The 576,716-nt window shown below is 42.4% G+C and overlaps 3 protein-coding genes and 1 long non-coding RNA gene across 5 annotated transcripts in view; 2 read left to right on the top strand and 2 right to left on the bottom strand.

Moving 5' to 3' along the window:
• naaladl2 (N-acetylated alpha-linked acidic dipeptidase like 2) overlaps positions 1-60,268 on the bottom strand; it is a 291,011-nt gene extending 230,743 nt beyond the window's left edge. Inside the window, exon 1 of the mRNA XM_014216734.3 lies at positions 60,094-60,268. Within this exon, the coding sequence (XP_014072209.1) occupies positions 60,094-60,136 (43 nt within the window). The 5' untranslated portion in view covers positions 60,137-60,268. The remainder of the gene's footprint in view (positions 1-60,093) is intronic.
• A 33,558-nt stretch (positions 60,269-93,826) lies between these two features.
• On the top strand, positions 93,827-113,945 carry LOC145858580 (uncharacterized). The gene is made up of 2 exons (XR_014379015.1): positions 93,827-94,040; positions 113,459-113,945. It is a non-coding gene; the product is annotated as an uncharacterized LOC145858580 (long non-coding RNA).
• Positions 113,946-159,018: 45,073 nt separating this feature from the next.
• Positions 159,019-446,578, bottom strand: LOC106613924 (neuroligin-1). 2 transcript variants are annotated; one of them, XM_014216730.3, is made up of 7 exons: positions 446,154-446,578; positions 434,095-434,952; positions 371,875-371,934; positions 368,513-368,665; positions 169,534-169,746; positions 164,558-165,347; positions 159,019-162,240 (listed from the first exon to the last, which is right to left on the bottom strand). In XM_014216730.3, the coding sequence occupies exons 2-7, from the start codon at positions 434,600-434,602 to the stop codon at positions 161,424-161,426; spliced, it is 2,541 nt and encodes an 846-aa protein (XP_014072205.1). In that variant the 5' UTR covers positions 434,603-434,952; positions 446,154-446,578; the 3' UTR covers positions 159,019-161,423. The 2 variants fall into 2 exon arrangements, with proteins under 2 accessions (XP_014072205.1, XP_014072207.1); XM_014216732.3 differs by lacking the exon at positions 371,875-371,934.
• Positions 446,579-507,070: 60,492 nt separating this feature from the next.
• Positions 507,071-575,365, top strand: LOC106613923 (spermatogenesis-associated protein 16). Its single transcript, XM_014216724.3, has 11 exons — positions 507,071-507,387; positions 507,945-508,506; positions 509,897-510,042; positions 538,901-538,990; positions 556,086-556,170; positions 558,429-558,579; positions 560,631-560,783; positions 562,271-562,383; positions 567,794-567,958; positions 569,919-570,002; positions 573,186-575,365. Exons 2-11 carry the CDS (start codon positions 507,952-507,954, stop codon positions 573,432-573,434), a joined length of 1,791 nt encoding a protein of 596 aa, XP_014072199.2. The 5' UTR covers positions 507,071-507,387; positions 507,945-507,951; the 3' UTR covers positions 573,435-575,365.
• The last annotated feature ends 1,351 nt before the right edge of the window (positions 575,366-576,716 follow it).

Raw genomic sequence — 576,716 nt, 5'->3', positions numbered from 1 at the left:
GTCCCACATCTCAATCTTCAGCTTGTATGTGTGTATCTTCAAATTGTATCAGTCATTATAATTCCATAAACTGTGACAGCGTCATTTTCTGATTGACTTTCAAAAGCAAGTGCATATTGCTTATGGCCATTATGGCCATTTCAAAATGAGAACATTTTGATTTCCATTCTGTTTCAATTTCAGTTTGGCATATTATCAATATGTCCATTATGCATCACTGAAAACATCTCTCAGAGTGATTCTGACCATTTTTGGATCAAAAACACTATTACTATCATCATTGTCGTTTGTGCTTAATCAACACGATACAGTAACAAGTAATGTATTCATGCAAAAAGTGTATTGATAGTTAATTACACAGACCACGCATTCCCGAGTCTTCTACTGTGCTCATAAAAGCCCTGCTATTGTTAAGTCTTCTGTGCAGTATATTGCTGGCAAAGAGAATTAAACAATCCACATAATTGTGGATTAATTAGTGGAATAACTGTTTGAAGAACACCAATCCATTAATATGCTAATGTTCCTGCCAAGAATATGGGCTAAATCTTCATGGAACACATCTCTCCAGCTAAAAACCCAGTGAAGTGTTACATGCAGTGTCTACCCAAAGGTATTTCAATCAACTCTGCTTAATTTGAGGGCATGTATTTGAAAGTATTACCTAGATTTAAAAAAATGGTGATACAGTCAACGTGTCAACAGTGTACACATGACAGTTACTTCTCTAGTGCACAGTATATTGCATTTTGATTTTGAGAGATTCACAGTCTTGTCTGATATACTCTGATGTTTGTCACATAGGTAAATGTATGTTCTCTGTGTCAAATACATAAGCTTTTGTGAAAACAAAGATCTAATCCAAACATCAATGAATAAAGCTAATAGCTTTTATAAACATAAGAGTTGGATGATGTGGATCTGATGAGGTAATATACTCAAATTCAAGTATATACATATGCAGGCCTGTTGATATAATATATTCATATTTGGGTATATATTGTACAGTTGAAGTCGGAAGTTTACATACACTTAGGTTGGAGTCATTAAAACTCATTTTTCAACCACTCCACAAATTTCTTGTCAACAAACTATAGTTTGGCAAGTCGGTTAGGACATCTACTTTGTGCATGACACAAGTAATTTTTCCAACAATTGAATACAGAGATTATTTCACTTATAATTCACTGTATCACAATTCCAGTGGGTCAGAAGTTTACATACACTAAGTTGACTGTACCTTTAAACAGCTTGGAAAATTCCAGAAAATGATGTCATGGCTTTAGAAGCTTCTGACAGGCTAATTGACATAATTTGAGTCAATTGGCGGTGTACCTGTGGATGTATTTCAAGGCCTAACTTCAAACTCAACGCCTCTTTGCTTGACATCATGGGAAAATCAAAAGAAATCAGCCAAGACCCAAAATAATTGTAGACCTCCACAAGTCTGGTTCATCCTTGGGAGCAATTTCCAAACGCCTGAAGGTACCACGTTAATCTGTACAAACAATAGTACACAAGTATAAACACCATGGGACCACGCAGCCGTCATACCGCTCAGGAAGCAGAGACATTCTGTCTCCTAGTGATGAACGTACTTTGGTGCGAAAAGTGCAAATCAATCCCAGAAGAACAGCAAAGGACCTTGTGAAGATGCGGGAGGAAACAGGTACAAAAGTATCTCTATCCACAGTAAAACGAGTCCTATATCGACATAAGCTGAAAGGCCGCTCAGCAAGGAAGAAGTCACTGCTCAAAAACCGCCATAAAAAAGCCAGACTACGGTTTGCAACTGCACATGGGGACAAAGATCGTTCTCTTTGGAGAAATGTGCTCTGGTCTGATGAAAATAAATAGAAATGTTTGGCCATACTGACCATCATTATATTAAGAGGAAAAAGGAGGAGGCTTGCAAGCCGAAGAACACCATCCCAACCGTGACGCATGAGGAAGATAGCATCATGTTCTGGGGGTGCTTTGCTGCAGGAGGGACTGGTGCACTTCACAAAATAAATGGCATCATGAGGGAGGACAATTATGTAGATATATTGAAGCAACATTTCAAGACATCAGTCAGGAAGTTTGGTCGCAAATGGGTCTTCCAAATGGACAATGACCCCAGAGGCATACTTGCAAATTTGTGGCAAAATGGCTTAAGGACAACAAAATTAAGGTGTTGGAGTGGCCATCACAAAGCTCTGACCTCAATCCCATAGAAAATGTGTGGGCAGAACTGAAAAAGCGTGTGCGAGCAAGGAGGCCTACAAACCTGATTCAGTTACACCAGCTCTGTCAGGATGGGCCAAAATTCACCCAACTTATTGTGGGAAGCTTGTGGAAGGCTACCCAAAACGTTTGACCCAAGTTAAACAATTTAAAGGCAATGCTACCAAATACTAATTGAGTGTATGTAAACTTCTGACCCACTGGGAATGTGATGAAAGAAATAAAAGCTGAAATAAATCATTCTCTCTACTATTATTCTGACATTTCACATTCTTAAAATAAAGTGGTGATCCTAACTGCCCGAAGACAGGGAATTTTTACTAGGATTAAATGTCAGGAATTGTAAAAAAAAAAACTGAGTTTAAATGTATTCGGCTAAGGTGTATGTAAATCTCCGACTTCTACTGTATATACATATGAATATATTTAAAAGTAGATTTATATTGTATATCCCTGTATTACATTGCATTAACAGACATACATCACTAAAACATACATTAGAGCTAGCGACCTTGGTATTTATTGAGTAAGTAGATGAGGATGTTTTACTGAATTAAATCACTTATCCAGCCTCTCATTGGGACTACCTCAGGAATTCAGGTTTGGATGATATGCAGCTCTTGCCCCTTAAGGCTGTCTTTCTTGAACAGGCCGTTCTTAAGCCAGAGGATTCTCTGATGAATGTGTTTGAGTGCCAGAAGCAAGGTAGATTTTGTGTTTGTCGATCTGTTTCCCCTTAGGATGCAAAAGGAAAGTTCATTTAACAAGATGATGGTATGTAATTAAGACAAACTCAGGGATAGCATTACTGTGCTTGATATTTTTTGTTCAATTTTGTAATGGTACAATCTTAATGACTCAATTAGTCTCCTTTGAGGGACATGGTTAAGTATATGCCAGATGTTCCTTGACATATAACTAAGCAGCATCTGCCGTGCTTTAAGCCTATGGGTTTTAGGGCTGAAGTGGTTTAAACAGACCTCTGAAGCCCAATTTGGAAAAACTCTTGGAACTCACAGCAGAGTGAAACATTACATTCCAAAAGGCCTCTCATTTCTGGAATATAGAGGGAAAACAAACATTGAACAAATGCATCACAAATATCTGAGCTACTAGAAGTAAAAAAAATACAGATTTTGTCTCAAACTAGGAATTAAAGCAAAGCCATAACAAAGAATGTATAAATAAATAGGCTAAACCCTACGATTTCCCTATGACAGTTAAGAGTGCCTATAAAACATTTCCATCACAGCCAAAATTCTAAAATAGCTGAATGAACCATGGTATGACTTCTTAAAATAATTCCCCCCTAAGAATAATAAAAAAAAAACATCTATCTTATGACATTCAATCAATGTGGAAAACCGACTTCCAACTTAAATTCAATGACATGGTGACATTTTTTTTTTAACTTCACATTGAATTTATGTTAGCTGACATCTCAACCAAAAGAAAACATTGAAATTATGTCTGTGTCCAGTGGGATGTTAATCAAATGTGATATTAAAGCTGTTGTGTGTTGTGGGAATTACATTACATTACATTGTATACTGTTCACACACGGTCATTGTCACAAAAATGATATTTGACCCAAAAGTTCTCAAGTGTCATTTTTCAGGAAATTTCCTCTTCGAGCACTGAATTTAGGATCTGTACTAATCTATTTCAGAATTATTATGTTTTTTGATCAGATATTATGCATTTTTACCACAATTTCCTCAACTACCAATGCAAACATTATCAATACAGCAACAGTTTTCAAAGTCCAAAAAGTAATATCAATCTCTAATGGTTTTATCACTGCCCACTGATGAAAAGGCCTGAGTTAAACATAACACAGAACAAAAAATATTTTCAATTAAATTATTACAATTTATTTAGGAATTTATGTCATTACTGTAACACAAACTTAAAAAAATATATAAATATGTTTTTTTATATACACATATTTGGGTAAAGAACAAAAGTCACACTATCAGATTAAGCCCAAATTGCAAAAGTATACATTTAATTGTTCCTAATATTTCCTAAACATTGGTGCATTACGGTAATGATGAGCAGGTTTCGGAGATGAGACTACATGTTACGGTACTGAGTGTTGTATAGTTTGCCAATGAAAACTATAGTGATCTTTATCAGATATTAAGTAACCCAACAAATCATCAAAGTGTGTAATTTTTTATCCCAAATTACTTGATTAATAATAAAATCACTGATCTTAATGCAATTGACTGTTTTCAGTATAAGTGCTGTAATTACATACGTGTATAATACATTTATGCAAAAGTGGACTTAAACATAACAGTGTGACTTTATAAATATATATATATATATATATTATATATATATACAGTGCATTCAGAAAGTATTCAGACCCCTTGACTTTTTCCACATTTTGTTACATTACAGCTTTATTTTAAAATGTATTAAATAAAAACATGTTCTCATCAATCTACACACAATACCCCATCATGACGAAGTGGAAACAGGTTTTTAGACATTTTTGCTAATGTTTAAAAAAAAACATAAGTATCCATACCCTTTGATATGAGACTCGAAATTGAGCTCAGGTGCATCCTGTTTCCATTGATCATTCTTGAGATGTTTCTACAACTTGATTGGACTCCACCTGTGGTAAATTCAATTGATTGGACATGATTTGGGAAGGCACACACCTGTCTATATAAGGTCCCATAGTTGGCAGTGCATGTCAGAGCAAAAACCAAGCCATGTGGTTGAAGGAATTGTTCATATATCCCCGAGACAGGATTGTGTCGAGACACAGATCTGGTGAAGGGTCCCAATTTTTTTTTGCAGCAGCATTTGAAGGTCCCCAAGACCACAGTGGCCTTCATCATTCTTAAATGGATGAAGTTTTGAACCACCAAGACTCTTCCTAGAGCTGGCCACCCGGCCAAACTGAGCAATCGGGGGAGAAGGGCCTTGGTCAGGGAGGTGACCAAGAACCCAATGGTCACTCTGACAGAGCTCAAGAGTTCCTCTGTGGAGAGGGGAGGATGTACCAGAAGGACAACAATCTCTGCAGCACTCCACCAATCAGGCCTTTATGGTAGAGTGGCCAGACGGAAGCCATTCCTCAGTAAAAGGCACATGACAGCCCACTTGGAGTTTGCCTTAAAGCACCTAAAGGACTCTCAGACCATGAGAAACAAGATTCTCTGGTCTGATGAAACCAAGAATGAGCTCCTGGCATCATCCCTACGGCGAAGCATGGTGGTGGCAGCATCATGCTGTGAGATTGTTTTTCAGCGGCAGGGACTGGGAGACTAGTCGGATCAAGGGAAAGATGAACGGAGCAAAGTACAGAGTGATCCTTGATGAAAACATACCTCAGAGCACTCAAGACCTCAGACTGGGGTGAAGGTTCACCTTTCAACAAGACAACAACCCTAAGCACTTCGGGACAAATCTCTGAATGTCCTTGAGTGGCCCAGCCAGAGCCTGGACTTGAACCCGATCGAACATCTCTGGAGAGACCTGAAAATAGCTGTGCAGCAACGCTCCCCATCCAACCTGACAGAGCTTGATAGAATTTGCAGAGAAGAATGGGAGAAACTCCTCAAATACAGGTGTGCCAAGCTTGTAGCGTCATACCCATGAAGACTCATGTCTGTAATCACAGCCAAAGGTGCTTCAACAAAGTACTGAGTAAAAGATCTGAATACGAATGCAAATGTGACATTTGCAAACATTTCTAAAAACCTGTTTTTGCTTTGTCATTATGGGGTATGGTGTGTAGATTGATGAGAGGAAAAAACAATTTAATCAATTTTAGAATAAGGCTGTAACGTAACAACATGTGGAAAATGTCAAGTGGTCTGAATACCTTCTAAATGCGCTGTACTGTATACCCAATGTCTTTACAGGTAATATTGATGTATTAGGATGTGGATATATGTGGTTGTAAGGTATTTTAGATGTATTTCTGGATTGAATGGAGTCCTATGGGCAAACGGCATAACACAATATGCCTATAAAGTATCTAAAAGATGGGATATCAAACAACAGTATAGTTACAGTAAGTGTGAAAACAGGTACACATATCCAAATGGGTGATATCTTCCTCTAAGTGGTGGGGTTGCTCTTTGCTGAAATACAAACTGATGATTGTGGCTTAAAGTAAGCTAAATGGGGTTAAGAAACCCCATATTTGCTGACAAACCCTACTTAATCAAATAACGTTGTTTTCCAAAAAAGGACTGTCGTCCTGGTAAATAAAGTTAGCAGCACAGCACACCCTTTGACTATACATTAGAATCAGCTTATCATTACCAAAATTAAGGTTGCCATTCCCGAAACGGACCTAAAAATGAAGTGGTAATGAGACATTTGTGTTTTGGTAATGAGAGGCCCTAAGCTCAATTTGCAAATAATAGGAGACCGCCATTATGAGTCAGCAAACAATTGATCACATCACTAAAGCCCATTCATGCATCCATGTTGGTATGGTAAGGGTTCATTTACATTTCCCAATTTGAGCTTTTTAGCCGTTTCGGTAATCAGAAGGCCACGTGGCGTAAAGGGGGTGTTTGAGAATAAGAACCTCATTCTGAAGGCATATAAGATAATAAATTCACTTAACATGTGCTTATCTAAGGACTGCTCCTCTAGATGATCCATCATGGGTGAATACAACTTTTTTAAACATATTATAGTTTAATGTAAACTTCAACGAGTATACCATTTTTATTATTTATGGACAAACTACAGCAACATACTGTATTTTGTGCTTTATTCAAATAAGTTAGGTTTTTCTAAAGTAAAATTGTGTAAAATTACCTAATAATTTATTCCGGACGCATTTTCAGAATTTGTGGTGAAAATGTACAAAATTTAGGTGAAAATGTAAAATGTATTTAAAATAAGACACTTTTCTAAAAAACAGAAATCATTGCCTTCAGTTGATTTTTGCAGCTGCATTATGGTTTTGTAACTCAATTTGCTACAGACATGTTTAAAACTGGTTTCATAAGAAACACCCACGTACATTTATTGTCCCAATTGTTGTGATGTGCATTGATGGCTGAAAATCCTCTCCCATTATTCAAAGCCATCCAACACTCAATTAACATTCCATTTGCATTACGGCACCATGCTTCTCCTGGCACTTGATTAATATGTATTTTCCTTCTGTGCCAGTCAATCATGAATCATACTCTCATCTGCATCATGAGAGGGAGCTGAGCTACTTCCTACAACAGCCTCCCTGTAAAACTTCACCTTCATACTGGGAATGGCTCACCCGGCTCATCAACCTTGACTATGCCACAACAACACAAAATGGATATGTGCTGCAGAGATAAACAATGGAGAGCTTTCAAAGGGACAATATGATAAACAAGCTCAATTATCCAGGTTTCCGATGTTAATGTGTATCTCTGTGAAAATACTGAGTAAACATACTATAGCGTACCGTCTTCTGCACATGCCTAGGGTTCCATGTGTATTTCTAGATGTGCATAGCAGTGTTTCAACAGAATATGCTTTGGCATGGAATTTGCATGACTCTATCACAATTCTGTGAAATATTATTGAAGAATGACTAGAGCTCCTATTAAGAAGCTGAATATTAAACAGTGTTATGTTTTTAAAAGGTGTTCTGGCATACAGATGGGCAGAGTTGGATGACAATCATTCCAATTTGAGGGCAAACAATACAAACATAAGACAACATCTTGATGAATAGCCGTGGCCACTGGCAATAATTAGTCTAACTCTAATTAATTAAATTAATCTAGAACAAATCAAAATGTAGTTTCCAAAATGGTTTAAGTATTCTTAGGTGTATCTCAGTGCTCATGAGAAAATGTATTGACAATGAACTAAAGAAAGGGTCACAAGTCTATTTCTCCATCTTTACATTCCATAAATGCTTGGGTGCCCATATTAAAGGTCCAATGTAGCCGTTTTTAGCTCAACATCAAATAATTTCTGGGTAACATTACTGAGATTGTTTTCAATTAAAATGGTAAACAACAAAAGAAGATTATTAGCAAAGACAATTTCTCAAGCAAGAATTTTGCTAGGACTGTCTGGGAGTTGGGAGGGGAAAACTGAAAACTAGATGTTATTGGCAGAGAGGTTTGGAACTCTCTTTATTATTGGTATAGAAACATGCCTCTGACACTGTGAAGCAGAGGGTAATGGGTTAATAGAGGCCATGACAACTAAGTCTGTTGTAGTCTGAGGAAAGGACAGCTTCTAGACTCAAGTTTAAACTGACAAAAACTCCCAATGGTAGAGGGAGAAAGACTCACAGAGATAGACATCTAACTCTATCCTCCTGTCCGGTGAAATCCCTGATTATTTAAACCTTTCCATTTCCTGCATTTTCCAGATCGTAGAACCTCGATCAGTTGATTTGTATGCATTCAGGTGAAAACCCCCAAAGACCCTAAAACAACTGTGAATGTCTGAGATACGGAAGTGTTTATACTCTCTTCCCCCAACCCAACCATGGTAATGTGCTAAACACAAATCCATATTTTTCGAGTGAAGGCGGCCCAAGAAAGCAAGAGCAGACCATGTCATTCAATGAAAAACCGCATCACTACAAACCAACTGTCCTCATAGAAAGTTGCACTTGATCCCCTCTAAAGTCCTTAAGAGCTTCCTCAAAAAGTGCCTCTGTATGGTTAATGGATTTCCAAATAGCATATAGCCGGCTATAGCTTCCCTGAGAGCTTTAGGAATCAAAAATGTTTAATCAGAGCTCAAAAAGCCATGGAGCCCTTAGACAGTCTGCAGTATCTGTTAATTGCTTTGAGCACTTGGCCTGCCAACTACTCCACTTGTTGGACATTTCCAATTTACAGCTCTTTTTTTGTCGCGCAGTGAAGCAGTTTGTTCATGCCACAGGCTAAATTACTAGCATTAATCATTTGGAATCATTATCAGGGTTTTAGAGGTGAAATCAAAACAAACTGTTTACTTCGATACAACCAATTTTAAACTGATTGTTTTCTACAAATTGCTGCTGAGATGCATTTAGCATAAACGATACTTACATGCCTTTAGTGATATTATTATTCTATTTCTCATTTCAAAGTTATTAATTGTCGTAGTAAAATATTACAGAAATTAAGGATGTACCCAAAACATTGTATCTCCCATTTCCACAGCCAAACTGACAACTAGCAGAGGCAGTCTGGACAACAGACAGTAAGCTATGTTACATGAACCAATCTTGTACATATACCAATTCAAACCAATCCTATGGTATTTACCAATAAAGGGTTTCCTACTGATCAAAGCATGCTTGTATTATAGACTCCATCTGACCTTAAATTCTGCAGCTGCGGTCTTGGATTTGTTCATGTAAATGCCAGAAGTTTGATTTCAAATATGGATTTTATTGAAATTCTGGCTTCTCAATCCAACGTGGACATTCTGGTAATTTCTGAAACTTGGTTGAATAATGCTGTGCTGGACTCTGATGTGTCTGTCTGGTTATAATGTTTACAGATCAGACAGAATTGTCAGAGGTGGGGGCATTGCCATATTTACAAAGGACAATTCATGTGTTTCTGTATTTCTTGCTACCTCTGTAACTAAGCAGTTTGATTGTCTCGTTCTTAATGTAGGCCTTGGTCATAATAACCAGCTGACAACAGTAGGAGTGTATCGCCCTCACTCAGCTCCCTCATGAGCAATTTATCTAAATTGCTATCTAAGTATGGTAAATCTCAACTATTAATTATGGACGATTTTAATATTGATTGGAGGACGCCGGTGTCAGATACGCTGAAAGATATTTGCTCTGAGCTAAACCTGTCTCAGCTGATAACTGAGACTACACGGCCGAATCCTAAAGAACCATCAAAATCTACCCTGATTGATCTTATTTTGACAAATACTCTAGATAAAAATGTTGCTAGTGGGGTTTCCCCCACTAAGCCTCATGTCATCACTAAGATTAACTTTAAAAACTTTAGTGAACAAGCTTTCTTACATTATCTTTATTTTAGTGACCTTGATTGTGTCTCAGCTATCCCTGAACCTGATTTAGCTTAAAGATTTTTTGCTTCAAAACTCTGAGAGTTATAGGTAGATAAAATTATCTGAAGTCATTCATAAGCGAAATGTTGCCTGGGTCAAGGGTAGGAACACAGGATTAGGCCACTTTTGCAAACTTTTAGGATTTGCTAACTTTTAGGCAACTGAGGAATCAATGTGCCTAACTGATCAAAAAGGCTAAATCTGATTACTATGTAACCATCAGGCAAAATTCTGGAAAGCTGTCAAATCTCTAAAGGATTGCACTTCCTCCTTTCTGCCCAAACAAATTCATTCAGACTGGCCCCATCACAGACAAACAATGGCATCATTGATTTATTTAATCGTCATTTTATTTCAGAGGCCTATCTTTTTGAAAGAGCATCTAATCCTTCTATCTCTGACAGTGGGCTAAACACTGATTCTGGAATTTTGCACATTGTTTCAGAAAATGGTAGTCAAGTTTTTGCATTTTGGCAATTCACAGTAAAACAAGTCATTGATGCATTACTTGCTATAGATACCAAGAAATCCACAGGGGCTGACCAATTGGAGCCAGGTCTGCTCAAGTGTGCTGTCCCCCTCGTTGCTGGCTCAGTAACCCATATCTTAAATCTAACATTGTTATCAGGGAATATTCCAAAAGTATGGAAAACAGCTTATGTGCTGCCACTCCATAAGGGCATGGATAGTAGTGATCTTGATAATTATCGTCCCATCTCCATGCTACCATGTCTAGCCAAGATTCCTGTATCTTTGGTAAATAAGCAACTTCGCTCTTTTTTATCTGAGCATGGTATTTTGAATATAAATCAATCTGGGTTTAGGCTAGGGCACAGCACTATCACAGCAACTACAGTCGTGGCCAAACGTTTTGAGAATGACACAAATATTAATTTTAACAAAGTATGCTGCCTCAGTTTGTATGATGGCAATTTGCATATACTCCAGAACGTTATGAAGAGTGATCAGGTGAATTGTAATTAATTGCAAAGTCCCTCTTTGCCATGCAAATGAACTGAATCCCCCCCGAAACATTTCCACTGCATTTCAGCCCTGCCACATAAGGACCAGCTGACATCATGTCAGTGATTCTCTCGTTAACACAGGTGTGAGTGTTGACGAGGACAAAGCTGGAGATCACTCTGTCATGCTGATTGAGTTCGAATAACAGACTGGAAGCTTCAAAAGGAGGGTGGTGCTTGGAATCATTGTTCTTCCTCTGTCAACCATGGTTACCTGCAAGGAAACACCTGCCGTCATCATTGCTTTGCACAAAAAGGGCTTCACATACAAGGATATTGCTGCTAGTAAGATTGCACCTAAATCAACTATTTATCGGATCATCAAGAACTTCAAGGAGAGCGGTTCAATTGTTGTGAAGAAGGCTTCAGGGTGCCCAAGAAAGTCCTGCAAGTGCCAGGACGTCTCCTAAATTTGATTCAGCTGCGGGATCGGGGCACCACCAGTACAGAGCTTGCTCAGGAACGGCAGCAGGCAGGTGTGAGTGCATCTGCACGCACAGTGAGGTAAAGACTTTTGGAGGATGGCCTGGTGTCAAGAAGGGCAGCAAAGAAGCCACTTCTCTTCAGGAAAAACATCAGGGACAGACTGATATTCTGCAAAAGGTACAGGGATTGGACTGCTGAGGTAAAGTCATTTTCTCTGATGAATTCCCTTTCCAATTGTTTGGGGCATCTGGAAAAAGCTTGTCCGGAGAAGACAAGGTGAGCGCTACCATCAGTCCTGTGTCATGCCAACAGTAAAGCATCCTGAGACCATTCATGTGTGGGGTTGCTTCTCAGCCAAGGGAGTGGGCTCACTCACAATTTTGCCTAAGAACACTGCCATGAATAAAGATTGGTACCAACACATCCTCCGAGAGCAACTTCTCCCAACCACCCAGGAACAGTTTGGTGACGAACAATGCCTTTTCCAGCATGACTGGAGCACCTTGCCATAAGGCAAAAGTGATAACTAAGTGGCTCGGGGAACAAAACATCGATATTTTGGATCCATGGCCAGGAAACTTTTGTTTTTAAGCCCTAGATTTCTAACCCCTTAATAGTATTGTTGGATCTGATCTTAACAGCTGACATTTCCATGGCAATAGTAAATAGATGTGCCGATAGTGGACAACCTTGTTTTACTCCTCTTGACAGTTTAAAACATTCTGAGAAGTAGCCATTGTTTACAGTTTTACACATAGGGTTACTATACATAACTTTAACCCATTTTATACGAGATTGTCCAAAATTGAAATATTCCAGGTATTGATATATAAACTCCAGTTGTACTTTATCAAAAGCCTTTTCAAAATCAGCTATGAATACCAGGCCTGATTTCCCAGATTTTTCATAGTGTTCTATTGTTTCCAGGACTTGTCTTATATTACCTCCAATGTATCATCCATGTAAAAAACTTGTCTGATTAGGATGAATCATTTCCGACAATACCTTTTTAATTCTATTTACTAGGCATTTTGCTAGAATTTCTGCATCACAACACTGAAATGTAAGAGGCCTCACATTTTTTAAATGGACTGGATCGTTATATTTACCACTTAGATCTTGCATCAGTAATAATGAAATCAGAACTTGTTGAGTGTCTGATAATCTACCATTAATATAGGAGTGGTTAAAACATGCTAATAATAATCTACATATAAAAGTATATAAAAAAGGTTTGGTGTACCTCCACTGGTAATGTATGTAATCCATCCCTGTAGTTTTCCCAGACTTAAAGGCTTTAATTGCATCAAGAAGTTCCTCCTCTGTTATTTGGCCTTCACATGAGTCTTTCTGTACAGCTGTTAATTTTATATTGCTAATAGAAAACAAAATCCATACAATTAGCTTTGATTAGTGCAGATGGAGAAACAAATGAAAACATATGCTGAAAGTACTTCCTCTTTCAAAACATTGTTTGGTGATTCATGTGTGATTCCGTCATTTGTAATAATGTTGAGTCAATTTTTTTGGTAGCATTTCTACATTGAAGATTAAAAATTATTTGGTGCATTTTATTCCATATTCCATCCAGTTCACTTTATTTTTATAATATATTAGACTTGATCTCTCTTGAATAAGTTCCTCCATTTCTTTTTGTTTTTCCTCAAACTTAGTCTGAGCCTCTATGGTTGTAACGCCCTGGCCATAGAGAGGGGTTTTTGTTCTTTATTTTGGTTAGGCCAGGGTGTTACATTGGGTGGGCGTTCTATGTGCATTTTTCTATGTTGGTTTGTTTCATTGATTTTGGCCGTGTGGCTTCCAATCAGGCATAGCTGTAGAGTGTTGTTGCTGATTGGGAGTCACACATAAGGAGCATGTTTTTCCTTTGGGTTTTGTGGGTAATTGTTTCTGTTGAGTGTTTTGCACCTGACAGGACTGTTTGGCTGTCAGTTTTCTCGTTTTGTTTTGTGTAGTGTTCTTTATTAAATTAAATCATGATGAACACTAACTCCGCTGCGCCTTGGTCTACTCTCTCTCCCGACAGCCGTTACAGAATTACCCACCACAAAAAGACCAAGCAGCGGAGAAGAGGGCAGATGGAAGTCAAGGAGGACTATTGGAAGCAGCGCGCTCGGGAGGGGATGGCATCCTGGTCGCTGGAGGTGTTGGAGTCAAGGATTGACTGGACATGGGAGCAATTGCAGGACCACTGTGACAACCTGCCTGGGAGGCAGGTAGAGCCCGAGAGGCAGCCCCCCCAAAAATGTGGGGGGGGGGGGGGGCACACGGGGAGTGTGGCAGAGTCAGGTTGGAGACCTGAGCCAGCTCCCCATGCTTACAGGAGGCAACGTAGTACTGGTCAGGCACCGTGTTATGCAGTAAAGCGCACGGTGTCCCCAGTACACGTGGAGAGCCCGGTGCGTTACATCCCAGCTCCTAACACCTGCCGGGGGAGATTGGGCATCGAGCCAGGACGGGTTGTGCAGGCCGTGCGCTCTAGACCTCCAGTGCGTCTTCAGGACCCGGTCTATCCTGTGCCTGCGCCCAGAACCAGGCCTCCTGCATGTCCCCCCAGCCTGGTGAATCCTGTGCAGCCTCCACGGACCAGGCCTCCAGTGGGTCTCCCCAACCTGGTCAGTCCTGTGCCTGCTCCACGGACCAGGCCTCTAGTGGGTCTCCCCAACCTGGTCTCTCCTGTGCCGCTTCCACGGACCAGGCCTCCAGTGGGTCTCCCTATCCTGGTCAGTCCTGTGTCGCCTCCACGGACCAGGCCTCCAGTGGGTCTCCCTATCCTGGTTAAGCCTGTGCCTCCTCCACGGACCAGGCCTCCAGTGGGACTCCCCATCCTGGTCTCTCCTGTGCCGCCTCCACGGACCAGGCCTCCAGTGGGTCTCCCCATCCTGGTTAAGCCTGTGCCTCCTCCACGGACCAGGCCTCCAGTAGGTCTCCCCATCCTGGTCTCTCCTGTGCCGCCTCCACGGACTAGGCCTCCAGTGGGTCTCGCCAGTCCAGAGCCGCCAGAGCTGCCTGCCAGTCCGGAGCCGCCCGCCAGTCCGGAGCTGCCAGAGCCGCCCGCCTGTCCGGAGCCGCCAGAGCCACCCGCCTGTCCGGTGAGTCCTGTGCCTGCGCCTAGGGCCAGGCCTCTTACATGTCTCCTCAGCCTGGTGAATCCTGGGTCAGTGCCGCCGGAGCCGCCAGGGACGCCCGCCAGCCGGGCGCAACTATCACCACCCGCCAGCCGGGCGCAGTCAGGGTCGCCCACCAGACCTTCGGCGCGGCCAGGTGCGCCACCTAAGAGGGCGACGCCGAGGGTGGAGCAGAGGCCACGTCCCGCACCTGAGCCGCCGCCGTAAGAAGACCCACCCGGACCCTCCCCTTCAGAGTCAGGTTTTGCGGTCGGAGTCCGCACCTTGGGGGGGGGGGGGGGGGGGGGGTACTGTAACGCCCTGGCCATAGAGAGGGGTTTTTGTTCTTTATTTTGGTTAGGCCAGGGTGTTACATTGGGTGGGCGTTCTATGTGCATTTTTCTATGTTGGTTTGTTTCATTGATTTTGGCCGTGTGGCTTCCAATCAGGCACAGCTGTAGAGTGTTGTTGCTGATTGGGAGTCACACATAAGGAGCATGTTTTTCCTTTGGGTTTTGTGGGTAATTGTTTCTGTTGAGTGTTTTGCACCTGACAGGACTGTTTGGCTGTCAGTTTTCTCGTTTTGTTTTGTGTAGTGTTCTTTATTAAATTAAATCATGATGAACACTAACTCCGCTGCGCCTTAGTCTACTCTCTCTCCCGACAGCCGTTACAATGGTACAGTTTTTATTGCTATCTATATGTACTGTTAGTCAATCCATTTCCTTTGTTAATATGGACTATTTTGATCTAAATTGCTTTTGTTTTAGAGTGCTGAATTTCATGGCATCTCAGGCACTGTTACAAATCCCTTTGGTCCTGCAGTCTAGGGGGGATGGAAACGAGACCCGTAACATAACTCATGCAAATTATAACAACGAAAAGGAACAGTGAGAACAAAAACCACAGACAACTTAAATCTACCGTCAAACACTATAGGTTTATTTGGTAAACACACGGTAAAGGGGGGTGGGAAGAGGGGCCGAGCTGGACCCAAGGAAAGAAATAATAAATATCCAAAAACACCCCTAAGCTAGACTAGCCTGCTTTAAGAACAGCTAGCTAACTAACCAAAAATACAGTGGGTGGTCTGCCCAGTTCTAACTAGGGTATTTAGACAAAGTTTACCTACGGGTAGTGTATGCCCATGGGCGACTTGTCTTGGTACCCCATTTTCCCACCAACAAACAAACAGTCATGAAGCACAACAATACATACTCACATCATTCTGGACAAATGTGACATGTAGCAACGAAAACCAAAAGAGGGCTCAAGCCAGAGAGAGAGAGAGAGATTCGAGCTCCAGAGAAAACAACTGACTGGGTTTTTAAACCAAGGAAAAGAGGATGTGATTGGGTAAGGGAAAAGGAGGAGAAGGAAAGAAAATACACACACGGGATACACACACAGGATACGCACAGGTATCTAGATTGATGAGGGAAAAACACAATTTAATCCATTTCAGAATAAGTCTGTAACATAACAAAATGTGGAAAAAGTCAAGGGGTCTGAATACTTTCCGAATGCACTAGAGGCCCGTTTAATTTTGTCTGACTTGCTGTTCCAAATAAAATTGGATCGTTTTTGATTATCTTAGTGATAGAACTCATGTCATTGTGATTGATGGGATTAAGTCTGAATTTCTTGAAGTACATAAAGGTGTTCCACAGTGATTGATACTAAGACCTATTCTTTTCACATATGCAGATGATACTATTATGCACGCAATTGCCCTGACTGCTGACCTGGCTGTGACAAGGCTACAGTCCGATGTTGCAGTTGTGCAAAAAGCCCTTACGGATTTAAAATGTGTGCTTAATATGGGCAAAACTAAATATATGTTATTTTCAAGTTCTCGTAATATTGCCTCAGATGGATTATATATTCAGTCATCGGATAGCTCTATAATCGAACGAGTCCCTACATACGAATACCTTGGTATTTGGATTGACAATGATTTGCATTTAAAAAACATATGAATGAGCTTGTTAAATTTAAAGTGGCCTTTTTTATAGAAACAGATCTTGTCTCTCTCTAGTCAGCAGGAAGTAGATTGTGCAGTCAACCTTGCTACCTGTTCTTGACTATGGTGATACTATTTATCAAAGTGCAGCTGCCACTACTCTTAAACCCCTGCATGCCGTTTTTCATAGCGCCTGCATGCCGTTTTCTCATCACTGTATTCTTTATCATAAGGTTGGCTGGGTCTCTTTAAAGTCTCTAGATCACATCATTATGCACTTTTTGTTTACAAAGCCCTGCTCCACACGCTTCCGACTTACCTATCTTCACTGTTAAGATTTAAAATGACAAGTTATCAAATCCGTTCGCAGGGTTGGTTAACTCTGGAGAATCCTTTGGTATCGACAGAGTTAGGTAAGTCAGCCTTTAGTATTCCTGCTCCACATGTTTGGAATGAAGTGTCCCTGGGGCAGTTCAGGCTGAGGACAGAAGATTTTTATAATGAAGAATGTGTTTGTTTTAGTTGACTGTGTTTTGTGCATATTGTGTACATATATGTTTGTCTTTGCAATATGTGTTGCGCTGTATTTTATTTGTTTTATATTGTATTTTATTTTTTTCAGTAGCGGTGCATGGGTCAAATCATTGATTTTAAAAAACATATATATTACAACCTATGTGTTGTGATGATTCCATTGTTTGCTGTATAACCTGTTAGTTCATATGCCTTGCCACCGTGATATATAGGCCTAAAAAAGAAGACACAATGGCAGCATAAATTCATCACAAAACAGGATAGCAACATCTGTCCGGTGAAGTCCACAAAGCATATTCAATATTATTGCATGTAACAAACAGTTACATTACCTACAGCATGGTCAAGCAAGTTAATGTTTCCAACATTTTCGGACTACTAAACAATCATAGATTTAGAATCACGGAGAGTTACCGCAAGGAAAACAGGAGTTGCCTCCACTATTCCAGCACTATTTTGTCTTCAACATCATCAAATCACATTTGCTTAGTGAAAACTAGGATACCAAAAACAATTTAGTCCAATCAACTTAAGCTAAATATGATGTGGGTGTCCATAGTACTGATTTCTCTGTGTGTGTGTGGTGTGTGTGTGTGTGTGTGTGTGTGTGTGTGTGTGTGTGTGTGTGTGTGTGTGTGTGTGTGTGTGTGTGTGTGTGTGTGTGTGTGTGTGTGTCTGTTTGTATGCAAGTACAAAAAACATGTTGACTCACCCTTATTCTAGAGAAACGTTTTTGTTGTCCTAGGCTACCTGGCTAAAATGCTTGCTTGCTAGCCTAACTTCCTTTCATGGGCAACAATAAGCCAGGCCAGCTAGTTAACATTAGCCTACTACTTCTAGATACATATTGAACTTGCATCCTCTCAGGCCAGGGGCACAATGTATGGTTGAATCAGAATTGCCAATATAATCATTGGCCAGTATGGAGAATTAAGTCCAAATCCCTATCCATCCATGGCTAATTTAGGAAAGGGAAGATAGCTCGCTAGCCACCGGAGAATGACACAAAGAGATGCAACAGTTCAAGTTTTTGCTGCTGTAGATTATATTTTGCTTTTGATGTGATGTGATCTGATTGGTTTGAAACCAAATCTAAACTGGCTTCCTTTGACACTTTTTTCAGAGCGCCAGCACCATTTACAGTTGAGCTCACTCAGTTTAGCGCAACGCTGATTGGGTATTGTTATAAAAAAATATATAAATTGAGGCCAAATGCTTGCTGAATTCCCTTGTATTCAATGCTATGGGTGGCAACAATGTCATACTATTTTTGACCAGACAACATCAGATAGATGGGCTACACGTACCGAGACAGAGGGACGCTGTTTCTCTCGCCCGGATGCTTTCTCTGTTGAGACATTCAGTCTCTGTTGAGACATTCAGAGACATTCAGTCTCTTTCAAATTGAAGGAAAATTATGAAACACAGAGAGACAAAATATATTATTTTGATTTTTTTCTTGGTCAATATTTTTTGGCATCCATGAATACACACCACTGGATATTTGATGTATTTTCTGACGTTGTATATGCAGGGCTCCCTCATAAAAGAGACACTGGTCTCTGGTAAATAAACACCATCCTCCTCCCTTTTGGTTGTGGTCTGTAACAGTTTGTTGCCCATTTCTTAAACATTGAACTACTAATGTAGCAATCTAAGAAAACAATTTGCAGGCCTCTCTGTCTCCATTTGTGGACACAGTCCAGATGCCAACGTAGGGGGGAATTGATTCTGTGCGACTGTAATCCACACAGATTGGAACTGACAATGATTGCAACTGAGTGGGAATGTGCCTCCAACCCACTATCCGCATTCTGGAAGATGTGATAATGACTGTACACATCGCAACTTGACAGTTGAAAATATCTTTCCATGAAAATGTATATGTCAGAAAGACTGAAACACGCAGGGTACATTGTAAAAGCTTGGATTTGACCGCTATGCAGTTAAATCTCTCCAAAGGCCAACATTTTATACAAATGTGTCTAAACAGATGACATTTCTATCAAACGGTCAAAAATGGAAGCTGATACTCTCTCTTACCACTTGCTAGAGTCTAATGTGAAGTTTCAGGGACCGAACATGTTGTCTGTGAATTTCGGTTACAAATTAATCAGAGGAAGAAAAAAAATGTGCAATGGAAAAAATTGAACATCCTGAAAGATGTCCCAGACTCCAAGTCGACAACCACCCCAAAAAATATAAATGATCGGCTAACAAAGACAAACCAGTTATCGGAAGGAATTAACAATCTAATTGCCTTCCTTGAGTATCCAATATGCTGCATTTTACCCAGGGATCCCAGATTAAAAGGGTAAACTGATTTGATTATGGATGAGAAGATATCAATCCTTGCCATGTGCAAATCACCTCCGTATTGTCACTTGGCTCTATGGGGTAGCTTATAATAGATGCCAATGGCTCCTCTCTATCGTAGCCCCATACTCAGACAGTGCTTGAAAAAAGGCGCTGGAGTTACAGCATGACGCAGGCTGGAAGGCTTCAAAGATGGAGAGGTTTAGAGAGCAGGGGAAACTGTCCTCAGGGATTCACACCTAGAAACAGTCACAGCATTGACTGATTGAACCTAGAGATTAACCTGAAGTATGCCATGTCATAATCGCATTACAGTCAGGAACAGCATATTAAAGATTATTCAGGTAAAAGTGACGTAATTATACAAACACCAGTATCTTATTTCAAAATAATTCCAAGTTGTCCAATTGCTTAATTCCTGTCCCTGTCTTTCATCCCGTGCTGTAAGACATTGCATCACTGATGCCACTCCATCCCAGGCATCTTTCACCAGCGCACGCAAAGGGTAGCTTGTGGGGAAATAGCTGTGGGGTTAAGGCACCACATGCTTCAAACACTTGTCTATTGTCAACACTGAAGACGGCACTACAGCAATATGACAGGATTAGGGATAAGGCGCCAGAAGTTGTAAGACTGATGTAGTTTTATGTAGCGCCATAACATGTAAGCTTAGAGCAGAGTAGCGGGAAAGAGCTTGGGAGGGGTAGTGGGGGGATCAATCCAGCAACAGGAAGGAAAATACTTATTTTCATGACCAACTGAAGCCTCAATGAAAAGGCTGCCCAGACATCACAGCTCCTGTGTTGAAATGGAAGCTGACATCCTGATATGCGTGTAATTCTAGATAAAACATACAGTCCAACAACTAAACAGGAAAAAATCCTCCTCTCTACAAAAACACCATCCCTCTGTCTGTTTCAGGGCGGGGAAGCAGAGTATATCCTTTACAGCAAACTATAATAAGTGTAGCCAACCCTGAAGGGCATCTTTAATAATTTCAGATTTTCATATGGAGTAAGCATATTTTTCATGGTCCACCGACGTCTTGGTTTAGCATGCCTCCTTGCACAAAGCTACCTCAGATGACATGAAAGAAGCAGACTGATGGTTGGTAACTGTAATGTGGAGCGTGAATCAACACAACCCTTCCCCTCTTCATATCCTAACTCACCACAGAGACATATGCATACTTCGGTTTGAATACCTGAGCTGACAAGGTGAAAAATCTGTTGATGTGTCCTTGAGCAAGGCACTTGACACTCATTTACTCCAGGGGCGCCGTACTACTATGGCTGACCCTGTAAAACAACACATTTCACTGCGCCTATCCGACATACGCGACAATACAACATCTATTTCTGTGTTTTTCTTTTTTTATTTAGGTGGAGCAGAAAAGTACTAAAAGAGCAATGTAGTCCAACCATTGCAGTTAAATGAAATCAACATGACATGATTTCTTTCTACAAATGTTATCTCATTTGAATATCTTCCTCAAGTCAAAAAGAGAAGCAAACCTTAAAGGGGAAATCTGCAGTTGCTACACCCTTGTTTGGACATAAATGTATGATATGTGCCCATTGATTCTGGAAGAATATATGTTATAAATGCTTCATGAGCTTCGTTCCACTCTCGTACCCCATCAGAACCCCAAATATAAGCTTGTTTTTCTCCAATGTTTGTAAACAAAGTAAATGTAAAAAAAAAAAACATATCGCCTCAAAGCATGATTAGAACTATAATTTTGATATCATGGATGGTCAATACTTGCATCCATAGCTCTGTGGATTCATTTGAGAGGGAAACAGGGGCAGGGACTTTGCATTGTTATTTTTCCAACTGCGGATTGCCTCTTTAATTGTACGGACTGACCATGAGAGAGTCAAGCTGAAAAGCTAGACAAAATACTGTAGGTCACAGGCATGTCCCCTATATCGATAATGTCAACATGATGAGCACAGTGGGCAGCAACAATTGCAGCCCACGCAAGTCAGGGTGATTAGGTGATTACACTTGGCAGGGGGCTGAAGAATTCACAGATAAGCCATTCAACTCATTCTATTTTCCCTAGTGTCAGACTGAACTAACACTGCTAATGAAGCAGACTGATGTTAAAGGCAATACTGTCAGTAGGAGTGTTTTCACTGACTCCAGGCTCAAAGTGCTTAAACAACCTGCCTCCAAATAGGAAACGTGGTAATAAGACAGGCTGTGTTTACTATGTCATGTTTCAACTTACATCTAGCTCATTAGTCAATTCAAGCAAAAAATTGACCTATTTCATCCAGAGGATTTCAGTTTTACAGTTATAGAGCTGCATGCCTATCCCACACACTACATCCATTACAGACTAATATCTGTAAACAGAGCACTTTCGATTAATTAGGAGTCTAATCCTCAATATGGTCAAAAGCGTGTACTTACCATATGCATAGGCTAGACTATATTCCCCACTATTATGGCTATAAGTCTTTAGAGATATTTATGGTCAACATTTTCTTTACACTAATTTAACTCATTTACAATCACAGATAACTCAGGTAGAAACTACTTGCCTCAGCACTTGACACACTTCTCTTGCTATACTATTCCAAGAAATCTGGCAATTGCCATCCAATGCACAATTTGTCTAAGATGCTTCTAGTTCCTTCCACAGGAGCTATTGTATAAATGTGCATAATGTAAATATTGCGAATGTCAAGGTCTTCTTTAACTTTTCAGATGTTCAAGACCAAATATAATAACCAATGATTGGATGGAGCTTTTGAAAACACACACACACACACACACACACACACACACACACACACACACACACACACACACACACACACACACACACACACACACACACACACACACACACACACACACACGCACACGCATGCGCGCACACACACGCACACATGCATGCACACAAACACACGCACGCACGCGTTTCTCCAGGTTTCCATTTCCCCCCCATTTTTTCAGGTTTTCGCTCTCAAAAACACACCTTTAGAATGGAAAAACAACAAAATTTGATAGTTTAAGTCCACAACAATGTTTAAACCACATTCGGAGACCATTTTTTAGGTCTGGGAAAAATGTATTTTGGGGTGTAGTTAGCCTTTAATGCAAGCGACCAACAGGAAGAGAACGTTGTTTGGTTAAGCAGTGTTGATCTCACGTGATTGCAGAGTTTGCAAAACAAATGGCCACTGGATTGATGCAAATAATCATGATATTCTGCCAGGTAAGCATAGGCTACTTCATTTATTTACATTTTTTGTAGAAAGTTTTTGAGAAAGCCTTTCCATCTCTACCAGAAGAAGGTTATCATTAGCATATTTGATAAAGGATACAAAGTGTAGACATAATCACACACCGCACACATACACACAGACAGGGACATTCCTGGGCCGTTTCAGAAAGTTGCATGAAAATACGAATAACTGCTGTATTTGTTAACGTGTTATGATTCACTTGGTTGAAATAAATGCATTTTCTAATAAGTTCAATATATTTAGTTGATTTCCTACTAAGTTTAGTACATTTTTGAATATTGTTGAATTCCCCCTCCCATTAGCTGTTGTGAAAGCAGCAGCTAATCTTCCTGGGGTCCACACAAAACATGAAACATTACATAATACACAACATTAATAGACAAGAACAGCTCACGGACAGAACTACATACATTTAAAAACACGTAGCCTACATATTAATACATACACACAAAATATCTAGGTCAAATAGGGGAGAGGCATCGTGCCGTGAGGTGTTGCTTTATCTGTTTTATTTTACCAGGTTTGCTGTTCATTTGAGCTTGCCTGTTTTGCATGTCATTTTGGCATTAATAAGTGTCACATGTCAGTTTGCAAACAATGTCAAAAATGTTTTTATCATTGAGTTATTAAAGCCACATACAAACAAATACGGAGCGTAGGGGTTGGTAATGTTCTCTAGTTGCTCCGTGATTGGTTCAGTGTTCTGTCACTCATGGGGACAATACGTCACCGTCAAATCTAAGGGTAGAGCTCGAAAAGTCAAGCCCCTTGGGTGCTTCCATATACTTACATTAGAAGTGCCCATCCAAGAAGGCTCAAGGTCGTTGGGCACAGATAAAATGACGTCAAATCACGTTATATCTACAGTAGCTTTGATAGGTCCACAGACAATGCAATCGCCATCGCACTGCACACTGCCCTATCCCATCTGGACAAGAGGAATACCTATGTAAGAATGCTGTTCATTGACTATAGATGAGCATTCAACACCATAACACCCTCCAAACTTATCATTAAGCTTGAGGCCCTGGGTCTGAACCCCGCCCTGTGCAACTGGGTCCTGGACTTCCTGACGGGCCACTTTGCTGATACTCAACACTGGGGCCCCACAAGGATGCGTGCTCAGCCCACTCCTGTACTCCCTCTTCACCAATGACTGCGTGGCCACACACGCCTCCAACTCAATCATCAAGTTTGCAGATGACACCACAGTAGTAAGGCCTGATTACCAACAATGACGAGACAGCCTACAGGGAGGAGGTGAGGGCCCTGGGAGTGTGGTGCCAGGAAAATAACCTTTCACCCAACGTCAACAAAACAAAGGTGCTGGTCGTGGACTTCAAGAAACAGCAGAGGGAGCACCCCCCTATCCACATCGACAGGACCGCAGTGGAGAAGGTGGAAATCTACAAGTTCCTCTGCGTACACATCACAGACAAACTGAAATAGTCCACCCACAGACAGTGTGGTGAAGAAGGCACAACAGCATCCTGTCGGGCTGTATCACTGCCTGGTACGGCAATTGCACCGCCTTCAACCGCAGGGCTCTCCAGAGGGTGGTGCAGTCTGCCCAACGCAGCACTGTGGCAAACTACCTGCCCTCCAGGACACCTACAGCACGCGATGTCACAGGAAGGCCAAAAAGATCATCAAGGACAATAACCACCCGAGCCACTGCCTGTTCACCCCGCTATCATCCAGAAGGTGAGGTCAGTACAGGTGCATCAAAGCTGGAACCGAGAGACTGAAAAACAGCTTCTATCTCAAGGCCATCAGACTGTTAAATACTGTTAAATAGCCACTACTAGCACAGTAGAGGTTGCTGTCCCATATAGATAGATTTGGAATCACTGGCCACTTTAATAATGGAACACTAGTCACTTTAATAATGTTTACATATTTTGCATTACTCATCTCATATGTATATACTGTATTCTATCCTATTCTACTGTATCTTAGTCTATGCCTCTCTGACATTGCTAGCCCAAATATTTATATATTCTTAATTCCATTCCTTTACTTTAGAATTGTGTGTATTCTTGTGAAATTGTTAGATATTAGTGTTAGATATTACTGCACTGTTAGAGCTAGAAACACAAGCATTTCGCTACACCTCCAATAACCTCTGCTAAACACGCGTATGTGACAAATACAATTTGATTTGGGATAGGACTGATCATGTCAATATACTTTCAAAATCTTAGCTAGCTGTCATCATCATGAATCAAGTCAACAATCTACTGGCAAATCCTTTTTAATCCTTATCATATAGGATTAATAATGATAAAGATAAATAATGAAGAGAAATTATAGATAAAACCTATCGGTGGTCATCGGCCATTCAACATAAACATTAGACAACAAGTTGGAAATCGCAATTTCAACATTGAGTGGTTTGGAAGAAATCAGTGGCTAACTGCAAGCATTACAAAGCAATCACTAGCCTGCTATTCAGTGGTGTGGCTGTGTGGTCTCAGGGTCTCTTTTCCAAGCTTAAAATGATAAACATTCAACATTGGCCATGCTGTCAATCCAGCATGATTTCTGCCTTACTCAAAACAACTGTTAACTCAGAACTGGGAAATCTGACTTCAGTGAGTTCAAAACAACTGGAAACTCAGCGAAAAAACGAGCTCCGACTGGGAAAATATGTTTTGAACGGTCATTTAACACAGAATTGTAAGTTGGGAACTCGGTCCTCTTTCTAGAGCTACATTCTGAAGATCACTGACGTCATCATGATTCAACCTTGTTTTTTTTCCGCGTTCCCAGTTTTCTTGAAAGCACCATAAATCCAGAGAATGCCAGACTTTGATGACGTTTGATGACAAAATGTGTCCATGAAGGACCGCCACACCACCTTCCTGTTCAAGTAAGCACAGCCCAAAAATGTCTTGTATGCTACTGGATAAATGATGTAATACGCCAGGGAGATATGTATACTGTAGCTAAGAAAGTAATACTAAAGTGTATGTTGTGTAGTAAGCTGTTAGTAGCCCATGTGCCTCACCCAAATAATTTGGTCTATTTTCCCCTCTTAATTTCGACCTACTGTTCTGACTTGGTGGTGCACATGTAGCCTATAACCTGTTTTAGAGATATGTAATCATCAAATATTTTAAGAGCTTTAATTGTCTGCTTATATGCTCACTTTATTTATCCTACGGTTCTGACTTGGTGTACAGAGAGAACACTGCAAGAATGGCCAATGTTCTGAATTCTGTCACTGTACATATCAAAATTGCTGAACAAATAGTGCTGAACAAATAGTTATATTGACTATGTCCGTCCTAGCTTGCTCATATCTCATTCGAAATTACGGATTGCCTCTTACGCGCTTGACGTCCCCTTATGCCATAGTTTGTACATCCCAATTGTCAGTAGAAACCACATTTCTTTAAGCAAGTCAGCAATATCAGCTATGTTTTTTTAAAAGGCAGCTGAATTAACTGTTTTGCTGCCAGACAAGGCTCCGCTGATAGCCAGGTGTAGCAGTGGTAAGGTGTTGGGACTGCTTGTCACGACTTCTGCCGAAGTCGATGCCTCTCCTTGTTCGGGTGGTGCGTCGGCAGTCGACGTCACCGTTCTTCTAGCCATCATTGATCCATTTTTCATTTTCCATTGGTTTTGTCTTGTCTTCCTACACACCTGGTTCCAATCCCATTCATTACATGTTCTGTATTTAACCCTCTGTTTCCGCTCACGTCCTTGTCAGAGATTGTTTTGTTTGTATGCTCGTGTATTATGGATTGGTGCGCGACAGGTTCTTGTACCCACTTTTATTTATTATGTACTTTGGTTTTTGGAGTTTTGTTGAACGCTATTAAACTACTCCATTTATACCAAGTTCGATTTTCCTGCGCCTGACTTCCCTGCCACCTACACACACGACATTACACTGCTATTGGGACTCTGCTGTTGGGACAGCTTTATGTAGGCCCTAACAGTTTGTGGGTATCGTTTGTAACTGTTATTGTGCATTTAATGTATTGTTTAGTGTTGTGCGGTGTTGTGTAGTGGCTTTGTTGGCATGCATCCCACACCAATTTTGTTTTGCCCCACCAAGATTTACATGCTAAAATCGCCACTAGTAAAGACATACTTTTAAGAATTATTTTAAGAATACAAAAGAAGCCTTTCACCCTTGATGGGCTATCAGCAGGACAATAGACTCTTGCCGAGTTTAGGGTGTTTTCATGGGTGTTTGCGAGGCATGTCACATCTCCCATACTTTTGCATACCCCACCAAATGCACTGTTTTCCAACCACATCTGGATGGATCCATAACGAATTACTATGGGAATAAATATCACTGAATAACAGAAATATTGGTATAAAGTAGGCTAATGAAGGCAACAAATTGTTGCTTACTGAAACTCCTAAAGTCATCCAATTGTTATTGTAGGATTTGAAGCAATAGCCTACCCACGTGTGGTCAACTATTTCAGCACCGTTTTGTGCTGCTCTGAGACAAGCATGGGGACTGGTCTTGATAAATCAAGGAGATTTTTTTTTTTACAGTTACTTAGTAGCCTAGGCCTACTCCCGACCGGTCACGTTGTACAGAGCCATATTTTCCCAATATTAAAACATTCAAGAATGTATTTAATGTATTTAAGGACATTGAGGGCAAAAAGTATTTGATCCCCTGCTGATTTTGTGCGTTTGCCCACTGACAAAGAAATGATCAGTCTATAATTTTAATGGTAGGTGTATTTGAACAGTGAGAGACAGAATAACAACAACAAAATCCAGAAAAATGCATGTCAAAAATGTTATAAATTGATTTGCATTTTAACGAGGGAAATAAGTATTTGACCCCTCTGCAAAACATGACTTAGTAGTTGGTGGCAAAACCCTTGTTGGCAAACACAGAGGTCAGACATTTCTTGGAGTTGGCCACCAGGTTTGCACACATCTCAGGAGGGCTTTTGTCCCACTCCTCTTTGCAGATCTTCTCCAAGTCATTTAGGTTTCGAGGCTGACGTTTGGCAACTCGAACCTTCAGCTCCCTCCACAGATTTTCTATGGGATTAAGGTCTGGAGACTGGCTAGGCCACTCAAGGACCTTAATGTGCTTCTTCTTGAGCCACTCCTTTGTTGCCTTGGCCGTGTGTTTTGGGTCATTGTCATGCTGGAAGACCCATCCACGACCCATTTTCAATGCCCTGGCTGAGGGAAGGAGGTTCTCACCCAAGATTTGACAGTACATGGCCCCGTCAAATGATGCGGTGAATTTGTCCTGTCCCCTTAGCAGAAAAACACCCCCAAAGCATAATGTTTCCACCTCCATGTTTGACGGTGGAGATGGTGTTCTTGGGGTCATAGGCAGCATTCCTCCTCCTCCAAACACGGCGAGTTGAGTTGATGCCAAAGAGCTCCATTTTGGTCTCATCTGACCACAACACTTTCACCAGTTGTCCTCTGAATCATTCAGATGTTCATTGGCAAACTTCAGACGGGCATGTATATGTATTCTTGAGCAGGGGGACCTTGCGGGCGCTGCGGATTTCAGTCCTTCACGGCGTAGTGTTACCAATTGTTTTCTTGGTGACAATGGTCCCAGCTGCCTTGAGATCATTTTTTTTTTTTTTTTTTTTTTTTTTGACAAGATCCTCCCGTGTAGTTCTGGGCTGATTCCTCACCATTCTCATGATCATTGCAACTCCACGAGGTGAGATCTTGCATGGAGCCCCAGGCCGAGGGATATTGACAGTTCTTTTGTGTTTCTTCCATTTGTGAATAATCGCACCAAATGTTGTCACCTTCTCACCAAGCTGCTTGGCGATGGTCTTGTAGCCCATTCCAGCCTTGTGTAGGTCTACAATCTTGTCCCTGACATCCTTGGAGAGCTCTTTGGTCTTGGCCATGGTGGAGAGTTTGGAATCGGATTGATTGATTGCTTCTGTGGACAGGTGTCTTTTATACAGGTAACAAGCTGCGGTTAGGAGCACTCCCTTTAAGAGTGTGCTCCTGATCTCAGCTCATTACCTGTATAAAAGACACCTGGGAGCCAGAAATCTTTCTGATTGAGAGGGGGTCAAATACTTATTTCCCTCATTAAAATGCAAATCAATTTATAACATTTTTAACATGCGTTTTTCTGGATTTTTTGTTGTTATTCTGTCTCTCACTGTTCAAATAAACCTAACATTAAAATTATAGACTGATCATTTCTTTGTCAGTGGGCAAACATACAAAATCAGCAGGGGATCAAATACTTTTTCCCCCTACTGTATTCAGGTCACCAAGAAAGTAGACCTCCTGCATTTCACACACATTATTTAGATACTGACTGTTAGCACTTGGTGGCCTATAGAAACACCCCAAAACAATAGCCTTTAGAAGAGGCAGGTGAACCTGTAACCGCAACACTTCAATAACACGTCACATGAGATCTTCTCGAAGCATAAGAGATATGGCTCTGAGTATATATGCTGTAGCAACAACTCCCCCATAAGTATTTTGTCTCTTCTGTAGATGTTATATCCTTGTAATGCTACTGGTGTATCATCAAAGGAATTATCTAAGTGAGTCACATAAATGGCTAATACTGTATATGAATGTTATCTGATGTTAGCAAGTTATTCATTTCATGAAACATATTTCTAAGGCTCCATACAATATGTCTCAGAGATAGACATAATATGGAAAATAACAAATAAATTAAGAAAATTATTTTTTCAGCAGGCCAGAAATCAGTTGGTGGGTGTGTGTAGTAAGTGTGTGTGTGTGTGTGTGTGTGTGTGTGTGTGTGTGTGTGTGTGTGTGTGTGTGTGTGTGTGTGTGTGTGTGTGTGTGTGTGTGTGTGTGTGTGTGTGTGTGTGTGTGTGTGTGTGTGTGTGTGTGTGTGTGTGTGTGTGTGTGTGTGTGTGTGTGCTGTGTGGTTGAAGCTACGCACATATAGGCTTGGCTCTCTCATTCCTTCCAGGCTGGCACCAGCCCAGGATTTTGTCACACCAAAAAAACACAATAGAACAAATTAGTAACCACCTTATAAAGTCCTTCACTGTGCTTTATTAGAAATATTTACTATGGATTGATTACAGTATGATTAAAGAAATATGCTTTTTCATCAAACATGTCCAAGCAGGAGTGCAGGATTCAAGTATTTTGATGTGCAACATAAACTAGAGATTGTCATGAATTTTGGGTTGACAATAAGGGTACTGTTGCTATATTATTCTGTCAAAATAGGACTCCCAAATTTGGTCAATAGAGAACCTTTTGCCTACTGTACATTTTAATTTGGGGCTAATTCAACACCTGAGAAAGTGAAACTCAAAACACACTAGCTGGATTGACTGAGACTTGTAAAAGTGTGCTTTAAACAATGTATGTTTGTTTAATTGCTAGGCATACAAATAAGATTATTTATTGATACATTTGAAAGAAGGTCTAGTTGTGGTCACAACCGGACTAGATTGTGAATAACTCTTGGTGGAATGCATTGCTTCACTGCCGCGAGAGTGATATGCACAATATATTTTGCGAACTGCAGCCTCCCAAATGATTCGTTCTCGAGTTTGAGTTTGACGAGCAGATGCTGTGTATAGTTCGGTTAAACAAAGCTGTGTCCATCATTCAATAAGCAATTAACTGCATTCATTTTTGCACCACACAGCATGATCTATTTTCCCTTGTGCACATGATATACACAGTTGTTGGTCAGAGCACATCTCCGGAGCCGGTGAGCGGGAGGAGCGTGTATTAATCCTGCTTTAGAATGAATTGTGGCCAGCAGGTCACGTCGTTCGTCGGAAGGAGCGGACCAAAGTGCAGCGTGTGTATCGTTCCACATATTTTATTGAACTGGGAAACTATGCAAGATACACAAATAAACTAAAGACCAAAAAGAACAAACCGTGACGAAGAGGTGCAACATACACTAACTCAATAACAATCTCCCACAAACCCAGGTGGGAAAAACAACTACTTAAGTATGATCTTCAATTAGAGACAACGATGACCAGCTGCCTCTAATTGGAGATCATCCCAAAAAAGCCCAACATAGAAATACAAAAACTAGAACATAACAACATAGAAAATCTAACCTAGAAAAAAAACCTGTCACGCCCTGACCTACTCTACCATAGAAAATAACAGCTTTCTATGGTCAGGACGTGACACAGCAGGTAAAACGAACGATTAAAATGAACGAGTCACTCTGAAAAAAATAATCATGACTCTCGAGTCAGTAAAAAGAGTCGTTCAAAAAGAATGAATCGTTTGCGAATTGCACATCACTACACATCACTCCCAAAGACACAAGCAAAAACTGGCATTGTAGCAGCCTATACATCTAAACATTAGCGAATTACATGCTGTATTGCATGGAAATTAGAAAATGTTTCAGTCTGATTAATTGTAGGCTACTAAAAGCAGCAGCTGCATAGGCTAGCCTACAATGAGCCCTGTCCCTCTGGCCAGGGTAAACAAAGCGGTAACGTTGTGTATTTCTAGCCCATTTGTTTGTGAGGAAATGTGAATGAAATCAAATTTGGTTTACATTCAAACTTGGGCTGACTAGGCTATCTAGACTTCTTCAATCCAAAATGATTAACTGGAAAGAATCAATAAACACAATAGGTGACAAAGACTTTGAGTACATAATTAATTAGGTCAACAGTTGCATAGGGCAGGAGTACACCATGCAAACCAGCATAAAGAAAGCTTTTTTTTCATCTTCCCCAAGGCCAGGAGTTCTTTTAAAACCATGTTAGAAAAACTCTGATCCCATCATAGCCCATATTGCACCTTTTTACAACATATTATTCACATCATACTGTTTAATCCAGAGTTTTACCTGGTTAGGTTACTTGATCACTCTGGGACCTGTGGTGCCACCTCTGACTGAAGGTGTACTGTTTGACCAAATCATGGTTTTAGCCTCTCAAAAAATAATACTTTTTGAGTGAGGAGAAAGCTATAATATGCCACTCGCAATGATGTGTGATCAATAAAAAAATCGAACTAGCACAGCCAAGTCAAAGGCTAGTAAAATGTGACTAAATGGTCACAGTCTGGAGCCCTACTCTCTCTCTCTCCACACACACACACACACACACACACACACACACACACACACACACACACACACACACACACACAGCGTAAGGTCACTGTAATAAAAGTGTAACTAACCTGGCATACAAAAAGGCCCGATTCCTTCAGTGATCATACGTCTCACAGGCTCCTGTTGCGGTAGGCCTGACCGGTTGAGTTATGAGAGTATTTAGAGAGGTGCTCGCCCACTTAACAGTAAATGCCATGGGCAAGGTCAGCCATTTGCCAGTGATCTAATTGTCCTGCATGTTTAAACCATCACATGAGAGTCGAACGCCTCTGACAAGCAAGTCACTATCAATCAAATTATCCACCTAACAACGTTACCTTGGAGCAATATCACTACACTCCCTCACCAGTGAACCGATGCATGTGCTGTCACGGCCAGGGGAAAATCCAACAATCACAACTAGGAGAAAAACAGCAACGTATGGGATAAGGCAACACAAGATAATGCAAATATGGTTTGCAAAGCTATCCCATCCATTCATGTTCTCTCTCTCTCTGATTCAGCGCTAGGTCAACGTTTTAAAACAATTGAGCATTGTTTTTTTTATAAAATAGGGCATATATTGTTCTCAAAGTTGGTTTATTTTCTGAAACAAACTAAGAATTGTATTTATTGGCAAACAAAAGTCAGTGGAGCGAGGCAGGGCATCACAATTGTTTTCTTCTGCACAGAGGTCTTATTTAACATTTGTTTCTATTCAAGGATGGGAAATCATTAACTAGCATGATTTCACTGCAGCCATAGAGCCCCCACCTGACGCAGTGAATCTATTAGCAAGAAAATCATCATAGGAGAGAGTGCATAAACCAAGAGACACCAAGCAGTGGCCATGTAAGGTGCTGACACTTTCTAATGAAGAAACCTAAATGCAGGGCCAAGCCTTGTAATCTAATCTTGGAGAGCTTTGCATCTGGGCCGAGGCTGTTATTGACTGTATTGGGGGCCATAAATCATGGGAACAGCACAGTGTGAACGGCCCACTGGCTCGGCTGATGTGAGCACTTGCAATCTGCTTTCAGGTCACCTGCGCAGTGGAGCACACTGACTCAGACGCAACAGTAACTACAGCATACCAGATAGACAGGAGCCTGGGCAGTGTCTGCAATCTCGCACTCTCATTCCGAGCCAGACACAAGCACACACACACATGGACGCACATGAAGTACACCCACATACAACAACATTATACCTGTTCATGCACAAACACACTTACACTTGTGAGGGAATTAGCAAACAAGAAGGCATACACACACACACACTTCATGCGCAAACACTCATTCCCTCTCTCTCCACACTCCCTGCACACTCATTTAACCACTCTGTCTATTACGGTCCTACTGAGTGGAGTTCACTTGGAGGTGGACTGAAGGTGCCGTTTACTGGCAGGCATCGACAATTCACCACATGTGCTGGCATTACAATAAAATGGAGCACTCAACCAAACTCATTGATTCGACATCAGCGTACTTTGCACCCCGCTCCACTAGGAAACAAGCAGTGTCGACATTTTATGCATCTAACTACTGTCAGTTCATTTAGCACTGCAGAAGAGTGTGCAAGTCTACTGCATTTTGAGGTTTTAGACCATATCCTGACAAGACATTGAGGTTAAAGGATCATTGGTCATAGTCATGCATGAATTTGTCTGAGGTCCATGATGACGATGACCGAGTTCCTGTCGCATAACATCACTGTCTCAGCTCCAATATGCCCTGATGACAGACTGACCACATAACTGTGTTAATAAGAGGACAGTGCATCAACTCTCCACAGATCAACTCTTCATCCTAACAAACCAGAAAAAGAAACAGGCCAATATACATTTCAGAATGCTCCAAAATACATAAATAAATGCTCAAAGTTCAATATCAGTATTTGATCAAAGCTTAATCATTGTAGTCCCACAATAATGATAAATACTGCTAATGATAATGCAGTCTCTTCCTATTGCCTTGGGAACTGTTCGTCATGGAGATCTATAAACCTTGACACCCCTTTGACAGGCTCCAGAAAAAGGACAGATTTGAGAGAGAATTTAAGAGACTTCTATTAATTGCAGAATTCAGTCTATTATTATAACATCTGAACTGGACTCTCAAGTGTCTTGGGAAGTGTCACAACTTCTGCCGAAGTTGGTCCGTCTCCTTGTTCGGGAGGCATTCGGCGGTCGACGTCACCGGCCTGCTAGCCATCGCCGATCCACTTTTCATTTTCCATTTGCTTTGTCTTTGTTTTACACACCTGGTTTCAATTCCCCAATTACCTGTTCTTTATTTAACCTACTGTTTTCCCCATGGTTTTTGTGCGTGTTTGTTTTATGTATTTTGGTCTGTTTGTGTGGGCTTGGTATATCTACATGTATTTGATGATTTTGAGTAAAGTTACTTTTATTACTCATCTCTGCTGTCCTGCACCTGACTCCTCTGCACCAGCTACACCCAGACCTTTACAGAAAGAGAGATGAATGGGAGAAAGCATCTTTTAAATCTCTCTCTATATTCCCCAACGAGTGCTAGGCTAGCTTTGTGTCACAGCCGGCAATACTCGACTCACATTCTTTAAAAAAATCTGACATCTTTCTTTGAGAGAGAGTTGGGGAAAGGACCTAATATTTTTGTCATCTGCAGTCTGATTTAAAAAATGATGTTTTGGTTGTTTTAGCTTAGACTGTTTGGAAACTACTGACTCCTCAGTATTCTCAGGCAGTCTCTCACTTGAATAAGCGGTTAAAGTACAGGACAACCTATTAGACTTAAAACTTTGTGAAAGTGATTTTTTTCAGGCACTGGTCTACTCAGTAGCTCATAGAAATAGAATCCAGTTAAATAAGGACATAAAATAATAATATATGCCATTTAGCAGATGCTTTTATCCAAAACGAATTATTCATGCATGGTCCCGGGAATCAAACCCACTATCCTGCAAGCACCAAAGCACCATGTTCTACCAACTGAGCTACAGAGGACCACCCATAAGTAAGCATGCTTTAGACAAGGACATAATGCAAGCCTGTCTTCCTGTGTTCGTCAATGACACACTACACAGTGAGCTAATTCAAGAGATTAAATTGAGTCACTTGTGATGTCATTCTGTGAAAGGATAAAGAAAGTTCAGGACGGAAGTTGAGATGAGATCTGAGGACAAATGCCAAGCTGAACCTGAGCAGGGGCATTACAGGTACTGAGTCACCCAATCTCAGATAGCTGTTGGTACTACCGATCGTCCAGCCTCCTGGCTATCAGGTAAGTGGGTCCAGGAGGTAAAACTAAACTAATTCTCTCCCTGGGAGAGAACATGTGTGGTCTACAGCTACAGTAGCCATGTCCATATCTGTGTAACCACTGTCTGATGGCTCTCCACCACCACACACACACACACACACACACACACACACACACACACACACACACACACACACACACACACACACACACACACACACACACACACACACACACACACACACACACACACACAGTCTTGTACAGCTAACTTTGTGGACTCTAACCCTAACCCGCACCCTTACCCTAACTCTAGCTCCTAACCATAACCCTAAAACTAACCCTAGCTCCTACCCCTGACCCTTAACGCAATTCTAACCCTAACACCAATTCTAACCTTAACCCTAAACCACCTAGAAATCATATTTGACCTCGGGGGGACTAACGAAATGTCCCCAGTTGGTCAAAAAAAATGTGTTTACTATTCTTGAGGGGACATCTGGTCCCCACAAGAATAGTTAAACACGTCCACAAACACACACACACACACACACACACACACACACACACACACACACACACACACACACACACACACACACACACACACACACACACACACACACACACACACACACACAACCATCTGAGAGTATGGTCAAAATGTATTTATTAAACATTAATAAGCTTTTGCTAACCTCTAAGCAAGCAAACCTCATTGTTCAGTAAAATAGCATTGTTCTTACATATATCCTGATGAATAGGAAGAGAGAGGCAACCATTTCGAAACAGGGGCTTGTTATTTATTGAACAGAATCCCTAAGAGAAGCAAAGAACATGGTCAACTTCACTGAGATTGTTATTTAAGACTGGGTTGATATCCGTGAAGCCTTACTTCAGAAAATCTTTTTGCTTTGAGTTCAAACCCAAGGGACTCTTTATTAGCCAAGTCCCCAATGGAAAGAAAGACAGAAAGAGAAAAAAGGGCCCCAAAAAATCTATGCATAGAATAACTTGCTTCTTTGATGAGAAATATGCCTGTCCCCCATGTCTGTTTGCCATGTCTTCTTTTCGCACAATTAAATAGCAGAGAATGGAAATGTCATTACCATTTCTTTATAAAAAAATAATAATAACGGTATGTGCAGTTTAAACACAGCCTTCCATTGATATGCAGAATCAGCTAGGAGTTTTGTGGGAGTGTGTTGGAGAATCCAATCTGTCTCTCTACAGGCCATTGTACACCAGTAATGACACAGACCATCACAAAATCCTAGCATTATAATTATGCAATGGGTGCAAAAAAATGAGACAGAGAAAAATATATAATTATAGCAGACAAAGAGCTCTCTTATTGCTTTCAAGTCAGAGATGAGACGATGTACCAAATGAAGTCGTCTGTAGTGGCGTAACCTGTGGCTAGCGTTTTATTTTTCTATGGCACTCTTCTTTTATTAGTTCTAACTCTTAAACTCTCAACATTTCAGTAATAACTTTTTTTCAAAGCTTACAGAATTACATTTCAAAGTGTCTGGGAGAAGAGAGGAGAAAGAAATTGATTTCGCACTGATCAAGCGATGTATCTCCAAAAAGTGGTTAAACAATAAACTTTTTTAGAACATGGAAACCTGATCCTTATTGGATGAAAGGTGACCCGTCGGAGGTCACGAATGACACATTTGTTCATGTCAGACAAGCATATGAGGAGAATAGCTTACAGTTTCTTTGGAGAGTAATAGCCTACTCGAATCATGTACAGTATCTACAGATGTGGGATCTTAATTTCATCACCCTGTTGCAGGATAACTTTCCTGCAATGCAAGACATTCAAAACTAGCAGAGTATTTGAGATTTTAAAAGGCTTTTGAAGTTTGTCATTTCCACTTTGAAATTTCAGACTTGATTTTCCCTTAGAAAAAAATGTATCAAACCAGACAAAAATGTCCATTCATTATAATCCACATTATAATTCACACATCCTGTTGCTGCAGGATTATATTTCCTGTTGCTGTAGCAAACTGGCTCAAATTAAGAGCCTACATGTGTATGTGGTATGTGTGTTATCTAAGCACAGATGGGCAAGAGACCTATATAGGCCTATATACAGTACAGTACAATCACTTACATGCAGTTCTGAACTCTGAGGGTTTTAAACTCTTCATTCTAACACTGTGCCATAGCCTACGGCTAGGCACTAAAGCCTCTTTGTGGCACCTCTTACTTTCAGCCAATTAAGACAAGCTTTGATGCAGACATAAAGGTCTCCTATTGCATATTGCACCATTACCATTTCACTGTTGAAGCTCAAACTGAACTTTGATATTCACACTGAGCCTTTTAAGAAGTTAATTCAATTAAAATGACTGGGTCGTCCTGAACTTACCTTACATGTTCACTTTTATTATATAAATTACACTGAACAAAGAAAGGTGATGGAGCTGCTTGGATGAAGGTCTAAATATAGGTAAATTGCATATGGGCTGGCAATTACTTCTTTTTAAAAACACCTCAGAGTGAAACACTAAAACTATCCAATATTCAGTAAGACTGCCCACTTATCACCTTACCTTAATTAGCCTAACCTAACTCTACCTTGCTGTGTACCTTGCTTGCTTGATAACGTTTCTACATATGGTAAAACAATCAAACAATGCTAATATAAAATTACTCTTGAACCAATGCTTGCGACATTGGACATTTACTAGGCCCTGTTTCCGCTTGTGAACGTTAAATCAAAGCAACATCCCAAGTGTTCTGTTTTCAGAACATAAATTATGACCAAGGATCTCCTTCTTAATCAACCTAAGCACACACTACTAATAAAACATGATAGCAATACTGTTTTGCAAAGTCAAGGTAAAATATTTTGTCCGTAAAGCAAGCCTAGAGAGCACTTTGCATGTCATATAAAATGTCATATGGTTGTAAAATAAATATAACTTAGCCTATAAAGTAATTAATTCAATCACAAGGGAACACAGTGTACACTATAAGACCACTGGATTGATGCTCCAATAATTTCCCAGCCTAAATATATGGCACAGTAATAATATATTTAGGTAAAAACAGCATCTCCCTCTACCTGTCTGATGGACTAACAACAGCACACAAACACCTAACCTGTGCCCAAGCCAATACATCTATACATTTAACATACCTATACACTGCATACACACAGTCACATAAAACATTCACATACACAGTCAGCCACATATTGCCTGTTAGAAGTGTTGGGGAGAGGAGGCAGTTAGATTTTCCCCTAGCTCTGTGCCTGTCACACGATAGCTTTCCTCAGGACCAATTCAGTTTGATGGGTCTTTGAAAGCTGCTTGCCGGCCCTTGAGTTCCCTAAAAAGGAAGTGACCTAAGCCAAGCAGCAGTAATTACCTCCACAGTTCACCAGAGAGTTCTAATTTCTGTAGCCTCCTGACTATTCCTGGAGTCGCCATTATGTGTGATTGATGGTTTATAAAAGCTTTTTTACACTTCTGACATTTGTGTGAAACACGCAGGTCTGAACTTTCCATCTGGTGTACCTGCCTCCTCGGCACCCCTCGCCCCTCGCCCCCCTCCCCAAAGTCCTCCACTGTCCTTGAGCTGCGGCGTGTTGCTTTGATCATGGCTCTTTAGGGAAAGGGCAGGAACACAGAAAGATGAATGCTTTCCCAGGGCACATCACAGGCGACTCCTCTGCGCTTTAATCACTATCAACACTGCATTGTAAATGCAGAGAGTGTGCCAAGCTGCTTACAAGCACAACTGTCACCAATGTCATATCCACCACTGTGCTCCCCGCAGGGGTAGAATACTTAGTCCCTTCTCTCCTTTCTCTGGTTGAGCACAGAGCAGTGCTACTGTAGCTCTGATGAAAGAGGGAGGAAGATGCTAAATATGTATCTCTTTATCAGAACGCTTGTTGTGGATGTTTTCCCTTTAAGAAAATAGAACAGAGGTCAGGGCTTCTCACCTTGAACACAAATTAATTGATTGCTGTGTTAACACCAAGAGATAGGGTGACAATCTCAGCTTGTGTTTAGTATCACACTGATAAAGACAGTACACTATTGATGTGTCCAGTAAACTGTGCAGAACACACTATGTGAAGATAAACATCGGTTTCCAATGCACTGCTGCTTCATGGCGGTAGAGATGGACTCAGCTACATGCTTGCATGCATAATTTTCAAAACCTTTGTAAAACACATCCCATTTAAAACCAGTTATTTTTCCAGTAAATATATGACTGAATTAACAGGTTGACTGCAGACTAAGGGTCAATACAAAAACCATTCGCCAGGCTTAGGCAGAGGTAGGCACCCCCATTCATACACCATGCAGTATATACAAAAGGATGTGGACACCCCTTCAAGCGAGTGGATTCGGCTATTTCAGACACACCCGTTGCTGACAGGTGTATAAAATCTAGCACACAGCCATGCAATCTCCATAGACAAACATTGGCAGTAGAATGGCCTTACTAAAGAGCTCAGTGACTTTAAACGTGGCACCGTCATAGGATCAAATTTCTGCCCTGCTAGAGCTGCCCCAGTCACCTGTAAGTGCTGTTATTGTGAAGTGGAAACGTCTTACAGCAACAATGGCTCAGCCGCGAAGTAGTAGGCCACACAAGCTCACAGAAGGGGACCGGCTAGTGCTGAAGCGCGTAGCAGGTAAACATTGTCTGTCCTCGATTGCAACACTCACTACTGAGTTCCAAACTGCCTCTGGAAGCAACGCCAGCACAAGAGCTGTTCGTCGGGAGCTTCATGAAATGGGTTTCCATGGCCGAGCAGCCGCACACAAGCCTAAGATCACCATGCACAATGCCAAGCGTCAGCTGGAGTGGTGTAAAGCTCGCCACCATTGGATTCTGGAGCAGTGGAAAAGTGTTCTTTGAAATGATAAATCACACTTCATCATCTGGCTGTCCAACGGACAAATCTGGGTTTGGAAGATGCCAGGAGAACGCTACCTGCCCGAATGCATATTGCCTACTGTAAAGTTTGGTGGAGGAGGAATAATGGTGGGGCTTTTTTTCATGGCTAGGTCCCTTAGTTCCAGTGAATGGAAATCTTAATGCTACAGCATACAATGACATTCTAGATGATTATGTGTTTCCAACTTTGTGGCACCAGCTTGAGGAAGGCCCTTTCCTGTTTCAGCACAACAATTCCCCCGTGCACATACAGAAATGGTCTGTCGAGATCGGCATGGAAGAACTTGACTGGCCTGCACAGAGCCCTAACCTCAACCCCATCGAACACCTTTGGGATGAATTGGAACGCCGACTGCGAGCCAGGCCTAATCGCCCCAGATCAGTGCCCGACCACACTAATGCTATTCTGGCTGAATGGAAGCAAGTCCCTGCAGCAATGTTCCAACATCTAGTGGAAAATCTTCCCAGAAGAGTGGAGGATGTTATAGCAGCAAAGGGGGGACCAACTCTGATTTTGGAATGAGATGTTCGACGACCAGGTGTCCACTTTTGGTCATGTAGTGTATATCATTGAGAGCACAAAGACCATGCCATGTCTTGACTTCCCTTTTGAGACCCCAACACTGAACATAACAATATAAATTAACATGGCCAATTCCCTGGTTAGTTGAACTAATACAGCCTGCACATGTTTTATTTGAAATAACGAGACGAGGAGCATTTTCTCCAGTATGTGGCACCCATGTGCCTTGACCAGTCACCACACAGGAAATCACAGCCATTAAAACAGTCCTGGGGGAACCATATCTGTCTCAACTACACTACATATGGTTAAGACGTTTACAGTAGATAAATTATCACAATTCTCTACTGACTTTAATTTCACTACCTTTCATAGACAAAGGGCACGTTTTTTATGAACATCAATCAACACGTAATTAATGTAGCTCTGACTGCATATCAATTGCTTTCAGTGTAAATTCCGCCACATGAAAGACATTTAAATGAAACAACAACCCTTCCTGTAATGATGACCAATCCAAAACCCACCTCTTGTAATTCCATTTCACCATCATCATTAGCCAGTTGCAGAGAGAGCAGTGCTTGGCCTCTAAACCACCAAGATACAAAGCTGCAAGGCTTTTTAGCTTTCTGTGCACCTCCCAAGTTTCCTTGGAAACCTGGGAGTCGAGCAGAACACAGATGAATGTCACTGCTATGCATCCTCCACATTGGTTGTAAATTCAGGATTAGAGCTTTCAATATGATTAGAAAGAAAAGAAACATATCATATTTAATGCCAGTGATGCCACGTAATTACATGTAAGGCTGTGGAGAGCTCACTGGGTGGAACAGAAGCATAGAGTTCTAAAGGGGATGCAGATTCAAAGAAGGCCTACTTACAAACTCATGGAACTGTAATCAAGAGAAAGTAGAAAAAATGTAAGAAACAACAGCAAAAGCAGACATAAATACCAGTCAAGGAGAGCACTATCTGTGTTGACTCAAGAGCAGGTGATACCCTTTCAAAGGTGAATATTTATATTGCAGGTTAATTTCTCACAAAGCCCCATAAATTGGCATAGACACCACCCTGTCATTATCATCAACAGCATTTTATTCAATTGTTCTATCAATCATTTTAAGGGTTGGAATCTGGATGCATGCATGTGTTTTCAACCCATGGTAATCTAGTTACTTCCAGTATACCTACTAAAAAACCCAAAGCAACCCCTTAAAGTGTAATAGCTTGCACGTGACAATCACCTGGCTAGCTATGTGTTTGCTTTGAATCCTGGAGACCCAGGATTTGACATGGTACCTATCAGTGAGATGACAGGGGGAGAGAGATAGAGAGAGAACGGAGGGAGGGAGATATAGACGACAACATTGGTGAAGAGTTGTCTCTTCTTTCCACCACTGAAAACTCCCTGGTGATAAAGTGAATTAAATTTAGATTAGCCCTCACGCTTGACCCGGCCGCTTTGAAAGGCACAAAAACAGATTACGGCTGCTTGATAAGGAATGGGGCTGCAGAGACAGATCACATATGAGGCATGGGGAGCCTGAGAGGCGGAGAGGCAGAGGGCTGAGCTGAGCTGAGCTGTACTCTTTCCACAGGTTGACTCCTGTGGGGACCTGTTGCCAGGGTAGCAGAGGTGCCAGGCAGAGATGGCAGACTTGTTTGCTTTCAGCTCAGCTTGGTCAGACTCTATGCCATGTTCCTGGCTGTGCCCGAACTGGGTTTGGGACACACACACACAGAGACATACCCCAACAGCAAGAGAGAGAAAGACAGACATGGAAGTGCTAATACTGCAGTCTGTGAACACAGCCAAGTGACTGTCAACTGTGTGCACTGTTGCACAAAAATCACGCTTCTCTCTTCAAAAACATGTCTGATTTTGGCCATATTTGCATTTCGGAGTTCCCACAATTCCTATTGTGCACTGAAAGGAAAGACAACCACACACAGAGTGAGGGGATCTAGGCTACAGGATCTTAATTTTAGCCAGTTTGCTACAGAAGGAAAATAATCCTACAGCAACAGGAAATGTGAAGTATTATGTGGATTATAATTAATTAACATTTTGGTAGGGGTTGATACATTTTTCGTAAGGGAAAATCAAGTCTGACATTTCTAAGTGGAAATTTCAAATGTCAGATGCCTTTTTAAATCTCAAATACACTACAAGTTTAAAATGTATTGCACTGCAGGAAAGTTCTCCTGTAACAGAGTGATCCAAATAAGATCCTACATCTGCACAAGGAAAGCTCATAAAAGATCACCTAAGACAATTTGTTAATGGTAAACAACAAGTATTCATAATAACCATGTAATGGTTCCTAAACATGCATTCCATATGGATCTTTCTTGTCTGATCATAAGGGGTTTTGGCAGGGCTCCTAAATAGCAATGATGTCTTGGTCCTCTGAGGCAGGGAGATACTTCAGTCAATGTCAGAGATGTTTGTTCTGGTGGAAAATTCAAAACCAGACCACATAGCCTGGCTAATTGTTTCTCGGAGAATCACTTTCTTTAGATTATGAACACTTGAACATAGGTTTAGAGTTCAAGAAATCACATGTAAAAATTGTTTGAGATGAAGCTGTCGTGTCACATTTCATTAATGTAATTTACAAGATTAGAATTGAGGAAAATCCAAGAAATCAATTTGAACTTGCAGAAGGGTGATTAAATTATAATTTAATCAGACTGACAAATCAAAGGAAACAGACAAATGTGCTTGGAAACATAAAAAATAAAATGTTCTAAAGTTTCTGGCAATAGAGATGATGTGGAGGAATGGATTTTGAACAATGTTTTGGACACTATAATGTAAACCTCATACATACTGTAACATCCTGACCATGGTGTTTGTCACTACTGAAGCTATCACACTATGATTTACCACTGTATGGTGCATCTCATCACTTGTATTTGAATGGAATTTATTCACCAGAAACTCCTAAACAACTAAAAACGATTTGAAAATAACATCAGTCGATAAAAAGTCATCTTGGACAAAAGAGAGGAAAACTGAGGAAAAAAAGAACAAGGCACAATGCCAAAAGCTGTTTATATGTGAAGTATGTGACAGCTATAAAGGCACAACAAATAGCATTGTCACCTTCTCATGCGGCGTAAACCCTTGAATGCCAAAGTAAGGCATGTACAGGTGTTTGGGGAAGATAAGACCCCCTGTCCCATATTTTTAAAAGGGTTCCAGCTTTAAAAAAGGTACATATTGCTCGGTGCTAGGATGCCAATCATTTCCATTTCACATAGACCTATAGACTTAAGGCTTGTCTCGTCTGGGAGAGGTCTGGGAGAGGTGCTTGTCACTTGAGAGTCAGTGCTCAGGAAAAGATGGAGAGATAGAGAGACGGACTGAGATGCTCCTGACAGACAGAAACCTACGGATTATATCTAAAGGTTCTAAACCTCACCAGAGAGTACAACATTAGCCTATAAATGCATGGATGACAACCAACCCATGTACGTATGAGTAAGCCTCTCTTTGGGTTTCTTTGGGGTACTCTCTTATGGTAATGCTAAAGGGGAAATTTGTTGTAGTCTCCTTATTTGTGGCTATGATGTCTATACATCAGGTTAAATGCTGTAGTGACAGTAGTGCTGGTTACAACCATTCTTCAAAGGAATACTTGTATCACAAATGATTCATAATGTTATAGTGCATCCAGCTGACACGTCACTAAAAAGTTCCAAAAGCATACATTACTGCAGCTTCCATGGAGAATGCTTAAAACCATTAACATATTGCACATGCAATGTGATGCAGATAATGCAGCTGGCCCAGGCGCAGAATAATGCTCCATAGCTTGTGACAAAGCAATAGTGACCTGCTATAATGGAGGCCATCGGCATGCCAAAGAGATTCATTTCATAACACACCCCTGCCAGCACATTATGATGCGCTTGTGAAACAAACTGCAACAGAGTCAAAATGATCATGACTGTGATTTTTTTTTAAACTCACTGAAATCCGAGCATGAACATTTGTATCACAGGCTTAAAGGTACAGTGGTGTAGCTACAACATTCCAACCAGAAGATCGAATATCAATGTGGCCAGTATAGATGGTCACAGAATAAGCATTCTGTGCTGTTTTGCTAATGTCATGATATTGAGCTGAGCTGAATTACTTGCATTCCATTTAATTTTTTGTTTTTTTGTGAGTTCAACGCGCCGTTTCTCTAGAGAGAAATCAAATAATTCATGATAAATTGTCAAGAAATATGTGGGACGCTGGTCTGATTTGAAATTATAGTTTTCATTAAGCAAATATTCAACCTAGTTCAGCGCAGAAACTTGGTAATTAACCACAATGGCCATAATCCATTGCGGCTGTTTTTTCCAGCCACGGGCAGAGGCAGATACACACACACACAGACCATATGAGACCACATGAGAGAGGAATGGCACAACACAACACAATGATTGTAGCGGGTTGCGTAATTGGCGGCAGAGAAGTCAGGCGCAGGAGAGCAGAACTGGGTAATAACCAGAGATTTATTAAGCAAAACCAACGGCATCCAGAACAACAAGATAAATGGGCACAAAAATAACCCGTTGTGCGCTCACAGGGAACGTGCACAAGCACACACTGGAGGGGAGCGGGCTCAGCACGTAATGCCTGCTCAATGTCCGCATCCAGCTCCCACACTACCGGTGCCAACAGGCAGGAGGCCGGGAGTATGGGATTGGGATCCATGGGCCGCTCCTCTGTGTCATACAGTCGGGACAGTGCGTCTGTTTTGGGAACTTCACGTTTTGGGAACCTGGTCTGTAGGAAAAAACTAAACGGGTGAAAAACATGGCCCACCTTGCCTGGCGAGGGTTCAGTCTCCTCGCTGCCCGGATGTACTCCAGATTGCGGTGGTCAGTCCAGATGAGAAAAGGGTGTTTAGCCCCCTCAAGCCAATGTCTCCACACCTTCAGAGCCTTGACGACAGCCAACAGCTCCCGGTCACCCACGTCATAGTTTTGCTCCGCCGGGCTGAGCTTCTTCGAGAAGAAGGCACAGGGGCGGAGCTTCGGTGGTGTACCCGAGCGCTGAGAGATCACGGCTCCTATCCCAGCCTCGGATGAGTCCACCTCCACTATGAACGCCAAAGAGGGATCCGGATGGGCCAGCACGGGAGCCGAGGTAAACAGAGCCCTCAGGTGACCAAAAGCCCTGTCCGCCTCAGCCGACCACTGCAAATGTACCGGGCCCCCCTTCAGCAGTGAGATAATGGGAGCCGCTACCTGACAAAAACCCCAGATAAACCCCCAGTAGTAATTGGCAAACCCTAGGAACCGCTGCACTTCCTTTACCGTGGTGGAAGTCGGCCAATTGCGCACGGCTGAAATGCGGTCACTCTCCATCTCCACCCCCGAGGTGGAAATGCGTTACCCTAGGAAGGAGACGGACTGCTGGAAGAACAGGCATTTCTCAGCCTTGACATACAGGTCATGCTCCAACAGTCAACCAAGCACCCTTCACACCAGGGACACATGCTCGACGCATGTAGCAGAGTATATCAGAATGTCATCAATATACACCACTACACCCTGCCCGTGCAGGTCCCTGAAAATCTCGTCTACAAAGGCTTGGAAGACCCGTACGGCATGACAAGGTACTCATAATGCCCTGAGGTCATACTGAACGCCGTCTTCCACTCGTCTCCCTCCCGGATACGCACCAGGTTGTAAGAACTCCTGAGATCTAGTTTGGTGAAGAAGCGCGCCCCGTGCATTGATACAATCGCCGTGGCGATAAGAGGTAGTGGATAACTGTACCTCGCCGTGATCTGATTTAGGCCTCGGTAGTCAATACACGGGCGCAGAGCTCCCTCCTTCATCTTCACAAAAAAGAAACTCGAGGAGGCGGGTGAAGTGAAGGACCGAATGTACCCCTGATGCAGGTATTCGGAGACATATGTTTCCATAGCTGCCGTCTCCGCCTGTGAGAGGGGATACACATGTCTCCTGGGAAGTGCAACGTCTTCCAGGAGATTTATCGCACAATCGCCCCGTCCATGGGGTGGTAATTGAGTCGCCTTCTTTTTGGAGAAGGCGAGAGCCAAATCGGCATATTCAGGGGGAATGCGCACGGTGGAGACCTGGTCTGGACTTTCCACCGTAGTAGCACCAACAGAAACCCCTAAACACCTCCACGAGCACTCTCGCGACCACCCCGTGAGAGCCCTCCGTTGCCAAGAAACAGTGGGGTCATGACAAGCTAACCAGGGTAGGCTTAGCACCACGGGAAATGCAGGAGGGTCAATAAGGAAGAGACTGATTCTCTCCTTGTGACCCCCCTGCGTCACCATACCCAGAGGAGCGGTGGCCTCCCTAATCAACCCTGACCTTAATGGTCGACCTTCTAAGGCGTGAACGTGGAAGGGCACAGCCACGGGAACAATGGGGATCCCTAAACTGAGGGCGAACGATCTGTCTATAAAATTCCCAGCCGCACCTGAATCGACGAGCGCCTTATGCTGGGAATGCGGGGAAAACTCAGGAAAAGAAACATACAAAAACGTGTGCAACAGAGGGCTCTGGGTGAGAAGGGTGCCGGCTCACCTGGGATGACGCCAGAGTGCCCTGCCTGCTGCCACTTCTCCCAGAGGAACCAAACCGGCACCGACCGGCAGTGTGACCTCTGCGGCCACAGATTGTGCATGAGCCGGAACCTCCTCCAGTCTCCCTACGCACAGCACCTCCCAGCTCCATGGGCACCAGAGCGGCGGTGCTGGGGGATGGAACCGACAGAACCCAATCTGGAGGTCCGCGGGTGGCCAGCAGGTTATCCAGCCGAATGGACAGGACCACCAGCTGGTCGAAGGTGAGTGTGGTGTCGCTGCAGGTCGACTCCCGAAGGACTAACTGCAGCGATAGTGGTCGACCAATGGCATCCAGAACAACAAGATAAATGGGCACAAAAATAACCCGTTGTGCGCTCACGGGGAACGTGCACAAGCACTACAATAAACAATCCCACACAAAGACATGGGGGGAACAGAGGGTTAAATACACAACAAGTAATTGATGGAATTGAAGCCAGGTGTGAGGAAAAACAAGACAAAACACATGGAAAATGAAAAGTGGATCGATGATGGCTAGAAGACCGGCGACGCCGACTGCCGCCCGAACAAGGAGAGGACCCGACTTCGGCGGAAGTCCTGACAATGATGACAGGGATAGAGACAGGTGAAGTAGCTCTACCCGATTGATAGTTGAAGTAGATGGCAATAAGCAATCTTATTAAGTATGCCCAATCTACTTTGAAGACCTAGTTAAATTATTTAGTCAGCCAGCTAGCTACTACTAGCATAGCTAAATATGATTATTCATTCACAGAGATAATGTCAGATGGTTGTCTGGCTGGCTGCTACTGCCTGAACAGAGATGAGATAATAACTTTAAGCAATGAAAAATAATAAAATTAAAAAAACGAAGTAATATACACAACTTAAATATTTTATTAAAGTAATGTGAATACAATATGGTTATTAAGTGACAAGCAGTAATGGGCATTCACTACCATCATACCACCCTGTATCACACTACTGGCTTTCCTCTTAATCTCAGAAGGGTTGGTCCTGGTCGGTCCCTGGATGGGACCCCAGATGCTGCTGGAAGTGGTGTTGGAGGGCCTGTAGGAGGCACTCTTTCCTCTGGTCTAAAAAAAGAACCCAATGCCACAGGGAAGTGATTGGGGACATTGCCCTGTGTAGGGTGCCTTTCGGATGGGACGTTAAATGGGTGTTCTTACTGTCTGTGGTCACTAAAGAGCCCATGGCACTTATCGTAAGAGTAGGGATGTTACCACCCCTGTCAGTCCACCCCTGACTGTATGGCTGCTGCCTCTGCATTTAAATCACTGCTCTGTTTCCTGTTAGCACACCCTGACTCTAAAGTATTCATCTACACTCTACACAGGGTATTTTTCTATTCAGTCTTCATGAGACGTCTCAGGGTTTGGGCGTGAAGGTATTGTTCAGTCAAGCAGAATCTTTCCTGCTTCAAATGAAGAAGAACATCCATCAGCACTAAATGATTCATATCAGCTCTTAGTATCAGTTGGCCAGTGGAGGAGCACACACTTGAAAGCACTGTGTTGCATTACTCAGAAATGCACACAAACATACTTTAACCTTCTCTCTCTGAATAGCAGGTGAAGTGTCAATAACGGATAGCTTTTTTGTTGTTTCATCCCTTGTTGATACAGAACTACTCACAGAGAGCAAAGGCACTAACCTACCCAAACAGTGGCCACTTTTTATTACTATGGATCATCCTGGGAAAAAATCTGTTAAATGTTTGAAAGGAAATACATGAGAATAAATGTGTTTTCTCTTGACCTATTTGCCAACAGATGATAATGAATAACTATAATCACCTGTAGCCATGTTAGATCTCTTAATAATACGAGTTAGGAATGTCACAGCCAGTATCCGCGGTTCATAACACTAGGCCCGGATTCCAAATTCATATGTAATTATGGAGGTGGTGGTAACAGCAGACAGGGGAGGTAATTAAACAGAGAGAGACAGAAAACCTCTTCAGAGCCAGGCTCTGACTGGAGCTCTGCTCTGCACAGGGGGTGATCAGTGACAAAGCACACATAAAGATCCAACACGGAGGCCTTGATCAGCTCATACTGTACACTCCATGTCAGACATGTTCCAACTCGTGTTAATTCCTTCCCCATTAAATTCACGACAAAATCTCTAACTTGATCTAAATAGGCCTAAAAGAGATATGGGTCGCCTGCACGAAATTTGGGAGTTAAAGTGCAAGATGCTTGAGACTCATGGGCCCATGCCTAAGCCTTAGTGGTGCTTCCAGTCCCATTAGATTACCCAGTACTTAAGAGACCTGAGAAGGAGCAGCAGAGTCACGGCAGGCAGGGCTTTGACCCTCCAGCCATCTGGGCCCTACTGAACCATGTGTATGGCCGGGTTAAAACCAGTGGATTGTGTCCTGCTCTCAAACGATAAAAGATATAAGGCACATAACCCTTTGTCATTTTGCTGAAATGCGTCATTGTTTTGTATGGGGTCTTACTAGGCTCTCTCCACAGAATGAGGGAGAATGGGGTTAATAAACACTGTAGCAGAAGAGGAGGAGGTGGGGTCGGGGGTTTCTACATATTTAGAGCTGTTGCTTTCAACTATTGTAATTTGATCATAGGAGGTAATCAATTAGTCAACATCTTGTAGTGACTGCTTAATTAATGAGCCCGAGCATGGGACTTGTTTGCATCATTAAAATCTCAAAGTCATTGTGCGCCAAGTGTTAAGGGAGCGCTGTCATTAGGAAAATATCTGTGCTCAAGTGATAATCAATGCTGTTCACTGTTGGGCCTTTTAATGAATGTAGCTGACTAAATCAGATAGGCCCTGTTCTTGTTCTTTCTTTGGGAGATGTATCTTGTTTCAGTGAAGCTCTCATTTGAGTCTCGTCAGCTAATAAAAGTTTCATAACATGAAAAAATTGTGTTTTGTCTCAACTTATGTTTGCAGTTATGAATTATTTGTAATTAACCAACCAACCAACCCTGTATCACATACACAGTAAGTGACAGAGGAGAACCGAGGCAACTGAACTTGATGAACCGACATGCCCTGAGTTACTACATAGGGACTTTTAGGTAATTCATCATGGTTTGTTAATAGGGAGAACAAGTAAAGTAATATCTACATTGTCATGTAAAATTCAGTTATCAGTAGAAAAGAACAGGACAAATCCCTCTCATCTCTACCTAAGTGTATTCTGACACAACAATTTGCATTTCTTATGGAGGATGAGGTCAACTCTTATAAAGCACACAGTGCGTTTCAACAAGAAAATGTAAACGTACACCCTTTTTGTGGAAATGTTATTCTTTGTATAGCTTACTCTGCTACAACAGTTAGTTATGAATGAATGGTACAGTATAAACATGATGACAAGAGCCTGTATGCTCTTGTACTGTACATAAAATGCATTTCCATGGACAAACGTTAAGCTTGTTTCTCCTCTAGCAGCAATCCTGATGTGTGAGTGGCTGAGTGCCAGTTAAGCCAAAATCCCTGACCCCCTGACCCCAGCTCTGAATGGGGGCTGGCTGCCTCCCTCCACGTGTTCAGCGGCGATCAGCCATGTCATAGCAGGCAGCGCTGACTCTATCGACACACCAATAAATCTGCCTGAGGAGTTCATGAACTGTACTGCAGGAAACCCAGGACAAACCAGGGAGTGGTAGCTATAGCACATTAACAACTGACAGAAATTACACAGAGAAAATGCATGAATAAAGAAGCAGACATCTGTCTATGTCAGCGGTCAATCCTGTGTTCTATATCTTGACTGCGCTGAGAAGTAAGGTCTTAGATCAGCGGCTGCTGTGTTTGAAAAGTCTGCCGTGACATTTAAGCGGTGCATCGGTGATGCACGTGACTGTTCAAATGGTTTGACTGAGAGCCACAGTCATGTTTACAGACACTGGGTTAACTGGGACATGCCAGGCCAGTGAGTATTTGTAAATTAAATAAACGAAGGGCTGAATTCAATCTGTATCGCAGAAGTATCGCAGAAGATCCAACTGCATTCATGGTAAACGTGAATGCATATGTTGGCTGTTAAGATATGGGGACAAGGTTAGCGTTAGGATATAGACAAACACACTATCCAGAATACACTTCCACACTTCATTCCCCTAGGGGGCAGCAGTAACCTTGTCTAGGTGTTGAGCCTGGTTGATAAGCACATCAGGTGCTGCCAATTAGCGTGACCGCCAGTCAGTGTCACAACTGGCATGCCATGAGGCTGCTGAGTTTGTTTGGTGGCCAATAGGCCTTTCGTTTGTTTTTAAGTCTTTAGTCCGGGCATGCCTTTGGTATTTTTCCTTTTTGTATGTTTATTTTCGTCACCATCTGAACACCTAATAATCTGCTTGGACTGGTCTACCAAGAGCTCAAGCCCGAGATGACCTTGAACTTCGTAAGTTGCTGTCTCCCTGGGCACATTTGCATCCAACACGGTCCTCAAACTCTGATTTCTCACATACTGTAAAAGCACACATTCATTCAGGTTACATACTAGTTAACTACCGTAATTTCCGGACTATTAAGCGCACCTGAATATAAGCCGCACCCACTGAATTTATTATTATAATTTTTTTGAACATAAATAAGCTGCACATGTCTATAAGCCGCAGGTGCCTACCGGTACATTGAAACAAATGAACTTTACACAGGCTTTAACGAAACACGGCTTGTAACAAAAATAAATATGCTTTAATGAAACACGGCTTGTAACAAAAATAAATAGGCTTTAACTGTCACGTCCTGACCAGCAGAGGGAGTAATTGTATTAGATTTTGGTCAGGACGTGGCAGAAGGGTATTTGTTTTGTATGGTTCGGGGTGGTGGTTTGTTTAGTAGGGTATTTGATTTATGTATTCCGGGGGGTTTTGGGTTATGTTCTATGTTTGTATTTCTATGTTCTTTCTAGTTCTTTGTATTTCTATGTCTAGGTTTGGGTGTTGGACTCTCAATTGGAGGCAGGTGTTTTTAGTTTCCTCTGATTGAGAGTCCTATATATAGGTATGTGTTTTGTTTTGTAGTTTGTGGGAGATTGTTCCATGTATAGCTTGGCCTTACAGGACTGTTTATTCATCGTTGTGTTTCTTTTGGGGTACGTGTTTATTTTGTTTTTTTCCTTCTTTCCTTAATAAAAGAAGATGAATACACATATACACGCTGCGTTTTGGTCTCAATCCGACGACAACCGTTACAGAATCTCCCACCAACCAAGGACCAAGCAGCGGGGTAAGAAGCGAGGGAACAAATACATGGACTATCAGGGAAATTGGACATGGGAGGAAATTTTGGACGGGTCTGGACCATGGCATCAGGCTGGGGATTACCGTCTCCCACCGGAGGAGATTGAAGCAGCCAAGGCAGAGCGGCGCAGGTATGAAGCCATATACGCGCCGATAAAGCACGAGAGGCACCCCCAATAATTTTTTTGAGAGGGGCACACGGGTAGTTTGGCTGGGCCAAGGGTGAGCCCTAAGCCAGCTACCTGTGCTTATATGGAGAAACGTATGGAGTGGAGGGCGCCGAAGTTTGAAGAAGTGCGCACGATCGCGCCCATACGCTCGCACAGTCCGGTGCGAGCTATTCCAGCCCCTCGCAGATGCCGTGCTAGAGTGGGCATCCAGCCTGGTAGGAGGATGCCTGCGCAGCGCGTCTGGTCGCCGGTACACCACGTAGGACCAGGCTACCCTACGCCCGCTCTACGCACGGTAACCATCAAGCCCCTGCACAGCCCAGTTCGCCCTGTACTAGCACCCCGCTCGTACAGGGCTGCTAGTTCCATCCAGCCAGGACGGGTTGTGCAGGAGGTGCGATCAAGACCACCTGTGCGCCTCCATGGCCCAGTTTTTCCAGTTCCCGCCTCTCGTGCTGACCCGGAAGTGCAAACCTCTAAACTGGCACTTCCAGTACCAGCACCACGCATCAGGTTTCCAGTGCGTAATCCCAGTCCAACTCAGCCCGTTCCTGCTCCTCGCACTAGCCCTGAAGTGCATGTCCCCAAACTGGCACTTCCAGTACCAGCACCACGCATCAAGCTTCCAGAGAGTCAACCCAGTCCTACTCGGCCAATTCCTGCTCCCTGCACTAGCCATGAGGTGCGTGTCTCCAGGCTGATACCTCCAGTACCAGCCCCACGCATCAGGCTTCCAGTGTGTCAGACCAGGCCCGAGATTCCGGCGACAGTGCCTCATCCAGAGTGTCCGGCAACAGTCCCTCGTCCAGAGTGTCCGGCAACAGTGCGTCGTCCAGAGTGTCCGGCAACAGTGCCTCATCCAGAGTGTCCGGCAACAGTGCCTCATCCAGAGTGTCCGGCAACAGTGCCTCATCCAGAGTGTCTGGCAACAGTGCCTCGTCCAGAGTATCCAGAACCAGGTGAGACGGCCCACTGTCCGGAACCAGGTGAGACGGCCCACTGTCCAGAACCAGGTGAGACGGCCCACTGTCCGAAACCAGGTGAGACGGCCCACTGTCCGGAACCAGGTGAGACGGCCCACTGTCCGGAACCAGGTGAGACGGCCCACTGTCCGGAACCGAGTGAGACGGCCCACTGTCCGGAACTGAGTGAGTCTGCCTGCAACCCGGAACCGAGTGAGTCTGCCTGCGACCCGGAACCGAGTGAGTCTGCCTGCGACCCGGAACCGAGTGAGTCTGCCTGTGGTCCGGAACAGAATGAGGTTGACAATAACTTTGAAATGTGTGAGTCTGCTTACAGCTCGGAACTGAAGGAGTCTGCCTACAACCCGGAACCGAGTCAGTCTGCCTACGGTCCGGAGCAAAGAGACTCTGTCTACAGTCTGGAGGACAGTAGGCCAGAACCAGAGCCACCTCCAGTATAGGTGGGTTGGGGAGGGGGGGTGTAGCACAGGTGCCGTCGTTGACGGCAGCCACCCTCCCGTCCCTCCCTTTAGTTTAGGGGGAAATTGTTTTTTTTTGTTGTTTTGGGGGATTTTAGTTTTTTCTTTTGAGGTGCATCCGGGGTCTGCACCTTTGGGGGGGGGGGGGGGGTACTGTCACGTCCTGACCAGCAGAGGGAGTAATTGTATTAGATTTTGGTCAGGACGTGGCAGAAGGGTATTTGTTTTGTATGGTTCGGGGTGGTGGTTTGTTTAGTAGGGTATTTGATTTATGTATTCCGGGGGGTTTGGGTTATGTTCTATGTTTGTATTTCTATGTTCTTTCTAGTTCTTTGTATTTCTATGTCTAGGTTTGGGTGTTGGACTCTCAATTGGAGGCAGGTGTTTTTAGTTGCCTTTGATTGAGAGTCCTATATATAGGTATGTGTTTTGTTTTGTAGTTTGTGGGAGATTGTTCCATGTATAGCTTATGGCCTTACAGGACTGTTTATTCGTCGTTGTGTTTCTTTTGGTGTATGTGTTTATTTTGTTTTTTTTCCTTCTTTCCTTAATAATAAAAGAAGAGTACACATATACCTGCTGCGTTTTGGTCTCAATACGACGACAACCGTTACATTAACGAAACACGGCTTGTAACAAAAAATAAAAAGTCAATTCCTTACGTTGCTGTTTCCAACATCTTATCATCGACTCATTAAGACCAAGCTCCCGTGCAGCAGCTCTATTTCCTTTTCCAACAGCCAGACCAATCGCCTTCAACTTGAAAGCTGCATCATATGCATTTCTCCGTGTCTTTGCCATGATGAGGGTGACAAAATGACTACCGTAATCAGAATGATGGGAAGTTTGAGAGCGCTCGATTTAATCTAAACAGTAAACAAAAAAGTTGTTTGACCTTAACCCATTCGGCAATTTCATTGGTCTAATGAAAGCTTCATGCCGGCAAAAAACTGAGCACGTCACAGAATGTGTTTAAAAAAAAATAAAAAATTGAAAGCGGGAAAAATCCATATATTAGCCGCGTCATTGTTTAAGCCGCGAGGTTCAAAGCTGGGAAAAAAGTTGCGGCTTATTGTCCGGAATTTACGGTAGGCCTAAGACCCATAGACTTAGTGAGTGCCACAATATTAGCAGGCTAGTTATTTGGTTTGTAACACGGCTCAATCAGAAATTACCTTTACATTTTAATGTCGATCCTCCACGATACTTCTGCGATACAGATTGATTCCAGCCCTAAAGCAGATGAACACCTCTTTGTTGGAGAGAGAAAATTGCTACCCTTAAATCCATTCGCTCTGTGGAGTAGAGAGAAGGCAGGGGAAAATGTACTGACTTCTCAATAAAATACTCTTCAGTTGACCTTTCATTAGCTGACAAATTGAGAAGGGCCAGATCAGTCTTTCCCCTCATGTTTGAGTGAACACATGACATCAGAATGTGTCTTCGTTTTGATCTTGGAGCTACAGTACATCCACACATCCATAGTCAGCCAATGACCACTCTCATTGAGCATGAAAACAGTTTGCATGCCTTCCCAGGGATTAGTTTGTACAGATGAGTCAGATTAGGCTTCAATGTGAACATGCTCTAAATTTGTGTAACTAGGCCCGTTGGAAGGACTTGTGAGATTAAACACATTAGGAACTCCTGTACAGCTGTATCTGTTTAAATTGACATATTTAAATACTCGCCGCAAAGAGGGATAAAGAAGACATGGACTAAAAGAGGCTTAGCACTTATTTTATGGACCGAGAAGGAAAGGACAGGGCCTAACATACACACGCTGTTCAGATATCCATTTGCGTGCCATTCCACGTTTCCAAGCAACTTTTCTATTCCTGGTTCAGGCTCCACTACAAAAACTTGACAAATTAATTATAGCCTCTGGATTTTTTTCCTCCTTCAAAGAGTGGATACATGTGGGCAAGGCCAACCCTGGGCATAAGCATCATACAGTGCATTTGGAAAGTATTCAGACCACCTCACTTTTTCCACATTTTGTTACGTTACAGCCTTATTCTAAAATTGATTCAATTCTATTTTTTCCTCATCAATCTATACACTGCCATTATAAAAAATTCTAAACTGAAATATGACATTTACATAACTATTCAGACCGTTTACTCAGCACTTTGTGAAAGCAACTTTGGCAGTGATTACAGCCTCTATGACACTACAAGCTTGGCACACCTATATTTGGGGAGTTTCTCCCATTCTTCTCAGCAGATCCTCTTAAGCTCTTTCAGGTTGGATGGGGAGTGTCGCGGCAAAGCTATTTTCAGGTCTCTCCAGAGATGTTTGATCGGGTTGAAGTCCGGGCTCTGGCTGGGCCACTCAAGGACATTCAGAGACTTGTCCCGAAACCACTCCTATGTTGTCTTGGCTGTGTGCTTAGGGTCGTTGTCCTGTTGGAAGGTGAACCTTCGCCGCCAGTCTGAGGTCCTGAGCATTCTGGAGCAGGTTTTCATCAAGAATCTCTCTGTACTTTGCTCCGTTCATCTTTCTCTTGATCCTGACTAGTCTCCCAGTCCCTGCCGCTGAAAATAATCCCCACAGCATGATGCTGCCACAACCATGCTTCACCGTAGGGATAGTGCCAGGTTTCCTACAGATGTAACACTTGGCATTCAGGCCAAAGAGTTCAATCTTGGTTTCATCAGACCAGAGAATCTTGTTTCTCATGGTCTGAGAGTCTTTAGGTGCCTTTTGGCAAACTCCAAGTGGGCTGACATGTGCCTTTTACTGAGGAGTGGCTTCTGTCTGGCCACTCTACCATAAAGGCCTGATTGGTGGAGTGCTGCAGAGATGGTTGTCCTTCGGGAAGTTTCTGCCATCTCCACAGAGGAACTCTAGAGCTCTGTCAAAGTGACCATCGGGTTCTTGGTCACCTCCCTAACCAAGGCCCTTCTTCCCCGATTGCTCAGTTTGGCTGGTCTAGGAAGTCTTGGTGGTCCCAAACTTCTTCCATTTAAGAATGATGGAGGCCACTGTGTTCTTGGGGACCTTCAGTGTTGCAGAAATGTTTTGGTACCCTTCCCTAGATCTGTGCCTCGACACAATCCTGTCTCAGAGCTCTACGGACAGTTCCTTCGACCTCATGGCTTAGTTATTGGTCTGACATGCACCGTAGACAGGTGTGTGCCGTTCCAAATCATGTCCAATCAATTTAATTTACCACGGGTGACTCCAGTCAAGTTGTAGAAACATCTCAAGGATGATAAATGGAAACAAGATGGACATGAGCTCAATTTTGAGTCAATAGCAAAGGGTCTGAATATGTATGTAAATAAGGTACTTCTGCTAAAATGTACGAAAACCTGTTTTCACTTCGTCATTATTTATGGGCTATTGTGTGTAGATTACTGAAAATAGTTTTTAAATCAATTTTAGAATAAGGCTGTAACGTAACAAAATGTGGAAAAAGTCAAGGGGTCTGAATACTTTCCGAATGCACTGTATGCGGTCACTTAAGGCCCCTGGCCGCTAGGAGGACCCCCCCAAAAACTCAGTCTGGGTCTCAACTTACTGTTGAGTGTTAGAATAGTAGAAAACTAATTTGGATGTGCCTCAGGAATTTTCCTCTTGTTATATCAGTCACTGATAGTCACTCAATTAGCCCATGTCAGCTAAACATTTTTAGATTGGTAAGTTAGTCTACCAAGCAAACTGAACTTGTAGTATTCCTGGACAAATTACCAACCCGGCACGAAGGCCACGTGCCGAGGGGCCCTGACCTGCAGGGGGCCCCCATTGATTTTGTTAGTCACTCTCACTCAGATATCATATTAACATTGTATAAGTCATGGCAAAATGTGCCGAGTTTATGGAAATTAGCTGTAAAACAGTAAAAAATGTGTTAGAAAATTGCAAAATGTTCTCTCTATCCCATAGCAAAATGTGTAGAGTTGCAGGAAATTAACTTTAAAACTTTCTGTCAGGACTGTATGACAAGACCAAATGCAGGTACCAAATAGGCACGTAGCTCAGAGGTATCAGTTTGCCTTTGTAAGCTAGCGGACGCGCGATGAGGCCTGTCCTTATCAATGTCTGATGATAATAAAGAGCGTTCTCTCTGCTGGGCAGATAACAAAGAGCTTTCCCAAGCCAGCTAAGATACCAGGCTGTAGCGTAGCTGGCCTCCCTGCTCCATTGTTACTGAAAAGACACATCTGATCACATTTCAAAAGAAAAGGTGAACACCAGATAATGTATGATCTCTCTGGAAAGTTGAGAAAAATTCATGCCAAAGGTAAGACTAAACTTCTGACCCAGTGCTCTTTCTAATGCAGAATGGCAGAGTGTCTGAAATGTTCTATTGAGCCCTATCTCATTGATATTATGCAAACACAATACCATAGCCAACAACCAGACTACAAAGTAGAACATTCTGCCAGGGGAGTACAATAACGTTATACTCTCATTGTAATGTGACCCTAAAACGCGACCTGCATCTCACAAGCAAACACACCACACGTACAACCTAAACTGACATTTAGCTCCCAGCTCCGTGCCTTCATGTGAATTATTATAAGAGGTTTAGTTATGATAGAGGAGAGTGAATTTGCATTCAGAAACTAATCAAGTATCCACCTTTGACCCCAGTGGGCGAGGAGAAAACAGCACAATGTGTTTTGTCAATCTAACAAGTGTAGACAATGTGACCTGGGTCCTAAAAAGAAATCCAGTGAAATGTGCTCTCCTTTCTTCTCCCCTCACCCTCACCACTGACTGTCCACCTAGGAGATTAAGCCAGCTGAATGAATGTGCTACCTGGTTGGAATGCCAACGCTGGGCTGAAGAACAGCTTACTGTACAGGGACCTCCACAGGATGAAATTAGAACAGGACAGGAGCCCCTATCAAAAAATAGTCTTAAAATAGACTACAAATCCACACAATTCCAGGGAAGCTTTATTATGCGTTCATATAATTAAAATACAGTAGAAAAAGAATGGAAAAAGTTCAAAACCCACTTTGAAAACAGTTTGTCCTTCATAGACAAGTGGGTCCTTCATATACAAGTTGTCCCATTGACAGGAATACAGAATGTAATGTTTTCTGTAAATAAAACTCGCCCACTGGGGTCAAAGGTGGATTCCTGAACCACTCAGGACATCTCCAATATAAGAGTATATGATGTGAAAGAAAGAGAAGCTCAGCTAGCAACACAAAGCAAATGTACGAACAGAGAATGTAATGAATAAGAACAGCCAGAGAGAGGTGAAGTCAAATTCAGACAGGTCTTACTGTTACTAAAATGGCTAATACTTTATTTCACGGTCCTGTTTCACCTGATGTTTGCCTGGTATTTGCATTTAAAATATCTGGTACCAATGGGTACTTTCTCACACTTACAAAGAATGTAATACAATAGTAACTCGCTGGTACCAAATAGTGTGAAATATTGCTTGTTTTAATCAATCCTAAAGAAGCAAAAGAACAGAGTAATTATTAAGTTATTATTGAGTAATTGACAATTTACCATGTAATTCCAAGTAAATACCAGGTAAATAAATAATGGACTGTAAAATTTAGCTTAACCACTGTATAATTTAATTGTCTCAAATGAGTGGATGTTGGTTGTGAAATTTTTGTCAGTTAAAATCTATAACGGAGTAGCAAACCTTATCCCTTGTTGCAGCCAGCCAGCCAGCAGAAGCACCTGTTTTTTTATCCTACAGCCAGCTTGTGGGTTGCTTCTCTCCTCCAGCAGAGAGTGCCAGCAAGAGGAGAGACAGAATAACGCTAGCGCTCGTCTTTTTCAAACCTCCTACCTTCCTCATATGAATGTTATTAAACACAAAAAGTATCTCCTCTCTCTTCAGAGAGCCAGCCACCAGTAACAAACATAGAGCATTGCATGCGGCTGGCAGTCTAACAGACCCAGGAAATAGAGGAGCGGCTGTTGCTCCAGCAAACTTCTCCTATTCAGGGAAAGCAGTACACAGATGAGGCGCTGCATTCAATGGATCGATCAGAATCGTGGCACAAACAGTGTGGCAATATAATCATTTACCTTGCAGGGCTGGGTCGCTAGAATATCCATGTGTGTCTCCCATTGTTAATTCCCTGTTTGTGTGAGTCCAGGGACAGGGAAATAGGTTATCTAATAGGCTCCCATGTAACTGCCGTCCTGCCGACTAAGCTGTAACACTAGAAAGGCTTTCTTATGTACAGACATTAGCATAGGTTGCTTCCTGGCTCACCTGTACTAATCTAACCTGTTCTGCTGTTGATTGACATCACTTCCTCCTCATTGCTGTACACTGGACCCACCTGTTATACAGGCATAAGCAGCAAAGCTACTCTATTATGTTGTGAAGGTATCAGATTTCACTTTCATATATATATATATATATAAAAAAAGAAAACATTCTATTGTGCGTCATATGTTCATGTTTAAACTCTGAGAATATTTGTCCTTCTTAGAAGCAAAGAGATAGGGAATTTATTAAAGGATTTAATGTTTGTAGTAGTCAGTAATACAACCAGCATGTTTTCCCCCATGTGAGACACAGGGTACATTTCAACCTCCTATATGTGAGGGATATTCACCCGCAAGCACAATGGAAAGGATAAAACCGCTAATACAGCTTTGTGCCAGTCTATGGGATTGTCCCACACTAATCCAAACAAAAGTAAATGATTTGTTGGCGATCAAAGTATCTTTCAAAACAACATAATCTACAAGTCTATATCGTAATTTGTCATAGGACAGGTTGATTAATCCATAGAACCTTGAGGGTTTACAAAATACCAAAGTTTTATCTGATTGCAACCCAATTTCAAATTCACACAGATAAAGTTCAGTCACTACTTTCTTGTAAAAAAGGAATGTCTGTGTTAGATATGTGTTAGAACAGCGATACCAATGGGAGAGCTTGCCATTTCTAATCTTACATTCAATATATCAACTTGTGAAATTCATGAGGATATGTAAACTGAAACCATTTCCCTGTTAGGAACAATGATATTTTGGGGGGATGCCAACAATGGGCAATATTAAAAAGTGGAATGACAAAGAAAATTGGCAAATATTACAATATGGTCTATTAGGAAGGAATCCATTGAGAAAGAGCACATAAAGAAACCATTTCAGTTGTGCTAGAGTCTTGGCAGGGGAGATCAAAGCCCACTCCATATGGTGATAATAATTATCATCAAAGCTCTTTGGCTCAATAATTGTCACTTAACATGTATTTAATTATCAACAGATCCATACCCACAGGGTGAAGAGCATTGACTATAGTGGCACAGCCAAAATGGTGCTAACAAAAAGCTGAGACAAAGTAACATTTTGTTTTCATACTCTGGGCTAACTCTGTGGATCAATGTGAGCACACTCCCAGAGATGGATGCCACTGTGAGGGCATGCGTTTGAAGGCAATATATCATTGGTGGCTATTAAAATCCCCTTCATCAATCCAGGAGTCTAGGGCATGCCAATTGTGGTCCATTACACTGGTTGACTTTCCATTTACCACACACAGGCTTTAAATGTTAAACCTGCTGAGCAAACATTTAGGTCCAACAAGATGTTGCTGACTTCAATAAAAGATAAAGGAAATACAAGTAAGCCACAACACAGACATCTATGGACATAATGTATGCTGTGCTGCTTTACCAGATAGACATCAACTGCTGTCTGACAAAATTGAATGAACATAATCCCACAATTCCAACCAAAATGCAATATGCTCAGCTATTGTAATGGGTATATATCTAAAGTGGGTATATCTACAACTGTAGCTATTGTAGTTTATGTAATACCCATGGGACACATATATGCCTTCATGTGCTGGTGCCTCAGATAAGAAGTGACTGGCTAGCAGGGATTGAACAGGATCTCTAAACACTGTAATGTATGTGGTTCTCTGAGTGGATTCGAAAGCCACAAAAAGGCTTTAAACCCCAAGGACAACCTTCAACCAGCTGAGTGAAGGCAAGACCATAATATCGTCGTTATATCGTTTTCTTGTATGTAATGGGTATAGTTGATTAGACAACAATCAACACACAATGAGAGAGGAATTTCACCTTTACAACTCAACTGTACTATAGGAGACTAGACTGTTATCTGAATGCAACATGGATTTAATTTGATGTGAGGAATGGCCATTCATGGATGGATTTAACAAGCAAGCCTTGAGAATAGTCCATACAACCTACAGTACATTAATGAGCACGTCATGAATGCAGTCTGCCTCTCTCTTCCCCAATCCATACTTTCATTCATTCTCTCCCCTCTTCCCCTCTCTCACTTTTCCGAGAGCTGAGAGTATGGGGCAAAGATAGGTGAATGTGCTATTGTACTTTGACAAGCCCCCAGTGAATTTCTGAACGCTAAATGTGACAAATCCTAAACTCTTATTCTGCCTGAATATGTCTCTACTAGGCAACCAACAGCATAATCTGACAGCTCAGTGAGGGCAACCTCATATTTGCAGCTCAGAATCATAATTTAGCATTAACATATCAAAACTGAAAAGCACTGATAAATGTAAACATCGTTGAATTAAGATCCAATGTTTTGATAAGAAACATTTTGAAACAATTGTTTTTAGACAATTACATCTGTGTGTGAAAGGATAAGCTGTATACTGTCTCAATTCAATTCAATTTAATTTGATATTCTATTATTCATGTCATGTTACGGAAGAGGCATCTGCTAAAATAATGTGTCATATAGTATTGAAGAGGGGAGTACAGCGGGCTGATCATAGTTTTTGCTTTGGCAACGGTATAATAAACAGTCACTAGGTGTATGGAGGAGGGGGCCCAAGGAGCCAAGACTGTTGTCGGGGGGCCTTTGTTCAAATCCCCTGATGGGAGTCTTGAGGGAAGGTGAATGGGGATGTTACTGTGGTCTCTAGTTACTGCCAATGGTTTCTAAGTGACAGGGTCTTGGCACTGGCACACTGGCTGTTTCTTAATGTTGAGATCCACTTGATAACAATGCCCCTCCCCTTCCTCTTTATCTACAAGCCCGCACTGTATTATATGCATTCATTTGAGGAAAATCAATAGTAGCTAACAGCCTGAGACTGAGTTCACTGACAGCACTTGTACTACAGTGAAAGAGGACACACAAGCAAACTCACCCGAGCATGGTAATCACCATTAAGAGCTTACATGAGAAAATAGATGAGCAAGAAGAGAAAATGGAAGGTTTTGTGTTATTTCATTTTTGTAGGATAAAAGCTACAATAGGCTGGCTGTTTCAGCAGTGGCCTGTGTGGCATGGCAGAGACAACAGAGCTAGCCAATACTGAGGGAGACAGACATCTAGGCTTAAGTTACAACGAGAAAGCCTCTCCTTTTGTCAGTTCATTCTAAACAGCTGTTCTTTGTCAAAGTTTCTCTGTTCTGTTATATATTCTCCTAAACTGTATTCCAACAGTCTTTATTGGCAATTTAGTCGAAAGCAAAAGAGCCGAGTAAACATAAAATAATCAAAGAACTCACCAAGTTGACATCAATAAGGCTCTATAACTCTCTACCACATGACAATATAGTTCATCCTCTCATTCAGCTACAGCCATTCCTAATTACAAGTATACGCTTCACTTTACAAATAGATAATATGCAAATTGACTCAGTAGTTTGCACTAATATGCTTCGCCTGCTATTGAAGGTAATGTATAGAACTGTTTAAAATATTGAATATCCCTATAGTTACACAATGAGAAGCTTGAGTTGAAAGAGGCAGACACGATAGATCAATGATAAGAAGTTAATTTATAGAATGTTTCCTGATCACAGGTATTAGTCAGGGGACGATATAGCACATGCCATGACTACCAACTTATAATGAATTTAACTGAACAGTCCAGTGTGTGGTAGATCTTGACAAGATCTCAGAAAAGTGTGTATGTGCACCTTAGAGAGAATTTCTAACTGATCTGAACCGTTGTTCTGTATGACGGTACCTCTGCTCGGTAGGGAAGGAGAAGTTCTTGTTTCATAAACAACAGTGTCACGACTTCCACCAAAGTCTGCTCCTCTCCTTGTTCGGGCAGCGTTCGGCGATCGACGTCACCGGCTTTCTAGCCATCGCCGCTCCATTTCTCATATTCCATTGATTTTGTCTTGTTCCATTACACACCTGGTTTTCATTCCATAATTACTGCATGTATTTAGTCCTCTGTTCCCCTCCATTGTCTTTGTGTGTAATTGTTTTGTTTGTTATGTGGATTATTGTCAGGCGCTTTACTTTTGTTATGTTCCGTGTTTTTGGCACATTATTGTATTTATGTGCTGTCATTTTTGGAATGGAATTAACTTCTCTAGGGTAGGGGGCAGTATTTTGACATCCGGATGAAAGGCGTGCCCGTAGTAAACTGCCTGCTACTCAGGCTCAGAAGGTAGGATATGCATATTATTAGTAGATTTGGATAGAAAACACTCTCTCATATGGCAGGCAAAACCTGAGAAAAAATCCAACCAGGAAGTGTGGAAATCTGAGGTTTGTAGTTTTTCAAGTGATTGCCTATACAGTATACAGTGACTTAGGGTTCATTTTGCACTTCCCAAGGCTTCCACTAGATGTCAACAGTCTTTAGAACATTGCTTCATGCTTCTACTGTGAATAGGGAGAGGATAAGAGCTCCTGGAAGTAGACGACTGATGACTAATGTTATGCTTTCGCCGTAAAGCCTTTTTGAAATCGGACAATGTGGTTGGATTAACGGGAAGTGTATCTTTAACTTCTTGGGCTAGGTGGGACGCTAGCGGGACACAGCCAGTGAAATATCAGGGCGGAAAATTCAAAAACAACAAAATGTCATAATTCAACTTTCTCAAACATACATTTCTCGTTAATCTAACCACATTGTCTGATTTCAAAAAGGCTTTACAGCGAAAGCAAAACATTCGATTATGTTAGGAGAGTACATAGACAAAAATAATCACACAGCCATTTTCCAAGCAAAGACATGTGTCAATAAAACCCAAAACACAGCAAAATGAAGCACTAACCTTTGACGATCTTCCTCAGATGACACTCCTAGGACATTATGTTACACAATACATGTATGTTTTGTTCGATAAAGTTCATATTTATATCCAAAAACAGCATTTTACATTGGCGCGTGATATTCAGAAAATGTATTCCCACCAAAACGTCCGATGAATGTGCACATCAATTTACAAAAATACTCATCATAAACGTTGACAAAATACATAACAATTATTTTAAGAATTATAGATAGACTACTCCTTTATGCAACCGCTCTGTCAGATTTTAAAATAACTTTACGGAGAAAGCACATTTTTCAATATTCTGAGTACATAGCTCAGCCATCACGGCAAGTTATTCAGACACCCGCCAAATTCGGGGCAACCTAAACTCAGAATTAGTATTAGAAATATTGTATTACCTTTGCTGATCTTCGTCAGAATGCACTGCCAGGACTGCTACTTCCACAAGAAATGTTGTTTTTGTTCCAAATAATCCATATTTATGTCCAAATACCTCCGTTTTGTTCGTGCATTCAGAGCACTATCCAAAGGGTAACGCGCGAGCGCGGAACGAGAGACGAAAAGTCAAAATGTTCCATTACCGTACTTAGAAGCATGTCAAACGCTGTTTAAAATCAATCTTTATGGTATTTTTAACGTAAAATTGGGATAATATTCCAACCGGACAATAGCATATTCATTCAAGAAGAAAAAGAAGGAGGGGCGCGCTCGCGGGACCGAGCATATCCAATCACTTTGTTGCCAAGCAGACCACTCAATAACTGAGCTCCTATACTCTGCCCAGTGACAGGAAAATGCTCAAACCACTTTCTGAAGGCTTTAGACAGCCAATGGAAGCCTTAGGAAGTGCAACGTCACCCCACAGACACTGGAGCTTCGATAGAGAATCAAAAGAAGAACTACAATTCCCAGACTTTTCACTTCCTGCTTGGATTTTTCTCAGGTTTTTGCCGGCCATATGAGTTCTGTTATACTCACAGACACCATTCAAACAGTTTTAGAAACTTCAGAGTGTTTTCTATCCAAATCTACTAATAATATGCATATTCTAGTGTCTGGGCCAGAGTAGTAACCTGTTTAAATTGGGTACGGTTTTCATCCGGCCGTGAAAATACTGCCCCCTAGCCCAGACAGGTTAAAATGGGATATAATAGTTGTATGTTTGAGAAATTTGAATTATGAGATTTTTGTTGTTTTGAATTTGCCGCCCTGCTATTTCACTGGCTGTTGAATAGCATGCTAGCATCCCACATACCCCAGAGAGGTTAAAGTGCGCCTGTTCACTACACTCTGCTCTCCTGCACCTGACTTTGCCTCCTGTACACACCTTTGACAGAATTACACACCACACCATGGAGTCAGCAGGAGCAGGGACCCCGGTTAGAGGAGTCGAGGAGCGCGTCCAGGAACATTCTGCTATGTTACATCATCTTGGTACCATGATGGATCGCGTTGTCCAGACTATGGACTGCTGGGAGAGACAGGAAGTCTCCCCAGTGCCTCGACCAGCGCAACCGGGGTTACCTCGACCCGTCCCGTCCGGAACCAGTCCCAGTGGGATGCGTCTCTCCCTTCCCAGTGAGTATAGTGGGACGGCAGCACAGTGCCAGGGATTCCTGCTACAACTGGACATCTACCTGGCCACTGTGCACCCAGCTCCCTCGGAAAGGGAGAGAGTGTCTGCCCTCGTCTCATGCCTCTCGGGGAGAGCTCTGGAGTGGGCAAACGCTGTGTGGGGAGAAGAAGACGCGGGGTTGGACCACTTCGGGGCGTTCACCCGTCGCGTCCGGGTCGTCTTTGACCATCCACCCGAAGGTAGAGCGGCGGGGGAACGGCTCTTTCATTTGAGGCAGGGGACGAGGAGCGCCATGAATTCACCTTGGAATTCCGGACCTTGGCCTCCGGAGCAGGCTGGAACGACAGGGCTCTCATCGACCACTATTGGTGCAGCCTACGCGAGGACGTCCGACGTGAGCTGGCCTGCAGGGATGCCACCATCTCCTTCGACCAACTGGTGGATTTGTCCATCCGGTTGGATAACTTGCTGGTGACCCGCAAACGTCCAGAGGGGGCTCTGTCGGTGCCATCTTCCAGCACCCCCGTTTCAGTGCCCATGGAGTTGGGAGGGGCTGTGCATAGGGAGACTGGAGGAGGAGCAATCACGTGCACCATCTGTGGCCACAGAGGGCACACTGCTGGTCGGTGCCGTGTCGGTTCCTCTGGGAGTAGAGGCAACAGACAGGACACTCTGGCGTCACCCCAGGTGAGTCTGCACCTCACTCATCCAGAGTCCTCTGTTGACCACCTGATTGTACCTGTTTGTTTCCTTGATTTTTCCCCCGCATTCCCAGCATAAGGCGCTCGTCGATTCAGGTGCAGCTGGGAATTTGATCGAAGGAAATGTGCAAAGGAAATGAAAACATAGGATCTTTCTAAACAGTCAAACATTCACAGTTTACATTCAAATATGGGCAGGGGGTAACAAATTCAAAGAGATCTTTTTAAGTCCAGTGTGCTTTACAAAACACAGCCTTTAGTCTAAATCAACTAAATGTTGTCTAAGTGGTGAAAAAGAAACACAAGAGATAAAAGTATGCTGATTAGGTTTGCCAATGAACTGCAGACCTGGTATTCGATACACTTATTATAGAGGTGTCAGCACTACAACAAGTAATTGACTAATTTATAGTGTATGGCCGCTTATTCTGTACTCATTTGCATTGTAAAGAAGCATCCTGCTTTGACAAGAGACGGCTGGTTGGAGCAGGAGATGAAAGTTCAAGTCTGGAGTTTCAACACTTGTTAAAAGTTGCACTGGAAAAGCATACGTTCTCCTGTGCTCTCATGAACTTCCCCACTGCAGTAGACTATTCCAAGTATTTTTGTCCCAATAATTACCTCAGATAGCAGTCTAAGCCGGGTGACTTCATGTTGGAGTGGGTCAGCGCCTTCCAGAAATCTTTTCAGTCTGGGTGGGCAGGGGGGCGGGGAGAGGGAGAGAGAGAGCTGCAGATCATCCTGCTAAGTCGTGTGAATGTGAGGCCACAGACTGAAGCTAGCTACAGAATAGAATGACTCTATGCTGTATCAGTTGATGGTATTTGAGTCTGAGTCCTGTCACAATCATCATACCTATAGCTAGCAAGTTGACTGACACACTGCTGGCAGCATGTAGTGTACTGTAACTGTATCATCCTGTGGTGCTCTCCAATTAGGCTGATTATATCTCAAGTTCTGATGGCCTACATGAACGCCTCAGTGTTTCACAATATAGAGATAACACACTCATATCCCTTTTCATATTTGCACAGAGGCTAAAATATGTGTCTCAAGATAAGTGCTAACAAGGATAACTACTGCTCTACACACCTTTTCTATTCATATCCATTATATACACTCAGTACACAGGAGGTTAGTGGCACCTTAATTGGGGAGAACGGACTCGTGGTAATGAATGCAGCAGAATCAGGGGAATGGTTTCCATGTGTTTGATACTATTCCATTTTCACTGTTCCAGCCATTATTATGAGCCATCTTCCTGTGACTGAGTATACCGAACAATTGGTATAACACCCCCCCCAACCCCGCCCCCCGCCTGCAGAACAGCCACAATTCGTCAGGGCATGGACTCTACAAGGTGTCGTAAGCGTTCCACAGGGATGTCCTTTAGGTGGTGGGCCATTCTTGATACACACGGGGTACTGTTGAACGTGAAAAGCTCAGCAGCGTTGCAATTCTTGACACAAACTGGTGCGCATTGCACCTACTACCATATCCTGTTCAATGGCATTTAATCCTGTTCATGCACATTCAGCCTCTAAATGGCACACATGCACAATCCATGTCCCAATTGTCTCAAGGCTTAAAAAATCCTTCTTTAACCTGTCTCCTCCTCTTCATCTAGATTGATTGAAGTGGTTTTAACAAATGACATCAATAAGAAATCAAAGCTTTCACCTGCATTCACCTAGTCAGTCTATCTCATGGAAAGATCAGGTGTTCTTAATGTTTTGTATACTCTGTGTATATATTCATATTCTGGACTCTGACATTGCTCATTCTGATATTTCTTAATTTTTATTTTGGATTATGTGAATATTGATTTGTATTGCTAAGCATTATTACTGCACTGTTGGCGCTAGAAACACAAGCATTTCACTGCACCTGCGATAACATCTACAAATCTGTGTAAGCGACCAATAAACTTTGATTTGATTTGATTTGAATTATGCCACGGCTGGTTCCCCCTGCTTAAACAGTATATGGCCCAGTCAGAGAGCCAGGTTTCCATGGGTTCTGTCATACAGAACAGTGGCTGTCTGGCGCCCGCTGAGCAGCCTCACAGCAGCAGGTTTGAGTGTGTTAAAAGCAGCAGCCACTGCATTAATAATGGAGGGCCTGGGCAGACAGGTGAGGGCAGCTGGGGGCTTGTCTGAATGTCATCGCTGGTGAGCTGAAATGGTTGCCTCTGGCATGGTTTCCTGTGTAACCCTTGCTAGAGAGATGCAAAACCAGGGCAAGAGTCAAGACTCGGTGTGCCTCGGATCATGTCTTGTGCTGTCATACATAGGGATTTTTCTGTCATTGTAATCCTTTCGGGTAGCCTAAATTCAAACAGTGTAAAAAATATATATGATCATTTTCGGGATGGAAAAAAGCTTTCAGTGTAAACTTAAATGACTAAAATCAGATAAAAGTATGTAGAAAAGATAATGGACTTACAGAATGAGTCAAAAGTTTGGACAGATCGACTCATTCAAGGGTTTTTCTTTATTTTTACTATTTTATACATTGTAGAATAATAGTGAAGACATCAAAACTATGAAATAACACATAGGGAATCATGTAGTAACCAAAACACCAATAAGAAGAGACTTGCTTGGGCCAAGAAACACAGGCAATGGACATTAGACCGGTAGAAATCGGTCCTTTGGTCTGATGAGTCCAAATGTGAGATTTTTGGTTCCAACCTCCGTGTCTTTGTGAGATGCAGAGTAGTTGAATGGATGATCTCTGCATGTGTGGTTCCCACCGTGAAGCATGGAGGTGGAGGTGTGATGGTGTGGAGGTGCTTTGCTGGTGACACTGTCGGTGATTTATTTAGAATTCAAGGCACACTTAACCAGCATCGCTACCACAGCATTCTGCAGCAATACACCATCCCATCTGGTTTGAGTGAAGGAAAAGCAGCCAACAAGTGCTCAGCATATGTGGGAACTCCTTCAAGTCTGTTGGAAAAGCATTCCATGTGAAGCTGGTTGAGAGAATGCCAAGAGTGTGCAAAGCTGTCATCAAGGCAAAAGTTGGCTTCTTTGAAGAATCTAAAATATTAAATATATTTTGATTTGTTTAACACTTTTTGGGTTACTATATGATTCCATATGTGTTATTTCATAGTTTTGATGTCTTCACTGTTTTTCTACAATGTAGAAAATAGTAAAAATAAAGAAAAACCCTTGAATGAGCAGGTGTGTCCAAACTTTGACTGGTAGGTTATATGTATTTTAATAATATAGTCTTTGAGAACTAACAACAACCAAAATAAAAGCTAGACAAATGAATTCAGCAGTTTTCATTTTGTTATTATTTTTGAGCAAAATAACACAGCATTAGCTATGTAAAAATATGTAGAATTGCAGGAAATGTGCTTTTAAATAGAAAAATGTCTCTCAGCTCCATGGAAAACTTTGTAGAATTGCCGGAAATTGGCTTAAAAATACAAAAGAAGATACAATGCCAAGATGGGGACCTAATATTTAATCAATAATTGAGCAGTGCAGATGGGCTGACCACACTCATTGCCACACCCACTCCCATGCCCCCTTCCACGCTTACCACCTAAGACCCTTTTAGATCCAGCCCTGTTTCATGATACAGTTGGTATCTGCATGAATGTGCATCTGAGCACATCCAAGAAGGGAGAATCAAGGTAAATTAAAAAAGCTAGAACCTTATGTGGGAGTGAGAAAATAATGCAAAGATATAGTTCCACTGTAAATGAAAGAAGAGAATCCAGCTATAGTCTGGGAATCAAATTGTCTAGAATACAATGAAAGCATGGGGCATTTCAATATCTTGAAAAGCAATTAATTCAAACAGTCCCCTGCATCCTCGGTGTACTATTTGCAGCAGCAAATGACAAATATTATTTTTCATCAGATGGTGGCCCTCTCTCCCACCGTCCCTCTCCTGGCCGTTCACTCAGGACCCCTGGGTATAGCATGTTTCTATTTGAGGCAGTGGACCTACTTTTCCTAGTATCAGGGGCCCTGTCTTAGATGCACATTTAAAACGAAGAGAGATTTTTCAGGAGAAATTTAAAGCAGAACAGGAATTGTCGAAAAGAAATTAGAAAGTCTTCTGGGCCCTATGAGAACAAAGGTCATGGTCATGTTTTGGCATCCAGATACATTCACTGTTGATATCCATTTTGGCATTTATTTTACAAAGTGAACCTTTGATCTCTACTGTGGCTCTTTAGAGATCCGACAATTTAAACATGAATGTGAAGCACTAGAAGAATGCACACAAACACACACACACACACACACACACACACACACACACACACACACACACACACACACACACACACACACACACACACACACACACACACACACACACTACACGTTTGATAAGGGAGGAACTAAGGCAGCAAAAAGAAAAGCATAAATATCAAGTGCTATCGACTCTCTTTGTAGTTCAGCTTTGACTCTGGCAACAAGGCAAAATGCAGCCTGTCCTGTCACCTCTTAGTCCCCTTTCTCTCAGTCTTCAGCTCATAAATCTCTATTTCACGAACAAGAGGCCACCTGACATTCTCTGCAGAATCAAACCAATATAAAACAACTGCAGAATTAATTACTTCCCTGAGACTTGGCTTTATAATGAGTCTCTGAGGGAATTGAGGGATTTAAAGTGAAACGCTATCATGTATTCGATGCAACTGACAGCAATTTTCCTCAGCCATGCTCCTTCAACACCTTCTTCTTCACATGAAAAGCCAAGGATGAAACTGAGAATTGTCTTTAAATCATTCTGATTTAAATCATGTCATTGGATCTCTGATATACAGTGCATTCGGAAATTATTCAGACCCCTTCCCTTTTTCCACATTTTGTTACGTTACAGCCTTAAATAAATACAAAAATCCTTATCAATCTACATACAATACCCCATAATGACAAAGTGAAAACAGGTTTATAGAATTTTTGGCCAATTTAAAAAAGAGAAATTACCCTTATTTACATAAGTATTCAGACCCTTCGCTATGAAACTCATAATTGAGCTCAGGTGCATCCTGTTTCCATTGATCATCCTTGAGATGTTTCTACAACTTGATTGGAGTTCACCTGTGGTAAATGCAATTGATTGGACATGATTTGGAAAGGCACACACCTATCTAGATAAGGTCCCACAGTTGACAGTGCATGTCAGAGCAAAAACCATGCCATGAGGTCAAAGGAATTGTCCGTAGAGCTTCGAGAATGGATTGGGAAGTGTCCCAAAGCAATTCTGCAACATTGAAAGTCGCCAAGAACACAGCGGCCTCCGTCATTCTTAGATGGAAGAAGTTGGGAACCACCAAGACTCTTCCTAGAGCTGGCCGCCCAGCCAAACTGAGCAATCGGGGGAGAAGGGTCTTGGTCAGGGAAGTGACCAAGAACCCGATGGTCACTCTAATAGAGCTCCAGAGTTCCTCTGTGGAGATGGGAGAACCTTCCAGAAGGGCAACCATCTCTGCAGCACTCCACCAATCAGGACTTTATGGTAGAGTGGCCAGATGGAAGCCACTCCTCAGTAAAATGCACATGTCAGCCCACTTGGACTTTGCCAAAAGGCACCTAAAGGACTCCCAGACCATGAGAAACAAGATTCTCTGGTCTGATGAAACCAAGATTGAATTCTTTGGCCTGAATGCCAAGTGTCACGTCTGGAGAAAACCTGGCACCATCCCTACGGTGAAGCATGGTGGTGACAGCATCATGCTGTGGGGATATTTTTCAGTGGCAGGGACTGAAAGACTAGTCAGGATCGAGGGAAAGATGAACAGAGCAATGTACAGAGAAATCCTTGATGAAAACCTGCTCCAGAGCGCTCCGAACCTCAGACTGGGGTGAAGGTTCACCTTCCAACAGGAAAATGACCCTAAGCAAACAGTCAAGACAATGCAGGAGTGGCTTCGGGACAAGTCTCTGAATGTCCTTGAGTGGCCCAGCCAAAGCCCGGACTTGAACCCGATCGAACATCTGTGGAGAGACATGAAAATAGCCATGCAGCGATGTTCCCCATCCAACCTGACAGAGCTTGAGAGGATCTGCAGAGAAGAGTGGGAGAAAGTCCCCAAATACAGGTGTGCCAAGCTTGTAGTGTCATACCCAAGAAGACTCGAGGCTGTAATCGCTGTCAAAGGCGCTTCAACAAAGTACTAAGTAAAGTGTCTGAATCCTTATATAAATGTGATATTTCCGTTTTTTATAAATTTGCAAACATTTCTAAAAACCAGTTTTTACTTTGTCATTATGGGGTATTGTGTGTAGAATGATGAGTATTTTATTTTTTAAATCCATTTTAGAATAAGGCTGTAATGTAACAAAATGTGGGAAAAGTCATGGGGTCTGAATACTTTCCGAATGCACTGTAGGCCTATTGATTTAAATATGACAAAATAAATTGACGTAAAATATCACTCACGTGTGGTTCTTGAAGTGTAGTCAAAAACTACATTTTCTGGTGTTCAGGGCCGTAACTGCATGTTAATTTTTTAAAATATATATATTTTGTACACAAAGACAATCAATTACGGGTCAACATCTAAATATTGCTCCCATCGTTGATCAAAGCTCAGAACGCTTATATTCTTTATCTGACTGAGTTCTAATCGCGCCTACCTCTAGTTGAATGGCTGGAATCATGAACATTGGTTTGTTTGGTCGTTATGTTCGCCTGTCACCCCAGATTTCCCTTTATAGCAGTACTTTTACCACTCTCCAAAACGGCTTATTCGCCCTACAGAGAGTAGGCTACTGAGCCAGACAGTGATGTGGCACTCAGTGATGAGGCTGAGGCAGGAAGAAGCAGAGGAGACAGAGAGAAAGAGAGGAAGCAAGCAGAGAGAGAGGTTAGTACAGTGGTTCCCACACTTGGGGTTAGGGCCCCATGTGGGGTCCTCTGAGAAAATCTGCACTAATCTTATCAAACAAGTTAGGAACCCCACCTAAAAAAGATATGTTTAAATATAAACATATCCACATGCCCTATCTTCCCTATAGGCCTACATTAAAATGCAAACAAAAAGCAAACAATACAGTTTATATCGGTTTATATCGGTGGTTGTTCGTCTTATCTCGATTACCCTATGGACTTTACAGTTTACCCATTACCCACTTTTTTTTACCACTACATCACTAATCTTAATACAGTATCATAAGTAAAATTCTAATAATTCATGTGAATGCGATAAGTTCATGTTTATTTTAAATATTTTCTTCACACCAAATACAAACATACACATACGATCAACAACTTCCAGACGCACACACACAACGACTACATGTAATCTGCCCAGACCCGCATGCTCATACCCCCCATCCCTAGTGCCTAAATTATTGTTTGCCACATGGCCTTAAATAATTGTACCAATTTTGTTTTTCTCAGTTGCCCATGTTATTTCAATATTTCAATAATAAATCATTTGATTTTTCCATTGTGTTAATAATGGTGAATTTATTGATTTCCATGTTTTTAGTATATATATTTTCAAGATGAGTGATGAGAAGAGAATCGTCCAGCCAATTGAGTAGCTCACTACACCCCCATATGCCATGCCTTGAAATATATAGACAGACGGATTGAAAGTATGTTTACACTGTAATACTTCTGACAGCCAATTTCTAGCTGCTCCTGTAATTGTTTGACTTTACAGCATTCACAGAAAGCATGGATTATTGAATCATTGTTACTTTTACACTTAAGACTTGATTCTACTGTTCTGCTGTAGAATTTGTGAATTTTGTCTCTACTATAGATTTGTTTATACTGGATTAAGTGTACATTTTTGTTAACTGTAATTTCGTTAGTTATGCTCCAACATTCTCTCCATCTTGTGCCAACATCAATTATTTTCAAGTCTTGGTTCCAATAGTTGTATTTTTTTTGTCAGTTGGATATTCTCTCTGCAAGGTTTTGTATATCTTACCTATTATATTAACATCCTTTTCTGACTCAAATAAGATCCTCTCAAGGTTGCTCTGATGTCCAAAAAATGTCACATCTAAATTTCGTGATATGTAATTTTTAAATTGCATGTATTTGAAAATATCTACATTGGTCAGTCCAAAATTGCTTTTTAATTTTCCATGTGGACCAATTTATGTGTAAATTCTGAAAAGCTATCCAAGGATTGTTCCATAGGGTTGTGTTTTTAGGGAGTGATATTGGGTCTTGTAGATTACGCTTCATTTTCTTCCATATTGTTATAGTGTTCTTAACTATGAAGTTGATAATGTTCTTAGCTTCATCCTCTGAAAATAGACACGTAAAAAGATTCTGGGAATGAGTGTGCGCATCTTCAATATGTACCCATCGTTCCTCTTTAGTGTATTTAACTATATGTTGCAAGTAAAAGCCTTGGGTAGCGAGTTGGAAGGTTAAACTCAGACTGAGGAAGATGTACAATTTTCCTTTTTATCATATACATTTTATTTCCCCATATAAACAAGTATACTTATATATTTGTTGTTTGTTGTCACTTTTTAAGCATCCAAATTATTTCATATTTTTTTGTGGCCCACGTAAAGGATTGCTGTAGATCGTGAGTTATTCTTTGTCTTTTTCCTATTGCCATTATTTTGTTTTTTTCCACGTAAATTTTATATCCTGAGATTTTTTAATATTCTGAAAAAATGTATTGTTGCAAAGGGGTATTGAGTTTTCAGTATTGGTCAGGTATATCAGGAAATCATCTGCCAATAAGTTTAGTTTATATTCATGTTTACCAATACTGGTACCTGTTACATTTGGGTCCTGTCTAATTATTTCTGCATGCGGTTTAATTGCCAGTTCAAACAGGAGGTGGGAGAGGAGACTTCCTTTTTTTTGGTTGAATATTGTATTAAACTGAAACATGTTCTTGTATTTGTTTGTAAGTGTCTACTTTTAATAAACTCTGTTTGATTGATAGGTATCAAGTCTGGTATAAATTGCTTATAAGCTGAGTTATTATTTTGTTGTCACAATTTAAGTTGTTTTTATTGCATAGAAATAAATAAAAAATCCCTTCCGGACGTCACTAAAACTACAGCCCTGCCTGCGTTTTATATACACTGAGTATACCAAACATTAAGAACCTCTGCTCTTTCCATGACATAGGCTGACCAGGAGAATCCAGGTGAAAACTATGATCCCTTATTGATGTCACTTGTTAAATCCAAAGGGGAGACAAGTTAAGGATTTTTAAGCCTTGAGACAATTGAGACATGGATTGTGTATGTGTGCCATTCAGAGGGTGAATGGGCACGACACAAAGTAAGTGCCTTTGAACGGGGTATAGTAGAAGCTACCAGGCGCACCTGGCACCGGGTGGTGCAACTCAATATTAGGAGGGTGTTCCTAATGTTTGGTATAATCAATGTATATTTCCTCACTAGGAGGTTGGAGTAATACTGTGAAATTGTGAAAATTATGATAATGCCCTTTTAGTGTAAGAGCTATTTGAAAAGATTGCTTAAAATTTCAGCCTGATCCGGTGGGATGGAGTTTTGGCCTGCCTGGTGACATCAGCAATAAGAGAGTTCCCAGACAGTCCTAGAAAAATTATTGCTTGAGAAATTACTCTTTGCTAAGAAGCAATTTTGCCATATTTTTGACAATTTTAATTGAAAACAATTACAGTAAGGTACTTAATTGTATATTTCTCGCTAATGTCCAGTCCCTAGATAACAAGATCACCTAAATCAGAGCAAGGTTTGCTTTCCAGAGAGACATCAGGGATTGTAACATACTCTGTTTCACGGAAACATGGCTCTCTCGGGATATGCTGAAGGAGGGCGGGGGTGTACGTTTCATGATTAACGACTCATGGTGTAATTGTAACAACATACAGGAACTCAAGTCTTTTTGTTCACCTGACCTAGAATTCCTCACAATTAACCGTATTATCTCCAAAGAGAATCATCTTTGATAATTGTCACAGCCATGTATATCCCCCCTCAAGCCGATACTACGACGGCCCTCAAGGAATTTCACTGGACTTTATGCAAACTGGAAACTATATATTTATGTGTAAATTCTGAAAAGCTATCCAAGGATTGTTCCATAGGGTTGTGTTTTTAGGGAGTGATATTGGGTCTTGTAGATTACGCTTCATTTTCTTCCATATTGTTATAGTGTTCTTAACTATGAAGTTGATAATGTTCTTAGCTTCATCCTCTGAAAATAGACACGTAAAAAGATTCTGGGAATGAGTGTGCGCATCTTCAATATGTACCCATCGTTCCTCTTTAGTGTATTTAACTATATGTTGCAAGTAAAAGCCTTGGGTAGCGAGTTGGAAGGTTAAACTCAGACTGAGGAAGATGTACAATTTTCCTTTTTATCATATACATTTTATTTCCCCATATAAACAAGTATACTTATATATTTGTTGTTTGTTGTCACTTTTTAAGCATCCAAATTATTTCATATTTTTTTGTGGCCCACGTAAAGGATTGCTGTAGATCGTGAGTTATTCTTTGTCTTTTTCCTATTGCCATTATTTTGTTTTTTTCCACGTAAATTTTATATCCTGAGATTTTTTAATATTCTGAAAAAATGTATTGTTGCAAAGGGGTATTGAGTTTTCAGTATTGGTCAGGTATATCAGGAAATCATCTGCCAATAAGTTTAGTTTATATTCATGTTTACCAATACTGGTACCTGTTACATTTGGGTCCTGTCTAATTATTTCTGCATGCGGTTTAATTGCCAGTTCAAACAGGAGGTGGGAGAGGAGACTTCCTTTTTTTTGGTTGAATATTGTATTAAACTGAAACATGTTCTTGTATTTGTTTGTAAGTGTCTACTTTTAATAAACTCTGTTTGATTGATAGGTATCAAGTCTGGTATAAATTGCTTATAAGCTGAGTTATTATTTTGTTGTCACAATTTAAGTTGTTTTTATTGCATAGAAATAAATAAAAAATCCCTTCCGGACGTCACTAAAACTACAGCCCTGCCTGCGTTTTATATACACTGAGTATACCAAACATTAAGAACCTCTGCTCTTTCCATGACATAGGCTGACCAGGAGAATCCAGGTGAAAACTATGATCCCTTATTGATGTCACTTGTTAAATCCAAAGGGGAGACAAGTTAAGGATTTTTAAGCCTTGAGACAATTGAGACATGGATTGTGTATGTGTGCCATTCAGAGGGTGAATGGGCACGACACAAAGTAAGTGCCTTTGAACGGGGTATAGTAGAAGCTACCAGGCGCACCTGGCACCGGGTGGTGCAACTCAATATTAGGAGGGTGTTCCTAATGTTTGGTATAATCAATGTATATTTCCTCACTAGGAGGTTGGAGTAATACTGTGAAATTGTGAAAATTATGATAATGCCCTTTTAGTGTAAGAGCTATTTGAAAAGATTGCTTAAAATTTCAGCCTGATCCGGTGGGATGGAGTTTTGGCCTGCCTGGTGACATCAGCAATAAGAGAGTTCCCAGACAGTCCTAGAAAAATTATTGCTTGAGAAATTACTCTTTGCTAAGAAGCAATTTTGCCATATTTTTGACAATTTTAATTGAAAACAATTACAGTAAGGTACTTAATTGTATATTTCTCGCTAATGTCCAGTCCCTAGATAACAAGATCACCTAAATCAGAGCAAGGTTTGCTTTCCAGAGAGACATCAGGGATTGTAACATACTCTGTTTCACGGAAACATGGCTCTCTCGGGATATGCTGAAGGAGGGCGGGGGTGTACGTTTCATGATTAACGACTCATGGTGTAATTGTAACAACATACAGGAACTCAAGTCTTTTTGTTCACCTGACCTAGAATTCCTCACAATTAACCGTATTATCTCCAAAGAGAATCATCTTTGATAATTGTCACAGCCATGTATATCCCCCCTCAAGCCGATACTACGACGGCCCTCAAGGAATTTCACTGGACTTTATGCAAACTGGAAACTATATATCCTGAGGCTGCATTTATTGTAGTCGGGGATTTCAACAAAGAAAATTTGAGAACAAGGCTACCTGAAATCAGCATATCGACTGTATCACTTGCACTGGAAAAACACTGGACCATTGCTACTCTAACTTCCGCGATGCTTACAAGGCCCTCCCCCACCCTCCTTTTGGCAAATCTGACCACGACTCCATTTTTCTCCTCCCTTCCTATAGGCAGAAAGTCAAACAGGAAGTACCCATGCTAAGGACTATTCAACGCTGGTCTGACCAATTGGAATCCACACTTCAAGATTGTTTTATCACGTGGACTGGGATATCTTCCGAGTAGCCTCAGAGAATAATATTGACGTATATGCTGATTCAGTGAGTGAGTTCATAAGGAAATGTATAGGAGATGTTGTACCCACTGTGACTATTAAAACTTACCCTAACCAGAAACCATGGCATTCGCGCAAAACTGAAAGTGCGAACCACCGCATTTAACCATGGAAAGACGACTGGGAAAATGGCCGAAATATAAACAGTGTAGTTATTCCCTCCACAAGGCAATCAAACAAGCAAAATGTCGGTACAGAGACAAAGTGGAGATGCAATGTAAGTCGCTCTGGATAAGAGCGTCTGCTAAATGACATAAATGTAAATGTAAATTCAACGGCTCAGACACGAGACCTATGTGGCAGGGTCTACAGACAATCATGACCTACAAAAGGAAAACCAGCCACGTCACGGACACAGAAGTCTTGCTTCCAGACAAACTAAACACCTTCTTTGCCCGCTTTGAGGAAAATACAGTGCCACCGACGCGGCCCACTACCAAGGACTGTGGGCTCTCCTTCTCCGTGGCCGACGTGAGTAAGACATTTAAACGTGTTAACCCTCGGCATCCCTAGCCGCATAGAGCATGCACAAGCTGGTGTGTTTATCCCAGTTTGCTGTCCCCACATGCTTCAAGATGGCCACCATTGTTCCTGTACCCAAGAATGCAAAGGTAACTGAACTAAATGACTATCGACCCGTAGCACCCACTTCTGTCATCACGAAGTGCTTTGAGAGACTAGTCAAGGATCATATCACCTCCACTTTACCTGTCACCCTAGTCCCACTTCAATTTGCTTACCACCCCAATAGGTCCACAGACGATGCAATTGCCATCACACTGCACACTGTCCTATCACCTCTGGACAAGAGGAATACCTATGTAAGAATGCTGTTCATTGACTATAGCTTAGCATTCAACACCATAGTACCCTCCATGCTCATCATCAAGCTTGAGGCCCTAAGTCTCAACCCCACCCTGTGCAATTGGGTCCTGGACTTCCTGACGGGCCACCCCAGGCGGGTGCGTGCCTCGCCCCCTCCTGTTCACCCTTGACTGCATGGCCATGCACGCCTCCAACTCAATCATCATGTTTGCAGACGACACTAAAGTGGTAGGCTTGATTACCAATGATGACGAGACAGCCTACAGGGAGTAGGCGAGGGCTCTCAGAGTGTGGTGTAGGAAAATAAACTCTCACTCAACGTCAACAAATCAAAGAAGATGATCGTGGACTTCAGGAAACAGCAGAGGGAGCACCCTCTCTATCCACATTGACGGGACACCGAAAACCTCACAAACTTTTACAGATGCACAATTGAGAGCATCCTGCCTGGTACGGCAACTGCACTGCCCACAATCGCAGGGCTCTCCAGAGGGTGGTGCGGTCTGCACAATGCATCACCGGGGGCAAACTACCTGCCCTCCAGGACAACTACCGCACCTGATGTCACAGGAAGGCCAAAAAGATCATCAAGGACTGCCTGTTCACCCCGCTACCACACAGAAGGCGAGGTCAGTACAGGTGCATCAAAGCTGGGACTGAGAGACTGAAAAACAGCTTCTATCTCAAGCCATCAGACTGTTAAACAGCCATCACCAGCACAGAGAGGCTGCTACCTACATACAGACTTGAAATCATTGGCCACTTTAATAATTGGAACACTAGTCACTTTAATAATACCACTTTAATAATGTTTACATATTTTATACTACTCATCTCATATGTATGTACTGTATTCTATACTATCTATTGCATCTTAGCCTGTGGCACTCTGTCATTGCTCATCCATATATTTATATTTATATATTCTTATTCCATTCCATTCCTTATTCCATTAGGTATTTGTTGTGGAATTGTTAGATATTACTTGTTAGATATTGCTGCACTGTCGGAACTAGAAGCACAAGCATTTCGCTACACTCGCAATAACATCTACAAACCATGTGTATGTGACCAATACAATTTGATTTGATTTGATTTTGTTACCCAGCAATGATTTGATATTGAGATCAAAACAGCTGCATTGGACCTTTGAACAAACACTTGCCATTACCTTAATGAAACAGACTTAGCTACATAAATGTGATAACTTTTAAGATATGCATAATTTTGTATGACCTAAAACTACTCACACAAGCCAGGTGACTTAAATGGTTGACTCTGGTAGGAAACCTCTCTCATAATTCTCATGTTGAAGGAGAGAGCATTTGCAGCAATACTCCATAAATTCTCAGTGTTATCTCTGGACATTGACTTGTAAATTGTAAGCAGAACTATCCATCATGAGGAAACAGATTGTAATTCATAGTAATCCATTTAAAAGCCTCACGGGGACATCTGAGCAGGAGTCTTTCAGCATGAAATCCCCCCACAATCAATAAATGTAGCTCACTCTGTCTTGTGCTGAAAAAAATGCATTTACAGTTGAAGTCGGAAGTTTACATACACTCAGGTTGGAGTCATTAAAATTCATTTTTCAACCACTCCACAATTTTCTTGTTAACAAACTAAAGTTTTGGCAAGGCGGATAGGACATCTACTTTGTGCATGTAACAAGTCATTTTTCCAACAATTAGATTATTTAGATTTAATTAGATTTTTCCAACAAAATATTTTTTTATTTATAATTCACTGTATCACAATTGCAGTGGATCAGAAGTTTACATTCACTAAGTTGACTGTGCCTTTAAACAACTTGAAAATTCCAGAAAATTATGTCATGAATTTAGAAGCTTCTGATAGGCTAATTGACATCATTTGACTCAATTGGAGGTGTACCTGTGGATGTATTTCAAGGCCTACCTTCAAACTCAGTGCCTCTTTGCTTAACATCATGGGAAAATCAAAAGAAATCAGCAAAGACCTCAGAAAAAAAATTGTAGACCTCCACAAGGCTGGTTCATCATTGGGAGCAATTTCCAAACGCCTGAAGGTACCACATTCATCTGTACAAACAATAGTACACAAGTATAAACACCATGGGACCACGCAACCGTCATACCGCTCAGGAAGGAGACGCGTTCTGTCTCCTAGAGATGAACGTACTTTGTTGCGAAAAGTGCAAATCAATCCCAGAACAACAGCATAGGACCTTGTGAAGATGCTGGAGGAAACAGGTACAAAAGTATCTATATCCACAGTAAAACGAGTCCTACATCGACATAACCTCATACGCCGCTCAGCAAGGAAGAAGCCACTGCTCCAAAACCACCATTAAAAAAAGTTTACGGTTTGCAACTGCATATGGGGACAAAGATCGTACTTTTTGGAGAAATGTCCTCTGGTCTGATGAAACAAAAATAGAACTGTTTGGCCATAATGACCATCATTATGTTTGGAGTAAAAGGGGGGAGGCTTGCAAGCCGAAGAACACCATCCCAACCGTGAAGCATGGGGGTGGCAGCATCATGTTGTTGGGGTGCTTTGCTGCAGGAAGGACTGGTGCACTTCACAAAATAGATGGCATCATGAGGGAGGAAAATGATGTGGATATATTGAAGCAACATCTTAAGACATCAGTCAGGAAGTTAAACCCTGGTCGCAAATGGGTCTTCCAAATGGACAATGACCCCAAGCATACTTCCAAAGTTGTGGCAAAAAGGCTTAAGGACAACAAAGTCAAGGTATTAGAGTGGCCATCACAAAGCCCTGACCTCAATCCCATAGAAAATGTGTGGGCAGAACTGAAAAAGCGTGTGCGAGCAAGGAGGCCTACAAACCTGACTCAGTTACACCAGCTCTGTCAGGAGGAATGGGCCAAAATTCACCCAACTTATTGTGGGAAGCTTGTGGAAGGCTACTCGAAATGTTTGACCCAAGTTAAACATTTTAAAGACAATGCTACCAAATACTAATTGAGTGTATGTAAACTTCTGACCCACTGCGAATGTGATTAAATAAATAAAAGCTGAAATAAATCATTCTCTCTACTATTATTCTGACATTTCACATTCTTAAAATAAAGTGGTGATCCAAACTGAACTAAGACAGGGAATTTTTACTTGGAATAAATGTCAGGAATTGTGAAAAACTGAGTTTAAATGCATTTGGCTATGGTGTATGTAAACTTCCGACTTCAACTGTAGGTACAGAAAAATTCTGGCCTCAAAATACAACTGCCTCGTGTCTACATAAAGATGCACTGTAATGTATAAGATGGCATAGATAGGTCACATCAGTTCAATGGCGATAAATATAATAACCAGTACCTCTAACATATTGGTAACAATAAAGCATTACACATATCAGGCATATTGGAGTGTGCATTTATGAAAATCACATGCATTTATGACATCACGGTGGAGAAAACAGATGGATGTCATTAATGCAAAGCTGAAAGACAAGTGAGCAAGGAGCTTCAATTGAATGTCAAGATGTGTTCACATTACATTTATCTACTGATCATCTTCCAGATATTGTGTGATGTGCATGTTTCCAAGTAACATCCTTCATGGTTACATCAATGTCCATGTATCAATGGTAATGTTTACACTTCAACAACAGCCCAATATCACTGTTGTCATGGAAATAATATGCATACTGCATAGACAATGTTTTGTATGGTATAGAGAGTATTGTTCTATTATATTTTGCAAATGCATGCGGAATGCAGGTAAGAAATGTTCTAATTTGGAGGAAACTGTTAAAACAAATGTCCTGTCTTAATGTACACTCAGTCCTGCAGGGTACTCAACATTTCCTCTATGGAAAAACAAACTTTGATACTGTGATCATTTTGATATGGAAAACTACTGTTCTCTAAAAATGACACTCTTATGATCCTTTTGTTCCTGTCAGAGATTTCAAGTCAGCTACAGTATTTGAACCACACACACCTGTAAAAGCAGTAATAGGGGGAATGTTTCCATTGTTTCTTGATTGACATTCAAGTGGTTTTAAATATGTGTCACTGCCACGGAAAACCTAAGTAACAGTAATGCATCCTGACAGGAGAAAATCTAGGGCACTCCTAAGAGTTACATTTCCATTACATATTCCCATTTCCCATTAAACTGAACAAAAACAAACCAGGAATGATACTTGCACAAATGAGACTGGGACTGTTTTCATTTTAGACCCATTCTTCGATAATGGCCTCCAGACATGTTGAGCATGGTAATTGAGTGCTACTAGCTTAAACATTTATACAAAAGCCATTTTATTGTGAGAATGATCTCATATCCTTGAGGTAAACATGTCACATTGTGATGCTGTGTACATGGAGCCAAGTAATTATATAGATTTGTGCACACATCATTATTACAAACATAGGCCTATTACATTTTTTCAAAAAGTCATTGCTAAATGTCGTTCAATCTATTCAATCATGCATTTAATACTCAACTCTTCCGAAATGTATATCTGGTTGCAGGAAAGTACATCACAGAAGATTCAACAAATTCTGATCAACTATCATCAGACAATTGGCTTGACTTTTTCCACTCAGACAATTACTGCCAATTAAACTGCAATTAAAATAAATCTACAGTATGAGAGACAGGCAGTGTCCAATCATTAATGTCATTGTAAGGTTAATTTCTAATTAATGCAGTTTTAAATCACACTCCAACCTGATAATTTATGGATGATGAGAGTAAAATTATACAGAAATTAGTCATCACTTATTAAGACTTCAACTGCTGTAATGTCTAGGGCTGGGAATCGCCATGGACCTCACGGTAAGATATTATCACAATATTTTGGTGCCGATACGATATGTATGCGATTCTCACGATTCTATATGTATTGCGATTTGATATTGTGATTTTATTGTGATTTCGTGTTCCAAACATATTGCTGTCTGCTGTCTGCTGCAGAGGGACAAGAGAGAGTTTTGATGAGTCATGGAAATAAAAGTGATGAAAACAAATTAGCTCCCTATTTAAAAAGAAGATGAAGAATAAGAAATGAAGAACAAATACTGGAGTTCTGGTGTAGGTACAGTCAAATAATGCAAAAATAATTTTGTGATATTTTTAAAACGATACGATATACAGTACCAGTCAAACATTTGGACACACCTACTCATTCAAGGGATTTTCTTAATTTTTTCTATTTTCTACATTGTAGAATAATATTGAAGATATCATAACTTTGAAATAACACATGTGGAATCATGTAGTAACCAAAAAAGTGTAAACAAATCAAAATATATTTTAGATTTGATATTCTTCAAAGGAGCCACCCTTTGCCTTGATGACAGCGTTGCAAACTATTGGCATTCTCTCAACCAGCTTCATGAGGTAGTCACCTGGAATGCATTTCAATTAACAGGTGTGCCTTGTTAAAAGTTAATTTGTGGAATTTCTTTCCTTCATAACGCGTTTGAGCCAATCAGTTGTATAGTGACAAGGTAAGGGTGGTATTCAGAAGATAGCCCTATTTGGTAAAATACCAAAGTCCATATTATGGCAAGAACAGCTCAAATAAGCAAACAGAAACGTCAGTCCATCATTAAATAAAATCCATCACAGTCCATCATTACTTTAAGAGATGAAGGTCAGTCAATATGGAAAAGTTTCTTCAAGTACAGTCGCAAAAACCATCAAGCACTATGACGAAACTGGCTCTCATGAGGACCACCACAGGAAAGGAAGACCCAAAGTTACCTCTGCTGCAGAGGATAAGTTCATTAGAGTTACCAGCCTCAGAAATTGCAGCCCAAATAAATGCTTCACAGAGTTCAAGTAACAGACACATCTCAACATCAACTGTTCTGAGGAGACTGCGTGAATCAGGCCTTCAAGGTCGAAATGCTGCAAAGAAACCACTACTAAAGGACACCAATAATAAGAAAATACTTGATTGGGCCAAGAAACACGAGCAATGGACATTAGACTGGTGGAAATCTGTCCTTTGGTCTGATGAGTCAAAATTAGAGATTTTTGGTTCCAACTTCCTTGTCTTTTTTGAGACGCGGAGTAGGTGGACGGATGATCTCTGCATGTGTGGTTCCCACCGTGAAGCATGGAGGAGGAGGTGTGATGGTGTGGGGGTGCTTTGCTTGTGACACTGTTGGTGATTGGTTTAGAAGGCAAACTTAACCAGCATGGCTACCACAGCATTCTGCAGCATTACGCCATCCAATCTGGTTTGCTCTTAGTGAGACTATCATTTGTTTTTCAACAGGACAATGACCCAAAACACACCTCCAAGCTGTGTAAGGGCTATTTGGAGAGTGATGATGCTGCATTAGATGACCTGGCCTCCACAATTACCCAACCTGAAAACCAATTGAGATGGTTTGGGATGTGTTGGACTGCAGAGTGAAGGAAAAACAGCCAACAAGTGCTCAGCATATGTGGGAACTCCTTCAAGACTGTTGGAAAAGCATTCCGTATGAAGCTAGTTGAGAGAATGCCAAGAGTGTGTAAAGCTGTCATCAAGGCAAAGGGTGGCTACTTTGAAGAATCTGTAATATAAAATATATTTTGATTTGTTTAACAGTTTTTTGGTTACTACATGATTCTATATGTGTTATTTCATAGATTTGACGGCTTGTTTTGATGTGAAAATAAAGAAAAACCCTTGAATGAGTAGGTGTGACCAAACTTATGAATGGTACTGTATATAAAGCAGATAGGCCAATACTTATCAAAATACTACATACACCTTTTAATCTGAGAAATGTCTTTCTCTTCTGTAAATCACTTAACGATATGTGCCAAGTTATCTTGGGACATCTCTAGGATCTGCCAGGCACTTCCTAAGGGGGGGTAAAAGTAAAGATGACCTGTGTAGAGTTTACTGATGTTATCAGTGTTGTGAGGCTGGAACAACTGCCCCTGGTGTAACAAAAATAATGCACTTATTTTTTATTTTTTATTAAAGAACCGATAACCAAGAGATAACCACACAGTACTGCAGGGCAGGAACAAGCTGCTTAGCCTTTCTCTGGAGAATTATGTGTGGTTACATACAGAGCAATGTTTTATAAAATAACTGAGCATCTATCTAAGGTGTATTGAAAGGAAACCAGGGTCAACTATAAAACTGAACCCAATGTTGAACTAAACAGTAATGGTTTTGAGACGACTTACCGGGACCACATATAAGCACACTTGGTGATAATTTCTTTAATCTTAGTATAAACAACCTCAGTATCTCTCACATTTAGTCTATCCTGCCTTTTCCATGGAAAGCAAAGGCTTGTCTTATATTGTAGTAGTCCTGGCCAGCAAATCTCTTAGCATCTAATAATCCCATTTAAACCAAATGGAGCATCAGGCAGTTGCCATCAAGGCACAGAATGTCTCAGTCTACCAGACTGTTCTAAAAGATGCAGTCCGAGCACAAGCAGTTTCACAACTCGATGACAAATGTGCATATAAATCTGAATTTTTAGAATCACAGCTTGAACAAGCAGCCAACCAACAGTCTGAGCAACCAACTGTTTGAACAAAAATGATCTATACAGAGTCAGACCACGTCCATCATCATCATCTTATTAAGTAAGTGAGTAGCCATACTACTGTTTCTGGGTAGGTTGCTTACTTAACCACCCATCTCTTCTATACTCAACCCCAGTCACATCCTGTCACATGGCTTTGGAGCATCTGCACATGGACCCCGTGACACATGTAGCCTCGGCAGAGATCCCATTGCTTCCTTCCCATTGGTCCCCTCAGCTCCCAATATATCCTCCCAGTTGTCCTCCACACCCCACCGCTGCCACCATCAGCCATAACAGTAAGCCGTTAGACATTTCATTTTACACTAACTTAATGGAGCGGATGCCGCTTTCTGTTCAATACGAGCGCTGTCAGGGTATCTAAGCAAAACGTCTCAGCTGTCACAAGTGTCAGGTGCAGCTGAATTATTTGTCATGCTAGGCCCGATAAAGGCCTGGTGGAGTGGGGTCTAGTGATTGCACCTGTAGACTCGGCACTCCCTGCTCTTCAACTGAAATGTCACATGAATTATAATGCAAAGCTAACCTTTGTTACAAATATTATTGTGCTGAGATGTTGGCTTGTCATACAGTTCAAAATATAATGCTTTCCTGACAACCTTTCCTCTCATACACAAAATTGGGTAACACTTTACACCTAGCGTCATAACAATTTATGACATGGTCATAAGCATGTCAAAATATGTCATAACAGCTGATATAACTTGCCATAACCTGTCCTAATATGGTCATAACACTGTCATGACCCATATATTTACACCTGTTGTGACATAGATTGCGTTATTTTATGGCTGGTTATGACACCTACATAAGTGTCAAAATCCACAAAACCAACCAAAGCAGTTATTCTATGGCTGATTATGACACCTACGTAACAGTCTCAAAATCCACATTTATTCAAATGTGTTTTTTCCATGCCAAGAAGTTTCCTTTCGTTTGAAAGTTTGTTTTTCTTAAATCCTTTGTGGTTGTTGTAATGAATTCTTTACGTCATTGGTTTTATAAAATCATATTTGAAATAACTTGTAGAAAAAAACACTTTATTACACTGTCATGAAGCATTATGACCATCCTGTGTCACTTTACTTGGATTAAGAAAATACACTTTATGATACTGTCAAGTCACATTATGACCATCATAATCATATAATCCAGAAAGGCATATCACGTACATGACTTTATGTCAATCATCTGTCAAAAAGAGGGTGTCTTGTCCTGCTCCTGAAATTGTATATAGCATACAAATACTGTTGACAAGTAGGCTATGGTTTAATGCAGGGCTCTCCAACCCTGTTCCTGGAGTGCTACCCTCCTGTAGGTTTTCACTCCAACCCCAGTTGTAACTAACCTGATTCAGTTAATCAACAAGCTAATTATTAGAATCAGGTGTGCTAGATTAGGCTTGGAGTGAAAACCTACAGGACGGTAGCTCTCCAGGAACATGGTTGGAGTGAAAACCTACAGGACGGTAGCTCTCCGGGAACAGGGTTGGAGTGAAAACCTACAGGACAGTAGCTCTCCAGGAACAGGGTTGGAGTGAAAACCTACAGGACTGTAGCTCTCCAGGAACAGGGTTGGAGTGAAAACCAACAGGACGGTAGCTCTCCAGGAACAGGGTTGGAGTGAAAACCAACAGGACGGTAGCTCTCCAGGAACAGGGTTGGAGAGCACTGGTTTAATGGAATGTTTTGCCTTGTGTGATATGTTTTGACACTCTTATGTAGGTGTCATAACCAGCCATAAAATAACTACCTTGGTAGGTTTTGTGGGTTTTGACACGCTTATGTAGGTGCCATAACCAGCCATAAAATAACAAAATATACTGTATGATACAACAGTTCTAAATATATGTGTCATGACAGTGTTATGACCATATTATGACAGGTTATGACAAGTTACGATAAGTTATGTCAGCTGCAACCGGGAGTTTCCCCGGTAATCCAGTAAGAAGGCACACATAGTGAAGTTACTAGTGTGTTTGGTATGTGTTCCTATGCCATATAACATGGTAAGACTGGGGCTTTTTAACAGTTCATGCCATGCCCTGAAAAATTGTGAGGCGAAAATTGTTGAATTGATACAGACATGATGGAGACACATTTCATTTTTCATACTAGCCACTTTTCAAAAGTCAGCAGAATCCTTCCAAACACCCCTCTTTCTGAGGAACCTATACACTCAAAATGTGCTATCTAGAACCTGAAATGGTTCTTCGGTGTCACCATAGGAGAACCCTTTGAAGAACCCTTTTAGTTCCAGGTAGAACGCTTTTGGGTTCCCTTTGGGTTCCATGTAGAACCCTTTCCACAGAGGGTTCTACATGGAACCCTAAAGGGTTTTACCTGGAACCAAAAAGGGTTCTACCTGGAACAAAAAGGGTTCTACTGTAGGGACAGCCAACTTGTTTCTAAGAGTGTCAGATGTCATTAAACTGCCAGTTTAAGCAAGTGGAGCATGGAAAACGTCCTTCTCGTCAAAACATCAAAGGAGAATGCTTGCTGGTCTCTCTATCAAAATATGTAGTGATGGCTCAGCAATACTCCCCTAGGGAGATGTAACTACTTTTATTATTCATAAGAGGGTGTTCAGAAGAAAAATACCTGCACAGAAGGACTGAAAATAGCCTGGTTAAAAAGCCAAACAAGGCAAGTTTCTGAATATTAAAGAAGTACATCATTAGAAGTGTTGATACACTATTTACTGTATGTTTAAAGGGCCATAAAAAAATCTACTTCATATTCATCATCTCCAGCACCACCACAACATCGAAATATGTGAAAATTGCGCGTTCCTATTTTTTGTAGTAACAAAGATAGAGGAAGATAAGTGTTTCCAATTACATCATTGGTGTGCGTTGTGTGATTTTACCCAATTATGAATAGTCATTGCAAATTTCACATATGTTGATGTGGTGGTAGTGCTTTTTTTAATATCCTTTAAAGGCAAAGGCATTCCAGAATAAAAAATCTCTGCTGTCCTAGAAAATGCAACAACAAATGACATATATAGGGGACAATGGCATGTTGCTTTCTTTTCATTTTGAGGCAGTTAAGTGATTTCCATGGAAACGGCACCAAAAAAGCCCTAATGCAATACATTTATGATTGATGGATTTAAATAAAGGTGTGAAAAATGAACGTAATTACAGCTTATGTTAAAAGGGCTTATATGTCCCTAATGCAGAGAAAAACTTCTTAGCTCGAGCTTTCCACAAAACTTGAATTCCAACCTGTGTGCTAAAACTCATACCCACAAAGGGTGGACAATGTCATCTGTACATTCATGGAGCACTCCAGCTATTAAGTGAATAACTATGGAGATTCACTGTTTATGAATTAACGAAATGCACGGTTCAGTCTTTTTGCACAAAAAGACACCATATTTCCAGTATTTGTCTGCTGCAAAGCCCCAATGTTGCTATTTGAAGTGCCTGGAGTTAAAGTTGAGTCAGCCTATGAGTGTAAGCCTTGCTTCAGCACAAAGTCACATGAAATCTCTTCATCCTCCATGGTAATATGTGGTGACAATGGATTAAAACTCTGTCTGTGCTAAGGTCTGAAAAACGTCCAATGTTATTTATGGTAGTTCTTTAAATCTATCCACACTTATCTGACAATGAATCAGTTATTCAGGATTGCAGTGTCTTTGAAGCACATGAGCAATTATGTCTCTTTGGATAAGATATGACTAGTGGCTATGGTGATCCTACAGCAAATGGTCAGTAACGACAACTACCAACCAAATACATTTGGACATAGAAGATAAATCAGAGCTTTGCAAGTACTGGATCAGTAGAGCAGTAGCATTACAGGGAACGTTTTTATGCAAATCAATTCACATGTGATAGTCTGACCTCTGAATAACCTCAGTGTTATTGAATATATCTGAAGACATTAAAGGAAAAGTCAAGTAAGAGAGGAACGTGTCTTCCATACAGCTTTTAACCTATGACCTTTTATTACAAATAACATTTATTTAAATTGTCCTCCTAGATAATCATGCCTACTTCTTAGCTCTAATGAAAATGACTATCTGAGATACAAACAGCTTACCGTTGTCTGGAACTGAATGTCACATTAACACTGGACCGTCAGACTCTTAAGTAATGTACAACATCTCAGAAGTCGGACATTACCTCAAATAAATAAAGCTAATCTGTCACACACCACACATACATATGGCTTCCAGTGGTTTAAAGTAACTAAGTAAAAAAATACTTTGAATTACTAATTCAATCGTTTGGGGGGTATCTGTACTTTACTTGAGTATTTATATTTTTGACTACTTTTACTTTCACGCCACTACATTCCTGAAGAGAGTATGTACTTTTTACTCCCATACATTATCCCTGACACCCAAAAGTATGCATTACATTTCAAATACTCAGGCAGGACAGCAATATGGTCCAATTTACGCAATTATCAAAATAACAAGTTGTCGTCCCTACTGCCTCTGAATTGGCGAACTCACTAAACACAAATACTGCATTTGTAAATGATGTCTGAGTGTTGGAGTTTGCCCCTAACTTTCTGTAAATACATTTAAAAAAATTAAACTATGCTGTTTGGTTTGCTTAATATAAGGAATTTGATTGATAGCATCTACTTTGACTCAATTGACAATGGACTACGTTTTCCACCACTGTACCTAAGTACATTTAAACCCAGATACTTTTAGACTTTTGCTCAAGTATTATTTTACTGGGTGACTTTCACTTTTACTTGAGTAATTTTCTATTAAGGTATCGATACTTTTACTCAAGTATGACAATTGAGTACTTTTTCCACCACTGATGTCTTCTCTACAGGTGGCCAAGGTGCTTGGCAACAACACGTTCTTGAAGCCAATTCCTCCTTTGGCCGTCTCTCCTTCCAGTTCTCTGCTGCCAAAGACTGGAACGAACTACAAAAATCTCTGAAACTGGAAACACTTATCTCCCTCACTAGCTTTAAGTACCAGCTGTCAGAGCAGCTCACAGATCACTTTGTAAGTCGCTCTGGATAAGAGCGTCTGCTAAATGACGTAAATGTAAATGTAAATCACTGCACCTGTACATAGCTCATCTATAATTTAGCCCAAACAACTACCTCTTCCCCTACTGTATTTATTTATTTATTTATTTTGCTCCTTTGCACCCCATTATTTCTATTTCTACTTTGCACTTTCTTCCACTACAAATCTACCATTCCAGTGTTTTACTTGCTATATTGTATTTACTTTGCCACCATGGCCTTTTTTGCCTTTACCTCCCTTATCTCACCTCATTTGCTCACTTTGTACATAGACTTATTTTTCTACTATATTATTGACTGTATGTTTGTTTTACGCCATGTGTAACTCTGTGTTGTTGTATGTGTCGAACTGCTTTGCTTTATCTTGGCCAGGTCGCAATTGTAAATGAGAAATTGTTCTCAACTTGCCTACCTGGTTAAATAAAGGTAAAATAAAATAAATAAAAACATCTGACTGGGCTTGGCTTTAGTCGCAAGCTATACTGACTGGCCTTGTTTGAGAAAATGTATCAATGCTTATCTAAACTTGGGTTTCCTGAGATGTGTGATCCATGTGCCAGGCATAGGAGCAGCCAGTTGCGTAGGTCCAGCAAGAAAAGCAGTGCCTTCTTTCTGTTTTCTCAACAATGTCTGGAGTCAGAAAAGCTCAGGCTGGCTCATTCAGAGGGCCCCATTCAGCCTTCAGCCGTCTGCCCGTCAGACAGGAAAGGTCACAACAGGTGTCCCACACTCTCCCTTTCAGAAGCACTTGGCTCACATCCATGGCTTCCTTAGTGAAGGCTATGCATCATTACCACACTTTAAATGTAGAAACATCCAAGAGGCTGAATCTTCAAACCATGTCCATTTTCCAGACACATCTCCCACACTGCAGACTGCAAACCTATTCTCCTCGGTCTGAGACTTTGTTTTGTGTCTGTTAAAAATGTTACTAGAGACTTACAGTCCATACAAAGACCTGTACAGAGCAACCGGGCTGGAGTAGCAAACATTTCAAAGCGATACTTGTGTCCAGTTGGAAATATACTGGCTGCGACAAGTTGAAGTTGAAGTTACTGTAGGTAAGTCAAGTTTGATTTACTTTTTTCTTAGTTTACCACTAGGTTTTGGAGGAAGATACTTCAAGGCGCCTGACACTACAGTAAATTGGAGCAGACCAGACACTTGCTGTAACTTTGTATTGGGAAGCTTTAATAAATCCGTACTCATCTGCATCATCATATGCTACCTGCATTACCATGACAATGCATCATCTTAAAGAACAACTTGAAAGACTTTACAAAGGTAAAAGGCTTATGATGGATATAAAAAACATGCAAGAATAGGCTGCTTTTAATCATAAAAGGTTGATCAAAGGGTCAACAAAGTATATATTCCCATCATCGTCATGTAAGGCGAAAGAAATGTGCATCAAGACCATTATGGCTGAAAAGACAGTCTCTTGAGACATATCCTTTGAACATAACGGTGTACATTAAACTTAACAATAGGGAAGCTGTGCTACAAAGCATAATATAAGCTCTCAAGTGAATATCGTACCGCTACGACACTCAGTACATATATTACAAATATGCCTTTGTCTGGGTTACATATGGAGAGTTCAGCTGAGGTGAAAGAGTAAGGAGAAATATATCCCTCCCATTGATGTGGTGAATCTTAATGCGACAATGGTGACATGAGACAAATGTTTCATTTACACAGGCTCAATGTATATTTATGCAGTTTGCAAGCCTATATGTCAAATTGTAATTTCTACCGGAGCAAATGTTGCACCATATAATGTACCAATCCAGATTGATACAATAACAGTGCACTGTACAAAATGCATGAAACATGGCGGCGGCAGGTGCAGAGAATGGAATTGCAAAATGGATGAACGTCACTAAAATGGTAGAATGACCATAGTAAGGCAAAAAAAAGTATGGCAAAACAATGGTAGGCATATTACTAGGCTATACGTATCATTGAAAAAATAAACGCTATAATCCTCATGAATTACTTAATGTTACTGTATGGCGTGGCAAAACAAAGAAATGTGGCTATTTGTAAGATATTCTTTAAATATCTATACTTAGCGTGTACATTTTACAAAGCAAAACATAAAACTTCACTGTAAGATCTCAATCATTAATGGTAAGCAATATATTTAAAAGTATCATATTGGGCAAGACAATCCTACTATATAATATTCAGAGGAAAAAGCCATATGCTTGGAAATCAGACCGCATGCATGCTGCAACAATTCAAACATGCCAACACTCACTGGTGCAACCTGCTAACGTGCCAAGTAGGTACCGATATAGCCATTCAAAAGGTTTCATCAACGGAACTGTGACAACAATGCACCACGTTCCATTCTGTCATCAAAATCACAGCACTCTGCGATCCTTTGTAAACCAACAAGAAAAAGGAGCGGTTACTTTAATTTTCTGTCTTTGTTGCCAGCTGTGCATCCCAGGCAAACAACAAGGCAAGGGTTAAACACTATACCATGCTCTCTCTACTATCAGCATGCCACGCCATTTTACCAGCTCTTTATTTTCCTGCCTAGCTTTTTTACCCTCACCAGCAGCAACTTCCTGTTCGCTAGAAAAGGCATTCGCAGCGAGTGAAAGAAACAGAGAAAAACGTTACAACAACATTAATGAAAGGTCATTGTTTGGGGGCTTACCCTGGGTGAGATGGAAAGGGCCACGTCCGGGAGCAGGACCTGCAAGAAAAAAGAACAACAAAGACAGTTTGTGACAAAGCTGAGACGCTGCAGTCTTGGAGGAGTGAAATCAATTGTGACATTTTTCATTTATTTGTAAAAACCTCTTTGGCGGCACACTCACTCGAAACGACAGTTTATCTTTTACGGAATAAGCGAGGTGATGGTAAAAAAAAAAAAAAAAAAGTCCTGACATTTGCTTTAATGAGATGCTGCATTAGGGCCACTCTTACACTTTCCCCTTGCCCAGGAGCACGCCCTTCACTTTCAATCTCACACCCAAGTCATTTGGAAATTGTTAACCCTATAAAATATTACACTAACCCTTTTTATACTGCTTCCCTTAGACTTTCTTTGTAGGGTTTGTAATGTCAGAACGACATTTGATCACTCAAAAGTCTATGGGATGATAGTGCTTTCCCAACCCGAATGAAATATATCGAAATACAAATTATGTTAAACTGTCTCTCCATATAATGACTTCAATACATTATTCCAGGTGTGATGGGCAGTTGCATTGTGGGTGACTTGTTTTCTGTGGTTTTACCTTGTTTTTCATTGTGATAGAGTTGCCCTCACTACTTAGCTACGATTAAATGGAAGTGTTACAGTCCTGTAAACTAAGACAATCCAGTTGGACTGGAAACAAACGTATGCACGGTAAAGTGAAGGACATCTGGTTTTCATATCATGATTAACGGCTTTCCATAATCAGAGCTTATAGTCATTATCAACTATTATCATTTGAACCATCATTATACGTTAAATGAATATCCAACTATCGACTTTTCAAGATATTAAAACAAATTGGTAAATATAAGTAGTCATCAAGTATAGCTTAAGGGAAAGTTATAATAGAGAGCAAACATCAAATGAAAATATAAAGCTGTGTATCAGTTCATCTACCGTGCCTTCAGAAAGTATTTACACTCCTTGACTTTTTCCACATTTTGTCGTGTTACAGCCTGAATTTAAAATGGATTCAATTGAGATTTTTTTGTCACTGGCCTACACACAATACCCCACAATGTCAAAGTGGGATTATGTTTTTATATATTTTTACAAACAAATTAAAATGGCCAGGGATTTCTAGTCTGTGCCAATAGGCAGCAGCCTCTAATGACTTAGTGATGGCTGTTAAACAGTCTGATGGCCTTGAGATAGAAGCTGTTTTTCAGTCTCTCGGTCCCAGCTTTGATGCACCTGTACTGACCTCCTCTTCTGGATGACAGCGGGGTAAATAGGAAGTGGCTCGGGTGGTTGATGTCCTTGATTATCTTTTTGGCCTTCCTGTGACATCGGGTGCTATAGGTGTCCTTGAGGGCAGGCAGACCACACCACCCTCTGGAGAGCCTTGTAGTTAAGGGCGGTGCAGTTGCCGTACCAGGCGGTGATACAGCCCGACAGGATGCTTTCAATTGTGCATCTGTAAAAGGTTTGTGAGGGTTTTAGGTGACAAGCCACATTTCTTTAGCCTCTGTTGCACCTTCTTCACCACACTGTCTGTGTGGGTGGTCCATTTCAGTTTGTCAGTGATGTGTACGCCAAGGAACTTCAAACTGTCCACTTTCTCCACTGCAGTCCCGTCGATGTAGATAGGATGGTGCACCCTCTGCTGTTTCCTGAAGTCCACGATCATCTCCTTTGTTTAGTTGATGTTGAGGTTGTTTTCCAGGCACCACACTCCCAGAGCCCTCACCTCCTCCCTGTAGGCTGTCTCATCATCATTGGTAATCAAGCCTACCACTGTTGTGTTGTCTGCAAACTTGATGATTGAGTTGTAGGCATGCTTGGCCACGCAGTCATTGGTGAACAGGGAGTACAGGAGGGGGGTGTCCCCAGTGTTGACGATCAGCGGAGTGGAGGTGATGTTTCCTACCTTCACCACCTGGGGGGCGGCCCGTCAGGAAGTCCAGGACCCAGTTGCACAGGGTGAGGTTCAGACCAAGGGCCTTGAGCCTAATGGTGAGCTTGGAGGGTACTATGGTGTTGCACGCTGAGCTGTAGTCAATGAATAGTATTCTCACATAGGTGTTCCTTTTGTCCAGGTGGGAAAGGGCAGTGTGGAGTGCAATAGAGATCGCATCATCGGTGGATCTGCAAGGGCGGTATGCAAATTGGGGAGGGTCTAGGGTTTCTGGGATAATGGTGTTGATGTGAGCCTTGACCAGCCTTTCAATGCATTTCATGGCTACAGATGTGAGTGCTACGGGTCGGTAGTCATTTAGGCAGGTTACCTTAGTCTTCTTGGGCACAGGGACTATGGTGGTCTGCTTGAAACATGTTGGTATTACAGACTCAGACAGGGAGAGTTTGAAAGTGTCAGTGAAGACACTTGCCAGTTGGTCAGCGGATGCTCGGAGTACACGTCCTGGTAATCCATCTGGCTCAGCGGTCTTGTGAATGTTGACCTGTTTAAAGGTCTAACTCACATCGGCTGCGGAGAGCGTGATCACACAGTCGTCTGGAACAGCTGATCCTCTCACGCATGTTTCAGTGTTGCTTGCCTCGAAGCGAGCATAGAAGTGATTTAGCTCGTCTGGTAGGCTCGTGTCACTGGCAGCTCTCGGCTGTGCTTCCCTTTGTAGTCTGTAATAGTTTGCAAGCCCTGTCACATCCGACGAGCGTTGGAGCCGGTGTAGTATGATTCAATCTTAGCTCTGTATTGACGCTTTGCCGGTTTGTCGGAGGGCATAGCGGGATTTCTTATAAGCTTCTGGGTTAGAGTCCCGCTCCTTGAAAGAGGCAGCTCTACCCTTTAGCTCAGTACGAATGTTGCCTGTAATCCATGGCTTCTGGTTGGGGTATGTACATACAGTCACTGTGTGGACGATGTCCTCGATGCACTTATTGATAAAGCCAGTGACTGATGTGGTGTACTCCTCAATGCCATCTGAAGAATCCCGGGAACATATTCCAATCTGTGCTAGCAAAACAGTCCTGTAGTTTAGCATCTGCTTCATCTGACAACTTTTTTATAGACCGAGTCACTGGTGCTTCCTGCTTTAATTTTTGCTTTATGCTCCTAATGACAATTTGCGTTGACAACCTTTTTTATTTGTGCAGACTCTCTTGCACTGGCTCTATGCACACTCACTGCAGACTCACACATACTACACTGACACTCCACACACACACACACACACACACACACACACACACACACACACACACACACACACACACACACACACACACACACACACACACACACACACACACACACACACACACACACACTCTTCATATACGGTGCTGAAGCTCTGTTTATTATCTATCCTGATTGCCTAATCACTTTTACCCCTACCTACATGTCAGTGCCTTGAGAAAGCATTCACACCCCTTGACTTTTTCCACATTTTGTTGTCTTACATACTGAATTTGAAATTTATTCAATTTAGATTGTGTCACTGGCCTACACACAATACCCCATCAAGTCAAAGTGTAATTACGTTTTTAGATTTTTTTTTTTTTATTAATACAAAATGAGAAGCTGAAATGTCTTGACTCAATAAGTATTCAACCCCTTTGTCATGGCAAGCTTAAGTAAGTTCAGGAGTAAAAATGTGCTTAACAAGTCACATAACAAGATGCATGGACTCACTGTGTGCAATAATAGTGCTTAACATGATGTTTGAATTACCTCATCTCTATACCCCACACATACAATTATCTGTAAGGTCCATCAGCCAAGCAGTGAATTTCAAACACAGATTCAACCACAAAGACCAGGGAGGATTTCAAATGTTTTGGCACCTATAGGTAGATGGGAAGAAAACAAAAGCAGACATTGAATATCCCTTTCAGCATGGTGAAGTTAATAATTACCCTTTGGATGGTGTATCAATACACCCAGTCATTACAATGATACAGGCATCCTTCCTAACTCAGTTGCCAGAGAGGAAGGAAACTGCTCAGGGATTTCACAGTGACAATGGTGATTTTAAAACAGTTACAGAGTTTAATGGCTGTGATAGGAGAAAACTGAGGATGGGTAAGTAATTAGGTGTGCGTAATGATGGTTGCCAGGTGTGTAAAGATGGGTTGCCAGGACCGGTGGTTAGTAGACCAGTGACGTTGAGCGGGGGAGCGGGTGTGGACGTGACAAGAGTGCAAAGAAAGTAGCGTGTACAGAGTAAAAATATCCCAAAACATGCATCCTGTTTGCAGTAAAAGTAAAGTAAAACTGCAAAAATGTGGCAAAGAAATGAACTTTATGTCCTGAATACAAAGCCTTATGTTTGGGGCAAATCCAAAACAACACATCACTGAGTTACCACTCTTCATATTTTCAAGCATGGTGGTGGCTGCATCCAGTTGCTATATTAGCATGGCTGTACTGTGTGTGTGTGGTGTCACAATCACCAGCAAGAGATCTTTTCTCTTTATTTGTCAAGGCTGTGGGTAACTGGTGAAAGGAGTCAGGCGCAGGAGAGCTGAGATGCGTGGACAAGGTATTTAATACAGATAACACCAGTATAAACACAATACTACGGTGCGGGAAAAATACCGGTACCATGAAATAAACGGGTGTAATAACAAAACCCGGCAACAAAATACCAGCCGTCAGTAACAGCCTGAACAATAGAACAAACACGCACACAAACATTGGGGAAACCAGAGGGTTAAATAATGAACATGTAATGGGGAATTGAAACCAGGTGTGTAGAAAACAAAGACAAAACAAATGGAAAATGAAAAGGGGATCGGCGATGGCTAGAAAGCCGGTGACGTCGACCGCCGAGCGCCGCTCGAACAAGGAGAGGGACCGACTCTGGTGGAGGTTGTGACAGTAACCCCCCCCCCACACTTGATGCGCAGCTCCAGCAGTGCGCCGACACCGGCCTGTTACTCTCGGGGTGAAAACCTGAGGTAAGGCTGACCGAGACCTTCTGGCACTACGGGGTGCCTAAGGACATAGTATCTGATCAAGGACCCCCAGACATTCCATTAACGCCCTCCAGACCCTTGACGTGAACTGGGGACCTTGATCAGATACTATGTCCTTAGGCACCCCGTAGTGCCGGAAGATGTGTGTGAACAGGGCCTCCGCAGTCTGTAGGGCCGTAGGGAGACCGGGCAAAGGGAGGAGACGGCAGGACTTAGAAAACCGATCCACAACGACCAGGATCGTGGTGTTACCCTGTGAGGGAGGAAGATCTGTCAGGAAGTCCACCGACAGGTGCGACCACGGCCGTTGTGGAACGGGTAAGGGTTGTAACTTTCCTCTGGGCAGGTGCCTAGGGGCCTTGCACTGGGCACACACCGAGCAGGAGGAAACATAAACCCTCACGTCCTTAGCCAAGGTGGACCACCAGTACTTCCCACTAAGACAGCGCACTGTCCGACCGATGCCCGGATGACCAGAGTAGGGGGACGTGTGGGCCCAATAGATCAAACGGTCGCGGACAGCAAACGGAACATACAGACGCCCAGCTGGACACTGGAGGGGAGTGGGCTCTGTACGTAACGCCCGCTCAATGTCCGCGTCCAGCTCCCACACTACCAGTGCCACCAGGCAAGAGGCCGGGAGTATGGGAGTGGGATCCATTGACCGCTCCTCTGTGTCATACATCCAGGACAGTGCGTCTGCCTTTGTGTTCTGGGGACCTGGTCTGTAGGACAGGGTGAAGACAAAATGGGTAAAGAACATGGCCCACCTTGCCTGGCGAGGGTTCAGTCTCCTCACCACCCGGATGTACTCCAGATTGCGTTGGTCCGTCCAGATGAGAAAAGGGTGTTTAGCCCCCTCAAGCCAATGTCTCCATGCCTTCAAAGCCTTGACGACATCCAACAGCTCCCGGTCCCCCACATCATAGTTTCGTTCCGCCAGGCTGAGCTTCTTCGAAAAGAAGGCACAGGGGCGGAGCTTTGGTGGCGTACCCGAGCGCTGAAAGAGCACGGGTCCTATCCCAGCCTCGGACGCGTCCACCTCCACTATGAACGCCAAAGAGGGATCCGGATGAGCCAGCACCGGAGCCGAGGTAAACAGAGCCCTCAGGTGACCAAAAGCCCTGTCCGCCTCAGCCGACCAGTGCAAACGCACCGGTCCCCCCTTCAGCAGTGAGGTAATAGGAACCGCTACCTGACCAAAACCCCGGATAAACCTCCGGTAGTAGTTGGCAAACCCTAAAAACCGCTGCACTTCCTTTACCGTGGTGGGAGTCGGCCAATTACGCACAGCTGAAATGCGGTCACTCTCCATCTCCACCCCTGAAGTGGAAATGCGGTAGACTAGGAAGGAGACGGACTGTTTAAACAGGCATTTCTCAGCCTTGACGTACAGGTCATGCTCCAACAGTCGACCAAGCACCCTGCGCACCAGGGACACATGCTTGGCGCATGTAGCGGAGTATATCAGAATGTCGTCGATATACACCACTACACCCTGCCCGTGCAGGTCCCGGAAAATCTTGTCTACAAAGGCCTGGAAGACTGATGAAGGATTCATTAACCCGTACGGCATGACGAAGTGCCCTGAGGTGGTACTAAATGCCGTCTTCCACTCGTCCCCCTCCCGGATACGCACCAAGTTGTAAGTACTCCTGAGATCCAATTTTGTGAAGAAGCGCGCCCCGTGCATTGACTCGATCGCACTGGTTATGAGAGGTTGCGGGTAACTGTACCTCACAGTGATTTGGTTGATGCCTCGATAGTCAATACACGGGCGCAGACCTCCATCCTTCTTCTTCACAAAAAAGAAATTCGAGGAGGCAGGTGAAGTGGAGGGCCGAATGTACCCCTGCCCCAGAGATTCAGAGACATATGTTTCCATAGCCGCCGTCTCCTCTTGCGACAGGGGATACACGTGACTCCTGGGAAGTGCTGCGTCTACCAGGAGATTTATCGCACAATCCCCCCGTTGATGGGGTGGTAATTGAGTCGCCTTGAGAGCCAAATCGGCATAATTAGAGAGGATTTGCACAGTGGAGACCTGGTCTGGACTTTCCACCGTAGTAGCACCGACGGAAACACCTCAACACTTCCCCGAGCACTCTCGTGACCACCCCGTGAGAGCCCTCTGTTGCCACGAAATAGTGGGGTCATGACAGGCTAACCAGGGTAGGCCCAGCACCATGGGAAACGCAGGAGTATCAATGAGGAAGAGACTGATTCTCTCCTTGTGACCCTCCTGCGTAACCATGCCCAGTGGAGCGGTGGCCTCCCTAATTAGCCCTGACCCTAATGGTCGACTATCTAGGGCATGCACAGGGAAGGGCATAACCACAGGAACAATGGGGATCCCTAAACTATGGGCAAATGATCTGTCAATAAAATTCCCAGCTGCGCCTGGATCTACGAGCGCCTTATGCTGGGAATGCGGGGAAAACTCAGGAAAATTAATAAACAAAAACATGTGAGCAACAGAGGGCTCTGGGTGAGCCTGGTGCCGACTCACCTGGGGTGACACGGGAGTGCCCTGCCTGCTGCCTCGACTCCCAGAGGAACCTCCCCAGCACCAACCGGCAGTGTGCCCTCATACGGCCACAGATGGTGCATGGAACGGCCCCTCCTCCGGTCGCCCTAAGTGCAGCACCTCCCAGCTTGTGGAAGGCTACCCGAAACGTTTGACCCATGTTAAATTATTTAAAGGCAATTCTACCAAATACTAATTGAGTGTATGTAAACTTCTGACCCACTGGGAATGTGATGAAATAAATAAAAGCTGAAATAAATCAATCATTCTCTTTACTATTACTCTGACATTTCACATTCTTAAAATAAAGTGGTGATCCTAACTGACCTAAAACAGGGAATTTTTACTGGATTAAATGTCAGAAATTGTGAAAACTGAGGTTAAATATATTTGGCTAAGGTGTATGTAAACTCCCGACTTGAACTGTATATATATATATACAGTACCAGTCAAAAGTTATTTTTACTATTTTCTACATATTCAACGGGTGTTGAGCGTTCGTAAATTCTTCAGTTATTCTGCACTCTGGCACACTCAGACAAGGGCGCTCTAAAATCGGAGTAGATAGCCAGAGCGAATTTACCAGCTACGTCTATCAACAGTTGTCGCAGTGACATCATAAACATTATATTGAAATAGTTACTTGCATAGTGGAGTCTTTTGTTTAGACATGTAACTAGCTAGCTAAACAATGAACCATAATCCCAACTCAATGTTACTACCCTGCATGAATCTCCAGGTAGCTAACCAACCAAGTTCAATGTTAGCTAGCTAACATTAGGCTATAACTAACAATGCAAACGATGCTGAGATACGAATAATATTACTACACAGATCATACACGTAATGTTAGCTAGCTAGCCAGCCAGCTAACGTTAACTAGCTAGCTAACAGCACACTTTAACTTGAAATGAAAACAACTAAATTAGAAACGTGTAATGTCTGAAAATGTAGCTAGCTAGACTCTTTCACCCATTTACATGGATGGACGCTTCTCCCTCTCTGTCACAGATGCCATTGTTGCCCTTAGTTTTAAGATGTAATGCGGAGACAAGTGTTTTATAGAACAGCCTTCTGTGTGTTCTCTTTTCTACATCTCCTTAGCTATCGTACTCTAATTCCACTGATTTCAAAACTCGGTGCTACATGGCAGACCAATCTGAACTCATCTCTAGGCATGTCCAGCCCACTCATTATCTCAGCCAATCATGGCTAGCGGGAAGGCTGCTCACTTTTTCCGTGGCTAAACCAACTGGGCTTGTAATTTAACAATTGTATTCATATTTACAGATGGCATACAAGTTTGTTACTAAGGCACATGATTTTCTACCAAAAAACACATTTTGATAAAAAATGTAGTTTACGTTCAAATGGCTTTCCTGTGAAGTGAAGTAGTGAAGTGTGACATACGACTAGTTTGTTACATTACAACCTTATTCCAAAATGGATTAAATCGTTTTTTCCACCTCATCAATCTACACACAATATCCCATAATGACAAACCAAAAACAGGTTTTAGAAATTCTTACAAATCTACGAAAAATAAAAAAGGAAAATTTCACATTTACATAAGTATTCAGACCCTTTACTCAGTACTTTGTTGAAGCACCTTTGGCAGTGATTAGAGCCTCAAGTCTTCTTGGGTATGACACTACAAGCTTGGCACACCTCTATTTGGGGTGTTTCTCCCATTCTTCTCTGCAGATCCTCTCAAACTCTGTCAGATTTGATGGGGGAGCGTCACTGAACAGCTATTTTTAGGTCTCTTCAGAGATGTTCGATAAGCTTCAAGTCCGGACTCTGGCTGGGCCACTCAAGGACATTCAGAGACTTGTCCCGAAGCAACTCCTGCGTTGTCTTGGCTGTGTGCTTAGAGCCGTTGTCCTGTTGGAAGGTGAACCTTCGCCCCAGTCTGAGGTCCTGAGTGCTCTGGAGCAGGTTTTCATCAAGGATCTCTCTGTACTTTACTCCATTAATCTTTCCCTTGATCCTGACTCGTCTCCCAGTCCATGCTGCTGAAAAACATCCCCTCAGCATGATGCTGCAACCACCGTGCTTCACCGTAGGGATGGTGCCAGGTTTCCTACAGACTTGACGCTGGGCATTCAGGCCAAATAGTTCAATCTAAGTTTCATCAGACCAGAGAATGTTGTTTCTCATGGTCTGAGTGTCCTTTAGGTCCCTTTTGGCAAACTTAAAGTGGGCTGTCATGTGCCTTTTACTGAGGAGTGGCTTCCGTCTGGCCGCTTTACCATAAAGGCCTGATTGGTGGAGTGCTGCAGAGATGGTTGTCCTTCTGGAAGGTTCTCCATCTCTACAGAGGAACTCTAGAGCCCTGTCAGAGTGACCATCGGGTTCTTGGTCACCTCCTGTCACCGCCTTGTCAGAGTGACCATCGGGTTCTTTGTCCGGGCGGCTAGCTCTAGGAATAGTCTTGGTGGTCCCAAACTCCTTCCATTTAAGAATGATGAGGCCATTGTGTTCTTGGGGACCTTCCATGCTGCAGATATTTTTTGGTACCCTTCCCCAGATCTGTGCCTTGACACAATCCTGTCTCGGAGCTCTACGGACAATTCCTTCAACCTCATGGCTTGGTTTTTGCTCTGTCATGTGAAGCTCCCCATCCAACCTGACAGAGCTGGAGAGGATCTGCAGAGAAGAATAGGAGAAACTCTCCAAATACAAGTGTGCCAAACTTGTAGCGTCATACCCAAGAAGACTCGAGGCTGTAATCACAGCCAAAGGTGCTTCAACAAAGTACTGAGTTAAGGGTCTGAATACTTATGTAAATGTTATATTTCTAAAAACCTGTTTTTGCTTTGTCATTATGGGGTATTGTGTGTAGATTGATGAGGAAAACAATTTAATACATTTTAGAATAAGGGTGTAACTTAACAAAATTTGGAAAAAGTCAAGCGGTCTGAATACTTTCCGAATGCACTGTAATTGTCATTATGTATTAGAGCTTAAACGAACTGGCTGGTGATTGGATTAGTAGGTAGCCTGCCAGTCAGAAGAAAGAATGTATCAAGTTTCAAGTTTTGTTAGTCGTATATACAGGATACACATGGTATACACTGTCCAATGAAATGCTAACTTGCAGGTTCTTTCTTGATAATACAATAACAGTAATAAATAATCAAATATAAGATAAAAAATAGAATACAAACACAAAGAGAGGGAATATTATTATTATTATTATTAGCTAGCTAGATATAGCGCCTTTTACTTTACTTTTTCCACATTTTGTTGTCTTACAGCCTGAATTTAAAAAATATATAATTGAGATTTGTCACTGATCTACACACAATAGCCCATAATGTCAAAGTGGAATTTAGTTTGTAGAATTTTTTTGAAATTAATACAAAATTCAAAGTTGAAATGTCTTGAGTTATGGCAAGCTTAAATAAGTCCAGTGGTAAACATTTGCTTAACAAATCATAAAATAAGTTGCATGGACTCATTTTGTATTCAATAATAGTGGTTAACACCAATTTTGAATTACTATCCCATCTATGTACCCCACACATAAAATGATCTCTAAGGTCCCTCAATTGAGTGATGAATTTCAAGCACAGATTCAACCACAAAGACCAGGGAGGTTTTTCAATGTCTCGCAACTTTCAGCATGGCAAAATTATTCATTATGCTGTAGTTATTAATTCAACTTTGGATGGTGTATCATACTTCAAAGATACAGGCGTCCTTCCTTACTCAGTTGCCGTAGAGGAAGGAAATTGCTCAGGGATTTCAACATGAGGCCAATGGTGATTTTAAATACTTACAGTTTAATTAAGGATCCACCCCATTTTTTATATTTTCGCCTAAAATGACATACCCAAATCTAACTGTAACTCAGGCCCTGAAGCAAGGATATGCATATTATTGGTACCATTTGAAAGGAAACACTTGAAGTTTGTGGAAATGTGAAAGGAATGTAGGAGAATATAACACAATAGATCTGGTAAAAGATAATACAAAGAAAAAAACAACCGTTTTTGTACCATCATCTTTGAAATGCAAGAGAAAGGCCATAATGTATTATTCCAGCCCAGGTACAATTTAGATTTTGGCCACTAGATGGCAACAGTGTACGTGCAACGTTTTAGACTGATCCAATGAACCATTGCATTTATGTTCAACATTTGGTATCAAGACTGCCCAAATGTGCCTAATTTGTTTATTAATATCTTTTCATGCTCGAAATTGGGCACTCTCCTCAAACAATAGCATGGTATTATTTCACTGTAATAGCTAGTGTAAATTGGACAGTGCAGTTAGATTAACAAGAATTTAAGGTTTCTGCCAATATCAGATATGTCCTGGAAAATGTTCTTATTACTTACAACCTCATGCTAATCGCATTAGCCTACGTTAGCTCAACCGTTCCGCGGAAGGGACACCGATCCCGAATAAGTTTTTAATGGTTGTGATATGAGAAAACCGAGGATAGATCAACAACATTGTATTTACTCCACAATACTAATGTCACGTCCTGACCCTAGTAAGATGTCATTTTCTATAGTAGAGTAGGTCAGGGCATGACAGGGGGTGTTTTGGGTTATTCTATGTTTTCTATTTCTATGTTTAAGTTCTAGTTTTTCTATTTCTATGTTGGGGTTGTTTGGGTTGATCTCCAATTGGAGGCAGCTGATCCTCGTTGCCTCTGATTGGAGATCATATTTAAGTAGGGGTTTTTCTTCCTGGGTTTTGTGGGTAGTTGTTTTCTGTTTAGTGTATGTCACCTGACGGAACTGTTGTCGGTCGTTTTGTTGTTTTTGTTTAAGTATATTCATTAAAAGTAAATATTAGCACCCTACACGCTGCGCCTTGGTCCCCTTTATATGACCCGCGTTACAACTAACCTAAGTGACAGCGTGAAAAGAAGGAAGCCTGTACAGATGAAAAATATTAAAATTCATTCATCCGTGTGCAACAAGGCACTGCAAAAAATGTGGCAAAGAAATTAACTTTTTTTCCTGAATACAAAGCGTGGGGGCAAATCCAACACAACACATCACTGAGCACCACTCTTCATATTTTCAAGCATGGTGGCGGCTGCATCATGTTATAAGTATACTTGTCATAAGCAAGGACTGGGGAGTTTTTTAAGATAAAAGAAACGGAATACTGCTATAAGCACAGGCAAAATCCTAGAGTAAAACCTAGTTCAATCTGCTTTCCAACAGACACTGGGAGACGAATTCACCTTCAACAGGACAATAACCTAAAACACAAGGCCAAATCGACACTGGAGTTGGTTACCCAGACGGCATTGAATGAGTGGCCGAGTTACAGTTTTGACTTAAATGGACTTGAAAATCTATCAACTTGACAAAGCTTGGCAAAGAATAATGGGCAAATATTTTACAATCCAGGTGTACAAAGCTCTTAGAGACTTACACCAAAAAATTCACAGCTGTATCGCAGTCAAAGGTTCTTCTATAAAGTATTGACTAAGCGGTGTTAATACTTATGTCAATAAGATATCTCTGTATTTCATATATTATAATAATACTTTTTTAAATAATTGTTTTCACTTTGTCATTGTAGATAGATGAAAGAAAAAAAGATATATTGACAAAAAAAAATTTATTCAGGCTTTAACACAACAAAATCTGGAATAAGTCAAGTGGTATGAATACTTTCTGAAGTCACTGTATCTCATTAGCTGGGTGTATGTTTATCTGTGATATGATTCATACAACTTAGTAAGCCTTCTGGCTGTTGAATACAAGAATGAATGTATAAACCTTATGATATATCATATGACTTATGAAAGCTTAGGCTGGAGATCTAGCTGGTTTGACTTTGCTGCAGGCATACATGATCATATTATTTCAGTTATGGACTTACACAAATTCAATTACATTGGATATTTTCTCAAATGTTAGAGTGAACATTTTAGGATTATAAAATATAACTTTGTCACCTTGCAAACAGCTTGATAACTTGTAGCTACACAATTCCCTTCCATTCATGATTCCCCTTCCTATGTGCTAAAAGGTCATCACTGAGGAAGGCCTGCCGGATGAAGAGGACCATGAGGTCATGGACTTCTTGGTGGAAGATGCTTTTGATGAGGAGCAACTTGGTGAAAACGAGGATAAAGAGTATGACACACACACGACAGGACAGACAGGTTAACATCGCCTGGCAGAGAAGCAGCTGAACTGGTTCCTCCTAACCCTCCTAGGTTGATGCTGATGGAGGTGGCAGCTGTACATACCAAGCTACTGGTGCAGGTCGTAGAAATGCTCTAGCCTGGTCCCAAATCTGTTTACGCTGTCATACTAACTCTTAATGTATGATAGTTATCCATGCCATGTTACCATAGCAGTTGGCAATACACAGGAGTTGGCTATATAGCACAAACAGATCGAAGAACAAGCTAAGATATGCGCTGATTGCCAGAACAGAAAGAGTGAAACTTCAACGTACTTGAGGACTACTCTAGAAATTGTTGGCTTGTTACAGGAAAGATAGAAAGACAATATGACATAAGTTGCTTGTGTGGCACCTGAATGCGAGGGCAAGCGGTTGTGTATGATTTATGGTTATGCTGGTGATGTAACTTGCACTTTGTTTTCAGGATTGAATGAAACAATTTATTTCCCTGACCTTATTCTTTCAATAAAGTTATTGTTTTATTAATATTATAGTCAAAAGTTTGGACACACCTACTCATTCAAGGGTTTTTCTTTATTTTTACTATTTTCTACATTGTAGAATAATAGTGACGACATCAAAACTATGAAATAACACATATGGAATCATGTAGTAACCATAAAAGTGTTAAACAAATATATATTTTATAATTGACGAAAATATATTTTAGATTTCAGATACTTCAAAGTAGCCACCCATTGCCTTGATGACAGCTTTGCACACTCTTGGCATTCTCTCAACCAGCTTCCCCTGGAATGCCTTTCCAAAAGTCTTGAAGGAGTTCCCAAATATGCTGAGCACTTGTTGGCTGCTTTTCCTTCACTCTGCAGTCCAACTCATCCCAAGCCATCTCAATTGGGTTGAGGTCGGGTGATTGTGGAGGCCAGGTAATCTGATACAGCAGTCCATCATTCTCCTTCTTGGTCAAATAGCCCTTACACAGCCTAGAGGTGTTGGGTCATTGTCCTGTTGAAAAACAAATGATAGTCCCACTAAGCACAAACCAGATGGGATGGCGTATCTCTGCAGAATGCTGTGGTAGCCATGCTGGTTAAGTATGCCTTGAATTCTAAATAAATGTCACCAGCAAAGCACCCCCACATCACCACAACTCCTCCTCCTTGCTTCACGGTGGGAACCACACATGCGGAGATCGTCCGTTCACTTACTCTGTGTCTCACAAAGACACGGCGGTTGGAACCAAAAATATAAAATTTGGACTCATCAGACCAAAGGACAGATTTCCACAAGTCTAATGTCCATTGCTCGTGTTTCTTGGCCCAAGCAAATCTCTTCTTATTATTGGTGTCCTTTAATAGTGGTTTCTTTGAAGCAATTCCTGATTCACGCAGCAAGGCCTGATTCACGCAGTCTCCTCTGAAAGGTTGATGTTGAGATGTGTCTGTTACTTGAAATCTGTGAAGCATTTATTTGGAGTTAACTATAATGAACGCATTCTCTGTGGCGGTCCTCAGAGCTAGTTTCATTATAGCGCTTGATGGTTTTTGCGACTGCACTTAAATTAACTTTCAAAGTTCTTGACATTTTATTTAATGATGGACTGACGTTTCTGTTTGCTTATTTGAGCTATTCTTGCAATAATATGGACTTGGTCTTTTACCAAATAGGGCTATCTTCTGTATACCACCCCTACCTTGTCACAACACATCTGATTGGCTCAAACGCATTAAGGAGGAAAGAAGTTCCACAAGTTAACTTCTAACAAGGCACACCTGTTAATTACAATGCATTCCAGTTTACTACCTCATGAAGCTGGTTGAGAGAATGCCAAAAGTGTTCAAAGCTGTCATCAAGGCAAAGGGTGGCTACTTTGAAGAATATCAAATATAATAAAAACCCTTGAATGAGTAGGTGTGTCCAAAGTTTTGACTGGTACTCTATGTTACTTGTGTATGTCTTTCCTTATCATGTGTAAGAGTCAATGCTTTATGTACATACTTTTGGTGCAGATATGTGTTTAATGTGCTATGCCGGATAAGAAAGTGTCTGATCACAGAAAATTCCATTGAAATTTAGTCACTAAAACAGGTGTTCCTAAGGATCAAAATATAAATGTATTTTATTGTGAGTTATACCTTCCAGAGCTTGAGTTGTAAAACAATAAATTGAAAAGATACTTACTTGCCATGATTCTGACTTTCATTGTAATTTTGTTTACGATCTGTTTATTATCTTATGTAAATAACTGACAAGAGAATTTATGAAGAATAACACGTTTCATTGCAGTCTGCTTTATTTACCTTCAACAACAGAAAACAGAAAAAAATGTGCAATTCAACAGTGCTTACTTATTTGTAAAAATGTATAATTTATAATCTCCAGTATCATCACAAAGTTTATTTCACAAAATTATGACATAGACTTTGTGATGACACTGAAGATTATACCATGGGCTAAGACGCAGAGACCTTTTAATGACGTCAGACCGAGGCTCTGCATCTGTCCTCGTGCTCCTAGATCTTAGTGCCGCTTTTGATACCATCGATCACCACATTCTTTTGGAGAGATTGGAAACCCAAATTGGTCTACATGGACAAGTTCTGGCCTGGTTTAGATCTTATCTGTCGGAAAGATATCAGTTTGTCTCTGTGAATGGTTTGTCCTCTGACAAATCAATTGTAAATTTCGGTGTTCCTCAAGGTTCCGTTTTAGGACCACTATTGTTTTCACTATATATTTTACCTCTTGGGGATGTCATTCGAAAACATAATGTTAAATTTCACTGCTATGCGGACGACACACAGCTGTACATTTCAATGAAACATGGTGAAGCCCCAAAATTGCCCTCGCTAGAAGCCTGTGTTTCAGACATAAAGAAGTGGATGGCTGCAAACTTTCTACTTTTAAACTCGGACAAAACAGAGATGCTTGTTCTAGGTCCCAAGAAACAAAGAGATCTTCTGTTGAATCTGACAATTAATCTGGATGGTTGTACAGTCGTCTCAAATAAAACTGTGAAGGACCTCGGCGTTACTCTGGACCCTGATCTCTCTTTTGAAGAACATATCAAGACTGTTTCAAGGACAGCTTTTTTCCATCTACGTAACATTGCAAAAATCAGAAATTTTCTGTCCAAAAATGACGCAGAAAAATTAATCCATGCTTTTGTTACTTCTAGGCTGGACTACTGCAATGCTCTACTTTACGGCTACCCGGATAAAGCACTAAATAAACTTCAGTTAGTGCTAAATACGGCTGCTAGAATCCTGACTAGAACCAAAAAATTGGATCATATTACTCCAGTGCTAGCCTCCCTACACTGGCTTCCTGTTAAGGCAAGGGCTGATTTCAAGGTTTTACTGCTAACCTACAAAGCATTACATGGGCTTGCTCCTACCTATCTTTCCGATTTGGTCCTGCCGTACATACCTACACGTACGCTACGGTCACAAGACGCAGGCCTCCTAATTGTCCCTAGAATTTCTAAGCAAACGGCTGGAGGTAGGGCTTTCTCCTATAGAGCTCCATTTTTATGGAATGGTCTGCCTACCAATGTGAGAGACGCAGACTCAGTCTCAACCTTTAAGTCTTTACTGAAGACTTATCTCTTCAGTCGGTCCTATGATTAAGTATAGTCTGGCCCAGGAGTGTGAAGGTGAACGGAAAGGCTGGAGCAACGAACCGCCCTTGCTGTCTCTGCCTTGCCGGTTCCCCTCTTTCCACTGGGATTCTCTGCCTCTAACCCTTGTACAGGGGCTGAGTCACTGGCCTACTGGTGTTCTTCCATGCCGTCCATGGGAGGGGTGCGTCACTTGAGTGGGTTGAGTCACTGACGTGGTCTTCCTGTCTGGGTTGGCGCCCCCCCCCTTGGGTTGTGCCATGGCGGAGATCGTTGTGGGCTATACTCGGCCTTGTCTTAGGACGGTAAGTTGGTGGCTGGAGACATCCCTCTAGTGGTGTGGGGGCTGTGCTTTGGCAAAGTGGGTGGGGTTATATCCTGCCTGTTTGGCCCTGTCCGGGGGTATCACCGAATGGGGCCACAGTGTCTTCTGATCCCTCCTGTCTCAGCTTCCAGTATTTATGCTGCAGTAGTTTATGTGTCGGGGGGCTAGTGTCAGTCTGTTACATCTGGAGTATTTCTCTTGTCTTATCCGGTGTCCTGTGTGTATTTAAATATGCTCTCTCTAATTCTCTCTTTCTCTCTTTCTGTCTTTCTCTCGGAGGACCTGAGCCCTAGGACCATGCCTCAGGACTACCTGGTATGATGACTCCTTGCTGTCCCCAGTCCACCTGGCCGTGCTGCTGCTCCAGTTTCAACTGTTCTGCCTGCGGCTATGGAACCCTGACCTGTTCACCGGACGTGCTTGTTGCACCCTCGACAACTGCTATGATTATTATTATTTGACCATGCTGGTCATTTATGAACATTTTAACATTTTAACATTTTGACCATGTTCTGTTATAATATCCACCCTGCACAGCCAGAAGAGGACTGGCCACCCCTCATAGCCTGGTTCCTCTCTAGGTTTCTTCCTAGGTTTTTGGCCTTTCTAGGGAGTTTTTCCTAGGGAGTTTTTCCTAGCCACCGTGCTTCTTTCACATGCTTTGCTTGCTGTTTGGGGTTTTAGGCTGGGTTTCTGTACAGCACTTTGAGAATATCAGCTGATGTACGAAGGGCTATATAAAAATAAATTTGATTTGATTTGAAAATTTGATTTATAGTCTGCCCTGTACATAATCATGGCATTGTGCAATAAATAGACAACAGACAGGGTATAAGCCAGGATAGTCCACCAGGTAAACAGACTGTTCTGGTCTTGCATCTTCTGGTGACCTACTGAATCTTCTGGTGCCTATTGAAAACAGTACAACAATGATATAGAAAATTAAGAGGTGGGATGTATGCCTTTTGTTTTAATGTCAAAACAAAGTACTCCAGTTGAATACCATGTGCCTTTGTTTTTTAAGGGTGGGCTCTATACTATTCTATTAGCCAATGAGGGCTATATGTAAATATATATAACATTTCCCCACACCCACACAGTTGGACTGAGCATTTCAGTAGCCCAAGAAGGCTCAGGGAAATAAATGATAAAAAATATACTTTGGAGTTATATTAAAAAAATAAACACACACATTGATTTATTAGACATTTTAGTTAAATAGCAGACGCTCTTATCTAAAGTGACTTACAGTTGGGAGGGCATACATATTTGGACTGGTTCCCTGTGTATCACGGCTCAGGCTAGGCAGAAAGGTCAGAACTGGGAAGACTAAGTAAAACTAGAGCACAGGAAACACACTGGTAGGACTTCACAGGACAAGATGAAGTGGCAACAGACAAACGCAGGTATAAATACACAGGGGATAATGAGGGGAGATGGAAGACACCTGCTGGGGGGTGGAGACAAGCACAAAGACAGGTGAAACAGATCAGGGTGTGACACCATGGGAATTGAACCCACAACTCTGGCGTTGCACGCGCCATGCTCTACCAGCTGCACCACACACTTATGATTTAAGAAAATAAAATGTAAAAGACTGCACTAGTTGCCCCTAGTGGATGACATTGAAGGCATCGCCCGATGAACTGGGGACCTGGACAAACGTTGAATACTGAAGTTTATCTGCTGTGATTGCGTTGCAACTATGGTGCAAGAAGGTGTCACTAGTGAGAGAATGGTGCTGAAGCACAAAATCAAGGGTGTATGATAGGCAGCCTAGAGCCTAGTCTTTGCAAGTCTGATCTGAAATGGATTTGGTTTATACTGGTCACAATAAACAGTGTGGTAGTCTTTTCAAAATGGTATAGAGTAAAAGCTGTGTGCATTAAGGAAATAAACGCCTGGCTCAAATAGAAGCCTGTCTCTAACAAGTGCTGGTTGTGTTCACTGATTGAAGCAAATAAATGCCTGGGCTATTAATTAATATACATTTTACAGGGTATTGTGTTGGCAGCATCATGTTATGGGTATGTTATCATCGGCTGGGACTGGGAGGTTTGTCAGGATCAAAATAAATATGAAAGGAGAAAAGCCCAGGTAAAAACTTAGAGGAAACCCAGTCTTATTCTTCTGAAAACCAAACCCTGGGATATAGAATAAAATGTTTAAGCAATTACACAATCACACTATATTTAATGACAAAGACAGACGAGAATTACTTTTCAAAGAGTGTTCCTGAGTGGTCCAGCCTCAGTCCTGACTTATATAAATATTGCTGTCCATCAATACCTCACAACCAAATTTACTGAGCTTCAGCAATTTTTACAAAAACAATGGATACATTTTGCCCTAAGAGTTGTGCAAATTTGGTAAAATATTATTCAAAATTATTCACAGCTGTAATGACTGCCAAAGGTGTTTCCACCAAGTATTTACTCTATTTTTTTTAATTTATTTTATTTATTTATTTCACCTTTATTTAACCAGTTAGGCAAGTTGAGAACAAGTTCTCATTTACAATTGCGACCTGGCCAAGATAAAGCAAAGCAGTTCGACACATACAACAACACAGAGTTACACATGGAGTAAAACAAACATACAGTCAATAATACAGTAGAAAAAAGTCTATATACAATGTGAGCAAATGAGGTGAGATAAGGGAGGAAAAGGCAAAAAAAGCCATGGTGGCAAAGTAAATACAATATAACAAGTAAACACTGGAATGGTAGATTTGTAGTGGAAGAAAGTGCAAAGTAGAAATATAAATAATTGGGTGCAAAGGAGCAAAATAAATAAATAAATACAGTAGGGGAAGAGGTAGTTGTTTGGGCTAAATTATAGATGGGTTATGTACAGGTGCAGTGATCTGTGAGCTGCTCTGACAGTTGGTGCTTAAAGCTTGTGAGGGAGATAAGTGTTTCCAGTCTCAGTGATTTTTGTACTTCGTTCCAGTCATTGGCAGCAGAGAACTGGAAGGAGAGACGGTCAAAGGAGGAATTGGCTTTGGAGGTGACTAGAGAGATATACCTGCTGGAGCGCGTGCTACAGGTGGGTGCTGCTACGGTGACCAGTGAGCTGAAATAAGGGGGGACTTTACCTAGCAGGGTCTTGTAGATGACCTGAAGCCAGTGGGTTTGGCGACGAGTATGAAGCGAGGGCCAGCCAACGAGAGCGTACAGGTTGCAGTGGTGGGTAGTATATGGGGCTTTGGTGACAAAACGGATGGCACTGTGATAGACTGCATCCAGTTTATTGAGTAGGGTATTGGAGGCTATTTTGTAAATGACATCACCGAAGTCGAGGATCGGTAGGATGGTCAGTTTTTTCGAGGGTATGTTTGGCAGCATGAGTGAAGGATGCTTTGTTGTGAAATAGGAAGCCAATTCTAGATTTAACTTTGGATTGGAGATGTTTGATGTGAGTCTGGAAGGAGAGCTTACAGTCTAACCAGACACCTAGGTATTTGTAGTTGTCCACATATTCTAAGTAAGAACCGTCCAGAGTAGTGATGCTGGATGGGCGGGCAGGTGCGGGCAGCGATCGGTTGAAGAGCATGCATTTAGTTTTACTTGTATTTAAGAGCAGTTGGAGGCCACGGAAGGAGAGTTGTATGGCATTGAAGCTCGTCTGGAGGATTGTTAACAGTGTCCAAAGAAGGGCCAGAAGTATACAGAATGGTGTCGTCTGCGTAGAGGTGGATCAGAGGCTCACCAGCAGCAAGAGCGACATCATTGATGTATACAGAGAAAAGAGTTGGCCCAAGAATTGAACCCTGTGGCACCCCCATAGAGACTACCAGAGGCTCGGACAACAGGCCATCCGATTTGACACATTGAACTCTATCAGAGAAGTAGTTGGTGAACCAGGCGAGGCAATCATTTGAGAGACCAAGGCTATTGAGTCTGCCGATGAGGATGTGGTGATTGACAGAGTCGAAAGCCTTGGCCAGGTCAATGAATACGGCAGCACTGTCACGTCCTGACCAGTATAGAGGATTATTTGTTATTGTAGTTTGGTCAGGACGTGGCAGAGGGTATTAGTTTATGTATTCCGGGGTTTTAGGTTTCTTTTCTATGTTTGTGTTTCTATGGGTTTTCTATCTGTTCTGTTTCTATGTTAGTTAATTGGGGTATCTCAATTGAAGGCAAGTGTTTTCTAGTTGCCTTTGATTGGGAGTCCTATATATTAGGGTGTGTTTGGTCTTGTTGTTTGTGGGTAGTTGTTTTAGCACTGCTATACGTGTGTAGCCTGCTATACTGTTCCTGTCGGTCATTTTTTTCTTGTTTTGTTCGTGGTGTTCACATTATAATAAATTATGATGAGCACACAATCCGCTGCATATTGGTCCACTTTGTCCGACAGCAATTTCAACATATCTTCTGACGAAGAGGAACGTGACAAGCACAGTATTGTTTCTTATCGATGGCGGTTACGATATCGTTTAGGACCTTGAGCGTGGCTGAGGTGCACCCATAACCAGCTCTGAAATCAGATTGCATAGCGGAGAAGGTGCGGTGGGATTCAAAATGGTCGGTAATTTGTTTGTTGACTTGGCTTTCGAAGACCTTAGAAAGGCAGGGTAGGATAGATATAGGTCTGTAGCAGTTTGGGACAAGAGTGTCCCCTCCTTTGAAGAGGGGGATGACAGCAGCTGCATTCCAATCTTTTGAAATCTCAGACGACACGAAAGAGAGCTTGAACAGGCTAGTAATAGGGGTTGCAACAATTTCGGCATGTAATTTTAGAAAGAAAGGGTCCAGATTGTCTAGCCCGGCTGATTTGGAGGGGTCCAGATTTTGCAGCTCTTTCAGAACATCAGCTGACTGGATTTGGGAGAAGGAGAAATGGGGAAGGCTTGGGCGAGTAGCTGTGGGGGGTGCAGTGCTGTTGACCGCGGTAGGGGTAGCCAGGTGGAAATTCAATTATAGTGGATTTATCGGTGGTGACAGAGTTTCCTATCCTCAGTGCAGTGGGCAGCTGGGAGGAGGTGTTCTTATTCTCCATGGACTTTACAGTGTCCCAGAACTTTTTTGAGTTTGTGTTGCAGGAAGCAAATTTCTGCTTGAAAAAGCTAGCCTTTGCTTTTCTAACTGCCTGTTTATATTGGTTCCTAACTTCCCTGAAAAGTTGCATATCACGGGGGCTGTTCGATGCTAATGCAGAACGCCACAGGATGTTTTTGTGTTGGTTAAGGGCAGTCAGGTCTGGAGAAAACCAGGGGCTATATCTGTTCCTGGTTCTAAATTTCTTGAATGGGGCATGCTTATTTAAGATGGTGAGGAAGGCATTTCAAAAAAATAACCAGGCATCCTCTACTGACGGGATGAGGTCAATATCCTTCCAGGATACCTGGGCCAGGTCGATTAGAAAGGCTTGCTCGCTGAAATGTTTCAGGGAGCGTTTGACAGTGATGAGTGGAGGTCGTTTAACCGCTGACCCATTACGGATGCAGGCAATGAGGCAGTGATCGCTGAGATCTTGGTTGAAGACAGCAGAGGTGTATTTAGAGGGCAAGTTGGTTAGGATGATATCTATGAGGGTTCCCGTGTTTACGGCTTTGGGGTGGTACCTGGTAGGTTCATTGATAATTTGTGTGAGATTGAGGCCATCAACCTTAGATTGTAGATGAAGACATACCAACGTATGGGGATAACATTTTAAGATAGAAAAATGTGAAGACTGTGCAAGGTGTGAGTTTCACTAGGGACTGTATTACTGTGAAATCAACATTTTTCAATAAATGCATGTGATCATGTAATAGTTCAACATAATGCTTGTTATCTTACTTTGCCATTTTTAATGATTCTGTTTGGATCAATATGCATTGTGTATTGAGCGCACCAAGCCCATCAGCAATAACATCCAAGAACATCATTCTGTTCATGAATGGACATACTGTATCAATATCAAAGAGTAGGTGGTGCACCAGTTATTGATTTATGGATACACTGTACAAAAGCAATATACCCACAGTACTTAGCAGCCTGTTCAATTAATGACTTCAGTGGAAGCACAGATAATATTCAAATGAACATGAGTGTTGTCTCAAGCTGGTCGATAAGGGTCCATACTGAAATTAATCCTTTTCAGTAATTAACTCTTCAAAGTCTGTCCTTATGTATTGTCATTTTTACTCATTACAGTAGATGTTGTTGAATTGATGTCCCTGAAAAATAAACAGTAACAATATGAATGATGGTATTGACACTGACAGCTGAATAAGATAAATAGTGTTGTTCTAACCAACATTTCCAATAAAATTATGTTCTTAAACCATTAGTCATTGGATTACAGTGACAAAATGGAAACGCTTATTTGATTGAAACAGTAAATGTGACTGAGGGCACTGAAGCACTCTTATTCAGCTTTACTACTTAGCTGTTTTGTAAAAAGGCATCTGTTTTTTATTTCTGCCTTCACATTATAGAGATTTATAAAGAATTAAGAGGGCAGTTTAAAAAAAATCAAACCCACAATCTCTATCATTTTCACCAAGCCGTCATTGTAAATAAGAATTTGTTTTTATTAATTGACTCGCCTACATAAAAAAAGGTAAAAAATATATGTTAATAATAATCTTTGCTTGACTGGGCTCCATCCAAGTGAGATAATTTAAATTATAGGCCTAACCTGTCAAGCATCAATGACAAAGAGAAATAGGAAAATGGTGGTCTAATAACAGCAATATCTCACTAAAATAATCATTGCCGGCCCATTTAACACTGCTTCAGCCAAGGTCACTCCTCTTGACTGATGTTTTCTGCTTTTTGCAAATGACAACATTACTTGGATAACACGAGCCAAGATGGCTGTGCTTGTTCTAGGTCCCAAGAAACAAAGAGATCTTCTGTTGAATCTGACAATTAATCTTGATGGTTGTACAGTCGTCTCAAATAAAACTGTGAAGGACCTCGGCGTTACTCTGGACCCTGATCTCTCTTTTGACGAACATATCAAGACACCAGCTTTTAGGCACCAGCTTTTTCCATTTACGTAACATTGCAAAAATCATACATTTTCTGTCCAAACATTATGCTGAAAAATTAATCCATGCTTTTGTTACTTCTAGGTTAGACTACTGCAATGCTCTACTTTCCGGCTACCCGGATAAAGCACTAAATAAACTTCAGTTAGTGCTAAATACGGCTGCTAGAATCCTGACTAGAACAAAAGAATTTGATCATATTACTCCAGTGCTACCCTCCCTACACTGGCTTCCTGTTAAGGCAAGGTCTGATTTCAAGGTTTTACTGCTAACCTACAAAGCATTACATGGGCTTGCTCCTACCTATCTTTCCGATTTGGTCCTGCCGTACATACCTACACGTACGCTACGGTCACAAGACGCAGGCCTCCTAATTGTCCCTAGAATTTCTAAGCAAACGGCTGGAGGTAGGGCTTTCTCCTATAGAGCTCCATTTTTATGGAATGGTCTGCCTACCCATGTGAGAGACGCAGACTCGGTCTCAACCTTTAAGTCTTTATTGACGACTCATCTCTTCAGTAGGTAGGTCCTATGATTGGGTGTAGTCTGGCCCAGGAGTGTGAAGGTGAACGGAAAGGCACTGGAGCAACGAACCGCCCTTGCTGTCTCTGCCTGGCCGGTTCCCCTCTCTCCACTGGGATTCTTTGCCTCTAACCCTATTTCAGGGGCTGAGTCACTGGTTTACTGGTGCTCTTCCATGCCGTCCCTAGGAGGGGTGCGTCACTTGAGTGGGTTGAGTCACTGATGTGGTCTTCCTGTCTGGTTTGGAGCCTGCGGCTATGGAACCCTGACCTGTTCACTGTGATTACTATTATTTGATCATTTGAACATCTTGGCCATGTTCTGTTATAATCTCCACCCGGCACAGCCAGAAGAGGACTGGCCACCCCTCATAGCCTGGTTCCTCTCTAGGTTTCTTCCTAGGTTTTGGCTTTTCTAGGGAGTTTTTCCTGCTTTTTCCTTTCCTGCTTCTACACCTGCATTGCTTGCTGTTTGGGGTTTTAGGCTGGGTTTCTGTACAGCACTTTGATATATCAGCTGATGTAAGAAGGGCTATATAAATACATTGATTTGATTTGAATATACTTTGATATGTTCACTGATAATCAATTGTTAGTCACTGAAATCATACAGGTTCTGACCAGATTACTCTGACAAACAGTGAAGTTAGGATCAGTTTCTCTTGTAGTTATAGAGCATGTGTCACTTGACTTGATGTGAACAAAACATCTTTGGATGGATAATGGAAACTGTTACCACTTACCAAATTGAAGGGTTTCCCAGTGATGCTGTATATGAGCTAAATTAGCATGTTGCCTGGACCTACATCCTGATAGACAATAACTTTACTCTTGAGTAATTATGCTCTCAGAATAGCCTAAATATAATGCTGTATGTGCACACTGTAGGACACATTGTATTGGCCAGGGCCTAGTTCCCCCCCCCCCTGCATGTTATGGAACTTTAGCCTCTATGTGAATGTTTTATTGTTTCTAAAATACAATGTTTTTGTGAGTATCTCTGTGTTTCTTTGAAGAAATGTGCCTAATGATACACTATGTTGCTCTGTGAGCAGTCTGGAGTACTGTGAGCAGTCTGGAGTACTCACTAACCCTTTATATAAAGGTCACAACATAAATGTTAGTAATGTGGGTTTTGATTCATCTTTGATTATTAACAATGCTCCTTACATGGTCTCTAAGGTTGATATTAATGCTACGAAGGCTGTGAAAGGATGCCCAGAAGGCTAGCTTTCCAACTCATTGGAAGCTGTGGTATGTAAGTCTAGTAGTAGACAGCTATGAGATGTTAATAATCAGTGGTAGGTAATCGAGACATGAATGAGTAACACCAATTTAATGAGGAAGGATTTTAAGTTGCCTTCATGTTACCACCAAAAGTTTGATTATTAAAAGTGAATTACTTCTACTCACTGATTGAAAACTTTCTGTTTTCAAACATATTACATTTTTCGTTAAACTGTGCTCTTGTACCAGGAAATAACACCTCTACATAGATCTGTATGAACAGCTCTGGTACTCTACTCCTTAGTGCGAAATATAGATAATGGCTGGGTACGATGGATTATAGAATGGCTTAAAGGAGACATGATATCTGAGAGGGAAATTACTTTAGCTTAATGAAGTACATAACTCATTGCTCATGTACTGCCAGTGCCTACTATATAGTGCAGTACAGTATCTCAATCTTAAAACAGAGATGGGCAACTTTGATGGGGGTGAGGCCCAGAAAAAATTGGAACTCATCATGAGGGGCCGCAGTGGCTCGTGGGTCTGCGTACCCATATCCTTACTCACACATGCAGTCAGAGCCAGCCCTAGACTTTTGGGCGCACTAAATTAATAATAATAGTTATTTATATATACTGTATATAACTTCTCTAGGGCCAGTCGTCCCACCTACGTAACAGCCAGTGGAATCCTGTGGCGCGTTATTCAAATACCTTAGAAATGCTTTACTTCAATTTCTCAAACATATGTCTATTTTACACCATTTTAAAGACAAGACTCTCGTTAACCTCTTGGGGCTAGGTGGGACGCTAGCGTGCCACCCGTGGTGCACTCCATCAACAGCAGGTGCATTTCAAGAGCGGCAAATTTGAATCCAAATAAATGTCAAAATTCAAATTTTTCAAAAATACAACTATTTTACACCATTTGAAAGATAAACATCTCCTTAATCTAACCACGTTTTACGATTTCAAAAAGGTTTTACGGCGAAAGCATAAATTTAGAGTATGTTAGGACAGTACATTTACAAGAGTTGTGTGTAATGTTTTGTCAAGTCAAAGACAGGGTCACCAAAACCATAAAACCAGCTAAAATGATGCACTAACCTTTTACAATCTCCATCAGATGACACTCCTAGGACATTATGTTAGACAATGCATGCATTTTTAGTTCTATCAAGTTCATATTTATATCCAAAAACAGCGTTTTACTATGGCATTGATGTTGAGGAAATCGTTTCCCTCCAATAACCGGCAGTCAAGTCAGCGTCACAAATTAAATAATTAAAATTAGAAAACATTGGTAAAATATTATATTGTCATTTAAAGAATTATAGATTTACATCTCTTGAACTCAATCAACTTGCCAGATTTAAAAATAACCTTACTGGGAAATCACACTTTGCAATAATCTGAGCACTGCGCCCAGAAAAATACGCGTTGCGATACAGACTAGACGTCATGTTGGGGAGATCTAAAATCGAAAATACTATGTAAATAATCCATTACCTTTGATTCTCTTCATCAGATGTCACTTCCAGGTATCACAGGTCCATAACGAATGTAGTTTTGTTCAAAAAAGCTCATCATTTATGTCCAAAAATCTCCGTCTCGTTAGCACATGATGTAAGCCAGCCGGACTTCTCGTCATGAACGAGGGGAAAAAATATATTTCCGTTCGTTCAAACATGTCAAACGTTGTATAGCATAAATCATTAGGGCCTTTTTTAACCAGAACATGAATAATATTCAAGGTGGACGAATGCATACTCTTTTATAACGTATTGGAACGAGGGTACCCAACATGAACTCGCGCGCCAGGTGTCTAATGGGACATCATCGTTCCATGGCTCTTGTTCGGTCAGATCTCCCTCCAGAAGACTCAAAACACTTTGTAAAGGCTGGTGACATCTAGTGGAAGCAATAGGAAGTGCCAAAATATTCCTAAGCCCCTGTGTTTTTCAATGGGATAGGTTTAAAGTCAATACAACACATCAGGTATCCACTTCCTGTCAGAAAATGTCTCAGGGTTTTGCCTGCCAAATGAGTTCTGTTATACTCACAGACACCATTCAAACAGTTTTAGAAACTTTAGAGTGTTTTCTATCCATATATAATAAGTATATGCATATTCTAGTTACTGGGTAGGATTAGTAACCAGATTAAATCGGGTACATTTTTTTTATCCAGACGTGCAAATGCTGCCCCCTAGACCCAACAGGTTAATCTAACCACACTGTCCGATTCAAAAAGGCTTTACAACGAAAGCAAAACATTAGATTAGGTCAGCAGAGTACCCAGCCAGAAATAATCAGACACCCATTTTTCAAGCTAGCATATAATGTCACATAAACCCAAACCACAGCTAAATGCAGCACTAACCTTTGATGATCTTCATCAGATGACACACCTAGGACATTATGTTATACAATACATGCATGTTTTGTTCAATCAAGTTCATATTTATATCAAAAAACAGCTTTTTACATTAGCATGTGACGTTCAGAACTAGCATACCCCCCGCAAACTTCCGGTGAATTTACAAAAAATTGACTAAATTACTCACGATAAACGTTCACAAAAAGCATAACAATTATTTTAAGAATTATAGATACAGAACTCCTCTATGCACTCGATATGTCCGATTTTAAAATAGCTTTTCGGTGAAAGCACATTTTGCAATATTCTAAGTAGATAGCCCGGCATCACAGGGCTAGCTATTTAGACACCCAGCAAGTTTAGCACTCACCAAAGTCAGATTTACTATAAGAAAAATGTTATTACCTTTGGTGTTCTTCGTCAGAATGTACTCCCAGGACTTCTACTTCAATAACAAATGTTGGTTTGGTCCCAAATAATCCATAGAAAATAAAGCATGGGGTCGACTCGTGCACGCGCCTAAGCCCATTGTCCTCTGATCGGCCACTTGCCAAAAGCGCAAATGTGTTTCAGCCTGGGGCTGGAATTACATCATTCAGCTTTTTCCCGCCTTCTGAGAGCCTATGGGAGCCGTAGGAAGTGTCACGTTACAGCAAAGATCCTCAGTCTTCAATAAACAGAGTCAAGATGAACAAGAACTTGTCAGACAGGCCACTTCCTGTAAGGAATCTTCTCAGGTTTTTGCCTGCCATATGAGTTCTGTTATACTCACAGACACCATTCAAACAGTTTTAGAAACTTTAGGGTGTTTTCTATCCAAAGCCAATAATTATATGCATATTCTAGTTTCTGGGCAGTAGTAATAACCAGATTAAATCGGGTACGTTTTTTATCCGGCCGTGTAAATACTGCCCCCTACCCCCAACAGGATAAGACAACAAATTAAGCAGTACATGCAAGCAGTGCCCAAGGGGAGCAACCACAAACAAAAAAGAGGAAAAAAAAAACTAGATAATAACTATAGAGAAGAATCGTAGAGGCAAAAACAAAACAGATAGTGTGCATATGTACAGATGTAGGATCTAAATTTGACCATTATTTTGTTGCTGAGAATTTTCCTGCACAGCAAGAAACGCAAACTTGTAGTGTACTCAAGGTTAACAAGGCTTCTAAAGTTTGTAATTTCCACTTTAAAATGTCAGACTTGATTTGCCCTAATGAAAAATGTATCAAACCCTACAAAACATGTCATTAATTAGGCCTGTAATCCACATTATAATTCACATTTCCTGTTGCTGCAGGATTGCTTTCCTTCTGTAACAAACTGGTTCAATGAAGATCCTACATCTGTACACATACATACACATACACATAATGACCAAACATACAAAGCATTGCCTACAGTATAATAGCAACCAAACATCCTAAAGAGAAGTATCCTAGGTCAGATTCTAGGTGTACGTGGTCTTTTTTTCAAAACAAGTTTAATTTAACTAGGCAAGTCAGCTAAGAACAAATCCTTATTTACAATGACGGCCTGGGACAATTGTGGACCGCCCTATGGAACTCCCAATCACAGTCAGATGTGATACAGCCTGGATTTGAACTAGGGACTGTAGTGACACCTCTTGCACTGAGATGCAGTGCCTTAGACCACTGCACCACTAGATAGCCTTGGACCAGCTGGGAAAGGGGGATACCTAGTCAATTTTACAACTGAATGTGTTCAACTGAAACGTGTCTTCCGCATTTAACCCAACCCCTCTGAATCAGAGTTGGTTAGTGTCCTCTTGGCATTTTTCCTATTTTGTTGCATTACAACCTGTAATTGAAATTGATTTTTATTTGGATTTAATGTAATGGACATACACAAAATAGTCCAAATTGGTAAAGCGGAATAAAAAAAAAAGTTTAAAAAAAAAGTGGTGAAAAGTGGTGCGTGCATATGTATTCACCCCCTTTGCGATGAAGCCGCTAAATAGATCTGGTGCAACCAATTACCTTCAGAAGTCACATTATTAGTTAAATAAATTCCACCTCTGTGCAATCTAAGTGTCACATGATCTGGCACATGACCTCACTATATATACACCTGTTCTGAAAGGCCCCAGAGTCTGCAAAACCACTAAGCAAGGGACACCACCATGCAAGCAGCACCATGAAGACCAAGGAGCTCTAAAGTTGTGGAGAAGTACAGGTCAGGGTTGGGTTATAAAAAAATATCTGAAACTTTGAACATCCCACGGAGCACCATTGAATCAATTATTACATTTTTAAAGAATATGGCACCACAACAAACCTGCCAAGAGAGGGCCGCCCACCAAAACTCACAGACCAGGCAAGGAGGGCATTAATCAGAGAGGCAACAAAGAGACCAAAGATAACCCTGAAGGAGCTGCAAAGCTCCACAGCGGAGATTGGAGTATCTGTCCAGAGGACCACTTTAAGCCGTACACTCCATAAAACTGGGCTTTATGGAAGAGTCGCCAGAAAAAAAGCCATTGCTTAAAGAAAAAAAATTAGCAAACACGTTTGGTGTTCGCCAAAAGGCATGTGGGAGACTCCCAAAACATATGTAAGTAGGTACTCTGGTCAGATGAGACAAATTTTTTTATTTTTGGCCATCAAGGAAAACGATATGGCTGGTGCAAACCTAACATCTCTCATGACCCCGAGAACACCATCCCCACAGTGAAGCATGGTGGTGGCAGCATCATGCTGTGGAGATGTTTTTCATCGGCAGGGACTGGGAAACTGATCAGAATTGAAGGACTGATGGATGACGCTAAACACAGGGAAATTCTTGAGGGAAACCTGTTTCAGTCTTGCAGAGATTTGAGACTGGGATGGAGGTTCACCTTCCAGCAGGACAATGACCCTAAGCATACTGCTAAAACAACACTAGAGTGGTTAAAGGGGAAACATTTAAATGTCTTGGAATGGCCTAATCAAAGCCCAGACCTCAATCCAATTGAGAATCTGTGGTATTGTCACGATCGCCGTAATGAGCAGACTAAGGTGCAGCGTGATTGAAGTTCCACATCTTTATTATGGTGAAACTTTAAACAAAAAAACAATAAACCAATAACGAAACGTGAAAGTAGTGGTGCACATGCACAAACACAAAACAATATCCCCACAAACACAGGTGGGAAAATGGCTACCTAAATATGATCCCCAATTAGAGGCAACGATTACCAGCTGCCTCTAATTGGGAACCATACAAAACACCAGCATAGAAATTTTGAACTAGAACACCCCCTAGTCACACCCTGACCTACTACACCATAGAGAACCAAGGGCTCTCTATGGTCAGGGCGTGACAGGTATGACTTAGAGATTGCTGTACACCAGCAGAACCCATCCAACTTGAAGGAGCTGGAGCAGTTTTGCCTTGAAGAATGGGCAAAAATCCCAGTGGCTAGATGTGCCAAGCTTATAGAGACATACCCCAAGAGACTTGCAGCTGTAATTGCTGCAAAAGGTGGCTCTACAAAGTATTGACTTTGTGGGGGTGAATAGTTATGCACGCTCAAGATTTCAGTTTTTTTGTCTTATCTCTTGTTTGTTTCACAATAAAACATATGTTGCATCTTCAAAGAGGTAGGCATGTTGTGTAAATCAAATGATACAAACCCCCAAAAAATATATTTTAATTCCAGGTTGTAAGGCAACAAAATTGGAAAAATGCCAAGGGGGTGAATACTTTCGCAAGCCACTGTAATGCTAGCTTAATGCTAGCTCTGTCACACCCTGATCTGTTGCACCCGTCTTTGTGCCTGTCTCCACACATTGTTGCCTAGATTTGTGTCACATTCCAATTATAAAATTGGGGGGGGGGGCAAAAATGCAATTTCAGAATGTGAGGGGGACCTGTCACCAGTGAAAGTTGCGTCCCTGGCTTACATAGTACATAGTTTGAGATAGAAAAGTCCCTGTTGGTTGAAGATATCATTTAGTATACATATACCTATCTTAGCCCATTGTCGTAAAATGAATGGCATGGAACCAGACAGAAGACTTATTATTCCAAGGTATTAATGCAAGTTACAGACATATTTTACAAGTTGACGCCCGAAGGCTCTATTTTCGGCTGGCGTTAAGGCAACGGTAGTGTCAAACACACATTCGTTGTTTTCAAACTGTTGCGAAGGATTGGTAATTTACCTGTTTTATATCAGCTCGATTGCGCTAGAGGGAGGGTTGGAAATATTAGAGGTGTGTTTCAGGCAGCGCTAGCAGGGATATACAAGATCAAACAGAAGCTGGTTAATTAAAGCGGTAACACATTTGGTTGACAACGGAAACGCAGCCTATCCAGCCATGACACACACTGCCCGTGTGCATATGGAACAAGAGTAATGTGCTTTTGATGCCTGTATACTTTGTATTTAGAAACATAAAAAAAAATATTTTTCCTAATTTCGTTTTATTTTATTAAAAACCAAGCATAGCCTCCGCTCCTCTCAATGAAGGCTGTTTTTTTTGTCCTGCCCAAAACAATCGTCAAGTAGTCAAGACAGTCCATAAAGGGTTAAGCATGACCTTTTAATCTGTGTATTGTAGGCATGCCTACATTATTTTAGCCATGCAGCTCCCATTGTGGACGTGTGTAAAAACCCATCCATGACGGAAACTACATGTGTCCATGCCCATCATGAAACGAGAGATGAGAATATCGGTGAATACCAGTGAACCTCGTATTTAGAAGTTATTTTCCTGTTACATTTGCTTGTTTTCCGTTTCATATGTTCAGAACCCAAGCCCTCCGTAGGCTACCCCTGCCCTAGGCCTACTATAACGAAGGCTGGTTCAACAGCAATGCCTCGCGTCTTTTTTATCCTGACGATTTTATTTCTATGATATTTATTGTTGTTAAAAAACAACAACATATTGCTTATTTTTTGTTTAATTCGATTAAAACCAAACGTATTAGAATGAATCACAATCTTGGTTTCATGGTGAGAACATCAGTGGCACACATGCAATGAGCAAGGCTGTTGAAAACCTAGGCTGGCTAACAAAGTCATTTTGCCATTCCATAACAATATTTTGAAAAAAAACGAACAAGCTGCTGTAATTGTTTCTTACCTTTTCAGACGAGTTGCTGCCTCCTTGATGCTCCTGTGGAACTTCCTGAGTAATCGATCATTCCATTCTCTCTGGAATCTTCTTGTAAAATCCCCCTAAAATGCCATTTGGATTAGTTGAGCTTTCCTCTGGTGTTCCATAGAGCTCTGCTACCCAACCCAAGCCCGACGGCCCCAACGTTATACAGGGTGTTAGGCCCAGGAAGGGCCTGTTTTTTCATCAATAACTAGGGCTTGGGTATCATTAAATTGATCATGAACATTTTGCTCGTGCTCTGCTGCGCAGTAGTCATATCTGACTAAGATCATAACATGGTGTCAGAAGTGCTTAAACCTTTTCAAATATAAAACGGGAGAGATTAAAAAAATGTCCGAGTTTTGTCAGAGTTTAGAGGTCTCTTCGTTTGTTGAGCAGAGCCAGAGATACTTTTGATGAGATGGGAAACTCCATTAGAATCGTTAATCGCCCATTGTGTACATTGCCCATTCTATGTCAATGGGCCGTGTGGTGCATTCTGGATGATTCTGGGACAAGGAGAGCTCTCTTCAAGGAGTGAGTGAGTGAGTCAATTGGGCGCTAGCTCAAAAACCCAACATTAGTATGAATTTTGTCAAAATGAAGTACATCATTAAAAATCTTTTACGTGATATGAGATAATTAACTTGCTATCTGTAATATTGTACAGCTTTGGAATTCTGACATTTACAAGTACTTTCGCGGAAAATACGTGCGTTTCTTGACTCCTATCCTGACTTTGAAAAGGGATTGAGTGACGATTAGTTTAGCAACCGCGTGATGCAGTATGACACAGTGAACGCGATTGGTCGACAGTGTGCTGGGTGGGGTGTAATACGTTCCTCTCGTCATTGCACAATGGTATTCCTATCTCCCCCTTTTTAATATCTCTGGCAGAGCAGCCCAAATCGAGCCGTTGCTATGGATACACAGACTCAGAGCCACCATGAGCAGAGTGCATGCGGAGCGATCTTCCTGCACTCAGGGAGCGATCGAGTGACAGTCAGAGAGGAGCAGCTAATGGATTTACTAATGGAGGAAGTTATTTCTGATTTCGGGTTTCGGGCAGGGCCGAGTGTCATGTAAAAATCCTCCCAGCGTGAAATAGTTCCCAGTTGTTCTGATTGTGTTCTGATTGTGACGTCATGCTGTAAAATTTCTCCCAGCGTGAAAATGTTCCCAGTTCAATAATTGCACCCGCATCTCTTTATGTGGATGGCTGAGCTCGTGTGGATGTTTCTCTCACACCCTCCCTCGACCTCGAAAAACTGTTCTGTGGGCACGCGCATTTGCTTCACACATCTGCCAATGGTGGCCAGGATTATTGACTCTGACCAATCAGAAGCTTGTTGAGGCGTGAAGTTTCCATATAAATACCAAGATATGAATACCCGGACTCGTGGTCGAAGTGCTGAGGTTTGATGTGAGGGGAGATTTTTTGCGATTGCAAAGACTTGGGCGCTACGTTTTCAAGTCACAGTGCATATATTTGGTTGTTTGTTAGTTAGTTTGTTAACTATTTGGAGTTCCGGAACTCCAATTTGAGCAGCAGCAGCTGAAAAATGAGCTCCTACAAATATTGAAATTTACATGGTTTTTAGAGTGAAGTACATCGGAAAAAAGCAAAAGAAAACTGCAAGACTGAATAGGAGAAAAAACAAGCAACAAACAAAGAAGATAGGCTTTTGAAAATAACTATTTTTCATAAAATTGTAGTTATCTTAGCAAGCTGAATTGTTTACCAGTTGCTAAGCAGTTGCTAGGGACTCTTTTGGAAGAAGCTAGCTAGCTAACGAAGAACAACAAAGAATATCTAGTTAACAGAAGAAAAGAAAGAGAAAATCAGGACAGAAGAAAAAGGATATCAAAGTGAAACAGTTCTCTAAAGACACAGGAGACAATAATACAAGAAACAACACTTCTGTAGCTTGTCAACTATGTGTCTGTCTATCCCTGTTCTCTCCTCTCTGCACAGGCCATACAAACGCTTCACACCGCGTGGCCGTTGCCACTCTAACCTGGTGGTCCCAGCGCGCACGACCCACGTGGAGTTCCAGGTCTCCGGCAGCCTCTGGAACTGCCGGTCTGCAGCCAACAAGGCTGAGTTCATCTCAGCCTATGCTACCCTCCAGTCCCTAGACTTCCTGGCGCTGACGGAAACATGGATTACCACAGATAACACTGCTACTCCTACTGCTCTCTCTTCGTCTGCCCACGTGTTCTCGCATACCCCTAGAGCATCGAGCCAGCGGGGTGGTGGCACTGGAATCCTCATCTCTCCCAAGTGGACATTCTCGCTTTCTCCCCTGACCCATCTGTCTATCTCCTCATTTGAATTCCATGCTGTCACAGTTACCAGCCCTTTCAAGCTTAACATCCTTATCATTTATCGCCCTCCAGGTTCCCTTGGAGAGTTCATCAATGAGCTTGACGCCTTGATAAGTTCCTTTCCTGAGGATGGCTCACCTCTCACAATTCTGGGTGACTTTAACCTCCCCACGTCTACCTTTGACTCATTCCTCTCTGCCTCCTTCTTTCCACTCCTCTCCTCTTTTGACCTCACCCTCTCACCTTCCCCCCCCTACTCACAAGGCAGGCAATACGCTTGACCTCATCTTTACTAGATGCTGTTCTTCCACTAATCTCATTGCAACTCCCCTCCAAATCTCCGACCACTTCCTTGTATCCTTTTCCCTCTTGCTCTCATCCAACACTTCTCACTCTGCCCCTACTCGGATGGTATTGCGCCGTCCCAACCTTCGCTCTCTCTCTCCCGCTACTCTCTCGTCTTCCATCCTATCATCTCTTCCCTCTGCTCAAACCTTCTCCAACCTATCTCCTGATTCTGCCTCCTCAACCCTCCTCTCCTCCCTTTCTGCATCCTTTGATTTTCTCTGTCCCCTATCCTCCAGGCCGGCTCGGTCCTCCCCTCCTGCTCCGTGGCTCGACGACTCACTACGAGCTCACAGAACAAGGCTCCGGGCAGCCGAGCGGAAATGGAGGAAAACTCGCCTCCCTGCGGACCTGGCATCCTTTCACTCACTCCTCTCTACATTCTCCTCTTCTGTCTCTGCTGCTAAAGCCACTTTCTACCACTCTAAATTCCAAGCATCTGCCTCTAACCCTAGGAAGCTCTTTGCTACCTTCTCCTCCCTCCTGAATCCTCCTCCCCCTCCCCCCCCCCTCCTCCCTCTCTGCGGATGACTTCGTCAACCATTTTGAAAAGAAGGTTGACGATATCCGATCCTCGTTTGCTAAGTCAAACGACACCGCTGGTCCTGCTCACACTGCCCTACCCTGTGCTTTGACCTCTTTCTCCCCTCTCTCTCCAGATGAAATCTCGCGTCTTGTGACGGCCGGCCGCCCAACAACCTGCCCACTTGACCCTATCCCCTCCTCTCTTCTCCAGACCATTTCCGGAGACCTTCTCCCCTTCCTCACCTCGCTCATCAACTCATCCTTGACCGCTGGCTACGTCCCTTCCGTCTTCAAGAGAGCGAGAGTTGCACCCCTTCTGAAAAAACCTACACTCGATCCCTCCAATGTCAACAACTACAGACCAGTATCCCTGCTTTCTTTTCTCTCCAAAACTCTTGAACGTGCCGTCCTTGGCCAGCTCTCCTGCTATCTCTCTCAGAATGACCTTCTTGATCCTAATCAGTCAGGTTTCAAGACTGGGCATTCAACTGAGACTGCTCTTCTCTGTGTCACGGAGGCTCTCCGCACTGCTAAAGCTAACTCTCTCTCCTCTGCTCTCATCCTTCTAGACCTATCTGCTGCCTTTGATACTGTGAACCATCAGATCCTCCTCTCCACCCTCTCCGAGTTGGGCATCTCCGGCGCGGCCCACGCTTGGATTGCATCCTACCTGACAGGTCGCTCCTACCAGGTGGCGTGGCGAGAATCTGTCTCCGCACCATGCGCTTTCACCACTGGTGTCCCCCAGGGCTCTGTTCTAGGCCCTCTCCTATTCTCGCTATACACCAAGTCACTTGGCTCTGTCATATCCTCACATGGTCTCTCCTATCATTGCTATGCAGACGACACACAATTAATCTTCTCCTTTCCCCCTTCTGATAACCAGGCGGCGAATCGCATCTCTGCATGTCTGTCAGACATATCAGTGTGGATGACGGATCACCAGCTCAAGCTGAACCTCGGCAAGACGGAGCTGCTCTTCCTCCCGGGGAAGGACTGCCCCTTCCATGATCTCGCCATCACGGTTGACAACTCCCTTGTGTCCTCCTCCCAGAGTGCTAAGAACCTTGGCGTGATCCTGGACAACACCCTGTCGTTCTCCACTAACATCAAGGCGGTGACCCGATCCTGTAGGTTCATGCTCTACAACATTCGCAGAGTACGACCCTGCCTCACACAGGAAGCGGCGCAGGTCCTAATCCAGGCACTTGTCATCTCCCGTCTGGATTACTGCAACTCGCTGTTGGCTGGGCTCCCTGCCTGTGCCATTAAACCCCTACAACTCATCCAGAACGCCGCAGCCCGTCTGGTGTTCAACCTTCCCAAGTTCTCTCACGTCACCCCGCTCCTCCGCTCTCTCCACTGGCTTCCAGTTGAAGCTCGCATCCGCTACAAGACCATGGTGATTGCCTACGGAGCTGTGAAGGGAACGGCACCTCCATACCTTCAGGCTCTGATCAGGCCCTACACCCAAACAAGGGCACTGCGTTCATCCACCACTGGCCTGCTGGCCCCCCTACCTCTGAGGAAGCACAGTTCCCGCTCAGCCCAGTCAAAACTGTTCGCTGCTCTGGCACCCCAATGGTGGAACAAGCTCCCTCACGACGCCAGGACAGCGGAGTCAATCACCACCTTCCGGAGACACCTGAAACCCCACCTCTTTAAGGAATACCTAGGATAGGATAAAGTAATCCTTCTAACCCCCCCCCCCCCCCCCCTTAAAAGATTTAGATGCACTATTGTAAAGTGGTTGTTCCACTGGATATCATAAGGTGAATGCACCATTTTGTAAGTCGCTCTGGATAAGAGCGTCTGCTAAATGACTTAAATGTAATGTAAATGTAAACTATACAAACAAGTTAAAACTGCACACCTCTGAGAACAAGCCATCTTGGCCAGTTTACAGCTAATTATGCTACTTAGCTAGACAAATCAAGGATGAGGGGGTGTGATTTGATTTGAGAAACATCTGCACGAGCTCAGCCATCCACACAGATGTGCATGCATATTATTGACATGCTGTGAAAATGTTTACAACATAACGTAACAATCACAACACAATCAGAATGAATGGAACTATTTCAGACTCGGAAGATTTTTACATGACTCTGGGCCTTAAATTTGGCAGAAGCAATCGGGTCTGGGTAGGGTAGGGCCTGAACGTCGTGGGCATGGGTAGAGCTTGGGCTTAAAATGAATGTGCATGTAGGGTTTTAGTGTACCATGCTTCTTCTATGCTGACTGAACACATTTGTCAAATTGAAAAAGGAGTTCTCACATGTACAGTAGCTGCAGAAGCCCAACTCATGAGCCCTATGATTTCGTTTTGAATATCGTGTGACGTGTTTGTGGCATTGTGAGGCAAGGTGTTTAGCACCAAACAGAAAAAGCTCCCCTCCTCTCTTGACTCTATCGCATCCAATGTTGCCCTTAGTGGTTGCTGGTTTGAAACAAGTAACTTAATAATGTCCACAACTGCTGACAAATACATACTACTTTGTGCCAACTGCACATCATTAACAAGTGTTGACACATTGTTCCCATAGCACTTAGAAATAGTTTTTCTTTCCACAGTGCAGTGCATTTCAAATATTTTTTACTTGGTGCATGCCTAGTGAATGCTTTGGTACTATCATTAGCATGCTTCCAGTTGGAATACCCAGCTTGGGTGAAGACCTTGTCTGTGTTAACATTGAACCCAACACAGAACTTTCGACATGGGAAACAAAATGCTGAGTATTCGAGCCACTCTTTTCCTATGAACCATTTGCCATTAAATTAATGTTTTTGGACAAATTAACTTTTAGGGTAGGATTCTAGGCTAACCTGGGCTAGCTCCTCTGTTCCAAGATTGTCACGAACAGTCGGAGGTGGGGGGGCTGTGGAGCCATTATCCTGGCAGCGCTTGTGGAAGGGTGGGTAGGCTCTGCACACCAAGCTAGCTGGAGCTCGGCAGAATCATCGCTGCTGAGCTTGGAGGTGGCCTTTGTGATTTGATGCTGCTGCTGCTCATCGATCACCTTTTCCTTTAGCTTTGTTTGGGTACTTTAGCGAAGCCAATTGCTGATATCCATCGTGGCAGTGGCAGATTAGCTGGTTTGAGGTAGAAAAATAGGCTAATAGCACTAATGCTTTTTACAGCTAGCTAAGAAGCTAACTAAACTCTAGTGGTGGGGCGTGAGGCAGAGTTGAGTGAAGCAGCTTCAACGGTAAACTTGACCCCGCCCTTATAAATCTAAATCAAATATTACAGGCGGAGGTGTATCACTTTATTCACCAAGCCTACCAAGGATGAGAAGTGTTTATTCACAAATTTTACAGAAACCCAAAGGAGTCATACCTAACCACCCAAGTGGCTTTCCATAGCCCCCTACACAAACCGCGGCACGCTCTGTCCATTTTGCTGACAAAGCGCAGTGGAAATACAGATTTTGCACCAACCTGTCATTCAATCATTTTAACTTTTTTGCTATTTTTATCTAGGGGGCATAAAACAAAAACTGAGGGGGCACAAGTTTCAACTGATGGGACTAAGCCAACTTTTGCCCCCTTGTGGAGTCGGGCCCATGGTGAGTAGACATTCCCCCTTTCTCTTTATATTGGATCTTTATCCAGCTCCTGTGAAAAGTTTGGATGTGCAAAAACCCCTCCAAAGTCTATGTTGCCTTGTCTGTATTATACACCCATGAGGAGCAATTATGGTGCCTTGCTCATTGATTCCGTTTGGCATTTCCACAGACCAATTTACAGTAGCCCCTATATCATTGTGAATGCTATAGCCTATGTTTAACAATGTATTTCCATATTGAAGCAATGCAACTGGAACAATGTGGACTCCAAACATGTTCAACATATTTTTCAAATATGGGGCAGGCTATGTAACGAACTAGCTATAACAGACTAACATTCAAATTGGAGTTGATGACAATGCAATACATGAAAGACAGTAAATACACAACTTGATGCAACCACATATTTAGCCATGGAGCACATTCTGATCGGCCAGTGATGGGCCAAGCCTCGACACACCCACAACTTGTTTATTCATCAAAACCCAGCCCTTTCGTTTCACCTCCAAGAACTGCACCCATATTTATGGTTGTGAAAATAGCAACAACATTTCTGACCCCTCCCCTTCCGAACCTATAGCGCTACCGCCAGCTCTTAGATTTACCATTGCGTTAGGTTTGTTAAAATAGAGCTCAGACAATCAAAGTATTGGTTATAATATAATATGTTACACTGAAGATTTTTCCTCAACTGCAGATCCTGGATTCTGATTCGGTGGGACAGGGCGTTCTCTAGCATATGCCAAGGCACACAGGAAGGGGTTATTTTAAACAATAAGCCCACATTTTTTAAAGGAGATCAAATGCCTTAGTGGCTTTGTCAAGTAAAACAGTGCCTTCAGAAAGTATTCATACCCCTTGACTTATTCCACATTTTGTTGTGTTACAGCCTGATTATTTTTGGGACATTTTAGCAAATTTATTGAAAATGAAATATAGAAATATTTCATTTACATAAGTATTCACACCCCTGAGTCAATAGTTTGTAGAAGCATCTTTGCTGTGTGTCTTTCTGGGTAAGTCCCTAAGAGCTTTCTCCACCTGGATAGTGCAACATTTCGCCATTATCGTTGAAAAAATGATTCAAGCTCTGTCAAATTGGTTGTTGATCATTGCTAGATAACCATTTTCAGGTCTTGCCATAGATTTTCAAGTAGATTTTTTAAAGTAAAAACTGTAACTCAGCCGCTCAGGGACATTCACTGTCTTCTTGGTAAGCAACTCCAGTGTAGATTTGGCCTTGTGTTTTAGGCTATTGTTCTGCTGAAAGGTGAATTAATCTTCCAGTGTCTGGTGGAAAGCAGACTAATCCAGGTTTTCCACTAGGATTTTGCCTGTGCTTATCCCCATTCCCTTTCTTTTTTATCCTTTAAAAACTATCTAGTCCTTAACAATTACAAGCATAACATGATGCAGCCACCACTATATGCTTAGAAAAAAGGATTCCAAAAGGGTTCTTTGGGTGTCCCCATAGGAGAACCCTTTTTGGTTCCAGGTAGAACCCTTTTTGGTTCCAGGTAGAACGATTTAGAGTTCCATGTAGAACCCTCTGTGGAAAGGGTTCTTCAAAGGGTTCTTTTATTAGAGGCTGCTGCATATAGGCATAGACTAGAAATCACTGGCCACTTTAAGGAATGGAACACTAGTCACTTTAATAATGTTTACATATCTGGCATTACTCATCTCATATGCATATACTGTATTCTATACTATTCTACGGTATCTTAGCCACTTAATAATGTTTACATATCTTGCATTACTCATTACTCATCTCATATGTATATACTGTATTCTATGGTATCTTAGTCACTTAATGTTTACATATCTGGCATTACTCATCTCATATGTATATACTGTATTCTATACTATTTTATACTATTTCATTACAACATGCAAAGTGGACTAACGATTAAAACAAGTTTCCATTCTAAACAGTCGTGGAAAAAAGTACCGAATTGTCATACTTGAGTAAAAGTAAAGATGCCTTAATAGAAAATGACTCAAGTAGAAGTGAAAGTCAAACAGTAAAATACTACTGGAGTAAAAGTCTAGAAGTATTTTGTTTTAAATATACTTAAGTATGAAAAGTAAAAGTATAAATCATTTAAAATTGCTTATATTAAGCAAACTAGATGGCACAGTTTTCTAGTTTTTTAAATATTTTATTTGTGCATAGTCCGAGGCACACTCCAACGCTCACACATCATTTACAAACTAAGCATTTATGTTTAGTGATTCCGCCAGATCAGAGGATGTAGGGATGACCAGGGATGTTCTCTTAACACTGTCAGTGTGTGAATTGGACTTCTGGGTGTCAGGGAAAATGTATGGATTAAAAAGTACATTATTTTCTGTAGGAATGTTGTGAAGTAAAAGTTGTCAAAAATATAAACAGTAAAGTAAAGTACAGATACCCCAAAAAAACAACTTACATAGTACTTTACGTATTTTTACTAAAATACTTTAGCCCACTGATTTTAAATACCTGTAGGCCATCTGTGATGTTTCATTTGATACATGGGGCTTCGCTTGGTGTTGAGCGGGGGGACAGGTGTTTCTCATGCTGTAACTGCTGTCGTGAGAGAGAGTAGACCAAGGTGCAGCGGAGTTAGTGTTCATCATTGTCAGGGATTTCTTCGTCGTTTGACGATATAGCGAAATCATCGTCGGAAAAAGATGACCAAAATGCAGCAGGGTTGTGATAGTTCATTTTTTAACATTTAATGAACTCAAAAACGAACATACAAAAATAACAAAACGAACTCACGATGTACAGACAGTCCTGTTAGGCTTACACACGCTAAACACGAAACAATCTCCCACAAATACACAGACAAACACACCCAACTAATATAGGACTTCCAATCAAAGGCAACACCACACAGCTGCCTTCAATTGGAAGTCCACCCCAATTAACTCAACATAGAAACAGATCAACCAGACTATACATAGAAATACATCAACATAGACCATAACTCAAAACCCGGAAATAATAAATCAAACACCCTCCTAACTAACACACCACCCTGAACCACATAAAACAAATACCCTCTGCCACGTCCTGACCAAACTAAAATGACAATTAACCCTTATACTGGCCAGGATGTGACAATCATTGAATATTTAATAGCAGAAAGAACACTATACAAAAATAAGAAAACCGACAGCCAAACAGTCCTGTCAGGTGCAAAACTCTAACAGAAACAATTACCCACAAAACCCAAAGGAAAAACATGCTCCTTATGTGTGACTCCCAATCAGCAACAACGAACTTCAGCTGTGCCTGATTGGGAGCCACACACGGCCCAAAACAAAGAAATACAAAAAACCTAGAAAACGAACATAGAACGCCCACCCAATGTAACACCCTGGCCTAACCAAACTAAAGAACAAAAAAACCCTCTCTATGGCCAGGGCGTTACACATGCTCACAGGTAGGCTGGTAGATCAAGATGCGGGAACTACAGGCCTAGCTAAAAAAAAATAAAAAAATGTATAGCTAAAAAATGAAAACATAAGATGGTAAAATAATAAAGTAATGCGTAACCGGACTTTGTAGGCTAAGGACTCATTAAAAATTTTGAGAAAATAAAAGCTGAGGGCATAAAATCAGCTTAATTAGAGAGGTCATTAACAGTTCAAACAAACACTTGTTCCTCGACCAAAAACTGCATCAAAGTTTATGTCTGAATACTAGTGTCATGGTCGTCGTAAAGATGGGACCAAGGCGCAGCGGGAATGTGAATACTCAACTTCTTTATTAAGATGAAACACCAAAACAAACACTTAAACAAAACAACGACGAGAAAACAGTCCTGTGAGACATACAGCTACACTTACGGAACAACTACCCACAAAAACCCATGAAAAAACACCCCTACTAAATAGGACCTTCAATTAGAGGCAACGAGAAACAGCTGCCTCCAATTGAAGGTCAAACCAATAAACTAAGCATAGAAATAGATAAACTAGACACAGACATAGAAATAGACTAACATAGAACATTGCCCAACAAACCCCGAAACACATTAAACAAACACCCCCTGCCACGTCCTGACCAAACTACAATAACAAATAACCTCTTTACTGGTCAGGACGTGACAACTAGGTCAGGTGACATAATGGTTAGTGCTATACGGAATCATTGGGGCGTCCCTACCCTAAAACCTAACCCCTACCCTTACTCATGTAAATTGTCAACATCAGAGTTGGGACGTCCCAATGATCAAATGTCAGATTTTTCCACCTTGCCAACTCGGGGATTCAAACCAGAGACCTTTCAGTTACTGGACCAACACTCTTAACTGCTAGGCTACCTGGGCTGACCCCAGGTCTGTAAGAATTTGTTTCTATTCATTCATATATTGTGTTTAACATTTATTATTAATTACTCCCACATTTGTAAACCATTTCCTAATCATTAGTCAAGTATTTATACAGTCTCTAATCTAAAGTGAGCAATATTTATTGTTTCTGAATACTTTATAAATGTCTTGAGTGACTAGTGTAATTTCTCACAAAAAGATGGGAAAGCCTTTGGTAGACATTCCTGCAATGCCTGGTAAAACAATAAAAACACAAAACAGGATGTTTAAGGAAATATACACTACCGTTCAAAAATTTGGGGTCACTTAGAAATGTCCTTGTTTTTGAAAGAACAGCACATTTTTTGTCCATTAAAATAACATCATATTGGTCAGAAATAGTGTAAACATTGTTCATGTTGTAAATTACTATTGTAGCTGGAAACGGCAGATTTTTTATGGAATATCTACATAGGCGTACAGAGGCCCATTATCAGCAACCATCACTCCTGTGTTCCAATGGCACATTGTGTTAGCTAATCCAAGTTTATCATTTTAAAAGGCTAATTGATCATTAGAAAACCCTTTTGCAATAATGTTAGCAATAAAACTGGCCTTATTTAGACTAGTTGAGTATCTGGAGCATCAGCATTTGTGGGTTTGAATACAGGCTCAAAATGGCCAGAAACAAAGACCTTTCTTCTGAAACTCGTCAGTCTATTCTTGTTGTAAGAAATGAAGGCTATTCCATGCGAGAAATTGCCAACAATCTGAAGATCTCGTACAAAGCTGTGTACTACTCCCTTCACAGAACAGTACCAACTAGCTCTAACCAGAATAGAAAGAGGAGTGGGAGGTCCCGGTGCATAACTGAGCAAGAGGACAAGTACATTAGAGTGTCTAGTTTGAGAAACAGATGCCTCACAAGTCTTCAACTGGCAGCTTCATTACATAGTACCCGCAAAATACCAGTCTCAACGTCAACAGTGAAGAGGTGACACAGACATTGGACAGAGGAAGATTGGAAAAAAGTGTTATGGACAGACTAATCTAAGTTTGAGGTGTTTCGATCACAAAGAAGAACATTCGTGAGACCTAGAAAAAATGAAAAGATGCTGGAGGAGTGCTTGACGCCATCTGTCAAGCATGGCGGAGGCAATGTGAGGTTCTGGGGGTGCTTTGGTGGTGGTAAAGTGGGAAGGTAAAAGGGATCTTGAAGAAGGAAGGCTATCACTCCATTTTGCAACGGCATGACATACCCTGTGGACGACGCTTAATTGGAGCCAATTTCCTCCTACAATGACCCAAAGCACAGCTCCAAACTATGCTGGAATTATTTAAGGAAGTAGCAGTCAGCTAGTATTCTGTCTATAATGGAGTGGCCAGCACAGTCACCGGATCTCAACCCTATTGAGCTGTTGTGGGAGCAGCTTGACCGTATGGTACCTAAGAAGTGCCCATCAAGCCAATCCAACTTGTGGGAGGTGCTTCAGGAAGTATGGGGTGAAATCTCTTCAGATTACCTCATCAAATTGACAACTAGAATGCCAAAGGTCTGCAAGGCTGTAATTGCTGCAAATGGAGGATTCTTTGACGAAGCAAAGTTTGAAGGACACAATTATTATTTCAATTAAAAATCATTATTTATAACCTTGTCAACGTCTTGACTATATTTCCTATTCATTTTGCAACTCACTTTATGTATGTTTTCATGGAAAACAAGGGCATTTCTAAGTGACCCCAAACTTTTTAACTGTAGTGAATATGTGAATAACCTACTAACATGTACAGATGTGGGAGTAATGATTAATACATGGTTTGTTTATTTGCCTTATAAGTGCCTTATAAATGGTGTATTATGGACCCTTAAAAGAAAGTGTTACTAACTTAGGTATAGCTTAATCTCTGCTAGGCCTAGGCTAGGTATCAAAACATTATTTTCCCTCTACAGCTGTTTTAGGACAACTTCTTGTTATAACATGTTACTTATATTTGCTCCTGTCTTTCCCACCTTGCACTGTCCGCAAATTCTCCTGATAGCAAAAGGTCCTGAAATTGGTTTGAAATGCCTACATTTGAAGAGCTTTGAAACATAATCTAGTCTAAAATAGATTATTTTATCTCCCGTAATAAAAAACGATATAGGGTGGCTGGGTTGTATGGTTCTTTAGCCTATACTGTACATTGATGATTTTCAGACTGATAATATTGTAGGGATTTCAAGTTAGAGACACTGACCTTTAAGAGACAGATGACAAATCATGTTATGGTTATTTTCTTTGAAGTTTTGGAACTTTAGGGGGGATAACTCCTCATGGTCTGATCCTGTGGAAAGTGCCAGAGATTTTGCTGTGGAATAAAACATAACAAAAGGTCATGGTAGTCTTGGTACCTCTCAGACGTTGGTCGAGTCGGATATTTTAGTGTGGCGCGGTCTTAACAAGCAAGAGAAGTGTCTGCAGATCAGCACTTTACCACCCTGTGTCATTTCATCACTCAGGTCCTGCAGATCACAACACAATAAACGTGTCAACTTTCAAGAAATTACTGCACCCAAACTCATTTTCTCCTAGAGAGAGAAAGAGTCAGTGACATTGGATCTTTTATAAGACCAGAGGAGGTCAAAGCAACTTCCCGCTGGGTTGGAATTAAGGTAGGCTCTGTGGTTGGTCTGATTTATGTACCCATGGTGGACTCAAGAGCACAGTCCAATTTTGGGCTTTTGGTGAAAAATACTGGTGGATGGAAAATATTGTTTGTGATCAATTATGATTACGTTTGCAATGTGACATGAACTTTTCTACATGAAGGGCATTATTTCTTTATGATGCAGACATTTATACTTTGATTAAAGTTGATTACTTGACACACAGGGTAAACACAAAAAACAGTCTTACATTTGTACCCACCAGACATACATAGACTGATTCAACACAATGTATATATTGTACAATGCTTTAGATGACACAACAGAGAAAATACATTACTCTAACCAATATGTCACAATATGTCCCCTCTACCCATTCAGGTGGATGAATTCCAGAGAATAAGTAATGGCTTAACTACTGAATTGCTGAAAAGAAAACTGCATAAATCCTCTTAAAAACATTTAAAATTACATTGTAATGGTCAAAATTATAGCATGATGCAATGAACATCAATGGTGCTGAGGGGAGGGGCTATTATTAAAATATTCACTCAGACAGGACACCTCAATAAACCTCCTGCCACAGAACAAAATGAATCTTCTTTCATCATCCACTATATTCATTTCCCCCCACTCTGTCTTCAGGTGTTATCAAAGGGAAGGCAGATCCAGAAACTTTCCGCCACAACTATTGACCTAGGTTTTTGTAAAGAAATAAATCACTTTGTGGACTGATGAAGTTGTAAGACAGGGTATCCTTGTTACATTTTCGAATGAAGGACTCTCACTAGACTCTCAGTTGACACAACAGTATGACTGGATACACTCCACTCATAAATAGCAGGCTTTTCCTTTGGATTTCTGTCAATATACTCTGTTCACTGTATAACAGAAAAAAAGCCAGAATCACCCTTGACCTAATGGATGGTCAGCAACGCTACATTTTATGTTGAACATGTACTGTTCCCAATCTTTCTATCATAGAATTTCACAAATAAACTCAAAGAACAGAGGTAGACGAGGGCATTACAAGGAGGGGAAGCAGGGGATGAGAAAGAGACTACACAGATTGTGACAAAATTTCTGAGATTCAGGTCGTCCATCTTCTGGTGCAGCCTGGAATACGTATAATGAGCTGTACACTTAAGAGGACATTATGTCTGAGGGTGTCTGAGGATACTGCCTAACTGTAAATAATTCCCCCATGCTCAGTCCTCTTGTCTCTGTATGACATGGAGAGAACTTGTGGCTGCTTGGTTAAGTTAAGTAAAGACATTCTCCCATGAACTTTTGAGTTGTTCTCATTACACCAAAGTAAGTCAGACAGTCATTACACCAAAGTAAGTCAGACAGAAAGACAGGCAGGCAGAGACAGGCAGGCAGGTACAGGTAGGCAGACAGACAGACAATATGGTGTAAGATTTGAGCTGTTCAGTTAAAAAGACACAAGGTACATTCATGAATGTTGACACCTGACAACAACCAATAAAACAGTCACATTTCTATATACAGTGCCTTACAAAAGTATTCATCTCCCTTGGCGTTTTTCCTGTTTTGTTGCATTGCAACCTGTAATTTAAATTGATTTTTATTTGGATTTAATGTAATGGACTAACACAAAATAGTCCAGATTGGTGAAGTGAAATGAAAAAAATAACTTGTTTACATTTTTTTTAATTAAAATTAAAACGGAAAAGTGGTGCGTGCATATGTATTCACCCCCTTTGCTACGAAGCCCCTAAATAAGATCTGGTGCAACCAATTACCTTAAGAAGTCACAGAGTCTGCAACACCACTAAGCAAGGGGCACCACCAAGCAAGCGGCACCATGAAGACCAAGGAGCTCTCCAAACAGGTCAGGGACAAAGTTGTGGAGAAGTACAGATTAGGGTTGGGTTATAGAAAAATATCTGAAACTTTGACCATCCCACGGAGCACCATTAAATCCATTATTAAAAAATGGAAAGAATATGGCACCACAACAAACCTGCCAAGAGAGGGCTGCCCACCAAAACTCATGGACCAGGCAAGGAGGCCATTAATCAGAGAGGCAACAAAGAGACCAAAGATAACCCTGAAGGAGCTGCAAAGGTCCACAGCGGACATTGGAGTATCTGTCCACAGGACCACTTTATGCCGTACACTCCACAGAGCTGGGTTTTACGGAAAAGTGGCCAGAAAAAAGCCATTGCTTAAAGAAAAAAATAAGCAAACACGTTTGGTGTTTGCCAAAAGGCATGTGGGAGACTCCCCAAACATATGTAAGAAGGTACTCTGGTCAGATGAGACAAAAATGTATATTTTTGGCCATCAAGGAAAATGCTATGTCTGGCACAAACCCAACACCTCCCATCACCCCAAGAACACCATCCCCACAGTGAAGCATGGTGGTGGCAGCATCATGCTGTGGGGATGTTTTTCATCGGCAGGGACTGGGAAACTGGTCAGAATTGAAGGAATGATAAATGGCTGTTTTAGTCTTCCAGAGATTTGAGACTGGGACGGAGGTTCACCTTCCAGCAGGACAGTGACTCTAAGCATACTGCTAAAGCAACACTAAGGGGAAACATTTAAATGTTAAATGTCTTGGAATGGCCTAGTCAAAGCCCAGACCTCAATCCAATTGAGAATCTGTGGTATGACTTAAAGATTGCTGTACACCAGCGGAACCTATCCAACTTGAAGGAGCTGGAGCAGTTTTGCCTTGAAGAATGGGCAAAAATACCCCAAGAGACTGGCAGCTGTAATTGCTGCAAAAGGTGGCTCTACAAAGTATTGACTTTGGGGGGTTGAATAGTTATGCTAGCTCAAGTTTTCTGTTTTTTTGTCTTGTTTCTTGTTTGTTTCACAATAAAAAAAATGTTGCATCTTCAAAGAGGTAGGCATGTTGTGTAAATTGAATGATACAAACCCCCCAAAAATCTATTTTAATTCCAGGTTGTAAGGCAACAAAATAAGAAAAATGCCAAGGGGGGTTAATACTTTCGCAAGCCACTGTATATCAGAAGGAACATTAAGAAGCTCTGATTGGACATTGCTAGCCAGGGAAAGCATGGTAGAGGGCCATTGCACTTGTAATGTTACCCCACATTACCCTACTATAGATTAAAAGAGGTGCAGATTGCCTTGAAAATAACAAGTTCTTGACTATAGGGCTGCGTTTAGACAGGTAGCCCAATTCTGATCTTTTTTTCTCTCTAATTGGTCTTTTGACCAATCAGATCACCTCTGAAAAAGAGCTGATGTGAAAAGATCTGATATGATTGGTCAAAAGACCAATCAGATCACCTCTGAAAAAGAGCTGATGTGAAAAGATCTGATATGATTGGTCAAAAGACCAATTAGTGGAAAAAACATCAGAATTGGGCTGCCTGTCTAAATGGTTGAGTCAACCCTCGCATCACTACCACCTATCACTATGTCTCTTGGAACCTGGCCGACAAACACTAGCCCACTCTAAGAAAAGCCACTAGAACTGCTGTTAATAGTAAGTAGGCCTAGTATTGACTATTTTATGCCTTTAGTTCTTAGTGCCTAAATCCTGATGAAAGCTGTAACAGCACTTGCCATGCCACAGATAATCCTCAAGGATGACCTACTTGTAGCACCTGGCTGGTTTTGGATGGGTGGAGGATGGGGAAACACGCCATTGCAATTCCATGGATATGCAGTGGTCAAGTTCAAACATGACTGTCCGTGACAGATGAGAGGTTGTCTTTTATGACAACAAGCAAAGTGGACTAACAATTAAAACAAGTTTCTATTCTAAATATCTGTAGGCTATCTGTGATGTTTACTTTAATACCAGGGGCTTTACTTGTTGAGGGGGAAGGCAGGAGCTCCGGACATAAAAGGTAAGAAGGTAGATCAGGACGCTGGAACTAGAGTAAGCCTAAAGCTAAAACTTAAAAAAATAAAATAAAAATGATATAAGATGGCATAATAATAAAGTAATGCATAACCGGACTATGTAGGCTTATTAGGATTCATAAAATAAAAAAAACTGCTTAATCAGAGAGGTTGTGAACAGTTCAAACAAACACTTGTCCCTCGACCGGAAATTGCGTCACAAGTTGTGTCTGAATGCTGGGTCAGGTGACTTTTATTTTAAGGGTCCATAATAAACCATTTATAAATTGTTTGTGTTCAACATGTGTTAATCATTACTCCCACATTTTTAAACCATTTACCAATAATTAGTCAAGTATTTTGCAGTCTCTAATCCAAAGTGAGTGCTATTTATACTTCTGAATTTTTTTCAATGACTTGTGTAGTAATTTATCACAAAAACATTGGTAAACATTCCTGCAGTACATGATAAAAGAATAAGCACACAACACAGATGTGTTTAAGGAAATATATACATGTGTGAATAATCTACTAACATTTACAAATGTGGGAGTAACGACAAATAAATGGTGAGCAAACCGTTTGTAAATACCTTATAAATGGTTTATTATGGACCCTTAAAATAACAGCCAGGTCACCTGTGATACAAGTCAGTATTCGACATCCATCCATGTCTGAGGAACTCGGGAGATGACGTCGAAACCGGCCACTAGGTGCAACAGTGAGCGCTGTTACCTTCAAGTAGGTTTCGGTGTTGGGTGTTGTGAATGGGAATGGTGGATGGGCGAAAGTATCTTCCTCTGACTCCAAAGGTTGCAATTTTCAATCCAGTGATAGGAAATTGTTTTTGATATTTTTGTTTTAAGCCTATCCCAAACCTTAACCCTTACCTTAAACATTTGGAGGTAATGCCTAACCTTAAGAATTTGGGTTGAATGCCTGAACTTAACCCTGACCTTAAACAAATCTGAGTTAATGCATAAACTTAACCTTAAACACTTCGAAATTTGATGTTTGGAACAACTTCAAAATCTGATATTTGTGAAATATGGATGAACATCTACAGTTGAAGTCTGAAGTTTACATACACTTAGGTTGGAGTCATTAAAACTCATTTTTCAACCACTCCACAAATTTATTGTTAGCAAACTATAGTTTTGGCAAGTCGGTTAGGACATCTAATTTGTACATGACACAAGTAATTTTTCCAACAACTGTTTACAGACAGATTATTTCACTTATAATTCACTGTATCACAATTCCAATTGGTCAGACATTTACATACACACAGTTGACTGTGCTTTTCAACAGCTTGGAAAATTCCAGAAAATTATGTTATGGCTTTAGAAGCTTCTGATAGGCTAATTGACATTGTTTGAGTCAATTGGAGGTGTACCTGTGGATGTATTTCAATGCCTACCTTCAAACTCAATGCCTCTTTGCTTGACATCATTGGAAAATCAAAAGAAATCAGCCAAGACCTCAGAAAAAAAATTGTAGACCTCCACAAGTCTGGTTCATCCTTGGGAGCAATTTCCAAATGCCTGAAGGTACCACGTTCATCTGTACAAACAATAGTGGGACCATGCAGCTGTCATACCGCTCAGGAAGAAGACGCATTCTGTCTCCTATTGATGAACGTACTTTGGTGCGAAAAGTGCAAATCAATCCCAGAACAACATCAAAGGCCCTTGTGAAGATGCTGGAGGAAACAGGTACAAAAGTATCTATATCCACAGTAAAACGAGTCCTATATCGACATAACCTGAAAGTCCACTCAGCAAGGAAGAAGCCACTGCTCCAAACCTACCATAAAAAAAGCCAGACTACGGTTTGCAACTGCACATGGGGACAAAGATCGTACTTTTTGTAGAAATGTCCTCTGGTCTAATGAAACAAAAATAGAACTGTTTGGCCATAATGACCATCGTTATGTTTCGAGGAAAAAGGGGGATGCTTGCAAGCCGAAGAACACCATCCCAACGGTGAAGCACGGGGGTGTCAGCATCATGTTGTGGGGGTGCTTTGCTGCAGGAGGGACTGGTGCACTTCACAAAATAGATGGCATCATGAGGCAGGACAATTATGTGGATATATTGAAGCAACAACTCAAGACGTCAGGAAGTTAAAGCTTGGTCGCAAATGGGTCTTCCAAATGGACAATGACCCCAAGCATACTTCCAAAGTTGTGGAAAAATGGCTTAAAGACAACAAAGTTTAGGTATTGGAGAGGCCATCTCAAAGCCCTGACCTCAATCCCATAGAAAATTTGTTGGCAGAACTGAAAAAGTGTGTGCGAGCAAGGAGGCCTACAAACCTGACTCAGTTACACCAGCTCTGTCAGGAGGAATGGGCCAAAATTCACCCAATTTATTGTGGGAAGCGTGTGGAAGACCCAAGTTAAACAATTGAAAGGCAATGCTACCAAATACTAATTGAGTGTATGTTAACTTCTGACCCACTGGGAATGTGATGAAAGAAATAAAAGCTGAAATAAATAATCTATTATTATTCTGACATTTCACATTCTTAAAATAAAGTGGTGATACTAACTGATCTAAAACAGGGAATTTTTACTAGGATTAAATGTCAGGAATTGTTTAAAACTGAGTTTAAATGTATTTGACTAAGGTGTATGTAAACTTCTGACTTCAACTATATATATATATATATATATATATATATATATATATATATATATACATATATATATATATATATATATATATATTTGCTAAACAGGTGGGGCAAAAGAAATACAAAATAAATATATATATACAGTACCAGTCAAAAGTTTGGATACACCTACTCATTCAAGGGTTTTTATTTTACTATTTTCTAGGATTAAATGCCAGGAATTGTGAAAAACTTGGTATAAATGTATTTGGCTTAGGTGTATGTAATCTTCCGACTTCAACTGTAATTCTGACATGAGACTGTGAGAATTGGTAGTAAGATAAAATGTTACTGATTTAGGTATAGCTTAATCTCTGCTATTATTTTCCCTCTAAAGCTGTTTTAGGCCTACTTCATGATATAACATGTTACTTACATTTGATCCTGTCTTACCCACCTTGCACTGTCCGCAATTTCTCCTGATAGTCTTCCAGTCTAGCGTGTGGAGCGTGCACTTCTACCATGTGCGCACGGCAGAGCAAAAGGTCCTGAAATTGGATTGAAATGCCTACATTTGACAAGCTAGCCTAAGCTACTTATTATTTTATCTCCCACGAAAAAAAATGTTGTAGGGTTGCTGGTTCTTTAGCCTATCCTTTACATTGATGATTTTCAGACTGATAATATTGTAGGGATTTCAAGTTAGAGACACTGACCTTTAAGAGACAGATGACAATTCATGTTATGGTTATTTTCTTTGAAGTTTTGAAACTTTAGGGGGGATAACTCCTCATGGTCTGATCCTGTGGAAAGTGTCAGAGATTTTGCTATGGAATAAAACACAACAAAAGGTAATGATAGTCTTGGTACGTCTCAGATAATGATTGAGCCGGCTAGAGCCGGCTGTTTTAGTGTGGCGAGGTTTTTGTGAATAAATTAATCAAAATGTACGTTTTTAATGAAAATATGTCAATTATTATTTGAATATGTTGGTAACTCGTTGTATAAAAGTGATAATGCCCTCGAAGCCGGTGTTTGGAGGATATATTGGCACAGTTTGCCAGCCCGAGACGAACACCTGTGCCAATATATCCTCCTGTCACGTCCTGACCAGTAAAGGGGTTATTTGTTATATTAGTTTGGTCAGGACGTGGCAGGCGGTGTTTGTTTAGAGTGTTTCGGGGTTTGTTGGGCTATGTGTTTTTGTAGAGGGGTGTTTGTTTAGAGTGTATATTTCTATGTTCTAGTCTAGTCTTTCCAGTTCTATGTTTAGTTTATTGATTTGGCCTTCAATTGGAGGCAGCTGTTCCTCGTTGCCTCTGATTGAAGGTCCTATGTATAGGGGTGTTTTTGGTAATGGGAATTGTGGGTAGTTATTTCCTGTTTAGTGTATGTAGCACCTGACGGGACTGTTTAGTGTCGTTCGTTCATTTTTGTATACGTGTTTCTTTTGGTTTTTCCTTCTTTTACATAAATAAGAAGATGAGTATATATTTTCCCGCTGCACCTTGGTCTACTCAATATGACGGCCATTACACCTCCAAACACCGGCTTCCCGGGCTTTATCACTTAATTGTACAAAAGCTGATGAATCTAACCCTAAAATTGTGAAAACATTTTATCCATTTTATTTCCTGATAGTTGCTGGTTAAATGAAATCTACACATGACCTTCTAATCAGCAGGTTTGCATGAATGGGATTTTCAGCTTTCCATGGTGACGTCACCATGCAGTAGCCTAATTGGTAAATAGACCAATAAATAAGATAGTTTCAAACCTCTCTGCCAATAACAGCTAGTTTTTAGTTTCTAACTCCCCACTCAAACCACTCCCAGACAGTCATAGAAACATTTTTTGCTTGAGCAATTTTTTCCCATTTTAATGTACATTTTCTCCCAGAGAGAGAAAGAGCCAGTGACATTGGATCTTTTATAAGACCAGAGGAGGTCAAAGCAACTTCCCGCAGGGTTGGAATTAAAGTAGGCTGTGTGGTTGGTCTGATTTATGCACCGATGGTGGACTCAAGATCAAGGTCTAATTTTGGGCTTGATAAAGGTGGATGGAAAATATTGATTGTGCTAAATTCTGATTACGTTTGCAAGGTGACATTATAGACTTTTCTACATGCAGGGCATTATTGCTTTATGATGCAGACATTTATACTTTGATTACATTTGATTACTTGACACACAGGGTAGTTAACTCAAAAACACAATTGTCATGAATAACAGTCTTACAAACATACATAGACTGATTCAACACAATGTATATACAGTGGGGGGGAAAAGTATTTGATCCCCTGCTGATTTTGTACGTTTGCCCACTTACAAAGAAATGATCAGTCTATAATTTTAATCGTAGGTTTATTTGAACAGTGAGAGACAGAATAACAACAAAATAATCCAGAAAAACGCATGTCAAAAATGTTATAAAATGATTTGCATTTTAATGAGGGAAATAAGTATTCGACCCCTCTGCAAAACATGACTTAGTACTTGGTGGAAAAACCCTTGTTGGCAATCACAGAGGTCAGACGTTTCTTGTAGTTAGCCACCAGGTTTGCACACATCCCAGGAGGGATTTTGTCCCACTCCTCTTTGCAGATCTTCTCCAAGTCATTAAGGTTTCGAGGCTGACATTTGGCAACTCGAACCTTCAGCTCCCTCCACAGATTTTCTATGGGATTAAGGTCTGGAGACTGGCTAGGCCACTCCAGGACCTTAATGTGCTTCTTCTTGAGCCACTCCTTTGTTGCCTTGGCCGTGTGTTTTGGGTCATTGTCATGCTGGAATACCCATCCACAACCCATTTTCAATGCCCTGGCTGAGGGAAGGAGGTTTTCACCCAAGATTTGACGGTACATGGCCCCGTCCATCGTCCCTTTGATGCGGTGAAGTTGTCCTGTCCCCTTAGCAGAAAAACACCCCCAAAGCATAATGTTTCCACCTCCATGTTTGACGGTGGAGATGGTGTTCTTGGGGTCATAGGCAGCATTCCTCCTCCTCCAAACACGGCGAGTTGAGTTGATGTCAAAGAGCTCCATTTTGGTCTCATCTGACCACAACACTTTCACCAGTTGTCCTCTGAGTCATTCAGATGTTCATTGGCAGACTTCAGACGGGCCTGTATATGTATTCTTGAGCAGGGGACCTTGCGGGCGCTGCAGGATTTCAGTCCTTCATGGCATAGTGTGTTACCAATTGTTTTCTTGGTGACTATGGTCCCAGCTGCCTTGAGATCATTGACAAGATCCTCCCGTGTAGTTCTGGGCTGATTCCTCACCGTTCTCATGATCATTGCAACTCCACAAGGTGAGATCTTGCATGGAGCCCCAGGCCGAGGGATATTGACAGTTCTTTTGTGTTTCTTCCATTTGCGAATAATCGCACCAACTGTTGTCACCTTCTCACCAAGCTGCTTGGCGATGGTCTTGTAGCCCATTCCAGCCTTGTGTAGGTCTACAATCTTGTCCCTGACATCCTTGGAGAGCTCTTTGGTCTTGGCCATGGTGGAGTTTGGAATCTGATTGATTGATTGCTTCTGTGGACAGGTGTCTTTTTTACAGGTAACAAGCTGCGGTTAGGAGCACTCGCTTTAAGAGTGTGCTCCTAATCTCAACTCGTTACCTGTATAAAAGACACCTGGGAGCCAGAAATCTTTCTGATTGAGAGGGGGTCAAATACTTATTTCCCTCATTAAAATGCAAATCAATTTATAACATTTTTGACATGCGTTTTTCTGGATATTTTTGTTGTTATTCTGTCGCTCACTGTTCAAATAAACCTACCATTAAAATTATAGACTGATCCTTTCTTTGTCAGTGGGCAAACGTACAAAATCAGCAGGGGATCAAATACTTTTCCCCCCCACTGTATTGCAGTGCTTTAGTCCACATAGCAGAGAAAATACATTATTCTGGCCAAATATGATGTCACAGGGTTGCATTCCCCTCAGAGAATCTCTAATGGCATGCCTATTGAATTGCAGTAAAAAAAAAAATTTAAAGGGCATAAATCCTCTTAAGAACATTTAAAATGACATTGTAATTGTCAAAATGAAAGCATGATGCAATGAACATAAATGGTGCTGAGGGGAGAGGTAATTACACTACGACATCATCAGCTTTAGGCCTGCCACAGATTTTTACCAAAGAGGCTGTGGAAACATGATATAAATATCAGAAGAAACAAAATCCCACATTTCAAATTTCCTGTCTGCAGCTCATGAGTAATTTTCAGAGGCTTAAAAAAACATTCACTCAGACAGGACACCTCAATAAACTTTCCGCCAAAGAACAAAATGAATCCTCTTTTATCATCCATGTCACCCCACTGTCTTCAGGTGTTATCAAACGGAAGGGAGATCCGGAAACTTTCATCCACAACTACAGTATTGACCTAGGTTTTTGTAAAGGATGAAATAATTGTGTGCACTGAGGAAGTTGTAAGACAGGGTATCCTTGTTACATTTTAAAATGAAAGACTCTCACTAGACTCTCAGTTGACAGAATGGTCTGACTAGATACACTCCACCCTTAGATTGCAGGCTCTTCCTTTGGCTTTCTGTCAATATACTATGTTCACTGTATAAGAAAACAAGCCAGAATCACCCTTGCTGACCTAATGGGCTGTCAGCAATGTTACATTTTATGTTGAGCATGTACTGTACTTTTCTATCACAGCATTACATAAATAAACTCGAGGAACAGAGGTAGAGAAGGGCTTTACAAGGAGGGGAAGCAGGGGATGAGAAAGACTACACAGATTATGACAAAATGTCTGAGATGCCTGAGAAGTAGGCCGTCCATCTTCTGGTGCAGCCTGGAACACGTATACTGAGCTGTACAGCTAAGGGAACATTGTGTCTGAGGGTATCTGAGGATACTGCCTGACTTTAAATAATTCCCCCATGCTCAGTCCTCTTGTCTCTGTATGACATTCTCCCATGAAATGTTGAGTTGTTCTCATTACACCAGAGAAAGTCAGAAAACAGAGAGGCAGGCAGACAGATAGACCATATGGTGTTAGATTTGAGCTGTTCAATTAAAAAGACACTGAAGTACATTCATGAATGTTGACACCTGACAATAAACAATTAAACACTCACATTTCTAGATATTTCAGAAGGACATTTAAGAAGCTCTGATTGGACATTGCTAGCCAGGGAAAGCATGGTAGAGGGCCATTGCACCTGCTCTAGCAATATTTATGCAGTATCATTAACAAACTTCTCACTGCACACACACGTGTCTCAGGGATCTATTTAATCTGTATTGCTGATGCGTTACAGATTACGTGATAGAAATGTAATTTCCAATTGAGCCGACATATGCAGTGTTTACCATGATTGCGCTCTCCGCTAAACACGGGAACAATGCTTTCAAATCTCAATCATGCTGTAACCCGGAACAATTGCGATACGGATTGAATAGAGACATTATTCTAAAAACGGAAAACATGTACTGGAGTAGTGCTCCAGATATTGTGTCCAAAATGATTGAACTTTGTTTAACAACAGGGAAATATGTATACTTTGAGATACTGCATAAATACAGCAATGCAGGTTGAACTGAATTGAGATCAGAGTCAAAGAAAGCTAATGTTCACAACTAAGTGTGGTATATGATTCCAGCAGGTGCCATATCAGGGTTGTAGTTGAATCACCAATATTGAAGTCCAGGTTTTCAAGACTCATGGAGATATTCAAATTCATGTCATTACAATTATGAGCAAATGTTTGTATAACATCAATACCTGGGTGTCCTCATATACTCACCTTTGATCAAGCATATGCATGTTCAGTAGTAGGGTAACGTGGGGTAACTGCCCCCCACGCCATAATTCTCACAGAAATGACTTTATGACACCAATTTTTCTTTCCCTTGCTGCAACTACTCTTGCTCAACTAAACTTTGTATCTGTCTCATCCAAAAAATGTAGGTCACTCTACCAAAACGATTCTGAGGTAAGTTGATCTAATATTTTTAAATTTACAAAAAGTTATAGAACCCCCCACCCCCCTCCATTGGGGCAACTTATAGGCAATCAGAATGGAGAAAGCCCATTAAAACCACTTAGAATGAATTTGTTGGCATCCTAGAATCAAGCATTACTCATAAAACATATTCAGAAAAATAAAATAGTCATACTGTCAAAAATGAAAGATATAGTGATATATTTCGCCTTATTGCACAGCCCTAGTAATATTTGACCTTAACTATTTCAGTGTAAGATTCCCTAAGTAAGAAATAGGAAGACTTTTATACAGCAGTTATAGAACACAGGAGGACAACAGTCTGAACAAGTTAAAAAAATAAGATACTATTTATTTATGATATTTAAAATGCTCATGAAAACCATGGATGTCCACACGCAAACTTAAGTCACTGAAGACAAACAGACGCCTTACATTACAAATAAAATGGGTTTGGAGGGAGGAGGCTGTTAACTTTATTTTGAAGATTCCAAAGAGAACAAACCACCAATAATGCAAAGTACATTGTCTATTAGCAGAGTCCGTTGCACAGGGTCACATAGAAGTGTATGTTTAATTGTATTGACTCCCTTGTAGTCGAAAAAGGGGGACGACATGATTGAAGTGTAGCTGATTTGCTGTTGAACCTCCATTTGTAACCAACAATTCAAACTTAAATGTGACACAAACTATTTCCCCACAGTCATTCAAATCTGGAACATACATAAGAATTGGTATAGGTCAACTCTTCTGTATGTTTTTCCCAACTCTCAGAGCATATTGCATTGCACTTTTTACAGGATATTCAATCTATTTCACAAAATATGCTGCTGTGCTATAGGTAGTACAAAGTTATGCAATAGTTTTATTTATAAAACATTGCTTAAGTACATAGGAATTATCTAATGTTATAAAAGGCTTGCAAGAAATGGCCCAGGGATGAGAAAGCAAATAGATCAAACAGTGCTGGTAAATGAAAGAATGGTTATCAGAGGCAATAGTGTTTGATGTTGTGAAATACTCCATAATGGGAAATGGCAAACCCTTATCAAACAAGATTTGAGCAGCTCTTTGACAGGAGCATCTGTGCCCTTGGTCAAAACCATGCGCGGTAAACAACTCTCTGTTTGTTCCCCTCTCAGTCTCAAGGCAGAATCCCTTGCCTGCTAGCGAATGTTGAAGTCAGGCGGTGATATAATTAGTTATTAATCGCTGCCAACAAGTAGAAATGTCACCATTTCCAAAGTGGACGAGAGTCTCTAATTATTTCCTATTACCATGAAAGGAAAATGCCAAATATGTTTGTGATTTATACAGATAAGAGGACAATATACCATTGACACCTCCATGACACACAGCCCCAACAGACCACAGAAAGCACAGCAGTGAAAATCAATTTAATTACTCATCTTTCATATCTGTCACTTTAAAACAACAACTGAAACAGTCAAAACCTGCAAAAAAATAAACCATTAGACATTGTTGATTGCTTTAAAAAAGGCCAATTAGTACATAAAGAGCTAAATTAGTGAAAGCATGCAAATACTACTATAGAATATGACAGACTGTCCTCTATTCTGTTGAGCACGGGAATCAGAAAAGAAAACGTACACAATTTTTTTTTCCTATGATCAGGAAGTGTGAGAGACTACTATGACATTATTTCAGGTCTCAAACAGGGAAAATTATATAACTGTCCAGATTGTTTTAGAATGAGAAATGGCTTTATTACATCTATACGGATCACCACTGTAGGTTGTATATGGATGACATTGAAGGTCTTGTGTTTGGATTTGGCACCTTGTAAGATACCTTATAAAATGCAGCAGCTAGAATGATGGGATACCTTTATCACTTGTATTAGTAAGCTATAATAAAGCATTATTTACAGAAAAAAAATCACAGAAATGCCACCCACTTGTCCTTTACAAATGCAACAAACATGGGTGTGGTTGGTAGCTGCTTTGTCTAAATTAGTTTAACATTGGTATTCTGTAGTATATGATTTTCAGGTTCTTAATAAATACCAGACAGAGGTATTTTTACTTCATTCAAAGCAAAGGAGTTGACAATGTCAGATAAAAACAATAAGTTATATCCTTTTTCTAAAGTATTTATAAAATTAAATACTTTGATACTGAAGCCTAACTAGCTGCATTTTATTTTTCCTTACACGCTGACTGAGAAAATGTAAGGGAGGACACCTCTACCAGCAATGACATTTTGTCCTCTTTCAGTGTTCAACAATCAAATTTTAAGTTCATAAAATGTACAACAAGTAAGGAGGAGTGACAGGTGTACAGGATCGATGGAAATACAGTATGCCAGAAAAGAATGGCACTGTCTAAAGCCTTTGTACTTTTTCCTAGCAGGTAGCAACTGAGAAACCTTCCCCTGATACGTTTTATATTACATTATGGTTTGAGGGGATAATGTATCTGGGACTTCTGTTATTTGTAAAAATTATACACGGTGTATACAAAACAAATTGTGACTCGCATTAGCTGAATGTCTGTTGAATAACCAATGTGAAAACGGTACGTGTATGTTTGGTGTGTACATTACCCTTCAGAAGTGTCATTTGTTTTTCCATATTGTTGGTTGTATTCATTTGGTTACTTTAGCCATGTAAAAGTTCACTGTCTGAGATTTTGTTTTCAGTCTAGGTCTAGGACACGTCAACATGAAGTCCTATACAGCAAAGGAACCCAACAGTGTGTGACAGACCAACAGACAAGTGACTGACTACAGGCTTGTTTGAAGTTCAGTTCAGTCAAGCATTCTTTAACTGTGAGTGGCTACTCTGCAATTTAATCAAATCAGCCTATTGAACAAACATAACGGGAAAAAAAAGAGTTGCAGCAATGCTAATTCAGCTTATTAAAATCATTTATTGTGCTCCAGAAGAGTAATTACTATTTAACCAGAAAGAAAGACAAGTGACAAATAATCTACAATACAACTGCCATACCCACTCACATAGCGCCCTTTTCACAGACATTTTGAAAGAGCGATCACCCTTTGACAGATCTTAAAGATCTTCATAGATCTCAAAGATGTTGAGAAGCGTTTTATATAAAATGGCACTCGTTGCATTACATTCATTCACAATGCTTGACCCTCCTCTGTCTGGGTAACACAGGTTAGGCATGAGCCACATGGTCACATTATAGTTTCAGGTACCCCCCCCCCCCCCCTTCTTTCTCTTACCTTCTAGAAGTCCTGCATGAACATTTGGAAAAGCTCTCCTTCACCACTGGCTCATACAATTTTAACACCACTCTGAGGGAGCATGATGGAGAGAGTACAGTGAGCAGCAACTATCCATATTCATACCTAATTGAAAATGGGGGGTGCACAGAGTGAGCTGTTATGGGAGGGAAGGAGGATGGGAGAGGAGAGTAGAACAGGTTGGCTCATTTCTAACTCTGTTTACAATCCTGGGGGGGGGGGGGGGGGGGGGGGCTGGCTTATAATGTTACTTGATCATTTATCCTTAGTGCAATTCCATGTTTAATTCGCTGGGCGGTTCTCTCCCTCCAAGTGTCATTTCTCCAATGAGGAGCCTTGTTAAGAGGTCACAGCACTGTGATACAGGCTGGTGAAACTGCTTGGGTGTTAGTTTTGGGACACGTGAAGGTTTTGTTATAATTTATGTTCACCTCCCCCAGAAAAGCTACACCTTGTCTACATCTCATTGTTTGGAAGTGTATGTTTTTACTTTGAATGACTGTAGAGCGCCAGTAAGTAAAGGAGGTGGAGCGAATGTCACAGGAAAATGGCAGTGGTATTATGTTTCTTACTATTTTATGTCTTACTTATGAGTCGTCTCTTACTAATGTATTTGTCGTCTCCACTCTCTGCTTGAGTACAGCAGGCCTTTTTTTTGTTTAGAGAGAACTATTTTCCCCTCAGCGGCTTCCTCCTTTAAGCTATTCACTCTGGTTTGTATTGTATGACACATTATTACTCCACTTGCCTGCGCTAGCTGGCAGAGGGAAGTTGCACTCTAGCACTGCGAGGGCAGGAACACTCACTGGGGCTGCCTAAGGGTTCGTGGGACAGTCATGGTAGCATGCCGACAGGCATGTACAATGTGACACCAAGGCATGTGTAAACTATGCTAAAGAAAAAGGAGAACTAAAAGTCCAGAAAATCTGATATGATACAGTACAGCATCTTCAGTAGAAAATAAAAAAACTGGCAAATGGTATTTACTCTGAGAGACGAGGGTGATGGCAAACCGGTTCTACTGCAGTGAGCAAGAATCTGACTGATCACTGTTCCCTGCCTGGGAGAGGTGTACCATGGGAGTTCCTGGATCACTATCTCTCTCTCTCTCGCTCTCTCTCTGTGTTGAGTTGCAGTGACGACAGGATGAGAGGACCCCCTAATCAACCATGTCAGCGGAGGGCCTCCTCGCTTCAATTACACATTTATACGCATTAATCTTTAAACAGCGCTACGGAACATACTCTATGAAAGGATAATAGGAGGAAAGAAAATCTATGCAGTCAAGAGGTTCTACTATTTCCTAGTCTTCACCTTCCCTTCTTCATAGCCCTGGGCACGCTTTGTGTTCAGGAATCATTCATATGAACCCCCCCCAAAAAAGGATCAACAGTGCAGGTAATTACTTTTCTACATTAAAGTGGTCTTGAACTAGTCAAGAGTGGTGATAAGAAACCCAATATGTATAATATCAAAGAACATTGATCCAAACTAAAAGAGTACAATGAAAGGTCCCTCCATTGGGATCCCAAACAGCGAGTGATTCACCACTATCAAAAAGTTGTACCAACACAAATTGTACAAAACTAGTCCTTATACCCATGTTCACTCAAGCTATTGTGTATGTACTGTAGTTACCATAAGCCCACCCTCCCCTGCTGTCCCCAATTATGACCCATGACCATTACCCATGTGACCATTCCCAAAGTCCTGTGGATTTGTAAGCTAATCAGTAGTGTTCCTTCAAACCAATCCAATGGGGATGAAAAGTATTCTTAATTATGACTTAATCAGCAGAACAGCCATCAAGCAGATAAATTGTCATGCGCGTCGTGCTAAAAATATCCAGTATCCTTTGTCCTCCAGCTCTCGGTATAGACAGCACTTGTGTGATGAAGCTGTATCTGCCAGAAAGCCAGTGGATCCCCCCTTTTTTGTTCTGCTGGCAGATTTGCGGTATTGACGCCCAAGAAGGACTTAAACAGCATTGGTGCTTTGTGTACATATCTAGATATGTAAATAGGTTCTATACAATAAAACTGTTCCCCAAAAATAAATTGATGAAAAGAATCCAAGACATTTAAAAAATGTCTACATTGTGCATATTCTTTAAGAGTTTTCCCCCTCTCTGTAGATAGTTTTTGTCATATCTTACACTGCCTCTACTTGTAGAGTAACACATGCCTAAATTGGTTAAGCGGCATCTCATCTTGGCTCCAGAAAGAGTAATCTACAGTTTGATGCCTCAGGAAAACAATATGTTTTCTTTCATTTACAAAGCGGCCCTGCTACTCCTCTGAGGCTCCACTGAGGTTTCTCTCTTTTCCATGATAACAGGGTCAAGCAATCGTTTATAAAATTCCGAAGGCGATATCTATAGCTGGAAAAGTTGACCTTGTTATGTTGCAATACCAGAAATAAAAATGATCCTTCTCTTTATGAATTTTTTCATTTGAAATATTTTTGTACTTTTAATCATATCTTCTTTTATATAAAATGAAATTATTCTCCCGTCCCAGCAACATTCCTATATTCCTTTCATATATTCACAGGAGTAGAAGTTATTCCACATCCGTTTGATTCAGGCTGGGTGTGAGCTCTGGCGTGTGCTGTGTGTGTCAGCGTCCGTCCGTCCGGCTATACCCTGGTGGTGGAGTGTGAGTGTGGGTGAGGCAGGGTGTTGTTCTGTCCACTACTGGGGAAGGTGTTGAAGTTGTGCAAGGACTGGCGGCCCTGCATGGTGTTGGGGATCATGGTGATCGTGTTTGGGGTCATGAGGGGGATGTCGTCCGGAGAGCGTCGCATGGCTAGCGTGTAATCTGGCGGGCAGGCAGTTCTCAGAACCACCTTGTGTGGGTGCATGGCATCACACTCATGGTCCAGATCCGTGTGCTTCATCTGCAGGGACATGATCTCCTCCTCCTGCGTGTGCGCCAGGTCGTTGGTCGTGTTGCGCTGGGGGCTGCAGCGCCGGTGAACGTCGTGCCGCCGCTTGTCCTTCTTGTAGTAGAGTGCCGCAAAGGCCAGGATGTTGAGGAAGAGCAGCGAGGCGCCCACGGCAATGGTGACGCTCAGCTCTGTGGAGTAGTCTCTCTGGTCCACCAGGAAGGGCTGGTTCTGACTGTCCTGGGTCTCGGTGGGGAAGGGAGGTGGGTTAGGCCTCTTGGTGTTGACAGGGATCTTCTTTGGTGTCCTGGGGGTGACCTCTGGTGGGGGGACCTTGGTTGTGGTGGAGATGATCTGGGTGACCTCGTTCAGGCTGTGGAGGTGGGGCACCAGCTCCAGCCACAGGTTGACCTTGTTGGCTCGGTAGTGCTCCTTGACTCGGGGCTTCAGGCCAATGTGGAGGTACAGCTGGTCCTTCTGGTTGTAGCGCGTCCACGCCACCTCCTCGAAGCGGTTAGGCTTGGTGTGGATGAACTTGGTATCCTGGGGGACTGGCTGGTTGGGGTCACTGCAAGGGAAAAGGGGAACTTAGTATGAGTAAAGCACCACTACACAGCATGAGGAATGGAGGCTACTTCCAGCAGAACGAGCACCATTGTCTGGGAATGGCATATAGAGCCATCATAAACTGGCTAAATGCAATGTGGAAGCATAAATCTCGTATGTGCCCTGTGTTAAATGTTAATTTACTGTTATATACAGTACCAGACAAAAGTTTGGACACACCTACTCATTCAAGGGTTTTTCTTTATTTTTACTCTTTTCTACATTGTAGAATAATAGTGAAGACATCAAAACTATGAAATAACACATATGGAATCATCTAGTAACCAAAAAAGTGTTAAACAAATCAAAATATATTTCATATTCGAGATTCTTCAAAGTAGCCACCCATTGCCTTGATGACAGCTTTGCCCACTCTTGGCATTCTCTCAATCAGCTTCACCTGGAATGCTTTTCCAACCGTTTTGAAGGAGTTCCCACATATGCTGAGCATGTCACACCCTGATCTGTTTCACCTGTCTTTGTGCTTGTCTCCACCCCCTCGAGGTGTCGCCCATCTTCCTCATTATCCCCAGTGTATTTTACCTCTGTCTGTTGCCAGTTCGTCTTGTCAAGCTTACCAGCGTGTTTTTCCGTGCTCCTGTTTTCCTAGTCTCTGTTTATCTAGCCCTCCCGGTTCCGACCCGGGCTGCCGGGCCCTGACACTGAGCCCCCCTGCCTGACCATTCAGCCTGCCTTGACCTTGAGCCTGCCTGCCCCCACTGACCTAGTTTATGAACTTCTGCCTGTCCCCGACCTGCTCAATGCCTGCCCATTGTATTTCAATAAATATCAGAGACTCGAACCATCTGCCTCCTGTGTCTGCATCTGGGTCTCGCCCTGTGTCATTATAGAGCACTTGTTGACTGCTTTTCCTTCACTCTGCGGTCCAACTCATCCCAAACCATCTCAATTGGGTGGAGGTCGGGTGATTGTGGAGGCCAGGTCATCTGATGCAGCAATCCATCACTCTCCTTCTAGGTCAAATAGCCATTACACAGCCTGGAGGTGTGTTGGGTCACTGTCTTGTTGAAAAGCAAATGATAGTCCCACTAAGAGCAAACCAGATGGGATGGCGTGTCGCTGCATAATGCTGTGGTAGCCATGCTGGTTAAGTGTGCATTGAATTCTAAATAAATCACAGACAGTGTCACCAGCAAAGCACCCCCACACCATCAGATCTCCTCCTCCATGCGTCACAGTGGGAACCACACGTGGAGATCATCCATTCACCTACTCTGCGTCTCACAAAGACACGGCGGTTGGAACCAAAATCAGACCAAAGGACAAATTTCCACCGGTCTATTCACGCAGTCTCCTCTGAACAGTTCATGTTGAGATGTGTCTGTTACTTGAACTCTGTGAAGCATTTATTTGGGCTGCAATTTCTGAGAGTGTAAACTCTAATGAACTTATCCTCTGCAGCAGAGGTAACTCTGGGTCTTCCTCTCATGTGGCGGTTCTCATGAGAACCAGTTTCATCATAGCGCTTCATGGTTTGTGTGACGGCACTTGAAGAAACTTTCAAAGTTCTTGAAATGGTCCGCATTGACTGACCTTCATGATTGGCTCCAATGCATGAAGGAAAGAAATTCCACAAATTAACTTTTAACAGGGCACACATGCTAATTGAAATACATTCCAGGTGACTACTTCATGAAGCTGGTTGAGAGAATGCCAAGAGTGTGCAAAGTTGTCATCAAGGCAAAGGGTGGCTACATTGAAGAATCTCAAATATAAAATATATTTTGATTTATTTAACACTTTTTTGGTTACTACATGATTCCATATGTGTTATTTCATAGTTTTGATGTCTTCACTATTACTCTACAATGTAGAAAAGAGTAAAAATAAAGAAAAACCCTTGAATGAGTAGGTGTGTCCAAACTTTTGACTGGTACTGTATGTAGATCAATAGTATCCCGATGGTCCCATTGGGCTCCTTGGCTGCAGAGGGAAAAAGCCATTGTCCTCCATTATGTTCCAAAAAAACAATTATTTCCATGACTACAGTACATGCTTAAAGGAAATGCAAAAAAGGATTCTAATGTTTTTCTTTCGAGAATTGCACTCTCATGGAAACTGTCATTTGTCATTAATTAACAGCATGTTAAAGAAAATTGGATGAGACATTGACATTGATATCCTGTCCAAGCTTTAAAAACATAAAAATGAACACAACCAAAATGGTACTCAATTCATTAACTAGAGAAATGTGTAAGTATGACATGCATGCACGCACATACACAACATTTTAAAATAGGTTTCAGTACCGCACGTACCCAGTTTTGGCAAAATTAGTCCAGTAGGTCATCACCACAGCGCTGAGCATGATGTCGTTCTTGGAGAAGTTACAGGGGAATAGCTCTGTGGGGCCAATCATGGGCAGGCCAAACACATAGGGGATCTCGTCGCCGTGGGAAGCGTCTGCCCAGGGGGGCACCTGGTCTGTCTGGCAGTGGTGGTAGAAGGCATAGAAGTACGTTGGCGACCCAAAGCTGGAGTGGAGGTCTGCTGTGGCCACGGCCGGAGCCACCCATTGGTGATCAGTGAACAGGGCTAGTAGGGTCTTCCTCCTGGTCTCTGGGTTGTATCTATCAGCCCAGTCCGTGTACATGAATTTTATGGTCTCCCGCAGAATGTCCTTTCCCTCCGGGTAACCGTACAGGTCATCCACGAAGCTGGACACGGCGTAGTCAAAATCATTGGCCTGGACGCCGTTCTCGTTGTCTACGATAAGCTCCACAAACTTCAGGCCCTCGCCCTGGTTGACGCCCAGCATGATGTCATAGTTGAGGAACTCGCCCTGCTCCATGAGGATCTGGGGGTCGTCTGGGATGACGTCACCGTCAATAACAGGCCCGAAGGCGATGTGGTACCGTGCAGGCTGGATGTCCTGATCCACCAGCTCCTTGTAGTGCTTCTTTTGCAGACACTCCACCAGGTCCACCGTGTCTTTCAGGTTGCAGCCCACTTTCTTGGCCAACATGCGAGCATACTTAGCAGGCTGGAAGCTGACGGCCCAGCTGGACAACGCAGTTCCACTCTGTGCTATAGCTCTCTGGAAAAGTCCTGCAGAGAGACAAGATAGAAGCCCACCAGAGTGAGAAAACACCTCATAGAATCACAATGCATTACACACATGACATGCATCTACCACTGAAACTATGTCATGACTTAACACATCTAAATGTAGTGTGATGTGTATTCACACTTACATCAAAATGTGCCCTTGAACAGTATATCATTTTCATAATTTCACTGATAAACAGCCTACTTTTACTTTAAAAGTTGAATACCTTTTTATAATGATTACTTTGATGATACTGATGCAGCTATTACATTTGCAGGCAATAGACATAACTCTCCTCAAATCCTTAAACATGTAAAAGTCAATTTGTCTGGATTAGTTTATTGTGCCAGTCCTGGGAGAGCAGAGGGAAACATTTATCTATTGCCTTGACAGACATCTGCATCGTTAGCAGTGATTAGGGCTTTACAAACAGACAGACTTGCTATTTCAGAGTTTGCTTGCCAAGGTTTGTAGACAAACATGTTACGCCATTTTACACAGGAATTATCATGATATCACATACTAATACTATACTGTATACTAGTGCTTTTATAATGAACTACCCATGTGCCTTATCATAAAACATTTTCTGTATCCTTTTCTCACACAGGGTGCACAGTGCTCATTAAAACGTGCTGTTTTCATGTGATCAAACACATGTGACACACACCACACAAGCCAGGTACTGTAGGAAGACACCATGTAGTGTGGGATGATAAGGAATGAGATGGAGAAAGAGAGAGAGGTAAAGAGAGGTAACTAGTCTGTGTTACCATGACAGCCCATGGGCTCAGTTTTGACTTCATGCTTTTTATAAATGTTGATGAATTGCTAATTTTTATAAACAAGAAATCACATGTATTTTCATGTAAACATGTATTTTTATCATTCTAATAAGTTAACAAAAACTTGGTTTAACTATCACATTTTCAAACATGTTGATATGAAATCTTTCGATCTAACCCACAAATGTACATTCAGAAGAACACGGAAATGAAGCACATTCACTGTAACTCCCATCAGCTACAGTATATGTGGATTCTGTGGTTTCCATGGCACTGTAAGGTCGCCTAGGCAGAGAGCTCTTGTACATTTTGTAAATATTTGTATAATTAATACATTTTTGGCATTTTTCCCTGCAAACTTTTTGTTTTAAGAATGAACAATTAATATAGCTAAATAATATCATCAGAATCCACCACCGAGTTTATCAACTGAAGCTGGCATGTCATTTCTTTGTTTGGCTAGCTAGCTAATGTAAGCTGGCTAGCTGGCAATTGTTTTGATTCGAATGCCAGCCGTCAAACACTTTGAAAAGAAGGTTGATGACATCCGCTCCTCATTCACTCAGCCTATTGGTCCACTTGTCCCACTCACACAGAACAACCCTATGCCTTGACCTCTTTCTCCCCTCTCTCTCCAGATGAAATCATGCGACTAGTGAGGTCCGGCCGCCCGAAAATCACCCGCTCAACCCCATCATCTCCTTCTCCAGACCTTCTCCCATTCCTCACTTCCCCTATCAACTCATCCCTGACCACTTGCTGCATCCCCTCTGACTTAAAAATGGCCTGAGTTGCTCCCATCCTCAAGAAACCAACAATTGACACGTCAAAAACTATAGACCTGTATACCTTCTTTCTTTTCTTTCCAAAACACTTGAGGGTGCTGTCTCTGACCAACTATCTCACTATCTCTCTCAAAACGATCTTCTTGACCCTAACCAGCTTCAAGATGGGTCACTCAACCGAGACTGCTCTTATCTGTGTCACGGAGGCTCTCTGAACTGCCAAAGCTGACTCTCTCTCCTCTGTTCTCATCCTCCTAGATCTATCTACTGCCTTTGACACTGTGAACCATCAGATCCTCCTCTCCATCCTCTCAAGGCTGGGCATCTCAGGCTCTACCAGGTGACATGGAGAGGATCTGTGTCTGCACCACATACTCTCACTACTGGTGTCACCCAGAGCTCGTTTCTAGGCACACTTGGCTCCATCATATATATCCTCACATGGTCTCTCCTATCATTGCAGTGCGGATGACACAACTACTTTTCTTCTTCTCCCCTTCTGACATCCAAGTGGCGACACGCATCTCTGCGTACCTGGCAGATATCTCAGCTTGGATGTCGGCCCACCACCTCAAGCTCAACAAGACTCTTCCTCCTGGGGAAGGCCTGCCCGCTCCAAGACCTCTCCATTACGGTTGACAACTCCACGGTGTCCCCCTCCCAGAGTGCAAATAACCTTGGCGTGACCCTGGACTGTTAACACCCTGTCGTTCTCTGCAAACATCAAAGCAGTGACTCGCTCCTGCAGGTTCAAGCTCTACAACATCAATAGAGGCGCAGGTCCTAATCCAGACGCTTGTCATCTCCCATCTGGACTACTGCAACTCACTGTTGGCTGGGCTCCCCGCTTGTGTCATCAATGCCCTGCAACTTATCCAGAACGGTGCAGCCTGGTGTTCAACCTTCCCAAGTTCTCCCATGTCACCACGCTCCTCCGCACACTCCACTAAGCTTCCAGTTGAAGCTCGCATCCACTACAAGACCATGGTACTTGCCTATGGAGCAGGTGCACCTCCCTACCTTCAGGCTATGCTCAAACCCTACACCCCAACCCGAGCACTCCATTCTGCCACCTCTGGTCTCTTGGCCTTCCACCCCTACGAGAGGGCAGCTCCCACTCAGCTCAGTCCAAGCTTGTTCTCTGTCCTGGCACCCAAATTGTGGAACCAGCTTCTCCCTGAAGCAAGGACAGCAGAGCCCCTGCCCATCTTCTGAAAACATCTGAAACACTACCTCTTCAAAGAGTATCTTAAATAATCCCACAACACAACCCAACACACCTCCTTACCCCCCCCCCCCCGCCCCTACTAGCTCTGACTTTGATGATAGTGACCTTATTGAGGAAAGAATTGACTTACTATGACTGTGATATGTGGTTGTCCCACCTAGCTATCTTAAGATGACTGCACTAACTGGAAGTTGCTCTGGATAAGAGTGTCTGCTAAATAACTAAAACGTAAATGTAAAATGTGTGTCCGGAGGTTGAGGATGAAGAGAAGCCCGAAAGCAAGATGGCTGAGGTGTGCAGTGATGAGGATCCTAAGGCGTACTAAGTTACAAGGCTACTCTTTAATTATCATTGAAATGAGGTGTGCTTTCTGGCGCCACATGACTGCTGTAGCTTCACCCAAGTGGGTTCTTCATTTTGGTAGTAGTGAAGCCTAGCTACACTTGCTACAGAGTCCATGAACTGGAGAAGCCACACTGACAGCAAGGATGGCGAGACACCTTGATGACACCGTGCTGCCTGCCTGCCTGCCCCCGAACTTGCTGCAGAGATCATCTTTGCTTGCTCTCCCCCTTTGACCACCTCCCTCCAATGACCACTCAAGCCATGAACTTTCCAAACCTCTCATGACCTTCCATCAATTATGTTGTTGTTGTCGTTTTCTAAATTGCTTGTATTTTTTGTGTTGCTTTAAAGCACTTTGAGATAATTTATGTAATGAATAGCTCTATAAATTCTTATAATAATTATTTTTATGTGTATCTCAATATATACTTTGGCAATTGTTACAAAGTTGTAGGAGCAGAGCCCTCAGAGACCCTGTGGTGATGGCTCAGAGGAATACATAGGAAAGGATCATATATCACTGAAAAGGGCTGTCAAATCTTGTTCAATGTAAAAGTGTTGTCATTCACCTGCATTGGCAGCAGTGACTAGGATTTGACGTACTGCGTCTGAATGGTGTTTCATACTGTGGTATGAATATTAATACTTTGTGGAATTAATCTCTGAAGACAATAAGATTAGAGGAAGCAATACACTGACATGGTAACATTTACTGGGGCTCCCCTGGGAACGTGGATTAGGAGATGAGAGAGTGATACAATCAAAATAAAATGGGGCTGTGTCTGGTATTCTGGTAGGAATACCATCAGATTCTACAGTATATATGGTCACTGCTTTAGTCAACTTTAACCTTCTCCCTGGGTTAGTAAACCTTCAAGAGTTTTACACAATATAAGGTCCAGTGGCGTGTCAAATCACATAATCAAAAGCACCCTTATACAGCCATTCCAGAACAAAATACTCACATCAACTCAAATCACACAGTAATGAAGGTGGCATGCGACACCGAAAATTTTCAAAAGTTGCAACCTCTGCATTATACCTTTGGTTGAATTGCTCCAACGGTTACCTTCAGAATAATGGGACAGGGTCAGGAGGTTAACACAGGAGGCGCCAGCCCCTGATCCAAAAACAGTTATTCGTAAAGGGTCACCACCAAAGAAAGCAATATTCTCGCTAGTCCAGCGCAGAGCTTGGATCAGATCAAGGAGTCCGTAGTTTCCCTTGGAAGCTTGGTCCCCAGTGCTTAAGAAACCTGGAAGACAGAGAGAACAAAACAGAGAACAGATCAATAAACTGGGCTGTCTTGGAGGTATGAACACAAAGCTACCAAATATTTTTATAACTAACCCAAGATAGACCACAGCCTGTCATTTCCAATGGGAGCAAATTAATCATAGTGGGTAGAACAAGCAAGGAGGTGGGCAGAGCCAAGCATTAGCTAGCGAGAGCCTATTGGGGTGTTCTAGCATTTATTTGCATATTTCTATTAGGGAACGCCTACTCTGTGAAGTGTGTGTTTGCAATAACTCAATTTTCCCTTGCACTCCTTCTAAACAATGCAGTTTTTTTTACTTTGGCAAAGGGGAAAGTCTACAAAACGTTGCCCACTCTATTCATAACAGATTCTAGTTTTGGAAACAGAAAACTGTATTGAGATCAAATGTTTAATCGATGAGAAAATTTGCTGAATATTTGCCAAATCCATCTCGCTCCATCTTCTCCCACTGCCGGCCACTGGGCTTCCTCTCACCACCATATGTGACCCGTTTCAGGAATCTAAGCGTATGTTGCACATCACTACTTCACAAGAGAGGCATTTGAATGTCTATTTTTTTTGTTATTATTTTTGGCAGAAACGCCTTCAGGAATTTTCATGTGCCTTAATAACAAACTTGTATTCCCTCTGTAAATACGAATAAAAATGAATAATTACGAGCCTAGTTGGTTTAGCCTCGGAAAAAGTAGGGGAACCTTCCCTCTAGCCATGATTGGCTGAGGTAATGGATGGGCTGGACATGCCAGGAGATGAGTTTGGGTTGGTCTGCCATGTAGCGTGCTTCCGTCTATAACGTTAGCTGCTCAGTATGTGTTGATAATCCTTTGTACCGCATCTTTTTAAAATATATAACATTAGCCATCGAGAACTACAAAAGTTTCGCTACTATTCTCAATAATATTGATGCGCTGAATTTAGCAGGCGCTATTAACAGATCAGTTGGAAAATGTTGTGATGGGCTACTTTCTGCACGTCATAGTAAGTGTGAATCGGAGTGAATTGAAACAATGCTGGCCAAACAACATGTAGCTACAAACAAAACAGAGTTAAATGGTTCCAGTCTGCCGTTAAGTGTTCATCCATTTAAATGGGTGAGAGTCTAGCTACATTTTCAGATATTATACGTTTCTAATTTTGTCAAAAGTCGTTTTTTTATTGCAAGTTAAAGCTTACTGTTCGCTAGCTAGCAAACGTTAGCTTGCTGGCTCGTAAGATATCATGTGTATGATCTGTGTAATAATAATATTTGAATCTGAAGGCCATTTGCATTCCTAGTTATTGCCTAATGTTCGCTAGCTAGCTAACATTGAACCTAGTTGGTTAGTTTTAGCTACCTGCAGATTCATACTACAGCTATGACAATCAGTTTGTATTGGTAGTAGTATGAGTTGAGATTATGCCGGTTCATTGTATAGTTAGCTAGCTACATGTCTAAACAAAAGACTCCACTGCGCCAGATGATTACATAGCCCATCAAGTTAGCCAGGTGTGTCTGGGGGTGATTAGGGCCATCTATTGTATTTCATGAACATGTGTACATGTCTAGACAATAGTGACCCATCCACTTAGTTAATGTGGCTGGGTGAGGTTATAACATTTATTTCACATGACCCATCAATTTAGACAAGTGTGTCTGGGTAAGCATCATCTAATAATTATCTGGACACTGTTTGATATTTCTACTATGCAACTATGCAAGTAACCATTTCACTGTACCGTTTACACCTTCTGTATCCTGTGCATGTGTTAAATAAACGTAAGATTTTATTTGATATAGTGTGTGTTTACCAGAGACGGTAACGTTAAAAACAACATGACCTGCACCAAAGTCAGATTAGGATATAGGCCTAGGAGTTTTTCCTTATTGTATGCTACTACTTTTACCACTTTTAGCCTTGAAATCTTTGGTTGTTTACTACACTACTCACTCTGTTAAGAACAAGGCCTCACAAGTGAAACCTTAAAGAGATGGGTGGGGCTAAGGCTTAAGAGGGTGTGAACAATGCTGAATTGGTGTAGTAGACAAAGAAGAGCACTCCAGTAGGTGTACCAAAACATTCAACGGCCAAAAAAAGCGGGGTTACAAGTTTATCAACTTTCAAAGCAGAATTACTTACCCATTGTTCCTCAATTGCAGTGTATGATATACCATTTTCTAGCACTGAGTCTCTACTTTTTTATCCAATGTAAAAAACACAACTTCAAATTTTGCTGCATAGGACCGAATTCAGGTGGTGGGTCACACATACTTGGTGAGTGGAAACGCCAACCGGATGCTTTACATTTACACATCCGGTGAAATATCTGTCTCATTGTTCTATCTGTGGTGCTATGGTTCATTCCTATGCAAACACTGATTATGTCTTTGCATATTTTACAGAAGTTTATAATGTAGTCAAAACTTAGCAAGAAACTCCATTTAAAGTTAATGAGAGAGAAAGCTAAATTGTATATATATTTTTAAGGTATTTCATAGTGTTTGATGATTAAACATCTTATTGAGTCTACCTGGAAATGACTCACAACAGACTCATTACGCACAGCACAGTTTTACATGCAAAACCAACAAGCTTGGGAATGTAATACTTTTGGCAATAAAACGGGAGTTATTACTCCAAAGAGTCAACTAAGTGGATGCTATGCTAAGTATCATTTTGGAAATCCAATTTTGAGGTAGACAGATTTCATCCATACTAGAGGTCGACCGATTATGATTTTTCCACGCCGATACCGATTATTGGAGGACCAAAAAAAGCTGCTACCGAATAAATCGGCCGATTTTTATATATATTTCTAATATATATATATATATATATATATATTTCCCCAAAAAAGATATAGATGTACTATTGTAAAGTGGTTGTTCCACTGGATATCATAAGGTGAATGCACCAATTTGTAAGTCGCTCTGGATAAGAGCGTCTGCTATATGACGTAAATGTAAATGTAATAATGACATTTACAACAATACTGAGTGAACAATGAACACTTTGATTTTAACTTAATATAATACATAAATAAAATCAATTTTGTCTCAAATAAATAATGAAACATGTTCAATTTGGTTTAAATAATGCAAAAACACAGTGTTGGAGAAGAAAGTAAAAGTGCAATATGTGCCATGTAAAAAAGCTAACGTTTAAGTTCCTTGCTCAGAACATGAGAACATATGAAAGCTTGAGTCTTCAATATTCCCACTTAAGAAGTTTTAGGTTGTAGTTATTATAGGACTATTTCTCTCTATACCATTTGTATTTCATAGAACTTTGACTATTGGTTGTTCTTATAGGCACTATAGTATTGCCAGCCTAATCTCGGGAGTTGATAGGCTTGAAGTCATAAACAGCGCTGTGCTTCAAGTATTGCGAAGAGCTGCTGGCAAATGCAGGAAAGTGCTGTTTGAATGAATGCTTACGAGCCTGCTGCTGCCACCACCGCTCAGTCAGACTGCTCTATCAAATATCAAATCATAAACTTAATTATAATATAACAAACACACAAAAATACGAGCCTTGGGTCATTAATTTGGTGAAATCCGGAAACTATAATTTCGAAAACAAAATGTTTATTCTTTCAGGGAAATATGGAACCGTTCCGTATTTTATCGAACGGGTGGCATCCCTAAGTCTAAATATTGCTGTTACATTGCACAACCTTCAATGTTATGTCATAATTATGTAAAATTCTGGCAAATTAATTACGGTCTTTGTTAGGAAGAAATGGTCTTCACACCGTTCGCAACGAGCCAGGCGATCCAAACTGCTGCATATTCTCTGACTCTGCTTACACTGAACGCAAGAGAAGTGACACAGTTTCAGGCACTGCATTGATTATATGCAACGCAGGACAAGCTAGTTAAACTAGTCAACCATGTGTAGTTAACTAGTGATTATGTTAAGACTTATTGTTTTTTATAAGATACGTTTAATGCTAGCTAGCGATTTATCATGGCTCCTTGCTGCCTGCACTCGCGTAACAGGTGGTCAGCCTGCCATATAATTGGCCATAATCGGCGTTCAAAAATGCAGATTACGGATTGTTATGAAAACTTGAAAATCGGCCCTAATTAAATCGGCCATTCTGATTAATCGGTCGACCTCTAATCCATAGCACATGAAAAATACACTATGGATAAAATAATTCAATGTAGTCTCAGCTGCAGGGCTGCAAACAGAACACCTTTAAGAATGTCATTGGGACGCTTACCATGTCATATAGGCCTACAGCATTAAGTATGAACCCTATGTTACCATAGAAACACATTGAAGTTGTAGAAAATCATCAAAGCATTCCAAAAATATTGTGATTTATATTATAAAAGACATCACTAATTAGTTACATAATGTATCATATATCATGCTCTAGCTTACTAAAGAATTCAGAGAATGGCTTGCTGTCACATCTAGATCCCACACTATTTTCCCGACACTGTTATAGTAAAGACGTTATGTATGCTATATGAATGCAAGATTTGGTTCTGGGTGCCAAGATTAGTATCAAAAGAAACACAGAAGCCTAATACCAGTTAGTAACTTCTAGTTACTATGTATGACTTCAACAAGTCCTCTGAGTGTTGTGATAGCAGCAAGGCCCGGATCAATTATAGGAAGAATCATATTTTATCTGCTTCTCATTCTGGGCCTATCCCACATGGTTCTGTCCAATTAGGAACTTGTAACACTGAAGATCAATGTGTACCCATATATAAAAGATGGCATCTGTGAAATATATCTGATTAAGTCCATGCATCCCAAAAGAGCAACAGTGGAGCCATTTAATGGCACTCCCTATTCCCTTACTCTCTGTTTTCCATGCTAAAAGGTCCATTACCTGGGAAATCACCCTGGGAGTGCTTTCCCCTCTAACCCTGAGACATATTTCCTTTTATGGCTCATTTCCAATTCACAACTTTCTCTTTCTTATCGAGGTTTATGTTGCTTACCATCGCCTATAGAACTGTGCAGAGTCGATATAGGTTGTTATGAGAAAATTACCAAATAGACCAATTCAACAGACACACAAAGTATCAAAATGTGATCTCTGGCTCAGAACCTTTCACTCCTGCAAAATGCACATCTGAAGCATTGAGACCTGCAGTCAGGCAGACTTCTTAATTAACTTTTTCCAATCCATTCAAAGCCTAATCTCCTGGAAGCAACAACAATCTAGAAGAGCATGTTTAATTTATTCAATTTAGCTGGGCTGGGATGGGGGGTGAATCAAAAAGGCATGGCTTGAAAATTAATAGCAACCAAACGGTGGGTCTGACCACTGCTGGGGCCTGCCGGTGAATCAGACGAAACAGACCTGTATCTACATGCACCTACATGCTCAGTGTCAACAGGGAACATAACACACTCAATGAAAATGAGCAAGGCCTCCAGTTAAGTGAACAGTACAGAGTTGTGAATAAAGCAGACCGACACTCACTCCAGGCATATTGTGTACATAGTCTAAGATCAAGGAGCAAGCTGTGTCTAGAGATACTTACTGGGGTAGAAACATACAGCGACAGCACAGCTAAAGCAGATCACTGCTTAAATAAGATAGTGGGCTAAAGCAACGATATCATATCTTCTCCTTGGTGAAATCACAAAGTAGTATGTGCCATGGAACATTTTGCAAGGTGAGGTGAACACAAGTAATCTTGAAGCAATGGTTCAGTGAAGGCTTGAGGAGTGATACAGATGGATTTGTGTCTATGTTGCTCTCTGGTCTAACATTGGCTGAAAGACCTAAAGCGGACTTTGGGAATTGTGCTATGTGAATGAATAAGCTAAGGTAAACAGATCAGAGAGAGGGCCTCTCAATGCAATGCTCCATGTTTGTAACTCTGGGGAGAAAATTGCTCTACAATTTGCATAATGTTGAATGGTGTGTTTGTCATTTAAAGTACAAAACATTTTTACAAACAATGGAGTATAGGATTCAGTGCCATGCCATCACTCTTTGTTCCCTATATGGTGTATTTTCCTTTACTAGATGGGATGTGTCACAATGTGTCTGGGGCCGGTTTAAGTCTTATTATCACAACCCAACCAAGAGAAAAGTCAGATGGAAAAATGGTTTACTTGAAATGCCGCTTTCTGCACAGATACATTTTTCACAGTTATGCTCTATAGCTTCTAATCCTCTCCCCTGTTTTATGAATGCCAAATGAGAGAAAATAAATAATTCCATCGGTGTCACACAAAAGACCACTTAACATGTATTACATTCACAACCAACGGCAGAGAGTACCAAAAAATACTGGGAAAGAGCCATAACCAGAAGCAAAGTAATGTGAAAAGAAAATAGCAGTTCACTGGTCCATCTCTTGGTAAGGAGTGTCTGCCTTCCCTCTAATTGCCATATCTAGAGTTTGTGTAAAATACTAGAGGCTTTTATTATGGAACCTGCAGGATTATGACAAAGCCATGTCAGGCCAAACAAACATTCTGATTGAGGAAAGAGACCTCTACCCATCTAATGACACATTGCACACCTCAATAAAAGATTAGCAGAAAGGAGTGGGTCTAGGTGTCATATACTTTAATCATTGCCTCTTGGAACACAAGCAAAAAACAAAGATGTTGAATTGGTCTACATTTCAGATGGATAGTCTGAGGGAAAGAAAAGGAATAGATGAGGGTGAGAGAAAAAAGCAAAATAGAATCCCTGTTTGAGACATTATTTCCCAGTCCTTTCAAGGTGAGGAGACAGAGTGGGGCAACAAATCTTGGCATGTGCTTGGAATGATATACTCTGATGTTTGGCACTCTTGGCATTACAAAAAGAAACATTGCCCAAATGTGTTGGTGCTGTATTTCCTCATCCAACCTCTTTTTCACACAATGCCTGGAAAAAACGAACCCCTCGGAAACATTTGCTACAGAATATTTACAGTGCTAGAGCAGCAACATATTCATATCTGCACTCTCCATACGCTAGTACTGGCATGGTGGCAAACAAGGAGCACACTGATAAAACACAATGCATTCTTTACTTTAAAGCTGAACTCAGGGGTTAATTGGAATTCAGTAGGTGGTGGAAATCTTCACCAAATTGTTTCCTTTTCCATGATGATGGTTTTTCATTACCAGTTATCTATTCACTTCCCTAATCTTGAAGGAGATTCTCTACTTTTGAAGACAGATGAGATTATAGTGCCTCATGTGGTTGGTGGTTGAACTATGCTGCAATATCCCCAGTATCTCTATACAAAGGAATCCCCCCGTCCCCCCTCTTCTGTACCCCCTTCTCTCCCTCAGCCCTCTCCAGCTCCCCAGGTACCTGGCCGGTGTGACTGCTGGCTATTACACAGAGGTTAACAACAGCAAGCCTTCTCATTATCTTGCAGAGATGTGACTTGACAGTCCTATTTATGACTTAAATTCCTTGAAATGAATGAATGTAAGACCGAAACTGCTGCCCCAGGCGAAATACACAGACACTATAATTCCAATCTCCTCAATGCGCATTAAAAAGTGAGAAAACAACAACAGAATTTCAACACTGCAATTTCCCTCAAAATACTTTCACACAATTGTTTTATCCTCTTATTTTTCTATTTTTTTTCTCTCTGAATGCTCGTTGGGAAGATAGCGGGGCTAGTGTTTAACTGAATAGATTTTTTTTTAAATAACATTTAAAGGGTTTGATTTTCACAGGCAAAATGGATTCAGTCTGTGGATATAGTATATTAGCATATGAAAAAAGCCATTCCAAATGCAGTCCAAACACAGCCAACATTAGAGTTATCTTTCTATGGTAAATGAGAGCGATGAAAGTTAAATGTACATTTCAATAATGGGGAAGATAACATAGCACCTACTGTACAGTCAAGATGCTGCATTATTCTGCATACATTAGCCATGTCAGATTTTTATCATACTAACATCCCTGTCATATCCCATTTCAGTAGACAGTGTGCGTGAAATTAACTTGGGCGAAGCCTACTGTTTGCTAATGTGAATGAACACACCACAGAACCCCATGCTGAGGTTTTGCTGTATATCGCTCCAAAAGCTTCATATTTCAATAAATGTACAGTATCTGGAAATAAACAGCTAGACAGGTTCAGATGTTTGAAGAAAATGTATTCCACGTAGTATCCGAGTACTATTCTCTCAGCCAGGTATACATGTATTCATATTCAGTATATGTGTGTAATGTTGCGGTTGGTGGAGTTTGGGTTTGGGTGGATCAGCGATACTCTAATTATATTCAGTCCCAGTTGAGGTACACAGGGGAGAGGGGAGACTAATGAAAGCTAATGTAAACACTTGCACTGCACTTATTCCACTTGGCTAACTTGGTTTAATGGATACACAGGATCCACCGGAACGGAAAACAGAAAACAGAGGCGCTTGGGTAATCCTGCATAGACTTTAGTTGTACAGAATCAATGTGCTCTTCTACCTTAGACAAGGATCAACTGAGGGACTAATGGACTAACGCAACAATGGATCAATATTTCACTCTATCAGTCTAGTTTTTCACAACAAACAGAATCAATGGGTAGGTATTTCATACAGTATATTCTAGGCTTTGTGAAAATGTCTACAGAAAGCCCAGTTACTGTAATACACTGCAGCAGGCCAAAATGTACCTCAACGTAGCACAAGATACAATATATATACAAAAGTATGTGGACATCCCTTCAAATGAGCAACATCAGCATAAGAACTGTTCGTCGGGAGCTTCATGAAATGGGTTTCCATGGCCGAACAGCCGCACACAAGAATAAGATCACCATGCACAATGCCGAGTGTCGGCTGGAGTGGTGTAAAGCTCACCGCCATTGGACTCTGGAGCAGTGGAAACGTGTTCTCTGGAGTGATGAATCACGCTTCACCATCTGGCAATCCAACAGACAAATCTGTGTTTGGCACATGCCAGGAGAACGCTACCTGCCCCAATGCATAGTTCCAACTGTAAAGTTTGGTGGAGGAGGAATAATGGTCTGTGGCTGTTTTTCATGTAGTTCCAATGAAGGAAAATCTTAATGCTACAGCATACAATGATATTCTAGACGATTCTGTGCTTCCAACTTTGTGGCAACAGTTTGGGGAAGGCCCTTTTCAGTTTCAGCATGACAATAACCCCTTGCACAAAGTGATGTCCATACAGAAATTGTTTGTCGAGATCGGTGTGGAAGAACTTGACTGGCCTGCACATAGCCCTGACCTTAACCCCATCAAACACCTTTGGGATGAATTGGAATGCCGACTGCGAGCCAGGCCTAATCACCCAACGTCAGTGCCCGACCTCACTAATGCTGTTGTGGCTGAATGGAAGGAAGTCCCTGCAACAATGTTCCAACATCTAGTGGAAAGCCTTTCCAGAAGAGTGGAGGCTGTTATAGCAGAAAAGAAGGGACCAACTCCATATTAATGCCCAGGATTTTGGAATGAGATGTTCGACGTGCAGGTGTCCACATACACTATTTTACCAAAAGTATCTTTCAATTACTGTACATATTTTATGGTAAATGCTGTATGTTGCTCCTGCGAGAGAGGACATTTTTCAATTGGCAATATTAAATCTGACATCCATTTACAATGTACCTTCAGCTAAAGGATAGAAAACACCCATGCTGTATTAACATGGCAATTTCTCTCTCCCCGTGTTAGTCGCTAGCGCAAGTTAAATTACTCTGTCAGCATCACATGAAATAATGTACGAATGTCTTGGTATGCATAAACACGTGTTAATTTGTGTTCAGGCCTCTCCAATCCTTAAACAAATCCCTCACCAAGGCCATCGACTCAGTCTTGTTACTGAGTGTTTCGAGCTGCTGAACTGAATCCATGGGATGGTAAGTAGTGCAGTGTGTTAGCCAGCTAGGGCCCAGTCATTCTGGGCTGAATATAACACAGCGGCGTTGATGAGAGATGTAATGACAGCTTTGCTTTTGAACAGTGTGTGATTAAGCTGTTTCACAGGCCACGGAGGCATTGTTTATTTTGCCTATAATTAGTAGGTCTAGACTTGGCTAGAGAGTGGAAATAAAAGATGCCCCATTTTATAGGGCATTAAAAAGGAAAGTTTTCATATGTTTTAAAGCTGTTCCAATTTCTGGTGTATTGTTATAGCTCCTGCTGCAGTTCTTACAGGAGAAGTGATGTCATTAGGGAGAGACAATGTGTTTGCTATGCAACTCATTGTGACAAAGCTAAACCCCAAGCTTACAGATGAATAGATATTGCCGGGAGGTCTCGCTTTGTACTCAGTTTTAGTATACCATTTGTGACTTGTTTCAGGAACCTAGGCATATGTCGCGCGTCAATACTTTACAGGAGAGGCATTTGACCATTACATTTTTTTTTATGAAAATGTGTTTTTTTGGCAGAAATGCCTTCTGGGACATGTGAACTTTCATGTGCTTTAATAACAAATGTGTATGTAATCTCTAAATAAGAATAAAATTATTAAATTACGAGGCTAGATGGTTTAGCCACAGAAAAAGTAAGGCACCTTCCTGCTAGCCATGATTGGCTAAAATAATAGATGGGCTGGACATGCGGTGAGATGAGTTCTGATTGGTCTGCCATGTAGGGCGCTTCTATCTATAACATGATGCGCTGCTCATGCGGCTATTTTGAAAGACATCATGAAGAAATGTTGCTAAGGTGTAGCTAATGCGCTCCACTTTCTGGAGGACAGAGTTTTGAAATCAATGGAATGCCTGGAGGAAGTAGAGTATGATAGCTAAAGAGATGGAGAATATTCTGGCGTTGGATTTCAAATAATGCTTAAAGAAAACACACAGAATAAGGCTGTTGTATAAAACACCTGTCTCCGGATTTTATCTTTAAACTAAGGGCAACCGTGGCATCCATGACAGAGAGGGAGAAGCGTTCATCCACGTATTTGGGTAAGAGTGTCTAGCTAGCTACATTTTCAGATATTATACGTTTCTAATTTTGTCAGAAAGTCATTTTCCTTACAAGTTAAAGTGTACTTTTAGCTAGCTAGCTAATGTTAGCTGGCTGGCTAGCTAGCTCGCTAGCTAACATTAAGTGTATGATCTGTGTAGTAATATTATTCGTATCTCAGAGCCATTTGCATTGCTAATTATAGCCTAATGTTAGCTCGCTAGCATGCATTGAACCTAGATAGTTGGTTAGCTTTAGCTACCAGCAGATTCATGCAGGGTAGTTATGTTATGAGTTGGGATAAAGTTTAATTGTTTATCTAGCTAGCTAGCTAGCTAGCTAGCTAGCTACAGACTCCACTATGCAAGTAACCATTTCACTGTACCATTTACACCTTCTGTATCTCGTGCATGTGGCAAATACACTTTGAGTGTGTGTTTACCAGAGTAGGTAATGTGAAGAAAAATATGACCTGCACCAAATTCAAATTAGGATATACAGTAACGTTAGGTCAACAAGAGAGTGTCCAAGTTCTACAATTCTCAGGTAGAATGCCCTGCTTTTATTTCGTCACACTCACAACCGTAAGCTATTTTCTGTAAGTAGCTCATCATTCACTTATAAAGAATTATCTTGTTGTTAGTTTATTTTCTTGTAATAACGAATACATATCAGCTAAATTTAAGACTTTTCAAGCAATATGATATGGTCATTATTTGAACTGGCTAGCTAGCTAACGTTAAGTGTGGCAGGTGTGGCACATCAAGAAGCTGATTAAATAGCATGATCATTACGCAAGTATACCTTGTGCTGAGGACAATAAAAAGCAACTCTAAAATGTGCAGTTTTGTCACACTACACAATGTCAAGTTTAAGGGAGTGTGCAATTGGCATGCTGATTACAGGAATGTCCACCAGAGCGGTTGCTAGAGAATTGAATGTTAATTTCTATACCATAAGCTGCCTCCAACGTCGTTGTAGAGAATTTGGCAGTACATCCAACCGGCCTCACAACCGCAGACCACATGTAACCACTCCAGTCCGGGACCTTCACATCCGGCTTCTTGACCTGCGGGATTATCTGAGCCCAGCCACCCGGACAGCTGATGAAACTGTGGGTTTGCACAAACTGTCAGAAACCTTCTCTGGGAACCTCATCTGCATGCTCGTTGTCCTCACCAGTGTCTTGACATGACTGCAGCTCGGAGTTGTAACTGACTTCAGTGGGCAAATGCTTACCTTCGATGGCCATTGGCATGCTGGAGAAGTGTGCTCTTCACGGATGAATCCCAGTTTCAACTGTACCGGGCAGAAGGCAGACAGCGTGCAAGGCGTCATGAAGGCAAGCTGTTTGCTGATGTCAACGTTGTGAACAGAGTGCCCCATGGTGGCAGTGGGGTTATGGTATGGGCAGGCATAAGCTATGGACAATGAACACAATTGCATTTTATCGATGGCTATTTGAATGCACAGAGATAACGTGACAAGATTCTGAGGCCCATTGTCATGCCATTCATCCGCTGCCATCACCTCATGTGTCAGCATGATAATGCATGGCCCCATGTCGCAAGGATCTGTACACAATTCCTGGAAGCTGAAAATGTTCCAGTTCTTCCATGGCCTACATACTCACCAGACATGTCACCCATTGAGTATGTTTGGGATGCTCTGGATCGACATGTATAAGAGCATGTTCCAGTTCCCACCAATATCCAGCAACTTCGCACAGCCATTGAAGAGGAGTGGGACAACATTCACAGGCCACAATCAACAGACTGATCAACTCTATGTGAAGTAGATGTCGCGCTGCATGAGGTAAATGATAGTCACACACCAGATACTGACTGGTTTCTGATCGACGCCCCTACATTTTTAAGGTATCTGCATATCTGTATTCCCAGTCATGTGAAATCCATAGATTGTGGTTTCATTTATTTATATCAACTGGCTGATTTTCATTATATTAACTATAACTCAGTAAAACCTATGAAATTGTTGCATGTTGCGTTTATATTTTTGTTCAATGTAGATTACATTTCTATGGGAATAAAGACCTCCACGAGCAATGAGAAAAAGCTGGATGTAAAACCGTCCCCAAACAAGGACAAAACGTCCATTCAATAGCACTGTCAAAGTGACAGCTCCTGAAAATGGCATTCATTTAAAGCCCAGAGACAAACCTGATACATACAGTATGAGCGTCTGCAGATTCCTCTACCATCAGAATGGGGGGATGCATATTTGTGGAAGTACTAGTGCACAGAGTGGGTAGAACATACATGCATCCCTGAGACTGGATCCCTGCTCTCTTTGAAATGTGCGTCTCAGCAGAGCCACAGATTGAGCCTGATCTGAAATGTTAACCAGCTCCCTTTCTTAGGAGAACAACAACATTTGCATACAGATAACAGGTCTCCACTGACTAACACACAGAGGCGAAAGAGGAAGGAGGGAGGAAGGGAAGGAGGGAGGGAGAGATGGAGAGTGGGAGGGGAAAGAGCGAGAGTGAGAGAGAGAGAGAAAAGAGAGAAAAGAGAGAGTGGGAGGTGGTTGGAAGGAAGGCGAGAGAGAGTATGAGGGGAGAATACAAAACTCTGCATAATAAGTGACGTTTTCATTAGCATAAGGAAGCCAGCCATATACATTTTTCTGGGTCCACAAGTTCACACTGAAACTTATTCCAAGGTCTTGCTAAAATGTAAGTAGACTAGTGGTGGTTAAGATGGTGGTCGACAAGTGGAAAGAGAACAGAAGGGATGCTGACCTGGAAACAGATCTTAAGTCAACAGAGGACAGGCTGATATAAGAGACGTCACATGGGTAATGATCCCAGGGCTGTCTGGGCATCACAGACATCACAGTGTATGTCCCCGAGGAGAGCACAGAGTCACTCCAGAACCCTGGGACTGCATGGGAGGAACCTGCAGGCTGCAGGCAAGGTCTTCCTAATGAGCCAAGGCAGAGAAATGATGTTGTGGAGCCCACTCCCTCCAGTCATAACAGCACGGCTGACAATGTCACCAGAACTCTACAGCAGCACTAAGAGGCCTCGGAATCAGACTATAGTGAGGTTGGTGGGTTGGACTATTAAGGAATTTATTGCAGAGTTTTGTTTGCAAGGTTATTTTGGATTTACATACAATGATTTCTTCCGTTCTATACAGACTTTGACTTGGAAGTAAAATCTGGGATCATTAATGCCATATGTATTTTTGTGTGGTCTCATGCACTGTTGATTTACATGGTCGCTTGAGGTATTACCCACAATGCCCTTTACTGGCATGAGTTTATCATGTTGGAATACCAGATGCTATCATGTAGACCATGGTTGCCATATCCTGACAAGTGGCCAAATAGCAGGGAGGAGAGATGTGTCTCTGCCAAATAAGGAATTATCTCCATAACAGAGTCTGAGGAATGATTAGGGGAAAAGTAGCAACAAGAATGGATTGTTTGAAGAATACAACTAGTAGATATTTGTTTTGTATTTACAAAGCTCACATATTTATCTAAAATCAAATATAATGAAAGGGAACAATCTGCTGCATCAGCCATATAAACTATACACAACATATCTTCCATAGAGGGATGGTAGTGAATTTCTACAAAACAAAATTCACATGACAACAGACTTCACATTTGTGCCTTCTGCAATTCCCTGAGAGACATCTGAAACCATCCTAATAGGCTATAGCCTAGTGCTCCATGTCATTTCCCAAGAACAGAGATGACTAACAATGGAGGCCTAACAAGAGGATGTATCCCACTTGGTACGAATGAGACCATCTCTGCAGCTAGCCACCCCCACATTAGAGGGAAGATGCCAAAACAGAACCCGTTTCCATCAGTGTGTCATCACAGAGAGCCTACCCACTGAGCAAATGTCTAGTTTTGATTTACATTTGGTCTAATTGTCAACTTACGTGAACTCAATGTGAAATCAACAAAAATATCACCATGTCATTGGATTTAGGTTAAAAGTTGGGTAAAAAAAACAACAACCTTACATTAAATACTTTTTTGCAAATCCAATCAGTTTTCCACGTTGATTCAATGTCATCACATAGAATCTTTTGGTCGAAATGATTTGGAAAAAACATTGATTCAACCAGTTTTTGCCCAGTGGGTACGACAAGAGGGACTTTGCTGTCTGCAGTAAGACTACCACGCTATCCCCTCACAGCATACAGTCGAAACTACCACTGCAGGGCTCAGACCACATGCAAGGGCCAACTTTCATAAAAAGTTAACTTTTCCACCAAACAGACAAGAGTATCGGACCAAGCAGAGAGCGAGGGGGTGGGGGGGGGGGGTGGGGGGGGGGGGGGGTGGGTGCGGGCTCTTGTACTTTTCTCTCTTAGCTAAAGTGGCTGCTAAACATCAAATAAAATCAAGAACTGTAACATCAGCAATCTTATTCAGACATCCCAAATACAGTTGAATGTATTCTGAAGAAGTCAGAGGTCTAGTCACTGCTCAACACTTTTGGTATGACAGTATATCATGTATGTGTTTCAGAGCTTCATTTTCTTGATCAATGCTATTAGCTGTGGTAAACAGAACGTTTTCTGTAAGTTATGTCTGTCCGTCTGAGTTGCCAGAAGTCTGTTGTGGAGAAAATGAGAGAAGGACAAATGAGATGTCAGAGAGAGGGCCAGGGAGGGAAGGGAGGTGAGCGTACAGTACTGAGTGTAGTCTCAAGGTCCGGAGGAGCTAACTGTGTTTGACAGCTGTGACGTCTGGGACCTACACCTGATATGGCACCCATCTGCAGTCTGCACTGTACCAAGCCACTGAAGCGCCACCAAATACCATGTGGTGAATTCCGTGAACCCACCTCCTCTCTCCCCTCACCCTTAGCGGAGTTGCAAACAACCAGATGAGAGACAGCTAATTCAACCCAGCTTCCTTTTCCGCTGAAAACCATTTGTGGGATCTCCCCTCAGGCGTTTTATTTTACGTCTGATATGTTAGGTTAACCTCCCCTTAACCACCACAGCCCCCTGTCTCACCCCACCATCACACTTGCTCTCTCCAAGATGAAATGTCACTGCTTCACACTACCTTTTTCCTCCCATACACACACACACACACACACACACACAGAGAGAGAGACATATTCATCAATCTACTCCCCCACCAAGTCAGGTAACTAATAATGCTATTCCTTATTCAACACTCTCACAAAGCCTCTCCGGCTCCTGCTGCCTCTCCGGCTCCTGCTGCCTCTCCGGCTCCTGCTGCCTCTCCGGCTCCTGCTGCCTCTCCTGCTCCTGCTGCCTCTCCGGCTCCTGCTGCCTCTCCGGCTCCTGCTATTTTACTGAGTCCTGCTGCCTGCCTTACCCAGGGTGCACTGCTGTTTCCATGCAAACATAGAGAGGCACTATGTTTGCATGTGATCAAGTTTAATGGAGCCCTAGAAAAACAAAACTCAAATTAACACAAATGTTACAAGATAGCTATTTCTAGCTCTGTCTGGTATGCTTGATCACACATTCATCACATCCCTCAGAATGGAAAACTTGCTCATATTAAGCAACAAAATGTGTTAATTAAGCATGCTCCACCCGGCTTCTGTTTTAAGTTTGTATCAATCATTCATTTTTTGTGGTGCTCGTGAAACATAGTTCAATTCATCTGAGTGGATGCTGTTTGACTGTATTAGCAGAGAGCAGCTGCGATGGATCCTCATAGCCAGGGATCCACCAACATGGGGCCCAACTCAAAGAAGACGGGGCTTACCACAAAGACGAGGGGCCCACCTCAAAGACGAGGGGCCCACCTCAAAGACGAGGGGCCCACCTCAAAGACGAGGGGCCCACCTCAAAGACGAGGGGCCCACCTCAAAGAGCTCACTGTACAATTCCTAAATATTGCAGCCTATAAAAGATTTCAACTGAGAGTGAGCCTCTCTTTGGGGACTGGCTGTCAAACCTGTCTTGGAATGTGAGATCCACAAACAGCTTGCACTGCAGCAGCACATGGTGAATGAAGTCTCACAAACCCACAAATAACAGCAGGTCTCTGTTTTAGAGTTTCTCTTCAAGTATTCACAAACAGCACAGCACTGTCAAAAAAAACAACTAATTTCAGTAAAACACATCCTTATCCCTTGTCAAGGGCAGACAGGTATGGTAAAATAAAATACAAGATGGTAAACAGGTTTCAGTAGGAAATTATTGCTGAGAGGAGTCAAATACCTATAGCTGTCATCACACATATTTTCACAGAGACCTTTTTTTTCATTTCCCAAACGCTGTGCCTGGATGTTTGTGTGGAGCAGCTGCACAGAGTCATAATGTCACACTCCCTGCTGTGTGCTTGCTTAGAGCCCTGGGTGGAGAAGCTGGAGCTTGTTTATAACTCCCCCTATTCTGCTCTGCATTTATCTATTATTGTCAATGCTGCAGACGTTAGTCAGAAGATTTCTCAGACAACATGCCTCAACAATAGCCTTCATGCCAAAGGATTCAGATACATGTATGATCTAGGTGAGCCCAGGGGGTGGCAGAATAGCATTATGAAGAATGGCTTTCAATTGATCTCTTCAACAGGAACAAGTAGGATATCAATAACCATCAGGGCTGGGCTGCTAGACAGACCAATGGGTCTATGTAAATCCTGCTCCAAAGGACTGACTTTAAACGGTTTAACCTTCACCAGGTCTGAATCAATTACACGGAATAGAGACATAACAATACCACAATAGCAGATGCCCCATAAAGTTTCCCCCCGTATCCAATGGTGGTGTAAGTAAAACCCTGTCGACAAAGACGTCATGGAACGGGCAGAGTTGGGCAGGCCTGTGCCAGCTGATATTACCAGGGAGGGCCGTAAAAGGGCCATTAGCCTGACTGTTAGATCCAGCTCATATCTTTCATTGAGCGTGACAGGATCTTTGTTGTGATGAGAACGCTGACAGCCAGACAGCCACCCAACTCAGCTGCTGTGTGTGTGGCTACAGGGCTGACTAGCGTTTTGACTTTTTTTTTTAATCATAAACCCCTGTGTTTGTGTGTCTTTGTGTCCACACACCCCTAGATGAACTTTCACATCCTCCATGAGTCAAGCTGCAATGAAATATGTGCTGCTGATTTAATTGTCCTCCAAAATGTCTTGGTGAATTTAGATGAACTGTTTAAACAAGCCATAATGAGGGTATGTGTATGACTGGAAGGAATAATGACTCCCTCCAGTGTTTGGTTCTTATGGAAGTAGTGCCATTACAGTCTAAATGTCCACACATAGTGAGTCAACACCTGGCGCTGTAGCCAAACATCCCTAACAAGTTCCAGGAAACGATGCAACACGCTACATGGCAGATTTACGGCCGTTAGGCCCAGCCTCTGTAGCTGCACTGTGATGTATAAGGCACAGACAAGGCCATATTTCTCACAGTTACAAAGAACTGCGATTAACCAAGTATCTCCCCCAGCACCCAGTCCATTCCCATCCCAAGGTGGGAGGAATATTGCAACACTTTTTTGGGCGAGTCTGAGAGGGTGCTGATGGATAATGTTGACTCAGAAGAACAACCCTGGGGTCCAGTGCTAGGTCTGCAGTGTGGCAGGACATGCCCCACACAGGGTAGAAAACACACTTGGCACATCCCATTCCTGGGTCCAGTCTTCTGAACCCTTTTGTAATTAGCACTGCGATTTTAAGAGACAACAAATGCCAGGACTTCACAGTTTTAACTCACTTCCCCGTTTAAACCCACTAGGATCACATCTCTGCGTGTATGGAAAATGTAACCGGAGTAAAAGCACACATCCGCACCGTAATGGGTGAAGAGGCTTTCGGAGAGCTTACATTTGTATTCATATGAAAAAAGACTGAGAATGGCCAGCTCCCTATTCTCCTCCACAACAAGGCGATTCGCGATTATTACGAGAGTGAGAAACATCAAGAGAAAGTCCTAATTTCATTATCTGTTGGATCGTTAACAGAACATTTTATTTTCCCTATTTAGAACCTTTGAATGGAGGGAAGTGTACACCTGTATAATAACCTGAAGAATGAATATGTTAACACCAAAGGGTTTTCCACTAATCTGCTCCAGTAATATCATTCCTGGCTGCGTCCTGTGCTTGGAGGAGCTGAAACTATTTAATTGATGGCAGAAAACAAAGGGATGGGTAGAAAGGGAAAAAGACAAATGTAAAGTAATGACTTATGCAAGGTCTGGTTAATGACAACATCTGTAGAGGTAGGGCTTTGCTTCTTCTGTCTCTAGCGGTGCAATAAAACGACTTCAAACAAGCTGTTGTGTGTTGAAACCGTAACAGAAAACTAAGCACGTCAAATTCACCAAAATAAGGATCATACAGCACAATATGAGTCTACTTTCCTGCTGCCTGATTGTACTTCCTGTTGTTACTTCATCTCACTGGGTCATGAAAGAGATTTCTATGGCTCTGCTCTAATACACTATGCATCATGCCTAATTGGGCAGCTATAAATAATGAAATCCACTCTGTTAGGAGCAACTTTTAGTTGTTTTACTATTGGTATGGTTACCAGTCAGACCATGCTAGTGTTCAATGCGCTGGAAATCATGCACCTCTCTGTCTGCATGCCACCTGAAAACACAGACCCCACACAGATGAAAGGCTTCATTTCACATTTGACAAAAGCTTCTCACCATCAATAGCATTTAGAATGCAACAAAAAGAGTGGCGCTCGTTCTGAGAATTCAGACAACTGAAATAGCTAAATGGAAATAAATCTTATTTAAAACAGGCTTGTGGTCAGTAGATAGCTGATTCAGGAAAGTTGAATCATTCACAGACCATGAATGTCTCCTGTTATTTTACAGACTGTACATGCACACACACACACCTATGCACACACGCACGCACGCACGCACACACACACACACACACTCCAATAACGTGTCACAGAATTTCAGATCACAAAAACAATTGTGTTGATGGCTCTGATATCCTTTTTGAGGTTAGGCATTAAGACGGAAAGGGAGGAAAAAGAGACATAATAATATTTGACAGATTTCAGCTTTGGAGGCTGTTATAGTAAAAGATACAAAAATAGCATAGCCTACCCTCCGAGGGCATGCTTAAATGTGAACAGTGCTTTTTAAACAGTTCTTAATAGGGACAAAGACTTGTTTGACATCCGAGCTTTGGCAAACGGCCCCCTTCCCCCCCAAACAACCTTGCAGACATTTCTATTACAGAACAAAATCGCCATTTTCGGACTCCTATGAAATCTCAATTCCTTTCAGACATAAAAATATAGATTTAACATTAGATGTGCGGATGAAAAGGACTCAGTTTGAGCAGATCTGTATCGTGTCAGAAGCCCAGTGCCATGCAGGTAATCGTGACTTCTCCCTCCCTGGAGATGCCTTCTCTCTTGCATCCCGTAATGCAATTAAATCTCCCCAAAGTGGCTTCACACTGTCTGTTCGTGATAAGGCTGACATGCTAGACATCTAATCACAGCCCAGACATCTGGAGAGGACAGACATGCCCAGTGCACCTAGTGGCTGACAGCTCTCTGACAGACATCTCCAGTTATTCCACACATACACGTGGACAGGCACAAAAACATTCTAAGATACAAACACAGACAAACACACACAAAAGCTTAGTTAAATAGAGACATACAGACACTCAAGCAGACAGAAACACAAATACACCCAGCCCAACTCTTGACAGCGCCCTTGGTCGAGTGTTGACATTTTAGAAACCCCTCCCTCCTCCTCTGCCCATTTCAGTGGAAAATGTGAACAGATCTTCCCTGACAGCTTAATGCCATTGTTGAAATTTGCTCAAATTTACCACTCCACCATAATATGCAGCTTTCCAGTTCTGGTCCCTCACTTTTTGTCCCTGTTTGCGCTACTCTTGTCCTAGTCACAAAAACTGTCCTCGTAGCATACACAAACATCTGTAACAATGTCCTTTCTCTGACAGGGGCATCATAAAACGTTGTCCAACATAATCTGCTAGCAACACTACCCCAGAGTGAAACACTGGCTTTAAACCCTCCCAGGACAAGCCACATAGAAGATACAGACAGTAACAACACAGACTCACCATGCAGCAGCACCGCTGAAATAACCAGCTCTACTATGTAGACCTATTGAACTGCTCTAAACTACAGCAAAGCCTTTCCATCACATTCAGTATGTAGACACTGCTGACCCTCACAGCGACCCTCCTACTTGTGAAATATGGTCCTATTGCTGGTCTATAACAGGGATCATCAACTAGATTCAGCCGCAGGGTGATTTTTTCAGAGTGGATGGTCAGGGGGCCTGAACATAATTACAAATAATTTGGAGACTGAAAACTGAAAGATAAACTGAAAAGGAAAGATGACAACATCAGTACAGTATGCTTAAATCCCACAATCACAGCAATTGATAATAACAATATTCAACCATTCAAAAGCTAAACATAAATTGTGTGGGTATTGAGTGACATTTCAGTATGTTCAATACTATCGGACTGTAAAGTCATTTTCTTAAGTTTTCAGTCAGGCATGGTAGCCCGTTACACTCATACAAGATATGGCGAAATCATCGTCGGAAAAGGAGGACCAATATGCAGCAGAATGATGAATGTTCATCTTGAAGTTTTATTAACATAAAAGTGAACACAAAATAATAAACAACGTACTCACGATATACTAGACAGTCCTGTTAGGCTCACACACGCTAAACAAGAAACAATCTCCCACAAATGACAAACACAAATACACCCTAATATATGGGACTCTCAATCAAAGGCAAAGAGAAAACACCTGCCTTCAATTGAGAGTCCCAACCCCAATTAACCAACCATAGAAACACACTCACTAGACTACACATAGAAATACATAAACATAGACCATAAACCAAAAACCCGGAAATACTAAATCAAACGCCCTTCTACCAAAAACACCACCCCGAACCACATAAAACAAATACCCTCTGCCACGTCCTGACCAAACTACAATAACAATTAACCCTTATACTGGCCAGGACGTGACAGACATGGTGTTACACTCTGGGTTGTCCTGAACAGATTGAGTCTGTTTGATTGTGAAGAAAATTTGCTGCGGACCACGAAACTGAATGCACTCATGACTTGGCCTATCCATATAGGCCAATTCCTATGAGTGTAAAGGGTTAACAGGTCATCACTTAGTTCAATCATCACTGTTGTTAATAAAAACACACAGGGTTTGCAAGATAATACATTTTGTCTATAAGTTGACAAAGAATTGTTGAAATGAGCTCAAATCAACACCATGCTGTGTAAGGGAGATGCTACAATTATGTCTCATTGACTAACTGTAATATTTGAGTTGGGGTTCTTCAGATAGAAGAACAGTGATTATGTCTTTGGAGAAGGGAAAATGTTTATCTACGTTGGAATGGGGTTTCACAACTTGAGTTCTGTTGGCTTTGATAAAGGTTCTCAACTGCACATATCTGAATCTGATATGAACCAATAATTACTCCCATTTGAGCCGAGCAAAAACCAACAGAGTGGGAAACTAATACCCATCCAACCTACAACCTAACCAGGTCCCAATGCATTCAAGACTATCATAACTCACTGAACTCCCCTCATCCTCATTTGTTTGCTCTGTACAAAACACAGTAGATGAGAAAAAGTGGAATATATATCCGTAATTTAGCATGAAATTACCATATGTTAGGAGGGTTGTTCATTTGGTCTCTGTGTGCAGGGGTTTGAATCCCTGTAGCATGTCTGGACCTAGAAGGTCGTCCAGAGGTCTCAACATGACCCCTGTTCACTGTAGGCTCACTGTAATTTACAGCTTACATGCTGATAATTCTATGGTATCATACAGTGCCTTCAGAAAGTATTCACACGTTTTTTGGAATGTTTACAAATTAATAAAAAATGAAAAGCTGAGATGTTTTGAGTTAATAAGTATTCAACCCCTTTGTTATGGCAAGCCTGAATAAGTTCAGGACTACACATTTGCTTAAGAAGTCACATAATAAGTTACATGGACTCACTCTGCGTGCAATAATAGTGTTTAAGATTATTTTAAATGACTGCCTCATCTTTGTACCCCAAACATACAATTATTTGTAAGGTCCCTCAGTCGAGCAGTAAATTTCAAACACAGATTCAACAACAAAGACCAGTGAGAGTTTACAATGCCTCACAAAGAAGGGCACCTATTGGTTGATGGATAAAAAAGTAGACATAGAATATCCCTTTGAGCATGGTGAAGTTATTAATTACACTTTAGATGGTGTATGAATCCATCCAGTCACACAAAGATACAGGCGTCCTTCCTAACTCAGTTGCTGGAGAGGAAGGAAACTGCTCAGGGAACTCACCAGGAGGGCAATGTTGACTTTAAAACAGTTACAGAGTTTAATGGCTATGATAGGAGAAAACTGAGGATGGATCAACAATATTGTTGTTACTCCACAATACTAACCTAATTGACAGAGTGAAAATAAGGAAGCCTGTACATAATAGAAAATATTCCAAAACATGCATCCTGTTTGCAACAAGGCACCAAAGTAATAGGCAAAATTGTGACAAAGCAATTCACTTTTTCTCCTAAATACCAAGTGTTATTTTGGGGAAAATCCAATACAACCCATTACTGAGTACCACTCTCCATATGTCAAACATAGTGGTGGCTGTATCATCTTATGGGTATGCTTGTAATCGTTAAGGACTGGGGAGTTTTTCAGGATAAAAAATAAATGGAATGGAGCTAATCACAGGCAAAATCCTGGAGGAAAACCTTGTTCAGTCTGCTTTTCAACAACACCACTGGGAGATGAATTCACCTTTCAGCAGAACAATAACCTAAAACACAAGGCCAATTCAACACTGGAGTTGCTTACCAAGAAGACAGTGAATGTTCCTGAGTGGCCGGGTTACAGTTTTGACTTAAAAATGTTATGGCAAGACCTGAAGACAGTTGTCTAGAAATGATCAAAAACCAATTTCACAGAGCTTGAAGAATCTTGAAAAAATATAGGCAAATGTTTCGCAATCCAGGTGTGGAAAGCTCTTAGAGACTTACCCAGAAAGACTCGCTGCCAAAGGTGCTTCTACAAAGTATTGACTCAGTGGTGTGAATACTTATGTAACTAGATAGTTCTGTCATTCATTTTCAATAAATGTGCAAACATTTAAACATAAAAACATGTTTTCACTTTGTCATTATGGGGTATTGTGTGTAGATGGATGAGAAAAATAATCCATTTAACCCATTTTGAATTCAGGCTGTAACAACTAAATGTGGAATAAGTCAAGGAGTATGAATACTTTCCAAAGGCACTGTAAATACAACTGTAGCCTCTGAAAAAGAGTGGACCAGCGGTGACATGACTGGACAGAGGACCAGGGACCAAAGGGTAGCATGTGTCTGATTAGGGATGACACCTGTGTGAAAGGTGCTTCTTTTCAATGAGATGCCCCATGGTGAAGACAGACAGTGGTGAGCAGTGAGGAGTATGAGCAAGAGTTTATTCTGGGGCAAATTACATACATCGTAACCACATCCTTTACTCTGCCCCCCTGGCCAGAGGCCCAGCCCCGCAGTAGCCCTCCTGCGGCCCTGTGCCCAAGTAAATAAAACCAGGAGATCAAAACAGCCCTTTGCAAAGTGATTTCCACAGAAACCCTGCTGAGACCAACATGAGTGCGAATCAACAGAATCAAAGAGCGTCCGGCAGCTGAACACACTGGAAGTGTTAATAAAACATTACCACGGCCCAGCAGCATATCTGAACATTATCGCTAGGCATGACGTGATCCCCACTTCAGCAGAACACTCAGAGGAGCGAGCACCATTCCTATGGGAATCAATCACCAGCCCACACTACCTCAAACAGGAACAAATTCCAAATGGTGATGAAGTGATCCTTTCATGTTTTATTAAAACCCCAGCAGTGTTTTCTAATTTCGGGTATATTTATGGTCAATTGGGCTCCAAAATAACCAGTCATAGGCTCTTGCGGTGAAAAATATACACCAACAGGGAAATTATGACTATAAATTTGACTAGACTGATATAGACGACTCATTTCTTCCCCCAACCTAAATTATGGTGTGGTTTCAGAGAGAAAAGGCTTGGAACTGTAGAGTACTATATGTGGAATGACCGATCCACATGCACACACCACTATGACCCAAGCATATGAAAAGATACTGTGCCACTGATTCATTATAAATTGTCTTGGCAGAGAACAGAAACAAATGAATAGATCATCGTTGGCTGTGTTTTGTGCGTTCTCAGGGCTTCCTCTACAGAAAGGTTAATTGGGTAGGGTACGGTCAGCTCTAAGTCAGACAGGACGTGTCATTTTTAACGGCTGTGACATTCCTGCCTGTTCTTCGGGAGCTGTATGTGTGTGCCTAAGATGTCAGCGTAGTGAGAGGGGGGGGGGGGGGGGGGGGGGTAGAGAGAGGCTGAAGGAAAGAGATGGGAGAAAATAGAGTGAGGAATGGGGATACCTAGTCAGTTGTCCAACTGAATGTATTCAACTGAAATGTGTCTTTCACATTTAACCCAACTCCTCTGAATCCGAGAGGTGCGGGGGGCTGCCTTAATCGACATCCACGTCTTCGGCACCCGGGGAACAGTGGGTTAACTGCCTTGCTCAGGGGCAGAACGACAGATTTTTACTTTGTAGGCTCGGGGATTCGATCAAGCAACCTTCCGGTTTATGGCACCACGCTCTAACCACTAGGCTACCTGCCACCCCTCATCCCTCATCCAGAATGGACTGGATGAGAATGAGAGAGGGAGGCAGAGATAGATGGAGCAAAGCATAATTTCCTAAGGAGAGATGTGAGATGAGGGCCAAGCAAAGAGGCAGCCAGCAGCTGCTTTTGGGTCAGTCCCGAGTCCAGTCTGGGGTTGGGAATACCATCCAGCCAGGACCCAGTCCATCACACTGCAAGCTAGCCTGTCCTGGAATTTTCTCAATTAAATTCTTCATGTGATGCTGAATCAAAATGACACGAACTGGAAGGGATAGGGTTGACAACCTGGAAACGATACAATTGGATGACATTGTGACAATGTTACGGAATGTCTTGTGAAGTAACAGTTGACTTCATGAATTCCATGCTTCTATAACACTACTGTAATATATGGGAGGGAATTTCTGGCTATTCTTTAGAGCCACTACTCTGCACAAGTGACCATCTGTCTGCCCGTGCTGTGTGTGTGTGTGTGTAGGCTGTGTGCGCATACCCTATGCCCTCATGTGAGTGTTTAGCCATGAATTGCTTAGGCTTTTAACTTTCCAAAGAAAGAGCTGTCTAACAAGCTGTCCTGTTTGACATTAAACAAATTGTCAGGAAACACACAACCTCCCCCTGTTAAAGCCCAGCGCATATCCACACCTCCCAAATAATACCACCCCCTTATTTTGAGAAGGTCAAGTGCACCCTCCACAGTCACACACGTATGGAGGGGAAGTCATAAATTACAGCCAGAGAGAGGGCTCAACAATCAGCCAATTAACTCAGCCTCCAGAAAGGCCAATGCAATTTCATCTCCACAGTGCTGCACTGGCAGAGGCCGCAGATTCATTACTGCAGCGCCTGCCCGCCTTCCCATCCTGCCTCTGGTCCACACACACACACACACACACACACACACACACACACACACACACACACACACACACACACACACACACACACACACACGTTCATTTTCACACTTTTTATATTTATTCTAGTCTTATTCATTTTGACTAAAATATCTAAAATATCAAGTCTTCATTTTTTTGTAGGTCTCATTTAGTTATAATATCGTCAATTGCCACTGAGAAATAGTTGTTTTTGACAAAATTAATAGTGACACACACAAACACAGCTCAGACCATTCATATTTCTCACTTTCTCTTTGCGCTCTCCCTTTCTATCAATCCCCGTTGAATACCTCTCTTCTCCTCTCATCACAGTATGGACAGAAAGAAGAAGAGAAGGTGAAGACAGGTGCTAAATTAAATGCAGAAGAAGAGAAATGGAAGACTATATACACGTTCCACAGAGCCTCTCTTCCACTCTCTCCTCATAATTGCCATTTTTTTATGTGTACCATCAACGCATTACGAATGGCAAGAGCAGACGTTCCATTCTGAGATAATTTTCACAATTGTAGCCTAACTGAGCCCTCTTTGTTGAGAACCTTTTCATTATTTTCCAATAGTCATTGTACAATAACGCATGTACTATTTTCAATTTATACAACTGGTGGGTCTAATCCTGAATGCTGATTGGTTAAAATCACATTCCAACCGGTGTCTATTCCACAAGTTACCACCGGCTAAATCTATGATGTTAAAATGCCTATTTACTCTGTTCCATCTGACTGCGCAATCCACTGTTTCATCAGCCAAGCAATTTATAAACTTGATCACCACTATAAAAATCATCTAGACATTATCTCACATTTCTTTTAGACTAACATTTAGTTTTCAACAGAGGAGATTTGTATAAACCTTGCCGTCTGTTGCTCCGACATTTGCAACATTGTTTCAATATTCAAATTCGATCTCCAGTGGTCCCATAGTAATGAACATGTCAGGAGTCAGGATGAGACAGACAAGTAGGCAGCGTTTCTCAGCCAGTCGAAATCATGACTCAGCTGGCATAATTTTTATGGATATAAACAAAGAAACAAAGTGCAGCTAGTTTTCAGTCTTTCCAGCTTCAGTTTGAAGTGATTGTGTTAGCTGTGTTGTTGGCTAGCTCCTCTGAACAACAGTGTCCTGTCGAGTGAGCACATTTTTTATGCCAGGCAAAATAGAGCCTTATTAGCTCATTGTTATGTATGTATGTATCCAAATAGAAAACAGTTTAAAACAAATGCAAATGCGGCTACTTTGCTGTTATTCTGGCTGCACTTTTTGACGTGACTAAGTTAGCTGTTGTTGGCTAGCTTGCAAGGGATAAGAACGTTGCCAGCCAGTCGAGTCCATAGATACAGAACAAAAAGACTGAATGACTCTAGCAACCAAACCGACAGAACGAATGACCAGCCGGCTTGGCTGGCAACCCTAGATTTGTGTCGGGACTATATCTTGTGGAAGCTTGAAAAAGTATGAATAAATACCAATATTTCCTCAAAACACCGGCTTCTCTGGCATTATCACTTAAATAGGTTGGTAGGACTTCTTTCTCACTTCCAAGGTCAGCAATCCCACATTCACCCCATAAAAATAAAAAGGCAAAGGATGATGATCAATTTGGAGCAGCAGATCATTTTGATTCAGATTAATGGAAGAGATTACAAGAAAGACAATAGTGTAGTAGACTGACATGCCAGGATATTGGGCAAATCTTTGGACTGCTTGATTACGGGGATTACTTTCAATAAGCAACGTGTCTGTTCTAGAAGCACAAGCGTTTTGCTACACCACATTTCGCTACACTCGCAATAACATCTGCTAACCATGTGTATGTGACCAATACAACTTGATTTGATTGATTTGTTCTCGTGCACAGTTTGACAATCTGCAAATGAGCCTGCAGCATGAGACTTCAGGGGGAAACAAAGATAGCGTTGATAAATACCTGTAAACTAATAACTATTTATACAGTATATACTACAGTATAACCATTCATTTGTTTATAAGACAACAGAATAAACACCGATAAACCCACCCAAACCTGCAGAGCAGTACTCATGGTCATGGCATGATTAAGGGCCAAACAAACCACACGAGACATAACAGGATTACAATGTCAGACCAAACAGGATTACAGACAGGAATTTTCCCTCACATTGTTCATGCCTTTTTAAAAGACCAAATTAGACAGTGATAAATATTTTCAGTTTGCCAAGAAAGAGAAAAAGAGACACTGCAACTCTCTCACTTCAACAGAGTGCCCAGTTGTTCTAAAACTGTCCCTCAGTGTTGAGGAACAAACTTTTGTGCTCAACAAATCAGTCATGGTGGGTGGGTATTCCATGGCATCCTAAGCGTGTAGTGAAATCATTCCATTGACGGATGTCACTATGGATGATGTCACTATGGATGAGGCATGTGGGGGAAGAATTTGTATTAGCATTACTTTAAATGACAGGTACAGTGCATTGCAAAAGTATTCATCCGCATTGGCGTTTTTCCTATTTTATTGCATTACAACCTGTAATTTAAATAGATTTTTATTGGATTTCATGTAATGGACATACAGAAAATAGTCCAAATTGGTGAAGTGAATTGAAAAAAAACTTGTTTCAAAAATGTAAAAATTTTTAAAATGAAAATTGGTGCGTGTATATGCATTCACCCCCTTTGCTATGAAGCCCCTAAATAAGATCTGGTGCAACCAATTACCTTCAGAAGTCACATAATTAGTTAAATAAAGTCTACCTGTGTGCAATCTAAGTGTCACATGATCTCAGTATATATACACCTGTTCTGAAAGACCCCAGAGTCTGCAACACCACTAAGCAAGGGGCACCACCAAGCAAGCGGCACCATGAAGACCAAGAAGCTCTCCAAACAGGTCAGGGACAAAGTTGTGGAGAAGTACAGATCGGGGTTGGGTTATAGAAAAATATCAGAAACTTTGAACATCCCACGGAGCACCATTAAATCCATTATTTAAAAAAATGGAAAGAATATGGCACCACAACAAACCTGCCAAGAGATGGCCGCCCACCAAAACTCATGGACCAGGCAAGGAGGGCATTAATCAGAGGCAACAAAGAGACCAAAGCTGGAGCTACAAAGCTCCACAGCGGAGATTGGAGTATCTGTCCATAGGACCACTTTAAACCGTACACTCCACAGAGCTGGGCTTTATGGAAGAGTGACCAGAAAAAAAGCCATTGCTTAAAGAAAAGAATAAGCAAACACGTTTGGTGTTCACCAAAAGGCATGTGGGAGACTCCCCACACATATGGAAGAAGGTACTCTGGTCAAATGAGACTAAAATGGAGCTTTTTGGCCATCAAGGAAAATGCTATGTCTGGCACAAACCCAACACATCTCATCACCCCGAAAACAACAACTGATGTTTTTCACCATCAGGAACTGGAAAACTGGTCAGAATTGAAGGAATGATGGATTGCGCTAAGTACCGGGATAATTCTTGAGGGAAACCTGTTTCAGTCTACCAGAGATTTGAGACTGGGACGGAGGTTCACCATCCAGCAGGACAATGACCAAAAGCATACTGCTAAAACAACACTCGAGTGGTTTAAGGGGAAACATTTAAATCTCTTGGAATGGCCTAGTCAAAGCCCAGACCTCAATCCAATTGAAAATCTGTGGTATGACTTAAAGATTGCTGTACACCAGTGGAACCCATCCAACTCGAAGGAGCTGGAGCAGGTTTGCCTTGAAGAATGGGCTAGATGTGCCAAGCTTATAGAGACATACCCCAAGAGACTTGCAGCTGTAATTGCTGCAAAAGGTGGCTCTACAAAGTATTGACTTTGGGGGGGGGGGGGGGGGGGGGGGGGGGTGAATACTTTCGCAAGTCACTGTATGTACAATCCTGTTACTCTGGTTGTGTAAATTGCTGTTTCACCTAACTCTGTACCTAATCCACCACGGCTGTGCACATCTCGTGTTCTTACCTGGCGGCAGGGTAGCCTAATGGTTAGAGTGTTGAACTAGTAGCCGGAAGGTTGCAAGTTTGAATCCCCAAGCTGACAAGGTACAAATCTGTTGTTCTGCCCCTGAACAAGGCAGTTAACAAGGCACCCATTGTTCCTAGGCTGTCATTGAAAATAAGAATTTGTTCTTAACTGACTTGCCTAGTTAAATAAAGGTTAAAAAAAAGAAGAAAACACCCTCTGTACTCTGAAACTTGCATGTTCGGAACGAGGTATCTATGTTCATAATGAAGTCTCTCCTTATCCTCTATTCTAAGAACAAACAGTTCTTAGTACTCACAGGATAACACAGAGGTTGGTTCAACACATTGAGACAGTTGTGGTGGATTAAGGAACTGTAACAAGGTTGGGCTGTATAAGACAAGCCCCAACTCAGAATCGCAGAGCTCTCACTTTATTCACTTGTGTGTGGTGTGACCTGCTCCCTTATTAATACGTTTTGAATAAAGAAATAACTTGATTGCTGACTGCCCTTGTCTCTGCTCATTTATTAGAGTTTCCATGACAGACCTCTTGGCCCTGTTTCCCTTCCCAGTGTATAATTAAGCAATAAGGCCCGAGGGGGTGTGATATATGGCCAATATACTACGGCCATGGGCTGTTCTTAAAACCTGTTAGGGCTAGGGGGCAGTATTTACACCGCCGGATAAAAAACGTACCCGATTTAATCTGGTTACCACTCCTACCCAGTAACTAGAATATGCATATACTTATTACATATGGATAGAAAACACCCTAAAGTTTCTAAAACTGTTTGAATGGTGTCTGTGAGTATAACAGAACTCATTTGGCAGGCAAAAAAGTGAGAAGGTTTCATGCAGGAAGTGGCCTGTCTGACAAGGTGTCGTTCTTCTTGTCTCTGTTTATTGAAGAGTGAGGATCTTAGCTGTCCCGTGACACTTCCTACGGCTGCCATAGGGTCTCAGAAGGCGGTAAAAAGCTGAATCGTGGCTTTGCAGGCTCTGGCTGAAAAAAAGTAGCGCATTTGGGTAGTGGCTGGTTACAGTACTGTGAGACTCAGGCTCGTGCCCTCGTCGACCGAAAGCTTTGTTTACTTTCCTCTGTTTAGCTAAATGGACATTCCCGGTCGGAATATTATCGCTTTTTTACGAGAAAAATGGCATAAAAATGGATTTTAAACAGCGGTTGACATGCTTCGAAGTACGGTAATGGAATATTTAGATTTTTTTTGTCACGAATTGCGCCATGCGCACGACCCTGATTTACCATTTCAGATAGTGTCTGGGACGCACAAACAAAACGCCGCTATTCGGATATAACGATGGATTATTTTGGACCAAACCAACATTTGTTATTGAAGTAGCAGTCCTGGGAGTGCATTCTGACGAAGACAACAAAAGGTAATCAAACTTTTATAATAGTAAATCTGATATTGGTGAGTGCTAAACTTGCCGGGTGTCTAAATAGCTAGCCCGTGATGCCTGGGCTATGTACTTAGAATATTGCAAAATGTGCTTTCACCAAAAAGCTATTTTAAAATCGGACATATCGAGTGCATAGAGGAGTTCTGTATCTATAATTCTTAAAATAATTGTTATGCTTTTTGTGAACGTTTATCGTGAGTAATTTAGTAAATTGTTAGCGAATTCCCCGGAAGTTTGCGGGGAATTTGCTAGTTCTGAACGTCACATGCATTAGATTAACGAGAGTCTTGTCTTTAAATAGCTGTAAAATAGTCATATGTTTGAGAAATTGAAGTAATAGCATTTCAAAGGTTTTGAAAATCGCGCCACAGGATTCAACTGGCTGTTACGTAGGTGGGACGAATTTGTCCCGCCGGTCCTAGACAGGTTAAGTGCAACACAACCAGGAGTGCCTGGATAAAGCCGTGGTATATTGACCATATACCACAAACCCCTGAGGTGACTTATTGCTATTATAAACTGGTTACCAATGTAAGCAGAGCAGTAAATATAAATGTTTAGTCATAACTGTGGTATACGGTCTGATATACCACGGCTGTCAGCCAAATCACCATTCAGGGCTCGAACCACCCAGTTTATAATGTAGCATTTAGTGTGCTGTGTGTATTTCAATACAATTAATGTGACTGTGAATAACTAACACACCGTTGTTCACTTATCCTTCTATCCCAAGACACTTCCAGTAAGGCTGCATGGCTCAGAAAGACATGTCAACACAATGGAACACAAAAAACACAGTAGGTTTGGAAGCTTTTATCAAACCCTTGAGCTCGAGGTTAACCTTACATAAAGCACAACAAATAGTACATTACAATCCACAAAAGGAGGTATTGGAAAAAACAAACACAGCTACCTTCTCACAGAGAATGAGAAAAATGCTATACAATCTATGGAATGCACTTCCAAGGCGTCCCAGAGCTACATCTCTTTCTTGGTTTATAAAAACAGGTCAGATTCAATAGCTGAAATGCTTTTTGTTGTGTCAAGTATTCCTTATGAAAGAGAAAGATATTACTAATCAACTCTAGAAAGTGTTTTGCCAGCCAATGCCAGTCCCTCTCTCTCATCTCCATGTACACTACAGTACATCCATAAGGCTGGATAGTTAATTGCTCCAAATCTCAGCATGCACCCCTGGTGAAGCAGCCCGTTCTGTGTGTTTGGGCCTTATTTACTCTTCAGCACTGCTCGCATCTCACCATCAATAATTCTGTAAGAAGCCTATGGCCTCTCTCTCTCCAGGATATTTCCTTTTAATCTCTGGTTGGTTTCTCTGTACCAGCCTCATGTTATTTCATTACCTGTATGACTTTTCTTTAAAAGGTCCAATGAAGTCATTTTTATCTCAATATCAAATCATTTCTGCGTAGGAATTAAGTACCTTACTGTGTTTTTTTTCTATTAAAACTGTCAAAAAGAAACAAAAATAGCTTCTTAGCAAAGGGCAATTTCTCAAGCAAGAATTTTGCTAGGACTGATTGGGAGTGTTCTGAGGGGGAAGGGAAAACTGAAAACTAGGTGTTATTGGTTATTACCGCATGTTGATGTCACCATTGAAGGACAACTCTCCATCCCACCACAACAGGCTGAAATTTCAGGTGGTCTTTTCAAACAGCTATTACACTAAAAGGGCATTAACATAATTTTCACAATTTCACAGTATTATTCCAACCTTAAAGTGTGGAAAATCATGTTTTACTGCACTGTGCCTTTAAAGGGGGCATGTTATTTTTTTGTATCATGAATCAAACATTGCAGCGTTTTTCATACAGCTGAAAATGAACAACAGTTCTCATTAGCCACAGTTGTTGGAGGGGAGGTCGTTTTCTGTAGTTCAACACACTCTGTCACCACACACGTTCTCAATATTGTTTTTATTTACTTTTCTGCTCTTTTGCACACCAGTATTTCTACTTGCACATCATCATCTGCACATCTGTCACTCCAGTGTTAATTTGCGAAATTGTAATTATTTCGCTACTATGGCATATTTATTGCCTTACCTCCTCATGCCATTTGCACAGACTGTATATAGACTTTCTTTTTTCTATTGCGTTATTGACTGTTCGCTTGTTTATTCCATGTGTAACTCTGTGTTGTTGTATGTGTCGAACTGCTTTGCTTTATCTTGGCCAGGTCGCAGTTGTAAATGAGAACTTGTTCTCAACTGGCCTACCTGGTTAAATAAAGGTGAAATCAAAATAAAAAAAGAACTCCTCTCTCTCTCTCTCCCCATCATGACCTCACTCTTCACAGTTGGATGATCATTCTACTGTACTGTATGATCTACTACAGAAACCACAGTCATGGAATCACTGTTTGTTCTCTGTATGTTTTTCAAACAAGGAATATCCCTCCATAAAAGACTCTTGACAGATGATTCAAGCCTGCTACAGTAGCTGTAAACCCCACATGAACCTGCTCTCCCTGCTCCTCATACTGAGCTTGAAGTAAGACAAGATGGAGTGTTGCATCTTCATGGTTTGTGAGGTGTACTTTAAGACATTAAGCACACTGCTCATGTAGATGTGGAGAGGGTCGTCTGCGTGTCCAATTAGGTGTGTTGTGATAGCGGGCCAGCTCTTTAAGCCCGCTGAGCGATGTCTCATACTGGGAAAGGTAGCTTCAGGAAACGACACCGTGAAGTGAGAGGATAGGCTGCTTAAAAGCAGTTGTAACAGAGAGAAATTCACTGTAAACAGAGTGGCCAGCATTTGGCTGGAAGCAGCAAACTACACTGCAGGTTTCTCCATTAAAGCAACATTTTCTCAAAGCCCGAAGGTGAAACAGAAGTGTGTAATAGTGGGGTGGTAAACAGTGTATTGAGATTTGGTCGCATTATACAATACATTACTCAGATTTCCCTTCAGAGTCCAAGCAACTTGAAACGTGCGGTATCTGTTCTGCTGGCCGACAAATGAACAGAAGCTTCCCTGTGGGGTCTTCTAGCTTGATGCATTGCATAATTCTTAATTTCATGTGCATTCCCCAACTTCTATAAACTTTACACACACACGTTTAGAATGCATGATTACATAATGAACCAAAGCTGCAGTGGATGGAAATGGGAGCTGTGTGGTTTTAAACAGTGTGGAGCTTAAGTTATGTGGACATTTTCTTTAGTTAGGAAGAAAACTTTCAAAGTGCTCTCAAGTAACTTTTCTTCAAAGAAATTCCTGATAGTGTTTGAGTTTGCAGCAATGAAAGAGTTGTAGGCTGAATAGCCATGGTTACCATATTCCTGATGGAGACATGAAGACAGAGAATCCGTAATGCTGTATGAAATTTGTCAGACAGTTAAGTAAAAAAAAAAAGTAATACATACTATATAACTGAAGTGATTTGCATCCATATGTAATTGGGTATCAATTAGTATTTCTGTGCCAGTAGGCCTATTGAGAATAGCTGGATGCCGTTGGAGTTTCTAACTTCAAAACATCATTATATTAGTCTGCTGATGTCTCTAAGGTAACAGAGTGCATAACAGACTGAAAACTGACATGACTCTGAGGGCAATTAATGGTTCAAATAATGACATTAGCACCTGTGAGTGTTCCAAAAATACTCTTTTAAAAAAAAGGGCAAGGACATGTTCTCATGCCAGAGAAAGCCTGAGGTAGCTTTTAATATTTCAACACAAACCTAGCAGAGCTGGCCAGACAGGTGAAAAGCACAGGTGTTGGCAGCGCAGCAATCTGAGTTTGACTGGAGCATGGCCAGATATATCCATGGAAAGTGTATTGGCACATAGTGTAGCAGTAAAAGACAAGCAAAAAAATTCTCCCAGGCCTGGTATATGCTCATTTAATAATGATGCTCAATGGAAAACGTGGGTGATATAAGCTTTTACTGTGGCTATTAATCATGCATAAGAGTAGCAGCAGCCACACCACTGCTGCCTGAACCACATACACATGCATTCCCCCTTTATCAGAAATGTCACCACATGCAGCTTTTGGTATTTTGGGGAAATGAAGCACTCTCAGGGGAGGAAATGCATTCATATTGTAAATATCAACTTTTCTTTAGATGTGTAGGAGCCGCTGAGCCCTGTCACCAAATATAGGAGTCCAATAACACCATGGAAATTAGATTTTATTTCTTGCTCTCTCTTCGAGTGGCTTGTACACTGCCTTGCCCTACGTTAAGACTCATCAAGACGCCTGACTTGAGAGAGCAAGAGAAAACTTCAAAAGAAAGGCCTATACTGTACTGGAAGGCTACAGGGATTACTCAAGTCATAGAGGAGCAGGAGTTTATCTTGCTTTAAAAGGTCCTGCAGTACAGTGCATTCGGAAAGTATTCAGTCTTTTTCCCAAAAATGTTACATTACAGGCTTATTGTAAAATGATTTTTTTTTAAATATCCCTCATCAAATCGAGACCATACACAATAATGACAAAGCAAAAACAGTTTAAAAACAAAAACATTTGCACATTTATATTAAATAAAAAAAATTAAATATCACATTTACATACACTACCGTTCAAATGTTTAGGGTCACTTAGAAATCTCCTTGTTTTTTATAGAAAATAAAAAATTTTGTCCATTTTGAGCCTGTAATCAAACCCACAAATGCTGATGCTCCAGATATTCAACTAGTCTAAAAAAGGCTTCTTTAATTAGGACAACAGCTTTCAGCTGTGCTAACATAATTGCAAAAGGGTTTTCTAATGATCAATTAGCCTTTCAAAATGATAAACTTGGATTACCTAACACAACATGCCATTGGAACACAGGAGTGATGGTTGCTGACAATGGGCCTCTGTACACCTATGTAGATATTCCATAAAAAATCTGCTGTTTCCACCTACAATAGTCATTTACAACATTAACAATGTCTACACTGTATTTCTGATCAATATGTTATTTTAATTGACAAAAAATGTGCTTTTCTTTCAAAAACATTCAGACCCTTTACTAAGTACTTTGTTGAAGCATCTTTGGCTGGAATTACAGCCTAGAGTCTTCTTGGGTATGACGATACAAGCTTGGCACACCTATATTTGGGGAGTTTCTCCCATTCTTCTCTGCAGATGCTCTCAAGCTCCGTCAGGTTGGATGGGGAGCATCGCTGCAGAGATGTTCTATCAGGTTCAAATCCGGCCTCTGGCTGGGACAATCAAGGACATTCAGAGACTTGTCCTGAAGGCACTCCTGTATTGTCTTGGCTGTGTCCTGATGGAAGGTGAACCTTCGCCCCAGTCTGAGGTCCTGAGCGCTCTGGAGAAGGTTTTCATCAAGGATCTCTCTGTACTTAGCTCCATTCATCGTTCCTCGATCCTGACTAGTCTCCCAGTCCCTACCCCTGAAAGACATACCCACAGCATGATGCTGCCACCAACACGCTTCACCGTATGTATGGTAGTTTCCTCCAGACGTGATGCTTGGCATTCAGGCCAAAGAGTTTAATCTTGGTTTCATCAGACCAGAGAATCTTGTTTCTCATGGTCTGAGAGTCCTTTAGGTGCCTTTTGGCAAACTACAAGCGGGCTGTAATGTGCCTTTTACTGAGGAATGGCTTCCGTCTGGCCACTCTACCATAAATGCCTGATTGGTGGAGTGCTGCAGAGATGGTTGTCCTTCTGGAAGGTTGTCCTTCTGGAAGGTTCTCCAATCTTCACAGAGGAACTCTGGAGCTCTGTCAGAGTGACCATCGGGTTCTTAGTCACCTCCCTTATCAAGGCCCTTCTCCCCTGATTGCTCAGTTTGGCCAGGGGGGCAGCTCTAGGAAGAGTCATGGTGGTTCCAAACTTCTTCCATTTAAAAATGATGGAGGCCACTGTGTTCTTGAGGACCTTCAATGCTGCATGTTTTGGTACCCTTCCCCAGATCTGTGCCTAGACACAATCCTGTCTCGGAGCTCTACGGACAATTTGTTCAACCTCATGGCTTGGTTTTTGCGCTGACATGCACTGTCAACTGAGGGACCTTATATATACAGGTGTGTGCCTTTCCAAATCATGTCCAATCAATTGAATTTAGCACAAGTTGTAAAAACTTCTCAAGGATGATCAATGGAAACAGGATGCACCTGAGCTCAATTTCGAGTTTCAGCTGTCAGACAATTTCAAGTCTCATAGTCTGAATACTTATGTAAATAAGGTATTTGTTTTTCTAAAAATCAGTTTTCTCTTTGCCATTATGGGGTATTGTGTGTAGATTGATGAAAATGTGTATTTAATCTATTTTAGAATAAGTCTAACGTAACTGAATACTTTCAGAATGCACTGTATATCTTAATGTTTCTTACACCAAACAGTGAAGTGGTTCAATATGAACAGTAATGAATTATCTAAATCAATCTCTAAACATAAAACCCCACTGTTCTTGCATGTCTCACACCCAATACACAATGAAGAGTGGAATATAGTAATCAGAACAAAGTATAATTTACGTCATTGTGCAGGTCTGATCAGACATTTCACCATGCTATGCAAATTTTTTAACAGTGATTCAAAGTGACTCCAGGCCAGGTTATGTAACACTAGTGTGAGTCCTCTGGTTGTTGGTTGCACACGCACCCATCCCACACGGCATTAATGGTCCCTTCCCTTCCCTAACAGGCTCCTGCTCTGTGGCTCTGTGAAGAGCGCCATGTGGAGCCATTTCCAGGTCAATACTTCCCTTCCCTGGAACAAACTCCCATACCCCAACAAGCTTCTGTCTATACACTGTATTTCCCCCTGCTTTGTTTGTGAAATCAGCACAGAGCCACAAGAATTATGGAATCACTTTGCCCAGGGGACGGTTCATGCCAATACACCAAAGCCATTGTGACACTGCACGCTGCAGCCACAGCAACGCAAGCAGTTCCCATGATGTAGTGGGAGGCAATAGGTGGCTCTTGCTAATGTCCTCTGCCTCGCCAATGAGACCTCATTTCATTCCCACACGTGGCATGATTGTACAAGTGGCTGAATTGATGAGGGTATGTCAACCAGTGAGGAGGATTTTTCCCCGCTTTTTATTTCTGTTTTTGCTTCACTAGTTTATCAGTGTTCAGAAGCGTTCCTCTTGGGAGGTCTGGGAGCTGCTCGATGAGACACAGACAGTCACAAAAGCACCAGCTCCTGTCTTGTCACTCCTAACCTTATCTGAACGCAACTCCCTCCCTCTATCCCTGTCATGAGAAAACTGACAGAACTAAAGTCTGACAGACGCCTGACAGAAAAGTGGAGGAGATTAAGTGACTTCATGCTCCCACACATATGGCTTCACAATGCCTCACATGCCAGGCACACCAGCCAAGAAGGCATGCAGGCCGTCGTCTCAGACAATATGTTCATTCTCAATATGGAGGCTGTATTTGACTTGACAAACTCCCCCTCCCTGGATACCCTTCAAGAGGAGTGGAGCGACGTCTTCAGAGTCATGGAAGTGGAATTGGGGCAGTGAACCTCCAGCTAGTAGCAGACGGCCATGCCAAGACCCTTCCAGGGTTGCGCGCCTGCCATGGGATAGTTTTTTTATTCATCTGAGGAGAAAGAGGGACACATTGATAAAGAGGTTTAATTGTCTGTCAGCATGCCTTATGGTGTGGCGGCTTCATCCACTGCTGGTCCTCTCTGGCTTTGTCATTACCATTTCAATCCTGCGGGCCTCGCTGGCCCGGTTCTGGCATCGCAGCACAGCGGCCGCTTCATTAGTAGTTAGCGGGGCTGGCTGACAGAGTGGAAGGCTGAGGCCTGGGATAGGGAAGCAGCGATGCGCTAGGCTTCCTCTTCCCCTCTCCTCTCCACTGCTTCTCCTACCCTGTCGACTCTAATAGACTATTGATTTTACATCCACCAACGGATAAGACTCCACTTTTACCGTTCACTCATGATATTAGCTGTCCATTAACTCCGGCTCCAAGGCCTAACAGCTTGTCAGCATATTGCCCCCCTCATCCCCCTTTCCCTATCCCTCCATACCCCTTGTTCAATGTTCCAATCAACTGACTATGGTAGGTCTCAAGACCCCCGAAAGCATTAGGTACCCACCGCACCCTCAAAGCCTTCATCAGATAACTTTGAACCTAAGACAGAACTGGCTATGGTCAGTGGCATTGATTCACTCACACACAATTAACTGCATTACTTTTTTAAAGGGGGTAAAACTGGAGAGAGGAAATTAGCCTGCTAGAGGCAAAGAGTATTAAGATAAAAGGCTCTCAAAATGGCAATCCCTCTCAGCAGTTAAGAGTGCATTACATTGTATTTAGAAGATCAAAATCTGCCAACTAATTGTGCCTTCTTCCTCTGTTCCCATTGGCAAAGACTCAGAGAGCAATAGCAAGGGAAAAATTTCCTTGCTGGTTCATAGAACTGCAGGTCAAGCCTTTACCATTTAATTGCAGATTCTGAGAATTGAACTGTCTTCCTGTATATTCCGTTTGTAATAATATTATAATAATAATATTATTACAAATAGAATATACAGAGACAAAGTAAGATGGTAACGTGCCAAACTTGGTTCACATCATTCTAGCATTGCAAACTCTTTGTCATAGTTCTTGAATATGTGTACTAATGCTTGAATATCCAGTGCTCTCCACAAGTCCTTCTTTTCTGTTGTTGTGTGTGTCTGTATGTGCGTGTGTGGGGGGGCAGGTTAGTTTGCACCAGCGAACTACCCCATATAGTTATTTGTTCTCATTGTTATGGTTGGAAATGTTCAACAGAGGTCTATTTTGCTTGTGAGGCATAGATGTTTCCACAACCATATATAAACTTTTTGTTGTTGTTGTATTTTTACCCCTTTTTCTCCCAATTATGATCTTGTCTCATCGCTGCAACTCCCCAATGGGCTCTGGAGAGGCAAAAGGTCGAGTCATGCGTTCTCCGAAACATGACCTGCCAAAGCGCACTCCTTAATACCCGCCCGCTTAACCCGGAAGCCAGCTGCACCAATGTGTCAGAGGAAACACTGTTCAACTGACGACTGAGATCAGCCTGCAGGTGTCCGGCCCACCACAAGGAGTCGCTAGAGCGCGATGAGCCAAGTAAAGCACCCCGCCAGTGCCTTAGACAACTGTGCTACTCGGGAGGCCGGCAATCATCTGTTTTAAAAGCACAACCATAACAGACCCTTCTAAAACTCAAATAGGCTATCTCTAGGCCGTCTCTCAGTGCTAAAGGGCCAGAGCAGGGTTAAATCTTCAGTACTGTACCAACCCCCCTCTGCATCACATGCTTCTCCCTGGGCCTGCAGGCTACTGTGTCTCTGTCTCATCTCCAGCACTCCACCCGTGTGTCTCACATGCCTCTGGGCTGGTCAGCATGCCTCTGTGTGTCAGGCCACACGAAAACACAGAAACCCATAGCAGCCATCGCCACCGCTGCTGTCGTGTCTCTGACTATGATTAAAATATATGACATGCTATTTTATCAAATCGATTACCTAACGTTTAATTGATTACGTGATTGAATTAAACCATGCAACAATTAAACCATTAATAACCTGGGGCACCACGGAACCATTCATTTATATTGAGCGGTTATCTCCCAAATCTACTCACTTAAAGATCTGAAGATCTTTTATATCAATAGCAGTCAATTATTAATCGTCACCTCGATCGGTCTCATTCTGATTGTCGTAAGTACTTGGTTATCTGCACGAACCCTAGCTAATAAGTTGAATCAGCAATACACAAATTAGCTTAATCATTTATTTACTAAATAATCACACAGAATGTCACGTCCTGGCCAGTCTAAGGGTTAATTGGTATTGTAGTTTGGTCAGGACGTGGCAGAGGGTATTTGTTTTATGTGGTTAGGGGTGGTGTGTTTGTTGTAGGGCAGTTGATTTAGGTATTCCGGGGTTTTTGGGCACTGTTTGATTTTCATGTATTCTATGTTGAGTCTAGTGTGTCTGTTTCTATGTTTGGGTTCATTGGGGTTGGGACTCTCAATTGAAGGCAGATGTTGTCTATTTGCCTTTGATTGAGAGTCCCATATATGAGGGTGTGTTTGTCTTTTGTGGGAGATTGATTTTGCACTGTGTTTTATATAGCCTGCAAAACTGTCATTCGTCGTTCTTGTTGTTTTCTTGTTTTCTCGTGTTCAACGTCATTTAATAAATGAAGATGATGAGCACCAACTCTACTGCATATTGGTCCACGTTCTCAGACGACGATTTCTCTATATCATCGGAAGATGAAGAAACTTGAGACAGAATCTCCCACCAACAAAGGACCAAGCAGCAGAGAAAAAGGGATGTCGAGTTGGACTGGCGGGAGAGATGGACCTGGGAGGAAGTTCTGGATGGGGCTGGACCTTGGCATCAGGCTGGGGAATACCGTCGCCCACGGGAAGAGATCGAGGAGGCGAAGGCTGAGAGGTGGCGGTTTGAAGCCATGGCGAGGAAGCCGGAGAGGCACCCCCAAGATTTTTTTTGGGGGGGGGCACACGGGTAGTTTGGCTAGGTCTAGGAGGAACCATAAGCCAGCTACCCGTGAGTACATGGTGGAGCATAGGAGGTGGAGAGCGCCGTGTTTCGCGGAGGTGCGCAATATCTCGCCTATACGCACGCACAGCCCAGTCCGCCCTGCACCAGCACCCAACTCGTGCAGGGCTACTAGTCTCATCCAGCCAGGACGGGCTGTGCAGGCAGTGCGATCACGGCCATCTGCGCGCCTCCATGGCCCAGTCTTTCCGGTTCCTGCCTCTCGTGCGGACCCAGTGGTGCGTCAGTCCAGTAAGACTCGTCCTGTTCTCGCTCCCCGCACTAGCCTGGAGGTGCGTGTTCTCAGGCTGATGACCCCAGTACCAGCACCACACACCAGGCTGACAGTGCGTCGGCCCGTCAGTCAAGAGGCGCCAGAGCCGCCCGCCAGTCAACAGTCACCAGAGCCGCCGCCAGTCAAGTCACCAGAGCCCCCCGGGTCTGCCAGAGTGGCCCGACTGCCCCCCTGGGTCTGCCAGAGTGGCCCGACTGCCCCCCCTGGGTCTGCCAGAGTGGCCAGACTGCCCCCCGGATCTGCCAGAGTGGCCAGACTGCCCCCCGGGTCTGCCAGAGTGGCCAGACTGCCCCCCGGGTCTGCCAGAGTGGCCCGACTGTCCTCCGGGTCTGCCAGAGTGGCCCGACTGCCTGGAACGGCCAGAACCGGAGCCACCTCCAGATATAGGTGGGTTGGGGAGGGGGGGTGTAGCACAGTGCCGTCGTTGACGGCAGCCACCCTCCCTTCCCTCCCTTTAGTAGGGGGATTTTTTGTTGTTGTTTGGGGTTGTTGTTTTTCTTAAGGTGCTTCCGGGGTTAGCACCTTTAGGGGGGGTACTGTCACGTCCTGGCCAGTCTAAGGGTTAATTGTTATTGTAGTTTGGTCAGGACGTGGCAGAGGGTATTTGTTTTATGTGGTTAGGGGTGGTGTGTTTGTTGTAGGGCAGTTGATTTAGGTATTCCGGGGTTTTTGGGCACTGTTTGATTTTCATGTATTCTATGTTGAGTCTAGTGTGTCTGTTTCTATGTTTGGGTTCATTGGGGTTGGGACTCTCAATTGAAGGCAGGTGTTGTCTATTTGCCTTTGATTGAGAGTCCCATATATGAGGGTGTGTTTGTCTTTTGTGGGAGATTGATTTTGCACTGTGTTTTATATAGCCTGCAAAACTGTCATTCGTCGTTCTTGTTGTTTTCTTGTTTTCTCGTGTTCAACGTCATTTAATAAATTAAGATGATGAGCACCAACTCTACTGCGTATTGGTCCACGTTCTCAGACGACGATTTCTCTATATCATCGGAAGATGAAGAAACTTGTGACACAGAATGACATATACAGTACACACACACACACACACACACACACACACACACACACACACACACACACACACACGTGTATATACATATATACATATATATATATATATACACACATATATATATATATACATACATACATACATACATACATACATACATACATACATACATACATACATGTATGTATATATATATGTATGTATGTATTATATATATATTTTTATATATATATATATATATACATACATACATACATATATATATATATACACACACACACATATATACATATACATATATGTGTATACACATATATATATACACACACGTATATATACACATACATATATATATATATATATATATACACACACATATATATATATACACATACATATATATACATATATATATACACATATATACATGTATATACATACATATATATACACATACATATACATATACATATATACACATATATACATATACATACATATACATATACAATTATATGAATGTACAGTAGTACTGTATGTACTGTTGAAGTCGAAAGTTTACATACACTTATATTGGAGTCGTTAAAACTCGTTTTATAACCAACCCACAAATTTCTTGGTAGAAAACTATAGTTCTGGCAAGTCAGTTAGGACATCTACCTTGTGCATAACACAAGTAATTTTTCCAACAATTGTTTACAGACAAATTATTTCACTTAATCACAATTCCAGTAGGTCAGAAGTTTACACACATTAAGTTGACTGTGCCTTTAAACAGCTTGGAAAATTCCATAAAATGATATCATGGCTTTAGAAGCTTCTGGCTAATTGACATAATTTGAGTCAATTGGAGGTGTACCTGTGGCTGTATTTCAAGGCCTACCTTCAAACTCAGTGCCTCTTTGCTTGACATCATGGGAAAATCACAAGAAATCAGCCAGGACCTCAAAATTTTTTTTTGTAGACCTCCACAAGTCTGGTTGATCCTTGGGAGTGTCACGTCCTGGCCAGTATATAAGGTTAATTGTTTTGTAGTTTGGTCAGGGCGTGGCAGGGGGTATTTGTTTTCTGTGGTTCGGGGTGGTGTGTTTGTGTAAAGGGTGTTTAATTTAGTAATTCCGGGTTTTGGTTTATGTTTAGTAATTCTATGGTTAGTCTAGGTTGTGTGTTTCTATGTTTGGTTGATTGGGGTTGGGACTCTCAGTTGAAGGCAGGTGTTGTCTATCTGCCTTTGATTGAGAGTTCCATATATTAGGGTGTGTTTGTATGTGTGATTTGTGGGTGATTGTTCTGTGTTTCGCCTTGTGCCTTACCAGACTGTTTTTGTTGATCGTTCGTGTTTTTGTTATTTTGTATGTTCGTTTTGAAAGATAATTAAAAAGCAAGATGAGCATTCACGTACCTGCTGCGTATTGGTCCATTTCTACCGACAACAACCGTGACAGAATCACCCACCACCAAAGGACCAAGCAGCAGAGGAAGGAGCAGACGGAGTTCGAGTTGGACTGGCGGGAGAAGTGGACTTGGGAGGAAGTTCTGGACGGGGCCGGACCCTGGCATCAGGCTGGGGATTATCGACGCCCGCAGGGGGAAATTGAGGCAGCCAAGGCAGAGAGGCGGTGGTACGAGGCCAAGTACGCGCTGAAGGAGAAGCACGAGAGGCACCCCCAAGAAAATGTTGGGGGGGGGCACACGGGTAGTTTGGCTAGGCGTAAGAAGAGCCGGAAGCCAGCTACTCGTGGTTATATGGAGGAGCGTATGGGGTGGAGAGCGCTATGTTTCGCTGAGGAGCGCACTATCTCACCCATACGCACGCACAGTCCGGTGCGCGTTATTCCAGCCCCTCGCAGGTGCCGTGCTAGAGCGGGCATCCAGCCTGGTAGGAGGATGCCTGCGCAGCGCATCTGGTCGCCGGTACGCCTCCGAGGACCAGGCTACCCAACTCCCGCTCTACGCACGGCTACCATCAGGCCCCTGCACAGCCCAGTCTGCCCTGTACGAGCACCCCGCTCGTACAGGGCTACTAGTTCCATCCAGCCAAGGCGGGTTGTGCAGGAGGTAAGATCTAGACCGGCTGTGCGCCTCCATAGCCCTGGGTTTCCAGCTCCTGTCTCTCGTGCGGACCCGGAAGTGCGTCAACCCAGTCCGACTCGTCCTGTTCCCGCTCCCCGCACTAGCCTGGAGGTGCGTGTACATAATCTGGTAATCCCAGTACCAGCACCACGCACCAGGCTACAAGTGCGTCAACCCAGCCTCGCCAGTCAACAGTCTTCATCAGAGCTGCCCGCCAGTCAACAGTCATCATCAGAGCTGCCCGCCAGTCAACAGTCATCGTCAGAGCTGCCCGCCAGTCAACAGTCATCGTCAGAGCTGCCCGCCAGTCAACAGTCATCGTCAGAGCTGCCCGCCAGTCAACAGTCATCGTCAGAGCTGCCCGCCAGTCAACAGTCATCGTCAGAGCTGCCCGCCAGTCAACAGTCATCGTCAGAGCTGCCCGCCAGTCAACAGTCGTCAGAGCTGCCCGCCAGTCAACAGTCGCCAGAGAGGTCAGACTGCGCTGAACTGCCGGAGTGGCCAGACTGCGCTGAACTGCCGGAGTGGCCAGACTGCGCTGAACTGCCGGAGTGGCCAGACTGCGCTGAACTGCCGGAGTGGCCAGACTGCGCTGAACTGCCGGAGTGGCCAGACTGCGCTGAACTGCCGGAGTGGCCAGACTGCGCTGAACTGCCGGAGTGGCCAGACTGCGCTGAACTGCCGGAGTGGCCAGACTGCGCTGAACTGCCGGAGTGGCCAGACTGCCCTGAACTGCCGGAGTGGCCAGACTGCCCTGAACTGCCGGAGTGGCCAGACTGCCCTGAACTGCCGGAGTGGCCAGACTGCGCTGAACTGCCGGAGTGGCCAGACTGCGCTGAACTGCCGGAGTGGCCAGACTGCCCTGAACTGCCGGAGTGGCCAGACTGCCCTGAACTGCCGGAGTGGCCAGACTGCGCTGAACTGCCGGAGTGGCCAGACTGCCCTGAACTGCCGGAGTGGCCAGACTGCCCTGAACTGCCGGAGTGGCCAGACTGCCCTGAACTGCCGGAGTGGCCAGACTGCCCTGAACTGCCGGAGTGGCCAGACTGCCCTGAACTGCCGGAGTGGCCAGACTGCCCTGAACTGCCGGAGTGGCCAGACTGCCCTGAACTGCCGGAGTGGCCAGACTGCCCTGAACTGCCGGAGTGGCCAGACTGCCCAGACTGTCCCGAATTGCCAGACTGCCCAGACTGTCCCGAATTGCCAGACTGCCCAGACTGTCCCGAATTGCCAGACTGCCCAGACTGTCCCGAATTGCCAGACTGTCCCGAATTGCCAGACTGCCCCGACTGCCCCTCGGCGATGCCAGAGTGGCCCGACAGCCTGGAACGGCCGGAGCCAGAGCCACCTCCAGAAATAGGTGGGTTGGGGAGGGGGGGTGTAGCACAGTGCCGTCGTTGACGGCAGCCACCCTCCCTTCCCTCCCTTTAGAAAAGGGGACTTTTTGTTGGTGTTGCTTGGGGTTATTTTTTGTTAAGGTGCTTCTGGGGTAGCACCTTTAAGGGGGGGGTACTGTCACGTCCTGGCCAGTATATAAGGTTAATTGTTTTGTAGTTTGGTCAGGGCGTGGCAGGGGGTATTTGTTTTCTGTGGTTCGGGGTGGTGTGTTTGTGTAAAGGGTGTTTAATTTAGTAATTCCGGGTTTTGGTTTATGTTTAGTAATTCTATGGTTAGTCTAGGTTGTGTGTTTCTATGTTTGGTTGATTGGGGTTGGGACTCTCAGTTGAAGGCAGGTGTTGTCTATCTGCCTTTGATTGAGAGTTCCATATATTAGGGTGTGTTTGTATGTGTGATTTGTGGGTGATTGTTCTGTGTTTCGCCTTGTGCCTTACCAGACTGTTTTTGTTGATCGTTCGTGTTTTTGTTATTTTGTATGTTCGTTTTGAAAGATAATTAAAAAGCAAGATGAGCATTCACGTACCTGCTGCGTATTGGTCCATTTCTACCGACAACAACCGTGACAGGGAGCAATTTCCAAACGCCTGAAGGTACCACGTTCATCTGTACAAACAATAGTATGCAAGTATAAACACCATGGGACCACGCAGCCGTCATACCGCTCAGGAAGGAGACGCGTTCTGTCTCCTAGAGATGAACGTACTTTGGTGCAAAAAGTGCAAATCAATCCCAGAACAACAACAAAGGACCTTAGGAAGATGCTGGAGGAAACATGTAGAAAAGTATCTATATCCACAGTAAAACGAGTCCTATATCGACATAACCTGAAAGGCCACTCAGCAAGGAAGAAGCCACTGCTCCAAAACTGCCAAAGATCGTACTTTCTGGAGAAATGTCCTCTGGTCTGATGAAACAAAAATAGAACTGTTTGGCCATAATGACCATTGTTATGTTTGGAGGAAAAAGGGGACGCTTGCAAGCCGAAGAACACCATCCCAACCGTGAAGCATGGGGGTGGCAGCATCATGTTGTGAGGGTGCTTTGCTGCAGGAGGGACTGGTGCACTTCACAAAATAGATGGCATCATGAGGGAGGAAAGTTATGTGGATATATTGAAGCAACATCTCAAGACATCAGTCAGGAAGTTAAAAGCTTGGTTGCAAATGGGTCTTCCAAATGGACAATGACCCCAAGCATACTTCCAAAGTTGTGGAAAAATGGCTTAAGGACAACAAAGTTTAGGTATTGGAGAGGCCATCACAAAGCCCTGACCTCAATCCCATAGAAAACTTGTGGGCAGAACTGAAAAAACGTGTGCGAGCAAGGAGGCCTGCAAACCTGACTCAGTTACACCAGCTCTGTCAGGAGGAATGGGCCAAAATTCACCCAACTTATTGTGGGAAGCTTGTGGAAGGCTACCCGAAATGTTTGACCCAAGTTAAACAATTTAAAGGCAATGGTTCCAAATACTAATTGAGTGTACGTAAACTTCTGACCCACTGGGAATGTGATGAAAGAAATAAAAGCTGAAATAAATCATTCTCTCTACTATTATTCTGACATTTCACATTCTTAAAATAAAGTGGTGATCCTAACTGACCTAAGACAGGGAATTTTTACTAGGATTAAATGTCAGGAATTGTGAAAAACTGAAATTAAATGTATTTGGCTAAGGTGTATGTAAACATCCGACTTCAACTGTATATACACAGGAAAGATCATACATTGATTACTAATCATGTCATGAAAAGCCCATAGTGGGCTAACCCGATATGACGGCTGGTTACACAAAGGTTGGGTTTGAATGAAAGAGCAGGAAGACTGAGGGACAAAGGGATTGGGTCTCTATCGGACCTTGAGAAGCTATGCTACCGTGAAAACAGAATCTTATGCATTCCAATAACAGCCAATTCGGGAAAAGGAAAATGCAATACATAATATTTACTCTGAGCTGCGCTTCGATAGATGGGTCGAAGATTTAAGACTGGTTTACCCAGTAGAGATCACCATTGTCCTTTGAAGAATATTTCTGGTCGTAGTGTTGTAGAGTGGATACGTTAAAGTACCCTGTCGTTCTTTGGAGATTGTCTGTCCTTTCCTAGGCAACGTACGTTTACAGCTGCAGCTGATAACTCGATGTCTAGAATGTATCACTTCTTTAGTGAATAAGAGTTCAAAATTCATAACAAGTTGCCGTAATCAGCTCGTACTGTATTCTGGCTGGTCTAGTCGAAATTCACAATTCAAATTGATCGTCACCTCCACGTTGAAATTAGCCATTTTAACCAGTCCTCACGTCATCAGGAACTGAGGTTGACTTCCGTCAACGGGCTTTTGTACTGGGGGAAAGAAGGGTGTGTTTCATAGTTCTCAACCAATGTCTGTTCACTTGGGCGTGGCCAAGGGGAGAGAGCAGCACTATGCAGAAAGCTAATTGTCTGGCTGAGACTAGGAAGTGTCTGTGCGCTTTACTGATTACACAGCCATAATTCAATCAGGGCTCTAGTCACTAGCCCCAGCATCCCTCATAGCCCTCAATGATCACTTTTAGTACTGGGATTCAGAGCTGTTCCTCTTTCTTCTACTGTTAGAGCACTTGTAGATAATCCATTTTGAGAAATGAGATATGGTAGACAGAACATAGGTTACAGATGACTGTATTTCCCAGTGCAGAGAGGGAAGAAGAGAAGAGCTGCTGAAGCTATATGCACTAGCTGGAGGGATTTTCTACCTGATGCCACCTTGCTAACACGAGGGAGCTGTCATGGCAGTGCCACGCCTCTAATGTGTTGTTGATTACACCCCAGAACAACATTCTCCACTCCCAACCTGTTCATCTGACCTCCTCCAGAATAGAGTCTGGAGGAAGTGCTTCAAATAGGTGCTTTTAGCTGGAGCGACTTAGAATTCAGCCACTTCAGTCAGACTTTTGGGAAAGGCTCCCATCTGACTTGCATCTGACTCCCATCTGACAGTTGTAATCATGCAGTTGTTGGATCGGTGGCTCTGGAAATGCACTTGTGTTCAGGAGGCTCTCTGTGTAAATACTCAAGTTCAGAAATTACCAGTCAGTGTTCATTATACCTGGCTGAGCTTCACCTATTTCATCCATAAATTCTCAAACTGGGTGTTAGTAATGATGTTCTTTGACAATACTAAAATGAAGCAACGTTTAATTGTATGCATGGGATATTTCCACTTGATCTGAACTTAAGTCTGAACTGATTTCCCTTCAGATAAGGTACTGCACCACCACACTACCAATGAAACTCAACAATGCCAGGAGCTACTGCAAATCCCTTGTTTATCTGAGAGAGAAATTGATATCTCTTGCTTTTCAAAGAGGTATCTCAGTCAGACCTGCAGATGTGTACAAGGCGGAGGATGGTTATCAATCTCTCTCATGCCTTTCAGGGCCCAGACGTATCCTGACCACAGCTGTCACATAGAATGACCCTGCTCCAACAGTACTTTTTGACACAGCTTAACCTTATCCAATGACATAACAGAGACGCATAGAATCCCAGTGTTTGTGGCAGGCAGCAAAAAAACTCATGTCAACAGCCCCATACACCTGTGTAAAACGCGCAGCTAAGTAAAAAGTAGAGTAGAACAGAGTAGAACTAATCCTGTATTCATAACACAAAAATTGCTTTACCCCCTTTCCAAAAGACATTTAATTTGGATAGTTTGGGATGAACAAACAAAATAATAACTTGGGGCTATTGTTAGCTGCATTGTGGCACATGCACAACAAGTGATATCCTAAAGCGGGCCACCTGCACAGAAAGGAACATACAGCACACCAACATGCTATGCTAGACACACACAGCAGACTTCTGTCTTTCTCAAGTTATTACAGCACTACAGGACTGAAAGGTTAGTTAGCCAAGATATCAGTTAGAAGATCATTTAACCTCAAAATGTTATCCAAAATTAGTCAATCGATTTAAGAACATAAGATTATAATAGCTGTAATGTGAGGTTAACTAATCCAAAGATCCCACTGATATTTTTATAGCCGTCAATGTTATTTTGCATACATGTCTTAGTGAATTTACCATTTCGGCATAATTTCAGAACTCACTAGCTCTGTTACGAACGATAACAACTGTGATCCTTAATTCAGCTAAACAGTTTAGAGACTACCATGTAGGTACAAACTGCAATATTAAAAGCGGTTCAATGTTCATTTTATTTTTTTGAGCAGTATATATATATATATATACATACATATACATACATACAGCGGGGGAAAAAAATATTTGATCCCCTGCTGATTTTGTATGTTTGCCTACTTACAAAGAAATGATCAGTCTATAATTTTAATCGTAGGTTTATGTGAACAGTAAGAGACAGAACAACAACAAAAAAATCCAGTAAAACGCATGTCAAAAATGTTATAAAATGATTTCCATTTTAATGAGGGAAATAAGTATTTGACCCCTCTGCAAAACATGACTTAGTACTTGGTGGCAAAACCCTTGTTGGCAATCACAGAGGTCAGACGTTTCTTGGAGTTGGCCACCAGGTTTGCACACATCTCAGGAGGGATTTTGTCCCACTCCTCTTTGCAGATCTTCTCCAAGTCATTAAGGTTTCTAGGCTGACGTTTGGCAACTCGAACCTTCAGCTCCCTCCACAGATTTTCTATGGGATTAAGGTCTGGAGACTGGCTAGGCCACTCCAGGACCTTAATGTGCTTCTTGAGCTACTCCTTTGTTGCCTTGGCCGAGCGTTTTGGGTCATTGTCATGCGGGAATACCCAGCCACGACCCATTTTCAATGCCCTGGCTGGCGGAAGGAGGTATTCACCCAAGATTTGACAGTACATGGCCCCGTCAAATGATGCGGTTAAGTTGTCCTGTCCCCTTAGCAGAAAAACACCCCCAAAGCATAATGTTTCCACCTCCATGTTTGATGGTGGAGATGGTGTTCTTGGGGTCATAGGCAGCATTCCTCCTCCTCCAAACACGGCGAGTTGAGTTGATGCCAAAGAGCTCCATTTTGGTCTCATCTGACCACAACACTTTCACCAGTTGTCCTCTGAATCATTCAGATGTTCATTGGCAAACTTCAGACGGGCATGTATATGTATTCTTGAGCAGGGGGACCTTGCGGGCGCTGCAGGATTTCAGTCCTTCACGGCGTAGTGTGTTACCAATTGTTTTCTTGGTGACAATGGTCCTAGCTGCCTTGAGATCATTGACAAGATCCTCCCGTGTAGTTCTGGGCTGATTCCTCACCGTTCTCATGATCATTGCAACCCCACGAGGTGAGATCTTGCATGGAGCCCCAGGCTGAGGGATATTGACAGTTCTTTTGTGTTTCTTCCATTTGCGAATAATCGCACCAAATCTTGTCACCTTCTCACCAAGCTGCTTGGCGATGGTCTTGTAGCCCATTCCAGCCTTGTGTAGGTCTACAATCTTGTCCCTGACATCCTTCGAGAGCTCTTTGGTCTTGGCCATGGTGGAGAGTTTGGAATCTGATTGATTGATTGCTTCTGTGGACATGTGTCTTTTTTACAGGTTACAAGCTGCGGTTAGGAGCACACCCTTTAAGAGTGTGCTCCTAATCTCAGCTCGTTACCTGTATAAAAGACACCTGGGAGCCAGAAATCTTTCTGATTGAGAGGGGGTCAAATACTTATTTCCCTCATTAAAATACAAATCAATTTATAACATTTTTGACATGCGTTATTCTGGATATTTTTGTTGTTATTCTGTCTCTCACTGTTCAAATAAACCTACCATTAAAATTATAGACTGATCCTTTCTTTGTCAGTGGGCAAACATACAAAATCAGCAGGGGATCAAATACTTTTTTCCCCCCTCTGTACGTATATACACATGTGTATATATACACATATGTGTATATATACACGTGTATATATACAAACACATATGTGTATATACACACACACACACACACACACACACACACACACACACACACACACACACACACACACACACACACACAGGGGATCAAATACTTTTTTCCCCCCACTGTACATATATACACATATGTGTATATATATACACTGTGGCAAAGAAGGGGGTCGAGTGATAAATGGCAGATATGTGAGGGCAGAACTAATAAACGGGCTCTGCCCGATCACTAAAATGGCCACCCCGATCAGAACTACAGATCACAAAATGGCCGACTGCCAAAACTACAATTCCCAGAAGCAAGGGGAACCCTCAGAAGGTGGAGCCGACCCACAGATAAAAGGTCAAGAAAAACCAGGAAGAGAGAGAGAGGGCGGGAAGGATCTATGAACCATAGAGAAAGAGACAACCTACATTGGCTGGATTTACCGTGTACGAGCTGGACTGTTTTGGACTTACCTGTTGGCGTTTAGACCTGGACTTACCGAGAACCAGATTTGTGTACCGAACCCTGCTATCCTTGACCTTACCTGTGGCCTGGGTGGACCAGGACAGCGAAACAAACACACAGGTACTGTCATGTTCGAAATAACTTTCATTCTGGGCTGACTTTGGTGACAGTTTCCCACTTAATTTGTGACAAACGCTCCTAACTTTGAAGAGGTTTGCCACAACACATATGTGTATATATACACACACATATGTGTATATATATATATATATATATATATATATATATATATATATATATACTACACACACACATATACAGTTGAAGTCGGAGGTTTACATACACTTACGTTGGAGTCATTACAGTTTAGTTTAGTATAGTTTTGGCAAGTCAGTTAGGACATCTACCGTGTGCATGACAAGTAATTTTTCCAACAATTCTTTACAGACTACTAGACCAGATTATTTCACTTATAATTCACTGTATCACAATTCCAGTGGGTCAAAAGTTTACATACACTAAGTTGACAGTGCCTTTAAACAGCTTGGAAAATTCCAGAAAATGATGTCATGGCTTTAAAAGCTTCTGACAGGCTTATTGACATTTGAGTCAATTGGAGGTGTACTTGTGGATGTATTTCAAGGCCCATCTTCAAACTCAGTGCCTCTATGCTTGACATCATGGGAAAATCAAAAGAAATCAGCCAAGACCTCAGAAAAATAATTGAAGACCTCCAAAAGTCTGGTTCATCCTTGGGAGTAATTTCCAAATGCCTGAAGGTACCACGTTCATCTGTACAAACAATAGTACGCAAGTATAAAAACCATGGGACCATGCAGCCGTCATACCGCTCAGGAAGGAGACGCGTTCTGTCTCCTAGAGATGAACGTACTTTGGTGTGAAAAGTGCAAATCAATCCCAGAACAGCAGCAAAGGACCTTGTGAAGATGCTGGAGGAAACAGGTACAAAAGTATCTATATCCACAGTAAAACGAGTCCTATATCGACATAACCTGAAAGGCCACTCAGCAAGGAAGAAGCCACTGCTCCAAAACCACCGTAAAAAAGCCAGACTACAGTTTGCAACTGCACTTGGAGACAAACATTGTACTTTTTGGAGAAATGTTCTCTGGTCTGATGAAACAACATTAGAACTGTTTGGTCATACAGACCATCGTTATGTTTGGAGGAAAAATTGGGAGACTCGCAAGCCGAAGAACACCATCCCAACCGTGAAGCACGGGGGTGGCAGCATCATGTTGTGGGGGTGCTTTGCTGCAGGAGGGACTGGTGCACTTCACAAAATAGATGGCATCATGAGGTAGGAACATTATGTGGATATATTGAAGCAACATCTCAAGACATCAGTCAGGAAGTTAACGCTTGGTCGCAAATGGGTCTTCCATACGGACAATGACTCCAAGCATACTTCCAAAGTTGTGGAAAATGGCTTAAGGACAATAAAGTCAAGGTATTGGAGTGGCCATCACAAAGCCCTGACCTCAATCCTATAGAAAATTTGTGGGCAGAACTGAAAAAGAGTGTGTGAGCAAGGAGGCCTACAAACCTTACACCAGCTCTGTCAGGAGGAATGGGCCAAAATTCACCCAACTTATTGTGGGAAGCTTGTGGAAGGCTACCCAAAATGTTTGACCCAAATTAAACAATTTAAAGGCAATGCTATCAAATACTAATTGAGTGTATGTAAACCTCTGACCCACTGGGAATGTGATGAAAGAAATAAAAGCTGAAATAAATCATTCTCTCTATTATTATACTGACATTTCACATTCTTGAAATAAAGTCTTGATCCTAACTGACCTAAGACAGGGAATCTTTACTAGGATTAAATGTCAGGAATTGGGAAAAACTTAATTGAAATATATTTAGCTAAGGTGTATGTAAACTTCCGACTTCAACTCTACATACAATACCAGTCAAAAGTTTGACACATTGTCTCATTTCAGGGTTTTTCTTTATTTTTATTTTAGACTGTAGAAAGGACTTGCTTTAATGTAGAAAATAGTACAAATAAAGAAAAACCCTTGAATGAGTGGCTGTTCTAAAACTTTTCACCGGTAGTGTTTGTGTATACACCACCGTTCAAAAGTTTGGGGTCACTTAATAATGTCCTTGTTTTTGAAAGAAAAGCATATTTTTTTGTCCATTTAAAATAACATCAAATTGATCAGAAATACAGTGTAGACACTTAATGTTGTAAATGACTATTGTAGCTGGAAACGGCTGATTTATAATGGAATATCTACATCGGCGTATAGAGGCCCATTATCAGCAACCATCACTCCTGTGTTCCAATGGCACGTTGTGTTAGCTAATCCATGTTCATAATTTTAAAAGACTAATTGATCATTAGAAAACCCTTTTGCAATTGTTAGCAAAGTTGAAAACTGTTCTCATTAAAGAAGCAATAAAACTAGCCTTCTTTCAGCAAGTTGAGTATTTCTTTTTATTTTATCTTTATTTAACTAGGCAAGTCAGTTAAGAACAAATTCTTATTTTCAATGATGGCCTAGGGAACAGTGGGTTAACTGCCTTGTTCAGATCGACAGATTTGTACCTTGTCAGCTCGGGGATTCGAAATTGCAACCTTTCGGTTACTAGTCCAACACTCTAACCATTGGGCTACGCTACCACCCCACAGTTTCTGGAGCATCAGCATTTGTGGGTTCGATTACAGGCTCAAAATGGCCAGAAACAGAGCACTTTCTTCTGAAACTCGTTAGTCTATTCTTGTTCTGAGAAATGAAGGCTATTCCATGTGAGAAATTGCCAAGAAACTGAATATCTTGTACAACGATGTGTACTACTCCCTTCACAGAACAGTGCAAATTGGCCCTAACCAGAATAGAAAGAGGAGTGGGAGGCCCCAGTGCACAACTGAGCAAGAGGACAAGTACATGTGTCTACATGTACAAGTCCTCAACTGGCAGCTTCATTAAATAGTATCTTCAAAACACCTGTCTCAACGTCAACAGTTTAGAGGCAATTCCGGGATGCTGGCCTTCCTGGCATCGAAAAAGCTACATCTCAGACTGGTCAAAATAAGAAAAGATTAAGATGGGCAAGAGAACACAGATACAGGACAGAGGAACTCTGCCCAGAAGGCCAGCATCCCGGAGTTGCCTCTTCACTGTTGACGTTGAGATTGGTGTTTGACGGGTACTATTTAATGAAGCTGCCAGTTGAGGACTTGTGAGGCAACTGTTTCTCAAATCAAAATATATTTTAGATTCTTCAAAGTAGCCACCCTATGCCTTGATGACAGCTTTGCACACTCTTGGCATTCTCTCAACTAGCTTCACCTGGAATGCTTTTCCAACAGTCTTGAAGGAGTTCCCACATATGCTGAGCACTTGTTGGATGCTTTTCCTTCACTCTGCAGTCCAACTCATCCCAAACCATCTCAATTGGGTGGAGGCCAGGTCATCTGTTGCAGCACTCCATAACTCTCCTTCTTGGTCAAATAGTCCTTACACAGCCTGGAGGTGTGTTTTGGGTCATTGTCCTGTTGAAAAACAAATGATAGTCCCACTAAGAGCAAACCAGATGGGATGGCGTAGCCATGCTGGTTAAGTGTGCCTTGAATTCTATATAATTCAGTGTCACCAGCAAAGCAGCACCAAACCACAAACCTCCTCATCCATGCTTCACGGTGGGAACCACACATGCGGAGATCATCCGTTCACCTACTCTGCGTCTCAAAGATACGGCGGTTGGAACTAAAAATCTAAAATTTGGACTCATCAGACCAAAGGACAGATTTCCACCGGTCTAAATTCCATTGCTCGTGTTTCTTAGCCCAAGCAAGTCTTGTCTTCTTATTGGTGTCCTTCAGTAGTGGTATCTTTGCAGCAATTAGACCATGAAGACCTAATTCACGCAATCTCCTCTGAACAGTTGATGTTGAGATGTGTCTGTTACTTGAACTATGTGAAGAATTTATTTGGGCTGCAATCTGAGGTGCAGTTAACTCTAATGAATTTATCCTCTGCAGCAGAGGTAACTCTGGGTCTTCCATTCCTCTGGCGGTCCTCATGAGAGCCAGTTTCATCATAGCGCTTGATAGTTTTTGCGACTGCACTTGAAAAACCTTTCAAAGTTGTTGACATTTTCCGGATTGACTGACCTTCACGTCTTAAAGTAATGATGGCCTGTCATTTCTCTTTTCTTATTTGAGCTGTTCTTGCCATAATATGGACTTGGTCTATTACCAAATAGGGCTATCTTCTGTATAACCTTGTCACAACACAACTGTCTCAAACAAATGAACTATGAACTACTATAGGCACACCTGTTAATTGAAATGCATTCAAAGTGACTACCTTATGAAGCTGGTTGAGAGAATTGCAAGAGTGTGCAAAGCTGTCATCAAGGCAAAGGGGGGCTACTTTGAATGGTGTTGATGTCTTCACTATTATATACTATATAGAAAATAGTAAAAAATAAAGAAAAACCCTGGAATGAGTAGGTGTCTCCAAACTTTTGACTGGTACTGTATATATAAATATATACATACACATTTCTTTTTAAAATGTATTTTCCTTTATTATTTTCCACTAACCCTACCGCCCCTCCCCTAACTGTAGTAAACTAATGAACAACAATACTTAGGCTTCTACTTCCAGCTTATACATACTATATACATTTCACAGACACAATCTATTTTATAAAACTTTTATTTAGTTTGTTTTTAGTCCTGTCCTGTTCTGCCTCTACCCTCAACCTCTCATCTATTTCTAATGTCCATCCAGTTTCATTTCTATTTGCTATATATTTTTAACTGTTTTTCACAAAAGTTGTAACTATACACATTTTACGGACACAGTATATTTTACATGAGTTACATTGTGCCACCCTTATCTGGTGCCACCCTTGAGCTCCATTCAACCCCTCCCAACTATCTCTTAACACCATCCACACCATGCTGGCGTTGCAAACACCATGCTCTACCAACTGAGCCATATTTAAGTGTAGAACTTCAGTATAGTGCCCCTTTAAAAAAACACGGTTCAACAACTGCATAGTTTGTCTCCCTGCAAAAAACTTTAGACGGCTTGTTTTAAAAATAGCAATATTTTGGAGGTTATTTCGTTTTGAGAAATTGTAATCTGAATAAAAGGGGGAAAGGGCCATTCTTGAACATGGGGTGAGCCATTCTCACTAATTTGCTAGAGAACCAGTTTGGATTTAAGTATAACTTTTGTATGACTGACGCCTTTAGTGAGAGGTCTTTAATATTTAATAATTTATTCCCTCTGAATTCATATTCATTATATAAATAGGCCCTTTTTATTTTCTCTAGCTTGCCATTCCAAATACAATTTAGTATTTTTTGCTCATATAATAATTTTAAAAAAATGGTCGCTAGGTGTAGGCAAGACCATAAGCGAATAGGTAAACTGGGATATGACTAAAGAGTTAATCAGGGAGATATTTCCACAAATAGACAGGTACTTTCATTTCCATGGTAGCAAGATCTTATCTATTTTTGCTCCATTTCTACTAAAATGTATTGACTGAGATCATTTCTTTATCTCGGTATATGTATACCGAGTATGTCCACATCACCGTCAGATTATTTTATTGATAAACTACACGGTAATGTGAAAGTTGCATTATTTTGTGATTCAATACGTATTGTAAATAAGAATTTGTTCTTAACTGACTTGCCTAGTTAAATAAAACAAATAAACTGGGTCGTTTGAGCCCTGAATTCTGATTGGCTGAAAGCTGTGGTATATCAGACCGTATACCACGGGTATGACAAAATGTTTAGATTTACTGCTCTAATTACGTTGGCAACCAATTTAAAGGGTTTGTGATAGATGGTCAATATACCACAGCTAAGGGCTGTGTCCAGACACTCTGCGTTGCGTCTTACGTAAGAACAGCCCTTAGCCGTGGTATATTGGCCATATACCACACCTCCTCTGGCCATATTGCTTATATATACTACACATCATAAATTGGTTGTAATCCAGAGAAGTTAGAAAAAGTATCTAGATCCTCCATGAGGCTGTGGAGGGATCCAAATTGTGGATTCAAAAAAAAAACGTGAATCATCACCTTTGTTTTTAAGCCCTGGATTTCTAACGCCTTGATATTATTACTGGATCGGATTTTAACAGCTAACATTTCAATGGCAATAAATAAATAGATATTCCGATAGTGGACAACCGTGTTTTACTCCTTGACAGTTTAATACTTTCTGAGAAGTAGCCATTATTTACTGTTTTACACCTAAGGTTACTATATATAACTTTAACCCATTTTATAAAGAGATTCTCCAAATTTGAACTATTCCAGGCATTTATATATAAACTCCAGTCGTACTTTATCAAAAGCCTTTTCAAAGTCAGCTATGCATACCAGGCCTGGTTTCCAAGATTTTTCATAGTGTTCTATTGTTTCCAGTACGAATCTTATATTATCTCCAATGTATGGACCATGTAAAAAAAAATCTGATTAGGATGAATAATATCTGACAATACATTTTTAATACTATGCATTTTGCTTGAATTTTAGCATCACAACACTGAAGTACGAGAGGCCTCCAATTTTTGAAATGGACTGGATCTTTATATTTACCACTTGGATCCTGTTAAAGTAATAATGAAATCAGACCTTCTTGTTGAGTGTCTGATAATCGACCATTTATTTAGGAGTGGTTAAAACATGCTAATAACGGTCCTCTAAGTATATCAAAAAAAGTTTGGTATACCACCACTGGTATGCGATCCAGCCCTGGAGTTTTTCCGGACTTAAAGGCTTTAATTGCATCAAGAAGTTCTTCCACTTTAATTTGGCCTTCTGTACAGCTGTTAATTTGACATTTTAATAGAAAAAAAATCCATACAACTAGCTTCGGTTAGTGGAGATGAGTAGACCGAAATGAAAACATATGCTTAAAGTACTTTACTACCACCTCTGTCTTACTGAACTCTGCCTGACCTTGAGCCTGCCTGCCATCCTGTACCTTTGCTCCTACTCTGGATTATTGACCCCTGCCTGCCTTGACCTGTCATTTGCCTGCCCCTGTGGTCAATAAACATTGTTACTTCACACAGTCTGCATTGATACCTGATACTTATGTCAAATGTAAGTGATTTGCTTATTTTTACATTTTATAAAAGTACAGACTCAGAGCTTCAAAATGGTATCACTGTACACTGTAGTTAGAGGACAGATAGGAAAGTTATGCTGCTTTAAAAGTTGATACTTGTTATCCCACTTAAAAGACAAGTAGGAGATAATACCCTTTAAAATATTACGATTTTCACATTTCCCCAGAGAGCTCTTCTTTGTTTATGCCCCAACACCATCTTAAGCCTTAGCCCCACCCCTAAATGCACACGAGTCAGCATGGCATTGTCATCCATGAAGTAGTCTCTACTTAAACCCAGCTAAATTCTGGGAAGCAATGATTTTGAGAGCTGTAGCAAAACTTTTGCAGTTGGCCATAGCTATATTTTTCAAAACATCTGCAGTAGCAAAGATGATCTATATACTAATCAGGGAAGAACTCATTCTGTAATTGACAGAAGCCTGTGACATAAACATTCGGACTCGTCTCTCGGCATGTCCAACTACTCCGTTATCTTAGTCTATCATGACCTAGGCAGGAAGGATCCTGTCTTTCCATATAGCTCAGTGCTTTCTCCTTGACTCAACTAGGCTGATAAGTTTTACCATACACATTTAATTTTTTACAGCGCTACTGTGAAAGTAGGAACCAGCGTCAAACGCCTCAGATCCTGTAACCGGTCACTTATGTTTAAAACTATACACAAAACATTGAGGACACCTTCCTAATATTGAGATGCACACCCATTGGGTATCTCACAGCACCCCCATATGCCATGTCTTGAAATATGCAGATAGACGGATTAAAAGTAAAGATACATTATAAAACTTCTGACAGACAGCTTTCTAACTCTGCCCATAACTTTTGGACATTACAGTACTCCCAGAAGGTATGAATTATTGAGTCATTGTTAGTTTTACACTTAAGACATGACTCTCTCTTTCTCTCGGAGGACCTGAGCCCTATGACCATGCCTCAGGACTACCTGGCCTGATGACTCCTTGCTGTCCCCAGTCCACCTGGTCATGCTGCTGCTCCAGTTTCAACTGTTCTGCCTGCAGCTATGGAACCCTGACCTGTTCACTGGACGTGCTACCTTGTCCCGGACCTGCTGTTTTGGACTCTCTCTACCGCACCTGCTGTCTCTAACTCTGATTGATCGGCTATGAAAAGCCAACTGACATTTACTCCTGAGGTGCTGACCTGTTGCACCGTCTACAACCACTGTGATTATTATCTGACCCTTCTGGTCATCTATGAACGTTTGAACATCTTGGCCATGTTCTGTTATGATCTCCCCCCGGCACAGCCAGAAGAGGACAGGCCACCCCTCAGAGCCTGGTTCCTCTCTAGGTTTCTTCCTAGGTTCTGGCCTTTCTAGGGAGTTTTTCCTAGCCACCGTGCTTCTACATCTGCAATGCTTGCTGTTTGGGGTTTTAGGCTGGGTTTCTGTACAGCACTTTGACATTGGCTGATGTAAAAAGGGCTTTTTAAAAACATTTGATTGTGCTGTAGAATTTGTGAATTTTGTCTCGTGTAATAAATTCTATACATTAGTTTATACTGGATTAAGCATACTTTTTTGTTAACCGTAATTTCGTTCATAACGTTCCAAAACACCATCTTGTGCCAATATCAGTTAATTTTAAGTCTTGGTTCCAATAGTTTACATTTTTTGTAAGAGATTGTCAGTTGGATTCACCACACACCTAAATGAGCCACAGATAAATGGAGAGCGTTACAGCCAATCCATAAACACAGTGTAGCAGCTTGCCTAGCGGTTAAAGCGTTGGGCCAATAACAAAAAGGTCACTGGTTTGAATACCCAAGCCGACAAGGTGAAAAATCTATGTGCCCTTGAGCGCTGAACTACTATACCCTGTAAAACAACACATTCCACTGCACCTATCCTGTGTATGTAACAATACAAATATTATTTAACACCTACAAAGCACCTCATCAGCTGGCCGCATTGTTGGGACAAGAACAGAAGCAATTGCATTATACAGCTCTTTGTTTTTCACTTCACAAGAAGCAGCAGTAGGAGGAGGAGGAAAGTAACATATGTTCTCAGTGGAGTCCAGTACTGGCTGGCTGTGAATCATCATGATACAGTAGAAGCCTCGTTCTCTCTGCAGCCTGGCTCTGCTCCTCTCCCTGTGACTGCTGGCCATTACAGACCATGTTGTCACTTCTTTATTAGGACCTTGAAAGGAGTGGAGGAGTCAGGAGATAGGGCATTGCACAGGAGGCTTAGTCCCACGCCAAGCCTAATTAGCTCCAACTTCAGAGGACCAGCGTGGGAGGAAGGGACAGCCGGAGAGGGTGCATGCCGTTGCCCGGCCCCCCTTCCAAAATAAAACTGATGAAAGGGAAAGACCCGCGAGACGGGAGTCGCAAAACAAAACCCCAATCTGTCCAGAGCGTACCTGCACAGAGGAGAGGGGGCATGGAGGGGGGTTGTATGGAGAGAGGCAGCCGGGCCGGGAATGGGCCAGCCAGGCAGACTCACACACAGACACATGCCAAGGCTATTACACTCCTCCACACACAGCCTGGGGAAGCAGAAGGTGACTGGAAGGTTGTTGGAATTAGCCAACTAAAAAGAACAGGGAGGACAAACCGTAATTGGCAGACCAACTGCCTTCCCTTGCCTGGAAATGTAATCAAAACTAACAAAAGATGTTTTCCGGTTCTGGTGGCATGCATTGAAACGTGTGGCCTTCCCGTGGCTTTCTTTTGCAAATTACTATGAATTAACAGACTTATTTCCTAAAACGTATCAATACTAAACATCATATTAAGGTATGGGACATTCATTGTGTGACAAGAAATAACTAGCAGGTCTATTACGCTCGAGCAGCTAGAATTTGTCCATCCACAATTCAACTGTGGGAACATGGCAGCTATGAACACCAGACAGCAGAAAGAGCTGGACGCTACTATATGAGAGATTGTTCGTGAGGAGATTACCTCTGCCTTCGATTTAAAATTAAAACTGGTAAATGAATCACTGGCAGTGCTCACTGCTAAAGTGGATACCTATTTAACCAAAGTGAAAATTCTGCAGAAGACAGCCAAGTGCTGGAGGTACAACTCCATGACCTGGAAACAGCACAAGCTAAGTTGGAAGGGATAATCAAACTCTTAAAAGAGAAAACGGAATCACTCAAAAATCATTCCCGTGAATTCAAAGTGAGGGTCACAGGACTTGAAACTGGTGTGGAGGTGGGCAACTCAACTTTCTTCATGAGCAATCTTTTCTATGAACTGTTCGGACAGGAGAAGCTGGGTCCCATGCCACTAATTAACATTGATGACCGCACGGGTCCTCTCCGGAATGGGTCTCGCTGTATGATTCTATGGATACACAGCTTTCAAGTCAAGCGGCAAATTATTCGCCTTACAGCGGAATCCAGGGGTCTGACATACGCAGGTGAGGAGGATCAGCATAAACCCAGACCTGATTTCCGAACTGCTAAAACAGAGTGAGATCTACAACGAGGTGAGATCCCAGCTACAGAAACTAAACCTGAGATGCGGCTTCATCCACCCGGCAAAACTCATCTTGACCTTCCAGAACACAACACACACGTTTTCCACTGCCGAGGAAGCTCAAGAATTATTCAAAATCGAACACACAAGGGAGAAGCCGACAGATGGAACCCCATAAATGGCTCATTATTCAGGCAGGGAAGGGGGGGAACGATTTATAGAGGATCTTCTGGGTGGGGAGCGACCAATGGGTGGGGTTTCCCTGTGGGTCCTGCTTTTTATTTTACATCCATGGGCCTATCAACCCTAAAGATAACAATTACATTTTAGAAAAACAATGGCAACACTAGCTATTCTCTTGTGGAATTTGAAAGGCCTTAATAATCCTATCTAGCATTCCAGCTGTCTTGATATTCTATAAAGAAACCATTTTGATATACAGTAGCAATGCTTCAAGAAACACACATAATCCAAAAGGACGCACACAGAATAGATAACTGCTTTTTCATTAGCCCCAAACAAAACTAAGGGTGTATTCATAATGATACATATGTGCTCAATGTCACCTTGGTAAGGGCGAAGACCAAGAAGGGAGAATCACGTTCCTTAAATGTATCCATAATGGAAAGAAAATGGTCTATATTAAATGAGAAGTTTACCCAACATCCAGAAACTCTCAAGTGATTCCATACATTGAAAATAGTTCAGTTGAGTGTTCCCCTCTCCCCCTCTCTCTTCCTGAGACTGCAAAAACAGGTAATGTGACTCATGACGTTGCTGGATGCAGGCCTCGCTCTGCTCCGTTGTCAGTGAATGCATGACTCACAAATCCGTGGCTGGACACTGTATTATCCTCAAAGCGGGCAAAGAAGGTGATTAGTTTGTCTGGAAGCAATACGTTGGTCTGTGACGTGGCTGGTTTTCTTTTTGTAGTCTGTAATTGCCTGTAGCCCCTGCCACATACGTCTTGTGTCTGAGCCATTGAATTGAAACTCCACTTTGTCCCTATACCGACATTTCGCTTGTTTGATTTCCTTGCGGAGGGAATAACTACACTGTTTATATTCGGCCACAGTTTATATTCGGCCGTTAAATGCGGTGGTTTGCGCTTTCAGTTTTGCACAAATGCTGCCATCCATCCATGGTTTTTGGTTAGGGTAGCTTTTAATAGTCACAGTGGGTAAAACATCTCCAATGCACTTCCTTATAAATACACACACCAAGACAGCGTATAGACATTATTCTCTGAGGCTGCCCAGAAAATTTCCCAGTCCGAGTGATCAAAACAATCTTGGTCAGACCAGCGTTGAATGGTCCTAGTCACGGGTACATCCTGTTTGAGTTTCTGCCTATAGGACGGTAGGAGCAAGATGGAGTCGTGGTCGGATTTGCCAAAAGGAGAGCGAGAGAGGGCCTTGTATGCATCACGGAAGCTAGAATAGCAGTGGTCCAGTGTATTGCCCACGCGAGTGCTGCAATTATGTCTAATTTTATTAGTCACATGCGCCGAATACAACAGGTGTAGACCTTACAGTGAAATGCTTACTTACGAGCTGAGACTTGGCGCTCCGGTACAGCTTGCCGTGCGGTAGCAGAGAGAACAGTCTATGACAAGGGTGGCTGGAGTCCTTAACAATTTTTAGGGCCTAATATAGTAATTGTAATTACTTCGCCACCATGGCCTATTTATTGCCTTAACTTACCTCATTTGCACTCACTGTATATAGACTTTTTGTTTTCTTTTGTTCAACTGTAATATTGACTGTATGTTTTGTTTATTCCATGTGTAACTCTGTGTTGTTGTATGTGTCGAATTGCTATGCTTTATCTTCCCATGTGGCTCAGTTGGTAGAGCATGGTGTTTGCAACGCCAGGGTTGTGGGTTCGCTTCCCACGGGGGACCAGTACGGAGAATTTTTTTTTTATGAAATGTATGCATTCACTACTATAAGTCGCTCTGGATAAGAGCGTCTGCTAAATGACTAAAATGTAAAAAAAATGTAAATGTATCTTGGCCAGGTCGCAGTTGCAAATGAGAACTTGTTCTCAACTAGCCTACCTGGTGAAATATATATATTTTTTTTAAAGGAGGACCTGTATGACAGGAAGCCTGGCCCCAGTGATGTACTGGGCCGTTCGCACTACCCTCTGATGTGCCTTGCGGTCATTGGCCGAGCAGTTGCCATACCCGGCAGTGATGCAACCCATCAGGATACTCTCGATGGTGCAGCTGTAGAACCTTTTGAGGAGCTGAGGACCCATGCCAAATCTTTTCAGTCTTCTGAGAAGGAATACATTTTGTCGTGCCGTTTTCAAGTCTGTCTTGGTGTGCTTGGATCATGTTAGTTTGTTGGTGATGTGGACACCAAGGAACTTGAAGCTCTCAACCTGCTCTACTGCAGCCCCGTCAATGAGAATGGGGGCGTGCTCGGTCCTCTTTTTCCTGTAGTCAACAATCATCTCCTTTGTCTTGATCACGACGAGGGAGAGGTTGTTGTCCTGGCAGCACACGGCCATGTCTCCGACCTCCTCCCTTTAGGCTGTCTCGTCATTGTCGGTGATAAGGCCTACCACTGTTGTGTCATCGGTACCTGGCCGTGCAGTCATGAGTGAACAGGGAGTACAGGAAGGGACTGAGCACGCACCCCTGAGGGGCCCCTGTGTTGAGGATCAGCATGGCGGATGTGTTGTTTCCTACCCTTACCGCCTGGGGGGCGGCCCGTCAGGTAGTCCAGGATCCAGTTGCAGAGGGAGGTGTTTAGTCCCAGGGTCCTTAGCTCAGTGATGAGCTTTGAGGGCACTATGGTGTTGAACACTGAACTGTAGTCAATGAATAGCATTCTCACATAGGTGTTCCTTTGTTCAGGTGGGAGAGGGCAGTGTGGAGTGCAATAGAGATTGTTGTTTCAGTGTTATTTACCTCGAAGCGAGCATAGAAGTCGTTTTTCCTCGTCGGGTAGGTTTGTGTCACTGGGCAGCTCTCGGCTGTGCTTCCCTTTGTAGTCTGTAATAGTTTGCAAGTCCTGCCACATCCGACGAGCGTCAGAGCCGGTGTAGTTAGATTCGATCTTAGTCCTGTATTGATGCTTTGCCTGTTTGATGGTTCGTCAGAGGGCATAACGGGATTTCTTATAAGCTTCCGGGTTAGAGTCCCGCTCCTTGAAAGCGCCAGCTCTAGCCTTTATCTCAGTGCGGATGTTGCCTGTAATCCATGGCTTCTGGTTGGGGTATGTACAACAGTCACTGTGGAGACAATGTCATCAATGCACTTATTGATGAAGCCAATTACTGATGTGGTGTACTCCTCAATGCCATCGGAGGAATCCCGGAACATGTTCCAGTCTGTGCTAGCAAAACAGTCCTGTAGCTTTGCATCTGCTTCATTTTTTATTGATCTAGTCACTGGTGCTTCCTGCTTTATTTTTTGCTTGTGTCGTGTCTCTGACTGATTCAATTATATGACAGGCTATTTATCAAATCGATTACCTAACATTTGATTGATTACGTGATTGAATTAAACCTTGCAACAAGTAACTTGTTAATAGCCTGGGGAACCACGGAAGAGTGTTTATAGAGCTGCTGTCTTCCAAATAAACTCTTAAAGATCTGAAAATATTTTATATCAATAGCAGTCAATTATTAATCGTCACCTTATTCAGTCTCATCTGAACGTCATAAAATTCTTTGATCTTCTCGAACCCTGGCTAACAAGTCTAATCAGCAATACAAAAATTGGCTTAATTATTTATTTACTAAATACCTAAATAATCACACAGAATTAAATATACACAGGGTGGATCATACATTGATTACTAATCATGTCATTAAAGAAAAAGTCCCAAGCGGACGAAACCGATATGACAGCTGGTTACACAAAGAAAGGGGGTTGGGTTTGAATGAAAGAGCAGGAAGACTGAGGGACAAAGGGAATTGGGTCTCTATCGGACCATGAGAAGCTATGCTACCATAAATACAGAATCTTATGCATTCCAATAACAGCACATTCTGGAAAAAGAAAATGCAATCTATATATTTACACTGAGCTGCGCTTTGATAGATTGGTCGAAGATGGAAGACTGGGTTGCCCAGCAGAGATCGCCCTTGTCCTTTGAAGAATATTTCTGGTCGTAGTGTTGTAGGGCGGATACGTTGTACCCTGTCGTTCTTATTAGGAGATTGTCTGTCCTTTCCTAGGCCACGTACATTTACAGCTGCAGCTGATAACTCGTCTTCTAGGATGTATCACTTCTTCTTTAGTGAATAAGAGTTCAAAGTTCATACCATTTTGCCATAGTCAGCTCGCAATGAGTTCTGGCTGGTCTAGTAGAAATTCATCCTTCCAGCATGGAATTTCACCACGTTGAAATTAACACTTTTAAACGTATGGATACCAGTCCTCACGTCGTTAGGAACTGAGGTTGACTTCCGTCAACGGGCTTTTGTATTGGGGGAGAGAAGGGTGTGTTTCATAGTTCCCAACCGATGTCTGTTCACTTGGGAATGGTCACTGAGTGAGCATAGTTTACAATTTTCTCATTTAGAATCTAAAATTACATTTAATCTTTTCACAAATAGTTTCAAATTTAAACATTTAAATTGTACAACAATTCCATGTGAATCTGATAAGTAGAATGTGTAGACTTTCCAAGATACAGTTTATGTAATCTTATCATCAGATATAATGTCCCAGACAGCAACTTATGACATCATATTCTTTAGGTACCAACGGACACTTTCAACTGGTTGGATTACAGAAATATTGTACCTTTCCCCAACCTTTTGATGTTACCATACTCTCTCTATGTTAACGAAGGGCTTTGCAAGAGTCCATTCTGTAGGGTGGAGAGAAAAGGGGGAAAGGTATTTATGGGGGTCATGAACCTCATACAACAGGGCAACGTCATGACAGTCCCACCTTGTTGGGTTCAATCTTGCGATTAACCTGCAAGTTGCAAACCAACATAAAAATGACTGTGGGTTGTCCTGGTTGTGGACCATCGTTGTGATCCCCCTCTGGTGGTTGACCTGGGTAAGGTTTATGTGAATGAAGCAGGCAGATACAAGGCTGGGCAGCGGATGTCCAGTTGGTGACCGCTGTTGAGGTCCCCCCTCTGATGGTCTACCTTGGTAGGTTTTCTGGAAGCTGCAAAGCATCACAGGAATGACCAGGGGATGTCTGGGTTGGGGATCGCCGTTCCCGACCTGTCGTCTGGTCATCCAGACTGGAAGATCTGGGCAGTAACTTAGGCAGATGTTAACCACGCACACACACTCAAGAAATATATAATAACATTTCCTCCCAAATGAGCGGCGTTGTTGCACTAACTGATGGTTGTATGGGGAAGTTGTTTATGGCTCTATCACTTCCTAAACAAAATTAATAAAAGCATAAACAAAAGACATACAAAATCTAGTTATCACACGTTAATCATCTAATTGGACTGTATTCTATATACGTCCAAGGTCTTGGCAACATGACTATCATGACGTTGTTTCTAATGTCATGTCTAGGGCGTTCCTAATTTGCGGGGTATTGATTATCGCGCTATCCCAAGTTGATAACTACATGATAAGTCTACAGCTGTAGGCATTAATTTTGGGCAGTCTACAGGGATGAACTATGGACTTCTGGAGATAAACTGGTGAGTATGGTAGCTGTAGGGTCAAAGACCTCAGGGTAAATTTTCAATTTTACCCAGGCTGGTGTTTTGCTCGGACCCTTAAGTGTTCCTGCCATAAATCCTAATTGGATGTTCCGTTGTACATATGCGTTTATGCTTAGATAAGGGCGCATGTCAAGGGAAGAAAACCAAGTATCCTGGTAGACTACAACTTGCTCAGAATGAGTCGAGGGAGTCTGTAGTGGTTTTATTACAAGTCACTGTGTCTTCCACTATTGTGGTGGCGATAGGTATGAAGAAGTCTATTTCATAGCTATGTTACCCATGGAGGAGCTAACCTCACGACGGAAGTACTCTCTAAGCACTGAACCAATCGTACACAGTGTGATCATGGTACATGACTTCTAATAGCTTTCCTCCTGAATGGAGGGTTCTATTTATTATTGGCATGTGTGTTGACCATAAGAAGAGTGTTCTGGAGATTCCCTTACACGTGTTGCAATCTGAGTGACAACTAACTCCTCTGTCGCTATTATCAATAGCAATTTGACTTGAGGTCTCTAATCCTCTTACTGATTGTTGCTGGACTGACTGTGGTATTGTTACTGGTACTCAAGGGGACCAGTTGTCCTACCGATTTATTCTGAAATGTTATTCTACAGGAACACATGATTAGAGCATTTTACTATTTTAGCCAATTGTTCTGGAGGCGGAAGTCCACTGGACTTCTTTTACGACCAGTGTGTTACACCTCAGTAATATGTTAGATGTGTTCTAAGATTCTAAGGGCCTGTCTGCGACTCACTGTTCTCATAGGGGAGTTTACAACTAGATTTGTTTTCTGCTCTGGAGGCCTCGTACGGTGTTGCACGTGGTCTCACCTCCCCCCCCCCCCCCCCCCACCTGCCGATGAGGCTCATCATGGGTCTGGGCTAGTATTCCCCCCATTTGTGTCTTGGGACCCCCCCACCAGCGGGTGGTGTTGGTATCCGAGGCACAAACGAAATGGCTTGGTTGGCTGTAACCTTCCAACCAAAACTCCTGGTGTTTGTGCTTCAAAATGCTCAGTGGCTGTCAAGGCCTGTCAGTCACCACAGCGTCCGCGTGTGGCAACCTCTTCAGTACCTGTGAACTGAGACGAGGATATGTGATATTGCAAAGTGTTTCAGCAGTGGGAATCATCGGGTCAGTTGCTGGACTGACATCATTAGTGTCATTGAAGGGGTGACAGTCCCCCACAAAGTGGAAGAGGTATCATCGGAAGCAGAGTACACTTTGCGCATCAATGTTTTTCTTGCTGAGACGGCCACAGAGCTTGCAAAAGTGTCCGAAAGGCAAGAGAAGTTCATCTCAACTACAGTATTGTGCGACTTCAAGGACGAGGGAAGTTGCGCATTCACAGAGACTGCTGGCTCGAAATCGTGAAAATAATGGACAATCAGGTTTTCTGATGGAATGTGTCGAGATATCGTAATATCTCCTTGGATCAGATTCCGCACCAAGAGGTTTCGAAACATATTTTTCTCAAGGGGTGCTTTCGACAGATACCCCTCCCGAATGACTGCGTTGCTGCTAGCGTTAGGGGAAGACCATGTGGTCAGTGGAGAAGGCACTGTGGCCTGCGACCTACATGGTTGGTTTTCCAATCCATCAGTGGGAGTAACCGATCCATCAAGTCCGCTCCAAGTAGCAGGGGTTCAGATTTGAGGCTGGTTACATACACAGGGTGAATGAGTGATACGTCCTGGAAGTGTAGTTTCAGCATGACTCTCAATGTGAGAGGCAAGGTAGTTTCAGTGAAACCTCGAAGTGTAGTGTCACATCGTTCCACTTTTAACCAACGTTTAGTTGACTTCCAACCCTTTTGAGAACATCGAACAATGTTTGAGAGATGAGCGATATTGTCGCGCCCAAATCAATTAGTGCATAACAAGTTAAGCAGTCCTCCAGGACTGTTTCCAGGTATGGCTGTTTAGTGGAGTGGTCGTTCACAACGACGTGATGTGCCATTTCTGTTCAAGGCGATAGCAGATCGACTTTTCAGATTTTGAGTGGGCTTGGCTTTAACAAAGCTTTTTACCTTTTTCTTCGCAACCTTTGTATCAGAATCTATAGACAAAGCCTGTGGACTTGTTTCTTGATCAAGCAGGCCCTGGATAGGGTCTCGAGTGGGAGCGGGAGAAATTTGAATTTTTACATCCTTGCTAAGTAATTCCCCGTCTAGTCCTTGTGACTTATCTTTTACCCTTTTCTCAAGTTTTTCTCGTAGTGGAACTTCTAGAGAACACTGGTCTATGTTTTGATCGTCCTTTAACACTTTGTTACCCTTGTGCTTTGACACAAGGGCAGGAACGTAGCGAACAGGTTGATTGTAGCGGTAGTCGTTTCAATGGCGACATACTTTACAGTTATTTCGACCACGGAGGTTATTGGACTAGTGGTTTCGTGGTGGAAACCGTTGTTGTGAGTCATCTCTCAACACTCCAATACCTGATAATGCACCCTCTAACTGGAGTGAGTGCTCCTGGTCAAACTTCAAAACCGAGTGGTCAGGGCTCTTAGCGTTGTGATCTTTTGATGCTTCAAAAGCTGTGCTTGCAAGCTCTCTGAGTTGTAAGATAGGCAAGCCAACATGGGTTGTAGGGCCCAAGTAGGTAATGAAGGTGGGATACATGTTCGACAGAAACATTTGTTTGAATGGTAACAGCTCTTCCATTCCTGTTTCAGTGAGTAGGCCAAAGTAAGCTGAATGAAGCCTGTGATAGTAAGCTTGTGGATGTTCATTCCGAACTTGTTTGACAGTGTTAGCCAGTGAGCTGTCGTGTTTGCGAGTTGCAGGACCACTGAATTCTAATTTCAAAGCTGTGGCAAGTTTAGCGTAGTTGTTAAGTACGTTTTGCTGTTGTAGACGAATGAACCTCGTTGGAAGCTGCAAAGAAACCAAAGATTGGTTTTGGAATACGTTGGAAGCTGCAAAGACGATTTTACTCTACTTATAGACGTTAATGAACCATCAGTACTGTACCAGCGACTCTTTTGTCAGACATCTTCTTTTTTTTTGTATGACAATTATTACAACTGTGCTGTCTTTAGGGTGCAATAACATGCAGAAATCCCTCTACCATTTCCTGGTTGCTAAAATTCTAATAGTTCTCCTAATTTCAGTTTATGTGACAAAACAAGCAAGTGTAGAGAATCATTGTACCATCTGTACCACTGTAAAATATATTTTCAATAACCAAAAAATATTGTATTTTCAGCAGTTTGAAGCTGGTGTACAAAACCAAAAGTTAAAGATGCAAAAAGAAACTTAAGAATGGGAAGCATAGAAATAATGCACATACACACTTGCTTTCAATGAGAATGACAGATCTATAACTCACAGTTTTATGTGAATTTGGTCGGGTCAACCAAAAAGTTACATATTGCCGCTTCAGTATACTCACTACTTCTACCTCCCCAAAAAATGTAATCTATGGCATGAAGCTCCATATAAGTGCATATTGTGAAATTTCTACGTAGCAGAGTTTCCCCTACGTCGGTGCTCATATGCAGATGTTACCCATCTCCGCTGCTGTGGCAGTCGGCTACATAAAATAATCAGAGAAAATAATCGCAAATATTTTAGGTACATATTTTCTGACTCTAAACCAATAGTTCTTTTGACAAATATAGCTAATTCGTCCGTACGCTTTCAATAAAACAATGAACAGTTCAATGGATTTGTCAATCATGCAGTTCAATGGATTTGTCAATCATGCATTCACTGACAACAGAGAGAGGCCTGCATCCAGCAATGTCACAAATCACGTGACACATTTTTGCAGCTGTCTCAGTTCCGCACTCCAGAAAAGGAGAGGGCAAACTCCACTGAACTAGTTTTAATGTATGGAATCACTTGGGAGTTTCTGGAATTTAAGTTAAACTTGTCCTTTAATGTGTATGCACCAACTTCATATGATCCTACTTTTTGATTCTCTGAATGGCATATTGTTAGAATTAACTGAATTCCAACTGGTTATTGGGACAGACAGGAATGCCATTCTGGACATGCGGGACAAATCTAGTAAGACAAACTACAATCCACAGGCTACCATTGATGCCTGGCGAGCTCATTACCCTAAAGCAAAAGAGTACACTTTATTCAAACAGGCATAAAACATTCTCCTGAATTCGATTTCATACTATTATCTACTCCCCTATTTTCTTTAATCAAGAAAATAGACATTTGACATATGAGCCTACAGTATCTGATCGTCATGCTTATTAATACCAGATACAAATGAGCCTCTAAAAAAATCCTACTTTCTGTGAACAATTTGAAACTGAATTGAATGAATTCATAATGATTAACAAATATTATGTCAATGATCCTAAAATATTATGGGACGTCATCAAATATTTGATTAAAAACAACACTACTGCATTTGTATCTGGGTTGAATAAATCCCAATTAAAGAAGATATTGAATTGGAAAAGTTGTTAATGACATTAGAGCATTCTCTGCAAACACTTTTTTTTGGACCAGGTAGTGACTACTCTCTTCAATGTCAAGACAGAACTAAATCTATTGATAAAACAGAGAGCAGAACTTGCCATTACTTCCATGGTAATCTTATCCAGTCGTCTACTAGCTAACAAGCTTCGCAGTAATGATCAATTAGTGAAAATTGCTCTCACTATCGCACTTTATCTTTGATAAACACATATTAAACTATTTTCTAAAATTGTTATTCCGTCTCAAAACGTAACCAAATTGGTACATCTGGACCAAAGCGGGTTTGTTAAAAAATGATTATCCTCAGATTACCTCCATCAATTACATATCTCACATGCTTCATCAGAAACCAAAGCTCCTTGTGCAGTTCTCTCTCTCGACACATAAAAAGCTTTTGATAGAGTACAGTGGTAATACAGTATCTTTTTTGATTAAATAGTTAAGCCAACGTTCTTAAGCCGGGTCTGATACCACTGTTTACTGAATCAAGTTCCCCCAGGAAACTATGCGGTTGAAACCAATGAAGAAGCCAATCCTCCACTAATAAAACATTGCAGAGTGAGTCATATTATCGTCCCTACCCCTAACAATGGTCTCTGGAGAAACTGGAAAGTAAAGCGTGAAATATATAATGTTACTACAGTCCGTTTAGGTCTCATCACATAATGTAGGGCCATGGGTTTCCCATCTTAACATGTAATGTGTTCCTCCTTTTCATCTCCTTTCCTGATGATAAATCCACCCTTTGAACCCTGTGACACACACACACACACACACACACACACACACACACACACACACACACACACACACACACACACACACACACACACACACACACACGATAATACAAAGTGAATGGATGAGGAGACTTATTCTAGCTGAATGTTTCTGCTATCACTGTCCCTATTTTTGCCCTGATTTTGTGTGAGGCCAGGCATTGTGGGTGGCCAAGTAACATAACCAGGAGCCTCCGTATTTTCCACCGCTCTTCTCCCATGATTTTTCATAGTGAAAAAAATGCAATTTATGGCAGGAATCAGAAAGTTTGCAGCTCAGCACTCTGGCTGGAGAGATGGGGTTATCACCTCTATCTAGACGCTAGTGGGGGATGCAATAAAATCATACCACAGCCACAGGGCCCAGGCAATGAGATTTGCAGGACAGTTGTAAATGTTCAATAGCTTTTTTCCTGATGCAAGGGCACAGACATTTAACAGCACTTGCCTCCAGCTCTGAAAGGAAGTATTATAGTAGGTGTTTGGAATGCTGCTTTTCACACAAAATCAGTCACACAGCACTGATACAAACAAAAAACACATTGCAAGCTATTATTTACAGCACTAATGTTAACATTGAATTCATTAGGCCAATTGTATAATCTCTTTTTCAGCTGTAAATAAACGTGGTTCAGACAGACACACTGTTGTAATACTACAGTGTATTTATCAGCATATCTGCATAAATTGAATGTAAAAGGCTTAATTCTCCCAGCATACAGAGCAGAGCTGAGCAGAGCTCACACCCAGACACAGTGAGTGTAACACAGAGAGCCAGTGCCAAACATGGCCATTAAGTGAATTTAGCCCATCGGCGTGTCCAACTGATTCAGAAGCACAACAGATTAGCCCAGGGATTCTCAGCTGGCAGAAACAGGGCTCAGGCTGGAATAGTCAAACAGCAGCACATTACCAAAGAGAACAAATTTGGATTCACAGTACATTTTACAGTTGTGGTGGGTCAGAGTCAAAGACTGGATCTTGATAATATTGACCTGATATGTTGTGTGTCTAGGTGCACCAGTGTTGTCGTACTTGTGACCGGTCTCGGTCCACATATTGAGTGTCTCGGTCTTGTCTCGGTGTCAGATACATTTGTACTCGGTCTTGACTAGGTCTCAGACAGTGAGGACGTAATTTCTTCCTGAGACCAGCGGAGTTAAAAACTCAATATTATCAGCTCCCATTCAGTCAGCGCATAAAACCACTTCCCCAGGCCAAATACAGTGCATTTGGAAAGTATTCATATCATTCCACTTTATTACATTACAGCCATCCTAAAATGTATTAAATAATGTTTTCCCCTAATCAATCTACACACAATACCCCACAATGACTAAGTGAAAACATTATTTATTTCTTTGGGCAAATTAATAAAAAATAGAAAACATAAATACGTTATTTACATATGTATTCAGACTATGATATGTACAGATAATACAGATATGTATTCGATTTGCTATGAGACTCGAAATTGAACTCCGGTGCATCCTGTTTCCATTTATCATCCTTGAGATGATTGGAGTCCACCTGTGGTAAATTCAATTGATTGGACATGGTTTTGAAAGGCACACACCTGTCTATATAAGGTCCCACAGTTGACATTGCATGTCAGAGCAAAAACCAAGCCATGAGTTTGAAGGAATTGTCCGTACAGCTCCGAGAAGGGACTGTGTCGAGGCACAGATCTGGGGAAGGGTACCAAAACATTTCTGTAGCATTGAAGGTCCCCAAGAACACAGTGGCCTCCATCATTCTTAAAATGGAAGAAGTTTGGAACCACCATGACTCTTCCTAGAGCTGGCTGCCCGGCCAAACTGAGCAATCAGGGGAGAAGGGCCTTGGTCAGGGAAGTGACCAAGAACCCAATGGTCACTAACTGAGCTCCAGAGTTCTTCTGTGGAGATAGGAGAACCTTCCAGAAGGACACCGTCTCTGTAACACTCCACCAATCAGGCCTTTATGGTAGAGTGGCCAGACAGAAGCCACTCCTCAGTAAAAAGACACATGGCAGCCAGCTTGGAGTTTGCCAAAAGGCACCTAAATGACTCTCAGACCATGAGAAACAAGATTCTCTGGTCTGATGAAACCAAGCATCACGTCTGGAGGAAAACTGGCACCATCTTACGGTGGCAGCATCATGCTGTGAGGATGTTTTTCAGCGGAAGGGACTGGGAGTCAGGATCGAGGGAAAGATGAACAGAGCAAAGTACAGAGAGATCCTTGATGAAAACCTATCCAGAGCGCTCAGAACCTCAGAGTGGGGCAAGGGTTCACCTTCCAACAGGACAACGACCCTAAGCACACAGCCAAGACAATGCAGAAGTGGCTTCGGGACAAGTCTCTGAATGCCCTTGAGTGGCCCAGCCAGAGGCCAGACTTGAACCCGATCAAACATCTCTGGAGAGACCTTGAAATAGCTGTGCAGCGACGCTCCCCATCCAACCTGACAGAGCTTGGGAGGATCTGCAGAGAAGAATGGGAGAAACTCCCAAAATACGGGTGTGCCAAGCTTGTAACATCATACCCCTGAAGACTCAAGGCTGTAATCGCTGCCAAAGGTGCTTCAACAAAGGGCTGAGTAAAGGGTCTGAATACTTATGTAAATGTGATATTTCAGTTTTCTATTTTATTTTTATAAATGAGCAAACATTTCTAAAAAACTGTTTTTGCTTTGTCATTATGGGGTAGTGTGTGTAGATTGAGGGGGAAAAAACGATTTAATACACTTTAGAATAAGGCTGTAACATAACAAAATGCGGGAAGTCATTCCCAAATGCGCTATATGTACACTCCTTTCTTGAAACATTAATACAGTACCTTAACAGCCTTTATATCTATTATAGACATGTTTGTGCACTGGTGAACCTATAGGCCTTCAATGTGTGACAGACTCTTGACTCTGAAAGGACAACAACCGTAATACCAGCGCACTCATGTAGGAGAGTGCACTTCATGTAAAACACAAAGGGCCAGTGTTGTAGTGGAGTCTATACGCAGGTATAAACTAGAGGTCGACCGATTAATTAGGGCCGATATCAAGTTCATATAACAATCGGTAATCGGCAGTTTTGGATGCCGGTTATGGCCGATTACATTGCAATCCACGAGGAGACTGCGTGGTAAGCTGACCACCTGTTACGTGAGTGCAGCAAGGAGCCAAGGTAAGTTGCTAGCTAGCATTAAACTTATCTTATAAAAAACAATCAATCATAATCACTAGTTAACTACACATGGTTGATGATATTACTAGTTTAACTAGCTTGCCATGTGTTGCATATAATCAAGGCGGTGCCTGTTAATTTATCATCGAATCACAGCCTACTTCGCCAGACGGGTGATGATTTAACAAAAGCGCCTATTTTAAAAAAAGCACAATCTTAGAATTAATGTACCTAACCATAAACATGAATGCCTTTCTTAAAATCAATACACAAGTATAGATTTTTTTAACCTGCATATTTAGTTAAAATAATTTAATGTTAGCAGGCAATAATAACTAGGGAAACTGTGTCACTTCTCTTGCGTTCAGTGTAAGCAGATTCAGGGTATATGCAGCAGTTTGGGTCGCCTGGCTTGTTGCGAACTGTGTGAAGACCATTTCTTCCTAACAAAGACCGTAATTCATTTGCCAGAATTTTACATAATTATGACATAACATTGAAGGGTGTGCAATGTAACAGCAATATTTAGACTTAGGGTTGCCACCCGTTCGATAAAATATGGAATGGTTCCGTATTTCACAGAAAGAATAAACGTTCCGTTTTCGAAATTATAGTTTCCGGATTTGACCATATTAATGACCTAAGGCTCATATTTCTGTGTGTTTATTATATTATAATTAAGTCTATGATTTGATATTTGATAGAGCAGTCTGACTGAGTGGTGGTAGGCAGCAGCAGGCTCATAAGCATTCATTCAAACAGCACTTTCCTGTGTTTGCCAGCAGCTATTCGCAATGCTTGAAGCACAGCACTGTTTATGACTTCAAGCCAATCAACTCCCGAGATTAGACTGGCAATACTATAGTGCCTATAAGAACATCCAATAGTCAAAGGTATATGAAATACAAATGGTTTAGAGAGAAAAATTCCTATAAATTCCTATAATAACTGCAACCTAAAACTTATATTGAAGACTCATGTTAAAAGGAACCACCAGCTTTCATATGGTCTCATGTTCTGAGCAAGGAACTTAAACGTTAGCTTTTTTACATGGTACATATTGCACTTTTACTTTCTTCTCCAACACCGTGTTTTTGCATTATTTAAACCAAATTGAACATGTTTCTGAGACTACATTTTTGAGACTAAATTGATTTTATTTATGTATTCTATTAAAGTTAGTGTTCATTCAGTATTGTTGTAATTGTCATTATTACACGTATATACTGTTGGAAGTTTACATACACCTTAGCCAAATACATTTAAACTCAGTGTTTCACAATTCCTGACATTTAATCCTTGTAAGAATTCCCTGTTTTAGGTGGGTTAGGATCACCACTGTATTTTAACAATGTGAAATGTCAGAATAATAGTTGAGAGAATTATTTATTTCAGCTTTTATTTCTTTCATCACATTCCCAGTGGGTCAGAAGTTTACATACACTCAATTAGTATTTGGTAGCATTGCCTTTAAATTGTTTAACTTGGGTCAAACATTTTGGGTAGCCTTCCACAAGCTTCCCACAATAAGTTGGGTGAATTTTGGCCCATTCCTCTTGACAGAGCTGGTGTAACAGTCAGGTTTGTAGACCCCCTTGCTCGCACAAGCTTTTTCAGTTCTGCCCACAAATTGTCTATAGGACTGAAGTCAGGGCTTTGTGGTGGCCACTCCAATACCTTGACTTTGTTGTCCTTAAGCCATTTTGCCACAACTTTGGAAGTACGCTTGGGGTCATTGTCCATTTAGAAGCCCATTTGCGACCAAGCTTTAACTTCTTGACTTATGTCTTGAGATGTTGCTTCAATATATCCACATAACTTTCCTTCCTCATGATGCCATCTATTTTGTGAAGTGCACCAGTCCCTCCTGCAGCAAAGCACCCCCACACCCTGATACTGCCACCCCCGTGCTTCATGGTTCGGATGGTGTTCTTCAGCTCGCAAGCCTCCCCCTTTTTCCTCCAAACATAACGATGGTCATTATGGCCAAACAGTTCTATTTTTGTTTCATCAGACCAGAGGACATTTCTCCAAAATGTACGATCTTTGTCACCGTGTGCAGTTGCAAAGCGTAGTCTGGCATTTTATGGTGGTTTTGGAGCAGTGGCGTCTTCCTTGCTGAGCGGCCTTTCAGGTTATGTCGATATAGGACTCGTTTACTGTGGATTTAGATATTTTTGTACCCGTTTCCTCCAGCACCTTCACAAGGTCCTTTGCTGTTGTTCTGGGATTGATTTGCACTTTTCGCACCAAAGTACGTTCATCTCTAGGAGACAGAACGCATCTCCTTCCTGAGCGGTATGACGGCTGCATGGTGCCATGGTGTTTATACTTGCGTACTACTGCTTGTACAGATGAACGTAGTACCTTCAGGCGTTTGGAAATTGCTCCCAAGGATGAACCAGACTTTTGGAGGTCTACAATTTTTTTCTGAGGTCTTGGCTGATTTCTTTTGATTTCCCATGATGTCAAGCAGAGGCACTGAGTTTGAAGGTAGGCCTTGAAATACATCCACAGGTACACCTCCAATTGACTCAAATGATGTCAATTAGCCTATCAGAAGCTTCTAAAGCCATGACATCATTTTCTGGAATTTTACAAGCTGTTTAAAGGCACTGTCAACTTAGTGTATGTAAACTTCTGACTCACTGAAATTGTCAATTATAATAAAATAATCTGTCTGTAAACAATTGTTGGAAAACGTACTTGTGTCATGCACAACCTAAGTGTATGTAAACTTCCAACTTCAACTGTATATATAAAAAAAAAAATTGGTTGATTAATCGGTATCGGATGTTTTTGGTCCTCCAATAACTGGTATCGGTATCGGCGTTGAAAAATCATAATCGGTCAACCTCTAGTATAAACCGTATACCCACTTTTTTTTTTACTCACTTCTTAATCCCTACTGATGCGAATCAAAGTAGTATAGTGGAGGTTTATCAATTATGTCCAGTAGTACAATAGAGAAATTGAACAAAGTAGCCTACAGAAACACAAAGCACGTCTTCCCTGTGGCTCAGTTGGTAGAGCATGGTGTTTGCAACGCCAGCATGGTGTGTGCAACGCCAGGGTCGTGGGATCGATTCCCACGGGGGGCCAGTTCAAAAACAAAATGCATGAAATTGTATGTATTCACTACTGTAAGTCGCTCTGGATAAGAGCGTCTGCTAAATGACTAAAAAAGAAAATGTAAAAAATGTTTATAAAAAGAAATATATTCACATGCGCGCTGCACACATAGCATAGTTTCAGCAGAATATAATCTGTAGGCAGCAAGAGTGTGCAGCTCTCAACTGGTTTTGGCATGGAGCAGCTCACAGAAGAATGACATCGGTACCCGGTAGGGTAGGAAAGACGTTTGTACTTACGATATCTACCAGTAAATGCTAACTACGGCAACAATGGGTATGCAAACCAGGTATTGAAAAAGTTTAGTCCGAAGTGTTGGTTAGTAGGCCATATTGTGAATTGTCATCATGTGCTGTTTGCATCAGGGGCGTAGACATGGGTGGGCTTGGTTGTTGACAGAGGCCCACCCAATCTGACTGATGTGGTTTAAGCATTGTTGTGGACTTAGACCATCACATTTTGATATTTTGTCCACACACAAAAAAGTGATTGAGAGTGAAAATCTGAAAAATCTATAGGAACGCTCAGAAAAAGCATTGGATTTTTCACACAGGGCGCCTTTCCCTTCTGGGCGGGCCGTTTGGGAACTTTTTGGCAAAATGTTTGTATACCCACTTCTCCAAGCACCACTGCATAGGGCCGATGGAAAGACAGCAGTCACACACAGCATGATAAAGGATAAGCAGTCCATTCACATAATAAGGCAGTAGGTCCCAATCATAACACAACCATTAAGCATTTCCCAATCAAAATGTACAACTATTACTTCCCATTGCAAAAAAAATTCACGTTGAGCACACAAAGTAACCGGTGACCTAAAGTTTATAGTGGAACTGACAGTGCCTTAACTACTTTGCATATATGAAACAAACAGACAATCATAATATCAGTAAAAAATTTAAACTTCCAGTTCATGCTACAAACCCAACTTTATAAGAGGTTATAAAAATAGGTTATTTTTGACTCAACGTTCCATGACGTACACTAAGGCATTGTTGGCAGAATATATGGATGCAGTTCAATGCATTATTAATTTAATTCAACAAAACATTTCTTGGTAGTCCAAAAAATATTACTATCAGGTTGTAAATCACAGCTGGCCTGGTACTAATTGGTTATCCAATTAGCATATCTCTTGCGTTCTCAAATTCACTCTGGCTGTCTACTCCGATTTCAGAGAGCTCTCGTTTGAGTGTGCCAGAGCCCAGAACAACCGCTGAATATAACCGGTTTTTGATTGGTTATAGCTCACCGGTCCTGGACAAGACAGATGTTTTATTCCATTTTATTTACTGCAGTGTCTATTAATTGTCCAAACGCACGGCTGCTTTCCCACTCTATATTGCTATACAATATTCACAAATGCCTTAGTATACATAATTCCCAAACATTCTAAGAAATTATGAAAACCTGAAAATATCTAAGTAGTTGGGGGTGTATATGAGCAGATTTTAATAAGATTACATATTCCTAAAATGCTGTCAGTTCCACTTTAAATGCAACAATATTTCACACACAAGTTATTTTCAAAGAGATGGCTAACAACAGCAAGCGTGCTGCAATAAAAAAAAAAAACACAGTTCCCCTCACCAGAAGATTATCATTTGAAACTTAACTTCTTGTTGAAAATAATTATTGAAAAGGGAGAAGCTAACAAATTAGCAACAACGTCCTCTTTGATAACACCTGCTGCAGCATCTGCAAACTAGCCGACAACAAAAGCTAGCTAGCTAGACTGTCGGGAAAACTACTTTTCACTGTTGCGTAGTGACCTGTTGGCCTTCAAGAAGGCAACATTTTCCGTATGTTTTTGTAAAAACGGTCCCACCGATAAAGTCAAAATGTGATTGCTTGATTCTACTGTCACTCACAAATGTCACACTAATACAGCTGAATGACAGATGCCTTTAGCTAGCTGACTTAGCTAGCTAGATTTATCTCCCCAGAGACCAGTAAAGAAAAGTCCTGATTGGTTATTTTTTCCTTTTCAGCGTTAACCATTTCCTTTCCAACAAAAACTGAAGAGATTAAATCAGAACATCATTGAAAATAATAAGAAAATTATAATTATTATTGTAATCATTATTTTATAAATCCTTAGCCCTTCTCTGAAGGTGTAGAATGCCCATTGTTCCACACTGTGTTTGAGTTAGTAATAATTTGTAGAGTGGCTGGTTGAGACCTCAGCATGCATTTGTTCACTATTTTGAATGTCTTAAGAATCCATATGTTGTTCTGAAATATAGACGCAGAAATATGGGGCATTTTGAACTCTTATTTATGGTGGTGATTTGAAAAAATGACAATCATGGTCTTGAATTGGACTCACATTTTTCTTGTCTCGGTCTTGACTTGGTCTCGGACCCCTTGCCCCCTCCCGGTCTCGGTCTTGACTCGGTCTCAACCCTCCCCCCAGTCCTGGTCTCGAACACAACAATGATGTGCATAGTATATGCATTGCTAAGTTGAGACACACTACCATGGAAGCTGGCACAACTGATCCATAAACCATCACATCTGGCCCTTTCAACAACCTCCCTCCACGTCACCTCTTCCAACACAGAACCAAGGCTAGCAGCATGGACCCTTACTGTGAGATCTGGAGGGAAATCATTTTTGAAAGACTAAAATAGGTATGACAAAATGGCACCATCCAATTGACTGTACTGTTGCATATATCTGTTGAAACTCGGAGAAAGTGAGAATGAAAAGAAACAAATGAATTCTATATTAAGAAAACGATTTACACAACACCCAGAGAATAAAGAACCTTGATTGTGCTCACTGTCTCACAAAGGCTGTTTGAAAAACTAGCTTACTTTCCAGATAGTAATTTCCATAGGCTTATTTGTTCCAGACTTGTGTAACTTGAATTGGCAGCACTGTCTTTTTTAATATACAACTATGAAGGTCACTGATTATAACTGAATGTAAATACTCACAACCAACTACCAATGGTATCTTGTTGTGCCTGTGTACCCCCACTCACCCACCTAATTGATGTGATCTCCCATTTCAGTGCATGACACCTTTTCTCACTCACTCTGATGTCCACTGAGCGTATTAAACATTACGGACACCTTCTTAATATTGAATTGCACCCCTTTTACCCTCATAACAGCCTCAATTCGTCTGTGTATGGACTACAAGTTGTCAAAAGCCTTCCACAGGGATGCTGGCCCATGTTGACTCCAATGCTTCCCACAATTGTGTAAAGTTGGGTGTATGATCTTTGGGTGGTGGACCATTCTTGATATACACAGGAAACTGTTGAGCATTAAAAACTCAGCAGAGTTTAGGTTCTTGAGACACTCAAACCGGTGCGACTGGCACCTACTGCCATACACCGTTCAAAGGCACTTAAATCTTTTGTCTTGTCCATTCACCCTCTGAATGGCACACATAAACAATCCATGTCTCAATTGTCTCAAGGTTTAAAAATCCTTCTTTAACCTGTCTCCTCCCTTTCATCTACACTGATTGAAGTGAATTTAACAGGTGACATTACTGTGATACGCTGGAGAGGTAAAGTGCTCAAAGATCAGAATCTAAATAAACAGCCCAGCATAGGTATTGATCCATCAGTCACAGAACCGTACTAGGTCCTGTGCATCATTCCTTGTAAGGAGCAGACTTTATCTCAATAAAAGGGCTGCTGTGCTGGTTCTATTGAAAGAGGATGAATATGGAAATCCATATTGGGAAATACGTTATTTTGTATCAGGTTTCCAGGATGACATAAATGGTATCCCCTATCTCAGCGTAATGAATCAGGGATGAAGAACGTAGCACTGCATCTTAGAAATGGCAATGCATAAATAATGCAAGGGATCGTCCCCTTTTCGTGCTGCTTTGGATTGCATAATACACTTGGCACAAAATGGATGGTGTTGTATCATAACAAGGTCATAAAAAGCTTTCAGACAAATGGCATTCTGTCCTTTATAATAAATGATGTGATCCCAGAAAGAATGCAGAGTGTGGCAACATAAATAGTGTAATGTATGGGGCCTGGATGCACTGTGGCCTCTCCATTGCAAGCCCATCTTACATTGAATAATAACAATAATGCATCGTCCCCAGTCCTAAATTAACAGAAATGATTTCGCAATGATACCTTTTTTATTTCTACATCCGCCCATGGCACACGCCCCTATGAGAGGGAGTGCTATGCTGAGCCCAAAGTGATGATTTCCCTCTGATTAATGGATTTCTCGCTCTCTTTCATACAGGCAGGGGAGCTAGTGGACTACAGAGTAAAGCAGGGGGACCCATTTCCCTCTCTCTTCATCTCTCCCTATAGCCTTCTCTCTCCCTCAGTCTATCTATTCTTTCTCAATCTCTGCCTCTCTTTTTGTCCATCTCTCATATCCCCTCCCTTTCTTCTCCTTGTATTCATCTCTCTTTCCCGCTATCTGCTCTGACACCTTTAGCCTTAGGGACAGACAGACAAACAGCTAGCCAGACAGCTGCCTATGATGTCTGTTCACTGTGGGGTGCACTGCAAATACCTGCCTCTCTCTTTCTCCACTTTTCTGTTTCATCCTCTCTTTCTTCCTCTAGTTTATTCTCTCTCTCTCTCTCTCTCCATCTCCATTGCAGCAGGGAACACTGCAAATACATTTTTGTGTCTTTAGAAGCCATCCCCATTATAGCATATAGAGAAAAAAAGGAGAGTATGTGAGGGAAAAACACATTATATGTGATTAAGGTGTTCAAGTATTTCTTTTGCCAGTCCTTTTCTAATAATATACCCAGGATTAGGAGATAAATACACTAGTCACAGTGAAGTAGTGCACTGTTTACCTCACCTCCACAGTACTTACAATACTCAAGCTGATGATGTCCAACTAACTGGGGCTGGGGAGCACAGAGGGCAGGGAGACTTGACCAGCAGGGTGGATAGAGAGCAATAAATCTCCTTCCTATAATCCCTACAGTCCAGCATTTACACAACCACAACCTTAAACAGAATTGCTTGGCCTTCAAAAATAAACTCCCACAGGAGAGTTTTCTAATATATCGGTCTCATACTGTAAACCACATGGCCTTTCACTAAACTGTAGGCGATGGATGATGTTGATCTGAGAGTACATGTGACACGATGTTGTTGCAAAAAAATGTTGCAGTGTATTATTACATATTATAAACCGGGTTTATAATATGACTCCTGGATTCTGACTGGCTGAAAGCAATGGTATATCAGAACATATACCACGAGTATGACATAACATTATTTTTTTTTAAATTTAAGGGGTGGATCAGCTTTAATATTGCAGAAAGATTGTTGCTTCCATCAATGTAATTGTCTGCATCATCCCAACCGTAAATACTGTTGATGTCGGAAGTTTACATACACCTTAGCCAAATACATTTAAACTCAGTTTTTCACAATTCCTGACAAAGCACCCCCACAACATCATGCTACCACCCCCGTGCTTCACGGTTGGGATGGTGTTCTTCGGCTTGCTCCCAATCTCAGTCTGTTGTCCACATATGCTTCAAGATGGCTACCATTGTTCCTGTACCCAAGAAGGCAAAGATAACTGAACTAAATGACTACCGCTCCATAGCACTCACTTCTGTCATCATGAAGTGCTTTGAGAGGCAAGTCAAGGATCATATCACCGCCACCTTACCGGCCACACTAGACCCACTTCAGTTTGCATACCACCCCAACAGGTCCACAGATGATGCAATCGCCATCGTGCTGCACACTGCCCTATCCCATCTGGACAAAAATAATACCTATGTAAGAATGCTGTTCATTGACTACAGCTCAGCATTCAACACCATAGTACCCTCCAAGCTCATCATCAAGCTGGAGCTGGAGGCCCTGGGTCTCAACCCCTCCCTGTGCAACTGGGTCCTGGACTTTCTGATGGGCCGCCACCAGGTGCGGAAGATAGGAAACAACATCTCCACTTCGCTGACCCTCAACACTGGGGCCCCACAAAGGTGTGTGCTCAGCCCTCTCCTGTACTCCCTGTTCACCCAAGACTGTGTGGCCATGCACTCCCCTAACTCAATCCTCAAGTTTGCAGACAACACAACAGTAGAGGGCTTGATCACCAACAACGACGAGACAACCTATAGGGAGGAGGTGAGGGCACTCGGAGTGTGGTGTCAGGAAACAACCTCTCACTCAACGTCAAAAAAACAAAGGAGATGATCGTGGACTTCAGGAAACAGCAGAGGGAGCACCCCCCAATCCACATTGAAGGGACAGCAGTGGAGAAGGTGGAAAGTTTAAAGTTCCTGGGCGTACACATCACAGTGAAACTGAAATGCTCCACCCACACAGACAGTGTGGTGAAGAAGCCGCAACAGCACCTCTTCAACCTCAAGAGCCTGAGGAAATGTGGCTTGTCACCCAAAACCCTGACAAACTTTTACAGATGCACAATCGAGAGCATCCTGTCGGGTTGTATCAGAGCCTGGTACGGCAACTGCTCCGCCCTCAACCGCATGGATTACAGGCAACATCCACACTAAGCAAATGGATTACAGGCAACATCTGCACTGAGCTAAATGGTAGAGCTGCCACGTTCAAGAAGTGGCAGCTCGTCAATACAGGACTATATTGAATAGTACTACACCAGCTCCGACGCTCGTCGGATGTGGCAGGGTTTGCAAACTATTACAGACTACAAAGGGAAGCACAGTTGCAAGCTGCCCAGTGACTCGAGCCTACCAGACAAGCTAAATTACTTCTATGCTCGCTTCGAGGCAAGCAACACTGAAGAATGCATGAGAGCACCAACTGTTCCGGATGACTGTGTGATCACTCTCTCTGTAGCCGATGTGAGTAAGACCTTTAAACAGTTCAACATTCACAAGGCCGCAGGGCCAGACGGAATACTAAGACGTGTGCCCCGAGCATACACTGACCAACTGGCAAGTGTCTTCAATTACATTTTCAACCTGTCCCTGGCCGAGTCTGTAATACCAACATGTTTCAAGCAGACTACCATAGTCCCTGTGCCCAATAACACTATGGTAACCTGCCTAAATGACTACTGGCCCATAGCACTCACGTCTGTAGTCATGAAGTGCTTTGAAAGGCTGGTCATGGATCACAACACCATTATCCCAGAAACCCTAGACCCACTCCAATTTGCATACCGCCCCAACAGATCCACAGACGATGCAATCTCTATTGCACTCCACACTGCCCTTTCCCACCTGGACAAAAGGAACACCTACGTGAGACTGCTATTCATTGACTACAGTGCAGCATTCAACACCATAGTGCCCTCAAAGCTCATCACTAAGCTAAGGACCCTGAGACTAAACACCTCCCTCTGCAACTGGATCCTGGACTTCCTGATGGGCCGCCCCCAGGTGGTAAGGGTAGGTAACAACAAATCTGCCATGCTGATACTCAACACGTGGGCCCCTCATGGGTGCGTGCTCAGTCCCCTCCAGTCTCAACGTCAACAGTGAAGAGGCGACACCGGGATGCTGGCCTTCTAGGCAGAGTTGCAAAGAAAAAGCCATATGTCAGACTGGCCAATGAAATCGAAAATATTAAGATGGGCAAAAGAACACAGACACTGGACAGAGGAACTCTTCCTAAAAGGCCAGAGTCCCGGAGTCGCCTCTTCACTGTTGATGTTGAGACTGGTGTTTTGCGGGTACTATTTAATGAAGCTGCCAGTTGAGGACTTGTGAGGCGTCTGTTTCTCAAACTAGACACTAATGTACTTGTCCTCTCGCTCAGTTGTGCACCGGGACCTTCCACTCCTCTTTCTATTCCGGTTAGAGCCAGTTTGCGCTGTTCTGTGAAGGGAGTAGTACACAGCGTTGTTCAAGATCTTTAGTTTCTTTCATTTCTCAGAACAAGAATACACTGACGAGTTTCAGAAGAAAGTTATTTGTTTCTGGCCATTTTGAGCCTGTAATCGAACCCACAAATGCTGATGCTCCAGATATTCAACTAGTCCAAAGAAGGACAGTTTTATTTATGTTAATGGTAAAAAAAAATGCTTTTCTTTCAAAAACAAGGACATTTCTCAGTGGTACCCCCTCTACCCCCCAAACAATTCGAGCTTCTACTTTTAAAAATCCACCTTTCCAGAAACAATTCTCTCACCATTGCCGCTTGCTATAGACCACCCTCTGCCCCCAGCTGTGCCCTGGACACCATATGTGAATTGATTGCCCCCCCATCTATCTTCAGAGCTCGTGCTGCTAGGTGACCTAAACTGGGACATGCTTAACACCCCGGCCATCCTACAATCTATGCTTGATGCCCTCAATCTCACACAAATTATCATTGAACCCACCAGGTACAACCCCAAATCCGTAAACACGGGAACCCTCATTGATATCATCCTAACCAACTTTCCCTCCAAATACACCTCTGCTGTTTTCAACTAAGATCTCAGCGATCACTGCCTTATTGCCTGCATCCGTAATGGGTCTGCGGTCAAACGACCACCCCTCATCATTGTCAAACGCTCCCTAAAACACTTCAGCGAGCAGGCCTTTCTAATCGACCTGGCCCGGGTATCCTGGAAGGTTATTGACCTCATCCCGTCATTGATGCCTGGATATTCTTTAAAAGTGCCTTCCTCACCATCTTAATTAAGCATGCCCCATTAAAAAGTTTAGAACCAGGAACAGATATAGCCCTTGGTTCTCTCCAGACCTGACTGCTCTTGACCAGCACAAAGACCAGCACAAATAATAGCCCCCGTGATATGCAACTTTTCAGGAAAGTTAGGAACCAATATACAAAGGCAGTTAGGAAAGCAAAGGCTAGCTTTTTCAAGCAGACATTCTCATCCTGTAGCACAAACTCAAAAAAGTTCTGGGACACTGTAAAGACCGTGGAGAATAAGAGCACCTCCTCCCAGCTGCCCACTGCGCTGAGGCTAGGAAACACTGTCACCACCGATAAATCCACTATAATTGAGAATTTCAAGAAGCATTTTTTTACGGCTGGCCATGCTTTCCACCTGGCTACCCCTACCCCGATCAACAGCCCTGCACCCCTCACAGCAACACGCCCAAGCCTCCCCCATTTCTCCTTCACACAAATCCAGATAGTTGATGTTCTGAAAGAGCTGCAAAATCTGGACCCCTACAAATCAGCCGGGCTAGACAATCTGGACCCTCTCTTTCTAAAATGATCTGGCGAAATTGTCTGAGATTCCCAAAGATTGAAAAGTTGCCGCGATCATCCCCCTCTTCAAAGGGGGAGACACTCTAGACCCAAACTGCTATAGACCTACATCTATCCTACCCTGCCTTTCTACGGTCTTCAAAAGCCAAGTTAACAAACAGTTCTATAAGAGCTGCAAAATCTGGATCCCTACAAATCAGCTGGGCTAGACAATCTGGACCCTCTCTTTCTAAAATGATCTGCCGAAATTGTTGCAACCCGTATTACAAACCTATTCAACCTCTCTTTTGTATCGTCTGAGATCCCCAAAGATTGGAAAGCTGCTGCGGTCATTCCCCTCTTCACAGGGGGAGACACTCTAGACGCAAACTGTTATATCCATCCTGCCCTGCCACTCTAAAATCTTCGAAAGCCAAGTTACCAAACAGATCACCGACCATTTCAAATCCCACCGTACCTTCTCCACTATGAAATCTGGTTTCAGAGCTGGTCACGGGTGCACCTCAGCCACGCTCAAGGTCCTAAACGATATCATAACCGCCATCGATAAGAGACAGTACTGTGCTGCCGTATTCATCGACCTGGCCAAGGCTTTCGACTCTGTCAATCACCATATTCTTATCGGCAGACTCAACAGCCTTGGTTTCTCAAATGATTGCCTCGCCTGGTTCACCAACTACTTCTCTGATAGAGTTCAGTGTGTCAAAATGGAGGGCCTGTTGTCCGGACCTCTGGCAGTCTCTATGGGGGTGCCACAGGGTTCAATTCTCGGGCCGACTCTCTTCTCTGTATACATCAATGTCGCTCTTGCTGCTGGTGATTCTATGATCCACCTCTACACAGACGACACCATTCTGTATACCTCTGGCCCTTCTTCGGACACTGTGTTAACGAACCTCCAGACGAGCTTCAATGCCATACAACTCTCCTTCCGTGGCCTCCAACTGCTCTTAAATGCTAGTAAAACTAAATGCATGCTATTCAACCGATCGCTGCCCACACCCGCCCGCCCGTCCAGCATCACTACTCTGGACGGTTCTAACTTAGAATATGTGGACAACTACAAATACTTAGGTGTCTGGTTAGACTGTAAACTCTCCTTCCAGACTCACATTAAGCATCTCCAATCCAAAATTAAATCTAGAATCGGCTTCCTATTTTGCAACAAAGCATCCTTCACTCATGCTGCCAAACATACCCTCGTAAAACTGACCATCCTACCGATCCTTGACTTTGGCGATGTCATTTACAAAATAGCCTCCAACACTCTACTCAACAAATTGGATGCAGTCTATCACAGTGCCATCCGTTTTGTCACCAAAGCGCCATATACTACCCACCACTGCAACCTGTACGCTCTCGTTGGCTGGCCCTCACTTCATACTCGCCGCCAAACCCATGGGCTCCAGGTCATCTACAAGTCTCTGCTAGGTAATGCCCCGCCTTATCTTAGCTCACTGGTCACCATAGCAGCACCCACCCATAGCACACACTCCAGCAGGTATATCTCACTGGTCAACCCCAAAGCCAAATCTTCCTTTGACCGCCTTTCCTTCCAGTTGTCTGCTGCCAATGACTGGAACGAACTGCAAAAATCCCCGAAGCTGCAGACTCATATCTCCCTCACTAGCTGTAAGCACCAGCTGTCAGAGCAGCTCACAGATCACTGCACCTGTACATAGCCCATCTGTAAATAGCCCATCCAACTACCTCATCCTCATACGGAATTTATTTATTTATCTTGCTCCTTTGCACCTCAGTATCTCTACTTACACATTCATCTTCTGCACATCTACCATTCCAGTGTTTTATTGCTATATTGTAATTACTTCGCCACCATGGCCTATTTATTGTCTTACCTCCCTTATCCTACCTCATTTGCACACACTGTATATAGACTTTTTCTACTGTATTATTGACTGTATGTTTGTTTATTCCATGTGTAACTGTGTGTTGTTGTATGTGTCGAACTGCTTTGCTTTATCTTGGCCAGGTCGCAGTTGTAAATGAGAACTTGTTCTCAACTAGCCTACCTGGTTGAGTAAAGGTGAAATAAATAAATAAATAAATAAAATATAGCCTCGCTACTGTTATTTTACTGCTGCTCTTTATTTATTTGTTATTTTACTTATGTATTTTTTACTTTACACTTATTTTTCTTAAAACTATTTTTGCTTAAGGGCTTATAAGTAAGCATTTCACTGTAAGGTGAATTCGGCGCATGTGACAATTTCAAATTTATTTGATTTGATAATAGCAATAAGGCACCTCGGGGGTTTGTGGTATATGGCCAATATACCACGGCTAAGGGCTGTATCCAGGCACTTCGCGTTGCGTTGTGCCTAAGAACAGCTCTTAGCCGTGGTATATTGGCCATATACAACACCCCCTCGTGCCTTACTGCTTTAATATACCATGGGTATGACACAAAATTACTGTTCTAATTACGTTGGTAACCAGTTTACAATAGCAGTAAGGCACCTCTGGGGTTGGTGGTACATGGCCAATATACCACTGCTAAAGGTTGTATCCAGTAGGGCTGACCCCATTTAGTCGACTGGTCGATTGTTTGAGATTTCTTTAGTCAAGCAGTAGCAAAACATATATATTTTTTAATGACCAGTAAAAGGGGTCATTTGTTATTGTAGTTTGGTCAGGGTGTCACGTCCTGACCAGTATAAGGGGTTATTTGTTATTGCAGTTTGGTCAGGACGTGGCAGGGGGTGTTTGTTTTGTGTGGTTCGGGGTTTGTTGGGCTATGTTCCTATGTAAGAGGGGTGTTTGTTTAGAGTGTTTCTGGGTTTGTTGGGCTCTGTTCTTGTTAGTTTATTTCTATGTTAGTTCTAGTCTTTCTATTTCTATGTTTAGTTAATGGGGTTGACCTTCAATTGGAAGCAGCTGCTCCTAGTTGCTTCTAATTGAAGGTCTTATTTAAGAGGGGTGTTTTTTCTATGGGATTTGTGGGTAGTTGTCTCCTGTTTTGTGTCTGTGCACCTGACAGGACTGTTTAGTGTCATTTGTTGTTTTGTATATGTGTTTCTTTTGTTTTTCCTTCTTTTATAAAAATAAAGAAGATGAGTATACACGTTCCCGCTGCACCTTGGTCCAATCCTTACGACGCCCGTGACACAGGGCGTGGCAGGGGGTGTTTGGTTTGTGTGTTTCGGGGTTTTTGGTTTATGTTCTAGATTATCTATTTCTATGTGTTTATCTAGCGTGTCTATTTCTATGTTAGTTTTGTCAATGACCTCCAATTAGAGACAGCTGGTTGTTGTTATCTCTGATTGGAAGCCATATTTAGTTGTGTGTGTTTTCACTTGTGTTTGTGGGTGGTTGTTTCCGGTTTAGTCTGTGCACCTTACTGGACTGTTATCGTTGTTTGTTTTGTTTAAGTGTTTTCCTTTAATAAATAAGATGATGAGCACTTTACCCACTGCATTTTGGTCCACTCCTTACGACGAACACTACAGTATGGTGTAGAAGACGTGCCTGTCCGAGTAGATTGATCCGTTGTGGAGGTCGTGGGGATGGCATAGTCCCAGACATGTGCTACAGAAATTGTATATGGTTATTTATTGTAATAACAATAGTGCAACATAAATACTATTATATTATTTTATAACAAATGAGCTTTCTACTGTGTTTTATAGTGGTCGCGGTCCGTGGTCGAAAAACACATCAGTGCACTGTTGAATTGACGCCTTTTCCTAGACCATGTTGCTATGTGCCTGATAGGAAAGTTAACCAGCATACTGGTGGTGAGAACAATGTGGCACAGGCAGCAGTAGAGTTAGCAGACAAGAAAACAGCCCTTACCCTAATTGTCTAAGAAAAGTGAGGAGAGAGGAAACCCCAACTTAATTAGGTCTATAATCAATAGCCTAACTGTTAAATGTGCCTGGCTTTATAAATCATCCATATATATCTATAGCCTTTGCTGTAATAAAGGCTTTACAAAAAACACAAAAAAACGTTACAACAGACTCTTGTACGCTTATAATTTATTTTGTGTTGTTTACATTTTCCCAAATGCTCAGAAAAATGATATTGTAATCTAACAGCACCTGTTTAGCACACATAATATGCACGCAAGGCTTGCTCCATACCTTATTTTTCTTGATCTCCAATATTTTCCACAAGTAAAATTTATTCCACACATCTGACTTCCCCTTAAACTCCTGCGTAAACAGTAAACATTCCCCCATTTCAAGTTTGTCACGTCCTCTGCATATTGTACATTTTGCTGTCCCATGTGTTACGGTGTTCAGAGTTTTTATAACCACTTTATTGATGTGATTATGATATGCTACAGTATAGGTATGGCCCTATTGGTCACATGCACCGATGCATACATGTGTCACATAAAGAGAGCAAGGGTTTAGGGAATGATTTTCCTAAACAAATTAGGGGTTTCGGTAACATAACTTTTCAATCAGAAATGGCTGTAATTAATTTTCAGAATTCAGCAACACGGACAGCGCAATACACATTGTTTATGTTCTGTGGTGGTCGCTACAGTAGGGAGGAGAGAGAGACAACGGGTGCTAGTTACACAGTCACTCATTGTCATTTTTTTTAACACAGCGCAGCAACTCTGAGCTAGGCCCGGCATAATCAAATCAATTGCGGTCAGACTCCCTCTAGTCATTTGTGTGTCTTAATTATTTCATCAAACAGTTCGCTTAATGTATCAGACAAGCTCAGTGCATATAGATGATTTGATTAAAACACATAGGATGTATCTATATATGGAAAAATAGACATCGAAAGAACAGAAGACTCTTGGTCAACCAATACTTTTTTAGTCAGGGACAGCCATAGTATGCAGGCACTCCGTGTTGCGTCGTGCTAAGGAACAGCCCTTAGCCGTGGTACAGTATATTGGCCATATACCACACCCCCCCGGGCCTTATTGCTTAAATACACTAAGACAGGGTCATTACACAAATGATTACGCAGGTCTCTTGATTATTGAAACCATTTTCTACTACTTAATATGTGACTGTATAAGTTCCATATCCAATAGTCACAATTGAGATTGCATCTTTTACGAAGGCCTGCTGATCTTTGTTAGCTTAAATTTATTTGGTATCTATTGTTATGTTTCGCAGCTCTGCATGGTCATTATAGTACAATAGTGGTGATGATGTACGCATCCCACACTGGTATTAACTACATTTGGGTTAATGCATTTAAGCCTTAATGATTAATGCATTTAAGCCTGTATGATTTACAAAACATATTGAGGTGACACAAAGGACTCTTTACATATAAGAATTAGTCAAAAGTGGACAGAATGTACCGTATGGCTTCAGTCTAAAAACATAATCCTGATGGAATGAGTCACCATTCAATAGGATGTTTTTTTCTATTACTCTAATGAAGAAAAAGTATGCTTAAAACTACAGAATGCTGCTGATGCGCCACTTATATGAGATGTATAGAGACAGAGGTTTAATTATCATCAGACAATTTATTCCAGAGAATTTGTCAACACATAAGAGTGTAAACCCCTCAGTGTGATTTGTTTCTAGTAGGAAAGTGCTTGCTTAGCTCCCACTCCATTGTCTCTCTCAGCCACCAGCCGTAGACGGATTATAGGAAAGGCCGGGTCTCAGCCAATTAAACAAAGGGGAGTGGGACTGAAGGGTGAAACATATCACAGAATGGATCCGGTACATGCAAAAAATGCACAAACCATCTCCAAACGGCCCTCTGGGCGCTAAGACAAAGAGAGAGGCAAATCAATCAATCAATCAATCAATCAATCAATCAATCAATCAATCAATCAAATGTATTTATAAAGCCCTTCTTACATCAGCTGATGTCACAAAGTGCTGTACACAAACCCAGCCTAAAACCCCAAACAGCAAGCAATGCAGGTGTAGAAGCAAGGTGGCTAGGACAAACTCCCTAGAAAGGCCAGAACCTAGGAAGAAACCTAGAGAGGAACCAGGCTATGAGGGGTGGCCAGACCTCTTCTGGCTATGCCAGGTGGAGATTATAACAGAACATGGCCAAGATGTTCAAACATTCATAGATGACTAGCAGGGTAAAATAATAATAATCACAGAGAGCAACTCAGAGCTCTAAACAGAACACAGCTCTGGGTATTTCAACAGCCCTGGGCCTAGCCCCCAAGGCCTTGTCTCTACCACACAGAGCCCAGTAGATCACCAGCACAGGCCACCATACCTGAATAATCTATTACGAACACAGCTGCAGTTCAGGCAAGCTCTTGTTAATAAGATTCAGAGCAAGACGCTGCAGGAAACCTATTGTTTTTCCTGCTTTTTCAGTCCAGCTTTCAGTTTTTCATGTTTTATGGGCCAACCTTTCAAATATCAAGCTAACTTTTCCACTTGACATGCGGGTAAGAGGCCATATACCAAGCATACAGCAATTAAAACTATCATGAGTGAGACCATTGGCTAAAATTCCTAAAATCAAAAGCAAAAGTCCGCCTTTCACTACATGTCAAGATTCCAGATGATGTATGCGGGTGAAATCACGGCCAACATGGTCATTATTCTAGTGTGGTTGATAGAAATCACAGCTCTCTAGCCACATCTCTAATGGATATCTCAACCTCCATGGCAGGCTCAAACCTTCCTCCCAACCTTCATGGCCCCCAGCTCTCTGCTTGACCTTTCCCTAAGAACGCCCAGCACAACTTCATTACACCCACTTAATGATGCACCACACACCGCAGGAGAGAAGAAATAGATACATAAAGAGGAACAAGGTCGTGACAGAGCCACCCACCTCAAGACATCACTGGCATACACACACAGTAGAAATGCCTCATACAGCTTGACCACAGATGGCTAGTTTGCCACCAAGAATCGGACAAAACCTTAGCGGGGATATATAGCGGTGTAAAAGAGACAAACTCCCATTTTCAAGCCATATTTGTATTCTCCTGAGCATGCTGGCTAAGTGTTTCCCCACTGAGAAATGGCTGTATGTACATACTGACATGCCGTCCAGAAAGCAAGGTCAAAGGGGCAGGGGCTCGAGTTGGGCTGATAAATCTGTTAGCGTGGACACAGACCACTTTGCATTCAACCTGGTGCCATTCAATTATCCCTCCGTACCGACCAAGTCTTTGAAGAGCAAAAGGCCCTTTGGTGGGGAGGCTGATCTAAAAAACAATACAAAATACACAGAGGGAATGGCTTCTAAAGGAAAGCATTCTCGGTCTTATTATTCTGCTCATAGGAATCGATGTCTCCACTCATTTATGGACTGAATGTCTTTAACAATAAACAGACTGTAGCCAGTCTGGAAAGTGTATCATGGCAGTAACTTTGGTTCCCACTTGAAGGTCAGCGAGAGTGTCCAAAGACAAGAAAGGGAATCTTTAGAGTGTGAAATTCCTTAGTGTGGATTCAACTTAGTTCCAATTAGAGTTTCTTATCTTCGGTTGAGGAGTGGACAATTATCACTGTCATGGGCCTAACTGTGAAAAAGGACTGTAACAGATCACTTTTACACTCTACATGAAAGCACAATGTCATAACAGAAGAGGCAGAAGAAGAGAATTGTTTTATTTAAAAATATATATATTCTAATGGCTCAATAGTAATATGATAGCCTTCTGAGGCTGCTGTGGCTATCAATATTACCACTCCTCTGCCCATTATTACCAGTTAGCATACTCTTGTAATATTGATAATCAATAATCAATCATTTCTAACAGAATCACAGCTGCCGTCGTTGTGGTGCTTTAGTCTCTGGAGAGTTGAGAATGGAACCTCAGAGCAACTATCAACAGTGAAAATGAAATCAAATGGCAACAAGGGAGCCATCCATCAGAACCAACCACATTATTTCATCAAGACATATAAAAATACTCCCAAAGAGTCTGCCACCCAGTCAACACACATCACTAGTGTTTGATGGTATGTTTGGCAGTGCTGTGTATGGACAAACTGTGGCGAGAAGCAGAGAACCATAGAGACTTTGGACTCCTTTTATGTGCACATCTTTATGAGTTGTGATATCCAGATAGGAGCCTTCAAGAAGTAAACAAAGTCAGACAGGCTATTGTGTAACAAGCAGACCCAAGAATTTAGAAGAGGGAAAGAGTTTGAGCTTGTTAGGAAAGTGTATCTTACAGACAAACAAAGCAATGATGCTCATTTCATCTTGCATGACCAATTGTGACCGACCGGCTCGATCTTAAGTAGCAAAATTTGAAATTGTGTTTTTTGCATTGGATAAAAGTAGAGACTCAGAGTTAGAAAATGGTAGATCATACACTACAGTTGAGGAACAATGGGAAAGTAATTCTGCTTTGAAAGTTGATAAACTTGAAACCTCACTTTTGAGAAAATGGCCCTTGAATGTTTAAGTACACCGACTGGAGAGCTCTTTGTCTACACCCATTCAGCATCGTTTAAACCCTGTTAGGTTTGTGCCCCATCCATCTCTTTAACGATTCACATTTGAGGCCATGTACTTAACAACAAAATATTTCAAGACTAAAACCTGCTTTATACTACTGTACAGGTGTGTTCGTAAATGTAATCTGGAGTGCCAGAGTGTGTTCATAATCTCAGAGCGTTGTCAGATTGTCCGTTCGTAAATTTGAGCATTCAAAGCGCACACTGGACGCACTGGCCGAGGAGTAGGGTTGATCCGAGTGTTCTTACCTAACTACAGCGGTCAAGCATGCAAGCTAACTGGCTAATGTTGGCTAGCTTGCTATCCATCTTCGAAAGCCAAGTTATCAAACAGATCAATAACCATTTCGAATCCCACCGTACCTTCTCCACTATGCAATCTGGTTTCCAAGCTGGTCATGGGTGCTACTCAGCCACGCTCAAGGTCCTAAATGATATCATAACCGCCATCAATGAAAGACAGTACTGTGCAGCCGTCTTCATCAACCTGGCCAAGGCTTTTGACTCTGTCAATCACAGCATTCTTATCGGCAGACTCAATAGCCTTGGTTTCTCAAACGACTGCCTCGACTGGTTGACCAACTACTTCTCTGATAGAGTTCAATGTGTCAAATCGGAGGGCCTGTTGTCCGGACCTCTGGCAGTCTCTATGGGGGTGCCACAGGGTTCAATTCTCGGGCCGACTCTCTTCTCTGTATATATCAACGAGGTCGCTCTTGCTGCTGGTGACTCTCTGATCCACCTCTACGCAGACGACACCATTCTGTATACATCTGGCCCTTCTTCGGACACTGTGTTAACGAACCTCCAAACGAGCTTCAATGCCATACAACACTCCTTCTGTGGCCTCCAACTGCTTTTAAATGCTAGTAAAACTAAATGCATGGTCTTCAACCAATTGCTGCCCGCACCCGCCCGCCCGACTAGCATCACTACTCTGGATGGTTCTGACTTAGAATATGTGGACAACTACAAATACCTAGGTGTCTGGTTGGACTGTAAACTCTTCTTCCAGACTCACATTAAGCATCTCCAATCCAAAATTAAATCTAGAATCGGCTTCCTATTTCGCAACAAAGCATCCTTCACTCATGCTGCCAAACATACCCTCGTAAAACTGATTATCCTACTGATCCTTGACTTTGGTGATGTCATTTACAAAATAGCCTCCAACACTCTACTCAGAAAATTGGATGTAGTCTATCACAGTGCCATCCGTTTTGTCACCAAAGCCCCATATACTACCCACCACTGCGACCTGTATGCTCTTGTTGGCTGGCCCTTGCATATTCGTAGCCAAACCCACTGGCTCCAGGTCATCTATAAGTATTTGCTAGGTAAAGCCCCGCCTTATCTCAGCTCACTGGTCACCATAGCAACACCCACCTGTAGCACGCGCTCCAGCAGGTATATTTCACTGGTCATCCCCAAAGCCAACACCACCTTTGGCCGCCTTTGCTTCCAGTTCTCCCCTGCCAATGACTGGAACGAATTGCAAAAATCACTGAAGATGGAGACTTATATCTCCCTCTCTAACTTTAAGCATCAGCTGTCAGAGCAGCTTACCGATCACTGTACCTGTACACAGCCCATCTGTAAATAGCACACCCAACTACCTTATTCACATATTGTTATTATTATTATTTTTTTTTGCACCCCAGTATCTCTACTTGCACATTATCATCTTTACATCTATCACTCCAGGGTTAACGCTAAATTGTAATTATTTCACCTTGATGGCCTATTTACTGCCTTACCTCCCTAATCTTGCTACATTTGCACACACTGTACATAGATTTTTCTATTGTGTCATTGACTGTATGTTTGTTTATCCCATGTGTAACTCTGTGTTGTTTTTGTTGCACTGCTTTGCTTTATCTTGGCCAGGTTGCAGTTGTAAATGAAAATGTGTTCTTAACTGGCCTACCTGGTTAAATAAAGGTGAAATAAATAACATTTAAAAAATAAAATCTACTTCCAAACACAAATGAGAGAATAGCTCACTTTGAACATTTTAGGCTGTTTTTATGTTATCCAGAGCATTGGTGAGTGCAACTGTGCTGCTGGCAACAATTGAATTATGCTTTTCTGCCAACGTTTACTGACATCGGCCATATTCAAGCGGTGTTGAGCGTTTGTAAATTCGTCAGTTACTCAGACAAGAGTGCTCTGAAAATGGAGTAGATATCCAGAGCGAATTTACCAGCTACGTCTATCAACAGTTGTCGCAGTGACATCATGAACATTCTATTGAAATGGTTACCTGCATAGTGGGGTATTCTGTTTTGACATGTAGCCAGCTAGCAAAACAATGAAACATAATCCCAACTCATAATGTTACTACCCTGCATGAATCTGCATGTAGCTAACCAACCAGGTTCAATGTTAGCTAGCTAACATTAGGTTATAACTAGCAATGCAAATGGCTCTGAGATACGAATAATATTACTACACAGATCATACATGTAACGCTAGTTAGTGAGCCAGCCAGCTAACGCTAGCTAGCTAGCTAACAGTACACTTGAAATGAAAATGACTTTATGACAAAATTAGAAATGTGTAATATCTGAAAATGTAGCTAGCTAGACTCTCTGACCCATATACATGGATGGACGCTTCTCCCTCTCCGTCTTGGATGCCATGGTTGCCCTTAGTTTGAAGATGCAATCCGAAGACAGGTGTTTTATACAACAGCCTTCTGTGTTCTCTCTTTTTGACTCCGTCTGCATATTTGCAATCAAACACCAGAATTTTCTCCATCTCCTTAGCTATCATACTCTAATTCCACTGATTTCAAAACCCGGTCCTCCAGAAAGTGGAGAGCAACACTTATGCAATTCTAAGCTGCTTTAGAAAGGAGTACCTACACATACTGACCAGCTCATGTTATAGACAGAAACTGGCTACATGGCTCATCTCTCGGCATGTCCTGCCCACTCATTATCTCAGCCAATCATGGCTAGCAGGAAGGTTGCTGACTTTTTCCGTGGCTAAACCAACTAGAATCGTAATTAAACAATTTTATTTGTATTTACAGATAGCATACAAGTTTGTTATTAAGGCACATGAAAGTTCACATGTTACAGAAGGCATTTCTGCCAAAAAATGCATTTTGATCAACAACAACAAAAAGTTTACGTTCAAATGGCTCTCCTTTGAAGTAGTGATGTGCGACATACGCCTAGTTCCTGAAACGTGTCACAATTGAGTTCATTAACTTTATATTCCATTAGATTGTATTTGATGGAGCATTTCATATGTCTGGCCAGAACCCCTTCAGCTCCCAGAGACCTGGAGAGGAGAGTGTTATGGACACCATGGTCTGTGTGTGTCATGGATGTGTAGTCAGTAAAACAGGAGGAGGTAACACACTGATGGTTGTAATTACCATAGAAGAAGGAAAAAGGCCTGCTCTACAATGTCCTTCATTGTTCACGTCATCATGATATGAGGAAAAATGGCAGGAAAAAAAGATTGCTGTTTTGTTAAAGACAGATAGACGTTATCGCTCTCCCAAGGGGGCTCACCATTTCCAGATAAATTGAGTACCCTATTAAAATTAATTGGATAAACTGACTACATACCGTTACAAGCGCAAAGGTCACCTGAGATTATTCAAATACCTTTAATTATTATGAAGACATTTTCCACCAGAAAAATCGGTTGATACAAAGACTTAACATGGTCTGACAATATGACGAGACGAGGCATCAATTACACTGGCCTTTGACAGTGACACATTCAGCTCCCCCAAAAACGGTTGAACAGAATATTACAGGCATATTTAATCTGCATGTGTGGTAGTGTAGTGTGAATTAACAAAATATAGTGAAAACACGTCAGTCAACCCACACACATTTAGGCTTTACATTTACAGTACATAATGGGCCTACATGGAGTGTTTAAAAAAAGTGTACTGGAGAAAATAATGTAGCTCTTCATATACATATTTCCCACAGCCTATATTTTTACATGTAATGTTATTTGTCACACAACATAGGGTGTTTGTGAGGGGGCTGTGTCCTAGCCGCCTCCTCCATCTCTCAGCACAGAACAGAACATGTGTCTAACTGTTTGTGTTGATGTAAGAGAGGGCTCTCTGGTTAAAGTGCTAATTACACTTGTGTTTCAGAAGTTGAGAGAATGACTTGAGTTTCTGTTCCAGAGAAAAATCACATTAATCAACTAATTAATTATCTTAATTAAAGCCCCTCACATGTCAGGCCTGGATGATTACATAATTATTTAAAATAATTGGAGAGTTATTTAATGGCACCTTGAGAGAAGACAGAGGTGAGCTACACTGATTCACAGACACTATGATTGCTCATCTGATGCATGCCTTTATTCCTGCTCTATCCCGTCTGCTCTGGGATTTGCTTTGTACCACACTAGAGAGAGAGAGAGGTGCACTAGGCTTTACAGATGTGTTCATATTTTCTCTTAGACTTGTCAGATTTCGGAATGTAATTGTAATGGGTTGAAAAACTAAGTCACTAAAAACAGACAACCCTTAATTTTTTTCAGCAAAAGTTTATTTGTCTTATCAATCTAACTCTTCTTTTCTACACTCTTTATGAGTAGTTAGTCCATCAGTCCAATAGATGGCGCTGTTGCACTGTGGTAGTGGGGGAAAGAACAGGTTCTGGCCAAGTGCGAGCACTATTCTTCAAACTAAAGAAAGCGCCAGAACTGTCAAGATGATCCGTTTCTCTTTATCACTAAAGGCCACCCTCAGAATCAGTCTGAGACCGGTAAAATTTGGGGGCTCGTGCGGGATCGCAACACTATATGGCGGGTTGCTGATCCTACAACACCGAGATACTGACGGCAGAGCTGCAGAGAAGGCTGCGAGAGTCATCCAGAGAGCTGAGGCTACAGGGAGAACTTCGAGAGTCATCAAAGAGCAGAGTGAGACATCAGGTATCCAGTGAAGATGGTGATGCATCGCAAAATCATCTGGGACGTCCAGAAACAGCAAACATCACTGAATGGAAGCCAGCTGCACACACTAGCAGTGGCACTAGACAGCGAAAGCGAGAGAGACATTCTAGAGTCACCTGAGTCCAATGAACCAAAACCCTTTGACTACATCATTGACCGCATCAAGTGTGAGAAGCTGCTGAAGCTGGAGGAAAAGGGCTTGTCCTGCCTGCTTCACCTGCATGATCAACTTAATAAACTGTTATCAACCAAATAAAATTACACTACACCAACCGAAGAAAATGACAACACACCAAATAAACACAATGACACTACACCAACCAAGACCAACGACAACACACCAACTGAACAACAACATGACACCAACCAAAGGCACTGTAAGCAATGGTACAAAGCCTGCAGCACCCCTTGTTGCAGAACAGGTATCTTGGTTGGTGAGGGTTACTGATGTAGTCGCAAAGCTGCCCATTTAAGATACATGGTGGTCAAATCTCTTATTCTGGGTCTGATTTTACTTACAGCAGTATATGTAAACAAATGGATGAAGGTCTCAGAGAGAAATATGCTGAGTCGGAGGTAGTCAGAAATGCACTCAAAGTAATCAAACCAGGTACTTTCAGGGACAAACCTTTCAGGGATAGGCGGTTGAAAGCTTAAATTCTTGTTAATCTAACTGCACTGTCCGATTTACAGTAGCTATTACAGTGAAAGCATGCCTTGCGATTGTTTGAGGACGGCGCCCCACATCAAAATACTTTTCCATCGGCACGGGTTTCATAAATTCACAAATAGCAATTAAATATTCACTTACTTTTTGAAAATCTTCCTCGGATTTGTCATCCAAAGGGTCCCAGCTATAACATGTAGTGTCGTTTGTTAGATAAAATCATTCTTTATATCCCAAAAAGTCAGTTTAGTTGGCGCCATCGATTTGAGTAATCCACTCATTCAACATGCAGAGAAAATAATCAAAAAATCTACCCCTAAACTTTGTTTCAACAAGTCAAAATACGTTTCAATTTACTCCTCAGATAAAAAGGGTATGCTTCTACACACACATTAAGTCTCAGTGAAAAATTCACAAAAATCAGAGATGACATCAAGAAACACATCTCTGGTCGTAGTGTGACTGACAACTTCATCCTCGAGCAGAGAACAAAATCAGCCAGTGAGGAAGCAGATAGACAGAAACGTCTAGGTTGCAGTGCTAGACACAGACCAGTAAATGTCAGCTCAACACAGAAACTTTGGGAAAGTGAACAATGTGACCAGTCGCCCCCACCCAGGTTGACGGTGAAGTGAAGGCCAACCTCACAGCCATCCAGGAGCTGATTGACACTGTGTTGGCATGTGCTCAAAACCTGGAGAAAATTATAAAACCTACTTCAGGTGAGACCAAGGGATACACATATCCCACACTCTGCAGAGGTCAGACGAGAGGTGAGGCCAAGGGACACACCCATCCCCCATCCTCTAGAGCACAGAGGAGAGGTGAGGCACAAGGATATGCCCCCTCCCCACCATCCACAGCGCAGACGACAGAGAGAATCAACACCCAGGTTAAATGTCGAGACTGTGTCCTGCAAGGGATCGATAGCTGCCCTCTTCCGCTATAGTCAAGAAGGACATAGAGCCATCGGCTGACTGAAGAGACAGACGTCAGGAAACGGGTACAGGTCGCTGACGAGGGACATCAATGACTGCTGCAAACAAAACGTCTCCACTCCATGTCAACTGTGTGAAGACAGAGAAACCAGCCACACCACACACAGCAACACCACAACACACTCAGTCTAAAACACCCAATGTGAAACATGTCGCACAGCTCATTGAGAATATATGTATGGTCTCATGTCCAGTCAATGGTGTCAAAGCATAGATGTTGTTAGACACGGGTCATGGGTTAGCATTGTAGGGAGGGCCTGGGTATAGAACGCTTTGCCAAGTGTTAAGATACAACCCCTTGAAACTTTGTTAACTGTTGGCCAGCTCCATGTGACTGCAGCCGATGGCACTGCTGTCCCCTTTAATGCATGGCAGAAGTGTTCCTGGGGCTTTTGAGTACTCAACATGGGAAAATGGCCATACATGTGCCTATGCTAGTCAGTTAGAGCTGTGTAGACTGTCCACTAATAGGCTTTAATGTCATAGAGGAACTGATCAGAGAAAACAGCGAACAACATCTCAGTGCTCTGCTAAGTGAGGGGATGAATGTTAGAGGATTAGTTGTTGAAACCATTGCCTTTTCCATTCAAGTTATGACACATAAATAAATGTCAACGACATGTTGTGAAAGTGGGAAAGAAAGGACTCACCATTCATACAGGTCAGATAGCCGAGGTGAAATGCAGAATCAGAGCCTGGCCAGAGGGAGTAACAATGATGTTCGAGCCAGCCATGGAGAGCCACTACCCAGATGGGTTTGCTGTTTCCATGCCTCGTGGATGTGCCCTGTGGCGCCTCTAAAGTGGTAAAGATTTCAATACAGAACTCCATACAACATGGAATTTACCTCTCTCAGAGAACAGTGCTGGGCTTGGTAGAGAAGATAGCTGACATCAGACCTGTAGACACTCCACCTGACAGTCAGAAGAAGCCGGTGAGTCATTTCAGTGATGCTTACCTCTGCACAACTCAGCTCCATTCTGAACAACATGAACAGAGAAAAGAGTAACAACCAGCTGGGTCCAGAAACAAATGTCTCCCCTTGTTGACTTAGAACATCAACAGAAAGAGTAGCAGGAAATGGTCAGAAGAATGTTGTATGAGGTATCTGATGTGTTCGCACATTCCAAACCTGAAGCTGAAACCGAACTTGAAGGATGACACGCCTGTCTATAAAAGCTAAAACTCCATTCTGTAAGCCCTATACAAAGAGGTGAAAGAATATGTCCAAAACATGCTGGAAAGAGGCTGGATCAAGAAATCCACTTCGCCACACACATCCCCAGTGGTCTGCGTGCACAAGAAGGACAGCAGCCTGCGGTTATGTGTCAACTTTAGAGAGCTGAATCGCAAGACCGTGCCTGACCGTCACCTATTGCCATGGATACAAAACCTACTGGACAACCTAGGGGGATACACCTGGTTCTCGATACTAGACCAAGGCAGCGCTTACCATAAAGGCTTTGTGGATGAAAGCTCAAGACATACCACCGTGGTCCGGTGTCCAAGATACAGTCGGAGTTGAGACAAATCCCTTCTTGTGCTGCACCGGAACCTCCTGTTACTTGACTTACCTAAATTACTTACTTATTTAACACGACACTCCAACCAAATTTTTGAAAAGAAAAATACAAATACAGAAACAGACAAGAAACACTGACACAGTTGACCAAGAATTGGACAGTTCAGATAAAGAGGAACGCTACTATACTTACCGGTACAGTCCCCGTCTCCACTAGAGTGATGTCAAAGCTGCAACCAAGTCAACCAGAACGGCGTATCGGACTGCGAGCTACTGCTCAGGAGTTCAGACCTACAGTGACACCACAAGAACCAGAACAGATCGAGAAACAGCCTGAAGAGCCTGAAGTATATGACGAAATGCTGGAGGAACTCCAAGATGTCGTACCAGTGCAGCAGCCAGAAGTCAATTAAGAGGAATACTTACAGTTGAAATCAGAAGTTTACATACACTTAGGTTGGAGTCATTAAAACTCGTTTTTCAACCACTCCACAAATTTCTTGTTAACTAACTATAGTTTTGGCAAGTCGATTACAAATGTGCATGACACAAGTCATTTTTCCAACAACTGTTACAGACAGATTATTTCACTGTATCACAATTCCAGTGGGTCAGAAGCTTACATACACTAAGTTGACTGTGCCTTTAAACAGCTTGGAAAATTCCAGAAAATGATATCATGGCTTTAGAAGCTTCTGATGGGCTAATTGACATAATTTGAGTCAATTGGAGGTGTACCTGTTAATGTATTTCAAGGCCTCTTTGCTTGACATCATGGGAAAATCAAAAGAACTCAGCAAAGACCTCAGAAAACAAATTGTAGACCTCCACAAGTCTGGTTCATCCTTGGGAGCAATTTCCAAATGCCTGAAGGTACCACATTCATCTGTACAAACAATAGTACGCAAGTATAAACACCATGGGACCATGCAGCCGTCACACCGCTCAGGAAGGAGACACGTTGTCTCCTAGAGATGAATGTACTGTGGTGCGAAAAGTGCAAATTAATCCCAGAACAACAGCAAAGGACCTTCTGAAGATGCTGGAGGAAACTGGTACAAAAGTATCTGTAACCGCAGTAAAACAAGTCCTATATCGACATAAGCTGAAAGTCCACTCAGCAAGGAAGAAGCCACTGCTCCAAAACCGCCATAAAAAAGCCAGACTACGGTTTGCAACTGCACATGGGGACAAAGATCGTACTTTTTGGAGAAGTGTCCTTTTGTCTGTTGAAACAAAAATAGAACTGTTTGACCATAATGACCATTGTTATGTTTGGAGGAAAAAGGGGGAGGCTTGCAAGCCGAAGAACACCATCCCAACCGTGAAGCATGGGGATGTCAGGATCATGTTGTGGGCGTGCTTGGTGCACTTCACAAAATAGATGGCACCATGAGCAAGAAAAATTATGTGGATATATTGAAGCAACATCTCAAGACATCAGTCAGGAAGTTAAAGCTTGGTCGTAAATGGGTCTTCCAAATGGACAATGACCCCAAGCATACTTCCAAAGTTGTGGCAAAATGGCTTAAGGACAACAAAGTCATGGTATTGGAGTGGCCATCACAAAGCCCTGACCTCAATCCCATAGAACATTTGTGGGCAGAACTGAAAAAGTGTGTGCGAGCAAGGAGGCCTACAAACCTGATTCAGTTACACCAGCTCTGTCAGGAGGAATGGGACAAAGTTCACCCAACTTATTGTGGGAAGCTTGTGGAAGGCTACCCGAAGCGTTTGACCCAAGTTTAAGAATTTAAAGGCGATGCTACCAAATACTAATTGAGTGTATGTAAACTTCTGACCCACTGGGAATGTGATGAAAAAAATACAAACTGAAATAAATCTCTACTATTATTCTGACATTTCACATTCTTAAAATAAAGTGGTGATCCTAATTGACCTAAGACAGGGAATTTTTACTAGGATTAAATGTCAGGAATTGTGAAAAACTGAGTTTAAATGTATTTGGTTACGGTGTATGTAACTTCCGACTTCAACTGTACCTTTGGAAGGCCTCGGGAAATGTTCACCTATGAAAGGCTGGGCCAACTGTCATTCCAGTCATGGAGAGCGGGAGCAAATGCAGTCACATTCAGTCCTTACATGTCGCCTGGAAACATGATGCCCTATCCAGTGTTCCAATGAGGTTACTGTTGGACATACTAGACGCTGACGAGACAATGACTTGATTACTGACAGACAAACTAATAGATGCCATGAGTCATCAAAAAGAGGAGGGGAGAGTATAATTGGTTAACACCCCTTTATTTTAAACCAAAGTTTATTTGTCTTAGCAATCTAACCTCTTATTTTCGACATGATTTAGCAGTAGTTAGTCCATCAGTCCAAAAGATGGCGGTGTTGCACTGTGGTAGTGGGGGAAATAAGTTCTGGCCAAGCGAGCGGGAACCGGTTATCGATATTTACCGAAACCCCTCCCTTTTCCCAGGATAAATAACTGCGAGAAACTGATAAAAATCGAATACATTATTTATATGAATAGCATGGCCTGAAATGGAACTGTTAAATGATATGCAATGTCTGAATCGGGCTTCTCTATGGCCTCTGCATGATGAATCATCAACGCTCAGGGTGTGGACAGACAGCTCATCTCAGTATGGAGTGCAGTTCACAACGCATGTAGACCTATCATCTCATCATGGTCAAGTTTTTTCTTGTGACAGGTAGGCTGCAGCATAGTCTATGCTAATATGCTGTAAAGACCGAATGCGTGTCTAATTTATCCATCTCCATCTGGCTTTCAGGGGTCACCTTATTTTTTAAATTGTAAATATAGCTATTTTTTAATTGCGGCTGCAGAGTTTTAAAACATCCTATCCCTTGAATACCACTGCTTTAAATCAGTGCACACTCTTTCGCAGTCTTTCTCCATCAACTCCAGTCAAATTGCATCCAAAATAGATAATCCTATTCTAGATTGATATCTATATATCTATCTATATATATCTATATCTATATATATATATATATATATATATATATATATATATATATATATATCTATATCTATATATCTATATATATATATATATATATATATATATATATATATATATATACTGCTCAAAAAAATAAAGGGAACACTTAAACAACACATCCGAGATCTGAATGAAAGAAATAATGTTATTAAATACTTTTTTCTTTACATAGTTGAATGTGCTGACAACAAAATCACACAAAAATAATCAATGGAAATCCAATTTATCAACCCATGGAGGTCTGGATTTGGAGTCACACTCAAAATTAAAGTGGAAAACCACACTACAGGCTGATCCAACTTTGATGTAATGTCCTTAAAACAAGTCAAAATGAGGCTCAGTAGTGTGTGTGGCCTCCACGTGCCTGTATGACCTCCCTACAACGCCTGGGCATGCTCCTGATGAGGTGGCGGATGGTCTCCTGAGGGATCTCCTCCCAGACCTGGACTAAAGCATCCGCCAACTCCTGGACAGTCTGTGGTGCAACGTGGCGTTGGTGGATGGAGCGAGACATGATGTCCCAGATGTGCTCAATCGGATTCAGGTCTGGGGAACGGGCGGGCCAGTCCATAGCATTAATGCCTTCCTCTTGCAGGAACTGCTGACACACTCCAGCCACATGAGGTCTAGCATTGTCTTGCATTAGGAGGAACCCAGGGCCAACCGCACCAGCATATGGTCTCAGAAGGGGTCTGAGGATCTCATCTCTGTACCTAATGGCAGTCAGGCTACCTCTGGCGAGCACATGGAGGGCTGTGCGGCCCCCCAAAGAAATGCCACCCCACACCATGACTGACCCACCGCCAAACCGGTCATGCTGGAGGATGTTGCAGGCAGCAGAACATTCTCCACAGCGTCTCCAGACTCTGTCACGTCTGTCACATGTGCTCAGTGTGAACCTGCTTTCATCTGTGAAGAGCACAGGGCGCCAGTGGCGAATTTACCAATCTTGGTGTTCTCTGGCAAATGCCAAACGTCCTGCACGGTGTTGGGCTGTAAGCACAACCCCCACCTGTGGACGTCGGGCCCTTATACCACCGTCATGGAGTCTGTTTCTGACCGTTTGAGCAGACACATGCACATTTGTGGCCTGCTGGAGGTCATTTTGCAGGGCTCTGGCAGTGCGTCTCCTTCTCCTCCTTGCACAAAGGCGGAGGTAGCGGTCCTGCTGCTGGGTTGTTGCCCTCCTATGGCCTCCTCCACATCTCCTGATGTACTGGCCTGTCTCCTGGTAGCGCCGCCATGCTCTGGACACTACGCTGACAGACACAGCAAACCTTCTTGCCACAGCTCGCATTGATGTGCCATCCTGGATGAGCTGCACTACCTGAGCCACTTGTGTGGGTTGTAGACTCCGTCTCATGCTACCACTAGAGTGAAAGCACCGCCAGCATTCAAAAGTGACCAAAACATCAGCCAGGAAGCATAGGAACTGAGAAGTGGTCTGTGGTCCCCACCTGCAGAACCACTCCTTTATTGGGGGTGTCTTGCTAATTGCCTATAATTTCCACCTGTTGTCTATTCCATTTGCACAACAGCATGTGAAATTTATTGTCAATCAGTGTTGCTTCCTAAGTGGACAGTTTGATTTCACAGAAGTGTGATTGACTTGGAGTTACATTGTGTTGTTTAAGTGTTCCCTTTATTTTTTTGAGCAGTGTATATATATCTATATCTATATATATAGATAGATAGATAGATAGATAGATAGATAGATAGATAGATAGATAGATAGATAGATAGATAGATAGATAGATAGATAGATAGATAGATAGATAGATAGATAGATAGATAGATAGATAGATAGATAGATAGATAGATAGATAGATAGATAGATAGATAGATAGATAGATAGATAGATAGATAGATGTCCGAGCCTACCTCTTTCATGTAATAAATTCAATGCAGTATTTGCCTTATATTTAGCTGATGAATGATTGGTTATGCATAATAAGATTCAAACGTATAGCCTCTGTCTCTTGCACAATACGCACGGACCTGTGTTCCAGAGGCCAGTCTCCTTAAAAAATGCTCCTTAGCTCTTGGAGTCCCATACAGGAAAACCTAGACTAGAATAGTTTGCTGGACATTTTTTGGGTTGCATTTCTAAAACAAATCACACCTACTCCTGCTCCCTACCTCCGGCGCTCGACGTCGCCGGTCTACTAACCACCGGCCCTGGCAACCCACATTACACACACCTGGTAACCATCATTGCGCACACCTACTCCCCATCATTACGCACACCTGGACTTCATCATCCTCCTGATTACTCTCCTTTATTTAGCCCTCAGTAGTATCAGTCATTAGGTAGTATCGGTCACCTGTATCGGTTCATTATTAAACTCACCTTCTGCACTTGCTTCCTGACTCCCAGCGTATACGTTACTTACCAATAGACTTTTCGAAGAGGGTCGCAAGCTCTTGTTTGCTTAATGTTAAATACAGCAAGCAATAGAACTCACGGGTAGTTTGAAAGAAGAGCGAAAGCGCGATGGTGGTAGGCTATAGCAGTTATTTAAGCCGACCCATAACCATTCAATCTTAATGAAGATAAGTGAAAGCTTTCTCCATCTAGTTATGGACCTATATTATTCAAGGATGTCATTAGAATGATGACCATAAGGACAACTAAACGTATTTAATTTAAGTGAGGAAAAAATATTATCGTACTGGAGCTAGTTTCATTTATTTACCCAAGAGAGCATATAGATAGAAGCCCATAGATGTAGCTATGTTTTTCCTGTTGTGAGCAATGTGTAGTAGCCTATATCATATACAGTACATTCAGAAAGTATTCAGACCCCTTGACTTTTTCCACATTTTTTTACCTTACAGCCTTTTTCTAAAATTCATGAAATAGTTTTTTTCCTCATCAATCTATGTACAATACACCATAATGACAAAGCAAAAACTGTTTTTTTGAATTTTGGGCAAATTTATAAAGAATTTAAAATGGAAAAATCATATTTACATAAGTATTCAGACCCTTTACTCAGTAGTTTGTTGAAGCACCTTTGGCAGTGATTACAGCTTCGAGTCTTCTTGGGTATGACGCTTGGCACACCTGTATTTCGGGAGTTTCTCTCATTCTCCTCTGTAGGTCCTCTCAAGCTCTGTTTGGTGGGGAGTGTCGCTGCACAGCTATTTTCAGGTCTCTCCAGAGATGTTCGATCAGGTTCAGGTCCGGCTCTGGCTGGGCCACTGAAGGACATTCAGACTTTATTCACATTTTGTTACATTACAGCCTTATTCTAAAATAGATCAAATAAATACTTTTCCTCATCAATCTACACACAATATCCCATCATGACAAAGTGAAAACAGGTATTTAGACATTTTTGCAAATGTATTAAAAATAAAGAACAGAAATACCTTATTTACATAAGTATTCAGACCGTTAACTATGAGACTCGAAATTGAGCTCAGGTGCAATATGTTTCCATTGGTCATCCTTGAGATGTTTCTACAACTTGATTGGAGTCCACTTGAGGTAAATTCAATTGATTGGACATGATTTGGAAAGGCACACACCTGTCTATATAATGTCCCACAGTGCATGTCAGAGCAAAAACCAAGACATGAGGTCGAAGGAATAGCCCGTAGAGCTCCGAGACAGGATTGTGTCGAGACACAGATCTGGGGAAGGGTACCAAAACATTTCTGCAGCATTGAAGGTCCCCAAGAACACATTGGCCTCCATCATTCTTAAATGGAAGAAGTTTGGATCCACCAAGACTCTTCCTAGAGCTGGCTGCCCGGCCAAACTGAGCAATCAGGAGAGAAGGGCCTTGGTCAGGGAGGTGACCAAGAACCCGAAGGTCACTCTGACAGAGCTCCAGAGTTCCTCTGTGGAGATTGGAGAACCTTCCAATCAGGCCTGGTAGAGTGGTAGAGTGGCCAGACGGAAGCCACTTCTCAGTAAAAGGCACATGACAGTGCACTTGGAGTTTTCCAGAAGGCACCTGAAGGTCTCTCAGACCATGAGAAACTAGATGCTCTGGTCTGTTGAAAGCAAAATTGAACTTGAATGCCAAGAGTCACTTCTGGGGGAAGTGGGGGGGGGGGGGGGTTCACCTTCGAACAGGACAATGACCCTAAGCACACCGCCATGACAGCGCAGGATTGGCTTTGGGACAAGTCTCTGAATGTTCTTGAGTCGCCCAGCCAGAGGCCGGACTTGAACCCGATCAAACAACTCTGGAGAGACTTGAAAATAGCTGTGCAGCACGCTCCACATCCAACCTGACATAGCTTAAGAGGAGCTGCAGAGAAAAATGGGAGAAACCCCCCAAATACAGGTGCGCCAAGATTGTAGCGTCATACCCAAGAAGACAAGGCTCTAATCGCTGTCAAAGGTGCTTCAACAAAGTACTGAGTAAAGGATCTGAATACTTATGTAAATGTGATATTCTTTTTTTTATTATACATTTGCAAAAACAATTAAACCTGTTTGTGATTTGTCATTATGGGATATTGTTTGTAGATTGATAAGAAGAAAAAAAACAATTGTATCCATTTTAGAATAAGGCTGTAACGTTACAAAATGTGGAAAAGTCAAGAGGTCTGAATACTTTCCGAATGCACTGTACTTTATAATGCTCTTGAATGACACATCCGGTTTTGGCGGGAAATACCGGGTTACCCAGGAGAAAAGTGAATTATTCTCGGGAATGAACATTTGTAAAATACCAGGAAAATATTTAACCCTAGTGTGCACTATTCTTCAAAATAAAGAAAGTGACCAGAACTGTCGACGATAACTTTTGTGGCAGTTTCTCTTCATCACTACAGGCCACCTTCAGATTCAATCTGAGGCCGGTGACATAATCACAAACAATGCACATTCCGTTCTCTGAACAAGTTCCATTTGCTGTAATCACTATTAATCCTTCTAGAGTTCAGTTATCCTCTCAGTACAGGCTTTTAAGACACATTTCATACACACAACCATTTGGTACCTGGCTGTCTGTAATTCCAGATTATTATGGGATGAGTTGTACAGTGCTTTATCTGTCATGGGAATGATTAACTACTTACAATGTTAATGAAATTAGCCAGACAAGGCAAGTCGTTTAATTCTCTTTGGGCCTATTAAACTCTCTGACGATTCTCAATTCACTACATTTCTTTCAATGGACTTTTCTGGGTAATAGAATTTCCAACAAATCCTGCAACTAAAATGAACAGAGTTGAAAAGAAGGAAACGCTCATGTTGGCCATGGCTATTATGAATAATGTGTACAGCCGTCTTTTGTTTTTCATTTGAAGTGTGGCCCATTGTGATCGCAGGCCCGGTGAAATATGGTTACAGCAGTGGGATAGCAGAGTGTTATTGTGATTAGGGTGAGAGCCATTGTACCAGAACACATTCACAGACATTTAAAAGTAGCTCAAGCGTTAAAATTAGCATTTGTGTGGGCGTGTGCTGTTCTGGCTGCTAATGCAAAATAATAATTCCCTGGGTCTGGACTTCTCCAGACCCAGATACTGTAATAGGTTTCTTTGTAAAAATATCATTTCTGGTACATTTCTGGTACAAATTGTATGTCTATGTTTGAATAAATTAGCACAAATTGCTTCTGTGATGAATTGCTCAAGGAGTGTGAAGATAGGAAGACGGAGGATGCTATACTAAACATGCCTCATTTTCAATAATTGAAAAATAATGTAAGTAAAATGGACATGGTGGTTTTGAAAAACAAATGCTCAAGCATATTAAATTGCAGTTAATAATCTCATAACTCAGTGAAAATCTTGGTAAAAATTTGTCATATCCAATTACGATCTTGTCTCATCGCTGCAACTCCCCAACGGGCTTGGGAGAGGCGAAGGTCGACTCATGCATCCCTCGAAACACCTGCCCGCTTAACCCGAAAGCCGGCCGCACCAATGTGTAGTGGGAAACACTGTTCAACCGACTACCGAAGTCAGCATGGCAAGCCACAAGGAGTCGCTAGAGCGTGATGAGCCAAGTAAAGCCCCCCTTCGGCCAAACCTTCCCCTAACCCGGACGACGCTGGTCTAATTGTGCGCCGCCCTATGGGATTCCCAGTCACGGCCGGTTGTGACACAGCCTGGGATAAAACCCGGGTCTGTAGTGACGTCTCAAGCACTGGGTGGAGTGCCTTAAACTGCTGCGCCACTCGGGAGGCCTGGTCGAAACTTTTGAATGACAAATCATCTGTACCCACTTCTAGGTCTGACTATAACAAATGGAAATAGCTACAAAAGCTACATAAGCAAAATAAAGCGGCCAAAGAATTTCAATTTTATATAAAAGTCCACTAAGAAAAGAATCCAATTGGATGAAATGAAAGGAAACAGCGAGAGATCCTCACCTTCAAATTTTATTCTGAGACCTCCGTCATTGTTCAAAGATATGTTCATTCTACACAGTAGACAGAATGGGCTAAAGAATCCAGCACAGCAGAAATAATGTGGGAGGCAAAACTCTTATCAGTCAATTTGAAATAATTTCTCGCTAAAGTATCTGTAATTACCAGCGGCTTTGCTTTCCCTGGGCCTCACACAGTGTGGGTCACAACTTATAACACACAGATTGGTTAGCATGGATACCATCATCAGCTAATAATGTGGCTTCAAGGTAAACGACTTATTAGAGTTTGAAAGAGAAAAGAGAGAGTAGGAATACTAGGGCTATTTCAATCAAAGGGACTGCCCAACAATCAGATCTCATTAATAATAAAACCTACTGTAGCATATTTCCTTCCTTCTATTGATGTCCTAGGGAAATGCAAACACATTCAAAATAAATGTAAGGTATGGAGATGGCAGGGAGGATGTAATCTATTCTAGTGTTTTCTTTACCACTCAGAAAGCATTCACAACCCTTGACTTTTCCACATTCTGTTGTGTTACAGCCTGAATTTGAAATTGATTACATTTCGATTTTTGTCACTGGCCTGCACACAATACCCCATAATGTCAAAGTGGAATGATGTTCTTTCCCAAATGTTTCCAAATTAATTACAAATGACAAGGTGAAATGTATTCAACCCCTTTGACATGGCAAGCCTAAATCAGTTCAGGAGTAACAAATGTGCTTAAAAAGTCACATAGTATGTTGCATGGACTCACTCTGTGTGCAATAATAGTGTTTAACACATGCAATTATTTGTAAGGTCCCTCAGTTGAACAGTGAATTTAAACACAGATTCAATCAAAAAGACCAGGGAGGTTTACCAATGCCTTGCAAAGAAGGGCACCTATTGGTAGAGGGGTAAACATAAAAAAGCAGACATTGAATATCCCTTTGACCATGGTAAAGTTATTAATTACACTTTAGATGGTGTATCAATACACCCAGTCACTACAAAGATACAGGCATCCTTCCTAACTCAGTTGCCAGAGATGAAGGAAACCGCTCAGGGATTTCACCATGATGCCAATGGTGACTTTAAAACAGTTACACTGCTTAATGTCTGTGATAGGAGAAAACTGAGGATGGATCAACAACATCGTAGTTACTCCAAAATACTGACCTAGACGAGTGAAAAGAAGGACGCATGTACAGAAAACAAATATTCCAAAACATGCATCCTGTTTGCAACAAGGCACTAAAGGAAAACTCCAACAAATGTGGCAAAGCAATTCACTTTTTGTCCTGAATACAAAGTGTTGTGTTGGATTTGCCCCAAACATACTGAGTACCACTCTCCATATTTTCAAGCATGGTGGTGGCTGCATCAAAGTAAGGGTATGCTTGTAATCGTTAAGGACTGTTGAGTTTTTCAGGATGAAAAGAATGGAATGAAGTTAAGCACAGGCAAATTCCTAGAGAAAACCTGGTTCAGTCTGCTTTCCTCCAAACACTGGGAGATGAATTCACCTTTCAGAAGGAAAATAACCTAAAACACAACACCAAATCTACACTGGAGTTGCTTACCAAGAAGACAGTGAATGTTCCTGAGTGATCAAGCTACAGTTTTACTTGAAAATCTATGGCAAGACGGTCATCTACAGTATTTAATCATGTTTGAATTCAGGCTGTAACTATAGTAAGTCAAGGGGTATGAATACATTCTGACGGCATTGTACAAATAACACATACAAGTGTTCACAAGCCCATCCATTCCTTCTAAAACAGCCAGAGATTTCCATTAAGTCGATGCTTCAACCAGATGGTAAGCAAAACAAATTTGCTCCTACAGATCGAGCTCTAAGAAGTCACTCCACTCATCAAAACATTTCAGTGGAAATACAAGCTTATAGTAGGATGGCTCACTTGAGCCGTGCCCAACCACCAACCCACTCATTTATCAACATAATATTGCTAGCTCATCGCTGACTCTCCCACACATTCCAGCATCCTCAGAGAGGCTCTATTTTTCTCAGATGATGGTCCAACAAGCAACATGGCCAGTATATTAATATGTAGTTGGAAAAGCAGGAGCTACCACTGGCCAACCACCCTCCCTCCCACCCTCTCACCACTCCTGCTGCTTCCCTGACTCTCCACGCAGGACCATTCATTAACTTGACACATGTAGAGAGCGATTAGGATCACATTTGAACGTAGCTGAGGCAAATTTAACATGTCTGACTCTGAGGGGTTTCAATTGGACCTGTGAGAGATCACAAGGGAATAGAACATATCCATCAGATGATGTGAAGGACCAGATATGTGTGTATCTACAGAGATGTGTGTCATGTCCTGCTTTTTCAGAGAGTAGGTCATCAGTCACATGGTGTTCATGTCAGAATGGCAATGAGCATCCTTCAAAGCACACCTAGAAAGACCTGGGTATGGTCGGGGAGTAATCACTTATATTTTAAAGATCTGGGTATGTTCGGGGAGTAATCACTTATATTTTAAAGACCTGGGTATGGTCGGGGAGAAATCACTTATATTTTAAAGATCTGGGTATGGTCGGGGAGTAATCACTTATATTTTAAAGATCTGGGTATGGTCGGGGAGTAATCACTTATATTTTAAAGATCTGGCAGCACAATAACCACATCATATTCATGAATCTTTCCTGTAGGTGCATAGACCTTCTGTGGAGCGAGCAAGAGAAAAAAACTGTGTAAATTTGTAACCTTAGAAACTGTTCCCTTGGAAACAAGAGGGGAAAGTGGAACTGCAAGTTGTGTGAGGAGAGAATAGATGAGGAGCACAGGATAACGAAGTTACTTTTTAATTCACTGTCATCAAAGTTATGTGGAATTGTAGCAGACAAATAGGGCAAAATAATTACTGGAACCAAGACAAATGGTGTACCAATGCCATAAACATGCAAGCATTGTCTCATCAGATTTGAAAGTACAAAATGGTCTAAAGTAGGTACAAGAAAACACACCCAATGCCAATGTCCATGTGTATTTCTCTAGACGTAAGATATAACAGGCTAATACCTTGTTGAGAAGTTGATTAATATATGTAGCCAGTGCTGTGTCATGTTGATGAACATCCTCTCCTAACAGAGCTATTTTTAATGTGGCACGTGTAAACAATGCAGTGCCACCATACACCCCCTGGCACCCATCCATCCAGAGCTCTGTTAGTGAGGAAGAGACAGAGACACATTTAATCACCTCTTCAGGTTCATTACACACTTGGGCCAGCACCAGTTCATGTACAGTTCCTTAGATGAATGAGTGTGTGTGTGTGTGGTGTGTGTGTGTGTGTGTGTGTGTGTGTGTGTGTGTGTGTGTGTGTGTGTGTGTGTGTGTGTGTGTGTGTGTGTGTGTGTGTGTGTGTGTGTGTGTGTGTGTGTGTGTGTGTTTGGCTTTAAATGTTTTCCATGTTTACCCATCCCTACTCTCTGCAAAGAAGAGCTGACATCAGAAGGAAGAAAATATAATTTTTGGCACCAATTTTAATTGGCTTTATTGCTGCAATAAATGAATGCAAGATGCAAATGTGCATGAATAAGTTACTAGATAAACCCATTTCACAGTACAACAGCTGGGAGTTGTTTCTCTCATTTCCATTTGAAATCGAAACGACATGAATGCACATATTTGCGCTCAGCGCCATCTTAGAGAAGGATTAATAAAATCACCAGATGTGTAATAACTGCCTATCTCCTTCACACAAAACATAAATATCATGTCGATGGAGGATTGCCTCAGAGGCAACGGATGCCAATATTGGATTTACAGACTAGGCCTTTAAGGACAACAAAATTAGATCATCAAGAGATAGTCTTCTAAAACCCGGGGACATACTGAAGCCAAAACACAAACAGTCCTTACTTCTACAGATAATCAAGCATACAGAATGCTGGATGGGTGACTGTGTCTTGTGGTCACTCTCTATTGCTTAGTGTGTAATCCATCTTGTGTTGTCAGCCTGCTGGTTGGCCTAATCAAGCAGCCATTTTTCATGGTAGTCTTGTAGGTCTCCTGTCAGAGCCTTTCTGTATTGAGAGTGACACAGGCAGCCAGTGACTGCACTCCAGCAACACACGCCACCATGCACTCCCTGTCTCTTTGACAGTAACACAGTCCTGATACATCTCTTAAGAGACCCCAGAAACTCTGCTCTCTCCCTCCCTCTCTTGCTCCATCCTTTTCTCTCTCCACCTCCCTCAATGCACAAGCAAGGCTGTCACTCATCTTTCTCCATCTCTCTCTTAAGCCCCCTCTTTCTTGTTTTCTCTAGCTCTATCCCTTTTTCTCGGTCTTTCTCTCCATTGCACTCTCTCCACAGCTGTCTGGGGGGACCATCCTGCCTATTTGTGTTGTTGTTTCAGAAAAGCACTCATTCTCCTCCTGCTCTATTGTGGCAAAGGCAAACAGTGTGGAGTGGGTTGTGTGGTGGGCCTGGCTTTAATTTTACAGCTCATTTAAACAGACAAGCTGCATAAAATATAGTCACATTCCATGGATCCATTATTGTAAACCTCAACGCCTTCCTCCCCACACACAAAGAGCAAACAGACTTACACTTACAAGCATGTAGCAATGTCAAACACAAATAACACACTAAACCTGATTTCTGCCACTTTCTGTGTGCTGGTAATTACCTTCATTTATTCTCAATTGGATGCCTCCCTTGAAGACAGTGTAAATGTGTTCCTCCACCCCTCATTTCATTCAAGGTGGCCTTCCGCTACACCTCTGCTAATGGCTAAGTCAACTGCCATCTGTACCCTTCACCCCTCTCCCTTTCTCTCCCTCTCTCTCTCAGATGAGCCTGTCACTCAACCAGGTCCCTGAACACCCTCCATCTATCTATCTATCCATCCACCCAACCCAACCCACCACCACTGCCTCTTCCAGCTTCCACCTCCGCTTCCATCCACACAAAGACACATCAAGTATAATGAGTGAACATGTTTTCATGTGACTCATTTGATTTGGAGACAGGCTGAGGTGAAAACAATACTCAAGAGGAGGAGGGTGGAAGAGATTGATTTTTCACTGACATTTTTCTCTGAACTTGTCATCGAGACAAAAAAATAACACAGCTAATATACCACCATACTTGTTAGTTTCTTAGCAACTGCTTCCACCTTGGGCCCACAACTATAGAGACTATAATCTAACCTCCAACTCTTTGCTAAGAACACAGTACTAGCGGAGAGTGGGGTAAGTTGAACCACACTTGTTTCTAGGAAACCATACACAAAATTATTAATTTGAAACAATATTTACGAAAAGGTCATCATTTCATGAAATCTGTGAAGGAAGAAACCACATGCCAAAAGTGGTAAGCAAATTCATTTATTGTGTTAGAAGTTTCAGGATGCTTGTAACTAAACCAAATTAGATCATTTTAAGTTTTTTCTAAACCAGTTGGAGTTTCTATAAGGTTCAACATGAGGTCCTAAACCTAGCATGAAAGTGCATCCTTGTAGCTGTGTGGGCTAATATAGTCAAAATGTTTGCCTTGGGGTAAGTTGAGCCAATGGCAAGTTTAAGTGTTTTCTTCCCAGGCGTAATGTAAGGCATTATCGTTGGGATATGAGGTAACAATAGGGCCTGGCCCATGTTAAAAGTTTTTTTTAAACGTAAAAAGTGCTTGTTATGTGTTAAACCTGTGTTAAAAGATGCTTACAATTATTCAAAACAAAAAAGCGATTGGGATTGTATTGAATTGTATTTGGGAAATAAAGATACATGTTTTAAAAAGGTAGTGCGGCTTAACTTACCCTGTCTGGCCGCTCAACTTACCCCATACCCGGGGTAAGTTTTGCCAATAGACCACTTTTTTTGTACAAATTATGTTTTCAAAAATGTAATGCTAACATGAATTCTGATTATTGTCAAGGGATACACAACATCCTGAAATATATGTTGATATCTTTGTTTGAAAGAATACTATACAGTATTCCCTTGATGGAGTGATGCGGAATTAAAAAAAAACTCAACTTACCACACTCTCCCCTATAATACATATTGAATTACATTTGATATCACATATTAATGAAAAGCCACACACTTCTGTTATAACATATACATTTCCTAAGGGCTTTAATATTGTGTATGCAAATAACTTTTAATGTATGATTTGGAAGCTACAGTCCCAAGACTAAATCAATATGTTGGTATTTTCATACTTTGTATGTATGACCATTTGTGTAATGTGGGTTTTATTTCATTGATTCATTGGAAATATTTCAAACTTCATCTTTCATGAGTAGTTTCATGGATGAGCATCAGGTCTAGACAGTCCCATTTTGAAAGAAAGCAACTGTAGCATTACTTCAACTGCTATCAGAGCCACAGACACTTGACTCATATTAGCATCTTTCCTTGAGGGTGGGACATAGAAAATGAATGAGCCCCGATTTTCTCGCCTGTGTAAATCTTGTTTAGCAAACTTCCTTCAACTCCAGGAGAGGCAGCCCACTGGCACACATTGGTTGAATCAATGTTGCTTCCACGTCATTTCAATGAAATTACGTTGAACCAACGTAGAATAGACGTTGAATTGATGTCTGTGCCCAGTGGGAGATGTATTACTCAAAATTGTCAAACAATTATCTACGTATTTTTATTTAATTTAAAAATGTATATTTTTACCCCTTTTTCATGGTATCCAAATTGGTAGTTACAGTCTTGTCACATCGCTGCAACTCCTGTACGGACTCGGGAGAGGCTAAGGTCGAGAGCCGTGTGTCCTCCGAAACACAACCCAATGAAGCCATACTGCTTCTTGACACAATGCCCGCTTAACCCGGAAGCCAGCCACACCAATGTGTCGGAGGAAACACCATGCACCTGGCGACCATGTCAGCATGCAATGCGCCCGGCCCGCCACAGGAGTCGCTAGCATGCGATGGGACAAGGACATCCCTGCAGGCCAAACCCTCCACTAACCCGGACAATTGTGAGCTGCCCCATGGGTCTTGCGGTCGCGGCCGGCTGCGACAGAGCCTGGACTTGAACCCAGAATCTCTAGTGGCACAGCTAGCACTGCGATGCCTTGCCTTAGACCACTGCACCACTCGGGAGGCCCATTTACGTGTTTTTATGGCAAATGGAATCAACATCCAGACTGGAGATGCTATGCCAGTACTGATATGATTCTGATAATGTGATTGACACATGAACAAGGTCGTGGATCAATGCAATATGAAATGCAAATTACTATGGATTGAGTTACCATAAACATTGTAAACTAGTTGGCAGAGCTGGGTAATTTGTCTTGTAGGTATGGTAGATGAGAATTTCCACAACGTGCCTCCAGCACCTCATTGCCTCATTCCTCTGTTAGCTGTCTGCAACTGTGAGGGAAGCGTTCACTGTGTAAAGAATTACACCCGACAAGCACATACAGTACCAGTCAAAAGTTGACACACCTTCTTATTCAAGGGTTTTTCCTTATTTTTACAATTTTCTACTTTGTAGAATAATAGTGAAGACATCAAAACTATGAAATAACACATATGGAATCATGTAGTAACCCAAAAAGTTTTATAAAAATCAAAAAATATTTTAGATTTTAGATTCTTCAAAGTAGCCACCTGTAACATCCTTCGTAGTTATTGGACCAAGGCGCAGCGGGTTGAGTGCTCATCTTAACTTTATTGTGAACATGACTAATAAACAAAACAATAAACGAACGAACAGTCTTGTAGGCTCACACAGCAGTACAAAGAACAACCTCCCACAATTCCCAAAACAAACATACTCCTAATTATAGGACCTTCAATCAGAGGCAACGATAAACAGCTGCCTCCAATTGAAGGCCCCAATCCCAAATACCTAAACATAGAATTAAACACCCTAGAACAGACATAGAAATATACAAACATAGACCAAAACACCCCTCTACATAAACACACACCCTGAACCATATAAAACAAATACCCCCTGCCACGTCCTGACCAAACTATAATAACAAATAACCCCTTTACTGGTCAGGACGTGACACAGCCCTTTGCCTTGATGACTGCTTTGCACACTCTTGGCATTCTCTCAACCAGCTTCATGAGGAATGCTTTTGTCTTGAAGGAGTTCCCACATATGCTGAGCACTTGTTGGCTGCTTTTCCTTCACTCTGCGGTCCAACTCATCCCAAACCATCTCAATTGGGTTGAGGTCGGGTGATTGTGGAGGCCAGGTCATCTGATGCAGCACTCAATCACTCTTCTTCTTGGTCAAATAGCCCTGACACAGCCTGGAGGTGTGCTTTGTGTACTTGTCCTGTTGAAAAACAAATGTTCGTCTCACTAAGTTCAAACCAGATGGGATGGCGTATCGCTGAAGAATGCTGTGGTAGCCTTGCTGGTTAAGTGTGCCTTGAATTCTAAATAAATCACAGAAAGTGTCACCAGCAAAGCACCCCCACACCATCACACCTCCTCCTCCATGCTTCACGGTGGGAACCATACATGCAGAGATCATCCGTTCACCTACAGCGGTTGGAACCAAAAATATCAAATTTGGACTCATCAGACCAAAGGACAGATTTCCACCGGTCTAATGTCCATTGCTCGTGTTTCTTGGCCCAAGCAAGTCTCTTTTTCTTATTGGTGTTCTTTAGTAGTTGTTTCTTTGCAGCAATTCAACCATGAAGGCCTGATTCACGCAGTCTCCTCTGAACAGTTGATGTTGAGATGTGTCTGTTACTTGAACTCTGTGAAGCATTTATTTGGGCTGCAATCTGAGGTGCAGTTTACTCTAATGAACTTATCCTCTGCAGCAGAGGTAACTCTGGGTCTTCCATTCCTGTGGCGGTCCTCATGAGAGCCAGTTTCATCATAGCGCTTGATGGTTTTTGTGACTGCACTTGAAGAAACTTTCAAAGTTCTTGAAATGTTCCGGATTGACTGACCTTTGTGTCTTTAAGTAATGATGGACTGTCGTTTGTCTTTGCTTATTTGAGCTGTTCTTGCCATAATATGGATTTGGCTTTTTACCAAATAGGGCCATCTTCTGTATACCACCCCTACCTTGTCACAACACAACTGATTGGCTCAAACGTGTTAAGAAGGAAAGAAATTACACAAATTAACAAGGCAAACCTGTTAATTAATTGAAATGCATTCCAGGTGACTACCTCATGAAGCTGGTTGAGAGAATGCCAAGAGTGTGCAAAGCTGTCATCAAGGCAAAGGGTGGCTACTTTGAAGAATCTAAAATATATTTTGATTTGTTTAACACTTTTTTGGTTACTACATGATTCCATTTGTTATTTCATAGTTTTAATGTCTTCACTATTATTCTACAATGTAGAAAATAGTAAAAATAAAGAAAAACCCTTGAATGAGTAGGTGTGTCCAAACTTTTGACTGGTACTGTACCTCTATTCACATATTTTATCAAATTGAGATTAGTTTGGCCTCATTGCTTCCAACAAATTGTGTTATATCATGAGGGATTTTATTAGCCTGCTGAAACTTCAGATAATTAAGGCTACATGCCAAGCACCTGGAAAAGAAGGGGAAATTGAAACACAACTTGAAACACTAAGAATTATAATGGCAAAACTTCCCACCATCTGAATCTCTGCACCGTGGGTTTGCATCGACTACAAGAAAATGAAATGTTCCAAGGTTACGTAAGAGTCAGAATGAAAATATTTACTTTTCAGAGGTTTAAAGGCAAGTCGTGATGGATGAGATGATATGACGCATGTAGATGCCTTCCTCTTCACTCATTAATTAAGCATTGATTTAATCTAAAATTAACCGGAGGAATTAGAGCTCACAACACTACTTTATTTCCAATAATTTTCTTGTTTGGAATGAGATGTAAGTATGTATACTTGTCACTGGCTGTTTTAGTCCTAATCTGACAGCCAAAATGTCTTACTGGACTAAGCCCTTAGCCATGGTTAGCATGCAAAGACACTGAGGTAGTACAGGGGAAATAATACTTTATTTTCACAATGGGTTTATCTCTTCCTTAGATCCTACCAGGCCAATCATGTCACTCTGTATGAGACCAAACACATGGCAGTCTTCACTTGATCTTTCCCTAGCCAACCTGATGGCAAACAACAACCAACCAAGTTACTTTGTCTCTAAATGTGAAGTCGCCATAAACAGAAAACTGAGTAGTGATGTGGATTTATCATTAGTTGGCAGGCCTTTTAGATCAAAGTTGGCACCATACAGTTCTTACCTCAGTGGATTCTCTTCCACCTCAATGTTTCCAATACAATAGTTGAGTTGAACTGGGCCTACTCACGACACCACTGGCTAAAGATAGCATAGCAGTATTACGGGGAAGAACCTACATATTTTTCAGAGGTCTATTGTATGATCAGAGAGATTCAAGGCCTGGAATAAGAGCAGAGCATAAATTAGGGATGATTTTCCCCTCTTCTCAATTCCTCCCCTCCAGATACAGCAGCACACAGTGCCATCATGAAGGGCAACTGTGAATAATACATTCAATTCATTGCAATAACTTCACCACTCTCTCCCCCCCTCACTCCCTCCCCCTCTCTACTTCTCATTTTCCTCAATCTCTCCTTAATGAAGTGCAAAAAACACACACCATATGGTCCTAAAACAAGGTCATTGAAAAGAACACTCATGATAGTCCAGCGAGTAAGAACCAAACATACCCAAGATCGTTCCACTTTATGATACAAGTATCAAACTTGGGAAACTAATACTAGATACCTTAGTTTCCCAAGTCTGGGAAGCATGTCAGTCAGCCAGGGTAGCCATTTTAATAACATGGCTGCCATACGGATTTTCTGTTAAAAGAAAAATAGGGTAAAAATCATCATTCCAAACAATAACAAAATTACTTTGTAAGGTTACCTACCCACTAAATAAACCCCACAGATAATATAGACAATAAGTCTGGTCATAAAATATTCTTAAGACCTTCATGGGGGTCATATTGAGGTCATTTTGACCAGAGTCCAGCAGCTATGGGAAAACATTGTGGACTGTGATAGAGCCTCCAAATTTCACACACAGCTGGGGCATGTCTAAAGAAATATTTAAACTTTTATCCTGTAAACTTTTAGTGAAAATGTGAGAAAATACATGCCACGTTACAGTTTTTTTGTAACGTATTCATTACTAGTTCCAATAGTTTACATGCAATGTGGGTGTTCCTTGAAGTCTACTGATTGCAATGATATATAATATGATATTTTGTTTTGTGTCAATTTTAAGAAAAATTGCAGGAAACCTACCCTGTACACGTCACTTTAGGTAAAATCCCATAGGAATGTATTATGTTCAGCTGAGAGACAAGTAACCAATTTGAACAAAATACTTTTATGATGATATGTATATACTGTATTCTATACTATTCTACTGTATCTTAGTCCGTTCCGCTCTGACATTGCTCGTCCATACATGTATATAGTCTTAATTCATTCCTACTAAGATTTGTGTGTATATGTTGTGTAATTTGTTAGATATTACTTATTAGATATTACTGCACTGTCGGAGCTAGAAGCACAAGCATTTCGCTACACCTGCAATAACATCTGCTAATGACATGTATGTGACCAATAACATTTGAAAAGTATGTCATAATTTCTCAATCAACGTTTGCACACTAGCCTGTTGAATAATATTATTTTATGTGCATAAAACGCATCATCCAAATGCAATGTCTGCCCATGCTTAAACATTGACTTTTAATAAATGTTTCTATATTTGATACCCTTAAACACCAAATTAGGCCTACCTAATTTCAAAATAGTGCCAATTGCGAATGACAATTATTCTCATTTTACGGGTGAAACGTCCAAGCTGCATCTGAATGCCAATCATAACCATTTGATCTCACTCAGTTTCATGAGAATATGCATTTAGATCTTCTTGAGTGATGTGAGTAAATATTATTTAAACAGATTGCAGAGCAGATGATACAGTATTAACAAGCTACAGACTAGCCTACCTGTATTGTTTACATCTGAGCACATTTATCCTATGGCATGCGTTGTTTGGTTTTGGCCACATCATGAAAAAAATTTAGAATATTCAGCACAATCATCCTTAAATTTCATAAGAAATTATGCTGTATTTTTGGTATTACACTAACGTTATAGTATGCCATTATATTCCGGCTGTTATGAGAATACTAACTAATTATTAATTAAGTGATCTTTCTCTAGAAGCACTACACCCCTGATTATAATCAGTTTTCCAAAATGACCACCAACCTGCGCCATAGGGCCATGTTGGAACCCACAGTACAATTTTTGAGTAAAAAATAGGTTTTAGGTAAACAATAGATAAGTAAAGAAATACAAAATAAAAATATAAACAGTATAATGACAGTGTAAATAACAGTAGTTAGGCTATATACAGGTGGTACCGGTACAGAGTCAATGTGCGGGGGCATCGGTTAGTCTGTCTAATTGAGGTAATATGTACATGTAGGTATAGTTAAGTGGCTATGCATAGATGATAAACAGAGAGTAGCAGCAGCGTAAAAGAGGGGGTTGGTGGGTGGGGGGTGGCGAGAAACAATGCAAATAGTCCGTGTAGCCAATGTGCGGTTAGTCGGACTAGTTAAGGTAATATGTACATGAATGTATAGTTAAAGTGACTATGCATAGATGATGAACAGAGAGTAGCAGCAGCGTAAAAGAGGGGTTGGCAGGGGAGGGAGAGGTTGGGGGGAGTGGCAGGACAAAATGCAAATAGTCTGGGTAGCCATTTGATTACGTGTTCAGGAGTCTTATGGCTTGGGGGTAAAAGCTGTTGAGAAGCCTTTTGGTCCAATACTTGGCGCTCTGGTACCGCTTGCCATGCAGTAGCAGAGAGAACAGTCTGACTGGGGTGGCTGTGATCTTTGACAATATTTAGGGCCTTCCTCTGACACCGACGGTTATAGAGGTCCTGGATAGCAGGCAGCTTAGCCCCTGTGATGTACTGGGCCATACGCACTACCTTCTGTAGTGCCTTGCAGTCAGAGGCCGAGCAGCTTGCGTAAAAGGCAGTGATGCAACCAGTCAGGATGCTCTCGATGTTGCAGCTGTAGAACTTTTTGAGGATCTGAGGACACATGCCAAATCTTTTCAGTCTCCTGAGGGCGAATAGGTATTGTCGTGCCCTCTTCATGGCTGTCTTGATGTGTTTGGACCATTCTAGTTGGTTGGTGATGTGAACACCAAGGAACTTGAAGCTCTCAACCTGCTCAATAGAGCTCCATTGATGAGAATGGGGGCGTGCTCGGTCCTCTTTTTCCAGTAGTCCACAATTATTTCCTTTGTCTTGATTACGTTGAGGGATAGGTTGTTATTCTGGCACCACCTGGCCAGGTCTCTGACCTCCTCCCTATAGGCTGTCTCATCATTGTCAGTGATCAGGCCTACCACTGTTGTGTCATCTGCAAACTTAAATGATGGTGTTGGAGTCGTGCCTGGCCGTGCAGTCGTGGGTGAACAGGGAGTACAGGAGGGACTGAGCATGCACCCCTGAGGGGCTCCAGTGTTGAGGATCAGCGTGGCAGATGTGTTGCTACCTACCCTCACCACCTGGGGGCGGCCTGTCAGGAAGTCCAGGATCCAGTTGCAGAGGGAGGTGTTTAGTCCCATGATCCTTAGCTTAGTGATGAGCTTCAAGTGCACTATGGTGTTGAACGCTGAGCTGTATTCAATGAATAGCATTCTCACGAAGCATGTTGGTATTACAGACTCAATCAGGGACATGTTGAAAATGACAGTGAAGACACCTGCCAGTTGGTCAGCACACGTCCTGGTAATACTTCTGGCCCAGCGGACTTGTGAATGTTGACCTGTTTAAAGGTCTTACTCACGTTGGCTACGGAGAGCGGGATCACACAGTCATCCGGAACAGCTGATGCTCTCATGCATGTTTCAGTGTTACTTGCCTCGAAGTGAGCATAGAAGTGATTTAGCTCATCTGGTATGCTCATGTCACTGGGCAGCTCGTGGCTGTGCTCCCCTTTGTAGTCTGTAATAGTTTGCAGGCCCTGCCGCATCCGACGAGCGTTGGAGCCAGTGTAGTACGATTCAATATTAGTCCTGTATGGGTGCTTTGCCTGTTTGATGGTTTGTCGGAGGGCATAGCAGGATTTCTTATAAGCTTCCGGGTTAGAGTCCCACACCTTGAAAGTGGCAGCTCTACCCTTTAGCTCAGTGCGAATGTTGCCTGTAATCCATGGCTTCTGGTTGGGGTATGTACGTACAGTCACTGTGGGGACGACGTCCTCAATGCACTTATTGATAAAGCCAGTGACTGGTGTGGTGTACTCCTCAATGCCTCGGAAGAATCCTGGAACACATTCCAGTCTGTGCTAGCAAAACAGTCCTGTCGTTTAGCATCTGCTTCATCTGACCACTTTTTTATAGATCGAGTCACTGGTGCTTCTTGCTTAAATTGTTGCTTGTAAGCAGGAATCAGGAGGATATAATTATGGTCAGATTTGCCAAATGGAGGCCGAGGGAGAGCTTTTTACATGTCTCTGTGTGTGGAGTAAAGGTGATCTAGAATTTGTTCCCCCTCTGGTTGCATTTTTAACATGCTGATAGAAATTAGGTAGAACTGATTTAAGTTTCCCTGCATTAAAGTCCCCGGCCACTAGGAGTGCCACCTCTGGGTGAGCGGTTTCATGTTTGCTTATTTCCTTATACAGCTGACTCAGTGCGGTCTTAGTGCCAGCGTCCGTCTGTGGTGGTAAATAAACAGCCACAAAAAAATTATGAAAACTCTCTAGGCAAATAGTGTGGTGTACAGCTTATCATGAGATACTCTCCTTCAGGCGAGCAAAATCTAGAGACTTCCTTAGATTTAGGGCATCAGCTGTTGTTTACAAATATACACAGACCGCGCCCCTCGTTTTACCGGAGTGTGCTGTTCTGTCTAGCTATATCCCACTAGCTGAATGTTTTCCATGTTGTCATTCAGCCACGATTCGGTTAAACATAAGATGTTTCAGTTTTTGATGTCCCGTTGGTAGGATATTCGCGATCGTACATCGTCTGATTTATTGTCCAATGATTGTACGTTGGCAAGTAATATTGATGATAAGTGCAGATTTCCCTCTTGACGTCGGCGGATCCTTATGAGGCAACCCGCCCTGTGTCCTCTATACCTGCGTCACTTTCTCTTGCCAATGACAGGGATTTCAGCCTTGTTGGGTATCTGAAGTACATCCTGTGCGTCCTGCTTGTTGAAGAAAAAATCTTTGTCCAATCCGAGGTGAGTGATCGCTGTCCTGATATCCAAAAGTTATTTTTTTGCCGTAAGATACGGTTGCAGAAACATTATGTACAAAATAAGTTACAAATAACGTGAAAAAAAGCCACATAATAGCACAGTTGGTTAGTCGCACGTAAAACTGCTGCCATTTCTTCCGGCGCCATCTTCTGTTATCATATAAAATATGGGATTTTACCTAAAGTGGCATGTACAGGGCAGGTTTCTTGTAACATCTCTTAAAATTGACACAAAAAAGAATATCATATTAAATATCATTGCATATATTTTTGGAGTGTTTAGATGTAAACTATTGGAACTAGCCATGAAAACATTTACAAAAAACAGTAAGTTAGCACACGCTTTTCATCATTTTTCTACAAACATTTTAAATGATTCATACGTACATATATATGCCAACTTTGGTCCATTTTACTGTGTTTTCCAGACCTCCTCAAACATGTTAAGCCATCACTGGGCTGTATGTACCAATTATTTATGAAGTTATGGCCATGTGAATCGTGTCCAGTCCCATGCAGCTGGTTGGCATATGTACAAAAGCCCTCAGAGTGGAGCAGCATACTACTGAGATTAACTTGATCAACCAAGTTGATTTCACCTGTTGTCTCTCTCTCAATGCCACATCCTTGTCACTAATTATCAGGACTGCCCTGATATGCTCATTCACACCTTTAGTTTGTATTTAAATCCTGTCAAGCCCTTCCTCAGTTTCTTTCCAGTTGTGTGCGTCTAAGTTAAGAGCAAGTTTGTTTCCTATTTTCATGCATATTTTTGTTAAGTCACAACATGAAGATGTCATGTCGTTTCCTTATTTTAATTATTTGAGATATATTGGTTTAATAGATTAATCCTTATCACATGTTGTCACATCCTGACCAGTGAAAGAGGTCATTTGCCATAGTAGTATGGTCAGGGCGTGGCAGGGGGGTTTGTTTTGTATGTATTTGGGGTTTTCTGTTTCTATGTGTGTTTGTTCTAGTTGTCTATTTTTATGTGTTGGTTTTCATGTTCGGCCGGGTATGGTTTCCAATCAGAGGCAGGTGTCTTTCGTTGTCTCTGATTGGAAGCCATACTTAGGCAGCCTGTTTTTCCTTTGGGGTTGTGGGAAGTTGTTTTCTGTTTTAGTCGTAGTACCTGACAGGACTGTTGTTGGTCGTTTTCTTGTTTTGCTGTTTGAAGTGTTTTCATTAAAGAATTAAGAATGAGCACTATCCACGCTGCATCTTGGTCTCCATTCCACGACCCCTGTGACACATGTACCTGTTATGTTATGCAACCTGCTTATTATGTCTCTACTTTGTTGAAGAACCACACACAAATCAAACTTTACCATGTCCAACCACAAGTCCTCAATAAATATGTGAACTTTGGCACCGTCTCTGTCATCTGCTTACTATCTGACTGGAGCAAAGTACCCCTGGTGACATTTATCCAACCAGTTACCTAGCTTGGGTTTCTTAACCTATTTTTCAGTGGCCATATTGTAAATGACCAACAAGGGGTAATGGACAATCTGCCATGACACTATAGCCAGAAATACTTAATCACAAAGTGCCCCCAAAAATGATGTAGCCACTGGACTATGCTTAAAATGACCTCAATATGAACCTTATTAAGGTCTTAAGAGTACTTTATGATCAGAATTGTCTATATTCTCTGTGGGTTTTTTTTGTGGGTAGATAACATTACAAACTCTTTTTTATTGTTTGGAACGATTTTACCCAATTTTCTTCTAACAGGAAATTTGGATGACCTGGTTGACTGACAGGCTTCCTAGGCTGCCTCCAATCTTTAAAATGTTCCTTAAGGTATCTAGTATTAGTGTACCAAGTTTGATGCTTGTATCATAAAATGGAACAATTATTTCACCTATCCCCTGGACAATAACAGCACATTGGCTAAATTTCACACATTACGCCCTTGCTCCACACCTCGTCTCACATTGGTTTGGTATGTTCTACATGTCATTTAGAATAACTCACATATAGTGTATGGTGCTGTTGAAACAGCTGCCACATCTATAGCTCCTAAACGTTAGCATAACCTAGGTTACTGTTCTGTCTTTCACACTTTGAGACAAAAGATGACCCAGGTGTGTGTGTGTGTCTCTCTGGGATCGCAGCTGGACCCTACTCCCTCTTCTGGCCAAAGAAACTCACTACAAGACCCTAAAACAAACAAACAAACAAACAAACACACACACACACACACACACACACACACACACACACACACACACACACACACACACACACACACACACACACACACACACACACACACACACACACACACACACACACACACACACACACACACACACACACACACACACACACACACACACACACACACACACACACACACACACACACACACACACACACACACACACACACACACACACACACACACACACACACACACACACACACACACACACACACACACACACACACACACACACACACACACACACACACACACACACACACACACACACACACACACACACACACACACACACACACACACACACACACACACACACACACACACACACACACACACACACACACACACACACACACACACACACACACACACACACACACACACACACACACACACACACACACACACACACACACACACACACACACACACACACACACACACACAATACTCCCCAGCTAGTGTTTACTGAGCCAAGGGATGGTTGAGTTTGTGTTTTCTATTAAGTCCAATCAGGCGAAAATGTGCTGAATCGTAGTAAAAAAAAAATGTTTTAAGTGTATTCTCTCCTGTGAATTACTGCGACAGCAGCTGACTTGTGGTCGAGTGTTCTTAAGTTGTCTCTATGGAGCCTCGGCAGGAAGGATGTCCCTGTGCCGTATTATTTTAAGTAGAGTAAACCTAAACAGACCATCACAATTCCAGGACCGTTCACCATAATGAAGGAGCCAGACAACAGCTTTTTAAATGTTTTGACATTTAAGCCGCGACACACTTCCTTGGCAGGAGGTGAGGATGAACATTGGCGTATAGAAGTGCTGGCTAATTTGCTTTGAAAACAGAGCCCAGTTTGGGGAGGTGCAAGAACCTTTCTAATGGGAGCCCCGCAGATGCCAGCTATTACACTCCAGGACCTCCCGCGATGCAAACGAGACAGAGGCTCATTCTCCCTCCACAGCTCAGCGGCCCCAGCTGCCACCGCTATAGATGGTCTACTTAAAGTGACACACACACCAAAGCTCATGGGCCCCGCAGGCTTACACATTCATGAAGGGCATTGCTGCACAAACATACTTACATATGTTCTATAGTATAGATTACAACACCACACAGACATAGATACATAGTGTAAATAAAGAATACAGTACATGGCAACTAGCCTACATAAAGGATATCATAAGCACTACACTGGGAACTCATGGAGAGTCTGGCTTAAGCCTTTCCCCGTCAGCAGGGCACATAGTACAGTGTGTGTGTGTGTGTGTGTGTGTGTGTGTGTGTGTGTGTGTGTGTGTGTGTGTGTGTGTGTGTGTGTGTGTGTGTGTGTGTGTGTGTGTGTGTGTGTGTGTGTGTGTGTGTTTCTTAAATGTAAGAGCCTGATTCCCTGCTGCTTTCTGGCTGGCCTGGGACCTCAGCATGGGATGCTGCTCAGCCAACCTTTCAGGACTCAGTCCCTGGGATCCGGCCCAGAGACACATGCTCATACAAGGTCAACACTCACTGCCTCTGTGCTGCGCGCTCTCACCCTCACCCCGCTCTGACTGGACCTTATGTGTCAGGCTCCCTCTCTGCCTTCCATCATATATTCCAAATGAAGACCATGAGCATGGTTGCTGTTAGGTTTGACATTATCAAACAGGATATCATTTAGAATAAATTAGTGATTAAAGTTGTGGTACAGTAGTAGTGCAGTAGTTGAGGTATTAGTTTTACTAGTGCCAGTACTAGGAGAGGTAGCTAGTTCTTTTGTGTATACATTTTCTGTGCAATTTTGTCTCAGATTTGTGCCACGTCTCCAAGGCCATAAACCACTTTAGAGGAGGTGGTGAAATATTTTATATCTAAGCTATCACAGAGGGCAGGTGGAACTGATTGAAAATAAATTATGAAACACCATCTGCAGTGCTTCAGTCACAACATTTCCCAAAAGATTGAATACAGGGTATCAGATCTGGACAAAAATAAATCACTTTCATCTCCCGGCCAGGACTCAAAGATAATTAAATAATGCTTTTAAATGAACCTCGGTTCCCCCAGTTTGAGTCACAATGTTGTGTTGTTGTGGTGGAGGTGGTGGCCAGTAAACTCCAAGTCTGAGCAGGCCTAACCATGTCTCATGATGAGATACCCTGCAGGCTCACACAATTAGGCCCACACCTCTTTCTGAAGGAGCAGGATGGTAATTGTTGGAGACATTTGACAGCTATCCTAATGAGATAACGAGAGACGGCGAGCAAATTAAAGTGCCACCCGTGATAGGAAGGGACAGACAGGGGAACGAACAGAGAGCAAACTGCTGGGAATGTTTACCTCTGGGCGAGGAAGAGAGAGGCATGGGCTGCAAGACCCAGAACATGTGGAGATGATGTTTAGAGTTAGGTCCAGGATTGTGGTTTCGTGGCCAAGAACCCCCTTTGTTCCGCTACAGTTCATATCAAGCCCAACGTCAGATTATTCCATTTACTCATTTACTCACAGTCTATCTTAAAATGTGGACCACTCACAATTAAAGAGACATCCCAAATAACATGCTTATGACCCAAATGTGTTCTGGGCCAATGGCTGCCGTCACCTCATTTCAACCACTGAGAACATTGAGAGTTTATGAGATCAGGCTTTAGATGACCAGGGGCTTGGAGATCTCTTCTCTAAATAAGACTGTTAAGGAAAAGACTGGGCCAGGGGGCAGTCATTTTTGAAACGCGGCTACTACAGATGGAGCAGAGATGTTTTTTTCCTCCCATTTCATTTTGCCCTAAAACTCTTAGCGATGTAAAGGGGTGACGTGGTGAAATGGTCCTGGAGTGAACTAGAACTCCCTGTACATTCACACTAAAATACAGATGGTGCTCTATGACCAAGGGAGAATGACTGCCCTCTCTCACTGAAGCCATCGAAGTTCAAGGCCAACCGCTTTTGCAGAAAACAAAATAGAAATCAAAACTGGATGGTGTTCAGAGATAGATGGGTTGAGTGGAGCTGAAGGATGGAACTAAAAACAAACGAAAGATAACTATTGTAAAACATAAAATGTACACTGCTCAAAAAAATAAAGGGAAAACTTAAACTTAAAATGTAACTCCAAGTCAATCACACTTCTGTGAAATCAAACTGTCCACTTCGGAAGCAACACTGATTGACAATAAATTTCACATGCTGTTGTGCAAATGGAATAGACAACAGGTGGAAATTATAGGCAATTAGCAAGACACCCCCAATAAAGGAGTGGTTCTGCAGGTGGGGACCACAGACCACTTCTCAGTTCCTATGCTTCCTGGCTGATGTTTTGGTCACTTTTGAATGGTAGAACAATTGGCTACATGTTGCCTTAGTTGACCCATTCCAGGAAGGGTTCCCATCCCAGAGAACTCACAGGGCCCAAGTCCCCCTTCAAGGGAAATGGATTGACCAAGCCCCTCCTGATACAGCATTACTTTAGTCAGTTAAGATGTCATAATGCGACAAGACATTCATTTTGATGCTCTGGAATAATTGCCTTTAGCATGTACAGATTTTAATTACGATTTTTTTTTTTTGCTTTCACTCTAGTGGTAGCATGAGACGGAGTCTACAACCCACACAAGTGGCTCAGGTAGTGCAGCTCATCCAGGATGGCACATCAATGCGAGCTGTGGCAAGAAGGTTTGCTGTGTCTGTCAGCGTAGTGTCCAGAGCATGGAGGCGCTACCAGGAGACAGGCCAGTACATCAGGAGACGTGGAGGAGGCCGTAGGAGGGCAACAACCCAGCAGCAGGACCGCTACCTCCGCCTTTGTGCAAAGAGGAGAAGGAGAAGCACTGCCAGAGCCCTGCAAAATGACCTCCAGCAGGCCACAAATGTGCATGTGTCTGCTCAAACGGTCAGAAACAGACTCCATGAGGGTGGTATGAGGGCCCGACGTCCACAGGTGGGGGTTGTGCTTACAGCCCAACACCATGCAGGACGTTTGGCATTTGCCAGAGAACACCAAGATTGGCAAATTTGCCACTGGCACCCTGTGCTCTTCACAGATGAAAGCAGGTTCACACTGAGCACGTGACAGACGTGACAGAGTCTGGAGACGCCGTGGAGAACGTTCTGCTGCCTGCAACATCCTCCAGCATGACCGGTTTGGCGGTGGGTCAGTCATGGTGTGGGGTGGCATTTCTTTGGGGGGCCACACAGCCCTCCATGTGCTCGCCAGAGGTAGCCTGACTGCCATTAGGTACCGAGATGACATCCTCAGACCCCTTGTGAGACCATATGCTGGTGCGGTTGGCCCTGGGTTCCTCCTAATGCAAGACAATGCTAGACTTCATGTGGTTGGAGTGTGTCATTAGTTCCTGCAAGAGGAAGGCACTGATGCTATGGACTGGCCCGCCCGTTCCCCAGACCTGAATCCAATTGAGCACATCTGGGACATCATGTCTCGCTCCATCCACCAACACCACGTTGCACCACAGACTGTCCAGGAGTTGGCGGATGCTTTAGTCCAGGTCTGGGAGGAGATCCCTCAGGAGACCATCCGCCACCTCATCAGGAGCATGCCCAGGTGTTGTAGGGAGGTCATACAGGCACGTGGAGGCCACACACACTTCTGAGCCTCATTTTGACTTGTTTTAAGGACATTACATCAAAGTTGGATCAGCCTGCAGTGTGGTTTTCCACTTTAATTTTGAGTGTGACTCCAAATCCAGACCTCCATGGGTTGATAAATTGGATTTCCATTGATTATTTTTGTGTGATTTTGTTGTCAGCACAATCAACTATGTGAAGAAAAAAGTATTTAATAAGATTATTTCTTTCATTCAGATCTAGGATGTGTTGTTTAAGTGTTCCCTTTATTTTTTTGAGCAGTATATATAGTATGTATTAGCTGGTAGTAGAAGCATAAGTATTGTTGCCCATTAGTTTACTCCAATTAGGGGAGGGGCGGTAGGGTTAGGGGAAAATAATAAAGGAAATATATATTTAAAATATACATATTTTATGTATTTATGAAATATATATATATATATATATATATATATATATATATATAGATATATATATATATATATATATATATATATATATATATATATATATATATATATATATATATATATATATATGGGGATTGGAAATTAGCAGACAATTACATTGACGGCAGCCACAATCTGTCTGCAATATTAAAGCTAATCTACCACCTAAAAGAAATATAAAGAAAAGAAAAAGAAAACAGGATGCCCCATTATAATGAATGGAAATATTGCAATCTTCATGTAAATACAGAAAATATTTAGAATAAAATCATGGTACCAATAATACACAATGTATGTCCTTGAATGGATTATTTTTTTAAATCACACACAGAAGAAGTGATAAGGATAGGATAATTTAGTTGCTAATAGATTCCTGCAGTATACCGGTTGGCCGTCAATTTGAGTTACTCATGAAAGGGTGCAGCACTGAGCTAGCCTGCAATGTCACTTCCTGGAGTAGCTCAAACTGTGCATGTTACAATATTTTCTCCATGAGACGCCATCTTAACCGACTTAATTTGTCTTCCATGCGCTATTGAGTATTGAATGGTGTCACGTGACCGATGGCTTTGTCCATTCATATATAAAATTGTTTCTGACCAACAGCTATAGCAAAAGCTGGTCAGGTGTTTAGGTTTTAGTTTGTGTATTATCATATCACCATTGAAATATTATTTCATTTAAAAGTGCAGTTCACTTTTTAATGAATTCAGTTCAAAGTCCAAGACATTTGTATCATGAAGAATTGAAAAGCATGACAGTCAACAGAAACATGCTGCCAATAATAATTATCCTAAGAATGTCCTTTACCCTGCACTAACCAACAAGGGAATTGGACAGAGATTAGACAGAGAAAAAAAAATTATGTGCACATATTACTCCATTCACCCAGAGATGAGACATACAATTATGACAATGTGAAAAGAGTATTATACATCCGCTCTGCCAGGAGTAGAGTCGACGGCCTTCCTAATACCAAGACAGTCAGTCAGCCATTTTGTCATATCTTTCCCCTGCTCTGCTGACGTCCACTCACACAGCACAGACCAAAACTACCGCAATCCATATTTGATGGCTCGGCCAGGGCAGCAAATTCCTTGTTTAAAATTTCATCCTCGAACAGAAGCGAGATGGTGTATTACTTTAATCATAAAAATGTATATTCCGATAATTCAAAGAGGTTTCCAAAGCCTGATCCCTCTTTTCCCCAGTGAGGAATAATGATGCTATTCGATCCTAGTTTCCCCTGGAGCCGAGGATTCTGTCAATAACACCAACCAGCCCCCACATTTATGGACACCACCAAGAACTTAATATCATTAGCATATCTGTAGGGTTGCGGCTGATGCATTGTGTCCAATATTGCTGATTAGAGTCCCTGTCAGTCCAGCTCTGATCAAAGCACTCATAATGATTTATTATGGCCACCATATTCTTCATGGAGATGGATGCAGCACTCCTGGTATTTTAATTTATCATCATTCTCCTCTGAGGCTGACCCACATTTTAATAACCAGCAGAGAGAAACAGAGGAAGGAGGAAAGGAGGGAAGTGGAAAATAAAGAGAGAGAAGAGATGAAGCATGGTTAAGGAAGATAAATAATCTTTTATAACCGCTCCGCATCAACTGACAAAGGGGGTGGTGTGCTAAAAATTAAACAATTACTTTTTTCCTTATTCCTATTCATGCATATATGTGCATTTTTCATTCCTATATCGATCTCCCAGGTGCACTTTTCGCCCTCTTTGCTCAGATGATAAAACAAACAGTATATCAGTACTGTTGTGTTTTCGATAAGTGCTTTATTTTCTACCCCGAACAGAGATTGGATCTCATTGTTCATCATCTGGTGTTTTTACTGGTATTACAATCTACAGTGACAACAGGCAGGTAAACAGTTAAGTGCTCCAATACAATAAAAGACGTCTCCAGCCTCCCACAGTCAAACTTCACTAATGTAAAAATGAACAACAATTTAAAGGGAAAATACATCATATACTTTTTGAAAAAATGTAATTAAGCACCAAGGGAGGCGGGTGTTTTGGGACAAAATTAAAAACATTGGGTGACATCTGAAGTCGCAAGTATCACACATATGTACAGTGCCTTCAGGAAGTATTCACACCCCTTGACTTATTCTACATTTTGTTGTGTTACAAAGTGGGATTAAAATTGATTTAATTGTAATTTTTTTGTCAATGATCTACACAAAATAATCTGTAATGTCAAAGTAAATAAATAAACACTAATATCTTGATTAGATAAGTATTCAACCCCCTGAATCAATACATGTTAGAATCACCTTTGGCAGCGATTACAGCTGTCAGTGTTTCTGGGTAAGTCTTTAATACCTTGCCATACCTGGATTGGGCAACATTTACCCATAATTATTTTGCAAATTCTTCAAGCTCTGTCAAATTGGTTGTTGACCATTGCTAGACAACCATTTTCAGGTCTTGCCATAGATTTTCAAGTAGATTTAAGTCAAAACTGTCCACTCAGGAACATTCACTGTCTTCTTGGTAAGCAACTCCAGTGTAGATTTGGCCTTGTGTTTTAGGTTATAGTCCTGCTGAAAGGTTAATTAATCTCCCAATGTCTGGTGGAAAGCAGACAACCAGGTTTTCCTCTAGGATTTTGCCTGTGCTTGAAAAACTCCCCAGTCCTTAACGATTACAAGCATACCCATAACATGATGCAGCCACCACTATGCTTGAAAATATGGGGAGTGGTACTCAGTAATGCGTTAGATTGGATTTGCCCCAAACATAATACTTTGTATTCAGGACAAAAAGTGAATTGATTTGTCACAATTTTTGCAGTATTACAGTAGCTCCTTTTTTACAAACAGGATGCATGTTATGGAATATTTTTAGTCTGTAAAGGCTTCTTTCTTTTCACTCTGTCAATTAGGTTAGTATTGTGGAGTAACTGCAATGTTGTTGATCCATCCTCAGTTTTCTCCTATCACAGCCATTAAACTCTGTAACTGTCTTAAAGTCACCATTGCCCTCATGGTGAAATACCTGAGCGGTCTCCTTCCTCTTAGTTAGGAAGGACACCTGTATCTTTATAGTGACTGGGTGTATTGATACACCATCCAAAGTGTAATTAATAACTTCAGCATACTCAAACGGATATTTAATGTCTGCTTTTTTTATTTTCACCCATCTTCCAATAGGTGCACTTCTTTGTGAGACATGGAAAACCTCCCTGGTCTTTGTGGTTGAACCTGTGTTTGAAATTCACTGCTCGACTGAGGGACCTTACAGATAATTGTATGTGTTAAGAACTAAACTCAGTAAAAAAAGAAACGTCCTCACTGTCAACTGCATTTATTTTCAGCAAACTTAACATGTGTAAATATTTGTATGAACATAACAATATTCAACAACTGAGACATAAATTGAACAAGTTCCACAGACATGTGACTAACAGAAATTGAATACTGTGTCCCTGAACAAAGAGGGGGTCAACAACAAAAGTAACAGTTAGTATCTGGTGTGGCTACCAGCTGCATTAAGTACTGCAGTGCATCTCCTCCTCATGGACTGCACCAGATTTGCCAGTTCTTGCTGTGAGATGTTACCCCACACTTCCACCAATGCACCTGCAAGTTCCCAGACATTTCTTGGGGGAATGGCCCTAGCCCTCACCCTCCGAGCCAACAGGTCCCAGACGTAAAATGTGCTCAGTGGGATTGAGATCCGGGCTCTTCACTTCATTTTTAATTAATTTGTTAAAATTTTGAAAAACATAATTCCACTTTTACATTACAGGGTGTGTTGGCCAGTGACAAACAAAATCTAAATTCAATCAATTTTAAATTCAGGCTGTAACACAACACAGTATGGAAAATGTCAAGGGATGTGAATACTTTCTGAAGACAACTGTTTCTGATACCCTATTATAAACTGGGTGGTTCAAGCCCTGAATGATGGTTGGCTGAAAGCTGTAGTATTTCAGACCGTATACCATAGGTATGACAAAACATTTATTTTTACTGTTCTAATTACATTGGTAACCAGTTTATAATGGCAATAAGGCACCTCGGGGGTTTGTGATATTTGGCCAATATACCAAGGCTAAGGGCTGTGTCCTAGCACTCCACGTTGCGTCGTGCATAAGTACAGCCCTTAGTCATAGCCAAGTTCACAAACTGTTACTCTTTTACACGCGAATTCCACAAAATGTGAGACACGTGCTTTCTTGGACACAGATTAACGAGCTATTTCACAGCTAGTTTCTCAGCCCATTTTAACATTCTGGAGATAAAACAAAATCATCAAAAAGATGATGTCCAATATTCTTTGACAGTAGGGGTTCTCAATTTATGAGTCACTTCTCTGGACCGCCTCCCAGGTTGAGTAATTGATATGCCATTCGAAGAAGGGATCTTAATGTCAGCACCGAGGCAGGGATGAACCTCATTAAGAGATAGGAGGAATTGGCATAGGAGGAAGCGGAATTCTGAGAAAAAACAAAGGACACTCCTTTATTGTCCCCCCACAGTTCAAAAGATGAAAAGTAGCAATAAAGTCCTATGTCACAAAGATAACACGCAAAACTGGCTCAAAATACCAGCAGCAGTTAATTCAAGATATAGGGAGCTGGCTGGTGGTTAGCCCTTGTGTTTATGTCTATGAAGGGTGGCTGATTTTCTTTATCATACTGATATGGATACCATCAAATAGTATATTATCACACTGATATGGGTAACATCAAATAGTATATTATCACACTGATATGGGTAACATCAAATAGTATATTATCACACTGATATGGGTAACATCAAATAGTATATTATCACACTGATACGGGTAACATCAAATAGTATATTATCACACTGATACGGGTAACATCAAATAGTATATTATCACACTGATATGGGTAACATCAAATAGTATATTATCACACTGATATGGGTAACATCAAATAGTATATTATTATACTGATATGGGTAACATCAAATAGTATATTATCACACTGATACGGGTAACATCAAATAGTATTTTATTATACTGATATGGGTAACATCAAATAGTATATTATCACACTGATACGGGTAACGTCAAATAGTATATTATCACACTGATATGGGTAACATCAAATAGTATATTATCACACTGATATGGTAACATCAAATAGTATATTATCACACTGATACGGGTAACGTCAAATAGTATATTATCACACTGATATGGGTAACATCAAATAGTATATTATCACACTGATATGGGTAACATCAAATAGTATATTATTATACTGATATGGGTAACATCAAATAGTATATTATCACACTGATATGGGTAACATCAAATAGTATATTATCACACTGATATGGGTAACATCAAATAGTATATTATCATATTGATATGGATACCATCAAATAGTATATTATCACACTGATATGAATACCATGAAAGCTGTCCGTTGTACTGCGAGGGATGCCTACTAAGCAACTCTGTGAATGATGATTGTCTAATTGCTTTGTCAGAGTGATACTATCACTGATCTGTCCCGTGTATCTCAGTTTGTAGAACAAGGCGGCCATGTTTGTGGGTTCGATTTCCACGGGGGACCAGTACGAAAAAAAGTATTAAAATGTATGCACTCACTACTGTAAGTCACTCTGGATAAGAGCGTCTGCTAAATGACTCAAATGTAAATGTAAAATAATAGGGTTTTGGGTATTCCTACACCTTGGCTAGGTAGCAGTAACTCTGATCCACTCCAATCAGCTATGGTAGAGGGCTGCAGTTGTAAATGTCATCCCCATCATATCTGAGACCCCAATCCCCACAGCGATTGTCTCTCTGCCTTTAAAAACAGTACTTTAATGAATATGAAAATGTCTCTTGCTCATCCATATTGATTGGCTTCTTCTTTAAATCCATCGCGGTCGGAGTCAGATGTGTTTTACCAATTTTGCGTTAGACAACTTATTACCCCAATTAACGTTGCTGTGGCTCACACCTGTTCTGAGCAGGGATAACCACTTGGCTAAGTGTGCTCTTATCCCCTGGTCCTAGAGAGACACTGAACCACAACCTCTCAGCATTATTAGCTTTTGAGTGAAAATCTTAATGGGCATATCCAGAGATAATGTCGGATTACCCCGAGCCATGTGTTCTACGAAATTGGAGAAGGTGTATGTCAGTCTTCATCTTGTTGTTAATCTATTATGAGAAACTCTGCATTACCTTACACCGCTGGCATCCTTTAGCTTAAATGAACTGCTGTGTGAAGGCACTGCTGCTGGGATAACTGGCAGCAAATTATTGAAACTCCAGCTCATTGTAAGAAGCTCCTTTTGTGATTTCATTTCAGCAAAGCCATGGTCCCTCCATCCTCCCCTCCTCCCCCACGCCAGCCCCTTATCTTCAATATGTTTGGGGACAGCTTGTCTGGTAGCATTTAGCATGCTGATTTTGCATGGTGATATCAAGAAAACCTTTTATTGTGACCCACCATCCAGCTTCCTGGACTTCATTTCCATTGAATATGATTAGGGCTTCTGTCACTCAGAGCCACAAAAGATGCCAGAGAGCCAATTTAGCCGTACGGGGCCCGGCTCCTTGTTTCTCTGCAGACAAAAGCATTTGTCTCTTTGATAAGGGCCTCTGTGCTAAACAGGTCTGAAATGAATTCTTAATTTTTTGTCAGTGTGTTTTTTTCTAGGTTTGAGTGAAATGTCACATGGCGTGGTGGAGTACACAGGCACACACCACCACCCTCCGCCGCCTAATTGGACAGGGTCCCTGACGAGTTGACCAATAAAACCCCGTTGATTTTCCTTTTGCTGGACTTTTAATGATACGCGGAAGCAACTAGACAAATGTCATCACAAAGTGATTCAGCAGATGAAAATGCCAATTTCAAGACAATGGGTGGTTCTAAACAGCTACAGTAAAAGCTACAGTGTGGTGTCTCCTCTTTGAATTAATTTGCCTGGCCATGACATTGAGGAATCTCATTACTTTATATCATTAAGAATCTCTAAAAGGGGACTCACAATAAAATGTTGACAGAAATAAATAAAAGCACCTAATTAATTGTAATGAACTATGTTTCCAAGGTCAACAACACTCCAGTCAGTTTATCCAGGTTTTTGCTAGATTCTGTGTAAGTACTAGAAGACTTGTACTGGTGCCATAGTAGCCGATCTACTTCCCCCCATCATGGACTACAGGAAGACTCACTCTCCTCTCCTCTCCCCTGTTGGGTTGGCAGTGCTGAGCAGAGCACGCCTTTCCTGAATGGACATGTAAAACTGATTAATGCTGGACCAGTGTAAACCCAGATTACAGCTCCAGCTTAGGGTGCCTGTTATACAGCCTAACCCAATTAAAGCATCCTATTACATCCAGCATCCAGAGAAATTCACATGCCTCTCCTCTCCACCATGGAGTCTAACCGCATCACCATAAACATGAAAAAGGATACTTCAAAGTGGTAATAAATTCAAGGATGACAGTTCTTTCCATATGTTATCCATTGAAATGTATACTCTCTATGCTCAGGATGGGTGTTTGATTTGATATCAAGGGGTGGAAAATATTTATAGTGTGATTATCTGACACAAGGATAAGCTGTGCAGTAAAGGAGGATACATCATGGAATAATATACAGTTATGAGTGAGAGAGTGTGGTCTGTAGTCAACCACAATCAATTAAGCATGTACAAGTGTGACCTCTCAGTGAACCTCAGAAAGCATTGTGCTACAGTATATGAGTGTTCTAGTTCCTCAAGTGTCTGACTTTCAGCGGTAATGAAAATGAGTTTAAAATAGCTGCCCTACTTTCCGTTAAATAACTTGAACCTTTTAAATAACTTGGATCAACTGCTATATTTCTGCTAAATGTGTTATATGAATGGATGTCTTTGACTATGGCAGGGTAAAGGTAGGCTAAATGTTGTTTGGTAAAGAAAATTGGTGATATGTTGACTTTTGACCCCAAAATGACCCTCTCAATCCTCATCCCTATCACCAATGGATGTATTTAGGATATTTGAATTCATCAATGCATCTGGTCCTAGTAGTTAGCCCATTTAATAACGTTCTTTGAAAATGAGCAAACAGAGGCAAGTCTAACATCAATCCAACCCAGAATGACAAGTCAAACATAATGACATTGATAATGTAGTGCTTATCACTGCGATCATTTAGCATCATCAATGTTTGAGAGCTTTCCTCTTAGAAAGCTTTTTGCCGTCCATATTCTCAAGAGCTCAACAAGTCTCTTTATCCTGCAGGCAAAGCTGATAAATAACACCACCACTACAGCTCAGAGTCTCATTTAGTCAAACCTAGTATGTAAACACCAAATGAATCATTCTCTTTGAGCCTCCTCCACACCCCATAGGAGTCTCCAAGCTTTTGAAGAAAGAGACAATTTGGACTATTCCATAAACTCCAGTCATGTTTAGCTTCACGTTAAAATGGGTTCTCAACTCATTACCTGGCACCAAGACAGAGATTGAAGTGAAAGTCTGAGTACACACAGGCACTCAGGGAGATGGATATTTGCTCTTAACATGTGCTCTAGGTCAATTTAGACCCAGTGGTACATTACTGTATCTATCTCTGTACTAAACTGCCTATTTTATCCTCAAATTAATCCTAAGGTTTTTAGCAGGCCAATTTCGGGCTGCAGTGGAGCCGATTTGGCAATAGCATTAATGATCACGGCCAGAACCCACCAAAAGAAGAACAAACGCTGCTCACAAACACAACCATATTACCGCACAGTGAATGTGCACAGCAGCAGGAAGAGGAAGGCCAAAAGCAGACATTAGACAAATATTAGCAAGCAGTGACACTCCCCCCCACCACCACAACCACCTCCCGACGCCAATGCCGCATGCAGCGATGAAGCCATTCTGTTATATAAGCTGGGCAAACTCAAAGCAAATGAGCTGAGACAATTGCATAAGGGCTTTCTGCTGTGTACCAGAGATCCTGCAGCAAAAATCTGCTGGAATTCTGGCTGCTGCCCCTGTTTTAAACTAACCCATGGATAGAGAGACAGAGCCCCTAAGCATGTGAGGGGCAATGAGCCAGTTTGTCACAAAGAGAAAGTGTTGCGCAGTGCCCAGTGCTGTGATTTAAATTAATCTGCTGCTGACACACAGACGTGCACGCAAACACACACACACACACACACACACACACACACACACACACACACACACACACACACACACACACACACACACACACACACACACACACACACACACACACACACACACACACACACACACACACACTACATGAGACTCCGTAAACACCACATACTTTTGAAATGTTCAATTAAGGAGACGTGTGGGCATTTTCCAAAGCAATCAAAACAAATCTAAAGACAGATATGATCTCTTTTATTGCAACTGGCTCCACTCTCGTGTTTGGGAAAATGTCAGTCTTCGTCCTCTTTTCCCCTCCTTGCTGGCAGAAACACAGGAGCCCCTCTCTTAAGAAGACAGTCACCCACTGCCTGGGATCACATGATTCCCAAGAACTCCCGTTGCCCTAGCAACGGGACTATGATAAACGAGTCTGTCGGTGCTAAGCATTCTGCTCACACAGTTGTCCTGCATGAAGCTTTTTTCCCCCCCTTTTTCAACTTCAATATGTAACTTTTTGGGCGACCTGACCAAATTCACATAGAAATGATGTTATAGATCTGTAATTCCCATTGAAGCAAGTCTAAGAAGCTGTTATATCTGGTAGATCTGTTCTTTTGAGAATGCGCTATTTGTATCCTTCCCATTTAAATGTAATTTTTGCATCTTTTACTTTCTTTTTTTTTACACCAGCTCAAACAGCTGAAAATACAATATTTTTGGCTAAGGAAAAAATATTTCACAGCAGTTTAGATGGTACAATGATTCTCTACCATATACTTGCTTGTTTTGTCACAAACGGAAATTAGGCAAACTATTAGAACTTGCAACCAGCAATTGGCAGAGTGATTTCTGCATAGTGCATCTTTAATTAAGGATTTTCTACTTGTCTGCAGGCATTTGTGGTTATTTCCAACAGGTTTCTAATTAGAGCAACACATTTGCCATTGACCAAAAGACGAATTAGGTTCCTATTGTTATCACTATTAGTCACACCTGTCATTTGCTAAGAGGTGTCTCTCTCTCTGTGTGTGTGTGTAGCCTTTGACAGAGAACACTGTGAACACAGGGCTAATTCTGGGCTTCCAGTTTGTCCTCTCAGCTAACTTCCATTCTCCCATTTTGTCAAATGATTGGTAGAGAAAAAGCTAATATTGGTCCAGGGGTCACGAGCCAGATGGCCAGCTTATAAACAAGTCAGATCCCTTGGTAGAACTGTGCTAACACAGGTGGATGATGATTTTTATAAGTCATATCCATCTTATAGCTATATTAAAGACAATATACTGCACACAGCAATACGCAGTGCTGAAGATGGAAAATGGAGAAGCAACAGCTTTAACTGATAAGAATACATGATGTCATGTTATCCTAATATATTGCACCCACACAATATACCATTGTTGGTACAACAATATTCATGTGGTCTGACAATGGTAGACAGGCAAACGATGAGGCAATATTATACTGAACAAAAATATAAACGCAACAATTTCAAAGATTTCAATGAGTTACAGTTCATATAAGGAAATTAGTCAATTGAAATAAATTAATTAGTGACTAATCTATGGATTTCACATGACTGGGAATACAGATATGCATCTGATGGTTACAGAAACCTTTAGAAAAAGGGAGGGGCGTGGATCAGAAAACCAGTCAGTATCTGGTGTGACCACCATTTGCCTCATGCAGCACGACACATCTCCTTTGCATAGAGTTGATCAGGCTATTGATTGTGGCCCGTGGAATGTTGTCCCACTCATCTTCAATAGCTGTGCGAAGTTGCTGGATATTGGCAGGAACTGGAGCACACTGTCATACATGTCGATCCAGAGCATCCCAAACATGCTCAATGGGTGACATGTCTGGTGAGAATGCAGGCCATGGAAGAACTGGGACATTTTCAGCTTCCAAGAATTGTGTACAGATCTTTGCGATGTGGGGCCGTGCATTATCATGCTGAGACATGAGGTGATGGAGGCGGATGAATGACACAACAATGGGCCTCAGGATCTAGTCACGGTATCTCTGTGCATTCAAATTGCCATCGATAAAACGCAATTGTGTTCGTTGTCCGTAGGTTATGTCTGCCAATACCATAACCCCACCACCACCACCATGGGGCACTCTGTTCACAACGTTTACATCAGCAAACTGCTCAAATGTCCACATGACGCCATACACGTGGTCTGCGGTTGTGAGGCCAGTTGGATGTACTGCCAAATTCTCTTAAACAACGCTGGAGGTAGCTTATGGTAGAGAAATTAACATTAAATTATCTGGCAACAGCTCTGGTGGACATTCCTGCAGTCAGCATTCCAATTGCGCTCTCCCTATAAACTTGGGACATCTGTGTCATTGTGTTGTGTGACAAAACTGCACATTTTAGAGTGGCCTTTTATTGTCCCCAGCACAAGGTGCACCTGTGTAATGATCATGCTGTTTAAATCAGCTTCTTGATATGCCACACCTTTCATGTTGCGTATATATTTTTGTTTTGTGTAGATCTTATATCAGGAAAAAGTCAAATATGACAAGACAAGCTCGGTATGTCTTCGGGAGATTTGAATGCTATACCAAATGACGTGTCTCATCAATTCCACTATAATGTCATGAGTTTTACCCATATTCCTCCAATTTCACTGTGTAATGCTAATAACAAAATCAGGCATAATATCGTGTAGTGTGTCCACCACATAAAAGGTGAAACGCCAAAACAAATAATGAATAATGACTAGTTAAAATCCATGCGCAAATATCAGCAGGTCCTTCTGATTAGGGCTCATTATTCCAGGCATGTTCCACCGACAAGGCTATGTCCATTAAATGCCAGCTCAATGCAGTGACTCATTGGAGTACAACAATAGCTCACCAGAGACAAAAAAAATATGCTGCTGACACTCCAACTAAAAAGTATGCTCTAAAGACCAGTATCCTTGTATCATGTAAATTCACTTTTTTATAGAATTACTCACCTTTTGTCAAGTGGTATGACTGCACTGTTATAATGCTCACAGCACAGTAAGTGCATAACCTCAATTAACATATACAGCGAGTGCCTGGAACCACATGAGCCTCTCCGACTCTCTCTCTCTGTCTCTCTCCAGAGCCTCACCTCCATCCCCTCCTACCACAGCCCAAATCCCAGGCCTAACTGGGATCTATTTAAAAACAAAAGGCAACCCAATAAAGCCTCTCTCCCCAACCTCCCACGTCTCCTATCGATTACTGGGTGTTTATAACCCGAGCGGGGAGAACAAGCGACGGATGGAAAATAAAGAGGGCCTGCTTTTAATAAACAATGTGACGAGGTAAAGTCCTGCCTTATTAATTCCTGGAGCATGGAGTGCAGTGAAGCCGGGCGGGGCTCTAAATCCCGCCAGGCCCTGGGCTGCTGAGCCCCTTAAACCCTCCTATCTGTCTTGTGTCTCTCTAGCTGTTAACGCAGGTCCTGACAGCCGCGATGCACCACAAGGACCCTCTTTAAACACCTTTAAATGCATTTAAAGGATCTGCTTGGATGGACTGGAGCTGGAAAGGAACCTTCTCCAAGGGAAGTTCAGGGGGGTAGAGAGAGAATGTGTCACTCATTACAAATGGAAACACAACTCATTGGTGGTTATGGGATCAGGTTTTATGGACATCCTGAATAGGAATTTCAATTCCGACAATGTAATACAATTTGATTTGTTATGTGTTTTAATAGGAGGCAGCAGAGCGGTGTTGGATCAGCACCTAGCGTGTAGAATTGACCTTGAAGGGAAATTAAGCAAATGCTATATGATTATGCTAGGTCATGTTTTTGACCCTGAGCTCTGTCACTCATTCCCATGGCCTTAAGGAGAGCTCAGGTGTGTGCCTGCTCACGGCTACTGATCCATGGAGAAGGGTCACAGGACAAATATGGCTGCTAGGCTAGGTGAAGGACCTGAGCGATTCAAATGCTTTCCTTATCCACCAACCTGTGAATGCACCCGCCCACACGGATGCCTGCGCACACACACCCAGTGTCTGAGTGAAAGTCCTTGGCACTGTAAATTACCAGGCCCATTATGTCCCTGTCTGCCCCTCCCTCCCTGTTCTTCCCCTTGGCCTAGTTGTAGCCTCTACTGGTAACTAATGACACACACAAGGAGGGAGGGAAACTATATTTTTCTTTCTTCTCCCTGTCTTCCTCTCTCATCCTTTCTCTCTCTCACGCAGCAGTGAAGAGATGAGTGATGAACAACTGCCCTCTGTTCTCCCAGCACTACTTTGCTAATTCATCCCTAATCCTGGCGACACACATGTCAACACTGCAGATCTTTGGTCTGTGCCCACCAAGGGCCTCGGACGCCACGGCCATAGCAACCACGCTGCGGTTGACAGAGGGAATTACACAATGAGATTTGTGACATGCCAAGTTCACACAGAGCCACTGTGGCACACTGAGTGAGAAAAAAGAGCGGGAGCTAGCTACTGTAAAGAGTTTCCAATGGTTACTCATCTGCCAGTGCACATACATCTGTAAAGAGCATGAGGAGCACTGAGACTCCCTGCTGTGAACTCAGGCATTGCAAATTGTACATTTTTTGTTGCTAGCTAGCTCTCAAGTCAGAATTATGAATCTTCGCAGTACTCTATTTCTATTTTAGAATTTACAAGAAGAATTAGAGCATTTGATTGTATTATAATAGGCCACGTGTCCTTGTCCTTCGCCCATGCCTCATCCGTAATGCTCAGGGGTGTTGTGTGCAATTGTGTAAACTGTAGTATTGTGCTGCAGAGCAGGTTAACGCTGGGTTGTTAACTCATCTGCTGCCTCCATTCATCAACACAATGAGTCAATAACATTAATTGCAGCATGCAACTAGTGCATGATGGGATGGCAAGTGACGGGTCATAAACTGCAAATCTGTTTATTTCTCTCTCTTCCTTCTGCACAACAATAACACAGAGATGCCTGAGGGCACGGATTATCATATTGGTGGGCAGTCGGCCATGTATGTGTAAAACTGTTGAAGCATCTCCGGAACAATCAGCCAAAGTCCCTGAACTCGCCCTCCCTATCGTGTTTCATGGCCGTCGGTCTACATCTGATAACTCATGGTTGGAAAGATTTCCCCCTTTAAAGGGCTGGTCTCCTAAACAAGAACACCATGCAGGCAGGCAGAGAGCTCTTTATGCTGGATTCATTTAGCATATTCATTCACAAGGGGTTTTTCGAATGCTGATGAACAAGGAGGGTACAGATGGAGGGGGGTTGTACTAATGGCCAAACGGACATAACTCTTCCTGGCAACACACGGAGGGTAAATGTTCCTACATGACTAGTAATGCCCTTGTATATTGAAATGATCGACATCCGGTCCCAAAAAACAGTCAGAGGTCTGCCATTCAATTAGTTCACCAAGGGCGACGTTGGAAATGCCTGCTGGAATGCTGGCCATACACAGGGCGAATGTGTTCTTTGTTAGTATTCCAGAGGTAATGATGGCATACGAGCTGTGGGTGTATTAACACAGGGGCCTGTCTAATTGTACAATAATGGCAGGGCACACTAATGGCATTAAAAACACATTTGGGCAGAGGAAGGACACCTATTATAGCTGTTCTGTGGCCTTGCAGGGAGCCCGGCCATACCTGTGGGGTTAGGTCTTATTCAGAGCTGCTTTTACCTTCCACACTGCTGGGAGTACAATTAATTCCCAAATGACCATATCCCAATAAAATAGACTGTGATGCAGTTTGGAGAGTGTGGGTTATTATGAAAGGGGGGGGGGTCATTCTCTCAGACTGACTAGAATTCAAAAGGTGGTTATAGGGTGGTGCCACAGTGAGGGTTGGATTGTCTTTCTCCTGGAGGCTATGAGGAGTGACTGTGCAGGTGACTATTGAACACTGTGACAAAAGCTAAAGGCTTCCTGTCAGCATTGAAAGGTAATATACAAATCACTAGGGGTTGAAGTTGATTGCTTAACCCATTCAGACTGCAAATGCCCCTCCATGAGTCCACCACACAAATGTTCATAGCACACAGCGATGCCACCAATTTCCTCAATGATTCATATTTCAACAGTGTGTTTGAAACAATTTTCCTTTTTGGCTTGTTTCTGAGCCCATACAGAAAGCAAGAGGAAAAAAGAGCATCTGTCTGTCACGGCTGTCGAAAGGATCAGACCAAAGTGCAGTGTGGTTGTAGTTCCACATTTTATTAAATCTGTGAAACTTTGCAAAACATAAATAACTGAATTTACAAAACAACAAACCGTGACGCAGAGAGAAACAAACACTACTCAAAAGATAATCACCCACAAAACCCAGGAAGAAAAACCCCTACTTAAATATGATCTCCAATCAGAGGTAACGAGGACCACCTGCCTCCAATTGGAGATCAACCCCCCCAAAAAAACATAGAAATAGAAAAACTAGAACTTAAACATATAAATGGAAAACAGAAAAACACAAAACACCCCCTGTCACGCCTTGACCTACTCTACCATAGAAAATCACATCTTACTATGGTCAGGACGTGACAGTAACCCCCCCCCCCCCCCCCCCCAAAAGGTGCAGACTCTGAATGCACCTAAAACAAAAGAAACCACAAAATAAAAGGGAGGGTAGGGAGGGTGACAAGTGTCTATGGTGGCTCAAATGCAGTCCACATAACCTCCAGCAGAGGAGGCGGCTCCTTTGCGTAACCCCCGCTCCACCCGCTGATCCTTCTGCTTTAGTACCACCGGACCGTGGATTGTCGTCGAAAGAACCGGACTGTAGATCATCGCTGGAGGTTCTGGGCTGCAGGCCGCCGCTGGAGGTTTTGGGCTGCAGACCGCCGCTGAAGACTCTGGGCTGCAGGCCGCCGCTGAAGACTCTGGGCTGCAGGCCGCCGCTGGAGGTTTCGTACTAGAGAGCGTCGCTGGAGGCTCCGGACTGGGGAGCGTCGCTGGAGGCTCCGGACTGGGGAGCGTCGCTGGAGGCTCCGGACTGGGGAGCGTCGCTGGAGGCTCCGGACTGGGGAGCGTCTCAGGAGGTTCTGGACTGGGGACCGTCACTGCAGGCTCCGTGACATGGATCATCACTATAGGTTCCGCGCCGTGGATCATCACTGGAGGCTTTGTGCCATGGATCATCACTGGAGGCTCGGGCCGGCCGGGGCCCGAGCCTGGATTATCACTGGAGGCTCCGGGCCATGGATTATCACTGGAGGCTTCGGGCCATGGATTATCACTGGGCTTCGTGCCATGGATCATCTCTACAGGCTCCGGGCCATGGATCATCAGTGGAGGCTTCTTTCGTGGAGCTGGAATAGGTCTCACCGGACTAGAGAACGTCGCTGAGAGTTTTGGACTAGGGAACGTCACTGGAGGCCGGGTGTGCGGAGCAGGCACAGGGTATACTGGGCCGTGGAGGCGCACTGGAGGTCTGGAGCTTATGGCTGGCACAACCCGTCCTGGCTGGATAACCTCCGTAGCCCGACAAGCGCGAGGCGTTGTGACAGGTCGCACAGGTTTGTGTTGGCGAACTGGGGTTACCGTGAGTAGAGCTGGCGCAGGATAACCTGGACCGAGAAGACGCACCGGAGACCAGGAACGCTGAGCAGGCATACTCCTTCCTGGCTCAATGCCAACTCTAGCACGGCACCTGTGAGGAGCTTGCACCGAGCGCACCGGGCTGTAGCTGCGCACTGGCGACACAGTGCGTATCTCAGCATAACATGGTGCTTGTGCGATCACTCGCCCCCCACAGTAAGCACGGGGAGTTGGCTCAGGTCTCCAACCTGACTCTGCCAATCTCCCCGTGTGCCCCCCCAATTTTTTGGGGGGGGGGGGCTGTCTCTCGCCCTTGCCTCGTTGTTGTTACAGCGCCTCATAATAACGGCGCTCCACTTTAGCTGCCTCAATCTCCTCCCTCGGATGGTGATACTCCCCAGCCTGCCTCCAGGGTCCTTTTCCATCCAGAATTTCCTCCCAGGTCCATTTCTGTTGCTCCTGGGCACGCTGCTTGGTCCTTTTGTGGTGGGTGATTCTGTCACGGCTGTCGAAAGGATCGGACCAAAGTGCAGCGTGGTTGTAGTTCCACATTTTAATAAATCCGTGAAACTTTGAAAAACATAAATAACTGAATTTACAAAACAACAAACCGTGACGCAGAGAGAAACAAACACTACTCAAAAGATAATCACCCACAAAACCCAGGAAGAAAAACCCCTACTTAAATATGATCTCCAATCAGAGGTAACGAGGACCAGCTGCCTCAAATTGGAGATCAACACAAAAAAACAACAACATAGAAATAGAAAAACTAGAACTTAAACATAGAAATAGAAAACATAGAAAAACACAAAACACCCCCTGTCACGCCCTAACCTACTCTACCATAGAAAATCACATCTTACTATGGTCAGGATGTGACAAATGTCCAAAATGTGTACCACTTGTAACATTATTTAAAGTAAGAGCTTGAAATAAAAATGTGGCTATGAAAAAAAATACCATGGCATTGAAACTGTGCGTCCAAGGAAAACCTATGGTAAAAAGGGAGGTCAGTGTGGGTTAAAAACAAAAGTGTGACTTAATGAAGATGGATACTGCTGCTTCCCTGTGGCTGAAGGCACTTTCATTAGCAGCTTGGCTTAAACACCCAGCACCTCCCCACAGGGATAGGGCTGAGCCTGGGTAGAAAACTCACACCAACACTCATGTGCTATCTCTGGGTCTATCTGAGATCACCCTGATAATATCCCCTTAAGGCGATTCTCAGGGATATGTTTAGAAAGAGCCTGTTTAAGGCATCGCTGGCCCTCGGCCATATAACCTATATAATGTGAGGGTACAGTCCATTCGCTACAAGCTTGGCACACCTGTATTTGGAGAGTTTCTCCCATTCTTCTCTGCAAATACAGGTGTGCCAAGCTTGTAACATCATACCCAAATAGACTAAGCTGTAATCGTTGCCAAAGGTGCTTCAACAAAGTACTGAGTAAAGGGTCTGAATACTTATGTAAATGTCATATTTCAGTTATTTTTATTTTTATAAATTAGCAAGCATTTCTAAAAAATAGTTTTTGCTTTGTCATTATGGGGTATTGTGGGTAGATTGGTGAGGAAAAAAAACAATTTAATACATTTTAGAATAAGGCTGTAACGTAACAAAATTTGAAAACGTCAAGGGGTCTGAATACTTCCCGAATGCACTGTAAATGCAGGTATTCATAAACAAATTAGCAGCCTCAATCATATGGAAGCATTGTGTCAAATTTTAGCATCTACTCTAAATGTTTATGTTTCACACATTTCTCAGAACAATCTGGTTTACATGGTGTCTTGTGAATTGCATGCAGCTACAGAACAGCAAACATTGTTTCACTGCAGTACCACCACGTGAATATCATCGTTCATGTGGACATAATCAAGAAGTTATCAAGCACACAGATAGTGACATGACAAAATGTAACCACATTAAACTGCTAGCATGATAATTAAATCAACAGCAGCCACCATGGAGGAAAGCAAGATGTGGTATCATGAAAACAACTACAGAAGGCCAATTGATTTCCATTGCAGCTAAAAACAGCCTTGAAGATCTGTTTAAGATCTGTCATTTGAAATCATGCTGATGTACTGTACATGGGTGCATCATACTGTGTGTGTGTATGTGTACACACACATGTCTCACTGAACCCCAAACATACAGTATACTGTGCTAATGAAGACCGTGCTAATTAAAGCTGTATCCTCCTAGTCCAATGAAACAAATTGCTCTCCAGGGACTAAATCTGTCTCTTTCCAGACCCTAAGGTAAATCAATAATTCAAGATGAAATCATTATTACGATAAAGTACATATTAGAAAAAGGAAATGGGGTTTTCAGTATAGTCCCCCCTCAAAAACGGACACTTTCACCCCGACAAACGGGCAGCCCATTCTGTCTCACATCTCTGTCCTCAGTCCTCAACTCCATCCCTTTGGTTTTGTCGACTGACACATGCAGGCGTTGATTATTAAAGGAGTGTTATCTCCACACTGATTGGGTAATCTAACTACAATCATAATGCCAAAAGCTTTGTCTTTCAGCAGTTAATTCCAGGTGGATAGAGGGAGCCAGGCCTGAGAGAGCCATCAGCAATGATTTCAGTGAGTGAGGAGCGACGAGCCCCAGCCGACTCGAGGGAAATCAAATGCCCTTCATTATTTTGAGCAGATCAATCTGCAAGTAAATCCAATCCACATAAACGATGCTGTGTACCACACAAGGGAACTGGGAGTGATGTGGAGGGATTCTCTGTGACAGGTAACATAGGAGATAAAAGAAATGTTCTCATGCAGCCATGTTGCTGTGAATAACCTGCTTTACCACAACATTGGACTGGGAGACAGATTGTGATCGCTATATTGAACTTGTTTTACGACGACATAAAATGTGTCCCTTTTTCATCACGCTAAGGGTCACATTTACTAAGCTGTTGTACAAGGGCAAATGTTTAGCTGGAGCTAGCCAATTCAATACAACTATTCATGGCTCTGGAATAATAAAATAATAAATGGCTTTTATTCGCTAATTATTATTGATTTGACACCAAGTGTTGTACTAATGTTTCTGCATTACACTGTGCTGATAACAGCCTGCTGAGCTACTTTAGAAGTTATTAGGATCAAAGCGTGCCAATATGAATAATTGAAACATGACCAAACATGAATTTGTGTTAGCACTGTTTAAAATGGAGTGCCATGAGTTGCAATGATTGTCTGCCAATAAATTGCCATGCAGCGTATTACAGTAATAACACCAAATAACAGAGCACACTAATGACAGGAAATAAATAAAGTGTTGTACTTTCATGGTCAAGTCTAAATCTTTGGACTAAAGGGGCTGAATATGTCTTGCCTAATAAAAACTCAACAACATTGTGGACTACTTCACTTCAGAAATGAAAGGGAATTGTGCTTCATGATGGGTTTCAAACAGTTTTCCAACAAGGCCCATTTCAGACAATAATCTTTTGTTAAGGTCAAATATAATCAGTGTTATTCTGATGTACGTTGCAAAAATGTCAGTAACTCACAATGAAGGAGAACAAATTAAACAATCTCAATATATCAAATGCTTACATGTGATTTTGCACACAATTTGACCATTATCATATGGAACAAGCCTAAATTCCCACTATTGAGGCTGGACATCATTTCCCAAAACCACTCACTCAGGCTCTTGAGTACTCCAGCAAACAGGATTGGCACATTGAACTAGGGCTTTCAGTTATGCACATCTGTGTTGCCAGCTGCAAATTTCCATTACAATTTGCTCACACTTTGGACAATCGGAGTATTGAACTCCCCCTCTCTGTTCTACTATAAAAGATTTGGTTTGGGTGGCAGAAGCACAACGATGGGAGCAAGAGCTTATCTGACCCACACCAACGCTACTATGTTAGATGACAGCATGGAATTTAGGGCAGATCCCTTAAAGGATTCCAACCAGCAGCAACCCCCCAGTCAGGATTAACCATCATAAAGTGTTGTTAACCCAAAAAAGAAAGTATAAACATTGTGGCTTGTTTTTTATTCAACATGATAATAACTCGCCTTCAGAACGATAGCCTAATCTGTTTCAGAAAATAATTCTACCGCTTTCACAGAACACAAAAAGGGGATTTGTCACCGAAGCCACAGTCTGATAGTGTCTGGGGGAAGAGAGAGATAGAGGTTCCCGTTCCTCGTCTCGGTTAGTAAGGCTTAGTGAGCACTAGCGTCATCCCCCAGGTGACTCTATCCAGCAGACAACTTAACTGATCCCTTCTTGTTAAGATGGATCCAGGCACAGGGACTATTAGAGCCTATTACCCAGAAAGGTCTCTTCACAGGCTATAGTGGCACAGGGATCTAGCATGACGACCATAAATTTGTCATAGGGAATTGATGTCCACATGTCGGGTGCAGGAGGTTACACAGAGAAGCAGGCCCTGAGAAGAGCACACAGGCTCATGCTACAGAGCAGATTAAGGCACAGGAAAGGACATGTGCTGTGAAAAGCTTGTGTGTCAGAGCCTAAAAAACAGAACAATAAATCTTGCTATAGTAGCTTAATTTACTGTAGCATTTTAGAAATAGAGCAAGCTCACTGACTGGAGTGTTCTCATCATAGCAGCAATCCTGTTTCACTGGAAACAAAGGGGACGTAAATGCCTTGTCTTCTACTGTATCATTTAGCACAGAGTCATGTTTTCACACTAAAAGGGGATTTGAGACACTGTCTTGTTTAGTGAACAGCATGAAGAGATCTGAGCGTTGGTCTTAAAATGGGGATGGTTTCCCTGAGAGAGGCGGCTATATATTTAGCAGTTGTCTAAAGTCCTCTCTGTTGCAGTTGAATGAGGATAAGCGGTCACAAGGCAGGCCAAGGGACATACAGGCGGTGCAAACACACAACTGTGCCCATACCCACCCAGATCCTGTGGTCAGAGCTCTCTCTCTCTCTCTCTCTCTCTCTCTCTCTCTCTCTCTCTCTCTCTCTCTCTCTCTCTCTCTCTCTCTCTCTCTCTCTCTCTCTCTCTCTCTCTCTCTCTCTCTCTCTCTCTCTCTCTCTCTCTCTCTCTCTCTCTCTCTCTCTCTCTCTCTCTCTCTCTCTCTCTCTCTCTCTCTCTCTCTCTCTCTCTCTCTCTCTCTCTCTCTCTCTCTCTCTCTCTCTCTCTCTCTCTCCTCTCTCTCTCTCTCTCTCTCTCTCTCTCTCTCTCTCTCTAGCTCAGATTTAGCTGATAATACAACTCTTATTTTTTTTAGACCTTGACATTTTCAAACAAAAGCATTGGAGACACCACTATGTCATACAAGTACAGAATGACTCTTCTGGCTGCAGAACAGAGAGGGTGATGTGGTTGAGTGTAAACAAGAGTGGTGACTGTGCACTGGGATGAAAGGGAAGGAGGGATGAGATGATTGGCAGGAATGCACTGCTTGCTTGCTTGCTATTACAACGGGTTATTAAAAAAACAATATCCTTGTCGGCCCTTAAGGAATGTGTGACCGGTGGAATAGTGGGTGGCTAGCTAACAGAACATTACAAAAAAAGCAGCAATCAATCTGATGTGAAAAAAATACAACTAGCCCACCAACATACTAGCCTATACTTCCAGGCTTGTGTTTTTATAGATTGTCATAAATATGGTCCTGCCTTGTGAACTTCGATTGACCTCCAGGCGCATTCCAGTCAATATTCCCCCAGTGTGGAATCATTGGAGCTGTTACAACAGGACCAATCTCTGTCCCCTCTGCCTCTCCTTTCTCCTCTCACTTTAATCATTCCACAGGCTTTACTACACAAAGGTGATGGTTTACATCCTGCCTGATGCCTATAGGATGGCAAGGTTTCCCAGCTCCATGGGACTAATGTTTGGAGTTGAGAAGTTGATGGATGCTTTGAGAGAGGGGGATTGTAGAGGGTCGGTCAATGGCCAAAACGATAGGCGTCAGAGAAGAGAGCAGTTAAGGAAGAGGAGAGTGGATGGTGGATGGATTGTATTCAGACGGCGGTAGGGAACAAACACAGGAGTCTTAATCAAAGTGAGTGCCTCTGTCATGGACGTGCTCTCCCATGCTCAGGCCCCCTCTGAAGTGGAGTCCAGGGTGATAAATAGCACATCTGACATCACTCTCCAGAGAATGGAGTGATCGTCACTCCAGCGCCCACAGAGTCTGTCATACAGCAGAGACAGGTAGGTAGGAACCACCACCTCCACTCCAGCCAGATACTAGCCAGGTCTCTCAGCATCCTGCTGTGTGTACCAGCGAGTCGTTATATGCATACACTCAACGATGCTGTGGAAGAAGAGCTCTTGTGGATGATTTGTTCTTCACCTACGATAGTTGACAGTCTATATATATATATATATATATATATATATATATATATATATATATATATATATATATTAGACACACATAAGCACACACACACACACCCTCGCACACACACAGACATTCAGATATACATTTAGTCTTTCAGATGGTGGACAGCTCTACTGCAGCTGTGGTCTTGAGACCTTGTTGTGATGCCTCCTGAGAGCCAGGCGGTTGAAAGACCCCTGGATGCATACACATACAGGTGCTGCTCTCAACGCCAGCACAATGGAAATTAGCACGCGCTTGGATCAATGTCATTCACCTCGACGCCCGAAGCCTTCAAACCCACTTGTCTGACCAAAGCACTCACAGAGAATATTATTATGTTACTGCATCATCCATCCGAATCAAACAACTATTTTCCATACCCTGCAGAATGCATTTTAAACCGGTAGAGAACATCATTTTTCCCAAATGCTTTTTTGTTCTGGTTTTGTGTTTTGCACAGTGAAATGATTCCTCTATGGAATAACAACCCATCAGAGTGCAGCTGCCCCAGTGGATGACATTACACAGTGATTTAGTGGAGCGTTGTGGAGCCTTTACTCTTCAATCCGTACACAACCAGATTCCCTCTCGCACACAGAGGGCCGCTGTGAATGCTAAACAGACAGACAATTAAGAGGTATCTATCTGCTTGTTTGCTGTTTTGGGGGTCTGGATGGCGGGGTTAACAGAGGGGTCCTCTCTACCCATCTAATGAGCAATCCTAGCCTGCCGCCTCCTCCATCTCCACTCCACTCTCCCTCTCCCCATTTCATTTGCAGGCCGGAGAGATGAATGCTAAGGGTCACCCGTCACTGTTGCCATCTGTTGCTGCTGCTGCTTCTTCTTTATGTGATTGGCTTATGCTTGTCATCTCCGAAATTCTAATAAACCTGCAATCCGTTTTCTTTGGTTCACAACTTATTTTCGTTTACCTCAGGGTTATTACCATTCAGGGCCACAGGAGGCTATATAACGGTCCAGTGCTGCGTAATGCTACTTTACGAGATGTCACAATATGAGGCCGTTTCTATGATTTACAGAGTAAAGCCCCATATTTAAAGAAACAACATGTGAAGTGAGGAAATGTGAACTGGAATCATAAAGCAGGCATGCTGGAATAGCTTGTAATAAACATCAGTCCAGCTCACTCTAATCGCTGGGTCCTGGGAGCCATGCAGGAGCCAGGAACAGCCAGGGGCTCACATCAGCAGAACAGTGATTGGGTTAGAGGGCACAGCCAAGAGACTGTTACTACATTAACGGTAGTGTGTGGGTACACTTCAATCAATGTAATGCACCCTAGTCCATCCATGACCTCTGCTGGATCTGGGCTCCTGCTGGAAATCGTATATCAGCTTGTTCAGAATTCAGCAGGCACCCCCTCGTTTTTTGTCAACGTCACTGATGACAACGAGCTGGAGCAAAAAAGGGAGTTAAGACCCTACCCATCAAGATAACAGTGTGTGTATTCTGTACTTTAACCGAGATGTATGCAGTGCCTAAAAGGCCCTGGGATGGATCATCTGTATGATGCCATCTGAGCCCTGGCAGTAAATCAAATCAAATCAAATGTTATTTGTCACATGCTTCGTAAACAACAGGTGTAGACTAACAGTGAAATGTTTACTTACAGGCCCTTGCAAACAATGCAGAGAGGAAAAAATATACATTGTAGAATAATTATTTCATGAGGAATAAATACAGAATTAGTTACGATAACTTGGCTATATACATTGGGTACCAGTACAGAGTCGATGTGCAGGGGTACGAGTACTAGGGAAGCACCATGGTAGAGTACACAGCATAACGACACAATTGGATTTACCAGTGGCTATGGTAGGAACCTGGGAGCCTTGTGCAAACTGTGTGATCCGTCTCATAGTGAGAATTATGTCTGGGAGAAAGGGCCATGCATGCAATCTCTCCACTACCAAAACCCCCCCAGCCCCCATCCCAGGGCCCTGACGCACTATAACAGGATTCACCCAGCCACAATAAGGAAACTCAGTGGTTACGAGAAAGGGTGGGAATAAGAGAGATGAGAGAGGGAGAAGAGATGGAGGGTGAGAGAGAGTAAAGAGAGGAAGAGGCGGAGAGCTGCAGGGAGAGAGAGTAGAGAGAGGGGAGGAGAGATGGAGGGAGAGAGAGAGATGGAGGGTGAGAGAGAGAGAGAGAGAGAGAGAGAGAGAGAGAGAGAGAGAGAGAGGGAGAGAGATAGAAGGACAGAGAGATGGAGGGAGAGAGAAAGTAGAGAGAGGGGGAGAGACAAGGAGAGAGAGTAGAGAAAAGGGGAGGGAGGGAGGGAGGGAGGGAGGGAGGGAGGGAGGGAGGGAGAGATGGAGGGAGAGAGAGCAGAGAGAAGGACAGGGAGCGAGAGATGGAAAGAGAGAGAGTAGATAGAAGGGGAAGGAGGGAGAGCGAGAAAGAGAGAGAGAAAGAGAGAGGAAGAGGGAAAATGAAGGGAGACAGGGAGGGAGGAAGTGAGGGAGAGAGAAAGAGAAGGAGAGGGTGCTATCTGAGACAGGGCTCTTCTAATTCCCGGGCACATTTGTCACCATCACAGAGGAAGTCTGGATTCAGGAAAGAAAATTACATTTTATAGGCAACTTTGAAAGAAAAATACATTTTATAAAAATTGCAGCACACTGTATAATCATAATGGGAAAACAATTAGCACGCACAATTACGCTAAGTAATGGAAAATATACAGCGCTAAGCTTCAATGGGAGATGGAGAGGGCTATTGGTTTACAATGCAGACACTGAACATGCATATGTGACAGAAAATGTTATGTTGGTGCTTTTCTATTTACCAATTTCTATGTTCTATGTTGGTGCATTTCTATAAACCAATTTCTGTGTTCATGCAAGTGACTGATTGAACAAATCCTCACTATCAGTGTCTGCAATTTGGCAGTACGCCCAGAACCTTGTTTAGAGAAAGGGATATCTCAGTTTCAAGGTCTCAGCTTAGAGAAAAGAAGCCTCGTGAGGTGTTGGTCTGTCACATGTTATGAACCAGTATTGGTCGGTCACATGATTGAAGCAAACTTCAATCATGTAATGATTCATTAATTATGAATAAGCTTAATCATGCAAATATGACTTGTCTGCAGTATATACTGGAACTAATGGGACTGCCCCGTTAGAGCTCCTGACAGACATTCACTATGGTGCATCAAGTTTATTGGAAACTTTCCAGCGCTGACAATAAACAATGAGTAATTTAAGATTGACTTTGAGTGTCCCTGAGCAAGAATTTCCACAACACATATTAAGATAGATAATCTATATTCATTTGGAGGACAGGTTGGAGAAGCTTATCTTGACTCTGATTTGGTACCATGTCCTCACCACATTGTTGTCGGTCTGCTATGAGAAAGGAACAATATTTACACTCCGTTGGGCTGGAGTCAGATATGACCATAAAGCAAACAATCATCTTTCACAGTAGTGACAGGCACTGAGTAAAATAAAGAAATCCTGACTGATTTAGAAGGAACCTCCACATCCAGAAATCACTGAGGAGACTCCAGCCCATCTAATGGTGTGCTATAAAAACAGGCCTAGGCTCAGTGAAATCAAGCAACTGCCACAGCACTTTCACGTTCAGTAAATCCACGGCTTATAAAAACATAGGGCGGATAGTGAACTAGGGTCCATTTTAGGTGAGTCTCCATGCCATGTGTTTCCCCATAAACAATTCCATTACAAATTGGAAATATATGATCTCTCATAAGGGTAGTGGGCGTTTTACCTAGTGGATCTACTACAGAGAACTGGGCACATCTGTTCATAAGCAGGAGAGAGAGGAGAGAGAGCAAAAAAGAAACTTCCTCTCACTGTCAACTGTGTTTATTTTCAGCAAACTTAAGATGTGTAAATATTTGTATGAACATAACAAGATTCAACAACAGACATAATCTGAACAAGTTCCACAGACATGTGACTAACAGAAATTGAATAATGTGTCCCTGATCTGGTGAGGCTACCAGCTGCATTAAGTACCCCAGTGCATCTCCTCCTCATGGACTGCACCAGATTTGCCAGTTCTTGCTGTGAGATGTTACCCCACTCTTCCACCAAGGCACCTGCAAGTTCCCGGACATTTCTGGGGGGAATGGCCCTAGCCCTCACCCTCCAATCCAACAGGTCCCAGACGTGCTCAATGGGATTGAGATCCGGGCTCTTCGCTGGCCATGGCAGAACACTGACATTCCTGTCTTGCAGGAAATCACGCACAGAACGAGCAGTATGGCTGGTGGCATTGTCATGCTGGTGGGTCATGTCAGGATGAGCCTGCAGGAAGGGTACCACTTCAGGACGGAGGATATCTTCCCTGTAACGCACAGCATTGAGAATGCCTGCATTGACAACAAGCTCAGTCCGATAATGCTGTGACACATCGCCCCAGACCATGACGGACCCTCCACCTCCAAATCGATCTTGCTCCAAAGTACAGGCCTCGGTGTAACGCTCATTCCTTCGACGATAAAAGCGAATCCGACCATCACCCCTGGTGATACAAAACCGCGACTCGTCAGTGAAGAGCACTTGTTGCCAGTCATGTCTGGTCCAGCAACGGTGGGTTTGTGCCCATAGGCGACGTGGTTGCCGGTGATGTCTGGTGAGGACCTGCCTTCAAGCCCTCAGTCCAGCCTCTCTCAGGCTATTGCGGACAGTCTGAGCACTGATGGAGGGATTGTGCATTCCTGGTGTAACTCGGGCAATTGTTGTTGCCATCCTGTACCTGTCCCGCAGGTGTGATGTTCGAATGTACTGATCCTGTGCAGGTGTTGTTACACATGGTCTGCCACTACGAGGACAATCAGCTGTCCGTCCTGTCTCCCTGTAGCGCTGTCTTAGGCGTCTCACAGTACGGACATTGCAATTTATTGCCCTGGTCACATCTGCAGTCCTCATGCCTCCTTGCAGCATGCCTAAGGCACGTTCACGCAGATGAGCAGGGACCCTGGGCATCTTTCTATTGGTGTTTTTCAGAGTCAGTAGAAAGGCCTCTTCAGTGTCCTAAGTTTTCATAACTGTGACCTTAATTGCCTACCGTCTGTAAGCTGTTAGTGTCTTAACGACCGTTCCACAGGTGCATGTTCATTAATTGTTTATGGTTCATTGAACAAGCATGGGAAACAGTGTTAAAACCCTTTACAATGAAGATCTGTCTAGTTATTTGGATTTTTATGAATTATCTTTGAAAGACAGAGTCCTGAAAAATAAACGTTTCTTTTTTTGCTGAGTTTATATAAAGAGAGAGCAAGATGGAGGGAGAGACCGAGACAGAGCGAGCGAGTGAGCGAGAGAGAGAGAGAGAGAGAGAGAGAGAGAGAGAGAGAGAGAGAGAGAAAATAAATAGACTAGAGCCATCAGTCAAGTAGTGTCAAGCAATCTAAGATTGTTACATTGTATTGATTTACTCAGGGAAAGGTCCTCAAATAATTGCAAGAACAATCTCTTCAAGTCAAGAGGACAAATTTAGTGTCCTCCCTCCCCTTCCTCCACGCTCGGCGCACTACAGCCAACTTAGGGAGACATTAATGGGCATGCTGGCGTCAAGGGCAGAGAGGCAGCCCTATAAAGACTGTAGTGCAGTACAACGGCCATTGTGACATTATAGAAACCAAATGAACTAAGATAGGGGAGTGTGGGGTAAGTTGAGACATTTTTACATTCAGCATCACTCCATCAAGGGAAATAAATATTCTTTCTAACAAAGATGTCTACATCGGTGGCGATCGGTGCCGTTTAAGATGAGGGAGGACAATTATTTTATGAGCATGGCCTTATTTCTATTACAGCATATTGGATGACTGTCATTCGTATTTCATTCATCTAGCTCAATGCAACATCGATAGGTTTAAGCTACTACATGATACTCTAATTTTCCCTATACCCATCATGAGGTTGCTACAACCTAGCCTATGAACTAAAGTTTACAATGTAAGTGCACAGGTCGAGAGAAATTTGAGCAATCAAGGTGACAGACATTGACACATTCAATACCGACTTGCACTTGTTTTGAAAACATAGTTTGTTAAAAAATAGTGATCTCTTGGCAGAACTTACAGTATAAATTAAGCTGCCTAAAAATGTCCATACTGAATGAAATATTACCACTATCTTTTTAAAACCATATCAATCTTTATTTCCCAAACAATTCAACCCAATAGCTTTTTGCATTTGAATAATTTTAAGCATAATTTAACACCCACTTTGTACTTTTATCTATCTATCTATACTTACCCCATGTACATTGGCTCAACTTACCTAAAGGCAAACATTTTGACTATATTAGCCCAGACAGTTACAAGGATGCACTTTCATGTTAGGTTTAGGACCTCATATTGAAGCTTATAGAGGGCTGATGTATAGAACAATCTTAGAATGATCTACTTTGGTTAAGATGCAAGTTTCAGTTACAAGCATCAATTCACTTTAATTGGACCTAACTTGCTTAACACTTTTTTCATGTGGTTTCTTCCTTCACAGACTTCCTTCATGAAATGATTACCTCTTCCTAAACATTTGGTCAAATTATACATTTTATGTATGGTTTCCTAGAAACAAGGGTGGCTCAACTTACCCCACTCTCCCCTACTGGATGAAAGCCATGTGTACGTATCTGTGTCTGGCCCTGTGCAATACTAACCCGCTCGATGTACACACTAATCAAATTAGTGGATGTGATTAGACAATAAAAAGACAGACAACTATCTATCAGTCGTATAAGTCCAGCTCATTCACCCAAATCAGATCAGTTTAGTTTTAGACAGGGAGAGGGGGGAAGGCTAGAAGCTTTCTGTCTCCAGTGGATTTCTCCATTGAGAATCTGGCTGGCTGTTGGTGCCAGTGAGAGGGTAAGACATCTCCCCACTTTCTGCTCCTGCCAGAGGTCCGGTCGGCCGGTTGAACGGTGGGCCCAGCAGTTACTGGGGAGAGGAGAGAGAGGTCTGCTGTGCTGTGCCCTGCCTGCCTGCCTCTGAATCGTATGATCCACTTCCTGAAACCAGACAGCTTACCCTCTTCTGCAAAAACATTTCACTTCTTAAAGTATAGGGGGCACTATTTTCACGGCCGGATGAAAAACATACCCAAATTAAACTGGTTACTACTCTTGCCCAGAAACTAGAATATGCATAGTATTAGTAGATTTTGATAGAAAACACTCAGAAGTTTCTAAAACTGTTTGAATGGTGTCTGTGAGTATAACAGAACTCATATGGCAGGCAAAAACCTGAGAAAAATCCAACCAGGAAGTGGAAAGTCTGAGAATTGTAGTTAATCTTTTGATTCTCTATCGGAACTACAGTTTCTGTGGGGTCACGTTGCACTTCCTAAGGCTTCCATTGGCTGTCAACAGCCTTCAGAAAGTTCTTTCAGCATTCTCCTGTCACTGGGCAGAGTATAGTAGCTCAGTCACTGAGTGGACTGCCTGGGGACAAAGAGATTGGATATGTGCGATCCCGCGAGCGGGCCGTTCCTTCTTTTTCTTCTTGAATGAATACGCTATTGTCCGGTTGGAATATTATCGCAATTTTACGTTAAAAATACCATAAAGATTGATTTTAAACAGCGTTTGACATGCTTCTAAGTATGGTAATGGAACATTTGGACTTTTCGTCTCTGGTACCGTACTCGCGCGATGCCTTTGGATAGTGCTCTGTACGCACAAACAAAACAGAGGTATTTGGACATAAATATGGATTATTTCGGAAAAAAACTACATTTCTTGTGAAAGTAGCAGTCCTGGGAGTGAATTCTGACGAAGATCAGCAAAGGTAAGAGAATATTTATAATACTAATTCTGAGTTTAGGTGACCCCGAACTTGGCGGGTGTCTGTATAGCTTGCTGTGATGGCGAGCTATGTACTCAGAATATTGAAAAATGTGCTTTCTCCATAAAGCTATTTTAAAATCTGACACAGCGGGTGCATAAAGGAGTACTGTATCTATAATTCTTAAAATAATTGTTATGTATTTTGTCAACGTTTATGATGAGTATTTTTGTAAATTCACCGGAAGTTTTTGGTGGGAATACATTTTCTGAACATCACGCGCCAATGTAAAATGCTGTTTTTGGATATAAATATGAACTTTATCGAACAAAACATACATGTATTGTGTAACATGATGTCCTAGGAGTGTCATCTGATGAAGATCGTCAAAGGTTAGTGCTTCATTTAGCTGTGTTTTGGGTTTTTGTGACACATGTCCTTGCATGGAAAATGGCTGTGTGGTTATTTCTGTTTATGTACTCTCCTAACATAATCTAATGTTTTGCTTTCGCTGTAAAGCCTTTTTGAAATCGGACAATGTGGTTGGATTAACGAGAAGTTTATCTTTAAAATGGTATAAAATAGTCGTATGTTTGAGAAACTGAAATTATGATATTTTTGCTGTATTGTATTTCGCGCCATGCTATATCACTGGCTGTTGAATAGTGTGGGACGGTCACGTCCCACCTAGCCCAGAGAGGTTTTAAGCGAAAATGTGGCACAGGCTGCACTGACGAGAGATTATGGAGCACAGAGGGCGGCGGGCTCTGCCTCCACCGCTCAACCGCTCCAGCCCCTCAAATGCAGCACGCTGTTTACTCAGGCTCTGGAGATATTCCCCCGGAATTAAGCTCCGCCACTCACCTATCACTCACACTGCCGTACTCACCACACCCCACCACTTCTATCCCAGGCCTTAAACTCTGTGATGTGATGCTGCTGCCTCTGGAACGACACAGCCACTCCTCAGATAGACAGAGAGCATGTGAGCACACTCACACTCACACTCACTCCCACCCCATTCCCCTCCCATCATCCCCTTGTATAGGACAAGAGACCCTTATTCAGGATTCAGGATGGGTTTAATGTTCCTGTACTGTCCCTCCCCCCAGCCCAATCTCCCCCTGACACTAACTCATGCCAAATATGATGGATGTGTGCAGCCCAATCTGAGGGTGGAATTGACTACCTCTTCATAATAGACCAGTCTAGTCCTGTCATGTCTCTATCAGCCCAACGCTCACAGCTGACAGTACATCTCCCCAAAGTTAGCATCCAACATATCAATTTCCTGTATTTTTCTCATTGGGAGATGCCTCCTGCTAGTGTGTGCTCATTGCGTTAGAGTTATGCTAGCGTTATGTTGGAGCTAGTCACACAGCACAGGGTGAGTCACTCAGTATGGGGCGATTAATGGCCACTTGGGCTGGCGTTGCCTTCACATGGTGGGAGGTATGAAAATTGGATGTACCTGTTAATATTGGTTTTGACTAATGGTCTCTGGTGTTAGTCATGCACACAGCGGGCTATGATGAGGGTGACGTCTATGTATTAACGACGCAGCACAGTGTTGATCATGACCCCTGTTCCCAGCAAATGAATGCGTGTGAAATTCAATCTATTTGGGAATAATTGTAGCACATCTATCCTTATAGATCCTCTTCTCAAGATGGAGCATGTTGCGAGCACCAGGCAGTGCTGGGAATTGTCCTGAATAGATTCTGTTGGAACTTGACAGTGAAGGCCATGCTTTCAATTAGCCATGCACTCATGATGCGTTTTCTCCAGCTTAGCATCTATACCATTTGGTAAATCCGACCACAACTCTATCTTCCTGATTCCTGCTTACAAGCACAAATTAAAGCAGGAAGCACCAGTGACTCGGTCTATAAAAAAATGGTCAGATGAAGCAGATGCTAAACTACAGGACTGTTTTGCTATCACAGAATGGAACATGTTCCGGGATTCTTCCGATGACATTGAGGAATACACCACATCAGTCACTGGCTTTATCAATAAACTAACTTTGGGGGGACTGTACGTACATACCCCAACCAGAAGCCATGGATTACAGGCAACATTCGTACTGAGCTAAAGGGTAGAGCAGACGCTTTCAAGGTGCGGGACTCTAACCCGGAAGCTTACAAGAAATCCCGTAATGCCCTGTGACGAACCATCAAACAGGCAAAGCGTCAATACAGGGCTAAGATTGAATCATTCTAAACCTGCCCCGACGCTCGTCGAATGTGGCAGGGCTTGCAAACTATTACAGACTACAAAGGGAAGCACAGCCACAAGCTGCCCAGTGACACGAGCCTACCAGACGAGCTAAATCACTTCTATGCTCGCTTCAAGGCAAGCAACACTGAGGCATGCATGAGAGCATCAGCTGTTCCGGACGACTGTGTGATCACGCTCTCTGTAGCCGACATGAGTAAGACCTTTAAACAGGTCAACATACACAAGGCTGTGGGGCCAGACGGATTACCAGGACGTGTGCTCCGGGCATGTGCTGACCAACTGGCAGGTGTCTTCACTGACATTTTTAACATGTCCCTGATTGAGTCTGTAATACCAACATGCTTCAAGCAGACCACCATAGTCCCTGTTCCCAAGAACACGAAGGCAACCTGCCTAAATAACTACAGACCTGTAGCACTCACGTCCGTAGCAATGAAGTGCTTTGAAGGGCTGGTAATGGCTCACATCAACACCATTATCCCAGAAACCCTAGACCCACTCCAATTTGCATACCGCCCTTGCAGATCCACAGATGATGCAATCTCTATTGCACTCCACACTGCCCTTTCCCACCTGGACAAAAGGAACACCTATGTGAGAATACTATTCATTGACTACAGCTCAGCGTTCAACACCATAGTACCCTCAAAGCTCATCACTAAGCCAATGAACCTGGGACTAAACACCTCCCTCTGCAACTGAATCCTGGACTTCCTGACGGGCCGCCCCCAGGTGGTGAGGGTAGGTAGCAACATCTGCCACACTGATCCTCAACACTGGAGCTCCCCAGGGGTGCGTGCTCACTCCCCTCCTGTACTCGCTGTTCACCCACGACTGCATGGCCAAGCATGACTCCAACACCATCATTAAGTTTGCTGACGACACAGCAGTGGTAGGCCTGATCACCGACAACGACGAAACAGTCTATAGGGAGGAGGTCAGAGACCTGGCCGGGCGGTGCAAGAATAACAAGCTATTCCTCAACGTAACCAAGGCTAAGGAGATGATTGTGGACTACAGGAAAAGGAGCACCAAGCTCCATTTCGTCCCCATTCTCATCGACGGGGCTGTAGTGGAGCAGGTTGAGAGCTTCAAATTCCTTGGTATCCACATCACCAACAAACTAGAATGGTCGAAACACACCAAGATAGTTGTGAAGAGGGCACGACAAAGCCTATTCCCCCTCAGGAAACTAAAAAGATTTGGCATGGGTCCTGAGATCCTCAAAAGGTTCTACAGCTGCAACATCGAGAGCATCCTGACCGGTTGCATCACTGCCTGGTACGGCAATTGCTCTGCCTCTGACCGCAAGGCACTTCAGAGGGTAGTGCGTATGACCCAGTACATCACTGGGGCTAAGCTGCCTACCATCCAGTACCTCTACACCAGGTGGTGTCAAAGGAAAGCCCTAAAAATTGTCAAAGACCCCAGTCATAGACTGTTCTCTCTACTACCGCATGGCAAGCGGTACCGGAGTGCCAAGTCTAGGACAAAAAGGCTTCTCAACAGTTTCTACCCCCAAGCCATAAGACTCCTGAACAGGTAACCAAATGGTTACCCGGACTATTTGCATTGTGTGCCCCCCTCCCAACCCCTCTTTTACGCTGCTGCTACTTTGTGTTTTATCTTATATGCATAGTCACTTTAACTATACATTCATGTACATACTACCTCAATAAGCCTGACTAACCAGTGTCTGTATATAGCCTTGCTACTCTTATTTTCAAATGTCTTTTTACTTTTGTTTTATTTCTTTACTTACCTACACACACATACCTTTTTTTCCAGCACTATTGTTTAGAGCCTGTAAGTAAGCATTTCACTGTAAGGTCTACACCTGTTGTATTCGGCGCACGTGACAAATAAACTTTGATTTGATTTGATTTATGTATTAGGTGGAATATGCATGGAACACCAAAACTAGATTCAAGAGGTTTTATCAATGTCTTCCAGGCCTCAGGTGTTAAATATCAAAACCTTCTGAAATAATACTGTATGTTTATTTTCTATGTGTTGACATTTTGCTTTAATCCATCCAAATACCCCAATCCTTCAGACTGACCATGAGAACCACAACCCAACAGTCATCTCATCAGAAATATTCCTGCTCATCGACTAATCCCATTTATGGCTAACAGTGAATACCTTTTGATGCTATGCCATGATTCCTGGACATGTGTGCTTTACTTTAACTGGTGCATACATTCTCCAGGAGACTTTCCTCAAAAATGTAATGTTAAAAGCCTGTGAGTTGTCTCCATGCTACTGTTCCTGGTTAAGAGGCAAATAAATAGTGCTAATACTGCTGATGAAACAGATTAAACACGTTGTCAGAAGAAAATGCTTAAATTACATCTCTGACTAATATGCATTAGTGATGGAAAAACATGCTTTGCGCTCTTTTGGTCCTTTTGTGGCGGGACGGCAGGAAAGCACGGCACATCCGTGACAGGAAGCTGAAATTGAAAGCCACTCATCTGTTTAAATATCCACGTTATTGTCAGTTGCTAATGAAAACAATCTTTTACTGTTAAATTTGAATGGTCAAAATTGCATTTAAAAATACATAAACCAAGAGAGCCTGACTGATGTGACAGGAGCGAGGGAGAGGAAGAGAGAGAATAGACAGAGTGGGAGAGAGCAGGAGAGGAGGGGGTTGAGGGAGAGACTGCTTGATGCCCCCCTCTACCATCTTATTACCACAATGCTGCTGAGTTCTTGGAAATTCCCAGAATGGAATATATTTTCTGCTCATTGAAAAGCAATTTATCATGTTGTGGTATATGGCTTCATCTTTTCTGTCTTAGTTTTGACTATGCAAATAAATAAGGGAATGCATTGTCCTTCCACATCAGGCATCAGCTGTTAGCTAGAATGTTCCCATTCTAGTTGTTTTTCTATTGATTATGCATATTCTCACCAATGCGTCTCAAGACAGAATTTATTTAACACACCTGCTCACACACTAAACACATGATGGAATCTCGACAACAATGGTGTCAGGTTTCAAAATCCTATAAGCTAAGCAACCAGCCAGACAGTTGAACTGACTCTTTGTACCATGGTGTAACAATCCCACTACAAAGCTAGACGTAAGTGCAAAATTAATCATCACCTGGTCCTGTCAATAACTTGACAGGTACAGCAGTAGTTCAATCCTTAGTTTGTTTACTGTATCTGTGGCAACGTCATAATAACTACTAGCTGCCATCAGTGCCTTTCAGTCTGTCCGTCTGTCTGTCCTCTATATGGTGGCTGCAGGGACATGATGAATCAGTGGATGAGGGGAGCAGCAGGACAGCTGGACCAGTGGCTAAAGGGTAGTTTAGTATGGAGTACTATAAAGACCTGTGGTGTAACTGGACTGTCTGCAGCAACACCACATGTGAGAGGTAGCAAGGTTTGTCTAGGAAGCTGTGACTGACACCCACTGTGTAAAGTGTCTGGCAAAAAAAGGCAGCAACATCTTACCTACAGGGATTTGGTAGAGAAGTTACAAAACATGTGGATGGATGGCCCTGACCTTCTCTCATGGATATAAACACAGCCGTGCATTCAGCAGTAGCTAGTGAAAGTGAGGACGGTGAACAAGCAGAGTAAATCTGGTGACTAAAACCTCCTGATTTAGGTGAACGGATGACTTACGAGCCTTCTGAGGATAAAAGCTAATTAACTTGCCAGCGGCGGGTGGATTTGCCTCATGACATTAAGCACAGAGACATATGGTAAAGTTACAGGTAATTGGATTAGTGTGATTAATACAACTCATCAGTTATAACGTGTTAAAGAGTATGAATCACTACGATAAACGTTCGTCTCAGTATTGTCTGTTCGACTAAGGGACCAACTGTGGCAGCTGCTAGTCACCCACATACACAGGCATCAACACAGACACACAATCTGCTTCTAAGAAGGTGTTTTTGGAGTAGCACTCCGACATCCTGCAGTACACTCTGAGATCATTGGTGCGACAGAACATCAGATCAGTGACAGTGGTGGAAACTAAATATATTACAACATTTTCTCTATATTCAAATCTAGGTTGGATGACAGTCAATCCTAAATGAGTCAGAGAGTGCTGTGCCACTGGCTGTGCCTGTAGGAGATCTCGATAGCAGCTCTTCACTGAGAGGATAAATCCAAACCAGTGCCTTACCTACAGATGGTCAACCTTCAATTTTAATGCACACTCCATCACACCTGTGCCATCAACTATACTGAACAAAAATATAAACTCAACATGTAAAGTGTTGGTCCCATGTTTCATGAGCTGAAATAAAAGATCCCAGAAATGTTCCATATGCACAAAAAGATTATTTAGCTCAAATTTTGTGCACATATTTGTTTACATCCCTGCTAGTGTGTATTTATCCTTTGCCAAGATAATCAATCCACCTGACAGGTGTGGCATATCAAGAAGCTGATTAAACAGCATGAGCATTACACAGGTGCACCTTGTGCTGGGGACAATAAAAGGCCTCTCAAAATGTGCAGCTTTGTCACACAACACAATAACACAGATGTCTCACGTTTTGAGGGAGTGTGCAATTGGCATGCTGACTGCAGGAATGTCCACCAGAGCTGTTGCAAGAGAATTCAATGTTTCTCTAACATAAGCCGCCTCTAACGTCATTTTAGAGAATTTGGCAGTACATCCAACCAGCCTATGCCCTCCCAGGCCCACCCATGGCTGCGCACCTGCCCAGTCATGTGAAATCCATAGATTAGGGCCTAATGAATTAATTTTAATTGACTGATTTCCTAATATGAATTGTAACTCAGTAAAATCGCTGAAATTGTTGCATGTTGCGTTCATATTGTTGCTCAGTATAGTTTGAAAAGAAACATCTCATTTTCAGCCCAATTTTCAGCCTAATATTACTGGTTTAGAAAACCTCGCAGCAACCTGCGAAAACAATCTCCACCAACCAATCAGCCGGCATGCTGATAGTTTCCAGCTAAAAGTGAGATTCCTCTTTTTACCATAGTTAACCAACGTCGCTGGCCCGGAGCGTTGTGCAATACTCTCCCCCTGTGCTGGGAAGTTGCCTGGGAGCACCACTCTAATCTGTAGAGGGCTTCTGGAGACAAGTCAACATCTGTCCCCCCTCCAGGCCTGTGGCATCGCACCCACCACAGTGCTCACACACACTTACAAACACACACACACACAGATACACTAAAGCACACACACACACACACACACACACACACACACACACACACACACACACACACACACACACACACACACACACACAGAGATGCATGTACACAGATACACACACACAGAGATGCATGTACACAAATACGCACACTAACAGACACATCCACTGAGCACGTGCACACACACAGACACACTCTCTCACACACACTGAAACACATGTCGCATACGGATACACAAACACCAGAAACCGCTACTACTGAGTCGAGTAAAGGTGGATGTAGGGCTCCCACTCTAAATGTCCCTAGCAGCATGCTATATGTTTCTATGTCTGTCAAGCTAGCCCATCTCCACAATGTCTGGAACGGAGCCTGTTATCTGTCTATGGGACAAGGAACTCATTACAGCCTGCCTGCTCAAACACCTTGTGACACTGCCTCACTACACACACTCCCCTCTCCTTAAAAAAGACCAACACACGGCACAAACAGTCTACACACACACCAGGCAATTTTCCTCCACTAGTAATCTATGGTGCTTCGGTAAATGGAGCGAAGTACATGGTGTGTATGTAAACTAGAAATATCTTCCCAGTTTGTGCATGCTTCACTATGGGGACACAATCATATTGGAGTGAGCAGCATTGGCACAGAGGGGAAAGCCATCTCCTATGTCAGCTGTTATGATCTCTGGATAGTTGTAAAGCACCCTCTCGGTTTTCCCGAACTGGCAACCCCGGCCACCTCACAGCTCTCTGAGGACATGTTATGAACCTGTAAGGGCAGCGCTGATAAATCCACCTTTCCCCTGCCCCCTCTTCATCACAACTCTGGCGCTGGGGCTGCACCACGGAGCAATGGGCAGTTACTCCAAAACCCAGCCCACCATCCCTCCATCTCCCTCCTGCTTCTGTTCCTCACCGTCCAGCCCAGTACAGTACAGACAGATCCCTCTGTGCACTGTGTGCAGGGCCAGGCATTGAGAGAGGAGAACGCTATCTATTCTGTCGATGGCAGACACAGAGAACACGCAGATTAGAGAACAGCAGACAGTGTGTGCTAAATCTAAGACTTCTGCCTGGGATTGGGCGTATGAGAGGGTCCCCTATAAATGACTACACCCCCACCATGTCGGAGTTAAACCACAGCCCCATGGGCTATCACATAGACACACAGATTTTGGAGGATCAAGAAGAAAGAAAGTGATATCAGGTACCTCACAATAAACATATACCTGAATGGAACAGTAAGGGTTCAAGGGAGTGAAGCTGCTCGCCACACCTTTGTTGCCAGCTTTTTTACACTCAAATCTGTGGTGAAAGCAGAGGGAAACAATTACCAGTACCTGATCAACATTAAAACATCACAAACAAACTCCTCCCCAATGAACAAAGACAGAGAGGACATGGCCAAAGAAATGCCCAAATCACCAAAGCCCAATTCCATTGTGGTGCAGATGAGACTCTCCCAGATAGAGTCGGAATTTGTAGAGTTAAAAGAGTCCTGGACCAGCTCTCCACCAGCACTGATGTAAAGATGGAGTAGCTGCGTGACCAACTCTGCCAGGTGAATGATAAACACAGATGGTTGACAGAAAACCTAACATCAGAAGTCAGAAAACTCCAGAGAGAAAGAAAGGAAGAACTCTGAAATGAAGACAGTGACAAAAGTAGAGGAGATCAAGGAGAAGATTAGAAGAGAGGTTTTAGAAGCAAAAAAGGAGCTGAAGAACAGAGAGGACAAAATACAGACTCTGAACGAGCAGCTACCCAGGGTCACTAACCCCAGCCCACCCCCCACCGTGCTCCACCCACTCACCCCAAACAGCTCTCCAGGAGATCTCTCCACCCAACACCAACCTGTCTCCTCCAGAAGATCCCTCTCCAACCAACATCAACTCACCTCCCTCAGATCCCTGTCAAACAAATAACTTCCCTACCACCTCTGCTAGCTCAACCAACACTCCCACTATTTGGGACTCCAACAGCAAACATCTACAAGAAAGAGAACTACTATCTGGCATGGAGGTGAGAAAAATATGGTGCCCCATGACCAAGTGCCCTCAAAATAATTTCAGAGGACACTTTAATAGGAGCGAAGACAGTAATAATCCTCACTGGAACGAACAACCTAAATAACATGAGGATGTGTGGCCTCAGCTATGGCAGAAGTAGCCATTATGACTACAGAGAGATACCCATCTGCAAGAATTTGAATTGAATCTCTTCTCCCGCGCTGCGATGTGCCATTCAATATTATTTTTGAGAAAAATGCAGAGCTCTCAAGAAAATGTGCACTAAGGCCTAATGTCTTTTTGGCACACCAGAAAGACATCCACCCTCACCAGATGCAAGACCACATCCACCTAAACATATGCGGTGTAAAGGTCTTTGCAAGGGTGCTAAAGTACACAGCCAATATGAGATGAAAGACCAGGAGCATCCGGCCTATGGAAAGCCAGCAAATAAGAGGCCAGCACTCCGCCCAGAGGCAGCACTCCGCCCAGAGAGACCAGCACTCCGCCCAGAGAGACCAGCACTCCGCCCAGAGAGACCAGCACTCCGCCCAGAGAGACCAGCACTCCGCCCAGAGAGACCAGCACTCCGCCCAGAGAGACCAGCACTCCGCCCAGAGAGGCCAGCACTCCGCCCAGAGAGGCCAGCACTCCGCCCAGAGAGGCCAGCACTCCGCCCAGAGAGGCCAGCACTTCGCTCAGAGAGATCTTCACCTCACCCAGAGAGACCATCCCCTCAACCAGAGAGCCCAGCTCTCCTCCCAGAGAGGGCAACACTTCCCCAGAGACCAGTACTTCGCCCAGAGAGCCCAACTCTCCACCCAGAAAGTCCAGATCTCCACCCAGAGGGGCCAGCAACCTCCCACTCTGTTGGCCCCCACTCAAAACCCCACCCCACTATCAATCATGCTGACAGGACAGCACCCCCCCACCCCATTACCTCCCATGCTGACAGGACAGTACCCCCCCCCCACCCCATTACCAGCCATGCTGACAGGACAGCACCCCCTGCACCATTGAGACCAAAAGTCCAGCAAGACAGCTATTCTGAAGTGGCACGAAGAATATACCACCCTGCTGCAGCCAAGCAAAACCAGATAAGGCATCTGCTGAACATAATCCAAAAATCTTTTAATTCCTTCTTGTTATTATCAGATATAGAATTTATAGAAATACAACATATTATCGTGTTCAGTTTTAGATTAGGTACCCAGGAAAGGGTTAAAATGAGCTCATATAAATATATGTAGCCTCAGAAGCAAAATTCATGAGATTAGTAATTTGCTAATCTTAGATAATATTTAAATATTAGCCATTTCTGAGACTCACTTTGACAGCACCTTTGATGATACAGCAGTAGGAATACAAGGATATAACAAATATAGAAGATAAGAATGTCAATGGGGGAGGTGTTGCTGTGTATACAGTACCAGTCAAAAGTTGGACACACCTACTCATTCAATGGTTTTTCTTTATTTTTACTAATTTATACATTGTAGAATAATAGTGAAGACATCAAAACTATGAAATAACCCTATGGAATCATGTAGTAACCAAAAAAGTGTTAAACAAATCAAAATATATTTTAGATTTCAGATTCTTCAAAATAGCCATCCTTTGCCTTGATGACAGCTTTGAACACCCTTGGTATTCTCTCAACCAGCTTCACCTGGAATGTTTTTCCAACAGTCTTGAAGGAGTTCCCACATATGCTGAGCACTTGTTGGCTGCTTTTCCTTCACTCTGCGGTCCAACTCATCCCAAACCATCTCAATTGGGTTGAGGTCGGGTGATTGTGGAGGCCAGGTCATCTGATGCAGCACTCCATCACTCTCCTTCTTGGTCAAATAGGCTTTACACAGCCTGGGGGTGTGTTGGGTCATTGTCCTGTTGAAAAACATATGATAGTCCCGCTAAACTTAAACCAGATGGGATTGTGTATCACTGCAAAATGCTGTGGTAGCCATGCTGGTTAAGTGTGCCTTGAATTCTAAATAAATCACTGACAGTGTCACCAGCAAAGCACCCCCACACCATCACACCTCCTCCTCCATGCTTCACGGTGGGAACCACACATGCGGAGATCATCCGTCTCACAAAGGCATGGCAGTTGGAACCAAAAATCTCAAATTTGGACTCATCAGAGCAAAGGACAGATTTCTAGCTGTCTAATGTCCATTGCTTGAATTTCTTGGCCCAAGCAAGTCTTTTCTTATTGGTGTTCTTTAGTAGTGGTTTCTTTGCAGCAATTCGACCATGAAGACCTGATTCATGCAGTCTCCTCTGAACAGTTGATGTTGAGATGTGTCTGTTACTTGAACTCTGTGAAGCATTTATTTGGGTTGCAATCTGAGGTGAAGTTTACCTGTTGGGGCTAGGGGGCAGTATTTTCACGGCTGGATAAAAAAACGTACCCGATTTAATCTGGTTACTAATCCTACCCAGTAACTAGAATATGCATATACTTATTATATATGGATAGAAAACACCCTAAAGTTTCTAAAACTGTTTGAATGGTGTCTGTGAGTATAACAGAACTCATTTGGCAGGCAAAACCCTGAGACATTTTCTGACAGGAAGTGGATACCTGATGTGTTGAATTACCTTTAAGCCTATGCCATTGAAACACACAGGGGCTGATTAATGTTTTGGCACTTCCTATTGCTTCCACTAGATGTCACCAGCCTTTACAAAGTGTTTTGAATCTTCTACTATGAGATCTGACCGAACAAGAGCCTTGGAACGGTGATGGCCGATTAGACTCTGGCGCGCGAGGTCATGTTGGGTACCCTCGTTCCAAAACGTTTTAAAAGAGAATGCATTCGTCCACCTTGAATATTATTCATGTTCTGGTTAAAAAAGGCCCTAATGATTTATGCTATACAACGTTTGACATGTTTGAACGAACGTAAATATATTTTTTCCCCTCGTTCATGAAGTGAAGTCCGGCGGGCTTAGATCATGTGCTAACAACACGGAACTTTTTGGACATAAATGATGAGCTTTTTTGAACAAAACTACATTCGTTATGGACCTGGGATTCCTGGAAGTGACATCTGATGAAGAGAATCAAAGGTAATGGATTATTTACATAGTATTTTCGATTTTAGATCTCTCCAACATGGCCCTTTGTCTGTATCGCAAAGCGTATTTTTCTGGGCGCAGTGATCAGATTATTGCAAAGTGTGATTTCCCAGTAAGGTTATTTTTAAATCTGGCAAGTCGATTGCGTTCAAGAGATGTAAATCTATAATTCTTTAAATGACAATATAATATTTTACCAATGTTTTCTAATTTTAATTATTTAATTTCTGGTGCTGACTTGACTGCCGGTTATTGAAGGGAAACGATTTCCTGAACATCAACGCCATAGTAAAACGCTGTTTTTGGATATAAATATGAACTTGATAGAACTGAAAATGCATGCATTGTCTAACATAATGTCCTAGGAGTGTCATCTGATGGAGATTGTAAAAGGTTAGTGCATCATTTTAGCTGGTTTTATGGTTTTGGTGACGCCTGTCTTTGAATTGACAAAACATTACACACAGCTATTGTCAATGTACTCTCCTAACATAATCTAACTTTATGCTTTCGCCGTAAAACCTTTTTGAAATCGGACAACGTGGTTAGATGAATTAAGGAGATGTTTATCTTTCAAAGGGTGTAAGATAGTTGTATGTTTGAAAAATTTGAATTTTGACATTTATTTGGTTTCAAATTTGCCGCTCTTGAAATGCACCTGCTGTTGATATGGTGCACCACGGGTGGCACGCTAGCGTCCCACATAGCCCCAAGAGGTTAACTCTAATGAACTTATCCTCTGCAATAGAGGTAACTCTGGGTCTTCCTTTCCTGTGGCGGTCCTCATGAGATCTAGTTTCATCATAACGCTTGATGGTGTTTGCGACTGCGCTAACCAAATCAAAGTGTATTTGTCACATGCGCCGAATACAACAGGTGTAGACCTTACAGTGAAATGCTTACTTACAGGCTCTAACCAACAGTGCAAAAAAGGTATTAGGTGAACAATAGGTAAGTAAAGAAATAAAAATAACAGTAAAAAAGACAGTGAAAAATAACAGAAGCGAGGCTATATACAGTAGCGAGGCTATAACAGTAGCGAGGCTATATACAGGTACCGGTTAGTTGGGCTGATTTAGGTAGTATATACATGGTTAAAGTGACTATGCATATATGATAAACAGAGAGTAGCATTAGCGTAAAAGAGGGGTTGGCGGGTGGTGGGTGGCGGGACACAATGCAGATAGTCCGGTTAGGCAATGTGTGGGGGCACTGGTTGTTCGGGCCAATTGATGTAGTATGTAAATGAATGAACAGTTAAAGTGGCTATGCGTATATGATACCCTGTCTGGGCTGGGGGGCAGTATTTTCACGGCCGGATGAAAAACGTACCCAATTTAAACAGGTTACTACTCTGGCCCAGAAACTAGAATATGCATATTATTAGTAGATTTGGATAGAAGTTTCTAAAACTGTTTGAATGGTGTCTGTGAGTATAACAGAACTCATTTGGCAGGCAAAAACCTGAGAAAAATACAACCAGGAAATGAAAAATCTGGTGCCTGTAGGTTTTTCAAGTCATTGCCAATCGAACACACGGTGACTAAGGATTCATTTTGCACTTCCTAAGGCTTCCACTAGATGTCAACAGTCTTTAGAAAGTTGTTTGAGACGTCTATGATGAACAGAGACCGAATGAGAAGGCTGGGAAGTTGGTAACCCAGGGAAGGATGTCAGTTCATTGGCGTGCATTCACGCGAGAAGTAGCTCTGTTCCAAAAGTTTTTCAAGACAATGCATGGGTCCGGTTGGAATATTACTGAATCTTCACGTTCTAAAGGCCTTAAAGATTGATGCTATACAACGTTTGACATGTTTGAACGAACGTGAATAGATTATTTTTTTTCGTCGTGACATTTTCCTTGCACGTCCTACATTTTGAGTAGCTTACTGAACGCGCAAACAACATGGAGTTATTTGGACATAAATTATTAACTTTATCGAACAAAACAACATTTGTTGTGGACCTGGGATACCTGGAAGTGCCTTCTGATGAAGATTATTAAAGGTAAGTGAATATTTCTAATGCTATTTATGCATTTAGATGACTCCAAAATGGCGGCTATCTGTATTGCGTAGCGTATTTTCCTGAGCACAGTACTCAGATTATTGCAAAGTTTGCTTTCCCAGTAAAGTTATTTTGAAATCTGTCAATGTGGTTGCATTCAGGAGATGTTAATCTATAATTCTTTGAATAACAGTTTAATATTTTATCAACGTTTATGACGAGTATTTTTGTAAATTGTAGTACTGATTCACCGGGAGTTTTGGGGAAAATACATTTTCTGAACGTCACACGCCAATGTAAAATTCTGTTTTTGGATATAAATATGAACTTGATAGACAATACATGCGTTTTTTGTTCTAACATAATGTCCTAGGAGTGTCATCTGATGAAGATTGTCAAAGGTTCGTGCATCATTTTAGCTGGTTTTCTGCTTTTGGTGACGCCTGTCCTTGCATTGAAAATGGCTGTGTGTAATTTTTTGTCTATGTACTGTCCTAACATAATCTAACTTTATGCTTTCGCCGTAAAGCCTTTTTGAAATCGGACAACGTGGTTGGATTAAGGAGATGTTTATCTTTCAAATGGTGTAAAATAGTTGATTGTTTGAGAAATTGAAATTATTAGATTTTTGCTATCTTGTCAAGCAATCCCGTTACCGGGATGAGAACAGGAAGGGGTCCCATAGAGGATAAACAGAGAGTAGCAGCAGCGTAAAAGAGGGGTTGGGGGGGCACACAATGCAAATAGTTCAGGTAGCCATTTGTCCTATGGCTTGGAGGTAAAAACTGCTGAGAAGCCTTTTTGCCCTAGACTTGGCACTCCAGTACCGCTTGCCATGCGGTAGTAGAGAGAATAGTCTATATGACTGGGGTGGCTGGGGTCTTTGACCATTTTTAGGGCTTTCCTTTGAAACCGCCTGGTGTAGAGGTACTGGATGGCAGGCAGCTTAGCCCCAGTGATGTACTGGGCCATACGCACTACCCTCTGAAGTGCCTTGCGGTCGGAGGCCGAGCAATTGCCATTCCAGGCAGTGATGCAACCAGTCAGGATGCTCTCGATGTTGCAGCCGTAGAACCTTTTGAAGATCTGAGGACGACCCATGCCAAATGTTTTTAGTTTCCTGAGGGGAATAGGCTTTGTCATGCCCTCTTCACGACTGTCTTGGTGTGTTTCGACCATTCTAGTTTGTTGTTGATATGGACACCAAGGAACTTGAAGCTCTCAACCTGCTCCACTACAGCCCCGTCGATGAGAATGGGGGCATGCTTGGTCCTCCTTTTCCTGTAGTCCACAGTTATCTCCTTAGTCTTAGTTACGTTGAGGGATAGGTTGTTATTCTTGCACCACCCAGCCAGGTCTCTGACCTCCTCCCTATAGACTGTCTCGTCGTTGATCAGGCCACTGTTGTGTCATCTGCAAACTTAATGATGGTGTTGGAGTCGTGCCTGGCCATGCAGTCGTGAGTGAACAGGGAGTACAGGAGGGGACTGAGCACGCACTCCTGAGGGGCTCCAGTGTTGAGGATCAGCGTGGCAGATGTGTTGCTACCTACCCTCACCACCTGGGGGCAGCCCGTCAGGAAGTCCAGAATCCAGTTGCAGAGGGAGGAGTTTAGTCCCAGGATCTTTAGCTTAGTGATGATCTTTGAGGGTTCTATGGTGTTGAACGCTGAGCTGTAGTCAATGAATAGCATTCTCACATAGGTGTTCCTTTTGTCCAGGTGGGAAAGGGCAGTGTGGAGTGCAATAGAGATTGTGTCATCTGTGGATCTGCAAGGGCGGTATGCAAATTGGAGTGGGTCTAGGGTTTATGGGATAATGGTGTTGATGTGAGCCATTACCAGCCCTTCAAAGCACTTCATTGCTACGGACGTGAGTGCTACAGGTCTGTAGTTATTTAGGCAGGTTGCCTTCGTGTTCTTGGGCACAGGGACTATGGTGGTCTGCTTGAAACATGTTGGTATTACAGACTCAATCAGGGACATTTTGAAAATGTCAGTGAAGACACCTGCCAGTTGGTCAGCACATGCCCGGAGCACATGTCCTGGTAATCCGTCTGGCCCTGCAGCCTTGTGAATGTTGACCTGTTTAAAGGTCTTACTCACGTCGGCTACAGAGAGCGAGATCACAGTCGTCCGTAACAGCTGATGCTCTCATGCATGCCTCAGTGTTGCTTGCCTTGAAGCGAGCATAGAAGTGATTTAGCTCGTCTGGTAGGCTCGTGTCACTGGGCAGCTCACGACTGTGCTTCCCTTTGTAGTCTGTAATAGTTTGCAAGCCCCGCCACATAAGACGAGCGTCGGAGCCGGTGTAGTACAATTCAATCTTAGCCCTGTATTGACGCTTGCCTGTTTGATGGTTCATCGGAGGGCATAGCGGGATTTCTTATAAGCTTCCACGTTAGAGTCCCGCACTTTGAAAGCGGCAGCTCTACCCTTTAGCTCAGTGCGAATGTTGCCTGTAATCCATGGCTTCTGGTTGGGGTATGTACGTACAGTCACTGTGGGGATGACGTCCTCAAAGCACTTATTGATAAAGCCATTGACTGATGTGATGTACTCCTCAATGCCATCGGAAGAATCCAGGAACATGTTCCAGTCTGTGATAGCAAAACAGTCCTGTAGTTTAGCATCTGCTTCACCTGACCACTTTTTTATAGACCGAGTCACTGGTGCTTCCTACTTTAATTTTTGCTTGTAAGCAGGAATCAGGAGGATAGAATTGTGGTCGGATTTACCAAATGGAGGGTGAGGAAGAGCTTTGTACGCGTCTCTGTGTGTGGAGTACAGGTGATCTATATTGTTTTCCCTCTGGTTGCACATTTAACATGTTGATAGAAATTAGGTAGAACTGATTTAAGTTTCCCTGCAGTAAAGTCTCTGGCCACTAGGAGCGCCACCTCTGTGTGAGCGGTTTCCTGTTTGCTTATTTCCTTATACAGATGACTGAGTGCGGTCTTAGTGCAAACATCCATCTGTGGTGGTAAATAAACAGCCACGAAAAGTATAGCTGAAAACTCTCTAGGCAAATAGTGTGGTCTGCATTTTATCACAAGATACTCTACTTCAGGTGAGCAAAATTACATTTACATTTACATTTACGTCATTTAGCAGACGCTCTTTTCCAGAGCGACTTACAAATTGGTCCATTCACCTTATGATATCCAGTCGAACAACCACTTTACAATAGTACATCTATATATTTTTTGGGGGGGAGGGTAGGGGTGGGGGGGAGGGGAGGGTTAGAAGGATTACTTAATCCTATCCCAGGTATTCCTTAAAGAGGTGGGGTTTCAGGTGTCTCCGGAAGGTGGTGATTGACTCCGCTGTCCTGGCGTCGTGAGGGAGACTTCCTTAGATTTCGTGCACCAGCTGTTGTTTACAAATATACACAGACCACCCCCACTCGTCTTAACGGAGTGTGCTATTCTAGCTTGCCGGTGCAGCGTATATCCCGCTAGCTGAATATCCATGTCATCATTCAGCCACGATTCCGTGAAACATATACTACCATTTTTGATGTCCCGTTGGTAGGATATTCGTGATCGTACCTCGTCTAATTTATTGTCCAATGATTGCACGTTGGCGAGTAATATTGACGGTAACGGCAGCTTTTTTGCCGTAAGAGACGGTGGCAGAAACATTATGTACAAAATAAGTTACAAATAACACGAAAAAAACCCACATAATAGCACAATTGGTTAGTCGCCCGTAAAACTGCTGCCATTTCTTCCGCCGCCATTCTATTAGAATAAACTTTTTACTAGAAGAAACTTTCAAAGTTCTTGAAATTTTCCGGATTGACTGACCTTCATGTCCTAAAGTATTGATGGGCTGCCGTTTCTCTTTGCTTATTTGAGCTGTTCTAGCCATAATATCAAATAGGGCAGTTTTCTGTATACCACCCCCACCATGTCACAACACAAGTGATCGGCTCAAACGCATTAAGAAGGAAAAAAATTGCACAAATGAACTTTTAACAAGGCACACCTGTTAATTGAAATGCATTCCAGATGACTACCTCATGAAGCTGGTTGAGAGAATGCCAAGCGTGTGCAAAGCTGTCATCAAGCCAAGGGGTGACTACTTAGAAGAATCTCAAATATAAAATATATTTTGATTTGTTTCATACAGACAGTACACACTAACTAAAAACACAGCTACGCTGCAACCTCTAAGCATACTGTTTGGGAGGGGGGCAGGGGAAGAAAAGACAAATACATTAGATGGAGAGAGAAAATGAGAGAGAGAAAAAGGGAGGGAGAGAAAGAAAGAGTGAGAAACAGAGAAAGCAAGAGAGAGTGAAGGACAGAGAGAAAGCAAGAGAGATAACCAAGGTAATGAAGAGGTTGATATGCATGCACTGCTGTGACACTTCCTAGTTGTGTTTTAGAGGGACAAAATTAATAATAATTACAGAGATTAATATCAATGATTAAATGTTCCTATTAATGATTATTCCAGTAATTAGAATCAGCAGGATGCAATATGCTGCAGTATTAATTTTTACATGCAAATCAAGTTGTGATCACACTATGTTCTCTCCTCTGTAATGAGACATACAGCTTTCAGTCTACCCAGGCAGCCTGGTTTACACCATTTCGGTATGAGGAGAGAACACTGGATGTCTCACTGTTCACGCAACGTGATTAGAGAGATGGATCCCTACTCCTTTAATCCTCCATATTGTGTTGATTTTTCCACAAGGAAAGAATGAAAACGCCCTGTTGCAGGGGAAAAAGACTGACCTTCAAGGGGATTTGGGGATTTGCGATGGTATTAGACAGAGAGACGTTGGCAGATGTATTTACTAAAATACCATATTACTAAAAGACTGCAGTCAAAACATGGTTGTAGGCAGCGCCGGTTCCAGGCATAAGCGACATAAGCAGTAGCTTAGGGCCCCCTCTGAACTCTCAACTTACTATTGAGAGTAAGCACAGTAGAAATTTTTGAAATTTGGTTGTGCATCAGTGGTTTTTCTCTTGTTATGTCAGTCACTGACAGTCACTCAATTAGCAATGTCAGTTAACAATGTTTAGATTGGCAGTTAGTCTAGCCAACAATCTAAACTTGTAGTAATCCTGGCCGAATACAGACCGGGCACGCAAGGCACATGCCCAGGGGTCCTGACCTCCATGGGGGCCCCCATTGATTTAGTTAGTCATTCTCACTCAGATACCATATTATCCACATTATTAAGTCATTACAAAATGTGTAGAATTGCAGAACATGTATTTAAAACTGCAAACATGTCTCTCCATCCCATGTATTTTTGGGGGGTAATTACAGGAAATTAGCTGTAAAATGAAAAATTCTCTCCGTCCCATGGCCAAAATGTGTAGAATTGCAGAAAACTTGCTTTAACACAGCAACATTTTCTATGTGCTCAATGGCAAAATGTGAAGAATTGCAGAAAATAAACTAACCAACCAAATCTCACTTAGGGCCCCCAAAACACTAGAGCCGGCCCTAGTTGTAGGAAATGAAATGAAATATAAAACTAATAATGTCATTGTAAACCCCAGTGAACAGACACAGTGCATGTCTGATGTCTGCTAGTAAGAACTAGTGAAATCTCATCATCATCATAAACTAACTTGTAATTTGTAACCATATGGTTGTTGATCTCAACATGAAACTTAGAGAGATCACAAATTAGTTTATGATGAATATGTCTATCTGCCCATGTCCTTTGGAAAGCATGGTCTATTGTAAAGGACATGACAGTGTTTTGTCCACAGTGGCTAAAGCATAGCAGGTTAAACCAAGCCATAGTAAGTAGCTACGCTAGCTCCTGACCCAGCCTCACGCTTGTGGTTGAAGATAGAAATCTTCTGGGGCACAGATTCACCTCTAACTAAACACATTTGTGGACAATTTACAGCGGTGGATCTCGGTTAAAACCCACCAATAAATGAAACTAGGAGGTGTGGGGCTGGATGCCTGCAGGTTACCAGGCCCAAGATAAATTCCTGCGAGGTTCTGGTAATCTTAATCCTCAATAATCAAGGCCAGCAGAGTCAAGGCAAAGAGTTAGAGCACAGAAAAATCAGGCCTGCGGCTAAAGAAAAATACTCTGACCGATATTTCTCCAGCTCTGTGAGCTTACTCTAGTCTCATTTTTAACTCTCTGTTTATGAACTCAGTGTATAGCCAGGATGAATCTAAGGGGTGGTTACAAGCACAGAATCTTACCTGTTTTTTCAAGGAGCTTGGCACACAAAGGTGAAAAATTATCTTGGTCATGAACAGGTTAGGTAATGTATAAGATTCATAAAACTGACAGAACCAGAGGGAATATGACTTTACCTGCACTCACGAGATTAAAAACAAACTGTGAGATGCCACCATTGGTCAAACCTCCCCTGAGCATCTTCTCAGATAAGTGTCCATTTCACAAGCAGGGGGAGAGCATCATGGCATGATTACGACACGGTAAATGTCAGATATTCTTCATCCCCACTTATTATCTGATGTAAGAGAGGGCCGAATGGAAAATGCTGACCCGCATCAGCAGCAGCCCTCTCACTCGCCTCTAAAAATATGACACAAGTTACAGCACCCAGCCAACCAATCAGCATCCTGGGCCATGGCAGCTGGGGCAGACAGACGCTTTTCCTCGAGCCAAGAGTTGACAGGAGAGTGGGGTTTATTCAAGCAAGGCAGAATAAAAGAATAGCTTTGCTATAACAAAGAGAAAGACACCTCTGGGCTGTGTTAAATTACTGCAGGAGATATGAATAATTCAACTGCAAAATACACTGGATCAAATGTTGAGGAGGGATTACAGCTAGGGAGGATGGTTAGTGCCTATAAAAAAAATGACACTGGCACAGAGATAGGTTTGCTTTCCCACTTTCCTTCTACATGTGTACATGTGAACAGGGTGCCCTCTTGAGCTACAAGGTTCTCCCGCTTTGATCCTCCAATACGCCTCGTTTCCAAGTTGTTAAACATATCCATCTGTTTTCCCGGAGCCCAGACAGCAGCCCCGCACCGTGCTGCCCTGCTCCCCGCACCGTGCTGCCCTGCTCCTCGCACTCTGCCCAGCAAGCACCTTGATCATCCACACTGGTTGGATTCAACAGAAATCCCCAGGAGCAAGGCAAGCTTATCCCTCATGCTGTGGTAAAGATAGATGTGTCAGTCCGCATCGATCCATCTGTTGTTGCCCTCCTGCACGTCAGCTTCTCACAGTATCTCCTATCTGCAAGCAAAATAAATGCCACGGCTGGACCGGATGAGGGTGGTCAGCTTGACAGAAACCCCCGCGGCCATCGGCCAAATAACTTCAGGGACTTTGGCCGTAAATTGTGGCAGCTGCACATGAGATGGAGTCACAATGCAATTTCCCCAGGAGTCGAGACACAGTAAATAAAGGTGGTAGGGGGGCAGTACAGTTAGCTGGGAGCCTTCAGTCAGATAACCTCCCAGTGAAATCAGACCAATACAAACATCAGGCCCGGTGAGATCCACAGAGGATTACAACAGTGGAGTGACAAAGAGGAACAAAGCCACACTCATCCCTGTGTGTCATCACCGTGTACGAGGAAACACCACATCCTGAGTGGTTTCTTGGTTCTGACTACATCATCCTGAGGCAGACCTTGTGCCAAACTATGTACTTATATTAGGAGAGCATGGTTCTAAGAGGGTCCGGCTAGTGAGCCTGTGGGGCGAGGGGGGGTGGTGGGTGTCGAGGACAGAAAGACCAGCCACTAAGCATGCTTACATGAACATCTGCTGCGCTCTACCAGCCACCACTAATATCCACTGTGTCACCAGAACACTGAGGCCACAGCCCCCACAGCCCTGCTGGTGGCACATGCCCGTGTCCTTCAGCCACAGCCTCTCTTTCCCTCTACCAAAGCGTCAAGTCACCTGGGAACAATTAGCAGACCACAACTGACTATTGGGATTACCTTACATGACCATTTCAGATGTGTGTGTAGGTTACTTATCTAGCAGGTTAGCGTTTTTTGTCATGAATCTTGTTCTGGAGACAGCTCTGCAGAGTTGTCTCTAGCTGTCACAGCCACAAAGTCATAAGATCAGATTTTAAACCGAACGCTAACCACACTGCTAACCCTAAGGTCAAACCCTAACCTTAAATTAAGACCAAAAATCACATTTTTGTTTTCATTAACTTTTACAATATAGCCAATTTTGACTTTGCAGCTGTCCTATCTAGGGGGGAAATGTCTCAGTTCTGTCTCCAGGACATGCCTCATGACAATAAACATCAATCTGCACTTGTACATGTTATACAATCAGTGGAGGCTCCTCAGAGGAGGAAGGGGAGGACCATCCTCCTCAGTGAATTTCATTTTCTTTTTTAAAGGTAAAATATTAAAAAAGTTATCCTTTTTAGATAAAACTATACTAAATATAATCATGTCACCAAATAATTGATTAAAACGCACTATTTTGAAAAGAAGGTCTAGGGTAGCACCATGGTGTAGGGTAGCACCATGGTGTAGCCGGAGGACACCTAGCTTCCATACTCCTCTGGATACATTGACCTCAATACAAGACCTAGGAGGCTAATGGTTCTCACCCCCTTCCATAGACTTACACAGTAATTATGACAACTTCCGGGGGACGTTCTCCAACCTATCAAAGCTCTTGCAGCATGAAGTGACATGTTGTCCACCCAATCAAAGGATCAGAGAAGTAATCTAGTACTAAAAGCATAAGCTTGGTGAGTAAGAGAGAGAAAGAGAGAGAAAGACAATCGTTGAACAGTTTTGAACAAATTCATTTATTCCAAAATGAAGGAGAAGCAAGAGAGAAATTTATATAGAGAGAAATTGTCATTTGTTTCTCACTTTCAGTTTCACTTACTTAGCTAGAAAATACAGCTACATAGTTTAGCCAACTGAAACACCCTGCCCAAACAGAGGGATGCTATGTTAGCTAGCTGGCTATGATTATCCAACACAACACTGGAACTCTTCCAAGTCAAGGTAAGCTTTTATTAATTTATTGCCACCGGGCCTGACAGTGTAACTGCTTACTGACTGTACACTGTAACATTACTGCATGATTGTAGTGGGTTAACTAACTCGTTAGTTCTAAACTCAGCAAAAAAAGAAATGTCCCTTTGTCAGGACCCTGTCTTTCAAAGATAATTCATAAAATTCCAAATAACTTCACAGATCTTCATTGTAAAGGGTTTAAACACTGTTTCCCATGCTTGTTCAATGAACCATAAATAATTAATGAACATGCACCTGTGGAACGGTCGTTAAGACACTAACAGCTTACAGACGGTAGGCAATTAAGGTCACAGTTATGAAAACTTAGGACACTAAAGAGGCCTTTCTACTGACTCTGAAAAACACCAAAAGAAAGATGCCCAGGTTCCCTGCTCATCTGCGTGAACGTGCCTTAGGCATGCTGCAAGGAGGCATAAGGACTGCAGATGTGGCCAGGGCAATACATTGCAATGTCCGTACTGTGAGACAGCGCTACAGGGAGACAGGACGGACAGCTGATCGTCCTCGCAGTGGCAGTGTAACAACACCTGCACAGGATCGGTACATCCGAACATCACACATGCGGGACAGGTACAGGATGGCAACAACAACTGCCCGAGTTACACCAGGAACGCACAATCCCTCCATCAGTGCTCAGACTGTCCGCAATAGGCTGAGAGAGGCTGGACTGAGGGCTTGTAGGCCTGTTGTAAGGTAGGTCTTCTCCAGACATCACTGGCAACAACGTCGCCTATGGGCACAAACCCACCATCGCTGGACCAGACAGGACTGGCAGAAAGTGCTCTTCACTGATGAGTCGTGGTTTTGTCTCACCAGGGGTGATGGTCAGATTCACGTTTATCGTCAAAGGAATGAGCGTTACACCTAGGCCTGTACTCTGGAGCAAGATCGATTTGGAGGTGGAGGGTCCGTCATGGTCTGGGGCGGTGTGTCAAAGCATCATCGGACTGAGCTTGTTGTCATTGCTGGCAATCTCAATGCTGTGCGTTACAGGGAAGATATCCTCCTCCCTCATGTGGTACCCTTCCTGCAGGCTCATCCTGACATGACCCTCCAGCATGACAATGCCACCAGCCATACTGCTCGTTCTGTGCGTGATTTCCTGCAAGACAGGAATGTCAGTGTTCTGCCATGGCCAGCAAAGAGCCCGGATCTCAGTCCCATTGAGCACATCTGGGACCTGTTGGATCTGAGGGTGAGGGCTAGGGCCATTCCCCCCAGAAATGTCCGGGAACTTGCAGGTGCCTTGGTGGAAGAGTGGGGTAACATCTCACAGCAAGAACTGGCAAATCTGGTGCAGTCCATGAGTAGGAGATGTAGCTGGGGGCCACACCAGATACTGACTGTTACTTTTGATTTTGACCCCCACTTTGTCCAGGGACACATCATTCAATTTCTGTTAGTCACATGTCTTGTTCATACAAATATTTACACATGTTAATTTTGATGAAAATAAACGCAGTTGACAGTGAGAGGACGTTTCTTTTTTTGCAGAGTTTATTAGCTATGTTGACTAGGATGTTACTTTAGCTAATATGGTGATAACAATGTAGGCTGTGTGTAGCGGTTTGTCTTGGAAAGGTTTTTCCACCTAGTCATATACTGTACAACTGATGTATTTTGCATTGAAGTCCACAAGCGATTGGAAGAGGTGAGAGGAAGAGAGCACATAGATGTGAGAAGGATTATGACATGGCTGTGTGTTTACACGTGATCAGCGGTGTATTCATTCCACCGATACTGTTGAAAAATGTTTCACAAACGGAAAACGGGGATAAACATACTTTAATTTGTCCAATAGAAACTCTTGTTTGCAACTGTTGGACTAATGATTACATTCTATATAAGCTAGATGCCGGCAAGAGTGTGCAAGGCGGTATTGAATGTCACTGCCTGGCCATGGTTCACTGTCTGTCATCACAAATTTGTCACTCAACCTGTGTGCACCTACGTTATAAACTTTAATTCATAGGCTAGTGTCATGACTGTCCTGTGAGGATCCAAATTGGTCAGATCAGCTTGGCAATGGATGATTTCAACCAGACCCTCTCTCACCCACAGGAAAGCATAACAACTATATGTACGAAGTTTCCATGCTTGACGTTGTGCATGAAATATGAAAGATTATGAAAGTGTTTTTGGTAAGAGCGGGATATGAAACTATAAGAGGAAATTGTTTCTATAACTTTGTACAAGCAAGTAGTCACCGCCCCTTTGAGTGAGGTCAGAGAGCGTGTCAGCCTCACGAACCACCCCTTTTGAAGAACTGTATGGAAATGATGGGTTAAAAATTACCATGTCAAACCAGAGAGGAGTTGAGCTGCAGCTCGCATCCAAAGTAGTTCGAACTGTGAAATCTCAACAAGAGGTAGAGACAATAACGTCACCTCCCAGACATTCACTGGTACGGCTGATTAGCTGTCCTAAGTACAGCATCTAGAAAAGCTAATTTAAGTGGGACCATTCTACTACTCTTCAAACCATCCTATTCTACTACTCTCATCACCAATGGGTACCGTCGACACGGCTGGCTAGCCTATCTTCCAAGGAGCATCTTCCAAAGTGAACAACAGTAGAAGATTGGGGGGGGGGGGGCCCTTTGGGACAATCAGAGCCATACAAGCGTGCTGCGGAAAGGCCTAACACCCTTCCTAAGAAGGCCTGGTTCCGACAGATAAATGGCGAACGAAAGCATTCACACGTAAATAAATGCTTGATTTCTTACTCCAAACGAGCGGCGGTTTGTGTGCAAAGTATATGATTACTGTGAGAGTAGTTCCTAAAATGTACCAACGATAAGTGTCTCTTTCTCTCTCCATCTCCTTTGTAACAAGCCGCCATATTGTGTCAGTCGCTAGGGACCTGTTTCTAATGTATTAAGTATGTATGTTTATCCTGTGTTATCATTTAGTTAGCTAGTAAATAAATATTTAAAGCAATTTGTGACATACTGAATCATAAGTAAGGCTGGGGTTTTTGCAGATGCAAGGAGGTTACGACTGTTCAGAATGATATGATAAGAGGATGATTCATGTGTTGACTGTCACCCATTATGCTGTAATAGAAATAAGGCAATGCTCATGAAAACAAATCGTCCTCCCTCATCTTAAACAGCACTAACTGCCACTGTACAATAGTATATAATATCCACTCAAGATCTAAGACACTGTATACATGTAGCATTTGTAGAGAGAGAGGGCAATCCTGAAGAACCGCTAAACGCATATTAATAAACACACTCAAATGAAGCATCTCCCAAGACGCATTGCTCATAGAAATGGGGTCAGACACTTTCCATGTCCCTCTTAAAGATCCTTAGGCAAGCCCAGGGTTACCAGTCAGAGACTGAGGCCAGCAGCTAACATGTTAGTCGGGCCAATGGGCAGGCCAGCCGTGAAGCAACAGAAAGGAAAGAGACGCAGACTAATGAAACAAATTATCTGCGGTATTTGTTTCAGGGAGAATAAATAAATAAGCATGAAAAACAATAATCCTCAACACTGGGCCACATGCAATGATTAAATAAAAAACTGCAGAACCAATTATTTCAGCAAGAACAAAAGGCAGCGGTTGTTGAAAGGGTAAACAATGGGAAGAACATGGCTGGCTGCATCTGCTCCCGGAGCCCTGCCTGGTCGCTGACATGTTGCGTGCTGCAGGCCTAGCATAGGAGGAGCAGTGGAACCTGGGCTGTTTACCTGGCTAATGCCCAGACAGCAGTGATAGATCACTTTCCTCTGTTGCTCTACCTACTGTTGGGAGATCAACAGATGCTTTCAAGGCCAGCTGGGTTCTGATACAGGGAGTCATTAAGGACAATAAAAGCCATCCTGATTTAGACATGTTATTAACTCCTTTATTAGCCTTGGCTTTAACTACTAAAAGGTCATATTTGTGAGCTTCTACAATCCTGGAATTCAAAGGATTGTAAACGATGGATTGGACCAGAGAATGTGTTGAGGCCATAAGGTTCATGCCAACACTACAGTGCACAGGGCTGTGTTTTAAATAGGTCTTATGTGAGTTGAAGCGCGGCCAGACTGTGGTTTTATACAGGAGTCCATGATGAGTATGATTCGGCCCATAAATTCAGAGCAATTCTGATAATGATGCGCTGACAGCAGAGTTCCATTATTCTATTAAGGCGTCCTACAAAAACCTGACACATCTCCACACACACACACGGAGGCAGTCCGAGAAACGGCCCCTGGCCAAAATCATCCCGTGCTACACCCAAACCGATAAATAAAGCTCACGTCAGCCACTCTGCATATTTCGGGCTCCTTATGACTCTGCATGCCTTCCCTGACAAAGAAAAACAAATCATCAGGTGCCAAAAAAAAGACCAGGAACCCAAAAGGTGCAATAATGTTGGCTGGATCATTAGTGGGAGAGAAAAGCACCACTAGCATTCTCTCTCCCAGTCTTTCTCTCTCTCGCTCTCTTTCTCCCGTTCTCTCTCGTCTTCTTTTCTGCTCTCCTCTAATTGTCAGGTTAATTAGGAGGAGTAGCAGCGTTGGTTAAATAGCCTTTCCTCGTCTCACACACACACACACACACACACACACACACACACACACACACACACACACACACACACACACACACACACACACGAGATGAAGGGGCACGATGACAGGGCCCCTCTGTTACTTCCTATTGCACATTCACACACAGTCCTCACTACAAAAGGGCCACAGAGGCCAAGGCACTTCTGGGCCTTGTTAGACAAGCCCTTGATTGGCTGGTCAGATGAGCAGAGCGCAGGCTTGTCACACATCACACAGCATCTGCTTGCTCCTGTAACGTTACTCTGCTCTCATCTCATTCAGCAGAGCTGAGTGGTTTGATCCGCTTACCCCACCGCCACAGGGGTAAATACAAACACTGAGGAAAATGTCAACAAGACTCTTTGTGATGCTAAAAAGATACATCTGATTAAATATGCTCCCATTTTTCCTGTAGTGCCAAACCACAGCTTCTTAGCTTGACAGGGGAACCAGCATTAGTGAAAACACAGCCACACCACTTACCTGATCATCACCAAAACTGGTGCTTTTAAATCTTCACATGAACACTATAAACATGAAACCAGTCCAGAGGAATCAGGCCTAATGTTTTAAAATTCCAATCATTATCATTGCTAGTTTAAATTCAGGAGGCATTCAAGTTGTTGCCAAATTGTTCACAATAAAAACATCTGACATATCACGTTTTCTAATATTCATAATTTGTACAAATAAAGACTTGTTATGGAGAGAAATCAATTTGGAAATAGTCGTTTTATGGGGACAAATGCTGGGGCTCATGCTGGGGGCTGGTCATAAAGTATTCATGGTTATAATTATCCCCCATATTTACTATCATCTTAATTCTTGTGCCTCCAAGCTCGGTTTCCTTTGACACATATTACTGCTGGTGTGAGTGAAAGGAGGATATTGCCACAGAGTTGTGTGCATTAAAGCCTTGATGCTTTTCAGGAGGGGTAAATCACCATATGAAGCGAGAATAAGGATATTCATGAAAACAAATGACAGCATAATCTCATTGAGGGTGAAACCATAGCACCTCCGTTTCACTCTGTTTCACACTGTCCCCCCAAGGCAAAGAAAAAGCATTGATGGGCGCCTACTGTCCAGTATGTATATAGGTAGCTAGTGTTGGGGGATTAGTGATAAGGACAAAAGCTGGAAAACCTTACCTAATACTCCAAGCCGGTAGTTCACTGTGATGACGATAACATTGCCGTAACTTGCCAAGATGCTGCCGTCAAACATATTCCCAGTGCCCTCCATGTAGGATCCCCCATGGATAAATACCATCACTGGCTTGGGGCTACCGCTTTCACGGATGTCTGCAAGGGGAAGGAAATGATTAAAGGACAAATTAAAATGACAGCTGGAGATGCAATCTAAATTGTGGACGCTTTGGTTTTCTCATAATTTCGGACACATTGACTTTGCTTTGAGACAATTTCTGCTTTGCACGTGAGACCGTTCATTTCATATGTGACAAGTATGACATGTTCCTGGTGATTGACAATTCCATATTAATCTTGTTTTTGTTTCAGGAAATTTTATGGGCTCTTATTTTTGGGGGGCCAATAAACTGTCAGCATTAAAGAAGTGTAGAGATTAAAACTGACATTTCAATTTAAGCGGCACAGGTAGCTTGTTTTATCAGTAACGTAGAATCTAATAAACAAGATTGAACCTAAATGTTTTAATGATTAACATTCTTCAAGAAAAGTTTTTAATTCAATTTCAGACATCCAACGTTTCCCTTTAACAAAGTGTTACGCTTACTGAACTTTGCATAATGACATCAACTCAATTGATGCTGTCTTTGAGGGAGGGCATCTAGTTTGGCCGCTGGGTTTGAATTAAATGGGGGATAGGGAGGATACAAAAAAATAGGCTTCTGATTACTTTTATATTCCACAAAGGAGACGGGCGTTTCATCTTGGGTGCAAAATATCCACATTCATGTTCAATATCTTATCGATGTTTGGTGTTAGGGGACACTTGCAGGAGGTCTCAGAGCTAAGGAAAGTAATTAAATAGTAAAGAAAGTAGAATGGCATCTTCCAAAATGTCTTTATGGCAAAACATGAGGCTGTATTTGCAAAATCCAAGCCCATCTCTGTTCTTTTAGTTGATTTTCTTCCTCCCACTCTGTCTTTCTCTTTCCTTTGCTCTCTTTCTTACATTTCCAGTGAAAGCGGGCTCCTACAGAGGAGTAGAGAGGGAAGAAAATGCCAGGGCACCTCTAATCCTCACGTCTTCAGTAGGATTCTATAATATTGATTAGGACTGAGCAGCTGCTGAGTGTGTGTGTGTGTGGTGTGTGTGTGTGTGTGTGTGTGTGTGGTGGTGTGTGTGTGTGTGTGTGGAAAAAGCACAAGTTAGTGGTGAAAGAAAGAGAGAACAAGAGAGGGGGGAGAGAAATAGGGAAAGAGTGGGAGATACTGTAAAGAGAGAGATCAAATCTAAATTATTTTCAGAAATTGCGCATCAGAATCCTAACATCTTCCATTCACTTTGATTAATTAATTGAATGACAGAAGAGCAGCTGGATTCACAAAAGTGTGTAAACTAGCGCAGCATTGAGACAGGAGAGTAATACCTGATCTCTCCATATAGTTACAAACATAACAGCAAGGTAAATGATTAAATATGTAAAATAAAACTAGGAATGAAGACTAACTGGAAAGATTGCATGTCTGTCTGTCTATGTCAATGCATGCGTTCATGTGAAAGATTCATACAGTGCATGTGTTGCCCCCCTCTGGCTCTTGTGCGGGTGCCAGCAGCAGATTAAAGTGACACACATCTGGTCACAGAGGGTTATGGCTGTAGTGTCTGTCAGGATGTCCATTACATCATTCATGTCATTCGCAGTCCTTTATGCAGTTTGTTCTTGTGTTCACTTCATCTTTGTGAGTGGCAAAAAAGCAAGTGCACATTCTAAATCCTTTGGAGGGATTCCAGGCTTCTCTGACAGAGGTCAAACCATTTTAAACCTCCATAAATGAGGAATAGAAGCCAGGGAATTGTGTGTGCTGGCTTTTGAGAATAGATGGCAATTCAGCCATTTGTTCTAAACTGGGCCTACTAATCATAGGGTTCGGTCATGCATCCTACGTGGACACCATGGCATGCTAGGCTAATCCTAGCTGGAGGTAAGGTACAGAGGTAAGTGAGGACAGGTGCATTCCTATACAGGCGCTCACATCACAGAAGACTTGCTGTAAAAGCACTGCACTGGATCTCCATCCAATGCCAAATCTGGATGGCCTTGCTAACAAGCTACAATATAAAGAGAATGTCCCTGTCACAATCCTCCTGAGGACAACATTTTCCATCCATTACAAATCCACAGGTGGAGTGGCACCTACAGAGAACTGCACATCTTACATTCCATGACATTGAGGTTCCATGGCAGTGTGTTGTTGTTGTTGTTGTTTGATTACATATCTCTGTTGTGGCTAGAGGTTAAATGTCAAAAGAGCACCGCCAGTGAGATATCAAGCTGATCGGTCCTTGGGCCATTTCATTCACACATCTCAATGCGTTGGGTTTAACAGCATATTGTCTTCTGTCTTAGAGAGGATTATTAGTCTGGCCTGGATTCTTTATCAAGTGAATACTCGAGAGGCTGGCTGGGATTTCACTGTATATTTGTGTCTCTAATCTTTTGATGTGTGTACTCAGGAAATCGCAAGTTGCTGCAGATCAAAGATAGCTGCCGCATTCCTAGTTTAGTTTTCTGTAATTGGTGCTTATTTCACCAGATTATACAGGAGATGTGCATTATTAAGACTGTGTTCTGTCATTAAGTAGGAAGTTAACTTTCTCACTTCCTTTTTGAATAACTTAATTTGGGGTTATTTGAGTACTTTCTTCAGTCTGTTACCTTTCAGTGAGAAGCCCATTTTAGATTTGTCGATTTAAACGTTTGGCCTTGATTCCTAGGTTTACATAACTGTGCCATAATGTACTTGAATTTGCGTAAAATAGTGATGAAGAGGCCTCGTTAGGAAGGGATTTTGTGATCAATATGTTACAGGTCTTTGCCCATAACGATCCAGGAACATCCATACATGTTGCATAGGAAACTTACAGTTTTTTTATAACACAAAGGTGACTTATGTGTTAGGATTGATCAGGGTATCCAATTCCCCAGGGTTGGAATAGTATACTTTATTTTGGAAAAGGAAAAGTGTTGTGAAAAATCATGCAAAAGGTGTTACGATTTCATTGAAGGGTTAATAGTTACTCTCTTTTAGATGGGATGCAACATGTATTTATTTTTTTACAAAATGTTAAAAGAATTCAAGCAAAAACCTATGTTAGATTATTAACAATTAAGTACTCTGGAATGATGGGCGACATTAAACATACTCTTAAAACATCAAGCAAAAAAGACAAAACACATCCAGCAAAAATTACGGAGAAAAAAAATCTTCACGTTCAAAAAAAGGACAAGAAATGTAAAAAAAAAACAAAGAGGAAAAATTGGAGGGTTCCTTGTCATGCAAATCAGTTTGGCATCAAAAAATACCTTCATCCTCCGCCCCGTCATTATCACCTAAATCATCATTGTGTTTCTTTGTAAGGGGACCTAGGATCAAGAATGGAGAAGATGGAGGAAACAGATAGTACAAGAACACACAAACCTTAAAAACGCTCAAAAGAGAAAGAAATCTTAAGTGATTTTCCCTGTGAAAAATTTTACTGAAAGAGAAAGAATGTAAACAATATCATACACATTTGTGGAGCTTGGTAGCTATGAGATAGTAAGACTTTTGTTACAAAGTACTGTAACAAAACAAGAAGGATCTTCAAAATAGGACCCTTTCTTTCAAAAAGATTCAAGAATGTAAGATAAGTCGTTCCCAGTAAAACAGATTGGGTGTTTTCAGAACACAGCTTTACCTCATGTCATTCTCACCCCTCTTTCCCAATTTCAAGTAAATAGACAAAAGCATAATTGTTATGGATGTTTGTGAGGGTGTCTTGTAACATTATGTTCCAATAAGTAGCCCACGTCTGTGAATGTTAATGTGCTAAAAGAGAATACTCCAGATTGAATCGTTAGTGGACTCATACTATGCAAATATGTAAAATAGAACCTAAATGAAGTAATTTCATTGCAGGATCACAGAGTGCCAAAATGCAAATGGAAAAAGTTAATGTATTAAGTGGCTCCAAACACACAGAGGTTAATTGCTTAATTCTCCCTCATTGGCAAAATAATAAAACAGGAAATAGGTCAGACTGCAGCAGAATAAACCAAGACACGATTAATTTAGTGAGTAACAGCACAAAGACCACAGCAATGGACTGTACTATAAACACGACACAGATGGACAAACAGATAGACAGGCATACAGAAAGACAGACGGGGGCACAGAAAGACACACAGGCACACAGAAAGACAGACAGGCACACAGAAAGACAGACGGGGGGCACAGAAAGACAGACGGGGGGCACAGAAAGACAGACGGGGGGCACAGAAAGACAGACACGCACACAGAAAGACAGACAGGCACACAGAAAGACAGACGGGGGGCACAGAAAGACAGACAGGCACACACAGACACACAATGTTGACAAAGCGCTAGTCTAGACACATGCGAGCTAGATCAAGCATGAGTAAGCAGAGAGCAGCACATGAAAGAGTGAGATACACAGTATGACCAATGAAAGAAGCCTTCACACACATCACTCAAACTCATCCTGCTTATGATCATGCTCCTTCATGACAATACAGTACAGGAGAACCAAAACAGGGAAGCAATGAGAGGCAGGGATGGGAGGGGGAAATGGAAATGCTCTGTTTTCTGTTCATTCTATTAAAATAGTCCAGTCATTTATTTTCTTCATGTCTTGTAGCCAGAACGCTAGAGCAGTATGCAATGGCATGACACCTCTATAATTTGTAGCAACATTCTGGAGAAGAAAACAGAGGTCATTCAACACTGGAGAGAACATTTGGCGTAAACATCCCGTTTCACCCTGCAGCCTTGCTGAGATTGATTTTGTGAGATACATGACAAAAAATGAAAACAGCTAGAGTAAAGTACACTGTAGCCTACCTTATCGGAACACATCATTAAACCATCACATTCTCATAGGCTAAGGTAAGGGTTATAAAGCAACTGAACGGAGATGCTGGAGCAAGGTACTGCAGTGCCCTGTGACATGACTGTGCATGGCTGTCCCCTAACTTGAGGGGATGGTTGGATCATATCAGTCAGGACGTCAACATGACAGCATGCTGTCAGCATCACGTCACTCCTAAACTCCAAGTGACTGAGGGCCAGGCCCTGCACACTGACTTTTCAACCCCTCTGACCCCCTTGGAGTACTGCGAGCCTCAACGCTTGTGTGTCGCACCTGGCTCCACTGCACTGATTAGGGAGACTCTCTGTTGTTCTGCCTTTCCCAGTATTTATTTTCTCTTTCTCCCTCTACCTCGGTTTACCTTTCTCTCCCTCTCTTTACTCTGCCTCTCTGCCTGTCTAACTGCCAAACTGTTTGCCTGTGCCGTTGTCTCTGTATCCCCCCCCCCCCCCCACACACACTGTCTGTCTCACCAGTAATGCTGTCTCCCAGTCAGATGATAAATTGATTTATTACTGCAGCCTAGCTCTTACACACCCCTTCCAAATGAATTTACATATCCCTCGTTGTGCCGATATTGATTTGTGTTCATCTCTGACTGATAAAGTGCAACTTCACGCTTGAGTACTCTGTAATGCAGAAAAAGAGGTGGGCTGGTGAGGCGTGCATCAGGCGGCCGACTCCAGGGCTCCTGGCCCTTAACACTTTAATGCACTATGAACCCTGAGGCTCCAACCAGATTAGGTCATTAATGCTTTGAACTCAATTGATCTCACATTGTGCACATGGGCATCCATACGACACATTCGTCAAGGATCTTAGGCCTATCCAAATGGAAACAAACCAACTCAGTCAATCATTGATTTGACCATAAAAACAACGGGCTCTCTAACATACAAAAGCCAATGAATCTGGCGATTAAGTACTGACCTTCGATAGTACTGGCTATAAAACATATTCTTGCATGAACAAATATTTCACATCCTTTGATAAATGACTGAATGTCTATGGTGAAATATAGCCTACATGGTGAAATATTTCATACAATGCAGTTTGTGCCATAACATTTTGATCAAGAGCAGAATACACAAGAACTTACCTTTCAAATCAAGTCCAACAGCACAACTCATTCCCAGGGGCTGAGTGAGTCATGAGCCTGGTGCCCATGGGACACATGTAGTGCAGTGTGCATGGCTATACAGCCAATTACATGGCTCACAGCTCTGTGGATCTCTTTGATAAATGACTCAGGACCAGGTGGTACTCAGGAACAGGACACCACTGAATACATCCACCCATGTATTGTGCACTTGATGCAATGCCATCCTACTCTATTCAAATGTTAGAGGCACATAACAGAGAGAGGCTGGCTCTTTGACTGACTGACTCACACTCTCAAAGCAGTAACAATAACACAGATGCAAAACAAATGCTCACAGGTGTGGCTGGGGAGGATTTGACTGCATTAACGTTCTAAAACAATATAGTAACCTCAACCTGCACTCATCATTAAAGGGGCAATCAGCAGTTGGTGCATACATTTTACTTAGAAATTATTGATATGGACCCATTGATTCTTGAAGAATATAACTTATAAATGCCCCATGAGCTTAGTTCAACTATCGAACCCCATCAGAACCCAAAATATAAGCTTGTTTTACGCCAATGTTTGTAAACAAAGTAAATGTAAACACTGTATTGCCTCAAACCATGGTTAAAACTATCATTTTGATATCTGGATGGTCAGTCCTTGCATCCACACTCTACAAATTAGGGGTTCGATAAGGGTTTTTCTAAGATCCTCAAAGTACTTCGAAGAACCTTAAGGTTCCAAGCACTGAAAATTGCCCACAATAGGTTCATTGAGGAACCTCGTTAGTTGGTGAGGGTTCTTGCAGGAACCTAACTGCCCAACTGAAACGTTTGGATTTGAATTTCAAAGGACAGCAGGTGCAGGAACTTAACTGAAAAATGTAAAGGTCTCAGTTTAAAGGGAAGGTTTGTCCCTTGTATGATGTAAATTTATATTGTTTTATGGTGATACCACCTATCTTTTCATATTTGTGCAAATCTTTCTAAAACAGAAAATGGACAAAATTCAATGGATATCAAATCAACAAAGAGGTAAGAATATGTAGGCTATAAGAATATGTTGACAGCAAGATGTATTGGGTGCAGACGACTGAACGGCTCACTTTTGCATCCTTTTCTGCAAGTATACAAAGACGAGGAGGCATACACAAAGGTATGTCAATTGGTATGTTATGCAGATCACATTTATCATCCTCCTCCCTTACCTCTTCAATGAATATCCCATGGGCCTCTACATTATGGACAAGGTATGTGCATGAAAACCATTATCAAAACAGTTCATTCACATTTTCCACAAAAACCAAGGTATGAATACTGTCGTGCATGTTTTGTTAATCATCTGTATAATTAAAAAAATGTGGATTCACAGACTTCATCTCTGATGAATTTAACAGGAAACCTGTTCGATCACCATGCACTGCAAAATCATTCTGGATATGGATACGGAAAACATCAATACATTAACATCAACACGCCAGAGGATAAACCCATTGAACTTGGGGCTCTGCTGGGAGTTTACCTCATCTTTAGATTGTTTTTATTCTGCTGTGCCACTAAAATAACAATAAACACTGAAAACTAAAATATGGTGTTATTGTTGTTATTGTTATGTATATTTTTATTATTAATAATAATAATAATAATAATAATAATAATAGGGGAGGGGGGCAGTTCATCAAATGAACCCCAAAAGGTTATTCAAAAGGTATTTCAAGGATCCTTTAAATGGTTATTCGAAGAACTTATAGGGGTTCCCCCACAGTTTCAACTTGAAGAACCCCTAAAGGATACTCCAGGAACCTTTTGTTTTTAGCGTGCATACAGTACCCATTTACTTTTTCCAGATTTTGTTATGTTACAGCCTTATTCTAAAATGGATTAAATAAATACAAATCCTCAGCAATCTACACACAATACCCCATAATGACAAAGCCAAAACAGGTTTTTAGAAATACATCATTTACATAAGTATTCAGCCTTTGCTATCAGACTCGAAATTGAGCTCAGGTGCATCCTGTTTCCATTGATCATCCTTGAGATGTTTCTACAACTTGATTGGAGTCCACCTGTGGTAAATTCAATTGATTGGACATGATTTGGAAAGGCACACACCTGTCTATATAAGGTCCCACAGTTGACAGTGCATGTCAGATCAAAAACCAAGCCATGAGGTCGAAGGAATTGTCCAATGGTCCCTCAGACAGAGCTCTAGAGTTCCTCTGTGGAGATGGGAGAAACTTCCAGAAGGACAACCATCTCTGCAGCACTCCACCAATCAGGCCTTTATGGTAGAGTGGCCAGACAGAAGCCACTTCTCAGTAAAAGGCACATGACAGCCCGCTTGGATTTTGCCAAAGGGTACCTAAAGACTCTCAAACCATGAGAAACAAGATTCTCTGGTCTGATGAAACCAAGATTTAACTGGATGTTTTTCAGCGGCAGGGACTGGGAGACTAGTCAGGATTGATGCAAAGATGAACAGAGCAAAGTAAAGAGAGATCCTTGATGAAAACCTGCTCCAGAGGGCTCAGGACCTCAGACTGGGGCGAAGGTTCACCTTCCAACAGGACAACAACCTTAAGCACACAGCCAAGATATCGCAGGAGTGGCTTTGGGACAAGTCTCTGAATGTCCTTGAGTGGCCCAGCCAGAGCCCGGATGTGAACCTGATCGAACATCTCTGGAGTAATCTGAAAATAGGTGTGCAGCAATGCTCCCCATTCAACCTGACAGAGCTTGAGAGGATCTGCAGAGAAGAATGTGGAAACCCCCCCCCCCCCCCCCCAATACAGGTGTGCCAAGCTTTTAGCATCATGCCCAAGAAGACTCAAGGTTGTAATCGCTGCCAAAGGTGCTTCAACAAAGTACTGAGTAAAGGGTCTGAATACTTATGTAAATGTGATATTTCAGTTTTTTATTTGTAATAAATTAGCACACATTTCTAAAAACCTGTTTTTGCTTTATCATTATGGGGTACTGTGTGCAGATCGATGCAGATGTTTATATACATTTTAGAATAAGGCTGTAACCTAACCAAATGTGGAAAAGGTCATGGGGTCTGAATACTTTCCTATACTCTGTCTATGAATTTGAGAGTGGTTATATTTCTCGAGCACCATCCCTCAGCTTTTTAGCGAAAAACATTGTTATTGTTTAACTGCTGATTGCCGCTTTAAGCCAGCTATGCATGCAGCTCTCGAGGCTCTGTAGATGCAAACTATACAGATTGGAAGGGTATAGAAGACCACGTGACTACTATGTGCTTTGCAGAACACACATAGTGTACAACAGATGACCCTCTCAGCTGCCTGCCTGGCTGCCTGCCTGCCTATGACAAGGCTTCTCACACGTCTAGGCTAACATGTCGAGCCCAAGGCAACTAACCATGCCATATGGAACTAAAAGCCTCGGCAACCGCCCTGATTTTCCTTCAGTTCCAACCCAGCAGCCTGTCTGTCCTACTGTCTAACTACGCACCCTACTACTGGTCACACCTGACAGAGAGAGAGAGAGCATTCTCTACCCTCATAGAAGGGAGACATACTGTACTAAAATGTGTGACGGCTAAAGCACAAGATGAGGGGGAGAGGCTAGGATGAAGCTTTCGTTGACAGGACCGATTACCACAGAATTGAACAAGACGCATTTAGAGCACACTCCCATGGGAGTTAAGGCTTATTTTCCAACCCGCACTTTCATATACAGTACAGCTTGTAACATATGAGAACTATGTCAATTGTGTCATACAGGACTCAACCCTGTTGCACTCAGCTATTTAACTGGTATTGCACATCATCCCCATCTTTTCTGTTTGCTCTCTTCCATGCAGATGCTAGTGAGAGAATCCAAGTAGGATACTGTATCGGCACAGTGACACCTGACATCAAACATTTCTTTCTTCAAAAATAATTTGTAACCATTCCAGCATGAATATTTCATGACGCTACTTGAATGTGCTTCAGTGTAGAGGACTGATTTCTTCATCCCGCCCGCACCCGCAGCTTCTCATACTGCACCCACAGATTTTCTGTCCAACTCCAACTGCAAGAACTGGTCCCAACCGCAGGCACATGTGATGCAGCTCACTTGCCAGCCATGGTCTCAGCAATTTTGTGCGCTATCGGCGATATCAGAATGCGCAAAAATAACCTAAGAAATAGCCTGGGTTAAATTGAGATTTTCAAGTGGCCCATTATTACTAGGCTATATGACAATATACTTGACGGATTTGGAAGAAAAGCAGAGTTGGGGAGACTTGCACTTTTTCAAGCTATTTTTATAACCTACCTTTTAGGAGTGCGACGATTTTCAGGCATTTCCTTGGAAAGATAACTGCCAGTGATTCTCCAACCATGCATAGGCAGCCTACTCTATTTCAATGAGACCACATATACAGTATTCACATTTTTCATTATTCTATACGTAAATCCGAGACACTCCATTTAGTATGATATGTTACATTTCGTATGGTATGTATTCATTTGTGGATGTCCATCATCCATTTCTTATCAAATGTTATGTATTACAATGTGTATGATATGTTAGGAATTGCCATTAGTCCAATATCTTACATTTGCAAAATGTATGATATGTTACGAATTCCAATTTATTTTGGCTAACGTTAGCTAGGTGACTAGGTGGTTACCGTTAGCAAGCTGGCTAATGTTAGCTGGAATGGGGTTTAGGGTTAAGGTTAGGAGTTAGGTTAAAGGTTAAAGGTTAAAGGTGAGTGTTAGGGGAAGGGTTAGCTAAAAAGGTTAAGGTTAGAGTTAGGGGGAGGGTTATCTAACATGCTAAGTAGTAAAAAAAGTTGCTAATTAGCTCAAATGCTAAAGTTTTCGGTAATGAGATTGGACACGCAACCTTTGGGTTGCTAGTCATTTGCATTATACTTCTGTCGTATGTAAAAACACAATGTAACATATCATAATAATTTCAGTGTCACGTATTTCCTATATTATGTCTAGTCTATGAGACCAGGCTGATCTCACACACCCAACTAGAATAGGAAAGGTAGGCTACTGAAGGTGAAGCAGTGACAAAGATTAATAATGTGACAAAGATGTGCTTTTACAAAGCAGAAAGATGATGTTTTCAAATAATCTGTGAGACAAAAAATATATTTTCATCCCAAAATAATCTGTTTGACCACCCGCAACGTGAAAAATACTGACCGTGCCGTAATGATCTCTGCCCTCTACTTCAGTGTTTTCTCCCCTAATGAATCAATACACATACCTATACTTTTATATACCTATATATTCTGATATATTTGACATGTACTGCACACTGGTCCCAACCGTAATACTGTGTAACATCAGTCACAAATGGTAACAACTGGAGATTCATAAATATTTGATTTCCGTAACATGGCTGACATTCTAGCAACTGATGACAAGGGTCTCTGGACCCAGCGAAAAAGGGTCTGATGCTTGGTTTCAAATATCAGTAGTAAATGCCAGCAAAAATGTATTTTCTTGGAATCGCCCCTGGGGAGAGCAGAGAGGACCTGGGGACCCAAATGTCACAGCGCCTTTGGATTGTAAAGGTGCTGCTGCTCATTAGAGCCAGCCACTGACAGGATTTAAAGGCAGGTAACGTCAATGTGTGTGTGTGTGTGCATGCAGGGGGGATTTCATTAGGAGCTGTCAGAATGAGAACAGGGACATAGGAAATGACACACCTCGTAATAAGCACCCTTCCTGTTGAGGGGAAGTTGCCAGGGGAGAGGGTCAGTAACATCGCTCCCTGCGAGGAGCACATAGCAAGATCAGTGTTTCCAATATATAAAGTATGTAGAAAAGATAATGAACTTATATATGTTTTAATAAGATCATCTTTGAGAACTGACAATCACAGTCAGGGATAATCTAAAATCATGGAGCCCCCATTCATTTTGTTATAATGCTTGAGTTACTCAGATAGCATAAGAACAAGGTATAAGCCATGTGGAAAAGTGTATCACTGCATGAAATTAGCTTTAAAACTGCAAATTGTCTCTCAGACCTATGGCAAAATGTGTAGAATTGAAGGGAATTAGCTTAAAAAATGTTTTAAAATTCGCTGGGGACAAGAGGACGAACTTTAAAATGCGCCATTGGTCACACCCACTTTGCCACTGCTGCTGCTGAAAAAAAATCCTAGGGGAAACACTGAAAATAAATAATCTAACAGGAGTATGTGCTGTAGCAGCTCTGTTATTGGCCAGCCGAGTGTGGGCATAATCATTCAGGCCTTGACCATTTGATCATGAAGAGTGGCATCTCCATTCGATATAAAGTTAAGTAAGCACAAGGAGAGGATAGATTTGAGTGTGACCAATTTCCCAGCAGAGCAAAATATTGATCCAATTAAAAGTGCAGATACAGATAGTGCTAATTGTACTGGAATCACAAGATGTAGTATTGGCAATGCATGAGATTTTTGATCAATGCTTCACATGTTCCTATAATCATTGATTAGTATGCCCCACTGCGCATAAATTATGTTCTTTCTTGTCCATTTCTATGTTCGCTCATTACACATACACACCTATTTTTTATATGGAAGCAAGTCAGACCAAGTCGTTTAGGGTGAAATTCTATGCATCCATTCACTATAAAGTACTCTTAATTTTTATCCTAAATTGCTTGAAGTGTCCTGACTCAACATCTTGTAAAGTTTTAAAATAATATACAGTACCAGTCAAACATTTGGACACTTATTCAAGAGTTTTTCTTTATTATTACTATTTTCTACATTGTAGAATAATAGTGAAGATACCAAAACCATGAAATAACAAATATGGAATCAAGTAGTAACCAAAAAAGTGTTAAACAAATCAAAATATATTTTAGATTTTAGATTCTTCAAAGTAGCCACCCTTTGCCTTGGTGACAGCTTTGCACACTCTTGGCATTATCTTAACCAGATTCACCTGGAATGTTTTTCCAACAGTCTTGGAGTTCCCACATATGCTGAGCACTTGTTGGCTGCTTTTCCTTCTCATCCCAAACTATCGCAATTAGGTTGAGGTCGGGTGATTGTGGAGGCCAGGTCATCTAATGCAGCGCTCCATCACTCTCCTTCTTGGTCAAATAGCACTTGCACAGCCTGGAGGTGTGTTGGGTCATTGTCCTGTTGAAAAACAAATGAGAGTCCCACTAAACTCAAACCAGATGGGATGGTGTATTGCTGCAGAATGCTGTGGTAGCCATGCTGGTTAAGTGTGCCTTGAATTCTAAATAAATCACTGACAGTGTCACCAGCAAAGCACCCCCACACCATCACACCTCCTCCTCCATGCTTCACGGTGGGAACCACTTACTCTGCGTCTCACAAAGACACGGCGGATGGATCCAAAAATCTCACATTTGGACTCATTTGACCAAAGAACAGATTTCTAATGTCTAATGTCAATTGCTTGTGTCTGTTGGCCCAAGGACATCTCTTCTTCTTATTGGTGTCCTTTAGTAGTGTTTTCTTTGCAACAAGCGAACAATCGAACCATGAAGCCCTGACTCACACAGTCTCCTCTGAACAGTTGATGTTGAGATGTGTCTGTTACTTGAACTCTGTGAAGCATTTATTTGGGCTGCAATTTCTGAGGCTGGTAACTCTAATGAACTTATCCTCTGCAGCAGAGGTAACTCTGGGTCTTCTTTTCCTGTGGTGATCCTCATGTGAGCCAGTTTCATCATAGCGCTTGAGGGTTTTTGCGACTGCACTTGAAGAAACGTTCAAAGTTCTTGAAATGTTCCATATTTAATGACCTTCATGTCTTAAAGTAATGATGGACTGTTGTTTCTCTTTGCTTATTCGAGCTGTTCTTGCCATAATATGGACTTGGTCTTTTACCAAATAGGGCTGTATTCTGTATACCACCCCGACCTTGTCACAACACAACTGATTGGCTCAAACGCATTAAGAAGGAAAGAAATTGGACAAATTAACTTTTAACAAGGCTTGCCTGTTAATTGAAATGCATTCCAGGGGACTACCTCATGAAGCTGGTTGAGAGAATGCCAAGAGTGTGCAAAGCTGTCATGAAGGCAAAGGGTGGCTACTTTGAAGAATCTCAAATATATTTTGATTTGTTTAACACTTTTTTGGTTAGTAGGTGATTCCATATGTGTTATTTCATAGTTTTGATGTCTTCATGTTATTCTACAATGTAGAAAATAGTATAAAATAAAGAAAGACCCTTGAATGTGTCCAAACTTTTGACTGGTACTGTATGTATATATTATTTTTTACAAATTGTATCTGTATGCATCTGTTTGTCTCACTTTGATACATCAAAAGGACTTGACAAAATCAAGTGTGGAGATGGCTGTGGTTGAGTTAGATGTCGCCCTGAGGTTGAGCATGTGAAATCTACCATAGATAACGACCAAACAAGGAATCAGCCAGACACTGAGCTAAACAACCTTATGAGGAGCTGCCACACACGTAAAACAACCCTCATGAGTCAAATAATTTATTAAACATAAATATTACTTTCTGGATGATCTGCTTATGTATTCATTTTGTATCCGTCGTTGCCAGGGATGCAGCCTGATCAAATTGGTTTGGTTCCTTTGCTCTCAACTGGGCCTTTTATGTCGCAGCTAAATGGAGATTCTGAGACCGTTCTCTCCTTCTCTCTCTTGCTATCGTTCTGTCCGTCAGTCTCTCCCCCTCTGTCTTTCTGTTTAGGTCTGTCTGTGTCTGTTTATCTGTCTTGGTTTCTTTCACTTTCTCATTACAGTTTAAGTCTCTGTGGATGCTCAGAGTCATTCAGGAGGGTCTTCAAACAACTCCTATCTATCTACATCCTGACACCTGTAGACTACCCCACTCACTAGCCGCACCCCATGGCCCTGATTAAAGGCCAAACCCAACCTGCAGCTGAACAATGCACCTGCTCCTAAACAACATGTTATGATGTTATACTAGCTGGATGCTCGGTCTCTAGACTCCAGATGAGTTGTACTCTGACAGGAGCTGGACAGCCAATGTTGATCAGGGTTCTAGCCCAGGCTCCCAACATGACACAGAGCACGGAGCATGCCTCTGAGGCCAGGCCTCAGCGAGGGGAGGTGAGATGATGAGGAAAGGGGAATGTTCAAAGAGGCCCAGGCACCAGCGGGACAGCAAACAGGCTAATTTGCCAGTGTATTCTATTTTCAAATCATTTCAATTTCAAAGCACTGCATTACCATGCGGCGGGGATGAAAATGAGGACTGCAGTGCGTTGCTCAGCTCTGCCATCAACATCCCTCAACCCCAGCCCTCCTCTCCTCTCAAACAGCATGTCAGCAGAATTAGGCATCATTTACCAGCTCCAAAATGAATTCAAACACGTGCTCTTTCCCTCATTTTGCAGTGTGTGCACTGATGCCTTTGATTTGGACCTACAAATTACAAATGTAGCTTTTAATCAATATTTCATCTCTCCCATCTGAGAACCTGCATATATCCCACTCTAACTCACAAAATGCCGATCCTAATGGTTGCAAAGGGAAAACATTTTGGAGTTTGGATATGCCGTATCCTATGAACTGTGTACAGTACTTGGAAAATAATCACAAAAGTAATGCAAAGTTGTTTTTAAAGTTCTGAACGTAACAGTGTGTGATAGGTTATGTAATAATGATAATCAGTATTGTTTATGATAGGGACTAAAGCCGTGCCCATTACCTGTTGAGAGAAAGGCTTAAAAAGCAGACAACACAATGGCAGAGAGAAGAACAGGTCCACAACATGGACCTGCCTTTGATATTACTGTAAGGCTGAATAATGGATGGCTCCAACTCCCCTTAATGTTCTCCAGGAGAGGTTTTGTATCTATCATCCCAAGCACCAAGTTCAATCCCGTCTCATCAAAGCTAAATTTAAACTCCGTCATCCACTTAAAAAGAACGGCACTTTTCGGAGGGAGAGAAGATGAATAACAGTGGAACGAAGGTTAAAAGTGAACGATGCATCTTGCCAGGGAGACAAGAGCATTAGTAAACCAAAGCAACAACACCCCAAGGTACATTTTATATCAATATCTCCTGCTTGTTTATAAACCCCCCCCCCCCAAAAAAAAAAAAAAGATTTAAAAAATGAACATGCAAGAATTTAACTAGAGCAGCAATATCTAAAGAGCGATAAGATGAAGAGATTTTCCTTATGACAAATAATAATCATGTTGATTTTGGATTTCCTCCAATGTTCTTCTTATCTCCGCTCTCTGCTACTGTTTGTGTTTCTCAGTGAAATGTAGTACAAAATCACAACAACAACAATCCCCTGACGGTCTACTATACAACAATAGATTGGCACAGAGGAGAAGCATTCGCTGTCAAAGCTCACTTGCAAAGAATGGAACACAATTGAGGAATAAAGCAGTATGCTAATTAATCATCAAAGCATTGTTTTTCCTGCAGTTTTACCCTCACAAGGAGGATGCCGATTTTCATTAACAATCCCCCATCTACTAACTACTCTATGAGTCTACCCATTAAACTACAAACCTTCTCTTTCATCTAACCAAGACCAAGTTGATTCAGTTAAGAAAAGTTTAAAAAGTGGGAAGGAATCTTTGCCAAACTCTACCACTGTTACAACTAGGCCTAAGCTTATTTCTCTGTATCTCCTAGTGTAGACCTATGGTAAGGTATCAGAAGAATGTTACTGCAAGGCAATAATCTTTGCCAAACTACCACTGTCACAACTCTCTCTGAGCATCCCCTGGTGTCCACCTATGGTCAGAATGTTAGTACACGGCATAATGCTGAATCAATATCCTCCATTTGCAGATCACTCAATTACATCAGCAGCACCCAAGCCTGGCTAATTGATCTCCTCCTTCCCTGTTTTCAAGTTAATGAGCACATCTCAGCAGCATTGCATCCAGACTGAACAACAAGGCCACTCATTTGGCCAGCCTGGTACACTATTGGCTGGCTCCACCAATCGGCTGAATAGGGAAACATTGCAAAACTACATAACAATTAATCATCTTCGATTTCTAATTAAATGTACGAAAAGGGAACAGTCTGATTATATAGGGGCAACCAATTACACTGAACAACAAATGCAACGTGTAAAGTGTTGGTCCCATGTTTCATGAGCTGAAATACAAGAATCCAGAAATGTTCCACACGCACAAAAAGCTTATTTCACTCAAATTTTGTGCACACATTTGTTTACATCCCTGTTAGTGAGCCTTTCTTCTTTGCCAGGATAATCCATCTACCTGACAAGTGTGGCATATCAAGAAGCTGATTAAACAGCATGATCATTACACAGGTGCACCTTGTGCTGGGTACAATAAAGGCCACAAGTTTTGAGGGAGCGTGCAATTGGCATGTCGACTGCAGGAATGTTGACTGTTGCCAGAGATTTGAATGTTAATTTCTCTACCAAAAGCCACCTCCAACGTTGTTTTTTGAGGCGTATGTCCAACCGGCCTCACAACCATAGACCACGTGTATGGCATTGTGTGGGCTAGCGGTTTGCTGATGTCAACGTTGTGAACAGAGTGCCCCATGGTGGCGGTGGGGTTATGGTATAGGCAGGCATAAGCGAACACAATTGCATTTTAGCGATGGTAATTTGAATGCACAGAGATACCGTGACGAGATCCTAATGTCCCATTGTGAGGGGGGCTGATCTTTATCCCCAGTCATATATATATATATATATATATATATATATATATATATATATAGATTTTACTGAGTTATATATATATGCTACCTGGGGCGGCAGGTAGCCTAGTGGTTAGAATCTACCTGGGGTGGCAGGTAGCCTAGTGGTTAGAGCATTGGACTAACCGAAAGGTTGCAAGATCGAATCCCCTAGCTGACAAGGTAAAAATCTGTCGTTCTGCCCCTGAACAAGGCAGTTAACCCTCTGTTCCTAGGCTGTCATTGTAAATAAGAATTTGTTCTTAACTGACTTACCTAGTTAAATAAAGGTTAAATAAAAAATTAATATAACCCTGGATTGCTGATGCTATGCATTGGCCATTTATAATAGCCTAGTGCTCTTTACCGGTCTGCCATATTGGCACTCCCCAGTAGGAGTAGTCCTCCATAGGAGTGAATGGATTTCTACACTATTTCAATTAAATGTTTCAAGGACAAAATTACATGTATTTAAGTATTTTTGGTTTTTGTTGTGGACACAGTAACATTATTAATCTCCCAGAAATTATACTTTAAGGAATCATGTTTTAATGTTTTTTAAATGTTTTATCTGTATGTTTCGCTCACAGAATATAATTTAAAGTATGCATTAAGATGTCTGTAATATAATAAAAGTGGTAAAAACAAATGTAGACATTAATAAATGCATTTCTGTAGCTTCCAAAATATGTTTTACATGGTGGGGGAGTGCCAAGATTGAGGCACAGTAGCTTCAACACAGCACCCCTACCAGTCACCTAGTGTATATATAAATCATTGGGCAAAGTTTTGGCATATCCCCTTAGTAACATGTGTCTGACAGTTCAACGTGACTCACAGTTGACAATGCTACAACAATCATGTCTGGCTGTAGAACATGCATCAAAGTGCATTCAGTATACTGTACGTGTATCTAGGAAATCAAAGCCTGGGATGATATAATAAGTTATCCCCATAGGGAGTCTTTTCAGAAGTTTGGGGTTATATTTTACTAGGGATAAATGGATGGGGTTTGTAGAGTGCTTCGTGCTAGCAATGACATCTGCATAGAAATATTGCACAGCGAATCAAGAACTTTTCAGCTGCAGGAAGAGTGTGTCATTCTTATCAGATCTCCACATGGAGGGCACACTGGTAAAAATAGCTATGACACTGAGCCGCTTAACAGCTCCAAATTCATTTAAAATCCATTTATTGTTTGCCATTAAACTGTACAAATATGTACCAGGGCAACCCTGCACAGACAAACCTTACTCTGTGGAGAGTGATAAAGGAGTTGGCATGAAAACAGACGAGGGAGGGGGGTGAACGAGACACAGGAACACAGAGGCAGAGAGGCAGACCTACACAGAGATAGCGGATCAAAGTGTGAATAAGCGAGAAAGAGAGATAGAGACAGAGACAGTGAGGCAGATAGAGACAGAGAGGCAGAGGAGTGGTGAAAGGGGGTTATAAATGCAAGGTGGGTCCTACCATAAATGTTATTTTAAACGCTGAGAACCCTGTGCACTCTTTGGAGAATTATCAGGGTAAATGCCCACATATCACTAATCCAGGGAGGGGTAATGAACTAGTAAATTAGTCTCAGAAAGCTTTAATTAGTATCAAAGTATGAAACCGAGTAGCCGACCCATTAATCTGCTATCCCCCTCTCCCTTTCTGATGACTTGAAAAGCACAGGTCAATAAAAGACAAAAGGAAAATGGATATGGATTTTCTGACGCAAGTGACCAACTGAGATGATTAAGTAGTTCATCACACAAAAATATAGAATTCTTCCCACGGAGGCATCGACCTGTCCTATAGATACATTAAAAGGCTGGCAGGAAATCGTTGAGCATACGGTCGGCTATGGATCGCATGGAAGACGGCAGCCAATGATCACCTCTCTGTGTGCGTTGCAATGCGCTGGAGAACAACCCACTTCCAATCCCACCCAGCACAGAACAAGTGCGGGTTAGGCGAGCATAAGAACATTGCAGTGACATAAACCAACTGAAAATGATGACCTACAGTATCTATCATAGCTGGGACAATAAACAGAAAATTATCGACACTGACCATACCGATCACTTATCGCAGGCATTTTGCTGATATCGTTCATTACGATAAGTAGCCTATACTAGAGAAATGTGAAGTTTGAAATGAAATAAGTTTGCTAATATGGGTGATAGTTGATGGCTACAACCATTAAACTAGTAGTTTAAAGGATACTTTTTTTAAACTGTGTTGCACATTTATGTGATAAACGTATCATTCTATTTATTGTTATCGCCTCAATTCAGGCAATTTATTGCGATATGGATTGTTGTCTATATGGCCCAGCTCTACTATCTATGACCACAATGGCTGTGTAAACTAAAAGCTATATTTCAGAATAAAGCAGGAAGAGGGGCTGTAGATTAGCAATTTAAAACTGTATTTGTAGTTACATAGCAGATAGCTTGACAAGCAGGGGTTTATTCTGGTCTTCTCCCCGCGAAGGAGACTCAAACTGACTACAGACTCCTTATAGACATGCCCACAGAGAAGACAAGCAATGACAGAACATTCCTCTGAAGAAATACACAGACAGGAAGTTATTTGTAGGTTCCTCTACTTTAACAAACAGGAAAACAAGTAAAGCTAAGAGTAGATCTTACAACATGTAGAGCCAGTTTAACCTTAACAGTCTGTGCCGTTTTAAATTGTCAGCCCAGCCGAGTAGAGGAAGAGAGAGGAAGGGAGGAGTCAATGGGCAGAGAGAGGAGAGCGCATGTTAGATTGAATCTGAGAGCTTTGGCTAATACATATAGTGCCTTCAGGAAGTATTCAGACCTCTTGACTTTTTCCACATTTAGGTAGGTTACAGCCTTATTCTAAAATTGATTCAATTGTTTTTTTTCCTTCATCAATCTACACACAATACCCCATAATGACAAATCCAAAACAGGATTTTAGAATTTTTGCAAATGTATAAAAAATAAAAAATAAAAAATAATAAAACATTTACATAAGTATTCAGACCCTTTACTCAGTACTTTGTTGAAACACCTTTGGCAGCACCTTTGGCAGCGATTACAGAGTCTTCTTGGGTATGAAGCTACAAGCTTGGCCCACCTGTTATGGGGAGGTTCTCCCATTCTACTCTGCAGATCCTCTCAAGCTCTGTAAGATTGGATGGGGAGCATTGCTGAACAGCTATTTTCAGGTCTCTCCAGAGATGTTTGATCGGGTTTGAGTCCGGGCTCTGGCTGGGCCACTCAAGGACATTCAGAGACTTGTCCCGAAGCCACTCCTGCGTTGTCTTGGCTGTGTGCTTAGGGTTGTTTCCTGTTGGAAGGTGAACCTTCGCCCCAGTCTGAGGTCCTGAGCGCTAGGGAGCAGGTTTTCATCAAGGATCTCTCTTTACTTTTCTCCAATGAAAAACATCCCCACAGCATGATGCTGCCACCATCATGCTTCACCGTAGGGATAATGCCAGGTTTCCTCTAGAAGTGACGATTGGCATTCCGGCCAAAGAGTTCAATCTTGGTTTCATCAGACCAGAGAATCTTGTTTCTCATGGTCTGAGAGTCTTTAGGTGGCTTTTGGCAAACTCCAAGCGGGCCGTCATGTGCCTTTTCCTGAGGAGTGGTTTCTGTCTGGCCACTCTACCATAAAGGCCTGATTGGTGGAGTGCTGTTGTACTTCTGGAAGGTTCTCCCATATCCACAGAGGAACTCTAGAGCTCTGTCTGAGTTACCATCGGGTTCTTGGTCACCTCCCTGACCAAGGCCCTTCTACCCCGATTACTCAGTTTGGCCGGGCGGCCAGCTCTAGAAAGAGTCTTGGTGGTTCCAAACTTCTTCCATTTAAGAATGATGGAGGCCACTGTGTTCTTGGTGACCTTCAATGCTGCAGAATTATTTTGGTACCCTTTCCCAGATCTGTGCCGCGATACAAACCTGTCTCAGAGCGCCATGGACAATTCCTTTGACTTCATGGCTTGGTTTTTGCTCTGACATGCACTGTTAACTGTGGGAACTTATATTGACAGGTGTGTGCCTTTCCAAATCATGTCCAATCAATTGAATTTACCACAGGTGGACTCCAATCAAGTTGCAGAAACATCTCAAGGATGATCAATGGAAACAGGATGCACCTAAACTCAATTTCAAGTTTTCTAGCAAAGGATCTGAATACTTATGTAAATCAATTATTTCTGTTTCTATTTTTTTATATACATTGGCAAAACATTCAAAAAATCTGTTTTTGCTTTTTCATTATGGGTTATTGTGTGTATACTGCTGAGTTTTTTACATTTTTTATCAATTTTAGAATCAGGCTGTAACGTAACAAAATATGGAAAAAGTCAAGGGACTGAATACTTTCCGAATGCACTGTATAGTGTACCCAGTAGGACTGGACGGCACCATGCTTAGTAGATTTATACACTTATCTCGTCTCAGTCCATTAAAGGTGTCATTGGGCAGAAAGTGTCAGATAAAGATGGAGCAAATTTCCACAGAATATCTGGAGACTTGTAGCATGGCTGGTGTATACAGGCGGACTGGGACAAGATCTCCGCAATGCCATTTTATCCACACCAGCCCACATCACTGCGCGTGCTGCCAACTCACCCCCACAACCCCCACGGCAGGCCACCAGCCATACACACACACACCATATACCCTGACCCTACACACACTACTTCAACACAGGCAATATTGCTGACACATAACATTGATATAGCTTTTCTCAACCCTTTCTGTACCAGTGATTGTCAAGACATGGTCCGCCTCTTTTTTAACCAGTTCATGTTCAAAAGAAAGACATTATGTAAAAACACCACAAGAGATCCAACTCACCACTATAACTGTGCAACAGATCTAGCCATTTTGTTTGTCTCACTGTTGTGCTGTCTATCTGTCTCAGCACCTTCTCTGCTGTCACTGTGCTTATTTCTGTTCTCTTGTCTATCTGCCTGTCTGTCTCAGCACCTTCTCTGCTGTTACTGTGCTTCTTTTTGTTCTCTTGTCTCTCTGCCTTATACAGTATGTTATAAAAGCCATGCTATTGACTTAGGCTATATTGCAAATTAGTGTCTGTCATATGGGTTCCCTTGCAACACCTACAACTAACTAATTACTATTACAAGGCTGCAGACTAAAATTTCCCTCTGGTGTCACTAACCTTTACATTTGGTGGCACCAGCCCATGATTTGGTCAGACCTAATCATGAGTAATCATCTTATAAAGTAATTAATAGTGCTTTCTTAAGTATAATAAAAAATACTATTGAGGTATTCAATAAATAAGTTGTTTGATCTAAAACATCCAAGCAGGAATGCATGTTTCAAGATATATTTATGTGCAACCTAATCCAGTGATTGTCATGAATTATGGGTTGACAAATAGACTATAGTTGCTATTATTTACTGTCAAAATAGGACTCCAGAATGATTATAATTTTTGAATGGAGATTAATTACATCTTTATGTGCACTAGGGCTGACCTCATTTAGTTGACTGGTTGATTGTTTTGGTCATTGTTGATCGACTGAGATTTTATTTAAGTCAAGCAGTCGCAAATAGTAAAAAAATAAATGATTGCACACGAAACCCCGGTCTGATTCGCGCCTGGACTAATCCATTGCAGAGGCCGTGGGATGGCACAGTCCATCACTCTATAAGACAGGCATCGACAACGTAAGACACGCGCACCGCAAGGGTATTTGTCTTGGCACGCCAAGCAATTTGATACAATTTAGAAAATAAGTGAAATTGCATTAGTTTGAAATTGCATTGGTTTTCGATAAATGGGTACTACTTTGGACATGACACCATTTGTGAGAGTATTCCTTAGGCCTACAGTATGTGTGAAGATAAAGTGTCTTGGCTCTTGAGTTTAATTTAAAATGTTGAGTCAAGAAGAATGGGAGTCTGGCTAAGACATACAAGGCCCGTCTCTCTCCAGAATGCGCTCTCTCACGCCACATTGTGTGCATTCATTGTTTCATAACTTAATTGTGTGAATTGTTTGCCCTTTGACTGTTAGTGTCTATCAATTCCCCATTACATATTGTATATCACCAGTAGAACATTTACCGCTAATCCTCATTATTTCTAATGTTTAATATTTGTTTGGTTACAGCAATTTCGGTTTATGCATTCAATATTTTATTATTATTATTATTACAGTCGTTACAGAGTGGACACATTGTTTGCAGAGCTTACAACCTATGCTACATGTGTTAGAAATAAGTTTTGGTTTATTTCATTCCTTTTTCGAGTTTTGTCCATTTATTCACTGTCTTTCATAAGAACACACACCTGATTACGCATAGAAGTAGGCCTAGGCTAGACTCCAGAGTGATGCAGTGGTCTAAGGCACTGCATCGCAGTACTAGAGGCGTCACTACAGACCCAGGTTGATCTCAGGATCGTTCGCAGCCAGCCACGACCGGGAGACCCATGAGGCGGAGCACAATTGGCCCATCCGGGTTAGGGGAGGGTTTGGCTGGCCGGGATGTCCTTGTCCCATCGCGCTCTAGCAACTCTCTGTGGCGGGCCGGGCGCATGCACGCTGACTTCGGTCACCAGCTGTACGGTGTTTCCTCCAACACATTGGTGCGGCTGGCTTACGGGCTAAATGAGCAGGGTGTCAAGAAGCGTACGGCTTGGCGAGGTCATGTTTCGGAGGACCCATGGCTCTCGACCTTTGCCTCTCCCGAGTCCATACGGGAGTGGGACAAGACACTAAAAAATAATAACAATAAAAATAAACAAATAAAAGAGGTAGGTCTAGGGTACCTGGCCTGCGCACAAATGTCTAAAAGTGCCCATTTGGGGATGTCTGGTAGTATTTCCGATTGTCTTAGCTCTCCCCTACTAATGATCAGTGGAGCTTTTAATGGGATCGGTGTGTCCCCGCGGGACGGTTGAGCTAACGTGCGCTAATGTGATTAGCATGACGTTGTAAGTAACAAGAACATTTCCCAGGACATAGACATCTCTTATATGGGCAGAAAGCTTAATTTATTGTTAATATAACTGCACTGTCCAATTTACAGTAGCTATTACAGTGAAAGAATACCATACTATTGTTTGAGGAGAGTGCACAACAACAAAACTTTTATCACGGCAACTGGTTTGATACATTCACCTCTGAAGGTAAATAATGTACTTACATTCAGTAATCTTGCTCTGATTTGTTATCCTGAGGGTCCCAGAGATAAAATGTAGCATAGGAACTGGGTTCTACAGTTTGAACCCCTGCTGTCTTTTCTGTAGGGAAACTAAATATCCATCATTTATGACATTCCTGGGAGTGTGTAAACAATTTTTTTAATTACCATATCATTTTTGTATGTACTCTATAGTTATGTACTTGAAAATGTATCAATTTACCAATTCGGCACACTTGGGCAGACTTGATTCAACATATTGGACAGCAATGCAATGGTTCATTGGATCAGTCTAAAACTTTGCACATAGACTGTTGCCATCTAGTAGCCAAAATGTAAATTGAGCCTATACTCCTAGGTGATATAATGGCCTTTCTCTTGCATTATAAAAATTAATGAACACATTTCTTTATAGAAAACGCATGTTTTTTTCTTTGTATTGTCTTTTACCAGATCTAATGTGTTATATTGTCCTACATTATTTTCACATTTCCACAACCTTCAAAGTATTTCCTTTCAAATGGTATCAAGAATATGCATATCCTTGCTTCAGGTCCTGAGCTACAGGCAGTTAGATTTGGGTATGTCATTTTAGCGAAAATTGAAAAAAAGAGTCTGATCCGTAATTTTTTCTTCACCTCAAACTGCAAGTAAACAAAGTCTGTTTTTACATGTTACATGTTTTTAATGAAAATAGTTCCTCAATGCATTTGGAAATTATTTCCAGCTCTCTCCCTTTTGTTAACCACGAGCCTCGGTGTGAAAGCGAAAAATGTCATGCTCTGATCTAGTGGAAACGTTATAAAATACCGAATTACTTCTTATCCCTAACAGCTGTGTGCTGTGTCTGTCCGGAGCACTGGCGTGAGGGCCAGGAATAGTTGATATAATATGGCAAGTTTGCTAGTGCAAGCTTCTGCTCCTAGCCTGACCCAGTTAATAGCTGATACAATGTTTAAATTTTGTTGCTGACAGGCGGAGTAGAGAGATGAATGCGATTGAAAAACATTAATAAACTGCCACTTGTATGTCTTAATTATTTAATCAAACAGTGTGCTTAAAGCATCAGACAAGTTCAGTGCATAGTTAATTTTATTAAAACACATAGGGTGTAGCTATATATGGAATAATACACGTTTAAAAATGTTGACCAATCGATTAGGGGAAGAACAGACGACTCTTGGGTCGACCAATTTTTATATTATTTTTTCTTTTCTTTTCGGGACAGTCCTAATTTTATAGCCTAATTACTTTAAGGTTCAACACCTTAGGAAGTGGAAACAAGGGGACAAAGTTTCCAAAGCTGTGTTTTTACTGCAATCACATTTTTAAAAGTTATAATCTCAGAATGAATTTCTCTCGAACGCATGGCGGGAGAGTGGTTTGCTCATCACAGCTAGGGCACAGGAGCAGGGCAGACACTTTTATTACAGGAATCATGAGGATAATGCACTTTACTGTTTGACCAAATCATAGTTTTAGCCATACAAAAAAATGACGTTTTGAGTGAGGTGACAATGTAGAATTTGCTCGTTCTACATCTATAGGCGCACATTCCATTTTTTTACGAGCCATGATCTTGGCTGTCTATCTGATGACAGAGTTGGAGCAGGTCTCTTTGCTGCTGACGCGTTTGACTTTGAATGTGAGTTTGCATGAGCTCAGCCTATCAGAAAACCGGGCCGGCCATTGCCCACTGATCAGCCAAAGGCTCATTATAGATTAGTATAACAGAGAAACAGCATAAAAACCGTCACCTTTTCCATTGTTTTATTTGATATAAAAAATATATATTTTGTGTGTCAATTTCTACCATCCCACTCAACCAAAAAAATGGTCCAGCCCATTTGGCATTTGCCAGAATTGCCAGATGGCCAATCCGCCCCTGCTGGTGTATTTTATCCCCCTGCGATTTCAAACACTCATTATTTTCATACCTCCTACTCAGTGCTACAGGTAAGTGCTGAGTTGCCATGGCATCCTCTTGCTTCAGCCCCCACACGTTGGTGTTCTCATATTTCTGCACCAGGACAGAGAAGAACCAGCAGATGGACAGTTCTTTCACTGATCTGTCCATCTGTTGTGGGTTTGTGGACAAGTGTATGGGTGGGCAAGGATCTCCTTCATAGTAAAAGCATTGCATGAATCTATCATCGTGTTTGCAGGTCCACGAAAAAATAGCCTTTTATCAACATTTCATGCAATTCTACATTATTTTACATATTAGCCAAAGATTTTTTATACCACACACCTGTGACAGGATGCTGGAGTGAGTAGTCGTGCTGTACTTCGCTTCGCGGGTAATGTTACATTTCGTTACATTACAACGGAACGATTTGATTAGTGTAATGTTAGCTAGCTAGCTACATAGTTGTCTTTGCATCAAGGATAAAGGTGTAGCTAAAGGTGTAGGTGTAGCTTTGAGAAACTAATTTTGAGAAACTAACAAGGTTAGCTAGCCAGCTGTATTAGTTCGTTCGCGCCGTTTTCCAAACGGCGTCAACGCCACAACACCACAGCCACTGCTAGCTAGCCAACTTTACCAACTAGCAGTACTGTAGAAACTAAATACATTACAACGGAACGATTTGATTAGTGTAATGTTAGCTAGCTACATAGCTGTCTATGTATCAAAGATAAAAGATAAAGGTAAACGCAGCCACTGCTAGCTAGCCAACTCTAGCAGCTAGCAGTACTGTATAATTTTTAGTCAATAAGATTTTTGCAACGTAAGCTTAACTTTCTGAGCTTTCGAGTTGTGTAGTCCACTTGTGTAGCTAGCAGGACTGACTTTGTGTTAGCTAGCCAACGTTTAATTACTTCTGCGTTATGAAAGGAACTAGACACGGACACAAATGATCCATTGGTAGTTTGTTGTAACCAAGTATTGGTGCTAACCGTGTGTTATTGGACGCTAGCATGCTAGTTAGCTACGGCGTCATAGGACACGGTGCACTGGGTGGGTTTCACGGAAGAATACTGTACCAAGTTATCTAACTGAATAAACTAAGTTTGGGCCTATTCCTGGAAACATTGAACCACTGTAGTTTACATCAATTATAATTTCTAAAGTGGAAGTTGGAAAAGTTATATTTGAGTGTTTCAGTGAATGGTTAGTGAGGGAGGCCCTGCTCTCTCGCTTCCCCAGTTGTTTAGTTAATTTTCATTCCAATCTCCTTTGCATTAGCGTAGCCTCTCCTGTAGCCTGTCAACTATGTGTCTGTCTATCCCTGTCTATCCCTGTTCTCTCCTCTCTGCACAGGCCACACAAACGCTTCACACCGCATGGCCGCTGCCACTCTAACCTGGTGGTCCCAGCGCGCACGACCCAAGTGGAATTCCAGGTCTCCGGCAGCCTCTGGAACTGCCGGTCTGCGGCCAACAAAGCAGAGTTCATCTCAGCCTATGCTACCCTCCAGTCCCTCGACTTCTTGGCGCTGACGGAAACATGGATTACCACAGAAAACACTGCTACTCCTACTGCTCTCTCCTCGTCTGACCACTTGTTCTCGCATACCCCGAGAGCATCTGGTCAGCGGGGTGGTGGCACTGGAATCCTCATCTCTCCCAAGTGGACATTCTCTCTTTCTCCCCTGACCCATCTGTCTATCTCCTCCTTTCAATTCCATGCTGTCACAGTCACTAACCCATTCAAGCTTAACATCCTTATCATTTATCGCCCTCCAGGTTCCCTTGGAGAGTTCATCAATGAGCTTGACGCTTTGATAAGTTCCTTTCCTGAGGATGGCTCACCCCGCACAATTCTGGGTGACTTTAACCTCCCTACGTCTACCTTTGACTCATTTCTCTCTGCCTCCTTCTTTCCACTCCTCTCCTCTTTTGACCTCACCCTGTCACCGTCCCCCCCTACTCACAAGGCAGGCAATACGCTTGACCTCATCTTTACTAGATGCTGTTCTTCTACTAATCTCACTGCAACTCCCCTCCAAGTCTCCGACCACTACCTTGTATCCTTTTCCCTCTCGCTCTCCTCCAACACTACTCACTCTGCCACTACTCAGATGGTATTGCACCGTCGCAACCTTCGCTCTCTCTCTCCTGCTACTCTCTACTCTTCCATCTTATCATCTCTTCCCTCTGCTCAATCCTTCTCCAACCAGTCTCCTGATTCTGCCTCCTCAACCCTCCTCTCCTCCCTTTCTGCATCCTTTGACTCTCTATGCCCCCTATCCTCCCGGCCGGCTCAGGCCTCCCCTCCTGCTCCGTGACTTGACGACTCATTGCGAGCTCACAGAACAGGGCTCCGGGCAGCCGAGCGGAAATGGAGGAAAACTAGCCTCCCTGCGGACCTGGCATCTTTTCACTCCCTCCTCTCCACATTTTCTTCCTCTGTTTCCATTTTGAAAAGAAGGTTGACGACATCCGATCCTCGTTTGTTAAGTCAAATGACACCGCTGGTCCTGCTCACATGCCCTACCCAATGCTTTGACCTCTTTCTCCCCTCTCTCTCCAGATGAAATCTTGCGACTTGTGACAGCCTGCCGTCCAACAACCTGCCCGCTTGACCCTATCCCCTCCTCTCTTCTCCAGACCATTTCCGGAGACCTTCTCCCTTACCTCACCTCGCTCATCAACTCATCCTTGACCGCTGGCTACGTCCCTTCCGTCTTCAAGAGAGCGAGAGTTGCACCCCTTCTCAAAAAACCTACACTTGATCCCTCCGATGTCAACAACTACAGACCAGTATCCCTTCTTTCTTTTCTCTCCAAAACTCTTGAGCGTGCAGTCCTTGGCCAGCTCTCTTGCTATCTCTCTCAGAATGACCTTCTTGATCCAAATCAGTCAGGTTTCAAGACTGGTCATTCAACTGAGACTGCTCTTCTCTGTGTCACGGAGGCTCTCCGCACTGCTAAAGCTAACTCTCTCTCCTCTGCTCTCATCCTTCTAGACCTATCTGCTGCCTTTGATACTGTGAACCATCAGATCCTCCTCTCCACCCTCTCCGAGTTGGGCATCTCCGGTGCGGCTCACTCTTGGATTGCGTCCTACCTGACAGGTCGCTCCTACCAGGTGGCGTGGCGAGAATCCGTCTCCGCACCACGTGCTCTCACCACTGGTGTCCCCCAGGGCTCAGTTCTAGGCCCTCTCCTATTCTCGCTATACACAAAGTCACTTGGCTCTGTCATATCCTCACATGGTCTCTCCTATCATTGCTACGCAGACGACACACAATTAATCTTCTCCTTTCCCCCTTCTGATAACCAGGTGGCGAATCGCATCTCTGCATGTCTGGCAGACATATCAGTGTGGATGACGGATCACCACCTCAAGCTGAACCTCGGCAAGACGGAGCTGCTCTTCCTCCCGGGGAAGGACTGCCCGTTCCATGATGTAGCCATCACGGTTGACAACTCCATTGTGTCCTCCTCCCAGAGTGCTAAGAGCCTTGGCGTGACCCTGGACAACACCCTGTCGTTCTCCGCTAACATCAAGGCGGTGACCCGATCCTGTAGGTTCATGCTCTACAACATTCGCAGAGTACGACCCTGCCTCACACAGGAAGCGGCGCAGGTCCTAATCCAGGCACTTGTCATCTCCCGTCTGGATTACTGCAACTCGCTGTTGGCGGGGCTCCCTGCCTGTGCCATCAAACCCCTACAACTCATCCAGAACGCCGCAGCCCGTCTGGTGTTCAACCTTCCCAAGTTCTCTCACGTCACCCCGCTCCTCCGCACACTCCACTGGCTTCCAGTTGAAGCTCGCATCTGCTACAAGACCATGGTGCTTGCCTACGGAGCTGTGAGGGGAACGGCACCTCCGTACCTTCAGGCTCTGATCAGTCCCTACACCCAAAGAAGGGCACTGCGTTCATCCACATCTGGCCTGCTCACCTCCCTACCTCTGCGGAAGCACAGTTCCCACTCAGCCCAGTCAAAACTGTTCGCTGCTCTGGCACCCCAATGGTGGAACAAGCTCCCTCACGACGCCAGGACAGTGTAGTCAATCATCACCTTCCGGAGACACCTGAAACCCCATCTCTTTAAGGAATACCTGGGATAGGATAAAGTAATCCTTCTAACCCTCCCCCCCTACCCTCCCCCCAAAAAAGATATAGATGTACTATTGTAAAGTGGTTGTTCCACTGGATATCATAAGGTGAATGCACCAATTTGTAAGTCGCTCTGGATAAGAGCGTCTGCTAAATGACGTAAATGTAAATGTAAATTTACCAAAATTACAGGCTAAGAATGGACAGAGATAGGCCTGTGTTCAGCTTATCATTATTATTTCTCTAATGCCAAATCAGTGTGTCTTATTTGCAATGAAACTGTCCCTGTTTGCTAATAATACATTCTGAGACGTCATTAGGAATCTGAGCATGGTACTTTCAAAAGTTAGGGCTGCCTTTCCAATCCAGACAGAGTAGGCCTACCGACATAGAAAAATGTAAGCTTCAACTGCTGGCAAGTTTTTTTCCATTGCTTAACCCAACAAGAAGGTCACAAGTGTTTCCCCAAAAGCAGTCTGGGTTTAACATCTTCTATTGTACAGAAAGTGAATAGCTTAATCAATTGATAGTGACAGAATTAGATTACTTCCCAAGCAAAGTACATTTTTGGCTCCTTGGCTATAGAAGATTGTAGCTCAGTTTCTGAATGTCAATGAAACAAAACAATATACAGTGCATTCGGAAAGTATTCAGACCCCTTGACTTTTTCCACATTTTGTTACGTTAGTCTTATTCCAAAATAGATTAAATAAATACACAACTCTTCATCAATCTACACACAATACCCCATAATGACAAAGTGAAAACAGGTTTTCAGAAATGTTTGCTAATAAAAAACAGAAATGCCTTATTTACATAAGAATTCCATCCCTTTGCTATGAGACTCAAAACTGTGCTCAGGTGCATCCTGTTTGCATCCTGTTTTCATTGATCATCTTTGAGAATATTTTACAACTTGATTGGAGTCCACCTGTGGTAAATTCAATTGGTTACACGTGATTTGGAAAGGCGCACACCTGCCTATATAAAAGATCCCACAGTTGACAGTGCATGTCAGAGCAAAAACCAAGCCATGAGGTCTACATAATTTTCAGACAGAATTGTGTCGAGGCGTGGATCTGGGGAAGGGTACCAAAACATTTCTGCAGCATTGACGGTGTCCCAACAACCACAGGAGGCTGCTAAGGAGAGAATGGCTCATAATAATGGCTGGAACGGCGCAAATGGAAAGGCAAACACATTGAAACCATGTGCTTAATGCATTTGATGCCATTCCACCTATTCCTCTCAAGTCATTAATACGAGCCAGTTCTCCCCAATTAAGGTACCACCAACCTCCTGTGCCAACAACACAGTGGCCTCTATCATTCTTAAATGGAAGAAGCTTGTAACCACCAAGACTCTTTCTAGAGCTGGCCGCCCGGCCAAACTGAGCAATCAGGGGAGAAGGGCCTTGGTCAGGGAGGTGACCAAGAACCCAATGGTCACTCTGACAGAGCTCCAGAGTTCCTCTGTTGAGATGGAAGATCCTTCCAGAAGGACAACAGCACCAATCAGGCCTTTATGGTAGAGTGGCCAGACAGAAAACTCTCCTCAGTAAAAGGCACATTGAGTTTGGAGTTTGCCAAAAGGCACCTAAAGACTCTCCGACCATGAGAAACAAGATTCTCTGGTCTGATGAAACGAAAAATTGAAATCTTTGGCCTGAATGCCAAGCGTCACGTCTGGAAGAAACCTGGCACCATCCCTACGGTGAAGCATGGTGGTACCAGCATCCTGCTGTGGGATGTTTTTCAGCGGCAGGGACTGGGAGACTAGTCAGGATTGAGGGAAAGATGAACGGAGCAAAGTATAGAGAGATCCTTGATGAAAACCTGCTCCAGAGCGCTCAGGACATAAGACTTGAGTGAAGGTTCCCCTTCCAACAGGAAAACAACCCTAAATACTTATGTAAATGTGATAGTTCAGTTTTTTCTAACGCATTTGCACAAAATTCGAAAAACCTGTTTTGACTTTGTCATTATGGGGTTTTGTGTGTAGATTGATGAGAAAAAACAATAATTTAATCATTTTTAGAATAAGGCTATAATGTAACAAAATGTAGAAAAACTCAAGGGGTCTGAATACTTTCCTAATGCAATGTATCTCCCAATATGCATCGGAGTCATGTCTTTCATGGGTATTTCACAGCTTGGTTCTAGCATAAAGCATTGCGGACAAAAGCGCTGTTAAAGATCACTTTACATAATCGGATACATTTTATTTTCTTCAAAGTCTTAAGCTAACAAGGGAGAGGCCTGTGCTTTTTGCAACTGTCTTTAATAAAAGATAGCCTTTCACTGACACGAAGGTAGGCTATTTAAACAGTGCATGGTGGGTGGAGGAATTGACTTACAAATCTATGGATATTTTCTTTTGTAGAACAGATAGTCCTACCTATTATTTCATAAATAGCAAGAATAAGGCTCCAACACAAAGCCCTCTTGTTGTTAGTAAAGTCTAATTCAAACGAAGACGGTTTTGGGCTCCCGAGTGGCGCAGCGGTCTAAGGCACTGCATCTCAGTGCTTGAGGCGTCACTACAGACACCCTGATTCGATTCCAGGCTGTATCATAACCGGCCATGATTGGGAGTCCCATAGGGTGGCGCACAATTGGCCCAGCGTCGTCCGGGTTTGGTCATTGTAAATAAGAATTTGTTCTTAACTGACTTGCCTAGTTAAATAAAAATAAAATTAATTATGCCTACTCGAATTTGCCTACTTTCAGTAGCATGAGTGGTCCATTTCCAATTGATTGTGCCGCTGCTGCTTCAAGTTTCAGCACCACGATGTACATTACTCGAATACGGCTTATTGTGAGGTCAATAACTCTGATAAATAAATCATGGGAAAGAAACATTATTTTAATCAAATCAATTATAGTAGTAGCAAGCTATCAAAGTTAACCTCCGGTCCTCCTTCTCATCTTCGGGCTATCCTCCTTAAACTGAATAGAACATAGGCTATAGGCTAGTCCGCATGCACCATTTTTTGGACTAGGCCCAATAAAACAAATAATCGAAAGAAGCCTTTGACTCTCCTCCTGAATTGCCACCATAGTCCTACACATTACAGTGATTGGTTAGACAGCACACAAAAACGTTTTGATTAGCAAGAGCAGAGCAGGCCGAGGCTCAGGGTTGGAATATCCATTGCAGTGTGTAATGCAGCTTAGTTTTATTTACAGCATCCCAGCAGCTATCTTATGAATATAACTTTGCTCTGTGCTTCTCCAAGAATGCACTTTTTACCCTATAGCCTATAGCCTATAGATTACACTAAATAGCCTGTAGGCGCACTTGATACTGCACGCCCAACGGAGAATCAGAGATGAGGGGCAGCATCGGGCACATCGATATACAGCCTAATAAGTAACTAATTCTAAAACACTGAGAAATATTGACATTTTGTCAATTACAAATTACATGACGCTCCCCTGTACTAGATTGACTGAAATTGAAAAAGCATGACCCTCCCCCATTTTCATCCAGGTAACCATTCTGCAAATTTCAATCCATCCATAAAGAGAAAGCTGGGAATAAGAGATGGCAGAGAGGAGAGAATGAGAGGAGAGAAATTAGAGGAAGAGGAGTGTGAAGGCACAAGGGACAAAAGGAATAAGGAGAAGAGAAGGAGAAAGAGTTATTCCTTTCCTACATTAGGAGGGGAAGGGGGTTTCCTGTAAGAGCCTGTCCCATCCCGTCCTGCCAGCTTGCCAGCCAGCTCACATGTCTATCCATGCCTGGCTGGCATCAAGCAAACCACTGCTGACACCCTACAACCCCTTTGCATTCCCAAACAGGCTGGAAAGAGACCCGCACTGCATCACAACCCAAAACAACAGGCCCAGATATGGGACTCCAAACCTCCTATGACAAAGCAGAAACAGCAATGCCATACAGTGTACAAGACAAGCTGACAAACTGGCCCCTGGCAGTTGAGGTGTAACCTCATACAACCATCCAAATGTCGGATGGTTCTGTTTCGCTACATGGATTGCGATAATCAGTCTGGTAATTCGGAGGCTAGTTGAGATGACCACCTAGCTAAAACAATAGCAATGAGCCAGGGTAGAAAATATTACCTGTTTCACAACCTGATACATACAGAACAAATGAAAAATACCCTCAACATACCACAGCCAATGCTGGAGAACCCTGAGATGACATATTTCTCTACCTGTATTGATCTTTTTATCACAGTAATTTGTTAAACAACTATAAACGAAGGCTAACAAGGCTCTTTTCTTTCTGACAGACAATTCTGACAAAATTGAGCAAGTCGGATGAGCAAGTCTCCTGTGAGTAGGCTTCATGGTACTCCGTGACCTCCCCTCAAATTGAACCGCTGAATCTTAAGCAACCTTATTTAAGTGGTCTCCCATCGGACCTGAAGGGCCACGTGGAACGTATTTAACATCTGCATATCATTCACGGGGAGTCTTGCTTTTACATCCCATTTCCATTCCCCTCTGTAGGCAGAATAAAAAGCAGCTACAATAGCAGTTCAGTATGCTGCCCCTGCGACACAACTACAGTACAGACAGAAGGTAAGAGGTTTGTTTTCTTGTTACATAACAATGATAAAAGAACACTGAAAAAAGGTGGCTCAAAATTTTTAACTGAGCTATTTGACCTTAGATAGGCCAGCTGCAAAGTCAAAATTGGCTATATTGTGAAAACAACATGTTTCTTTTAGTGTGGTTACAGTTAGGTTTAAAATCAGATTTTAGGACTTTTTGGTTGTGCTAGCTAATGACCACTCTGCAGAGCTGCTTCCAGAACAAGATTCATGACGAAAAACACTAACCTGCCAAAATTATCAAAAGAAATCTGCTACTTTTAGTTCCTTTGTGAAATAAATTACACATATTGACCAACAAAAACAGAAAATCACACAACCTAATCAAATTGCATAGTGCATAGTCATCATACTTTTTGACTGGTGCCTGCCACATCAGGCTTACCAGTGATATACAGTTAAAGTCGGAAGTTTACATACACCTTAGCCAAATACATTTAAACTCAGTTTTTCACAATTCCTGACATTTAATCCTAGTAATAATTCCCTGTCTTCAGTCAGTTAGGATCGCCACTTTATTTTAAGAATGTTAAATATCAGAATAATTGTAGAGAGGATGATTTATTTCAGCTTTTATTTCTTTCATCACATTCCCAGTGGGTCAGAAGTTTACATACACTCAATTAGTATTTGATAGCATTGCCTTTAAATTGTTTAACTTGGGTCAAACGTTTCGGGTAGCCTTCCACAAGCTTCCCACAATAAGCTGGGTGAATTCTGGCCCATTTCTCCTGACAGAGCTGGTGTAACTGAGTCAGGTTTGTAGACCTACTTGCTCACACACACTTTTTCAGTTCTGCCAACAAATTTTCTATAGGATTGAGGTCAGGGCTTTGTGATGGCCACTCCAATACCATGACTTTGTTGTCCTTAAGCCATTTTGCCACAACTTTGGAAGTATGCTTGGGGTCATTGTCCATTTGGAAGACCCATTTACGACCACGCTTTACCTTCCTGACTGATGTCTTGAGATGTTGCTTCACTATATCCACATCATTTTCATACCTCATGATTCCATCTATTTTGTGAAGTGCACCAATCCCTCCTGCAACAAAGCACCCCCACAACATGATGCTGCCACCCCTGTGCTTCACGGTTGGGATGGTGTACTTCGGCTTGCAAGCCTCCCCCCATTTCCTCCAAACATAACGATGGTCATTATGGCCAAACAGTTCTATTTTTGTTTCATCAGACCAGAGGACATTTCTCCAAAATGTACGATCTTTGTCACCGTGTGCAGTTGCAAACCGTAGTCTGGCTTTTTTATGGCGGTTTTGGAGCAGTGGCTTCTTCCTAGCTGAGCGGCCTTTCAGGTTATGTCGACATAGGACTCATTTTACTGTGAATATAGATAATTTTGTACCTGTTTCCTCCAGCATCTGCACAAGGTCCTTTGCTGTTGTTCTGGGATTGATTTGCACTTTTCGCACCAAAGTACGTTCATCTCTAGGATACAGAACGCGTCTCCTTCCTGAGCGGTATGACGGCTGCGTGGTCCCATTGTGTTTATATTTGCGTACTATTGTTTGTACAGATGAACGTGGTACCTTCAGGCATTTGGAAATTGCTCCCAAGGATGAACCAGACTTGTGGAGGTCTACAATTGTTTTTCTGAGGTCTTGGCTGATTTCTTTTGATTTTCCCATGATGTCAAGCAAAGAGGCACTGAGTTTGAAGGTAGGCCTTGAAATACATCCACAGGTACACCTCCACTTGACTCAAATGATGTCAATTAGCCTATCAGAAACTTCTAAAGCCATGACATCATTTTCTGGAATTTTCCAAGCTGTTTAAAGGCACAATCAACTTAGTGCATGTAAACTTCTGACCCACTGGAATTGTAGTACAGTGAATTATAAGTGAAATAATCTGTCTGTAAACAATTATTGGAAAAATTACTTGTGTCATGCACAAAGTAGATGTCCTCACCGACTTGCCAAAACTATAGTTTGTTAGCAAGAAATTGGTGGAGTGGTTGAAAAACAAGTTGTAATGACTCCAACCTAAGTGTATGTAAACTTCCGACTGTAGATAAGTCAAGTAGAACATGTAGTTCTGTCTACACTCCTTAGTAAGCCCAGACAGACAGACAGGACTGTGTGTGCAGAACTGAAAAGCACCCCCCTCCCTTCTCTTATTAATGAAGATCTGATATGCACAGGAGGAACAGAGAGAGCCGTCCATTCCATGCATCCAAATCGTCAGATTGTGTGCTCAAGCATCCATTACAGATGAGCTCAGCCTTGATTAATCCAATCCCCTCACGAGCAGGACCAAAGATGAGATATCAACTCAAAATGAGCCTAAGATTCCCATTAGCCTAAACTTTAATCTCCCAGCCCTCATCCTTTCCTTTTCAGCAGAGCAACTTCTCAAAGGCTCCCTCCTCGAATTATAATACATCGCAGCCCACTCCAGCAGTAATTCAAAGTTCTAAGTAATAAGAAGTATATTAAGGTCTCATCCTCACTATTAAGCATTCTAAGTAAGTGCCTAATGTTATTCAGCTTTCAAATTACAAGTCCGCCACCCAAAGTGGAAGTCTCTGCTAAAACAAATTATGCAAAATTATAAATCAATTAAATCAAATGTAAGCAACAAGACACAAGACAATAGTCCTTTGCACAGCCACAAGAAAAAGGGTTGGGAAAGTACTCCCTCTGGTTCAGCTATGAATGACTACAAGTCAGGTGTTGAGCAATGTATCTTCTCAGGGAACAATTAACCCCCTGCATAAAAATAATAACATGGACCGGATGTGAAATCGTAAAAAATGTATAGAATGGGGAAATATGATATGTTGACCATGGGAACTCTGTGCCCTCTGTGTCTCTCTAGCGTTAGATGTGATCTTGTCACTCAGGGAGGACGTGCATATGGTGAAAACCACTTAATAGGGGCCCCATCCTGACCCTCCCACTCAGTCGTCACAGCAACAGAGCGACCGGTAAATCGCTGTGGCGATTTCCCCAGGACGTGCTGTGCATGGGAATGCAGGGGTCTGCTGTGGCTGCCACCATCTGTGGAGGGCTGGCTCCATGGAGAGGCTGGCGTACAAAAACACACACACACACACACACACGACCTAGAAAGCAGGGGCTGAGAGCAGACTAGAAGCATAGACGTCATGCCCATAGGGGGCACGTGCCCCCTAAGAGTTATACATTTGACGTTTTTTTTTAATTCTTCAGATATTAAATTAATTACTAAACTTCATGTTTAAGCCCAAGTTTTATCATAAATATTTATAAAAATCTCTGTCAGCTATATTTTGTGGAGGGGGCACTGACTGGACCAGGCAAAGAGTACCCTTCCCCATTCTCCCTAGTAAGTGGTTCCTTCCCAGGTGCACCATGGAGCAAAGATATGCTAGGCAGGATACTTTAACACGTCCACCTCCGAAATCCGAGGACATGATTGTGCTTCCATTGTGGGTGTGGTAGCGAAGCAACCTTTATTTGCATGCAATTAACATATATTAATATTCATTCCCATTTCTCCCGACAGTGGAAGAACTGCTCTGGTGCGCTGCATGAAACAGAGGTGTGTGTCACCCACACCGCAGTGAAAGAGCGACAGAGGCTGCTGAACTAATGCCAAAAGTCTGACGAGGCGCACTGCGTGGTTTCAGACAGAACTCTATCCCCGCTCTTCCAAAGAGAAAGGTACATTTTTTAGCACCATCGGTGCAGCGATGGTGCAGTGTTTGAACTAGGGCTAACCCCTCCTGGATAAGCATGGCCTGCTAGCCCTGACATGTTGAACAAGTCCTCCAGAACCCCAAAGACTGTCTAACCACTTTTTGGCTTGGACATGACCTGTAAAAAGACATACTTGAACTTTGACGGTCTAGGTAACCATTTGATTCATTTCAAGGTCATATTGCTAAAAACAGTCACTCACCTCACAATCCTTCTTTTCAATCTACAGTAATACATTTCCTTCCAGGATACACCATTTAATTTAGCCTTTACCCTGCATTGCATTCTTTTATTTAGAATACTCATGTGTACTAGTCCTTGAGACATTTCTGGAATACTACAGATTCTTAGAGGTCATATTTTATTAGCTATATAACTCTGTGGGCTGGTTACACTAACAAAAGGCCTTTATTTGTGTATTGTTTAAATGAGGAACATGCAATAGTAACTAAACTTGGCCTTGTATGCAGTTTATTTTAGGAAGCCTATGCCAACCTAACCAGAATGAATATCCCTCCCAAGTAGGTAATTAAATCCTTCACCCATAATTCAGAAACCCCATTCACAAATTCACTAACATCTTCCTCTTCTGATGAACAGCTATATGTTCTTGATCAGTATATGTTGCAACTGCAGCAAGCCCAGATTCCACATGCAGCTTCCCAATAACTTGACAAGGGTTTTACCAGCTCTCCAATATGACAGCATACCTACAATCGTAGCTCCATGGTAATCAAATCACATAACCAATTGGGAGCCCTTAAGATCAAAGTAGAGTCTACATCATTGATCCATGACTACCCTCTGTGCACAGACGCCAATTCAATGTCTATTCCACGTTAGTTCAACGTGGTTTCATTGAAATGACGTGGAAACAATGTTGATTCAACCAGTGTGTGCCCAGGGGGTATTTCCCCCACAAAACCAAATATCAGTGCTTCACTTTGCTCACATCCTACCATGATGTCTCTCTTTGGATCTGTTTAACTCAGCAGAGACAGGAAAGCTGATATGGCGAGACCTGTATTAGCTGGGGCAGAGCAACTCCATGTTAACACCTGGTTGTTCTCAGATTTTGCCACTAGATGAGTGTGAACGAATGAGGCGAAGGTCATCCGCTTTCATCCAATTACACCATACTCCTATACTGGCAGAAAGATCCTTATTCCATGTGGCAGCCTTTCATGTTTCTCTCTCTCATATTGTGGGATGGGAGGATGAAGGCAATGTGCATACTCTGCAAAAACGAGAGAAGAGAGGTGAAAAAAAAGACGTTGCCCTTCCCTTGGGTTTATGGCGGCCTTTTGTTCTCCCACCCAATGGATCTATATCTCAGCCCTGCTTTGAGATGGAGGAGCATGACATGGTTTTAAAGTCTAAACTTGCAGATCAACATGCAACCCGCTAACCTTGGTAGTGTGCTGATGTCAGCCCTCCCTTGGCCCCTCAGCTCTGGAAAAAAGAGACCTGTTCCTTTACAGCTGTGAAATCCGTCATACACATGTATGCTGGCACATTTAAAAAAAAATGTAACCTTTATTTAACTAGGCAAGTCAGTTAAGACCAAATTCTTATTTAAAATTACTGTCTACACCGGCCAAACCTGGACGACGCTGGGCCAATTGTGCACCGCCCTATGGGACTACCAATCACGGCCGGTTGTGATACAGCCTGGAATCGAACCAGGATGTCTGTAGTGACGCCTCAAGCACTGAGTTGCAGTGCCTTCGACCGCTGCGCAACTCGGGAGCAAATTGATGTCTACATGTTTTTTATACTATGTGGACATCGGAGTCACTGGCATGGTAGGTCTGTCAAAACATGAAGCCTGCCATAGAAAAAGTAAAAAATATACGCCTTAATAGTGTGCTACAATATTCTCAGAAAGTAATATTCAGATTTGCTTTGGACACTTTGGTCCTACATGTTTTCAAGGCACAAGCAGAGAAGAGCTTGAGCCTTGAAAACATGTAGGCCTGTCACACAGATGTGTTTTGGACTGTGAGGAATTTCAATGGATTACACCCTTCCCCAAGTCCTTGAGATGGCTTAGAGCACACAGTCAGTGTAGTACATTTGGAAAATATAACAGAAGTCCCATTAGAAGTAAAATCCACACTTCATTCTAAAACAGTTATTAATATGTACAATGTACACTTGGACCAACCTTAAAGGGACATTTCCTATTCATCTGACAGAGAATATGACTCAGTGCTTTTCCTTTACAGTAAACTGCTCTGAGTGGATTTTTTTTTCTGTCACATCTCATTAAAAGTCTGCTTATTCAGGTTTGTTGGGGTCAATTAATTATAGCAGTCAAGCCATTAGTTTCACACAAACTACTTGTAAAGTATACACAATCATTCTCACGATTGCTTCATTAGTTGACTAAAATGTCAGATTTTTTTTTAAAAGTTAAAACCATCAGGCAAGTGAGTCCCATCAATAAGCAAATTAATTACATCAATTAGTGGAGCCGACGTGAAAAACGATGACAAAGAGAGACAATCTCCTGAGAATGGCTCAAGGCTCACAATCAATTTAGTTTAAGCAATGTAGTGTAGCCTAATGTGTCCAGACCGGCTGAATCCACAAAGTCACCGACCTCTGAGTTAAAGAGTCCTTGCTAATTCTCACACAGGAAATAAAGACAGGCGTAGCATTTATAAGCTCACAATAGGGTTTTCAACTAAATAAGCCCGAGCTGCAGCGTAATCAAATCCACTGCAGGCTTGATGATAATCAAACCTACAAAGAAAATGGTGTTACAGTTTCTAAAGGATGTGTATTATGCAATTTCCAACGGATGTGCATTATCATTTATATGTGTTCCCTTCAGCAATCCGTGTGAATCTTTCACCAACAATACCTTCAACTTCTCTGACTGACATCAAAACCACAAACAGCATTTTGATATTTGATAAATATTTGTTCATTCAAACAACTGATTGCATCAACATCTACGTACATCTACCTACATTGTTCCACCACCTTAAAAAAACATCCAGCTTCTTGGGTTCAGATGGTAGTGTGGAAGGGACATGAAAGGCTACTCTGATGTGTAACCGATAAGCCCTTAGGAGATCCACTTCATGGGCTGCGGATGGAGATGAAAATGCTGTGTGCTAAGCCTCCCACTGACATGGTTTAAAGGGCTCAGCTCAGGACGCCCAGCTCCAGCTCTATGTCCAGGCTAGGACGACTCTGTCATTAAAGAGGATACCTGGACCAGGGCATACAGGGCTGGGGGACTCATACTTTCACTCAAACAATCCAGCAGGTGAATTTAACAAAGGTAGAAAAGACAAAGCGTTTTGGTGTCATTTGACTTAACCCAATCCACTTGTATTTGCACTGAGCTCAGTGTGTAGATTAAATGGTGTGTTTGGACTAATTGGTTAGCTGGGGATCAATGTATCTGCTAACTGGTGGGATGCAACAGCCTGCAGCCCACAGAGATAAACAGTACAATAACTCTCCTATTGTTGGAGCAATGGGAAAGACTACATATGGTTTCCATACTGGGAGACAGTATGGATCATCTCCATGACTCCCTCTAATTGCTGTTTTCTCAGTAGTCGCTTCGCTTGCCAGGATTATAGAGAAAACACACTTCTTGGAGTGAGACCGTCTAAGTAGAGACACAATGAAGAATACGTTTATTTTTGTTTGGTTTGTTAAATATCTTTTACAAATTTGGAAACGGGTCAAACAACACAGTAGCGTGTGGGGGGTATAGGCCTACATCTAATGGGCTGGAGTTAAAGTGAAATATATGAGCAGGCAAAACATAGCGGAATTGAGAAACCATGGAAAGCGTCAAATAAGTAGAGAGCAATGCCAAATTACAAATGAGGAGGAATCCCATCTCCTAATCCCTGGCATTCCACACTTCAGTCCATAGATCTGGTTAAGAATTTCTTTATTCAGAACCAAGACTCTCTAGAAATCAGCAAGGCTCCACCCACAAGCTAAACTACTGTATAATTGCTTGTCTAACAGCAGGTTGCGAGCAAAAACACAGCAGTGCTTCTAACACAGTAATACTAATCTATTGGTTTAAGCAGAAAGGGACGGAAGAACTACAAATGCTGTAGTCGTACTAATTGCTCTCTAGAACAGTGGCTGATAAAACCGTGTGGACTGTCTGCCACCACAAAAAGGGCTGGTTTGAGTAACACTATAAAACCTAATTATGCCTCACAAAAGCAGCCCGCTCTATTTGGAATAAAAAAGAGAACCCAGAGCAATAATGGCAGTGCCATTAACAATTAGTTTCTACTGCAGCTAATTAGACAGGTGAGATAAAAAAAATGGTTCTAAATTTAAACAGAGGGCCCCATATATTCTCTAAAGCTCAGTACCCACCGCTAATAACATCAATAACACACAGCCCCAGCATCAAAGGGCAACTCATTGCTGAACACAGAGGGAGAACATTTCAGGGATTTTGTTTCCCTTCCCTTAATGGCAATAAACCTCTGAACTTAAATGAGCAGTAAGGTTAGACAATGGCCAGCTCTCCTGAGACTCAACACTCCAGAGTGGAGAATTATTTCCCTGGGATTCAGGTGCAGAACAGCAGGGTGAACACACAGCCCAGGGATATCTATTTACAGTGATAAAACAGGGGATTGGGCCCAGTTTTTTTATAAAGCCACGTAGAACTGGCATGGGATTATGACTGGGTACTGGGTATGATATGTTCTACTCTGGGAACTTTCGCTTTGTTGTTCACCATTATCAGCATTTGATAGAGAACAGAAAAGCTATTTCAAAAACATTTGTTCAAAACATACAAAATGACAAGATAATGATCAGTAGACAAACAATAAAAATGTTCAGGATAACATAAAAATTGGCCTGTTGAAAGCACCTCCTCTTGTGTACTCTCTGCAGATATGGATGATGACTAAATGTAAAGTGCATCAGTCACCATGGTATTACAGTAATCAAACCAATAACAAAACAGCCACTGAAGGTGAGAGGAGAGCTCTACATGGTGTCACTAAATCAATATTGCGCAAATACCAATAAAGCCTCTCGCCAGCAATCCACCCTGCTTAGCAAATAATAAAACCCAAACCCTGCAGTACTGGTAAAGGCCAACAAATTAGCCAAAAAGCATTCTAAAAAGCACTCTATATACCAATCAAAATACAGATCCCAATAAATGTTGGAATATTTGGTAAACACAGTCCAATCAGAGGCTGTCATCAGTTACAGTATAAAGCAGTGGTGTATTCATTAGACCAATTCCGTTTCGTCTGTTGCAAAACATTTTGCAAGGTAAACCGCCTACTTTAGGAACCAAACGAAACCAAACAAACCCAAACGGGGAGGGGCCTACATTAATTTGTCCAATAGAAACTCTAGTTTTGTTGCAAAACGATTTCCATATGGAGAATCAGACTAATGAATACACCCCAGGACTGCTCCTCACTAGCGCTCTCACCTCACTTACCTTCTATCTAGCCCTCTACTTGGCACTGATTCTGGTAGCCAGATTGTTTTCACCTAATTTATTGCAGAGGGCACAAGGGGTTGCTTCAGCTTCTGGCAATAAAGCATGTGCTGATGCAATTTTTCTATGTAGGCGCCTGTGATGATGAATGTGCATGTGAACTCCTCAAATCTGACATTTCTCTCCGTTTCTCCCCCCACACGAACGGACTAATTGATCGCTTTACACATTGCCTACTAACTAACCTATTCTAACGCTGGTCCCATCAAACATTTAGCTATGCATTATAAAATAACACATGCCAGAGACTGGTAATAGTATCATTTATACAAATGTTGAGATTGTATCATCTTTCTCTGCTCAAATTCAATTTCCCCTCCCTCATCTGGGTCGGTGTGTTGATGAGGGTAATGCAGGACTAGCCTCGTACAAACCAACCTGATGTTCACAAGAACAGAATGGTTTATAACGAGGCTACTGCAGGACAAATTCTTCTTTACTTTCACAGTATTATTCAGCACAAAGGGCATATAATGTGCATATAACTTTAGGGCATATAATGTGTGAACATGCTATGAGTAGAGAGGCTTAGACACAAAGACAAATATCAAGCCCTTTACTTAACCGCACAAGATACAGGGGTGATATCATAGTAGGAATGTGGGGAAAATATACAGTACCAGTCAAAAGTTTGGACACACCTACTCATTCAAGGGTTTTTCTTTATTTGTACTTTTTTCTACATTGTAGAATAATAGTGAAGACATCAAAACTATAAAATAACACATGGAATCATTTAGTAACTGAAAAAGTGTTTTAGAAAAGTGTTTTAGATTCTTCAAAGTAAACACCCTTTGCCTTGATGACAGCTTTGCACACTCTTGGCATTCTCTCAACCAGCTTCACTTGGAATGTTTTTTCAGCAGTCTTGACGGAGTTCCCACATATGCTGAGCACTTGTTGGCAGCTTTTCCTTCACTCTGCAGTCCAACTCATCCCAAACCATCTCAACTGGGTTGAGGTCGGGTGATTCAGGAGGCCAGGTCATCTGATGAAGCATGGTCAAATAGCCCTGACACAGCCTGGAGGTGTGTTGGGTCATTGTCCTGTTGAAAAACAAATGATAGTCCCACTAAGCTCAAACCAGACGGGATGGCGTATCGCTGAAGAATGCCGTGATAGCCATGCTGGTTAAGTGTGCCTTGAATTCTAAATAAATCACCAACAGCGTCACCAGCAACGCACCCCCACACCATCACACCACCTCCATGCTTCACGGTGGGAACCATACATGCGGAGATCATCCGTTCACCTACTCTGCGTCACGGCGGTTGGAACCAAAAATCTCACATTTGTATTCATAAGACCAAAAGACAGATTTCCACCTGTCTAATGTCCATTGCTCATTTCTTGGCCCAAGCAAGTCTCTTCTTCTTATTGGTGTTCTTTAGTTGTGGTTTCTTTGCAGCAATTCGACCATGAAGGTCTGATTCACGCAGTCTCCTCTGAACAGTTGATGTTGAGATGTGTCTGTTACTTGAACTCTGTGAAGCATTTATTTGGGTTGCAATCTGAGGTGCAGTTAACTCTAATGAACTTATCCTCTGCAGTAGAGGTAACTCTGGGTCTTCCTTTCCTGTGGCGGTCCTCATGATAGCCAGTTTCATCATAGCGCTTGATTGGCTGAAACGCATTAAGAAGGAAAGAAATTCCACAAATTAACTTTGAACAGGGCACACATGTTAATTGAAATGCATTCCAGGTGATTACCTCATGAAGCTGGTTGAGGGAATGGCAAGAGTGTGCAAAGCTGTCATCAAGGCAAAGGGCGGCTACTTTGAAGAATCTCAAATATAAAATATATTTTGATTTGTATAACACTTTTTTACTTACTACATGATTCCATATGTGTTATTTCATATTTCTACAATGTAGAAAATAGTACAAATAAAGAAAACCCCTTGAATGAGTAGGTTTGTCCAAACTTTTGATTGGTACAGTATTTATTGTCTTTTCAACATCTTTTGCATATAGGAGAACCTTTATCCTTCACAAAAAAATTACAATCAAGCTTGAATTGGAGCAATTCCTTTAAAATAACTCTATACAGTACATGGGTGACTAGGTGTAATCGTACTACTCTAAAGCCTATGAGGACCTGATCACTAAAACCCTCATAGAGATAGAAAATTGTAAGGGCTCTTTTCCACAGATGCGCCAATGGATAACACATTGAGGGTGACATTCCGTACAGAGAAATAGTCCCATCAGGACGCGTGGTAATGAAGGGCAATGAGGTCTGAGGATCCTCATTACCCACACCTAGGCACAGTCCAACTAAGAATGGCAGGAAAGGAGGAGGCATAGATAAGCACAGTGAAAGGAACAAATGGCTCCCAGAATAGAATAGCACCAGAGGAGAGAGGGTGTTCAGTCAGCCTGTACAGTATGTCAAATATCTTAAATTCTCCATTGTTTGGGGCTATGGCTGGCATGTCAGACAGTTTACCCTGGTCTCTGAGTCTGGGTTTCTCTATAGAGAGCGCCTGACAAACTGAGGTAATTAATAACTGTCACCTCTCTATCTCTGGAACCTTTGTCACGTTAACAAAAAAACCTACTAATTGACTCTTGACTGAGATTATCGCCACAGATCAGCTAATTATTTTTTAATATATTCAGATTCCAAAGTCATTAAAAGTGTCTCGACCTAGCAACAAGGACCTAGCGACTGGGATCGAGCATCACGACACCCTTAATTACAGGCACCTAGTCTGGACTACCTGGAAACCCATTAAGCAAAATGCAACCTGGTTTCAAATGGAACACTGTGAACTAAGAGACAGTATATCACACAGAATAAATAATTTGTTGGTACTCGAAACATAAACAATGGTATGAGTACTACTAAAAATGGTTCAGTCTTTATAATTAAAGCTGACATTAGGTTCTCAATGCCCATTATAACTAATTGATGATGTGTTCTTTTTATGAACACACAGTAGCTAGTATGGAGCACAAGGCCATGTACTGTAGCTTTACCCTCGCTGACAGCATCATGTTTTCAGATGGACCGAAAGATGAAGTTAGCAACAGTGAGTCAGTCTGCATGGGGAAAGATTACCACAGGCATGCTAATGACGTCAGATTAGCATAAGAAAGAGATCATTCCTGCTCAGAAAGTCTAACTTCTGATTCAATTAATATCCCCTCCATTGGTTTATTTTAGGTATTTTAATTCCTTACAAACAGGCAGGGTAGGGCTTAATAACGTGGCCTCCTACATCCTTGAATTCAATTATGCTCCTTTCATCACACAAACACAGTTTTTGCCAATCCACAGCTGTTGCAAACGCTGCTGCTGCTTCCACCAGACCAACAAAAACAATATGATGAAGCCTCCCTCAGTTTGAAGTCCCTTTTGGGGATGTTTTTCATTTTCGAAACAGAATTGAAATCTCCAAAGGTGAAAATCTCCTCAACTGATAAATCTCTGTGGCAGTAAAAAAAAAATGCATTTGAACTTGTCTCTCAAAGCGTATCAAAAGCCATCCACAAAGAAATATCTGAATAAGAAAAAAAGAGGACTATAGAAGCCAGGCCTGCATGGTGTGAATAATGCTGAGGCTCCCATTCTCCCACCCCTCCCCACCCTCAGACTCAGAGCCAGGCTGGAGCAAACTAAATATGAAGCAGGAATATAATAGATAATTTGGCCAGTAAATGGCAGGTATTATGGGAGCCATCTCCACTCAGAGGCATATGATTTACCTTAGACACTAAGGTAATAGCTTTGCAAATTCCCTCTGCCATTTGACAACGGCTAGCCGTACTGAAATGTGGGGGAAAAGGTCATAAGTCAATGACAATCCATCACAACATCAATCTCTTTTTATTCTCCTCCCAAGTCTTAAATACCAAACATTGGTGGAAATCGCTGTTTCGCTTCCCCTCCCCAGAAGCTCCAATCTGGCAGGTCAGGCTGCAGGGCCCGATGCTGGGCCCAATGTGTCAGACGCTGCCCCTGAGTTCACACATTTCTTCAAGCTTGTTTTCTCTCAACAAAAGGGAAGTGCTTTCCCTGATGGTCTCCTGTGTATGTCTCCGACCCAGCGGAGGGAAGAGAAGGAGAAGGGGAAGGAAGGGGCTGTCAGAGGGGCTTTCTGGCAGACTCCGCCTGCCCCTACAGGCTGCTGCTTTGCCATCGTATGGTTTTGTGGGATATCAATGCAGAATACATTTCTGAAAACTTAATCTGCTAAATCTAAGCCTCATGGAGTCCCAATACAATCTACTGTACTGAATGTATAAATGCCAACTGCAAAGCTTGGTGCCCTTCTGTCATTTGCGATTCATCTATGCTATGTTACAGACACAGCGTTTCTTATCAATCAATTATACACATCAATCATTATAGCTAGATTCTGAGGGCTCAGACACAACAATAGCGTTTGCTGGCCGAGAGTATTTAGCACCTTTGAACGTAATTTGCTGACCGATGTCAGTCAGACGTCTACTGCGGGTGGTCGCTAAAACACAGCGCTCTGAACGATCGGCAGAGGAACACTAGATCCACATTTGGTGTGATGTGTGCAAGGCTTAAAGGAAAACTCCACCCCAAAACTATCTTTTGGTAGTCTATTGTTGACATAGTCCAAAATGTTTTGCTTGTCTGCAATCAAGTTTTCAAGATATGTAACTTTCAAAATACAGAAATTGCCCCCATATGATGCATTTTGCATCATATGATGCTGCGTTTTGTATCATACTGGGATGATTTATGTATTTTGTAAGTTACATATCTTGAAAACTTGATTTCTGACAAGCAAAGCATTTTGGGACTATGTCAACAATGAACTAATTAAACAAATACCAAAAGATAGTTTTTGGGTGGTATTTTCCTTTAACTTGACCTTTAGACGCCTGAACCAACCCTTGGACAGTTAGTGCTCTGTCTGTTCTTTAAGAGGGACCTTCACAGCAGGTGCGCTTCTATGCTAAACAGTAGGCATGTCAAAGAGCTGAGGGGGGCAAGAGAGGGAACATTCTATCTGACACGTCACTGCCTGTCTGTCTCCTCTCACGCTGGTCTGTCTGTCTGTCTGTCTGTCTGTCTGTCTGTCTGTCTCCTCTCACGCTGGTCTGTCTGTCTGTCTGTCTGTCTGTCTGTCTGTCTGTCTGTCTGTCTGTCTGTCTGTCTGTCTGTCTGTCTCCTCTCACGCTGGTCTGTCTGTCTGTCTGTCTGTCTGTCTGTGTCTGTCTCCTCTCACGCTTGTCTGTCTGTCTGTCTGTCTGTGTCTGTCTCCTCTCACGCTTGTCTGTCTGTCTGTCTGTCTGTGTCTGTCTCCTCTCACGCTTGTCTGTCTGTCTGTCTGTCTGTGTCTGTCTCCTCTCACGCTTGTCTGTCTGTCTGTCTGTCTGTGTCTGTCTCCTCTCACGCTTGTCTGTCTGTCTGTCTGTCTGTCTGTCTGTGTCTGTCTCCTCTCACGCTTGTCTGTCTGTCTGTCTGTCTGTCTGTCTGTCTGTCTGTCTGTCTGTCTGTCTGTCTCCTCTCACGCTTGTCTGTCTGTCTGTCTGTCTGTCTGTCTGTCTGTCTGTCTGTCTGTCTGTCTGTCTGTCTGTCTGTCTGTGTCTGTCTCCTCTCATGCTTGTCTGTCTGTCTGTCTGTCTGTCTGTCTGTCTGTGTCTGTCTCCTCTCACGCTTGTCTGTCTGTCTGTCTGTCTGTGTCTGTCTCCTCTCACGCTTGTCTGTCTGTCTGTCTGTCTGCTCTCACGCTTGTCTGTCTGCTCTCACGCTTGTCTGTCTGCTCTCACGCTTGTCTGTCTCCTCTCACGCTTGTCTGTCTCCTCTCACGCTTGTCTGTCTCCTCTCACGCTTGTCTGTCTGTCTGTCTGTCTGTCTCCTCTCACGCTTGTCTGTCTCCTCTCACGCTTGTCTGTCTCCTCTCACGCTTGTCTGTCTCCTCTCACGCTTGTCTGTCTCCTCTCACGCTTGTCTGTCTGTCTGTCTGTCTGTCTGTCTGTCTGTCTGTCTGTGTCTGTCTGTCTGCCTGTCTGTCTGCTCTCACGCCTGCCTGCCTGCCTGTCTGTCTGTCTCCTCTCACGCCTGCCTGCCTGCCTGTCTGTCTGTCTCCTCTCACGCCTGCCTGCCTGCCTGTCTGTCTGTCTCCTCTCACGCCTGCCTGCCTGCCTGTCTGTCTGTCTCCTCTCACGCCTGCCTGCCTGCCTGTCTGTCTGTCTCCTCTCACGCCTGCCTGCCTGCCTGTCTGTCTGTCTCCTCTCACGCCTAACTGTCTGTCTCCTCTCACGCCTGCCTGTCTGTCTCCTCTCACGCCTGCCTGCCTGTCTCCTCTCACGCCTGCCTGCCTGTCTCCTCTCACGCCTGCCTGCCTGTCTCCTCTCACGCCTGCCTGCCTGTCTCCTCTCACGCCTGCCTGCCTGTCTCCTCTCACGCCTGCCTGCCTGTCTCCTCTCACGCCTGCCTGTCTGTCTCCTCTCACGCCTGCCTGTCTGTCTCCTCTCACGCCTGCCTGTCTGTCTCCTCTCACGCCTGCCTGTCTGTCTCCTCTCACGCCTGTCTGTCTGCCTCCTCTCACGCCTGTCTGTCTGCCTGCCTGTCTGTCTGCCTGCCTGTCTGTCTATCTGTCTTTCTGTCTTTCTGTCTGTCCTTCAAAAGGTCCCTGCTCCCATTAATCACCAGCTCCTCTTCTCCCCTGGGATAATTAAAGAGACCACAGTGAATGCTCAGCCCTCCTTTTATTGTGTCAAAAACATATTTCCTCTAAACGCTTGAAGATGGCGCCGAGGAACATGGCTGACGTTTTACATTCTCCCAACCAATTGTGCTATTTTTTTAGTTTTTTTGCATTTTGTGTAACTTATTGTGTACATAATGTTGCTGCTACCGTCTCTTATGACCGAAAATAACTTCTGCATATCAGAACAGCGATTACTCACCTCAGAATGGAAGAAACTTTTTCCTTTAATGAGTCCGATGAGAAGGATATCCTGCTTTCACTGGAGCAGGCACAGATCCACGCCTTTTGCGTGAAGAAAAGTCGCAGGAAAAGGGGTCGCAGATCAGGCAGCCTTCTGAGAATCTGTAGGTGAGTGAGTAAACTCACACTGCCATCCGTTCTTCTTGCTAACGTGCAATCATTGGAAAATAAAATTGAGGACTAACGATTAAGATTATCCTACCAAGGGGACATCAAAGACTGTAACATCTTATGTTTCACCAAGACGTGGCTGAACAACGATACAGACAATAGAGCTAGCGGGATTTTCCATGCACCGGAAGAACAGAGACGCTACCTCTGGTAAGGTGAGGGGTGGGGGTGTGTGTCTATTTGTCAATAACAGCTGGTGCGCGATGTCTAATATTAAAGAAGTCTTGAGGTATTGCTCGCCTGAGGTAGAGTACCTTATGATAAGCTGTAGACCACACTATCTACCAAGAGAGTTCTCATCTATATTATTCGTAGCCGTCTATTTACCACAGAGCGAAGCTGGCACTAAAAGGGCTCTCAACCAACTCTATGAAGCCATAAGCAAAGAAGAAAATGCTCACCCAGAAGTGGCGCTCCTAGTGGCCGGAGACTTTAATGCAGTCAAACTTAAATCAGTTTTACCACATTTTTACCAGCATGTCACATGTGCAACCAGAGAAAAAAAATCCTAGACCACCTTTACTCCACACACAGAGATGCATACAAAGCTCTCCCCCGCCCTCCATTTGGCAAATCTGACCATAATTCTATCCTCCTGATTCCTGCTTACAAGCAAAAACTAAAGCAGGAAGTACCAGTGACTCGCTCAATACGAAAGTGGTCAGATGACGCGAATGCTACACTACAGGACTGTTTTGCTAGCACAGACTGGAATATGTTCCGGGATTCATCCAATGGCATTGAGGAGTACACCACCTCAGTCATCGGCTTCATCAATAAGTGCATCAACGATGTTGTCCCCACAGTGACTGTGTACATATCCCAACCAGAAGCCATGGATTACAGGCAACATCCGCATCGAGCTAAAGGCTAGAGCTGCCGCTTTCAAGGAGCGGGAGACTAATCCGGATGCTTGTAAGAAATCCCGCTATGCCCTCAGACGAACCATTAAACAAGCAAAGCGTCAATACAGGATTAAGATTAAATCCTACTACTCCCCCATTAACATCGACGGGGCTGTAGTTGAGCGGGTCGAGAGTTTTAAGTTCCTTGGTGTCCACATCACCAATGAACTATCATGGTCCAAACATACCAAGACAGTCATGAAGAGGGCACGACAAAACCTTTTCCCACTCAGGAGACTGAAAAGATTTGGTATGGGTCTCCAGATCCTCAAAAGGTTCTATAGCTGCACCATTGAGAGCATCCTGACCAGTTGCATTACCGCCTGGTATGGCAACTGCTCGGCATCTGACCGTAAGGCGCTGCAGAGGGTAGTGCGTACAGCCCAGTACATCACTGGGGCCAAGCTTCCTGCCATCCAGGACCTATACAATAGGCGGTGTCAGAGGAAAGCCCATAAAATTGTTCTCTGCTACCGCACGACAAGCGGTACCGGAGTGCCAAGTCTAGGACTAAAAGGCTCCTCAACAGCTTCTATCCCCAAGCCATAAGACTGCTGAACAATTAATAAAATCGGCACTGGAAAATTTACATTGACTCTCCCTCCCTTTTCTACACTGCTGCTACTCATTGTTTATTAACTATGCATAGTCACTTCACCCCCACCTACATGTACAAATTACCTCAACTAACCTGTACCCCCGCACACTGACTCAGTACCGGTGCCTGTATATAGCCTCGTTATTCTTATTGTGTTACTTTTTATAATTACTTTTTATTTTAGTCTACTTGGTAAATATGTTGTTAACTCTTCTTGATCTGCACTGTTGGGTTAAGGGCTTGTAAGTAAGCATTTCACGTTAAAGTCTACATTTGTTGTATTCGGCGCATGTGACAATTTTTTTAAATTTCATTTATTTCATTTTTATTTAATTTGAACTGCCTGTTTGCTGTGACTGACAACAAGGCATATCGATGACTGTCTGAAGGAAGATGACAGTGGTAGATATCAGAGAGCAGGATCTTAGGGTTGGGGGGCCACTCTAATGTGGAGAGCCTCTGCTTCATCATCTAAGAACTGCAGGCAACAAGCAGGTGACCATAAATTCTAAGGGCTTAAGAGAAACACCAGAAATATAATGATTTGAAAAGAAACAGCATTTCACCCCCTATTCCTTTGGAGCACTTTATCTCCCTGACAAACTTTGAAATGCCTTTGGAAATAAAAAGCAAGGTAACAGCCAGGTGCACATCTCCTTTGATATATGGGAACGTTTGGCAAACACAATTTGTGAGTTGTTAAGGTTTCCTTCTTTCCCATTATTGAGACATCAGGAGCTGAGTGCACTGAGACAGGTGTCACGAGAGCAAATGATAACAAGTCGCTGTTCCGATATCCTGTGTTATACAGTACAGTGGGAACTGTTGCTCCACGCTGCCTCTGCTATAGCAGTGGCTTGAGAGGCATTGAGCAATATCTGGCCAGAGATGTTAAACTCAGTTTGAGCTGTTTAAAGGTCCTTCCTATCAGCAGAAACACCAATTAACCCGACTTCCTGGCATAATGGCGCTCCAAAATCCCAAACAAAGAGCCCTGAATACAATTAAACACAGGCCTCTGTGTCAGCAGCTAGATAGAACATTTAAACAGCGGAACAAAGAGGGCCAAGTCACAGTGGACTACCATCAAGCACATTAAAAACCAAAGCCAGGCAGTCTTCCTGCGATTATTGAAACGTCAGGGACCAGCAAAAGACCAGTGTGATTAACAATCTTGATATTTCAAATCTGTGGACTGGGCTAACCTGATTTTCAGCCTGATTTTTATTCTCTTCTTCTTTTACGAGGAAGGAGGTAGAGAATTAGCCAAGCTTGTCATGTGGCTTCCTAAATGCCACTACACTGGTTAATAAGGACCAACAGTTGGAGTCCTGACAGCTTTAGTGGCTAAATCGCTGCTAGCTATTTGAGTATAGCGTGCCGTTTTATATCACCAAGTCATAAATCCTCCTGAAATAAACACAGAAAATATGCTCTTTGCATTTGTTACAATCTCCAACAAAAATGATTTGGCCCTACAGGAATGTAATGTTTCTAGAGTCTGAATGTTGTTGCAGTTTTTCTCTGTGGTTCTGGTCTGTGTTGACCTTTGGTCTAAGTGCTAAGGCTTCCGATTAAGCTCTTTATGGAGTAGCGCTGGAGGGAGATGGCAAACGTGACCCTGACCATTGCCTGTCCAATACTATTGGAATTCTTCACTGTGACCCTGAGCAGAACTGAATTTAGTGATCCCACAAAATGAACTCTGATGGCATGAATGCAGTTCCTGGGTTCTGTGCTGCCTGCAACAGACAGATAGATTATTCAAGCATAATTCATAGAGAAGATCCTGCTGTTTTAAAGGTTATGCTAAAATTACTGTAGCTAGAGGGTGTCAAAAAGTGGCATATAGTACAGATGTAGGTGTAGGATCTTAATTTGACTGTACTTTCACAGCAAAATAATCCTGCAGCAACAGGATTTGAACATCTAGTCCATAATGATGTTGCTTGATCCGTGGTTAGGCTATTATCTGGCCAAAAATAGGCTACATGAAAAGTGCAATACTGTTAATATAACCCTGTTACTGTGGGTTTTCAGTAAATGTATGTAAATCACAAAGCTCATCTGCATTTCCTGCAATGCAGGAACATTCTCAGCAACAAAAGAGTGGTCAAATTAAGATCTTACATCTGTATACCACATGCAAGAGCATACAAATGTGTGATTTACTAACACTGACGGGATCAACAGAAAAATGCGTAAATCATATGACAATAATGTAACTACGGTAGATGATGCTATATACTGTCATATTCTTCGGTCTGGATTCAACCCAGAATGTGGAAGATAAAATGTAAAGGTAATTGCCTTTTGAGACATTGCCTTTAATTGTCAATCGCACTATGAAGCGGATCTTCAGCGCTACGGATTGAATAGAACCCTTCTTGTCACAAAGTGACAGCACAAAAGGTGGCTGGAACGCATTCCCAATGCACAGTTTTTTTATGATGCTATCCTCTGACTCAACATGAAATTCTGCTTTATGGAATTATTGATGTCTAACATTAACTTCTTTGGGCTTAGATCTCTTACACAGAGACACTGATACACTCAGCTCTGGCGAACACCCACAAACATAAAATAGACAACAAAGCATCACATCCTAGCTCGGGGTGCGGTTTGAGTGGGATGATCCAAAGTTAGTCACACACAAAAAGGAGTGTGACTCAGACTTGAAATGGTGCTCCATCTATATAGAGTTGACTACTGACTCAAAGTGAGGCATGTGATTGGCGCAGCCGGACTCTGATGTCTGCTTTTAACTCTGCACTGACATCCTTTAACACCTCAGGGGAGTATACCCAGCTCAAACAAGTCTCCACTCTGCAGACTGTGGGAATTGAACATATACGAATAAGATTGTGTGATTGTTCTGGCTGAATAGATCTGTAGTTGTTTTGGTTTCATGCACTGTAGTGTACTAATTATTGGTTATTTTTGAGTTGCCACACTAAAACAATATACATTTAGTTTTTTTTCCCTCTGCCCCTTTTTCAGAAGAATGTCTACTTGTTGAATGAATATTAATGGTGATACTGTTTCTTAGCCAGTGGGTCCAGCAGCCCCAATCTAACTCTCTCTGGTGACTTCAAATGCCTGCTTTCATCATAGGTGAATCTTTTTGGATCCTTTATTGACACTGGAAGGCAGAAAGGTATATCTAACGTAGGATTATGCCACCATTCCTGTTCTTCAATTTTAAAACTGAGTAAGAAAGGGATTTGACCTGTACAGTGTCCTCATTGAATATCTCTCTAATGAAAAGAAATAGATACAAATTGTCTGCCCAGGATTTACTTTAGTTGACTTATAGGACATCTTGATATTTCTTGTCTACACACTTAGAAAAAGGGTTCCAAACGGTCTCTTCGGCTGTCCCCATAGGAGAACCCTTTTTGGTTACAGGTAGAACCATTTTTGGTTCCAGGCAGAACTCTTTTTGGTTCCATGTCGAACCCTCTGGGGAGAGGGTTCTACCTGGAACAAAAAAGGGTTCTTCAAAGGTTCTCCTATGGGGACAGCCGAAGAACCCTTTTAGGTTCTAGATAGCACCTTTTTTTCTTAGAATGTAGTTGCATTTGGATTGAAAATCTTTTGCTTTGACTTGTCTATCATGTCCACATACAATTCTGCCATAAGCAGGCTGCACAGTTGACACAGAATAACCACAGCGGTCTGATACTGAAGCTCCCCTACCTACCTCTCTCCCTCTCTCCCTCTCTCCCTCTGCCTGGCTGCCACAGGGATTGATGGCTCTGCCCAGCCATTAATATTCAAGGTGAACTCCTCATAGTTTCAACTGCTTGTGGAACCTGCTCGGCGCGGACGGACCTCAAGGCTGATTTCTCCCAGTCTGCCTGTTTTGTGATCGTCACTTAATGTACTCCTCCACCCCTCCATTAATCATCACCTTTGCCTTTACCTGTCAGACCAGAGCGTCGCCTGGTTGCAAGATGAGTGGAGAGGCCACCCACCAGAATACATGTTACTTTTCTAGCTGCGTGCACACATTATGAACTCTGTGACTAAATGACCCCCGCTATAACGACAATGTGCACTGTCACAGATGGGAGACGGACGATGTGGCGAGCCACTGAACCAGTGAAAAAAACCTGACTGCGGCCCATTTCCTGGTTGCCAATATGCTTAATGACAGGAGTGATGAGTTATTGACAGCTCTCGTCTAATTAGAGGCACTGAGGTGTCTATTGCAGCCTTTGTGCAGACACAAAGAGGACTATTGATTTTGCTGTGGTGGACTGTATCTGGATACTTCAGGGAGAGTGTGTGTGTGTGTGTGTGTGTGTGTGTGTGTGTGTGTGTGTGTGACTGTATATGAGTGTGTAAGAGATTGCCGGGCAGGGGAGCAAGTTATCTGCTGTCCCTTTGACCGACAGAAGCCTTAAATTCCAATTAGTCACACTTCCGTGGATTGGTGAAACTAATTACTGGCTTTAACTCCAGGCCAATAATGAAATGTTTGGTGGAAAGTGGGAGCATGGGAGACCTGGGTAATTTGTGCCTTGGTCCCAAAAGTATTCAAGTCCCACATGTACCATTCTCCACCACTCCTGATTTTTGTTTGAAATTAAACATTAAAACAATTGAACACAGGGTGAAGGTACTTAATGATTTCAAATCCTCATGGATTTATCTTTAATATGCATCTGAAAGCCGCCTCGACAACTGCTGGGGTTAAACATTTATTAATGACACCCTCTGATATGGAGCACCTCAGTAGAACGTGGCTCCTGGCTAAATGATTTATGGACTACTGTATGTGCAAATTACAGTTTATTACTTCTTATTCCAAGACTAACCTCTGTCATTTAAACATATTTGTTACGGGGGCCATAAGTATTAAAAATGAGTTTCTACATGGGAATGAAAATGAATCAATGACCTTTCTACAGTAAACAGGCAGACTGTAGAAGAGGTAGCAGCTGGGAGGTAAACTTAAACCCAGTGATTAACAAACTCTGGGTCAGGTGCTTTGTTCCCATTATCAAGTCAAGGTGAAACCTGCATTTACTTAGATTCCCCTGCACGGTGGCCATCTGCAACAGCTTGTCACTCCAACCCGCTCTATTTCTCTCTCTCTTCCCCCCTCTTCTTCAGGTTCAATAGTTGTCACTTACTGAGAAAATGCACTGTGCTCAACCGGGAACAGGGCCAAGTGCAGCACGGAATCTGTTTCATCCGACACTCCCTAATTTAGCATAAACCATAATTAAAGTGACTTGGCAGTCGGCTAAAACCAAATTTCATACTCCCTGATCACAAGAATGGGTGTGCAGTTGGTAGCCAGAAATGAGCCTGATGATGTGGACTTGTTATTTAAATGCCCACCCTGACAATTATTAAATACGTTCAAACTGATGTACAACTATCAATGGCAGTTGGTTAATGTAATATATATTGACACTTTTGGACTATAGTGCAAATAGAAAAAACACATCTCCTCTATCAGGTATATTACAAGGTATCCTGAGTATACAGTCCCAGCTATCCATGATGTAAGGCCTATATAAAACCTATGGGGTTTTACTCATCACAGAACCAACAAACAAGCCACTTTCCAATACCGCATCATCCTGAAATCAAGGTTCCTGCAGCATCACATTTCATCACAGGTTGCCATTGGCATTACCATTCTGTTTGAGTTATACCTCACAGTCTTCTGACAAATAGCAAACATGTCCTTGGGCAATTAGTGGATTGTATGTCAAGGAAGATGATGTTTAACAGCTTCCCACTGTAGTTCAAATGAGGCACACAGCAACTCTGCACTAAAGTGTGGCCTGGCCCTTTAAAATGGGCTGCAGTGAATTGGCATTTCAGAATTTATCACAGCTGCCACCGACCAAGTCGGTCCAAACATTATATCACCCACTGGCGCTCTCTCTCTCTCTCGTTCTCTTCCTCTTTCTATCCCTCGCTTTCTCTTTCTCTCTCTCTCTCTCCCCTTCACTGCAGCATTGCACATCCGGGCCTGTGTTTTCTTAAAGAGCCTCTATTCATCCTGCTCTGAATTCCGAGGAATAGGTCATGAGATCACAAAAAATGAAGTGATAGAATCAAACCCTACTGCAATTAACATATGTTAGCATGTGTAAAAGTGCAAAGATGTGCATACTGTATAGTGCTTCTATGTCTGTGCATCAACACTAGGGCTATAGTACATGGTATTGACACTGATTGTTAGAAAGAAAACAAACTCTAAATGTGGGAACATTTCCCTCTCTACTCATTGCATTATCATTGTTGAATGTTCTCCATCATTGCAGCCTCATGCATTACATAGTATAAGGACATTTTGGAAAGGCCCATAAAGAATGTCTGTGAATATGAAATTGAAACTATGGTAAAAAGCTGTTACTTCTCAGGAGCAATATCAATGTTGATTCAACAGTATATTTTAAATATGCATGAGAGCTTGCAATGCATTTCACACTGCATCAAAAGACCATTTCTTAGAAATGAACAGCACAGAAAGCAATATTAGGTGTGTTGTTTTCCATTGTTTCCCTACTACTAGAGGAGCTCTATAATAAGTGCCATGCCTGGAGTGTTAACTTCAGTTTAATGCCTTTTATTAAAGATTCAAAAATTAAGATACTCATTTATTTATCATAATACAGTCGTCGTTAATATTTAACTGAAGCTATCAACACTGGAACCTTGGAATACCATTTGTACCTTCACAGAAACCTCTCAGTATGACAATAGTAAATGTTCAGCCACCATTCTTCCTGCTACAGCATAAAAGATCAGGGGAGACTTTTCCAATCAACATATTCATACCTCAGTTGAATGAAACTCACGGTGAGAGCACGGAGCTATCAAAACCAGGTGAGGTATTACTTTTTCAGATTGAAAATACACTTGAAGTGTGGCTCTCAGTAGTGGAATCAACATCGATCAATTGAAAATTAACAGATTAGATTTCCCACGAAGTCTGGAAGCACCTCGTTAAGTCTACAGAGCAGTCCCACGACTCACACATACTTACTACACACCACAGCAGTGAAAACCCTCTGTATGTGCATGCACAATCCGCAGAGAGAATCCAATCCGCCATGAATAACATATAGGGCCTTTCCCAACTCTACCAAGCTCTAATGACTTCACTCACAGCCTGATGTTTTATAAATGCTGAGCCCACCATTGTACACTTCTGCCCAAATTGAATACACTTAGCATGAACTACAGGTGGTGTTCACAGTCACCACTGGAATAATTCATCTCTGATTTCCTGATAGAGAACAAGGCAGTTTGTATGTGTACAGAAAAGTCTACAAATGCACACCCACGTTTGCCTGCACAAACACAAACACACAGGTTTGCCTCTTTTGATCTCTCTTACAGAGAAAGACTAACACATGGAACATACAACCATATACACATTCACCCACTCACCCGCCCACAGTGCTTCAGCCCACAAAGAAAGCTACAGCACACCTTTAAAACTAAAACTTTAGCCCAGGTTTTACAGACAGCTTCTCTCTGGGGAGACAGTGGGGAGAAGGCTGGAAACTTATTGGAGCTGTAAAAATCTATTCCTGAGGCCCTGCACCTCCCCCAGGAGCCCCCTTCAACCATTACAAAACTGGGACGAGACCTCATAAATGGAAAGGGGGGAGGGGGTGCTAAGGGCAACTATATATCACTCTATGTGTAAAACAGCCTTCATCATAACACTAACTACAATGGGTTCCAGTTATTTGGAGTACTGCAGAACTACTATAACAACTGAACAGCAGCTCATAGAAACCATCCCCATATTGATTAAAGAGCTTTATTTAAGCTTCGCCGACTTTCCCCAACCACACAGATCTATTCTAAATCAGCTCTGTAGTACCCTCAATGTGGATGCAAATTTGGAGAACAACCTAACTAATATCTTACTAGATGGGGAGTATTTAAAAAGATGCATGGAACTCAGTCCGGCTTTTAACTTACTCTCGAAAGTTGTAATAGTAGAACGCACATTGGGTAGTGCATCATCAGTTCCTCTTGTCATGTTAGTCATTGTATACCTTAGAGAGCTATTTATAACTTGTCAGAAATGTGCAGATCAACTAGCCCATGTTAGCAAAAAACATTTATTTAGTTTTTTTTAACCTATAGATTTTGTTGTAATTTTTTAGTCACTCAAATATCACATTAGACATGGCAAAATGTATAGAATTGCACTAAAATTTGGGATGTTCCTAAAAGCTGGAATGCGGGGCCTGAGTGAAAAAGTTTGGGAACCCCAGATGTAGAATAGAAGGACCACACTATCACAGTTTAATCTGAATTACACCAAACACTCAACTTAAAATGTGCCTCTCTTTTACATATGCCCAAAGAGGAACAAAACATTGAATGAATACAAACCATAACTGAAAAGCTCTGCAGTACTACAGAGGATACAGAGGATGAATTAGCTCTCCCCTGAAACATTCAATGTGACTGAGACATTCTGATCTTTAAATTTGAAATCCTATTAGCAATGTGGTCTGGAATGATGAAAAATAGCCTACTAACAAACATATATAAGAGAGGCACAAAACATGACTCTTTACTGCATTACTGATGTTCCTGAGCTCTACTCATTGCCTGAATTGTGTGTGCTTCCACAGTGACCCGAGATATAGAGTGAATAGATAATTGCAGTGGCAAAATACTGTGTGATCAGTGCCAAAAAAATGAATCAGACATATCAGTGTGTTGCAGCTTGTGGTGACTAAAACATCATTCCATCTCATCACACTGCTTTACCCATGTAGCACTGCAATCAATAAATTCTAGGCCTAACTTAGAGGAAGCTGTGTCATTTTTTTAGGCAATAAGAACACATGGAAATAGACAACGTAGCAAAACACAGTAACATAGTTGCTGCAGTTTTGCCATCATCAAGTGAACATTTAAGAGAGACATTAAAAGGTGTGATCAGCCACTTCATTGGCTTGCACTCGGCGGGGGCAGAGTCATGTGACATCTGTCATACTCTAATTTCCGTGTTAAGTGGGGGGGGGGGGGGGGGGTCAACATGGTGGCTCTGACTGGCAGGAAAGCAGGTCAAATGATTAAGCAAAGAGGAACAGGGAGAGAGGGGAAGTTATGATATGATTAGTTAGTAAAGGTATATTGGGTATATACAGTTGAAGTCTGAAGTTTACATACACTTAGGTTGGAGTCATTAAAACTCGTTTTTCAACCACTCCACAAATTTCTTGTTAACAAACTAATTTTGGCAAGTCGGTGAGGACATCTACTTTGTGCATGATACAAGTCATTTTTCCAACAATTGTTTACAGACAGATTATTTCACTTGTATCACAATTCCAGTGGGTCAGAAGTATACATACACTATGTTGACTGTGCCTTTATACAACTTGAAAATTCCATAAAATGATGTCATGGCTTTAGAAGCTTCTGATAGGCTAATTGACATCATTTGAGTCAATTGGAGGTGTACCTGTGGATGTATTTCAAGGCCTACCTTCAAACTCAGTGCCTCTTTGCTTGACATCATGGGAAAATCAAAAGAAATCAGCCTAGACCTCAGACCAAAAAATTGTAGACCTCCACAAGTCTGGTTCATCCTTGGGAGCAATTTCCAAATGCCTGAAGGTACCATGTTCATCTGTACAAACAATAGTACGCAAGTATAAACACAATGGGACCACGCAGCCGTCATATCGCCGTCATTAATCTCTGTCTCCTAGAGATGAATGTTCTTTGGTGTGAAAAATGCAAATCAATCCCAGAACAACAGCAAAGGACCTTGTGCAGATGCTGGAGGAAACAGGTACAAAATGATGTATATCCACAGTAAAACGAGTCCTATATCGACATAACCCGAAAGGCCGCTCAGCAAGGAAGAAGCCACTGCTCCAAAACCGCCATAAAAAAGCCAGACTACAGTTTGCAACTGCACATGGGGATAAAGATCATACATTTTGGAGAAATGTCCTCTGGTCTGATAAAACAAAAATAGAACTGTTTGGCCATAATGACCATCGTTATGTTTGGAGGAAAAAGGGGGAGGCTTGCAAGCCGAAGAACACCATCCCAACCGTGAAGCACGGGGGTGGCAGCATCATGTTGTGGGGGTGCTTTGCTGCAGGAGGGACTGGTGCACTTCACAAAATAGATGGCATCATGAGGTTGGAAAATGATGTGGATATATTGAAGCAACATCTCAAGACATCAGTCAGGAAGTTAAAGCTTGGGTCTTCCAAATGGGTCTTCCAAATGGACAATGACCCCAAGCATACTTCCAAAGTTGTGGCAAAATGGCTTAAGGACAACAAAATCAAGGTATTGGAGTGGCTATCACAAAGCCCTGACCTCAATCCTGTAGAAAATTTGTGGGCAGAACTGAAAAAGTGTGTGCGAGCAAGGAGGCCTACAAACCTGATTCAGTTGCACCAGCCCTGTCAGGAGGAATGGGCCAAAATTCACCCAACGCATTGTGGGAAGCTTGTGGAAGGCTACCCGAAACGTTTGACTCAAGTTAAACAATTTAAAGGCAATGCTACCAAATACTAATTGAGTGTATGTAAACTTCTGACCCACTGGGAATGTGATGAAAGAAATAAAAGCTGAAAGAAATAATTCTCTCTACTATTATTCTGACATTTCACATTCTTAAAATAAAGTGGTGATCCTAACTGACCTAAGACAATTTTTACTAGGATTAAATATCAGGAATGGTGAAAAACTGAGTTTAAATGTATTTGGCTAAGGTGTATGTAAACTTCTGACTTCAACTGCACATTGGAGCTACTGTATATGTCTACAAAATGCTATATATGTGTGACTACCTCTGGGTATATATGTTTAAGGGACTTGGAGTGCTAGTGGGATGGAATATCTGAGATGATGTGGGAATATGTTGGCAATGCTATAACAGTGTCGGAGCCTGATATGCCAGAACCCAAATTTACGGAGGGGAGGAGGGTTGGAGAGGGGTTGCCCTGCCCTGTGTGTGTAGCTCAGCAGAGAGGAGAGAGGGCGCAGAGAGAGGATGTTTAGTGAGCGCCCCCCCCAGCCTCCTGCCTGCCAGAGTGGCTGCATTAACACCACACGCCTTATCAAGGGCGCTGTCACCGGCCCTGAGAGGCACAATGCACTGCCACTCTGCCAGCCAGCAGAAGAGAGGGAGAGAAGGAAGGAGAGAGAAAGAAAGAGGGAGGAGTGGGGAGGGAAGGAGCCTAGAGGACATTATCTTGATGAAGCCATGATCGATAAAGCCAGAGCAAGCCAATGGAACAGCGATACCATCCCTTTTAATTGAGATTAGACTCTGCAAGTTCACCGTTCGCCCATCTAATTTAAGAGTAGTCGACGTCTCACCACAGTTAACTCCTCGCACACGTCATCAATTACAGGATACTCTCTGACCTGGGACCTGGCAGCCAATCAGAGGGCCCCACTTCCTCTCCTCACCTCTCGGTGGATCGCTGACTGGGGAGGGGAGACGCCTCTCTCTGGGGCACCATGCCACCGGCCCTCCCTTCTCTGTTTTCTCTGTTATTTATTCCAGTGCATACATACCTCCTTGTCTACATATTTTCTTGCCCGGTTTCCTGGCACATTCCTTGGATATTCTTTTTACTGTAAAATGAATAGAAGACTAAAAAATAACATGGCGCTCCATTAAGGACAGTTGGAGCATGCAACACCACTATCTGACTGCTGAGGAAGGAGAGAATGTGGTAACAAAGAGAGTTCCCACTGGGCACACACCGGTTGAATCAACGTTTTTTCCACGTCATTTCAATGAAATTACGTTGAACCAATGTGGAATAGGCGTTGAATTGACATCTGTGCCCAGTGGGTTTCTCTTACTAGCTTAGTTCATTAATCAATCAGTCAGTAAATCAATCAATAATCATTATTTACATGAGCTTCCTCCTTGATGAGCCCTATTCATTGTGCCTACACACAATGGACAGATGATGACCCGCTATCAGTCAGGAGTGAGGAGTGAGGAGGAGGAGAAGCAGGAGGAGGAGGGGAAAGGAGGAACCAGTCTCACCTGAATGGACGTGCTGAGGTAAACAGGAGGATGTGCGTGAGGAAGGGATCAGGAGACTGATGAACAGCCGCACACTCACACACAGACAGACACACAGACAGACAACCCACACACACACACACACACACACACGCACACATAGAGGCGCACACACACATACATACTCACACACATAAAAGCAGTGTCATGCACGTAAACATGCAGAGGTCATGCTTTTCTCACTCTTGTCAGTACAAAACATACAGGAAAATATTTTAAAAGGGGTTGTTGGTTTAGGTCTGTTTTTCCTGTTGGTCCTGCTGTTAACTCACCATCCTCAGTGGGAACATATATGTTTAAGAAAAGGCAGTCCTCGCTCTGGTCCTGTACGTAAGATGACACTATCTCCAGGTTGTTAGTAAACCACACAGGCAGCATGACGTCTGGCAGACGCCCCTCCACGATGGTCTGAGGGCAGACCGGGCCGAACTGCGTGGCGTTACGGACCTCCGGCCACGAGATGGGCGGCTCCGGGGGCTGGAAGCGCCTCTCGCCGGTGGGGGGTGCGGCATAAGGTACCCCCTGGAACTGAATGACGGGTCCCAGGATCTCGTTGTTGAGCTCCTTCTTGACGCCCCTCAGTTTGCCGTAGACAGTGGTGACCACGGGGTCCGTCTCGTCCAGTTTCTGAGAGGCCGTGACCAGGGCCTGCTGCGCTAGGCTCAGTATCCATAGCAGGAAGGTGAGGTCCAGGCCCAAACCAAGGCCTACGCCTAGCCGGGGCTGCATGGCCCTCCAGGTAGGGTGCAGCCTCAGATGGCCAGGCCTCTGCAGGGGCATGCTCCCTCTGCCACACCAGTAGATACACACACACACCAACTAGGGCTCACCACACTGCAGCGCTAGCAGCAACAATCCACTTTAGGTCCGCCCACAGAAAGGGGTACAATCAAAGGAAAAGTATGAGGCCTCCCAAACGTGCGGCTGTCAAAACTTTCAAAGGCTCTTCGCATGGCAAGTACTCCCCACTGATTTCACACTGGCGGAGGCAACATCTTCACTTGCTGCTATTCGTCAGGCCACATCCTATTGACAGTCCTGTTTTCCATCCTGGCGAAGCAGGCAGGGCAGCCATTTGCAGCAGGTCTTCCACAGATAAATCAACCCCAGTCGAGGCGTGGGTCTATATCCTGCAGGAAATAAAAAATTATTAATTAGTACTGAGGTGGAGAGAAGAAATATGAACAGAGCAGGGCTTTACTGGCTGTTACATTCTGGCTGTGTTGCCATCAAGCAGAGCACAGGGGAATCACAGTCTGCCTAGTGACACCTCATCAATCATGTGCAAGTAGCAGACTGACTGAGTGACTAGGTATTAGTTAAGGGATCCCTCCTCCTCTTCCAGACCATGGAGGGAGAATTAAGAAGATCATGTTCATATAGAGAAGGAAATCCTATTTGTTTACAATGCGATGACACCTGTCATAGACACATAGTGGGGGACATAAAGAAACTTCAATTATGACAGTGTTAGCATGGAAATGGGAAAAGAGATCAAAACATTCTCTAAGAGCATCCATATTCTTATGACTAGAGTACCCTTTTGAACATGTTTACTCAACAAGGAGATTGACGTTAATTAGGGAAATATGCTCAGAAGAATAACATAATAAAGTTGCAAACCGAGCCTTGAGGTAATGCGACATGTTGACTTGCTTCTCCTTGCACATTAACTGGCTACTTCCAAATCTTAGGAGAGAAACCTTTCAACCTTGCATACAGTATGGTACATAAAACAAATATTTGAAAGCTATATTTGGATCATCCTCTATAGACGGGTTAGCTGATGTCACGAAAACGTTGCGCATGATTTAATGAGGCAGAAGTTTGTGTGTTGTTGTGATTCTGGATAGCCAGATAGCTTGCAACAATGACAAGAAGCTGCCATGTGGGGATCATAACTGGCTCGTTTAAGCTAGTTTTATCTTGTTCTTAATACAATGTCTTGTTTTGAGGTGTTTTGACTGATCCCAGCTAGCACAGTGGATCTGGGCCGATTCGGCTGAGAGTCAGGGCACTCGGCTGAGAGTCAGACTCGCCCGACGTCATGTGGCCCGAGTATGTGCCGCCTTCGGCAGTATTACTTATGGCTAAGATGCAGGGATTGAGCTCTGGCCGATTCCAGTGAGAGTTATCTGGCCCAAATGTATATATTACTTGGGGCTCGGGACGATTCCAGTGTGAGTTATCTGGCCCAAATGTATAATTTGGGGCTTGGTCCGATTCCAGTGACAATTATCTGTCCCAAATGTATTACTTGGGGCTCTGGGATTCTCTCTGGCAGATGACTACACGGGCTGCTTTATATAATTAACATTTCATGATTTATTTTTCTATATTTTCTCATTGTTTCTGTGATCAAAAAATACAATTAACATTTAAATAAAATTCTTTAAGAGTCCTGTGTAGTATGTTAGTGTTTTGATACCTTGTGCAACGCAATTGATAAGCATTAAAAACTTTGTGGCTGGAGCCTCCTGAGTGGCGCAGCGGTCTAAGACACTGCATCACAGTGCAAACTGCATTGCTACAGATGCTGGTTCGAGACCCGAGCTGACGTCCGAGTTAGGGGAGCGTTTGGCAGGCCGGGATGCCCTTGTCCCATCGCGCTGTAACGACTCCTGTGGCGGGCCAAGCGCATGCACGCTGACAAAGTCACCAGGTGTATGGTATTTCCCTCTGACACAAAATATTTTTTTTTTGTGGATGGGTATAATTTGTATGTATAAAATATTTAAAATTACTAAATTGGGTAATTTTGTATACATTTATTTCAATTTGCATTGGTCCACTTCTGGAGGGATTCTGGTAAAATGCTTGCAAAGTTGGCTGAATTCCGGTAGACAGAAACGGCCTGATTACTTGGGCCGATTTTGGGCAGTCACTCATTTTGATTCCGGGCCGAGTCCGACACCCGATTCCGGGCCGATTCAATCAGTTCCGGCCCCCCGGAAGAGGGACGCTTCTGGGCCAATTCCTCATTGCTAGCTGGGATGACACCTCTATGCTAATATGTCTAAAATTTGCTAGCTAGCTAACCAACAAATCATTGTGCAAATGTATTTATGTTTTCAATAAACATTGGAGATGAAATATAGTTTACATGTTGTCCACGATCTAAGCCAACCCTTTGTGTATTGCCCCATAGTTGCACACGCATCGGTTTTGTTGCTAAACAACCAACCCGTCTTTAGAAAACAAGTCTTAATGAGGAATGGGAGGTTAGTTTGTAACTAGAAGCGACTCGCTCTCTCTCTCCAAGGGAATCAGTTACAGGCGGATTCAGATCAGCCATTCATTTAGACCAGCACATGAAAACAGCGGCAGATCTCTCAGCGAAACACAAAGTGGGTTTATGTCCTCCCAATATGGGATGCCTGTCTTCAATATTACTGTACCGGGTCCACCACACATAGAGTCAATGACACAGCGTCACAGACACAGAGACAGCAGCAGAACAGGCACATCATTCAAAGTTCAGACCAAAACGTAGAGACATCAGCATCCGGAGTGGAGACTATACAATGTAGTGTAGTAACCATGTAGTCAGGGGCGTCATTCCCCCCAGAAATCTGAGGGGGCACAAAGTACCTGAGGATGGTCCGGAGGGGGGCTAGGTTGAAGAATTTAGCATTTTTCAAACACGTGAAATAGCTTTTTCCTGCAATCTAGAGTCATAATCATTAAGCTTAATTCTATGTAAAAAAAATGTTTGATATGTCTATTTGTCTGCATATCTAAGCATACCTCTTGAGCTGTCTTTATTCAGTACATTTAGTTAATGCTTGCTTTCTAAAGTCTACCAACCTTGCCAGCAGGCATGCCAGCTAAGATAGTTAGACAAGCTAGCTACTCTAACTTGATTGATAGCCTGAAATGGCTTCTTAGTAGCTAGTTATGAGATTTGGAGAACATAACTGGGCTAGCTAAAGCCAACTTCAGAAAATTTCGAGATGGCTAGTAGTATTACAGAGAAACAACAACAACAACAAAAATGTATACAAAAAAAATATGTATCTATATATATTTTAAACAGGACAAATCTGAAGAGTCAAGTGTTTCTGTTCCCCCTATGGGCATGATGCCTCTGCATGTAGTAAGTGACTTTAAAATGAGTGGCCCAGTGGTGAAGTAGGTTGACACCATGGGGAGATGAAGTGATCCTAACTACCCACAACCCCAAGACATTAAGCACACCCTAAGGTTGGACATTTTTAGACAGCAGTTCTAAAAATACACTGTAGCTGTGAGCATGTTGAAAGAAACACTTAGGTTGGTCAAGCAGATCTGTCAGTTTATTGGTCTTCCTGTTGACCTAAGTACACTTATGTGTGTGTGAATATACAAGAATACAGGGTTGGAACAGAGCTTTATATCTCCCATAGTAAAAGTAAATGAAATGCGCTGGGTTGGAGGAGTTTTGCAGTGGTCTGATAGTTTTAAACCATCCCAGACACAGCAGATGAGATGTCCTGGTGTACCCAATGGTAATATTTGCCATCAATTATTTTTTGTATATAGCCAAACACATTCATTATTGGTACCACTCTCACTTCAACCCTTGCAACAAAACCATATTTCAAAACAAATCGCATCTATTGACAGAGGCGTACAAATTATATGCATCCAAACAAATGCATAGCAAGCAATCTGCGCCCTGGAATAATTAGGCAAACAGATAAACAGAGGAATGAAATGAAAACCTCTGGCATTGATTGTGTACTGTATTGTTAATGAGGCTATAAAACTACTGTGAGGTTTTTACAATGGGGAGGCTAAGAAAAACTGCACATGGACCTCGCCGCAAGCCTTTGTCATCTCTGACACACCAGACAAATATTTAGACTGCAGACAGGCAAATAAAAACCAAGGCTTTGACTCTAATCTTTTTTCAGAATCATGGAGGGGCGAGGTTTGGCTGGAGTGATGATAGCTGGCTGGTTGGAGAAAAGCAGGATTTGGTAACATTGTTGTGCTGCACTGTGTGGGAGATGAAGTAAATGAGTGTGTGCACAGAGGATGAGATCAGATTGTGTCCTTTAATCCTTATGACAATCTAACTCAAACAGGCCTATGGTGAGAGGAGTTTAGTGAGGTCTCTCCCAAAGCTAAATCTCTCTGGGGTGGTAATGTACTGTACACATCCCAGAAACACACAAACCTATGGTAGCTACCTTAACACTCTAATATCTGTCATACCTGCAGCATAACAATAGCGTCACCCCGATGTAATTTGAATCAAAAGGAAAATCAATTAAATACTGTACTATATGCTCATGTTTTCCTTCTCGAAAATTATGTCTCATTCCATTTTCCTCACTTTCCCTAAATGGGGACAGAAAATGGTTGCCACTTTGCCTCCAATTTCCATACTTTCTGTGTGTGATTAAACCCTTCCAGGTGTTGAGAACAAATTTCACACGTGGCCAAGATATCCATTTAACAAATCCTTTGAAAATCCCCTGCTTAAGAACCCCACCATAATAAGCTCAGCGGATCAAGCAAAAAGAGGTGATCTATGAAATCAACCTTGCCATTTATTTTGCATGTGGAGTAACTCACGTATCATCCTGTTTTTCCAAGTTTTTTCCCATGTTGTTAGTATGTTGTTGGTTCCCAGAGTACATGGAGAAGCATGCATCGTGCAGATCCAGTGCAGGAACTTACCCCAGTGTGAGTCGAATCACTAACCTGCTCAGGGACACTGCAGCCAAGTGTCAATGCTGAAATGGGAAGCTTTGAAATGGGACGCAATGTTATGACTCTATGTTATGTCAAAAATATGTAATTGTTCACTTATAGACAATCTATACCTAATGCATCACAATACATCACCACTTTATTTATTACCCTATTAATAAACTTAAAATTAATAAATAATTCATTTGTTTCATTTGACTGATTTCCTTATATGAACTGTACAAAATCGTTGAAATTGTTGCACATATTATTTTTGTTCAGTATAATATCCATAATCTTTTCAATTCATTGTATAATTGTATAATGTAATTTCATAACACTATAGTCATGTAACACAGATCTATTACGATCACTGCTGTATGCCTAACCCAGTCCTCCTCTTGTGATGGTAGGAGTCCCACGGCATCTGTTGTGAAACCCAGGATAGAAGTGCAGTTTCATAAGTGTTTAACTGTATGCCTTTGCCTTGGATGTATATTTAGTAAAATGGTCATGAACCAACAAAGATTGACCACAATATTAAGGTTATTTTGGCTAAGGCAAAAAAGAAGGTGAAGAACACCTCACATGGATGCTTTGATGACAAATGAGGAATGGGCAAATGGATTATATCATGTCGGTAGCTAGCTACATTCATCAGCTTATGTCAATTGGTGTCCCGTGTGGCTCAGTTGGTAGAGCATGGTGTTTGCAACGCCAGGGTTGTGGGTTCGATTCCCACGGGGGACCAGTACGGAGAAAGAAAATGTATGAAATGTATGCATTCACTACTGTAAGTCGCTCTGGATAAGCGCGTCTGCTAAATGACTAAAATGTAAATGTAATGTAAATGTAAATAAACTGATGGGTATACGGAGTGGCAAAATACCACAGAAAAGTCATGGCTATACAGTACATAGACTGAGAGACGATGGTAGATGAACAGCGTTTAATGAGGTTCAGCACATTTTTCCCCATAGGAGCCACTGGAAGGTCCCCGATTATATAGAGGTGTACTCTGGAAAACAAACGGCCTATTATTTGAGCCCAAGCTGTAAAACATAGAGAACATAGAGGCACAAAGCAGAGTTATGGTGGCACTCAGTCAACAGACTAAACCTTCCATCACTGTGTGGTTTACATCCATGCGAGCTCCCACTGACCTTAATGATCTAATTTCACCTCCAATAAAGACTTTTGGGGAATTTATAGACGACTGCTTATGACTATTTCAGTGGATATGCTTAGCCAGCAGGTCCGCCATGGCCAGAGTGTGATTAGGGGATTTTGCGGTGTGACAGTGAGATGTCGCTGTGAATTAAGAACAGGAGTCAGAAGCCTCCTCTGTGCTCATAACAAATTGAGCACCGTTTGTGACAATGCCCATTGTATCACCATCCTTCAGTAAAACATGTCAGTCACATGGTGAGGAAGTGAGTAACTAGACATGACTGCAGCAGCTCCACTGAGGCCTGTCTCCAAACTGGGGGAAATCCTAGGGCTGGGGTTATTAATAAAGACTGATGAATACGTCCAGCATCCATGCATTAATAAGAAGAAATCTACAATCTATAGTAAATCCATAAGGAAATGATGATTAAGAAACAATAATGATCATATGACAAATGACCACCACCACTATGTGTGCTACTAATAAAAAATGTTAGAGCGCTGATACCAATAATATCATCAATTACATTTGTTAGCAGCGGAAGTAGTAGAATCACTAATACAAGTAGTAGTATCCACCATTTTGGTTTTCCATCATTACTACCATCTTAATTATGGCTAATGACACTTAACAAATTCCATGATTTACTCAATTACTGCTTAAGTCCCTCTTACTGTAGCAGGTTTTCGTGTGCTGTCATGTCACATCAACTCTGATGGCCCCTCAGTGCTCTGGAGTACTGGGAACATGGAGGAGTTAAAACTGTAATGGCAAGCCGTGAGCGCTTCACACTGCACACACACACAGCACACAAACTGCCCACATATACACACACACACACACAGAGAAACACACGGCGTATGGTGCCCAGCATACGCCTGCAGCTCGTGGCGGAGCACTGAAGTGCATGACGACAGGGGTGACGTGGCTGCGCATTATTCAGCCTGCTCTACTCCGAGCGTCTGCAGCAGCTCTGGTGAAGTCCTGCATCACACTGCACACTATAGCCTACACTACTCCCTACACTACTTTACCCCCTTATCCTTAATTAGCCCCCTTAAGAAAGCCTCCTCCTCTGGTCTCACGTCCCCACATTACACTGTTTACCAAGATGATAAACAGCATCATAACTGGACAGCTTCATTGGTGCTTCTACTGAGCAATCGGGTCAATTCTCTCAAATCAAGTTTATATTTAACTGCATTTCACGTGGGTGTCAAGACACTGAACAAAATGAAGCAAGAACTGCCAAACAAAACAATGCAAGAAAAGGGAATACAAGTTGAATAAACATTGATAACACAATCAATGGATAAAGACCGGGACAGGTAACAAGTAGAGGTGGTAGAGGCGGTGATCAGCTGATTACAGCCCTTGTTAGAGCCTGTATTTAGAAAACATGTTTTCATAATTTGACTACATTTATGCAGCATGGCTGGATGGTTGTGTGGGAAGGCATCTGTTTTTTTCCCTCCACTTGGTTCACCTGGCTGCCATCTTCGTGCCTTCTTGCCAGGGGTCACAGCTGAAGCACTAGGTTGGCGTGAAAAATTGAAAAATGGAAAAGCTTCCTGCCTTCTCTCCAAAAGTCCCTGTGTGCTCAGTGAGAAACACTACCTCCCACTCTCTCACTTCAGGGCACAGGGAACAGGCCTGGTCAGGAGGATGTGTGGGAAAGTCATTATCATACTTGGAAAATGATCAACTCCACTATTAGATCATATTTTCCACTAATACAAATGTGGCGGGCTCTCCCCAGCCCAGCTCTCCTGGGGCAGACAGGTCTTACGGCTCCACTTTAGCCCACCCCTAGGATCCAGGGGGCCCCCTAAAATTGGTTTACATCAAAGCAATAATTAGTCAGTTAGTTACTGCAGAGCTCATAAGGGACTGGGATGCCCTCAAGGGCCAAGCCTGTGAGCTGGAGAGAGTAAACACAGAACCTACACTCAGCTAGCTTCCCCTGGTGGGACTCAAACTTGGGTTTGGTTTCTTAATGGGCACAAATAGAGGGCAAAACTTTCTTTAAGAGACATAAATGAGTCAAAACTTTAGTGGAGCATTTGTGGTGTTAATTCTCTAAATGAATCCAATATTTTTTCACTTTGCTCTGATCTGGCTTTAAAAGCCACCCCCCTGAGTGGAAGGACAGGTGTTCTTGTGAAAACACAGAGCCTACTGAATTGGAAAGTGTGAAAGCGCTGCTGTGGCCCAGCTCTCTCTCACCTTTAGAGCTACAGGACTCTGATCGATTGGCTGAGACATCCTTTCACTCCAGCAGCTGTGGATAGGTGAGAAGTGGAGTACAGATGAGAGGAAGCGAGCAGCAGCAAAAACTGCACTCCTCACAGGGACACAGAGATAAAAGTCCATTAAGGCCGTTTAGCTTTGTCTTGCACTTTGAGTCCCTGGCACATACTGTGCTTCACTTTATGTGTTTTGGTTTTCTCCAGGAAATGGACAAAAGAAGTGTAAAAGGACTGGATGATCCCAGGTGAGAACCTGAGTCATCAGACCAAAGGGTTGGTCAGGTCCCACAGGAGAGCTCTGTGCCTCTGTCCACTCATTGGATGGGGTGCTCCAGCGTCCCTCCATTGTGTACACACACACACTTCCGACCTGATTAATGCCCCTTTTCCCAGATCCTGCTGTGCGCCCTGTCAGAGCTGATGCTCTCGCTGCACCCATTACCCACCTCAGATCAGTCAGACAAACACAGCAAATAACCATTAAGCTCAGCTCTCATGTTGACAAGAGGAGACCATCAGTGATCAGTCCACTTGAGTTGAAGAAAGACTGTAGGGCTAAATAACCAGCAAATGGCTAGTTTATATACAAAACCACCTACCATGGCAAATCCCAAACACCATCCATGACACAGGATACTCACAAAGCCTTCTTTAGAGGGGCCATTTGGAGCCCATGCTAGAAAATTTGCGAAAAATGCAGACAGTTCCAAAATGGCCCCAAGTTAAACAACACCATGTCAGAACTTGTAACAGAAAACTCCACAGCAATCATCTAAGGAGTTAAGGGTAGCAGATATCTTCCATATTCTCCATCCCATAGCAAAAGCAGGTGTGCTTCCCACATGTCTATTAGCTTGTGGAATTATTATCTGAAACTAAACACCACACTGTCTGACTGTGATCATGTGCCAATACTGTCCATTCAAGCGGTAAAGGGAAAATATTTCGCTCTTTAAAAAAAACAATTAATCTAAAATAGTAGTATAGAAAGAAAAACTGGTGAAGGTCATCTTGCTATGTTAATGCCCAGACAGAGAATGTTATGTACAAAGACATGCGACAGTTGGAAGCTCTCTGCCAATACTGTAATGAAAAGAGTATTATTCCAATGACAATTTGGCAATCAGACTTTCTTTGCAATACTTGTAACAAGGGAAATTAGATGAATAATGCATTATGAGACCTGGAGTTCACTTTCTGTACTTGAACAATAGAATATGCCATCAATGCTCATTTGTCATAGGCTGTTGATTTAGCACTACTGTAGGCACTGTGCATAATGCACTGAAAAAGAAAGTGTTTCAAAAATGTCCTAACCAACATTATGAGGGTGAGTTCACTAAATCGGTCACATAATTCTAAAGTAACGCACCTGAAACAACAGGAACGCAGAAGTCAACACTTCCATTATTTATGAACTAGCTCCCTCCCATGTACAGAGTGGGTAGCTGAGTTGAGGCTGCCAGGGGCTAAAGGAAAGAAGGTAGATTATTGTAAGAAGCTCTAACCTTTCAGGCTACTGGTTTGACAATAGATCAATGGTTTAAGACTTTTGTGGGTACGAACTACTGATGACACAGATGTTAAAAAATAGAAATACATAAATAAATGTACAAAAAAAATAACAGTAGCCTAAGCGTTAGCAACATTGTATCCCGTTGTTTCAAATCAATTTGGCTCGTACCATACATTTTAGTTGAGTTGAGTGAGTCAAAATCATATCTTTATTTAGCTAGCCATTTAAATTAACATTTATATGAACAATTTTGAATGTTACTTTCAATGTTAAAGATGTTAACTTAAATGGCTACGGGAAAAAGCTAATATTTTACTCGTTGCTCTCACAAATCAGTAGACCTAATTGATCATATTTTGTGCTTGCGTTACAATATCAAATGTTATTGGTCACATACACATGGTTAGCAGATGTTAATGCGAGAGTAGCGAAATGCTTGAGAGCAACTAATCATATGGCTCTCTATTTTCAACTGTGTCCTTGACTCTAATATTGTGTACGATTTGATTGGGTAGGCCTACCTACTACCTCATTTTATGAGCTTTTACAGGAGCAAAATCCAATGTGGCTAAAACGACACAACATGCAGTGTTCATGTCAATAAAACTGTAATTAACAGCACCACGCCAGAGCGCACTGTATAGGAGCCTATCTGAAAAATGCCCACTTATGCATATAGCAATCGATGTAAGTCAATGACCAATAGCTTGAAGATCACATAATGATAACTGGTGAGTTTATCCCCCATATCAAACATGCCTTAAACATCCATGTTGTAGATAATATCATTAACGACTATTTGCTAAAGCCATATAAAGTAATCCAGTCTTTTACTACCATGAGTAGCTAGTCCTGTCTGTAGGCTATGAATTGAGCGCACATAAATACCGCATTTATCCAGTTTTCTGGTGCCCCGTGCCTATAGCCAAATGTATTGAACTTTCCCATCAAACGTTGCCTACTGGATTTACTATATAATACATTCAGTTCTTCATAGCATAAAATGTTTAGCCACCAGCTGAGTGTTTTAATTGTCTACTCAGTCGTCTCTGAACATACCCATTGACATTAATTAATGAAGGCTAAGACATTCCCGACTCAACGTGAGGTATATATCCTTAATTATGGGTCAATTAATATCAAGTCATTTGGCTGATTAATTTCAATTAAGGGTGGAAATTGATTTTCCTTCATCAAGTGAGGATGATGTTCTATCTTTATTGCACTGAATAAGGTTAGGTCTCTTCACAGGACTGCAGCTGGTGTTAAAATGGACAGTGAATTTTGGACCTAAGCACCTGTGCAACTGGCATCAGCACAATTGACCCTTATGAAAGTAGATTAATCACATTTTCATATTCAACATACAGGCACGTGAGTGTGTGAGCTTCCAGCAGAGAGATTTCACCAGAGAGCTGAACAGGAGCATCTATAGCAACATATGCTCCATCGTTTAATGTAGCCACAATTCCATCATCACCAATTGAAATTCGTCATAACTGTAGGATAATTATAGAGGCTATGCAATTTAGACATTATGCATGCAATTAAATACATTTAGGCAGTGTTGAACTTGTTTATCACCTCCTTCCCAATATATTACAAATGACCTCGACACAAAGGCTAGCATTTAAAATCCCCATTTGATAAAAGTACACAAAAGCTGCGACCGAATAACATGTTTAAACAGTCATATTTGCGTATATGTATATTTACCATAAGGCTTGATCTCCACCACTCGTCGTCACCTCAGACAATTTTCCTTAGTGCCATGTCCCGTTATTTCAGAGTGCATTGCTCTTTAAAATCAGGGACACAAACATTGCCAGAAAAAAATAGGACTTTTCACTTCAAAGATTATAAACTCGCTTTTTCATACTTCGTCGTAATTCGGTCCAATTTCGCAGAATAAAGACAAACTGAAGGGTCCCCCTCAGCCGGAATAAGTGTTTTTAATCCAAAATGTTTTCCTTCAGAGACGACCATTTGCTCTGGGTCTTGCGCAACCCTCCTTGTCTTAACAACATGAAGACTAAAGAACTTAAATATTTTTTTATCTGCTCCTCAGGATTCAGGGTGCACCTGCTTGATAAAATGCCGAGGTCTCTTCTCGTCCCTATTGGAGAGAGGATGCGCTGATCGAAAAATGGAACAGAGATACACCTAGTGGCCCAGGAAAGAACTTCAATAAAGCTGCTAAACATTTTTTAAAGAGACAAGGAATATTTGTTTCCGTTTGTCTGCAACTTAACTTCCTCTTTTCAAGTCACGATTTTACTCTAGCCCATTATAGGTTACCTATTGTGTTGTATCTCTATGTGTGGGCATTTCTGAAGTAGCTATTATTCCCGGAATGAATCACTTCCCTGAATTTACTGCTGTTGCATCACATTCACAGGTACTTTTTGACTGCATTTTATTTGTATGAATGTTATTTTTTTTGTAGTACAGAATAATCACCAGTGCATGTGAGCATATACCACCTGAGAGGGATAATTATTTAAACCATGGATTGGACTTAGCCACCATATAGAGCCATTGTTCTGCAAGCACTTCACAATTGATAGGCTACTTGCAGCACATGGAGAATGCTAAGAGTATTGTTCTGTTTGCTATATATGATTTCACCTAAAGGATATTTTCAGCAACACGGACATCCTTTCCATGTAGAGAAAGATAGAGGGTACAAACAACCATTGAAGTTGTACCCTATTAATGTTAAAATAATAGGGCAGAGAAGTCAGAGAAGGCTAGGTTTAATAGATTTCTACACTTCAAAGGGAGTTTCAGTTGTGATTCTATTGTGTAGACATGGTCACAAAATAAGAATCTCAATTTATACTGAACAAAAATATAAACACAACATGTAAAGTATTGGTCCCATGTTTCATGAGCTGAAATAAAAGATTGCAGACATTTTACATATGCACAAAAAGCTTATTTCTCAACTTTTGGGCACACTTTTTTTACATCCCTGTTAGTGAGCATTTCTCCTCTGCCAAGATAATTCATCCACCTGACAGGTGTGGCATATCAAGAAGCTGACTAAACAGCATGATCATTACACATGTGCACCTTGTGCTGGGAACAATAAAAGGCCACTCTAAAATGTGCCGTTTTGTCACAAAACACAATGCCACAGATGTCTCAAGTTTTGAGGGAACAAGCAATCGGCATGCTGACTGCAGGAATGTCCACCAGAGCTATTGCCAGTGAATGCCATGTTAATTTCTTACCATAAGCTGCCTGCAACATCATTTTAGAGAATTTTGCAGTATGTCCAACCGGCCTCACAACCGCAGACCAAGTTCATGGCGTTGTCTGGGTGCGCGGTTTGCTGATGTTAATGTTGTCAAGAAAGTGCCCCATTGTAGAGGTGGGGTTATGGTATGGGCAGGCAAAGCTACGGACAATGAACACAATTGCATTTTAACAATGGCAAAGAGATACCGTGATGAGATCCTGAGGCTCATTGTCGTGCCATTCATCCACCGCCATCACCTCATGGTTCAGCATGAGAATGCACAGCCCCATGTCGCAAGGATCTGTAATTCTTGGAAGCTGAAAATGTCTCAGTTCTTCCATGGCCTGCATACTCAGACATGTCACCCATTGAGCATGTTCGAGATGCTCTGGGTCGATGTGTACGACAGCATGTCCCAGTTCCCACCAATATCCAGAAACTTTTAACAGCCATTGAAGAGGAGTGGGACAACATTCCACATGCCACAATCAACAGCCTGAACAACTTTATGCGAAGGAGATGTGTTGCATGAGGCAAATGGTAGTCATACCAGATACTGACTGTTTTTTGGATCCACGCATCTACCTTTTTTTAAGGTATCTGTGACCAACAGATGCATATCTGTATTCCCAGTCATGTGAAAGCCATAGATTAGGGCCTAATGAATGTATTTCAATTGAATGATTTCCTTATATGAACTGTAACTCAGTAAAATCGTTGAAATTGTTGCATGTTGAGTTATATTTTTGTTCAGTATACAATGAGTTGCTGTTAAACGTGTAGAAATGCTGTAATTACACTAATAACAACATTGTATTAACGTGGTAACACATAACATAGTACAATGCTGTGACTGTAGTAATTCAGTTGGTATAACTACACGGATATAATAGAGCAACGTAATGTCCGTGATATCTTAAACAGTGCCGTCCTGTTGACAGTCATCAGATAACTTGGGAATCAGTAGACTAGGCAGCCAATAGTGCATGGGCGCTAGATCTGCACAAACGCCTAGGCTTGATGTGCATTCCTGGTAATACTTGATGTGCATTCTCCATTCAGGCTGCAAAGGCATAATTTTCCTCCTTAACTAGCTTTAATTACGAGAAGGTGGTAAAAATTGGAAAATATGTGTACTTTCTTTATGAAACACCTTTTTCCACCACCATTTTCAGATTTCCAGCCAATTTAGGATGTTGCACACTGTGATCAGACAAGGGTGTGCAACATCCTGTCTGAAAATACAAAAATGGTGGTGGAAAATGGTGTTTCATAAAGAAACGACGAATATTTTCCATATTTTTTTCAGCTGCCTATTCAAGGGAACCAGAGACTGAATAAGCACTTGAACAGAACTTTAGATAGTGATAACTGCACTGACAGATATCAAGCAACTCAACTGCTACAGTTGATATGGCGACTTGGAAAATGGTAATAGGCTACACCAGTGCTCGACAAGCTTTTCCATTTGGAGTGCCAATTTATCTTACCATTTCTACCAATGTCACGGTTGTCGCTGGTAATGGAGGACCAAAATGCAGCAGGTATGTGTAAGCTCATCTTGACGTTTATTAACTCAGAATGAACGTACAAAAACAAGCGACCGACCGACCGACCGACCGACCGACCGACCGACCGACCGACCGACCGACAGTCTGACAGTCTGACAGTCTGACAGTCTGACAAGGCTAAACACAGAACAATCTCCCACAAATACACAGACAAACACACCCAACTAATATAGGACTTCCAATCAAAGGCAACACCACACAGCTGCCTTCAATTGGAAGTCCACCCCAATTAACTCAACATAGAAATAGATCAACCAGACTACACATAGAAATACATCAACATAGACCATAACTCAAAACCCGGAAATAATAAATCAAACGCCCTCCTAACTAACACACCACCCTGAACCACATAAAACAAATACCCTCTGCCATGTCCTGACCAAACTAAAATGACAATTAACCCTTATACTGGCCAGGATGTGACAACCAATCTCCATGCAAGGTATGATTTTCATATCCACATTTTCGTGGAACAGTTTAATTTCATTTATAAAAGTCATTGTATCTCAAAATCATTGTCTGTGGTTAATCCACATTCTATCTAAATCTAAATGAAAATTATACAAATCTAAAAATAACTTTTCTTGCCATTCCCAACTATGTAATAATAACCTACATAAAGCCAACACAAAAACATTGTGGCATGCAGGTAGAAAATATCATGATAAAAATAAATAACCTGTAAATCACATTGGCTATTGTCACGTCCTGACCAGTAAAAGGGGTTATTTGTTATTGTCGTTTGGTCAGGGCGGGGCAGGGGATGTTTGTTTTGTGTGTTTCGGGGTTTTTGATTTATGTTCTATATTTTCTATTTCTATGTTTATTCTACTTTTCTATTTCTATGTTGTGTTTTTCAATGACCTCCAATTAGAAGCAGCTGGTTGTCGTTGTCTCTAATTGGAGGCCATATTTAAGTGTGTTCGTTTTTCACTTGTGTTTGTGGGTGGTTGTTTCCAGTATAGTCTGTGCACCTTATTGGACTGTTTTTCATCTTTTGTTTAAGTGTTTTTCCTTTAATAAATGAGAAGACTTTACCCGCTGCATTTTGGTCCACTCCTTACGACGACCGTTACAGCTATGCACAGTCTGTCTGCAATGATCTTGAAACCTTGTATCTACTATTAACCTGGTTGCCCCAAAACTCTCCCTAGCAAACTCGAAACATTGTATCAAATATTCTGGGCCCGTGCCAGTGAGCCCATGAAAGACACAACTGTAGGCTATTTGTGCAAGGGATAAGAAGTAATCAGGTTGCCACCTTATCAGAGCATCTCATTTTTCAGTTTCATGCCGAGTGGTTATCGAAAGGGATAGAGCTGGAAGTATTGTGTAAATACTTTGATGAACTATTGTCATTATCAATTGATTCTAAAAACAGACTTCGTTTACTTGCTGTTTGAGGTGAAGAAAAATTACTTTGAGAAGCTCCACAGCTCATTAGTGTTGGTGAGTTAAGACAAGCAGAAATACTACCAGACATCCTCAAATGGGCACATTTACAGGCATTCATTTGCGCGCAGGACAGGTAGACTAGTCCTACTTCTATATGCGTAATCAGGGGCGCATCCTTACTCAACATTGACAGGAGCGTTTCAAACAAAAGACGATTAATAAATTGACAGAACTCATAAATGGAATGAAATAAACAACTTGTTTCTCACAAGTGTAGCATAGGTTGTGAGTTCTGCAAAACACATGTCCACTCCAACAATGAGAACGGTAAATGACTGAAATGATAATATATTAAATGCATCAACAGAAATAACCATAACCAAACAAACATTGCAGATTAGAAATGATGGGAATTAACGGTCATTTTTTATTTAACGTTTATTTAACCAGGTAGGCCAGTTGAGAACAAGTTCTCATTTTCAACTGCGACCTGGCCAAGATAAAGCAAAGCAGTGTGACGCAAACAACAACACAGAGTTACACATGGAATAAATAAACATACAGTCAATAACACGATAGAAAAGTCTATATACAGTGTGCAAATGAGGTAAGTTAAGGGAGGTAAGGCAATAAATAGGCCATAGTGGCGAAATAATTACAATTTAGCAATTAAACACTGGTTTAATTTAATTTAGCAATTAAACAAATGTAGGCTACTACTTGTGATATATGTAATGGGGAATTGATAGACACAGAAAACAATGCACACAATGAAGTTATGAAACAATGTATACGAAATGGCGGGAGTGAGCACATTCTGGAGAGACATTCTTTGTGCATCTGAGCCACACTGCCCTTATTCTTGGACCATGGCGTCCCCACGGCCTCCTCAATGGATTAGTCTACTGAGACAGACGCAAATCAAACAGGTTTCTCGTGTGCCATGACAAAAAAAATATATATTTGTGATTGTCATGTTTTCAATACAGACCCTTTTGTCATGGCTATTCCATATAAGGCACCCAGACCTTATGAAAGTTGCACAGTACACCCTTAATCTTGTAATAAATCAAATGTAGTAGTGATACATAACTTGACATTTCTGCCATCCATTGTGACATTGTGGGAGCATAACCAACCTTCCAATTAATGGCAATACATTTCCTAACCTTTATCAATAATAGGTTACACCGTTTCTTTTGATAACAGTCTCCAGTATCAACATTTCCAAGTTAACAAAAACAGAGAGAAGGAAGAATCTGTAGACATGCTGAGATAGCAGATCATACTCTTTGCCAGAATTCAGCCAGCCTTCAGAAGACAATAACATGCAAATATGTCCCCTTTTGGTTTTACATTTCCAGCAGAGGAATTACATTTCTGAGTGCATGATATTCAGTTTCACTGGCATATAGGATGTTCTATAGATGGTCTTAAACTGCAATGATTTATGTCTGAGATTATATGAACATGACTGGGCATTCAAACATACAATATCTGTATTCATTCATCATCAGTATTGTGTTGTGTACTGAGTGTGCAACATGACAGTGTAGTCTGTAGAGCTGTTTATACCATGTCAGTATGAAAAGTAGGGAAGTCGCTAGAGAAACTGACAGATCAATAACGTTACATTGCTGTACTGACTTTAATAAAAACTCACATTGCTATGTCAAAAAACATCAGAATATCAATCTTCTATCATTTGGACGCTGGTTTCATCATTTGATTCAGGTCTAGTGTGATTGAGGTAAAAATAATACTGAAAGTTAGTGAGCTAGCTAGCTAACGTTAGCCAACTTTTGGATAGCTCTAATGGTACATCAACTGATGATAACTAGCCAAATTAATTTACTTCTGTTGAAACGGGATAAAAAGGCAACAAAACATTTCCATACACACAACAGCTGTTAGATACTGCAATCCGACATATAGCTAGAGGCAAGAGCTTAACTGGCTGTGGTAGCTACTAGCTAGCTAGCTAGTTGATTCTCTTCAGATGGAACTTCAGTCGAGAAGGAATGAAACATTAGCTAACATTACATGTCAGTTACACTACTAGCTCAGCACTGCACTGGGAAAAAAGTAAAATGGTAGTTACCTTGCCAGCTACATCAGTCAAATAAAGAGTAGCCAGTTTCTGCTCTGCTTGCTTTTACAACTCTGAGAAAAAGCACAACACACAGACTGCAGCTGCAGACAGCAACACCGTGCTGGTCAGAAGCTTTGCCTGTGCGCACGCTCTGTGGTGTCCGAGTGGTCCTAAATCCAACCGGCTTAAACCACCAAACAGCCTACCCAACCGCTGAGGTATCCACATGGTCCTAAAGCACACCGATGCCGTTTTTTTGTATCACAGTGCAATGATAAAACTGTGGGGGTCAAAAATGCAATTTTTAGAATGTGTGTGTGTGTGGGGGGGGTGCATGTTGTGTCGTCACAAAAGGCCACTACTGGGTAGCTACCCACATGCTGTGGTTGCTTGTTGCTTTCACTGAATGAAACACAATGCACAGCCTGTTTCCCATTTGAGTGAGCTGAACCATTTGAAAAGAAAAAAATAGCCTCCAGCTAACTGGGTCTTCCTTGTTCAGTGTCATTGTCTCTTATATCATTTCATAAATATTGCATATTTTAATTGACGTGCTCCATTTTTATCACAGACAACCAGATAACCCATTGAAAGTTTTAATGCACTTTTCACATTAATGCACTTTGGTCATTAGCAGTGAAACGCTGCCCTGACCTCATCCAAGATTCATTCCACCAACTGAATCTAAAAGCTGCTTTTTGCCTGTGGATACTCTGATGAAAGCTCTGCATTCAGCGCAGACTGTGGATTCTAATATATGTTAAGAACCACGAACAATGTAAATTACACCATCCCACTTCTCCTCTGTGGATCCATGTTCACTCTTCAAAGCCTGAGAGGAGGACGCCCCCATCATATGACTCATGCTCAGAACTACAACAGCATCCATCCTGTCTATACTGTATTTCATGGGCAACAAGATGATCTCCCAGAAAGTGGCTATTGTATAGGGAGACACTTGAAATTGACTCAAATGTTAGTCATTCACCCTGCCATTCTCTCCACCCATGTACAATGGGCCAAGTTGGAGAGGTCTTCTCTAGAATTACATGAAACACCGCCAGCTTTTCCATATGTCAGCCTGGGCTGTCATTCTGAGGTGCCTGCCATCATGCAGACTGGTCATTATCTTTGCACAATGTGGAACAAGCATGTGGACAGATGTTGGGGGAGACACAGAGACGCTGGGTACAGCACCACGTGGCTCCATTGCCCCAATAGGAGAGAGGAAATCATGGTGCCAAGTACACTATGGTGTAATAACCAGGCCCCCCTCAGGCTGACTCTGAAGATCGGCCTGCCTATGCCTGGCTACGAGGAGCTGCCGCTGCTGTGGCCAACCCCCATCTCCTCTGACCAACTCTCCTTGTCTGCTGCCACAGCTTCCTCCTTTTCCTGCTTCTTCTCCTCCTCCTCCACCTTATCTTGCTTCTTCTTCTCCTCACCCACTTAGTTACCTTCCAGCAAATCTGAAAAGAGCACCAATCTAAAATAGAGCCCACGCCACACCATCGTCACATACTGTATATACCACCATTCAACTGCCTGCCAATCCACCATGAACTACATATTGCAAAGCACAGCAAAGTACTGTAGGTCTCTTTATCTCTCTAAAAGTATTGTGGTTGATTTAAAGCCCCACTGACCACTTGTTTCCTGGATACCTACCTCCAGGGGGTTCCGCATACAGAGAAGGTATGATAGTCTAATGGTGTAATCTGTCTACCAACTAGGTCTCGAGCGCAGGCCCTGCTGAAACCGTGCCAACGCCACGATTAGTAAATGGGTCAGGTTTTTATCTATAACTAAATTAATGGAAATGAAAATGCTTCCATTTGTGATTGCTCCTTCCTTGTGTCGGAGAGTGCGGTCAGCCATAATCAGTTCCACAGGTATTCTGTAATGACAGTGTGGTTTGTGTCCTTGCTGGCTGCTCTTAAATAGTGCTGCTCATTCTATTTTGTAATACAAAGTAAATCACTTTACATTAATGTCTACAAATGAATTTACAACTGCCATGGTGTATGTTGTAAACAAAGAACACCGGCTTTAGCCATGTTTAAATAAGAAAAACATAGCGTGAGAGGATCTGCAACATTTACCAATGAGCTGAATATGGAAGGCTACTGTAACAAAATTCTTTAGGCTATGAGTTCCCCTGTGTAGAATGTCAGCTACACAACATTCTAATCAAGGCATGCACGTTTTAAAAGAGTAGTGATAACAATGTGCATACTGCTCTACTGTATATTTGTAAACCCAAAAGATTTTGGTACCAAACCATTTTTTAACAGAATACCATTCACACTCATTTGGCATTCAAGTCATTGAATTGAATTTCTCTCTTCCTTCATCTCTAGTAGGATATGGTTAGAGGCAGACGTTCTGGCAAAAGTGACTCACTCATTGATGTCTGAGCGAAAGCCCATCAAATTTATATCTGATGCCAGGGGGACCGGCAGCCTATTGTTCCAGGAGTGAGAGAGCAATCATCTGATATCATCAAACTGTAATGAATCTATATGGGGGGGAGAGGGGAGAGTGAAATTAAATGCGTCTTACAGAGCCATTTCAACTCCAAAGCACAACAATCCTCTCTCATTGGCACAGTCAATACAGAAAGAACAACAAGAAAAACGAAATGTGTCGTAACTTTTTTAAAGGGGGACTAATGCACTGCATTTAGATATGATGTTAAAAATGTACAACAAAAAGTCTAAAAGCTTTATGATGCTGAACCATCCAAGCTTACCACTATGAATGGTCTATATACAGTCCAATATTATTTAGGAGTTTGTCCACCCATTGAGTCATAAGGGACTTTGTCTGTGCCCTACATCATGTAGAGTGAAATGGGATTCATTGGTCGTGCAGGATCTCTCCCTTTATCACTGAGTGAGGAACTGGGAGAGTGTGGATCCACCATATCTGAGAGCCCTTTCCAATTACATCAGGACGGGGAAGGGGCTGGAGCTGCCTGGCACATATTGACTGCCCACTAAATCTTGTTTATACCGCGCCACGGGGTCAACAAGTGTGACTGCTGCGGCCCACTACTGGCAAAACAGATTTCCACGGGATCGGAGAGGAAGCCTCTAGCCACCAGCCCTCCTCAGCCTCTCTCTGTCTGGAGCATCAGCTAGCTCTTCTACTCTGTCTGATGTCCAGACTGACAGAGGCATGGTCTTAGAGACACTCACATCAGTGGAGGCTCCTCAGAGGAGGAAGGGGAGGACCATCCTCCTCAGTGATTTTCAGAAAAATGTCAATTGTAAAACATTAAAAAAGTTATCCTTTTTAGATAAAACTATACTAAATATAATTACATGCCACCAAATAATTGATTAAAACATACTATTTTGCAAAGGAGGTCTACAGTAGCCTCAACAGCACTCTGTAGGGTATCATCATGGTGTAGCCGGAGGACAGCTAGCTTCCGTCCTCCTCTGGGTACATTGACTTCAATACAAAACCTAGGAGGCTAATGGTTCTCACCCCCATCCATAGACATACACAGTAATTAAGACAACCGCCAGAGGACGTCCTCCAACCTATCAGAGCTCTTACAGCATGAACTGACATGTTGTCCACCCAATCAAAGGATCAGAGAATAAATTCAGTACTGAAAGCATAAGATACAGCTAGCTAGCATTGCAGTGCATAACATGTTGTGAGTAGTTGACTCAAAGACAGAGAAAGAAAATAGTTGAACAGTTTTGAACAAATTAATTTCTTCCAAAATGAAGGAGAAGCAAGAGAGAGATAGAGAGAGATTGTCATTTTTATTTCAGTTTCACTTACTTAGCTAGAAAATGCAGCTAGCTAGTTTATCCTCCTCAAACACCCTGCTCAAACAGATAGATGCTATGATAGCTAGCTGCCTATGACTATCCAATACTTCCAAGTCAAGGTAAGCTTATGATTTTCCAAATTTATTGCCACCAGGGCCCTCCGGTGTAAGTGCTAAACTGCTTACTGACTGTACACTGTAATGCCACTGCATGATTGTAGCAGGTTTACTAACTCATTAATTCTATTAGCTAAGTTGACTATGACGTTACTTTATCCAATATTGTGGCAATGATGTAGGCTGTGTGTAGCAGTTATGATATGGTTTGGCTTGCAAAGGTTTTTTTGCCTGGTCACATACAGCTGATGTTTTGTGCATTGAAGTCCACAAGCGAAGGGACAAGGTGAGAGGAGGAGAGGGCATACATGCGAGAAGGAATACAACGTGGCTGTTATGAAAGTGAACTGTGTTTACGCGTAATCAGGGGTGTAATAATTCTGCCGATTCTGTTGAAAATGGATAAACATACCTGAATTTGTCCAAACTCTCGTTTGCAACTGTTGGACTAATGATCACACCCTATATCAGCTAGAGGCAGGCAAGAGTGTGCAAGTCGGTATTGAATGTGTCACTGTCTGTCCATGTGTCACTGTCTGTCACCTCAAATTTTTCCTCTCTCATCTTAAATGGCACTGACCGCCACTGACTCACATAATGTGCCTGGGAGTATTTCTGTGCCTACAAGAGATGACAGAAGTGTCTCTGAAGCAGGGGGCAAGAGACAAACCTCTGAATCTATCTGAAAAATAAAAGTGTGGTTTATTGTAGGGAAATTATTATGATATACAAAAGCCTGGTTTAGTGGTGACCTGATCCCTCGATCAGGAGTCCCAGACAGTGTCTGGAATAAGTTAAAAAAAAGGAAATTAATTTATAAAGATTTTATCTGAGACAGTTTTATTTTATTTTATCTGAGACAGTCGAGGACATATTAGCTTCTTGACCTCCCATTTCCACTTGCCAATGAGTCTAGGGAGTTTGGTCTGGCCATAAAGCTGGGCTTACTGTGCTGCTAAACTTAGTAGGATGTGTCTGCATTGTGGATATGATGATGCATTAGTGCGCTAGTAGAGAACTGATAAATAAAGTAGTGACCAGGGGAAGTAAGGCAGAAGTGGTGTTTCTCATTGGATGCAAGGTCAAGCAAATATGGCTGTTTCAGAATGCTGCACAACCTCTTCCCGAAACATTTGCCAGACATTGAGTTCACATTCAGTGTCCTTGCGGGGAAACTGTTTTTGCTCGGCGCCTTTTGCTCATTTGTATTCCAAAACAAACAGGACACCTGGTTGATGAGACTGCGTTATGAAACCTGGGCTTTCCATCTTCTTTGATGTAAAAAGCTACCTCTTACTTAGTTTTTGACAACAGAGGAAAAAGTGCACAGCCTCTTCCCCCTCATCCTCCCGGTCTGCCTCACTCTTCCTTGGCAAATAAAGGCAAAACCTTGGGAAAAGTACTGCTGAATTTGTCAACCCCATAGAACTCTAAGTTCCCCCGAGCAGCATAATGTGTTTAAACTGAGTGGAAAAAAATTACACCAGAGAGATAGAATAACCTGAAAGTGTGAAATGGACCTAAATGGATTTTTACCCTGCGAATGATGCATTTTAGGCTACAATTCCAGTATGTGTTGTGAAACTCGATAGATACCTTACATATTCCACTGTTCATAATTTCAAGTGTAAAGGGAAGTCTGTCTTCTGTATTAGATTTCAAGTTCTTCATTGATGTAATTGGTCGTGGCATGGGGAGAATGTGAGGCCTCTGAAAACTGTAAAAAGATCTAACAACACACTATTGTATAATTTACAGGTACATATATGTCAGTAATGGAGGTCTATCTTGTTTGATTCCATAATGGATAATAAATACTACATTACAAGAGGATTACTGACTCCTCAAAAAGTTCATCCTTGAGATACTGCTGGAGAATAACATAACATTTTTACATTTTACAATTTTGTCATTTAGCAGACGCTCTAATCCAGAGCAATTTACAGTTAGTGCATTATTTGAAGATACAGTAGCTAGGTGGGACAATCACAGTAATAGTAAGTACATCTTTCCTCAGTAAAGTAGCTATCAGCAAAGTCAGATCGAGTAAGATTATTATAATTTTTTTATAAAATAAAAATAATCAAGTGCAAGTGTTTTTTAATTTATTTTTTATTATTGTTTGTATTTTTTGGGGGTGTGGATCAGCTTTAATTTTGCAGATTGATTGTTGCTTCCATCAATGTAATTGTCTGCATCATTTCCAATCCCCCATATATTTTTGTTGTTGACTGTGCCTTTAAACAGCATGGAAAATTCCAGAAAAGAATGTCATGGCTTTAGAAGCTTCTGATAGGCTAATTGACATCATTTGAGTCAATTGGAGGTGTACCTGTGGATGTATTTCAAGGCCTACCTTCAAACAGTGCCTCTTTGCTTGACATCATGGGAAAATAAAAAGAAATTAGCCAAGACCTCAGAAAAAAATTGTAGACCTCCACAAGTCTGGTTCATCCTTGGGAGGAATTTCCAAACACCTGAAGGTACGACGTTCATCTGTACAAACAATAGTACGCAAGTATAAACACCATGGGACCATGCAGCCATCATACCACTCAGAAAGGAGACGCATTCTGTCTCCTAGAGATGAACGTACTTTGGTGCGAAAAGTGCAAATCAATCCCAGAACAACAGCAAAGGACCTTGTGAAGATGCGGGAGGAAACAGGTACAAAAGTATCTATATCCACAGTAAAACGAGTCCTATGTCGACATAACCTGAAAGGCCGCTCAGCAAGGAAGAAACCACTGCTCCAGAACCGCCATAAAAAAGCCAGACTACGGTTTGCAACTGCACATGGGGACAAAGATCGTACTTTTTGGAGAAATGTCCTCTGGTCTTATGAAACAAAAATGGAACTCTTTGGCCATAATGACCATCGTTATGTTTGGAGGAAAAAGGGGGAGGCTTGCAAGCCGAAGAACACCATCCCAACCGTGAAGCACGGGGGTGGCAGCATCATGTTGTGGGGGTGCTTTGCTGCAGGAGGGACTGGTGCGCTTCACAAAATAGATGGCTTCATGAGGAAGGGAAATTATGTGGATATTGTGGCGTACAGCAGGACAGCCACCAGGGGGAGACTCGTCGAGGCCTGGTGACAGACGGAGTATACATCACGAGGTAATGGCTCCATCTGCTGGACGTGCCAGGTCTCGACGGGCTCTCCGCCCAGGACTGATTGGGGCTGATTGGAGAGTTGGTGAGTAATCAAGGGCTGATTGCTCACCAGCTGTACAAGCCCCATAAAGCTGCCAGAAGGGCAGCACACAGGAGAGGACTGGGGAAGTAAGGTGACTTCCGTGTAGTTGGAGATGGTGCCTGAGCTAAGACGAGGGAGTTTGAGTTTGTGTGCCCAACAGGATACAGGAAGACCTGGATCCCAAAAGACGGTATCCCGGAAAGGGTCTCATGGGGAGACCTATCCTTTTCTTTTGATTTATTATTTAATAAACACCCTTGAAACCGAGCTAATCATACTCTGTCCGTGTCTGATCTGTGTAAACGTCTTGACCCAACCCCCTGGTCTGCCACAATATATTGAAGCAACATCTCAAGACATCAGTCAGGAAGTTAAAGCTCGGTCACAAATGGGTCTTCCAAATGGACAATGACCCCAAGAATACTTCCAAAGTTGTGGCAAAATGGCTTAAGCACAACAAAGTCAAGGTATTGGAGTGGCCATCACAACGCCCTGACCTCAAACCCATAGACAATTTGTGGACAGAACTGAAAAAGCATGTGGGAGCAAGGAGGCCTACAAATCTGACTCCGTTACACTTTATATTAATATGTATTGGAGTGAGATCATTTCTTTCTTTTGGGATATGTATACCGAGTATGTCCACATCCACATCAGACCATTTTATTGGTAAACTACACGGTAATGTAAAAGTATAATTTTTTTTGTGATCCAATACATAATATAGTACAGTACACATCATAATTTGGTTTTAATCCAGAGAGGTTAGAAAATCAGCGTACATGACACCTTTGTTTTTAAGCCATGGATTTCTAATCCCTTAATAATATTGTTGGATCTAATTTTAACAGCTAACATTTCGATGGCAATAATAAATAGATATGACGATAGTGGATAACCTTGTTTTACTCCTCTTTACAGTTTAAAACTTTCTGAGATGTAGCCATTATTTACTATTTTACACCTAGGGTTACTATACATAACTTTAACCCATTTTATAAGAGATTCTCCAAAATTGAAATATTCTAGGCATTTATATAAAGTCCAGTTGTACTTTATCAAATGATTTTTAAAAATCAGCTATGAAAACCATGCCTGGTTTCCCCGGTATTTCATAGTATTCTATTGTTTTCAGTACTTGTCTTATATTATCTCCAATGTATTGTCCATGTAAAAAAACCTGTCTGATTAGGATGAATAATATCTGACATAACCTTTTAAATTCTATCCGCCAAACATTTAGCTAGAATTTTTGCAACACAACACAAGTGTAAGAGGCATCAATTTTTTTTAAATGGACTGGATCATTATATATACCACTTGGATCCTGTTTCAGTAATAATGAAATCAGACCTTGTTGCGTGTCCGATAATCTACCATTTATATAGGAGTGGTTAAAACATGCTTTGTTGCATTACAGCCTGAATTTCAAATTGATTAAATTGAGATTGTTGTCACTGGCTTGCACACAATACCACATAATGTCAAAGTGGAGTTATGTACTGTCATGCCCTGATCTGTTTCACCTGTTCCTGTGATTGTCTCCACCCCCTCCAGGTGTCGCTTATTTTCCCCAGTGTATTTATCCCTGTATTTCCTGTCTCTCTGTGCTAGTTCGTCTTGTATGTTTAGTCAAGTCAACCAGCGTGTTTTTCCGGTACTCCTTTTGCTATTCTTCTTTTTCTAGTCCTCCCGGTTTTCTGGACGCTGTACCCGCCTGCCTGACCATTGAACATGAGCCTGTCTGCCACTCTGTACCTCCTGGACCCTGATCTGGTTTTGACCTTTTTGCCTTTCCACGACCATTCCCTTGCCTACCCCTTTGGATTATTAAATATTGTAAGACTCCAACCAACTGCCTCCTGTGTCTGCATCTGGGTCTCGCCTTGTGCCTTGATAGTACGAACTGGCCATGACCGACCCAGCAGACTTGGACCAGCTCCGCCATGCTGTCTCCCTGCAGGGAGCCACCATTAGGAGACATGAGGAGTTGGTACAGGGCCTTTTGGAAGGGCTCAGGTCCTTGACGGAATGCCACGACCATGGGTTAAAGGCTATTATGGAGCAAATCAGGAAGTTAGCTCAGAGGCTACCTGCCACCTCTGAAAATCCCCAATCACACAGTCATTTTTCCCCTATCTGTGGTGAGTTTATACAGCCTATCCCGGCTCCCCGAGAACCCCGCTTACCTCCTCCGGAGCGATATTGTCACGGCCGTCATTGTGATTGGACCAAAATGCAGCAGGGATGTGAATGCTCATTTTCTTCTTTATTAAATAAATGAACACTGAACAAAAAGAACGACGAAAACAGTCCTGTCAGGCACACAGTTAAACAAGAAACAACTACCCACAAAACCCATAAAAAACACCCCTACTAAATAGGACCTTCAATTAGAGGCAATGAGGAACAGCTGCATCCAATTGAAGGTCAAACAATAAACTAAACATAGAAATAGAATAACTAGAAAATAGAACATAGAAATACAAAACATAGAACACTACCCAAAAACCCTGACAACACAAAACAAACACACCCCTGCCACGTCCTGACCAAACTACAATAACAAATAACCCCTTATACTGGTCAGGACGTGACAGATATTCGGGGGATCCTGGTACCTGCCAGGGGTTTTCTTTCTCAGTGCTCGCTTATTTTTGAGCTACAGCCATCTTCGTTTCCTTCAGACAAATCGAAGATAGCGTATATTATTACGCTAATGTCAGGGCGCTCTCCTGGGCTACGGCAGTTTGGGAGCAACAATCTGCCATTTGTGGTCATCTGGAGGAATTCATGGCAGAAGTGAGAAAGGTATTTGAGTCTCCGGTTTCTGGGAGAAAGGCGGCCAGTAAACTGCTTGACTTACATCAAAACTCCCATAGTGTGGCAGACTGCGAACTGCAGACTGGCCACCGAGAGTGCCTGGAATCCGGAGTGCCTGGAATCCGGAGTTATTTTTGATACTTTTTTGCACAGATTATCTGAAGTAAAGGAAGAGCTAGCTGCTCGGGAATTGCCGATGGATCTCGACTCCCTTATCACCCTTACCATTAAAATTGATGGATGCCTAAGGGAACACAAGAGTGAGTGGAGGTCTGGTCTCGGGCACACTTGTGCACCCGCTATGGCGCGTTCACCTCCAAGGGAATCCTGAAGTTTCCGAAGACAGCTCTTCCGAGAGGATTTGAAGCCACCCGAGCACTCTCGGGAATCTACGAAGGTTGAGTTGGATACTCCTGAGCCTATGCAGTTGGAAAGAGCAAGGTTATCAGTTGGGGGAATGCTCACGAAGGATGAATAATAACTGTTGTCTGTACTGTGGAGGGGCAAGACATTTTATAGCTACCTGCCCTATTAGGAAACCCTTGTCTCTAGTGGGTACCAGTACATGGTGAGTCAGACCGGGAGTTCTCTAATTCCCATCACCCGCACACCCCTTTTTGCTCTTGTGCTGTGGGGAGACCAATCTAAGTCTCTCCGAGTGCTCATTGACTCTGGGGCGGATGAAAGCTTTATGGATGCCACGATAGCTTCGGAGCTTGGTATTCCCACTCAGCCTTTCTCTGTGCCCATGGATGCTAGGGCAGTGGACGGCCGCTCTATAGGGGAAGTCACCCATAGTACTGTGGCCGCTCAATTACGGGTTTCTGGTAACCACAGTGAGACAATACAGTTCCTCCTCATTGCATCTCCCCATGTTCTGGTTGTTTTGGGATTTTCCTGGCTTCAAAAGCACAATCTAAAGATTGATTGGACCGCAAGTTACATCCTGGGTTGGAGCCCATTTTGCCATTCCCACTGCCTTCAAGCAGCACAGCCTTCCCCAAGTCATCTTCCTCTGGATGTTAGCAAGACTATGGATGTCTCTGCTATCCCCACAGAATACCATGACCTCCTGGAAGTGTTCAGTAAGGCATGTGCTACTTCCCTTCCCCCGCACCGCCCTTATGATTGAGCCATTGATCTTCTCCCAGACACTACACCACTGCGGGGTCGACTGTATTCTCTGTCTGGACCAGAGAAAGCTATGGAGGAGTACATAGAGGAGTCTCTGGTCACTGGGGCCGTCCGTCCGTCTGCATCTCCTGCTGGCGCAGGGTTTTTCTTTGTGGAGAAGTAGGACAAGACCCTGCGTCCGTGCATTGACTACCGGGGACTTAATGACATTACTGTCGAGAATCATTACCCCCTACCTCTCCTCTCCTTGGCGTTTGAACCTCTCCAGGGGGCCACCATATTTTCCAAGTTAGACCTTCGAAATGCCTACCACCTGGTTCGGATACGCGAGGGGGATGAGTGGAAGAAAGCCTTCAACACAGCCAGTGGACATTATGAGTACCAGGTCATGCCATTTGGACTCACCAACGCCCCCGCTGTTTTCCAGGCTTTGGTCAATGATGTGCTTCGGGACATGCTAAACCGGTTTGTGTTCGTGTACCTTGACGACATCCTGGTTTTTCCCGATCTGCACAAGAACATGTTTTTCATGTCAAACAGGTCCTTCAGCGCTTCCTGGAGAACCAACTGTTCGTGAAAGCCGAGAAGTGTGAGTTCCACCGCTCTACAATCATCTTTCTGGGATATGTCATTGCTGAGGGCAATGTTCAGATGGATCCTTGAAAGGTGAAAGCAGTGGTGGATTGGCCTCAACCAACGTCCAGAGTGCAGTTGCAAAGGTTTCTTGGGTTTGCAAACTTCTACCGCCGTTTCATTCGGGACTACAGCACCCTGGCGGCCCCCCTCTTGGCACTCACCTCTCCCAAGGTACCGTTCAAATGGTCTCCAGCTGTCGACAAAGCCTTTGTGGACCTGAAGCATCGGTTCACAACAGCACCCATCCTCATCCATCCGGACCTCTCGCATCAACTTGTGGTGGAAGTGGATGCTTTGGATGTTGGAGTGGGGGACATCCTGTCCCAGAAATCTGCCCAGGACCAGAAGCGTCATCCCTGTGCCTTCCTGTCCCATTGTCTCAATCCTGCTGAAAGGAACTACGATGTTGGCAACTGAGAACGCCTGGCGGTGAAGATGGCGTTGGAAGAGTGGAGGCCCTGGCTGGAAGGAGCAGAACAGCAATTCTTGGTTTGGACTGACCATAAAAACCTGGAATATCTCCATACAGCCAAGCACCTCAACTCCAGACAGGCCCAGTGGGCCCTCCTGTGCACAAGATTTAACTTCACCATCTCCTACCGCCCAGGGTCAAAGAATGTGAAGCCTGACGCCCTCTCCTACCTATACAGTTCCTCTGCCACACCCTCAACCTCTGAAACCATTCTCCCTACCTCATGCCTTGCTGCCACTGTGGATTGGGGTATTGAGAACCTGGTCCGCGAGGCACAACACTCCCAGCCTGGACCTGAAGGGGGCCCGGCTAACCGGCTGTTTGCCCTTGATCCAGTCTGGTCCCAGGTCCTGGAATGGGCTCATTCCTCCAGGCTGACCTGTCATCCAGGGTCCCGTCATACACTAGCCTTCCTCCGACAACGTTTCTGGTGGCCCACAATGGTCCCTGACGTCTCTGCCTTCGTCGCCGCGTGCACAGTGTGTGCTCAGAACAAGACTCCACGGCAAGCTCCTTCTGGCCTCCTTCAGTCCCTACCGGTCCCTCATCTTCCCTGGTCTCATATATCTCTGGACTTTGTCACTGGGTACCCTCCGTCTGATGGCAACACTGTCATTCTGACGGTAGTCGATCGGTTTTCCAAGGCCGACTATTTCATCCCCAAACTACCTTCTGCCAAGGAGACGACCCAGCTTATGGTGCAGCATGTCTTCCAGATCCATGGACTCCCGGTAGACATGGTCTCCGATCGGGGTCCTCAGTTCTCATCTCAGTTCTGGAAGGCATTCTGCACCCTTTTTGGGTCATCGGCCAGTCTGTCATCCGGATTCCATCCCCAAACTAACGGTCAGACGGAGCGAGCCAAGCAAGACCTGGAGACCACCTTAAGGTGCCTGGTCTCAACCAACCCCACTACCTGGAGCCGTCAACTGGTCTGGGTGGAGTATGCCCGGAACACCCTTCCCAGTTCTGCCATGGGACTCTCCCCTTTCGAGTGCTCCATGGGGTATCAGCCTTCACTCTTCCCGGAACAAGAGCAGGAGGTCAGCGTACCCTCGGCCCAGATGTTTGTCTGCCACTGTCGACGTACCTGGAGAAGAGCCAGGGCGGCTATTCTCAAGACCAACTCCAGGTATCGTCGACAAGCAGACCGTCGCCGGACCCCAGCTCCCCGCTACCGCATTGGGCAGAGGTTTTCTACTCGGAGGCTTTCTACTCGGGATCTGCCCCTTCGGATAGAGTCCCGCAAGCTGTCTCCCCGGTTCATTGGTCCTTTTCCCATCTCCAGAGTCCTGAGTTCCACTGCTGTCCGTCTTGTGTTACCCCATACCCTCCGTATTCACCCTACCTTCCATGTGTCTAGGATTAAGCCTGTGTCTCACTGTCCTTTGTCTTCTGTCTCCAGGCCCATCCCTCCCCCCCGGGTTATCGGTGGCCAGCCAGCGTATACAGTGAGACGCCTCCTGAAGGTTCGACCACGGGGCAGGGGTTTCCAGTACCTGGTTATGGCCCGGAGGACAGGTGCTGGGTTCCGCCTAAAGACATCTTGGACCCGGCCCTCATTGCCGATTTCCACTGCCGACACCCCGGTTAGCTAGGTATGCACCCAGGTAGGACGCCAGGTGGTGTCCCTGCGGGGGTACTGTCACGCCTTGATCTGTTTCACCTGTTCCTGTGATTGTCTCCACCCACTCCAGGTGTCGCTTATTTTCCCCAGTGTATTTATCCCTGTGTTTCCTGTCTCTCTGTGCCAGTTCGTCTTGTATGTTTAGTCAAGTCAACCAGCGTGTTTTTCCGGTACTCCTTTTGCTATTGTCCTTTTTCTAGTCCCCCCGGTTTTGACCCATGCCTGTTTCTGGACTCTGTACCCGCCCGCCATGACCACGAGCCTATCTGCCACTCTGTACCTCCTGGACTCTGACCTGCTTTTGACCTTTTTGCCTTTCCACGACCATTCTCTTGCCTAACCCTTTGGATTATTAAACATTGTAAGACTCCAACCATCTGCATCTGGGTCTCGCCTTGTGCCTTGATAATAAGTATTCAACTCCTTTGTTATGGCAAGCCTAAATAAATACAGGAGTAAAACATGTGCTTAACCTCTATGGGACCGGCGGGACGAATTCGTCCCACCTACGTAACAGCCACTGCCATCCTGTGGCGCGATTTTCAAAATCTTCAAAATCATATTACTTCAATTTCTCAAACATATGACTATTTTACAGCCATTTAAAGATAAGACTCTCGTTAATCTAACCACACTGTCCGATTTCAAAAAGGCTTTACAACGAAAGCAAAACATTAGATTATGTCAGCAGAGTACCAAGCCAGAAATAATCAGACACCCATTTTTCAAGCCAGCATATAATGTCACCAAAACCCAGAAGACAGCTAAATGCAGCACTCACCTTTGATGATCTTCATCAGATGACAACCCTAGGACATTATGTTATACAATACATGCATGTTTTGTTCAATCAAGTTCATATTTATATCAAAAACCAGCTTTTTACATTAGCATGTGACGTTCAGAACTAGCATACCCCCCGCAAACTTACGGGGAATTCGCTAACATTTTACTAAATTACTCACGATAAACGTTCACAAAAAGCATAACAATTATTTTAAGAATTATAGATACAGACCTCCTCTATGCACTCGATATGTCCGATTTTAAAATAGCTTTTTGGTGAAAGCACATTTTGCAATATTCTCAGTAGATAGCCCAGGCATCACGGGCTCGCTATTTAGACACCCGGCAAGTTTAGCACTCACCATAATCATATTTACTATTATAAAAATGTCATTACCTTTTGTTGTCTTCGTCAGAATGCACACCCAGGACGTCTACTTCAATAACAAATGTTGGTTTGGTCCAAAATAATCCATCGTTATATCCGAATAGCGGCGTTTTGTTCGTGCGTTCCAGACACTATCCGAAATAGTAAAGAAGTGTCGCGCGCTTGGCGCAATTCCTGACAATAAAATTCAAAGTATTCCATTGCCGTACGTCGAAGCATGTCAACCACTGTTTAAAATCAATTTTTACGTCATTTTTCTCGTAGAAAAGCGATAAAATTCCGACAGGGAATCTCCTTTTCGGCAAACAGAGGAAAAAATCCCAAAGGCGGGGGCGGTCGGGGTCACGCGCATAAGCTAGTGTCTCTTGATGGGCCACTTGAGAAAGGCGATAATGTGTTTCAGCCTGGGGCTGGAATGACGACATTCTCTTTTTTCCCGGGCTCTGAGCGCCTATGGACGACGTGGGAAGTGTCACGTTAGAGCAGAGATCCTTAGTAAATGATAGAGATGGCAAAGAAGTTCCAGAAATGGTCAGACAGGCCACTTCCTGTAAAGGAATCTCTCAGGTTTTGACCTGCCATTTGAGTTCTGTTATACTCACAGACACCATTCAAACAGTTTTAGAAAATTTAGGGTGTTTTCTATCCATATGTAATAAGTATATGCATATTCTAGTTACTGAGTAGGAGTGGTAACCAGATTAAATCGGGTATGTTTTTTATCCAGCCGTGTCAATGCTGCCCCCTAGCCCTAACAGGTTAACAAGTCTCATAATAAGTTGCATGGACTCACTCTATGTGCAATAATAGTGTTTAACACGGTTTTTGAATGACTGCCTCATCTCTGTACCCCACACATACAATTATCTGTAAGGTTCCTCAGTTGAGCAGTAAATTTCAAGCAAAGACAAGGGAGGTTTTCAAATGCCTCACAAAGAAGGACACCTATTGGTAGATGGGTAAACATTTTAAAAGCAGACATGAAATATCCATTTGAACTTATTATTTATTTATTAGTTATTAATTACACTTTGGATGGTGTATCAATACACACAGTCACTACAAAAATGCAGGCGTCCTTCCTAACTCAGTTGCCGGAAAGGAAGGAAAGCACTCAGGGATTTCATTGTGACTTTAAAACATTTACAGAGTTTAATGGCTATGATATGAGAACTGGATGGATCAATAATATTGTAGTTACTCCACAATAATAACCTAATTGACAGAGTGAAAAGAAGGAAGCCTGTACAGAACACAAATATTCCAAACATGCATCCTGTTTGCAACAAGGCACTAAAGTACCACTCTCCATATTTTCAAACAATGCGATGGCTGCATCATGTTATGGGTATGCTTGTAATCGTTAAGGACTGGGGAGTTTTTCAGGATAAAAAAGAAATGGAATGGAGCTAAGCACAGGCAAAATCCTAGAGGAAAACATGGTTCAGTATGCATTCCACCAGACATTGGGAGAGGAATTCAGCTTTTAGAAGAAAAATAACCTAAAACACAAAGCCAAATCTACACTGGAGTTGCTTATCAAGAAGACAGTTAATGTTTCTGAGTGGTCTAGTTACAGTTTTGAATTAAATCTACTTGAAGATCTATGACAAGACCTGAAAATGGTTGTCTAGCAATGATCAACAACCAATTTGACAGAACTTCCAGAATTTGGAAAATAATAATGGGCAAATGTTACAGAATCCAGGTGTGGAAAGCTCTTAGATACTTACCCAAAAAGACTCACAGCTGTAATCGCTGCCAAAGATGCTTCTACAAAGTATTCACTCAGGGATGTGAATGCTTATGTACATGAGATATTTCTGTATTTCATTTCGCAAACATTTTAATTTCTTTTCACTTTGTCATTATGGGGCATTGTGTGTAGATGGGCAAGAAAAAAACTATGTAATCAATTTGGAATTCAGGCTGTAACAACATTTGGAATAAGTCAAGGGGTATGAATACTTCTGAAGGCACTGTATAGTGGTCATACACACATAATACAAAGGTCAAGCCAGGTGTATTTTGGAAATCAATATGTCCAGTATTCATGGGCCCAGCAGTGTCACATTAAGCTGTAGTCATTTGAAAATGAGAGATGACAGTAGACAATAGGATATGAGACCTCAGGGTTCAAGAAGTAAAGAGGAGAGGGGAAAGTGGGGAAAGTGGGGTGAAGGCAGGTTGATGTTTATTGTCATGAGTCTTGTCCTGGATGCAGAACTGAGCGATTTCCCCTTAGATAGGCCAGCTTCAAAGACGAAAATGGCTATTGTAAAAATTTATGAAAACAAAAATGAGCTTTTTGCTTTTAATTTAATGTTTGGGTTAGGCGTTAGGGTTAGCAGTGTGGTTAAGGTTAGGGTTATGGTTAGGGTTAGGTTTAAAATCAGATTTTGGGACTTTGTGACTGTGCCAGCTAGTGACTACTCTGAAGAGCTGCTTCCAAAACAAGATTCATGACGAAAAGTTCTAACCTGTAAAGGAAAGGGGTGTCGAATTGTCACACCTTTATGAAGAACTGACTGCTGTCTGCCATCACCATGGATACGCCATGGCCTTTAAATTTGGAGAATGCTGCTGAAAAAATTGATAACAGAAGGCCAAGATCCCTGTTATGCAGAATGGTCCAGGGATATAGTGTGGCCAGGGATATAGTGTGGCGTGTATTAGATAGAGGGACTTTTCCTGTAACCACTGAGAATGGAGACCCATGATGGAACAGCTGTCTCTGAAGGACACAGCTGTGTATGTGTGAGTGCTAGCGTTCATGTCCTAGTATTGTATGTATGATCGTTAATTTATCATTCCATTACACTTCAGGGAAAGCCTGCTATGCTTGCATCGGCAGCCACGGTGGAGCAGTACAGCAGCCAACAGGAGCTCTATGGGCTGTAAGCATAGGCATAGGCCCAGTGTGTGCTGCACCGTAAAATAAATTCCATTGTGAAAAGACACACAATTACTTAGAGAAATTAAAAAGCTATACTGAATGTGGAAATGGCCTCATAGTGGTTCTCAGAGAAAACCTTATTTTTCAACACTCCCCTCCTACTCTCCCTCCCTTCTCCTCTCTCACTCCTCCACTCTTCTTCCTGCTCATTCTCTGTAAATCTCAACCAGTCCTTCCAGAGCCTGATTAAATCTGAAATGGGAGAGTAAAGAGCTGAATACCCTCCATTCTAAAGGTAATTAATATGGACTCCCTCCCTATCTTGGTCCACCTTCATTAAAGACCTCAAAGAGACACATTTGTTGATTACGTACACTGCCCTCATCTACTGCAGATACAGGTCATAAACCAAGGTGAGACACATAATATTGTAGAATAATTACGTATTAAACTGAGCTGGATCATTGTGAATTGAAACAAGGGTAGTGTGTGTGTGTGTGTGTGTGTGTGTGTGTGTGTGTGTGTGTGTGTGTGTGTGTGTGTGTGTGTGTGTGTGTGTGTGTGTGTGTGTGTGTGTGGTACTGTATGGGTGGGGGTTCTCTAGTCTACCTGATACAGATGTTCTGTCAGGGGATTGGACCTTACAAGGCACATTGTGGCAACAGCGGTGCCATTACACATTCACACATATGCTGTGTGTTTATCATACTTGCATAGCTTGGCCTAGAAATGTTCATTTACCATCCCTCCATTATTTATTACTGTCACTGTAACTCCACAAGGTATTTTACGCATGGAATACATTAAGGATGAAAAATGCTGACCTGAGACATGAATGTTAATATTCTTCCACTTTAATGAGCATATTGCAGCTCCTTTTAGAATAATTAACTGACCACCGATTTCCAAATAGCAATAATAAGAGTTATAATAATCTGCTGTTAAATAATACTGACTGCAGCTATTTTTGCATTACTACAGCATAGAAAACAAATATGCACATTATGAGGCTGTTCGTGGCCAATACATTATTACAGTATGCAAGGTGGCATCTGTGTGGATGAAATATTACTGGAAATTCTGTCTTCCATCTTCACTTACTGGTAATGAATCGTTCTCTCTACATTTATATTTACATTTATAGAGACTAGAATGCAAGCTAAAGTTCCATGTATTTTTGTACAATGTGACCTATGACCTCAGACTTTTAAGGTCACCATTTGTAGACTTACTGGCAAATTGACTAAGGAAAAGTAATGGCTCCAAACAGTCTGAGGCTATTGGATGTGTGTCTGTATGTATGTAGTGTGTTCAAAAAGTGTCTGGCTTAGTATGAGGTCAATAAAAAAAGGAAAGAAGTTTGTGTTTGTAAGGCCTCTATTCCTGGAAATTCAATGTGATGAACATTCACCAGAAGAAATGTGAAGCTCTTCAGAATGTTAGTGTGACAATTCTGTTTCACTCCCCGCCTTCCTAACAAAACAATCACATAGCCTAGTCTACAGTACATCTCAATGTTCTCATGACTTTTGCCACTCAGTGTCATAGTTTATAGAGTCACAAATGACAGGCTATGTCATGTCAGTGGCTAAAACTTAACAGAGCCTTGTTTAATGGCCTTCCTCCACTAAATAATGCAAACGCTAAAATCCCACGGTGAACGGGATTAGAATTCAGATGTATCTCTGAGTCAGAGCAGGACGTGTCTGCCCTATTTAGGTTTACAAATGATGTGTGCCTGGCCTAATTCTCAGGGTGAGAGGAAGCCACAGCACACGCAACAACAAGATAATTCCCACCAGCCATCTCTTTTCTGCACTGTGCCACCTGTCAACAATGGATTTGCGTCAGGGGAGGATGACGGTGCAGAATCCCTCAACGGTTATGGCACTCGAAAAAGAACTGGCCGTGATACATAAGGCAGCTGTGAGACGAACAATAACAGTCAAATGTTTGGACACACCTACTCATTCAAGGGTTTTTCTTTATTTTTACTATTTTCAACATTGTAGAATAATAGTGAAGACATCAAAACTATGAAATAACACATATGGATTCATGTAGTAACCAAAAAAGTGTTAAACAAATCCAAATATATTTAATATTTGAGATTCTTCAAAGTAGCCACCCTTTCCCTTGATGACAGCTTTGCACACTCTTGACATTCTCTCCTCAAGTTTCATGAGGTAGTCGCCTGGAATGCATTTCAATTAACAGGTGTGCCTTGTTAAAAGTAAATTTGTGGAATTTCAATAATAAGAAGAGACTTGCTTGGACCGGTGGAAATCTGTCCTTTGGTCTGATGAGTCCAAATGTAAAATTTTGGATCCAACCGCCATGTCTTTGTGAGACGCAGAGTAGGTGAACGGATGATCTCCGCATGTGTGCTTCTGACCGTTAAGCATGGAAGAGGATGCGTGATGGTGTGGGGGTGCTTTACTGGTGACACTGTCTGTGATTTATTTACAATTCAAGTCACACTTAACCACAATGGCTACCACAGCATTCAGCAACGATACGACATCCCATCTGGCTTGCGATTAGTGGGACTATAATTTGTTTTTCAACAGGATAATGACCCAACACAACTCCAGGCTGTGTAAGGCCTTTTTGACCAAGAAGGAGAGTGATGAAGTGCTGCATCAGATGACCTGGCCTTCACAATCACCTGACCTCAAACCAATTGAGATGGTTTGGGATGAGTTGGACAGCAGAGTGAAGGAAAACCAGAGAACAAGTGCTCAGCATATGTGGGAACTCCTTCAAGACTGCTGGAAAAGCATTCCAGGTGAAGTATTCCAGGTGTTGAGAGAATTCCAAGAGTGTGCAAAGCTGTCATCAAGGCAAAGGGTGGCTACTTTTTAAGAATCTCAAATATAAAATATATTTTGATTTGTTTAACACTTTTTTGGTTACTACATGATTCCATATGTGTTATTTCATAGTTTTGATGTCTTCACTATAATTCTACAATGTAGAACATAGTAAAAATAAAGAAAAACCCTTGAATGAGTAGGTGTGTCCAAACTTTTGACTGGTACTGTATGTGCAGTCGTATATTCAGATATAAGGAAGAAAATCTCTGTCTCTCTGTCTGTGGCCGAGCACTAGCCTGATTATTGAGCCGTGAGCACAAGCCGCAAGACCCAAATGTGCAGAGTAAAAAAGGGCAAGCCAATTCCAGCTTCAAGCCAAGCATATCATTTGTTGTTTTGTTCCCGTCATATTTTAGGACGAAGGTTTTATTTACCCCTAAGTTACTTTAGAAGGATTTGAACCGGAAAATATACTTTCAAAGAACATGGAGAGAAACTGAAAATAAAAAAGAACTCCTTTTTGTCTGGAAAAAAATGTCATGTTCTGGAAAAAGCAGCAGGCATGAATTAAATGGAGTGCAGAAAACAGCCACAACACCCTTCAGAGGTAATGGTTGGTGTTTTGATAAGCCCAATAGAAGCACTACATTACTTTGGTGACCTAAGCGCTACCACATCTGACTCAAATGGCTGGTCAAAATGGACTTCTTGTACAGCAGAGGCGTAGATTGGAACTGCGAAGAAGCCCTTTAGAGGATTACAGTAGATTGAATGGAAGAGGCTCTAAACTCCATATAGACATAGAGCATGTCACTAATTGCAGTTTAAGTGCTGTTAATCTACATTAGGCTACGCGGTTGTTCATCTCAGTGGATCCATTCCTGTTGTTCAGTTATCAATTGGTTACCTTACTTTTGTCCTATATGTTAGTGTGTGGTTAAACACAATTCATAAGCATAACCCGAAATCGTAGAGCTTGTTAAAAGCTATTTTAAGGTAATTCCTCCTCCCCTCTCTCTGGTGTATTAATTTGGGGATGTAAAGCTTACAGTAAACAATGTTTTACTTGTGAAATCCAGTCTTTTTCATCTGACAAACACATTTCTGTTTGTATGGGAAAACCCTGTGCAATGCAGCTAAAGAGATATCTGCCAAATCTTCTCTCTGTGTCCTCTCCAGCCATGCTTAGATGTCATTATGCGCATGTTGGAGAAAAAAAACTGCCCCAAATCTTAGAGGGATATTGTTATCTATTCAGAAGCATCGTCATTCTCTAGTCTTTAAATGAATCACGGACAGTAACAATGACAAAACTCAGACCTGATTCATGATCATTACCCTCATCTCCAATAATGCTGTAAGTCAAGCTTGTAAGAATGTCCCAATGTGTAGTGTGAGTTACATTTAATTTGGATTTGTGTGTGTGTGTGTGTGTGTGTGTGTGTGTGTGTGTGTGTGTGTGTGTGTGTGTGTGTGTGTGTGTGTGTGTGTGTGTGTGTGTGTGTGTGTGTGTGTGTGTGTGTGTGTGTGTGTGTGTGTGTGTGTGTGGAAGCAGCCGTTAATAACAAGAAACATGAACGAGCAGGGTGGGATATTCCTCCCTACAGTGGCATAGACAAATGGTTCTCTACAGTTAATGACTATGTCAGTGTACCCCCACTGTGCCTCTATTGACCATTTGTAAAACACACAACCCAATCAGTGGCCAGTGGATCACCACCTGTGTGCCTCCAACCCCTCTCCGAGCAGACCACCACTGTGACACACTGCATCATGACTCAATAATGGATGGAGAGAGAGGAGTGGGAACCAAGGATCGAACTTCACAATCTGCTGTTATTTTTCAGTTGCTGGCCATCATTGTTTGTGTTGCACTAATGGTCAGCCAAGGGGCTCCCAGTTCCATTAGGAGAGCCAGGAGCTGGTAGGACTGCTCACACCATGCATAAATGACTCAAGTCCTGGTGTATTCAAGCATGAGGTAAAATAACACATCGCCAACGAGCTGTGCTGTCAATATCAGTCAGAGTGGGAATAAATGAGCGATGGGATCAGTGCCATTTATGCCTTCTAAGCCAATACGTTGAAGTGGGAAGACATTCATTAATCGGCAATAGCAGCAGGTCTGCTTTAAAGGAGGCTCCCTGTTGAAAGCGCCTCACCCGGCTGTCTGTCTCAGCCATGCTCCTATTCTGTTCTCTCGGTGGGAGTGTTCATCCCGTAAGAGGGCCGTACTCAACAGCATGCATTTTTAACAGGGGGCTGCGTAGTGAGCGCGGGATGCATGATTTATGCCCACCATTTCAAGGCTTGGTGCCTCCTCTTGAGGTCTGAGTGGTGCAGCTCCATTAGTGACAAACAGACCTGGCTGCAGCCAAGGAGAGGAGGAGGGGTTGGGGCAGGCACGTTGGGAGGAGACCTGGCACACGTCACATGACCAGGGCACCATATCACACAGAAGTAAGGGAATGGACTCACCTGGAGCCTCAGTGTTTATGTAGGCTGTCTGGTAGCTCAGCCACCACAGCTCCCTGGGCCCTCATCCCCCTGCATGTATTTTCATGCCTCGTCTGTTCCTATCAGATTGAGGCTCAGCAGGACACAGATTATTTTTTACCTGAAGTGGGAGAATTAAAGAGACCAATCCTGACCCCTCCTAGGAGCCCTCTGTATAGTGTCAGAGCACCTCCTACTGTTCAAACGGGCATGGACAGAGCCATGGATGCACCCATCACCATGCTATGGTACTCATCCAATCACCCTGAGCAATTTACCAGTTTCATATCAGTGGGAAAAGCATCACTCCACCTCATCCCACAAATTCACCACTTTTCCGCCACTTTTCCACTCCTAGACAGAGAATGTGATGGTCAGACTATCATGTCTAACTTCTCTCTCTACGAACACACATACTCATGCTCTGTCAGCCACAGTCTATAAAAATACATCCACATACATACAGCCACAGTCTATAAAACTACAGCCACATATATACAGCCACAGTCTATACAAATACAGCCACATACATACAGCCACAGTCTATAAAACTACAGCCACATATATACAGCCACAGTCTATACAAATACAGCCACATACATACAGCCACAGTCTATAAAACTACAGCCACATATATACAGCCACAGTCTATACAAATACAGCCACATACATACAGCCACAGTCTATAAAACTACAGCCACATATATACAGCCACAGTCTATACAAATACAGCCACATACAGTATGTACATACAGCCACATACATACAGCCACAGTTATTGGTACTAGAATAAGGAATATTGATCCACACTCTGAAGCCAGGAAATAAATACTGTTGTAAAAACAAGCAGTGTTTTTTTTCCATCTCCAGGTTTATTTATATACTTCTTCTACACCAGCTCAGAATCTATAGAACCAACACAACAGAAAGGTATTAGGGTTTATTCATTCTCCTGTATGGAGTCCTGCTCCCTCGGCCCCCTTATAATCTCTGGAGTACATTCTGCGGCGCACCTCCTGTGCACCGCCCTATGCCCACTATGGCATCCCTCTTCCTCTGGCTCTCAATGCCCCTCTCTGACAACAGAATAATGAGGTTTCGATATTTAAAGACATTAAAGTGGGATTCGGGGAGCCGTGGAGGTCCCTCCAGCAAATATGGATTTGTTTTTAGGCATTCAACAGTTCGGACCTCATTTCAGACGTCAGGCTGAGACTCCTCACTGGGTAATCTAATACACTTCGCCGCTGTTTGGAAACCAATCTGTTCATCCTTGACAACAAATGTTCTTCTGTTTTTGCCGCCTTCCAATTTTTTTTAACCTGGGGATAAAACCTGTTTTGGAATATTAATGGGGCACCTATTCCTTGTTCAATGGAGCTCTGACCATTCCCTCTCATAGTATAGGAGAACATTGGTCCACTGAACTGACTACCAAGTTTGGAAGATTGAACGCAAAGAGGGCCATTAGCTATGTTAATGTTTGAAGAACCACATTGTCTTCTTTTGTACGGCATGTAAATGACAGGCTGTATTAAAATATGGTATCAATAAGTGGGTAACATCTTTAATAACATGAGAAAAACATGTCTTTTGTTTTTGACTGTAGGCAGATCTTCATATCCTATGCAATCACGTCAAGTAGAGACATAATACATCTACAGTATATGCCTGGAGGACATTTAAGATTGGACAATAACAACCCTGACTTTTACACATATGATGTGTCATGAATTCAGAATTACGGTATGTGGGACTATGGCTTGTCACAAAACTGCCAAAGGGTTATAATCCATTCACATGGTGCTGGACTGGTTTCAAATCCCAACAAAACTTCAGTGAAGGATATCAAAAGCTGCCTGACTGCTAATGACAGATTTTTTCAGATTAATGCAATAAGTACGCACTTCCTGTAAAGGCAGTTACAGAGGATCTGTAGCATAATGAGGCTCTTTGAAGTGAGAGCCAGAGATCAGTGAGTTCCTCAGAAGAGGAGTTTTAACTGTCCCGTCCTCTATCCAGCTCTACTGATTTAAGCTGAGGGAGACAGCGTGAGCCAAAGTAGCTTTAACTCCTCCAGTCTCAGGCCTCCTAAGGATCCTCTCTCTCTCTCTCTCTCTCTCTCTCTCTCTCTCAAACACCAGGGAGGACTGAAACACTTCTGACGTCTCTGTCCTTTATTACAAGGTGGGTGCTGCCATGACCCTACTTCTGGCGTTGTGCACCGAATGACGGTAGTTGGACACTTAGCTTAGCTGCATACTAATCAAGCAACAGCATCAGACTGAGAGGAACATTTCTGTCTAAATAATACGAAAATATCAATAAATAGCCCAACAACACATTTCCTTCTAAATGGAAGCACAGCAATATTATTGGCTTCTAAATTGAACATAGTGGTCCCAGTGTTAGGAGCCTGGCTCTAAAGCTCCTACAGTATGTTGCACAATGTAGATTTGTATGAGAAGCAGTGAAATCAGTGAACATGCCCTCTCTCCACTGATTAGTCATAACTCCCGAAGCACCTGGGATTGTCTGTTTGGTTATGCTTCCGCCTGCGTCTGGGTGTTAGTTCTCAAGCCTTCAGGGTAGTCATGTTTTGACTGCTTTGAATCTTCGACATTTGTGAATCTCAACAAACTCCTCCTATTGGTATTCAACAACAACACAAATGTAATGTAAGCAGCCATTTCACTGATAACAGTTTAATCTATGTGGCAGTCCACCAATTCAGTTGCTTTGAGAATTGTAACTTGGTATAAAAAAATCTACATGTTTGATTTCAGAAATGTTTTACATTGTGTCATAAAGAGCACAGGTTCAACTTAATAAAAAACAAGTTTTCCCATCTCCAAAGGTTAAATAAAATAAAAAAAGACTATAGTAAGAGTCTATTAATTGCCAAAGAAAGTAACAGGGTTGACCTTAACAGGGTTGATGTTTTAATCTTAAATCACCCATAAATCCCCTTGTGACAGGGGGAATGGAAGCTTGTTTAGTGCAACAGGGAAGTGCAGTTGAATGCAAGATTCAAATATATATTGTTTTTGTTAAAACATTTCTAGCCTGTCTTTCTATGGGTAGTAACAGGGTTGACGTTTTATGCTCAACCCGCTCAGTTTTCCACCACAAAACACCAGACAATTGGCAAACAGAGTAGAACCAGCTCACCTGCTTTTACACTATGATTTGACTATTAGATAGATGTTCAATGTCTCTTTTGAAAAAAACATATTTAAAAAGGAATAGTTTCACCATATTAAAACAAAAGTTCAGTTTACGTAACAGGGTTGTCCTTAAAATTAGGGACAGACACAAAGGAATCACTAATCACATAAAATAAATAATAATCTTCAGAAATGACTTTGCCAAAGCAACAAAATAACTTTCCATTAATAGCGATAACTGAATTATTGAATTCTCCATGTGGTCTATATTAAAGGGCACTTCATTTAATATAACAGGCTTTAAAATTCAATATTGGTGCACAATTCCTACTTAAAATATCAAAAGGCACTCATTTTGTGGAACGACCTTTATATCGTCTCGGTTGAAGATGGCACTTCATGCTAACCATTTTGTCCTCTTGTCCTTGAAAAATCAGCCAGCTCTGCTATTATTCTCCACCTCACCGACAAAGACGCTTGAGGCCACCACGTCATGTCCAGCATTCAGATAATCACACAATGATGTGGGAAGTTTGCGCAAATGGCATGATCCACCATTCAACGTCTGAAAATAGACACATGCTGCACTAAATATCCCACCGAATGTCCCCCTTATTTCTATTCCAAGCTGAGCCTCTGCTGTATGAGAATGTGGATGACCTGCCAAGAACTACCTTTAAAAATGTAAATCCCCTGCTACTATCATCTGGGAACACACTTGCGCACAAAAATAGCGAGCCACTTCCTAAACCGTACAATGGGTATGGACTAGAGTGATATGGGGGAACGTGTACGAGCAGGAGCAAATAATCTCATGAGCACTTCCTGGTTCCTTACTGGTGTGCCTGTAATGTATCACACGCTTTGATGAAGGGAGGAAAAATCACAGACAAACAAACCAACTTGGAGTGCTCCAGTGATATTTCTAAAGCCCTCATTGGAAATTCATAACTTGACACCTGACAGAGAAACTAGAAGCAGCCCGATTGCAATTTATATGCCTTCATTAATAAGATTATGTTTCGTTCTGCATTTGCAGAAACAAACACAGAGCAGAGCACACTGTTTGAACTAATGACACAGTGTATGGCAACCCTGCCTTTTTTTCTGCTAACAAGACTAGGCATCTTAATCATGTGGTTGGCTGCTGGCTCTCATTCAGGCCTCCTGGATCACCAGGAACAGACATCTTACTGCCCTGTCTGTCTGTCTGTCTGTCTGTCTGTCTGTCTGTCTGTCTGTCTGTCTGTCTGTCTGTCTGTCTGTCTATCTGTCTGTCTGTCTGTCTGTCTGTCTGTCTGTCTGTCTGTCTGTCTGTCTGTCTGTCTGTCTGTCTGTCTGTCTGTCTGTCTGTCTGTCTGTCTGTCTGACTGTCTGTCTGTCTGTCTGTCTGTCTGTCTGTCTGTCTGTCTGTCTGTCTGTCTGTCTGTCTGTCTGTCTGTCTGTCTGTCTGTCTGTCTGTCTGTCTGTCTGTCTGTCTGTCTGACTGACTGACTGACTGTCTGTTTATCGGTCTGTTTGTTCATGCATGGACACCAGCCGGCAAAGCATTAGTATTCAGTAGGCTCCGGCTAGAGATGTGAGAAGTCTGGACACAGCAAAACCTTTAGTGAATCCATTGTTTACCCCGAGGGGGCTGGCAGAGCTTGTGGTCTGTGTTATCACTGGAGCACAGCCATTCACATACTGTAGGTTTCCATCAGACTAGAGAACTATAGAGGGCTGGGGAGCTTAGGCCGCAGTTATGGCTAAATGTGTTCAATCTTTTCCATCAAATCTACCCACAACCTCCATCTACACCACCACACAATCACAGATTCATCAGCCATCCACCATAAGCCAACGGAAGTTAAAATGTGAAGCCAAATTTGCTCTTCTTCCATAATTAAGTTGAACGAAACCAGTCTCAGCCAGTTCAGGCTACTGAAACTCCCCCTAATCCCCTCTAAAGGTAGATGGCACATTGTCTTCTCTCGCCAATGCAAGCTCCACATATTGCTCATAACTGTCATTGTTATTCGTCCTTCCTAAACCCATTCAGAATTGTTCTCTGTCTCTTGCTGTTGGCTTTTTCCACTTTTTGTGCCTATATTCAATCGAATTGTTTACGAATAAGTTGACCCAAAAGAGAATCGTCCCATCACAACGCTGTGGGGAAGAAGGCACAACAGCGGCTGTTCCACATCAGGCGGCTGAAGAAATTTGTCATGGACCCTCACAAACTTCTACAGATGCACCATTGAGAGCATTCTATCCGGCTGTATCACCGCCCGGTACGGCAACTGCACCATCCTCAACCGCATGACTTTTCGGAGGACACATTACCTGCCTTCCAGGACATTTACAGCACTCTGTGTCAAAGGCCAAGAAGATCATTAAGGACCTTAGCCACCTGAGTCACGGTCTGTTCACTCTGCTACCATCTAGCAGACAGAGACAGTACAGTGCATCAGAGCCAGGACTGAGACACTGAGAAACAGCTTCTATCACCAGGCCATCAGACTGTTGAACAGCCATCACTAGCCGGCTACCTGAGACATTTTTGCACACATACTCCCACACACTCACACAAAACACACACACAAGCTCACACACACACACAAGCTCACACACACACACACACACACACACACACACACACACACACACACACACACACACACACACACACACACACACACACACACACACACACACACACACACACACACCTACCCATTCTCACAAACACACACATACAAACAGCCAATAGTGCTGTCCCGTGTGTAACGACCGTCCAAAGGAGTAGACCAAGGAGCAGCGTGGTGAGTGTTCATCTTCATTTATTATAAACCAGAACACTTTAAACAAAATCATAAACAAATGACAAACGACCGTCACGTCTTGCAGGCTACAACGAGCAGTACAAAAATAACATCCCACAACTACAGGTGGGGAAAGGCTGCCTAAGTATGATTCCTAATCAGAGACAACGATAGACAGCTGCCTCTGATTAGGAACCATACTCGGCTCAACACAAAGAAATAGACACCATAGAATGCCCACCCCACACCCTGACCTAACCACATAGAGAAACAAACCGTCTCTCTCAGGTCAGGGCGTATCAGTACCCCCCCCCAAAGGTGCGGACTCCCGGGCCGCAAACCTGAACCTATAGGGGAGGGTCCGGGTGGGCATCTAATACTTGGCGGCGGCTCTGGTTCGGGGCGTAGCCCCCACACCGCCCGCTGATCCCCCCGCTTCTGTGTCGCTGGAGGAACCAGACCGTGGGTCATCGCCGGAGGCTTAGGAACGCCAAATGCCACTGAGGACTCTGGGCTGAAGGCCGCCGCTGAAGACTCTGGGCTGCAGACCGCCGCTGAAGACTCTGGGCTGCAGACCGCCGTTGAAGACTCTGGGCTGCAGACCGCCGTTGAAGACTCTGGGCTGCAGACCGCCGTTGAAGACTCTGGGCTGAAGATCGCCGTTGAAGACTCTGGGCTGCGAAGCATCACTGGATGCTCAGGACTGAGAAGCGTCGCCGGAGGCTCCGGACTGAGAAGCGTCGCCGGAGGCTCCGGACTGAGAAGCGTCGCCGGAGGCTCCGGACTGGAGTGCGTCGTTGTATGTTCCGGACTAGGGACCGTTGTTGCAGGCTCCATGCCTTGGATCATCAATACAGGTTCCGTGCCATGGATCATCACTGGAGGCTTCGTGCCATGGATCATCTCTATAGGCTTCGGACCGTAGATTATCACTGGAGGCTTTATTCGTGGAGCTGGAACAGGTCTCACCGGACTGGGGAGACGCACTGAGGACCGAGTGCTCAAAGCAGGCACCGGCCGTACTGGGCTATGGAGGCGTACTGGAGGAAGAGTGCGAGAAGCAGGCACAGGACGCACTGGGCTATGGTGGCGCACTGGAGGGAGAGTGCGTGGAGCAGGCACAGGACGTACTGGGGTCTGGAGGCGCACTGGAGGGAGAGTGCGAGGAACAGGCACAGGACATACTGGGCTGTGGAGGCGCACTGGAGGTCTGGAGCTTAGGGCTGGCACACCCCGTCCTGGCTGGATGGTTATTTTCGCCCAGCAAGGGCGGAGCGCTGGTACAGGATGAACTGTGCTGCGCTGGTGAACGGGGGGGTACCGTGCATAGAGCAGGCGCAGGATAACCTGGGCCGAAGAGATGCACTGGAGACCAGATACGCTGAGCCGGCACACTTCTTCCTGGCTGACGGCCAACTCTAGCACAGCAACGGTGAGGAGCTTGTACCGTGCGCACCGGGCTGTGAGTCCGCATGGGCGACACAGTGCGCATCACCGCATACCACGGTGCTTGTTCAGTCACTCACTCCCCACGGTAAGCACGGGGAGTTGGCTCAGGTCTTAAAACCACCTTACCCAATCTACCCGTGTGCCCCCCCAAACAAAAATATGGGCGCTGCCTCTCGGGCCTCCGTTGTTGCCTTGCCTGTCGATCTCGTCGCTGTACCTCCCTCGCTGCTTCCACCTGTTCCCATGGGAGGCTATCCCTTCCGGCCTGGATCTCCTCCCACGTCCAGGATCCTTTGCCATCCAGGATGTCCTCCCATGTCCAGTCCTCCTGCCCACGCTGCTTGGTCCTTTGGTGGTGGGATCTTCTGTAACGACCATCCAAAGGAGTAGACCAAGGTGCAGCGTGGTGAGTGTTCATCTTAATTTATTATAAACCAGAACACTTCAAACAAAATCATAAACAAATGACCGTCACGTCTTGCAGGCTATAACAAGCAGTACAAAAATAAGATCCCACAACTACAGGTGGGGGAAAGGCTGCCTAAGTATGATTCCTAATCAGAGACAACAATAGACAGCTGCCTCTGATTAGGAACCATACTCGGCTGAACACAAAGAAATAGACACCCCACACCCTGACCTAACCACATAGAGAAACAAACTGTCTCTCTCAGGTCAGGGCGTGACACCGTGTATATAGAGACATTAAACACTGGATACTTCCCGTTTATTTTATAGTGTTTTTCACACTGTATACTCTTCATATAGCTCATTATAATATATCTTCTACTGTACATTGCATTTTTGTTACACTGTATATACACACCATATATTCATATACTTGATTCTTATTTATATACTGGATTCTTGACATAGCTAATATATCTACTGCTGTACATTCTCACTATATGTTTTGTTTATATACACATAGATTGCATTTGGATTATTGATACAGTGTTATTTGGGTTGCTAACTGGCATTTGTTCTGACATTTCTTGATTTCTTGTTTTTTGTATTTTGTTGTTAGGAGCTAGTAGCACAAGCATTTCGCTGCACCCGCTATAACATCTGCTAAACTGTGTATGCGACCAATAAACTTGGATTTGAAAGCTGTAGCACACAAATCAATAGCAAAATAGTTTTCTCTTCACACATGGTAGTTTCCATGAGCTATGTTGTAGAGGGCAGCTTGAAAGTGGTTTATAGTGTGTAGCATTTAGCCACCAGTGAGCAGTGTCAGTGGTGTGTACAATACCAATAGTGCCTATCTGAGATACACAGGCATTTCTGGAAAGCATACAATACTCACACACTCAAAAACACAACAAGCTCAACCCTTGACGCACAGAACAACTGTATAACAATGATGCATTTAAACTCTGGATTGCTGATGCTATGTATTAGCCTAACGTATATATAAATCATTGCTGTATATGTGCGCGTTCAGGAAAAAACACACACCACCCCTTCACAGAAACATAATGTTCCGGCGTCCTCACACACACACACACACAAAGTAAAGAAAGAGCACCCAGAGGGAGCTCTATGCACAGCATATACAGCACTTTAATGTGACACCAATGACCCGGTCTCTGAGTCCGTCTTCCCCAGGGACTGTAAGGGTGGACAGTGGACATTAATCAAAGTCCATTCTGAGAGCCAGGACAGTAGTGGCTGGCGTGGCCTGCCAAGTCGTTTCACCGGGTTCATCATCTCTCTGACTGCTACCAGCCAAGTAGATACTGTAGGAGCTCAATACTTCATTATTAACAAATCACAGTAATGACTGGGTCAACTGCAGGTCGTTATTCTGATCCTACACCCTGGAGTCAATTGGATTAATATATTTAACACATTGTCTCACGTCGGATAGTGCTACGGCCTGATAACACGCAAACACATTCTCAAAGTGTTCATCTTACCAACAATTATAAACCTGTACCTAATTCTACATCTAACGTTAACTAAGGTGTTTTGTGGTGGTAGAATTAGTATTTATGAAATTCAGAATGTACACGAAAATGTGCTAGTTAGCGTGTTAGCTAGCTAGTGTCTGCTTGCTGGCTGAACCAGTCTCAAATCAATCCATATGAAACAAAAGGCAGGGTTGCTAACAGCGCCAGTTCACACACTCAATGCTTAATACTCCCTCTATCTAGCTAGTGTAGTGAAGTGACGTTCTAGCTAATGCAAAATTAGTTTTCATTATAACTGTTCTGCCGTGATTAGTGCGCAGAGTACAACAGCAGAGCCGACTGCTCTCTGCCACGTTATCACGTTGGCCAAATGTTACAAAGTAGCGAGGCACAGTGCCAGCTGTCAGAGTCAGATACATGCTGATTTCTGAAAACAGTCCCATAACTTTGGTGCCGTACAACTTAATCAACAAGCTGGCAAACTAGCTACCGTATGGCCATTCAAACAAGCTTGCACTAGGCTACTACAGTAGCTGGATAGCTACCAAAAGTGGATTAGGAACTTGTGTTAGGCGGATGAGCAAAATCTCAATTTTCTTTAGATGAGTTCCACATCCTACCTGACATATCGGTTGAGGGTCGTGTAGGAGTGATGCCATCTGACGTAAGACAATTATATTTAACATGTACTGTATATTTATATATATCCAAGACAAATCAACATGGATTTTTTTCACTGTACAGTCTATGGGACCAGAAGGCAACACATCCGAGTACATTCTGGCTCCATAAGCCACTTGAAAGACACTGCACATGATTGTTTTATGAGATGTGACATATAGGCACTTGATATGAGGGGATTTATTATGGCACCATCTGTTCCTCACATAATGCATTGTAAATGCCTCATGCAGCTATCATGTGATGTTCATGGGATGAGGGATCTGGGTTAGCGATGATTTACACCTGATCCTTTGCCACAATAGCTGTCTATTATAGATCACAGCATCCCAATCTGTCTCACAATCACCGACGTGTGTTCAGTGTTGTTCAATGCCACTGAGAATCAACCACTGCATTCTTGGTTATCTGCCTGTCTAAGGACCGTGTCGCCTCCTCTGCTGGCTGCCATAGGACAGAGCTACCTGTAGAACAGGACATTATTGTTTCCCATAATCCAATAGTCACCAGGGCTCACTGCTTAAGAATACTTGTCAGCAAATTCAAACAGTGTTCCTAGGCTCTGCTCCCAGGTGCAGGTTGGCTGCAGCTCAACCATGTTCACTGTGCATTTGGCCACGCTCCAGGGTAATTTTTGTAAGGCCAAGTAAACTATGGGGCGACATTTGCCGAAGAGCACTACAGATGATATCATCACAAGCCGGGACATGACTGTGGGCTCGGCATACTAATGCTGCCTCCATATAATCAACCCAGCCGTATTTGATACGACCTGTCTGACTACAACAGGGTTTCTGAAGCCATTTTACATTCACCTCGTCTATCACGCTACTGCTTCTAAAAAGGAGGACAATCCTGCACTTCTCTGAAATTCAGATTATACACTGTCTCAGTGTCTAGTGAGCTCTACACAACACAATGACCTATTGTAGATGACCAGGTTGTTTGGGGTTTACCATAGTTGTAGTTCAGGAAATCACAAGAGGCTGTTTTTACTGGTAAGCACATTTGCCCTATTAAATAACTAGGGAACATTTTGACATTTTTACCACACCTCAGAAAAAGGGAAACAAATTAATAAACCAACATTGAACTGGTAATAACCAGCTGTAAATGTCCAGGTCTGGCCATCAATCTGCAATCCTGTTGCCGTTTTTACACATAGACCAGCCCTTTTATTGTTGACACGAATTACGTGGTAATTTTGTCTGTAAAACCCAAAGTGAAGCAGGGCTGAGCAGTTTAGGAGGGGCACACAAAAAAAAAAAAACAACATGAAGTAGTTGTTTGGTAATATATACTCTATAATTAACTATATGGCGAAATCTCTCCCCCTCCGTTTTCACTGTTTGTGGGGTTTTTTATGCAATAGTGCATTGATTTCAAGCTCTTAATTAAGTTTGTCCAAAGAAGTTTAGAGGGCTGTGTGAGGGTTAAGAGTGAAAAATTGCGTATTAGGGCCACTCAGCTCATTGCTGATTCACTCTAATACCAGGCTGAATGGAGGTCAGCCAGATATAGACTGCAGAATGCATCAAATGGCGTACAAAGGTCACAATCTTCACCTGCAAGTCAAACGGAAGCATTTGACTATTCAAAAAGGAAATGCATTTCTTTAAACCTACTCTTAAAAAGTTTCAAATAGAACAGATGGGGCTTGAGAATAAAAGCATACGCAAAGTGGTCAGTGTTAGCCAAAGTGTGCTCTAGCTGGCAGGAATTATTTAATTGTCTGATCAACCTTCATATCCATCATTTCACTTGCATATTCATATCAGCTCTCCCCAGAGATAACCTTGGAGAACCCTCTTACTCCTAAGAGGCCCAGTGCTTATGAGAACAGAAGACGCGGTGGAGGCAGCGGTGGCTCTACCCAAGGTGCTCATTTGAGTTCAAAGTGAGACAGTAAGTAGATCACATAGCTAGGTGAAAGAGGTCTCATCCTCACCGCAGTGATAACCCATGTCCCAGCACTTCTCCTATAACCAGTGGCTATTCCACTCCTCCCTCCCTCCACTGCTCTGCTCTGCTCCCCATACTGACCAACAAAGGCCTGGGAGAACATGATCCTCATATCTATCAGGCCCCTGGCCTACTTTTCCTGGAAGGAAGGGTCATGATCTGTTCAACAAGGTTCACACAACATTTTCAGGTCTTGAATGTTTGCAACAAAAACAACCCCAGACAAACGAGGGGGAGACATGAGTGACTGTGGCATGTTTTCAAGTGTTTCTAGGCTTAAAAAGCAAGAGGAAGCCGTATCAATGTACAAACCCAGCCCTCTCTCTCTGGGTGTCCCACAGAGCCATCGGTAGAGGACAAGGCTTCCCTAAAACACAGGGAAGTACTGATTTGTTACATTTTTCACAGAGCTATTTAATAAAAAATGTAACTGCTGCTTACTTTGTCAGGGAGAGCGGAGGGCTGCAGGAGCAAATGGAGAAAGGAGAAGGGAAGGAGTGGTGGAGAATAGAAGGTAATGTACAACTGTTTCAGTACAGGTAATTCAGATGAATGCAGTGAGTGCAGGCCATTTACTCAGGATGGAGAGAGAGAATAAACAATTAGAATAATTACATTACCAACTCTCCTTAACACTAGTGAGAACGAACCCTGAGCTTCTGGGGTAAGCTTGTTAGTGCCATCTTCAGCAAAGAAAAATATAACTAATATAAAATAGTTTCTTCGGCTGTCCCCATATGAGAACCCTTTTTGGATTCCATGTAGAACCCACTATGGAAAGGGTTCTAAATGGAACACATAAAGGGTTCTACCTGGAACCAAAAACGGTTCTTCAAAGGGTTCTCATATGGGGATAGCTGAAGAACCCTTTTATGTCTAGATAGCACCTTTTTCTAAGAGTGTAGCCTGTATACTGAATGGTATTTGGAAAGGCATTCCTGAGGCAATGTAAAGCTAGTACTGTTTACACTCGTGTGCACTGTCAATAGCTAGCAGTTGCTATTCCATCTATCTCAGGAGGATGTTCTGGCTCAGTCAGTGTCCGTGGCTGTGTTTTAGCCATGAGCGCATGCCTGTAGTGCAATATGTTGCCATCTATAACCTTGGCAGTGGCCCTGTGAGAAAGATCTATAGCCAATAGACAGGTGATCCATATAGTGTATTACTGCGGCGGTCAGTCGTTTAATCTGGTGAAGTGGGCAGTGCTGCTGTTAGGAGCAGGGCTGGCGGATGGACCCATTGTATGGGTCAAGGCGGATAGGTCACGGTCCTCATCATCGTGCTGCACAAAGTGACAACGTACGCAGCCAAACACGTGGGGACATGGGGACATGTAGCATCCTGTACGGACAGCTGAGATGACACTAGTTTGGCCCCAGCCACACTAGGGCGTCAACATCAGCTAAGCAGCAACACATATAAATCATACAGACAATATGGAGCCTTTTTCTCTGAATAACACTCAACCAACCACCCAACTATCTCCATCGTTCCAGTACATAAGGACACAAGCACGAACACACAGACACACACACACACACACACCTCTGTATTAGCTGTGGAGAGCCACAGTAGGGGTCCGGGTGATCTTTGAACAGGACATCTCAATAATATATTCATGTTGTCATTAAATTAATCAAGCTAAAGCCAACCCCAATTGATTGTTGGCAAACAACAGTTGACCTCTACTTCTCTTCCACAAGACCTGGACGATTACACTGAAGTACTGTACAGGCAGAGGCTGCCTGCTCCTAATGAAGCAGCCATTTTCATAAGTGAGTCAAAGAGATGCTATCGACTCTGGTGTGGGAGGAAATATCCTCTGCATTTGAATGCAAATCTGCATCTGAGCTTCTGTGCTTTATTGGCAGTAATAACTCAGATAGACTGCAGATGTACAAACGTTTTGATGATAATTGACTCCAGTCTTCTGTATCCCCCAGGGGATATGAGTCGGATGATCAATGTGGGGAACACTTGCCATTTTATACCCTCACTTCATGATTACTTTCCCTCAGATCTTATTTCATTATGTCCTCTGTGTGTGCAAACAACGCTGCAAGTCAAAACCACAGACTAAAATGAATAACTACAGCCCATGAATTAGTAGGAAGCACAATTTAATAAATTAACTTTTTTTTATCTTGCCTTGAGCTTCGCATTCAATACTTGAATGCTTTGTCGCTTGTAATTTTCCAAGCCACGTTTAGAATCACATTATGCTATCGAGACAGATCCTGGAAATGTTGCATAATGATACAACGCTGAAGTATTTGAGTACTGGTGAGGATTCAAAATGTAAAGATAAAGTTTAAACTGCCTGGTTTCATAAACCAGAAAAATCCAGAAAAATAGGAAAGTAATGGAAAGTAATGATGTCAGTACTAGGACCATGAAATGTATCAATATGACTGTTAAGGCATCTGATTCCCCAGTAATGACTAGGTAGGTTATATTGGTTTACGAATACAAAAAAGATTAACTGTAGTGAAGATTATATCAGCAAATGCAGTCCTATTTCACCCAAATACATACAGAACTGTTAGCTGAGCTCATTAGTGTCATACTCACCAAAGAGACTAAATGAAGCCGCTCCCCATTTTCACTTGATGTGTGACTTCCCTAATGGAGAATATTCAAATTTGACTAATGCTGTCTTATCAATTTGCTCAATGAACCCAATGAGTCTGAGTCTGACCGTCACCAGAGCTGTGTTACGTAACATGGCTTTGCCCTCTGCCATCCGTCAGCTCTGTGACTCTGTGTGTGTCCCAAATGGCACCCTATTCCCTGCATTGCACTACTTTTTACCAAAGCCATATGGGGCCTGGTCAAAAGTAGTGCACTATATAGGGAATAGAGCGCCATTTGGGGTGCAATCCATGTCTCATCCCCCTGTTCCCTCTGACAGAGTGCCTTAACATTAGCTGTGACTGCACAGCTAATTGCCGTGTTTCAAGCCTGTGTGACCGAGGTAGAGGAGCTGTGCTCATATTGAAGTGACCGGGAGGGTCAAAAGCTAAAGGTGACTATAAACAGTCTCCTGGCGACAGGGCTAAACAAGGAGATAGCCACAGCGCTAGCAGGGTCAAACACATTGTAGCTAGATCCCAAATGAATGAGATTGCACTGCAGAACAGACCATCATAAGTTACCTATTCTTCCCAAAAATGATATCCATATTTTCTGTTCACAAAGTCAGAAAATGGAGACGACTAGGACAATGAACATGAGCTACAAAAATAAACCTGTAAAAAAAACAACCTTGTCTTGTTGACACAAGACACGGCTCATGTCTGTGGAGGCCTCAAACACGTGTGAACCAGGTTTAGAAAGTCAAAGTAGTCATGAGGTGGCTAGTCAGCCATGTTGAAAGAATGGGGAACACTCAGCTTACACATCAGTCTAACTGAATGGAGAAAAGAGAAAGCATTGTTTCCAATACACATTGTGGAGTGGATTCACTAACAATGGACATACAGTACATGTATGTCAAGGAGACAACATTCAGGTTTGAAGTATTGAAAGAAAGGACACTCCAGCAATAAAGTGACCCTGAGAGACGTGAGTAAATAAAGCAGCGTCTTAGTTAACGTTTTGTGTTTCTGTGCTTGTGATATGATTTGTTGTTGAGCGTCAGGCAGAGTGAGGCAGTGACCCTTCATAGAGAAAACATGCTGTTATTTAGATTAGCTGTCTACAGTACCCGCCTGTGCCTACGGCAACCAGTAAACAGTCAGGACAGACCAACAGCATGGCTCAGGTTGCAGCACAACATGAAGCATAACATGTAATGTAATTACAACATGGCACTGATGGCAGTTTAACATGGAAAGTATTACAAACGTGATACATTACCTTCAGCCCATTAGCCAAGCAGGCTCTCATGTACAACCTGAAATACATGCTTGTACCAGCAACCCACTTTGATCAACCCTTCAACCAAACAAAAGTCAAATAACCCAACTGTATTCAATATTGGTTTATCTAAAATCCCTGGTTTGTGTAACAGAACCATTCAATCTTCTAAATGACACTCACCACTTCATTTGACAGTGTAAACCTGACTAAGAATTGGAGCCCATCAAGTAAACTCATAGCTCTGTAGCTATTCAGTGGTGAATATTTCTTCACTCGTAAAAGAGTGAAGAAATATCTTCTTCCACTGTAGTACTCAACAGGATGTTGAGGACTCTCGCTCGCTCTCTCTATTTCTCTGAATATCTTTTTAAATGGTTGTCTATCTCCCTTTCCCCCTCTCCTTATGCAGTAGACATTCAAACTGAATCAACTCGTCTCTGTTGGCAGTCTACAGTATGTAACCCTGGATTCAATAATAATGAACAATGAGACATCAACAGTGGCCAGACAGCAGGACCCTTGGAAGTATTGTTTAAAATACAAATTAAAAGTCTAGTGTGGAAGCACAGTTGTTCACTTTCTAAATATTCACATGATGGACATGGAGCTGGCCAGCAGAAAAATACAAAGAGAATTGTATTGTGGTTGGTGTCAAAGCTGTCTGGCTTTCATCTCTACAAAGAGGAACACAGAGTCACCAACAGACCACCAAACCATGATACCTGTTACTCAGACACCCAATAGAGCCTGTGCATTGCTTACCGAATCCAGATCAATTAAATATAACTTCTTCATTTCATAGTGAGTTTAGTTCTCACTGAATCAGTACTGACCTTATCAGTACATCACAAAGGAGTCTATAATGCACAACTGTGTAATCCACAGAATTTAGATGAAGGCCTAGAATGCACATTACTGTACACTCTGCGCATTCACTGAAGTCAGTGTTTTACATCACCATTCATCCAAACATAAATCATGATAAAGATACATTAGTCCATCACCATACCACAATGAATAATTCAACAATATCTCGCTATGATACCCCAATTACACTAGACCTGTCAACGGCCTATCAGGATTGATGGCGTTGTGTGTAAATTAATATCTGACCTGTACTGCCATCTACAGGCAAACAGTCCAGAGGGTAACAACCACTGAGTTTGGCAGTGCCACTAATTGAGTGAATTTAAAAACCCTATCTCAAGCTATCCTTTATGATCACAATCACTGTTATCAGGAGATAAGCAAGCAATTTGATGGCCTCAGGCCTACATAGTGTTATCACTACTATCCACTGTACAGAGACGGGAGCTTTGTGATTTATGCTATCCTTTTCAGCTATCAACTATACTGTAGTTGTATGAGGCAGGGAATATCTCAAATGCATTGAATATGAAGGTGTCATACAATCATGAATCTCATGTTGTGAGTATCCAATCAGTGCCTCAACCCCGTCCAGTATGTGTGGCAATGGTTGATGGGGTTGGTTGTGGTACTGATTTACTGTGTCAAATTGGACTCAAGCTAGTGTTTCATTTAAAGAGAGAGAGATGAGGCAACTGACGCCATACTGCCTGGTGGCTGGTGCCTCTGCGCACAGTGCTGGTGATTTCAACTGAAAAGCCAGGCTGGAGAAATGGCTCCTGTCGAACAAGAACTACACGCATGGCCCGCAAACTGTCTTAATCAGCACCATGGACAGCGACGCAATGCTTTCTAAATGGGAGACTAGAGCTGGCCTGGCTCAATGTTGGAATATGCGAGGGAAATCGTAAAACACTGGGGAAGTTAGCAAAGCTGCTTATTCTTATTGTCTCAATTGTTCATTAAATGAAAATTAATAAAAGCTCTGATACTACAAAATGTCGCACCAGATTTTGCAATGGAGATCGAATACTGTTATTTTCAGATTTGTTTTATTTATTTGTAAGCGACATTCTCTGTCTTGAGAGCTAGTTTATTAATTCGATGAGCATGTTGTGGAGGAAAAATGTGACTTTCTAAATAAGAATATATAATAATATCTCATCACTTTGTTGACGTAGTAACAATTATCTCACTTGGAATTATCGACCTCCGGGTAATATAGCCTAATACACACTCACTCAGTAACTCATCATCTCTCTCGCGCGCGTACGCACACACACACACTAATCAATCAGAAACTGCAACTTCGTTTCGTCTTGATAGTTTTCCTCAAGAGGCATGAATCCTCAGTTGCATTATGCAAATAGAATAAGGGATGGAGACTGGCCTTAAAAACATAGGCCTAATAAACCACATGATCTAAGATAAATAATTAAATCATGTAAAATATGCTGATAGCTTTTAAAACATACCTGAGTTATGGGAGAATCTCTATTTTGCTCGTCGAATCGGAGCAATCCTTGAAGGAGTTTTCCCAGTTAATTCACAGTTAATGATGGTTGACTGTTGCGATGACTGAAGCAACGGGAGTGGCAAAGGTTTTCAGCTGCACCGGGCTTCTGCCGTCAATACTCCCAAAAAGCTTATCAACAGTCAGTTTACAATTTTTTCTCAGAATGTCTTGGACCAGCTGCTTGGACCGGCTACATTTGGTGCAACCGTTATACCTTACCAAAGTTTGAAGGTAAAACAGTCGACTCCCGCTCCTGCGCCAGTTGCTGTGTGTTTGACAGTGAACGGAATAACAAGCAGAATTGAGTCCGATGAAGAAACCAAGTCAGCTCTGACGTTCCAATGAGAGCGCCGCCGACATTATTAAACTGTATGTTGATAGACCAAGTCCAGACAAATTACCCAACTCTTATAATCACCAATGTTGATATGAAAATATGAGCAGTTAACCGCACACATCTTAACGAGGCGGTGCATCTCCGCTGCCATAACAAAAGTGATGTGAGATTCTGCAGAAAGCAGCGCGAACGTGCTATGTTTAATCAGGCAAGAGCAGCTCTTAACACAGGTTAAATCTCACATTTGCAGGGAAACTGCTACCTTTATTTGAGCTTGGTCGATTAGAATACATTCATAGAGATTCCCAATGTACACCCATTCATTTTGACCATTGTCTGTGAATGTCTCTGCAATATTCTGAAGAATAAAACAAGAATATAATTATAAATGATTTGGCACATGTTTGAACCTTTAGAACCCAGTTTTTGAGCCGCTGAATTACTTAGCCTTGTTTTCACATAGGACTAGGATTCCCCAGGGTATTTCCTTCCCCCTAGGGGTTTGAAGTTCCTGAGTGTAGGATCATATTCTGTTTAAAACCTAATCTAATCCTGTCAAGAAATTTCAGAGGAGATGGAATCAAATGTTCAACAGGCAATCTTGTAAATACTTTTTGAAGCAGGAAAATGCATGATTATTTTCTCAGGACCTTAACATTTTGACACTGTAATGATCTTCTTATAAAATGAAGAGACCAGCCTCATTGAGGAAATTCAATTAGTTAACAAATCTCAATATCAAGTTTTGAACTCTTATACCTGTGTAAGAGAGACATTGCTCGTTCTGATATGTTTTCATTTATTAATTTGTATTTTTTGGATGTGTGTGTATTGCAGATACCGTACCCAGCAGATATATATTTTTATCCTCATTATATGGTTCCTTCGAAAGCAGGAGTATTCAACCGGGGCCCGCGGCCCCCTATGGATCCACGGAGGTACTGCAGGGGGTTCGTGAGAAGAAAAAAATATATGTATAATATAGTATATATTATATATATACACTACCGATCAAAAGTTTGGGGTCACTTAGAAATGTCCTTGTTATAGAAAGAAAAGCACATTTTCTGTCCATTAAAATAACATCAAATTGATCAGAAATACAGTGTAGACATTGCGACTGTTGTAAATGACTATTGTAGCTGTAAATGGCAGATTTTTCTATGGAATATCTATAGGCATACAGAGGCCCATTATCAGCAACCATCACTCCTGTGTTCCAATGGCACGTTGTGTTAGCTAATCCAAGTTTATCATTTTAAAAGGTTAATTGATCATTAGAAAACCCTTTTGCAATTATGTTAGCACAGCCGAAAACTGTTGTGCTAATTAAAGAAGCAATAAAACTGTCCATCTTTAGACGAGTTGAGTATCTGGAACATCAGCATTTGTGGGTTCGATTACAGGCTCAAAATGGCCAGAAACAAATAACTTTCTTCTGAAACATGTCAGTCTATTCTTGTTCTGAGAAATAAAGGCTATTCCATGCGAGAAATTGCCAAGAAACTGAAGATCTCATACAGCTCTGTGTACTACTCCCTTCACAGAACAGCGCAAACGGGCTCTAACCAGAATAGAAAGAGGAGTGGGAGACCCCACTGCACAACTGAGCAAGAGGACAAGTACAATAGAGTGTCTAGTTTGAGAAACAGACGCCTCACAAGTCTTCAACTGGCAGCTTCAATAAATAGTACCTGCAAAACACCAGTCTCAATGTCAACAGTGAAGAGACGACTCCGGGATGTTGGCCTTCATTAACAAACTTTTCAAAAGTTTGGGGCCACTTAGAAATGTCCTTGTTTTTGAAAGAAAAGCACATTTTTTTGTCCAATTAAAATCAAATGAAATTGATCAGAAGTACTGTGTAGACATTGTTAATGAAGGCCAGCATCCCAGAGTGTATATATATATATATATAAATAAACAAATAAAAAAACCTTGAATGAGTAGGTGTGTCCACACTTTTGACTGGTACTGTATATATACAGTACCAGTCAAAAGTGTGGACACACTTACTCATTCAAGGGTTTGTCTTTATTTTACTCTTTTACATTGTAGAATAATAGTGAAGAAACCAAAACTATGAAACAAAACATAAGGAATCATGTAGTAACCAAAATAAAGTTTTAAACAAATCAAAATACATTTGAGATTTGAGATTCTTCAAATTAGCCACCCTTTGTCTTGATGACAGCTTTGCACACTCTTGGCATTCTCTCAACCAGCTTCACCTGGAATGCTTTTCCAACAGTCTTGAAGGAGTTCCCACATATGCTGAGCACTTGTTGGCTGCTTTTCCTTCACTCTGCAGTCCGACTCATCCCAAACCATATAAATTGGGTTGAGGTCGGGTGATTGTGGCGGCCAGGTCATCTGATGCAGCACTCCATCACTCTCCTTCTTGGTCAAATAGCCCGTACACAGCCTGGAGGTGTGTTGGGTCATTGTCCTGTTGAAAAACAAATGATAGTGGGACTAAGCACAAACCAGATGGGATGGCTAATCGCTGCAGAATGCTGTGGTAGGCATGCTGGTTAAGTGTGCCTTGAATTCTAAATAAATGACTGACAGTGTCACCAGCAAAGCACCCCCACGCCATTACACCTCCTCCTCCATGCTTCACGGTGGGAACCACACATGCGGAGATCATCTGTTCACCTACTTTGCGTCTCACAAAGACATAGCGGTAGGACACAAAAATCTCAAATTTGGACTCATCAGACCAAAGGACAGATTTCCACAGGTCTAATGTCCGTTGCTCGCGTTTCTTGGCCCAAGAAAGTTTTTTCTTCTTATTGCTGTCCTTTAGTAGTGGTTTCTTTGCAGCAATTTGACCATGAAGGCCTGATTCACGCAGTCTCCTCTGAACTGTTGATGTTGAGATGTGTCTGTTACTTGAACTGTGTGAAGCATTTATTTTGGCTGCAAATTCTGAGGCTGGTAACTCTAATGAACTTATCCTCTGCAGCAGAGATAACTCTGGGTCTTCCTTTCCTGTGGCGGTCCTCATGAGAGCCAGTTTCATCATAGTGCTTGATGGTTTTTGTGAGTGCACTTGAAGAAACTTTCAAAGTTCCTGAAATTTTCCACATTGACCGACCTTCATGTCTTAAAGTAATGATGGACTGTCATTTCTCTTTGCTTAATTGAGCTGTTCTTGCCATACGATGGACTTATCTTGACACAACACAACTGATTGGCTCAAACGCATTAAGAAGGAAAGAAATTCCACAAATTAACTTTTAACAAAGCACACCTGTTGAAATTGAAACGCATTCCAGGTTACTACCTCATGAAGCTGGTTAAGTGAATGCCAAGAGTGTGCTAAGCTGTCATCAAGGCAAAGGGTGGCTACTTTAAAGAATCTCAAATATAAAATATATTTAGATTTGTTTAACACTTTTTTGGTTACTACATGTGTTATTTCATAGTTTTGATGTCTTCACTATTATTCCACAGTGTAGAAAATAGTAAAAATGAAGAAAACCCTGGAATGAGTAGGTGTGTGCAAACTTTTGAATGGCTGATGGCAAGCTTTCTTGACTTGGACATAGATTTTTGCCAAAACATTGCTAACCTTTGTTTAACCAAAAAGATGGGAATATCTTCTTTCTACTGATGTCAACTTTTTTTAAACTCCTAATATTGAGAAAATTACACTGATTTGAGATAATTACACTCACTGGAGTATCTGACATACCAGCTGGCTGTCAAGCTGGCTGATGGCAAGCCTTCTTGACTTGGACATACATTTTTCCAAAACATTGCTAACCTTTGTTTAACCAGCTTAACAGCTGCTATTATCGAAGATGTGTTTAGAGTTTGGCTGGCACAATTACAGTATCATATAATAATCGTCATTATCATCTTACTACATTCATTTTAGGAGAAGGGGGAATTCATCTTCATATTCAACTAGATATAGTTTACCCAATAGCAGTTTTTTCCTTTTTACATGATGTGGGTAAAGTTGGTAATCACTTTACGAGCAGAATGGCAGGGTTAGGAGAAGCTTCATTTCCAATTTCTATTAATTTCTATCAAAACCATTAGTTTTTGAGACAGGGGTGTCACCAAAGCTGTGTTGTATTCATTAGGTATGGTTTTCAAAGATGTATTATGATTTATTTTTTTTACAAAAATTACAGTTATGGCAATAACAGTGCTATTTGCATGACAATTAATTGTTTGTTACCCAAAATTACATAATCGTCACAGCCGTAGTTTCTAGCAAATAGGCTATGTTAGAGTTTACACTTTCAATTATAACGTGGTGAGGTCCAAATAATAAAAAACTATCTATCAAATCTATTCATTTTAAAATGTTAATTACTTGTCCTTGCCATTATTATTCACCAGATGATAAGACAAGACATGTGGAGAAAAAACATGTGTTGCTAACATGATGGGGGTTCCCTGGTTTGCCGGTTTGCATGAGAGGGGGTCCATAGGCAAGAAAAGGATGAAGACCCCTATTCTAAGACAAAGTTGTTTATTATTATTTCTAGTTTACAACAACAGAGAGAGAGAGTGGGAATGTGCCTCAGAACATTGCCTAAATTAGTTAGTAAATAGTTGAGTATGTGAAAAATGTGGAGCTGCGTTAAAAACAAAAAAATCTCAATGACTGTTGAATAGAGGCAGCATGTTTCAGATATATTCATTGAAACGAACATCAGGTTTTGGCTACAATCAGAGTGATTTAGTTCATTTGCCAACCTCAATTTCTGAGTGGAAAATGTGTCTTTCTGTTTTTTTTTATTATATGGTAGAATAGAAAATTGGGTTGTAATGTATCAATACTTGGTCTTGAGGTGGTAGGCTACACCAGTTGATATTAATGGCAAATTACAGAAGGCATTGATTTCTGTTGCAACTAACATTCATTTTATTTCAGAAGTGTTCTGTTGTTGTATAAGGGTTGTGTAGCTAAACAAGTATGTTTTACATGACCTCACGAAAGAGCCCACCTTCTGTGGTAAACCTAAAGTCTAGATCATGGTTTAACCACTTCAGGTGGTGGAAACAAAATCCTGCCAGCATCCTTTATGACACAGATATGATCCTGAATGTCACCATGGCGATCATGGTACTGGGTAGTATAGCTTTCAGACAAATCAATCAGTCATGATCTATATGCTAGACTCAACATCTATCCCAACCACATCTACATCATTGTCAAACACTGTGTACATTCAAAAACACAAATAGCCTCTAATTGAAAGAAGTAAAAGACAACACTTCACTGACATGCACACAGTGCTGGTATAATTGCTCAATAACTCATCGACAAACACCACCAGAATCAGATAAACATACAGCGTAAGTCCAATATTTGTTATGAAATGCCAGAGGCAGGAGCTGCATTGATATTTTCTACAGCATTAATAAAACAATGTTTATCAATATGCCAATAACAACATTCTTTATATTTAATGGGTTACTGTTGAGGGTCTCATGTCTGTTTTTTCACATTTCTAATTAATAAATGAAACATCCAATATTACAAGGTTCCCTTCCCGACCTAGAGCATCTCTCCTTTAGAGAGGAGCTTCCTGGTACTGAGTCTGGACTGTGAGCTAATTTTAACATCACAGTGATGACACTCTCTGTAGGTCCTGTGAAAAGCCTAGCACTCAGCAACAGCATTGGGCCAGCACCATCCATAACACTGACAGAGACAGGATCCTCCATGCTGCCAGGCCCACTGTGGCTAACACTGAAATCCACAGAGAAGACAATGGATGCACTCTTTCTCTGACATAATATAACAATCTTTACCATGCTTTTATTTATTCACTTTCATACAATTGCTGTTGTCTCTCGTCGCCTTCCACCAAGCTCACTTTCTTATCCTGCATCCACTTTTAGCTTTTGGATCCAAATTCTCCTTTTTGGCAAACAGGTAGTTGTGTGCACGTTTTACGCATCTCTCTTGATGAGAATTTATTGTATGTTAAAACATGGTATCACTTAAAAGCGTATTGTTGTAGACAAAGTGGTGGAAAGTAAATGTCACAACTTCCACCGAAGTCGGCTCCTCTCCTTGTTCAGGCGGCGTTCGGCGATCGACATCACCGGCTTTCTAGCCATCGCCGCTCCATTTCTCATATGTCCATTTGTTTGGTCTTGTTCCAAACACACCTGGTTTTCATTCCATAATCACACTGCATGTATTTAGTTCTCTGTTCCCCTCCATGTCTTTGTGTGTAATTGTTTATTGTTATGTGGGTATTGTCAGGCGCTATACTTTTGTTAAGTTCCGTGTTTTTTGGCACGCTTATGTTGTTATGTGCTGTCATTCTTTGACCGGAATTAAAGTGCGCCTATTTACTACATTCTGATCTCCTGCACCTGACATCGCCTCCATACACACCCTTGACAGTAAAGCTCACTATAGTACACAGAACACAAATTTACAGCAATGCAACCTTTAGAATGCATCTGATGGTAAAACAAAGGTACAGCTGAGCTTACTGTCATTGATCTAAGACAGCTGAGATCTCAACTGACAGTGAAAACGGCTTACACATGGGGGATCTGAGTGTGTTAATGAAACAGATCCACTGAACATTGTATTGACCCTGCCATTTCCTAGAACATTCTCATATACAGCACATATTTGAACACTACAAAGGCTGCTCAATATGGGGTCAATTCATACAACGTAATGGACCCACGTTTTAATTTCTGCAGTATTTAACCATTTCCCTTTCATAAAGCTGAGCCGTCTGCATGGCAACGTTAATGTCCAAGTGTGTTTGGACATTAAAGATGTTTCTCCAAGCCTGTTTGGACATTAAATATGCTTCTCCAAGCCTGTTTGGACATTAAAGATGTTTATCCAAGCCTGTTTGGACATTAAAGATGTTTATCCAAGCCTGTTTGGACATTAAAGATGTTTCTCCAAGCCTGTTTGGACATTAAAGATGTTTCTCCAAGCCTGATTGGACATTAAAGATGTTTCTCCAAGCCTGTTTGGACATTAAAGATGTTTCTCCAAGCCTGTTTGGACATTAAAGATGTTTATCCAAGCCTGTTTACTTTTAGTCAAAAGAGGTTCAACTAAAGTTGGGCAAGTACATTAGCCCAGAACCATACATTATATTACATCACTAATGTTGTGGTGGGAAATCCTGCATCATGTATAGTACCAACACCCTCAAAAGTTATTCAACCGAGTATGAATAAAGAACACTTCCCACCGAAGCAGGGAATTGTCATAGCAAGGCAGACATAAACTGCATTTCTAGAGGGACACATAGATAATGTGTGGTATATCCAACAGGTTTTTTGTTGTTGTTTCATTTGAAGTGTATCGTTTTAGATGAAAATATACAGAGTGGAAGATTGTAGGGCTCTTGATATGGCCCGAAAGCATTTTCTCATCCACATGTATTCCACACCATGGTATATTACTCTAAGAACCAGATACTTATCCTCATGGTGATTTACCCCCAAATAAATCTGATGACATATGGATTTAATTAAGCATTGGCAGAGTAAGGTTTAGTAAAGGCGTATGATTTGAAGTCAAGGGTCAGTGCTGGAATTGGTTTAACCCTTGATAGAACAGAGTTAAGAACGTGCTGTAAACTCACTCCATAGCTAGCTTGAAATGTCGCTGATGGAGCTGTCTAATTGGTACTTTTTGTATAGTTCAAACGGTTGGTACATTGGCAAGGAGGCGGTCATGTGTGTTGCAAAACATAGGATCCCTTGTTCGAGCCCAGTATGGGGACAGGGACAGTAGAGGAAGATATACTGTTAGCAGCATATTGATGTCCATTTCATTAACTCAGTGGAATCTAGGACTACAAAGTTGGCATATTTAGCAATTTTTTTTGTAATAACAAAATAACACAGAGCTTCCATTTCACTTTGATTCTGTTATGTTCATAATTTATAAGAAGAAGCCAGAATCTCTTCTGAACCAATTTGTTTGTATTGTTAATCAGTTACGGACTGATGCTTTTAATTAATATTATTATTTGTATTTCTAAATGAATTTTACATTAGCACCCACCCTTCCCCATCCTCTTCCTCCTCTAACCAGAACCACTACCTTAGCATTGGTACTAACTTTGACTCCCGATGAGTACTAGCCTTGTCTCCCTATGCTATTTGCTGTTATACTGCAGCTACAACCAGTTTACATGATTTATTTCATCAGCCGTGTCAGCCTTTGTGAGCAAACTGATTTTTATATGGCCCTAGTTTCTTCATTAGATATCCACTCAAGTTATTATATTTCCTTCGTCATTGGTGATTTTTTTTGTGGGCTCAGGAAAAGCTTCAAGCTATAGGGTCTAACAGTAGACCCACCACTGCAGAGAGGAAGCCAGAATGAGTTACCCACCCCTCCTCTAAACCATCCACATAGCAGCAGCCTCTCCATCGGGAGACGTCGACACCTTTTATGTCATTACGACTCTCCACGCTTGACTACTGAATATGCAAGGAGATGCATTCCACTGTAGCATATCATCAGTATTATCTTTCCCAAGGTAGGGTGAGCAAGATCTATGTATTGGGTTGCAATTATGAGAAGGAACAAATGTAGCAGCAAAAAATCTGAAGGATGTCTCTGTGATGTGGCTTTCTATTTCATTGTGAATAGTGTATTAGACTAAGCATAAACATACTCCCAAGGTCCTCCTCGGGTAAGGTAGATGCATATGGATGAGCTGCTATCTCATTATTAGCAAAGAGATTGAGAGAAAAATATAAAGGCTTGACTTTAGAAAGTGCAGCTGTGTCCAGAAGCACTTCTTTAACGTGAAATATGGCATACTATAACAGCCCTCCACTTACTTATCCAGGAAATGGTACAGCTCTTAACTGCCCTCTAGACAAATACAGATGCAAAGAAACTGCTCTGTAATAAGAGTATTTCACACAGATGTACTCCGCACTAGTCATATAACAGCCATTTACAGCACCATAAGATTGTCTCTAATGGACTATCTAATAATTCAGAGCTGAGGTCTTTTATAAATTTCACTTTGCCAGGCCGTGTGGACTGTGACATCGAACCCAGCCACTAAAACGAGTGGTAAGCAAAAGGTGGAATAAACAGCTATTTATATGCATCAAAGGGAAACAATAGGCAACAGAGAAATAGCTGTGTCTGCTGTTCTGCGTCGATTGTCTAGGTCCAATCTACTGTGCAACATGTGCCAGTACCATGGCCCTGTCACTCAGATGACTGGAAAGGAACAACTGCGGCTGGCACAATTATCGTACAACTGTGTAACCGACGGTTATGGATGAAGACCGACATGAAAATAAAATAACCATCATAACCGTTAAAATAGTTTTTTTGGTGTTTGTTTTTTGAGTGGAAAAAACAGCTAATTGAAGATGGGACGACCGGACATCGGTGAGGTTGAGTCTGTTTTAGCCATAACATGGACTCTTAACAACGTGATGAAACTTTTCTCCTTGCTGAAACAAGCAAAGTAGTCTAAGGTTGCCTAGGCAATGCCTCAACAATGCAGCAGCAGCACATATAGAAATAGAATAAATAGAACGGTCTTGGAACCTCTAACCCTGGCAATTTGACTTGACTGGTAAACTCATGGGTACACTGGCAAGGGCAGTCTGGTATTGTAATGCAATAATTTGCATGGTAATGTAGAATGTTCATTCAAATGATGTTAACTGATGTGGCTCATCCAATGTAATGTATTGTTTGTAACGTCAGTTGAGTTTAATCAACAAATCACAGCACATATTTTACCACATATTTTACTTCCTGCTTTGTTCCTATGGGTACACTCGCAATGGCCGCCAGTCCACCCATTATGCCATCTTTGACTTAAAGGTGATCCCCGTTCTATTCATTCAATTTCTAATGCAACAAATGCAGTCAGGAGCGGAAGAGAGGAGAAAATGTGCATTTCGAACTGTTATTACTGTGACCGTGGTCATTTGGCTGGCCAATTACTGTCATCCAAAATTCCATGACTGTTTCAGCCCTAGGAACAACAAAAGCTTTCTGCCACAGGAGAGAACCCTCAAGAAATCACTGGATGGGGGTTAGAGAGGCTACTGCATTTAAACAACACTGTCTTATTGTTGAAAATTAAGACAGCCTTACTGAGTCTACTGAAAATATGACCTGATGAAACTGTACTTTGACCCTCAAAACAACAGGAGATCAAATGGCTCTACACACTCATAGTCTTTGTCTAGTGTATCATTCACTCGGAACCATTAAGAACCCCATAGCACAGTACAAGGTATTGGTAAAATGACACAGACAAGTTGAGTGTAGTCCTAGCAGAGCTGAATGTGACACCATACTTGAGCACCCTCCAGCTCTTTTGTCATTTCTAAGGAACTCGAAGTCAAAGTTGTATGACAAATCTTCACAATGGCAAATGAGTATCATACAATACCAAGCTTTTAGTGTTATTTTAGTTTCACATTCTAAACCAGAGAATGAAGAGACAAAAAGACTTGGGGCCATCTGATGACATTGACACATTTTATTTATAATTGGGTCTGTCAGTTTTAAGTGCCATCTTGATGCAGCAGACTAAAAATGGCAGAATTACACCATCTAAGAGATTGGGATGGGAAGGTTCAGACGTTTTATTCATTTACTCCATACACTTATCCCCATCTGCATGTGATAAGGTTTGGAATGCAGATGGGGATAAGTGTATGGAGTAAATGAATAAAATGTCTGAACCTTCCCATCACAATCTCTTAGATGGTGTAATTCTCTGCACTATGAAAACCAGAGAAATTGCCTTGACAATAAGCACAAGTTGTGTTAGGAGTACCACATGTGAGACTGACATGTAGACTAATATCAAAATCAGACACAGATTCATGGATATACTGTAGGTATCAAATAGAAACGGCTGTGTGCAGAACATTCATTAATCTTGAGAGGTTAGAATGTTAACTACCTCTGCTGGAGACAAATGGCAAAATTATACATCTGTCACCAAGCTGTTGCTGAGGTACAATGTCGCTGTGAGTTATGGGATGTCTATAAACATAGCAAGTTACTGTCAAGCCATCTGAGCATCTTCATTCTCACTGTTGAAACTATAGATTATTATAGCGCACCCAGTTCCTTGTTTAAATAATTCCTCCAGAAACAACACAAGCATCATTTTTAGCCTGCCAATCAGTGTCCACTTGCTCTTGAGAAGCCATGGCATTAATAAGGCATTCTGCCTCATCCCAAGGGTTCTCAGCTATAAGCACCGCTTACTGGTGGGACCATGTAAACTACAATCCCGATGCTCTGTTTTAATGTTTAGAAACATCAATAATCATAGCTTGCTTTACAGTTTTTGAAACATATGGAACTTATCTTTCATATCAGTGAGAAATAATCGTTCAATAAAAAAATATACACTTACTGTAGCAGGTTTGCACAGTAAGTGTTTATAGGCTGTGTGCCTCCAGCCGACAAACTACACTTCCGCGAGACTTCCTCCCCAGTTCTGCATACACACAGGTGTTCGAACACCCTAGATAGCTAATAGGCACAGGTGGTCTCCAGTCTTCCATCTGTCTTCAGTCTGTCTTCCGTAAACACACACTGTAACATGGAGATATGGCCGTGTGGGAACACTAAACCTAACTCTATAAAAGGTGTGGTGTAATTTAACCTACTGTTTTTAGAAACATATTTCTCACTGATATGAATGCTATGTTCCTTATGTTTCCAAAACCGTACCGCATGTGATGAACAGTAAGCGTCGGGCTCTTAACAGAAGTCCACCGGGAAGGCTACACCTTCATCAATAAACCTAAAGGTAGTTTGAGTGTATGAATGGCTAGACTTATGGTTCTCACAGGTGAAGTAAAATGATACAAGTTACTTTGCTCATGATGCGACCCTCTAATGACACGAATGTACCAACAGTCTAAGTGCACTGGATTTGAAACAACGATACAGATGTAACCATGCTATTCAATGTACTATCTGAGCAGAACTGGTAGTCCCAAGTCAAAATGCCATGTGCATTCCACAGATCACGTTAATGTGTTCAGAAAATAATAATAATAAGGATTAGGAAAAGTTTCGCAGCACACATGTCATTTTGCAGAAATATTTGTGTTGTTGTTGCAGCTTTAATGCTAATATCCTGCAATTCTACATTTTTTTCCATGGGGCAGAGAGAAAACTTTGCATTCTTAAAGTAGTGTATTTATAAAAGTCCCCCCCAAAAAAAACCTTGAGGGGGAATGCAATAAGTATTGAGTTGAAACGTATAATTGGTGGAGCACTGTGGATACAAATATCCTTGTGAGCCTTGGCTCCAAGTCCCATGTTGCCCAGGATTAATAACATAAATTGTAGATTCATAATATTACATTTTATTGTATTACACACTCTAAACCTATTCCACGGATCCCTTGGCCAATTATTTTAACCTGTAGTTGTTAGTAATATTAATTACAAATGAATATTTTTGATCTGGCTGTGGATTGACCCATGCAGTACCTCCACAGACCCCACTTTGAGAAACTGATCTAATCATCAAGCCCTTGACACATCGAATCAGCTGTTTTTGTCCGGGGCTACAACAAACATGTGTAGACCTGCTGTTGGTTGTACTCGAGGACATGAGTTGGGGAAACTCTTGTCTAGATACCACTTTCGCCATTCCCAAAAACTGTAATCAGGTTGCAGCAGACAGTGTACAAGTACATTTCACTTAAGTCTATGGGTTCATGTTGAAATACTGGAATCAAATACGTGTTTTATGAACATGCGTGGGTTTTTTTTGCTGCGCAAATTTGCCGCGAATGATATAGCATGGAATCCAAATACCTGAAGAACGTTTTCAAATGGTCTAACAGAATGTTGTTTTACGAACCGAATGCAGATGATCGAATGCATACAACCCACATAACAAGCAAGCACAATATAGGTGAGTAACAAATCCCATCTACCCTACATACCAAAGAGCCATTAAATATATATGGTGTTGCCTGATATGTTTACAAAAACGCACCCATTAGCAGCGAATTGATGACGCCACTGAGCAAGAGCTGTGGATAGCGTCCGCATGACTTTCAGAATCTCTGACTTTGAAAGCTGTCTAGGTTACATATAACAATTTATTGCACAGTTGTAGGCCTTCTCTTACCCTGGTTAATGCACAATGAGATAGGGGGCAAGGCTAGGCCTACCATTATGTAATCTGTCTCTAGGCCAACCTCATGTTTGAGAAACTTCATATTTTCTACTTTGAAAAGTTCTGATGTAGACTAGGAATTTGGTTTATAACCTATAACGCATATTTTGCAGGAATTTGACATCTAAACCATATTTCTCTTTGAGATTTCTTCCCACACACAAACAGTCACAATGCTTAGGGCCAGGCTACACAGTAACAAGTATATTCTTGCCTCAGAACTTTTCCAGCTGAGTCTTTGGCCTCATGAGTCTACATTATCTGTTCATATTGGTGATCATCTCCTGCAGGCACATCATGGTTCAATCTGCAGGAGTTCCACAGCTTTCAGATAATCAGGCTCCGCCAGGGAGACCCAGCTCGGCTACAGAGACAGAAGGGGATCTGATTCACAATACCCAGGCACCACCTCCACCCAAGGAAAGTGGCCCAAATAAGAGGAGGAAGGCGAGTGTGAGGGGAAACAGCACCAAGCCCAAGAAGAGAATGACGGACAGCAGGGGTGTTAGCGATAGACCACTAGTGGAGAAGCAAGGGGTGTGTGATGAGGGAAGCCCCTTACCTCCACCCCTCCGTATCTCTTTAAAAAGCCTGTTGACGGCTGAGATGAAGCTAGTGTATGGTGACGAGCAGCACAACATTACCCAGCAGCCCTCCAAGTCCCCAGTCACCTCCTCGGCTTCACAATTTATGTGTCAAGCCTCTGAAATAGTAGGCCCTCCAAGTGGACCTAATCTCGGCTTTCTGCCTCAAATTGACAAATGGCTGGATGTAGCCTTACGGGATGCCGACTCATACTACCAACAGAAGAAATATGGGATCGCAGCCAGTCGTTTTACCACAGCTCTGGAGGTACTTGATATTTAAATTAAATCTGTCCATAGTCCTTCCTCATTTATTTATTTATTTGTTCACTTTCTAAACAAATAGATTACATCATTATTTATTGTCTCCATCCCTCCCCGGTCTAGTAAAATGATTGTCAAACCTTTTTAAATCAAAGTGTTGAAAACTTGAAATGAAAACTGCCAGAACTTATGGCAGCAGCCAGCTTTCCCCCAGGGTATATGACCTCTATTTTCACATATATCATGTGTTACAAATGTCATGGCATTTAATGCAGTACATCTTTTAGATACAGTTGTGTACATCTGTTTGTCTTGTATGGCACAATGTTGTATGCTTAAAACAAAGCAGCTTATTACAAAGCGTATGTACTTTGAAAATCCCACAAAGCGGCAAACTTAGAGCAGTATACTACAGAGCAGGATACATTAGTTAACCAGCTAACCCACTGGGCAAAAACTGGTTGAATCAACATTGTTTCCACGTTATTTCAACCCAAAAAATCAATGTGATGACGTTGAATCAATGTGGGAAACTGATTGGATTTGCAAGAAGTCATCAATGAAAGGGCATTTTGTCTTTTTTTCACCCAACTTTTAATGACATGGTGACCTTTTTTGTTGATTTGACGTTGAATTCACATAAGTTGAAAACTTAAATAAGTTGTAAATCAGAACTAGACATTCATGCCCAGAGAAACTTTGATGATCAAGCACAAATAACTATTCATTTTCTGGTTAATTAAAAAATATAAACTTATATATACTGAATTTATTACACCATGCCTATCTGTTTAAAAGTAAAATGTTATACTATATCAGAATATTTAGGCAAGTTATCTGGATAACTCCTTGAACCTGCTTTGTAGTATACCCCTCTGGTCTAGTGTTCAATGTAAAAAATCTCTGTTTATTGTCTGCTGAAATAAATTATTTCATTAGTGCATCGCCAGGTACATCTCAGTCTCTTATATGCAAATGAATCATTCATGAATCCTTTACTGTACATTGTTGAGAGGTCCTATAATTAGCACATGCTGCATAGTTTTTCCAGTGGCACTAAAATTATGTCTTAGTCATTTGATTAAGCTCCGCTGATGACTCATTTGTGTGTTACTGGTCACCCCAACTACACATCAGACATGTTTTCCATGATCCCTAGGAAAAAAAACAGGACTTGTTTGAAATGTTCTGTTCATATGATAATTGCATAGAGAAAAGTATTTCTTAGACTTGATGTCAAATGTGCCAACATTCTGCCTTCTGAGATTTTACTAATTTCTGTCTATTTTGATTTGTGTAGTGAAAGTCTCTCTCTCTCTCTCTCTCTCTCTCTCTCTCTCTCTCTCTCTCTCTCTCTCTCTCTCTCTCTCTCTCACTCTCTCTCTCTCTCTCAGCTGTGTTCAAAAGGTGCTGCAGTTGAACAATCTTTGCATGCGGTGTATGAAGACATTTCTAAGGTTGCCAGTTTGATTGAGTCCAGACTTGTTGCCTGTTACCTGAGACTGAAGAGACCGGAGATAGCCCTCAACCACTCCCACAGGTAAGGATGAGGATGCTTGTCAGATTTTATATTCACAAAAACACCCAGCAAAGGACTCAGCAGTGAGAGTACGTCAGAATTACCCACAACAAGCCTGAATACAACTCCCATAGACATCCATTTTGTGCAGAAGGATAACATAACCATTACCCCCATCTTGTGTAGCCAAAAGCAGTCTGAAACATATTTCTCTGTATACTGTTGATTCCATGCGTATAAAAGGGAGGATGTGTTAATGGAGCAGAGATAAAGCTAGTTATTTCTGAGCAGTTTACATGCTGCCCACCCGCCTGACCTCCACTTGCCTCTGTCCCTCCGACCTGCCTGTTAGTCAGACCATTACACCTGTCCACCGCCCCCTCCATTAGGACCCAGACCTGGACCCCCATAACTCACCCTGTCTTGGCCCCACTGTCTTCTTACCCTTGGAAGCACACAGTGCCTGGGAACTATATGTGAAACTTTTCCCCTGTCTGGGCCTGTTATGTATGGAGCTACAGTGTCTTCAGAAAGTATTCAACACCTTTGTTATGGCATGCCTAAATAAGTTAGGAGTAGAAATGTGCTTTAAGAGTCAGATAATAAGTTGCATGAACTCCCTCTGTGTGCAGTAATATTGTTTAACATGATTTTTGAATGACTACCTCATCTCTGTACCCCACACATACAATTATCTGTAAGGTCCCTCAGTCAAGCAGGGAATTTCAAACACTGATTCAACCATAAAGAACAGCAAGGTTTTCCAATGCCTCGCAAAGAAGGACACCCACAGTGAGGGAAAAAAGTATTTGATCCCCTGCTGATTTTGTACGTTTGCCCACTGACAAAGAAATGACCAGTCTATAATTTTAATGGTAGGTTTATTTGAACAGTGAGAGACAGAATAACAAAAAAAAATCCAGAAAAACGCATGTCAAAAATGTTATAAATTGATTTGCATTTTAATGAGGGAAATAAGTATTTGACCCCCTCTCAATCAGAAAGATTTCTGGCTCCCAGGTGTCTTTTATACAGGTAGCGAGCAGAGATTAGGAGCACACTCTTAAAGGGAGTGCTCCTAATCTCTATTTGTTACCTGTATAAAAGACACCTGTCCACAGAAGCAATCAATCAGATTCCAAACTCTCCACCATGGCCAAGACCAAAGAGCTCTCCAAGGATGTCAGGGACAAGATTGTAGACCTACACAAGGCTGGAATGGGCTACAAGACCATCGCCAAGCAGCTTGGTGAGAAGGTGACAACAGTTGGTGCGATTATTCGCAAATGGAAGAAACACAAAAGAACTGTCAATCTCCCTCGGCCTGGGGCTCCATGCAAGATATCACCTTGTGGAGTTGCAATGATCATGAGAACGGTGAGGAATCAGCCCAGAACTACACGGGAGGATCTTGTCAATGTTCTCAAGGCAGCTGGGACCATAGTCACCAAGAAAACAATTGGTAACACACTACGCCGTGAAGGACTGAAATCCTGCAGCGCCCGCAAGGTCCCCCTGCTCAAGAAAGCACAAAAACATGCTCCTCTGAAGTTTGCCAATGACCATCTGAATGATTCAGAGGACAACTGGGTGAAAGTGTTGTGGTCAGATGAGACCAAAATGGAGCTCTTTGGCATCAACTCAACTTGCCGTGTTTGGAGGAGGAGGAATGCTGCCTATGACCCCAAGAACACCATCCCCACCATCAAACATGGAGGTGGTAACATTATGCTTTAGGGATGTTTTTCTGCTAAGGGGACAGGACAACTTCACCGCATCAAAGGGACAATGGACGGGGCCATGTACTGTCAAATCTTGGGTGAGAACCTCCTTCCCTCAGCCAGGGCATTGAAAATGGGTCGTGGATGGGTATTCCAGCATGACAATGACCCAAAACACACGGCCAAGGCAACAAAGGAGTGGCTCAAGAAGAAGCACATTAAGGTCCTGGAGTGGCCTAGCCAGTCTCCAGTAGAGGTCGACCGATTATGGTTTTTCAACGCCGATGCCGATTATTGGAGGACCAAAAAAAAAAACGATACAGATTAATAGGTCGATTTAAAAAAATTATATATATATATTTGTAATAATGACAATTACAACTATACTGAATGAACACTTATTTTAACTTAATATAATACATCAATAAAATCAATTTAGCCTCAAATAAATAATGAAACATGTTCAATTTGGTTTAAATAATGCAAAAACAAAGTGTTGGAGAAGAAAGTAAAAGTGCAATATGTGCCATGTAAGAAAGCTACCGTTTAAGTTCCTTGCTCAGAACATGAGAACATATGAAAGCTGGTGGTTCCTTTTAACATGAGTCTTCAATATTCCCAGGTAACAAGTTTTTGGTTGTAGTTATTATAGGAATTATAGGACTATTTCTCTCTATACGATTTGTATTTCATATACCTTTGACTATTGGATGTTCTTATAAGCACTTTAGTATTGCCAGTGTAACAGTATAGCTTCCGTCCCTCTCCTCGCTCCTACCTGGGCTCGAACCAGGAACACATCGACAACAGCCACCCTCGAAGCAGCGTTACCCATGCAGAGCAAGGGGAACAACTACTCCAAGTCTCAGTGCGAGTGACGTTTGAAACGCTATTAGCGCGCACCCGCTAACTAGCTAGCCATTTCACATCGGTTACACCAGCCTAATCTTGGGAGTTGATAGGGTTGAAGTCATAAACAGCGCAATGCTTGAAGCATTGCGAAGAGCTGCTAGCAAAACGCACGAAAGTGCTGTTTGAATGAATGCTTACGAGCCTGTTGCTGCCTACCACAGCTCAGTCAGACTGCTCTATCAAATCATAGACTTAATTATAACATAACACACAGAAATGCGAGCCTTTGGTCATTAATATGGTAGAATCCAGAAACTATCATCTCGAAAACAAAACGTTTTTCCTTTCAGTGAAATACGGAACCGTTCTGTATTTTATCTAACGGGTGGCATCCCAAAGTCTAAATATTCCTGTTACATTGCACAACCTTCAATGTTATGTCATAATTACGTAAAATTCAGGCAAATTAGTTCGTAACGAGCCAGGTGGCCCAAACTGTTGCATATACCCTGACTCTGCGTGCAATGAACGCAAGAGAAATGACACAATTTCACCTGGTTAGTATTGCCTGATAACCTGGATTTCTTTTAGCTAAATATGCAGGTTTAAAAATATATACTTGTGTATTGATTTTAAGAAAGGCATTGATGTTTATGGTTAGGTACAGTCGTGCAACGATTGTGCTTTTATCGCAAATGCGCTTTTGTTAAATCCTCCCCCGTTTGGCGAAGTCGGCTGTCTTTGTTAGGAAGAAATAGTCTTCACAGTTCGCAACGAGCCAGGCGTCCCAAACTGCTGCATATACCCCGACTCAGTTGCAAGAGAAGTGACACATTTTCCCTAGTTAAAATAAATTCATGTTAGCAGGCAATATTAACGAAATATGCAGGTTTAAAAATATATACTTGTGTATTGATTTTAAGAAAGGTATTGATGTTTATGGTTGGAGCAATGTGTACCTAAGCGATTATAAGCAATGCAGGACAGGCAAGATAAACTAGTAATATCATCAACCATGTGTAAACTAGTGATTGTGATTGATTGTTTTTTATAAGATAAGTTTAATGCTAGCTAGCAACTTACCTTGGCTTCTTACTGCATTCGCGTAACAGGCAGGCTCCTCGTGAAGTGCAATGTAAAGCAGGTGGTTAGAGCGTTGACTAGTTAACCGTAAGGTTGCAAGATTGAATCCCGGAGCTGACCAAGTAAAAATCTGTCGTTCTGCCCCTGAATAAGGCAGTTAACCCACCATTCCTAGGCCGTCATTGAAAATAAGAATGTGTTCTTAACTGACTTGCCTAGTTAAATAAAGGAGTAAAAAAAATAATAATAATAATAATAATAATAATATCGGCCAAATCGGCATGCCAAATCGGCATCCAAAAACGTGAAATCGGCCCTAATTAATCGGCCATTCCGATTAATCAGTCGACCTCTAGTCTCCAGACCTTAATCCCATAGAATATCTGTGGAGGGAGCTGAAGGTTCGAGTTGCCAAACGTCAGCCTCGAAACCTTAATGACTTGGAGAAGATCTGCAAAGAGGAGTGGGACACAATCCCTCCTGAGATGTGTGCAAACCTGGTGGCCAACTACAAGAAACGTCTGACCTCTGTGATTGCCAACAAGGGTTTTGCCACCAAGTACTAAGTCATGTTTTGCAGAGGGGTCAAATACTTATTTCCCTCATTAAAATGAAAATCATTTTATAACATTTTTGACATGCGTTTTTCTGGATATTTCTGTTGTTATTCTGTCTCTCACTGTTCAAATAAACCTACCATTAAAATTATAGACTGATCATTTCTTTGTAAGTGGGCAAACGTACAAAATCAGCAGGGGATCAAATACTTTTTTCCCTCACTGTATTGAGCATGGTGAAGTTATTAATTACAATTTTGCTGGTGTATCAGTACACCCGCTCACTACAAAGAGACTGGCGTCCTTCCTAACTCAGTTGCCAGAGAGGGAGGAAACCGCTCAGGGATTTCATCATGAGGCCAATGGTGACTTTAAAACAGTTACAGAGTTTATTGGCTGTGATAGCAGCCAGGATGGATCAACAACATTGTAGTTACTATACTAACTTAAATGACAACGTGAAAAGAAGGAAGCCTGTACAGCATAAAAATATTCAAAAACATGCATCCTGTTGGCAACAAGGCACTAAAGTAATTCTGCAAAAAATGTGGCAAAGCATTTTTGTCCTGAATACAAAGTGTTATGTTTGGGGCAAATTCAATACAACACATTACTGAGTACCACTCCATATTTTCAAGCATAGTGGTGGCTGCATAATGTTATGGGCATGCTTGTAATCATTAAGGACTGGGGAGTTTTTCAGGATAAAAAGGAAACAGCATGGAGCTAAGCACAGGCAAAACCATAGAGGAAAACCTGGTTCAGTCTGCTTTCCACCAGACACTGGGAAATTAATTCACCTTTCAGCAGGACAATAATCTAAAACATAAGGCCAAATCTACACTTGAGTTGCTTACCAAGAAGACAGTGAATGTTCCTGAGTGGCTGAGTTAGTTTTGACTAAATCTGCTTGTAATTCTATGGCAAGACATGAAAATGGTTGTCGAGCAATGATCAACAACCCATTTGACAGAGCTTGAAGCATTTTCAAAAGAATAATGTGCAAATGTTGTACAATCCAGGTGTACAAAACTCTTAGACTTACCCAGAAAGACTCACAGCTGTAATCGATGTCAAAGGGGATTCTAACATAGGGTATTCACTGTCGTTATGGGGTATTGTGTGTAGAAAATATATATTTAATCCAAAGATGTTGATGTGCAGTATAAAATCAGAAAACATGAACTAGTGACAAAGGATCTCAAGGCTTGTTTACTGACAGACAAGTCAACAGTGTTTATTCGTTTTTGGGCTCTGTCTACTGTTGGTGATTTCAGCTCTGGCATGTGGTCATTTTGGATCAGGGCGACAGGTAGTTTAGAGCAGCGGTTTTGAACTGAAAATATGTTATTGGAGTATGTAAAACCAGTCAAACATTAGAAAAGGATATTTGTCCAGAAAAGTTTGAAAGGAGCAGTATGTCATATATATAAAGGTAGTATGCCCTACCTTCGAACAAGTGAATATTATTATTCAACTAATGGCAGCTGCCTACATTTCTTTCTCAGCCGTGCTGTGTTGGTTGCACAAAAAAAATTCTGAATGCAAGTTTGCTTTATGGAGTTTAGAAAATCAATGGGTTCAAAGCAAGCGCACATGTTCACAGCTCCTGAAACCACAAATGGATTACCGATCATCTTTTCCCTTTTGTATTTTTGTTGTTGTTGCATTTACCGGCTGTAAATGTGGTGCATTCTATATTTTCTGTTGCTTCATAGGAGCTGGCTTTGAGCAGGATGAGGGGAAAGGCGGGATTCGATCAAAGACAGCCATGACGATTCCCCCATAAATGGATTTTGTATGTATTAGTTTAGGAGGCTGGAACCCGACAAAACAATACAGATAAAAATACCATGGTGCAGTCTTTGAACCCGCTGTGATGACAGTGTTTATGGATTACTTTCTGTTCCAGGGCTGCGTCTGTCTCGTCTTCAGGTTGTAGATGCCATCTCTCTTCCAATGCTGTTCTGTTCTCACATTGTCAAATCGCACATCTACAAACTGTTTGTCATCTACAAACAGTTATTTTGAGATCCCAACATCTTCCTCAGACTGAAAAAGAAAAATCAACTGAGAGAATTTGAGTGTCCCTTATGTAAATGAGATTTACTTTCCTCATTTCTTCTCAGTAGATGAATTGATGTACGTACAGATCTGAAGTATGATTGAGTCATTATGTTTTACCAGTTAGTGCATTTTCATTATTATAGTTCCCGATGTAGTGCTACACCGTAGTGGTGTGTGTTCTCAAGCTATATATGTGACTGAGGAAGTTTCCCTTTTCTTCCCTAAAAGCAATGAACCTCACCTTCATTGAACAATGGCCATTTACATGGCATTTCTGTCTGTAAAGTTTAAAATAGAACACTTACGTACAAGAAACTATAGCTAAAAAGCTGTGCGTTCATCTAAATGCCAGCCATTTAGTTAAGGCAGCAGATTAATGGCTGTAATTATCTGGGAGGCTTTAAAGAGCCAAGCCCTACTCAGGTAATCGTTTCCATGTAGATGAAATAGGATGGACATAAGCAGTTTTATGGAAGGATACTGAGCATTTGTGGGTTGTTTCTGTGGAAGGAGTTAACAAAACTTTCACAAAGTGATCAGTGGCACTGACATTCGTATTGCATTCTCACTGTCTAGCAGATTTTTCTCCTTAGCAGCAGGTACGTGTTTACAATACATTGAGAGTGGTGCTGAGATGTCAATTAGCCAGCCAGACAATGTCAGACCAGATTCAGACAAACAGGTCCCCAGACATCAAAGGAGAATAGTGTTCTACTTTTAAGGAGAGAACAGAACTAAGTTGTCATGATTTCCTGATTAGGGAGATGGTGATATGCTCTGGCCCTGTCAGAATAACCAAACGATATGGCTTCATAAAAGGCTGTGAATGTTCTCTGCTGTTTCTCAACACGGGGGGGGGTGGTATGTGCTTAGTCCCCTCCTGTTCGCCCACGAATGTGTGGCCACGCACAACTCCAACACCACCATTAAGTTTGCCAACGACACAACGGTGGTAGGCCTGATCACCGACAATGATAAGACAGCCTATAGGGAGGTGGCAGTGTGGTGCCAGGACAACAACCTCTCCCTCAATGTGAGCAAGACAAATAAGCTGAACGTGGACTACAGGAAAAGGAGGGCTGGTCATGCCCCCATTTACATCAACGGGGCTATAGTGGAGCAGGTCGAGAGCTTCAAGTTCCTTTGTGTCCACATCACTAAGGACCTGTCAATGAGAAAGATGGTGCCAATAGACATGGCAGCTCTGCTTCTAGCACCTAAGCAATTTCGCAGTGTTTTTTATTATTTTGTTATTTCTTACATTATTAGCCTAGAATGTTTTTTGTGTTAGTACATACAACCAGAAATAACTTTTGGATATTAGAGCGGCTGTAACTCACCAGCATTCTGACCAGAAATACAACTTTCCCAAATTAGAACCTTTGTTGCCCCCAAGGCAATTGAACTTATCCCAGATGCTGCTCCAAGATGCCACAGGTGGAGAAGAGGTATTCGGAGTGGACTTTTAGCCCAACTCAGGAGCTGTGCACACCATCCACCGCTTCCGAGTATATTACTCGCTAATGTTCAGTTCCTGGACAATAAAGTAGACAAGCACAGGGTGAGGATCTCCTTACAGAGAGACATCATGGACTGTAACATACTCTGTTTCACGAAATCATGGCTCTCTCCAGATATATTGTCCCCGTCCAGACAGCTGGGTTCTCAGTACATTGCGCAGACAGGAATAAAGAACTTGCCAGGAAGAAGAAAGGCGGAGGTGTATGTCTCATGATTAACTACTCATGGTGTGATTGTGATAATGTACAGGAACTCAAGTCCTTTTGTTCACCCGACCTAGAATACCTCGCAATCAAATGCTGACCGTATTACCTCCAAAGAGAATTCTCTTTGGTTTAGGGTTTATCTCAATTAGTCGATTGTTTGGTCAATAGTGTCACGCCCTGACCTTAGAGAGACGTTTTATTTCTCTATTTGGTTAGGTCAGGGTGTGATGTGGGGTGGGCATTCTATGTTGTCTATTTCTTTGTTTTTGTCCGAGTATGGTTCCTAATCAGAGGCAGCTGTCTATCATTGTCTCTGATTGGGAATCATACTTAGGCAGCCCTTTTCCCACCTGTGATTGTGGGATCTTGTTTTTGTGTAGCTGCCTGTGAGCAGCCCAGAACGTCACGTTTCGTTTTTCTCCTGTTTTGTTGTTTTGTGAGTTTCATCTTCATTAAAAGATGTGGAATTCCATGCACGCTGCACCTTGGTTTATTTATGATCGGGAGTTTGAAGATAGTGAACGTGACAAATAGGCTGTCGGTCGACCGAGATTTTCTTTAGTCAAGCAGTAGCAAATATATATACTGAAGTATTTGGACACCCCTTCAAATTAGTGGATTAATCTATTTCAGCCACACCTGTTGCTGACAGGTGTATAAAATCAAGCACACAGCCATGCAATCTCCATAGACAAACACTGACAGTAGATTGGCCCGTATTGAAGAGCTCAGTGACTTTCAATGTGGCAATGTCATAGGACGCCACCTTTCCAACAAGTCAGTTTGTAAAATGTATGCCCCGCTATAGCTGCCCTGATCAACTGTAAGTGCTGTTATTGTAGAGTGGAACAGCTCAGCAACAACAGCTCAGCCGCGAAGTGGTAGGCCACACAAGCTCACTGAATGGGACCACCGAGTGCTGTAGCGCGTAAAACTCATCTGTCCTAGGTTGCAACTCTCACAACTGAGTTCCAAACTTCCTCTGGAAGCAACGTCAGCACAATAACTGTTCGTTGGGAGCTTCATGAAATGGGTTCCAACGGCCGAGCAGCCACACACAAGCCTAAGATCATTCTTTTACTTTTAGATTTGTGTGTGTTGTTGTGAATTGTTAGATATTACTGCACTGTTGGAGCTAGGAACACAAGCATTTTGCTACACCCCCAATAACATCTGCTAAATAGGTGTATGCGACCAATAAAATGTGACTTAATTTCATTGTCCAAACACACCAAGACAGTCATGAAGAGGGCACGACAACGTCTATTCCCCCTAAAATCAAATTCAAATCAAATGTATTTATATAGCCCTTCTTACATCAGCTGATATCTCAAAGTGCTGTACAGAAACCCAGCCTAAAACCCCAAACAGCAAGCAATGCAGGTGTAGAAGCACGGTGGCTAGGAAAAACTCCCTAGAAAGGCTAAAACCTAGGAAGAAACCTAGAGAGGAACCAGGCTATGAGGGGTGGCCAGTCCTCTTCTGGCTGTGCCGGGTGGAGATTATAACAGCACATGGCCTAGATGTTCAAATGTTCATAAATGACCAGCATTGTCTAATAATAATCATAGTAGTTGTCGAGGGTGCAACAAGTCAGTAACACAAGAGTAAGTGTCAGTTGGCTTTTTCATAGCCGAACTTTGAGAGTATCTGTACCGCTCCTGCTGTCTCTAGAGAGTTGAAAACAGCAGGTCTGGGACAGGTAGCACGTCCGGTGAATAGGTCAGGGTTCCAGCAGGTCTGGGACAACAGGTCTGGGACAGGTAGCACGTCCGGTGAACAGGTCAGGGTTCCATAGCTGCAGGCAGAACAGTTGGAACTGGAGCAGCAGCACGGCCAGGTGAACTGGGGACAGCAAGGAGTCATCAAGCCAGGTAGTCCTGAGGCATGGTCCTAGGGCTCAGGTCCTCCGAGAGAGAGAAAGAAAGAAAGAGAAAGAGAGAATTAGAGAGAGCATATTTAAATTCACACAGGACACTGGAAAAGACAAGAGAAATACTCCAGATGTGACAGACTGACCCTAGCCCCCCGACACATAAACTACTGCAGCATAAATACTGGAGGCTGAGACAGGAGGGATCAGGAGACACTGTGGCCCCATCCGATGAAACCCAGGGCCAAACAGGTAGGATATAACCCCACCTACTTTGCCAAAGCACAGCCTCCACACCACTGGAGGGATATCTCCAACCACCAACATACCATCCCGGGACAAGGCCGAGTATAGCCCACAAGATCTCCGCCACGGCACAGCCCAAGGGGGGGCACCAACCCAGACAGGAAAACCACGTCAGTGACTCAACCCACTCAAGTGACGCACCCCTCCCAGGGACGGCATGGAAGAACACCAGTAAGCCAGTGACTCAGCCCCCGTAATAGGGGTAGAGGCAGAGAATCCCAGTGGAAAGACGGGAAACCGGCCATAAAAATGGAGCTCTATAGGAGAAAGCCCTGCCTCCAGCTGTTTGCTTAGAAATTCTAGGAACAATTAGGAGGCCCGCGTCTTGTGACCGTAGCGTACATGTAGGTATGTACGGCAGGACCAAATCGGAAAGATAGGTAGGAGCAAGCCCATGTAATGCTTTGTAGGTTAGCAGTAAAACCTTGAAATCAGCCCTTGCCTTAACAGGAAGCCAGTGTAGGGAGGCTAGCACTGGAGTAATATGATCAAATTTTTTGGTTCTAGTCAGGATTCTAGCAGCCGTATTTAGCACTAACTGAAGTTTATTTAGTGCTTTATCCGGGTGGCCGGAAAGTAGAGCATTGCAGTAGTCCAACCTAGAAGTAACAAAGGCATGGATTAATTTTTCTGTGTCATTTTTGGACAGAAAGTTTCTGATTTTTGCAATGTTACGTAGATGGAAAAAAGCTGTCCTTGAAACAGTCTTGATATGTTCTTCAAAAGAGAGATCAGGGTCCAGAGTAACGCTGAGGTCCTTCACAGTTTTATTTGAGACGACTGACTGTACAACCATCCAGATTAATTGTCAGATTCAACAGAAGATCTCTTTGTTTCTTGGGACCTAGAACAAGCATCTCTGTTTTGTCCGAGTTTAAGAGTAGAAATTTTGCAGCCATCCACTTCCTTATGTCTGAGACACAGGCTTCTAGCGAGGGCAATTTTGGGGCTTCACCATGTTTCATTGAAATGTACAGCTGTGTGTCATCCGCATAGCAGTGAAATTTAACATTATGTTTTCGAATGACATCCCCAAGAGGTAAAATATATAGTGAAAACAATAGTGGTCCTAAAACGGAACCTTGAGGAACACCGAAATGTACAGTTGATTTGTCAGAGGACAAACCATTCACAGAGACAAACTGATATCTTTCCCACAGATAAGACCTAAACCAGGCCAGAACTTGTCCATGTAGACCAATTTGGGTTTCCAATCTCTCCAAAAGAATGTGGTGATCAATGGTATCAAAAGCAGCACTAAGATCTAGGAGCACGAGGACAGACGCAGAACCTCGGTCTGACGTCATTAAAAGGTAATTTACCACCTTCACAAGTGCAGTCTCAGTGCTATGATGGGGTCTAAAACCAGACTGAAGCGTTTCGTGTACATTGTTTGTCTTCAGGAAGGCAGTGAGTTGCTGCGCAACAGATTTTTCTAAAATTTTTGAGAGGAATGGAAGATTCGATATAGGCCGATTTTAGTTTTTTTTTATAATTTCTGGGTCAAGATTTGGCTTTTTCAAGAGAGGCTTTATTACTGCCACTTTTAGTGAGTTTGGTACACATCCGGTGGATAGAGAGCCGTTTATTATGTTCAACATAGGAGGGCCAAGCTCAGAAAGCAGCTCTTTCAGTAGTTTAGTTGGAATAGGGTCCAGTATGCAGCTTGAAGGTTTAGAGGCCATGATTATGTTCATCATTGTGTCAAGAGATATAGTACTAAAGCACTTTAGTGTCTCCCTTGATCCTAGGTCCTGGCAGGGTTGTGCAGACTCAGGACAACGGAGCTTTGGAGGAATACGCAGATTTAAAGAGGAGTCCGTAATTTGCTTTCTAATGATCATGATCTTTTCCTCAAAGAAGTTCATGAATTCATCACTGCTGAAGTGAGAGCCATCCTCTCTTGGGGAATGCTGCTTTTTAGTTAACTTTGCGACAGTATCAAAAATAAATGTCGGATTGTTCTTATTTTCCTCAATTAAGTTGGAAAAATAGGATGATCGAGCAGCAGTGAGGGCTCTTCGATACTGCACGGTACTGTCTTTCCAAGCTAGTCGGAAGACTTCCAGTTTGGTGTGGCGCCATTTCCGTTCCAATTTTCTGGAAGCTTGCTTCAGAGCTCGTGTATTTTCTGTATACCAGGAAGCTAGTTTCTTATGACAAATGTTTTTAGTTTTTTAGGGGTGCAACTGCATCTAGGGTATTGCGCAAGGTTAATTTGAGTTCCTCGGTTACGTGGTTAACTGATTTTTGTCCTCTGACGTCCTTGGGTAGGCAGAGGGAGTCTGGAAGGGCATCAAGGAATCTTTGGGTTGTCTGAGAATTTATAGCACGACTTTTAATGCTTCTTGGTTGGGGTCTGAGCAGATTATTTGTTGCGATTGGGAACGTAATAAAATGGTGGTCCGATAGTCCAGGGTTATGAGGAAAAACATTAAGATCCACAACATTTATTCCATGGGACAAAACTAGGTCAGAGTATGACTGTGGCAGTGAGTAGGTCCAGAGACATGTTGGACAAAACCTACTGAGTCGATGATGGCTCCGAAAGCCTTTTGGAGTGGGTCTGTGGACTTTTCCATGTGAATATTAAAGTCACCAAAAATGTGAATATTATCTGCGATGACTACAAGGTCCGATAGGAATTCAGGGAACTCAGTGAGGAACGCTGCATATGGCCCAGGAGGCCTGTAAACAGTAGCTATAAAAAGTGATTGAGTAGGCTGCATAGATTTCATGACTAGAAGCTCAAAAGACAAAAACGTCGTTGTTGTTTTTTTGGGGGGTAAATTTAAATATGCTATCATAAATGTTAGCAACACCTCCGCCTTTGCGGGATGCGCGGGGGATATGGTCACTAGTGTAACCAGGGGGTGAGGCCTCATTTAACACAGTAAATTCATCAGGCTTAAGCCATGTTTCAGTCAGGCCAATCACATCAAGATTATGATCAGTGATTAGTTCATTGACTATAACTGCCTTTGAAGTGAGGGATCTAACATTAAGTAGCCCTATTTTGAGATGTGAGGTATCACAATCTCTTTCAATAATGGCAGGGATGGAGGAGGTCTTTATACTAGTGAAATTGCTAAAGCGAACACCGCCATCTTTAATTTTGCCCAACCTAGATCGAGGCACAGACACGGTCTCAATGGGGATAGCTGTGCTGACTACACTGACTGTGCTAGTGGCAGACTCCACTAAGCTGGCAGGCTGGCTAACAGCCTGCTGCCTGGCCTGCACCCTATTTCATTGTGGAGCTAGGGGAGTTAGAGCCCTGTCTATGTTCGTAGATAAGATGAGAGCACCCCTCCAGCTAGGATGGAGTCTGTCACTCCTCAACAGGCCAGGCTTGGTCCTGTTTGTGGGTGAGTCCCAGAAAGAGGGCCAATTATCTACAAATTCTATCTTTTGGGAGGGGCAGAAAACAGTTTTCAACCAGCGATTGAGTTGTGAGACTCTGCTGTAGAGCTCATCACTCCCCCTAACTGGGAGGGGGCCAGAGACAATTAATCGATGCCGACACATCTTTCTAGCTGATTTACACGCTGAAGCTATGTTGCGCTTGGTGACCTCTGACTGTTTCATCCTAACATTGTTGGTGCCGACGTGGATAACAATATCTCTATACTCTCTACACTCGCCAGTTTTAGCTTTAGCCAGCACCGTCTTTAGATTAGCCTTAACGTCGGTAGCCCTGCCCCCTGGTAAACAGTGTATGATCGCTGGATGATTCGTTTTTAGTCTAATACTTCGGGTAATGGAGTCGCCAATGACTAGGGTTTTCAATTTGTCAGAGCTAATGGTGAGAGGCTTCGGCGTCTCAGACCCCACAACGGGAGGAGCAGAGACCAGAGAAGTTTCGGCCTTTGACTCCGACTCGCTTAGATGGGGAGTACCGGTTGAAAGTTTCTGTCGGCTGAATAAGCGACACCGGTTGAGCATTCTTACAGCGTTTCCCTCCAGAAGCCATGAGAAAGTTGTCCGGCTGCGGGGACCGTGTGAGGGGGTTTATACTAACGTTACTATCTGTACTTACTGGTGCCACAGACGCTGTTTCATCCTTTCCTACACTGAAATTACCCTTGCCTAACGATTGCATCTGAAGCTGGGCTTGCAGCACAGCTATCCTCGCCGTAAGGCGATCGTTCTCCTGTATATTATAAGTACAATGACTGCAATTAGAAGGCATCATGTTAATGTTACTTAGCTTCGGCTGTTTGAAGTCCTGACTAACCATGTCCAGATAAAACCTCCGGGGTGAAAAAGTTGAATGAAAAAAGTTGAGTGAGGGAAAAACTAAAAATATACGGTAATGAAAAAGTAAAAACCGTGAAGTAGTCAGGTAGCAAAGTAAGATCGGCAACAAAACGCACAGCAGCACGTAAACAAGTCTGTAAGTTGTAAGTTGCCTCTAAGGAGGCTCAAAACATTTGGCATGGGACCTCAGATTCTCAAAGTTCTACAGCTGCACCATTGAGAACATCCTGACTGGTTGCATCACCAGAATGGCAACTGCTCGGCATCAGACCGCAAGGCGCTACAAAGGGTAGTGCATACGGCCCAGTACATCACTGGGGCCGAGCTTCCTGCCGTCCAGGACCTCAATACCAGGCAGTGTCAGACTCCAGCCACCCAAGACATAGACTGTTGACTGTTCTCTCTGCTACCGCATGGCATGGGGTACCTTAGCGCCAAGTCTGGGACCAAAAAACTCCTTAACAGCTTCTATCCCCAAGCCATGAAACGGTTGAAAAGTTAATCAGATGGCTACCCGGACTATTTACATTGACCCCATTATTTTATTCTTATTTATTCAAATGTTTTGCACTGACTCTATTGTACAGGCTCAATGTACACTCACTGGAGGCATATACATATGGACACACACACACACATGCATATTGATGCTATATGCACACATGCATACATTCACATTCCTTCACACTCTTGACATATTCTACTGCTACTCTCTGTTTATTATCTATGCATATTTACCCCTACCTACAGTACATGTACATATTACCTCAATTATCTTGACTAACCCGTACCCCTGCATATTGACTGGTTACTGGTACCCCTTGTATATAGCCTCGTTATTTTATTGTTACCATTTTTCCATTCGTTTATTTCATACTTTTTTTAAAACTGCGTCATTGCTTAATTAAGGGCTCATAAGTAAGCATTTTGGGGTAAGGTCTACCTACACCTGTTGTATTCGGCTCATGTGACAAATCAAATTTGATTTGTTATATTTGATAATGCCAGCCAGGTCCAATGTCTCAGGTTTTGAATGAGAAGTTAATCTGAGAAAGGTTGGCTGGCAGACCTGCTTCTGGATCCGTTTGTGAAGTTTTTGCTGTTTTTTTTACACAAGGTGTATTTGTTACATTCCAAAGCTCGAAGATGTTAACCTCTTACATCTAGACGTTCCGCTAGCGGAACACCTGCTCCAATATCCAATGATAGGCGTGGCGCGAATTACAAATTCCTCAAAAATACAAAAACTTCAATTTTTCAAACATATGACTATTTCACAGCATTTTAAAGACAAGTCTCTCCTTTATCTAACCACACTGTCCGATTTCAAAAAGGCTTTACAGCGAAAGCAAAACATTAGATTATGTCAGCAGAGTACCAAGCCAGAAATAATCAGACACCCATTTTTCAAGCTAGCATATAATGTCACAAAAAACAAATCCACAGCTAAATGCAGCACTAACCTTTGATGATCTTCATCAGATGACAACCCTAGGACATTATGTTATACAATGCATGCATGTTTTGTTCAATCAAGTTCATATTTATATCAAAAACCAGCTTTTTACATTAGCATGTGACGTTCAGAACTAGCATACCCCCCGCAAACATCCGGTGAATTTACTAAATTACTCACGATAAACGTTCACAAAAAACATAACAATTATTTTAAGAATTATAGATACAGAACTCCTCTATGCACTCGATATGTCCGATTTTAAAATAGCTTTTCGGTGAAAGCACATTTTGCAATATTCTCAGTAGATAGCCCAGCCATCACGGCTAGCCATTTAGACACCGACCAAGTTTAGCCCTGATCAAACTCCGATTTACTATTACAAAAGTTTCATTACCTTGTTGTCTTCGTCAGAATGCACTCTCAGGACTGCTACTTCAATAACAAATGTTGGTTTGGTCCAAAATAATCCATCGTTATATCCGAATAGCGGCGTTTTGTCCGTGCGTTCCAGACACTATCCGAAATGGTAAAGAAGGGTCGTGCGCATGGCGCAATTCGTGACAAAAAAATTGTAAATATTCCATTACCGTACTTCGAAGCATGTCAACCGCTGTTTAAAATAAATTTTTATGCCATTTTTCTCGTAGAAAAGCGATAATATTCCGACCGGGAATCTCCTTTTCGGCAAACAGAGGAAAAAATCACAAAGACGGGGGCGGTCAGGTCACGCGCCTAAGCCCACAGTCCCTTGATCGGCCACTTGAGAAAGGCGATAATGTGTTTCAGCCTGGGGCTGGGATGACGACATTCAGGTTTTTCCCGGGCTCTGAGCGCCTATGGACGACGTAGGAAGTGTCACGTTAGAGCAGAGATCCTTAGTAAAAGATAGAGATGGCAAAGAAGTTCCAGAAATGGTCAGACAGGCCACTTCCTGTAAAGGAATCTCTCAGGTTTTGACCTGCCATTTGAGTTCTGTTATACTCACAGACACCATTCAAACAGTTTTAGAAACTTTAGGGTGTTTTCTATCCATATATAATAAGTATATGCATATTCTAGTTACTGGGTAGGATTAGTAACCAGATTAAATCGGGTACGTTTTTTATCCAGCCGTGAAAATACTGCCCCCTAGCCATAAGAGGTTAAATAAGGAATAAGCAGCTGTTTTCCACCCCAAATGCCACAGCTTGCTGTAGAAAATCTCTGACATGACTTATATTGCCCTCATCAAGCTCATTAGAAGAGTGTGAGCAGTGGTGGAAAAAGTACCCAATGTTCATACTTGAGTTAAAGTAAAGTTATGTTAATTTACTGAAGTAAAACTGAAAGATACCCAGTAAAATACTACTTGAGTAAAAATCTAAAAGTATTTTGTTTAAATATACATAAGTATCAAAAGTAAATGTGATTGCTAAAATATACTTAAGTATCAAAAGTAAAAATATAAATTATTGCTAATTCCTAATATTAAGCAAACAAGACAGCACAGTTGTCTCGTTTTTTAGTTTATGGACAGCCAGGGGCACACTCCAACACTCAGACATAATTTACAAACAAAGTATTTGTGTTTAGTGAGTCTGCCAGATCAGACGCAGTAGGGATGACCAAGGATTTTCTCTTGATAAGTGTGTGAATTGAACAAGTTTCCTGTCCTGCTAACCATTCAAAATGTAACAAGTACTTTTGGGTGTCAGGGAAAATGTATGGAGGAAAAAGTACATTTTCTTTAGGAATGTAGTGAAGTAAAAATGTCCAAAATATAAATAGTAAAGTACAGATGCCCCAAAAAATGACTTAAGTAGTACTTTAAAGTATTTTTACTTAAATACTTAACACCACTGAGTGTGAGACACACACAGATCTGGACACGAGGGTCCTCCCATGCATAAGGAGTTTTACTAAAATGTAAAAATGTTTTAAAAAATGTTGACAGTATGTTAGCCAAAGATCCATGGCATGTTAGGCCTGACCATAAGCACAGCTCAGATGCATCAGACAGGCAAAACATAATTATTTTATAGGTTAATGTGCTTGTGTGCTTAATAGCTCTGCTTTCAAACCAGTTAATTATTCAGTGGATGGGGTTGGGGCTGGCAAAGGATATGAGGGGGAACAAAAGGCGAACAGCAGAGGGGCTAATGACTTCGGGCCGATAAACCGGGGGGAGAGTTTGCGGGATTCCACCCGGAGGGGCAGATCCCGGGTGGACAGCCATACCTTCTGCCCTAGCCAATGCCGGGGTCCGGTGGCGATCTGCTTGTCATCCATACCTGGAGGTGGTCTTGAGGAGGGCGGACCGGGCTCTCCTCCAGGTACGACGACAGCAGCAGATAAACATCTGTGCAGAAGGTATGCCGACCTCTTCTTCTTGCTCAGGGAAGAGCGAGGGCTGATACCCCAGGGAACACTCAAAAGGTGACAGGCCCGTGGCAGAGCAGGGAAGGGTGTATTCGACCCACACAAGCTGCTGGCTCCAGGTGGTGTGGTTGGCGGAGACCAGGCAGCGCAGAGTAGTCTCTAGGTCCTTGTTGGCTCGCTCGCTGTGGAGCAATGGAACTCACACTTCTCAGCTTTTACAAACAGCTGGTTCTCTAGGAGGCGTTGGAGAACCTGTCGGACGTGGAGCACATGTTGTTGGGTGGAGCGGGAGAAGACAAGCATATCATTGAGGTAGACAAAGACAAACCGGTTCAACATGTAGCGGAGAACATCATTACCCAGAGCCTGGAACACAGCAGGGGTGTTGGTAAGGCCAAATGGCATGACCAGATACTCGTAGTGACAGCTGGCCGTGTTGAAGGCGGTCTTCCACTCGTCCCCTTCCCGTATCCGCACCAGGTGGTAGGCGTTCTGTAGATCCAGCTTGGAAAACATGGTGGCCCCCTGGCGCGGCTCGAAGGCCGAGGAGATGAGGGGTAGCGGTTCTTCACCATTATGTCATTGAGACCCCGATAGTCAATGCACAGGCGCAGTCTTGTCCTTCTCCACAAAGAAGAACCCTGTGCCTGCGGGAGAGGAAGAAGGACTGATTAATACTGCAGCTAGGGAGTCCCCAATGTAGGTCTCCATCGCCTTGGTCTCTGGTCCCGACAGAGTACAGTCGTACCCGGGCGGAGTAGTGCTAGGGAGAAGGTCAATCCTGCAGTCATATGGTCGGTGCGGCGGAAGCGAAGTGGCGTGGGCCTTGTTGAACACCTCCCGGAGGTCCTGGTACTACACGGGAATGGCGGAGAGGTCCGGGGTAACTTCCGAGCCCCCAGGAAGACGTCCCGGGGCAGGTTGTGCTGACTTCAGGCAATGGGCGTGGCAGAATGGGCTCCAGCCCATGATGGCACCAGTAGACTAGTTAATGAGGGGATTGTGTCGCTGGAGCCAGGAGAATCCCAATACCATGGGAAACTGAGGATACTTAATGAGCAGGAACTGGAATGCCTCACTGTGGTTCCCTGACACACGTAGGTTGATGGGAGAGGTGTTGTGCGTGACTCAACCTATAGAGCGCCTGTCCAGCACTCTAACATTCATGGGAATGGAGTGGGGATGCCCAGCTCGGGAAGCCAGGGTAGAGTCCAAAAAGCTCTCATCAGCCCTAGAGTCGATGAGGACCCGGAAAGATTTCGACTGGTTGCCCCACAGCAGAATGGCATTAAACGGAGTGTGAGTAAGGGAAGCAGAAAACTTCTCCATGTGGCCCACCAGAGTACTCGCACCTACCGGTGAGCCTGGCCTTTTAATGGGCAATAGGACACAAAATGACCACGAGTCCCGCAATACAGGCAACTCTTAGTGTTGAGCCTGTATAGCCGTTCCGCTGGAGACAACCCAGCTCTGCCTAGTTGCATAGGCTCGGGAAACGATGACTCGACCGTCTTCGGCAACTCTCGGGGCACCTCGGGTAGCCTCGGGTTCTCTCGGCAACGGGGCCATCGGGGACTTCCGGGATGCCTCGGAGGCGAGGTGGAAACCTTGGACAGGCGAGCGAAATCTCCTCTCCTCTCCCTCCGTCGTCAAGGCGATGAGGGAATCGAGATCCATCAGTAATTCCCGGGCTGCAGCTCGTCCTTGACCTCCTCCAAGACTCCGTGTAGGAACATGTCGAACAGCGCTTCCTGGTTCCAGGCACTCTCAGCTGCCAACATGCGGAAATTCACAGCATACACTGCTGGAGTAGCTTCCGGGCAGCTTCTCTCCCGGAGAATGGGGCATCAAACACCGTTGACCTCTCCCAAAAACTCCTCCAGACTGACGCATATGACCGGCTGTTGGTCCCATAGAGCTGTAGTGCAGGCGAGCGCCCTCCTGGACATCAGCGTGAGAAGGTATGCTATCTTAGAGTGGTCCGAGGGGAAGGAGGAGGGCTGAAGCTCAAAGATGAGGACACACTGAGCTAGAAACGCCCGACAGCTACCCGGCTCTCCATTGAAGTGTTCCGGGGGAGGTAAGCGGGGCTCGCGGAAAGGCGGTGTCGTGTCTCTAGTATGGTTAAATGAGATGACATGCTATTTTCAAATCGATTACCTAACGTTTAATTGATTACGTGATTTAATTAAACCATGCAACAATTAAACCATTAATAACCTGGGGCACCACGGAAGCATTCGTTTATATAGAGTGGCTATCTCCCGAATCAGATCTTAAAGATCTGAAGATCTTTTATATCAGTAGCAGTCAATCATTAATTATTCTTAACCTTCTATCAGTCTCATCTGAACGTCGTAAAATTCTTGGTTATCTGCACGAACCCTAGCATAAATTATGAATCAGCAACATACAAATTGGCTTAATCATTTATTTACTAACTAACTAAATAACCACAGAAATACATAAATCAAGCAGTAGATATTGGTTACTAACAATGATGGAGAAAGTCCCTAGTGGGCTAAGCTGATATGACGGCTTGGTAGACAAAGGGAAGGGAGTGTGGACTGAGAAAGAGCGGGAAAGACCACATGGATTCATTACACACAGTCTATAATTATATTGATTGAAATGCTAATCCTTTGCCCATGAACGGCCGCACGTTTGAAAGTAAATTGCAATTCATATTTACAACCACATGTCGTTGTTGTCTTCGCTGTTGGAATCCGGTCCGTCTGCTGGAGAGTTCATCAGAGTCACTCTGGTTGCGTTTCCCCAAAGATCAAAATATTTAGTGTTGTTAGAATGGATACTTCAGAGTACCATTCAGGAATGTTCTCATAGAATAGATGTTTCGGCGGTTGTCTGTATTCTCGTCCTAGGTTTACGTGATTTCTAGCTACAGACTAGTAATTCATGTCTAAGATTTGCTGTTATTCTGTAGGGATCGATAGTCTCTGAACCATTTCCAGCCGTGTAGCCAATGCTCCATGTGTTATGGTCTTGTCCTTTGGTAGAGTTGTAGTTTAAACCACTTCACACACCAGCGTCACCCGGCATGTTTTGGTTTCAGAAATTCAACCATTTGCAACCTCAGCTCACACTGGGGTTTGCTTAGTCTGATGTGAATTTCATCAGGAGTGGCTTTTATGCATTTCAGTAGAAAAGGGTGGTCCATGGCGCCAACGTAATGCCTATGCTCATGTGGGCTTGGCCACTGACTAGTTTATCTTTACATGAAAATCCATACTCATTTAGAAGGTTAATAGCACATTACATCTTTTCACAAATAGTTTTATGTTTAATCACATACATTTCACAATATTTAGATGTAAACCTGACAGCTGGGAAATGTACACTTTAAGATATACAGTTATGTGTTTCCTGTCCTTCATGAGATCACCACATGAAACACACTCCCCATAAGGGACAGTGAAGTGTCCAGACTATTCCCACATTCTCAAAAGTAGCAATATTGTTTAATTCTCTCATTTTTGGGGATTAGGAGTTTGGCCAAGTCTCTGTTCTGGGAGACTCCCTCAATACTGCATGGTAGTTTCTACCCGGTATTTACGACCTGAGGTAATAATCCTGGGTTAGGAGAGAGAGGTGGGGGGGGGGGCATGATCTACACTCAGAAAGGGCCACATCATGAAAGCGGAGTGACCGGTGAGGCGGCGCTGCTAACAGCCGAGTTACTGAGGGGCTGTGAGGTTACCTTTGTAGTAGGCTGCCTCTTGAGCCAACCCACAGAATTGCTCCAGCAAGATGTCCAACGCCCTGTCATGGCGTTCGGGCCAAGGCCACGTAGCAATTCCTCGTGCCTATCAATGGTGGCTCCTTGGGAGGAGATGGCGTTGCGCAGCTGGTCCGAGTCTGCTGGGTCAGTCATGGACAGGTTGTACTATCACGTTTCAGGTAAAACTGAGATGCAGACAACATCGAAGTAACAACAGTTTATTAATCAAACAGGGGCAGACAAAAAGCAGGTCAAGGACAGGCAGAGGTTGGTAATCCAGATAGGTGGGGCCAAAGGTACAGGATGGCAGGCAGGGTCAGGGCAGGCAGAATGGTCAACACCAGGAAAACTAGGAAACAGGAACATATCGAGAGACCGGAGCAGAGGGGAAAACGCTGGTAGGCTTGACAAAACAAAACAAACTGGCAACAGACAAACAGAGAACACAAGATGGGCAACACCTGGAGGGGTGTGGAGACAATCACAAGGACAGATGAAACAGATCAGGGTGACACCACCTCCTTTTCTGTTTAACCCTTTAACCTCTTACATCTAGACGTTCCGCTAGCGGAACACCTGCTCCAATATCCAATGATGGGCGTGGCGCGAAATACAAACTCCTCGAAAATCCGAAAACTTCAATTTTTCAGACATATGACTATTTTACACCATTGTAAAGACAAGACTCTCCTTTACCTAACCACACTGTCCGATTTCAAAAAGGCTTTACAACGAAAGCAAAACATTAGATTATGTCAGGAGAGTACCCAGCCAGAAATAATCAGACACCCATTTTTCAAGCTAGCATATAATGTCACAAAAAACAAAACCACAGCTAAATGCAGCACTAACCTTTGATGATCTTCATCAGATGACACTCCTAGGACATTATGTTATACAATACATGCATGTTTTGTTCAATCAAGTTCATATTTATATCAAAAAACAGCTTTTTACATTAGCATGTGACGTTCAGAACTAGCATTCCCACCGAACACTTCCGGTGAATTTACTAAATTACTCACGATAAACGTTCACAAAAAACATAACAATTATTTTAAGAATTATAGATAGCGAACTCCTTTATGCAATCGCTATGTCCGATTTTAAAATAGCTTTTGGGTGAAAGCACATTTTGCAATATTCTGAGTAGATAGCCCGGCCATCATGGCTAGCTATTTTGACACCCACCAAGTTTAGCACTCACCAAACTCAGATTTACTATAAGAAAAAATGGATTACCTTTGCTGTTCTTTGTCAGAATGCACTCCCAGGACTTCTACTTCAATAACAAATGTTGGTTTGGTTCCAAATAATCCATAGTTATATCCAAATAGCGGCGTTTTGTTGTGCATTCAAGACACTATCCGAAGGGTAACGAAGGGTGACGCGCCCGGCGCGTATCGTGACAAAAGATTTCAAAATATTCCATTACCGTACTTCGAAGCATGTCAAACGCTGTTTAAAATCAATTTCTATGCGATTTTTCTCGTAAAAAAGCGATAATATTCCGACCGGGAGTCGTTGTTTTCATTCAAAGACTGAAAATGTAAACATGGAGTTGTCTCGTGCACGCGCGCCCCAGTCTCATTGTTCTCAGATCGACCACTTACCAAATGCGCTACTGTTTTTCAGCCAGAGACAGCAAAGTCATCATTCAACGTTCTGGCGCCTTCTGAGAGCCTATGGGAGCATTAGAAAATGTCACGTTACAGCAGAGATCCCCTGTTTTGGATAGAGATGGCAAAGAAGGCCAAGAAATGGTCAGACAGGGTACTTCCTGTACAGAATCTTCTCAGGTTTTGGCCTGCCATTTGAGTTCTGTTATACTCACAGACACCATTCAAACAGTTTTAGAAACTTTGGAGTGTTTTCTATCCAAAGCTAATAATTATATGCATATTCTAGTTTCTGGGCAGGAGTAATAATCTGATTAAATCGGGTACGTTTTTTATCCGGCCGTGAAAATACTGCCCCCTATCCATAACAAGTTAACTGTCTCTTCTTGAAAAAATATATATATTTACAGTACCAGACAAAAGTTTGGACACACTTACTCATTGCAGGGTTTTTCTTTATTTGTACTATTAGTGAAGACATCAAAACTATGAAATAACACAAATGGAATCATGTAGTAACCAAAAAAGTGTTAAACAAATCTAAATATATTTGAGATTTGAGATTCTTCAAAGTAGCCACCCTTTGCCTTGATGACAGCTTTGCACACTTGGCATTCTCTCAACCAGCTTCATGAGGCACCTGGCATGCATTTCAATTAACAGGTGTGTGGAATTTCTTTCCTTAATGCGTTTGAGCCAATCAGTTGTGTTGTGACAAGGTAGGGTGATATGCAGAAGATGGCCCTATTTGGTAAAAGAACAAGTCCATATTATGTCAAGAACAGTTCAAATAAGTACCGAGATATGACAGTCCATTATTACTTTAAGACATGAAGGTCAGTCAATAAGGAACATTTTCAAGAACTTTGAAAGTTTCTTCACGTGCAGTCACAAAAACCATCAAGCGCTATGATGAAACTGGCTCACATGAGGACCACCACGTGAAAGGAAGACCCAGAGTTACCTCTGCTGCAGAGTATAAGTTCATTAGAGATACGAGCCTCAGAAATTGCAGCCCAAATAAATGCTTCACAGAGTTCAAGTAACAGACACATCTCAATATCAACTGTTCAGAGGAGACTGTGTGAATCAGGCCTTCATGGTCGAATTGCTGCAAAGAAACCACTACTAAAGGACACCAATAATAAGAAGAGACTTGCTTGGGCCAAGAAACACGAGCAATGGACATTATACCGGTGGAAACCTGTCATTTGGTCTGATGTGTCTGAATTTTAGATTTTTGGTTCCAACTGCTGTGTCTTTCTAAGACGCAGAGTAGGTGAGCGGATGATCTCCGCATGTGTGGTTCCCACTGTGAAGCATGGAGGAGGAGGTGTGATGGTTTGGGGGTGCTTTGCTGATTATGCTGTCAGTGAATTATTTAGAATTCAAGGCACACTTAACCAGCATGGCTACCATAGCATTCTGTAGCGATATGCCATCCCATCTGGTTTGTACTTATTCCCAATATCATTTGTTTTAAAACAGGACAATGACCCAACACACCTCCAGGCTGTGTAAGGGCTATTTGACCAACAATGAGAGTAATGCAGTGTTGCGTCAGATGACCTGGCCTCCGCAATCACCCGACCTCAACCCAATTGAGATGTTTGGGATGAATTGGACCACAGAGTGAAGGAAAAGCAGCCAACAAGTGCTCAGCATATATGGGAACTCTTTCAATACTGTTGGAAATGCATTCCAGGTGAAGCTGGTTGAGAGAATGCCAAGAGTGTGCAAAGCTCTCATCAAGGCAAAGGGTGGCTACTTTGAAGAATCTAAAATCTAAAGTATACTACATGATTCCATGTGTTATTTTATAGTTTTGATGTCTTCACTGTTATTCTACAATGGAGAAAATAGTCAAATAAAGAAAGTAGGTGTGTCCAAACTTCTGACTGGTACTGTATATATTTCCCTGTAAAATCCTACAACTTCCAATAGTTTTTTTTCTCAGATTTAATGTTTATATTAGAAAGGACAGCGCTTTACCAGGGATGGGGGCCCATGTTGACTCCAATGCTTCCCACAGTTGTGTCAAGTTGGCTGGATGTCCTTTGGGTGGTGGAAAATTCTTGATACACACAGGAAACTGTTGAGCGTGAAAGACCCAGCAGCGTTGCAGTTCTTGAACACACTCAAACCGGTGCACTTGGCACCTACTACCATACCTCGTTCAAAGGCATTTCAATATTTTTTGTCTTGCCCTCAGAATGGCACACATTCACAATCCATGTCTCAATTATTTCAAGGCTTAAAAATCCTTCTTTAACCTGTCTCCTCCCCTTCATCTACACTGATTTGAAGTGGATTTAACTAGTGACATCATTAAGGGATCATAGCTTTCACCTGGATTCACCTGGTCAGTCTATGTAATGGAAATGTGTTCCTAATGTTTCGTAAACTCAGTGTATAGTGCAATGTCCCCTAAAACAGTTTTCTTACATTTTGAAATGATCCAGGCTTTTCCAACGTGTTTCACACATGTTCAGACTACCTTTTGAGATACAGTGCCTTGCGAAAGTATTCGGCCCCCTTGAACTTTTTGACCTTTTGCCACATTTCAGGCTTCAAACATCAAGATATAAAACTGTAATTTTTTGTGAAGAATCAACAACAAGTGGGACACAATTATGAAGTGGAACGAAATTTATTGGATATTTCAAACTTTTTTAACAAATAAAAAACTGAAAAATTGTCAGTGCAAAATGATTCAGCCCCCTTAAGTTAATACTTTGTAGCGCCACCTTTTGCTGCGATTACAGCTGTAAGTCGCTTGGGGTATGTCTCTATCAGTTTTGCACATCGAGAGACTGAAATTTTTGCCCATTCCTCCTTCCAAAACAGCTCGAGCTCAGTGAGGTTGGATGGAGAGCGTTTGTGAACAGCAGTTTTCAGTTCTTTCCACAGATTCTCGATTGGATTCAGGTCTGGACTTTGACTTGGCCGTTCTAACACCTGGATATGTTTATTTGTGAACCATTCCATTGTAGATTTTGCTTTATGTTTTGGATCATTATCTTGTTGGAAGACAAATCTCCGTCCCAGTCTCAGGTCTTTTGCAGACTCCATCAGGTTTTCTTCCAGAATGGTCCTGTATTTGGCTCCATCCATCTTCCCATCAATTTTAACCATCTTCCCTGCCCCTACTGAAGAAAGGCAGGCCCAAACCATGATGCTGCCACCACCATGTTTGACAGTGGGGATGGTGTGTTCAGGGTGATGAGCTGTGTTGCTTTTACGCCAAACATAACGTTTTGCATTGTTGCCAAAAAGTTCGATTTTGGTTTCATCTGACCAGAGCACCTTCTTCCACATGTTTGGTGTGTCTCCCAGGTGGCTAGTGGCAAACTTTAAACGACACTTTTTATGGATATCTTTAAGAAATGGCTTTCTTCTTGCCACTCTTCCATAAAGGCCAGATTTGTGCAGTATACGACTGATTGTTGTCCTATGGACAGAGTCTCCCACCTCAGCTGTAGATCTCTGCAGTTCATCCAGAGTGATCATGGGCCTCTTGGCTGCATCTCTGATCAGTCTTCTCCTTGTATGAGCTGAAAGTTTAGAGGGACGGCCGGGTCTTCGTAGATTTGCAGTGGTCTGATACTCCTTCCATTTCAATATTATCGCTTGCACAGTGCTCCTTGGGATGTTTAAAGCTTGGGAAATCTTTTTGTATCCAAATCCGGCTTTAAACTTCTCCACAACAGTGTCTCGGACCTGCCTGGTGTGTTCCTTGTTCTTCATGATGCTCTCTGCGCTTTAAACGGACCTCTGAGACTATCACAGAGCAGGTGCATTTGATTACACACAGGTGGATTCTATTTATCATCATTAGTCATTTAGGTCAACATTGGATCATTCAGAGATCCTCACTGAACTTCTGGAGAGAGTTTTCTGCACTGAAAGTAAAGGGGCTGAATAAATTTGCACGCCCAATTTGTCAGTTTTTTATTTGTTAAAAAAGTTTGAAATATCCAATAAATTTCGTTCCACTTCATGATTGTGTCCCACTTGTTGTTGATTCTTCACAAAAAATTACAGTTTTATATCTTTATGTTTGAAGCCTGAAATGTGGCAAAAGGTCAAAGTTCAAGGGGGCCGAATACTTTCGCAAGGCACTGTAATTAATATTTGACAAAGTACAATTTTTGTATTAATATTATAGGCATTATTTTATAGGCGACATTTAGTCTGAATATGGATGAATTGACCTCAAGGGGCATGAAATGCCGTTTAACCAATTTATGTTGGTTTAACCAATTTATGTTGGTGTGTTGTCAACAATTAAATATTTTCTTCACCAATATAAGTATTTGTATTCATTTTTTTTCTTCATACTTTATAGTACCTTATATTGACTTATGAACCGCGTGGTTGAGCACATTTTTTGTCTTTTTACATGTTAACTATTTATTTACATATTCCTACTCTTCAAGGTCTCTACTAATTGTTATGGTGCAATATTTATCGCTCACCAACTGAGTTCCTTTCTTTTATTCCATATCTTTGGTGACTGTTTTTTAGTTTTCGTACTAAAAAACAGTGCAGTTCAGTGCCTCAACACTGAACTGCAGGAACCCAAAAGGATACAAATTATGTAAATTAATGCAGGAAGGCTGGGGGAGTTGACCAATCAAGTTAAAGTGAATATTTTTTTTCATATTCACTTGTAAATCCACTGTCAAAACATACTCTACCAGCAAAATTATTATCATTTCATTTGTTTATTTCATTTTGCTTTACAGTAGTTATCTTGATGATGTGTCTTTTTAAGCCTAGACTTAAGAGGACAATGCTTGTATAAAATGGCAAACACATCAGGAACAATAATTGCACAGAGTAATTTCACATTAAACCTATCAGACCTTAATTCTTTTCCCTTCTTGCATCACAGTTCCTCACTCCCATTGAACATTTCATTCTATGATTACCTCATAAATCCCCATAACTGATCTGCCATAAAAGTATATTTCTTTGTCTGAAACAGCCTCAGCCAAAATCACTCGGACTCAGCACAATGACAACAATATTTTCCCCTTTTAAGTGACCCAAAAGAACAACTCAGCAATATGTTGTTTAAATTTTGTTGTACAATGTAACCACCAGGCATCAAAGAAAGGCTGTTTTTGTTTTACACTTTGAGGCAATTACATTTAAACAGATTCTCAGACAATGAAACTATGGACCATTCTGAACTGGTTGAATCTCTCTTCAATAACACTAGTCTCTTTTTATTTCTCTTTGTTCTTTCCCAGAGCCATCCAGCTAAACCCCATCTATTTCCGCCACCATCTGCGCCAGGCCATGGTGTATCGACTGCTGGGGAACCCATGTGCCGCGGCGAGGTAAGAGTTAGTGGTAAATGCTAGGGTGTGAGGAGGGGGTCCTCCACAGGAAATGAAGATAGATTAACTTTGGCTAAAGCGCCAAGTCATTTACAGAGGGAGGATGAACACATGTCCAGTCAGCGGGTTGTAACATCGGCTCGCCGACTGTTGGATCCGTCTTTTCCAGGAAAAATATGTTCATGGAGACACATAAATACTAACTGCTCAATGTAGTATGAGTAGTGGGTAGAGGACAATTAGACTCATAATTACATTCTCTGCTAACGCTGCCATAACCCAGATACTAGAAGCCATCACTTCCTACAGCTCCAGTGTTGTTAATGTGTCCACCAGTAGTCCCTTACATATGACGGTGCTTATTCTATATTGAATGAGGAGGGAATAAATTTCAAAGGGCTCCAGAGCCACAGCCGACCGTCTGCTATTTATTTTGTTAATGTCCCTTCCTGTTTCATCATTATCGAACCACATCATTGGAATGGACTGGAGCAGAGAGCAGGTTAAGTTTGGTTAATCTCTCTCGCTCTTTCCCCCCTCCATCCCTCTTCTTTTGAATTGTCTGGGGGACCAATTAAATCAAAATTTAGCGACCTGCCTACTAATACAAAAATAAAAGGGCCTTATGTGTTTAGCAGTTTTCCGTGTGCATCAGGGCTTTGATAAATGGTCAATGGGAAGGTCAGTTGCCTTTTCTTGGGTCTCTGTGTTGGGGTTCTGGCATTGGGCCTGAACTGAATGGCTACAGTACAGCTGTCAGGGATCCAGGGAGGAGAGGGAGAGGAGGAGGACACTGGCAGTGGGCAGTGCTCTGTCTCTCCTCCGGACACATCTCAGACTCCTGTCCATTCCCCTCAGGTCAGCCAATGCTGACACTGCTCTGTCCTGGACACTCCAAAACAGAAAATCAGCATCTTTGCCTAGGCTCAAATCATCGTAGATTAGTGAACTGAGGGATGGATCTTGTCAAGGCATTGCATATGCTGTTTCTGTTATGACATTTTACATTTGAGTCATTTAGCAGACACTGTTATTCCAGAGCGACTTACAGGAGCAATTAGGGATATGTGCCTTGCTCAAGGGCACATTAACAGATGTTTCACCTAGTCGGCTTGGGATTTGAATCAGCAACCTTTCGCTTAATGGTCCAACGCTCTTAACTGCTTGGCTACCTATGAGAAAAGCAGTCATAATCTTGGCCTGCTGAAAATAACTGCTTAAATGTGTCTTCTGGATGGCACATTGGTAAAGATTGCTTGTGTGTACCTCTCTGGGTACAGTAGGTGTATGAGCTACAATGGAATTTTTTTCATGCAATAGACTAAAACCTTTTTTGTTTTGGAATTTCAAGAGATTTTGAGCTTAGCCTTGCTTATAAGGCACTCCATTTTCTTCTTGGAAATTATATAAAGCCATATCAAAGCTAATTACATGGATAAGTGAATGCATTCCTTAAGCCGTTTCAGGTGGGCAGATAATTAACGAACATCAATCTCATTTAATATTCATTTAATGGTTCTGTTCTTTTATATGCCAATGGTAGTGAGAATGTGATGGATTCTCCCTTTGTTCCATGAAGAAATCCTGCTAGTAGAAGGCTCTCACCATGCCTCCACTGAATTGTGCTTTGCAATTTTCCTGACTTCTGGTGCACTTTCCATCATTGGATAGTCATCTGCAGACAATTACATTACAGGTTGCCACCTTGAAGATTGAATAGGAATGTTTATTTGACCACTCGTATGCTATAACATGTCTCTCCTGTAGAGGGTTTCTTCTCAGGAAAAAAGGCTCTGTGAAGAATGTGATTTTAGACAAAGAAATTTGTCCATTTAAGCAATTAAGGGTCATGGTTTCCTCTCTCTAGTGTCAAACTGCGTTGACACAGAAATGTAATGAATAGAGTGGCTCTGAATTATTGAATACCCATACAATGCTGCAGTGATCCTAATAGCCTCGTTTTTGGCAAATATGTTTTACATGTTGTAGAAACATTTATCACTTGACAAATGTGGCCTTTATGTGCATTAGTGATCCGCAGGTTGACTCATAACCTGCAGTCCCCACAGTTATATCCGCGGTGCGGGCGGGTTAAGGGTGGGTGGGTGGCGTGCGGGCGGGTTGAAACAATACATTTTAAAAAATCTAGAAATGTTTTTCTTTCATTTTCTTTTGTCTAACTGGCATTAGTACGTAAGTCTAAGCTTCAGGGCCTGACTTTACACGCACCAGATAGCATACACGCCAAACGCTTTTGGGAACGGGCAGCAAAAGTTAATGTCTATCCACTGAGGCAAAAAGGATAATGTCTGTGTTTTAATTCAGTAAGCGAAAGCTGTGAAATGGAGAGTTGAAAATAAGAGAAGAGAGGGCCAGAAAAGTAATGTTTGGGAAAGATTTGATGAAGTGGTAAAAGAGGATGATAGCAGTGCCTATGCTATGTGAATGATGATTGTGAGGCGCTATAGAAATTTGACAGTCACAAGATGGGGACTTCAAAAAAGCCTATGGCACGAGAAGGGAACTGTAGCCTACTGTTCAGATGGGTACAATGGAAACTGAAATATGGACACAGACTGTAGGTCTATAACTTCTCACATAGTCTTAATATGAACTCCTGCAGAATTAAGCATTTCTTGCAGTAAAATGGTACACCAAATGTACATTCTGACTCAGGAGTGGAGAAATATGGTTTCTTAATTTCAGCATCTTGAGAGGTGCTATCTTTATACGCATCATAAAAGCTGATAGTATTTCAACCACATAAAACATGCATCCAAGCCGAACTGAAATCTTATCAGAAACATGTTGGGTTGTTTTCACAGCTTTCTATTTTCTCACAACTGATCAAACTGATGTTATTTAGAATTTTTTTCCCCCCAATTATTTTTATTTTTTCTGAGGTCCCTAAACGTCTTTGCTCTGTGAAAGAAGCAGAGATAGCAGAGAAACTCTACCGACGTGAACTAGATTGAAGCATTCTTTCTATCATTTAGGACATTATTCTGGTGAGCAAGGGTTTATTTAGTCTTCTAGGGCAACATATAATGACAGAAGAGAAGGTGCATGTATTTAATTATAGACTAACAAATAGCCTACCAAAATTCCATCATTATAAGCAGAATCTAATCTAAATTAGGCAAAATAAATCCTGCACCCCCTGTCAAATCGTTCCGTCCTCTCTGACTGTAGCCTACAGATAATTTTCTATATTTTCAGGTTAGGGTCGAGCATTTTCACTTTATCACAGTAGGGCAGTTGTGGATGGACTATTAGCAATTGCGTGTGGGTGAACAAACAGCTGACCAGCGCACCGCTAATGTGCATTCCATTTATAAGGAACTACTTCATTGTAATCAGAGGGCTAATATTAATACTATGCATGCTGGCAGTGGCGGATTTAGGTATGGGTGACATGGGCAGCCGCCAGGCATCTTGCCAGGAGAGGCACGGGGCGGCCGCACCAAAAAATTTGGAATGGTGACATTTGCGTAATTTGGTTTTCTATCACTCATTTGCACGTCACTTCAGTGATATCATGTCACCATGTGGGACTGTGGGTCAGTTAACCTTGTCAGAGTGGGCGCCCTGATTGTAGTTTGTGAGCTAGGCAGGCTACTGCCTGGGAAGGTCTCCCACTCAGAAGTACGAGATGGGGAGGGGGGTGGGGGTAGGTTTGACCTCAGGTCTCCCCACTGGAAGCCCGAGGTTGTGGGAGTGGGGGAATCTATCAAATAGCTCACCTCTAACTTTGTACAGTACTAATGCAATTAGTCAAATCAGTCACACTATGAAATGGTTTGTGCGAAATCGTTAAGAATAATATAAAACCAGTCTGCACACCACCAAGGTGAATCTGTTTAGTCTTGACTCTTGGTTGACAGTGTTGGGGGATGGGTAATGTATTGATGCTCGAGTGCCAAATCAACACAAAATGGATAAGAAAAGGTCTAAGCCATCAGGTGCCCAGTTTAGGAAAAAGAGAAAAGAAGAAGAGGAGAAACGCGCAAAAGATAAAGTTATACAGCTATGTCATCTCTTTATGAGTATAATATTATGCATGTAATGAAATAGGCTAGTATAACACTTATATTTGTTAGCCTATGTTGCTATGTTGCTTGCTATGCTATTACACATAGGGCGACAATATTCCGTTTTCTGTCCAACTAGCTTACATAGTATTGGATATAATTTCACACAGTTTCATCATGATAGTGTGTGTAGCCTGCAGCAAAACGATTACAACCTAAATAACACATTATTGATTTGGTTAACTTTCATTGAGGTGACATCATAAAGGTTTTCTGTGATTGTGTTGACTATGTCCTAAACTCAGTAGGGGGAATTTCCAATGCTGTAGGCTAACTTAGAAGACGTCAATATTATGCTGATATTTTGTATCTTATGGTATATTGAGTCTTTTGGGGTGTCTTATGCCTAGAATTAGCCAAGGAGGTTGTATGGTTCATGTGGTTCCTATTCTGAAAATTTGATAAATTGTGCATAATGACATGTATATTTAATTGTGCACCAAATGTATTTAGGGTGTCAGACTCATATACTGTATTTCAATGCAAATTCAGGGACACTTCTGAAATATTTTGGAGCACCCTCTGGCACTGGCCAGGATGAGGAGCCATCTACCTCCTCAGCCACACAGGCCTCTTCAGAAATGATCTCGGAGCCTCAGGATGAGGAGCCATCCACCTCCTCGGCCAAACAGGCCTCTTCAGAAATGATCTCAGAGCCTCAGAATGAGCAGCCATCTACCTCCTCGGCCACACAGGCCTCTTCAGAAATAATCTCAGAGCCTCAGAATGAGGAGCCATCCACCTCCTCAGCCACACAGGCCTCTTCAGAAATGATCTCAGAGCCTCAGGATGAGGAGCCATCCACCTCCTCGGCCACACAGGTCTCTTCAGAAATGATCTCAGAGCCTCAGGATGAGGAGCCATCCACCTCCTCGGCCACACAGGTCTCTTCAGAAATGATCTCAGAGCCTCAGGATGAAGAGCCATCCACCTCCTCGGCCACACAGGTCTCTTCAGAAATCATCTTGGAGCCTCAGAATGAGGAGCCATCCACCTCCTCAGCCACACAGGTGTTTTCACAAATGTTGTCTGAGCCTGAGGATGAAGACCCATTTGCTTCCACTTGTCCCTAGCAGGATTCTTCAGGTGTGTGTGTGTGTGTGTGTGTGTGTGTGTGTGTGTGTGTGTGTGTGTGTGTGTGTGTGTGTGTGTGTCAGTACACACGCATGTGTTTATGTGTACATCCCTGCATAACATAAACAAAATTAATACTTTCCCTTTTGCAAAGTTTTAAGTTTCCATATTGTAGGTAACATTGATGATTTTATTATTACTGGGTATGTATGTGGGATGTTCCACCACTATAAAACTATAAATGCTGTGAATAACGTGTGTAAACTAATGCCCATGTGCTCCCCATTAGAAATGCATCCCCACCAAATCCTGCTGCTGAGGATTAACCACAGTCTACAGACCCTGCTGACTGGCCTTCAGTTCTGACTGACAGAATTCGGACACAACTAGTTTGCGAGGACCAAGTGAGGTACCACCTAACTCTGTTTTCCCAAGGAATGAGAGTGATGGAAGAAGTTGCCACCACCAGTATTTCAGGAAGACCTTGGTGAGTGGTGAAAAAATCCCTACAAGTTGGTTGGTGTATTCCGAAAGAAACAGCAGCCTCTTTTGCTGCGAATTCTTTTCTAAGAAGCAAATTAATTTAGCAAACTCAGGACTGACAAACTGGAAACATGCAAGTTCGTTGCTGACTTCACACAACAGCAGTTCAGAACACCACAACTGCATGAAAACATGGAAAGAACTGGCAATGAGGATCAAAAAAGGGGAAACAATTGATAAGCATGAGATGGCACTTATGGAGGCTGAGAGGATAAGATGGAGAGAGGTGTTGACACGTCTGACTGCTATTGTGCAGTCTCTGGCAATTAGAAATCTGGCACTAAGGGGACACACAGAATCACTGTACTCTCCATCAAATGGACATTTCCTCAAAGAGATTGAACTGATGGCACAATTTGATCCAGTCATGAAAGAACACTTTAGCCATGTCCAAAAAAGGACCTCGAGTCACACCACCAGCTACCTTGGCCACCAAATACAGAATGAACTCAGTGATTTGTTGAGCAGCAAGGTAATTTCAATAATGGTGAGTGACATCAAGCTGGCAAAATTATTCTCTATCATTCTAGATTCCACCTCCATTGTCATCCACACGGAACAGTTGTCAGGAGGAGGAGCCCCTTATAAAGGAACATTTTATGGGGTTTTTGGAGGCAGAGGAGTCCATGGGCCAACATTTGATCCCTGATTCTCAAAAGATTAGAGGAGCTAAAAATTCCTTTTGAGGACTGTAGAGGACAGTCTTATGATAATGGGGCCAACATGAGAGGCAAAAACAAAGGTGTCCAATCCAGACTCCTGGAAATGAATCCAAGAGCTCTATTTATGCCATGTGGGGCTCACACATTGAACCTGATTGTGGCTGATGCTGCTAAAGGTTCTGTCGATGCCACAGGTTACTTTGGCATCTTACACAAACTGTACACCTTGTTCTCAGCCTCCACACAGTGATGGGCCATCCTGAAAAAACATGTGGACATCACTTTGAAGATGTGGACTGAGACAAGGTTGGAGAGTAAAGTTAAGTGTCGAGCCACTGAGGTATCAGGCAGCAGCTGTGAGAGAGGCACTGATTGAGGTGAGGGATCAAACCCAAGACCCTGTGATAAAGATTGAGTGCCAGTCCTTGTCAGAGGAGGTGGGATCATACCGCTTCAGCATCTGTACAATGGTGTGGTATGACATCTGGAGCCAGATCCAACATGTGAGCAAGCTGATGCAGTCTCCCAGTATGCATGTGGATGTTGCAGTCAGTCTTCTCAGAAAGACAGAGAGAGGTCTCAGCAACTACAGGGCAAAAGGCTTTATGACTACATAAATGTCAGCCAAGGATATTTGCGAGGGAATGAATGTAGAGGCTGTTCTACAACAAAAAAGGCTGAGGTCCACAAAGCGGAACTTTTCATACGAATCATTTGATGAGCCTTTGGTTGATGCCCTGATGAAGCTGGAGGTGACATTTTTCAGTGTCGTTGTTGATGCTGCAACCTCAGCCCTTCAGGAAAGATTTTCCACATTGGAAAATGTAGGAGACAAGTTTGAGTGCTATCAACCTTCCAAAGTCTCTCAAATAAGGAGCTGACAGAACAATGTGAGGCCCTTAGTATGACACTGCACTATAAAGAACACTCAGACTTGGATGGCAGAGACCTTGCACAGGAACTGAAGAACTTGCCTGACTTGCCATCGAAGACCATGACCCTGCAGATAGCAATACTGGGTGATTTGAAAAACCATAGTCAATCAATCAATAATATAATAATTATTTTAGCAAAAACGTGTATTTTTAATTTACAGTCTGTAGAAGCTATGAGAATAGAAAAGTTCAATACTTTTGTGAAGCATCACTGCACAGTTAAAATATATGGCAAATAGCCAGGACGGGTTGTGCTAGCCGCAAGCGCCAGACCTCCAGTAAACCTCCATGGCCCAGTACATCCGGTGCCTGCTACGCGCACTCTCCCTCCAGTGCGCACCCATAACCCGGTACGGCCGGTGCCTGCTGTGAGCACTCGGCCCTTAGTGCGTCTCCCCAGTCCGGTGAGACCGATTCCTGCTCCACGTAAAAAGCCTCTAGTGATAATCGATGGTCCGACGCCTGTAAGGATGATCCAGGGCACTAAGCCTCTAGTGATGGTCCATGGCCCGGAGCCTGTGGGGACATTCCATGGCACGAAGCCTGAAGAGGTAATCCATGGCCCGGAACCTGAGGAAAGAATCCTTGGCAAGAAGCCTGGAGGGATTTTAAATGGTCCGGAGCTTGTAAGGATAAACCATGGCACGATGCCTGTCGGAATAATCCATGGCCCGGCACCTGTAGTGAGAATCCAAGGTAAGAAGCCTCCAGTGATGATCCTTGGCGCGGAACCTATAGAAATGATCCATGGCATGGAGTCAGCAGCAACGGTCATTAGTCCGGAACCGATTATGACGCCTCCTAGTCCGGAGCCTCCGGCGACGCTGTTCCGTCCGGAGCCTCCAGCGACACTTCTCAGTTCAGAGCCTTCAGCAACGCTCCTCAGCCCGGGGCCTCCAGCGACGCTCCTCAGCCCGGGGCCTCCAGTGACGCTCCTCAGCCCGGGACCTCCAGCGACGCTCCTCAGCCCGGGACCTCCAGCGACGCTCCTCAGCCCGGGACCTCCAGCGACGCTCCTCAGCCCGGGGCCTCCAGCGACGCTCCTCAGCCCGGGGCCTCCAGCGACGCCTCCCAGCCCGGGGCCTCCAGCGACGCCTCCCAGCCCGGGGCCTTCAGCGACGGTCTGCAGCCCGGAGCCATCAGCGGCGGTCTGCAGCCCGGAGCCATCAGCGGCGGTCTGCAGCCCGGAGCCATCAGCGGCGGTCTGCAGCCCGGAGCCTTCAGCGGCGGTCTGCAGCCCGGAGCCTTCAGCGGCTGCTTGGAGGTCGGAACCTCCAGCAGTGGTCTACAGCACAGTGATTCCGGTAAGGATCTACAGTCCGATTCCTCCAATAATGATCCACAGGCCTATGTTACAGAAGCGGAGGGATCTGCGGGCGGAATGGAGTTTACACCCTGAGCCAGAGCCACCTCCGTTGCTGGAGGATCGGGAGAAGAGGAAGGTTCTGGGTGGAGCACATGAGCCGCCATAGACTGTTGTCACCCTCCCTGCCCTCCCTTTGTGTTTGGGGTTGTTGTTGTTGGGTTTTTTGGTTTGGGTGCAGTCGGAGTCTGCACCTTTGGGGGGGGGGGGAGGGGGGTACTGTCACATCCTGACCCTGGTATGAGGTCATTTTTCCCTAGTAGATTGGTCAGGGCGTGACAGGGGGTGTTTCGTCTATGTGTTTTGGGTTTTCTGTTTTCTATGTGGGTTGTCTAGAGTTTCATTCTATGTTGTCATTTTCTATGTTGTGGCCAGGTATGGTTTCCAATCAGAGGCAGCTGTCTATCGTTGTCTCTGATTGGAAGCCATACTTAGGCAGCCTGTTTTTCATGGGGATTTGTGGGTGGTTATTTCTGTTTAGTCTAGAGTACCTGACGGGACTGTTGTTGGTCGTTTTCTTGTTTTCTTGTTGAAGTGTTTTCATTAAAAATCAAAGAATGAGCACTATACACGCTGCGCCTTGGTCTCCATACAACGACCCCTATGACAATATGTGTATATGTATGCATGCGTGTATGTATATGGATGTATATACACTGCTCAAAAAAATAAAGGGAACACTTAAACAACACATCCTAGATCTGAATGAAAGAAATAATCTTATTAAATACTTTTTTCTTTACAAAGTTGAATGTGCTGACAACAAAATCACACAAAAATAATCAATGGAAATCCAATTTATCAACCCATGGAGGTCTGGATTTGGAGTCACACTCAAAATTAAAGTGGAAAACCACACTACAGGCTGATCCAACTTTGATGTAATGTCCTTAAAACAAGTCAAAATGAGGCTCAGTAGTGTGTGTGGCCTCCACGTGCCTGTATAATCTCCCTACAACGCCTGGGCATGCTCCTGATGAGGTGGCGGATGGTCTCCTGAGGGATCTCCTCCCAGACCTGGACTAAAGCATCCGCCAACTCCTGGACAGTCTGTGGTGCAACGTGGCGTTGGTGGATGGAGCGAGACATGATGTCCCAGATGTGCTCAATTGGATTCAGGTCTGGGGAACGGGCGGGCCAGTCCATAGCATCAATGCCTTCCTCTTGCAGGAACTGCTGACACACTCCAGCCACATGAGGTCTAGCATTGTCTTGCATTAGGAGGAACCCAGGGCCAACCGCACCAGCATATGGTCTCACAAGGGGTCTGAGGATCTCATCTCGGTACCTAATGGCAGTCAGGCTACCTCTGGCGAGCACATGGAGGGCTGTGCGGCCCCCCAAAGAAATGCCACCCCACAGCATGACTGACCCACCGCCAAACCGGTCATGCTGGAGGATGTTGCAGGCAGCAGAACGTTCTCCACGGCGTCTCCAGACTCTGTCACGTCTGTCACACGTGCTCAGTGTGAACCTGCTTTCATCTGTGAAGAGCACAGGGTGCCAGTGGCGAATTTGCCAATCTTGGTGTTCTCTGACAAATGCCAAACGTCCTGCACGGTGTTGGGCTGTAAGCACAACCCCCGCCTGTGGACGTTGTGCCCTCATACCACCCACATGGAGTCTGTTTCTGACCGTTTGAGCAGACACATGCACATTTGTGGCCTGCTGGAGGTCATTTTGCAGGGCTCTGGCAGTGCTCCTCCTGCTCCTCCTTGCACAAAGGCGGAGGTAGCGGTCCTGCTGCTGGGTTGTTGCCCTCCTACGGCCTCCTCCACATCTCCTGATGTACTGGCCTGTCTCCTGGTAGCGCCTCCATGCTCTGGACACTACGCTGACAGACACAGCAAACCTTGCCACAGCTCGCATTGATGTGCTATCCTGGATGAGCTGCACTACCTGAGCCACTTGTGTGGGTTGTAGACTCCATCTCATGCTACCACTAGAGTGAAAACACCGCCAGCATTCAAAAGTGACCAAAACATCAGCCAGGAAGCATAGGAACTGAGAACTGGTCTGTGGTCACCACCTGCTGAACCACTCCTTTATTGGGGGTGTCTTGCTTATTGCCTATAATTTCCACCTGTTGCCTATTCCATTTGCACAACAGCATGTGAAATTTATTGTCAATCAGTGTTACTTCCTAAGTGGACAGTTTGATTTCACAGAAGTGTGATTGACTTGGAGTTACATTGTGTTGTTTAAGTGTTCCCTTTATTTTTTTGAGCAGTGTATTTACCCAAACAATATATGGAGGATTGAAAATGATGCAGACAATTACATTGATGGAAGCAACATTCTTTCTGCAATATTAAGCTGATCCACCCCTTAAAGGGGGAAGAAAAAGACCATGACCCTGCTTGAGCTGCTGGTATTTATACACGAAGGGAGCTCTCAGAAATGTATCCACATTTGTGTACTGCTCTCAGAATTTGTCTTACTCTTCCAGTGACCGTAGCTGAAGCAGAGAGGAGCTTTTCAAAGCTGAAGCTCATCAAATCCTACCTGAGGTCCACCATGTCACAGGAACGCCTTAGTGGCCTTGCTGTCATCAGTATTAACCATGCAATTGCTGGGCAGATTTCTTATGATATAATTGATGACTTTGAATCAAGGAAGGCAAGAAAGGTCAGGGTTTAGATGGCAGTTGTGCAATTTAGTTTGTGTTTCTTGTTTGAAGTGCAATAGTGTAATAATCAGGTTCTCTTCTTTATAATTGTGTTATTCTGTTTGTGTATTTGTGTGATATAGAATTTGTGTAATCTAGTTTTTTGTGTGTTTTATTGTTAGCAATAGGGTAACAGTGTAATAATTTGATTCTCTTTATTTGTATTTATATACTACAATTTGTTTCTATTTGTCTTTGTTACTTTTTGATATTTATGAGTCTTATTTTTGTATATATTTTTATATCGTTTTAAATGTTATGACTATTTATTTGTGTTGTTCCAAATGTCTGAATAAAAATTACAGTTAGTGCAGAATGGTGCTTTTTTTGTTGTTGTTGGCTGTGGGGTAGCTGAAGGGGGGGGGTTCTCCCAGGGAGCCATACAAGCTAGAACCGCCACTGCATGCCAGTCTCTCTTGGCTTAGAGTTGAGGAAAGACTGACTGCTTCACTTATTTTTTTTTTATAAGAAACATGTTGGAAATTGCAAGTTGTTTGCACTTACACAAAGCACTGACCCCACGAGACACCAGTTTTTTTTAGTCCCCAGGTCCAGAACAATTTCAAGGAAACATCAGTATTATACAGAGCCATGAGTGCATGGAACTCCCTTCCATCTTATATAGCGCAAGTGAACAGCAAACCTGGTTTTAAAAAAACAAATAAAGCAACACCTCACGGCACAATGCCTCTCCCCCATGTGAGCTACTTGTATGTACTGACATGTATGTGTAACTGAAAGATGCACACACGCACACAGACTACATTTTAATATTTGTAAATGTATGTAAAGTCTTTTGTCTGTAATGTCTTTTTTTGTTGTGTGTCAGAGCCCAGTAAGACTAGCTGTCTCCATTGGGGTTGGCTAATGGGGATCCTAATAAATCAAATCAAATGTATATCAATAGACACATGTATGCCACGATTATGGGAACTAGAGGAGGTAGGCTACTGAGTGCCTGGTGAATGGAGAGAAAAATATCCTGTACACACCACTAACTCATTTTCTTATACGATTCACTTTTGTCTTCCATTATGCATACATCTGATTTGCCAAGCCCAGACCTCGGAAAAGAGGTGTTGAATGCCAAACCTTTTGCACTCGGGAGCCAAGAGTATGTAGAATGCTGACACCAGTAGAAAACAACGTTATTCTCTACAGCTGCATGTGCTGCTAATGGAGTTGCTGTGGCGTGTGGGGTTGGGCTGTTATTTTCTACAGCTTTCAAAGACAGTTCTTACAATGGTGTGTCACCTGAGTATCAGAACATATCTATGTTGTGGTGCAGTACAGCTACCTGGGCTGAGCTGCTATGTGAAGGGAGTTGGTGGTGATGATGAATTGACCATCCCCTAGTAGTCCATTGTGCTGTGGGGCTGCTGTGGCCTTCCACTTACCTACCCCATCACTTTGGTTTGTTTTTTTCTTCCTTAGACTTTAATGGTGTCACATTGTGAAGTCTACACAAGCTGCCTCTATTGGCCATTTTTTCAGGCCAGCCGTCACAAACGGCCCCATGCTGTCAGACTGGTCATTATCTTGATATGAGGGGTCAGTCCGGTCCCAAATGTTTTTTTTTCTGTCTTGAGGTTGATATTTTTTGGTTGTCATGCTGTCCTTTGACAAATCTCTTATTGTTCGTCCACACCCCCCATGTGGCCAGAGTGAGAGAACTAACAGGAACTTTTCAAATGAACCCAAATCCCAGTCTGCCTGTTGAATTTAACTCTGTCAAATTGACTGCCAGCATCGACATAAAGGAGATGTATTTTTAATGTATACATATCAAGAGGACGAGGGGCTGTAGGCAGCAGGCTAGTCTCATAGGGCGGTCACAGTGCAACTGGAAAGGTTTCCAATTCCAAGTGTTTTGAAGACGTTTTTAAAAGGCTTGTGATAGCCAGATGTACTTTCCGTGACATCACTCAATAGACAGGGCCTCTCATGTAAGGGAGCTATTGATCTGATCACCCATGTTACCTTGGACCCTCAGAAAAGGGGATTAAGGGGTCAATTGACATTATTGGCAAACTTGTTTTTATAGCTCTCTCTGTTACAAGAGTGGCATGACAGGATTATAAATGGGTGTTTGCTCTCACTCTGTAACAAAGAGAATATACACTGCTCAAAAAAATAAAGGGAACACTTAAACAACACAATGTAACTCCCAAGTCAATCACACTTCTGTGAAATCAAACTGTCCACTTAGGAAGCAACACTGATTGACAATAAATTGCACATGCTGTTGTGCAAATGGAATAGACAACAGGTGGAAATTATAGGCAATTAGCAAGACACCCCCAATAAAGGAGTGGTTCTGCAGGTGGGGACCACAGACCACTTCTCAGTTCCTATGCTTCCTGGCTGATGTTTTGGTCACTTTTGAATGCTGGCGGTGCTTTCACTCTAGTGGTAGCATGAGACGGAGTCTACAACCCACACAAGTGGCTCAGGTAGTGCAGCTCATCCAGGATGGCACATCAATGCGAGCTGTGGCAAGAAGGTTTGCTGTGTCTGTCAGCGTAGTGTCCAGAGCATGGAGGCGCTACCAGGAGACAGGCCAGTACATCAGGAGACGTGGAGGAGGCCGTAGGAGGGCAACAACCCAGCAGCAGGACCGCTACCTCCGCCTTTGTGCAAGGATGAACAGGAGAAGCACTGCCAGAGCCCTGCAAAATGACCTCCAGCAGGCCACAAATGTGCATGTGTCTGCTCAAATGGTCAGAAACAGACTCCATGAGGGTGGTATGTGGGCACGACATCCACAGGTGGGGGTTGTGCTTACAGCCCAACACCGTGCAGGACGTTTGGCATTTGCCAGAGAATACCAAGATTGGCAAATTCGCCACTGGCACCCTGTGCTCTTCACAGATGAAAGCAGGTTCACACTGAGCACATGTGACAGAGTCTGGAGACGCCGTGGAGAACGTTCTGCTGCCTGCAACATCCTCCAGCATGACCGGTTTGGCGGTGGGTCAGTCATGCTGTGGGGTGGCATTTCTTTGGGGGGCCGCACAGCCCTCCATGTGTTCGCCAGAGGTAGCCTGACTGCCATTAGGTACCGAGATGAGATCCTCAGACCCCTTGTGAGGCCATATGCTGGTGCGGTTGGCCCTGGGTTCCTCCTAATGCAAGACAATGCTAGACCTCATGTGGCTGGAGTGTGTCAGCAGTTCCTGCAAGAGGAAGGCATTGATGCTATGGACTGGCCCGCCCGTTCCCCAGACCTGAATCCAATTGAGCACATCTGGGACATCATGTCTCGCTCCATCCACCAACGCCACGTTGCACCACAGACTGTCCAGGAGTTGGCGGATGCTTTAGTCCAGGTCTGGGAGGAGATCCCTCAGGAGACCATCCGCCACCTCATCAGGAGCATGCCCAGGCGTTGTAGGGAGATTATACAGGCACGTGGAGGCCACACACACTACTGAGCCTCATTTTGACTTGTTTTAAGGACATTACATCAAAGTTGGATCAGCCTGTAGTGTGGTTTTCCACTTTAATTTTGAGTGTGACTCCAAATCCAGACCTCCATGGGTTGATAAATTGGATTTCCATTGATTATTTTTGTGTGATTTTGTTGTCAGCACATTCAACTACGTAAAGAAAAAAGTATTTAATAAGATGATTTCTTTCATTCAGATCTAGGATGTGTTGTTTCAGTGTTCCCTTTATTTTTTTGAGCAGTATATTTTAAACTGAGATGACTGAGAACTATGGCACTCTGCTTCCAAACAATAGCTGTTTCTATATGCAGCTTCATGCTATATGCAAACTGTATGCCAAGCAATTAGCATTCCATTGAATGCTTCATGAGGGGGAAATCCAAGATGCAGGCTTCTCGCAATCTTGGCTTTATTGTAGAGATCGCATAGAGTTAGCACTCTGATGTACATTGAAAGCTACCAATGCATTTGACCATTTAATTGTTGTGAGAATGCTAAGACTCTAGGGTTTACTAGATGGACTTCACGCCCATTAACCAGGCATGAGTCCTAACCTCCGCTGTAGTCAATAGAGGCTGGTCCAACAATGGAAAATCAGTTGCTTCACTCTTATGGGAGTGCAATTGGGTTTTCCTTTCTCAAACACACACCAGTGAGTGCTCTCATGAGGTTCATTGATTGTGGCTGTGATGATGACTTCAACCATGCCTGGCCTCTCTCTCTCTCTGGCAATCCAGGCCCACTGGCCCATCCATCCATCCCTTAGAGCTGAGCCATCATCATCACTGTCAGATGAACCAATCATGACCAATTACTGGGATTATCTTTCAGTGATCACAGCACATCTGGCAGTCATCAGCCACTGTATAGATTGTTGGAAGCAGGGGAGACAGCAACCTGGCAGGCCAAGGCATGATCCTAGCTGCTAGAGACCTGGCCAGTGCCAACAGGGTTGAACTGCAACTAGGGGAAAGGGGCATACCTAGTCAAATCCACAACTGAATGCAATCAACCGAAATGTGTCTTCCGCATTTAACCCAAACCCTCTGAATTAGAGAGGTGCGGGGGGCTGCCTTAATCGGCGCCCAGGGAGCAATTGTTGTCGGTGGTGGACTGCCTTGCTCAAGGGCAGAACGGCATATTTTTCCACCTTGCCGGTTCAGGGATTCGAATCAGCAACCTTTCGGTTACCGCCCCTACAATATTATTATTATCATCATGACCACTCAGCCTCTTTCTTCCAGCCCTTGTCCCAACAAGTACCAACGCTTAAGATCATTTATTGGTAGCTGCTTCTCTGGTGGGGAGCCAAACATCAGCCAAAATGAGAATAAATCTTTGATGTAAAATCAGAGATAGTTGCTTCATCAATTTGACAAATGTGATGTGTTCTTCTGGCGGCTTGTGTCACTTTCTACCAAACCACTGAAAATGATTTTACAGTTATGTTACCACAGTGTCTTCAGAATAAAAACTCAAATCCAATGTGCCGCCACAAGTATAGAGGTAGTGTAGTAGACAGACAGGAGTGTGACTGCATGGTGGGATGATTTTAAGGGTCTTTCACAGATGATTGGTGAACATGTTTGCAGAGGATTTATGCAGCATCAGATGTGACATCTGTAAGGCGACACAGTGTGCCATATACAGAGCCCTCAGCCATGGACGGGCATTGGCTATAAATGGGGCATACTAAAGTAACCCAAAGGTACTCTTTGCAAAACAAACAATACCTGACCTTGTGATCGTTTACGCTATAGATCCACTTACAGGCATAGTGCTCCCAAGACTAAACGTGACAGAATGCTTTTTCAGTCCGTTATGTTTTTTTTTGTATCATGTCATGTGCAATACATTCCTCTTTGTTTTTGTTGGCAACCTGGTTATTCTGAGAACATGGGACAAATACACAATAACGACATAAAGGTTTTTGAATGGCAGGATGCCAGGCAATACTTTTCCCTTGACAAATATTTATCCTTACATCGCAGGGACACCAGAAACACTGAAACTGGGTCTTATGTCTGCTATTTTGGTTGACTTTTTGATATTGCTGCAGATGGTTCTTTTGATAATGTTATCAGTGCTATGCTGTTCCATTTTAGAGAATGAAAACCACTGTGTTGTATGTGCTCTGCTTGACTCTGCTGTGCTTTGCTCTCCTGTGCTATGCTAGACTATTGCGTATGCAGTTTTCACCTAGCTATTGAATGTGTGTGCTGTCTTTCTTGTGCCTCTCTCCCCACAGAGTGTAACATCTTGATTGAAATGTGTCTGATAGTTTCTGTTTGTCTCTGTCCTTGTCATTAGGAGTGCCATGATTGCTGACTGGGTGTACTGGCTGTCCGGGTGCTCAGATGAACACATAAGCAAGCTCATCAAACTGTATTGGCAGGTGAGAACAGATGGCCCCAGAGCAGAGACGAGGGGCCCACCGCCCAATCAAAAGCTCAATGAATGATTATTACTTAAAAGACTGCCGACTGAGGTAGCTCTTTGCATATCAATCAGGCAGAACGCTGCATAACACTAAACTGTTTATAATGAACCAGAGCACAGCGGGGTGGCACCGAGTGAACCTAACCTCAACACTGGCAAGTAAAGGTCATCCAATGAATCAGCCTCTAGACTACTGTATGTTTACACAAACATTGTCCTCTCTCTAATCTAATCTTAATGACCTCAACCACTACTATCACACAATTTACACAATTGACAGAATACATGTAATGTGTTTGCTATGTTTTCCCGTTTTTACTTGCCTTGCATATGTCTAGCATCATAACCATGTAGTACTGAATATAAACCCCAAGCTTTGTACATGAGTTTCCATAAGATGTTGGAGGTTGGCGAAGGAACACATAGAGGGAATTACACTCGCTGAAGTTGCTTTTCTGCACTTCAAGTTTAGCAGAGGAAAGGTGAAGAGTTTTTTTTTAATTCGGAGGGCAAAATGAATGCTTTTGACCTTGAAAGTGGGTTTGTACGGATCTGCATTCGCTTGAAATCGAGCCTTGATTTGCATTTGCTTGAAGTGAGATGAGTGCGGGATAGATTTTAGTATTCAGTACATCAAGCACCTTCCGTTTTATTCATTTCCGTCCCATGTGAATTTCAATACGTCTGTGTGTGTTTATCCTGACGGCCCTTAAACTAGCTCCCAACATCACACACAGCCTTCAACCCACTGTGGGTTCCAAGTCCCTCAGTGAGGGCCACAGATTTTGAACCACACTACTTCCACTTTGAATGTTTCCTTTGTCAAATAAGCAGGGGAGAAACTTCGGACTGGTATTGACGTCAAGTAGGCATTTTGTTTTTCTATCGCATGGCCTTTTTATGGTTCATCTTTACAGCTAACTCATTCCATATTTTATTGCAATACTTTCTCACTAAACATGCACATGTAAATGAATGTTAATAGAAAATATCTTAGAGCCCTAGCTGTGGCATTTGTTTCATTGTGATACATTTTCTTGCCTGTTGACAAATGGCTCAGATATTCTCCATCAAAACAGAACACCCCCAAATAATTGAATCAATGGGCGAAAACACAACATTATCTCCCTAAGTACTGTAGGGAGATAATGTTATGTTTCTCTGGGTGGTCAGACTAATGAAGCCTCAGCTCTTTCTCCTTCACTTATCAATAGAGGTGATTTAATAAGGTAGCTAGCTAGCGATATGAAGCTCAAAACGAACTCATTGACATAGTACTGTAATCTGCTTATTCTAATGTCATCTGAAATAATAAGTAGATGGAGAGCTGAATTGTCTGGTAGGGTAATATTTCCCTTTAGCTTCAGACAAATATAAAAGGTTATGGGAAAACCAAAGCCATGTTAATCCCCAATCCATAATCTGTTCCCTCTCATTCAGAGTGGATTTAAACGGAGAATAGATTAGTCCAGGAACACCGTTAGTTTCCCAGTTGCAATGTTTTATTCATCCCAACAACCCAACGAAAAGCATAGCAATGTTTAAAATACATTTTTTCCCCAGTCCATCAAAGCACAGAAAACAGTAAGAACAAATGTAACCTTGAATGGCTAAATCAGCAGATCTACTGTAGCAGCCTGAACAATTCAATCAGCTCTGCTTTTAGTAACTTTCATCATTTTAGGAGTGTCTACCTCAGCGTAAGGCCAGCAGCATACCACCCTGTATCCCACTGCTGGCTTGCTTCTGAAGTTAATCAGGGTTGGTCCTGGTTGGTCCCTGGATGGGAGACCAGATACTGCTGGAAGTGGTGTTGGAGGGCCAGTAGGAGGCACTCTTTCCTCTGGTCTAAAAAAATATCCCAATGTCCCAGGGCAGTGATTGGGGACATTGCCCTGTGTAGGGTGCTGTCTTTTGGATGGGACGTTAAAGATCCCCTGGCACTTATTGTAAGAGTAGGGGTGTTAACCCTGCTGTCCTAGCTAAATTCCCAATCTGAGCCTCATACCATCACGGTCACCTAATCATCCCCAGCTTACAATTGGCTCATTCATCTCCTCTCTCCTGTAACTATTCCTCAGGTTGTTGCTATAAATGAGAATGTGTTCTCAGTCAATTTACCTGGTAAGATAAGGGTTAAATATAAAAAATAATAAGGAAATTAGATAACAATGGTCCTCTCTTACTCTCTTCCTTCCCTTCCACGACTCCCAGGCTCTGTTGGACGAGGCGATCACCATGGAGGATGGTTTCTCTGTCATGTACACCCCGCGCTCTGCTGGGGACTCCGTGGGGGATTGCATCGCCAAGGCTGAGGAGACCTTCAGGAAACAGCACCCTGCCTTCACAGACTACCTGTTCACAGGTATGGAATATAGACCAGGGGGAATGGGAGCGAGGAATAGACTCTCATCTCTATGAGATTCATCCTTTAGAAATGATAGAGCTCCCTCCAGCAGAAGGAGGGAGTGAGATGAACATGGTTCTCCCCCACATCTTCCTCTCAGCAGGAGGCTATACTGTAGCCTGTTCTCCTCACTGTCAGCCTGCAGCTCAGACTAGCAGGGGTCAAACACACACACTGCCAGTGCCTCAATTAGCCTGCCCTGCCTCATCTTTCCACCATGTCCTCCTATCGAAAACAAATGCATATCTACAGACCCCTGTCAAGATCAAATAAGCTGCCCTCTACCGTGGTTTAGCTACATTAGCTGGTTACCCCACCATGCAAGTGTGTTCCAATTTGAGAAGTGCTGTTCCATTAACTCTTAAAGATGCAGTCCATGATCTTAAGCACTTACAAATTCGTAACATATTGTACGAATTGGAATTTGTTAACGTATTATACGTATTGCACAAAAACATTTATATATATTTTTTCAAATGCAGGACTTTAACATATTTGAAATGGATGACATAGTACACAATTGTGCAACATTTTCAGGGAGCACTACTTTCAAAACTACTGGCTGAAATAATACAAAACCTCTGGAGCCTCACTTTAATTACCCTCTACACTGAGACATGGGCTCTGAATGGTGCATGTGTCCGCGGACAGGTCCGATTTCTCAAACTGCCATGGGGTGAGGCATGAGCTGTAGTGTCCAGGAAGGTCATCAGCAGGAATGGTTGGAAGAGGGGAGGAGAGAAGAGGGGAAGGAGGAGGAGGAGGGAAGGGAAGGGTAGTACCCAGAGACAGTGGATGAAAAGGGCTGAGGATCTCTGAAGGCCTTGATTAAAGTTAGACTTGTGCTCAGTTCTTTGCTTCCACCCAGCCAGGATAACAAGCCAAACCAGTAACCCCCGGTGACACAGGTCAGTGGTCAGAGAGGAGAGGGGAGTGCTCTCTGGACCAGCCTCATCAATAACACCACCACACATGGGAGGGAGAGATATACACAGACACACACACACACCGAGAGAGGAAAGAGGAACATTCACTTGAATTGCTCCAGAAGTCTAGGCTACAGTATTACTATTATAAGACTCAGTGAGTCTTGCTGAAGGGTATTGCTTTTTTGTATTGTACATTCACCATGGAAACTCTGTATTCATAGACACAGCAGGGAACCCATCATCCATCCATCACCACTCTGAGGGTGAGTGTCTGTCTGGGGTGAATCCTTTTAAGGCTAATAGCATTAATGTAACTTTGACCCAAGGGTCAGCAATGCCATGAAAACAACCCAAATGAGTGACCTGGTTTGGGAGCAAAGCAGCCATTGTGGGGGACACTGGTAATACAGTAGGCTACCCAATTCCAATGGCACCCAACTCCCTATGTAGGGTCCCTATTCCCTATGAACTGTCATCAGAAGTACTACACTAAATAGGGAATAGATTGCCATTTGGGATGCAGCCTAGTTGTAATCCAATCATTGGAATTCCATGGAGAACACATCATCCCCTGCTGTGGCTTCTGTCAACTTTGCCTCGGGGGATGAAAAAGGCAATTTCCCAATTTTTATGCATTTATGGTACACTATGCATACAGGCAGTAACATATGAAAGGGCTGACATTTGTGTGTGGTTTTGAATGTACTATTTACGGGTGAATTGGCCTGTAGAACATTACAAGACATAAAGACACTACTTGTATGTCAGAGCATTGTGAGAATAGCAATCAACAGACTCAAGAAGAATCAACGTACCCAAGTCTGTCTCTCACACATTCTGTGCATTATATTGGTCATATACTAAAAAGACTGATTGGATTCTATTGATTTGAGAGGAATGAGCTGTTAGCTAAATGTGGTGCAACATATCACTTCTCACTTCTGAGATGTACTGTATGTACATCTCAGATGTACACTGTCGTTGATGAAATTAACCTAATAAATAAATAGATAAAGATTCACCTTGAATGTATTCATGTTAATTACCCAGCCCTCCTGTTCCTCTCTGCCTGTCCCCCAGACCCCAGTGGAGGTCACCTGCTGCCCCAGACCACAGACTGGAGCAATCCCCCGTCCACCCAGCAGAAATACGTCCTCACCCTGGGCTTCAGGAGGGGACAGGACGGCAGCTTCCTCAGCAAACTCACCAGCAGGACCTGCCCCTCTTTTACAGGTACAGATACTGTACATCTCACTGACGCGTGACACTGCTGGCACACACAGAACACAGAAGTCTGTTGCTAGCAGCTGTAGTCACTGATTCTATTGTCCCGGGCTACTGCAATACTTACCAACTCTTAACTCATGTATGCCAGTTTGTAAAACTGTTTTAAAATGTTGGAGTTTGTACATCTGTTGAAGCATGCTTGTTTTATTATGGACGTGTAACTCTGAGACCTGAGAGAGTCGATAGAGTTGTTTTCTGAAGTGGTTGCAGATGATGTTGAATATTGAAGTATGCAGACAGACAGTTCCAAGTCACTGAACCCCCTTGACATCACACAGAGTGGTATGACTGTCACCTAACCTTTGACCTGGTGATCACGCCACACTGTCAGCTCTGTGTTCTCACAGCACCTTCATACTCACCACACCAAAGAGATCCCACACACTTTCTCTAAAACAGACACACACTTCTCAGAATGAACAAAACAGCAATGCTGCCGAGAGACATTTAATATTTATTAGAGACTATTCAGTCAGGGTTGTTGCATACCACTGTACTGCAGGCTTAGAACACTAGGTTGGATGATGGTATGAAAATTGACCACATGCTTTCAGTTCATTACATTAGTCAGCTGGTCAATTTTGGAATTAGTGGATTTGTCATTTGACCCCAGTCATCTTGCAATCATTACGTCAAGGGGGGCAGGGGAGGTGAAATATTGACACTGTTGGAATGGAACAGAAATCTAGCTTCTGTATTATGCATTTACATGACACTTCATATGGTCCACAGCAGTGGTTCCCAACTTGTTTTGGTTACTGTACCACCAACAGAATTTTGCCCTTGCCAGAGTGCCCCTGAAGTACACCCTCATGTACATTTTACCAGTAGGCCTATGGTCTCATGAGTCTTCTTAGGTACCCCTTGTGGATTGGGAACCACTGGTCTAGAAAGAGCATACAGGAGAGATGTTGTAGAATTGACTGCTCTGCACTAACAAAGATTATATAATCTCTCTGTCTGTGTGTGTGTGTGTGCGTGCATGTGTGTAAACCGGCTTCTATCTTTGTCTGCTTGTTCAGTTCCTCGGTAGAGGAGCGGACAGACAGAGCTGAGGAGGTCAGCTGTGCTGTAGTCGTCTGCTCTGTGCTCTGTTAAAGGGTTGGGGGTAGGCAGGGGGGAAATCGATGCCTTTGTGTAATGTATCAAAGACATGGGCACTGCATGGGTCTGTTAAGCCATCAGTCATTTGCCGCTGGTGCAGGGGGGGTGGCTGCTGAGCTCACCATAAGGGGATGTCACCACTGCAGTGTGCGTGTGTGCTGCTGCTGCTCTGTGTGAGTCACAAACACAGAACCAGACACACCATCAATCCTGCATTGATTAGCAAACCGTAGTGTTGATTAGCTGTCATTTATTTGTGCTATAGTAAGTTTGAGTTTAAAGCTGAGTCTGTGGATGTTGATTGTATGTTTATTTCTTTGTTTGTTCAGGACCCAGAGCCTCATTCAGCTCCAGTAGCCCAGAGGACATGGAGCGGGTGTGTGACACGTTCAGCAGGAGGATCCTACCAGTCTTAGATTTTATTAAGTGCACCAAACTAGCTGTGGGTATACGTTTACATGCTTTGAGTGGAGGAAAACAAAGCAACCATAATTGACAGAAAGATAGGTCATATTCGGTCCTTAAGCGCTACTAAAAAGAGTGGTGCTGTACTGGTAAACACTCCTGATAGCAACAAAAGGTGCTGAGCGTCACTGTTTATTTTACCTTTATTTAACTATGCAAGTCAGTTAAGAACAAGTTCTTATTTTCAATGACAGCCTAAGAACAGTGGGTTAACTGCCTTGTTCAGGGGCAGAATGACAGATTCTTACCTTGTCAGCTCAGGGATTTGATCTTGCAACCTATCGGTTTCTAGTCCAACGCTCTAACCACCATGCTAGCTGACGCCCCACTGTGCACCACGTGTGTTATCTGTCAATTACACTCTATTGTTAAGAACAGGCAGGATGGTGTGAAGGTCATCACACCTTGGTCGTGGGTAGGTTGATATGGACTCATTTCCCTGTGACTTGGTAAGAGACGGCAGCAGCATTAACAGACGGCTAGGCAGCAGCTTTAACAGACGTCTAGGCAGCAGCATTAACAGACGGCTAGGCAGTAGCGTTACCAGACGTCTAGGCAGCAGCGTTAACAGACGGCTAGGCAGCAGCGTTAACAGACGGCTAGGCAGCAGCGTTACCAGACGGCTAGGCAGCAGCTTTAACAGACGGCTAGGCAGCAGCTTTAACAGACGGCTAGGCAGCAGCTTTAACAGACGGCTAGGCAGCAGCTTTAACAGACGGCTAGGCAGCAGCTTTAACAGACGGCTAGGCAGCAGCTTTAACAGACGTCTAGGCAACAGCTTTAACAGACGGCTAGGCATCAGTTACCAGACGGCTAGGCAGCAGCGTTACCAGACGGCTAGGCAGCAGCTTTAACAGACGGCTAGGCAGCAGCTTTAACAGACGGCTAGGCAGCAGCTTTAACAGACGGCTAGGCAGCAGCTTTAACAGACGGCTAGGCAGCAGCTTTAACAGACGGCTAGGTAGCAGCTTTAACAGACGGCTAGGCAGCAGCTTTAACAGACGTCTAGGCAACAGCTTTAACAGACGGCTAGGCAGCAGCGTTACCAGACGGCTAAGCAGCAGCGTTACCAGACGGCTAGGCAGCAGCGTTACCAGACGGCTAGGCAGCAGCGTTACCAGACGGCTAGGCAGCAGCGTTACCAGACGGCTAGGCAGCAGCGTTACCAGACGGCTAGGCAGCAGCGTTAACAGACGGCTAGCCAGACGGCTAGGCAGCAGCGTTAACAGACGGCTAGGCAGCACTGTTAAGAGCCTATTAAGTCAGAACTGTCTGTTATATTCTTTAAGCAACGTTTGTTCATCACAGATGCATCTTAATTTCAAACGCTTTCTCTCGTATTTTGTACCACGATAACAGTTCACACATAGTTTGTATTTTAATGTGGCAGTGGTATAGAAAATGTAAGAAAATGTTCTGTAATCGAGAAACAGTGGTCATTTATTTTAGCTCGTTATCAGGATGTAATGTGGATCATAATTACTACATTTTCATTGACAACATTTCCATAATGAAGATGATTTCTAGGAGGACTGTGGTGTCCTTGATGTCTTTTGTTGTTACTTTAATAATCCTTATAAAGAGGAAGACCATAGAAACATGTAAAAGGAAAGGACAGGTTATGTGGAGAGCAAAACTAAATGTACACAAGGCTCATCTCTTTGAGATCTGAGAGGAACTATTGATTGTTTTTTCAAAATGATAATGTGGTGTCCTCTTATCTGCAAGAAATGAATTCACTCGTAGCAGCTCTCTCTTGCTTACCTGAACAGAACCACACACACACATACATACATACACACCCCTTTCTACTCACGTGTGTACTTTAGCCATTAGTTCTACGGCTATTCAGTAATGAATTAAGATGTGTGTTTTGAAAGGGAATGAGCAGTAATGAATGAAATAGCATGAAGTTTCAGATTGGCTTGTAACATAGACTTTGTGGGGAAGTTGTTTGCACTGTCGTTGTTGTTGTTAAAATGTGCTTGTCCCTAGTAATTGGAGTGCTCATTTCTTGCAGTGCAGGCCAGGCCAGTTCCCTGATTGGTGTGCTGTGTCTCGATCCTGTCTCGGGTTTACTAAGCAGCATGTGGCCTGAGGGAGTCACACAATCGTATTACACACACACGAACGCATGCACACACTTTGACACACACACAGACAGGGAGACACACACACAGAGAGAGAGATACACACACAGAATCACACACACAGAGCGAGAGAAACACACACATGCTGCTCTCCCCCGTGGCCCCTGGCAGCATGGCTGCAGGTCAAGTGGACTCCTCACCACCACATAGACAGCCCTGTCACCGACGAACTCGCTCTCTCCTCCCGCTGCTCTCAATAATTCAACTGGCTGATCACTGACCCCTTTTTTCTCTTAAGATGGACAATGCAAACTAAAGAGGAGATTTCATTTGAAGCCGCACAGCAGAGCTCTAGCAGTCGATTTCAGAAGCAGCATAATTGTAATTACATCTGCATCTGTAACACCGGCTCTATGAGATGCAGAGACACAGTGGTTATTAAATTAGTCACTCTGCAGCTGAGAAGGCTCAAGGAAATCCTATTATGTTGCGATGCATCTAGACAAATGCAGCTTGAACACCCTCCAACAATTAGTGTACAATTATTTGATGTGTGCTGCATGTATTTGGTAGAGCCGTGAAGCACGCAATGCTAAATTGTTTAATTTTAAAATCGGGATGGGTTTTTCACGTCTGCTACTTTATAGTATTTTAGTATTTTAAAATATTTGTTGATGAAATACATCTGCATATGTTCTGGGTCAGGGTTAAACTCCTCATATAGGAACAGTATGCTAACATATAGAGATGTAGATTAAAATATTTTACAGTAGGCACCAACAATTTGATAATTTGCATAGTTTAACTAGCAACATCATACAGGCAGTAAAAGCATTGGCATAGAGGTGTGGGTTAACTAATTTCAATACTGTACATAATTACAATAAAAATCAAACTCTATTGCTGCACTGTTTGCCTTGTGCTGCTCTGCTCTGTAGCATCCCAAACATTGCATACAAAGGGTAGGAGGGAGTAGTACAAGAAAATCATTATATGAAATATTCAGGGGGAGCAAAACAAAACAGCATAGCTTGTAAAGGAATGTGTTGTTTTTTCCCTCGTTAGGATGTTGAAAGTAAACTGAGAAGGGAGGAAGGCCAGGACAAAACAAAACCTTGAGGTCTGCGAGAGGAGGGGTAGAGGTGGGGCGTTGTCCCACAAAAAGAAAATCACAATTTTTCAACATGATTTCCAGCCTTTTGTTGCCTTGGAATAAAAGGGCCTGGGCACTTTGTCAGGTTCCAGCGGGTGGAGAAAGAACACAACGGGAGATATGCCAAAAGATATCTTCAGTGATGGATCGCTTCAGGAAGCGCCAGCTACTTAGATTAGATACCACTGGAGGAAGGACCTTTGACACTAGTCCTTATGGAACTGTGTTAACAGCTGTCAATACTCCAAAACTCAGCAAAATGCTAATCCTGCTGACGATCTATGCTCATTTGTTGTTCAATGTTTTGTAGTAGATCGTGTAGTGGCCAGCAATCCCCGTTTCACCACCCCACTGTTGTCACTTGAAAATTCAAAGTTATAATGAACTGGTACAGACAATGCGCAGTGTGACTGTGACATATGTACAGTTGAAGTCGGAAGTTTACATACCCTTATGTTGGAGTCATTTAAACTCGTTTTTCAACCACTCCACAAATGTCTTGTAACAAACTATAGTTTTGGCAAGTCGGTTAGGACACCTACTTTGTGCATGACACAAGTAATTTTTCCAACAATTGTTTACAGACAGATTATTTCACTTATAATTCACTGTATCACAATTCCAGTGGGTTGACTGTGCCTTTAAACAGCTTGGAAAATTCCAGAAAATGATGTCATGGCTTTAGAAACTTCTGATAGGCTAATTGACACCATTTGAGTCAATTGGAGGTGTATCTGTGGATGTATTTCAAGGCCTACCTTTAAACTCAGTGCCTCTTCGCTTGACATCATGGGAAAATCAAAAGAAATCAGCCAAGACCTCAGAAAACAATTGTAGACCTCCACAAGTCTGATTCATCCTTGGGAGGAATTTCCAAATGCCTGAAGGTACCACGTTCATCTGTACAAATAATAGTACGCAAGTATAAACACCATGGGACCACGAAGCCGTCATACCGCTCAGGAAGGAGACTCGTTCTATCTCCTAGAGTTGAACGTACTTTGGTGCAAATCAATCCCTGAACAATAGCAAAGGACCTTGTGAAGTTGCTGGAGGAAACAGGTACAAAAGTATCTATATGCACAGTAAAATGAGTCCTATGTTGACCTAACTTGAAAGGCCGCTCAGCAAGGAAGAAGCCACTGCTCCAAACCGCCATAAAGCCAGACTACAGTTTGCAACTGCACATGGGGACAAAGACCGTACTTTTTGGAGAAATGTCTTCTGATCTGATGAAACAAAAATGTAACTGTTTGGCCATAATGACCATTGTTATGTTTGGAGGAAAAAGGGAGAGGCTTGCAAGCCGAAGAACACCATCCCAACCGTGAAGCACGGGGGTGGCAGCATCATGTTGTGGGTGTGCTTTGCTGCAGGGGGCACTGATGTACTTCACAAAATAGATGGTGTCATTAGGAAGGACAAATATGTGGATATATTGAAGCAACATCTCAAGACATCAGTCAGGAAGTTAAAGCTTGGTCGCAAATGGGTCTTCCAAATGGACAATGACCCCAAGCATACTTCCAAAGTTGTGGCAAAATGGCTTAAGGACAACAAAGTCAAGGTATTGGAGTTGCCATTACAGAGCCCTGACCTCAATCCATAGAAAATTTGTGGGCAGAACTGAAAAAGCGTGTGTGAGCAAGGAGGCCTACAAACCTGACTCAGTTACACCAGCTCTCTCAGGAGGAATGGGCCAAAATTCACCCAACTTGTTGTGGGAAGCTTGTGGATGACTACCTGACACGTTTGACCCAAGTTAAACAATTTAAAGGCAATGCTACCAAATACTAATTGAGTGTATGGAAACTTCTGACCCACTGGGAATGTGATGAAAGAAGTAAAAGCTGAAATAAATCATTCTCTCTACTATTATTCTGACATTTCACATTCTTAAAATAAGGTGGTGATCCTAACTGACCTAAGACATGGCATTTTTACTAGGATTAAATGTCAGGAATTGTGAAAACTGAGTTTAAATGTATTTGGCTAAGGTGTATGTAAACTTCCGACTTCAGCTCTTTGAAAAATGTGTGATTAGTGATCAACAGGGCCGAGTGAAAAGAGAGGGGGGGTTTACAAGTTTTATTTTTCCCATGTTTCCTTGTTTCTCACATGCTGTGTTTGTTCTAAGACAACAGGCAGGTTTTTCACCAGGGTCTGGGCTTGTGGAGAGGCTGCAGTATGCTGGCTACCTGGGACAGATCCAACGCAGCAGGGAGCAGACCGTCATCCTCCACCAGGCGCTGGCTGAGCTCGCTGTCGCCCCCTACCTGCAGGACCTCAGCCACGCAGATACCTCACTGGTAAGCAACCAACAGTCTCTGGCCAAACTTTGAAATGCCTACCTAGTACTGACTCATTCTCTGTGCACTGACACACAACAGGACGCAGCGACCTCAACATCATTCTGGTAATATCAGAGGCGGTACAGGGGTGGATAAGAGGTCTCTCCTAGGCCTGAGGTGGTGTTATCTAGGAGCACTTTAACAGCACACTGGCAAAAAAATATATAGGATAGGAAAGAGAGAGAGAGAGAGGACCTTTGCTTTCCCAGAGAGAGTAGATAACAGGAGGGAATAGGGAAACAGAAATGGAAGAGGTGGTGTATGCAAGTCTCATTCAGGTATACCATGTGTTGTGATGCTGAAGCTCTATAATTGCCTCTTTACTAGAATAGAGCCGCACAGTGGCTGTGATATTGCAACCAAATCTACCATGAATAGAGACCAGGAGAGAGAGGCCATGTTTGTTTAGGCAACAACAGCCATGACAGCTTCTACTACCACAGATATTACAGTACAGTAAAGGGGTCGGCTGTCGCATACACTGGAGTCATGACGATATGACGATGTGCTTCCTTTCAACAGGCAAGGAGAAAAACACATGTCCAAAATAATGATATTTCTGTCAGTGAATCAGTTTAAATACCCAGCCCTTTTAGTGGATATTTTGGCACAGACACTCAGTAATGGGAGCTGCTCTGCCTTTAGGTCAAATATATGCTGTTTAGCATACTCTTTTATCCAAAGCGACTAACAGTCATGCGTGGATACATTTTACATGCGGGTGATCCTGGGAATCGAACCCACTATTCTGGCGTTGCAAGCGCCATGCTCTATCAACTGAACTATAGAGTTCTCTGAGTTTTCAGTGGATGTCCGGCCGGAGACCCAAAAAAACACAGTTTTACCGGCGAGCGCTCTCTCAGGAAACTTAATCATTCAGAACACACGCTGCATGTTGGTGAATTGCCCCCCAGAAAAGTGTCCTGTGTCTGGAGAAATAGAAGGGGGAAAGGTATTTGTGTTGTGAAAGCAGGTGTACCAGCCAGCAGCCAGCCACACCTGTGTGTGTGTGTGTGTGTGTGTGTGTGTGTGTGTGTGTGTGTGTGTGTGTGTGTGTGTGTGTGTGTGTGTGTGTGTGTGTGTGTGTGTGTGTGTGTGTGTGTGTGTGTGTGTGTGTGTGTGTGTGTGTTTGGTTTTACTATCCTTATGGGGAAAATTCAGCACTTCACCGGTCCCCACAAGGAAAAAGGCTTTTGCTTACAGTAAGGGTTATGCTTACAATTCGGGTATGGGTTAGGTTAAGTGTTAGTGCTGCAAAACCTCCTCCCACGCACCGTGATGGATGCAAGCAGGTCACCCGTGATACAAGTCGGTATTTGACATCCATCCATGTCTGAGGACGTCGGGAGATTAGATGGAAAACAGCCACTAGGGGCAACAGTGAGCGCTGTTACCTTCAAGTAGGTTTTGGTTTTGCTATGGCATTGTGCGCTGGTATGGTGGATGGGTGTAAGCATCTGCCTCTGGTTCCAAAGGTTGCATATTTGAATTCAGTAATACAAAGGTTTTTTTGTTTTAAGCCTGTCCCAAACCTTAACCCATTCGGAGTTAATGCCTAACATTAAGAATTTGGCATTAATGGCTAAACTTTATCTAAAACACAGAAATTTTACATTTGAGAAACATGGATGAATGTTCAATTCTGATGTGAGACTGAGAGGTTGTTGGATGGACGAGTGCTGTTTGTCAATTTGTCCACATTGTCTCCCCTAGCCCACCACTGCTGTGAAAGGCCACAGCATCCAGGCTTCTCTCCATGTAGAAAAAAGACAAGATGGCAGCCCTCATTGTATGAGGAATGAGTTGTAAAAATAATCATCCGACAAATGATTTTTTAATTAGCTTTTAAGTCTGTGTTTAGAGAAGTTATTGCTGGTGTGTGAATTGCGCTCTGATAATCTTTATCTCGGGCCCACAGCTGCAGGCTCTAATGGCAGACACCATGGACACCCTTGAAGGAAGGCGGACTGATAGAGAACGTGTGTGGAATGAAATGCAAAAGGTAAATAGAGAGAAAGGAAAAATGACAATGAGAACGAGGAGGGGACGATGGGATGGAAATACCGTCTACACTGTACCCTCCAAACGCACGCTTAGCATTCTCCCAACAAAATCTAAACGATGATTTGACATATCGAGTCAGGAAAAAAAATATATATTTTGCGTTGGGATATCCTTGTGGCACGCCTGTCACCTCTATTAAGATGAACAATGCCTACTGAACTTTCAAATGGCATGGCTCCCAGGAGGGAGAGGCCCATTTCATTTTTCAGACCAAATTATTTTCTTTGTTAATTAGTGAGGCTTTGGCATTTAATCTCACTACGGTACATAGTACTGCAAACAGACTTGGCTTGAGAACAAAACCCAGTGTAAAGCTACTGAGATACTGTAATGCAGATCAGCGTATAAACATCAAGTCCTGTAGGGCTGGAGCCTCGTTGGACAGCTGGAAATCAAAGATAAATCACATTACAATATCCCTGATTGCATTTCCATGCTCTCTGTCCTGTGTGGAGTTGTTTCCTGGTGCCTGGTGGGTATAGGAGGGGGGTTGACGCAGGGCAGTGCAGTGCATCACTGGGTCAGTCTATCTCACACCCAGTGGAGCATGACCACAGCCGTTAGTGATGGGCTGTATTAATCATGCACACACATTGACATGCACACATACTCTATCACACACACACACACCCATATCGACACATACTCACACCTTAAAAGCCCACTGCCATAGGCTGAGCCCAGTGCTGGTGGATGGGTCTTTTCACTTCCTATCTGACCCATACATCATTCCTATGCAGAGTCTGTCAAACTGAGCAGGAAAGGGCTGGGCTGGCAAGCTGTTTCTGTTTCAATGTTTAAACATGTAATGGATACAGTAATAGTTGTAATTTACTTGAATTATTCGATGGGACATTATAGTACTTCCCTATTTTGATATTTAACTGATTTTCACTGAAAGGTCGAGCTTTACTTACGATAACTAACATCACATTTTCTAACTCAAGACTATATTATTGGTTAGTCACCCTGAATTTATTGTGCATGTTGAATTCACATTGTAATTTAGCGTTGTTGTAGCGGGTGTAATTTTCACTGAGTTACCTGCACTGTGTCTAAAATCAGTTGTTAAACTAAGAGATGTAAGGCCATAAGGCTGTGGAAGAAAATGGAAGCACTGCAAGCAATGTAGGCTATCTTATCCTCCACTCAGCCATGCCATCTCTCAAGTATTTTATGTAAGGGCCGTTTGTACTGTTACTGTATGTGCAAATTAGCCTGTGCTAGCATACATGCACCAGTCCACTCTATAAAGTGCATACGGTCATAAAATCTCCCATCCTCAGACTTGTAAAATCTATAATCAATGCCCGCCGGTATTTGCTTCATATATCCTGAGAGTGACAACCAACCTTTTCTCAACACAATAATTTATTGAGTGCGGCTACTCGACGCCTAGAGAAATATTAGAGGTGGCAAGTTAATTTTCCCTTGGGCTCTCTTCAACTGGCATAAATCAGCAGGGCATTAACTAACAAATAGAAATGACGACTTGATTCTGACACAGGTCTGCATTGTTTTCCTGTTTGTTTTTGGCCAGTCATTATAAGGACATTGGCCCTTGCTGTAAATAAATGACATAAAAATAACTGCACTTTCCCCAGTTCCGGCAGAAGGACGGCATCAATGTTTTCCGCTCCATAAAATATCTATAAGAAATGTGGAATGCACCGCAGCACTGTAGTGTTTTACTCAAACTTCAGAATATTTCCAACCCCTCCCTGGAAAGATGGAAAAGCATAAGAGCAGTGCATCTGTGAGTGCTTGTACAGGAGTTTGTTCTCAAACAACACAAAGCAAAACTACAAAGTAGTCCTAAACTGTGACTCACCATAAAGTTTCATTTCTATTGATTTAGAAACTCATTTGACTTGGAAACAGTGAAAAGGTCACTAAATGTTTTAAGGGCTGTATTGACTGGGCTAGTTTGAATACATTGAGTGTCAGTCGATCGGGTAACACTCCGTCACCGTGCTGATGAGGGCTGACAGGTTTGATTGACACTTTGACAGGTGTCATATCACAGCTCAGCTCCTTGGGCATGGCATGGCAGCCTCCATAGACACACACACAAAGATACTCTAACACACACATCATTTTTGTTGTTGTATTGTATTTGTATATCGTACATTTGTGTGACTGTTCTTGTGAATCAGTGTTTTGTTACTTCCTGGACCCCAGGAAGAGTAGCTGCTGCTTCTGCAAAAGATAATTGGGATCCAAATAAACAAATAGATAGATAGCACAGCCACCTCAGTCAGCCCTGGGCCCTCTGAAGTTGCTGCTGCTTTCATATAGAAAGTGGTGCAGATGCGGCCTGCACACCAATGGAGAGGCTAATTGTTGTTCAAATGGAGTCCCAGGTTCTAAGATGCATGGGAGGGAAGTGTGGAGCGCGTATGTAGGGTGAGAAAGTGCAGGATGGGGTTGAACCAGTCAATGTCTCAGCCCCACTTCTCCTGCTCTGAGTTTAGGTGAATCCCCAGGGTATGGCTGTGGAGTTGGGTCTCAGATCCCATTAATAGAAACAGACACCCCAGCACCACCACCTCCACCATCAGACTGGCTCCTCTGTCACTCACAACACACATATCCCTCTCTCACCCTGTCTCTTTCAGTCTCTCTATATTGTATCTCCCCTCTATCTCACTGTTTCTCTTTCAGTTTCTTTCATTGTTTTATTCCCCACTCTCTCTCCTTCGCGCTCACCTCAGCCTCACTTTGAGTGCTCCCTCTCCATCTCTCCCCGGTACTCCAAATAGGCTTTTGTAAATTCATCTCTTCATCATACATTCACTTTCATATTTCACTCCCTTTCTCCTCCTCCCTTTCTCCGGTATGAGCGCGGGCTGGGCACAGTAAATTCCCACGCCAAGCCTTCACCTCACAAATGAATGAGGGAGGTACAGGCCAAACCCTACATCTCTACCAGGTAATTACTTCCCTGGTGGGGCAGAGAGGAGAGGAGGGGTTGAGCTGCTGGGCTTGGCTCGCAACACACAATCTATATAACCTCACGCTCCTCTGGAAAATCTGTCTTCATGTGAAAAGTGTTAGTTATTGCTTATAGCACATTGTAACTTGTTCTGTTCTCTTGTGTTTTGAATTGTTTTCTGGTCAGGTGGGGATGTTGGAGGATCTGTTGTTCCAACTGGAGGAGACCTATCTGAAGAACAAGGCTCAGAGGGCCAATAGGAAGCAGAGGGCCGGGGTCCAGGGGGCGGAGGGGAAAGCCAGAGGAAGACCCAAAGCAGGGGTCAAAATAGGGGCCAAAGGAGGGGGTACGGCGGTGACGGACAAGGCCAAAGTCCGTCCCACTGAAACCCAGCAAGAGACAGCAGTAACACCAATGACCTTACCAGACCTGTGATCTGCAGGCCAGGACAGTGGAGGCCCGAAGTCATCCTCATCCTCAAAATGAATGGACACCCTCCTCTTCCCTCTCACAAAGCCTCATCTTCAGTCCCAGCATCTTTCACACCATTACTCTAGGCTGGCAGAAATAAATGGACTCTGCAGCCTTGCTTTTACTCTGATTTAGGGTCTGTTTTTAACACTTTAACACCTCCTTGTTTACTCGTTAAGATAGCGTCTCTAGCCCCACCTCTAGATGAAAGACCTAGCTGATTCAAACGTGTGGGAGTGTTCAATGTATACACAAGGAGATGGTTTCATGTTTAAACTCGCTAATTTATGATTGTTCGTGCAAGTTGTAATATGAGAGATGGTTTGTAAACACAAACAAATCCATATGGTGCAGTAGCATGATCATAATGATGTATGCATTCCCATTATGGGATTCACAGCAAATCCGGCTCCAGATTCTCTGATGTTTTGAAAACTGTCTAACGTGAAACAACCTTCATTAAATCACATTATCTTTATCAATATGGTTGGTTAACTAACAAGAAATACAAAACCTTTTTCCACTCAATCCTTTGGAGGAAAAGAAAAGGGATTCAAATAAAACAAACATGCTTCCTCCTGAAGTAGCTAGCTGGAAACAGCAGCATAAACACTTTGTGTACAGTATGATGACCATGTTACTACAGTCTGGTGTATCACAGTCATTTCAATGCCAAATGTGCAGTTTGGGGATTGATCAGGCAGGGCAAAACCTTGTGAGTAAACACAATCAGTGGGGCCCTCGTCACTCACGTGCCCACGGCTGATCCATCAACTGGCCGGTCAGCACCGGCTTCCCAAAGTAGTTCCTCTGGGACAGCCAATCAGAGGTGCTCTGTGCTATCGACAGCTGCTTTCTATCTTTCTTTCTCTCTCCTGTTATCTACTCTCTCTGGGAAAACAAAGGCTGGTCTCTTTCTCTCTCTCTTTTCCCTTACTACTGAATAATCCACATTTCCCTATTTGAGGATTCATTCAAGGCTCCTACTCTACAGTACAGTGTTTCTCTCTCTCTCTCTTTCTCTCTCATCCCACCCTCCATCTGTCTCTTGCTTCCTCCGTTTCCGTTCAGATGGGTGCTTAATACCTTGGGAATTGTGTTGACAACCGAGTCGGCATAAGCAATGTTGTGATCAGCAATATGGGCATGCATTATTTTATTCGCTGAATAAATTAATGGCATTTATTGAGTGGTCGAGGAGAGAAAACGTTGGCATAGGTACTCTATTGGCATCTTTAAAAGATTAATTATGCCCGATGTAGTTTCCATTTGGTTAACAATTATTATAATCCAAGCCTACATGCATATTTAATGAATACATTGAAGGCCATAGCCTTGATTTTCACTTTTGTGTAAAGCTGTTTATATGAAAATGGTTAGAATGGCGATATAGGAATGCTAATGTGGTTAGTTATTTTTTGTGTTTTAATTAGTGTACTGTTTTGCAGTGTTGCCCCACTGCATGTTGTTGCCTCACTGCCACATGTCTAGGCTGTAGCTCAGTGGGCGAACACAGTTTTGTGGCACACTGTTGACATGGGTTCACACTGATGCCTGGTTCAGAATTGGTCAGTTGATGTCTATTATTAGCTGCTGGAGTTGATGTAGAGTGGAAGAGGTCATGGAGTCCATTGAGTAGAGTGGAACTGTCATGGCGATTGTGTGATCACGTTTTTCACCGTTTTTACTAATTGGTGTGCGAGCATCAAGTTAAACCATACCAAATGTAATTATTTATTGTTGAATGAAGAACCGTGTCATGACAGACCAGGGCCCGGTTTCCCGATAGCGATGGAACTTATTCTTACAAGTGTTTTACGTAGCATGTTTTATATATTTAGAAAATATATTATTAGCCCATCCAACACACCCCCTCTTCAGATGACAAAAATAGCTTTTTTTTACAGCCTTTTTGTTACGTGTGTGTGTGTGTGTGTGTGTGTGTGTGTGTGTGTGTATATACATACACACACACACTACCGTTCAAAGGTTTGGGGTCACTTAGAAATGTCCTTGTTTTTGAAAGAAAAGCAAAAAACCGTGTCCATTAAAATAACATCAAAATGATAGAATACAGTGTAGACATTGTTAATGTTGTAAATGACTATTGTACCTGGAAATGGCAGATTTTTTATAGAATATCTACATAGGCGTAGAGAGGCCCATTATCAGCAACCATCACTCCTGTGTTCCAATGGCACGTTGTGTTAGCTAATCCAAGTTTATCATTTTATCATTAGAAAACCCTTTTGCAATTATGTTAGCACAGCTGTAAACTGTAGTTTTGATTAAAGAAGCAATAAAACTGGCCTTCTTTAGACTAGTTGAGCATCTGGAGCATTAGCATTTGTGAGTTCGATTACAGGCTCAAAATGGCCAGAAACAAATACATGTATTCTGAAACTCGTCATTCTATTCTTGTTCAGAGAAATGAAGGCTATTCCATGCGAGAAATTGCCAAGAAACTGAAGATCTCGTACAACTCTGTGTACTACACCCTTCACAGAACAGCGCAAACTGGCTCTAACCAGAATAGGAAGAGAAGTGGGAGGCCCCGGTGCACAACTGAACAAGAGGACAAGTACATTAGTGTCTAGTTTGAGAAACAGATGCCTCACAAGTCCTCAACTGGCAGCTTCATTAAATAGTACCCGCAAACACCAGTCTCAACGTCAACAGTGAAGAGGCGATTCCAGGATGCTGGCCTTCCTAGGCAGAGTTCCTCTGTCCAGTGTCTGTGTTATTCTGCCCATATTAATCTTTTATTTTTATTGGCCAGTCTGAGATATGGCTTTTTCGTTGCAACTCTGCCTAGAAGGTCAGCATCCTCGAGTCGCCTCTTCACTGTTGACGTTGAGACTGGTATTTTGCGGGTACTGTTTAATGAAGCTGCCAATGAACATGCCAGTTGAGGACTTGTGAGGTGCCTGTTTCTCAAACCTCCTCCTCCATGCTTCCCAAAGTAGTTATTACTAGCTATTTCTTGTTAGTTAACCAACCATATTGATAAAGATAATGTGATTTAATGAAGGTTGTTTCATGTTAGACAGTTTTCAAAACATCAGAGAATCTGGAGCCAGATTTGCTGTGAATCCCATAATGAGAATGCATACATCATTATGATCATGCTACTGTACCATATGGATTTGTTTGTGTTTACAAACCATAGCAAAGCACTATCACACCTCCTCCTCCATGCTTCACGGTGGGAACCACACATGCGGAGATCATCCGTTCACCGACTCT

This window comes from Salmo salar, chromosome 10 (genome assembly GCF_965601325.2).
Source record: "Salmo salar chromosome 10, fSalSal1, whole genome shotgun sequence".
Lineage (NCBI taxonomy): Eukaryota > Metazoa > Chordata > Actinopteri > Salmoniformes > Salmonidae > Salmo > Salmo salar.
This window is presented reverse-complemented; position numbering and strand designations above follow the sequence as displayed.

Bases quoted from the DNA above. Each gene is read 5' to 3' on its own strand.
- LOC106613923 (XM_014216724.3), top strand. From the start codon at position 507,952: ATGGTTCAATCTGCAGGAGTTCCACAGCTTTCAGATAATCAGGCTCCG. The intron at 567,959-569,918 runs GTAAGCAACCAA...TCGGGCCCACAG, and splicing joins GCCACGCAGATACCTCACTG to CTGCAGGCTCTAATGGCAGA. The intron at 570,003-573,185 runs GTAAATAGAGAG...TTTTCTGGTCAG, and splicing joins TGTGGAATGAAATGCAAAAG to GTGGGGATGTTGGAGGATCT.
- LOC106613924 (XM_014216730.3), bottom strand. From the start codon at position 434,602: ATGCCCCTGCAGAGGCCTGGCCATCTGAGGCTGCACCCTACCTGGAGG. The intron at 368,666-371,874 runs GTATTTTTTGAT...TTCCCCTTGCAG, and splicing joins TGACGGGGCGGAGGATGAAG to ACATCCGTGAAAGCGGTAGC. The intron at 169,747-368,512 runs GTAAGGTTTTCC...TCTGTCTTCCAG, and splicing joins CTACCGGCTTGGAGTATTAG to GTTTCTTAAGCACTGGGGAC.